Raw genomic sequence first — 576,716 nt, 5'->3', positions numbered from 1 at the left:
CACTAAAGAAGACATTCAGGTAGCTAACAGATACATGCGGAAATGCTCACGATCATTAGCTACGAGAGAAATGCAGATTAAAACTACAATGAGATTTCATCTCACTCCAGCAAGGCTGGCATTAATCCAAAAAACACAAAATAAATGTTGGAGAGGCTGGGGAGAGATCGGAACGCTTATACACTGCTGCTGGGAATGTCAAATGGTACAACCACTTTGGAAATCGCTTTGGCACCTCCTTAAAAAGCTAGAAATAGAACTACCACACGATCCAGCAATCCCACTCCTTGGAATATATCCTAGAGAAATAAGAGCCTTTATATGAACAGATATATGCACTCCCATGTTTATTGCAGCACTGTTTACAATAGCAAAAAGATAGAAGCAACCAAGGTGCCCATCAATGGATGAATGGATAAATAAATTATGGTATATTTACACAATGGAATACTACGCATCAATAAAGAACAGTGATGAATCTGTGAAACATTTCATAACATGGAGGAACCTGGAAGGCATTATGCTGAGTGAAATTAGTTGCAAAAGGACAAATATTGTATAAGACCACTATTACAAGGTCTTGAGAAATAGTTTAAACTGAGAAGAAAACATTCTTTTGTGGTTACGGGGCAGGGGGGGAAGGAGGGAGGGTGGGAGAGGGACATTCACTAATTAGATAGTAGATAAGAACTACTTTAGGTGAAGGGAAAGACAGCATGCAATACGGGGAGGTCAGCACAATTGGACTAAACCAAAAGCAAAGAAGTTTCCTGAATAAACTGAATGATTTGAAGGTCAGTGCAGCAGGGGCAGAGGTCTGGGGACCATGATTTCAGGGGACATCTAAGTCAGTTGGCATAATAAAATCTATTAAGAAAACATTCTGCATCCCACTTTGAAGAGTGGCGTCTGGGGTCTTAAACGCTAGCAAGCAGCCATCTAAATGCATCAATTGGTCTCAACTCACCTGGATCAAAGGAGAGTGAAGAACACCAAGGACACAAGGTGATTAAGAGCCCAAGAGATAGAAAGGGCCACATGAACCAGAGACTACATCATCCTGAAATCAGAAGAGCTAGATGGTGCCCGGCTATAACTGATGACTGCCCTGACAGGGAACACAACAGAGAACCCCTGAGGGAGCAGGAGAGCAGTGGGATGCAGACCCCAAATTCTCATAAGACCAGACTTAATGGTCTCACTGAGACTGGAAGGACCCTGTTGGTCATGGCCCCCAGACCTTCTGTTGGCGCAGGACAGGAACCATTCCTGAAGCCAACTCTTCAGACACGGATTGGACTGGACAATGGGTTGGAGAGGGATGCTGGTGAGGAGTGAGCTTCTTGGATCAGGTGGACACTTGAGACTATATCGTCATCTCTTGCCTGGAGGGGAGATGAGAGGGTCGAGGGGGTTAGAAGCTGACGAAAGGGACATGAAAAGAGTGGAGGGAGAGAGTGGGCTCTCTCATTAGGGGGAGAGTAATTGGGAGTGTATAGCAAGGTGTATATGGGTCTTTGTGTGAGAGACTGACTTGATTCATAAACTTTCACTTAAAGCACAATAAAAATTAATGAAAAAAAAAGAAAATAGTAAAAAAAAAGTTGATACATAAGGTATAAATTTGGTGAGTGAGGTCAGATGGAAGCTTAGATTATTCTTGGTCCACACCTTGGAAATTTACTTACCCGATTCTATAAACCAAGGTCAAGAGCCCTGAATGTTACTGAATCTGTATAATGCTCACTCATCTGTTAGGGTGGAATAAAAAGCTTGAGCTAAACAAAGAGCCTGAGGAAGATGCTCTCATCTCCAGAACTACACAGGCTACTACAAAGAGTAGATGCCACTCCTTGTATTTTTTTCCCGTTCTTTTCAACCTTACAGTCAGAATTCAGAGCACGGTCTATCTCATTTTTTTAAAAAGAAAATCTTTGGTGCTCTCAGGATTTGTTGTTGTTGTTGTTGTTGTGAGGTGCCACTGAGTGAGGTGCCTGGTTCTGATTCGTAGTGACCCTATGTACAACAGAACAAAACACTGCCTAGTCCTGTACCATCCTCACAATCATTGTTTGCTTGAGCCCATTGTTGCAGCTACAATGTCAATCCATCTTACTGAGGGTCTTCCTCTTTTTTTGCTGACCCTCTACTTTACCAATCTTGATGTCCTTCTCGGGGTATTAAACCCAATGGTCTAACACACATTCCATTTGAAAAGAGTATTCTCTTTTTAATAAACTTCAATGTTGGGCTTTTCAGGCCAACATTCTAGCCAAGTTGCCGACAAGCCTAATGCATGATGCTTCTATTAAGGTAACTTGTTTTTGTTTGTTATTGTTAGTTGCTGTGATGTCAGCTCCAACTCATGCAGACCTTATGTATAACAGAAAAACACATTGCCCTATCCTGCACCATCCTCACAATTGTTGGTAGGGCCCATTGTGGCAGCTATTTATCAGTCCATCTCATGGAAGTTTTCCCTCGCTTTTGCTGACCAAGCATAATGCCCTTTTCTAGTGATTAGTTTTTCCTGATGACATGTCCAAAGTAAGCAAGACAAACTCTTTCCATCCTCAATTCCAAGGAGCATTCTGCTGTACTTCATCCAAAACTGATTCGTTCATTCTTCTGGCAGTTCGCTGTACATTCCATATTCTTCGCCAGTACCACAATTCAAATGAGTCAATTCTTCGTGTATCTTCCTTTTTCATTGTCCATCTTTTGAACACACGTGAAATAAATGAAAAGACCATGACTTGGGTCAGATGCCCCTTAGTCATCCAAGTGACATCTTTCCTTTTTAATACGTTAAAGAGGTCTTTTGCAGTAGATTTCCCCAAAACAATATGTTGTTTGATTTCTTGACTGCTGCTTCCATGGACGTTGATTATTGATCCAAGAATGAAATTCTTGACAAGTTGAATTTCTTTCCTATTTATCATGATGCTGCCTATTAAGATAACTAACATGCATATTATAGTCTTAAAGAAAAATTTGCTGAGAATATTACAAGGTTATTTGCAGGGTACATTTTTTAAAAACTTCCCTTAGCCTTTAATTCTGAGGTAACTGGTTAATTGTGGACTATGCTGGATGAAGTTAGCATATATTCCTATCTGATTTTTGTACACAACCTAAGGCATGATGCAATGTCAAGAGTTTAGGAGGAAAGGCATCAATTTCCAGTAGTTATTTAAAAATGATGCCCATTACTCACTGCAATGCCTACCGTTATTTTTTTGTCTTTACCTTTCATTAAGAAAAAATGAAAACATACATGAATAAAACAGGATAGTACAATGTATTCATCAGCCAGCTTCAACAATTATGAACTTTCTACTTCTTTTATCTATATTCTTTAACCTACTCCCCACCTTTACACTAAATTATTATTTTTTTTAGGTTTTTATTCCACCAGTCTTTTTAACTCATAGTTTGATTACATGATACTGCCTCTGGATGGGCTGGATGTACCCCTTCTACTATTAGAGAAAAAATAAGCATTGTTGTTCATACAGAAGACAAGGATTTGCCATGATCTCACGTTGATAGATACCTGGTCTGGCAATTCAACTCCTGCCAGAGAGAAGAACTGCAGATAACTATTCTAAAAACAAAGTCATTGTTTCTGATCATTGACTAGTTTTTAGACTGTCTAGTAGTCCACCCCATTTCTGGTAGCACAATTAGTTTCTTCTTTGTAGATCTGATTTCATGTGGTCCTAGTGGGGGCCACTCTGCCCCAACCACGTGTCCAATCAGAGAATGCCATTTCTATGGTAATTAGAAATCATGTTACAAATCATGAGTACATGCTACGTGGGCCAGGCCAGAGGATCTTATTCTTTCTCTGGAATTGTGAACTATGAGGACTGTGTGAATCTGAAGCTAACAAACATCTTTCCCATCAGGTGGAGAGAGCCTGGCCAAAAAAGCAGCAATGAAGAAGAAAGCAAAACAGGGGTGGAAAAAGAGAGAACAGAATTTTAAATACCTGAATATCCAGTCAGCTGTGTCTGGGTAAATCTTGAACTTTTCCAGTGCATGGACCAATAAATCCCCTTTGGTGGTTAAGCCAGTTTAAATTGGGTTTCTGCCACTTACAACAGAAAGAATCCTGACTGGCAGAGTAAATGTCTCCCAACATTTTACTGGCCATCAGCTAATAACAGTGCACTGAAAATTCATTCGGCTACCTGGGATTCCACAGCAACTAACAACAACGACCCAGCAAAACATTTTGCAACCAGCCTGACAAGGGCTTGGACCCTATGTGGGGCCATCTCCATGAGGAAATGGGACGCCCTTGAATCAGGAGTGTGAGAATAGCATGTCCAAAAATGAACCCCTGCTATTTGCCTGTAGTCATCTTCCTCCTTCATTGGTTCCCATTCCGTAAATGGCACCTTCAAACACCAGCTACACAAACTGGAAACCTAAGGCCTGCTCTTGCCCTTCTCGCTCCTTCACACACCGCATCGGATCCATCCTTAGGTTCTGTCCATTCTGTCTTCAGCACAGCTCAGTTCCATCAACTTCTTGATTCTATCACTGTCTTCCTGAAAGCCCATCAATGGCTTTCCATAGCACCTGGAATAATGTTCAAAGTCATTAAAACAGCCTGCAAGACCCTACATGATTGGGTCCCTGACCAGTCCAGTCCAGCCCCATTCTTTGATGTCCTGTCTTTTACTCATTGTGTCCCAGCCACAGCCATAAAATTGCTTTGTGCTTCCCTCCAGCGCACCCGACCCCCTGCTTTTTATCAGAACCCTAGGCAAACTGTTGTCCTCTTCTTGGAAGGACCTTTCCCAGGTTTTCACTGGAAAAATTATGTTTATCTTGTTCTCAATTTAATATCATTTCCATAGACAGACCTTCCCTAACCCCTTATCTAAAGTGGTATTTTCCATGTGACTCTTGTATTTATTTTTTTTCCTTTTTTTTATTGTGCTTTAGGTGAAAGTTCACAGCTCAAGTTCTTTATTCTTTTTTTCTTTGAAACACTTCTCACAGTTTTTAATTTTGTTTATTTATGTGTTTGCTTACCTAATTTGCTTACCTAATTGGGCTGTAAGCTGCATGAAAGCACTGTGATCCCCTTCTCACCATTGCATCCTAAAGGCCTAGCATAGTTCATGGCACATGTGGGCACTTGATGAATAGTTGTTTAATGAATCTTTAATAAACAGTAACTGAAATAAGTAGGAATCCTGGTGGCACCATGGTTAAGAGCTCAGCTGCTAACCAAAAGGTCGGCAGTTCAAATCTACCAGCTGTTCCTTGAAAACCCTAGGGGGCAGTTCTACTCTCTTCTATAGGGTCACTAGCAGCCGTAGTTGACTTAACAGCAAAGAGTTTCTTTTAACTGTAATAAGTAACTCTCTAGAAAATATATCTACTAAAAAGTTGTTATAAATTAAAAGTATAGTTAAATATTTAGGAGAACATTGTTAAAAACATTCAAGTCTAAACCCAGTAACCCAGCGCCGTCAAGTGAATTCCGACTCAAAGTCTAAAACACATAAACAAACAAACAAAAAAAACAGTGGTATCTAAACACATATTTATTATTAATTCCTGTAATTAATCAAGTATATAAAAGTTAATGTTCTATGTGTCAGGCAGGTGCATCACCTTTGTTTTGATTCTTTTTTTTTTTTTTTTTTGCTAATTATGTGATGAAGCCATGGGAGCAACTCACATCCACACGTGACCCTGAGGGAGAAGCATTCCGTCTTCTACAGAATCAAGACATAGCACACTCAGGATGTCCTAACAGGTTTTAAAATTAGAATTAGGATGATTGTTTTAGACCTTGATAGAACCAAATTAATCTTTAGTTTTAAAACTTTTCTAATCAGATGTATAAATTAACCATGGAAACAAAATTATTTTTGTACTTCATAAACAGTCCTGTTCAATTATCCATGAATCATAGAAAAAAAACTAGGAGGAAATACATCGAAACGTTCACTGTGGTTTCTTTCAGGAGTCGAGACTGGATGTGATATTATTTTTTTGCATTTCTAATTTCCAAGTGTTCTATGATGAGCATAAATTATGTTTAAAGTTAAAAATAAATTTTATTCCGTAAATATACTGTAAAAGTGCAAATACTATCAAACAGTGAAATTACAGTCTTAGAAATCCAACACTTGCCTATTTTGAAGGCCATTTTAAAGAGCAGGAAATATAGTAGCAAGTTTACTGTGACCCTGGTGAACTTCTGTTCACTGCTACACTGGTGGGCTTCTGAGCCACACGTCATCGGGTCTGCTCTGTATCATTAGGGCAGAATTTCACTTGAGTATTTAAAAGTTTTTGTGATTAACAGTTGGATAATAGTTAACATTTACTGAGATTCTATTACACACTGGGCATTAAGTCCTCATCGTATGTTATCTCATTTAATCTTTAATCTTTACTGCAAACCTATGGCTGAGATCAGCAGTCTTCAAAGTGTGGTCGGGGATTCTTGGGGGTCTGAGATCCTCTCAGAGAGTTTGCAAGTTCAAAACTATTTTTAAAATAATACAAAGATATTATTCGTCTTTTTCACTCCCTTCCCCTCTTGAGTGCACAGCAGCGTTTGTCATCTGATGTCAGAACAAATGGAATGCAGAAGCAAGTGTCAGGATCCAGCTTTTTCTAGTAAACCACACATTGAAGAGATTTGCAAAAACGTAAAACAATGTAACTCTTCTCACTAATTTTTTTCTGGAAATTTTAGTTATTTTTCATTAAAAATAGATTATAAATTAATAATACTTTAAGATTGTTCAGGTTTAATCATTGATATGATAAATATTAATAAATGTAAACCTCATAGACCAAAGCTCTTTAGTAACCTCAATAATTTTTTTCTTTTCTTTTCTTTCTTAACATTTATTTTATTGTTGTTGCTGAGAATACATATACACAGCAAAACATACACCAACACAACCATTTCTACAGGTACAATTCAGTGACATTGATTACGTTCTTCAAGCCGTGCAACAATTCTCACCCTCCTTTTCTAAGTTTTTCCTCCCTCATTAACATAAACTTACTGTCCCCTAAATTTCCTGTCTAATCTTTCAAGTTGTTGTTTTCTCTTTCATTCCATATAGATAATTCTTAAAAGTGCATAAAACGCAAGGCAGATTTTTTTTACTTGTTAAGCTAAATTATTGTTTGGTTTTAACAAGACATCGGGGATATTTTTAGGTTAAGGTCTAAAGATTATCTCAGAGCAATAATTTCAGGTGTTTTTTCAGCCTCTATTTTTTTTTTTTTTATGGTCCAGAAGGAAACCCTGGTGGCGTAGTGTTTAAGTGCTATGGCTGCTAACCAAGAGGTTGGCAGTTCAGATCTGCCAGGCGCTCTTTGGAAACCCTATCGGGCAGTTCTACCCTGTCCTATAGGCTCACTATGAGCCAGAATCGACTCGACAGCAGTGGGTTTGGTTTGGTTTTTGGTTTATGGCTCCAGAAAGTCTGGTATCCTCAATAATTTTTATGGGTTTAGAAAAGTTCTGAGACCAAGAAGTTTGAGAACCACTGAGGGAGGTAAATTTATGCCCATTTTACAGATAAGAAGATAGGCTCAGAGAATTGAAGTAGATTGACCAAGATCACACAGTAAGCCGTAAAGCTGGAACGTAAACAATTGTCTGTCTCCCAGAAGCTTGTGCCCTTAACAGCAACATGCCATCACATAGATTTCTTCCACTTCCAGGCTAACGAATTTGCCATGAAGCTTTGTGGAAACCTTAAAAAGTCATCAGTAACTTTGTTGGTTTCATGTGGCTCTGCTTAACAGGGTAACCTTAAAAAGCCAATTTTTTTTTTCTTTAAATAATTTTTGTTGTGCTTTAAAAGAAAGTTTACAAATCAAGTCAGTCTCTCACATAAAAACTTATACACACCTTACTAAACCCAGTGTCGTCAAGTTGATTCCGACTCATAGCAACCCTATAGGACAGAGTGGAACTGCCCCATAGAGTTTTTAAGGAGCGCCTGGTGGATTCAAACTGCCAACCCTTTGGTTAGCAGCCATAGCACTAAACCACTACACCACCAGGGTTTCCACTATACACCTTACTACATACTCGCAATTACTCTTCCCCCAATGAGACAGCCCGCTCCCTCCTTTCAGTCTCTCTTTTCATGACCATTTTGCCAGCTTCTAACCCCCTCCACCCTCTCATCTCCCCTCCAGGCAGGAGATACCAACATAGTCTCAAGTGTCCACTTGATCCAAGAAGCTCACTCCTCACCAGCATCTCTCTCCAACCCATTGTCCAGTCCAATCCATGTCTGAAGAGTTGGCTTCAGGAATGGTTCCTGTCCTGGGCCAACAGAAGGTTTGGGGACCATGACCACCGGGGTCCTTCTAGTCTCAGTCAGACCATTAAGTCTGGTTTTATGAGAATGTGGGGTCTGTGGCCCACTGTTTTCCTGCTCCCTCAGGGGTTGTCTGTTGTGTTCCCTGTCAGGGCAGTCATCGGTTGTAGCTGGGCGCCATCTAGTTCTTCTGGTCTCAGGTTGATGTAGTCTCTGGTCATCTGGCCCTTTCTGTCTCCTGGGCTCATAATCACCTTGTGACCTTGGTGTTCTTCATTCTCCTTTGATCCAGGTGGGTTGAGACCAATTGATGCATCTTAGATGGCTGCTTGCTAACGTTTAAGACCCCAGACGCCACTCTTCAAAGTGGGATGCAGAATATTTTCTTAATAGATTTTATTTTGCCAATTGACTTGGATGTCCCCTGAAACCATGGTCCCCAAACCCCTGCCCCTGCTTCACTGACCTTCGAAGCATTCAGTTTATTCAGGAAACTTCTTTGCTTTTGGTTTAGTCCAGTTGTGCTGACCTCCCCTGTATTGAGTGCTGTCTTTCCCTTCATCTAAAGTAGTTCTTATCTACGATCTCATTAGTAAATATCCTCCCTCCCCCTCTCATAACACAAAGGAATGTGTTCTACTCAATTTAAACTATTTCTCAAGATCTTATAATAGTGGTCTTATACAATATTTGTCCTTTTGCAACTGACTAATTTCACTCAGCATAATGCCTTCCAGGTTCTTCCATGTTATGAAATATTTCACAGATTCATCACTGTTCTTTATCGATGGGTAGTATTCCACTGTGTGAATACACCATAATTTATTTATCCATTCATCCATTGATGGGCACCTTGGTTACTTCCATCTTTTTGCTATTGTAAACAGTGTTGCAGTAAACATGGGTGTGCATATATCTGTTCGTGTAAAGGCTCTTATTTCTCTAGGATATATTCCAAGGAGTGGGATTGCTGGGTCATATGGTAGTTCTATTTCTAGCTTTTTATGGGAATGCCACATCGGTTTCCAAAGTGGTTGTACCATTTTACATTCCCACCAGCAGTGTGTAAGTGTTCCAATCTCTCCCCAGCCTCTCCAACATTTATTATTTTGTGTTTTTTGGATTAATGCCAGCCATGTTGAGATGGAATCTCATTGTAGTTTTGATTTGCATTTCTCTAATGGCTAATGATCGAGAGCATTTCCTCATGTATATGTTAGCCTCCTGAATGTCTTCTTTAGTGAAGTGCCTATTCATATCCTTTGCCCATTTTTTAATTGGGTTGTTTGTCTTTTTGTGGTTGTGTTTTAGCAGAGTCATGTAGATTTCAGAGATCAGGTGCTGGTCAGAGATGTCTAGCTGAAAATTTTTTCCCAGTCTGTAGGTGGTCTTTTTACTCTTTTGGTGAAGCCTTTAGATGAGCATAGGTGTTTGATTTTTAGGAGCTCCCAGTTATCTGGTTTCTCTTTGGCATTGTTAGTAATGTTTTGTATGCTGTTTATGCCATGTATTAGGGCTCCTAACGTTGTCCCTATTTTTTCTTCCATAATCTTTATCGTTTTAGACTTTATGTTTAGGTCTTTGATCCATTTGGAGTTAGTTTTTGTGCATGGTGTGAGGTATGGGTCCTGTTTCATTTTTTTGCAGGTGGATATCCAGTTATGCCAGCACCATTTGTTAAAAAGACTATCTTTTCCCCAATTAACTGACACTGGGTCTTTGTTAAATATCAGCTGCTCACATGTGGATGGATTTATATCTGGACTCTCAATTCTATTCCATTGGTCTATGTGTCTGTTGTTGTACCAGTACCAAGCTGTTTTGACTACTGTGGCTGTATAATAGGTTCTAAAATCAGTTAGAGTGAGGCCTCCCACTTTGTTCTTCCTTTTCCGTAATGCTTTACTTACCTGGGGCTTCTTTCCCTTCCATATGAAGTTGGTGATTTGTTTCTCCATCACATTAAAAAATGTCACTGGAATTTGGATTGGAAGTGCATTGTGTATATAGATGGGTTTTGGTAGAATAGACATTTTTACAATGTTAGGTCTTCCTATCCATGAGTAAAGTATGTTTTTCCACTTATGTAGGTCCCTTTTAGTTTCTTGCACTAGTACTTTGTAGTTTTCTTTGTATAGGTCTTTTAACGTCTTTGGTAAGATTTATTCTAAGTATTTTATCTTCTTGGGGGCTACTGTGAATAGTATTGATTTGGTGATTTCCTCTTTGATGTTCTTTATGTTGATGTAGAGGAATCCAACTGATTTTTGTATGTTTATCTTGTAACCTGATACTCTGCTGAACTTTACTATTTAGTTTCGATAGTTTTCTTAAGGATTCTTTAGGGTTTTCTGTGTATAAGATCATGTCATCTGCAAACAGAGATAATTTTACTTCTTCCTTGGCAATCTGGATGCCCTTTATTTTCTTGCCTCGCCTAATTGCTCTGGCTAGGACCTCCAGCACAATGTTGAATAAGAGTGGTGATAAAGGGCATCCTTGTCTGGTTCCCATTCTCAAGGGGAATGCTTTTAGACTCTCTCCATTTAGGATGATGTTGGCTGTTGGCTTTGTATAAACGCCCTTTATTATGTTGAGGAATTTTCCTTCTATTCCTGTGTTGCTGAGAGTTTTTATCATGAATGGATGTTGGACTTTGTCAAATGCCTTTTCTGCATCAATTAATAAGATCATGTGGTTTTTGTCTTTTGTTTTATTTACATGGTGGATTACATTAATTGTTTTTCTAATATTGAACCAACCTTGCATACCTGGTATAAATCCCACTTGGTCATGGTGGATTACTTTTTTGGGTACGTTGTTGAATTCTATTGGCTAGAATTTTGTTAAGGATTTTTGCATCTATGTTCATGAGGGATGTAGGTCTGTAATTTTCTTTTTTTGTGCTGTCTTTAGCTGGTTTTGGTATCAGAGATATGCTAAAAGCCAAGATTTTATTAGGCGTAAAGAGGCCGAGAGAAACCCATTTCTTCCCCCAGGTCTGTGAATTAGAGGTAAAACGTTTGGCTTCCACTTTCCAAGCTTTGGGCTGAAATTTTATGGCCATTCAAATAAGACGAGAGCAGCTCCTTGGCTTTTCCACAAGGAAAATCTTATCTTACCTCCTAGCCTGCCCACCAATCCCATCCCATCCCATCCTGTGTGACTAAGGTTTTCCCATCAGAGCCATTTTTTGGATTAGAGACTGAAGGACTTCACTATATTGGACTAACAGCCAGACACTTAGGAACCCTGAATGCTGCGCATTAAAGGCCAGTAGCACACTCAATTCAGAACCATAGAGAGGAGGCCACACCTACTAAGCATATATTAATCTGAAAGGTGGCAAATTGATCTATTATCAAAGAGACAGCATACTTATAACTTGTGATGAACGTGTTTATAATTAAAACCAATAATAATGACCTAATTTATCAGATTAACTGATTTCCATCTTGGAAAGCAAGTAGGAAATAAAGCACCTAGGAAGGTAAAATAGGAAAAAAACTGACAAGCAGACCAAGGCTGTTGTAGGTAAACCAGGTGTATGGTCACTTAGGCATTGCTACAAAAGGCAGAGCTCGGTGGAGCTCTGTATTAGGAGAACCTAGGAAAAGTGAAGGCATCCTGAGGACTCTGGCCCCCTGGAGGTTGAAGCTGAACCCTGGAGGTGAGCTCTGGAGAAAGCCAAAGGCCTCACCCATCCTTACCCAGTTAAATAAGGCTACAATTCTTGCATTTAGACTGTACAATCTTATTTGTCTATTGATCCCTATTCTCCCCTACCCCAGTACATTAAAGCATATTTCAGTCATTGCGGTAAACAAGTAAGTGCTATAATAGGAAATGAGCTCAGAGTTAGGGTTCAGAGAAAATAGGATCAGTATATCCAAATTTGTCTCTCTTAGAATATGGTTCCATATTAAGAGTTAAGAAGATATAAGAAAATTCCCTTTTTTTTTTTTACATCATCCATTTTATGGTTGTTAATGCCAGTCAATAAATAATGAGAGCTAATACTATAAACACAAATTATAAACACAATTATATTAATTCCGGAGTCTCTGGGCAATGCAAACAGTTAATGCGCTCAGCTGTAAACTGAAAAGTTGGCAGTTCGAGTCCGCCCAGAGATGCCTCAGAAGGAAGGCCTGGTGATCTTCTTCTGAAAAATCAGCCACTGTCCCTGCTCTTCTCTCAGCCACATTGTATTTGCTTACACTAAGGGGCACCCTCCCTCCTTCATGTTTTCCCAGGTTCTTTCCTTTTCCACACACTCCTTTTCTTCCTTGTACTCCCTTTGTAAAACCTTTACATTCTCCTAAGAGCTTATGTTTTTAGAAAAATAAATCCAGATAGAGTCACAGGCTCCTTCTGTTCACACCTGCCTCACACCTCCTCGGAGGAAATCAAGTGGGCCATCACTTGTGGGGATGGGCAGGAGGAAAAAGGAAACCCATGAGGAGAAAAAGTTAATACCTCAAAATATCCAGCCTAACATCCAATCATCACAAGTCGATGAGGCATATGTTACCATCTCAGTTTTATAAACAGGAAAACTGAAATTCAAAGAAATTAAAAAAAAAAAAAATTTTTTTCCCAGGTTACACAACTATTAAGTAACACACTGGGGATGTAACTCTAGGTCTGACTAACCCCAAAACGCATAATCAAACTTGTGGCATTCTTCATAAATAGGCCACATGATAGAAAGGTAAAATATATTTGTAAGTATTTGTAAATGTCTAATTAGATATTTTTAATTATGAGAGAGAAAATTTCTCAGCCTCGTTTGAAATGGAAATGAAGATGTGCATGTTGTTATTTGTTTTTGCTTTTTTAAAAGAAATTTTCCTCATGTAATTGACTAAGACTGTGTTAACTCCACTGGTATCAACTCAAGAAAAACTCTTTTCAAGGCAGCCTGACAAGTTGTCACAGCGTAGAGGATTTGAACAAGAACAATCGCTCAGTGGGGCGTTGCTTGCCATGACTCTCCTGCCTGCTGGGTTTCTGGCTTTTAGGCATTTTGACAATGATGTAGTCTTTAATTGGCCTCTTTACAAACGTCTGCTCCTCACTTTTGGCATTAATTGCTAATTAATAAAAACATGAAAATGTCAGTGTGTCAGCGTATGAGCCAATACCTTGAAGTTGATGAAGTGCGTAGAAACAGCTTTGAGATTTGAGATCAGTAAAAAGGAAAAATTCAACAGGTTCCAAACTTGCCTTAAGTGGTTGGAGAGTCAGATTTCATGGGACCCTCAGCAACTTCTTTTCCAAAAGAAATTTAGATGAGAAGGTTCTGCATAAGCAAGATGCTATGTACCTATTGCCACACCCTGCACAGCAGCCATCCGCTGCCAGAAGGTTGGGGAGATATGTATGACCTGAAAGGACTTGTTAACCTGGGATGCTCTAGGTACAGATATAAATATGCAGATGTCACACACTTGAATGGTCTCAATACCTTAGTTTCTGGCCCCTGTGGTAAGATTTGTGTTTGGCTTTAGGAAAGGGAAGAACCTTCCCCTTGGGCTATGAGCCAAAACCACCTGCTTCAGAGAGCTCAGAACTACAGCCATGAGCAGGAGGCCCCCTAATAAGCTGGGGATACTCCAAATTCCCACTTGCGATCAAAAATAGTGCAGTACACATAAAATATTTCTAATAAGGTTAAAATAAGTATAAATAGAAGCTCTACTCATTTTTTTCCAAACCTTAATATATCATCTGACATAGTCCTATCTTGGAAACTACAAATTTTGATATTTATATGCAGATCTTTTTTGTTTTTCGTAACTCAAGTCTTGAAATAAGAAAATTGAGGTTGCACCGTGAGACTCGTCTTTAAAATTTTGTTTGTGACTTGCTACTTCATTTTACATGAAGCTCATTAACTTTATAAATTCCATGAATATATCCTATTTCCTTTAGTCCCCAGTAATAATACACTGGTAAAAGGAAGAATACTCTTATATTAATTATATCTATCGTCCTCCATGAAGCCAAGGCCATAGCCCACTAATTAGATTTGGAAAGGCATTCTCCGCTTAAGTTACGAATGAAATGAAAGTACCCTAATTATATCCTTAAAATACTGCCAATGTATGCAAGTAATTACATGCGGTGTTTAGGCCTCTGAAGGAAGTTTCACAATTTTAGACACATGCTAGAAATATTTAATACAAGCTTAAAAGAGATCAGTTCCCCTGTTTTTCTGAAGAAATATTATGTGAACAATGAAAATGCATTGTTTTCCATAAGAAAACACATCTTGTTTATACATGGAGCTTTTGTAGAGGTCAACTTAAAAGCACAAACTTACCTGATGAGGCTTTGATGGGGCATGTAATCTGACCTTAGCTAGTCATTTTATAACTAGCGATTAGGGAGACCCTTGTCTTACCTTGTCCCTAATATCTAGATTGGTGCATTTTTACCTTTATTGTTCATATTAAATTTTGTGATGACTTTGTCTTAGCCTGGTTTGTTTATTTATTTATTTATTTTCTCTATCTGATGGTATGTAGCCCTGATATCACCATGACTTTTTTCTGTAACATCTCATTTTATAAAGGTTATTTAGGAAATGAACTATGTATCGTATTTATCTTTTGACACCTTTAGCATTTCCTGGAAATGTGGGATACTTAACTAATCTTTACTCAGTCTATAACGGAATTTGGCCTAAGCATATTCACAGAGCTTACTTCACTTTCTTTTCAAAATAGTGGCCTTTGTTACCCAATGGGAGGATTTCCCAACATTTAGATTGCATTGCTTTAAAAATGCACAAAAGCAAGAACTTAAATTATGAAATCATACTTAAGGAAATAATAATAAAGCAAAATTTATACTGATGTAAAGCAAATGTTCCGTAACAGGGAAGGGAATTTAATCTGACATTATGAAATAGGGAGAAGAGTAAACAGGGGAAAGAGGCCATGAGAATGTTATTAAAATATTCTCTCCTTTTTAATCACTGTGTTTTTCATCCAGCACAAAGAAGCACACTACATTTATTGCCTCTGGTGGTCCTCCTTCTGGATGAGAGATACTAACGAGGGGGGCAGGCCCAGGCAGGGTGACAGGACTCCATCAAGAGGAAGGAGAAGCTGCTCTTGAAGCGAGAAAGCAGATAGCAGACAAACCAACTTTACCACTTTTTTCCTGATGATTCTGCAAAACCCTTAAAATCATCTCAGTGGTGAATACCGTAGTGGTTAAAAAGCACAGAGGCACTTGACCAAGGCAAGATCATAGAAGCTTCCTGGGCACATCCAAACACCTTGAGGGACCGAATTACTGGGGCAAAGGCCTGGGGACCATGATCTCGGGAACATCTAGGTCAATTGGCATAACATAGTTCATAAAGAAAATGTTCTACAATCTACTTTGGTGAGCGGCATCTGGGGTCTTAAACACTTGTGAGCAACCATCTAAGATGCATCTGTTGGTTTCATTCTGTCTGGAGCAAAGGAGATTAAAGAAAACCATAGACACAAGGAAAATATTAGTCCGAAGGGCTAATGGACCACATGAACCTCAGCCTCCATCAGCCTGAGTCCAGATGCCTGTGCCTGTGCCCAGCTACCACCACTAACAGCTCTCACAGGAATCATGATGAAGAGCCCTGGGCAGAGCAGGAAAAAATGTAGAACAAAATTCAAATTCACAAAAAAGATCAGACTTAACTGGTCTAACAGAGACTAGAGGAGCCTCTAAGATTATGGCCCCTGGACATCCTACTAACTCAGAACTGAAGCCACTCCCAAAGTCCACCTTTCAGCCAAAGATTAGACAGGCCTGTAACACAAACAATAACACACATGAGGAATGTGCTTCTTAGCTCAATCAAGTACACAAGACAAAATGGGCAACACCTGCCCAAAACAAGGATGAGTAAGCAGGAAGGGACAGGAAAACTGGACAAATGGACACGGAAGACCCAAGATGGAAGAGGAAAGGGCGGGAGTGCTGACACATTGTGGGGATTGCAACCAATGTCAAGAAAGAATTCATGAGAAGCTAATTTTCACTGTAAACTTTTACCTAAAGCACAATTTAAAAAAAAAAAAAGAGCATGGAGGCTTTAGCTAGACTGTCTGGATTTGAATGCCAGCCCCATCATTTACAACTCAGTGACTGGCCAAGTTACCAAACCATTCTGTGCTTCAGTTTCCTCCTCTGGAAAATGATGATAATTAAGAGTACTTTTTTTGTAAGGTTGTTATGAGAATTAAGTTTCTTACATGTTTGTAAATGCTTACCAGAGAGCCTGAAATTTAAAATATATATGTGTGTGTTTTGTTAAATTAAAAAGATACAATAATAAAAATATCAATCCTTTCTTAAAATCTTCTAATTTCTTCTCAGAGTAAAAATCAAAGTCCTTTCAGTGGTCTGTCCCACATTATCTTTTTTTCCATTTTTGTCTGACTTCATTTCTTAATCCTCTCTGTTCTAGTGTTCAGCTAGATAGCATTTTCTAAGCCCTTTTGCCTTATATAACTGGCTCCTGGCCATGAAATATGATCCAAGGGAATGCACTTCTAGGCCTGGCCTTTGGTGACCCATTTTCCTGGTTTGCTCAGGACTGTCCCAGTTTTATCATTGGAAGTCCTACATCTCAGGAAACTCCTCACTCCTGGGCAAACACGAACAGTTGGTCACCTTAACCCTGGCCCATAAAAACTTATCAGAATTCATCATACCATTTCTTACTATAGAATGACCTTGAAAATCACTTGTTGAAGATGATAGAGCTGCCATCAGCCTGGCCTGCTGAATGAAGCAGTTACTGCCTTCTTTTCACTGGATTTCATGTGAGGAAAAATAAGTTTCTATCATGATAACCCATTGCCATCAGGTAGATTCCGACTCATAGTGACCCTATTGGACAGAGCAGAACTGTCCCGTAGGGTTTCTAAGGAGCAGCTGGTAGATTTGAACCGCTGACCTTTTGGTTAGCAGCCAAGTTCTTAGCCACTGCACCACCAGGACTCCTCTATTACAAAAAAACCACTAAAATTTCATTGCATTGACTTAACTAATAAATCAATTCCCATGCTGGTCATTCTGGCCTCCTTCCTGTTCCCTGAGCAAACTAAGCATGCCCCGACTGGTCCCTCTGCTTGCAACGCTCTGTTCCAGATTCTGCCTGGTTAACTTCCTCATCTCCTTGTGTTCTTTGCTTAACTCTTATTTTCTCTGGCACTTAGTTGACCAGTCTATGCAAAATAGCAGCCCATTCCCACTCTCTTTTTTTTTTTTTTTGCCGTAGTTAATCACCTTGTAATTTATACTGTATAATTTATTCTCATTTCTTAAGTCGTTGGTTATTGCCTGTTTGCCTCCCTGCCCCAACTAGCGTATAAGCTCCACAAGTGGGGAGAGGGCTTATTTTGATCACTGTATATCTCAAAATCTAGAATATTTCCTGACACATAGTATAAGTAAATATTTGCTAAATGAATGAATTACTCCCATTTATTTCATTTTCAGAGTTTACCAAGTTGAGAAAAATAAAATGAAACCTTAAAATGGCCCTTTTTTTCTTCTGCAAGTGGTAATGCTTTGGATTTAAAAAAAAAAAAAAATGTCCTTGAGTCAATTCTGACTCCTAGAAGCCCAACAGGACAGGATAGGACTACCCCATGGGGTTTCTAAGAAGCAGCTGGTGAATTCAAACTGCCCGCCTTTTGGTTAGCAGCCATACTCCTTAACTACTGGGCTGCCAGGGCCCCACACATTTGATAGAGATTTAAAAATGTTGATTCCTTCCAACCCTTTCCAGAATATTGTTATGGATTTTAGAAATTATGGACAGAGTAATCCTGCTATTTACTATTTCACAATAGCCTTTCCTCCTGGTTTGCATCCAAATTTCTCCAAAAGAGAGAATTTAAATTGAATAATTCTAAAGTCACGCATTTAAATCTATCAGTGTCTTAGCACTTATCGCCTTAATTACTGGTTAGACTCTACTGTACCTTGCATTGTGTTCCCATCAATCAGCTCTTACTTGTGGCAAACCTATGTACAACAGAACTAAGCGTTGCCAGGTGCTGTGCCATGTTCACCATCACTGATATGCTCAGGTCCATTGTTGTGACCACTGAGTATTTTGAGTGTCTTCCAACTTAGGTGGGGTCCCTGGGTGATACAAACATTTAAGTACTCAGTTATTAATGGAAAAGTTTGAATCTACTCAGTGGTGCCTCGAAAAAAAGGCACTGAAAATCTACTTCTGAAAAATTATTGAAAACCCTCTGGAGCGCTGTCCTACTCTGAAACACATGGGATCTTGATGAGTTGGAAATGACTGGACAGGAACTGGCTTGGTTTGGTTCCAACGTAGGTGGCCTCATCTTCCAGGACTATATGCTACAATATTCTGTTGTGATCCACAGGGTTTTCAATGGCTGATCTTCAGAAGTAGATCTCCAAGCTTTTCTTCCCAGTCTGTCTTAGTCTGGAAGCTCTGCTGAAACCTGTCCACCATGGGTGACTCTTCTGGTATTTGAAATACCAGTGGCATAGCTTCCAGCATCATAGCAATTTGTAAGCCACACAGTGCAACAAAGTGACAGATGGGTGGTGGTATCCAATATTTACTCTTATAAATTCTAAACTCTTATGCAAGTCAGGGGCACAGAATCTTTGAGCAGGAGGAAGAATCGATTGGTTCTATTGTCGTTCACTTACCCAAAAAAGAAAGAACATATTTGTCATACGTGGTTTCTTGCTTAGAACAGGTATTATGTACCGGTCTTTTGTGCCAATAATTACAAAGCAGAGATCACAGGTCACAGTTTGTGTCTTCTTTTCATCTCATCGATAAATGGAACACGAGGTATCACTTGTTCTGTGGGCACACTTGTTGATCCAAGGCTCCGTTTAGTCAGGATTTGCATTTGGCAGGAACAGCATTGCTGAGTGATTGCTTTCAGGGTGCAAGGAGTTCTTGTATTCAAGGTAACGTTACCATGGAGAAAGTCCTCAACCTACCGATAAGATTGATATGATTCTGGAAAAGATTAAACGGCCCACCACTGTGTAATTCCATTGTTTATTCATCTACCTCTGAGGACTGTTTCAGGACTGCTGTTATTTCTGAAGGGTACACATTCAGGGGAGCTGCCTAATTAGAGATAAGTTTGAATAACTGGTTACGTATGATCTAATCCAAAATTTTTCAGAGTTTATTTTTCTGTTTATTTTGAATTTATTTGCCTGTGGACTTTTTAAATAAATTTTGTTTTTTAGAGCAGTGGTAATTGAGCAGAAAATACAGACAGTTCCATTTTCTCTTTCCTATTGTTAATATTTTGCCTTAGTATGCCTGGTGGTACAGTGGTTAATGCGATGGACCGTTAACCACAGGTTCAAAACCACCATCGACTCTGCAGGAGAAAGATGTGGCAGTCTGCTTCCATAGAACTTTACAGCTTCAGAAACCCTGTGGGGTGGCTATGAGTCAGAACTCAATGGCAGTGGATTTTTTTTTTTTTAATTAACATTTTGTATTAGTGTAGTACATTTACTATAATTGATGAACTAATGCTGATACATTATTATTAAGTAAAGTCCATAGTTTACATTTCCTTTTCCTCACATTCGTTAGGCTCTGTTAAGCAGTTCCCCTTCAGGGCAGTCATAAAACAGAAAGACAGAAGGCTCTGAGCATATTTCAAAATGGCTACTTTGCCCCTCCCCCTATAGAAGCCTGGTGGGATTTTTCTCTGATTTCTCTATGAGAACCTGGTGAGGCTCATGAAGGTAAAACTTGAGAAAGTATGGGATGCCTCTAAGGCTGGGCCCTACAGGTTTTTAACCCTCAAGCTAGTTCACACTCAGCCTCCAGCAGTTTGTCAATTACATTTTAAGTTTTTCTACCAGCTCCTGGCTTCTCCCCCCAGTAAGCTGTGGTTCTCTGTATTCACCTGTCTCTCTCCAGCTTTCAGGATATCAGCTTGCCCTGTGTCTTCAGTTCTCTGACGGATCTAAGAAAAGTTGTTGATTTTCAGTTTGTTCAGCTTTTTTCTTGTTGTAAGGATGGAAGTGAAGACTTTGAAGTTCCTTACATGCCAGAGCAGTAGAATAAATTTCAAAGGCACTTTTTCCAAATAAGATCATATTCTTATGTTCCATGTGGACTTATCTTTCGGAGCGCTACCATCCAATTTACTGCAGTTTGCTGCTACAGCAAAACCTGTGAGACCCAGAACTCGGCAAGACTGCCTTGTTTTTCTGGGTCTCACACGCTTTCTGCCTTCGATAGAGTGCAGTCTTACCACTTTTCTATCGCTCTCCATTAGTGGGAAATATTTGCATTTACCTTCTCTGACAGGCTTCTGCCTTACACCAGCTTTTGCAGGCTTTATCATATGTTAAGATTTTTGCATCTGTGTTCATGAATGAGGTTTTGTTATAATTTTCTTTTATTCCACTATCCTGCCCAGCTTTGCATATCAAAGTTGCACTATCTTATAGAATGAGTTAAAAAGTATATAGTTTTTTTGTTGTGATAACAAATAACCCCAAAATCTAAGTGATTTAAACAACAAGTATTTACATCTGACGATGGGTCTGCAGGACAGCTGCATCAAAGCTAGGCCAGGCTGTGCTCACCTGGGTTGGCCATGTCATCCCAGGATCCAGGCTGAAAAAAGCAGCCACTTCTTGGGACACCATCTTCACACAGCCAAGCCTCAGGAGTAGGATGTGAATATACCATCCTATTCTAGTGAGAGAGAGAAAATTGGGAACGATATTACAATCTCCCATGGAGCATTTCTTCTTTCCTATTTTCTGGAAGACTTTGTAAACAATTGGGATAATCTGTTTCTTAAATGTATGGTGATAATATTATCCATAAAAGCACATGGACCTAGTGTTTTCTTTGTTAAAAGAGTTTTAACTATTGATTCAATTTCTTTAATGACTGTATGCCTCTCTTCAGAGTTTCTATTTCTTCCTGAATCTATTTAGGTCAGTGGCATTTTTCTAGAAATATATCCGTTTCATTCCGTTTTGCAAAATTATTGGAGTAAAATCTTTTTTATGTTATTTAATTATCTTTTTAATCTCTCCTGGATCCACAGTTGGGTATACTTTGTCACTTCTAATGTTATTTGTGCCTTTTTTATTGCTCAATCTCACCACAGGTTTTTCTACTGTATTAATTTTTTTCAAAGAACTAACTTTTTATTTTGTTGATCCTGTCTATAGTCTTTGTTTTCTCATTACAGTGAACTTTTAACCTCATTTTATAAGAAACACTTGAAGTAGAAGCGAAGTATGCTGAGAAGTTCTTATGTCTCCTCTGTTCCTTCTGTATAAAAAAAAAGGTGCCCAATTATAGACTACTATCAAGTTGTTAGAAGATAGAATGCAAATACTTATATGCAAATTATCTACAGTATAATGATTTCAGTGTAGCCTTTAATAATTTTGACAAATTTAGGTAGGTTCTTAAAGTGATTAAAAAATCTCAAATGGCCTTTTCTGAAGTAAAAATGTACGTGTCACAGAGATTTTTTTAAATCTGTGCTTGCAACTTAATAATACCAAATATGTGTGAAACACATGGAAATATGCATCTTTTGTTGTACTAAATGTCACTTCTCTACGTCAATGTTACACAGCATGACAAAAAGCATGAGGCAAGAATATTTATAGGAAGTAGGTGTTTGGGGCTAATTATTTTAAGATTTCTTAAACACTTCATTGTCTCCGTTAAAAACAGTTGTGCCTGTACCTTAGCCAACATTACAAACCACACAGCAATCGCTAAAAAGGAAATTTATTTTTAAAACCATTCAAATATTTCCTGGTTCTCTGTTCACTATCTATATTTTTAAATGTCCGTATTACTTTAAATCATGGCTCACTAGTTCAATTTCTTTTGCTATATAAAAAACCCATTGCTGTCGAGTCAATTCTGACTCATAGTGACCCTACAAGACAGAGTAGAACTGCCCCACAGAGTTTCCAAGGAGCAGCTGATGGAACTGAACTGCTGACTTTTTGGTTAGAAGCTGAGTTCTTAACCACTACACCACTAAGGCTCCTTTGCTGTATAGAACTTATTCATATCAGCCATGTGCTACACTTCACTAGCTTCTTTTGTATCAAATATTTACACTAAAGGATCTTTCTCTTTTTAGCTCCCCAAAGTGTATAGTAGCTTCAATTAGTATTCTTGAGTTTTATAAAATTTATAGGAGAGGAACCTAAATAACAAGAGTCAACCCAGTTAATTTTCTACCCTATGCATAAGACAGCATGCTTTTCTTTATGTTTTGCCTGGCAAACCAGAACAAATAGGGCATGTTATTGTGAGCTTTTTATATACTATTTCTAAGACACAAATATAAATATATGACAAGTAGAAGTACTCTGTAATTCCTGTTTTAATTTATTTTATTGCTAAAATCTGATTATAATAATCAACTGATTCATTAAGGATTACCCACCATGTAAATAAGTAATGAAAGTTCTTTTAAATTCTCTTTAATACACCTACTCCTCACTTTTTGACTATCTCATTATCCAACAATTTGCATTTAAGAAAATAGTAAAAAAAAAAAATCTATCTGACTATTTTGTGCGTTAATGACATATATCTGGCAGTAAAGACCACCACCTAGGTGCAAGGCAAGAGTTACACTGACTGTGAAGGCTAAGGTTATGTGTCAACTTGGCGGGGCCGTGATTCCCAGTGGTTTGGTACTTATGTAATGATGTAGTTATCCTCCATTTTATGATCCAATGTGGTCATCCTCCACTTTTGCATAATGCCAATTTTCCCATAACAACTTGGTCTTTGGAACCTAACCATGTCTATAAGTGAGGAGTGTATCTATAAATTGTTAAGAAAACTCAGAGGACATTTTTTCATCTCTGTAACACATTGAAAATCACAAAATTTAAATGTACAAAATAGTTTTAGAAGAAAAATTCCCCTATAAAATTATCACTTTAATCAGAAAGGAAAAAAAAATATTTACCTGACAAATGTGGACATATGAATCTAAGGTCCCTGGAGATTTTCTTTCTTTTACTCAAAATGAACTCTTTTTTCCTAATACGAAAAGGAAAATTTACCCTGCCTAAAAATATATGATGTCACAGTTGTATGCATTCAAAAACATTAGGAACAGACTTTCACTTCCAACAAAGATAACCCGTTGCTGTCAAGTGGATTCCAACTCATCGTGACCCTATAGGAAAGAGTAGAACTGCTCCCCATAGAGTTTCCAAGAAGCATCTGGTGGATTTGAACTGCCAGCCACTACACCACCAGGGTTTCCTCCAACAAGGATAGGCTAACAGAAAACAGATTTACCCTCCTACCTGAGATGACTAAAAAATGGGACAAGATATAAGAAACACTACTTTTCAGACATTGGACAGGCAGCATGGTGACTACTGAGATAAGAGGAGCAAAAGGGATCAGATCTATGATTGTCCCAGCTCACTAGCTGGACAGGCTTTTCAGCCTGCAGTGCAGAAGAACACAGGTGGATCTCCTGAGAGGAGGAGATGAAGCTAGAAGTCTAAAGAGATCAACACATTTAGAGTTCACAATGCAAAGTACCAGAGAAGAGAGAGATTTATAGTGAGAGAGCTCCATTGCTTTTTGAATGGTCCCCCAACTTCAGTTGAGCATGATTAGTGCGTGTATGTGAGGAAACTACCTGAGGTCAGACACAGAACTACCAGAAAGGAGAAGAAGAAATAAATAATCCCAAGAGCTCACAGAGGATTGGGAAGAGCTTGTGTTCCCACCAGCCAGCCTGGAAAATTCCCATAGTGCATGATACATTGGTCAGAATACTCTTCAGGGTATTTCCTCAGTAATGGGGGAAAATTAGACTGAGACTGAAGGTTGCTCTGCTCCTGTCTAACAGGGCTGAAAAACAAGCCTTGAGACAATTAAACTGTTTCAAGTAACTTAGCTGTATCTCAGAAGAAAACTTTTAAATATTTATAAAACTACAGAAATTTTCAAAAGAAAACAATACAAAATTCACAAGGTCTCACATTTAATCAAAAATCACCAAGCGTGCTTCCTGAGGAACCGAATTACTGAGATGGCGGTTGTGGGGACCATGATCTTAGGGACCATGTAGCTCAATTGGCATAACATAGTGTATAAAGAAAATATTCTATATTCTACTTTGGTGAGTAGTGTCTGGGGTCTTAAAAGCCTGTGAGTGGCCACCTAGGATACTCCACTGGTCTCACCCCTCAGGAGCAAGGGAAAATGAAGAAAACTAAAGACACAGGGAAAAATTAGTCCCAAGGACTAAGGGACCATGACTACCATGGCCTCCATCAGTCTGAGTCCAGTACAACTAGATGGTACCCAGCTACCACCACTGACTGGTCTGACAGGGATCACAATAGAAGGTCCCAGACAGAGCTGGAGAAAAATATAGAACAAAATTCTAACTCATAAAAAAAGACCAGACATGCTGGCCTGAGAGAGACTGGAGAAACCCCCAGAGTATGGCCACTGGACACCCTTTCAGCTCAGTAATGAAGTCACTCCTGAGGTTCACCCTTCCGCCAAAGATTAGATAGACATATAAAACAAAATGAGACTAAAGGGGCACACCAGCTCAGGGACAAGGACTAGAAGGCAGGAAGGGACAGGAAAGCTGGTAATAGGGAACCCACGGTCGAGAAGGGAGAGTGTTGACATGCTGTGGGGTTGTTAACCAACGCCATAAAACAATTGTGTACTAACCGTTTAATGAGAAACTAGTTTGTTTTGTAAGCCTTCATCTAAAGTACAATTAAAAAAAAATTACCAAGCATGCAAAGATGTGTGAAAAAAATGTAACCATATTAGGGAGAAAAGGCAATCAATTGAGACAGAGAAGTGATACAAGTGATAAAAACTAGAAAACAAGGGCATTAAAATATTTATTACAACTAGATTCAATAACTTAAGAAGTTAGAGGAAAGCTTGAGTGGTTTAGAGGTACACTGTATACAAAACATATACATTAAAGTTCTAGAGACAAAACAACACAATGTTGGAGATGAAATATACAATGGATGGGATAAAAGGTAGATTGAACATTTCAGAAAGAAAGTTCAGGGAACTTTAAAATACTAATAGAAAGTCTCCAAAATCTTAAAAAGACTGAAAAAAGGAAAGAACAGAGGATTTGTGATCTGTGGGACAACTTAAAATGGCCCATTATCACATAATTTGAGGCCTAGAAAGACAGGAAAGAAAATGGAGAACAGAAAAGTATATTTGAAAAACACTAGTCAAAAAAATCCACATTTGATGAGAAGTATAAGCCCAACGATTCAAGAAAATTAATAAGCCCTAAATTCAAGAAGCATGACTAAAACTACACCAAGGTACATCCTATTAAAATTGCTTAAAGCCAGTGGCAAAGATAGAATATTGAAATCAGGAAGAGTGAACAGAGGAACAAAGATAGGTATAAAAGCTTACTTCCTGTTAGAAACAATGGAAGTTAGAAGACAGAGGAACATGTTAAAATACTGAAAGAAAAATGCTGTAAGTCTAAAATTCTATATCTAGGGAAAATATCATTCAAAAGCAAAGGTGAAATAAAGACTCTTTTAGACAAAAAATGCTGAATGAATTCATCACCAAGAGAACTATAAAAAGTGTTAGAGGAAGTTCCCTATGCAGAAGAAAAGTGAGAAGGAATGAAACACAGGAAATTATAAATGTGAGGGTAGATGCAAACTTTTTCTTCTTGTCTTTAAATCCTTTCAATTTCTTGTTGAAATCAAAAATAAGGACAATATGTTGGGACTTCTACATATGTAAATATAAAATGAATGACAACAATAGAAGAAAATGCACGAAGGGGAAATTGCAAGCATAGTGTTGGAAAGCCTGCCTCACGATTCCAACACTACCTCCTGCCCTAGAGTTTCAGCCTGCCAGCCTGCCCTACAGATTTCAAACTTGTCAGCCCCTATAAGCACTTAAGTTAGTTCCTTGAAATCAATCTCTCAACAGATAGATGATAGATAGATAGATAGATAGATAGATAGATAGATAGATAGATAGATAGATAGATAGATAGATAGATAGATAGATAGATAGATAGATAGATAGATAGATAGATAGATAGATAGATAGATAGATAGATAGATAGATAGATAGATAGATAGATAGATAGATAGATAGATAGATAGATAGATAGATAGATAGATAGATAGATAGATAGATAGATAGATAGATAGATAGATAGATAGATAGATAGATAGATAGATAGATAGATAGATAGATAGATAGATAGATAGATAGATAGGTAGATAGGTAGATAGGTAGATAGGTAGATAGGTAGATAGATAGGTAGGTAGGTAGGTAGGTAGGTAGGTAGGTAGGTAGGTAGGTAGGTAGGTAGGTAGGTAGGTAGGTAGGTAGGTAGGTAGATGATAGGTAGGTAGGTAGACGGACGGGCAGGTGGGCGGACAGACAGACAGTTGAACGGACGGAGGGACGGATGGATGGATAGATGGATGGATAGATGATAGATGGATGGATAGATGGATGGAAAGAAGGATGGATGGAAAAAAGGATGGATGGATGGATGGATGGATGGATGGATGGATGGATGGATGGATGGATGGATGGATGGATGGATGGATGGATGGATGGATGGATGGATGATAGAAGGATAGATGGATAGATAGATAGGTAGGTAGACAGACAGACAGACAGACAGATAGATAGATAGGTAGATAGATAGATAGGTAGATAGATAGATAGGTAGGTAGATGATAGATAGATAGATAGATAGATAGATAGATAGATAGATAGATAGATAGATAGATAGATAGATAGATAGATAGATAGATAGATAGATAGATAGATAGATAGATAGATAGATAGATAGATAGATAGATAGATGGGTAGATAGATAGATAGATGGGTAGATAGATAGATAGATGGGTAGATAGATAGATAGATAGGTAGATAGATGGGTAGATAGATAGATGGGTAGGTGGACAGGTGGACAGACGGACGGATGGACAGATGGATCGATGGATGGATGGATATAGAGATAAAAATCTCCTTCTGGTTCTCTCTCTCTAAAGAAACCTGACTCATACAAAGGAAGAGACAGAGACCAATAATGTGAACATGAACAGAGTCAGTGGGTGAAGATTCCTGAGAATGCTGGAGGAAATGGATGAGAGCAAATGCAAAAATGGGTGTGTCCATATAGGCAAGAAGACAAGCAAAAATAAAAGGGAAAATACAGTTTCAGAAAGACTTCGAGTTGGGGGAGTGAAATTAAGGAAGCCCACATATTCTTTTTCTCTCCTCCTATACCTGGCTTACTCAGTGCCACTACAAGTACCATGTGGTCCTATAGATGGATGCCAGTATAGATTTATGGTATTTGATCTCCTTTCTGCCTTTCAACTCTATACCATTGTCCTCCTCTTATCCTCAAAGACTATTCCAAACATGCACCCTCCTGTTGAGGTCACTACCAACCCCTTCTTGTCTGAGGCCTGTTTGCCCTCTGCCCATTTCTTTCCTTTTCCTGCTGTCTGTATTGCAGGGGCCCAACTGGTCAGAGATTGAAGAATGAGGAACTGGAGAAGCCTGGGTATGTTTCCTATTCCTTTCTGCTTTGGACAGCTGCATTTCTTCCACAGCATGTGTCTAGAGGATGAGAGCCTTCAACTCTCTGTGAAAACATTGGCCTCTGTATTAGAAGTGATCTTAGCTTGCTATAGATCTAGCTTGTACCCAATAGCCCTAACCACTGGGATCCTGACACACTGTCATCTCCTCTGTGCTTGCCTATAGGCGATAGTGGTTTCTCACAGACATTACTCTCTGAGGTAAATTGCTATTCCCTGCCTGCCTTCTTAACTATTCCATTGCCTGTATAACCAATTACCTACATTAAAATTTCCCTATATTAAATATTCGATAAGTTTCATTTTCTGAGTTAGACACTAACTGATGTATTTCTCCAGTTCTCATTATATATGAATGTGTATTCATCCTTTCCTCCTTCCTTCAGTTTCAGACAGGGAAAATATATATATATATATACACACACATATATACATAAAATGTATATGTGTGTTACTGCCTCTTGTCCAAGGCTAATCATCCAACTGTGTGAGATCTTAACTCTTGCTTTAGAGTTAATTTGTTCATGCATAGAATCTGTACATCATTTTAGGATTCCATTAACTCTTTCATATTAGCATTTAAATACAGCCAAGTGTCTCCCCTCCTAACAAAATCCCCGCTTTGGGCTACGTGTTTCCCTCTAACTTCTATTCTCTTTCTTTACTGCACAAGCCTCTACAAACAGTGATTCTAATTTATTAACTCAACCTCTTACCGCTCATTCGCTTCTGAACCCACTCAAACCTCATACTCCCTCACTGCTCAACCAGACTGCTGTCACCAAGGTTAGCCCTGGCCTCTTAATTTTAAATTCAGTGAATATTTTTTAGCCCTCATCTCCCTTGACCTCTTTGTGACCTTTGACTTTGTAACTATCGTGTTGTGAAGCCCTCTCCTCCCCTAGGCTCCGTGACAGTGCCCTCTGTGCTTCTTCTCTTAGTAGCCTCTCAGTATTCTTCATAGGCTTCTCATCCTTATATGTGAAAGTCCTCAAGGCTCCTCCTCTTCTTTTCCATTTTCTTCACTCCACCCCTCCTTTCCTTGCTCTATATATTCTCCCTGGACAACCTTACGTATGCTCAAGGTTTTAATTATAATCTTGTTGTTGATGACTTCCAAATTTATAGCTAGCTCAAACGTCTTGCCTCTGTTCCGGCTCCATATGTCCAATGACAGTGCCTTCTAGTCAGCTCCACGTGGAACAGTCTCAAACTCAACATATTTAATAGAGAATTTATCTTCCTCCTGAAGCGTATCTATGGCTTATGTTCATTACCTTACAGAATGGCATCACCATCAACTACTTACTGAAGCAGAAACTTGGGAATTACCCTAAATTTGTTTTTCTCTTCATTCTCTGTACTGAACCAACCATCAAGTTCTATCAGTTCTTCTTATATCACTCCTTCCTCTTATATCACTCCCTTCTCTCCATTTTCCTACAAATAACACAGTATGGGCACTTGTCATAGAGGAATAATAATAACTTCCCAAATATCTCTCTCCCTCAAATTTTACCCACCCTCAATCATTCCTCCAATTGACTTCCAGGGAATTTTTTTCTACTACAGTTTGAACCATGTCATCGCCCTAGTTTTATTTGTTTCAGTGGTTTTTCATCATACCTACAGGATAAAATCGAAATGCTGAAAGTCTCTGCCAACCTGTCTGGCCTCAACTCCCACCACTGGTAATTCTGGAAGTCTCTGTGCTCTCACAAAACCCAGTGCCTGCACTTAAAGGACATTTTCCCTGGACATGCTTCCTCTATACCCTGGACCCCTCAATATTCCTTAAAATTTCTACTCATACTTTAACTCTTCTCTCAAAAACATCCCCATAAAGCTTCCTAAGATTCTGCCTATGAGTTTGAAGTGCTTTGTCTCCTGTAGAACTGCTTGCACTTTGAAGTTTCATAAGCCTAAGCATTGAAAGAATTCAGTGCAAACAAAATCTTGATAAATCCGAGCACACCTTCGCATCAATAATATTATGTAAAGATCTCTGAAATGGCAGTGGGAAGCCAACTTCAGAGGAAAAAAAGGAGCTCAGATACCAGTTGGTCCATTCACCATTTTGACTGAGCTCTAGGAGTGAAGAGAGGACAGTGGTGAGTAATAACACAATGTCCAGGTAGATTTGTAGGGTTTGAGAATGGAGGAGAGCCTGAGAATAAAGTAGACTTTCAGGGAAGCAGTCACACAATAAAAGAGAAATGGCTACCTTGTGTGTTTTAGCAGACAGGGCCCATCAGGATGGGCCAGAAATAAGATGATGGCATCATAGGCCTGAGAGCCAAATGCAGGCCAAGAGCATCTTAAATAGCCCCAGTGTACTTTCAGGGCCCATGGGTCATTGATTCTTGTGTACCAATGAAGGTTACAAAAGTAGCAAGAAGAGTCACCGGAACTAGGGTCTTCACACACTGGAACCAGTAATAATGCACCATTACTCTCATGGACAGATGACTTAGGAGGAGTTAAGATTTACCTGTGGAGTAGCTCATGTGTCCAACTTTATTCCCTATTTCTAACTCCAGAGGTAAATCTGAACTGATCTTACCCAATCATGGTGATCAGGTCAGGCTATGATGAGTCTGCTGAGGCTTTGGGTATGCTTTTTTTTCACTGCCTAGAAGGAGGCCTTAAAAGAGACAGTCCCTTTCTGTCTTTGAGTGTTGCTATTTCTTGCTTGTCTCTGAAACTGCTGCAACCATACTATAGTCATGAAACAAGACAGCCCGAGAGCAAAGCTAACACAAGAGGATGCAGAGAAAAAGATGAAGAACACAAGATCCTTCATGGTGTTGATGAGCTTCTGTAGCAACTCTCAAAATGCCCTACTCTTAGGTAATCTGTTTTTATTATTTAAGCCACTTTGCATCAGGGTTTTCTGTTATTTGAAGAGAAAGACATCGTAATTACACAATTTTCTCGAAGGTGTCTTCCAAAATTTAAAACTCGACCTTTAAAAACCAGCATGCTCATTTGAAGGAGTTTCATCATCAATTGCACACCTTTTTTCAGCCATTACGTGTCAAAATAGTTCACCAGAACATAAAATAAACGGTAGAAAGAGTGACCAAGTTGGAGTATATGCTGCATTTTACATAAAAACACTCTGTTTAGGGTCATTCAGTGCAGCATACATTGCTGAAAGATTCTATAGAGGAGGGAACTGAAACTATGGTTAAGACCATAAAGTTCAGTTTGTAATGCTAATTTTCATTGTCTGAGGGCATACCAGAGCAATCAGGACATGAAACATATACAAGGGTAAGTGAAAAAGTATTGCTACTGCATTGTTAGCAATAGCAAAAAGATGGAAACAACCTAGATGTCCATCAACAGATGAATGGATAAACAAACTGTGGTACATTCACACAATGGAGTATTACGCAATGATAAAGAACAATGATGAATCTGTGAAGCATCTCATATCGTGGATGAACCTGGAGGGTATGATGCTGAGTGAAATAAGTCAATCAGAAAAGGACAAACATTGTATAAGACCACTACTGTAAAAACTCATAAAAATGTTTACACATGAAAAGAAACAACCTTTGATGGTTACAAGGGAGGGGAGGGTGGGGAAGGAAAAACACTAAATAGACAATAAATAAGCGGTAACTTTGGTGAAGGGTAAGAAAGTACACAATACTGGGGAAGCCAGCACAACTTGTACAAGGCAAGGTTTTGGAACCTGCATAGACACATCCAAACTCCCTGAGGGACCAAATTGCTGGGCTGAGGAATGAGGACTGTGGGAACCATGGTCTTGGGGAACATCTAGCCCAACTGGCATAACATAGTTTATAAAGAAAATGTAAAAAACATTCTACTTTGGTGAGTAGCATCTGGGGTCTTAAAAGCCTATGAATGGACATCTAGGATACTCCACTGGTCTCACTCCTTCTGGATCAAGGCAGAATAAAGAAAACTGAACATATAAGGGAAAGATTAGTCCAAAGGACTAATGGACCACATTTACCATCCAGTACAACTAGATGGTACCTGGCTAACACCACTGACTCCTCTGACAGGGATCATAATAAAGGGTCCCGGACAGAGCTGGAGAAAAAAGTAGAACAAAATTCTAACTCAAAAAGAAAGAACAGACTTGCTGGCCTGACAAAGACTGGAGAAACACTGAGAGTATGGCTCCTGGACACTCTTTCAGCTCAGTAATGAGGTCACTGCTGAGGTTCACCCTTCAACCAATGATTGAACAGGCCCATAAAACAAAATGAGACTAAAGGGGCATACCAGCCCTGGGACAAGGACTAGAAGGCAGGAGGGGACAGGAAAGCTGGTAATAGGGAACCCAAAGTTGAGAAGGGAGAGTGTTGACATGTCCTGTGGTTGTTAACCAATGTCATAAAATAATATGTATATTAACTGTTTAATGAGAAACTAGTTTGTTCTGTAAGCCTTCATCTAAAGTACAATTAAAAAAAAAAAAAAGATGAGAAACCTGAAAAAGTATTGCTACAGAATCATAGAAACCCTTATTAAACAAAAATATTAAATGTGAAGTTATTGTTTTTTGACATATCCTCCATGTAGGTCTATACACTTCTGAAGGTAATGTTTCCATCTCTCTTACCCTTCCGTGAAGAATTCTGCTGTCTTCAATTTAAAAACAAAAAACCAAACTCACTGCCATCGAGTCAATTCTGACTCTTAGTGACCAGAGTAGAACTGCCCTATAGGGTTTCCAAGGAGTGGCTGGTGGATTGGAACTGCCAACCATTCAGTTAGAAGCTGAACTGTTAACCAGTGCCCCACAAGGGCTCAGCCCTTTGATTTACATCATGGCAAAACAGTAGTTTTGGCATCCTTGAGGGACTCAAATTGTGTTCCTTTTAAATATTCTTTAAGTTTTGGGAACAAAAAGAAATCTGAAGGGGCAAGATCAGGGCTGTAGGGTAGATGGGGTAAGGTTTCCCAAAGAAATTCTCAAAGGACAGCCTTTGCTACCCTCGAAGAATGAGTAGATGCATTGTTATGATGGAAAAAAATTCCTCGGCTCAACATTCCTGGGCTTTTTCTCACCAATGCAGTTTTCAATTTTCTTAAAACTTTTTCATAATAAGCCCCCATGATCGTCCTGTGTCTTTCGAGAAAATCTATCAATATTACCCCTTTGGAATCCAAAAACACAGTCACCATAACCTTCTGAGCGGTCTTCCCTCTCCTGGCTCATCTTTGAGGTCTTCCTGACCTTTCTTGAAATGCTTGATCCATCTAAAAACTGTTGTTTTATGTGGGGCAGCATTCTATAAACTAGTTGCAAAGCTTCAATGATTTGGGAAGATGTCCACTTGAGTTTTGTTAAAAAGTTGGTATTATCCCTGACCTCAAAATCACTTTTTCCCATCGCACAAAAAGTATCCTTTTTTTTGAAGGTACCCTAACAAGACTAAGATAAGTGAATCACTGAAAGAGCCTGTCTACAACTATTCACTGATTGCAGAGATACATTTAAACACATTTTGTTTAGAATAAACCTGTGCATGTATGAACCGGAACCCTAGTAGCAATACTTTCTGACTTACCCTCATACACACATGCAGAATTTTGAAAATTTTCAAATTGAGATGAAAAATTCCAAAATGAGATGAAAAATTTAAACAAGTATCTCTCTAGTTTTCATGTATATATACACAAACACACATATATACATACACACATACATATATGCATCTAGATATCTGAAAAATATATATATATACAGTCTTCATATTTAGGAAAAATTTTCAGGGAGAGAGAAGGTTGTACATTTAATTGATCAGTAATTTTAAATACCTATAAAATTAATCAGTGCTACATGTTTATGTAGTTAATGAGATACACATATATACCCAAACAATATGGTTTCATGGTCTTTGTATTCCAGAGACTAGAATCCTGAAGAATACCAGAAGAGAAAGCAGGCAGTGGAAGTTACACAGGGTTGCTTGGTAACAAGAAACTAAGGGAGGGATGAAGGGAAGCTTGGAGGCAGCAGGGAAAGAAAGCTAAAATTTGAAGAATCTAGGTTGGAGCGATTGCAGTTTATCTGTCTGACCCTGAAGTTGGGTCAAAGATAGGTGCAAATGAAGGTAGAAAGGGTGACAGGCTAAGGTCATTAGGAAAGTTGAGTAGATTGAATAGGAACAAAGAAGCAGCAGGGTTGGTCAACCAGAAGGTTGTGTTTAGAAAAAGATACTTTAGCATTTTATACCTAAGAGGCAGATGGATTAAAGAAATGAGACTAAGATATCATGAAGAAGGCTGAGTTAGGGTGAAGAACAGAGGTCACGGAAGGAGAGGGGCAGATATAGTGAGAACTATGTGCTAGCATGTCATCAGTATGGATAAGAAGAGGAAGATAATTTCAGAAAATAACATAATCATTCATTATTGGCCAAATACTACACATGAAGAGATAAAAATTGCATTTAATGAAGGTGTTCAGCGTAACACTAATCATCTCTCGTCACTTTGAAAACACGAAGAGATACAGTGCATATTTTATTAAGGTGTTGCCTTAGTCATCTTCAAAACGTAGTCACCATAGATACATAGATTCCAGGAGGAAAACTTTTGGAATTCTTGAGAAGACCATTTGACATAAATGGTAATATATGGTTTTAAATTTTCTTTTCAGTGCCTTGTATTTTACAATGTTCTGCTCTGCTTACCAAGAAACTTTGAAATGAAAATTTTAAATAAATCTCTCTCTATTTTTCATGTTTTCTTCCCTGTGTTGACTAGCTTATTTTCATTGTTGTTTTTGTTTATTTCTTTGGAGTTGTTACCCAGGATCCCAGAGAAGATAGAGCTTCACTCTCATGATGCAGCCTTTCCAGCCTCCTGACCACCATTATATACCTCCACTGAAAACCCCACAATGACAGACCATTGGACCACATGTCCTTTATGCTCTGTAATAACTACTTAGACCCAAGGTCTTTGTTTCAACACTTTGAGAGCTAAGACTAGTTTGTGTAATATGGAATGATGATTGAATCTGGGGTCCAAAGGACCTATGATCAATCCATGTATCTTTTCCTAATTATGCCTTCTTAGGTAAGCTACTTAGCCTCTCTATGCCTCCATTTCCTATGTGCTAAAAACAGAAGGCAATAATGCTTTACTTTCAGCGTTTTTGTGAGGATTAGATGAAATAATGCTTGTGTGATATCTAATGAAAATAAGTGCTCAATAAATAGTAATTGCCTGTTGCAATTTCCTTCAAATAGATACGGATTCAATTTTTTAAGCCATAATAAGACTTTTTAGGGTCTTTTGTTCCATTTTGTTTATGCTTCTATAGCTCCTGAGAAGTAGAAACTCAGTGTACAACAGACCCCCGATACCTGGGCTTTATGTCGATATAGACTCCCATTGTCCAGCTCCCCTCAAATTGCCTTTACTTTTTTCAAGTATGTTGTTAAGAATCTTTTTGTAATGATCTATTAAAATTCTACTAAAAGGACATAAATGAACCACAATGTACTATTTAGTACATATATAACACATAGACTTCTCTAACGTACCATAAATTGGCATTACCTAAAAATAGTATGCCATTCATAAATATGAAACATACAAATTAAAATAATTCTCCTTCATTCTTTAATTTAAATATATAATACAGATGACCCATGTCTCTTTAAAAAGTTTTCCATAAAATGTTGACTTGATGCTTTTTTCTTTAGGATTTATTTCCCTTAACAGCTGAGGCTTTCCAACTCATGCTATCAATCATTACTATTTAGTGGTGATTGCTGTATCCTATAGTGGGAGAAAAAAAAAAAAAAGCACTGAACTGAAAGCTAAGAGATTTGATTTTAGATGTAGTGAGGATTATACCTCAAGGAGATCAGACAACCACTTGATGATGACTTCATTAATAAGGATCCCTGTGTTGCTGAAGAGATCAGCAGATGGTCATGAGTAAAACTGATACATAGACCAGACAGGAGTATCTTGCAACCATAAGGCCTTTGCTTGTGCCACAGCTATGCTAGTATCACAATGCGCCAATTTGCAACCGATTATGGGAATGGAGCAGGACTACGTAGTATTTTGATCCGTTGTGTGAGGGGTCACCATGAGTTAGGGGCCAAGCAAGGCCATACTATGTTCAGGAAAAGAACTACTTATCACTTGAAAAGAAATAGTCCTGGCATGTTCCCAATCCCTAGCGGGAACTAACAGCCTGACTATGGAACATCAATAACTATGCAACAGATCTTCCCATTGTGAGTTATGTATTGTCATATCCTCAAAGTCATAAGGTTGAGTGGCAGTCATGGACTGAATTACGTCCCCCCAAAAAATGTGTGTATCAACTTGGCCAGGCCATGATGGCCAGTGTTCTGTGATTGTCCTCCATTTTATGATTGTAATTTTATGTTAGAAAGGATTAGTGTGGGATTGTAACACACTTACCAGGTCACATCCCTGATCCAATGTAAAGGGAGTTTCCCTGGGGTGTGGCTTATACCACCTTTTATTTCTCAAGAGACAAAAGGAAAGGGAAGCAAGCAGAGAGGGGGACCTCATACCACCAAGAGAGAAGCACGAGGAGCAAAGCTTATCTTTGGGATCCAGGGTTCCTAAGCAGAGACGCTCCTAGTCCAGGGGAAGATTGATGAGAAGGACCTTCCTCCAGAGCCAACAGAGAAAGTCTTCCCCTGGAGCTGCTGCTCTGAATTTGGACTTCTAGCCTACTAGATGTGAGAAAATAAATTTCTCTTTGTTAAAGCCATTTACTTGTGGTATTTCTGTTATAGCAGTACTAGATGACTAAGACCGTGGCGCAAGAGCAATCCCTTGTACAACAGAAACAATACATTGGAAAGAGTTTGGTTCAGAGAACACTAGTAAAATACATGAACATATTGTTCAGACCCTCATTTCAACCAACCATCATTTTACTGAAGTTGCTCACTCACCTCATTCCTATGGCTTCATGGGTATGTCACTATGACCAGCTGATAAGGGAGGAAAATGCTAGCTTGACATAATGGATGAATTGGCTTGATATATTGTTGCAAGCCAAAAATGGACTGCTTCTAAATTACAATCCCACTCAGAGCTGGCCCTAAAAGATTGTGGTAAGGGGAAATCCTCTCAATGGGTAGAGCTGTGAGCATTCCAGGTCATCAAATTTGTATGAAGAAATGGTCTGTGATGAAAATATAAACAGATTTCAATGGTTTCTCTAGTTGGCCAAGGGCCTGAGATAATAGAAGAATGGAGGTAAAGAATTTGGGGGGAATAAACATATGGATGGACCTATTAAATAAGCCCAAGTTGAGAAAATGTTTGAGGCTTATGTCATCGTCCTCCAGAAATGATACGTCACAAAGGATGCATTCATATATCCCATGGACTAGATTCATCCAGTGGATGTTAGCCTGGTGCTGTCCTTGGCAACCCCAGTGCACATGAACAGAGTAGCCCTGGGGGCAGGATTGAAAGCTATTCAGGGACCCAGAACATGAGCTTCCTCTTACCCAGGCTATTGCTGAAGGTTGACATATCATCAACATAAACAAAATCTTAGTCATTGATATGATATGCCTCAAGGAGATCAAATTGCCACTTGATGGTAACATCCTACATTGTTGAAGAGGTCAGCAGATGGCCATGAGCGAACCTGATACCTAGACCAGAGAGGAATGTGCCTTGCAACCACAGTGCCTCTGCCTGCACCACAACGTGGACCCAGTTTACTGAGTGCCCGGTATACTAATGTGGAATTTTTCATTACATAGTTTCAGACCAAGGAACCCATTTGGAGTCCCATGAAAGAGGTACCCCAAATGACACAGGGTCCTGGGATTCACTGTTTCCACCATACACCACAAAGCCCAGGAGCACTTCGTCTGACAGAATACTGGAAAGGCTTGTCAAAGGCTCAGCAAATGCCCCAATTTGGGAGTGACCGTGTGGGGCTGAAGTACAGTTTTTCAGGATGTAGCATATGCACTGAACCAAGAGTGATAATTGAGTAGAAGTAGAATTGGCACCTTTGCCATCTTTCCCACTGTCCCACTTGCAAAATTTGTGCTTCTCGTTCCCACTGGAAGTTGTATAAATTAGAATAGTGTTCAGGAAATATTTATTCCCTGCACTCCCCTCGTGATGGTTAATGTTATGTATCAACTTGGCTAGGCTTTAATTCTCAGTGGTCTGGCAACCAAACCAAACCCATTGCCATCGAGTCGATTACGACTCATAGGCGACCCTATAGGACAGGGTAAAACTGCCCCATAGAGTTTCCAAGGGTCACGTGGTAGATTCGAACTGCCGACCTCTTCGTTAGCAGCCATAGCTCTTAACCACTCCGCCACCACGGTTTCCCAGTAGTCTGGCAGACACTATGTAGTCATCTTCTATTTCGAGATGTGATATGAGCAGCCAATCAGTCTGAAAGGAGTTTCCTTGGGGGCGTGGCCTGTGTCTAGTCTATAAATGGATGTTCTGGCAAAGTTTTCTCTCTCTGTCTTTTTTTCTCTCTCTCAATCCTATATTCATCTCTTTGTTGTCTGACTTTCGGTTCTTAGCACGTGAGAATCTTTCAGCCTGACACCTAACCTGTGGATTTGGAATTCATCAGCCCCTGCAAGCATGTTAATCAAGAGAAGCCTTCAGCCTGCCTCCCAACTCATGGATTTGAGACTTGCCAACATCCACAATTCTGTGAGCCATTTATTTGAAGTAAGTTTCTCTATATATATATTTTGCTCCTCTAGAGAACACAGCCTAAAACACTCCTCTACACACACACTCCCTGGGAATAATATGTACTTCTCTGCCCTATTGATGTTAGACTTGGCAATGTGATATGCTTAGACCTCTTTGAGTATATTTCCCACTCTTTGACCTTTGACTTTGGGCTCAGAGAACTGACTTCCTTTAGCCAATGATAGGGTAGTAGAGATGATGCAAACAAAGGCTTGATATGTGCTATTATCCTTCTATGCTTCTGCTATTACCATAAGAAAAACTGTCCACATAGCCTGCTGGTCCCAGAATGAGAGACACATGGAGCAGAACCAACTCAGCAGACCAATGCCTTTCCTAAAAGATCTGTGAGTATGATAATAAATGTTTTTGTTGTATGTTGCTGAGTTTTGGGGGTGGCATGCTATTCGGTGTTAGCTGACTAATACAGAGGTCCTAGTTCCAAGGGAGGTGGAGGACATTTCCACCAGGGAATACAGGAACATAAAGTTATGATTACTGTCACTCACTTTAGGATCCTCATGCAAGTAGGCCCAAAAACAATTATTCTGGCAGAGCAATCATCCCTATGAATCATGTCGTGCTAAAGTTGTTATTGTACAACGGGGCCAGAAAGGAGTATGCTTGAGACATGGCAAATTCGTCAGAACATCTCTTGATTCTTCCATAGCCATTACAACAGCAATTAGACAGTTGCTATAAGCACAACTGATATGGGCAAGAAAACCAAAGATTCAGAGCCTTCAAGGATGAAGATCTGTGTTCTTCCACCAGACAAGCAAACCAGACCACTTAAAGTACTGGGCAAAGGTGAAGAAGTTATAGAATGAGTGGTGGGAAGGGGAAGATAATGGAATGTCAGTTATGACCTCTTTGGACCAGCTACAAAAGTGAGGACTACAATGTTTTCCACTAACCTTTCAGTCCTAAGTTGTTTCTTTTTTTAAGAGAGATTGTGACCAACCACTACCTTGAAAAGTTAATGACAGATTGGAATTAATGTAGAACATGAAAAGAACTGAGTGGTATAAGGGATGGATTGAGTGGAAGGAAGAATGAAAGGGAGAGAGGGAAGGAGGAAAGAAGAGAGGAAGGAAAAAAATGAAAGGAAGGGAGCCTGGGAAGATTATACAGTGGGTTGAATAGTATCTTCCCAAAAATGTATGTCCAAGCCCTGATCCTGGTACTCATGAATGTGAGCTTATGTGTAGATGTAATTAAGTTAAGGATCTCCAGATGAGATCATCCTGGATTTAATGAGAGCCTGAAGTCCAATTTCTGGTGTCATTATAATTGAAAGGAGAGGAATGTTTGAGACACAGACATACGTGAGAGGCCACATGAAGACAGAGGCAGAGATTGGAGTTACACTGCCACAAGCCAAGGAACGTTAGGAGCTACCACAAGCTAGAAGAGGCAAGGAAACGTTCCCTCCTAGAGGCTTCAGAGGGAGTGTTGCCCTGCCAACACTTTGATTTTGGACTGCTGAACTCCAGAGAATAAATTCCTGGTGTCTTAAACCACCTAGCTGTAATTCTTTGAGGCAGCCCTAGGAAACTAATACAGGGAGAAAGAAGACAAGCAAACAAGAATTGCAAATACTTGAAAATATCTTAACCTTTTATATAATTTATAAATTGAGGGGTTAGTTAACTGATCATGATGATTCGTTCTAGCACAAAACATTCATGAGTCTAAAATGGTTTTGTACTAAATATTTATCTAATGTATTTTGAAGGAACTATAAAAAAAAAATTTTTTTTTTTTTTTTATGGGAAGAGGAGCAAGATGGAACTTTGATACAGTCCCTTAGCTTGGGCCATGCTACATGGAGGCTCTAGGGGCTTCCCTACAGCACAGGTTGTATATACTCACTTGGCAAATCTTTTCTCCAGTAATGAAAAAAAAAGAAAGAAAATTTACTTCGAATTAGTCTGTGAAGTATATGTGGGAGAGTTCCTTGCCAAGAACCTCAGTGAAAACTATTTGTTTCAAAATAGTAAACACAATTTGTAAATATGCACAATAAAGAAAACAGATTTCATCTGGGTCTTACTGCAGCAGAGATAGAAGAAAATAGAAAATACTGATGAGTGTAATTCAGGTATAAAATAGCTATAGAAGTGCACATAATAAGCAAATTGGCCTCCAGCCCTAACATTAGGTTTCAGTTCTGTAGGTAGAATAATTATGTTAAAAACCCTAACATCTAACATCTTTGGTTCTCTGTTTTGGTAATCAAAAAGGAAAGCTGGAGGTAAAGAATTATCTACTGGTTCTTCGAGATACACGATGATCAGGCCTAGAATATAAACAAACAAACAAACCCATTGCCATTGAGTCCATTCCAACTCATAGCTACCCTGCAGGACAGAGCAGAACTACCCCATAGAGTTTCCAAGAAGCACATAGTAGATTTGAACTGCCGACCTTTTGGTTAGCAACCGTAGCACTTAACCACTACACCACCAGGGTTTGGAATATGTGCATCAGAAATTCAAATACAGAGAATAATATCCAGGTTCCTGGCATTTTTTGAGAATATATATTCAAGTGAGAGTGGTATTAATTCACTTGCCTACATGTGATGGATGTTAAGACAACTTGGTAGGGCAGTGGTTAAAGTGCTCGACTGCTAATCGAAAGGTCAGTAGTTCGAACCCTATGGGACAGCTCTACTCTGTCCTTTAAGGTTGCTATGAGCGGGAATCAACTTTACAGCAACAGGTTTATATGTGATTTTATTAATGATACATTTTTTTGCCATCCTCACTTACTCTCTGGTGATCTCATTCAGCTTCGTGACTTTAAACATCATCTAACTGCTGACAACTCCCAAATTTATGTCTCCATCTGAAACCTCTTCCCTAAATCCCAGACTAATGCATCTGACAGCTTCCTTGACATCTCCATGTACATGTTGAGTAAACTGAAACTGGAGAGTTCCAAAATAGAACTCCTGATTTCCTCTCCAAACCTGCTACAACTGCTCAATTCTCCTTTTCGGCCCTGAAATCTTCATCCTTATCTCCATTTTCGCTCTTGCGTCCCATAGCCAATCCTTTAGGAAATTCAGCTGTCTTTTCCTTTAGAATGCATCCAGAGTGTGATCAGTTCTCATCACCTCCACCACTTCCACCTAGTCCAATTCTATCATCGCTTGCCCTATACAGAGACAGAGATATTTGTGTTGTTTTAAGCCACAAGATTTGGGGTAATTTATTATGACAGCAATAGAAAACTAATACACAGTCCCTGTAATTGGAGGTCTGTGCAGTACATTCCCCAGGTCTCCACACCACCCTACTGAAAATCTCAACCCAACTCTTGACTCTCTGTCCCTTATCCTTGCTTTATTATTCTCTATAGCACATATCACTTTCTAATGTTCTATATTATTTATTTAGGTAGTTTATTGCCCGTTTCTCTCTACAAGGGCAAAGATTTTCATCCATGATGTTTACCGCTGGGCCTAAAGCAGTGCCTAAAACATAATAAAATACTTTTTAAAATTGAATGCTTGAATGATCATTAATTCTGTTGCATTTCAATTTGGTTTGAAATGTGGCAGTATAATTAAATGCATGGGATATGGTCAAGAAATCCAAGAATTGAAGAAAATAAAGCCACTTGAAGAAGGAAGAACACAGGAGATAAAAAATGGGCTGCTAATGTCACTGATTTGCTGTCTTTCTACCTGGAACTTTCGTGATTCCTGATCATCTGAATAGCAGCGCATTCTATGAGCATGATCACGATAGACTAGTGCTTAGATATGAGGGACACCTAGACACAAATTTCTCGGCTCATTGATTGTCAAGTATATGTCTAAGCCCTTTCTGCATCATTATTCCTTGAATATCCTAAAGCTGCCCACTTAGTCCATGAGAGCTAGCAAGCCCTCAGTTTGGCATTTTAGAGTTCACAAATCACATTGATACCTATGACCAGGTGATTCTGATGAGGTTATTCACCTGACATCCAGGTGATAAAATCTCCAATTTAGAGATAGTCTGAGGCTCAGAACGCTAGTAATTTGCTCAATATCATGCAACTAATAAGAAGCAGAGCCTGCATTCAAAGCCTTGATTTCCAATTTCAGATTCCATGTTCTTGGCATTATGACATACTGCCTTCTCAGACATGATTAGCCAGGGAAAAATGATGCAGAAGAAAAGAGACTGTGTGGAAACAGGGAAACTGGTTTAACAGATCTAATTGTGGAATGGTAAGAAGGCTTCAAGAAGAGAAAAAAATCAGGGCATAATAAATTGAGGAAGGGTAAGTAACCAAAAAAGCTTTGCAGTGGGATGCAGACCCCAAATTCTCATAAAAAGACCAGACTTAATGGTCTGACTGAGACTAGAGGAATCCCGGCTGTCATGATCCCCAAACCTTCTGTTGGCCCAGGACAGGAACCATTCCCGAAGACAACTCATCAGACATGGAAGGGACTGGACAATGGGTAGGACAGAGATGCTGATGAAGAGTGAGCTACTTGTATCAGATGGACACTTGAAACTGTGTTGGCATCTCCTGTCTGGAGGGGAGATGGGAGGGTAGAGAGGGTTAGAAACTGGCAAAATTGTAACAAAAGGAGAGACTGGAAGGGCTGACTCATTAGGGGGAGAGTAAGTGGGAGTATGGAGTAAGGTGTATATAAGCTTATATGTGACAGACTGACTTGATTTGTAAACATTCACTTAAAGCTCAATAAAAAATATTAAAAAATAAAAAAAAAGCTTTGTTATTCAACATGCCTAGAAATAGCATATATTAAATGTGTACACAGTCATGTGGGATTCACCCATAGATTTCATTAACCTGGATGTGACCCTGGGAAAATTTTAATGGACCCCGTGACCTTAGGTGCTCTTTTCTCATTTTGTTGAGTATGTAATTGGGAGAAAATCTTAAGTATGGCTGGAATCAGAACATCTTAAATTCTCATCTCTCCTTGAGCCCACTGTGGCTTTCACTTCTCGAATGTCAGATATAGAACGGATGACAAGGTTCGCCTCATATTCATGCTGATTGCTGCCTATTTTCTCCTCTCAACTGGAGGCTGTGTGATTGTCCTCAGTAGCGTGGACAGTCTAAAACTTAGGAGGCAGGAGTTATAATGGAAATATATGTTCATTTCAGAAAATTTGAAAAATAGAGAAAAACATAAAAAGCAGGAAAAATATTACCCAAAATTTCAGCTTCTAAAAACATGACTATTAATATTTGGGCATGCCTCTTTCCTATTTATTTTTGTGGCTTTTCTGCATATTACAAATAAAACATCAAAATAAAATGTTAAAAATTCAAGTTCTTTTTAATTCTCCCTTCCCAGATCCATTTATTGCCTCCGCAGAGCTAATCATCTTCAAAAATGTGACACGCATCCTTCAAGCTGATATTTTATATTTTTCTCAAATATATGCGTATTATATTATTTTTGTCTTAAAAGTTCAACACAAATGCTATTATGTTCTAAAGCTGTCATCAACTCAATTTTCTTCATTTGCCTTATTTTTGATGTATTCATATAAATCTATTGTTCATGATTTCAACTGCTATATGGTATGCCATTATTTAACTACACCAAAATTTATTTATTCCCTCTGAATGGCATTTAATTCTTTACAATTTTTTCCCTTATGTCTAAAATACACTGCAATGAATATTAAAATATTCTGACTTCCTAGAGTACATTTGTGAGAATTTCTTTGGACAGTTTTTTAGAAAAGAAATTGCTGGATCACGAGGCATACACAACTTTCACTTCATGTGGTATTGCCAAACTACTCTCCTTGTCATGGGTGCACCAACTGACATTGCCACCAGCAGTGTATGAGAGCTCTTTTCCTCATGTGCCTGCCAACACTTGGTGGATGAGTTTTGTTTTGTGTTTTATAGGTTTCAAATGTCTTCTTCCAATCTGACATTAGTCTTTTAAACTGGATTGTTATAGAAGTTTCTAATTTGATTGAAGACAAACATCGATCTTTTCCTCCATGAGTTGTGTTCTTTTGTATCTTATTAAAAAAAATAGGAAAATTTTTTTTTTGTTTTTTGACACTCAGTCATTGCCTTAGGTATTATTCACTCTTTGCCTCTTCAGACCCACTTTCCAACCTTCTGCATGCTTCTCTGTGCTCTAGGAGACTGATCTCTATATACTGCATCAACTGGGCTTCCGTGGCCTCTGGCTTCCAGTTGGTCTTGACCAACGAGAGGCATCTGCAGTAGATCAAGAGGCAGCAAATGAGAGAAGTCAAAGTCCTGACTTATTCCCTGAGTGGTGAAGATTTGGGAATAATTGCTTTCCTCTGTCTAATGTCACAGCTGCTGTTGAGTGTCCCTTTTCTACAGCTACTGGTCTCCCATTGGGCTAATCTCAAGTGAAAAATGAAGTGATGTGTTCCATTAGACCCAAGAGGTCACAAAACCTAATTATTCCATCGCTTCCTCTAGCATTATCTCCATGTCTGTTGTTTGAAGATGCTAATTCTCTGAGGACATTATTAGTACCTCTCTTCTGCACTGTTTTTCCCACACTGGGAATAGTTATAAATGTCACCGTGTTTCCAAAGCACACCTCCCATTAATCATTCATATGTATAGTCTACCAAGAAATAATGTCACTAAGTGGTAATAGGCATGAGTTTTCTCTAAGAACAGAATACATGTTCATACCTCTGTGCCTTGCTGTATGCTGTTCCCTTGGCCCAGGGTTCTTATTATCACTCCCTTCTATTGAATCTTTGCTTGTATTCAAGGCCCATATCAAATATCAGCTCTGTAAAGCCTTCCCTACACTCCCCAATAAACAGCACTCTTTCCCCCTCTTTTGTTTAAGCAAGCATTTCCACACTTATCAGTGCTTCTCTGTATGCTTCTCTCTCTTCTCTCTCTAGTTCTGTGCCTGGTTCTCATCTATCTATCTTATTATACCTTAAACTCTTAAAATGAATCCTTCTCTTCTTCTTTTCCTGAGCACCCAGAACAATGCTTGGCACACAGTAGGCACTCAGTGAATGTCTACACCATGTGTTGTTCTTTTCTGAAGGAGTCTCTTCCCGTGCCTTTGTGAGTACCTGGCACATGGATACTTCTTTGCAAATGTTTGTAGAGATAAACAGAATATTTTTACATATAAGAAAAAATATTTCATAATTATTTTCATTTCCTTAGCACTCTCCAAATGGCTGTAATTATAGTAGGTCAATGCTTATTGCCATTGCCAAGGGCAGTTCATAATGCACTTAGGGGCAAATAATTCCCTTCAACTTTTTTCAATAGAAACATAGAAATTGAAATCACTGTACATGCATACTGGGATTGAACAACTAAGTAAATGGATGGCAGATTGTGGAGCCAGGTTTCTCACTGTTGGAGTGGGAGGTTACAGACAAGCAAGGGAGGAGGCTAGAACTATCCATGTGGTAATGGATTTGAATTGGAGACATCAGTATGAACTCAGGTTTGGCTAATATAGATATTTAAAAATAGATGGTTACATATGGAAATATTTATATTATGAGTATATACCTGGGTTAGTATAAAAAAATACACACATGTATTTGCTTTCTCTGTCAGCTGAGAGGGTCTGAAGCAATAAAACCGCAGTAGGAACAAGCACACCTAGAGCGCAGCTTTTGTTTTCTAAGACCATCCTCCAGTCAAATGAACCAGAGCTCCTTGGAGAAAAGATTTATGCCAGGACTGGGGCAGGAAATATACAAAAGGAGCCTGGAATATTTTTAGTACTGTCAGAAAGTAAGGAAATTTAGAAAAAAGACCTAAAATGATGGAAATATGTCAAAAATGTCAAAGGGACACAGGAGCCAAATGAGTTCTCAATGACCAAACGTGGGACAATTTTAGCAACAACAACAACAATTAAAAAAAAAAAAAAAACCTAACCCTGTTGCTGTGGAGTTGAGTCCAATAGCCCAAAGTATAAAGCAAACACTCATGAATCCATACTCAGGATAAATGAAGAAGGAAGGAAGGAAGAAGAAACATTCCTCCCATGAAGCAAACGTCCACATTTATGTGGCTTTTCTGTCCTCAAGGAAGTGGACCATAACTCCCCACTCCTTAAGGGTAGGTTGCACAAAGTGACTGCCTTTCAAAGATTACAGTATGGACGAGTAACCTTACAGTGGAGAAACGTGACAAACACTGCCTCAACTAGGCCAGTCATGGTTAGCATCAATATGATAAGTCATACTGATAACATATACCCCTGGTGTGACATGATGAGAATGACATTTTTGCTCTGTGGTCTTCCAATAACCTATAGGCCTAGTCTAATCATGAGAAAAACATCACCCAAATTCCAGTTGAAGGACATTTTACAAAATATCTGCCTAGTATTTTTTGTTTTTTTTTTTAGTATTCAAAACAGTCAAGGTCATCAAAAACAAGGAAAGTCTGAGAAAGTGTCACAGCCAAGGAGTGCCTCAGGGAACATGACAACTAAATGTCTTGTGGTATTCTCAGTGGGGCCCTAGACCTGAAAAAGCATATTATCTAAACACTGAGGAAATCTGAATACATATAGAAATGTATCATTTGTTCAATTAATAAAGTAAAATTATTACATAATTTTGAAGTAAATAAAATGCTTTTAGAAGTTAATTTTAAAAAAAGCCTATAAACACATAGAAGTATAGACAGAGCACAACCAGAATGTAGGCTATGAACTGGAGCATGGTAGGCATTTAATGTGCATTAAATGAATGAATGAAGGAATGAATGACCCTTCCTTACATTCATACTCCTCATCTAAACACATATAGGCACCATAAGCATAAACTAAAGCCTAACCCGTTGCCATGGAGTTGATTCCATCTCATGATAACCCCACGTGGCACCAAGTAGAACTGCTTCCATAGAAACATATAGTTCTATCTATCTATAGCTACAAGAAAGGAGACTTGGTGGCACCGTGGTTAAGTGCTTGGCTGAGAACTGAATGGCGGGTTGTTCGAGCCCACCAGCCGCTCCCCGGGAGAAAGATGTGGCAGTCTGCTTCCATAAAGATTACAACCTTGGAAACCCTGCAGGGCAGTTCTATTCTGTCCTACAGAGTCACTATGAGTCGGTATTGACTCAATGGCAGTGAGTATAGCTGTAAACCAAAACCAAACCCATTGCCATTGTGTTGATTCCAACTCATGGTGATCCCATTGGTTTCAGAGTAGAACTGCTCCATAGGATTTTCTTGGCTGTAATCTTGTGAAAGCAGATCTCCAGGACTTTCTCCTGCAGCACTGCTGGGTGTCTTTGAACCACCAGCATTTCCATTAGTAGTTAAGTGCAAACCATTTGCACCACCCTTCACTGAAACTTACTCTCAGGACCTCTGAGCCCTTATTTTTATTCTCCCTCTCTTTTTTCAACAGAATGTAATAATTTCTATAGGTAAAGAGCATGGTACATAATTACAGGGCTATTGATCTTCAGCATTTCTGTATAACTCAGAGATCAAGAATCTAAAGAAAACATTAAACCACCGTACTTAGTAAACAACCACCTAGTGTATCTACTGATTGTTTCTCTTAAATCTCAGTGACAACTGATCACGTATTCATTCACGCATTGCAGAAAGATACCGGACACATCACTTTTCATAACCCCTGACCATATGCAGCTCAATTCCAGAGTACTGAGGAATAAAAAAGCCAGTTGCCATTGAGCAGATTTTCCCTCCTGGTGACCCCATGTGTGTCAGGGTAAAACTGTGCTCCACAGGGTTTTCAATGGCTAATTTTTCAGAATTGTATCACTAGGCCTTTCTTCCATGAAGTTTCTGAGTGGACTCGAACCTCCAACCTTTTGGTTAGCAGCTGAGGCATTAATCGTTTGCACTATCCTGAGACTTCCATGCTGAGAGATATAGATGTGTATCCCTGCATAGGAGGTCAAAGAAGTCTTAACGAGGGTTTGATTCAGCTAAGATTGAGGATGAATAGGTGTTCATGTCCAGAAGTATGACCATAGTAGCTAGAGCTTGAGAAAAGAGGGACACTTAGAAAAAGGACTTACTCTGTGCTATTGCATAGGGGCGGTAGGAAGGGGAGCTTAGGAATGGAATTATCCTGCTAAGGAAAAACTGAGGCAAGTTGTAAAAGGTGGTGACGCTTGCCTTTGATGCCTTCAGCTCTTAAACGATGTGAGTTTAGGGTCTGAAGTAACATAACGCTGAGTTCATATCCCAGCTTTGTGACTTGGGAAGCTACTTAAGCTCTCCGTGCCTCCGTGCTTTATGGTAAGATGGCATGACAACATTGCCTGCTTTACCTGGTGAGACAGTCAAATGAGCTTATGTGTCAACTCTTTAATGTAACACCTGGAACATGAACAGTCCACGCATATGATTGTTGCTCTTGCTCATATTAATGCTGACTTTGATCATATTGCAGGCCAGTCCTACGGCGGTGGCCTCGTGTCTCTGGCATGCTATGCCTGCATTTTGGGAGCCTGATTTCAGAGAATTAATGGCACTAGACTTTGGCTGCATACAGCCTACCATTTGGGCTTTTTATGTGTATTAATCATCATCTCTTTTTCATTTTTATTAAAATTCTATCATATGAAATTGCTAATGTATAAATTTTGTTTAAATTTTTGAATGAAAATACTATCTAGGACACTGCTTAAATATAAAGACCTATGTATAAATTAAGTGCTTTTTTTTCAGGTTGGAAATAATTGACCTCAGGTTAATGGTGAGGGAAGTAGGGATGCCCAGAGGTGGCCACCCCCTGTCTCCCCATCTCAAAGCAGGAGTAGAAGCCCCCACTCCTTTATGTAATTATGAAGATCATACCATTCCCTGAGATGTTGTCATTCTTTTCTTTCACACACACCTAGCTTCTCCGCAGACCCCGTCAGCGTCAGACTGCCCCCTTGTAGACTCTTCTTACTAGTATTTCAACCTACTCCAAGACTCTCCCTTTAGTTTCTAAGTTCTCACTCCTTCCTTCATTCTGCAATTATCTGGTCGGCCTTTTACCCCTTGAAACTTGGTCTCTTCAATTTGTAACAGTAACTAATCTAGACTGAAGAAGACCCCATCTTCACCTTCATTCCAAACAGGTAAAACATGCTGTTAAACACTTTACCCAGAAATAACAGCCCGATTTTGTGGCTTATCTCAAAGAAATAACTTCATGGCAGACATGGTAGGTAGGAAGGGTAGCTTGTCAGGAATCTGAAAGGGGAGACAGCTACCACCCTCAAATTGTTCCTTGAACAAAATAACTATGGGCCCAAGGCCATTCATATAGAAGCTTCAGGACTTAGAACAACTCATAATATCTCCCTTCGCAACATTATTATACTGGAGATATTTTATTAAATTTAATACCAAGAACAGCCTAGAGGGCAGTGAATTTCTGTTAATAGTGGTGAAATAATTTGGAAATGGATAGGGATGACAGCTGTACAACTTGATGGACATAATCAATGTCATTGAATTGTACATGTAAAAAATATCAAAGTGGTAAATGTTTTGTTATATATATTTTTAACACAATAAAACAATTTAAAAAAAAAAAAGAGAAAAACTATACAAGGCTAAAATGCATTACCTAATAGAGGAAAGGAGCAATCTTTCTAGATTTGGCTGACACAGGCAGAAAGCTGACACCTAATTATACGTATGTACACACTTGGTCTTTGTTTAATACACCAACCAGTGGAAGCCCCTGCTGCTCATGTTCCAGGTGATACTAAGAGTGGATACTCAGGCCAGCCACAGCAGCCACTTTACAGAAAGCTGAGGAAGAAGGTGATCATCTCAATTAGACACAACCTGAGATGGTCTCTGTGTTTAGACAACTGATGTCTTTGTAACTCCCAACCTCTATCAAGTCTCTGGAGGGCCTAATGGCATAGTGAAACTTAAGTAGGAAAGGTGATTGGGAAGAGAATGAGAGATTTGGGAAAGGAAGGGGAATGAGATAAAGAAAGGAAGAATTACAGGGTCTTTGGGTGGCCAACCCCTTAAAGTTATCTTTATCTTTCCATTCACTTGTGACTCTCATCCCCAGAACTTCTACAACATGACTTCATAGTCTATGCTTAAAACAATGTAGCAATATATATTGAAATATCCAAGACTAATTTATTGTAAATTTAGTTTGAGGATAAACTTTTCCTATGTAAATAAAATATATGCAAAAAGATATTTTTTAACCTTTGTATTACAAGTGACTTCTCAGTCTATTCTGCCCCTTGGTTTCCAATCTGGAGTCCTTGGGTGGTAAAAGTGGTTAAGTGCTCAGCTGCTAACTGAAAGGTTGGCAGTTGAGTTCACCCAGAGGCATAAAATCCTACTTCCAAAAAATCAGCTATTGAAAACCCTATGGAACACATTTCCACACTGACACACATGGGATCACCATGAGTTGGGTATGACTCAGTGACAACCGGTTTTGTTTTGTTTGTTGGTTCCAACTCAAACCTTTATTGTTGTTGTTGTCGTTGTGTGCCAATGAGTCAATTCCAATTCATAGCGACCCTGTAGTTCAGGGCTTCCTAGGCTATGTTCTTTACTAAAGCAGATTGCCAGATCTTTTCTCTCTTGGAGTCACTAAAACCAAAAATATCAAACCCTTTGCCCTTGAGTCAGTTCTGACTCACAGCAACCATATTGGACAGAGTCAAACTGCCCCATAGGGTTTCCAAGGAGCGCCTGCTGGATTCAAACAGCCAACCTTTTGTTTAGCAGCCATAGCACTTAACCACACCACCAGGGTTTCCCTTGGAGCTACTGGGTGGGTTCAAACCGTGAAGCTTTCAGTTAGTAGCCAATCCTATCACCAGGGCTCCTTTTTTAATTTTGTGTTAGGTGCCATAGAGTCCATTTCAACTCCATAGCAACCCTATGCATGACAGAACGAAATGCTGCCCGACCCTGTGCCATCCTCACAATTGTTGCTACATTTGAGCCATTGTTACAGCCACTGTGTCATCCTATCTCACTGAGGGTCTTTCTTTCTTCCATTGACACTCTACCGAGCATGATGTCCTTCTCCAGGGTCTGGTCCCTCCTGATAACTTGTCCTAAGTACATGAGGCAAAGTCTAGCCATCCTTGCTTCTGAGGAGCATTCCGGCTGTACTTCTTTCAAAATGAATTTGTTCATTCTTCTGGCAGCCCGTAGTGCCTTCAATATTCTTCACCAACACTGTAATTCAAAGGCATCAATTCTTCTTTGGTCTTCCTTATTCATTGTCCAGCTTTCAAATGTATAAGAGGCGGTTGAAAATACCAAGGCTCGGGTCAGGTGCATCTTAGTTCTTAAGGTGACTACTTTCGTTTTCAACACTTTAAAGAGATTGCATTCAGCAGATTTGCCCAATGCAATGTGTTGACTGATTTCTTGAATGCTGATTCCATGGGTGTTGATTGTGGATTCAAGTAAAATTAAATCCTCTATGACTTCAATATTTTCTCTCTTTATCATGATCTTGCTTATTGGGCGAGTTGAAGATTTTTGTTTTCTTTATGTTAAGGCATAATCCATACTGAAGGCTGTGGTCTTTGATCTTCATCAGTAAATGATTTAAGTCCTCTTCTCTTTCAGCAAGCAAGCGTGTGTCATCTGCATATTACAGGGTGTTAATGAGTCTTCCTCCAATCCTGATGCTCCATTCTTCTTCATATAATCCAGCTTCTCAAATTATTTTTTCAGCATAGAGGTTGAACAAGTACGGTGAAGGGATACAACCCTAATGCACACCTTCCTGATTTTAAACCACACAGTATTCTCTCTTTCTGTTAGAACGATTGCCTCTTGGTCTATATACAGGTTCCACATGAGAATAACTAAGTGTAATGGAATTCCCATTCTTCTCAATGTTATCTATAATTTGTTATGCTCCACACAGTCTAATTTCTTTGCATAGTCAATAAAGGACAGGTAAACAGCTTTCTGGTATTTTCTGCTTTCAGCCATGATCCATCTAACATCAGGAATGATACCCCTTGTTCCACAACCTCTTCTGAACGTGGCTTGAATTTCTGGCAGTTCCCTGTTGATGTACTGCTGCAACCATTTTTTAATTATCTTCAGCAAAATTTTACTTGCATGTAATATTAATGATATTGTTTGATAATTTCTGCATTCTGTCAGATCATCTTTCTTTGGAATGGGCACAAATATGGATCTCTTCCAGTTGGTTGACCAGGTAGCTGTCTTCCAAATTTCTTGGCATAGACAAGTGAGCGCTTTCAGTGTTGCATCTATTTATTGAAACATCTCAATTGGTATTCCATCAATTCCTCAAGCCTTGGTTTTCACCATTGCCTTCAGTGCAGCTTGGATCTCTTCCTTCAAAACCATCAGTTCTTGAAAATGTGCTACCTCCTCAAATGTTTGAACATGCTTATCCTGCTTCTCTTACCTCTATCCCCTTTCTCCTTCCCACAGCCCACAATGACAGGCAGGTGTGGACTTTCAACTTCCTCTCTTTGCAGCTCTCCCCCTTCCTGAGGTGGCTTCTATTGCCCCTTCTCGAAGGCTATATTGACAGAAAGATTATCAGGGAAGATGTTCTACTTGAAGAGAAATGAAAAACACACTCTTTTGATATTTGCAAATAATTACCTTAATCACTTTTTATTTTCATAAACAAATTCCATACTATCACTGCTGAAAGAAATAAAGGATATGTTGGAGACATAAAATTATTTCTAAATATTTAAATAGCCATCATGTGGAAGAGAGCTTAAACTTGATTTAGGTAGTCCCAAAGGGTCAAATGTTCAATATTTATATTCTGTGTACAAATATGGAACATTTCATGTCTTTAGAGCCACCTAAATCAAGTTTATCTCTCTTCCACATGATGGCTCTTTAAATAAATACAAGAAAAAGAAATATACAATAAAAAGAAATATAGGCTATATTGGAGACATAAAACTATTTCTAAATATTTAAAGAGCCATCATGTGGAAGAGAGATTAAACTTGGTTCAGGTGGTTTCAAAGGGTCAAAATGTTCAATATTTTCATTCTCTGGGCAAATAGTGAACATTTCCACATTTCAACCCTTTAGGACCACCTAAATCAAGTTATCAATAGCACTATTTTTTAAATCAAGTTTAATCTCTCTTCCACACGATGGCTCTTCCAGCTCCCCTCATCTTCGAGACTGACCCTGCCTAGTCAGTTGTCATCTAGGGCAGATGCTGAGGCTAGTAACCTCAAGTTCTGTCCCATTGGTCCAGTCGAGGCCCAGGGCCTTCTCCTTGATGACTCAACCTAACTTGGCCCTCTTTGGGGCTGCAGACTTGAGATTTTGCTGCTTGCCTTTGGTCCCAGCTTGGGCAGTTGGTCCTGTAGCGTTGGCTGTGGAATCACTTTTCCCAGTTTTACACTTGAAGGTGTGAAGGCAGGTCCAGGTGGAGTCTCCCCATATGGGACCGGGCTGTGACTCAAAGTATTCCCCAGCTCCCTCTTTGCAGAAAGGTCCCACTACACTGCCACTTCTCTGTGTCAGCCACATTAGGGGCTCTCTTCTGCAGCTTTTGACTTTCCTCTACTAAAAATGCTTTTCCACTTCAAGACTTTGGCCTAGAAAGGAAGGCAGGGTGAGGACATGCTTGTCTCAAAAACCTGCTTCTCCCACCTCTGTCCCCACATATTTCATTCTTATCATTTGCCAAGTCTTGTTCTAAGTACTTCACATGAATGTCATTTACTCCTGAGAGCACCCCTACAAGGTGGCTGATCCTATTATTACCTCTGTGTTGCAGAAACTGAGACTCAGAGAGGTTAAGTGATAGAGGTTTAAACAGCTGACTTGTCTCCAGAGACAACAATCTAGAGTGAAATACTTTATCACTTGTGCTAGATTAGATTATTGTTCAGTAATATTCACTCCTTCTCCTTCTATCTCTATAGGCAGCCCCTCTCTCCCTTGGCTTTGAGCTTGGCCAAGCCACTTGCTTTGGACAATGGGATGCTGGTGTGCATGACATGACCAAAAATTATTAAAGTGTTGTGCATCTGTGCTTACTGTCCTTCAGCTCCCCTCGTCTTCGAGACTGACCCTGCCTAGTCTCTGCCATCAGCTTGAGAAGACTGTGCCTGGACCAGCCCACTGGTCCAAGGAGGATGAAAGACACAGGATCAGAGTTGCCTGGCCAGACTTGTAGCTTGTAGTAAAGCAGTCCCTTGAAGCCCAGTCTCAAACCAACCCCGACCAGCCTATAAACTCAGGAGAGAATCCAGCTGAAATCTGCGGAACCACCCTTGCCACATTGCAAATTCATGAGAATAAATTATTGTTTTAAGTCACTGAGTTTTGGGGTTGTTTTTTATGCAGCATTATTGTGGCAGCAGCTAACCAATAAACCACTTGCCCAGCACAAGTACTCAAATGCATGGATCCAAGCCCCCACCAACACTCAGTTCACTGAGTAATGACTTGGAAATTAGTGGTATGGGAACCTGAAAGACTAAGCACTGACCTGAAACGAACTCAGCTACTGAAAGAGATCATTTAAATTATTGAAGGAGAGTGGGGAGGAGGGGGTCATGAAAAAGATTAGAACAGTCATTAATAAAAAGTTATTTTTTCTTCACATCTGAGTACAGAGTGTTAAATTTATAACTCTGTTATAAACAACCACATTTTAAAGCAAAATCAACCAAGAAATCCTAGCCAGGGGGTAGATCCAGGTTTTATGGAGCTTAAAGTTTATAATATTGGGGGAAGACTCTTTAAGAAGAAGAGTACAAAATTAAAAACACAAAATTTTTTAGGAAATGACTGTTTCTGAATTGTTTAAAAACACAATAAGTTCCAATTTTTTAAAAAGCTCACAAATACCAAAATCATTACACTGTTCAGAAAAAATAACATAAAGTCGTTAAAAATTAATTGTCATACCCAACTCTGTGGTAATTTTCTTACATCATTTGGCTACATAATAACTGATCACTTCTTCATGTGATAAGGAATTTTAAAAGTATTTTCTATAGAGAAAATAGATAATGATTTCTTTTCTCTGGAAGGTAGATTCAAATTGAGATACATTAAGACATGCGATTTTGCACATAGATGCCCTGGCTGTTGTTTGGAGTATTGTTACAGTTTTGTATTGTTAACCCAGGCATCCTCATGAAGACTGCTTTGTCCAAACTTCCTAATTATGTAGGGTATAGTTACAATTGTAGATATAAATTGTAAATTTATAAATGTATATGTACATCTGTGTATTACTAAAAGAAGAGAACTTCCTTTTTGACTAGGTATCAATGAGAACCGAATTTTCTGCTTACAATTTTACATGCTGGAAGATTGGAATAATTTCTAATATACCCATTAAAAATCTCTTGCCTTCGAGTTGATTCCAACTCATAGCAATCTTACAGGATAGAGTAGAACTGCCCCATAGAGTTTCCAAGGAGTGCCTGGTAGATTTGAACTGCTGACCTTTTGGTTAGAATCTGTAGCACTTAACATACTCTGTAGCACTTAACTACTACTCCACCGGGGTTTTCAATTTCTAATATGGTTATTGGCAATTAGGGTTTTCAGTTCTGTAAAATTCCTATTCACATTCTTTGCCTATTCTTGTTTTTTGTCTATTTCCTATTGATTTATAGATATGCTTAATGTATTCTTGATACTTCTTGTTTTGAAAAGCATTCACTAAATTGGGGAGAGAGTAATAGAAGGTGGAAACAGAGATGTGGGAGAAAAGGTTTTAGTTCTATTTGTGATATTTTATTCTTTTTTTCAAAAAAAGAGCTTGAAGCAAATATGCCAGAATATTGACCTTTTTTTAACTTTCTTTTCCCTTTGTTCTTTTTCTTTCTTCCTCCCACCTAGCCCTGTATGCCACCTCCACCGCCTCCCAATGGGCCACACCATACCAGTTGGCTAGAAAGCCATCAGCCCTGGGTTGGCCCTGCCCCTCCACACCAGGTCCCACTGCACCTTTTTTTTTTTTTTTTTTGTCTCTTTTCCCTTTCTTCCATTTATTCTTCCTCTCACCTAGCCCCATATGCCACTTCCACTGCTTCCCACCAGGCCATACCTTTCCACCTCAGTTAGAGAGCCACCAGCCCATGGTTACCCCAGGTCCACTCCACCCCTATCTGCTGGCTCCTGCCATGCCACCACTTTTTTTTTTTTTTTTGCTTTTGTTTCTTTCCCTTCTTTCACTGGTTTCTCCCACCCAGCTCCATGCATCACATTCCCTCCTTTCCAATCAGTCTTCAGGTCTGCCAGCCCCCACTGTGCTACTAAATATTTTATTTTATTTTCTCTTTTTTCCTTTTCCTTCTCCCTCCAACCTAACCCCATACACCACCTACCCTACTACTGGACCCCACCCCGCTACTGAGGCTAGAGAGCAACCAGGCTGTTGCTGCCCCAGGTCTGCCCTGCCCCACTATGCCGCCACTTATTTTTTTCTTTGATCTTTTTCTTTTCTTTCTATACCTCGTCTAACCTTATATACTACCTCCTACCCTTTCCCATTGGCCCCCAGGTCTGCTCCACCCTCACCCATTGGCTATTTTTCTCTCTCTCTCTGTTTTCTTTTCTTTCTCCCCCACCCCCCACCTAGGCCAGTACTCCACCCCCTTAACACCAGCCTCTAAGATACTGCTAGAGCATCCCTGGTGTTCAGACCCACTGCCACAATGGGCCCACAAAGCCCTCGCCCTTGAGCCACTTAACCAGCTGCTGAACAGCGATAAGTGAGCCCATACCACTGTATGTCTGGCACCCCTGCCTTTCTGGCAAGGAGCTATGAATGCTCCCACACCACTAGACCAACATCGGGAGGCAGACAGCACCCACCCAGTCCACCCTCAGCCACCCTGCCAAACAAGTGTACAGTGCAGTGAGACCTCCCTGCCTGATGCTGCTCTGCCCACCCAAACAAACGAGCAAGTAGAAAAGCATGCCTGGCCCATCTGCTGTGACATATCAAAACAAAACAAAAAGGCAAGATGAAGCAAACTTACATTCAATAATAAAGAAAATAACACCTTAATGTATCAGAGACAGCAGGCACTATCAAAACATATTTTTAAAAAAGGACAAGATGGCGCTAGCCAATGACCAAAACAAAGAATCAGATGACCTTCCAGTAGAATAAAAGACAGTGGAACTACCTGATATAGAATTCAAAAGACTAATATTTAGGGCTCTCCAAGAGATTAAGAAAGAGATCAAGAAAAACTTAGACAAAACCAAGGAAAAAAATAGATAAACTTATGGAAAACACAGACAAAACCAACAAAAACAGTGAAAATCAGGGAAAGCAGAGACAAAGCAATACAAAACACAGAGAAGATTACTGAAGATTTGCTTGTAGAAAACTTCCCAAATATCATGAAAGATGAAAAGCTGACCATTCAAGAAGCTCAGCAAACCCCATAAAGACACCAATACATCATAATCACACTTGCCAAAACCAAAGACAAAGAAAGAATCCCAAGAGCAGTTCAAGAAAAATGAAAAGTCAATTACAAAGGGGAAACAATAAGACTAAGCTCTGATTACTCAGTAGAAACTATGCAGGAAAGAATGCAATAGAATGACAAATATAAAACCTTGAAAGAAAAAACTGCTGACCAATAATAATATAAACTGCAAAATCCTCTCTCAAATACAATGGTGAAATTAGGACATTTACAGATAAACAGAAATTAAGGGAACTCATAAAAACCAAACCAAACTTAAAATAAATATTAAAGGGAGTCCTTCGATTAGAGAACAAATAACATCAGTCAACATCAGGAGTCTAGGACACAGGACATCATTAGCCAGATACCAGCCTAGGTGAAGAGCACTCAATAATAAAACAAATGTAAGGGACTTAAAACAGGGAAACAGAGACATCATTCTGTAAATGATGACAATGTTAAAACAATAAAAAGAGGAATAAATGGTGTAGGTATAGAGCTTTCCCATGGAGAGAAAGTCAAGGTGATATCAAGTAATAAAAGACTGGTTCAAACTTAGAAAGAGAAAGGTAAGTTTCAAGATAACAACAAAGTTAACAAACCTACTCATTAGAACAAATAAATACTCAGTAAATACAAAACCTACGACAACAAAAGAAAAGAAAATCCACAAACAATAGGAACTCAGCATAGGAGATTAAGAGGAACAAAGAAAATGTCAGCACCACAAAAACACAACAATATGACAGCAGTAAACTCATCTCTATCGATAATCACACTGAATGTAAATGGTTTAAAAATGGTTTAAAGGCACACATAAAGAAACAGAGAGTGGCTGAATGGATAAAAAAGCATGACCCATCAATATGCTGTCTACAAGAGGCACACATTAGACACAAAGACATAAATATATTAAAAATGAAAGGATGGAAAAAAATAATCAAGCAAATGGTAACCAAAAAAGGGTCAGAAGTGACAATACAAATCCCAGATAAAATAGTCTTTAAGGCAAAACCAGCAAGAAAAGATAAGGAAGAACATATATAATAACTAAAAGAACAATCCACCAAGAATGCATAACTTTAATAAAAATCTATGCATCCAATGACAGGGCCCCAAAATACATAAAACAAACTTGAACAACACCGAAAAGAAAAATAGACAGTTCCACAATAATAATAGGAGACTTAAATATACTGCTATCTGTAAAGGACAGAACATCTAGAAAGAAACTCAACAAATATATACAGATCTGAAGGCCAAAATCAACCAACTGGACCTCATAGACATATATGGAACACTCCAACCAACAGCAGCAAAGTACACATTCTTTCCAATGCACATGGAACATTCTCCAGAATAGACCACATCTTAGGCAACAAAGCAACCCTCAGTAAAATCCAAAACATTGAAATAATACAAAGTGTTTTCTCTGATGACAATGCCATAAAAATAGAAATCAATAACAGTAAGAGCAAGGATAAAAAATCAAATACATGGAAAATGAATAGCACCTTGCTTAAAACAACTGGGCAGTAGAAGAAATCAGAGGGGATAAAAAAATTCCAACAATCAAATCAAAATGAAAACACATCATACCAAAACCTTTGGGACACAGCAACGATAGTGCTCAGAGGTCAATTTATAGCAATAAACACACCCATCATAAAAGAACAAAAGGCCAGTATCAAAACATTAGTCCTACAACTCAAACAAATAGAACAGCAAAAGAAGCCCACAGCCACAGAAGAAAGGAAATAATAAAGATTAGAGCAGAAATAAACAAGAAAACAGAAAAATAATGGAATCACCAAAACCAAAAGTTGTTTCTATGATAAGATCAACAAAATCAAAAAGTCATTGGCTAAAATGACAAAAGAAAAACAGGAGAGGAAGCAAATAACTCAAATAAGAAATGAGATGAGGGACAATACAACAGATCTGACTGAAATAAAAAGGATCATAACAGAACACTAAGAAAAATTATACCCCCACAAATTTGATAACCTAGAGGAAATAGGCAAATTTCTAGAAACACGCTACCTACCAAAACTAACACAAACTGAGACAGAAAACCTGAACAGGCTCATAAATCTCACACTAGTACTACTCAAACTATTTCAGAAATAGAAAAGGAAGGAATACTCCCAAATTCATTCTATGAAGGCAGCATAAATCTGATGCCAAAGCCAGGCAAAGACAGCACACACACACACAAAAAAAATTACAGACAAATACCTCTTATGAATATAGATGCAAAAATTCTTAACAAAATTCTAGCCAATAGAGTTCACAATCATATCAAAAAAAAATAATAATACAACATGACCAAGTGGGATTCATACTAGGTATGCAAGGATGGTCCAACATTAGCAAATCAATCAATGTAATCCACTCCGTAAATAATGCAAAAGAAAATAATCATGCGATCATCTCAATTGACACAGAAAAGGCATTTGATAAGTTCCAGTACCCATACCTGATAAAAACTCTCAGCAAGATAGGAATAGAATGGGAAATTCCTCAACATAATAAAGGGCATTTATACAAAGCCAACAACAAATATCATTCTCAAAAAAGAGAGGCTGAAAACATTTCCCCTGAGAACGGGAACAAGACAAGGTGGCCCTTTATCCCCTCTCCTATACCATTGTGCTGGAACTCTTAGCTAGAGTAATAAGGCAAGAAAAAGAAATAAAGCGTATCCAAATTGGAAAAGAAGAAGTAAAACTATCCCTATTCGCAGATGATGTGATCCTATACCAAAGATTCCACGAGAAAACTACTGGAACCAATACAACTCTTCAGCAGAGTGGCAGGATACAAGATAAATATACAAAAATCATTTGGATTTTCATATACATCAACAAAGAGAATTTCAAAAAGGAATTCAACAAAACAATACCATTTATAATTGCCTCTAAAAAAATAAAATACTTTAGTAATAAATCTAACCCAGAATGTAAAAGACCTACACAAAGAAAACTACAAAACACTACTGCAAGGAAACAAAAAAGACTTATATAAATGGAAAAGCATACCATGCTTCTCGATAGGAAGACATTGTGAAAATGTCAATTCTACCCAAAGCAATCTACAGGTATATGCAATCCCAACCCCAATACCAACAGCAAGCAGTCTTTAACGAGATAGAAAAACTAGTCACTAACTTTATATAGAAAGTGTTGTAGATTGACTTGTGTATCCCCAAAATGTGTGTCAACTTAGCTAGGCAATAATTCCCAGTATTGTGCGGTTGTCCACCATTAAGTGATCTTATGTGATAATCCTATGTTTTGTAAATCCTAACTTCTATGATGTTAATGAGGCAGGATTAGAGACAGTTATGTTGTTGAGGCAGGACTCCATCTACGGGATTAGGTTGTATCTTATATCAATCTCTTTTGAGATATGAAAGACAGAAGCAGCAGAGAGTTACCACCAAGCAAGAAGAGCCAGGAGTGGAGCACATCCTTTGGACTCAGAGTCCCCATGCTGAGAAGCTCCTAGACCAGGGAAATTTTGACGACAAGGACCTTCCCTCAGAGCTGACAGAGAAAGAAAGCCTTCCCCTGCACCTGGTGTCCTGAATTTGGACTTCTAGCCTCCTAAATTATGAGAGAATAAATTTGTTTGTTAAAGCCATCCACTTGTGGTGTTTCTGTTATAACGGTACTGGATAACTAAGACACAATTTAACACCAAGAGTGGGGTGCTGCTCTAGCAGATCCCTATGACATGGAGGCAGTTACAGAATTGAGTAATGGGTAGAGGCTGGAAGACTTTTAAAGTGCCTAATAGTAAAGCCTATACTGGCTTGAAGAGACTGTTGGTGGAATTATGGACATCAAAGACAATTCTGGTGAGGGCTCAGAAGGAAGTGAGAACAGCTGTAACACTAGCGTCAGCACAGATGGTGAGAAGCAGCAGTAGAGAAGTGGCAGCAGCAGAACCAGAAGACCAGCAAGAGGTGGCACAGGCACTGACACAGAACAAGAGAGCTGAGTGCCTTTGGGCAGGAGGCTTCCCGGCAGAGTGGTGTGCCTCCAAGCACTTATTGGTGAAGCTAGACTTGCCAACCCATGGAATAAGAGAGCTGAGAGCCTTCTGGTCGAGGTTTACTGGTGGAGTGGGGGTACCTCCAGGCACTTATTGCTAGAGCTAAAGAGCTTTGTAACACATGTCCAAGCAGGCAGACACCAGGCCAGCCCAAGAAGATCAAGGGGCTGAGGCCCAAGGGTTGGAGAGGCCAAGGAACCAGGAAGCAAAAGCTGAACAGACAAAGAGCACAAGAACCAGAGCTGCCTAGGTCTCAAAGCGTAGGGCCACAACCCCTGGGGTCTCAAGGGGTGGAACCATGGCCTACTGGGTCTCAAAGGGTGGGGTCATGGCCACCTAGGTTTCAAAGAGTCAGATCTTCACCAACTTAGTTCCAGAGTGTGGGGCTGCCAAACACAAGTGCTGTGGGATGGGGCTCGGTCCTCTGCCCAAAACTGAGGGGACGGGGCTGCCATGCCCAAGGGACAGAAGACCAGGGCCAACATATTAGGATTGCCATCCTGACAGACTAGGAGAATGAGGCTGCCCAAATCCAAAGGAGGAGAGTTGCCTTCCCAGTTGGCCTGGAAAGCAGAGCTGAAGCCCAGCGCCAAGGGACCTCTACCTAGAATCTGGAGAGCAGGGCCAACACTCAGAGTCTGGAGAGCAGGGCCATTGCCTAAATGGTCTCAGAGAAAAGGGGACTATTTTCAAGCCTTGAGAGCTAATGTAATGTGTTCTGCTGATTTCCTTGGAGCCTGATACCCCTTCTTTCCCTCCAATTTTTCCCATTATAATGCAAATGTCTACCTTATGCCTCTCTGCTATGGTCTTTTGGAAGCTGATAACTTGTATTCTAGATTTCACAGATGAAGATGAGTTTTGCCCCAGGACGGAATTTGCTCTTGGAGTTGATTTAAGGCTTTTGGGGTGATGTGATGGGGTGAATGTGTTTTACATGTGACAAGGACATGAATTTTGGGGGGCCAAAGGGTGGAATGTTATAGATTGAATTGTGTCCCTCAAAAATGTTTGTCAACTTGGCTCGACCATGATTCCCAGTATTGTGTGGTTGTCCACGATTTTGTGATCTGATATGGTTATTTATGTGTTGTAAATCCTAACCTCTATGATGTTGATGAGGAAGGATTAGAGGCAGTTATGTTAATGACGCAGAACTCAATCTACAAGATTAGGTTATATCTTTAATTTCTTTTGAGATATAAAAGAGAGAAGCGGCAGAGAGAAAGAGGGACCTCATTATCACCAAGCAAGAAAAGCCAGGAATGGAGCATGTACTTTGGACTGGGGGTTCTTGCACTGAGAAGCTCCGAGACCAGAGGAAAATTGATAAAAAGTACTTTCCCTGAGGGCTGACAGAGAAAGCCTCCCCCTGTAGCCTGTTAAAAAAAAAAAAAAACTCATTGTCATCAAGTCAATTCTGACTCACAGTGACCCTATAGGACAGAGTACAACTGCCCTCATAGGCTTTCCAGGGAGTGACTGGTGGATTTGAACTGCTGACTTTTTGGTTAACAGTTGTAGCACTTAACCACTGTGCTACCAGGGCTCCCCTGGAGCAGGTGCTCTGAATTTGGACTCCTGGCCTCCTAAAGCATGAGAAAATAAATTTCTGTTTGTTAAAGCCATCCACTTGTGGTATTTCTGTTATAGCAACACTAGATACCTAAGACAGAAAGAAAAGAGACCTTAGATAAGTAAAGCATTATTGGAAAAGAAGACCAAAGTAGGAGTCTTCACACTATATGACCTCAGAGCCCATTAACAGCCAGGGTAGTCAAAGCAGCCTGGTGCTGGTACAATGACAGACACAGAGACCAATGGAACAGAACTGAGAACCCGGATGTAAATCTATCCACTCACAGTCACCTGACCTTTGACAAGGGCCCAAAGTCCATCAAATGGGGAAAAGACAGCCTTTTAAAGGCAAAATTGTATGTCCATCTATAGAAAAAGAAAAAGGACCCATACCTCACACCATACACAAAAACTAACTCAAAATGAATCAAATACCTGACTATAAAACCTAAAATGATAAAGATTATGCAAGAAAAAATTGGAATAACACCAGCGGTCCTAACAAAAATTCAATACGAACCGTAACTAACAATGCACAAACACCAGAAGATAAACTAGATACTGGGAGCTCCTAAAAATTAAAAACTTATGCTCATCAAAAGACTTCACTGAAAGATAAAAAGAACCTACAGACTGGGAAAAAAAATTTGGCTACGAAGGATCCAACAAGGGCCTGATCTCTAAAATTTATAAGATACTGCAATGCCTCAACAACAAAAAGACAAATAATCCAATTAAAAAATAGGCAAAGGATATGAAGAGACACTTCACCAAAGAAGACATTCAGGCAACTAACAGACACATAAGGAAATGCTTGCAATCGCTAGCTATTAGAGAAATGCAAACCAAAACCACAGTGAGATACTATCTCACCCCAACATTATTGGCTTGAATCAAAAAAACAGAAAATAACAAATGTTGGAGAGGTTGCGGGGAGATTGGAACTTTTATGTTCTGATGGCAGAAATGTAAATGGTATAGCCACTATGGAAAACAATATGGCACTTCCTTAAAAAGCTAGAAATAGAAATACCATATGATCCAGCAATTCCACTTCTAGGAATATATCCTAGAGATCTAGGAATCTTCACGTGAATAGACATATACACATCCATGTTCACTGCAGCATTATTCACAATAGCAAAAAGATGGAAACAGCCTAAGTGCCCATCAACAGATGAATGGATAAACAAATTACGGTGCATACACGCAATGGAATATTTTGTAATGATAAAGAACAATTAGGAATCCATGAAATATCTCACAACATGAATGAATCTGTAGGGCGTTATGCTGAGTAAAATAAGTCAATCATAAAAGGACAAATACTGTCTGAGACCACTATTGTAAAAACTCATGAAAAGATTTACACACAGAAAGAAATAATCTTTGATGTTTAAGAGGGAGGGGAGGGTTGGGGACGGGAAATCACTGATTAGATATAAGATAAGTGTTAATTTTGGTGAAGGGAAAGACAGTACACAATATAAGGGAAGTCAGCAAAACTTGACCAAGGTGAAGTCATAGAAACTTCATAGCCAAAACCAAACCAAACCCAGTGCTATCAAGTCAATTCTGACTCATAGCAACCCTATATAGTCACATCCGAATACGTCGAGGGACTGAGTTACTGGGGCTGAGGGCTGGGGACCATGGTTGCAGAGGTCATCCAGGTCAACTGACATAACATAGTTCATACAGAAAATGTTCCGCATCCTCCTTTGGTGAGTAGCATCTTGAATCTTAAAAGCTTCCCAGCAGCCATCTAAGATACATCTATTGGTCCCATCCTGTCTGGTACAAAGGAGAATGAAGAAAACCAAAGACAAGAGGGTAGTACTAGTCCAAAGGACTAATGAACCACAAATACTACAGCCTACACCAGCCTGAGCCCAGAAAAACTAGATGGTGTCTGGCTACCACCATCAGCAGCTCTGATGGGAATCACAATACAACGACCGGGACAGACTAAGAGAAAAATGGTGAACAAAATTCAAATTCACAAAACAAACCAGACTTACCAGTCTGACAGAGACTGGAAACCCCCAAGACTATGGCCTCAGGACACCCTTTTAACTCAGAACTGAAGCCACTCCCAAAGTTCACCCTTCAGCCAAAGATTAGACAAGTCTATAAAACAAACAATAACACACATGAGGAATGTGCTTCTTAGTTCACTTGAGTGTAAGAAATCAAATGGGCAACACCAGCCCCCAAAAAAGACGAGAAGGCAGGAAGGGACAAGAAAAATGGATGGATGGAAAAGGGGAACTCAGGGTAGGAAGGGGAGAATGTTAACGCATCATGGGGATTGCAACCAATGTGACAAAACACTTTGTGTATGAATTGTTGAGTGAGAAACTAATTTGCTCTGTGAACTTTCACCTAAGGTACAATAAAAAACAAAAGAGTAGAATGTGCTACGTAAAAAAAAAAGAATATATGCATATATCTTTTTTAAATTGAATCATAGTATACATATTATTCTTAACTAGCTTTTTAATTCATATTGTATACAATTTCTTTCAATTCGGTACACATAGATTTACCTTGTTCTTTGTATTATTCTATGGTATACAAAGAATGAGGTAACAAACTATGGATAACGTTGCGAAGAATGGGAATTCCAGAACACTTAATTGTGCTCATGAGGAACCTTTAGATCAAGAGGCAGTTGTTCGGACAGAACAAGGGGATACTGGTTGGTTTAAAGTCAGGAAAGGAGTGTGTCAGGGTTGTATTCTTTTACCATACCTATTTAATCTGTATGCTGAACAAATAATCTGAGAAGTTGGACTATATGAAGAAGAACGGGGCATCAGGATTGGAGGAAGATTCATTAACAACCTGCATTATGCAGATGACACAACCTTGCCTGCTGAAAGTGAAGAGGACTTGAACCACTTACTGATGAAGGTCAAAGACCACAGTCTTCAGTGTGGATTGCACCTGAACATAAAGAAAACAAAAATCCTCACAACTGGGCCAATGAGCAACATCAGGATAAACAGAGAAAAGATTGAAGTTGTCAAGGATTTCTTTTTCCTTGGATCCACAATCAACAGCCATGGAAGAGGCAGTCAAGAAATCAAAAGACACATTGCATTGGGTAAATCTGCTGCAAAGGACCTCTTCAAAGTGTTGAAGAGCAAAGATGTCACCCTGAAGACTAAGGTATTTTCAATCGCATCATATGCATGTGAAAGCTGGACAATGAATAAGGAAGACCGAAGAAGAACTGATGCCTTTGAATTGTGGTGTTGGCAAAGAATATTGAATATACCATGGACTGCCAAAAGAACGAACAAATCTGTCTTGGAAAAAGTGCAGCCAGCACGCTCCTTTTTGGACATGTTGTCAGGATCAGTCCCTGGAGAAGGACATCATGCTTGGCAGAGTACAGGGTCATCGGAAAAGAGGAAGACCCACAACGACGTGGATTGACACAGAGGCTGCAACAATGAGCTCAAGCATAACAACAATTGTAAGGATGGCACAGGACCAGTGTTTCGTTCTGTTGTGCGTAGGGTTGCTATGAGTCGGAACCGACTCAACGGCACCTAACAACAGCAACATGGATGTATCATAGTTTTATTCACTAATTCCCCTTTTGATTAGCATTCAGATTTCCAGGAGTGTTGTTTGTTTGCTGGAAGGCTGCTACTAAAACAATGCTGTAATAAACAACCTTGTATGTTTATGTTTTCTGCTTGCAATTTTATTACTGTTGGATAAATTCTCAGAAGTGAGGTTGCTAGGTCAAAGAGCATGCGCATTTTACATTTTAAAGACTATTACCAGATTACTTGGAATAACAGATGTAATATTTTACAGGCCGACCAATTACAAATGAAAATGCCAGTTACATTCACCCTTGGCAGTGCTGGAAGTTAACAATCATTATCATCTGTGCCCATCTAATGAGTGAAATATTTTATCTCATTATTGTTTTATTTGCATTTCCCTGAAAATTTGTAAATTTGAACACCTTTCCCATTTGTGTTTTCTCCACAGAGAATTGCCTGTTTGTATATTTTGCTTGTGTTGTTGTTAGGTGTCAGTTGGTACTGACTCGTAGAGACCCTATGTTCAACAGAACGAAACACTGCCCAGTCCCCCACCATCCTTATAATCATTGTTATGCTTGAGTCCATTGTTGCAGCCATTGTGTTCGTCCATCTTGTGGAGGGTCTTCCTCTCTTTCACTGACCCTCTACAAAACAAAGTATTATAATGACATGTGCAAAGAACTGGAGATAGAAAACCAAAATGGAAGAACATGCTTGGTATTTCTCAAGCTGAAAGAACCGTGGAAAAAATTCAAGCCTTGAGTGGCAGTGTTCGAAGATTCTACAGGGGAAATTTTGAACTATGCGGGAAGTGTCAAAAGAAGAGGGAAGGAATACACAGAGTCACTATACCAAAAAGACCTGGTTGACATTCAACCTTTTCAGGAGGTAGCATATGATCAGGAACCGATGGCACTGAAGGAAGAAGTCCAAGCTGCACTGAAAGCACTGGCGAAAAACAAGACTCCAGGAACTGACAGATAAAATTGAGATGTTTCAACAAACAGAGGCAGCACTGAAAGTACTCACTCGTCTATGCCAAGAAATGTGGATGATAGCTACCTGGCCAACCACCTGGAAGAGATCCATATTTATGCCTATTTCCAAAAAAGGTGATCCAACAGAATGCAGAAATCATGGAACAATATCATTAATATCACATGCAAGTAAAATTTTGCTGAAGATCATCCAAAAGCAGTTGCAGCAGTATATCAACAGGGAACTGACAAAAATTCAAGCCGGATTCAGAAGAGGACATGGAATCAGGAATATCATTGCTGATGTCACATGCATCCTGGTTGAAATTAGAGAATACCAGAAAGATGTTTACCTGTGTTTTATGGACTGTGAAAAGGTATTCGACTGTGTGGATCATAAAAAATTATGGATAACATTGAGAAGAATGGGAATTCCAGAACACTTAATTGTGCTCGTGAGGAGCCTGCACGCAGATCAAGAGAAGGTCGTTCAAACAGAACGAGAGGATACTGCATGGTTTAAAGTCAGGAAAGATGTGCATCAGGGTTGTATACATTCCCATGCCTATTTAATCTGTATGCTGTGAAAATAATCCTAGAAGCTGGACTACATGAAGGAGAACGGGGCATCAGGATGGGAGGAAGACTCATTAACAACCTGCGTTATGCAGATGACACAACCTTGCTTGCTGAAAGTGGAGAGGACTTGAAGCACTTACAGATGAAGATCAAAGACCACAGCCTTCAGTATGGATTACACCTCAACATAAAGAAAAGAAAAATCTTCACTATTGGACCAATAAGTAACATAATGATAAATGGAGAAAAGATTGAAGTTGTCAAGGATTTCAGTTTACTTGAATTCACAATCAACGCCCATGGAAGCAGCAGTCAGGAAATCAAAAACACATTGCATTGGGCAAAAGACCTCTCTGAAGTCTTAAAAAGCAAAGATGTCACCTTGAAGACTAAGGTGTGCCTGTCCCAAGCAATGATGTTTTCAATCACCTCATATGCATGTGAAAGCTGAGTGATGAATAAGGAAGACTCAAGAAGAGTTGACGCCTTTGAATTATGGTGTTGGTGAAGCATATTGAATATACCATGGACTGCCAAAAGAATGAACAAATCTGTCTTGGAAGAAGCGCAATCAGAATGCTCCTTAGAAGCAAGGATGGCTAGAGTACATCTCATATACTTTGGACAGGAGGGATTAATCGCTGAAGAAGCACATCATTCTTGATAAAGTAGAGGGTCAGCAAAAAAGAGGAAGACCTTCAACAAAATGGATTGACATAGTGGCTGCAACAATGGGCTCAATCATAACAACAATTGTGAGGATGGTGCAGGACCGGGTTGTGTTTTGTTCTGTTGTACATAAGGTCACTATGAGTCAGAACTGACTTGAAGGCACCTAACAACAAAAACATTAATATATTTAACGGGAGGTAGTTGAAAGGCTCTCTAAGAATAATACTAAGACATGGATCTTAATAGGCTAAGAGGTCAGATACTTAAGTTCCAGATCAGTGAAAATTTTCTCTGTTTATACAACTAAGACATAATCTCAGAATTTGTCATCACCTTCACTTTTCAAATAAGCTGTTTGTAAACTGAGCTTTTTAAAGAAAAACTTTTACCGTAATGATTTACATTTTAATTTCAGAGATGCTTTAAAACAAATCTTTAGTAGCCCTACTTTCGTCACTTCAGTTTGATCAAGTAGCTTACTATCTAGGACTAAGGGTGAAATGGAGTTGGCATCCTCACTATGTAAACAGTCCTACCTCGGAATCCTTAGTAAATTGAATAATATTTTGTATTCAAATTATTACCCCAAATTATGGATTTATGAATTCTCTTCTGATCTCATATTTTCTTTTTATTTGGCATTCCATTTTATATTTGATTTTATACTATCACAATAAGACATGCATGTGGCTGGAAAATCAAACAGAAAGGTTTCTAAGAAAAAGCAACACTCTGCTGCTCCCTCTCTCTGACCCGCGAGGTTGCCCTTAGAGGCAGTTCTTTAAATGACTGTTTCTAATCCCTTTGGGATGCCTTCACAATCTCTTAACTTGCTCATTGGTGCTGTTTTTGATTTTACAACCTTTTTGACAATGTCTACTGACTTCTCTCTATGACAGATGAGGATTTTTTTCATCTATACATCTCTATTTTACCTTCCCTTTTTACTGCTCTCTGTGTTGTTTTATCATTCATTTCCAATTCTTTCATTGGACACTTCTGCAACTTTACACAGCTTAGTTAAACTCCACTTGCTAGCCCATCGACCATTGCAGGTATCTACTGACCTTCACCTTAAAATCAGGACACCACATACTTCACCTGGCCTTTCATCTCTTTAACTCCAATGCCATCTCCCAAATTCTATTACATCATCAACTGCATAACCTTCATAGTCTTTTTTGTAATACAGTTAAATCTCTGACTTGCCTATGGGTTAATTTTTCTTTTTAATTGAAACTGCAATGAACCAAGTTTACAGTATTATGAATTTGTAAATTTGGTTTCCTGAAGTGCCAAATTGTGTGCTAGGATTAAATATTCTGTTCTACAGATCTGAAGTCATAATTGCTGTGCCACTCAAAAAAAAGCATTACTAGGGTTCGGCTAAAATGGATTTTCCTTTTCTCTGCTCCAGCAAATACCTTTACCATTCCACAAATTTATCAAGTCTCTTATTCCAACTGCCTTAATTATCTAGTGCTGCATAACAGAAATATCACAAGTTGATGGCTTTAAGAAACAGAAATTTATTCGCTCACAGTTTTGGAGGCTAAAAGTCCAAATTCAGGGTGCCAACTCCAGGAGAAGGCTTTCTCTCTCTGTCAGTTGTGGTGGAAGGTCCTTTTCATCAATCTTCCCCTGGTCTAGGAGATTCTCAAGATAGAGACCCTGAGTACAAAGAACACACTCCACTCCCGGCACTTCTTTCTTGGTGGTATGAGGTTCCTCCTCTCTCTGCTTGAGTCTCTCTTTTATATCAAAGATATTGACTTAAGATACAATATAATCCTGTAGGCTGAGTCTTGCCTCATTAACATAACTACCTCTAATCGTTCCTCACTGATATCATAGAGGTTAGGATTTATAATACATAGGACAATCACATCAGATCACAAAATGGTGGACAACCACACAATACTGGGAATCCTGGCCTAGCCAAGTTGACACACGTTTTTGGAGGATACAATTCAATTCATAACACCAGCTAATCTGCTGGATTCCCTTATACACCTAAGACCCACATTGGAAACCCTCTTGCTTCAATCAAGACTGATTACTGTTTAAGCCTCAGCACAGCTATCATTTGGGGATTATGTATCATTGTTCTCCTGGTTTGGAACTACCAGTTATCCATTACCGTCGAGTCAATTCCAACTCATAGCGACCCTACAGAACAGAATAGAATTGCCCCATAGGGTTTCTGAAGCTGTAAATCTTTACAGAAGCAGACTGCCACATCTTTCTCCTAACGAGCGGCTGGTAGGTTTGAACTGCCCAACCTTTCAGTTAGCAGCCAAGGGCTCCACGATTTGAAACTACTGTCTCCTATAGCTTATCTTGTCTTCTTTCTTGGTTAAGTTGGAACACTTCTTTAAGTAACTTCTTAGGAAATGGTGAGTCAGAAGAAAATATTTTGAGTCCTTGAAAGCCTAAATTTCTCTTTAATTTTCCCCCAGACTTGATTGCAGTAGGCAGGTATGGAATTCTAGGTTGAAGTAGTTTTTACTCAGAATTCTGAAGACCTTGACAATGACAAATCTGATGATAGCCAGGTTCTAGTTTCATTTCTCTTGAAAGCTTTTAGGAATTCACCATGTTTCCTTAAAGTAAAACAAATCTATTGAGGACCTGAAAATTAAAGGTGGCCTTTCCCTTATATTTTCAACTACAAACCAAGCTTCAAATATAACGTATAGATACTTTATCTCTTAAATCCAAAGATGGCTTCTGGTATTTAAAAATAACTCATTCCCATAAACTATAGGGCTCTGTAACTAATTGGCTGTGGATATTAAATTATTAAGACAGCATCTTAATGCCTATTCCAATAAGGAGTTTGAATCTTGATATGGGTATTTGTTTCTTTTTGTGCTATGTTATAACTTAGCAACAATTAAGTCCTTCCTCCTAATTGAGTACGATAGATCCTAATATTAAAAACAGCATGAAACTAATTATTAACCGTAAGACAAAAGCACTGTCTGGACTGATTTTATCAAGGGAAACTGCTCAATGCTTTTTGATCCTAAAATTTTAATTAAAAGTGATACGTGTTTTGATTTTTCATTTCCTTAACTTAAATGGGAAGATTGCCAAGAATGAAGGCTTAAATACAAACCAGAAATAATTAAAGTATATAATAAGAGTAAGCTTTGGAGTAAACTTTTTTATGTCCTTATGCTCCAAGTGCATTTTCAGCAAAGAGAAGAGTAGCAATATTACCTTAATCGAGTTGTCCTCTAAATATGTGTTGTACGTAATAAACCTGACAATCACAACATTCATAGACTTATTTCTTTATACACAATGTGTTTGCGTGACTTATTGTTACCAAAGAAAAAAAAATTTTTTTTTCTTTTCTAAAATCAGAAAGTCAATGATAAATACACCCTAAATGGTATCAAGAAATATAAATGATACAAATGGTAATTACCTGTTCCTACTTAATTCTGTTTACAATTTGTGGGTAATTTCAGATGGCTGATTCCTGCATTTGAATCAAATCATCTTTACTCCTAAAAGCCATACAAGCTATGGGGCCTAATTACCTTGGCATCCAACATCACAGTAGCATAGGCGGCTTGAAGACTGCTGTCAACTATCCTACTTGAATATAGAAGCATGAGGCAACTTTTCCACACAGGGCCTTAATCTCTACTGTGTCCCTGCTGGTCTTCAGGGCTCAAAGCAAAATACATTATTTTGTTTTGCAACACTCTATTCAATTTCCGCCTACTGGATTTAGTTTAACTTGATGTAATGCTATTACTTTTTTTCCAGTAGTAGACGTTGTCTCATACATTTAGTAAACAGACAAATTGCATTATTTTGTTTTATGGAATTTCAGCATTCTATTGAAATCTGGCAGTACTGAGACCAGAAATGGAAGAAAAGAGCAGATATCGGTTGACTAAGCCCATCTTACAGTGATCGCTGCCTTTGGTGCTGTTATTTTCATTATGTCTGCAGCTTTCCTCTGAACTAGGAGTCAATCCTGCCATTACTTTATTGTTAAAGTCCCATTCCACCATAAACATAGATCTGCATCTTAATTTTTTTTTTTATTCTTTTTTTATGGAGTGTTACAAACCATATGATATATATCACCAAAACTAACTCTAGTAGTCTCCTCTTATCCACGGTTTCACTTTCCATGATTTCAGTTGCCTGTGATCAACCGTGGTCTGAAAACATTTAAAGGAAAATTCAGGAAATAAACAACTCATAAGTTTTAAATTGCACGCCTTTCTGAGTAGCATGATAACATCTTTCGCCGTCCTGCTCCATCTTGTCCAGGATGTGAATCATCTCTTTGTCCAGCATATCCACTCTGTATACCCTACTTGCCAGTTAGCTGCTTAGTAGCTGTCTCGGTTATCACATCGAATGTTGCGGTATCACAGTGCTTGTGTTCAAGTAAACTTTATTTTACTTAATAATGGCCCCAAAGCACAAAAGTAGTGATGTTGGCAATTTGGATACGCTGTAGAGAAGCCTTAAAGTGCTTCCTTTAAGTGAAAAGGTGAAAGTTCTCAAATTAAGAAGGAAAGAAAAGAAAAAATGGTATCATCTCACACCATCACAAGAGGAAGAAGGCTGAGTATGGTACAATAAAATATTTTGAGAGAGAGAGACGACATTCACATAACTTTTATTACAGTATATTGCTATACTTGTTCTGTTTTATTATTAGCTATTGTTTTTAATCTCTTACTGTGTCTAATTTATAAACTAAACTTTATCATAGGTATGTATAGGAAAAAACATAGTATATGGAGGGTTCAGTACTATCATGGTTTCAGGCATTCACTGGAGGTCTTGGAACATATCTCCTGCTGATAAGAGGGGACTACTGTAATATTATAACCTATAAAATAAAACACTTATGTCAGTTTTAATATTTTACATTCTTGTGATAAATCACATATTATTAATTATATTTTATGTATTTAATCAGATTTAGGAGTCCCTGGGTGGTGAAATGAGTCAGAATCAACTCGACAGCACTGGGTTTTGGGTGGTGAAAAGGTTAATGCACGTGGCTGCTAACCAACAGGTTAGAGTTTTGAGTCCACCTCAGAAGAAAGGTCTGATGATCTACTTCCAAAAAATTAGCCATTGAAAACCCTACAGGGCACAGTTTTACTCTGACACACATGGCTGCCAGGAGTTGGCGTGACTCAACGACAGCTGATGGGGGTGAAATCTCATTTAATTCTCAAAGAAATTCCACGAGATGGGAATTATTAGTCTTGTTTTATAGACAAGAAAACAGAGGCTCAGAGAGAGAAAGAGCTTTGCCTAGGGTCACGCAGCTATTCATTGTCAGGGCCAAAACATTAGCCCAGTCTTTGGAAACCAAGTCCATGCAATTGTAAATATATAGCACCTGCTCTACTTCCCCTGGAGCCCTGGCGGCACAGTGGTTAAGAGCTCAGTTGCTAACCATAAGGATCAACAGTTCAAATCCACCAGCCGCTCCTTGGAAATCCTATGGGGCAGTTCTACTCTGTCTTATAGGGTCACTATAAGATGGAATCGACCCAACTGTGATAGGTTTCTACTTCCCCTATGGTTGTTTTCCACATAGACATTTACATATTTAAAAGAGATCAGCAGTTTGCCTGACTCTTGGTTCAAGTGTTTCAGCATGCCTTATTTCAGATTAAGCGAGAAAAATAGTCTTTAGCTTGACAATCAGGAGTTTTCAGTCTTGCATCAACTTACATAGTCAACACTATTGCTCTAGTGAGGCTGAGAATTTCTTTTCTAAATGTTCAAAAATCTAAACTGTTACAAAAAAAAATTTAAATCAATTAATTTTGGTTAAGTCCCTGCTGTGGGTAATCTATTGCAGGAAACATAAGGAAAAGAAGAACTAACAGTTATTATTGAGTGCCTTCTATAGCTGACATCTTTACATATATTATTTTAATTACAATATTTTTACACAAATAACACGCACCTTCTACGTTTGTTTGCCAACGAACACTCCCTCCCCCTGGGACGTATTTTCATAAGCCCCGCTATGCCAATTTTTTTTTTACATGTTTCTGTAAAAAAAAGTGTAGCAGGTTTACAAAAATACCTCCCAGGAGCAAAGAGTAGTTGGAAGACAAATTTAGAAGGCACATGTAATTTGGGTAAAAATACAGTAGCCTTCAAAACAATCTTTTAAGATAGATACATCCTTTTTTTTCTTTTTTTTAAACTAATAAGACACTTGAGGCTTAGAGAAGTTGAGTAACTTGTCCATTCTCACAGCGATGATTTGAGCTTCACAGATGGTTGTGATTCAAAGTTAACGGCTTGTAATTTTTCCTTTACCAAATTTCTCTCAAGCAGTCAGTTACCTAATTAGAGAAGCAGATGACCTTAGAAAAGTTCCATGAAAAGTAATTATGAGATACCACATAATATGTATTGTAAATCATTTATATTTACCAATCTCAATCAAATTTACCAACTTCTGCATCTGAAATTGATGAAAAAATGTAACCAAGATGCATTGATAATTACTGGTGATTGGAATGTGAAACCTGGAAACAAAGAAGGATCAGTAGTTGGAAAATATGGCCTTGGTGATAGAAATGACATTGGAGATCCCTAATAGAATTTTGCAAGACCAATGACCTATTCTTTGAAAATACCTTTTTTTAACAACTTAAATAGTGACTATACACAAGGAACCCTGGTGGTGCAGTGGTTAAGAGCTATGGCTGTTAATCAAAAGTTCAGCAGTTCGAATCCACCAACTGCTCCTTGGAAACCCTATGGAGTAGTTCTACTGTGTCCCATAGGGTTGCTATGAGTAGGAATCGACTCAACAGCAACTTTTTTTGTTTTTGTTTTTTTAATACACATAGAACGTGCCGAAAGGAATACACAGGAATGAAATCAACAACATCTGTGGAAAGAGACGATGGAGAAGCTCAATATCATGAGTCAGAACACGGCCAGGAGCCAACTGCAGAACAGACCATCAATTGCTTCTATGAAAGTTCTAGTTGAAGCTGAAGAAAATTAAAACAAGTCCACCAGAGCCAAACTACAAGGCTAAGTATATTTCACCTGAATTTAGAGACCAGCTCAAGAATAGATTTGATGTATTGAACACCAATGATAGAAGACCAGATGAGTTGTGGGATGACATCAAGGACATCATACATGAAGAAAGAAAAGGTTATTTAAAAGACAGGAAAGAAAGAAAAGACCAAAATGGATGCCAGTAGAGACTCTGAAAGTTGCTTTTGAACATAGAGTAGCTAAAGCAAATGGAAAAAATGATGAAATAAAAGAGTTGAACAAGATTTCAAAGGATGGCTTGAAAAGACAAAGTAAAGCATTACAATGAAATGTGCAAAGATCTGGTGATAGAAAACCAAAGGGGAAGAGCATGCTCAGCATTTCTCAAGCTTAAAGAGCTGGAAGAAAAAATTCAAGCATTGAGTTGCAATATTGAAGGACTCTACGGGCAAAACACTGAATGATGCAAGAAGCATCAAAAGAAGATGCAAGGAATACACAGAGTCACTGTACCAAAAAGAATTGGTCAATGTTCAACCATTTCAGGAGGTGGCATATGATCAAGAACCAAAGCCATCAAAGGAAGAAGTCCAAGATGCACTGAAGGCATTGGCGAAAAACAATTCTCCAGGAATTGACGGAACGCCAACTGAGATGTTTCAGCAAAAGGATGCAACCTTGGAAGCACTCACCTGTCAGTGCCAAGAAATTTGGAGACAGCTACCTGGTCAAATGACTGGAAGAGATCCATATTTGTGCCTATTCCAAAAAAAGGTGATCAACAGAATGCAGAAACTATCAAACAATATTATTGATATCACACGCAAGTAAAATTTCGCTGAAAATAATTCAAAAACGGTCGCAGCAATACTTTAACAGGGAACTCCAGAGGCTCAAGCTGGATTCAGAAGAGGACATGGAACAAAGGATATCATTGCTGATGTTGGATGGATCTTGACTGAAAGCGGAGAATACCAGAAAGATGTTTTCCTGTGCTGTATTGACTGTGCAAAGGTATTCAACTGTGTGGGTCATAACAAACTACGGATAACATTGTAAAGAATGGAAATTCCAGGACACTTGATTGTGCTCACGAGGAATCTGTACATAGACCAAGAGGCAGATCAGAACAAGGGGATACTGCGTGGTTTAAACTCAGGAAAGGTGTGCATAAGGGTTGTATCCTTTCACCATATTTATTCTATCTGTATGCTGAGCAAATAATTCAAGAAGCTGGACTGTACGAAGAAGTATGCAGCATCAGGATTGGAGGAATACTCATTAACAGCCTGCAATATGCAAATGACACAATCTTGCTTCTTGAAAGCAAAGAGGACTTGGAACACTTACTGATGAAGATCAAAGGCTGTAGCTTGCAGTATGGAATACACCTCAACATAAAGAAAACAAAAATCCTCACAATTGGACCAGTAAGAACATCATGATAAAAGGAGAAAATATTGAAGTTGTCAAGGATTTCATTTTACTTGGGTCCACAATCAACGCCCATGGAAGCAGCAGTCAAGAAATCAAACAACGTATTGCATTAGGCAAATCTGCTGCAAATGATCTTTTTAAAGTCTTAAAAAGCCAAGATGTCACTTTGAGGACTAAGGTGTGCCTGACCCAAGCCATGATATTTTCAATTACTTCATATGCATGCAAAAGCTGGACAATGAATAAGGAAGACCAAAAAGGAGTTGGCGCCTTTGAATTGTGGTGTTGGTTGAGAATATTGAATATACCATGGACTGCCAGAAGAATGAACAAATCTGTCTTGGAAGAAGTACAGCCAGAATTCTCGCTTAGAAGCAGGGATGGTGGGACTTTGTCTCACTTACTTTCAGCATGTTATCAGGAGGGACCATTCCCAGGAGAAAGACATCGTGGTTGGTAGAGAGTCAGCAAAAGAGAAGACCCTCGATGGATTGATACAGTGGTTGCAACAATGGGCTCAAATATAACCATTTGAAGATGGTGCAGATCTGGGCAGTGTTTTGTTCTGTTGTACATGGGGTTGCTATGAGTTGGGACCGATCTGAGGACACCTAACAACAGCATAATACATGATTTTGTTTGTTAGTTGCCGTCCAGCTGATTCTGACTCACGGCCACCTCTTGTGTGCAGAGTAGAAATGTTACATAGGGTTTTCAAGGCAGTGAGCTTTTTGAGGCAGATTACCTCGCCTGTCTTTCAAGGCTCGTTTTGTTGGGTTCCAAATGCCAACCTTTCAGCTACTAGTGCTTAACCATTTGTGCCACCCAAAGACTTCATAAAAATGATAGAAGAGATTATCTCTGCTCTAAATATCATGATTATTTATGATAAATGAGTATTACATGCTATAGGAGAGAACAAAAGTCTTTCTTCCCATAGTAGTGAAAGAAAGCTTCAGGGAGAAAATGGGACTGAAGTTGTACTTTTCAGAATTTTATTTGATGGAGAAGGAAGGAGAGAGCATTTTAGGACATGAAAGTGTGGGACTGGAGAAGCCCAAGCCTCTTTGAGGAATAGTGACTTCAGGATTATGTGCTGAGAATGAGGGTAGAAACAAGGGGCACAGTTAGATCATGAAAACATTTGAACCTCAGGCTAAGGGTTTGGGGATTTAAACTACGGGCAATATATAATCATTTTTAGATCCAAATGTGATGGGATGAAAATGGTGTTTTGGGAAGGTGAGAACGGAAAGATAGTTTAGATTGGAGAGAACTATGAGTATGAGGCAAAGCATGAGGCTGTGTGTGTGTGTGGGTGGGTGTGACTGGGTTAGGAGACATTAGGAAAGAAAATTCAGCAAGACTTGCAGAGTAACTGAAAGCATGGAGGAGCAGCAAAGAGCCAAAGATGGCTGCCATCGTTTTGGTGCTAGATGATGGAAGGAATAGTGGTGTCATTAGTAGCCAAGGTGATCATGGTGATCAACTATTTTGAGTGGTGAATTAATTTGAGGTGAAGTCCAACTATGCGAGTGGAAAAATCTGATAGACAGTTGGAAATATAACACTGACTGTAATTATGAAAGGTCAGAAAATATGGCTTCGGGATTCATCTACATTCAGATGAACATTCTACAGGCAGTGATGGTTACCAGAGGAGAAAATTCAAAGAGGAAAGGTCAGGAGCATCAGGAAGGAGGACGTGGTCAGCACTGACTCCGGTTTTCCTAATTTTATCATTTCCATGCAACTTTCTAGGGGGTAACCCAGCTTGTGGTAGGAATGATTACATGTTTTGTTAGCTACTAAAACTGCAATTCTGTGATAGATAGAAAATTGTTCATGAAGTGTGATAGTGTAAAGGAAATAGAAAGGAATATTGTGGAGGAATGTCAAGCAGGAAAACTGAAAACTTTGCTAAATCCACAAATTTCTTAGGGAAAAACAATGTAGTACTTTGTATGTATGTTGTGTAATATAGGTATCATTTATTCTGAAATATGCAAGTAATTTTTTTTTAATTTAGACATAAGACTTAGTAGAATTTTAATTCTCTAAATAGTTATATATAATTACAGGGTATACCAATAGGTAGTCTGGATATCTAATAATGTCAGTGTTTATCGTTTAACGTAACAAGTTATCTTTCAACTTAAAATGATGTCCCAAGATCTATAATGTGCTTTATTATTTAAATGATTAAAGAAAGTATTACATTTCTTAGACCTCATTAAATTAGCTAATATCATCCAGAAGAGGGACTCTAATACACATTTTTCTTTCTTGAGAGTGTGAGAAAAGTAACTCTTTACCATGAGCAAGTTACCGTCTTTAAGTGCGTCATTTTTGTTTTGTTTTGTTTTGCTTTAAAGAAGGGGCTTACTATATGTGATACCTTAAAAAGAACGATACTTTATAACAATTTCTTATATCTTATAAAATGGATGTTTTAAAAATAGAATGTGTGGTTATCTTTAATCTTGGTATTTTGCCGTACAGGTATTCATTTTAAGCCACTGAATATAATCCCAATTTTACCTCCAGATTTAGATCCTCATTCTTGAAACACAGTATTTCTATACTTCCGTTTCCTCATCATTCACTCGGGTAGTACCAATTTAATGCTCCTCTTCCTATTTTCCTCTTTAGTCATTTGTGTTACTCTTTTCCTAACTCTATTCTGGCCATATTGTTTTGGTAATAAAGTGCACAGAATTGACTGTGATTTTCCAGGTCAAATCTTAACAGAGTCATTTAAGTGTCAACAGCCACATTTTTCAAATGGGGATGCCAGGAGTGTTTTATAGTTCTGCAAACCAAACAATAATATTGCCTATGGCCACTCGAATCTCATGCTTCAGGGAATAAATGAGAGAGTTTATCAAGAGACAAAAGTGTTTCTTCCTGCCTCAGCATTAGTTATTTAACTAATTCAATTTGTCTACTCTGCTTTTTTTGATAAACTTTTTGGTTGTTGTTCTCGCATTAGTCTCCAGTTCTATAACTATTGGTAATTACTGCAGACGATATAGAAAATTACATAAGCCAATATCCTGGCACTGTATTGAAAGCCTTGTGGCTCGGAACTCTCTTGTGCTTGTAGCTATTAATAGGAAAATTTCATTTTATATATTATATACAAACACATCCTTCTCCAAACAATAATTTTACTATATCCTGTACGGTACTCTGCAAATTTTCAAATGAACTTTGTGCAAACTGTTAAACCTTAAAGATTTTTCATAGGAATACCTGTGTAAGAAATATTTTAAATTAATGCAAATTGTAATAGAGAATATGATGGGGCTTATAGCAGATTTCTTTCATGTCAACTATTATAAAATCCAGTTATCATGACTACTGTATTCAGTAATTTCAAAACAACGTAAGACAATGATATACTCCTCTTTGCCTGTGCTGTAACTAGCTAGCTAATCCCATCTGATAGTAGCAAGGCGCATCCCCAGCTATCACATCAGGATCTAGCTTTGAAAGTGAAAATAAGTAGCGAAAGTGGGGATAAGTGAAATCCTCTAATGCAAGAGAAATTCCATCCTTACTCTAATTAGCATTAGCTACAGCAGGAATGTGTTTTTTATTTTTGTTGCTGTTTTTAGGAGAGGTTAGTTTTCTGTTGTGCTTTCTCCTCGGGTGGAAAGGAATACGTTAGGATGATTCATGGCTAACTTAAATCTCATGGAGATTTGCTTGTGTAATGAAGCTAACTACCATCTCTGTTAACACAATGCCCTGTGGACTGATCCATTGCTATGGCAGTTTGGCTACTGCTTTGCTAGAGGAGCAGAAAGGCAAATTAGACTGCTTTGTGCTAATCAGACCCATTTAGGCTGAATTTCCATGTTTGATTGTCCTGTTCCATTTCTGATTATTTCTATAAACAATGTAATTAGTTAAATCAAATATGAAACATGACAAATTTTCTAAAACCATGGTTGGGACTTGTTTAGCTCTGCATAAGGTAGAACTGGTGGTGGGAGGTAAGATACAGTATTTCCCATGTCTTATTTTAAATTTCTGTATTTTAAATGCCCATCAAAATCACTTGTTCTACTGTTTTAAAATATATCCCTGTGTCTGCTGAAACATGTCTTCAATATTTTTATTGAAAAGAATTAGGTTATTAAACAGAACCAAACATCTGAAATACATTGACAATACTTCAAATATATATATTATATATACTTGTATTTAATATTTTACTTCAAATAATATATCCTCTGATTTTATTACTATATTTTATTTAGAACAAAATGTTAAAACATAACTCTAATTAGTAATAATAAAAAAAGGAGTTTCCAAGGAGCGCCTGGTGGATTAGAACTGCTGACAGCAGCTGTACCACTTAACCACTACACCACCAGGGTTTCCTCTAATTAGTAATTAGTAATGCGAGGTGATAATTGGAAGAGTACAGGTTCTAGGAATGATCAATATTTCTACTCGGGTACTGAAAAGAAGGTTTTGAGGGTGCAAGCATGCCAACTTTTTTTTCCATCATTCTTATCATTAATGACCCCATTGGATGTATGTCTCCATTGGATGTATTGTCAACTCAGGCTTCATTCTCAGAAGGGAACAAAGGCACCGTTGGAGTGTCTGCCATAATTCAAATCCCATTGCTTTGTTGAATCCTGTGTCTGCCCAGAAATCTCTCAGAAAAGGCTTGGGTAACTAATTTAAGTTTGCTTGCCCTGGCTGTGACCTTGGCTGCTAATAGACAAGATCCTTGCCTGGCCAGGAGGGACCCATTATATCTTTACAACCACTTTTTCTCATGATATGAAGTCTATGAGGTTGAGAATAAAGCACTTGCATCACATTTGCTCTACTACTGGTGATATTTCCATTTCCCTCTTGTCCAAAACCCAGGAAGTGCTTTAAATTTTCTTATTCTAAGAGTCCCAGAAGCTTTCTGACCCATCCTGCTGATGGTATGTTGACAATCTGGAGCTATTTAGTACTTCTGGATGGGTCATGGCCCACACAGGTACCATCTATATCTAACTCGGGAAGCCTTAGTCCTAGTCCATGGGAACAGGCCTCATCCCAAATGTGCCCAGCCTTGTCATATCAAATCTGTAGATGAATGTCAAGTAGACAACTAGTGGACCAGCACTGGGGAAACAAAAGACACACTTCCTAACTCCATCCCACTCAGCACCACCAACAAATTCTTTTGTTTTCTTTATGCGGATTGTATGACTCTTTTATTTATCTTAATCAAGCTTCCATCCTAAAATTAAAAAATAATATTTTATACAACATTTTCTCACATGAACTTGGGATAACCCGGTGAGACAGGGAGCAAGATTTCATCACCGCGGGAGGAGGTAGGGGGGATGTAGTCTAAAATGTTAAGGTCACACTGCCTTAGGTCAAATTCCAACTCTGCCACTAAATAGTGTGATTGTGTGCAAGATATTTAAATTCTCTCCAGTTCAGTTACTGCCTTAATTAACTGGAATAATAACAATAGTATCTATGTCTTAGAGTTATTGTTAGGATTAAATTAGCCAATACCTGAAGAGAATTTAACTCAATACCTGACATGTAGTAAGACTTTGGTAAATTTTACCTGGTATTATATAGCATGAAACCCTGGTGGTGTAGTGGTTAAGTGGTACCGCTGCTAACCAGAAGGTTGGCAGTTCAAATCTACCAGGTCCTCCTTGGAAACTCTATGGGGCAGTTCTACTCTGTACTATAGGGTTGCTATGAGTCAGAATCTAGTCAATGGCAATGGGTTTATTATTTTTTTAATTATATTGCACAAAAAAGTAATGAAGAGACTCAAATCTGACTAGGAATCAAACCCTTGTTTTACCATGCGATCATGTCTCAGCATAACGTGGTTAAATTTCAGATCCTAAGTAGCATATTTCTAAGATTGCTAGTTCATTGGACCCAGAAACCTCTCACCCTAAACCTCACGGATTCCTAAGAACAAACTAGGCTATTTAGACAGTAACGGTGTCTGGAAGGAGCTCCAAGGGTAGATCCAAACACAGTACTTAGATTCATGGTACTACATGGCAGAAAAATGAGGTGTTGAAGCATCTGGCATGTTTCAAAAAGTTCATGCTAAGAACAAGAACTGGTGAAAAAAAAAAATACAGTCAGCCTGAAGCTTATCTCTTACTTTAAATCTTCAAAAGACAGCCAAATATGTCTCAACTAAATTTGAAAGAATCAATGAGATAGTACTTATCTCCTCAGTGAAGAACACACAGACAGCTCATTTATTTTTCAGGCCTTCAGTGTAATGCGCAAGGGTAGGGTTTCAGTGGTTCCCAAGATGCTACAGTCGCTCTAAAGTGCTCAAGCTTCCCTACATTTCTATTTAGAAAGTACAAGAAGGCACATTAGGTCTAAGAGTGTAAATTCTAACCACCCTTCAGGGGCTGCTTTCTTGTATGACAATAAACACCATAGGACTATTTGCCCCTATGTAAAAAGTTTTGTCTCGATCTATTTATGTATTTGGTTTACTCTAAAAAATGTGAAACAGTGTCTTCGTTGTGCTGACGATTGAAGATTAATATCCACCTATTGTTGATATGAGTTATTCCAAATTGAAAAAAAAAAAAACCTTCCTCCCACCTTTTACAGAAAATTTCTTCAACTTGTTAATGTGTATCCTTCCAGAGTACACACACCCCCCCATTTACTATGTGTTAGTGTATTTTTACCTTTAAAACTGGGGTTTGTGTCATTCTGAAACACTCTTTTGGAACTTGTTTTTTGTTTGGTTGGTTGGTTTTACTCAATATGTCACATGTGACTTAAAAAAAAATTAAATCAACCTCTTATTCTTAAGTGTCCAAAAATTTGTAAATTCTTACCTTCATGCTTTTAACACTTTAAAACATGTTCAGTCACCGGTCTTCACTACTTCATACTAATCTATATAGGCTTTCTCTGTAAGGCAAAATGCCAATAAAAATTCTAACTCCACATGTTAAAGTGTAGTAAAGTAATGATGTTATTAAGAGTATAGTAATGATTTTTTTCAAATATTTCATGTAGCAAAAAAATACTGAGAATCTATTATGCTTGATATTGTGTGAAATACACATGTATTTTTCCATACACCAGCATTATGATACATAAGGAAGTTCATTCTCCATTTTAATTATATCTTCTCATATACCTAGGGGTGATACTTCGGGTTAAATCTATATCACAGTTCTTTCTTTTATCCAGAATTATGACAGAAGCATTTTGGTATACCAACAGATATTTCCCCCCTTTACTATTAATATCAATTTTTCAGATCTCAAGGTAAATCTGAGAAATTGAAATACAAGTAAAGGAACATTTTCATAAATATCAATAAAAGTTAAAATGATGATGACTTTAAGGAGCAATGGGAAACCATATCTGACTTTTCAGCTAGATCCTTTTTCATTTTTCTTTTGGAGAAAGACTAAAAAAATAATATTGCATACGAAGACAATGAAGCCACATGATGATAATCAACACAAGAGTTGCAGTCATCAGGAATTCAAAGCTGTGCATATGGAGAGCTCAGCTGTTTCAAACAATTCATATAAAATACCATGGGTTATTCTCTATAACTCATGTGGGATATGAGATTTTGGTGAGTGGAATTAGATTTTGTTTTGGAAGACTGTTGTTTTCTTATCACTGTATGTTTACAGACATGACCCAAGCTTGCTAGACAACTTACTCTTAGTACCTTGTCTCCCAGAAATGGAGATAGCACCAGTGTGTTTTACCCAATAGACAATTTGCTCCCTTGACTAACGAACACTTAGATAGTAGATAAACGAATTCAGATTTTTTGAAATTTAATGGAAATTTAAGGTAAAAAAATGTTTAACAAATACTTGTCAAATAATTAAATTTTTACCCAGGTGATCAGTAATTTTGAAATACTGTAAAGGGATTTATTTATATTTATGGAAATAAATTTTATGAAAGCTCACTTAAATTTAGGGAAGCCAAAATGAATACTAAAAAGTCTTTCTAAACTTAAGATATTTTATAAAGTCCATTCATTTAGCAAATATCAAGTGACAAAAACTGCAAAATGAATATTGTTTTTCTTAGGTGCCGTCGAGTCGATTCCGACTCATAGCAACCCTATGTAACAAGAGAACCAAACACTGCCTAATCCCGTGCCATCCTCACAATCGTTGTTATGTTTGAGCCCACTGTCGCAGCCACTGTGTCAATCCATCTCATCAAGGGTCTTTCTCTTTTTCGCTGACTTTACCAAGCATGATGTCCTTCTCCAGGGACTGGTCCCTCCTGATAACGTGTCCAAAGAATGAAGTCTTGCCATTCTGGTTTCCAAGGAACGTTCTGGCTGTACTTCCTCCAAGACAAATTTATTCATTCCTCTGGTAGTCCATATACCTTCAATATTCTTCACCAACATCATAATTCAAAGGCATCAATTCTTCTTTGGTCTTCCTTATTCCTTGTCCAGCTTTTGCATGTATATGAGGCAACCGAAAATACCACGGCTTGGGTCAGTCACAAGTTAGATCTCAAAGTGACTTATTTGTTTTAACTCTTTAAAGAGGTCTTTTGCAGCAAATTTGCCCATTGCACTGTGTTGTTTGATTTCTTGACTGATGCTTCCATGAGCATTGATTGTGGATCCAAGTAAAATGAAATCCTTGACAACTTTAATATTTTCTCAGTTTATCATGATGTTCTTATTGGTCCAGCTGTAAGGATTTTTGTCTTCATTATGTTGATGTGTACTCCACCACTGATCTGTCAGTTTGTCATACTGTGGTGTTTTGCATGTTGCTGTGATGCTGGAAGCTATGCTACCAGTATTTGAAATACCAGCAGGGTCACCCATGGTGGACAGGTTTCAACAGACCTTCCAGACTCAGACAGACTAGGATGAAAGACTGGTGATCTACTTCTGAAAAAATTGGCCAGCAAAACCCTTATGAATAGCAGCAGAATATTTTCTGATACAGGGCTGGAAGGTGGGCCCCTCAGGTTGGAAGGCACTCACAAAATGACTGGGGAAGGGCTGTCTCCTCAAAGTAGAGTCAACCTTAATGGCAAGGATGGAGTTAAGCTTTGAGGGACCTTTATTTGTTGATGTGGCATGACTCAAAATGAGAAGACACAGCTGCAAACATCCAATAATAATCAGAATGTGAAATGTATGAAATATGATCTAGGAAAATTGGAAGTTATCAAAAATGAAATGGAACACATAAAGATCAATATCCTAGGCATTAGTGAGCTGAAATGGACTGGTATTGGCCATTCTGAATCAGATAATCATATGGTCTACTATGCTGGGAATGCCAAATTAAAAAGGAATGGCATCATATTCATCATAAAAAAGAACATTTCAAGATCTATCCTGAAGTCCAAAGCTGTCAGTCATAGGATAATTAATATCCATAGGGCAAAAGCAATACATGTGATAAGTACATGAGAAGAGATACATGTAAGGTAGCTACTACCTGCTTGGCTCTGGGTTCAATGAAAGGAATGCAAACAATAAAGCGATATGAAATCTTCCCTCAAGGAATTTATAATCTAAAATAGTAAGACATGTACATAGGAAGTACACATATGCTGCAGGAAGAAGAAAGTGACACAGGTTTTAAAATACATAGCTCCACATGCTGGAAAAGGTAAAACTATAAAGGCAGTAAAAGGATCAGTGGTTATCAGGGGTTCAAGAGTAGCAGGGAGGTGGGGGACAGAAAGGTAGAGCACAGGGCATTTTTTGGGCAGTGAAACTATTCTGTATGATACTGTAATGGTGGACACATGACATTATGTATTTATCAACACCCATAGGACTGTAAGACACAGACTGAACCCCAATATAAACTGTGGACTTCAGTCAGTAATAATATATCAATATTAACTCATCAATTGTAGCAAAGGTACCTCAGGAATGCAAGATGTCAATAATGGGAAGAGTGTGCAAGGAGGAGAAGGGTTATGAGAAATTCTTTGTCCATTCTGAACAATTTCTTTGTAAACCTAAAACTTAAAAAAAAAAAAAAAACTTAAAGAAAACAAAAACCCTGGTGGCGTAATGGTTAAGTGCTATGACTGCTAGCCATAAAGGTCGGCAGTTCAAATCTACCAGGTGATCCTTGGAAACAACTGTGGGGCAGTTCTACTCTGTCCTATAGCATCTCTATGAGTCAGAATGAACTCCATGGCAACAGGTTTGGTTTTTTTGGTTTTTATGTAAAAAAATTACGTAGCTCAGATAAACATCAAAGGGGAGGAGTCATAGAGGAAGCAGAGTTGAAGGCGGCCTTTAAGGCCTGGAATAATTTGGACAGGACACCTGAAGAACATCATTCAGAAGAAGAGATGGGTATGCCATGGCACAGTGGCCTGCAGACACTATTTGATAAGGAATGGGAAGTCAGGCAATATTTGTGAACAGGAAAATGGTATGGTCAGGGTCCTGCTTGGGAAGAATAATCTGAAAAAGGTAGGTAAAATATATCTGAGAGTGGAAAGACTGGAGGCACAAGTGTGAACTTTCTGCACCTGAATTTAGACTTAGGTGTGGAAATACGGATCTGGAGCTCGGGAACAGATCAGGGTTGACCATAAAGTCTTGAGAGTCTGAGAGTGCTCTTCCTAGTGTTCACACTTAAGCTTCAAGAATCCCAGAGGGCCAGGGCAGGTCCTGGCTGCAGAGTGATGGCGTCCAAAGGGCCAACTTCCATACAGAACGTCTGCCGCCTCTAAAAAAAACCCTAGCACAACAGAAGGCCCGTGGGCAGAAGGTGAGAAGTTAAAGTGAAGATAACCATTGATAAGACATCCTAGTGCACACCAGGACTAAAACAAAAATTAGATTAACCGAGAAATATCTGACAGTGCGTGTATTTGGATCCACTTCAACAGTCACCTTTTTTGGCCTAAAGAAACTTGGAATGGAGTCCCAGGTTTAAATACATTATCATGTGTTTTGTCTTAAAAGGTGTCTCTCGCTACTTTGTTTTCCTAAAAGCCCCATTTAACTGTGCCGGCTCTCTCTATTGCGTGCCTGTTAAAACGCACTCGGGCCAAGGACGTGCAGGACGACTGATGTTACCCAAGTTCATCCCGTCTTTACTGTACCCTGAAGGTGGCGAAGGGTCTGGGTGGCCATCCCCGCAGCCTCACCAAGGAGGAACTTGTCACAGTTCTGCAGATGGCAGGGAGAGCAGGCAAAGGAAAGAAACCAGGGCACGAATAGCGCCCCCGTGGGAAGCAAGAGTTAGAACGGCCACCGACCCGGCTTCACCCTTAAACCAGAAAAGTAGGGTCACTCGGGGCTGGCAACAGCCCCGGAGCGGAGCAGGAGGTGCCCCGAGGAAAGTCAGATCCTATCTACGCTTCTAGTTACCACCGCGGCTCCTTTCCCGGGAAAATACTCTTGCCCCATCACCTAGGGGCGGTCCCCCTCGCCCAGTCCCCGGGGAGTTGAGCAAAGAGCCCCAGGTCAGGGTTGTGTAAGGGGAGGGCTAGGAGGAGCCCAGCGGTTGGAAGCAGAAGGGCCAGGGGAATCCCGTGAAGCCTCGGGGAGCGCGTCTCCGCGGGGCGCCCCAGGGTTTTCCCCGCCGCCGTGTGCGCGGTGGCGGCGGGGCTGCGGACCCTCCCGCCTCGCGCAACCGGTTAGGAGCCGCGGAGCAAAGCAGGTGGGTGTGGGGCCGGGCCCCGGGCTGGAGGGAACCGCGGGCGGTGAGGGAGAAGAGGGAGGCGCCCGGCGAGGTGTGGGCGGTGTCCGCCCGTCCGCGCCCAGGGCACGGGGGCGCTCTACGCGGGCAGAGTGCACAGCTCCGGCGCCGCGAGGCCGATCCCCCGGGTACCCGGCCGGGCGCCCAGCCCCGCCACCCCGCCGCCCACCTCGACAGCTGCAGGCAACCACGAGGCGGAGGAAGAGGCGGCGGCCGCTCCAGCCCGCTGGTGCGCGGAGCGCGGGAGGAGGCGGAGCGGGAAGCTGGGGTGGCCGCGGGCGTGTGTGCGCGCTGGGCCGGCGAGCTGCGGGCGGGGGACCAGTGCCCGGAGCGCCCCGCCTCGCCTCCCGCGCCCAGCCTCTTCCCTGCTCAGGCACAGAGACACACACCCACCAAGCACCCACCACCCTCCACCCCCGCCGCTGCCGCGCTCCCGGACGCCGCCGCCGCCGCGCCTCGGGCAGCCGAGCGAGCGGTAACTCCCGGGCTGGCGCTGCTTGCCTCCCCGGCTTCGTACGCGCGGCGAGCTCAGCCCCGCTGGATTTGCCTTGCCTATTCCAGCCGTCCTTTCTCTGGGCGGCGGCGGCGGCGGCGGCGGCGGCAGGAGGATGGGGACTCCGCAAGGGGAAGGGGCTGAAGATCGTTGAGGATTCTTGTTCTTTTAAAGGATGCCTTAGCTTCCTCCCGCCGCCTCTCCTCTGAGCCTTCCTACTAGGGACCGGGAACCGGAGTCAGAGATGTAAAGAGAGGGGGGCGGGGGACGCCAGGAGCTCCAGCCAGCCGGGGAGACCCTCCTCTCTGTGGAGGGGAGGGGGATTTCCAGCGACAGATCATTGGCGAAGGGGATCGTCGCAGGGAGAGGAGCCCCGGAGGGAGCGGGGAATCCCACAGCCCTTTGTGGTGCCGGAGCCCGTGCTGCCTGCTGAGCGGGTCTGTGGGAGCTAGGTAAGTGGCGGGGGCATTGCTGCTCCCGGAAGGGGTCTTCCTTGAGGATGGATCAATGCGGGCAGCCTAGCCAGACTTGAGTTGCTAAAGGAATTGGAAACTGCCATATGGCGCCGAGTGGACTAACACACAAAGCTGACTTAACCCTGACAGGGTTATTAATGTAAGGCTCCGTCTCCGTGGGGAAGGCTCTCAAGTATTAGCCCCTGAAAAGGTTCCGAGCAGCCTGCCTGGGAAGGGTTGGGGAATGTTATTTCTAGGAGAGGAGCTCTTGTTGCCTTCTGTTCATTTGTTGGTAAATGCCACACTCACATGTACACACTTGTGGGACCGGATTTAGGGAGTGTGATGTCTCTGAGGTATGAACGGCTCTCGGAACACAGAGACATGCATGCGTTTTATTCTTCAAGCGTGCGCGGTCTCCGTTCTGTAGCACGGTTCTTGGGAGGGAGGACAAGCCTCTAAGGAAAGAGCTTCATGGCTGTTTCCAACACACTCTGCTAGGGGACTTGGGAATACAGTTGCCCCCAATGGCACCAGAAGATACCGACCATTTGCCTCATCATTTGCTTCCTTCCCATGCTTAATGACCGTTCTCTAAATAGTACGCTGCAATCCATTTTCTCAAATTATGAGCATTTTTGTGTATTCATTCATAAAAATTGTCAGTGTGCAATATGCACAAATGTGCCATTTTTACAACATTTATGTTGGTGCAAAGGTTTTAACAATAGTAATAAAAAAATATAAGTACACTGGAAAAATTCAGGGTGCATAGATAGGATTTCATATAGGTTCAACATTCTAATAAAGTTATGCAATAATGTCAATATTTTAAATAGCATATATATATGTATATGTATATTTGCATTGACCGGCTTTTGTTGGTAATCTGATTCTTTAAGCCCAGCTCAAAGGAAAAGTAAGCATTTTATTGTTATAGTTTTAAAATTTGTACTATCAGGTGGAACAAAGGTCTTTTTGGTTTACGTACTAATAAACGTCAGTCAGGGTGTTACATTTCATAGGACAAGAGAGATAGATTTCAGCTCAAAATCTGAAGTCTTATCTCTCAGTACTGAATAACTTACAGGAAAGATTTTTGAAAAGGATGGCAATATTATATTAAAAAATATATATTCATATGTAAATGTATGTCTGTATATGTAATGAAGTTTTGCGTTATCTCTTTCACTCTTTAGGTGTGTGTATGTGTGTGTCAATAAATATAAAGCTGCTCAGAGCTTACTTGTAATGTGTGTTAAAAATCTATCTACATCTAGATGAGAAAGTCTTAGTTCTTAACTAAAACTTAAACACTTCAGCAATTTACCACATTTTGCACCTGTGTGTGCATATAATTGCTGTTTCAGATGGTGTTTTTTTAATGTGCTTTTGCATGGCTGCATAGACTTTCTTAGAATGTTGAGAGTCCAGCATAGGAATAACTTTTCTTCCTGACTGAATTAGAAGTATCCTCCTCATCTAAAAGAGTTAATATGCCTTCAAAAAGTAAATATAGTCCCTACCCTTTTGCTGTCAGGTTAAGGCTGATTGTTTATTGATCAGTTGAATTCTGTCTAATGCGTCCTTTTTTCTTTTCTTGCACTACGTAGACTTTTGGAGAGAGGACTGCATCGTCACTTGGCAGTTCTCTTTGCTGTCTTCCTCCTTTTAACCTTCACCTTTCCCTCTCCATGTTAGTGTTCCCAGATCTCCCTCATCTATAGACTCACACTTGGACCCCAGAAAATTACTCCATTACCTGCTACTCTGAGAGCATTTCATCTTCACATCTTCTTCTTTTTTTTAATTATCTCTTTTTCTTTTTCTCCTTTATTTTTCTAAATGAAAGCAATCCAGTCTCACCTGAAATTTCTCCTTCCAATTCCCCATTTATCCAAATCTCATAGTTTAACTTTCTCAGTATACTTCTTTCCTGAATAATCAGATGGGAATAGTGGAAATTACTAATTTATGCAATCCTTTCTGTTTGCCTTTTTAACAATTTCTTATAGACTTGAAACAACTATGAACTTGCCTCTCTCATTTCCAGTTTAGTAATAAAAGTGAGACTGCTTAAAAAAAAAAAAAGACAGAATCTTCTTTTAGTCATATTTCTTGGCGATTTAAAAGCGTATCCGTCCAGGTGTTTTGCGTACCTGCCAACATGTCTAGAAATGTACAAGTCTGTGGAACATCTCCATGAAGCATTTAAAAAATACCTTTTCTTGAACGTATATCTGGCATTTTGAAATGATGTTCTAGATATACCTATATTTGTATGTATATGATGTGAAACCAAAAAAACCAAACCAAACCCGATGCTGCCGAGTTGATTCTGACTCGTGGCGACCCTATAGGACAGAGTAGAACTGCCCCATAGGGTTTCCAAGGAGCAGCTGGTGGATTCAAACAGTCATCCTTTTGGTTAGCAGCTGAGCTCCTAACCATTTCATCACCAGGGCTCCTATATGATGTGAAAGTAGCCCAGATTACTGATAAAATCTAGGAAAACTACAGGATGTATTTCATTCTGACCTAATGCATTATCTTTTGTTCTTGATAAACTATAAGGAAGCAATTGGTTCCTTGAAATTAGCTGTCCATTAGGAAACACTTCCTAAGGAGCTGTCTTAGAGCTCCTAGGGCATTACTTCATGTGCATTTTAAGGTGAATATGTAAGGGTAATATATTCTATTTACTTCAGAATGTAATATTATTAAATAGTGAGCTTTGCTTTTATTTAAATGGACTTTGCAAAGCATTCTGATGTCTGCTATTCCCATAAGGGCTTTCAGGGAGTGGAGAGAACGTGTGCATTTTATGTGATATTTTAAAAGATCAAAGTACTTTTGTAAGGTAAGAGTTTATGGTGTTGTTACTCCCAAAGTGATAAAATAAACTTTATAGAGCAGCAGTCTTAAATTTTTTAGTCGTATACTACAAGTGTCTTCGTTCTGTAGATCTATAGCCCATTCTTCTTCACGGCTTGTTTCTCCCCTGGGCTGCTCAAGTGTAGATTCCCACCAATCTGTTAATGCAGGCAGAGGTTGTCAGGCAGAAGGTTGAGTGTATGAGACCAGGAGCTCCTGGGCCTTGTGTAAGCCAAACCCCACCATATTACTTTTAAGGAAAAGGTGCCTGTTCCTGTGGGTTGAATCATACATATCTCTACTGTCTGATCTAATGTCATAATCCACTCAGTAACTCATTCATTAATTCATTTATTACTTCTTAAGTACGTATAAGGAGAAGAATACTTGACCAGGATGTAAGAGAGAGAGAGAGGAGATAGAAACTAGTTTCTGCCCTCAAGAAGGGTATAATGTAGAGGTTCTAAAACAAACTTAAAAAACTGATTGAAGAATCATGTTTATAATTAAGAATCAGGGTTCTCTTGCTTTATAGAAATGCATTTAATAATTTCATACCTAAGAAATTAATTAAGACATCAATTTATGAAGAGGGCCATTAAAATTTGTCACAGCCTGTACATTTGGGAGTTGTCGTAGAACAGTAGTGATAAGCAAACACTTGGGCCATGCACTGTGCAAAGCATCTTACCAATATTAAATATTTTAATTCTCATAACCACCCTATACAGTAGATATCATGAATACCCTTGTTGTATAGACATGAAAACTAAAGTGCAGAAAGTTTTCTTAATTTGTCTAAAGTCACAGGGGAAGTAAATGGTGCAATCAAGCTTGAACCCAGGCCTTCTGGCTCCAGTTAACCACCGCGGTATTAGGAAGTATTAGGAGGTTTATTCCAGCCAGAATAAGAAAAAAAATGACACTTGCAGTTTCTAGGTTTATTTGGAGTTATATTTTCCCACTAAAGGATGCCATAGTTATTGCTGCAGAGTGATGCTTGAAAAAAGCCAAAAGTTGGAACATTTTTTAAGCGGGAAAAAACCCCAACATTTTCAACATGTGTTTGAAATTAAAAAGTAGTGAGAGACTAATTTTTAAAAGGCAGGGGGAGTTTTATCAGAATGCTAAAACCAGCAATTAATATCCTTAAATGACCATCAGTCTCCACCTGAGACCGATGATCTACGTGGTCAATTCTAATGATATTTGATTTTCATTTTCAGTTTTTTTTTTTAAATCTTAAGAATAACTGCAAATAAACTGTAGTGCTACAGATTTTTTTTTATTTTTAGATTTATATATCTGTGTTGTAAAAGAGAATTACTTATTTAGCAATATAATTTTCTTTTGCCTACATCCCCATTTTTTCTCTATAAAATATACCCCCACTATTATAATGGAAATTGGGAATACATACACTTAACCCACTGCCGTTGCTAACAGCTTTACTATCTAGCATATTTTCTAGAATGTATTTATTTCATTAGGTGACAAATAACTATACTAAAATCATGAAAGCATGAAGCAAATCATAAATTGTTGACATTTTCATCAAGGAAAGTTTATGTAATATTTGCAGTAAAGTTCTTTCTAAATTACCACTTCTTGTATTTACCTGAGAAATACAAAAAAAAAAAAACCAAACCTGTTGCCGTTGAGTCGGTTCAGATTCATAGTGACCCTGTAGGACAGAGTAGAACTGCTCCATAGAGAGTCCGAGGAGCATCTGGTGGATTCGAACTGCCGACCTTTTGGTTAGCAGCCATAGCTCTTAATAACTCCGCCACCAGCATTTCCAGAATATCATCTGGACTAGGAAAATAAAATGATCAAATATTGTCTGAAGCATGACATACCATCAAATATTTGGATACATTTTCATGATGGATTGCCATTTTAGTTTTTCACCCAGTGATTGAGTCTCATAGGCCTAGTCACGTTATATAGACAGTTCTCAACTTACAACTGGATTGTAGTCTAAAAGCTCATTTTAAAGTTTGTTCTTTAGAACTTGTAATGCATTTCCCCCATACAAACAGTCCTATAGATGCTGTTTAGGTGCCCAGACCAATCCACAAGATCTCTTCTAATCAGTAATATACTTGAAGTACAGTACTATTAGTACCAAAAAAATCAACCTCATGTATAGCAATATTCCTTGGTAATAAATCAATTTAGATAACATGCAAGGACTGCTTCCTCTGAGTGAGGCTCTGTTGCGAATAATGAAGTGAATACCTAGGCCCACAAAGAGGAGAGAAAATGAAGACATACGTTTATATACAACTAACTCTGACGTGAGGCAAAATGAAAAAAAGATTTATGATATTGGTATAGGCAAAATGTTGAATAATTGATTTAGTTCTATCCTGAGAGCCTGGGACTGCACATCCCTTCAGGAATCTCATTTGTTATTTCATCCTAAAGGTATCTTCTGAGCTCCTTCTCTGTGCCAAGCTTGAAGCTAGATGTTTGGGACTTAGAATAAATAAGATATGCTTCACTCACGTGTATCGTAAATCATAATACTGTAAATGGTTTCGGGGGGTGGGGAGCGATTCACCGGAGTAGTTGTACGATAGAACCACCCTGGGAGTAATAAATATGGTTGCTTTGAGTTCTTAGGTGTATTTAGACCCATGGTTGTCGACTCTGTCAAACCCAGTGTCCGCTTTTTTATAAGCAGTATTCTGTAATGTCCCTTTTACCTTCCTAAAATGATATTTGTAGCCTATTTACACATATAACCTTTTAAAAATCAGTATACTTCCCTATCTGTAATAGAAAGGAGAAATAAAAGGAAAGAAGCTTGTGATAAGACAATGAGTATTTCAATACTTATGTGCTTAGACATAACTGCAGTAGAACACACAATAAAATGGTCAGACACTTGCTACTTAAAATGAGTAAATTTGGATTTAGGAGAAGATAATATTCAACTGAATATTGGTGACTTTTGAAATAAGAGCTAAATAAATATATTCTTTGAGTGTGACGGCTACAATTGCAAACAGATGCAGGTATGCTGTGTTGGTGAATCAGTTGACATGAGCAGCATTATTGCTGGTGACATGACTTTCAAAAACGGTGAGGAAACGATGATATACTTCAAATTATGGTACTTACATTCCTAGAAAATTCCTACGCAAAACTGTTTCATGGGCAACAGGTTAGGATCTAGTCACAGATAATAGTCAATACCAAAACCCCAAACCAAACCTGTTGCCGTTGAGTTGAATCCGATTTGAAGCAATCCTATAGGACAGAGTAGAACTGCCCCATAGAGTTTCCAGGGATTCGAACTGCCGGCCTTTTGGTTAGCAGCCGTAGCTCTTAACCAGTATGCCACTAGAATCTTTTATTTACATATGTGATTGATGAGATGTGTAAGAGTTATGGAGGGTGCCCACACATTGAAGGGTTACTAGCATTACTAGGCCTTACTCTAGAAATAGGTCACAGTTTTAGAGACCTCATTCAAAAGGGACTGTATCAATCCCGTTCAGCATCACTGATTAAGGCTATATTCTCCCATGAAAGGAAGCCAATCAAATTCTAATGTGTGGTTCGGCTATTGTGAAAAAACAGAAATCTCTAAGTTTTTAGGAGGAGGTAAGGTTAGAGGATGATTAAAGAAAAACAAACAAAATAAACAACAAAAGCAAACCCAGCCAGATTACTACACATTAGAAACACCCTAATAGTTGGCACAGTGTATGAGGATGGGTGGTAGAGATGATCTGATCCTAACCGTCAAGGTTTCATTTTCTCCATGGGAGGGCCAGACAAGACTTCTCTGATGAAGTGACATCTAGGCTAGATTCAAAAAGATGAGTAATCATTCACCAGGCTGAACGGAAGGTGGAAGGAGAACATTCTAGGTAGAGGGAACAGCATTTGTAAAGCAGTGTCATGGAAAGGGCTTGACTGGAAGTTAGGACCCAGCATTAATAGTTTTAGGACAGTGATAGAAGAAGCTGAAGAAGGTTGGAGATTACATGTGAAAGGCATTGTATGCCATGCTGTGTCATTTGGATCTTATTCTGTAATCAGGCCGTGGGACGTCAACTGCAGTTTTAAGTGACATGGTCAGCTTTATTTTGGAGGCTGATCTGTGAGCTAGCATGTGGCAGATGGACTGTAAGAGGAGAAAAGATTGGTGTCGGGAAGACTAGTTAGGAGTCTGTTGAGAAATACAGGTAGGATAAGAATAGAGGCTTATCCTAAACGGGGGCCGTGAAGAAGAGGAGAAGGATTTGAATTCCCCACAGCATACACTTATAAACCAAGTGTCTCTAAGTCGTCCAGCTCCCAGTAGGAGTCATAATAGCAGGTTTTAGCCTCACTCTTTCTTCTTCAGGGGCCGCTGTATTAGTTAACAACTATTCTGTAATAAACCTTCATATTTCAGTGATTTGTTATACAGTTGTTGTTGTTAGCTGCTGTCAGGTTGGCCCCTGACTCATGACAACCCCATGCACAATGGGACAAAATGCTGCCCAGTCCTATGCCATCCCCATGATCAGTTGTGAATCAGACCATTGTGATCCGTAGGGTTTTCATTGGCTGATTTTTGGGAATAGATTGACAGGCCTTTCTTCCTCATTCATTTTAGTCAGGAAGCTCTACAGAAACCCATTTAGCATCACAGCAGCCCACAAGCCTCCACTGACAGATGGCAGGCGATATGCATGAGGTCCATTGGTCAAGAATCAAACCTGGGCATCTGCATGAAGGGCCAGATTTCTGCCACTGAGCAACCAAAACCAAAACCCAAACCTGTTGCTCTCAAGTCAGTTCCAACTCATAGCAACCCTGTAGGACAGAGTAGAACTGCCCAATAGAGTTTCCAAGGAGTGCCTGGTGGATTCAAACTGCCGAACTTTTGGTTAGCAGCCGTAGCACTTAACCACTGCACCACCAGGGTTTCCACCAGGGCACTGAACAACCAGTGCCCCCAATTAGTAGAGTTGTTTTTTTTGTTTTTTTTTTTACATATTTTGACAGTTTAATGTGTGTGCTCTGTGCTGTAATTTGGGGACCCAGACACTTTCTATCTACCCTAGGAACTTGGAGTTTTCTATATCTAGGTGGCAGTTGTGGAAGAGAGTGAACATACAGGAAGCACACCCATGAAGTGACACATGGCTTCCATTCACATTCCCGTGGTGAATAGTCACATTGCTCCATCCATATGCAGGGAAGCCTGGAATGTGTAACCCCTGGCTGGGAAGTCACTCCCCAGGAACATTTCTATACCATGGAAGGGGAAGCACATGTATTGCTGAACAGCTATTTCTACCACAGTCCACCTCTCTGACCAGACAAATATCTTTTCAAACCCTTGTACCCACATGTAGGAAACCCTTAATCTCAGCAGACAGCCTGAGTTCTGTGAAGTCACCACATCCGTCTCCAAGACGTTTGATGGGTGATGCACATTCCTTTCCATCAAGTCTGGCTACGGCTCCTCGTTGTCCAGAAACCTTTGTACTAAACGACAGGTTATCAGTGTCCCAATGTACAAGGGTGGATCAATATAGAATAATTGCATTGCAATTCCCATTTGGAAAAAGGAAGAATGGGATACAGAACAGTCATTGGCCCATAACAAGGAAGTAATCCTGTAGGCATTGTTAACCACCCCTTGCCCTGGTGATAGGGGAAATTCCTTTATTAGAAGGTATTCTGCCATAGGGTCACTATGAGTCAGAATTGACTCGATGGCGACAGGTTTGGGTTTTTTTTTTTTTTTTTTTTGGCTATCTGGGAGGAACACTTTTGTTCATTGTTCCCTGCAGCCCTGGCCCCTCTTTGGGGAAGATCTTCTTCATCTGTTACCCTATATAGCCACATCCAAAATGGGTGTTGGGAAGTACGTTCTTGGAAGCGATATGACTTTCTCAGCCGGCCTCTTGATGGCCCAGGTTTGGATCCGTTGGCATTGTTTTATAGTCACTGTTCTTTTTCTTTTTTCTTAGGCCAAGGTCTTAATTTTTTTTTGGCAATTCAATACCTTCAAAATCATCATAGGTTTCTAATCTATTTGCCTTCTTTCGGTTACATGTCTACTGACTACAGTGCTAGTTCTTTCTTTTTCAGAATTCTTAAACCTGAGTTGTTTGTATGCTGATATGTTCCCATGTCTCAAGTGGTTACTTTGAGGCCACCTAAAACAATAGACTTGGGTGGTAAGGTAAACTTCCTTAATCAGATCTTTGCTGCAAGGCTGGGTCGCTTTGTCTAACCGGATAGTCTTAGTGGACATCTGTTATTCCAAACCTTTTCCAATGTTATTCCTTTCTAATAGAGTCCTGAAGCTGTGGGTTGTTCTAGCCTTGTGAGGTATTACGTTTATAAACTCTGGCTATTCTCCCTCTTCTCTATTCTTAAATTAGCCAATTTTTTCCCTGGAGTCATCAATTATTTTTGTAATATCTTGTTACAGGCGGTAAGGACAGCCAGCACACATTCTGGCTCTTTCCAACTACTTGCCCTAGAGCTATTAAGTTAGCACACTAGCCTCTGAGTTAGTGCAGTTTTGCTAGGTATAATGGGGTTCCACGACTCCAGTCTTCTGTACATTTCCTTGCTGTTGGTCAATGCCACATAGTTAGGTTTTTGTAAAGGCAGCTCCTTCTTCAAGGTACCAAGTTCAGAGTAAGTAAAGATAATGCTAGCTAGTGTAACAAACACCAAAATGTTAATGGGTTAATATAGAGAAGAGTTTATTTCTTATCCACATAACAACTGAATGAAGAGAGAGAGAGCATCAGAAGGCACATCCACTTTTTAAACATTTTAGCTCAGAAGGAAAATAAAACTTTTGCTTATAACCCACGGATGCAAAGTAGTCAAATGGCCCCACTAGAGGCAAGGGGGCTGATCGATGTAATCCTGACCTGGATGGAACTTCTCAGTGACAGCTTTCTCTTAAGAAAGTGAAGCATCAATTTAGATAGACAGTGAGCCATCCCTGTTGCAGTCGTGGTGGTGCAGTGGTTAAGCGTTCATCTGCTAACAAGAAGGTTGGCAGTTGGAATCCACTAGCCGTGCCTTGGAAACTGCAGCAGTTCTACTCTGTCCTATGGTGTGGCTATGAGTTGGAATCAACTCTATGGCAATAGGTTTAACGGGTTGTCATCATCTTCCTTCAGTATAAATTAAGGGTTTGAGGGGAAAGGGTTTGAATTACATTGACTCCCTAGTCATCCATGCTGTGGATGGCATCTCCCTCACCTCAGTCCTGTCTTCTTTTTGGCTCTTCACCCTGACCTCTGGGACTACTATATACCTTCTTCATTTTCTAACATATCACTGGTATAACAGACTCTTGCTGAGTGCTTTGGGGTAAAGGAGAGTAATTATAACATAGACAAGAAACTAATTCTAATTGAATGTTAGGTGTCACTGTTTCTAGAAGTACATTTAACATTTCCCACCACAGGAGTTTTCTCCCCAGGCCAGATCTTTCTGGAGCCCAAATACTAGCCATTTGTTAGGGCCTTCTCTTTCTCTGGGTCTTTCTTCCCTTCTCTTCATTCAGAATTTTCCCACTATCCTTTCATAAGGTGCCAGTGAGTGACTCCAAAAGTGATAGGCAGTGATTATGCAGACAATTTAACTCTTGTTTGTCTTTAACTCCCACTTGGAGCCTTGTCTGTAACAGCCAAACAGTCCATTATGACTTTTTCCAAAGCAAAATAGCAGTTCTTTCTTTTTAGGACTTGTTGCTTCCTCATAGTTAGCAAACTTGGCTTTAAAATTATAGCCAGCTTTTAAAGACATGCACCCAGCAAATATTTACTAAGAACTTATCATGTGTAAGGCAGTGTGCTAAGACATGGGGTTACACAAACTTATTCTTTGCTTCATGGAGCTTACAGTCTATCTGAAGGCAAACATGAAACCTCAGATCCCTGTCTAGTGGCCACTTGGCAGTGAGTCTGTCCTAGGTCCAAGTCACAGATGATCCTTTGGGTTATAGACTCTTTGGAAAGGAAGGACGTTAGATAAAAGCAAAGCTGGTGGACACTAAAGGGTGAGAGTGAGACTTGCAGAGTGAGAAACAGCATGTGGGCTATAGTGTGCTGAATTGGGGGACCTGAGATGTTATGCTGCCATTATTTCCCAGAGATACCTTGCTCTACTTCTGGTCACCTTGCATATTTTTTTTGAAGACTCCAGGATTTGAGTTATTTGGTTCCTTTTCTACTCTCCCTTCTTCTTTTCTAGCAATGGAAGCTCAGTCATGTCAGGATGTATGGATGGATAGATAGGCAGGTAGGTAGACTGATAGATAGCTGGCATTGACTAGACTCTGATTCATGGAGACTTTATGTACAACAGATCGAAACATTGCCTGGTCCTGCATCATCCTCAAGATCTCTGGCATCATGTCAGTGTAAACCAGTCCTAAGAGGAGATTAGCCAGGTAGGCAAACCTGGCATTTGGAGAGAATGAAGACAAATGACAGATGGCAGTCCAATATGCAGGAAGTTAGTGTCAAGGACTATTTTGGGATGCCCTGGCCGACTTTGGCAAAGAAGGAGACTGGGACCAGGCAGTGTTTGGCATTTCAGATACATAGAGGCAGGAAGGATTAGGATGACCCAGCCCTGTAGACTCAGAATGCTGTGGTTAGTGAACACGTTAGAGTTTAGGAAGTGATTGATCTGAAGTAGCTAGCGGAAGTCCAGAACAGTTTAGACAGAGGTCTCATTCTCAGGAAAACCAGGTGACGGTGCAATATCAGTGCAAGGATTCAGGCACAGTGAACAGGGCCATTTCCTCCGCCATCACCAGATACCAACATATCTTTCCTGAACTTCCACCACTTACTAACTGGACTGTTGGTTCTTCCCACTTTCACTTGATTAATTCTTGCTCATCTCTCTTATCTCGGGTAAAAAGTCACTTGCTCAAGGAAGTCTTTCTGGGCTTCCAGAATAGGTCAGGTCTCCCTATTATGATCAGTATCTTAATAACGGGATTCTTAGCCTTCTTTTGTGTCCTCTCCACTCGTTTTTCACTTTGCCTTTTATATAAAAAGCAGCTCTGATCATGACTTCCTACTTTTTTTTTTTTTTTTTTAGGATAAAAGCCTAAATCTTTAACTTGGGGGGTTACCGTACTCCTTCATTTCGGAAAGCAGCACCAGTATGTTGTTGTTAGCTGCCAGTTGAGTTGGCCCCTGACTCATGATGACTACACACACAGAAGCATAAAACTCTACCCAGTCCTGTGCCATACCCGTATTCAACTCATTGTGAAACATAGGGTTTTCACTGGCTTATTTTTTTTTTAATAGATCACCAGGCCTTTCTTCTTAGTCCATCTTAGTCCGGAAGCTCTGCTGGAACCAGTTTAGAATCATAGCAACACGCAAGCCTAGGTAGATGGCTGGTGGCTGTGCATGAGGTGCATTGGCTGGGAATCAAACCCAGGCTTCCCACATGGAAGGGGAGAATTCTACCACTGAGCCACCACTGCTCCCTCTAACACTGTTATGAGGCTGTTTTGTATAACAGGTTCAGCTTGATCTGGTCCCGGCCCAGCAGCTTCATCTCAGGTACACCCACTGCTCACTTTCTGCTACAATTTCTAGGGCCGTCACATGGAGTTTCTTGGGATGCTTTTCAAACTTTCATCTACTTAATCCTTACTAGTCTCTCTTATCGCAGGTAAAGTCACTTGCTTGAAGGAATGTTCTCAGGCTCCCACACTAGGGCAGGTCTCCCCCATTATGCTCTTTCCTAGCACCCTGTATTCTTCTTCATAGCACTTAGTGCAATTCTCATTTTTAAAATTGGGCAGTTACTTGTTTATTGTCAGTTTCCTGTGCTAGAATATAAGCTCAGTAAAGGTGGGAACAGTCCTTCTTTTTCCCTGCTTCGTTCACATCACCTCCCACAATTCTGTACGTATGATAGGCGCTCATGATTTATTTGTTGAATAAATGAGTGAAGGATTGAATGGAGCTGGGGCTTCAGTCAGGTTCTAGGTCACAAAATAGAACCAGCTACCAAGAGCAGGGACTCAGGGCCAGAGCCGGACCAGAGCATCTTTGCCTGATGATGAACTACTGAGTCACAGCTCTACACTCTTTACATTCTTTTTGACAAGGACCAGGATGGTCCTAGAATCTGGGATGGGGCAGAGTTTGTAAGAAGAGGTCAAGGGTCTAATGTTGCTGGTAACGGAGGTGGCTGGTCAACAGAGATACAGATACAAAGCAGAACATGGTACTTCCAGTAACATTTTTCTCATCCTTATTTTAGAATAGAACTCAGCCCCATAACTTCACAGGAAGGTTTTCTAGATGAGTGCTTTCCAAGAGAACATGATGTGATGACACAAACGTTCTGCACCTGTGCTGTCCAATACTGTGGCCACTAGCCACATGAGCTGTTGAACACTTGAAATATGACTAGTAAAACTGAGAAATTGAATTTTTAGTTTTATTTTTAATTTAAATAGCTGCACATGGTTAGTGGCTACCCAACTGGACAATGCAGGTTTAGGCTACTAGGATGAACTACTTTAGGAAACCCTAAGTTTCAAAAGTGATATGGTTTAAATTCTAGAAGTATCTGTTTACAACTACATGTTGGTGTCTGATGTACCATATACGAACACATAGGTAATCTCCGAGTCTTGAGTATCTCCTAGTGAAGAAATTCAAATGCAGTGTCCCTTGTTTATATCCACGGGAATTGTTTTTCATAGAGGGCATTTCTTTCTTTATATGGGATGTGCTGCTGTTGTTAGGTGCTGTCGAGTTTATTCCAGCGCATAGTGGCTTCATGTGACGAAGTAGAACTGCCCCCTAGGGTTTTCTAGGTTGTAAACTTTATGGGAGCAGATTGTCAGGTCTTTCTCCTGAGGAGCTGCTGAGTGGTTTTCAACCTTCAGTCTTTTGGTTAAAAGCCCAGTGTTCAACCTTTGTGTCACCAGGGCTCAGTGTAAAGTATTATACAAATGTAGAAAGAAAAAAAAAAGCTCATTGCTGTATCGATTCCGACTCATAGTGACCCTATAGAACGGAGTAGAAACTGCCCCATAGAGTTTCCAGGTAGCACCTGGTGGATTCAAACTGCTGATCTTTTGGTTAGCAGTGGTAGCTCTTAACCGCTACGCTACCAGGGTTTCCATACAAATGTAAGTATCTATGTAATATGGCTTTGAATGCTTTCTCACACCCAGTTTTCAAAAGCAGGACTTTTTTTGTTGTTTCTATTCATTCTCTTTCTCTCTCTCCTCTTCCTCTTCCTTTTCCTCTCCCTCTCCTTCGCTCTTTCCTTTCCTCTCTCCCTCTCATACTTCCTCTTCCCTTCCTTCTCCTTCTCTCTCCCTCTTTCTCTCCCTCTTCGTCTATTCTTGCTACCTTCCTAACCTCTCCAGTGACATGGACACAACACTGTGTTCTTTAACAGGTTCCTCTGCTTTTGCACATCAGTGTCTCTTATTGCTTATTTACAAAAGCTGTTTTGTCAGTTTAGATTATTATCCAAAAACAAACAACAAACAGAAAGAAACGTAGTTCAGATCATTAGCAACAAAATTCTCTGAAAAGACAACAGCTCTTGGCTTGCCAATTAATACGTTTTGGGGGCTTTATCAGACATAATAATTCCTTACAATGTGAAGGAAGTAAGGGAAAGTATTGCATTGGGCCCCTCCAACCCCCCACCCCAGTTATCACTTAGGTAATATCAGAGTTGGTTTTACTGCTTTGAAAGTTTCCATGTGTTGAATTCGTTGTTCTGTATTCATTGTCCTGTTGTTCACGAATGAAAACCTTTCCAATGAGGTAAATACCAGAATGGGAAAGTGGTGTTTAGAAGGCAAAATTGTGAAATACAATAGTAAAGTAACATTCCAGAAAAGATGGTTGATCTTTACCCCATTTTCCGTAGCCTGTGTAATTTAGAACAAATGTGTCTAGGGGCTTTCATGCTAAATGTCTCCAGTTCATAAAATCACAGTGATTAGTCAGACTTTCATAAAGTATTAATTTACTTTTGTGATGAATGTCATTTTAAATTTGGAATCCTAGTTTTTTATCTAAATCTAGGGGAGCATTTTCATTAGGCTTTATAGAAAAGAGTGCACACAGGAAGCTTAGAAGCTATTAAGAAACTACTTCTTAAACTTGGCTTCTGTTTTGATTTAGGTCCAGTGAAATACTTGGTTTCTTGCATCTTAAATAAAGTTTGTAATCCTATGTGTGAAGCTAAAGTAGAACATTACAGTAAGGGTTTCTGCCTCTTTTTTTTTTTAAGTCAGGGGAACCACTTTCTTGCAAGCATTTATAACATTTGAAATACAGTGCTTGATACATAGTAGGTGCGCAATAAATATTTCTTGAATAAATTGACAGACTAATAAGATCTCAAAGAGCTTTTAAAATCTCAAATGGTGACAAAGGCTATAGCACCAATAAATGAAGATTATATTCCACAAAGTCCCAGGAATTAAGATATCTGCAGCATTTATTTACTGGTATTTTATGCGAGTTTCTCTTTCTTCTCAGCAATATGGTCAAATCAGGTAGAAAGCTTCAGTTAGGTCCTGGTTAAATAAATGTTTAAGTCCATAATATTATCTGGGCCCACGAAACATATATTCGAAGCACAAAGCCAAAAATTCCTGTAATATCCTTTGGATACTGAATATTGAATCCTGTGTTTTCTTTGAGAGCAAAGGCTGCTTTACCTAATTTTGTATTCCCAGCACTCAGAATGTTAAAAAAAAAAAAAGTTTCCATCCAGTCAATTCTGACTCATGGCGACCCCAGGTGTGTCAGAGTAGAACTGTGCTCCGTAGGGTTTTCAGTGGCTGATTTTTTAGAAGTAGATCTCCAGGATTTTCTTCCAATATGCCTCTGGGTGGACTTGAATCTCCAACATTTTGGTTAGCAGCTGAGTGCTTAACTGTTTTAGGGATGCTATTAAAACAAATAAGCAAAACCCCACTGCTGCCGAGTAGATTCTGACTCATAGCTACCCTATAGGACAGAATGGAACTGCCCCATAGGGTTTCTAAGGAGTGGCTGATGGACTCGAACTGCCGACCTTTTGGTTAGCACCTGAGCTCTTAACTGCACCACTAGGGCTCCACTCAGAACTTAGTGATTGCCAGAAAACACTGTTTTTCTTCTTTTTTTGTAGGAAGAGAGGGAACAAGGAAAAGACTAATGGACCTAAATCAGTATTTCTTGTTTATAGTTTATGGGCTTGTTTCTTCTGTTACTGGAATAGTGGAAATTACAGACTTAAATTGTAGCCAGGAATCATTAATAATTAGGTTCCACTTATCAGTATTTATAAAGGCTTAACTGGGTGTGAGACAGTCAGATTGCTCTTGCTTCACATCATTTCTAATTTTCTGTTTACTTTTGGGGTGTTGTGGTAGCAAGGTCTAGTAGAAAGAACTTGTGTTCAGGAGCAGACTTGGCTTCTAGACTTGATGCTGAACGGACCGTGGGAAGATCATTTAAATTCACTGATGTTATTTTCCTAGTTAGAATGGACCCTTTCTAAATATTTGAATTTTATACTTTTAACATTTAAAAAATATTTTTCTAAGCATCTGTTTTGACCATAAATCTCAAATACTAAGACTACTAGGATTACATCTGAAAGTCACATACTAAAACTTATGTTTAGTTTTTTTAATTTATAGCTGCAAAAACAGTTACCAATTCTACCATCTCTAGCCATACGAAATTGCAACATTCAGTAGATTCTATGCATGTCATTTAGACCAAGGGTGGTATAGGAATAATGGTATAGGAATTATTTGGGGTTTGCCCCTTCCTTATAAATCTTGCTAGGCAGATGGCTCAGTATTGGTCCCATGTTTCTATTTAGTTATAATTTGGAGCATCTAGAATTCTACCATTCAAGGAAAATCCCCAGCATCCTACTATGTTAAGCACACAGGCATAGGATTCAAGATAATGCCAGGTTGGAATTCTGGAACTATCACTTATTAGTTATGTCACCTTGAGCAAGGCAGTTAACCTTTTTGAACCTCAGTTTCTTTACCTGTAAATTAGAGATACCCACCCCTAGGGCCATTCTGAGAATTATCTGTGACAAGCACAATGCCCTATATATAAGAGTTGCTCAGTATTTATAGACAGTGACAATGATAATTATCGAGAAAATTCATGAAGCAAATGAAATCATAACTTTGGCTGTCCTTCAGCTACAATTCCAAGAATATTCCTACCTTCTAGGAAATATACTAGAAATATAGAAATAAATTCTAGTTATGCAGATTTTAATCTCTAACTGAAATAAACTCCAAATTGTAAACCTGAGTCCCATAACAATAGCTTATTTTACACTGAGATGTTCTTTTATTACAGCCCCAACTCCATGAGGCTTGGAAAAGGTGAAAAATGGTGCTTTAAATATTACCGTCTCTAAATCCGGAATAATTAGCTTCTTCTTTGAAGAAAAAAATAAATAAAAATAAAAAATAATGTAGGAACGTTAAAGAAGCATTGAAAAAAGGAAAAAAAAAAAATCAATGATTTCATCACCCTTAACCGTTCTGTTCCTTTCACTGAGAATGATAAAACTATTGTTTATTTTTGGCATATTTCCTCCCTTGGTCCAAAGTAACATTCCCTGTTATACTGTTGCAATCATAGTTTTTATGATTTTCTACCCTGTGTTTCTAATTATTTATTTCAAGATTGTCTCATCTGGTACAAGTCACATGAACTCAAGGCTTCAATCCGTCCATCTGTAGTCCCTAATTTTTACATTTTTACTCTGGAAAATGCTGATAGAAATTGATGAGTTCATTTTCCTTATCAAAGGCTTTAATATTTTCTTATCAAATTGAGGTAAGTCATATCATTAGCAGTAAATTCAACATCCTGAGATTCATAGATGTTAGTCGGTCATCTGGTCCATCTGCCTTCTGTGCTTACCATGAATTATTTATTATCATTGTAGCTTCCCAGCATTTTACGCAACAGAGACACATGGTAGATTGAGGGGGGAGAGGGGTGAGGGAAGGAATATTTATAAAGTGCTGTACACAGATGGATGCTTAATAAGTGCTGTTTAATGATCCTCACTGATGACAGGGCTGGATGGAAAACATTATTCATGAGGGATGTGGCGATGGCGGTGTCTATAGTTCAGAGAACCCCCTCCGTTTTCTAGTATATACACAAATAAATTAAGCATATAATTATTTGTGATACAATCTGATTTTATTTAATTAGTTCCATTAATGAAAGATACCACTAATTTGTTAGAAATGGCTTTTTCCCCCCCCTGCTAGATGCTAGAATATGTTATACTGAATCTGAGGAATCAGATAAGGCACTTATGGTGTGGCTGCATGGGGATCCTAGTGAGATTTTTGGCAGCAGTCTGCTTTGAGTCTGAAAACGCGGCCCCCTGTGTCTCCTGTGGAAATATTTCTACCTTTCACCCTAAACTACTTTCTGAACCCAGATGCTGTGCTTATATTTATTGTAGGTTCATCCCTTTGTTGAACTTTGTCCTCCTCTGATAGTCTTCATAGAATAATATATTATTTAGAAAGAAAAATATGATTGTTAAAATATATAAGCTTATCTTTTAAAAAAAAAATTGGATTCGCTAACTTTGACACTTTCTTTATCCTTTATTGGTAGAAAATTCCAGCATATAGACTGTTATGGCCTGAGTATCTTTCCTGGAAGAGAGTGAAGTATAAGCTGAGAAACAGAAAATTCATGATGTAGAATTTCAAACTAAAGAAATTGACAGGCGTGAACTTCTTACTATTCCCCATCTGCCCAGTGGAAGAATGTAGATGAATAGTATTCACACAGAAATCTCAGAGAACCATAAAATCTCAGTGATAGGAGGCCCTGTGGAGACCATGTTGCTTCCCCACAGAGCAGGAGTTTCTCCTGTGCACACCTGACAGGTGGTCACCTGGCTCTGCATGAGCACTGCCAGGCCTAGAGGATGTTTGGAAGCAGCACATTCTGTTGTTGGGCAGCAGTTATTAGTAGAGAGTCTTGTTTACTTATCACTTGTTCCATGACCAGTAGAAGAAAATATAGCTCTCATTTTGACCCAGACCTTGTTAAAACTGGCAAATAAAGGCCAGCAGGACCTCTAAACAAATTTGAAAGTCACCATAATAAACCAGTGTTAAATGGATGTTAATCAAACATCTGACAAAAAAAGAAAAAGGATGATAATACTTTGAAATTGTTGTTTCATCATTCACTCAGCCACTCTTTTTCCATGCCTGGTACTGCTCTAGTGTTTTACTTGTATTTAATCCACATTTAATCCTCTCAGCAACCTCATTAGTTAACAGTTGCTGTCGCGTTGACTCTGACTCATGGTGACCGCATGTGTGTCAGCGTAGAACTGTGCTCCGTCGGGTTTTAATGGCTAATTTTTTAAAGTAGATTGCCGAGCTTTCTTCCAAGATGTTTCTGGGTAGACTTGAACCTCCAATCCTTCAGTTAGCAGCTGAGCACGTTAACCATCTACACCACCCAGACACCTCATTCATTGTTTCAGGTAGTTCACAAACATTTGTAAAGCACTCTATTTTGCACACTAGCTAGGTACCTAAGAGGCGAATATGTACAAGAGATAGTCATCACTTTTGAGGTATTTCCCAGCTATAAGCTCAGATGGCACCTTCTTCTTTTGCATTGTAATGTTTATCAAAATTGTTGGTAGTTGCTTATATGTTTATAGAATGTTAATCTACTGCCACTAGTCTGATTGTCCCTCAGGCATAGTTGTTGTTGTGCATATTAAAACTTAAAACCTATTGCAGTCAAGTCGATGCCTGACTCATAGAGACTCTACAGACAGAGTAGAACTGCCCTATAGGGTTTCTAGGGAGCAGCTGATGGATTTGAACTGCCAACCTTTTGGTTAGCAGCTAATCTCTTAACCACTGCACCATCAGGGCTCTGTTGTGCATACTACGGGCTCGTAAGTATTTGCTGAATGAATGAATAAGAAGGAAAGAATAAGAAAGCACTTACTTATAGTATGATCAAAAAGCTTTATAATGAATAATGTAGACTTCTAAACCTTGTGGCAGGAAGGATTAATTCTTCCTGGAGGAGATATTTGTTCTTGCCCTTGAACAATGAGTGAGTTCATCAGATGGAAAATGTGGAAAATGGTGTTTCATACCTGGAAGTCATGTTGGATTTGGGGAGTAATACAATGTAGCTGGAGTAAGAAGAAAACAATTCTTAAAATAAATGATAACCACAATATAAATCCAATTGTTTATTTTTTCATTCAACTAATGTTTCGTGTATCTACTCTATGCCAGGTGCTTGGCTTAAAAAGATGAGTAAGATCAGACATAATCACTGCCGTCGAGGAACTTACATTCTAGTAGAGAGCATCGATATTAATCAAATGCTTAAAATTACCAACCCAAAAGATATTAAGCTGCTGCTGTGACAAGTGCTGCAGGCGAAAGGTACATGGTTCTGTAAGTTGTTAAAACAGGATGATTTTTGTATAGTTGGGGATATCAAGGAGTGCCATCTAAGATGTGGTCCTTGACTCGATATCTGAAGGTGAAGAAGTTAGAGAAAAGAATGTGCAAATTCCCTGTGACAGAAGGAGAATGTTGCATTACAAGAAGTGAAAGAAGAGGCTAGAACAGAGAGAGGGAGGGGGAGCAAGGTAAATGATAGAACTGCAGATGTAAGTACAGGGCTGGCCTGGCAGGGCCCATCATGAGCCTCTGTCTTGAGAGTGGGGAAGTCCTAGCAGCATCTGTAAGAACTGGGCCTGACCAGATGGTGATTGGGCTGCAGTGTAGAGAACTGGCTGGAGGGGTCCAGCAGGATGGAGGTAGACCCATTAGTCTTCAAAGAATCAGCACTAGGGTAGCAGAGGATGCGCAAAAGATGCTGTGAAGTGCACCTCTCTTCAGACAATCAACTTGCCTGACTGCAGTCATTACCCTTTACTAAAAGGAACAATATGTAGGAGATAACATCTCAACTGAATGTATTTTGAATCAATATTTTGACATGGGGTAGACAACGAAATAAAAGCTTTTTAAAACTTTGACTAGAAGGTGAAAAGCAAAGAAAAAACGGGGTAGGATTTAATAGAAAGAGACTCATCTAGGCATCTACAGAGCTGGGTTCTAGTCCAGGCTCAGCAGCTACTGGTCACGTCAGCCAATTCACGTGACCTTGTTGAATCTCAGTTTCAAAAGTTGTAAACAAGGGAATTGTACCAGATCATATCCAAGCTCTCTTCTGCTGTGTTCTCAAAGCATGGGGGTAAATAAAGCATGGTATAATGTTTAAGTCAGAGAGACTAATCTCAAATCACACTCAGTATTTGAGCTTTTAATAAAAGTCACATTACCTATAATATATTTGATTATGGAGAAGTAAGGCCTGGAAACCTAATTTGAAAATGTGTTTTTACTAACGAAGCACAACTGAGAAACATACCTTATGCAAGAATCTTACTACCGAACATTCCAGACCTATCATTGCATGATCTAAAAGCTAATTTTATTGAAAGAAACTAAGCAAAATGTTCAAGTACTGTCCAAATTTCATGAACATTTCTTTACTCAGTTTCATAGACACTGAATCTACTTTATGCCAGACATCCAGATGGGCTATGAAATTTAAGTCAATTACCCAAATAGAAGTTTGTATCATCTCCGTAGTACACCGGTAGTGACTGAAGTGTGTGAATTTTGATTAGCCTTGTTTCCCATCCCTTTCAGTGGTGCCAATAATTTCTCTGTTGGTTGCCTTCTTTATTTTCTCATAACGTTCTATCTTTATTTATCCCCTTTACTCCATTGTGGTTCTGAGAAGACTTTTGCAAAAGGAGACATTTAAAAGAACAAATTAATGTAAAGAGCACTTTAACCATTATAATAGAAAACCCAGGAGCTGAATGGCTGGAAGATCATAGAAAAGTTTATGCCTTCTTTTCTTTTTTTTTTTTGAAGAAGACTCTGAAAATTTCAAGCCATGACTGTACCTTGTAGTTCATAAAAGGTCCAAGGTGCATTATAACATCAGTATTATATTTTTCAGAGTGGAAGACTCTTTTATCAGCTATGTCTTAAAAAGGACATTTTCCAAAGGCAAATCCCATGTTTTATTTTCCAATTTTAGCAGAAGTACCCAATTACTGTATATAGGGTCTAATATTTTAAGTAATTTTCTATTCTGATGAAGAAAAAATTACATTATATGTCTAAGTAAAGCAGCCTTAGGTATTTATGAATTTGTCTATAACAGCTGTGATAGTGAAAGATGCTTATATTACCTGTTGCCTCCCCTTCATTCTGCAACACAGTGCATCCTTTGGCTGCTGAAAGCAAAGCTTTTAGGATTTTGTTTGAGTGTCTCTAAAAAAACTTCAGTTATGTCAAGGATAAAAAGTCCTGGATTTTTTTTTTTTTTTCAACTAAGGAGTAAATAGTTTTGCTGAAACTGAGGACCATGGTGATAGTAGCAGCCTTTGATTGCAGAAAAGCAATGCCATCTTCCATCTATCTTTCCAAGGACAAGGACAGCATTTCAGTTATTACTAGAACTTGACTTTTTAAAAAATAATAAATAAACGGTGTGAAACCCATTAGTTTTTCCGACCAGGTGGTAAAGGAATCCAGGTTTGTCGAATTTCTTAATACCACAGAGAATTTCCAGGACCTTACTTTAAAATTCTTATATTATTTATTGCTAAAATAAGTTTGATTTATTTTTAACTTATTATGACTTTATTGCCTTTAATTAGTGAATGTTGGAGGTGCTTTTTAAAATTTCAGCAGATACTAAAAAAAAAAAAAAGATTACATTTTCGACTAATAGAATGCCTTTGTCTTCAAACATCTACTTGCAAATAATCTTGTAGCCCCCTGGAACAGAAATAATGGCTACCAAAAAAAAAAAATTTACTACTTAATATCATACGTGGAGATTTAAGAAAATCCATAGGGCTAAACATAGAGTGTTGTACACTTAAAGGTCTCAGAGTTGTTTGTTTGCAAATGCCTGCTCAGAGTGTACTAGCAACATGAAAATGAACTGCTAAATATCACTTAGATCTTTAGAAAAGGTTTGCTTTTTATCTTTGCAAGATGACACATCGTGACTTACCCTGCATTGCCATACTAAGGAAGTGTCAAGTGTATGACATAATGCTAGTATTTTGGAAAGGACAGTAAAAAGTCTCCCCCCTCCCCCAAACCTGGAGTCTCAAGCTGTAATTATGATGCCATGATCAGAGAGTTGTGTTTTGTCAGGTCTGGCCTTGAATGGGTGGCAGCATAATTCCACGCTGTTGGAAGGAGCACGGTGCAGCTGTGCAAAACATGAATGTTTGTTGTTGTTTATTGTTTAAAGAGGTTTAAAGAGTTGCTTTTTTCTCTAACAGACTAATGAAGGGATGGTTAGTACATTCGCACTGGTCGACTGCTTTGTTGCAAGCTTGCCTTTCAGTTGATTGACTGAGGTGAAACAAATCATCAAACTACCAAAAGAAAATATTCACTGAGATTTTGCCCTTGCCATGAAAAGGTGTTTTCAGTTCATAATTGACCTGTGATGGTTAAGGTTGTGTGTCAACTTGGCTAAGCCATGATTCCCAGTATACTGTGGTTGTCCTCCATTTTGTGCTCTGATAACCCTAGATGTTGTAAATCCTAGCTTCTGTAATGTTAACAGGAGCCCTGGTGGCATAGTGATTAAGAGCTTGGCTGCTAACCAGAAGGTCGGCAGTTCAAAACCACCAGTCACTCCTTAGAAATCCTATGAGGCAGTTCTATTCTGTCCCATAGGTTCACTATGAGTTGGAATTGTTTCGATGGTAATAGGTTATGATGTTAATGAAGCAGGATTAGAGGCAGTTATGTTAACGAGGCAAGTCTCATTCTACAGGATTAGATTGTGTTTTGAGTCAATCTCTTTTGAGATATAAAAGAGAGAATCAAAGAGAGAGGAGATGGACCTCATTACCACCAAGGGAGAAGAGCCAGGAGCTAAGCCTGTCCTTTGGACCAGGTTCCTGAGCTGAGAAGTTCCTAGACCACGGGAAGATGAATGACAAGGACCTTTTCCCAGAGTTGACAGAGAGAGAAAGACTTTCCCTGGAGTTGGCACCCTGAACTGGGAGTTCTAGCCTCCTAAACTGTGAGAGAATAAACTTCTGTTTGTTAAAACCATACACTTGTGGTATTTCTGTTATAGCAACACTATATAACTAAGATAGAATTATATGTAAATTATACACAGTTGCACAGCATCTACACAGCTTAAGCACTGAATTATTACATTGTATATTGCACTTATATTCTGAGTTGAATTGCATAATTAATTCTTTAAAAAACCAAACTCATTGCCATCAAGTCAATTCCAACTCATAGTGACCCTACAGGACAGAGTAGAATTGTCCCATAGGGTTTCCAAAACTAATCTTTACAGAAACAGACTACCACATCTTTCTTCCATGGAACAGCTTGTGAGTTTGAACGTCTGGCTTTTTGGTTAGCAGCCAAGTGCTCAACCACTGCCCCACCAGGGCTTCTTTGATTAATTCTTAAAAGGTGAAGTGATTACCGTAGACACAGTTTTACTTATTAAACTGTCTATGAGAAAACATAGCAAAGTATCCATTTTAATTACTAAAATTAAAAACATATTTTTGCAAACTCTAGAGTGGTGAGACATAGCACCTCACAGAGGGACTTGACGGATCATTACTAGAAGTTAGTATGCAAAAGAGAACACAAATTAAAAATGAAAAGTTAAAGTATATAGAATCAACTAAACATGGAATGAATGAAATTTTACAATGCTTTTTTTATATGATGGTAGTCTGCTTCAAGCCATTATAAATAATAAACAGTTCATGAAATTAAATATGAAAACCACTTTTTCTTAAAAAACTAGACATGAAAAGTGTTTTTAATTCCCTGTGATGTGGTATGATAAGTTTGTATCTATCTAACGTAAGCATGACTGATAATGGGAGGTGGTAAAGGCTGCATAGAATCAAATTAGGAGGAAAAAAATTAACCAAGGATCACATTAAATCAATAAATCTTAAGCATAGAAATGCCCTTGTTTAGTGGCAAGGAAGCTGAAACCCAATCTGAAAGATGACGGGGATGTCGAAGGTCGCCCTGACAGGACTCAGGTATCCTGAGCCTCAGGTATCCAGAGCCTTCAGAGTGACCCTTGGTCAAGGATTATGCTTTGCAGTTTGCTTGAATTGTAGGCTTCCCACTGCCATCTCTTGTTTTCTACTCCTACTCTGAAAGCTTGGTTAACTCTGAATAATATTCATGGCTCTTCAACTGCTTGAGAACTTATGCATTTGAGTCTTCACTCTATCAGATAAGAAACAGAACATTCTGCCAAGGAAGAATAAGAACTTTAGCCACAGTAACAATCAGAGCCGATCATCTTTAAGTCTCAAGAAAATCAAACCAACAGACTATTCTCTCACACTCAATTTCTCCACCCCTGCTTTGAAGAAAGGGCACTGCATTTCAGTCTGTCTTTTATTGTGGAATCTGTAATGAACACTGGATTCCTTGTAACAGAAAGTTCTTGAATAGTAAAGAAGATATTTTGAAATTTAAGTCTTATGACCTCTCTTCACTTGAGACACAGCCCTACAAAAAGCAAAAGTCACTATAGGTCGTGAATGTGAAATTATTTTAAAGCAAATAATGACATCTCCATGACTATGGTATAGCATTCACTTTTAGGAATGACTTTTAGAAGATAGCAAGTCACACTATGCCCTTGACCACAAGCATGAGAAGTTTGTATCACACTTGATTTTGCTCTCATTCTTTCCAGAAAACCTCTAATCTGATAGTCTTAGTTATCTAGTGCTGCTATAACAGAAATACCACAAGTGGATAGCTTTAAAAAAGAGAAATTTATTCTCTCCTGGTCTGGGAGGCCAGAAGTCTGAATTCAGTGTGACAGCCCCAGGGGAAGGCCTCTCTGTTAGCTTTGAAGGAAGGTTCTTGTCATCAGTCTTACCCTGATCTAGGAGCTTCTTAGGCACAAGGACCGCAGGTCCAAAGGACATACTCTGCTCCTGGTGCGGCTTCCTTGGCGGTATGAGGTTCCCACGTCTTTCTGCACACTTCTGTCTTTTAATCTTAAAAGAGATTGATTTAAGACACAACCTAATGTTGTAGGTTGAGTCCTGCCTCATTAACATAACTGCTGCTAATCCCACCTCATTAACATCATGGAGGTAGGATTTATAACACATAGGAAAATCACATCAGATGACAGAATGGTGGACAGTCACACAATGCTGGGAATCATGTACTAGCCAAGTTGACACACATTTTTTTGGGGGGGGGGGACACATTTAATCCATAACACTGATATTATAATCAATTCAAATAACATTTATCTTCTTCACATAGTATAGTGTAAGACATATTCAAAAAAGAGTAAATTCGTTCTGTTTATTTGTAGCCAAATTACAAATGGATTAGCCTTGCTGCATATTGTTCATGTGACTGTTCTCGTACTCTATATGGATTGCTGTGACCTCAGTGCATCTATAACCAACTTATTTAATGGTGAATATGCACTCAGAGTTACCACTGGAATCGTCCTGTCTCTGGTATTTTCAGCTGCCTTTAACTGATTAGTGCTGCTTTCTTTAATATATGTAGTCAGTTGCCAAGTGAATATAAAATTTGGACATGGACATCAGTGGCATCAGAGGTATAAGTTATGCGGTACTTGTTATGTGTAGGTGTAGATCTCGGTAGAGAAAAGCTGGTGCTCAAGATTCTTGGTGTTATGGGTTTATAATCTAGTTGAGAAGACAGAATATATGCATAAGAAAAGAAAAATGTTAGAATTTATTTAATAGTTGTTAATCTTAGTTTTCTTTCTAATGATTGGAAACCAAACTTACAGGAGAAATATGAACATTCTTATTCTATTCAGATATACTTCCCTTTAGTGAGGACTCCACATAAACTCTCTCACTTCATTATCATAACGTGACCTGTAAAGTAGATACTGTTCTCCTCATTTTTGTAGATTAAGAAATTGAAACTCATAGAATTTAATTTACTTACCCAATTACTGTATTTCTTCTTTATTTTGCAAAAGGGGCATTTTTTGTCATCTGTGATGAAAATATGTATGTGTATGCTTAAAATCTTTCTATAAATGTCAGTTTGAAAAAACTCCTAATTCATTCATTTATTGACCATATTTGAAATACTTCTTGTATCCATCTACTTTTTTTTTTTTTTTTATAAACTTGACTTATTTTCATTTGGGAGGGTACTTGGCCATCAGGTGGAGAAATAGATTTAACTTATAGGAGTGGAGAAACCAGAAGCATGTGGAAATTTGTGTATATCTTAAAAGAGAAATCTAATTATAAGGATTTCTTAAATCTAAAAGCTTTTCCCTTTGGTCTAAGCCACTGACAGTGTGAAACATGGTGTTTTACATGAAAGGTGGTAGCTTAGATGAAGTGCTTGAAGTTCCCCAGTTCTCTGCAAAAATATTATAGGGGGAGATAACTAAGAAGATGCTTGTTGCTGCAGATCAGAATCATATATCAACAAAAGGGACTACTAGAGCAGTAAAGTTAAAAAGAATTAGTACCCAGGAAACAAGATCTGTGGAGCACAATAATGCAAACACATGCACACACAAATTCTCGTATGTAAGATACACACATAAATATATATGCATATAACATGTAACTGCAGATGCATTTTAGGCAAGTGTTTATGCCCTTTTTTTGTCATATACATTACTTTGGCGAGTAGTCTTGTAGAAAGCAACTAATTACTTAGTATTTATTAAACCCCTTCAATGTATAAGCGCTGTGCTCGGTGATAGGGATATAACAGTAGATAAGATAGTCTTTGTCCTCTCAGAGCTCACAGCGTATCGAGAGAGAGGTATTATTATAGTGGTTCAGTGAAATGGAAGAGACATTTACAGAGAGTTTTGTGATCCCAGAGGACAGATATCGTGCAGAGTTTTCTGGAGGAGGCGATGGCTGAACTGAGTCTTGAAGAGCAAGCAGCAGTTAGACAAAAGGAAATGAGGTGAAATGGAGGTCCTTTCAGGACACAGCATGAAGAAGGCCCAGGAGTTGTTGGAATATAGTGATGAGGGAGAGATGAAAGTTGAGGGCAGAGAGGTAGCCATATCTAGAAAGGTGACCTGGGTCTTATACTACCAGTAATGATGAGCCTTTGTAGGGCCTAAAACATGCGAGTAAAATTAGCATTACATTACACATTAGCAGATCATTTTAGTAGCTGAGTGGAGAATGGATTTTACGTGGACAAGACCAGAGCTTCGGATCTAGTTTCAGAGGTTCTTGTAGAAATGTAAGCAAGAGAGCCCAGGCATTGAACCAGAGTCATATCGGAGGCTGAGGGGCTGTAGAGGGTTTAAGCAACATCAAGAAGATAAAATTGAGGAGACCTGGTACTTATGGGATATAGAGGAATGGATCGGGATTTCTCAGAGTTTTAGCTTGGGTTAAAGTGTGTGTGTGTGCATGTGCGTGTGTGTGTGTGTGTGTAATAGGAACTGGTTGGGCAGGTTAGGAATGTGGTCAGTTTAGTTTAAGGTGACTGGTTTATCTAGGAACAGTTGATCAGCACATGGATATTTTAGTTTGCAGCTTGAGAAAGAGGTGTGTGGTGAGAAATTTGGAAGTTGTCAACCTATACCGTTGCCATCAATTCGATTCCAACTGATGTGTTACAGAGTTAGATTGCTCCATAGGGTTTTATTGCCCGTAATCTTTAGGGAAAGGCCAGGCCTTTCTTCTGCGGAGCTTCTGAATGCATTCCAACCACCAACCTTTAGGAGTGCAAATCGTTGCGCCACCCAGGATCCTTTGTCAGGTAGTATAAAATTAAATACAAAGTCTCTTTGGTATAGTATATTGTGTTGTTTCTTCCCCCATTCTTATATCCTAAGACAAAGATTCATACCTCAGTAAATGTGCCATAATTAGTATTATACCTCCTGGTTGTACATAAATAACAGAGCTATCACATACAATAAGAAATGCTCTTTAAGAAAAATGCAAGTAACCAAGTGGTTGTTGTTGCTTTCTTCCAGCTGTCTGTGAAAATGCCTGTCTCAAAGGACTACTGCTTCCGTTGACCTTTCCACACCTCATTCTTGTAAAGACCCTGGCTCTACAATTTTGTCTGGTTCAAAATGGCAGAAAAGGCCCCCCCTGGCTTAAACAGAAAGACTTCAAGGTCAACACTCTCTCTTCCACCAGAACCTGTGGACATTATTAGAAGCAAATCGTGCTCAAGGAGAGTGAAAATCAATGTGGGGGGCCTCAACCACGAAGTTCTGTGGAGAACGTTGGACAGGCTGCCCAGGACACGCTTAGGGAAGCTCCGGGATTGCAACACCCACGAGAGCCTCCTGGAAGTGTGCGATGACTACAACCTGAACGAAAATGAGTATTTCTTTGACCGGCATCCAGGAGCTTTCACTTCCATTTTAAATTTCTACCGGACAGGGAAACTCCACATGATGGAAGAAATGTGTGCGCTCTCTTTTGGACAAGAGCTTGATTACTGGGGGATTGATGAGATCTATTTAGAGTCCTGCTGCCAAGCCAGATATCATCAGAAGAAAGAGCAAATGAACGAAGAACTGAGGCGAGAGGCCGAGACTATGAGGGAGCGAGAGGGGGAAGAGTTTGACAATACCTGCTGCCCTGAAAAACGGAAGAAACTATGGGACTTGCTGGAGAAACCAAACTCGTCAGTGGCTGCAAAGGTAAGAAAAACATGGCATTGCTTTCCTGTGTACAGTCTGGAAAGATGTTACCTACATTCCAGAGAGTTTAATTTCCTTCATTTAAGGTGTTTCTGTAAAAGAACAAAATGTGGCTACGCAGCCAAAGTCCTTTCCAAAATCTTATTTAGTCAAGTATTGTTGTTTTTCCTGGGTAATGTCATACAATGGCATTACCACTACCCAATGCTGTCGAGTCGAATTACTCCTTCATAAATATCTTCAGCTATAGGAATGAGGCTGGACAGCAGAATATCAAAGAGAGTTCTGGTTTCTTTGGTGGTGTGTGGTGTGGACGACTTGAAGTTGAGGAGAAAGCACACTAATTCAGTCACAAGGGGAATGGAGTCTTGCAGAGGGCTGGGGCATGGGTTCCATCTTGAATAATGGGAAGGCACTGTCACTGGCAGTAGAGGAGGTGCCTTCTGTCCTGATTCTGTGGAGGTTCAGGCAAAGAGAGGCGGCATGGCCCTATGAAGCTCACCATGAGGAAGGGCTGTCTTATTAAGCTGTGAAAGGAATGACTCAATACCTAGAATGCATCTGTTTTCCTCCCCTTGTAAGAACTATTCTGGCAATGATGTATCTGACGGCTGATCTTTTCACAGTTGAGATATTACCATATATCAACGTTCATATATTGTTTTCTTGAAGGTAGACTCGTATGATTCCGTTGTACCTGCATATTTATATAAACCTCAGAGTGAAAATTTGTCAGTAATTTAATTCATTAGACTAATTTAATTAAAATGCATGATTCAGTTTATCTAATTTTATTTAGAGCCTTGAGTGTTAGCGCAGATTTTCATCCTGTATGTTTAGTTCTGTATTGCAGTCTGAATTATAAGTAAAAGTCAAAAGAGTCATCTTTAGCTGTAGGAGCCTAGAATCGATGTTTTGTGCATATTAGATGAAAGTGGAATATGAAATGGAGAAGGGGGTACAGTGTGTCATCACATGGATTCTTTTGATTACTTACACTTTTTTTCAATTATCCTGTTTCTTCTAAACAGTAATGGGTACAGAAATTAATAGGCCATATGTGCCTTTTTATTGGAAATTAAGATTCTACATGACAATCTACAACACATAAATCATTTAAAGAATCCACTAAATGTAGATGGACATAAAACAGCCTCTAGCACTGTTTGGTGGATCTAGTTTTAGGTCTAGTTTGTTTCTGAAGACATTTTACTTCCTTTCTAGAACATAGAACTACATGAAATAAAACGTATTTCTGTTGTACCTAACAAGGAACTGCATATTTTGTGGCAAATGGAAGATTTCAACTAGGGTTTTTTTGCATGTGGTTATGAATAGTTTGTTTACTTTTTGTTGCACCTATAACATAGAAAGTAATGTGCTGTATTTGTGGGTTTTGGTTGAGGAAGGCTACTGCTGTTTCCAATGTCAAGTGTTTATTTATATATTTGAGCTACTACTAAAAATAGGGAGTGGATTTTGAAAGTAAATGGGATAGACTCTGGATTTAAGTGAGTATTTTGAGTCTTAAATTAACTCTTCCAAGCCTTTAGGCAACTGAAGACTAAATCGTTTTACCAAAAGTTCTAGAGGGAGTTAGCCGACTGTGTAAAGTAAGCAGCTTAGTCAAAGAAAATTTGAAAGCTCAAGGTGGTTTATTTATTCATGACAATATTGAAAACACATTTCTGAAGTTAATACTGTTACAGACAAAAAAATTATTATATAGTTATTCTGAAGAATTTCTAGTAAGAATGGAATAGGATCAATACCCTTATTTCCCAATGGGGGGAGATCACTCAATCTCTAAATTCTAGAAGCAGCAGCCATTGCTTGTTCTCTAAGAAGGTAGTGAGTGTAGTGGCCCATTACGATACACCGTTCTGTGCCCCTATGCACACAGATTTTTAAAACTTGCTTCAAATTATATATGTGATAGATATTTGCCTACAAACTATACCTAGCAGCTAAGGTCACTGGTTTGGAGAAGTTTTATGTAATTATAAATAATAAACTTGTTTCCAAATTATTAATCAAACTAAGAGAATCTTTGCTAACCTAAGTTCATTCTTTACTCAGTTTTCATACAGGATTTGTGTTTTTTTTTTTTAATGTTTGTATTTTCCTCTCTGAATGGCAAAATATTATGGAAATTACTTGCATCGGATTATATGGCAGTTCAGTGGAAATATTGTTCATTTGTGTGAGGTGTAGAGCCTTTTAAAAATAGCTCTGTATGATCTTCTATAAACACTGCCTTTTTCTGCAGTCTTCTCAAGGTGTATAACTTGTTGTTTTTCTGGAATGATTCTTGGTGAGAGAGTGCTAATACTGGTGATGTGTGAATAGTATTTTCACAACTTAGCAACAAGTAGTTTTATGAAAATTGCAGTATGATGATACGCTAGCCCTCCCTCACTAAGTATTTTATGAGTACATCAGGATGGGATGATGGGAAGCTCCTGCGAAGGAATGCTTTACTTGTAATCTGTTTTCCTAACTTGTTTAGGAGGTAAGATACCTTTGGAAATGAGTGTTTACCCCACCTTTTCAATTTTTGTTTATTCAGCTTGGTGATTCTGTTGAACCTCTATGGTTGTAAATATGCTATAGACATTATACACTTAGAAAGACAGCCCCTTTTCTCCAGAATTTTAAAAATATTCTACTGCTTCAATAGGGATTTCATGCTTTGGGGTCTGGAGTTCAAGGCTCTAATTTAGACTAATAATCAGCAAGAATATAGGCAAATTGTATCAGAAAAAATCAAAACCAACCACGTTGCTGTTGAGTCGATTCCGACTCATAGCAACCCTCTAGGATAGAGTAGAATTGCCCCCATAAGGCTTCCAAGGAGCAGCTGATGGAATTGAACTACCGACCTTTTGGTTAGGAAGCGAGCTCTTAACCACGCCACCAGGGCTCCAAAAAGCTGTGTATTCAATACTGTTCTTTGAAATAGGGGTTATAATACCAAAAAAAAAAAAAAAGAAGGAAATAATGGAAACAACCTAAATATCTAACAATAGGGAATTGGGTAAAGACATTTTGCAAAGTCCATATAAGTGAATTCTAGGAGATCATTGCAATGAAAATGTAAATTTGACATGCTAAGATATTCTCTTTGTAATATTAACTGAAGGAAGGAGTTAACTAAGCAATGTGTAGAATATGAGTCTATTTTGTGATAAATACATGCGAATATTTATCATTAATGTAGATACACAGAGAAAGTATGTCTGGAAACTTGCACATCAAAATGTTAGTAATGATTGCCTCTAGATGGTGGGATTATATTGCTTCTTTCCCTTTTGATTTTCTCCTATTTTATAATTTATGATATTTCTGTAATAAAGACATTATAAAAGTTATAATGAGATGATTTGCCAAATCCCTAGTATAGAAGGAAAAGCCTGACCCTTTTTATCAGATGTTTCACAATAGATTAAAAGACATACCTCTATTCATCGAAATGGAATAAATACTCACTAATCAATTTTTTTTTTTTTAATCAATTGGATAACTGGTCAGTCTATGTCCTGTACTTCCACTGTGATATACAAAATTATCGCAGGACTCCCTGACCTGTCATACCCTGTCTCTGGGTATGACCCGAACAATGGTAGCTATGTGGCTCTTACAGAAAATGCTCCTTGGTGTCACATAAGGAGCCATTTCCATTTATTGATATTCTTGGTATATTAATAACAGAAAAAATGCCAAAGCAGGGTTAAAATTTGTGATTATATTTGAAATGTTTGTATTTAAAAAGTTAACATTTTTATACATATACAGAAGACCAGGAAATATAATTATACTTTTCACAGAATGATGACAGGATTGATAAAAATTGTAATTTCACAGTTCTCTGGGGTGCGGTGTGATATGGTAATGGGATGTCTCTGTATGATGGACTTTGTCTTCTTTCAATCCCCTCCTTATATCTCGGTGACTGTATATATACACCTCATGTAGAGATAATGTACAAAGTTGAAATTCGAAGCTGTTTGTGAATGTGTGTCCCAGCCAAATAGGCCCAGGGGATGGCTGGGACAAATCTCTGAGCTACCATGACACGGAATTGCTGGCTCTGGTATGCTTTTCATAGGAACCTGCAAGACGGGGAGGCGGGCTTAACTGGCTGCCAGTTTCCTGGGCAGTGAATTGGAATTAGACTTGGTCCTGAACCTCTTCCAGGCCAGGGCACTCTCCTCTGTCTCTGGACTGGAAACATTTGTCTCTCTTTTCTTTGGCCCCTTCCCAAAGGAACTGCAGTAGCTACCCCTTTAAATATTGCATACAGCCACTTCAGTCTAAGAGGTGTTTGAAAGTATTGAAGGGAAATGGGTTCCATATCATGCGGTATTATCAACACTGGGGATGAAACAACAATCAGGAAGTAACAGGCTACCTGAGGGAGGTCTGAAAGAAACTAGAGTCATCAGCCCAGTGCAGCACCCTCACTCTGGCTATCTGAAGGTCAAGATCAGTCTTCAGACAAACCAAGAGAGGAATGGCTGAACCCTCTGAGGCAAGCCGAGACCTGGACACATAAGGAGACACGGTGTACAAGACAGTGCAGGCCAACAAGCTGATCTCAGGTATCAGGTCAGGAAGCTAGATTGTAAGCAGCTGTTGTTTGATAAGAAGAATATAAGGCAAAATCTGCAGAAAGGCATTTCTGTTCACCTGAACCAGTTCAATGAGAGCCTGCAATCAGCTTTGTTGAGGTAGGGTATTGTGGGGAACACTCTTTTATTATCTGCTTCCTGTTCCTCAGTTTTCCCATTTATCTCATTCACCACTTATTTAGAGTCCCTGGATGGTGCAGATGGTTAGGTGCTTGGCTATAACCGAAAGCCGGTTGGTTTGAATCTACCCTGAGGCACCTCGGAAGAAAGGCCTGAAGATCTACTTCTGAAAAATCAGCCACTGAAAACCCTATAGAGCACAGTTCTACTCTGACACACATGGGGTTGTCCTTAGTTGGCGTTGACTTAATGGCAACTGGTTTGGCTTTTTTTGTTGTTGTTGTTTTTGATTACCACTTATTTACCTAAGGGCTCCCCCCCATCGGCTTACATTCCCTCTCTCTCGCATCTTATCTGTTTCTGTCTCTCTCTCGTCTTTGTTTCCTCAGGAAATGGCTTCGTTTCAGCTTACGGAAAGAGGAGATAATTGAATAGAAGTATTTTTCAGCCTTTTTTTTTTTTTTTTTCATTAATGGTTCCCTAAGGAGAAAAATTAAATTCACCCTAATGGGAGAAATTAAATATTAAGGAATATGATTTTTTTGTCAGGGTTGAGCTTAGACGGGCCGCAAACTATTGTAATGTCTAAGTTTTTTTTCACTACCTCCCCACAAGAACCAGTTGTGGGGTGCTATTGCTCCCACTGAAAATGAATGGGCTGGGGGAGGAGCTGGCAGTGTTTCCTGCCTCCAACTCATTACCTTCACACATCCCCTGGCCATCATCATTGGCATGGTGCGACACAGTACCTAAAGCAAGCGTGGGAAGGGTTAGGGAAAACTTAGTAGTCCTTGGATCAAGGTAGGAGCCAGTGGTGGCAAAGGCAGAGTCTGTCCCTGTTACTGCAGTGCCCTGGAGAGTCAGGGGCAAAGTCATGAGTTCCCCAGAGGATGGCACCTGTTTGGTTACCCTGTTGATAACTCCTTGAGAACCATACTCCATCTTCCAACTGATATAGGTGTGGGTCTTTTAAGCCATGGAAATAGTAAAAAGGAAACAATCAAAAGAAAAAAATAAATAAAAAGGGGGAAAGAATGTATATCAGTCTCATCTGTTTATAGACTCTGGATTGGTTTTTCTAATTCTCGAAATTAAAAAAATGTATTGGACCAGAAGCATAAACAATTTCCTTTTAGTTCAAGAGCGGAACTTTCCTGTGTAGTGCTTACATATATAACCCACCCCAGTCCCAGTGCCTTCGAGTCGATTCCGCTTACACGTATCACACACACACGTATAGATACAGGCAAATGAACAGCCCAGACTTTATAAAACTCAGCTTAGCTTTTTGATGACTTTCCTAGTGATAAGCAATAATAATAACCTTTAAAGCCATAAATGGGCTCAAAAGATACACTGTAAGTACATGTGCAGAACTCTCCCTACATCGAGGGGCCAATCTGAGATTGGAAGTGGTCTAATTAGTCTGCTGATCACGGTGTTTCTATGTGGACTGTTTACTGTTTTCCTTTCTTTTCTTCTTATATCCTGACTGTTAATATTAAGTTGTTTGTGCTCTGCCAATAACATAGCACCAGAGTCCAGAGGTGTTAACAGGAAGACAGAGTTTAAAAGAGCTTGGCCAGTCTGGGGAGCTTTGCTTGGATGTATGTTGCTTTTTCTTTCTTAAATATCTTATCTGTGTAGACTACAGGTTGAAAGCCTAGAAGAAATTAGGAATAATAAAATAAAACACATACAATAGAAAACAACATTGTCCTTTAATTAAAGTTTCTCAAATATTCCATTCTTTGATTCTAATGGCTGTATTTCTGGATCCTTGCTTCTGTATTTTCCCTGAAAGGCTACTCCGAAAACAGTCCAGTCTCTGCTCACTTGGTCTTATTTGATCAGGGAGAAAGGGGCCAGAAAAGAGGAGGAAGTTGATGAAAATTTGGCATCTTGAATTCTTTTACCTAGGGTGCCATAGGTCATGGTTTTCCTGAGATAGCCCTGGTTTATGCTTTTGGTCCTGCCTTATTATTAAGGGTATCTCTTTTTATTCTTAAACATGTTTCAGTTCGGACAATACATTCTTTAATAACTTATGTGGGAATATTCTTGAAAAAAAAGTTACCCAAGAATCATGCATGTTTCATTTCCTCTTTGCTTCTTGGTTGCATCTAAAGAGGGCCAGTCTTAATTTTCAAGCAGTTTTCCCATGTTTTTAGAAAAGTCATTGATTTCCATTAATATTAATAGATTTTCAGATTGCCTTCAAACTTGATTTTTAAAACTCTAAGTAATTATTATTTTGAAAGTAAAAAAGTAAGAGATTTCTTTCTACGTTACTTAGGTTATCACAAAACAGAGCACATTGGCAGTGTTTAAATATTCTGGTTTTGAAAATTCATGCACACTTCTTTGGTTATTAACAGATTTGTTTTCTTTATTTCAAGTGAGAAGCATTATGAAGTGAATGATCTACTATTTTAGGTAGGCATAAGGATTATGAAGGAATGGTCACAATATTTAGCATTATCTACTTTGGAAGACTCTAGAAGGGTTTGCATGATATTTTTCATCAAGTATTCTCATCTGAGCTTTATCTCTCATTTTAAAAAAAGAAGAGAAACAAATTCCTTCGGAATGCTGAGAGCTTATAAGGAAAATTCTCAGGATGCATATGCCTCGACCTCAGATAGCTTCCCCATAGTATTTATTTTTAAGCATTTATGTTCTCTAGTGGAAGTTTGCTCTGAAAGTTGGTCTAATAATTGTATGAAAGTACAGTCATTTAATTGCTTTGCCTCCTCATGGAGATGGTTAATCACTGCCTCATCAATATTTATTTATATTATTACTACTTAACTTTTTTTCCCAGCATTACGAGCAGTATCTGGGCTATCCATATTACTATCAATTATCACCCTTATTTCAAATACCAATTAGGTGTAGGTATAAGTAGTTAGTTGCACTGAAGACTGAACATGAGAAGATGGTATATTGAATATGTCACTGATATTTTGTCTTTTCTTAGCTGCTTTTATATTTTACAGAACTTTTTGAAATATATAGGATTAACCTTTTCCTGTAGAGCCTGCTAATATAAGATTGTTTATTATAGAATATCGAATTAGCCCATTTTTCTTGAATATTGCATAGTACTTAAATTGAATATTGTGTTCACTATTAAATATTGAATAAATTGAATCATCTAAAAATAAAAAGTTTTCGACACTCCATTTATTTTTAATATCTCTACACTTCCATCTTATTCCACCAAAGGTTTGAGGCAGCCCACTAGAAACACTAATAATTCAAGTAAAATAACAAAAAAAAATTAAAATAGGATAAAAAAAATAGATTGCAAATGACCACAGTAACAGTAGAAAATGCTTAATTTTCTGCAAAAATGTTCCAAATAATTTTAATTAAAAAATGACAATCTTATAATTTCAAATGGAATTTAAAATTAATAAAGAAGCTTTGTGTGCATGATTAAAAAAATGTATCTGTCTGGCCCTAGTGAACATTGTTAACTGACTCATTATTACCATAGAGACTGTCTGTATACTAATTTGAACTGACCACTGTAATAAAGAAAGATGTTTTCAAGATAATTAACCAAGTTGATTCTCAAAAAAATTACTGAGATAAAAATTCATTTCTGGTCAGAAAATGAAACACAGAAAAAAAAACCTTGCTGTTAAAGTATAATTCATCAAGTGACCATAGATGATAATCGATTTTTCAGAGTGGGGTAGGAGGTTGGGCATTGATTTAGTGTTGCTGGTTTTCTTAATAATTTAATGATTATTTGTAATGTGCTGGGTCATAAATCCAGATCATGTTTAAGCTGAGCTTGGTCTGTGGGAGCTAGAGACTTGGATAGTGAGTTAGCCTAGCTGGCCGCCCGACACTGTCAGCTTAACCCCTTTTGGCTTCTTCTTCTTGTCACATACGCTAGCTCTTCATTAAATGTTATTGTATTTTATAGGGGAAACTGTATGCTATAGTAGAGACTTATAAAGTTCTCAGGACATATTCCTCATTAAAAGTGTCCTGTCTAGATATTCTAAGAGAGGATAGGAACTTTTTCAGATAGCAGCCAACATGCAAATTTTTCTTGCCCACAAAAGGCTTGGAGGTCAATAAAGAAAGTCCTTCCTATCTCTGCAGTGAGTGGGCCGTGAAGACAAGCTGTACTTCGTGTATCTATCAGCAACATTTGTCCCTGGCCCCTGAAGGCTTTTTATTCTTTCCCCAATCTCCTGATCTTGACTTTATGGTTTACAACCAGAGCTTTGAAGGAATTTAGGAGACTGAGATTTTTCTGCAATCGCTAAGTCAGCCTTGACACACAGACATAACCATGGAGCAGCTACACTTGGACCAGCTGGGGACGGAGTTTAGTGACTAGCAGGCACAGGGACAGGAAGTAGAAGAGTAGAAGAGGAAGGCATTTTCTTTCATTTCTCTAAATCTTTTCCAGGAGGCCCTAAAAGAATTATACCAGGCTTTGCATCTATGTATTATTATTTTTGGCTGTGTACATATTTATGGAGCCCTAGTAGCACAGTGGTTGAGCTCAGCTGCTAACCAAAAAAGGCTTTTGGTTCAAATCTGCCAGCCTCTCTTTGGAAACCCTAGGGGGCAGTTCTACTCTGTCCTGTAGGGTTACTATGAGAGCAGAATGGACTCAATGGCAATGATTTTTTTTTTTTTTCAGTATGTATTTATGTTTAAGTTAACTCGTTATTTAATGGATAGTATGAATGGATTTTTGTTTTTTCTTAAATCATCCCCTTTAGTGTTTTCATAAAGCTTTAAGTAGAAGAACTTCTTTGGATATCACTAAGAACAGGCACCTCAAGTAGGTAGGTCCAACTAGTGCTTGAAGTCAAGTTTTTGTGTCTAGGGTGGGCAAACCAGGTAACAGTAGCCCTGATAGAATGGTACCATAACCAGGTCTCCTCTTTTGTGCCTGTGTGTGACGCATATTACACATACACAGTGCCACCTCTCTATTAAACCAAAAGCAAACCGGTTGCCATCTAGCTGATTTTGACTCACGGGGAACCCATGTGGTACAGAGTAGAACTAACTAAGCTCTGTAGCTTTTTCTTGGCTGTAATCTTTATAGAAGTGGATTACCAGGCCTTTCCTATATGGTGCTGCTGGGTAGTTACGAACTGCCAACCTTTCAGTTAGTTGCTGAGAGCAAACCTTTTGTGCTACCCAGGGACCTTACCTCTCTGTTAGAGCCTGTTATGTTATAATGAACCCAACTGCCCCAAAATGCTGTGAACTTCAACCCATATTTGGTAATCAAGGGTAGATGCAACTTTGTCATTCAAATAAAACAGCTCATTCAAAATATAAACTTTTGTTATAGCCTGATCAGGATGAAAATCCATGGAAAGTGCTTTAGTGGTCCAAGAATAGCAGGAAGAAGTATTACCATTAGTCTCCCAGGATTTTGTTTCAGGACGCTAGAGGTCATTGCCACCCTGGATTTAACACTCTAACTTGTCTCTCCTTGAGTCACTCCTGATGCAACCACAAGTGTTACATGCTACTTTAAATAGCTGCCTGGAGCCTATGCCAAAGCTGTGCCAAGGGCAGCCAAGTGATCCCAGTGCAGCTCCACGTGCAGATACTTGGTTGCTCCAGCCTTCCAAGGAACCCCAGGATATTTGCACATGAATAAAAGTACTCTCAGACTCTAAATGGATTTCATTCATTCAATTTTGGATCCTTTGTAGGTAACACAAGGCTTAGTAAATACTCAGTAGATCTTTGCTGAATTCAATTATTTTGGTTATCATTTTATTTTAGCTCTAATTAGTATAAAACCCAGAGTGCAGTTTGGGATATTCAGCGGCAGTTGTCTTATCTGGTGTCATCTAAGTTAAGGCATCAACCAAATGCGTTCCTCAAATAGAGATTTTTTTTTAAACATTCACATTTCAGTTTACATCTTAGAGTTACGTTTGTCTCTGGCAAAGTTTTGAATGGGACTATTTAACTTGTACATTGGTGTCAGAATTTGTAGTTCCAACCAGAATTGGTTTGAATTGAAAAGTCAGTTAGCTGCCACTATGAAGTAAAGCAACATAAGGTATTCATTAATATAATGGAAATTTTTACTTTGGAGAACCAACAGAGGGCCTGCATAATATCCGTAAGGTAAGCAAACTGTTCGATTTTAGTGCAGTTTTTAGTTTAGGGGCAGAAAAACATTGTTGGGCAACCTTGTTTTTAAAAAAGTGATACTTTTCTACACTACAGATGGAATGAACTACGTATGCAGTGGAAGACAATATGAAAGTCTAGGATAACATGAATTTGCTATTCCGTAAAAAAGCTAGCACGTTCACACCTTAATTCTGCAGGTGTGAAAAGTGTTGTATTATATGTCAAGTAATCGCATTATGAGTAATATCAAAATTCAAAGCAAAAATTTTCTTTATGTTCTTGTCTTTACGTTTCTCAGGCTAGCTCATGCAGTATTATAAATTGCATGGGATGTTTACAAAGTGCTAATCACGCACGCTTTTTAAAAGTTTTATGCTCAGATTGTGCATAAGGTAATTTAAGTGATATCAAACTGTTTTGAGACACATATTTTAACAATATACCAGGTACGTGTATGTGCTTAAAGAAATAAATACTATATTAAAATTGAAAAAATTGTTTTGGATTCTGCATTTGCTTGTCTTTGTGAAGTTATTCAGCAAATGCCGAAAGCTTGGATGAACTTTTTCACCTGATGCATTTAGATACAGGCATCTAACTAAGATTGAGCCTGAAAATTAGATGACAAGTCTATTGCCTAACAGACATTCTGTCCTGGGTGCAACGGGCTAGCTTCATGGTGAATTGTTAGTATAAAAAGGGCTCCCCAAAGCAACGTGTCGTGACCAATGAGTACTTTGAAAATATCCATATGCCTTTCTCATTGCAGCTAAGCCAGAGTGAGGAAATGTCTCTATTGCTTCCTTCAGGCTCTTATTTTCTCTCTGCTTGAGGACGCTCACCTCATCCCCTGCCCTTCCTCCCAACACACCTGCTTGTCCGTTCCTTCACCTGGGCCCAGCCTGCCAAAACCCAAAAAACAAATCTGTTACCCTTGAGTCAGTTCTGACTCTTGGCTACCTCGTGTGTTACAGAGCCGAACTGCTCCGTAGGGTTTTCTTCCCTGTAATTTTTACAGAAGCAGTTTGCCATGGGAGGGTTCAAACCATCAACCTCTGGGAATTGCAAACTGCTTGTGCCCCCCAGGCTTCTTCCAGGTCTGCCTGGGGAATGCAAATGAAAGACACATCCAAGGTCCCCTCCACTGGAAGCCTGCTGGGCTCCTCAAGAGCCTTCTCATCAGGGGCTGTTTTGGTTATAAGTTATTGAGCAACTATTGATTTTTCATTTAATTTCTTTGGCTCCAATCTGACTTCACATTTATTTTTAGCCTGGTTCTCTTTGCATAAGATGATATCTACTTAAATTTGAATGAAATTAAATGTAATAGAGTCCAAGTTAGAGAAGCTAGATAATCCCCAAAAATCTAGAGTTCATTTTGTCTTTAAACCTATAAAAGAGGTGTTTGTTTTTCTCTCTCCATCAGAGTTTGAAATAGGCAGACTGTTTTCTTGTTTACTCTTTAAAATCAATATCTAACCACTACTTTTCCTCTCTGTTGGGAGAATCTGATTCTTCACCTACTGTCTGCCCTCCCTTAACTTGGGAACTCTGGCTGGACAGGTGAAGCTGGCTTTTCTTTCCACCCTCTGGTAACAGCTGTCAGTATGACCAAAGCCTTTGGTTTTGAACAAGAATTTAACTTTGGGGGAAGAGACTATGCTTAGTTGATAACTGACACCCTAACAGCTGCTTTTCACAGGTTGTATTAGCTTTCTGTACATATTTCCAAAATCTTCTGCGAGGTATAGCTATAACTTTCTAATGTTGCCAGAATGTCCGAGCAGCACTTACTCTAATTCTGAGATCACTTCTTTTCTTAGAATACTGGAAAAATAAACTTTGCTGCCTAAAGCCCAGGGTCCTGAAGTGAAGGCCACATTCTCTTGCCTCCCCAGTAATCAATATGACCTTCCTGAAAGAGCTGAAGAGAAAGAATTTCTATTGAGAATCTACTGGGTGCCATACGCTGAGCTTGGGGATTTTTCTTACTGACCCTTTACAACAGGGGTCACTAAACTTTTTCTCTGATGGGCCAGGTAGTAAATATTTTTGGCTTTGTGAACTGTATAGTCTCTGTTGAAACTATTCAACTCTGCCTTTGTAGTTTGAAAGCAGCAACAGATAAAACATAAATGAATGTAGTAAATGTCCAGTAAACCTTAAAAGTAGGCTAGATTTGGCCCATGGGCCATAGTTTGCTGACTGCTCGTTTACATTAACCCTACAAGATGACATCATTAATCCCATTATTAAGATTAGAGAGTTGAGACCCAGAAATACCACATCGTGTCTGGTGTCACGTACTGTATAGCGCGTTGGAATTCATACCCAGTCTTTCCAGTGCCTGGCTTTTCTTGCAGTTCTTTTTCCTGCCCAGCTGTGTTTATCATTCCTTTCTCATCATTGTCCAGTATTCCTATCACTCCCTGATATTCTCTGAAGACTTTGGTTTATGATTTGAAATCATCTTTCTTCTGTCCCCCTTGCTGTAACGCAGGACAATCACTCATCATAGATCCAAGCTTAAATGTTCCACATCTTGGGGTCCATTAACACGTGGATGAAGCTACTCTACCTGTGGAATCTTCAGCTCTGATTAAGACCACTGAGCCTTCCATTTCTACCTTTCACTCACTGCCACTAAAGCTGTGGTTTGTTCTGATTGCAAGCCCTTTAGCCTTTAATTATTGCATTCTTTTTCTACACTGTCAGGACCACTGGACACACTTCCCTAGGCCTTGATTATCTCATACATGGACTAGTCCATGAACTGGACTTTCTAACTTCATTTCCCCCAATTCTATTCTCCATGTTGCCAATAGAATTATATTTCTAAAACATGTCTCTGATTGGGTCACCCCTTAATGGTTTTCCATTGGATGCAGTCTAGTTAACTCTCTTCAGCATTGCATTCAAGACCACTCACAACTTTCCTTTCCAGCCATGTGTTATACCATTTCTCATGCACAAGGCTCCAGTTCTGCCAGAATATTGAGAACCGAGCTGTGAGACAGGTTGTTTACTGCACTGAACAATCCCTACCCCCACATGGCTGCATCTATCCAGAGGGGGCACCTTTTTTCTAATTTGCTCAAGGACACCTTGTATACTAGCTGCAGACACACCTATACATACCTGGCACATTCATGCTGCTTCCTTGACCTCGAGTGCCCTCTGCCCCTTCTCCACCCTTCTTTGTATCTCAACTCCTATGTCATTCTTCTGTGATTTCTGTCTAACTTCCCCTTGTCTGTTAGCACCTACTTCATTCTTCATACTTACAATCTAAAGATTCAGTCTGTGCTGCGCTCATCTCTCCAGCTTCATTGTAGCATTTCAGGTCTCAGATCACATCTCTTCATCTTCTCTTCCTAATACCAATCACGGTTCTTGACATCCACCAGACATTCAGTACCTGCCACCGAATGGAACTGAAGGGCAGAAATAACAGCAAGACTAAATGCTTCACGATATGCCTATTTCTCTGTGAAGATAAAGCAAGGTAGATAGAGGCTGAAAATCTCATCCTAGTGATTAGACTTGAGTAATGCTGGGTTTGTTGTAGGCAGCTTGAAAAAGCTGGATATCTTATCAGTTTTTAAATGGCTCTATGTTTCTGAAATAGGCTGAGAGCCATAGATGTGGGTTTTACATCTTTGCGTTGTTTGGATGCTCCATCAGAACAGCAGTGTAGGCTGCCTTGTGTGCCGCAGAGTCTATGCAAAGAAAGGCATCAGGTGCTGCTTGCTGAAAGGCAAGCTTTCAGATGCTTTGCTTTGCTAGGATTGTTCGTTTTGTTAAATGAGCTGCAGGTTTGGGGGACTGTTGTCATAGCAAGCAGCCCTTGTGAGGACGGGGGAAGACGGCATGATCTGGCCCCCGGGGATGGACAGTACTTCCACGACCTTCAGAAGATGGGTACATCCAATGATCATTTCTTTACATGTAACTACCCACGCTTTGGAGGACCTCGGGTGGCTTATCCTACCACTCAGAAAAAAAATCATAAATATGGATAAATCCAGTATTTTCATGAAAATAGATCTCCAACATGGTATCTTTTGGAAGGATATGAAAAATAAATTTTTCATGGCATAATATGAAAAACAGAGATCAGTAATCTCTATTTTAAGTTGAAAAGAATCACGGTGGTACCAGCTTGGGGAATTGACTTTTACTGTTCCCCAAAAAGATATTTTCTGGAAACTTTGGATTGAAATTTTATAGAAATTAGACATCGTTTTTTGTCTCAGAAATACTTGCTGTCAGCATGCCACCTGGTCATCAGGTATGTTCAAGTATTATTCTGATATTTCAGATAGTACTGATGGGATTTTGTAATTTGGCTTTTCAGTTAGAGCCTTCATCAACCTGCTTTAAAATTCCTAGGCACTTAGGAAGTGGTTTTGACTTGTTTCCTTTTGATAATTCATGAAATCATTGTTTTAAGAGGTACTTTGTGTATAAGAAATCTCTAAGCCTTTTATATATATATATCTTCTAAGAATTTTAAAGTAATTTTCATTTGTTAAATCCTTTGACATTATCATATCTCAGCATTTAAAAGTTTTTAGTAGCATTGCATTATAATTTAATCCTTCCAAAATTCTACTTTGTAGGTGACAAAAGGAAATTGTCAAGTCAAAGTATACTTTAGTTATGCTGCTAATGAGTTGTGCGGTGACCAGAGCAAAAGTGATCTTTGAATAGGTCACAAGATTTCATGGGAAACAAAATTGATAGATATCAAGTGGTGAGAAAACGGTCATTATACAACCATAAATTTGAATAAACTTCCATTTAATATATTTAAAATTTCAGAGGCGGAATCTAATAATGTGAACTTTAACGGGGAGGAAAAGCTTTGTGAAGGAAGAGAGCTTCAAGTAGGAGGAATGGAAAAATAATCAGGTAAAAGGGAGAAAGCAAGAATAAAGGCAAAGAGAATGGACTTAAGAAAGATGCCTGCACATTAGGGAACCCAGCGGGAATCATGTGGAGGGGTAAGAGAGGGCATGCATTGTCCTGCCATGAGTACCCACCTGAGAAGTCTTTGCTCGCCCAGAAGGCCCTAGATGGGTGAAATTGGGCTTGGACATGCCAGTTGCTGCTGGGAAGCCTCAAGGGAAGTGAGACCATGTGGTGGTGAGGCGCGTAACTCAGGAGTAGGACAAACCTGGAATCCAGGGCTGGCTGTGCTGCTTAACCAGATTGATGCCTTTGCTAAGCTTTAGATTCTCAGCTGAAAAGTGAAATATATACGTAATACAGTTATTGTGAGAATTAAATGAGCTAGTTAGTTGAATCCCTGGTACACAAGCATGCCTAGAATGTATTAGGTATTAGTGCTGCTATCATTATTCCTCAAAGTAATTTATTCTGAACTACCACAAAGAATTTTTTCCCATAAATATTTAGTATTCTATTGCCATTTGAGTAATCTTATTAGACTGTGAAGAACAATATCTGTGTGAAAGTAATAAACTGTTTTCATCTAATTTAAGAACCAAGCCCACTGAGAGTAGCTAGTTAAATTAACAATTATTGATTTGTTCAGAGCTTCGTGAAAATAATACTTTAGGTAAGTGGAACGTGGAATGCAAATTAAAATTTAGATCGTAATGAGCCTGTGTTTCTGTGAATGGACCTGTTAATGGAAAAATGAAAATAAAAAGAATGAACTGACCATTCCAAAGCCTGAGTATGACAGAGCATTTGTGTTCAGCCCTGTTCTCCTGATAGTTGCCATCATGTTAATCACCAATATTAAAATAACTACACGGAATTGATCAGCTATAAATAGTGTTATTCTTGTTCATGAACAACGCCTTTGCCTTGAAAGAGGGAAGTGATCAGACTGTCACTTTATACTTTCCTCTTGGGCTCATTGGCTCGTATTTCATATCTAAGTTATCTGTTACTGGGGTATGAAATTGAACACAGCTCATTGACCTTCCATATCCCTGTCATTATGATTCATTAACAGTAATATGTCTGATTGCAAGTAATTATTTGGTTCAGGAAGAATTGGATGCAAAATAAATGTAGTCTCAGTCATAAATTTTTCCATGCTGAACCTCAAAGACTCAAGCTTGTTCAAAAATGCTGTAATAACTCGGGAGTGGTGAGAACAACACTGTTATTCATAGGAAATAAACAATTTTTGACTGCTAGTTTTTCATGAAGAGCTACATTTTTCTGAATTTAAGATTGAGACAGGTGTTTGGCACAGCTTTTGTTTTCTGATGTGTAAATTTATTTGAATAAAAAAGTCTCTCAAAGTTAAAGTATCTGATTTTTTATTAAGATTATCATTTAGTAACTCATCTTTTTGATTAAGAACATATATTACCAGGTCTCGTTTCTCCCAAATTATTTAAAGCAGCTACAAGAATATATGAAATGGCAGGATAATAAATGACTGAATGAATGTGTGAAGAGATAGATTAGATAAGAGACAAAAGGAAAATGTGGGTAGGAAAATAGGAAGAAAACTAAGAAGGTTAGCATGTAACAACTCCATGTGCCTACTACAGTTACAGCAGGCAGGGGAGGGCAGTATTTTGACTTTGAAGATTCTTACTGCCAAAGCAAACAGGCAAACACAAATAAAAAGAATAAAATTACATAAAATCTGGATTCTCCAGGCCGGACGTCTGGTCCCTCACTGAGTAGGGTCCTGTGGGAAGTCTGCGATCTGCCCTTCAGATGACCTTTCATTTATTGAACAAATACTTACTGAGCACCAGGCGCTGTTCTAGGTGCTGGGGATACAGCCACAAACCAAAAAAAAAAACCCAAAAAACCAAGCCTGTTGCCATTGAGTCAATTCTGACTCATAGCGACCTTATAGGACAGAGTAGAACTGTCCCATAGAGTTTCCAAGGAGCGCCTGGTGGATTCGAACTGCTGACCTTGTGGTTAGCAGCTGTAGCTCTTAACAACTATGCCACCAGCCACAAACAGGATAGACAAAAATCACCACCACCACCATGGAACTTGCATTCTGTAGGGGGAGATAGATAAGAAGCAAAAGAAACAAGTAAATATATATTAAAAAGTTCAAATGATATGGGGGAAATAAAGTGAGAGACGAGGTTAAGAAGTGTCTGGGTTCCATTTTATGTAGGCTTTTTTTAAAGGGAGACCTCATGGAGAAGGTAGTTTCTGAGCAAGCAGCTGAAGAAGTGAAGGAGCCCTGTAGGTATCTAGGAAGAGGGTCTCAGGCAGAGGTGGAAGCATGACTGGAATCAGTGGTTCTCACTCAGGAGTGATTTTATCCTCCAGGGAACACTTGGCAATATCTGGAGGCACTTTTGGTCTTCAACTTTGGGGAGAAGGGTGCTATTGGTGTCTAGTGGGTAGAGTCCAGGGATGCTGCTAACATCCTACAATGCACAAGACGGCCCCCAGAACAAAGACGTATCTAATCCAAAACGTCAGTAGTGCCGAGGTTGAGAAACCTTGGTCCACTGCAAGGGGGGAATCCCTGAGTGGCACAAACGGTTAAGCGCTTAGCTGCTAACTGGAAGATTGTCAGTTGAAGTCCAGCCAGAGGCACCTCGGAAGAAAGGCCTGGTGATTTACTTCCAAAAAATCAGCCACTGAAAACCCTGTGGAGCACAATTCTGCCCTGACACACAAGGGATCGAAGGGATCGTCATGAGTCTGAATCTGCTCCAGGGCAACTGGTTTTATTTGGTTTACTGTAAGTGGGCTGTAGTGGAGTGAGCCAGGAAGAGCCCTGTAGGGGATAAGATCAGAGACATAATGGGGTCCAGATCCTGTAGGACCCTGTAAGCTATTGTCAGGACTTTGGCCTTTTCCCCATCGGTGAGTTCTGAGCCGCAGAGGGCAATGACCTCACTCACATTGTAACACGCTCACCCCAGCTCCTGTGTTGAAAATAGACTTTAGCAGTGGGGGAATGACGGAGCTAGACACTTTTATAAAAATTCCAGAGAGAGACTGACTCATGTTAAGTGGTAAAAATATATAGGTTGAATGAGTATGTTGTTTATTCAACAAAAAATCATCCAGAATGTTTATGTTTTTTGTCTTTCGTCTTAAAACTCAGGTTTATGGGTATGTTGTCCTAACTACCCATTTTTTTTAATTTTGTAGGGAAAAATTGCTGTTAAGATTTAGGTTTCGACAGCTACAACAATAAATACCTCAAAAAAAAAAAAAAACAAAAAAAAAAAACCCCAAAACCTCCTAAGTATGAACCAGTTTAAGAATGCTAGTGATGGTAGATTTGTTCTTAGCAATCCCTATAACTAATTAACCTTGTTTAGTGCTGTCTAAAGTTAAAAAAAGAGCATTTAGGAAAAAATGTTAAACCAGGCACAGACAAATCCAGAGACTATAAAGCCTTTTTTTAGAGGTATCCAAAGAAAATGTATCTAAAGAAACCCTGGTGGCATAGTGGTTAAGTGCTATGGCTTACCAAAAGGTTGGCAGTTCGAATCCACCAGCCGCTCCTTGGAAAATCAATGGGGCAGTTCTACTCTGTCCTATGGGGTTGCTATGAGTCGGCATTGACTCGAGGGCAATGGGTTTTTTTTTTTTTTTTTGGTTTAAAGAAAATGTCAAAATTGACTCGACAGCAACAGGTTTTGGTAAAGAGGATTGTTTAAAAGCAAACAAACAAACAAACAATCAGTGAAGACAAATCCAGGTACAAAAAAAGGCAAAGCCAGACATGGGTGAACAGGAGGGAGCACTAGGAAAGCAGAGAAATGCAAAGCCCAGAGTGCTGTGTGCACCCTTTCTGGGTCTGTTGGCTGAGACACCAGGCTGACACTTCTACAGCCCTTTTTACACCTTGGCTGCCCAGGGCTAATTGGACTTAGATGGAAGATGCAGCCCTTTTTTTATTGTTTGAATATATAATGGGGACAACCCACTTTTTCCTTACTTTTTCTAACCCCATAATTATAAATGGCAGTAGTGATTTACAGGAAGCAAAATAAACATTTTAAAATACTTAGACCAGACTGAGATATCATACCAAGATCCACCTACTGACAATATTATAAACCACCATCCCCCTTACCCTCCATACAGGAACATAGACTGCCTCTGAGGAATGCTGAAGCTTCTATCTTTGTAATCTTTGTTGACTGTTCAAGTAAATCATTGACATTTCTGCCCTGTGGAAAAAGCATAGTTTTCTACATTTATAATGTTTAGAATCATGGAAAGCAATTTGGTACTTATTTGCTTTGTGGCTACTTGTTATTGATAAAAATTACCATCTGGAGCCCAGATTTGGAGCTGTTGAAGATGAAAAGCTCTTTGCCTCTTTCTCTATTCCCTCCCCTCTCAACTCCCCCAACTATAATGGTCATCAAATCAGTGTCAACTCAGGGTAACCCTATGTGTGTCACAGTAGAACTGTGCCCCATAGGGTTTTCAATGGCTGTGATCTTTTGGAAGTAGATCGCAGGTCTTTCTTTTGAGGCACCTCTGGGTGGACTCAAACTTCCAACCTTTTGGTTAGTGTCCAAGTCCATTAATCATTTGTACCTTCGAGGGGCTCCCTTGGCTCTCCCACACCAGGTTATTTCAAGAGCGAGGTGGTTAAAGGCAGTCTCTGGATCCTCATTTTTACAAATTGTTTTCTGGGACTCAAGGCAGGCTGGGTCCACATGCAGGTTACGTAGTCACCTCTTCAAGCCTGTGCTTCTCATCTGTGGCATGGGGTGGTCACAGTCCCTGTCCTCTAGCATCATGCTGAGGGTTTAATCGGTTATTACCTGTCATGTGGCTCAGCAGAATACCTGGCAAATGGTAGACAGTAAACAAGAAGTTTTCACTGTTATTTTTATTAGTTTCTGTCCCTGGCCAAGTGACAGAGTGTAGGCAAAAGATGAAATCCAGTTTTTTAAACCACTCCCAATTGATGTGGAGAAAAGTTGCAAGTAATACCCGAGGACTTGTTCATAATACATAAATTGATAAAAATTTTCCTTTAAGAAACCATGATGCATGTATCTGTTTCTTCTTAATTCAGTTTTCTGTGAATATGTATCATTTCTCCAGTAAGATTTTAAACTCCTTGAGGGTTGAAATTGCTGTTTTATTTCTCTCTCTAATATTCAAATTAGGCTTAGAGTATGGCATGTCGAAGCGTTAAGCTCGTGCTTGGGAAATGCTTAGTTTTTGAATTTTTTTTTTAAAAAATGAAAATTATACCAATGGTGAAAAAAGAAAAAAAAAAGAATTTTATATGTAAACAACTCTGACAAAATGTGATTTTTTTCTCACAGAGATCTATGGGGTTTTTCTGAGCAGGTTTGGAAAATACCTTGTTTCAACCAAATAATGGCAGCTGACATTTGTTTGAATTTGTCATTTGTTATTTTTTAAATCTATATTTTTAAAAAAGAAAGGAAAACGACAGTTTGAAAAGGCAGTAGTTTGCAACATTTTAAAGGGTATGGCATTTCTATCTAGTCAAATCTCTTCCAAAAATTAATTGCTATTTCTTATGTTCTTTTGTACTCCAAGTAGACTCTGATTAACCCACCAACATTCCTGAAAAGTGACATAGTGATGTTTCTCCATGTGCAGCAGAAAAAATGTCCACCCTGTCAGATGGCTTAGGCTTAGCAGAATGAACTCCTACAGCATTTCCATCCCCCACTTCCTTATTGCAGAACTGAACAACTTTTCCAAAATTAACTGCTTAGAAATACATGGGACTGATGACCGATGTAGAAACCCTTACCATCTCTATGTTCAGTGACTATCTCTGAGAAAGGAAGGGATTCCATCAATAGCCTTTTGGGGGTTTTAGATGGAGTTCTAGTTGGTACTTATATTAAGATTTCTCTATTGATACATAATCTCCAAGATAATTGCAGTAGTTTACCAAAAAGACAGAGTAGAACTGTCCCATAGGGTTTCCTAGGCTGTAAATCTTTATGGAAGCAGTTTGCCACATCTTTCTCCCATGGAGTGGCTGGTAGGTCCAAACCACCAACCTTTTGGTTAGCAGCTGAGCGCTTAACCACTGCGCCACCAGGGTTCCTTGAACAATTAAAATATATTTTGACACACGTATGTTGAATTTTTTGCACTTAGTCACAGGAAAAAAAAAAAACCTCTTCATATGCAAATTGAGGAGCAGGACAACAGCAGGATAATGCAGAAAGACAAGACCTCTGGGAAAGAGACAGGCATTCATTGTCTACCACTTTTTTTTTTTTTTTCACGTTATCTGATTTTAGCCACACAGTAATCCCAGGAGGTGGTTGCTCTCATTCTTACTTCAGAGAATGAGAGACTACAGCTCAGGGAGGTTAAGTAACAAAACTTGGGCATTTCCAAAGTCCAGATCATGATTCCGTGACTCAGGGGCCATGCATGTCCTTCCCATCGTCATGCTGTCAAGACACTATGAATGGTCGTTGATGAAGAAGGTGAGTTGCAGTCAACAGTCTAACCACATATATAAAAAAAAAAAACCACATAGCACTTATTAAAGCCCCCTAGACTGCTAGGACTGAGGTCACACCCACTGGTCATTTATTCACTTTCCTAACCATCAGGAAATGCCATCTTTAAGTTCTACAGGGTAGATAATGGAGATTTTATTCTCAAAGGTTGCTAGGTAGTCTCAGTACTGGTTTCAGCATTCCTGAGTTCCTTATGGCCTTTGGGAAGCAAAGATAAAATCCTACATTTTCTATTTGTCTGAGTACTACAGTACATTGCTGTCAAGAAAGAAATGTTTTTTGTTTCTTCTGGAATTTACTTACTATATACAGACTAGACTGAAGAAATAACAAAGCTTGACTTTGTAATCTTGAAAACAGTTCATCAAATCATGTGTACCTGGTTTTCTTAATTCACTTTGATTATCACACTGAGCACCAATCTGTGTATGCCAACCTGTCTGCCTCAAAACACTGAAAGCTCCTTGAAGACAGGGACTGGATCTTTTTGCTCATTATTCCTGCTCCTAGTACAGTGGTAAGAACAAATGGTGAACAAATGAATAAATGCATTTGTTACACCTGAACACACCTATGTTCCTTTTTAGTGTAAATATTAAAAACGCTAACTCCAGAACAGGTGTAACTTTATTATTAAGTCACATTATTTGTTAAAGTTGTTAAAATAGGATTAACTATTATTTTGGGGGGTATGCATACCTGAGCTAGAGCTGCAGTTAACTTTATTAAAGTGGTGCATTCTAAAACTCAGAAGAGAATGGATGTAAACATCTTCCACAGTCAAGAGAAAGGTTAATGTTAAGCCCTGAGGGCAGCTGTTTTTGTACAACAGGTTTATTGAAAAGCCATGGATTAGATCAAAACTGGCGCTGTGAAACATAGCCACATCTTGAAACCCGAAAATTGTGTCTTCCTCATAAATTTTCATAATGGTACATTTTAAAGTTTGTGATTCTAAATTTGTGTTTTTCCCGCCCAAAGTTTCCGAGACCACCTTGGTTTCTAGATCTAAAGGAGACTCTTAAACATCATTCACACCTGAAAATTGGACCCTGGAGCCAATGACAAGAGCAATACTCAATGAGTGTTTACTGTACGCTAAGTGGTGTTCTAAGCACTTTAGTGGATTAACTCACTTAGTTTTCACAATAAACCTATAAGGTAGTTTTTTTTTTCATCCTGTTTTACAGGTGAGGGAATGCAGGCACGGATGAGCTAACAAACTTGCTCTGAGTCACATCACACAGCTGGTAAATGATGAGCTGAGGCCTGAACCCCATAGTATGATTCTAGAATCTACAGGCTGAATCACTATGAGCTGTACTCAGAGGGAGCAGTGTGGAAAATATGAAGAAAACACACCAGCAAGGAGAGGACACTTGACACAAGAAAGAAGGAGTAGCTAACAGCATGGTCAGCCAGCATCTAGGACCAAAAGTTCATTACTTACAGGCCACAACAATATTAGAGGACCGTGAAACATGTGAGAGTAGCTGGATTCATTTAGAAAACTTATTTGTAATTTCAAACTATGTGAATATCTGCTGTCGGCTTTACATCAATATATGCTTTCCCTTTAGTTCAGTATTTAAGTTGGAATAGTGGTTCTCCATAGAAGTGGTACCCTCCTCAAGGGGGCAACTTCTGTGTAGGGAGAGGTTGTCTCAGTGATTGTGACACTCTTGGAGCCTAGTAGATGAGGTACAGAACCCCTGTACCTCCTGCAGTGCCCGCAGAAGTCCCACATAATGAAAAACGGATATAATGGAAAAACCTGTTTTAATCACCTGCACCTAGAATCTTAACTCTGCTTACACATTTTTAAAACTGATCTTAATAAACACTGAATTTTTCAGGCATGCAACTGAAAGGGAAATCTAAAGATGATTGTACTTTCTTTTGCCCTGAACTTCCCAAAAGATGTTCAACATTTCTAAAAATCGTGTCAGGAATAGCAACGTTGTTCATAGTATTTGACCGGCTGATCCCACACTGTTGCAGCTGCTGCTTTCTGGTGATTATACAAATAAGGGCAGGCATACGCCTATCTCGTCAGGTTTCCTACTGGTCCAGCCTGAGCGTTTATATTTTGGAAATACAGATTATTATAAATTATTTTCCCTTTTAACTCTTTTATCTTACAGTTTTAAAAAAGTATGTGTGTAGGTATGTTGTATTATACATGAATTTCATTCCAGCCTAGTGAGGCCACACAAAATGATGGTTTTCAAAGGAGGTGTTATGAGTGAGACAATTGAGAATCTCTGAGTTAAATTCCAGTTGGAGCCATAAACATACAGTCATTAATTTTCCTCTTCAAAATTATATGGCAATTTTGACTGTAGGTAATTTAATCACCTGAGAATTACCTCCTTTCTGAGTAGCATGTGGTCCAATTAACATATAGACCTGCCGGGTACCTACTTTGTAATTTGTTTGATTTTCATTAAACCCAAAGGCAATTTAAGAATGGCGGTAGCTTCCTGAGATGAATTCTCCTTGTTTCCCGGCCACTTTTTATTATTATTATTATTATTTTTAGCTCTTTTCTGAAAGAACATTGAAATCAGAAGGAGCTAATACCATTGAGCAAAAGGGCAAAGTTACTTCTTTTAAAAGAAAAGCTCATTTTTCACCATGGTAACCAGCATATCATATGACACACATGCCACATGGCCTGTGAAATATGAATCCTTTCAGAAATAAATTTACATCAGAGCAGAATGAGCTTTCATGTTGGTGTAGCAAGGACTAGAATAAGGTGACACTTTAGGTCGATTTGGGTCAACTGATGTCTTGTAGGGTTCTACTGTGGTTTTGCTAGAGATAAAACTAGCGTTTCATTTTTTTTAAATGCTTAATGAAAGTGAACCATATGCCATGAACACAAGATAAAAGCATTCTACAAGTCCCAGAAATGGCATGTTCCCATTTCCTATGGGTGTCAGGACCAAGAGAAAAAAGCTGAGATTCCATCATCATTCTACTTCTCAGACTGTGTATTTGCAGCTGCCTACATACTTGACTTGAAACAAAAATAAAAGTTAAAAGTCATAATTAGGGATTTAAAAAAAATGTTGCTGTTGAGTAGATTCCAACTGATAGCGACCCCATAGAACAGAGTAGAACTGCTCCATAGGGCTTCCAAGGAGCTGCTGGTGGATTCGAACTGCCGACATTTTGTTTAACAACCAAGCTCTTAACCACTGTGCCACCAGGTCCCCATATCTAGGGATAGTGCGCCCTTAACCACTGGTCCTTCTTTTAATTATGATAGCTAAAGCTGTTGGTTCTGATTTAAATTTAAGACATTTGAAAAAGAACTAATAGAAGAAAGGAACAGAAAACCCTTCTGTATGCAACACACCTTGGGACAGGTAAAAATGAAAATGTTTTGCTCAACTTTTAAATATCCTTTTGCCCTTTTCGCTGGGAAACATCTTTTATTCAGTCAGCTCTTTTTAGTTCACTTCTTTGAAAAGCTCTTCCAAGCATGGTACTTCCTAAGTGTGCTTTCCCATTGCTGGAATGCTTCACATTCAGTTGATCTAGTTTCTTAGGTAGCCAGAGGCCCTGATAGTTTCATTTTAGATGACTCATATAAGCACAGATTTCTATAGCCAGACACTGATCCAAATCTTTCAGGGAAACAAATGGGATATTTGTGGTTTGGGAGCTAAAATGGTTCCTTTTGGTGGTGTCGTGGTTAAGTGCTATGGCTGCTAAACAAGAGGTCGGCAGTTCAAATCTGCCAGGTGCTCCTTGGAAACTCTATGGGGCAGTTCTACTCTGTCCTATAGGTCGCTATGAGTCGGAATCGACTCGCCGGCAGTGGGTTTGGTTTTTTGTACATGTATATAAATCAGCCTAAACTGTCTTAATTGGCTGGGGCTGAACTGGAAATTGATAGGTATATAGAACAAGGTGGATTTCTCTCAAGGGTCAATTAGAAAAGTGATAGAAATCAAATATGTTACCAACTATGGAAGCGGAGGAGCCCTGGTGACACAGTGTTGAAGAGCTTGGCTGCTAACCAAGAGGTCGGCAGTATGAATCCACCAGCTCCTCCTGGGAAACCCTATAGGGCAGTTCAACTCTGTCTTATAGGGTCTCCGTGAGTTGGAAGTGGAAATTATTTATTCTGGTAATCCTAGTGGCAAAACTTATAGAATGCCTTCAGGTGTTTAGTTATCAATGAAGAAAAAAGTCAGGAGTTCTATTTCTGTTTCTTTTTAAAACATTTTATTGTGGTCAAATACATAAAATAAAAGATTGTCATTTTTACTATTTTTAAGTGTACAATTCAGTGACATTGATTACATTCACCATGTTTTGCAATCATTACCATTATCTATGTACAAAAGTTTTTCACCACCCCAAATAGAAATTCAGTACCCTTTTTTTTTAGCAATATAACCCCGTCTCCACCCCGCTCCTGGTAACCACTAATAAACTTTTGTTTCTATGCATTTACCTATTCTAGATGTTTCAGATAAGTGGGCTCATGCAATAGTTGTCCTTTTGTGTCTGATTTATTTCACTCATGTATTTCTATTTCTTAAGCCCATTCCTGGTCCTCCCCAAATTTTCCTGTTTGCATAGATCTAAATTCCCAAGATTTTAAGGAGAAGACTCAAGGAAGATTCTTAAACATAATGGAAAAAATCCACTGAAGGATGAATAATCAGCACAGACTCTAAATGGACTGACGATCCTAGCCATCCCTCATTCAACTTTGGATCCCTTGTAGGTAGCATGGAGCTTAGTAGACATTCAGTAGATGTTTGATGAATTACAGTTATTTTGGTGACCACTTTATGTAGAGCTTTTCCTGTTATAATGTTAGCCTTTTCAATTATAAGAATAGTATCACTGAGAATAATCTTATATAAGTTTATGTAACTAAGAACTAGATAATCTCTGGAAATGAATATTTAGCTACATCAAACTATATATCCAAAACTTAAAAGCATAAGAAATTTACATTTTGGCTTTGGAGACTCAGACTCACATTATTATTGAATTATGCTATGTCCATCTGCTCAAGTACTGGATATATTTAGGCTTTATTGGGCAAAAATGAAAGATTCAGTGGATTATTCATCTGCCTCATGCTCTGATATGTAGAAAGCTTCTGATTTGTAAATTTCACCCCAAAATTATCATCTTTCTTTGTTTCATGATAAGGAAATTTTAAAATGCATACATCAGTTAAGGATGACTTTGTGATCCTCTTCACTGTAAATGAGAGAAAATGATGTTAAGTTTATAGAGCAAGCCCTTGCACTGATGCTGAATTTGAAATCTTATATATCTAACAGTGTTGTTGTTAGGTGCCATCGAGTTGGGTCCAAATCATAGGAACCCTACGTACCACAGGACAGAACACTGCCTGGTCCTGCACCACCCTCAGAGTTGTTGCTGTGTTTGAGCCCATTGTTTCAACCATCCATCTCCTTGAGTCAGTATGTATTTGTATGTTGGGTGGGAGGTTGGCTGAAAGCATTTGACTTGAGGTGAAAGCAAAAGAAAAGTGATTTTGGGGGAAAGAATTATAAACTTAAAAAAATAATTGAATGCAAGCATTTCATTTCTGGATACAACTCCCCCCAACCCCTGCAAAAAAGAGAAACAGTTGGCATTCAGTTGATTCCACTCACGATGACCCTATGTGTTTCAGAGAAGAACTGTGTTGCCTAGAGTTTTCAATGGTTGTGATTTTTCAGAAGGAGATCACCAGGCCTTTCTACTGAGGTGCCTCTGGGGAATTCACACTGCCAACCTTTGTTTAGTAACTGAGCACTTTGGATAGAAAATCTATTTAAAATGATGGTAGTTATTAGGGCTCTTCACAAATAGTTCTTTGACGTGAGGCATGACCGTGTGTCTTCCATTGTCCAATGAAATGTGAATATTGTAGTGGGTGTCACTTCTGGGTAGACAATTTATGATTCAGTATACAACTTGCTACATTTGCTTTCTTCTGCCTCAGGGGATGTGGAGATGAGTGTAGAGCTGGGTCTTCCATCAGCCTGGGTCTCTCAGTGACTATGATGAACGTAACACCTGGAAGGCCTACGTTAGACCCATGTGGTAGGATTGAAAAAGAGACTTTTGTATATTAAGCTGCTGAAATTTGGGAGGTTGTTACACCAGCATATTCCGACATACCCTAACATAATCCAACAAAATATAAAGTACCCATTTTTGTCTTGTATCCCTGAAGGTAAAATGCAGGTTTGCCTGATAAGCATTTAGAAGAAAATCTGAGGGACAAAAAATAAATAAGCATTTGAATTTGAGATACTCTGAAATTTATATATTTTTATTTTAAGCTTCTTTTATAAAATTGTCAGAAAAGAGGACAACATGTAAAAGGAAATTTGCCGTGATTACTTGAGTGTTTGACATGCTTGATAGCTAATGGTTGTTATTAGAAAACAACTACTGTATTTAGTATTCATGGTTGTTTGTAGACAACTTCTAAAGTTTGTATAATGTTTACATTTAGAAAGAAATGCTGAGCCCTGAAATCTCTGTGGAGAGAGGTGCTGTAAAATGCAAGTAACTAAAACAAACAAAAAAAATGACTTACAAAATTTCAATAAATTCTTTAATTTTGTCCTCAAAGTAAACTGGTTTTTGTTTTTGGACACATTAAGGTATGTTGGACCCTCTTTTTGGCTATGGGAAAAGCAAATAAACAGACTCTGGGGTTTTTACTAAATGGAAAGTTGTTAAAAATTCATTTCAATGGAAGAAAAGACAGGGATTTAAAGAACGTGTCACTTCTGAGGTATTAGGAAAATTAATGTAACTTCTTTCTTCTCCCACTTCTGTTTTAATGCCTGGGCCACACCAGAGAAATGGCGAAGAAGAGATATGAAAGACTTGGATTGCTCCCTGACTACTTTCTGGTCTGGATCTTTCTGGAGGCTGTGTTAGGTGACCTGTGTCAGATGACTAGGATTTGGAGCCACTTCAGAACCTCGGTGTATTTCCAATAACCCCTCCCTGATCTGAAGCCATAATCTGCTGCCATGGCTGACTTGATTATTTGGTGATCAATTGTTAAGACTACTGTTATGGCATCTGAAATTATTGAATCTGCTGAGCTATGGTTAATTTCATAAATATTGAATGAGCCATAGGCTACCAAATGACTCTGCTATATTTATTGGGCTCATAGGAAGCAAGTGGAAACTTGTGCACTTTCTTTTTTTCAGGTCGAAGGGAAAAGACAACCTCTGTGTAGAATGTTAGTTAATAAAAACCTACCACTAAGTTCCAGTGAGGTTGGCTTTACTTACCTCTACTCAACAGTAATTAACTGAGCATCTCTTATGTATAAGATAGTATACTAGACAGTGTACTGGATAGAAAGATGAGTAAAATGAGCCCCCATTTCAAGGAATTCGGAGTCTGATCAAGGAAATTTCAATTTTCTTGTGGTAATATATATATATATATATAAAAAAGTTGCCATCTTAACTATTTTTAAGTGTATAATTTAGTGACATTAATTACATTCACCAATTTGTACAACCATCACCACTAGCAATAACTCTAAACAGAAACTCAGTATCCCTTAAGCAGTAATTCCCCACTCTTGCCTCTCCCAGCTCCTGGTAACTGCTAATGTGTATTTTATTCTAGAGCATTTGCTCTGTTCTGGATAATAGAGAGTTCGTCTATTCCAGATATTTCATATAAGTGGCATCATAGAATACTTGTCCTTTTGTGTCTGACCTTTCACTTAGCATAATGTTTTCAAGGTTCATCCATATCATAGAAAGTATCAAAACTTTATTTCTCTTTATGGCCAAATAATGCTCCTTTGTATGTACATAATGCATTTTGTTTATTCATTCATCTGTTGGTGGACGCTTGGGTTCTCTCCATCTTTTGGCTATTGTGAATAATGCCGTAATGTACACTGGTGTGCGAGTATCTGTTTGAGCTCCTGCTTTCAAGTCTTTGGGTGCTTTGGGTGTCATATCTAAGAATCCATTGTCAAAAACAGCATCTTGACACTTTACCCCTGTTCTCTTCTAAGAGTTTTGTAGTATTAGTTCTAATATTTAGGACATTGACCCATTTTCAGTTAATTTATATAAGGTATGATATATGGATCCAACTTCATTGTTTTGCATGTGGAGATCAGTTGCCCCAGGACCATTTCTTGAAGAGATTGTTCTATTCCCATCGAATGAACTTAGCACCCTTCTCAAAATCAGTTGTCTATAGATGGGCTTGTTTCTGGATTGTCAGTTCTATTCTATTGGTCTATATGTCTGTGCTTATCTGAGTTCTAGACTGTTTTGATTAGTTTTATAGTATGTTTTGAAATCAGGAAGTTTGAGTCCTCCTACTTTGTTCTTCTTTTTCAAGATTATTTTGGCTATAGATGTTGGGTATATTTTTAAAGGAATTAATTAAAGAAAAATAGAAGGAAATTGGCCAAGGAAAAAAATAAGAAGATTTTTCAGTGTCTGCCATGTTCTAGGCACTGCCCTAGGTGTTTACCTACATGAGCATGCAGTCCTTACAGCAACTATGTGAGGTAAATATTATTATACACAATTCGCAGTTGAGGAAACCAAAGGTAAGGGTGGAGAGATAATTTTCTTAAATGTTACAAAGCAGGTAGAAATGGCTGCCTTGGAGGTTGAACCCAGATTTTCCGTGTATTAAGGTACTGGGTCTAACACAGAGAAACTGTCTAGTACAGTTTGAGGTCAAGGGTAGGCTCTAGTACCAGAGTGCTTGGTTTAAATCCTGGCTTTACCGCTTACTCCTTTTATGACCTTTATAAGATGTCATCGAACTGCTCTGTGCCTAATTTTCCACAACTGTAAAAAAGTCATTTAACCTCTCTTGAGTTTGTCTCCACATAGAATAGGTGGGTGATTTTATGTCATTGTGATGTAAAACTGAAATGAGATTTTATGGATAAGGTACTTTAAAATGCTTGACGAATAGGAAGCATCTAAGACATGTTAATCATTATCATATAAGGCTGCCTCAAAATCATTGCTAATGACAATTTTTAAGAAATTGTATTCTATATATTTAATTTTATTGTGTTTTAGGTGAAAGTTTGTAGCATAAATTAGTTTCTCATTAAAAAATCCATACACAAATTGTATTGTGACATTGGTTGCAATCCCTGCAGTGCGTCAACACTCTCCCTTTTTCCCTTTACACCCTGAGTACCCCTTGTCTGTTTGTCCAGCTTTCCTGTCCCTTCCTGCCTTCTCATCTTTGCTTTTGGGCAGGTGTTGCCCATTTGGTCTTGTATACTTGATTGAACTAAGAAGTGGTTTCCTCATGTGTGTTATTGTTTTATAGGCCTGTCTAATCTTTGGCTGAAAGGTGAACTTCAGGAGTAGCTTCAGTTATGAGTTAGCAGGGTGTCTGGGGACCATAGTCTCGGGGGTTCCTCCAGTCTCTGTCAGACCAGTAAATCTGGTCTTTTTTGTGAGTTTGGATTTTGTTCTACATTTTTCTCTCACTCTGTCCAGGATCCTCTATTGTGATCTCTCTCAGAGCCATCAGTGGTGATAGTGGGCACCATCTAGTTCTTCTGGGCTGTATTTTACCTAATTTAATATTGGCATTTTGCCTGTTGTTCTGTATACTGTACTTATAAAGGCAAGGAAGTGGTTCAAGATATAGTTGTACTAAAAAACAACACTAAGTATTATCTCTTTTGGGCTAAAGAAGTCATCTGCTGTTGCTGATTAACTGTATCTATTCTGTGGAATTTTCCCAATAGCATATACATGATGTCAAAATGCAGTGCTCAAATCAGCCTGTGGTTTACCTCCTAAAGGTTTTCTGCTGATGTTCTTGCCTGTCCATTGGCCTCAACGTTGCAGAAGCCCTGTGATACAGCCCACTTCTTCCCATTTTCGCATTGCATAAAGCTGGCATGTTTTCCTTTTTATAAATGACAGTATCAAGCAGCTGTGTAAAGAAACAAAGGAGGTGTCTAGAATCTAATTAGAATTATTTGTTTTAAGTTAAAGCATCAAAATGTTATCAGGGCACCGTAAGAAAGTTTTGTGAACATTAAAAAAAAAAAAATAGGCTCTTCAATGAAAATATATTTGGCTGTTGTAAAAACGGTGTAGTGGACGTGTCTGACCTGTTCTAACTTTACGAGAGGGAAGGAGAATCAGGATCAACAACCCAAGGCTGATTCCTATGAGGCAGAGGTCAGACATGCCTCCTCTCTCTGCCATCTTACCAGTTCTGACAACTGTCCCTCCCATGGCACTCTCTACTTCGCTGCTGGGTTTGATAATTCATTGCAGTGGCCACACAGAACTCACAGGCAATACTTATGATTATGAGGTTTATTAGGGAAGTAACAGGTACAATTCAGGTTCAGAAACACTCAGGATACAGTTCTTCCATCAGGACAGCCTCTTCCCAGCAGTGCTAGCAGGTATGCCTCTCTCTAGCCCTTGGCCTCAGCCCAGAGGCACTCAGCTTTCTCTCTGCATGCGCTGGGAAGCCCACCACACTGCCTGCTACTGCTGGATCTATGCTCCCAGGTCTCTGCTGCCGGGTCTCTGTCGCTGCTTCTTGCTGCCTTCAGTGTTAGAGCTCATTGTCTCTCTCAGGCTCCAGGTTGCAGGAATTTCTCAGCACAGGAATGCCGGGTCCAAAGAATACACTGGCTCATCTTCCTTGGTGTTGGTAGGATCCTCTCTTTCCGGCCTTTGGGGTGGCTCATTTCCAGCCCTGTGAGAGGGCAAAACTGACCAATCCCTTTAGTGGGCCACAATTACCCTACCTGCACAGTCCTACCCAACCACCTGGGTGAGTTACAAGGCCGTGGTGAGACAGGCCACACAAAAGCGATCCATGGCACCACAGCCATGCAATATAGAAAAATGGCTTTGTAGTCTTGCTTCTCATCTGTCCCAACCTCTTAAAATTAAGCCTAACAGAGTGTTAAGAATATTTTCTTCATCAGATCTTTGTTAGAAAAAGAATTAACTTTATTGGACAAATTGGTAGAGTTCAGCCCTAATATTATGGGTAAAATTGTGTGTTCTGGGCTCATTTGGGTATATTAAGTTTTCATAGCTCCAGGATTCTAGAATTAATTCCCAGCTTTCCCAGCCAGTAGGTCTAATCCATAAACACTAAGACATAAACAAGAATAATATGATCTTGTCACAGCGCATCACTGTTTTGGTCTTACAATCTCATTATTACCTATAAAAAAAAGTATCAGAGAATTCGTTAAGTATCCTTTATATTTTTCAGTTGGTAGATTTAAAGTATTTTATTTAATGTTCTCTTCACTAATCATAGTTTTACGTCTCAGTAGAAGTTTATGTACTTGAATTTCACCCTTTGTGTTGATTACATCAGCCTCAGATTTGCCAGCAAGGGATTATCCTTATTCAGTGCTTTTACACAAAATGATTCCAAAAACAAAACTTTAGCAATTTATTTGTCAATATACTTGCTTTAGGAGAGTATGTAAAATACTGTCAATAGACCTTTATTAATTACTCTTTTGCCTTATGTCGCTTAGAGAGGGGGAGAATTGTGAGCAATCTGAGTTTTGAAAAGGAGATAAAATTGACAGCACAGACCTCTTACCAAATAATAATAGGATGTTCTGGTTATGAACTTTATTGGCTCCTTTTTAATCTGTCAGTTTGTTGTACTGTGGTGGCTTGTGTGTTGCTATGATGCTGGAAGCTATGCCACTGATTTTTTCAAATACCAGCAGGGCCACCCATAGTGGACAGGTTTCAGTGGAGCTTCCAGGCTATGACAGACAAGGAAGAAAGTTGCCTGGTGACTTATTTTTGAAAATTATCAGTGAAAAGCCTATGTATCACAACAGAACATTGCCCAGTATGGTGCTGGAAGATGAGTCCCCTAGGTTGGAAGGCACTTAAAATACAGTGGTTGCAACAACGGACTTGAGCATACCGGCGATCATGAAGATGGTGCAGGAATGAATGGGCAGTTTTTGTTATGTTGTACATAGGGTCTCCATGAGTTGGAGCTGACTTGATGGCAATTAACAACAGCAACAATATACATGACAAATTAAACTCCTGTAGTTTGAAGATCTAACCACTTTTGTGTGGAGTTGATGTGGAGTTGAAGATTAAATCTTGCCTTGACGGCTTGATAGTGGTTTGACTCTCTGTATTGATTGATGAGTTGACTTCCACTATGTGTTTAAGGGGCAAACACTCCGGCAAGATGAGTTGTCACTGTGTTACTGGAAATATGTCTATTATCCTAGAAAGGTAAATCTCAAGTCTTGAAATAGGTGATGATGTGCTTTCTTGTACTGAGAATCCTGACAAGTCAGTTCAGTATAGGATGCTCTAACACAAAAATGATTTGTTGAGAATATCACCAAAGAAGTACTTCAGCGACCTTCAGTGACGTTGGCAGCAATTAATGAGGACAAGAAGTCATGGCCTGCAGCTGCACAGACATGTACACTTTCACAGGTATATTTTAATTTGCTTAAGTCCTCAGAATTGCAACTCAAGTTTGGTCAAGAATCCAGTAGTTGAAGACGTGTGCTTTTCCAGACATACTGTATTTCTCTTCACTTTGTATGTGTGGGCGGAAGCCCTGGGGAAGCTTTATTATCATTCCTAAAATGCGAAGTGTCCTATTTAGCCAAGAAGCTCTATTCTTTGTGCTAATAACTGATATTAGGCAGCACCAGTCATTTTTAAAACTGTTAAGAGAGAATAAACCTTGGCATTTAATTTTTAAAACATCAGATTCAGCTACTGAGTGGTCTGTCAGGATTGTGCAAGGCTAAATTTGGGAAGATGGCCTCAATTTTTTCTCTTCTCTCTCCCCCTTCCTTTGAGTTTTTTTTTTTTTTTAATTACTCTAATTTCTGTCACACTTACCACTGTTCATTTTGCTTTACAGAACTTCTGTGTGAAGTCTTAAGTAACTCATGTTACTACGTCCTTCTGTGGATGGATTCCACTGTAGCAAACTACCCTAGATGTAGACACTTCAGCACAGCCATTTTACCATAACTCACAACTTTGTGGGTTGGGAATTCAGGCAGGGTATGGTGTGGTGATTTTTCAATTCCAAGGTCATCCACTAAGGACAAGTGGTACAATGCAGCCGTCAGCTGGCAGGTATTTGTTCACAAGCCTGGTGCCTTCGTGGAAGCAGCTGGAAGGCAAGGCTCAGATGGGCTCCCCTCCCTTGCCATGTAGTCTCAGAATCTCTCCCCATGGTCTTTCTAGCCAGATAGTCAGACTTTTTATATGGCCACCCAGGGCTCCAGAATGAGCATTCCAAGAGGTCTAGGTGGAAGCTGTAAGGCTTCTAGTAATCTAGCTTCAGAAGTCCCGTAACAGGAGTCCACCAAGAACCTAGGGGAGGAGACAGCAACGTTGCCCTCTCTAAATAGAAGGAGTGTGAAAGAATTCCTAGCCATCTATAACCTGCCACACATAGGTTAGTAAACATAGTTTGTTCAGAGGTTAAGGACTCCAAACAGAGCCAGCATGTTAGTCAGTGATCATGGAGGCATATCTCATACAAACCTATCTGCATATTCCATCCTTTATTTACTTCCTAAAAAAGACCAAAAAACCAAACCCATTGCCATTGAGTTGATTCTGACTCATGGTGACACCATGTGTTCCAGAGCAGAATTGCTTCACAGGGTTTTCTTGACGGTAATCTTCATGGGAGCAGTTTGACAGGCCTTTCTTCTCTATAGCCAATCAAACTACCAACTTGAGTTTTACCTCCTAAATGAAGCCTCTGGTCATCTCATGCGTAACCTCCTAACTAGTACGATTATCTTACTGTGTCCTCTCTATTACTACCAAAATCATGGTGATTGCGTCATTGCTCATGAATGGTTCCCAGTGGTCTACAAAGCAAAGTCCAAATGTATTAGCCTGGTGCAAAAGACCCTCTGTTACTTGGTCCCAATCTCCTTTCTAACCATGGTACCCACCATTTCCTTTCCAGCTCTCTCCCATTCCTGCACCATCCCCATGCTCCAGTGTGCTCTAGCCTTGCCATTTCTCAAATGTAGCATGCTTTTGGCTGACTATATGCCTTACTTAGCAATTCTCTTCTCCTTGAATATTCTCCCTTCTGCCCATATCTGCCTCCTAAAAATGGAAGGCCTATGCATCTTTCAAGGTTCCATTCAGATGTCACCTGCCTGTACTCCTGTCACACTGTGCTTGTACCACCAGTGTGTTAGAGAGGCGCTGGAGCCGAGGGGTTGAGAGCATAGACCCTGGAGCCAAATTGCCTCAGAGCAAATGCTAGTTTCACAATTTATGTACAACCTTGGGCAAGTTGCTTATTCTCTCTGTCTCTCAGTGTTCTCATCTGCAGAATGGTCATAATAACCAACCCTACTTCACAGAGATTCTCTGAGAATTAAATGAGTTAATAGGTGATAAACGCTTAGAACACCACCTGCATACAATAAATGCTCCAATCTCTAGGCTGTTACTTTTGCTTGTGCACATATCTGTAGCTAGGCTAGAGATCAGGTCTCACTTGGCTTTATAGCTTATTTTGAAGAGCAGTGTGGCGTAGAGCCACTGGGTAATTTTGAGCAAATTACTTCACTTGGAGCCTCGGCCTCCTCATCTGTAAAATGAAGCAAAGAATACCAACTTTATAGAGTTGTGGGAATTAGAATTATGTGTTTGACACATGGTAAATATTCAAATAATGAGAGTTATTTGAGTTATTCGGTAGTCTTAATCTAATGTTATAATTTCCAACACGATCATCCAGTAAAGAACCCTGAACCTAGTAATTGCTTAAAAAAACGCTTTTTGAATGAATGTTTAAATTAATCCTAGGTACCTATTTAACATTTTGGGCAATTAATTTTATGTATTCCCTCCCTCTCCCAAAGTTTTTGTGGTTTAACATTTTGTGCCCTTTCACTAAACTCCAAAGGTCGTCCCTGTCTTGGATTAGAATGCTGAATAGAAGCGCATGATTTTTTGAAAATGCACCTTTCATTATTTTATGAACTCTCCATCAATCATAGCTTCTCCTGTGTTTTGTGAAGAAGGAGAAAAGGATTTTAACATTCTTGACAAGCATTCTGTGACTGCATCTTGATGCCAAGTTGGTTCTCTCTTGTTCTCATAAGTTTACCAGCAGTCTGGCTTAGAATTTTTTATTTTGTTCCTTTTGTGCTGTTGCTTTCAAGACAGCCAGTCACCCTAAGTGTGGTTCACCGTGGTTGTGTTGCTCAAATATGCATTGAGAATGTATCTGCAGCACAGGGCTAGGAGACGAAGTTAATTAATAGAAGTAAGCTGTGAAAAGTCACTTGGGGGAAATGTCAGGAAGAATGCAGCGCCACATCGCATTGCGACTGAGCTCATTATCAAGCCTGACACAGTATGGCTGCTGGGCCACCCGCCAATGACAGCACCCATGATGTTGTCCTGCCCGCTCCTCGGTAGCTGGTTAGTGTCTCGGTTACACTGGGGGCTCCACGACACATATCATTAGGGGCGTTGTGGTGTTGGCAGCTTTTGATTTTGTCCTTTGGGTCCAGTCATTACTACAAGTCTGAGAAATGAAGACTTTTTAACTATGGGGAAATCATTGTAGGGCTTTAAAGGATTTTCTTGGAAGAAAAGAGAACAAGATTTCCAGAGAACCATGTGGTCTTATGAAAACAGCTTTCAAAGTCATTACTAAGGAAAGGAAAGTCTTTAACAGCTAGATTTTGTACACATACAAAAAGAGAGATGTATTTCAGTAGGGTATGTTTTAATGCTGTGAAAAGCTGCATTAAGAAGATTGTCGGTAAGCCTTTATGTCATACACACAGAATAATTTAGTTGTAGACCAATTTCATTGGAAAGAAATGTTCCAGATGAATCTTTTTTTTTTCCAATTTTGACTTTGTCAAGATGTGTGACTCAATAAAGATGCTCATGATGGCAGGTGAGCCTAAAATTACAGACAAGCCTATAATTAAATGGAATTTATTTTTATAGGAGTGGGAAAATCATAACTCATAGACTATTTAATAGAAACTAGAAAAATGTTATATCCTTACTATTTTCAACTAGAGAAATACTACCCCCAGAGTTAAAAAAAAGAACAAAAGGCATGAAGATTTACAATTAACAAAAATATTACCAAAGAGGTGTAGATTGAAATAAGAATCTATTTTTCAAGCTGTATTGAGGCAAAGATTGCAAAGTTTTTTTTTTTTTTTAATGACTCAGAGCTCTTGGGTATGCAGTGAGACAAGCACCCTGGAATAAATAAATTGGTACCATTTTCTGGAAAGCAATTTGGCAGCATTTTCATGTCCTTTGACCCAGTAGTTCTATTTCTAGGAATCAGTCTTAAGAAGTAATAACAAATACATTCAGTATTAGGCATAAATATGTCTTTCACAGAATTATTATGATATGAAAAACTGTATACAATTATAGAGGAATGACTAATAGTGACAAACCATGGAATGATATAGAGTTATTGAGCATTACATTTTTGATGAACAGTTAATAATGTATGAAAATTCTTGTGATCTAAGTAAAAGAAAATACCAAATTGTAGATAGAAAATGATATGATTTCATAAAACAGGTAATATTTTAAAAGATAGGAAATGGCACCAAAATGTTGTCTCTGGGTGGCAGGATCATGATAATTTATTATTTCCTTATTAATAATATTTAGCATCAGTAATTACTCCTATTTATTATTTTACACTCAGAAAAAAATGAAGCATTGCTTTTTTTAGGCTGGCAGCATCAGAGAGAGAGGTCTTCAGCTCCTTAGCCCCTGTGGACTTGGCCTTTTATGAGGTGGTGGGTTGATGGGGTTGACCAGCATAAGATTCTTATGGAGGTCTGATGTGCCATGGGAGGAGAGACCAGGAATAGGCCACGAGGGCTGCTCCCCCTGGTGAAAAGTCCCAAGCAAATGGATGTCTGCCACTTACTGGCTGCAACCAGCTAAGCAGTTGCTGCCACCGCTGAGCACCAGATGGTGAGGTAATCCTCTCTGAGGAAGAGCAGAAGTTGAGGTAGAGAAGTGTAGTCTGAAAAAAGAGCTGGATTCTACTGGGAATTGGGTGCCAACCAGCTAGATGCTAGAGGAGAGCTGAGATTCAGTGTCTGGGAGAGCAGGCCTGAGAGGTCGGTGTTGGGGACTGAGATCAGGGTCATATGGCTAAGCATGCAGGTTTGGTGAGAGAAGAGATGAGGGCAGAGGCAGTTATTGTTGTGTGTATTGGGGTTAGGTGGGAAGGTGAAGGGCCTGAGTACCTGCCTCAACCACTGACTGGAGTTTGCTGGTTTTCTTCATGGTTACCTTCCATAGAGTATTTGGGGTAGCACAGGCAGTGGGGATACTAAAGAGGGTGACAGTAAGTGTCAAAGACAACCAGAGGCAAAGCAGGTGTGGGGATATGGATGGAGTTTGGGGAGCTGGAATGGAGGCAAATGGAGAGCCACGTAAGAAACAAAAGGAAGGAAAGTGAGCTCCATAAAGTGGGAAGGCCATCTTTTTCACGAATGTTCGTAAGTTACTCTAGGGCCCACGTTTTTCAAAATGCAGTGCTTTGGGGGAGAAATTTTAGCAATTTATTTATTGGAGGCTGAGCTAGAGAATTTAATTAGTTACTGTTGTAATGCCTTATTGTTCACCACCATGTTTCCAGGCTGGCATGTCCTGGCAAAGGCAAAATATTGAAATCTATGAAGAATAATGAGGATAAAACACTTAAGTGTATGTAACAGCAATACAGTGAACAAGAAAATATGATCATGTGATTTATATTTTGTGATATATTTAGAAAACATGAAAGAATTTTTAGCCCTCAGATATAGCTATAGACAGTTTGCTTTCTCTAGTCTCTGAAGATTTTATCATTTCCACATGGGTAATTGGTCTTAGGAAAAAAAAGTTTATTATAAAATTGAGTTTCATAGATTTGTGTAGGAATGAAACAAGTTTGAATAAGAATAGGAATGAACATTTCATAAATACAATATAAATATATTAATATCTATATAACATAAATATACATAAACAATTATTTATAATGAATAAAGTATTTATAAATACATTTATCTTTCAAAAACATTTGAACATCACATATTTATTTTAAAAATGAAATTTATAATCGTGTGAAAGAAAAGTGGCTTACTTAGACTGGGTCGGTAAATAAAAATGCAGGAATCCATTCATTCATTTATTCACTCACCCATCATTATTGAACAAGCACTTACTGAGCATCTGCCACGTGTCAGGCACTGTTCAAAGAGTCAGTGTTGTCGTGAGAGCCAAGCAGACTAGATCCTACTATTGGAGCTTGTATTCTCAGGGGAGCAGAGAGACAATAACTTAAACATTTTGTAGACAGCAGTGGACCATGCAAAGATTTAAGGTAGAGTGATGTGATGGAGACTTCTGGGTGGCTACTTTAAATTGTGCGGCTAAAGAAAGCCTCTCAGAGAAGAAGCCAGCCATGTGCACATTTGTGGTATGGTAGTGGTTGACATTTTCAGTAGAGAAAAAGCTAGTACAAAGACCTGAGGTAGAAATGAACTTAGGGTGTTCCAGGAAGATAAAGATGGTCACAGTGGTTAGAGGTGTGCAGAGACCAGGTAACATAGAGTAGTCTCAGCCAGGGGAAGGAGTCCGGACTTTGCTTTGATTGCAATGGGCAGACTCTGGAAGGTTTAAGCAGGGGTGTGATGCAATCTGATCTATATTTGTAAAAAAATAGCTCTGGCTGCTATGTGGAAAGTAGCCTCTAAGGTGGTGAACGTAAAATAGAAAGGATGTTGGGAGACTATTGAAATAGGATAAATGAGAGATGCTGGTGGCTTGGACTACGGTAGTGGAAATGGAGATGAAGAAGTAGAAGGATACAAGTTAGAGATGACTGTTGGTGCCAGTCTGGCAGCTGGAGTGTGTAGATGGAGAAGAGAAGGAAGCCAGGAACCAGTCCTGGGAAACTACCAACATTTAGAAGTTGAGTAGCAGGGAGGGAGCCAGCAAAGGTAACTGATAGAGTGACAAAAATTAGAGTGTGGTCTCCCAGAAACTGAGAACAGAAGCGTTTCAGAAACAAAGGGGATGGGACACAAACCCAGGGCCTGGGTATAAGATACCACTGTGCAGATTAACTAGTTTGAAAGCAGGTACCTCCCCTTAGCTTTGGGACCTGGCTCAACTTGCAGTTATCAGATAGATCTCAGTCATCAAAAGATTGCGTCAAAGAATGTTTTAAGGAGGAGCAAGATATGAAAACAAGCTATTTTACCCAGCAATTAAATAATTTGGTGCAATTATATGTAACAAGTAGTTTCTATGCTGGAGGTATAACTGTAAGCATGAGTGATACGGTGAGGAGTAGAATTGTTTCTTAGAGTATAAGAATGAGAAGAAGTCGGAGAGATTATGATCTAACACCCCTTTCATTTTACAGTTAAGGAAACTGGGTCCAGAGTGTTAAAAGGGAATTTGTTCAGAATCACACTGCTAGTTCACGGAAGAGCTAAAGTTATAACCTTGGTCCATATATCTTAGGCTAATTATGTTCTTAATACACACACACACATGCACACGCTCAGTCACAAGTGCATATGCGCATATGATCACATGGCATTAGGTGATAATTATTCGATCTTAAAAGTGATTTAAAAGAGTAATGCTAAAAAATAATTAAGTCTGGGAGGTGGAGCCAAGATGGCAGAGTAGTCAGATGCTTCCAGTGATCCCTCTTATAAGAAAGACCCCAAAAAACAAGTGAAGCGATTATATGTATAACAAGTTAGGAGCCCTGAACATCAAAGGCAAAGTTAGGAAATCGGACTGAGAGGCAGGGGGAGAGAGAGACGTTTCAGAAGCGGCAAGGAGTTGCCAGACCTGACTCGGTGGGAACCGGAGCCCCTCAAGCATGATCCTCTGGTGTGACTGCAGTGGTGCTGGTGGGATTTGGGATGCGGTTTCATCAGGGAGAGACAGTGAGCCACACAGTCTACTCATGCCTCCAGAGTCAGAGAAGAACAGTGCTCTCAAGAAAAGCTGAGTACTTGCATCTAAGTTACCATGCCCCAAATCCTCAAGCTGGCTTCAGTGGCTGTCAATTTCCCTGGGCCTGAGATAGGTCCTGCTGCGTACTCTGAGCCATTTTCCCGGCCTTGGAGAAGGAATAAACTAACAATTGGGGGAAAAGATAATCTGCCGGTTCCCCTAAGCTAGGAAGTCATGGCAGGAGCGGCTCCTGTCCAGGCACAAACGGTCCACGGACTTTGAATGCCTTTTACCCCTGCATGGACCTGTTTGGGCCCATTTCAGGAACTTCGGCCTTTGTTGGCAGACTCCAACAGTGTATGTGCCTGAGATCTGACTTTAGCTATTTCAGCTGTGCACTGAAGAGGTGGGTTTTTGATGTTTGACACTGCTCTGCCTACTATACAGGGTCCACACCTTCAGGGGCCTGAAGACTGGTGGCTCCACCCACACCACATAGCCGCCCACAACAGGGGTCCAAGGATAAGTGGTGGCTCCCAGTCCTTACAACCAAAAGCATTGGATGCCCATGTTCTGGCTGCAGAGCCCACCCACCTGTGAACTGTAGGGAATAGGGATGCACTTTCCTCACAGACACCCGGGAGACAGTTGTCAGCCCCTTGGCCTTGCTCAGAGCGTGACCCCCTGCTGCAACCAGATCCCTGTGCCTACACCAAGCACCCCTGCCCTTCTAAGGGTGTAGGACAGAGCCTGCACCATACACTTGGTGACCGACTACCTGGACACCTGAGGTGAATCCATACAAGAAAAGTGAATGGACTCCTAGGCTCATATACCTGGTAACAGCTGTAGCCATCTGGTGACAGGACGTTAGAGCTTCAAGGGTGCAAATAATCAAGCTAGCTCACTCAAGGAGCCTATTTGGGCATATCAAAACAAAACAAAGCAAGAAGCTAGGGTACAGTAAAAAAAAGTAAGCAAACATAAAATAAATTAATGCAGTAATTTATAGATGGCTCAGAGACAACAGTCAATATCAAATCACATAAAGAAGCAGACCATGATCGCTTCAACAAGCTCTCAAAACAAAGAATCAAGCAATCTTCTGGACGAAGAAGTATCCTGGAATTACCAGAGGCAGAATACAAAAGATTAATTTGCAGAACTCTTCAAGAGATCAGGAAGGAGATCGTGCAAAATGCAGAACAAGCTAAGGAACACATAGATAAAGCAGTTGGGGAAATTAAGGTTATTCAAGAGCATAATGAAAAATTTAGTAGGCTGCAAGAATCCATAGACAGCAATCAGAAATTTAGAAGATTAACAATAAAATTTCAGACTTAGACAACTCAGTAGAAAGTCAGAGGAGCAGAACTGAGGAAATGGAAGTCAGAATTAGTGAGAATGAAGATAAAAAATAACTAAGTCTGCTAGAGTTTTAAAAGTTTATTTGATTCCTTAAACTTCACTTAATACTTCTTTTCCAAAATGTCTCTTTATAAAGCGAGTTACATTTGCCTTCTAAAGGGGGGAAAAAAACTTTATTCCTTCTGAATCAAAAGGGTTAGTATAACAGATGACTGCATTAGAGATTTGTAACTTTATTTTATTGTTTTGTATGGGACAAGAGTTTATTACACAATAGATATTATTAGTACTTTCTACTGCCCTATCACCTGTGCTTGACCATCAGCTAGGCTTGCTGTTAGGTGCTATTGAGTCAATTTAGACTCATAGGGACCCCCATGTGACAAAGTAGAACTGCCTCATAGGGCTTCCTAGGTTTTAATCTTTATGGAAGCAAATCGCCACATCTTTCTCCCGTGGAGCTACTGGGTGGGTTTGAACCACCAACCTTTCAGTTAGCAGTTGCATGCTTACCATTGCACATCAGGGCTGTTTTCCACTAGCGTAGACACAGATAAAATCAGAAGTGGAATGTACTGCAAAATCTGGTATGAGACAAGAAGAGCAAGAAAGAAATATTTAATGTTATTTTATGCTATAATGTCAATTAGACTGAATTTAGTATAATTTTATTTGCAGTTCTTGGAATCTCAGTAAAATGTTTTAGACCATCGAACATTATGCTTAAGTGTGCATTTATCTAGATCATTTTTCACTGTGGCCCTAAATTGATGAAAGCATTATCATCTAGACATCGTCAGTGCTGCCACTTTGCACATCAAACTCTGTGGACCAGGAGCTACTATTCCCTTGGAGTATTTTTATGGGCCTCCCTGGAGATGTGCAATCTGTGGCACTGGGTATCTTCTTTTTTCCCATAAAAGGACCCTTAATACTGAAAATAGCTTTTTTCTTACTCCTACTTACATACCAGGAGCCCTGGTGGTGCAATGTTAAAGCACTCAGCTGCTAACCAAAAGGTCTACGGTTTGAACCCATCAGCGGCTCTGTGGGAGAAAAGACCTGGTGATCTGCTCCCATAAAGATTACAGTCTAGAGGACCCTATAGGGGAGTTCTACCCTGTCCTATAGGATTGCTATGAGTCAGAATTGAGTTGATAGCACACAACAACTAACATACCAGTGGTGCCACAGAAGAAAGGCCTGGCAATCTACTTCCATAAAGATTACAGCCAAGAAAACTCTATGGATCTCTGTTCTGCTTTGTAACACATGGGGTCATGATGTGGAATTGACTCCACAGCAGTGATTTTTTTGTTTGCTTTGTTTTTGTTCTTTTTTTTACTAACAAACCAAAAATGAATAGTACTTGAAAGCAAATTGGTGAATTCTGACCAGTGTCATGATAAAACTACAGAGAAAAACTTCTACATCAATGAACGAAAAGGGATTAGAGCAGGAACTTTGGGAGGCAAGAGAAAAGATAATGACTCTTCAAGCACTTCAAATCACTGTTTCTTGAAAAGTAGATGTCGTACTGGAATGTAATCCCCTTAGCATCAAAGGCTTAACATTCTAATCTTCCTCCTTAAATCAGCGGGATTTCTTCCTCTCACCAGTGTAGAAAAACTGGACTCTGCTAGAAACAAAGTATAAAACAAAATGTACAGTTTAAACAGTTGAATTTATGATGATATGATTTGTTTCATTTTTTTTTTTCTTATTTATGTTCACCAAACATCATTTTTAAAAGCTGAGGCATACATTTATTAGTCTCTTCCTGAAATTTCTTGGGCAAATGATGCCTAACCAAAGGGTAAGGGAAGCAATTTCTTATTAGGTATGTAGTAGTAATAGCACTAATAATAACAAAAGCTAAACATCACGCAGCTCTTAGTATATGCAAAGCACTGTTCTAAGTCTTTAAAAAAAAAAAATTTTTTTTTGTTTTTGTTTTAAGCCTTTACAAGTATAAAAAAACCACTGCTGTCGAGTCGATTCTTGTAAGTATATTAACTCACTAATCCTTACAACCAATCCTATGTGGCCAAGCCTCTCGTTAGCCCCATTTTATGGGTGAGGAATTAAGACATCATTAAATTAAAAATGGAATCATTCCAAAGGAAAATGAAGGCAGCTTAATCAGCCATTAGATTGGGTGAGTTCAGAAGGCAAGTTGTTTACATAACACTCAGGATTTTGGTAATTAAAAACATGCAAGGATAAGACTGGCAGCTTTTCTCATGGTGGGGCAATAGGATGACTCAGGTCAAATCCATTGAGATTTGTAAGAAAAATGGTTTTGTCTTAAATCAGCGATAACTTTGCAGCCTGGCCTTGGGCTGAGGAACCCACTTTGAGAACATCGCCTCCATCACTGATTAAACACAGTTACACTCAGTGGAGGATTCAAAGTGGGAATGTTGAGATTACTCTAAATTCACGTATTTCACCATTTTGTAGGAGTAAGGAGCACTGCCCAGTGGCACAGTGGTTGAGCACTTGGCTGCTAACCGAAAGATCAGCAGTTTGAACCCGCCAGCTGTTTTTCAGAAAAAAGGTGTGACAGTCTGCCTCCATAAAGATTTACAACCTTGGAAACCCTATGGGGGCAGTTCTACTCTGTTCTCCAGGGTCCCTATGAGTCACAATTGACTCGACAGCAGTGGGTTTGTTTTTTTTATTTTTTATTTTGGAAGAAGCACTGAAGAAAGGAAAAAAATGTATGTGCTGTGAATCTTAAAACTGAGACTGTATTTTAATCCTCAGAATATTATATTTTCTTATATGTTCCTGACATATGAATGATGTTAAAAAATCAACTCAAAAGTTCTTTGTTATTCCAGAACAAATACACAACAACAACAGCAACAAAAAAACCTGTTGTAGTTAATTCCAACTCATGGCGACTCCATGTGTTACAGAGTAGAACTGCTCCATATGGTTTTCTTGGCTGTATGAAAAGAGATTGCCAGGCCTTTCTTCTCTGGTGCCACTGACTGCATTCGAATTGCCAATCTTTCCATTAACAGAAAACCTCTTAAACCAGCCCGGGACCTCATTACGGAAACAGACTGTCACATCTTTCTCCTGCAGTGCAGCTGGTGGGTTTGAACCACCAATCTTTTGGTTAGCAGATGAGTGCTTAACCACAGCCCCACCAGGGCTCTTTTCCAAAATAAATAGCTGTGTTCATTTTGCCAATACCTTTTATAAAGGGCTTCTTATAATAAAAATTACCTGAACAAGTTTCTTAAATGTAGATGTAGTCACTCTGTCTCCAGATGTCCCCCAGATGTTGGGCTCACAGCTTGCTTTCAAGCTTCCAACTCCTGGGTTTTTGTGATCCTAACCTATTCAAGTCACGTATCTGAGTCTGTCTGTATTTCCCATGTTATATTTGTCACAGATAATGTTTATATTGTACAATATAATCTTTCAATATTCTGTACTTTGTATGATCAGAAAGACTCCCTTGCCATGTGAACTCCACATTATAGATTTTGCAACAACTGCAATTACTGGTGGTTTCCACAAGCAACATAGATGGAGACGGTGTGCGTAGCTTGCTCTGCTGTGTGGCACACCGTGCCCTTTGCAATGAACTGTGGGAAGAATACATTTTATTGCAATGTATATTCCAAGTTGTAACATGGAAAACATTCTATTGCAAGTACATTCCAAGATGTACTGTATGAAGACCATGGTATGGTTCTTCCAATTGCAACTTTTTGCTTTACATTTGTAATATAAGACCATAGAAAATATCAGGTATTCATTCATTCCAATTTAGCTTAAAATGGTAGATGGCCCACTTGCAACCATGAGCAATTCCTTTTTTTTTTTTTTTTTCAGATTCTTATTTTCCTCGTTTCAAATGAGGACAATGGGATTGTGATTAGGGTTAGATGGATATTAATTAGCTAATATATGGGCTTGAAACATGTTAAAGGCTCACTAAATGTTAACTGCTATTTAAAGTAGGAGAAATAATACCAAACATACTGCTGTCTGATAGATTCCGATTCATAGTGACCCTATAGAAGAGAGTAGGACTGCCCCACAGGATTTCCAAGGCCGTAAATATTTCTTCTGTGGGGTGGGTGGTAGGTTCAAACTGCAGACCTTTTGGTTAGCAGCTGAGTGCTTTTAACCACTGAGCCACCAGTGCTCCTTAAATTATTAGGGTTGCATGAAATCGTGCATATAAACCCTAAAAACACTATACAAACCTCAGGGACCCTTAAGTAGTATATCCTATGCAATGTCGTTGTCAGCCCAGTAATTTCCTTAAATCTCGTAATCAATCAGTTCTGTGACTTTCCTCAATTTGTAACTGCCCCAGCAGTATTAAACATTAACACTGAAAGCCCGAAGGTAGCCCCCATCCCAACTTAATTCATTAAGAACACACATTTCTTTATTGTTCTAAGATTGAAGGATTTGATAAGCTTGGGTTCTCAATGAGGGGTGATACTCAACCTGTCCACAAGTGGCTAAAGTTAGATTATACTAAACTTTTGGTGAGTGTAAACATAAAAAAAAAAACATAAGCAACATAAACTTTGAAAGCTGGAGGAAATAAAACTTAGTTGAAGATTTGCTGGTGATTTTCTGCAATGAGATATCACTTTCTGATCTCCTTTATTATTTCATACTGGTGAAATTTTTTGCCATGCTTTCTTCCTCTCAAGTTTTCCATCTCCTTTAAGCAAAGTGTATCATGGAAGATACTACTGGAGTTAGAAACACCTGGCTCAGAAAATCTGGTCTTGAATTCAAATCTTCTTAGTAAAGCTTGACACATTGAAGCTGACAGTGCAGAACCCAGACATCAGGGTCAAAGTCTAGAACAAGACAAAAAGAAGTGGTTGCTTTAGACTTTGTAGAGGTAGAATGGGTGTCGAAATGCTGCTGGATGAAATAACTGATTTTTCCTGAGGCAAGTATGATTTGAGTCCTTAGAACTCATAGGCTTATTCAAGTTCTGATTTGCTAAGAATTATTTTTTAATATAAAGTGGAGTGTGAGAAAGTAAGCCAAAACGGCTTCCCCCTCCCCCACCCCCTGAGTAGATTTCAGAGATAGATTCTCTGGGTTTTAATTTTTTGGAAAATTAAACACAACTGTATTGTTAGAGGAAACCCTGGTGGCATAGTGGTTAAGTGCTACGGCTGCTAACCAAAGGGTCAGCAGTTCGAATCCACCAGGTGCTCCTTAGAAACCCAATGGGGCAGTTCTACTCTGGCCTGTAGGGTTGCCTTGAGTTGGAATTGACTTGACAGCAACGAGTTTTTTTTCTTTTGGTTGTATCTGTGTAGCGTACCTACCTGGTGATATGTCTGTCATCCCTTAGTCAAGGCTGTGCTACAGGAAGTAAACTGAAACCCACTTTGGCCCACCTTTGCCATTCAGTGACATTGGATAACTGTATTCACAAGCCACACATGATCTCATTGTAAAACCATGATGTAGCTAAAGAGTGGCCTTGTGGGTTACTGTCAGTTAGCACATCGAACATTCAATTAGCAGAGTTTCTTTCCTCTGCTGGTAAGTTTTGAGCAGTCAATCCACATTTGAAATGTATCCCCAGAATGAAGTATTGTGGATGAGTGGATTTCTCCAGCTTTCCCAGAGCTTCCCCGGTTATTCAGATTGGTGGTTCTCATCCGTTCTCAATACACAGAGATTATGGGTTTAAACTCCCACGCTGCTGCTGGGATAATGACACCAACTCAAAGCATAAATGTGGACGAGCTAATTTTAGTTGGGCAGCAGTGAATTCTCCTGTAGAAATGCTGCTTGTCTTCCTGCTAGGAAGAATGGGACACGTAGCAAATCACACCATTGATGCAAACTAGTTTTGCTCTTGTGAAAGTGTATAATGTACAATCTGCGTTAAGCAGCTCTTGTTTCTGATAACATCACAGCCTCTTCTCCCAAGGCTGTTTCTTGGGTAAAAATTTGTTTTATTCGATATTGATTAACTGTCAAATAGTAAGGAAAACACTTTTCTCGTTATATATTGTATATTTTTCTTTAGCTCCTACTGTCAGAGACTTTGGTTTTTCTTGTTCTGACAGGTCAGTGCACGATGGTAAGGGTTGAATCAGAGAGCAGTTGGGCTCAGATCCCAGCTCTGCCGTAGCCACCAAGTGAATGTAGGTAAGGTTCTTAACTTGTGGGAAGCTCAACTTCTTTTGCTGTTAAATGAATGCTTCCCACTTGACTGTATTGTTCTTAAAAGTAACTGAGCTCATGCCATAAAATACAGTATCTGGCAGAGAGTAGAAGCTGCTCTGTGATTGCTGAAGTTATTTGGTATGTTTGCCCTTGCTCTGTATGTTGGAGAATGAGCGTTTATGAGGTTGCATGTTCTTGTATTACTTTTCCCGTGACAGTTGCTTCAGGATGTTTTAAATCTGCCATCTTATGACTAGGTACTCAAGTCTTTGTTTCTGTTCTGTAGACCTCTCCTCTCTAGAAGCGTCTTATTTAATTTCTTGAACAATTTCTGTCTTTAACTCCATCCTGAGAGAAAAGTTCAAAAGTGACATGGTTTCCATGGAGACCCAGAGAGACGCCATAACTTATGACCACACAGTGGTACATATGACTTAGATGATTAGTTGCTGAAATACTTTTAAGGGACCAGAAATATCAAAGAATTCTCGCTGAGAGGCCTCTGAGACTGGGCAGTAGAAGTGGCTAGGGAAGCCTTAGCCATCCGCAGCTGTGAACCAAACCCCTTTCCATATTACCTAATTGCCTGAGTTCTTCCTTGGACCTCCACCTTTGCAGTGGCTGGGGACAAGGTGGCCACATTGAACTCTTCGTTGGTGTTGTTAGTTGTTAGTTGTTGTTAGTTGCCACAGAGTCAGCTCCAACTCATGGCAACCTTATGTATAACAGAACAAAACATTAAGCTCCTCAAAAAACAAACCAAACCCATTGCCACTCAGTCAATTCCAACTCATAGCAACCCTACAGAATGAAGTGGAACTGCCTCATATGGTTTCCAAGGAATGGCTGGTGAATTTGAACTACCAACCTTTGCTTAGCAGTCATGCTCTTAACTACTCCATCTCCATCTCTCCTTCAGATAGAGACCTGAAATCTAGTCCCCACTCTGCCTCTTACCCATTGTATACCCTAAGCACATAATTTTTCTCTCTGAACCTCAGTTTCCTTATCTGTAAAGTGAAAATCATAAGACTCATTCTGCCCTCTTCACAGAATGGTTGGAAATCAAATACGATGGACGTGAAAGCACTTGGTACTCTGTGGTACTGTTTATTGCCTTTACATGACCATGAAATCATATACCAGGCTCAAGATGGAGTATAAAACTCACTTTACCTCTCTGGATTTTTGGGTCTCATTTACACAAGAATAATCTAGGGTACTGGTTTAAAATGCAGATTTTGGGACCTCGGCCCTAGAGCTTCTCATTTATTTGATCCAAGATAGAGCCTGGAATCTTTATTTTAACAAACACACAAGTGAGTGTTTGGATAGAGTTGGCCCTTGGGCCGTGTTCTGAACAATGTTGTTCTGTCCCGTAAGAGGCCAGACCATTGTGGGTGGATATGCTTTTGGGGATTACTGAGGAATAATGAGGTGGAAGATAAATAAATATATATTGCACGCCAGAAACTCTATAACCTGTACCAAGCCAAAACCAAACCCATTGCCATCAAGTCGATTTCAACTCGTAGCGACCCTATAGGACAGAGTACAACTGCCCCATAGGATTTCCAAGGAGTGGCTGGTGGATTCAAACTGCTGACCTTTTGGTTAGAAGCCTTAGCTCTTAACCACTATGCCACCAGGGTTTACATGTAACCTGTATGGTACTCTAAAATTTGCAAAGTTTATGAAACGTAGAATAAGGCAAATAAAAAAAATTGATTCTCTAAACTTATAAGTTAGTTGTTCCTTGCCCAAATGAGACACAAATATCTTTTAAAAATGAAGGAAGTGAATGGATGACGGAAGGCAGTCAGATAAGACGAGCAGGTTCGTGCTTAGTGTTGTTGTTGGTGAGTCGATTCTGACTCATGGCGAACCCACATGTGCAGAGTAGAATTGCTCCGTAGGGTTTTCAAGGCTGTGATCTTCCGAAAGCAGATTGCCTGACCTGTCTTCCCAAGAGCCTCTGGGTTGGTTCTAACTGCCAACCTTTTGGTTAGTAACTGAGCACCTAACTGTGCCACAGCTTCGATATTATAATTTGCTTTGATAAATTTATAAAGTTTGCGGACAAAAGTAATTTAAGTTTAGGTTACACAGAAAATTATTGCTGTTGAAATGTCTGTTGCCATGCACTGGACTATCCCAATTATTAACTTACCTAGCTCATGCAGGAATATTGTCTGATGTAGTGCTGGAAGATGAGCCCCCTAGGTTGGAAGGCACTACACAATAGCTGCGACAATGGACTCAAACATACCAATGGTTGTGAAGACGGTGCAGGACCAGGCAATGTTTCATTTGGTTATATATAAGGTTGCCACCAGCCGAAGCCAACTGGACAGCAGCTAACAACAAAGCTCATAGAACCCAAGGCTCCATGTTGGCAAGGGAAAAAAGATTCTCTGAGCTGTTTGAAGAGACTCAGGTGTTTTAAATTTCCCAATGGAGCATCATTTCATCCTTTCTCTTTTCTTTAAATTTGGTGTTAAAGGCTTTATTTTGAGTTTATACATTTTGTTGAAATTAAGCGGAGGACCTTTTTGAATTGTTGTCTTCTATTTCTGGGCCATTCAAGCTTCCATTTACGATAGCTATAAAAGTAGATCTGGGATGGAAATATAGCTGTGATTTTAAAATCAATATAGATTTCGATTGTGCAAAAGGCATGTTTATGGGGAGAGAAAGCTAACAACAAAATATTGCCTTAAATAATCTTCTGAGTCTTAAGAATAACTTGTATCATGCTTTTTTATGCCACATCTATTGAATTTTTTAAGACTTCAATGTCAGGCAAATTCCAGTATGCCTCACTGTAAAATTCTTGATCTCTTAGGCTTTTTTTTCCCATTCAGGTCTTAGCTTAAATATTAAATATGGTTCAGAATGCATCACAAAGTACCCCATCTAAAGCAGCCCCTCTACTTTAACACATTATTTGGTTTTATTTTCACTGCACATAACACTGAAATTTTCCTACCTGTTTATGTATTCGTTTACTGTCTTCCACTTTCCACTAGAATGTAAGATTTATGAGAACAGGGATTTTTGTCTGTCTGGGTCACCACTCCTCTAGTTCCTGAAGCTTTACCTGGCACACAGAGAGAAGCTTATTAAGTATTTGCTGCGTGTTTGGAGAGTTGTTGATGGAATGGCCATGGGTCTTACAGGGCTCTGCATTCTGCCCTTCCCGTACTCTGAAGTCGCCTGGAGCAGGTGTGGAGGGGCTTAAGTGAATCTCATAGCCCTTATGAATCCTTGTAACTAAATGAACTCCAAAATTCATTCCTTTCCTAAAGTTCTGTGGGTTCATACTGTGGGCCAGGTTTCCGCTTTAATTCAGGCAGATCAGTTCCAAGTAGATGGTGAAATAGTGACTGAGTAAGGGCCTATTGTGAAAAAAAAAAAAAAAAGGAGCCCTGCTGGCACAGAGGCTGAGAGCTATGGCTGCTAACCAACAGGTCAGTAGTTCGAATCTACTAGCCACTCCTTGGAAACCCTATGGGGCAGTCCTGCTCTGTCCTGTAGGGCCACTATGAGTCGGAATTGAGTCGACAACAATGGGTTTGGTTTTTTCTTGTAAAGATGCCCACTAATCAACGAGCTATGGTTCGTTGTCATTTATGCTAGCCTGTATTGATCAAATGAATGGATTTGAGCTGCACTTTGAGTGGGTGAAGATAAATTGGAAGTCTCAGGGCAAGGAAGCTGACCCTGTGGTTGAAAGATGAGAGGAGTCCTTCAGGTCTCCCAATGGTTTTATGGAAGTAGCAGTACAATTGGATTTGGGCCCCAAGGCCCTGTTGTACTAAAACGATGCTCCCCTGTCTGCAGCCCAGCACCATCTGTGCTGACATCTTCCATCTGAAAACTACATCGGTGGACACACATCTTTGGTTTTAGAATCAGAGATAAGGGTGTTTTCTTCTGAAACTACTGTTCAGACACCAAAGGAGAAGCTATCATTGAGGGAAGGTTGGGGGATCTGTGCAACATTACCTTCTTAGATGACCTGTTTGCAGTTTGTCTGGCAATGAATGAAGCTTTAAGACTTGATTAGTCAGGGAGAGGAAAGGACTGGAAAAGTTGGGGAAATGGAGTGATACCTAAAGGATTGGTCCAAAATAGCATATACAGGCTGCAGGCGGGAGGTGACATCAGGACACTGCCTAGCTAAGAAGCCTGGAGGAAAGAGAAAGAAAGGAAAGGGCACAGACCGATTGCCCTGGCCTCATAGATCTGATCTGATCAGAACTGACCCTGTTTGTCTCAGCTGTGCAGTTTCATGCTTCCCCCTGACTTCTAAACTCTTCGTTTAGTGGTTTTCCCAGACTTTAAGTTCCCCCACACCCCTCAAAATAAATAATAAATAAACAACCAATTAAAAATAGAGAGATTTTTGGCAAGTGCTGTCTAGAACCTTTTTTTAGAAAACACACACCATAATATTATCGAAGCTTCTCAGGCTCTTTAGTGAGGGATATAAATATGTGGTAGGAACGACTTCAGGGCTCACAGTAGCGAACATCAGCAATGACATTTGGAGTCTTTCATTATGCAGTTGCTGGCGCTGTGCAGCCTCCCACTCAGCCGGGTACCTACACACACTGCTGTTTCTCATACAGTCCCTTGTGTTGCTGCATCTGGATGACAGCGAAGCTAAAAATACCTGCCAAGATGGCAATGGAGACTGACGTTATCTCATAATCCTTGGGAGCTGCACAATGCATGTAAGAAAAAGATCCCCAAGGTACGGACATGATCTCAAGGTTCTGGAGGGCCTAGAAACAAAACCAAATTATGCCCCCAAATTATTTTTGAGATCTCGAACCCTTAAAATCTGAGAAACTCCTCTTTCTTTTCTGACCAAGTAATTCTCCCTAAATGTTATTTTTAAAATAGGAGTGTTGCTATGCTGTTATGCATCCATGTCGCTGATACAGCTAGAAGATTTTAACGAAATATGATTTTCATAAAAATTTGCAGGTGGAAAAAGAGTAAAAAGACCACCTACAGACTGGGAAAGAATTTTCAGCTATGACATCTCAGACCAGCGCCTGATCTCTAAAATCTACATGATTCTGTCAAAACTCAACCACAAAAAGACAAACAACCTAATCAAGAAGTGGGCAAAGGATATGAACACACACTTCACTAAAGAAGATATTCAGGCAGCTAACAGATACATGAGAAAATGCTCTCGATCATTAGCCATTAGAGAAATGCAAATTAAAACTACGATGAGATTCCATCTCACTCCAACAAGGCTGGCATTAATCCAAAAAATACAAAATAATAAATGTTGGAGAGGCTGCGGAGAGATTGGAACTCTTATACACTGCAGGTGGGAATGTAAAATGGTAGAACCACTTTGGAAATCTATCTGGCGTTATCTTAAACAGTTAGAAATAGAACTACCATACAACCCAGAAATCCCACTCCTCGGAATATACCCTAGAGAAACAAGAGCCTTCACACAAACAGATATATGCACACCCATGTTTATTGCAGCTCTGTTTACAATAGCAAAAAGCTGGAAGCAACCAAGGTGTCCATCAACGGGTGAATGGGTAAATAAATTGTGGTATATTCACACAATGGAATACTACGCATCGATAAAGACCAGTGACGAATCTGTGAAACATTTCATAACGTGGAGGAACCTGGAAGGCATTATGCTGAGCGAAATGAGTCAGAGGCAAAAGGGCAAATATTGTATAAGACCACTATTATAAGATCTTGAGAAATAGTATAAACTGAGAAGAACACATACTTTTGTGGTTACGAGGGGGGGAGAGAGGGAGGGAGGGAGAGGGTTTTTTATTGATTAGTTAGTAGATAAGAACTGCTTTAGGTGAAAGGAAGGACAACACTCAATACATGGAAGGTCAGCTCAATTGGACTGGACCAAAAGCAAAGAAGTTTCTGGGATAAAATGAATGCTTCAAAGGTCAGTGGAGCAAGGGCGGGGGTTTGGAAACCATGGTTTAAGGGGACTTCTAACTCAATTGGCAAAATAATTCTATTATGAAAACATTCTGCATCCCACTTTGAAATGTGGCGTCTGGGGTCTTAAATGCTAACAAGCGGCCATCTAAGATGCATCAATTGGTCTCAACCCACCTGGAGCAAAGGAGAATGAAGAACACCAAGGTCACACGACAACTAACAGCCCAAGAGACAGAAAGGGCCACATGAACCAGAGACCTACATCATCGTGAGACCAGAAGAACTAGTTGATGCCCGGCCACAATCGATGACAGCCCTGACAGGGAGCACAATAGAGAACCCCTGAGGGAGCAGGAGATCAGTGGGATGCAGACCCCAAATTCTCATAAAAAGACCAGACTTAATGGTCTGACTGTGACTAGAGGAATCCCGGCAGTCATGGTCCCCAAACCTTCTGTTGGCACAGGACAGGAACCATCCCCGAAGACAACTCATCAGACATGAAAGGGACTGGACAGTGGGTAGGAGAGAGATGCTGATGAAGAGCGAGCTAATTATATCAGGTGGACACTTGAGACTGTGTTGGCATCTCCTGTCTGGAGGGGGGATGGGAGGATAGAGAGAGTTGGAAGCTGGCAAAATTGTCACAAAAGGCGAGACTGAAAGGGCTGACTCATTAGGGGGAGAGCAAGTGGGAGTATGGAGTAAGATGTATATAAACTTATATGTGACAGACTGAGTTGATTTGTAAACGTTCACTTGAAGCTCAATAAAAGTTAATAAAAAAAATTTACAATAAAAAAAAAATTTGCAGGTGGAGTCTAAATTTTATTGTTTTGCAGCTTTTTTTTTTTTTGACATAGAGGAGAAGTGAAAGGATCTTCTTTACCCCTTTTGCACTTTAAAAAGGTTATCTTGTTGTCTTCAACTTTTATGTCGTCTAAATCTGATCAGATTTTTTTTTTTTTAAATCTGATCAATCAAAAAAATAAATATTTATTTCACATTTTTGTGGTGTATAGAAGTAGATCAGTTCAGGTTACAGTTAAAATAGTCTTCAAAACTGTGACAATAAAAGTCAGATGTAAATGAATCTCAGAATCATTTGGTTGATATGGTATATCGAAGGATTTAATTATCCATTCATTGGATGTGTTGATACTTTACAGCTGTGCCGTCCAATATGGCAGCCACCAGGAACATGTAGCTCATGAGCACTGCAGATGTGGCTAGTCTGAATTGAGATGTTCTACAAGTGTAAAATACACACCAGGATTTTGAAGACTGAAGTGAGAAAAAAAGAAAAAGAATATAAAACATCTCATTTGTAAATTTTTATATTGATTACATGCTGAAATAATAATACTGTGTTGTGTTAAATAAAATATATTAGTAAAATTAATTTCACCTGTTCATATTTACCTTTTAAAATGTGATGTAGAAAATTTTAAGTTGCATGTAAAGCCCTGGCAGTCTGCTTTTGAAAAATCAGCCATTGGAAACCCTATGGAGTACAGTTCTACTCTGACACACATGGGGTTGGCATCAGTCAGAATCGACTGGACAGCAAGAATGTGGGATGATGGCCACAAGAAAACACAAAGCCTTAAAGAACTAAAGCTTTCTGGTTACTTTACTGGGAAACAGCTAAAATACCATGTTGCCAGGCAAGGCAAAATGTAACAAGCAGTTTGGAGGCTCTGCCCTGAGAGCTGACCCGTGCCCCCCCACCCCCCCCCAACCCAGCATGAATGGGAAAAACGCCTCTGTAAAGAAATAGGCAATTTTATTGTTTAAGTGGATTCAATCCTGCGTCCTTATTTTGCAATACCAACAATGCCAGTTAGGGATAGCCAGGGAAGTTAATGTACTCTAAACTACTGGAAAGAAAGAGTCAAAAGAAGTAGCATATGCAGTAGAAGCAGGCATTTCAGTACTCTCTAAAATTTGCCCATGATAAAGCCCAGTATTCCTTTCCAATCAAAGCATTTCTCTTAGGAGTAGTGTTGTCCAAAGTTGGCAGCCCCTCCAGTATTATATTTTAGAAAAATTAATGCAGTGCTGAATGACTCTGTATTAGGCCTCAGAGACACAAGTGAATATGGCATCTGGACTTTTGGCTTTCTGAGGTGAATATCCTAGAACAGGAAATATTAATATACAAGTGGTTCTGTATATGTGGGTCTTCCTTTTTGATATAAGAAATAAGACTGAAAATTTATGTGAATGTGTCTTTCAAAAGACCCTGAGTGAAATATATGCATTGCATCTTTTAACCCTTTCTGACCTGTGGCGATGTATGTGGAGGACATAGCAGCCAAGATCCCCGGTACGGACAGATTACACAGCCCAGATCTCAGCTTCCAGATCATTCTATTCAAAAAACTTGAAAGACTGACTGGACCATAAACTAACATTCTATCATTAGTTTATCTAATGGATCTTTCTGTTGCCTCTCAGAAAGTTTCTTTTTCTCCTCTTTTTTTTTTTTTTTTGTCTTTTTATACCATAGTAACAACATTACTTGATTGAAGCATTTCCCTTCACTCATTTTAATTAGCAGTAAAGTTTTTAAAATGGAAATAATCCAGTATCAGCACTACAGTTTTGGTAAAGTTTAGGCCAGAGTCTTCAATTAATTACAGAAATTAAATAAGGATTTCGTGAATTCAGTAGCATTATTTAACTGTCTTCTTTTGAAAGCTGTCTCCTCATTAAATATCTGAGGCTGGTCTCACACCTGATGAGGGCATGCATGTTAACGCAAACACAGAAATAGGAAACATTTCTCTCTTCAACATTATTTCATCTGCTATATTTGATCTGTAGACAAATTATTTATAGTCAACAGTTTGCCTTTTAAAATGTAGTTTTTATTAATTAGCTATAGTCTATTTTGGAGCCCTGGTGATGCAGTGGTTAAGAGCTTGGCTGCTAATCAAAATGTCGGCAGTTGGAATCCACCAGCCACTCCTTGGAAACCTTATAGGACACTTCTGCTCTGTCCTAGAGGGTCGCATCGCTATGGGTTGGAATCTACTCGATGGCAATGGGTTTTTTTTATGGGTTATAGTCTATTTTGAGAAATCATTTTTATCTATTTTGTGCATTTTTAATGAGTATCTGTTATGTGCCAGTCTCTGTGTGAAGTGTTGGCAATAAATCAACAAATAAGATATCCTTTCAATTCTCATAGAATGCACACAGAAGACAGTGATTTAAATTCTTCTTATAACTTTCTTTTATTCTGGAAAACAGGAATCAAAATGTTTGCCTGGTTTCAACATGTAATTATTTTAAGTGCTTTATAAATGATTTCAGAAGGAGGAAAGCCCTACAACTCTACAGCTGATTTTATGAATAATATCTACGTAGTCACTTACTATTACCCAAGAGTTTTGAGACTAATTGCAGCATCTCTTGACCGTCCAATGACAGGAGACATTCATATGTGCTGTTAACATAAGCTGTCATTATAGATAATGGCTGAAATAATGTGACATTAATTTCATGATCTGATAGAAATGCTGAGAGTAAATTGTGCCGTGATGACAAGTGATTGAATAAACATCTTCCTACATGTACAAAGTGAAATGTGGATGAAAGTCATTTTCTCTGTTTCACGCCTCCAATATTTTTTGTTCAACTTATTTATCTGAATGCTTCAGATAAATAAATAAAAAAAGACATTGGAATCTAATGAAGAGGGACATGAGTAATCTAGATAATTGAACTCTTACTGTGCAGCTTTCATTAAAAGATAGTCTACAGTTTATGCTGTAAGGATGATATAAGAATCTGTTACGAGAACCCTGGTGTTTAATTGTTCTGGTCTGTATAGGAATGCTCACTGACATACAGTTTGTATCCACCAGAATTTGATTTGAAGTAGGTTCATCTTGGACCCCTATCTACAAGAGTGCTTAAGGAATCTTACCTGGAGACCAGCTCATCTGTAAGGTAGTCCCATAGAGTGGCTTCCAGGGCCCCAGGATACCAGCAGTTCTTTACCTGGAGTCCATTCTAACGTGTATTTAAACTCATCATGTGGGCTTGTGTGAGACACTTAATCCTCCTGAGCTTGGATTGCCACATCTGAAAAACAAGCGGGTAGTCTCTGCATTCTGATTTTACAGGAATCTCAATGGTGTAAGCAGAAGGAAACGGGAGATTTGTAAATGTTATTTTTGATGTGTCTTCATTGACTGGGTTGTTGATCTTGGTGCCATTTCATTGCAGCATTTCTGTTGTAAAGACTTCTGTTCCAGTCAGCCAGAGGCAATCAATGTTGAGGTTAACTTTCTCTGGCTGTATTGATTGGGTGAAATATCTATCCCCACAGCTGGTGAAAGGAAATGAATTCCTCCTACCCACTTAGATCATAGAGATGCCTGTCACGATTTAGGAGAATTTCTGGTCATTTGCCCTTCTGAAGTAGGACATGATTCCAAAAGAGCAGATAGCCCACTTTAGCTTTGAGAAGGAGGGCTGGAGATGCGCGGCGGGAGGTATCTTGGTCACTGAGGAAGCAGACAGTGAGGAAGGAGTGGGGAAAGAGAAGGAAACATCATTTGCTGAAACAGAGAGTGTGGAGACAGAACAGGCAGGAAATAGAAGACTGTTATCTGCAGTTGCTGATTTGGCCTTATAGAGGACTTTGGAACCCAAGTCCTTTAGACACATTGCAGAGGACAGTGACAAACCCAGGCAAGTTTTGCAAATGGAAAGAAGGCTGATAGGCTGTCAGGCAAAGGATATGAATCATGACCTTGTGAACTAGTTGAGAGGATGGAAGCTTCCAGGGCACAGGAGACCTGTACCAGAAAATAAAGTTTGCCCATCTGTAACATTTGAGAACATGGAACATCCGTTTCATTGTTGGTTTGGAAAGAAAAGGAAAGTGGCTCTTGATAATGGTTAATATAGGTGGAGACATTGGGAGTTCAGTGGTAGAGTTCCCATCTTCCATGTGGGAGACCTAGGCTTGACTTCTGGCCAGTGAACCTCATGCATAGCCACCACCCATCTATCAGTGGGTGCTGATGCTTGCATGTGGCTGTGATGCTGAACAGGTTTCATTGGAGCTTCCAAACTAAGATGCACTAGGAAGAAGGACCTGGTGATCTACTTCTGAGAATCAACCAGTGAAAACCCTATGGATCATAATAGTCCATCTGCAACCAATGATGGGGATAGTACAGGACTAGACAGTGTTTCGTCTGTTGTGCCTGGGGTCACTGTGATTCGGGGGCTGACTCAATGGCAGCTAACAACAATGGTTAATAGGCCCTCTTCTAAGGCTATCAGAGTGAATTCACAAATTTTTTGTGGTGGTTTTTCATGTTTCTATGAAAAAAGGTACTAGAACCTGTATTATCAGCCAGATAAATTTCAATCTGTTTTTGTAACAAACAATACTAAATCTTGCAGTCAAGATTTATCTTCCAGGATGTATTCTAAATGCTTTATATATATTAGGAACCCTGGTGGTGTAGTGGTTAAGAGCTACAGCTGCTAACCAAAAGATCAACAGTTCAAATCTACCAGGCACTCCTTGGAAACCCTATGGGGCATTCTAGTCTGTCCTATAGGGGCGCTATGAGTGGAAATTGACTCGACGGCAATGGGTTTGGTTTTTTTTTTTTGTTTTTTACATGCATTAGTTAATTCTCACAATGGAAGTAGGTGCGTTTCTCTCCCTGTTTTATAGACAAGGAGAAGAAGGGTTCATAGAGAAGGTGCCCAGAGTCTCTCAGCCATGACAAGTCAGACCCCTCAAGGATGGCCCCAGGGGCAGGCTATCATTTGCACTAAGTGTCTTCTTCAGCCACTGCTCCACCTGTGGTTTCGTGAATCCCAGAGGCTTTGGGGTTTTTCTACCAATAAATTAGCATCTGTTCATTAGATAGAGTGTTCAGATAGAGTAGCTTCTCCATGAGATTGAAAAACAGATTGTTCGTAAAAAGAAGAAAAAAAAAAACCCGTTACCATTGAGTTGATTGCAACTCATGGCGACCCCAGATATCACAGAGTAGAACTGGTCTCTATAGGGTTTTCTTGGCTGTCATCATTATGGAAGCAGATTGCCAGGCCTTTCTTCCGTGATGCTACTGGGTGAGTTTGAACCTCCAGCCTTTTGGTTAGCAGCCAAGCGCAAAGTGTTTGCATCACCCAAGAACTTAACATTAGTAAAAACAGAGCCGGAAGCCATGCCTTCTTATTTTTCAGTTCTCTCCATTCTTCTATTCAAGTCAATGCAGTTCATCTGATGGTCATAGTAGTAAATACTTAACCATGAGCTATTTCACAAATACACGCTACGTTACTAAATATCTTTGTTCTGCCTGCTTGGCTTTCTGTTCTGTTTTTTCCGTCAAAACATGGAATTGGATAGTTCTGAGGAAAAACTTCTCCAACTATCTGTGTGCCCAGAAAATCCAGCAGAACAGCCTGCAAGAGGAAGCTCATGTTACGTGTCTTTTCCCTGACTGCGACTGTATTCTGCCATAGCACTTCACCCCTTTGGTTCTGTGGCATGTTTATGATCTCTCCCAACACAGAGATGTGTTTTGTACCTAAACAAGGAACTGAAAATGTGCTGATGAAAGGAATAATAGACTCAAAATTTAAACTTGCCCCGTTCGATCATACACATGCTGTGACCCTGCATTCATTCATTTGGTCAACAAATGGTATTGAGCCCTGTGGTGGGCAGACTCGGGGTGGCCCCATGATTCCTGCCTCATCCCCTGGTGTCACACTCTTGTGTCATCCTCTCTGCTTGAGTGTGGCTGGACCAGGGACTTGTATCTAATTGATAGCATAAGGCAATGGTGATGAGATGAGCATGATTACATGTACAGGGTTATGTTAAGTAACATGGCAGTACCCATCTTGCTAGAATCTCTCTCTGTCCTTGCTGGCTTTGAAGAAGCCAGCTGCCATGTTGTGGGCTGCCTGTGTTGGGAGGCCCACATGGCAAAGAGCTGAGAGTGGCCTCTGGGAGCTGAGGAGGCCCTCTGGGAGCTGGGCAGGGACCCTCTGGGAACTGGGTGGGGGCCCTCGGGGAGCTGGAGATGACCTCTGGGATCTGGGGGAGGGCCTCTAGGAGCTGGGGGAGGCCTCTGGGAGCTGAGGACTGGGGGTGGCCTCTGGGAGTTAAGGACAGCCTCCAGCTGACAGCCAGGAAGAAACTGAAGCCCTCAGTCTTAAGCCGTAAGGAGGAATTCTGCCAGCAAAAGTAGATCCTTTTCCATTGGAGCCTCACATGAGACCTCTGCTGACACTTTGTAGTATTGTGCGACTCTAGGAGAGGACCCAGCCGAGCCGTGTCTGGACTCCTGATCTGCAGAAACTGTGAGACACTGTTTGTTGTTCTACGTCACCGATTGGGTAGTAATTTGTACACAGAAATAGGAAAGCAATACAAGCACCTACCATGTTCCAGTCACAGTTTTAGGTGTTGGAGATGGAGCAGTGCACAAAACAAAGTCCCTGCCCCAAGGAGCTTGCTTTCTGATAGATCTATGACATACATGTGAAGCTTTAATTCACATAGGTGAAAATCTCAAAGTAAAAATCACAACCATCTTAAGTGGGAAAGAAAAGCCAAAATTGCTTAAAATCTTTGTTTCAAATGTGGTAGATATTTCAAATTTGAGGATTTTATTTTTGGTCCAAAGGAGGAAAAAAAAAAATGCTGGATACATATCTGCAGTGAATTACCAGGTGATGCTATTCAAGGAAGAAACACGAGAACAGCATTGTCAGCTGTAGAAAAAGTTCCTCACAGACTCCAGCTTCATAATCAGAATTTTTTAGCCCCTGATAATGTGACCACACAGTACGTGCAACCATTTCAAGAAACAAGGTACTTAAAAGCTTCCATATACAACTGCCAGAAGTCAACAGAATAGAAAAGCAGTTTCAAAAATCAGCCTAGTAAATCCATTTCTGTAGAAAGACCATTGTCTAAAAGAAAATTTAGAATTCGTTCTGCATTTCCAGAAGATCGAAGGCACATTTATTAACACAGCACACGTATTAGTTCCGGTGGCAGAGCAAGGCCTTGGGCTGAATCTCTAGCCAAGCTACCTGGCTTCACGTGCAGCAACAGAAGGTCCAGGCACACAGGCTGTAGTTCACTCCCAGGCCAGCTGACCAGCAGGTATATGCCGCTAGTCACTTGAGGAACCAGGAGCCTGTGCTTTGGTCAGTAAATAACAAAGCTCAGGCCACATTCTAGGAAATGGATTTAAGCTTTTGAATTCGATACATAACCTACCAAAATCAGAACATAGATGGGCAACTTAGGTGTACGATGTATAAAAAAAAAAAAACTTTACTTTTTTTTTTTTTTTGTATACTTGGGTGCAATTAGGTGACCCTAACATTTGTTTTGTGGTACACAGGGGATATCCACAGAGCTAGCACTTACTGAATTCCTGTTGTTATCATACATAACATGTCTTGAGCACTAGCTCTGTCTAGACATTGTGCTGAGCATGTTTATATGTATTTCATTTTATTTTTTCACAACAGCCGTTATCCCCATTTTGTATATGAGGAAACTGAAGCTTAGCAGGGTTAAGAGACATACCAAGCCCAACTAACCAGGATGTAGGGCCAAGATTTTAATCGAAGCGTTCTGCTTGCAGGGCTGGAATCCTTAACCGCCATGTGTGCTGCCGCCTGCTAATGTCACAAGCCAGGCAGGGGTGTATATTCTTTCATTTGTTCCTCATGACAGTCCTACGAAAGAGATTTGGGGTGGTGTGATGGGGCCTTGAAAGACTCTTCCAAACAACTAGTTTAAGATGGAGCCAAGATATAGGCATGCATCTTCAGATGCCATAGCCACTCATTCCTTACACAGCCAGTATAAATGGCGGCCCCAAGGGCTCTTGGGAGCCCTGGTGGCACGGTGGTTAAGGACTCAGCTGCTAACCAAAAGGTTGGCAGTTCGAATCCTCCAGCCGCTCCTTGGAAACACAATGGGGCTGTTCTACTGTGCCCTATAGGGTCTCTATGAGTCGGAATCAATTCAGCAGCAACGGATTTGGTTTGGGGTTTTTGGTAAGGGCTATTGTTTCTCAGTAGGTGATCATAGAAGACCACTTGGCTCCCAATAGCTTCCCCATCAGTTTGATAATAGCTAACTTTCTAAACTCACCGAAGTCGAGTCTATTCCTACTCATGAACCCTGTAGGACAGAGTAGACTGCTCCATAGGGTTTTCAAGGCTGTAAATCTTTACGGAAGCAGACTGCCACATATTTCTCTCATGGAGTAGCTGGTAGGTTCAAACCACTGACCTTTTGGTTAGCAGCCAAGCACTTAACCACTGTGCCACCAGGCACCATGCTTGGTAAACTAAAGCATCAGTGAAAAAGAGGAAGACCCTTAATGAGATGAATTGACACGGTGACTGCAGCAATGGGCTCAAACATAGCAAGGATTGTGAGGATGGCGAAGGACCAGGTAGTGTTTCATTCTGTTGTACAAGGGGTCGCTAGAATCAAAACTGACTTGACAGCACCTGACAACAGCGGCATTCTAAAAGGACATGTTAATTTCTTTTAACTTGGAGCTTTGATCACCAAATTGTTCACGATATTTTAACCTTATCAGTCATGTATACCTTAGTCAAGGTAAGTTTATTTCACACTTTCATGAAAGCAGATGTTTATGGAGAAGAGGCTGCAAAAATATGAGGACCACAGGTGCTAAATCAAGAGAAGGCGGTCACTAATGAGGGAAGAAAAGGGCAGAAAGGATTTAGCCTAGTGGCCATCATAGAGATATTAGCACTTTCTGGGGCTTTTAAATTTGGATTTTGTTTTTTTTTTTGAAATGCCAAATTATATTTTTCGTTTTCTATCATAGACAACTTTGTTTATAACCTAGAAACAGTAGACAACATATAGTCAAAAACCAAGGTACAATCAGTTCTGCTATAACACTTTGAAAATGCTAATTTGTTCCAGTGCAATTGATACATTAAGGAACAATATTAACACAACATGAATTTCGCATTTGCTTATGCATGCTTTTGTCCTTGAGAAACACTGTGTGAACACATTCGACTGCACCCAGCAGAACGGAGCCCTGTAGGGATCCACAAAATACTCACATGCTCACACCTCAAAACATCCACCAGCTACCTCAGTTCACCTTGTATTATGAGCCACACCTATCCACATCCGTCTATTTTTAGACCACCCTCTTCCCACCACTTCACAAGAACTCACTAGCTATAACCTTTCCAGCACCCATGTCCACAAGCAAACTTCAGGTCTTTTTCAAGATATTTCTTATAGTATTTATGTATCTCCTAACCATGTAACATGTATGAAACCGTGCCACCATTTTATTAGGTTATTACCTTTTCAAAAACTTTTTCACTGCTGAAGTTTTTTGTCCTTTGTTTTTTTGTTTTCCTCCAGTGCATTAGTAAATTTATCATGTTGTTCAGTCATCACCACTATCCATTTCCAAATTTTCCCATCACCCATAACAGAAGCTCAGTGTCCCCTAAGCAGAGTCTCCCATTTCTCCTCATTCCCATCTATCCGGATAAATCATATAGTGGAATCATACAATATTTGTCCCTTTGTGACTGACTTTTTACTGCCAAAATGTTTGAGTGTTGTGTCCCTAACTCCATTTTCTACATAAGTCCTGTGGCTTTTATTGAGTGCTTTTTCATAGCACAGTGATTTTTAGGAGCGTGATGTAATGGGATAGCAAAACTAACTGTATCATCTTTTATTGTGTAGACTGTACAGCTGATAGAGATTTGTTGTGCCTGTGTACTGAAGGGATGTCTGAAGTCTTATTTATTCGAAACACTTCTTTTTACAGTGGTTTAGCAGGTTAGCAGGTTTCTCCCAGGAGAGAAGGGCTAACCAGGCATCGGAATAACACTTCTTAGGAGAGTTTATAGAGGATAGACCTGAAGAACTATTCCCATTTGATCCTTTAGGTTGATATCTCAGGAGAGCAGATGCCCATAAATATGTGTCTCTTCAAATCCTGGGGGAGGCACCTTTCAGATAGTGAGGCTCTCCCCTTTCTTCCTTGGACATAGCCAACATCAGGAGTTGGTGGTTTTCTCTTAGGGTCAGTGTTTGTGAATAGGCCCAACCTGCTCCTTGCACACATTTGCTGTTCAGTCACATCCAAATGACAGCCCCACTGTGAGGTGAAGGCCTTAGCCTATGACTGTACTGGCTCCCATCTCCTTAGCTTTTAGAAAGTGTTGTATTTGCCTTCCCGCTTCTAATTCAAAGCTTTAGAAGTAGATTCATACAGATTCAGGATGATTAAAACTACATAGGTAAAGTACTTTCACTTTGGGCTCTAAACAAATGGCAGTGTAATTGAGGAGAATTGAAACCATTGTCAAGAAGTAGGTGACGGGAAAATAGTAACCCAAGTCAAAAATTAAGGAGATATTTAGAAACATTAGCTTCACATGACAGTTCTTGTGTAGGGTTAATCCAGGTGTGGTTATACAGGTAGGGTTAATCCAGAACTTTTGAAGAATAAATTACAATTCATACTCTAAAAACCTCTAAAGAAAAGACTTAGGTCTTAACAATTGAAAATTCCATTGGCAGGAGGAATAGTCTCATGGCTGCTGGTAACTCCTTATTTAAGGGCACTGATGTCACTGGTAAGGTCCCTGGGTGCCACAGTTTGCTCTCAGCTACTAACCGAAAGGTTGGCAGTTTTGGTTCCCCCAGTGGTGCCAATTATAGCCAAGAAAGCCCTGTGGAATGCTGTTCTGTTCTGAAGTACATGGGGTCACCATGAGTTGGAATTGACTCAATGGCAATGGGTTTTGTTTTGCTTTTGTTTTTTTATGCCACCTGAAGTTAATCCTAGCTCTCTGTTCATCAGTTTTGCTCTAGTTCTTAGGCAACTCTCCCCTTCTGGGAGTTCCATGGCTTCTGGAAACTCCAATCTTGTGTCTCAGCAGCTGCAATGGAAAACAAACATTTCTTTTCCAGAATTTCCAAAAAAATAAAAAGGCAATAATAATGATGATCTAATCAAACACGGAGTCTTCTTGGTTCTGGTTTGGGTCTTCTGCCAGTTCTGGAACCAGCCATCATGGTGGGTGTGGAAATGCCACCGTCATTGGCCAGGTCATATGCATGTGAAAGCTGGACAATCAATAAGGAAGACGGAAGAAGAATTGACATCTTCAAATTGTGGTGTTGGCAAAGAATATTGAATATATCACAGACTGCCAGAAGAACAAACAAATTTGTCTTGGAAGAAGTATAACCAGAATGCTCCTTAGAAGCGAAGATGGTGAGACTACGTCTCACATACTTTGGACATGTTATCAGCAGGGATCAGTCCCTGGAGAAGGACATCATGCTTGGTAAAGTAAATGGTCAGCGAAAAAGAGGAAGAACCTCAACGAGATGAATTGACACAGTGGCTGCAACAATAAGCTTAAGCATAACAATGGTTGAGACGATGGCACAAGGCAGGGGAGTGCTTCATTCTGCTGTACAAAGGGTCACTATGAGTTGAAACCAACTGGATGGTACCTAACAACAACAATAAGGAGCCACGTGGAGTCAGGAAAAGAATTAGTTTCACATGAATCACTTGAATTGAAAGTAGAGGATAAATGATTCCTTAAGGAAAATTGGATACTGTCACCAGAAAGGGAAAGGGTTCTGGACAGGTAAGACCAGATAATCACTCTAAGACCCTCCTAAGTCAGGCTCTCACTAGACACTTAGCCTGAAACAGTGAGCAATGGAGAGCCTCTGCCCTCCTTCAGCTTACTGTGATTTGGGAATCATAGACATTAATCAAATAATCACACAGATGAGGAAACTAAGGCCTGGAGAGATGAAGTGGCTTGTCCAATGTAACACAGCTAGTTAGAGGCAGCACGGTATTTAGAAATTCTGAAATCCCTTCCAGTACCAAGATGCTGTGATTCTATGATGTATGCTCGCTCTATCCCTTACAGCAAGCCGACCTTTTAAAGCATGTTCATCTATCGAGTATTATATAACTGTGTATAGCTATTATCATTATTGCTATAACCAGCTGTGTGCTGGAGCTGGAACTAGCAACATCAGCTGGCAAGAGTCGACTGTGTACATCTCTCTTCTAAGCATTCAGCGATGTCATTCATGTTGGTAGCTTGGAATCGGTTGTGATAGGTATACTGTAACTAGGTGCTGTCAAATCAACTCTGACTGACAGGAACCCCATGTTTTACTGTGCTCTATAGGATTTTCCATGGCTGGTTTTCCAGAAGTAGATTGCCAAACCTTTCTTCTGAGGTGTCTCTGTGTGGATTTGAACCTTCAACCTTTTGGTTTGCAGCTAAATGCATTAACCATTTGCACCACCCAGGGGCTTCATTTACACCATAGAAATTGGCAAACACTACAAACCAGGGGCTCCTCCATAAAGCTGATTGTTAAACATTTGACAGCGTGGCACTGGTAATAATGGCTATAGGAATTTAATCTTTAAGTAAATTATTTTATTGTCCAGAGTATTTAATATAGTTCACCTAATACAGATGGAGAGCTATACCAGGGCAGAAAGTTAATAAACCATAGAATTTTTGTTTCTTTTCTCTTCAATTCTAACCCAAATCCAGAGGTCTTCACTTTTGTACACTTGGTGTAATTTCAATTTCATTTTTATATTTAGTGCACGTTGAACAAGCTGCCACCTTCTATTAGCAAAGTACCTGCAGGCAGCATGTATGAATCTCCAGCTACAGATTGGACCTCACTGATACTGATTTTTTTTGAACGTAACAAATAAAAAGACCAGACTTTAGGTATGTTCTTAACTGCCCAAATGGGTAGCCAATCTCCTGTACTCAGAGTTTCAACTGTGAGATTTGTTACCATTGCCCTTTCTATCAACACACAGCTGTTTTGGGAAAAGGGGGCAAAGAAGTTAGAGACATGGCTTTATAACATAACTCTAAAAGAAATAGCGCCATTGCAGTTAAATTGTTAAATTGTAATAATAAGCAAATGCTCTTTGTCAAGCTACAGTTGTAATAAGGACATGTTTCATTCCTTTGAAAAACAGATACTCTTACTGAGTTGAATTCCCTATTATTCAGAATGCCCTGAAGCAGATGGTGATCATCCTTGGTCTTCAGCCTGTGCCTGTACCTCCTTTGTACAGGTGCACCTTGGACTATTTAGGACGAGAGCCAGCTGACTCCCACGTACTGCCAGTTTTGGTATGGTCCTAGAGCCTAGAATGTGTTTTTCTAGGGTTAGAAAAAAAGGATCGGAAAAAAAAAAATCAAAAGAAGAAGATTTCATGATACATGAAAATTTTATGAAATTCAAGTTTTGGTGTCTATGAGTAAAATGTTACAGAGCTGTTTTAGTCATCTGGTGCTGCCATAACAGAATTACCATGAGTGCATGGCTTTAGCAAAGAGAAATTTATTTCCTCACAGTAAAGTAGGCCAAAAGTCCAAATTCAGGGCGTTGGCTCCAGGGGAAGTCTTTCTCTCTCTGTCGGCTCTGGAGGAAGGTCCTTGTCCTCAGTCTTCCCCTGGTCGAGGAGCTTCTCAGGTGCAGGGACCCCGGGCCCAAAGGATGCACTCTGCTCCTGGTACTGCTTTCTTGGTGGTATGAGGTCCCCACTCTCTTCTAGCTTCCCTTCCCTTTTATCCCTTGAGAGATAAAAGATGGTGCAGGCCACACCCCAGGGAAACTCCCTTTACATTGGATCTGAGTAAAGGTGGTGGTATAATCCCACCGTAATCCTCTGAACATAAATTTGTAATCACAAAATGGAAGATAACCACAAAATACTGGGAATCATGGCCTAACCAAGTTAATAGACGTATTTTTTTGGCGGGGGGGATCACAATTTAATCCATTACAGGAGCACAGCCACACTCCTTCATTTGCATATTGTCTATGGCCACTTGTGTGCTACAAGTGCAGGGTCGAAGAGTTGCAGAAGAGAACAAAGCTGAAAATATTTACTAATTGGCCGTTGACCCCCCCCAAAAAATTGCTGACCCCTCCTTTTTGATACTAATTCTATGAAATATAACTCACTCAAAACTAATTGCTGCTACTGAATGACCCAGCCCAGCCACCGAAGCAGAGATGGGGTGTCCCCAAGCTTCGTGCTGCTGTGATGGGGTGTTTTCATTCATCAAGACTAACATCATCATGATTTGGCCTAATCTGTTACTAGGAGAAAAATCATGCAGTTAATTAGCCCACATTTAATTAGAAAACTGCATCAACACAGTTAATGGGCCTGTTTGATATCTCATTGACAAAGTTAACTGCTAGAGATCAGTCTCCCCCAGTATGGAAGTATTTTGTGACTATTTGTTAAATATAACCTCCGTGGATAAGTTTCGTCTGAAAGTCATTTGATTCAATTCAATTCAGTGGTTTTTATTTAATACCTTCTATATTAGTTTTGTATCGATGTTGTAACAAATTAGCTCAATCCTAGTAGCTGAAATGTGTTACCCCACAAAAGTATTATCTCACAGTTCTGAAAGTCAGAAGTCTGGTGGACTTCTCTGCTCCAGGTCTCATAAGACTGAAATCAAGGTGTCACGCCACGCTCGTTTCTAGAGGCTCTGAGGAAGTATCTGCTTCTAAGCTCCCTCAGGTTGTTGGCAGTATTCCGTTCCTCGTGGTTGCAGGACCCAAGACCCATTGCTTTGCTGGCTGTCAATGGGGACTTCTCTACAGTTGTTAAGGTTTTGTGCAACCCTGGTCATGTTTGCCCTCTTCACCATCAAACCAGCAACAGCGTACTGAGTCTTTCTCATGCTTCAGATCTTTCTGTCTTCTCCTTCTGCTTCATCTCTCCTCTCTCCGTCTGGAGGAAGTTCTCTGCTTGTAAGTGCTCCTATGATTAAATTGGTCCCTTTCAGATAATCGACCTGTTGCTGATGAGTCGATGCCAACTAATAGTGACCCTACAGGACACAGCAGAACTGCCCAATAAATTTACCATGGCTGTAATCTTTACGGAAGCAGAGACTGCCACATCTTTCTCCCATGGAGCAACTGGTGGGTTTGAACTGCCAACCTTTCGTTTAGCAGCTGAGCACTTAATCAGTATCCCGCCAGGGCTCCTAATCTAGGATAATCTCCCTATTTTAGTGGTTAAGAGCTCAGGGTGCTAACCAAAATGTCGGCAGTTCAAAATCCACCAGCCGCCCCTTGGAAGCCTCATGGGGCAGTTCTACCCTGTCCTATAGGGTCGCTATGAGTTCGAATCGATTCAACAACAGGTTTGGTTTTGGTTTTCGTTTAACCTTAACTACATATGCAAAGTTCCTTTTACCGTGTAACATAACATACTCACAGGTTCTAGGGATTAGAGTGTGGATATCTTTTGGTAGCCATTCTGCCTAGCGTGTTGTTGTTGTTAGGTGCCATTGAGTTGGTTCCAACTCATAGCAACCCTATGTACAACAGAACAAAACATTGCCCGGTCTTGAACCATCCTCATAATCGTTGCTATAGTTGAGCCCGTTGGTGTAGCCACTGTGTCAACCCATCTTACTGAGAGTCTTCTTTTTGCTGACCCTCTACTTTACCAAGCATGATGTCCTTCTCCGGGGACTGGTCCCTCCTGATAACATCTCCAAAGTACGTGAGACAAAGTCTCACCATGTTTGCTTCTGTGGGGCCCTCTGGCTGTACTTCTTCAAAGACAGATTTGTTTGTTCTGGCAGTCCGTGGTGTATTCAATATTCTTCGCCAGCAACATAATTCAAATGCATCAATTCTCCTTTGGTCTTCCTTATTCATTGTCCAGTTTTTGCATGCATATGAAGTGACTAAAAATACTATGCCTGGGGTCAGGCACACCTTAGTCCTCAAAGCGTCATCTTTGCTTTTTAACACTTTAAAGAGATCTTTTGCAGCAGATTTGCCCAATGCAATATGACATTTGATTTCTTAACTGTTTCTATGGGTGTTGATTGTGGATCCAAATAAAATGAAATCCTTGACAACTTTAATATTTTCTCCATTTATCATGATGTTGCTTAGTGGTCAAGTTGTGAGAATTTTTGTTCTCTTTATGTTGAGGTGTAATCCATATTGAAGGCTGTGGTCTTCAGTCTTCATCAGTAAGTGCTTCAGGTCCTCTTCACTCTGCAAGCAAGGTTGTATCAACTGCATATCACAGGTTTTTAATGAGTCATCCTCCAATCCTGATGCTGCATTCTTCTTCATATAGTCCACATTTTTGGATTATTTGCTCAGCAGACAGGCTGAATAAGTGTGGTGAAAGGATACAACCCTTACTCACACCTAGGTCTACCTAGCATACCTTCTATGAACTTGGTCTTTCTAACCTGAGCATTATGCATCTCTATATTCCCCTTGGAGACTTGGCACTTGGCACTTGGCACTGGTGACTGCGTTCGTTTTTCTGCTTCCGGATCTCATCTTTCTATTGCAGAGTCGGAATTTAAAATTAACCTGTACATCACTATAGTATTCTCATGCAACACAATTAAACAGTAAACTACAATAGCTCACAGCCTTTATACTCAGTCATTTCATAGAGCTGTGTTACGGAACAGCCACATACTTAAACTATGTGTGAATATGGCCCCTATGGTTGTACAGTGCACAACCTGCTCAGCCTGATGCTGCAGCCAGAACAAAAGGTCTGTTTACATTCTGGTTCCCCACCCTCGCTCTCCTAAAATCACAATCCAGATTGGAGTCAGACTGAAAAACACTGGCACTCTCTGAAGTTTGGAATACATCCATTTATGCATGACTGCTCAAATTATAGGTAAATTATCATCCTGCTGTGCGTGCTAATGTTTCTGGTTACCCATCTAAATCTGGTTGATGTCCAACTTTGGAAGATTTCTTGGATTTGATCCAAGTGTGAGAAAACTTGAAGCATTCTTGAATTCAGGCCCAATTTTATAACTGCATTTAGGAAATGCTAGATAACTAACTGAAAGAGATCATTACCAGGAACATGGAAGGGGAAATAGCAATGAGTAACTCGTATTTTTTTTCATGGCCTATAATCACAGCACAGAGACACTGTTAAGGACTGAATTGTGTCCCCCGAAATATATGTTTAAATTCTAACCCCTGTACCTGTAAATATGACCCCATTTGGAAATAGGGAGTTTTCTTTTATTATTTAATGAGGTTATTCCAGTGTAGGGTGGGTCCTAAGTCTAATCACTTTTGAGGTATAAAAGAGCAGAATAGACAGAGACACACTCAGGGTGAAGAGAAAGACTATGGAGACAGATGCCTGCACAAGCCCAGGAATGCCAGGGGTTGCTGGCAGCTCCTAGAAACTGAAATAAACAAGGAAAGAACTCCCCTAGAGCCATGCCCTGAATTCAGATGTTTAGCTTCCTGAGCTGTAAGAAAATAAATTTCTCTTCTTTAAAGCCACCCTCTATGGTTGTTTCTATGGTATTTTTTTGTTACAGCAGTGCTAGGTAACTGAGACAGGCACTCAGAGAGTATAGACCAGAGCTTCTCAAACATTAATGTGCTCACACATCTCCTGAAGATCTTGCTAAAATGCAGGTTCTGATTCTCTGGGTCTGGAGTGGAACCTGAGATTCTGCATTTCCAGCCACCTCCCTGCTGACACGGATTCTGCTAGTCTGTGAGCCACACCTTGAGTGGCAAGACTTTAGATTACTAATAAAATGAATGAGTTTCTTTCCAAGGTATTATTTCCTTTCCCATACTGACTAATTGTGATTTCTAGGTTAAATATTTTTGTGTTACTAGGAAAGCCCCCAGGCACTCCTTGAAAACTCTGTGGAGCAGTTCTACTCTGTCCTGTAGGGTCGCTATGAATTGGAATCAACTCGACAGCAATGGGTTTGGTTTTGGTTCTGAGAAAGCCAACGAGCCTTGGGGGCACAATGGTTGGCAGTTCAAATCTACCAGCCACTCCTCGGAAACCCTGTGGGGCAGTTTAGTCATAATGATGAGTCAGAGTCGACTTGATGGCAACAGGCTTGGTTTTTTGTTTTTCGGGAAAGCCAAATAACTGAGTTTTGCTTTTCTTTCTTGGCCTTGGAATTCAAATATAATTTTGATGGTGCTGCATTCCCCCACCAGGAGAACAGCCACGAAGAATGACATTAGCTGTAATCAACTCAAATCTAATTAAAGGGAATAATAAGTTTACAAGACGATGCCTCAAGTTGAAATTTTGATCCAAACAGGGTTTTGATGCCAGTTTAGCATAGAAAGATAATTCCTTTAAAATTTTTTACGTATAATTGGAGAATTAGACAAAGTGGTCTAATGATTTGTGTTGATGGGGAGACATCTAGGGCCTGGACTAAAATATTCCCTTCCTCTTCTCCCTCCTCTACATCTCTTTTAAGCCACCTGGAATTCTTTAGGCAGCTCCAGAAACATGCTGACCTTGATTGGACTGGGCGCTGGTCCAGCCAGTGTGAATCTGAGATGTTCGCGTCTGTGTAACTGCTCCCAGCTGTGTTCTGGACGTGTAGCAAAGGGTCCCTTTCAGACCTTCTGGAGAAACCTAATTCTTCCTAATGCTTTATGTTGCCCGAAGCTTGGTGTAAGGGTTGGGCTTTCCTGGGAAGGTGATTGCCTGTCAGTAGTCTTAATTCTCTGTTTGTTAGGAAGTCTGAAACCAAGTAAGCTTCCTTGTCTCTCGTTAGCAGTAAGATGTAAATCCTAAATGAAGATAAATGGGCACACCCACGAGGTGGTCGTCACGCCTTTCACCTTCAGAGATCAAAGGGTTTGAGAGTGCTTCTAAAGCAATAGGGTTCAATTTTTGTGAGGTTCGGAGTCCCCAAGATTACGTTGGTTACTATCAAAAGGAAGGAATTGTCATCCCGGTGACTTTTCATTCTGTCACTCAGCTGACAGAAAAGGCCTTAAAGGAACTCCGTATAATCCTTCTGGGGAAGATGGATCCCAGCACTGAAGGAAGAGAGACTGTCTCTGTTACCAAGTTCTCACCATGTGTTCTTGGAAATGTTTCTAACCTTTACTTCTGATTTCCTTACCTCACAAGTGGCACAAATAGTTAAGTGCCTGGCTATTAACCGAAAGGTTGGTGGTTCGAATCCACCCAAAGGCACCTCAGAAGAAAGGCCTGGTGATCTACTTCTGAAAAATCACAGCCATTGAAAACCTGGTGGAGCACAGGTCTCCTCTGACACACGTGAGGTAACTATGAGTTGGAGTTGACGGGACAACAACTGCTTTTTTTTTTCTGGTATTATCAGGATTTCCCATTTGGGATCAGGATTTCCCATTTGCTATTTTTTTTTTTATTTTAATAGGTTGGAAGAAGACTGGAAATGTTGGTAAATATACTTTAATGTTTAACTATGAGAAAGATGCTAAAACTTCATTTGGAATATGAAATAAAAACAAGAAAAGTAAACGTTTGTGTCAACAAAGCATTGAAAGCATAATAATTCTCAGCTGCCTTCAGTCTGACAAAGTGCATCCGTGTCTTCTCTAAAGCATTGTGGTTCACACAGTGCAGGCTTCAGAGAAAAACTGGCTTTTGAACCCAGCCCCACTACCTACTGGTTATGTCACTTTGGGCAAGTTTGTTCATTTCCTTGAGATTCAGTTTTCTCATCTGTATAATACGAATAGTAATACTTCATAGGATTTTTATGAGGATGAAATAAGTTAAGAGTATCTGAGTGTTTAGAACCTTGTCTGGCATATAAAAAAAAATATATATAGTTATGCTAAATGGATGTTCTTCTCATTGTAAACCCCCTGATATTTGTGACACTGGTGAAATCAGAAGACCTGGGTTCAAATCCTGACTATTTGCAGGAATTTTGGCCCATCACATAGTTTCTCTGAACCTTCTCCATAAAACAGGAAGTATAGTAATTATCTCATATGATTATAGTAAAGCTAAATAGGATCATCCACATGAAAGAGTCTGGTATTAAGTTGTCACTTAGGGAGAGATGGTTGAAGTCCAAACTCATTATAGCAAATATGTACTCCTAAAAGGTATTCAATTAACTGGTAGCAGGTAAACTAGCTTGAGTGCTTTTTATCTAAATTAGAAATCTATTTGCAGACGAGTATTCATTATGAATTATGGAAGTGATACAATTTTTCTCTAGTTAGCTTTGATCTTGTCATTTTGATTAGGTTAGGTTAAAATCATGACAGGAACTTTACTGAGTGTTCCACGTACCTTATCTCATCAATCCTCACCACGGTCCCTGAGGTAGGCAACATGGTGATCCCCGTTAGAAACACATTAGAAATCAGAGAGGTTAAGTAACCTGCCCAAGGTCACAGAGCTACTGAGACACAGAGGCAAGCTCTAATCTAGTTCTCTTTGACTCCAAAGACAGTGCTGTTTACAGTTACAATGTTCTTCTCCCCAGAAGTCAAATCAAATTTCTTGGTCTCTCAGAGCCGTTTTTGTTATGATAGTTCAAGTGATAGAAGATCACATCGTAATTTTAGTACAAAGCAAGAAGCAAAGTAGTGAAATGAGAAGAACAAGGAGCCATAAAAATCAAGTATTGACTCATTTCTGTCACTGACAGATAAACTCTTGACATGCCAGAAGAAGGAATCACTGTCTTCTTGTCTTGAAATATATGCTCCCCAATTCAGAGAAAGCCCCCCAATTCCTTTACAGGAGGGGCTTACCAGCAGTATTGGGTTGGAAGGGGCAGTTGTAGTTGGTGATCTTACCTTGAAGCTGCATTTGCCAAGGAAGCACATGGTTTGTATTAAGATACTATGCTTGCTGGGATGTCTGGAACTGGCTGTTAGAGATTAAAGAGGCTAAAGCCCTCCTGCCACCATTAATACCCAGTCCCTGCTAACAGTAACCAAAGATACGTAGGGATGAAATGGTTTACTGCACTGTGTGGCCTGGTTTAATCCAGTATCTAGTTGTTGGTGTTAATTGCCACCTAGTTGGCTACGACTTGTAGCAACCTTATATATAACAGAATGAAATGTTGTCCAGTCCTGTGCCATCTTCATAATGGTTGTTACGGTTGTGTTACTGGATTAAACCAGGCACAAAGTACAATCCTAATCTAAATAAACCTTGTATTTCTCAATGGCCCATGTAGAGAGAGTTAATCTGTTTTTTTCTTGGCAAGTTTTACTATGAGATTTCACGGTTTAGCTCATTGCATTTTTGAAGGGTGTTTTTCCTCTTCTTTCTGAGATCTCTTCCGTGTATAGGCTTCTGAGATCTTTTCTGTAAGGAAAGTCCATCCAAAGTGATACAGTCATGTCAATCTTTTCCATCAGATGACTTCTATTAGCTAATCAAAAAGCATGCGTGTGGGCTGGGAGACGGGAGGAAGCAGCGAAGGGTACAGATTGAGGAAATGTGTGCATTATTGCTGGTAAGAGATAATGCAGCAGAGATATGCCCCAGTGGTCACTGCCACTATTAGTTCCCCCTCTCTCTCTCTTGCCTTTTTTTTTTAATAGCTAATTCTTTGCAGCCTTGGTGGAACTCTGAGTCCCTCTTCTCATCTTCTTTCCATATAAATTCCATTTAACAGATAAGTTGCACTGCTATACACTTGAATAAAAGACTGTTAATCCTACAAGCCACCATAGAATTGCACAGTCTCCCATGTGAACGTGTGAAGAGCAAAAATCACAGTTGATGCTGATTGAAGAGGAAATAGAAGGGGTACAAACGAAAGGACCGTGCACAGGTTCCTCCTCTTAGCAACTGTGAGACTTTGGCCAGCTCAGCCTTTATATTCTTATCTGCAAAATGGGATGATGATAATATCAATCACATACAGATGTGAAGAAAGAGTGAGAAACTGAATGGAAAGCAATTAGCACATATTAACGCTTAAATGTATTAACTACTGTTAGAATTATCCCTGCTTTTTCTCATAGTAGTGATTAGAGATTCCTGGATCAGTCATTGAAAACTCTATAAGGGAGCTTTTGAGATCCTTATGAGCTTAGAAATGGGTCAGAACCTGATCTTCTGTTTTCTTTATTTCCTCTTATCATTCACATTGCACTGAAACCTGGGCGAACACTCTGAAGTTCTCCCCTCTGAAGTGGAAGCTTTCAAAACATTACTAAACTAGCATAGCGTTAAGGCTTTTTGTTCTTTTTTTAAAATGTGCTTATGATTTTACAGAGCATCTTCTCACACGCACATGCGTGCGCACACACACACACACACAATATCTTATTGGATCCTCACAGCAACTCTGTGAGGTAGGTGTTAAGATGTCTGTTTTACAGGGGAGGGAACGGAAGCAGTGAGACAGATAGGATACCACTTAGAATACTGCTGGAACTTCAGTGGTATTAAAAAGTGAAGGAAAACAGACTTGCGAAAATGTGGTCTGCTAGTCAGTGGAGGAGGAGCCCTGGTGGCACAGTGGTTAAAGGGTTTGGCTGCCAACCGAGGGGTCAACAGTTCGAACCCACCAGCGACCCCACAGGAGAGAAGACCTGGTGATCTGCTCCGGTAAAGGTTACGGAAAACCTAGGAAACCTTATGGAGCAGTTCTACTTTGTCACACTCTGAGCTGGAACTGACTGGATGGCACACAACAACAATCAGTAGAAAGACACTCAAAAATAACATGGCATTATATACACTTTTCCTAATCCTTTTATCTCTTTTCTTTCTTTTTCTTTTTTCTTGTTTTCATTCCTTTCTTTGCCTATGTAAAACATCTCCAGTTCTACTGAAGTATTTCTTTCTCTTAAAGATCTACTACACTTATACTGCCTACATAAAGCATAAAATAGAAAGAGCTTTTCCGAGAAAAAAATTTTACAGCATATTTTTTCCTAATCCAAATGTTTTTGCTTGGGCTGGCCAGGTAATTTAAGGGAAGAAGATTTGTTTGGGGTTGAAATTTGTTGAATAAATGGCTCAAGCCTTACTTCACCTCATTTAAAACTTGAAATAATAATCAGTAATTTGAAGAATAAGAAGGCAGGAAAGTAAACTAAACAAATTAAAATCAATGAACTTTTTTAATTTTGTAAGGAATTCACACGTGTAGGGACCTGAACACTTGTAGGGACCCGAACGCTTGTGGAGACCTGAACGCTTGTAGAGACCAGCCCTTCCCCCTATAGTTCTGCTCATGCTGTGGCGTAATTTCCTCTTTACTTGTCTGTGTTTCCCATGGGTGATTAGCTCTGTAAGGCCAGACATGACATCTATCTTATTAGACTGGGTGAATGAATTAATCTTATCCTATGCCATCCCTGTCTCTGGTTAAGAATAATGCTTTTAAAACATAAAATTAAAACCCAAACCCTTTGAAATCAAGTCGATTCCAGCTCATGGCAACCCCCTATGTTGTAGAGTAGAACTATTCCATAGGATTTTCTTGGCTGTAATCTTTATGGAAGCAGATTGCCAGGCCTTTCTTCTGTGGTGCTGCTGGATGGGTCGAAACCTCCAACATTTAGGTTAGTAGTTGAGCTCAAACCATTTGCGCCACCTGTTTCCAAATGTAAGGAAATCACATGATATTTCTTTCTGGAGCCCAGTGAATTGTTAGGTAAGTGGATGACAGAGGGCTCCTGGCCTGCCCTCTGAGGACTGGTTAGAGCAGTCTGCCAGTCAGTACAAGGGAGGCGTCTAGGGAGGGGTGCTGAGCGATGGTAGTATAGTGGAGCACTGGAGTCGGGAGAGGTATGAGGCTGGTAGCAGAGGCCCCAGCAGCACGAAGGACCGGGAGAGGAAGCCATGTGGAAGCCAGGAAAGACAGGAGAACCAAGGTTGAAATGAGGTCACTTGGAGGAGCCACAAGGGATCTTAGAAGTTCAGTTTTGTTGATGACTTGTCCAGAGGTGAAGGGCTTTTTTTTGAGTTGGTAGCAGAGGGTGTGCTACCCAACCCACCTGATCCTAAAAGAGCCTTGCCCTAATGTAATAGGGAGTTGAACCGTCTTAGTGTGTGCCCATTCCTCCTTTTCTTCCCCTTTCTAGCCTCTTTGTCCAGGATTGCCTGGCTTTGTGTTAAGTAGTCCTTCATACAGATTATCTCAAATTATGTCCCATTTTCCTGCATCAGGCAAAATCATGGTGTCACTTTTTTGTTCTTTAATCATTAGAAGCTATTTTTGTCAAGGGCGTTGGCTACCAAGCTTCATAAATGTTGCTGATCCATTTACGTCACTCCAAAATAACCATGTGATGGTCTCTTTTTTACAGCTCTAGAAATTTCCTCCTGCAGAAGCTGGGTTCTTTTAATGAACATTTCTAATTGTGCAGTTGCCTTGTCCAAGGCCAATGCATATATTTTCAAGGCAGCCTTAAGATTATAACTACTGTCTAATTTCTGCTGCTTAAACAAAAGACATACAAACCCACAGTGCCCCCAAACTACAGCTAAATCCGATTTCAATCCATTCATAGCTTTTTATAGCTGGAAGAAACTCAGAAGCCATCTGATGCCATTTTCTCCATTGTGTGGCTGAGGGAACTGTATTGGAGAGGTTAGGTGACCAGCTAGGGGGACATGTAGTTCTGACAAAGCCTGGAGCTTTTCCCACTACTTTGCGTTGTTTCCTATCTCAAAACGGAGAAAGCTCCTCATTAAAAACACCTGCTGGCTTTTAAAGACTGAAGGAAGTGCTCCCAAAGTCAATTTAAGACAATATTAAATTCATTACCCAAATTATGTAGATTATTGTGTCTTGTTTGAATCCTCATTATTGGCTTCCAGGCATGCCCAGGGTTCCCAAATTATCATCTAGGAGGCTTTCTTTTTACCTTCAGTGACGGCACAGGCTGAAAATGTGAATCGATTTTTAAAAACTTTAGATATTTTTATGGTTAACAAATCCATTGTGATACTGAAGAAGCTAGAATTACTGGGAGTATGTCTGTGATCTCTGAGGCTGATGAGCACGTCCTTTTGCACCTTAATCTTTGTTGTCTCAGAGAAGAGCCCTGGGTCGCATAACTCACCTTCTGACCCAGGATGACTGTTCTCAAGCCTGCCCTACCGCCCCCAGTGGAAGCGCAGTAGTATAACTGGCTAGCCTAAAATCTATCGATTAAATGTCCGTGAGATATGTTACTGATTACCTGCTTCTTAAACTGCAGGCAGAGAAACAGGTTTCCAGTTTTGATGCAGTCATTTGTTTTAAAACTTCTTAATATTTCACATTTTTCTCTCTCCAGCCTTAGACTTCACCACCTCTGGCTGTGAGGGCTGCCTGTGTTGTTATTTGACCAACAAAGTCTCCTTAATTTGGCCTCTTTTCTGCCTCTCACCCAGACGCACTGCTGAGTAATTCTTCTTGAGGGGTCCTCTTTGCTAAGTAGCATTGTGCAGCGATACCAAGCAAGTCTGCGACTTCATACAAGCTTGGCTGCTTGGGCTTTGTGGTCACTGATTGGAGGAGTCGTTGGTAACCTGGGCTCTCCCTAGCATCACCAAGAGAGCTTTGGAAAATGCAGGTGCAGGAGGGGTGAAAGGGAGGAATGACTAGATGGAGCAGAAGAAACTACTCTACTCTTATGATGCTGTGATGGTGTATACACGGCATTACGCTTTTGTCAAAACCCATAGAATTGTACAACGCAAAGAGTGAACCTTGCCCAAGGACTTTAGTTAATAATAATATATCAGTATTGGTTCATTAATTAAAACAAATGTACCACGCCAATGCACGATGTTAATAATAGGGGAAACTGTGTGTGGGGAAAGGTTTGCGCTCAACTACTAACCTAAGGATTGGCAGTTCAGACCTACCCAGCAGCACCACAGAAGAGAGGCCTGGCAATCTGCTTCTGTAAAGATTACAGCCAAGAAAATGCTGCGAAGCAGAAGCAGTTCTACTCTAACACATGCAGTCATCATGAGTTGGAATCAACTCTACAGCAATGGGTTTTTTTTTTTTTTTTTTTTTTTTTTTGGTGTGTTGGGAGGAGGGGTATATGAGAACTCTGTACTTTCTGCTCAATTTCTCTGTAAATCTAAAACTGCTGTAAAATTAGTCTTAGTTTTTTTAAAAAAAAATTGGAGGTCCCAGTGCCTCACTATAAACCAATTGAACACAGTTTCTGGGGAAAGATCCTGGCATTGATTTTTTTAAGCCCCCCAAGTTAATCTAATGTGCAGCCAGGGTTGAGAACTACTCAATTGAGTTTTCCTATAACAGAGAATAAAATAAAAAATAGAAATAAGGAATGGAATCCCAGAAAGGTTAAACTGTCAAACCATGGTTAAACAATGTCAGGTAAAGGGGAGCAGATGGCAGGGAAGGAAGGACTCAGACTGCTTAAACTATATTATCGGGTTTTTTCTTTTTCCTTTTTTTTTTTTTACATCTTTTCAAAAGTAGTTGATCAAATGTATCACTGTGTATGTCCGGTGTTATAGCCCCAACGTGGCCTGGAGGTAGCCCTGACCCAGGATAAAGGAGCTCCTTGGCCCTATTAGGCAAGGAGTGAAGGGAAAGAATACCCTGGGCTTTGTTCAGTTAACGATGACCATAAATGCTGATTCCATTTCTTTGCCTGCTGGTGTGATCTTCACTTTTATTTATATGTCCATCTTCTTGTAAGACAGTGATGTTGCAAGTATGACAACATGTCTTTCTCCAGTGCCAGGCACACCAAAAAAAAAACCCAAACCCGCTGTATGATTCCAACTCATACAGCAGGAGCTAAACATGCTTGTAGAACAAATCAGGAGGAATGAGTAAATGAACAGCAAAATCACACCTACGGGCCAATCCTATATTTTATGATTTTGTATTATGGTCATCAGTGATGTGATGTCACGGTAGGTCATGGAAATGAAGTATGTAACCAAAATCCTGCCTTAGCAAAGTGAAGCGCTTTAGAATGTTATCCCTGACCTTTAAGAAAGTGTCATTTGCAATGGATATCTGTAGTAGCACTCAGTCAAGTACTGCTGGAAAAACTAATGCTGAGGAATATTGATTCTTAAAAAATGGTTAAAAAAGCCCACCTGGAGCAAAGGAGAATGAAGAACACCAAGGTCACATGACAACTAAGAGCCCAAGAGACAGAAAGGGCCACATGAACCAGAGACCTACATCATCCTGAGACCAGAAGAACTAGTTGGTGCCCGGCCACAATCGACGACTGCCCTGTCAGGGAGCACAAGAGAGAACCCCTGAGGGAGCAGGAGATCAGTGGGATGCAGATCCCAAATTCTCATAAAAAGACCATACTTAATGGTCTGACTGAGACTAGAGGAATCCCGGTGGCCATGGTCCCCAGACCTTCTGTTGGCCCAGGACAGGAACCATCCCCGAAGACAACTCATCAGACATGAAGGGGACTGGACAGTGGGTGGGAGAGAGATGCTGATGAAGAGTGAGCTAATTATATCAGGTGGACACTTGAGATTGTGTTGGCATCTCCTGTCTGGAGGGGGGATGGGAGGATAGAGAGAGTGGGAAGCTGGCAAAATTGTCACGAAAGGAGAGACTGGAAGGGCTGACTCATTAGGGGGAGAGCAAGTGGGAGTACGGAGTAAGATGTATGTAAACTTATATGTGACAGACTGACTGGATTTGTAAAAGTTCACTTGAAGCTCGATAAAAGTTAATAAAAAAAATGGTTAAAAAAGTCATTTTCAATTGCTATAAAATCAGATCCCACATGGGAAAGTATGAGGAAAAAATCCCATGAACTAACTTATGATAAAACTATATTAGGAAAAAAGAAGTTTGGCTATAGTTTATAAACTGTTAATATTACCTTATGCTTGACTTCAGTATGGGCCAGTTGAGTATTCACGATTTTGGTGAAGAAACTTCTGTCTTCTCCACCTAAGATCTTTTAAATGATGCTATTATCAGCTAATGGATTAATTCAATTTTGTATTACAAATGGTGGAGGATCAGTCCTAAGAAAAGGCATAAAAGTAACCTTCAGTGTCCCCACCCCAGCTATAATCCTGTAAATTTATGTAGCAAGTGTTCATTCTATACATGATGACATTTACTAAGCTATACTTTCAAACTCAGGGTCAAGGCAAATGCCTGTATGGGATAAGAGGCGTGTGTGTGAGGAGTACAGTGGAGAGAGCATGAGAGGTTGGTAAAGGGACAATGAGAATTAAAAATAATGAAAGTACAAACATAAAGAGAAATCAAGTCCTGATACACGCTGTGACATGGATGAACCTTGAAAACATTATGCTGAGCGAAGTAAGCCAATCACGAAGGACAAATATTGTATGATCTCATTTATATGAACTATTAGACTAGGCAAATGTATAGAGACCAAAGTCTATTATCGGTTACCAGGCAGGTGGGAGGGGGACGGGGGAGTCATTGTTGAGGAAACAGTGAGTTTCTGTTTATGGCAATGGAAAATTTGGCAATGGACATTAGTGATGGTTGTACAACATGATTAATGTAATTGGTGTCACTAACTTGTATTTGTGAAAAACTTTGAATTGACAAGTGTGTTTTATGTGTATATATATATACATATAAAAAAATACATATATATATATATATATATAAATCAACGCCATAGAATCAATTCTCCACTTCCCAAGTAAGGAGATGTACTGTGTGTTTCTATGTCAGGCAGAAGAAATGGGCATTCTAGATGTGCTGGCCTAGACCTTCTTTCCTTGCTTAGCTAATCTCTCATTACTAATGCTTCGGGTTTAACCTTCGTTTTTATATCCCGTCAAATTAGGCACCAGTGATATCGGCTACCTCCTTGAGTTATCTGGATATGGTGAGTGCGTGATGCCTAAGCACCAGACCTCTGTGACTGCCTAGATTTGAATCTTGACACTGCTACTTCCTAGCAGCATGACCTTGAGCAGGCCTCTTAACTTCCCTCTGTAAAATGGCTGTAGTTATAGCACCTACTACCACTCGCAGGGTAGTCCTGAGAATTAATTAACATATGTAAAGTAGTTAACACAGTGCCTAGGACAAATAAAGAGCTTGGTAGGTGTTAAGTCCTAACTGTAACTCCAGGTGGAGTCCCTGGGTGATGCAAAGGTTAACGCAGACTGCTAACTGAAAGGTTGTAGGTTCAAGTCCACCTAGACGTGCCTTGAAGGAAAGGCCTGTTGATCTACTTCTGAAATATCAGCCACTAAAAACCTATGGAGTACAGTCCTACTCTGACACACGTGGGCATGGGGTCACCGTGAGCTGGAGCAATTCAAAGCAAGTGGTAACTCCAGGTGTTTCATACGAATCTATGACTGTTGTGCACATGTGCCTCTATAAACCAAAAACACTTACTCACTGAATTTTAACTATTTATTAAACCTGTGCTCTGAGCACACACCTGTGTTAAGTCCATGATTTGAATTGAACCTTGAAGTTTAAGTAAGTTGGATTTAGTGAAGTCAGCGGAGAAATAGAAGGATTTACACTGTGCAGTATGATAGCCCCCAGCTTCATGTGGCTGTGAGCACTGGGAATGCGACCGGTGTACGCGGAGATGAGCTGTAAGCTCAAAGCACACACTGGATTTTGAAAACTTAGTGCAAAAAAGGGAAAATGTTAAATACCTTATCAATCATGTTTATATTGATTACATGTCAAACTGATTATATATTATCAAACTAATTTTGCCTGTTTCTTTTTAACTTTTAAAATGTGACTAATAGAAAATATGAAATTACATATATTTTTATATATGTAATTTCACACCGTATTTCTATTGGACAGCACTGTTCTAAATGGTACAGCCCCTCGTTAAAAAAAAGAAAAGAGACAAAGAAGAAAAACAGAAACAAAAAATCCTACCACCTCACACACACATACACACAGACATACATATTTCTTTAGGCATTAAATAATATATATTTTCTTTACACATGATCACACATAACTTTTGAAATAATGAAAAAAATTAAATAAATAAGAAAGCAGAGAGAGGTGTCTAGTAAGGGGAGGCAATACTCATCCACATAAAAAAGAGCCCACAGTACCTTGTATGACTGAGTTTATACTTCCTGGTGGCTTTGATGTCATCTGTACCTTTTATAGGAGTTCCTGGGTGGCACAAATGGTTTACACTCGGCTACTAACCAAAACGTTTGTGGTTTGAATCCACTCAAGGACACCTCAGAAGAAAAGCCTGGTGATCTACTTCCAAAAAATCATAGCCATTGAAAACCCCGTGGAGCACAGTTCGACGCTGATATTCATGGGGTCGCTGTAAGTCAGAATCAATTCAACAGCAATGAGTTTTTAGGTTTCGTACCTTTTAGACTCAGAGAGAAGGAGAAAGTTGCGACAATGGCCGTCATCCTCTGAAAACCCCCTCAGCAGCAGAGGAATTTCCCAAACCAGTTTGAGACATTAACAGCACTCTGTTTGCCTTCTGCAAAACCAGGTATCAAAGGAGCAAAATGAAAGTTTAATAGCTCACTGCTGATTCTGAAGTCTTCAGAGTTCTCTTTGTTCAGAGAAAAAAAGTTTTACATTGGTTTGTGTAATATTTTGCCCAGTAGAGTTGAGACATATCTTGTGATACTTTGTTGAAATATTATAAGATGTGAAATAAGCCTGAATATAGAGAACTTGAAACCAGGATTTAAAAACGGCACATTTTAAAGCTTTAAAGCTTTTAGCCTTGTCAAGAAGCAGTTATTTTGACTTTCAGATAGATGACTTTTGAGCCTGCCAAGCAAAGGAAACGAAATTTCAGCTAGCCTGCCACAATGTGATTTTCTTTTTCATGCTTGCCAATTCTGAAGTGGCTGTTCTGTCTTCTCATTCAAGAGCATGCTTTTCTTGTGTTTCCAGTACCACACAATGGGTGCATTCCAGGTGCCCTTTCCATACAAAGCCAGTAGGCACAAAACATTTTGCACCTTAATTTTTTTTAAAATAAAGAAAGAGAGGAAAGAAAGAAGGGCTAGACCCTTTTGAACTTCTTCTGTGCACCCAGCACTGTGCTAGGCACCATTATGTTTAATTGAAGACGAGTATGATGGGCTAGATATCCCTTATAAGTAATTTAAAGTGTGAAACTAGCAACTTCCTGCCCTTCCTAGGACATCAATGACAGTATGGTACACTTCAGACCCTACCTCAATCCCTAATCTAGACAGAGACCATTTACTGTTTACCCTAAGGTTTTTTTTTTCTGTCCATTTTGCATATCTGATGCATGGAGTGAAATCCCCGGTACCAGACAGGGAAGAAGCGCACTCCGCAGTGTGAGCTTGGCCCATTCGCTCCTATGGCGCAGTTGTGCTCTGTCACATGAGCTCGTTAAACCAGTTGCCGTCGAGTCGATTCTGAGTCACAGTGACCCTACAGGACAGAGTAGAACTGCCCAATAGAGTTTCCAAGGAGTGCCTGGTGGATTCGAACTGCTGACCTTCTGGTTAGCAGCCGTAGCCCTTAACCACTACGCCACCAGCGTTTCCATGGGTTCGTTAGGAGTTGAAAATCAACTCAGTGCCATACAACAGCAACCTTTTGCTGAGAAGGCAATGCACATTTTTGAGGCCTACTCACCTTTTCCTTCCAAACTTGTACCACTTTTTTTGAGACTCCTAGGTTTTCTGTTTTGCAAGATGCTCTTTAATGCCACACATTCCTAAGAGAAAATACGGAAACCCTTGAATGCTTGTCATACAGATCTGATTTTGAAGACTAGTGGACTATTGGATGAGTGAGCAGACTCTATCTGATGAACTGATTATCCTCTTTGCTCTGAGCAGAGACCAATAGAGAAGCTTGTTAGGAGATCACCAACCATACTCAAGGAAAATCATAACCCTGCAAAAAGATGCAGAGATGGAATTGAAATAAACTTATTTTTCTAATGTTCCCAGCAATTGAAATTGCCTTAAGTGGGGCAAATCAAAGGACATAACCTCTGTTTGTCAATAGGTTATAGTGCTTTGCAACATCTGGGAAAAAATGGCTCTTCCTTCTTTGAAATGTGTGTGCAGTGAACAAGTAATGACAACCTAAATTTGTACATAAAATGCCATGTTCATTGAAAGTGGATTTGTGCTGTACATGAACCAATTGTTTTCATACTCTGAAAATAATTCATACCAGAAACCTAATTACCCATGTACACTGTAACTATGCCAACCACATTAATCTCTTCTTACTTTTTAAATACCAATAAACCTTGATTTTCAAAAAAAAAAAAAAACCCAAACTCCCCTTCTCTTCAGATGAATGCTACCTAGAAATGAGGTTTTGTTTTGTTTTGCCTGAATTATGCTAATTGATGCTATTAACTGGTTACTTGCCAGATGTTATGGATTGAATTGTGCCCCCCCCCCAAAAAAAGATAAGCTGAAATCCTAGCTCTCGGTACCTGTGAACATGATCTTTTTTGGAAATAGAGTTTCTGAAGATGGGTTTATTTAGGTTAGCATGAGGTCACACTTGAGGAGGACAGATACTAATTTTATATGACTGATGTCCTCATAAAAGAAGAGAAGATGCACAAAGTTGGAGAAACAGAGGAAGGGTTCCTTATGATGCTGCAGCTGCAAGCCAAGGAATGCACGAAGCTATCAGAAGCTGGGAGAGAGGCATGGAACAATTTCTCTTAGAACCCTCAGAAGGAATCATCACGGCTGACACCCTGGCCCAGGACTCCTAGCCTCCAGAACTGTAAGACAATAATCATATATTCTTATGAACCACCGGATTTGTGGTGGTTTGTTACAGCAGTGCTAGAAACTAATACTCCAGATTTCTATTCTATGATATTTAGTCATAGTTTGGCCAGTCCTGATGGTGCAGATTGGATCTTTACAACTACCGGAAAAGAACCAAGGGTTGAAAATGCATTCGACTTGCATGTAATATATGGGCACCCCATACTGGAGCCTGAAAACAATAATACCGTTGCTCCTGTAACATTAGGACAAGGTTTGGCGAATTGGAACTGCTTTATTAGGAACCCTACATGTTTGTCTACAGAACATAAACATAACCTCAGGCTGGCATCTTACTGGGAGAACTCTGGTTATAAAGTAGATAGCCATCACTTCAAACGCCATTTTAAACATTTGTCAAGTGTTTGCTTGGCTTTTTAATTATACCACCTCACAATTCAATTGTGATTAGTCGAGTACTTTCCCCACACCAGGTACTCACTGAGCTGTTGCTATAGCTTACCTCATTTAGTAGTTGCAGAGGCCCTGTGAACTAGGTGTTATTTCCCTTGTTTTACAGATAAGGAAACTGAAGCCTGGAGAACTTAAATGGTTTGACCAAATTAAATGAAAGTCAAGACTCAAATCCAGGTCAGCTGACCCTAGGTCCAGCTGGCTCTGCAGTAAGCCGGGGGCCCATGCTGAAGGGGTAGAGACAGGAATACCCCAGAATGCTTTAGAGAAAAGAAAACAGTGTCAGGGTTTCCTATACACTCATCTTTTCCAAAATTAGAAAAATTAAATTTTTGGAATATCTATATGGAATATGGAGCCCTGGTGGCACAGTGGTTTAAGCCTTTGCCTGCTAAACAAAAGGCCAGCAATTCAAATCCACCAGCTGCTCCTTGGAAATCCTATGGGGCAGTTCTACTCTGTCTTATAGGGTTGCTATGAGTTGGAATCACCTTGACGGCAACAGGTTTTTGTATATGGAATATAATTGAATCATGGTTCTATGATGAGATCTCTTGTTGATTCTATTGCCTATGAGAACTTGGAAAAATCCTAACCTGTAGGACAGTGCATCTAATATGCAATACCCATCTCCTACTCAAGAATGGTGTCCCATGTAGGTAGGAATTCATCCCTGGTGCTTGGCGTTTCAGGTACTGTAGGTGGACACACCACATCCCTATCTCTTGGTGTTTTTCAGGCTCCTTGTCATAGACTCTAAATCCCGCGGTTGGAATGCTTTGGCATCAGGCTGCTCCTGGACTCTTCCCATGAGTAGCTACAAGATAGAGGCAATGCATTTTATGCTCTCCAGTGCATAATTTTTTTATGTCATAGCATCAATTGTGTCTTAGCTAAGCCTAGTAGCAAAACTGCTATCTTCCTGCACTGCTGAAGGCAGCCCCAAACAAAGAACTGTATATAGCTCAATTTGATTCACTTGACTCAGCTCTTAGTCATGTCAGAGCTTCTGGCTCTATTTCAGAGTAACTTATGGGTTCTGTGTTCTGCCGGAGCTTCAGAGGGGCACGGGATTACTCTAAATCCTGGCAGCTGAACTGTCTGCTGCTCTCAAAACTGAACCAAATTATGTCCTGATGCTTCCAAGTGTTGGCTTTCAGCACTCATCAGTTGAACCATACGTAATTTAAGAGGGAATTTCAAAAGGAAACATCACCAATTCTCCTGACTTTATTAAGTTTAGGTAATCCTCAACTTACGACATATTTGAGTTACAGTGAACTGCACTTAGCGCTGTCTTCTTTTTTTTTGTACTTCTTACTATTAGTAATATCTACTGCATATGATGTTGAGCATGTAATTTGCTGTTATCATTCTCAGATGTTTACACACAGATGTTCAAAGATCAGATTTATAAAGAAAATGGTAATAAAAGGCAATAAGGAAATCTTAAAAAAAAACAGATTCGACTTACGTTAGAACCGACTTATGACAGAGTCCTTGGAACACAAGTCCATCATAAGTCGGGGACTGCCTGTATTGATCCATCAACAATTTTACCTTCTGATTAGTAAATGAAAGAGAGTGTTGGCATTGGCATTCAATACATACCATGTTTCACAGATTACAAGTTGGCACAGTAGGCCACCTGTCACTGAAATGTCAACTGACGTTATCTTTTTCTCTTCTTCAGCTTTTTCATTAATGTTGGCAGCAGAATTTTTCACTTTCATTTTAAAACAAAGATGAAAGATTCACCAGATTGAGTTAGGGAGTATTATTGAGGTGTGAATCTATTGCATTTTTACTATTTTTAAAAGTACTTTTAAGTTTAATAAATATCTAGGTAGATATATATAACCTAGGTAGCTATTTCAGAAATATTATATAAATTCAAATAGCAAAATATATTTAAATATACATTAAGATTGCTATTTAAATTACATGTTTTTTGTTGTTGCATTTTTATTTACTGATGTTTAGTGCATAACATTTTATAACTGGAATATTATAAGAAATGTAAGTAAGAGATATATTTCTCTAATGTCCTGATATCTTATGAATGAATATAATGATAGTGCCTTAGAAATGAACTCTTTCAAGGAATTGAAGAATCAGTTCATAAATCTACTAGAGTCAGGCTGGATGCATGATGAAAGTCAGAATGATGATATTCAGACAGGAGCTACATCCCCAAAAGATTAGACCAAAAAGTAATTCTGGTAAAATTTCCCTATAACTAGGGATTGTAGTTCCCCAAGTCCTGGGGGAATTGCAGATTAGGGGAGCAACCGTAATGAGGAGATCAAGCACACAGTTAATACTCGTTTGGGGGGTATACCTTTTTTATCGAATATGCCATGGAGAGCCAGAAGAACAAACAAGTGTTCAGAAGAAGTGCAGCTGGAATGCTCCTTGGATATGAGGATGGCAAGACTTTGTATCATGTACTTTGGACATGTTATCAGGAGGGGCCCAGACATTGTGCTTGGCAGAGGGTCAGTGAAAAAGGGAAGACCCTTCATGGGGTGGATTGTTGACGCAGTGGCTACAACAACAGGCTCGAGCCTAACAACAATTGTGAGGATGGCGAAGGACCGGACAGTGTTTTGTTCTGTTGTACGTAGGGGTCTCTGTCTGTCCGAAGTGAATCAATGGCACCTAACAACACCTTTTCTTACTTTCAATATGTTGGTACAAGTGTTGTGAAAAATGGCACTTCTGTTTTCCACAGCTTCTCAACAGTTCCTGACAGAGGTTCTGTAATTCTGAGAGAGACCATAGAGATGTAAAATAATAATACATATGTATAAAAAAGTGCTTTTTTACTGAAATCCTCTAAGGAAAATTATTATGACTGTATTTTCTTGGCCAAAGCTCTAAAATTAAAAAAGGTTAAGTAACCTCAAGATCACTCAGTAAATAAAAGGAAGAGCTAAAAATGGAGCTGAGGACTCCCTGACTGTCCTCTGCCTCTCCATAAACACCCTCACATCCTTCTCTGCAGTGGTGAGGCTGGCAGGAGACATGAGGGGCTGGCAGCCTGAAGAGATTCTTCCATGTCTTAAAATAGTTTCTGGGTTCTAAAAACCTATCGTGGCAAAGAAAACTGTCACAAATGCTGACTCCTCATCACAGAGCCATAGCTATCTGCAAAGGGAGAGGAACTTGAGGAAATAGCTTTCCTTTTGATAGCCAGGTTGTCACTTCTCGACAAACTCCTGCTATTTGGAAACTTAATTGCTGGAGTAATTTTTAACATTATTTTTCCCTCTTTTTAAAAAATACCATCTATCTCCTTTTTTAGAGTTTTTTTTTTTTTGATGCCAAAGAAGTTATAGAAATTTAAAAATCAGTTCTGTTTCAGTAAACATTACTCTTCAATTTATTTTAAAAAGCACAGAGATTAATTGGAATTTGGTTACGTACCCAAAGATGTAAGTATTATAGTTATATTGTGAAAGAACAAGGGCTCAATGCTATGACTGGTACGTGTCCATAGAAAAGAATATTAGCATCCGATTCAGAAATACCAACAAAAAGCTTGATTTTGAGCTATGCCTGAGTTCTTCTGTGTCAAAGTTATTGTGAGAATTATGAAGTGAGGTCTGACCTGTCTGTGTTTAGGAAAAAATATCAGTGGTTTACTTTAGCATGAGAGGAATGAAATTTGGCTTTTAAACTGTACAATAGTTTTTTTTCACATCAAATGTGTTAGAAATTCCAATAAATTCCTGCTATATTGTGTAAAAACTATATTGTGTAGATAATGGAAATTCGTAGCTTGAGCAAAATTCATAGCTTGAGCAAAATATTAATAAATTACCTGTACCTGTTTACTAGTGTATTCAGTTCCCACCCATTTTCAGTTCACAAGCCAGAATTTTCCTGGTCAAGTAGAATATAAGATTTATCTGTCTATCTAGGGAACTCTGTGTGGAATAATAGATATCAGAAAAGGAAAAATAAATTACTGTTTCAGATATGACACCCTGTCTGAATAGCTTTTATAAACAGATAGGAGACTATATTATTCACCAGACCAAGTAGTAATACCTAAAAATCAAAAGAAAATATTTTTTAAATAGTTATTTTATAAAAAATACGTTTGCTAGTGAATTAATTTGAGATTATGTCTCTACTCTGAAGTTTTACATTGTGCACTGTTTTTCTAGTATTTGATTTTTTTTCTTGCATTGTATACCTTTCTTGTCTTTCCAGATATATACGCAATACAAAACCAGGTCTGCTATTTTTCTATTACATTATTCTTATATATTTTTAAAAGAAGTTTTCATCATATCTGATAAACTAAGAAAGTGTTTGTTTTCTATTGTTCCTTTGTATTGTACAGAATGCAGGAAGTGTGTCTCTGTCAACGTCTTTTCTCTCTTAGTTTCCAGAACTGTTCCACTTTGGATTTATGGACATGGGTTTCCATTTTTAAGTTACACCTCATTGAGACTCTGTTGTTCATCTTGGAACACCACCTCTGGTTCACTTAAAGGATTTGATATCATTCAGTATCCATGGGAGAGACTGGAAGATGAGCCATGGGCCCTTTAAAAGCTGTATTTCCTGCTGATCATCAATGAGAACAGACGTTTCAGTCATAAAGGTGTGAGGTAAAAAATGTGGAGCAGCGTGCTATGAAAAAACTTCGCAGGCCTCTGTCGTTGATTAGTTCCCTTAGGATCTCAGTGAACCTCTAAGCCCAGTGATCTTTTCCTGTCTGTGGGGATTCTGAACCATTCTAAATGTGACATGATCAAATAAAGTGGTTAATAGAAACACACGTAATAAATCCAACAGGGCATCTCATTAAATTGCACCTGAATGAATGATGTCAGCATCTCACTAAACAAACAGATGGCTGCCCTGGCAGAAGCAGGTCTGTTCTTGACTAGTTGACAAAGAGAACCTGGTAGCCCAGCAGAGAAGGGACCATTAAGAGTGGTCTAATGCCTTTCACGCTATTATGGATCATAAATGAGTAAAGAATCCATTAGAAGGAAAAAAAAATTATATATACATTGTTATTGTGGTGAGGTGCCATCGAGTCAGTTCTGACCTATAGCCACCCTACGTACAACAGAACAAAATGTTGCCAGGTCCTGCGGCATCCTCACAATCATTGTTACCCTTTAGCCCATTGTTGTAGCCACTGTGTCAGTCCGTCTCATTGAGGGTCTTCCTCTTTTTTGCTAACCCTCTTTACCAAACATGATGTCCTTCTCCAGGAACTGGTCCCTCCTAAAAACCTGTCCAAAGTACTTGAGACGAAGTTTCGCCATTTTTGCTTCTAACGAGCATTCTGGCTGTACTTCTTCCAAGACAGATCTGTTCACTCTTCTGGGGGGCCATAGCATATTCAAGATTCTTTGCCGACACCATAATTCAAAGGTGTCAGTTCTTCTTCAGTCTTCTTTATTCATTGCTCAGCTTTTGCATGCATATGAGGCGATTGAAAATATCATGGCTTGGGTTAGGCGCACCTTAGTCCTCAAAGTGACATCTTTGTTTTTTTAAAACTTTGAAGAGGTTTTTGCAGCAGATTTGGCTAACTGAATGCATCATTTGATTTCCTGACCACTGCTTCCATGGGTGTTGATTTTGGATCCAAGTAATGTGAAATCCTTGACGTCAATCTTTTCTCCGTTTATTATGATGTTGCTCTTTGGTCCAGTTGTGAGGATTTTTGTTTTACGTTGAGGTGCAATCCATACTGAAGGGTGCCGTCTTTGATCTTCATCAGTAAGTGCTTCAAGTCTTCTTCACTCTAAGCAAACAAGGTTGTATCATCTGCATATTGAATGTTATTAATGAGTCTTCCTCCAATCTCGATGCCACGTTCTTCTTCATGCAGTCCAGCTTCTTGGATTATTTGCTCAGTTTACAGATTGAATAAGTGTGGTGAAAGAATACAACCCTGACACACACCTTTCCTGACTTTAAACCATGCAGTATCCCCTTGTTCTGTTCTAACAACTGCCTCCTAGTCTATATACAGGTTTCTTATGAGCACAATGAGGTGTTCTGGAGTTCTCATTCTTTGCAGTGTTACCCATAATTTGTCACGATCCACACAGTTCAATGTCTGTGTATAGTCAGTGTAACACAGGTAAACATCTTTCTGGTATTCTCTGCTTTCAGTCAAGATCCATCTGACATCAGTAGTGATATCCCTGGTTCCACATCAGAGAAAACTTTAAATTGAAGTAATCACACACATATTTAATTCCTTTGATAACATAAATATTTGTGGAAAAGAAAACAGCTAAGTAACACCTGCAGCTGCTGGATACCAGTTGCCACTGAGTCGATTTCAACTCATGGTGACCTCATGTGTCAGAGTAGAACTGTGCTTCATAGGGTTTTCAATGGCTGAGTTTTCAGAAGTAGATCTCCAGGTCTTTTTTCCAAGGTGCCTCTGGATGGACTCGAACCTACAACCTATTGATTAGCAGCCAAGCTTGTTAACAGTTTGTGCCACCCAGGAACCCCAGCAGCTGTGTAGACCCTACCTATAACCCATTTGGTCTTTCTTTTATAGTCACAAGTATTTCAACCCACTATTCTAGGTTTCTTAGCACCTTATGCACTTTTGTAAAATCTCAAACCTGAGATTTTCAGTCTGCTGGATGCCTCTGTCATCTTTTGTCTCCCTCTTTGTCACCACCTTTGTGAAATAGCTCTGTTCCTTCTCAGTTGCTCTTGCCCACAACAACAACAAAAAGATGGGAAATGATATTGCAAGAGCTCTGGCTTTGCCTTAGGTACTTTCAGTCCATTTTTCCATTTAATTGTCTTAAGAATGCCATTTTATTGATGAGGAAACTAAGGTTCAGAGAGGTTAAGTAACTTGCTCAGGATCACATCGCTAGCATTTGTCAGAGTCAGCACGAGGTCCTCTGCTGTCAGTACCTGTGCTCATCTCTGCATCCTGTGTCCCATGTTCTCATCACCTCGAGAGTCACGCACTGATAACTGAGGGCATCAGAACAGTCTCCTTGACCAAGAGCAGTCTTGGGATTTACAGGGTGTTCTTTTGTTGCTTATTTTTAAAAAGGAAAATAAAAATTATTATGCTTTCTATAGAATATACCTTAAGTGTCTCTAAGCTCTGAAATGTAGATGTCATCAGTGATAGAAATAGAGTAGAAATGACTCTAATCTTCCCATATAGACTTTTTTATTTACTATATGGCAGCCAAGACATATTAGTAGACTGATAATTTTGGGAACTTCAAGATAGCTTTGGGTATCAAAATTGTCATTCACTTTCCAAACCCTAGAATTACCATGTCATGGGACTATGAGAAGAAAATACCTTTTCCTGTGCTCTGCAGCACTCAGTGAGAATACTTGGGTGAGGAGAGGATAGGGAATGAGAAAAACGCAGAGCAGAGCGTAAGCTTAGTATTACTTTTCTTTCAGTATAAACATGTTTAAATTTTACTCTTGAGACAGAGTTATATGTCGTATTTCATTTCTTACAAGCCTTATGAAAATAATTGCATTAAAAAGATTTCCATTTCTATTAATATTCAGCTTGACTAACAGTTGATTAAAATTGTTATTTCTATAAGTAAATAATTTTTCATTCATGGGCAAGGGACGCTATTTGGGAAAAGGAATGATAAACAATTTTCTCTTGAGGATTCTTTTAAAAGTTGCATTTCAGTTAAGATGGTATTGGATGACAAAGGCAGTGTGAAGTGGAATTATGGATTTGAAGTACTTACATCCAACACTAAAACAACTCATTAAACCCCTACTGTTAAAGATTACTTAACATTAATATCCTCAGAGCCTTTCTACCCCCAAAGTCAATGAAGGTAGCTCTGAGCCACAAGAACCAGTGATAAAAGGCTCAGCAGTGACTTGGCAGAAGGCCCAGATGTGGTTCATTCTCTATAAATTTTACTAGATAATCGTAGTCAATTCCAAGCATCTTTTGAGAAATGCATTTATTTTTTGTCTTCAGACGCCATATCTATGTCCAGTCTATCCAATCAAACTTAGATCATTAGGAGAAAAATCATGTAGCATTAACTTATTACATCGTTTAAGAGGTAATAATGCTGGAAAAGAGCTTAGCAGAAAGTAACTCCTACCTTAATGTATGCAGCTGACTACTTCACCTGTCTACTTGGATGGTTAACAGGCATCTCAGAGGTAATAGGAAGAAGTAGAACTCTTGAGCCCTTCCTCACCCCCACTCCCACCAAATGAACGTTTCCCCTGTTTTCACCATCTTGGTTAATGACATCACCCAGTGGCTCAAGTAATGTGTCATCCTTGACTCCTCTTTCTATCCCACTACCCATGACAGCAAGTCCACTGATTCTACCTCCATAATATACCTTGAATTTGATCTCTTCTCACCATTCTTGCCCAAGGCTCATGCATCATTAGTCCCTACAGTGCCTTTGTGCAATTTTAAAAAGGCATCTCTTCCTCATCCAGAACGCTCCTTAGAAGCAAGGATGGCAAGACTTCATCTCACGTACTTTGGACATGCTATCAGGAGGGACCAGTCCCTGGAGAGGGTCAGTGGAAAAGAGGAAAACCCTCAACAAGATGGATTGACACAGTGGCTGCAGCAATGCGCTCAATCATAGTAGTGATTGTGAGGATGGTGCAGGACAAGGCAATGTTTCATTCTATTGTACCTAGGGTTCCTATGAGTCAGAGCTGACTCAACAGCACCTAACAACAACAACATCCCTTTCTTAAGATACTTTTCTTCTATCTGTTGGAATACTGTTTAATATACTGATTTCCTCTGAAGAACTTACTGCCTATCTACTGGGAAGTTACTAAATACACAAGTCCCTGGTGATATTCATCAGGTGAATGGCACCTCTAGGATTGTGTTGTGCAGGCCTGCAGAATCATGTAGGGCAGCTCTGAGTCCAGTCACCATCACCTGGTATCTAGAAAACTGGAAGAGCTAACTGTCCTACTTCTTCTCTTGCCCTTGGGATAAACTTTTTTTTTCATAGAGCATCCAAAATGTTTTTTTGTTGTTTTTTTTAATCTCACACCAAGTAGGGTTCATTTTCTGCTCAAAACCTTCCAATGGCTTCTCATTTACACTCACAATAAAATGGCCTGCAAATCCCAAAAAGATCTGGACCCTGCATACCTCTCCAATCTTTTCTTCAACCTCACAGGCCAATGTTTAATCAGCATACACTAGCAGGGCTTAATGACTGGTGTCTGTTATGATTGGTGGGTGCCCCTGCCATGTTGGCTAACATATATTTTGAATATTTACCCTGACTAACTCTTTTGGCTCTGCTTGCTGGGCTCTAGTCACATGGGTTTAGCAGTTCCTGGAACATACCAAGCTTATTTGTATCTGTATTTCTAGAGCTGCCTAAACAAAATGCCATAAACTGGGTGGCTTAAAACAACAGGAATTTATTCTCTTTGGAGTTGTGGAGGCTAGAAGCCAAAATCAAGGTGTTTGTTTCTTCTGGAGGCTCTGAGGGAAAATCAGTTCTTTCTTGTTTTTTATTTATTCAACTACTACTCATTGTTTTTGAGTACTCAGTGCTAGATGCTGGTGATATACCACTGCATAAGGCGTTGTCCTGGCCTCAGAGAGTGCATAGTCAAATGGGGAGAAAAAAACAACTTCAATAGGCGCGGTCCATGGGACTTCAACGAAAGATTCTCAATGGAAGAAACTTTTAAGGTGGAGATAAGGGAAGAAGTGATATTATGGGCTAAAGAGCTGGCATGTGCCAAACCACAGAGTCTTCATGTAATTCTCTTAGTCATGATCTTTTTCTACTTCTCCACCCCTCTGCTCTCAATTTTTTAAGTCTTGGAGTCTCAAGACCAAATATTTTTTTTTGAAAATTGACATCTTCATTCATTTTTTTTCAATGACCTTTTCCAAATGAAATGTACAAATAAAAGCAAAAATTTAAAAAGGATAAAGAAAGAAAAGGACAAGTGTCTTAAAGGCAAAGCAACTTGCACCTTTGAGAGCCATCTCCAGAGTTCAGAGTTGTCATATAAAATATTTTGCATATCTAATTCATTCAGAAAACCCCAAGGTGGAAACCATGCTTACTTCTATGGCTTATGCAATGCTGAGTCGGCTGTCAGCGTTCAAGTCATAAATAATAATAATGGTACAGAAAAGCCAGGAAATGCAAAAGTTAAGGCTTTCATTGTAATGTTAGCTCATCCAAATTGTGCATTTATAATATCCCTCAATATCCAGATAAACTTTCCAATGTTGTTTTATTATATGAAAAATGTGCAGTATAGTCAAGTTACCATTATAAATGCAAGTCTTAGATTTTCACAATTTGAGCCTTTTGTAAGCATTATGGCTTAAAGCCTTCACATTGTATTAGCAGGCCATTTTATATGAAGGAAGAAAAGCAGACTGCCCTTTGTATTTGTAGATAATGGAAGCAGGAGAACATGGACTAAGGAAGCTGTTTCTTAGTAGAGGTCATGGATTTCCTCGATGACCTTTATACCTTCTTGTGAGATCCACCTTAGGGCCAGCAAACCACTTTCTCATCCTGGGAATATCCAAGAAGAGGAGTTGTGTGTTGCCTGGGACAGAAAAGCTAGTCATTTTCTGATGATATCTTTTTTAAGCACTCATGTGAGATTGAACCCCCAGCCTCTAACTGATGACTAGCCAAAAACTCTATTTTATTATGAGAGGAAACCACTTGGTATATTTTCAAATTCACTTAGAGTGCTTTTAATTCAATTTAATAAATATTTATTGATCACCGCTGATGTTCCTGTGATCACAATATGCACTAGGCATGGAGCAAAATACAAAGATTAAAACATAGTACTTACCCACGCTCAGAAAATTCAAATCTATAGGAATATTGATGGACTAGAGAAGAATTTAGCAAGATAGAGTACAATTAAAGAGGTACAACATACTTTGAGAGTTTATAGAAGGGAGAAATTACAGGAAGGGATCTGAAGCAAATTCCTGGAAACGATATCACTATAGATAAAAATTTAAGGGTAGATGAGACTTTTTGAACCAAAACTTTAGTTAATTAATCGTGAGTAAATTAAGCCCCACGTATACAAAAATAAACTTTGGGTTTCAAATATCTCTAGTTGTGAGATTTCTCACGTAAAGTGCTTCATACAGTTCATGTTATGGAGGAATTTTTGAATAGCAGCAATTGAAATACTATCTTTATGCTATCTAGTAATAGATGAAAAGCAAACATTTACTTGTGGAATTCACTTTTAAATAAACTACGTTAATGAAACACTATTCTAAGAATTATAACTTTAGCTTCTATTTGAGCAATTGTATAATCACTGAGAGGAACGCTGGTGACACAGAGGTTATAGTGCTCAGCTGCTAACTGAAAGGCTAGCAGTTCGAACCCACCAACTACTCTTTGGGAGAAAGATATGGAAGTCTGCTTACAGCCTTGGAAACTCTATGGGGCGGTTCTACTCTGTCCTATAAGGTAGCTATGAGTCTGAACCAACTCCATGGCAATGGGTTTTATAATCACTGAGCCCTACTGCAATTAAACTAAAAGAGAGGAAATTCAAAATTATCTTAGAAGAGAGATATAAAATTTCTGTTTCTACATCAATCCAAAAAACCAAACCTGCTGCCGTCGAGTTGATTCCGACTCATAGCAACCCAATAGGACGGAGTAGAACTGCCCCATAGAGTTTCCAAGGAGCGCTTGGTAGATTCGAACTCCTGACCTTTTGGTTAGCAGCCACAGCACTTAACCACTATGCCACCAGGGTTGCCATAGGAGAGACTTATTAAATAGTTATAACAGAAATATTTTACTTACACTGTATAGAAATCAAAAAAGATGGAAACCATTTACTAATAAGATTCACATTTGTATAATGGATATTTCTAAAACATTTCTCCTTATTAGAATCCTATCAAGCATCCATCTGAGCTATTGTATAATCATTAAATAGTAGCAAGAAAACCAAAAAAGAACAAACTCAAAAATATTTTAGAAGAAGGAGAGAAAAGTCTTGGTGTGTTTCTAGATGATTTTAGCAAACTTGTTAACAACAGCAAAAATACTGTATTCACAGTACCTACAAAAAAACTAAATGGAAGCAATTAACTTACAAGCTTCACATTTCAATATTCTACAGTTATAACATTATTCTAAGAATTATAATTGTATCAAGCTTCTATTTGAACCATTGCACAACCACATAATAGCAATAAAACTAGAGGAGAAAATATCAAAATTACTTTAGTCTCAAGAAAAAAGCATCTTGTTGTGTTGTAGACCTTCAGATTTGTTGTTGTTGGTTGCCGTTAAGTTGCCTCCTATGCATGACATGACAGCCCTATGTACAACAGAAAGAAATGCTGACCAGTCCTGCACCATCTTCACCATCGTTAGTATGCTGGAGTCCATTGTTGCAGCGAGTTAGTATTTTGAGTACCTTCTAACCTAGGGGGCTCATCTTTCAGCACTGTATTGGATGGTTTTCTATTGTGATCCACAAGGTTTTCAGTGGTTGATTTTTGGAAGTAGCTCACCAGTCCTTTCTTCCTAGATTGCCTTAGTCTGGGAGCTCTGCTGAAACTTGTCCACCATTGGTGACCTTGCAGGTATTTGAAATACTGGTGGCATAGCTTCCAGCATCATAGCAACATGCGAGTGCCCACAGTATGACAGACTTCAGAAAATGGCTTATTAAGGTAAGATCAACTTGGAAGGTGACTCAGATTTGCTTTCAGGCTGTGTAGATAGAAGACCAAATCCAGAGCTTGGTATAAACACTTGTTGCCAGTGTAGGATATCCTGGTTCAGGAAGTCCTTTGATGGAGAGAATTCCTTGGGAGATTAATCTTTGTGTCCCAGAATAGGGAGAAGAACAAGGGTTTCTTTTCTTTGAAATTGCCCCATGTGGCCCCTTGGTAACATTTGACCTCTGATAGGATAATAGGGTGGAGAACTAGTGCTTGGGCCAGTGACTCCATACAGGTGGAAAGTTGAATCAAAAGAAGGTACCAAGTGTCTGCCAGCTCAAAGAGCACAGGAGAAGCTCTGCCGTCCCATGTAGAGGATCTGCTGCAACAGGATGGAGATGGCCTGATGGGGGATCCTGCTTCTATGGTCCTGCCCCCAGGGAGTGCCATCTGGTAGATGGGGGATGGCAGGCCTGGATCCCTGCACCATCATACCTGATGCTCCTTCCTCCTTGGGGATCTTGTCATCCAGAGGATTCCTTGTTGGTCTTCTGGATCCTCTGCCAAATGCCCCATTCCTAACATCAGGGACTTAAGGATAAAAAAAAAGGATACTCTTCCTTAAAAAAGTTTGTCTGATTTACACATTTTCTTATCTTAAGCTATTGAGGTTTCTCGAAGCCAGCAGAGCTCTCAAACTACTATCATGAGAAATAAGCTGGCTTTAATAATGGTCAGTGATTCTTAATAATTTTTCTAAAATTTGGCTCTATTTTATAGGTGTCTGGCTTTTTAGATATATGGCTGATCTTTTCACCAGCTTTGGATTCTCCTCTATTTTTATGGGATAAATTAGTTTTGCCAGATTGGTTATTTGGTGAAAATTCATTTCAGTTTTTTGGTGCAGTTCAGAAAGGACCTAAAATTTCTACTGGAGTTTTTGTGTCTCTCTTTCTAACTGTGTTTTCAATAACTGTAGTGACCCTTTCTCCATGTGGAGACTTAAATATTTTCTTTCTTTTTTCTTTTCTAAGTATATATTTAACTCAGCCATATCAAATGATTTCTTCAAAATTCCTTTTGATTCGTCTTCTAAGAGGTCTTCATTTTGTGATGCATTCATTATGTGCAACTCCAAGTTCCCACCATCCGTGGTGTCTTCTTTAAGAACAGCAACCCAGTATTTCTTCTTTAGCACGTGGCTACCAGAGGATGAAGCCTCTGACTTTCTTTGTCATTTAAAACATGGTATATAGACACTTCAGGTTTTCCAACGTTTTATTCCATTTAAATAAGTTTGCTCACTCTCCCTTTCCATTCCTGAGCCTCTGGGGAAAGCAGGTTTATGCTTCACCGAAGAGTGAAATTTTCATCTGTAGCTTTTTTAGTGCTCTCTGAAGATGTTCTTCATTCTTCTGATGTGTTTTGAAGGCTGTTTTGGTTGCAGCTACTTGAAATTGGACATGTTTTGATACATCTCCTAAAGAGTGAGCCTTTCTTGTAATGTCAGGCATCAGCTCAACTTGTTATAAACATTTAGATTTCTTTTCTCAAACACCTTATCTAAAAGTCTATTTTAAACCCAAGTAAAGAACTGGAGTTTTCCAGAACTTTATTAGTGGCCTCCAATTTTTGTGTTTTTGATAATCTGTGCTTGAGCCTGACTTTAATTAAAGTCAGTTCAAAGCCTCCAAGTTATTTTTTTCAGTGAGGCCTAGCTTCTCAAAAATGTGATGTCTTTCTTCCTGTGGCCAGTTCTCTGTCCCTGCTTGCATAAAGTAGGCTTTTGATAATTAAAAATCCTACCATGACTGTCAATGCTACCACTCCCACAGCAATCCTTGGGACTCAGGGCCTGATCTAAGTGCCCTGACAGCACTGCTATTGCCTGGCATAGCATCTCCAGGACCAGCGTGTTGCAGAATGTCACAGCCATCCATGGATCCTCCATAGCTACCGAGGCCACTTGGCTTTCCAGGTCCCTGATGACCACAACAGGCTGCAAAGAATACAGGTGAACGTTGGGCCAAGAACATAGTGCCTGTCAACCAGCACTCAGAGCAGGTTAGGAGGAAAGACGGGACTGCTCAAACTTCCTCACATTGTGGAACACTTAGACAATGAAAATATCACATGACATGTGAAATACAGACTGAGACTGCTGGAAAATATGGATGATGGCCTGGGGCTTCTACTGTCCCAGGCCCTGTCTGACTGGCCCAAGAACCAATGTTTTGTTGCACCCAGAACCCGTTCAGTGTCACCAGTTAGATGTCGCAGCAGTGGAGGATTTGCAAACCCCCAGCCCTGATGGCTCAACTGTTCGGCTCTTGGCTCCTAACCTAAACGTTGGCAGTTTGAGCCCACCCAGTGGTTCTGTGGGAGAAAGAACTGGTGATCTCCTCCTGTAATGATTATAGCCTACAAAACCCTATGGAGGCAGTTCTACTGTCATATGGGGCCGTTATAAGTCAGAATTGGCTCCCTGGCAATGGGTTTATGAAGCAGGAATTGAGTTGAAGGCACCCAATGATAACGACAATTCTTGGCCAGTGTTCCTCATTTTCTTGAGTAAATGTTTTACTCTGTGGCCCTGCAGACCTCACCCAGCCCACAGAGGTCACAGGAAATTGTAGTTGCAGATTCACCGTAGTCTGTGTCTGGCCAACTTTGACTGTTCTAAGGAGGGTGGTAGTAGGACTTATCGAGGGCTATAAAGCGGTTTTGGCTTTCTTCACTAAAACCTAAGGAGGAAGAAGTAAGTGGAATTTTCGTAGTGCTCACATTTCAAGAATGGGCGGTCCAACTATGAGCAAAAAGGAGAGTACAATTTTCAGACTGTTTCTGAGTATGGTGAAAGGTTTGGGGAAGCGATGTCTTCAGGGCATGGTGTTCAGAATGATCGTCTTAGTGTGCTGGGCACCCAAGAGCCTCCCCTGCCTGGAGGCTGGCCTCTGGGGATGAGATTTTGACAAATAAGGAAATAACCAGTGTTTATGGAGCACACCAGCATTCCATGTGGGATTCCAATTTTTTCACGTAGATTAGTTGTTGACAACACTAAGGGTGGGTAATACTGGTTTCAGCTCTTGTAGGTAGATAAACAAAGGCTTTTAGAGATTCTATAGTCTGCCTAAGGTTTGCCCAACTAGTGGCATGTGATTCTACTTTAATTTTTTATGATATAAGACATGGAAGAATGAAACTGTGAAAGTACTGCAAGTAACAATGAGTAGCATGCTTTGGTTGAGTATGGGATATGTGTTGGATATAGCAGCAGAAAACACTGAGAAGGTAATTTGAGGTCATCGTTTGTGGAAGACCTTGGGTCACAGAACAGAAAAAAAAACAAAACAAAAACAAATTATTCAGGCCATTGTTTTACAAACTGCTCCACAGAACCCTAATGTTTCCTAGTATAGGTATGTGCCTTTGAGGTTTTGCGTGGAGGTGGCAAGTTTAGACCAGTTAATTGGTTTCCAGGCTCTGCACTCCCATGTTACTTAATGCAGACTATTTTCACTTTTATCTGTATTCTATTTTAGTATAACACTTATTTTTAAGGAAGGGTTCTATTGCTTAAATATAAAAATGTAACCACTGTTTTAAATAATGAAAAGTCACTGGTGATGTTTGAGAAGGGAGGAAGCTGATCAGAGATGAGTTGCAGTAAGGTTATTCATATAAGATAGACTGGTGTGGATTGAGATCAAAAGTGGGACAGTCAGAAAGGATGCTTTTTACACTAGTAAAATAATACCTTTCCTATTTCTGCATTCTTATTATTAAAATTAATTTTTAAGTTACCTTAAAAATTAAAAAGTATTACTTCCAAAGAGCAACTGCAATTTATCAGTGCAATGTCATTGCCTCCTTGTGCTTTTCTTTCCATAAATAAATGGGCCTCCTCCTTGGAGCTTCAAATGGTGCCCTGCCTTAAATGAAATTCCCTTTGAAGGTGAGAGTCGGGTCATTTTAGCTTTTCAATATGCTCCAGTTTTCTTATTTAGATTAAAGTAAAAAGGGGAATTCATTTTCGCTGCAGGGTTTATGTGACTCACCTGGGCTTTCAAAGCTGCAGGTTCCCAGGAGACAGACATAAGAATGAGAGCTGCTGGCCTGTCTTTCCAGTGGCTGACTGTTCAGCCCTGTGTCAGCTTTGCCTCCTGTTTCTGTTACTCTGCAGCTTCCTCCCAGGTGAAGTCTGCACAGGGTCCTCTGCCAAGGGTCAGTGTACTCAATCCAAGCCAGGCTGAGACCTGGCCCAGGGATTAAATAGAAGCAAAGTGACAGCATCAGAGAAAGGAAGAGCTCTCTTGCATTTTGTACAAGGGGTGAATTTGGGTCAAACAAGCCTTCATTTGTTTCTGTGCTTGAGCATGAAGCACCATAAACGCATCCAGACATAGCATCTACAAGCACCTGTCACTTCTACCACCCATAGCTCTAACAGTTTCTGTCACCTCTGATTTGATTAATGGCCTTTGCTGAAGGTCATCGTAAAATGCCTCCTTCGTCATACAAATACTTTTTATATCACAGGGAACTTTTTTTTTTTTTTTACAGAATCTGTTATTTCAAAGCACAGACAACCTTTTCTGAACTGGAATATAGAAAGCGTCTCTTTCTTTATAGTATTTATTTGTTCAGTCAATAAATATTTTACATACTGCTGTGTTCCAGGCACTGTTCTAGGTAATGGGGATACAGCAATAAGCAAAAGAGATTAAAATCCATACCCTCCTGGTGTTTACTTTCCAATAAGGAGAAATAGACAAAATGAATAAGTAAAAAACATAATATGTTAGAAATGATAGCTGCTATGGAGAAAAAAATTGCTGAAAATAATACAAAAATGATTGTAGCAGCACCTTCACAGGGAACTGCCAGAAATTTAAGCTGGATTCAGGAGAGGATGTGGAACAAGAGATATCATTGCTGATGTCAGGTAGATCTTGGCTGAAAGCAGAGAATTCCAGAAAGATGTTTATCTGTGTTTTATTGACTACGCAAAGACATTCCACTGTGCGGATCATAACAAATTATGAATAACATTGCAAAGAATGGGAATTCCAGAACACTTAATTTGTTTGTGAGGAAGGTTATGTAAACAAACCAGGCAGAAGAAACAGCAAAGACAAAAGCAGGAGAATGCCTTTAGTGTTCAGTAACCAGCAAGGGGGGCAGGGAGGCTGAAGTGCAGAGAGCTGAAGGAAAGGTGCAGAAGAGGAGGCCGTGGGGTAGAATATGGGAGAAAAATCTTGAAGAAACTCATAGGCCCCTGTAAGGACTGGCATTCACTCGTGTGAGCTGGGAAGCCACTCAAGGGTATTGACAAAGGGGGTATGTTTGCCGTGATTGGAATCAGAATCACTTGAGTTGTTGTGCTGAGACTAGACAGAGGCGGCGAGGAACGAACAGGGAGATGAGGTATAAGTCAATAGTGATAATCCAAACAAGAGGACCAGATTAGTTTCAGGAGAAATGGTGAGAAGGGAATGGATTCTGGATCAAATGGGAGAGCTGAAAGAATTTGCTGATGGACTGGGTGTGGGGTGTGAGTGAGCCAACACCAGGATGCCTCCAAGGCTTTTAGCTGGAACTGAAACTGCTGTTAACTGTGAAGGAAAAACTTCAGGGGAGCAGGCTTGGGAGAAAATAACAGAGAAAGCCTGTAAAATAACGGAGAAAGCCTGTAAAATACCTGCTGCTTATTCTTTGTGTCGCCACCTAAAAAGTTAAAGAAAACATTATAAAACACATTTATGAAAAAAATATATAAAAAATATAATTACCAAGTAGAGAAGCTTTATCAACATTGTAAATCATATTATAGAAGCAGATCGTCAGATTATTTGGGGAGAAAATCTGCTATTCATCTTTATATCCTCAGAAACTAAGATGAGACTGGCACAGAACAAGGACTCAATGGGTAGTCATAGAATTCAATCAAATTTACCATTGTGGAAACTAAATATAAATTTGTTCTTAAATCATTCCTGTTTTTATTGGCATTTACAAATTTTAAGATGTAGTTTGTCCCAGCCAAAAACTTAGTTTCGTCTAGATGATTATGTTTTATTCAACTAAAAAAAGCAACTGTAGACCCAGCCGAAACAGACTGGTTGCCTCCCATCAAGCTAATCATTAAACACAGTAAATCTTTCCCCTCCTAATGGCTGACATACTGTGAAAATAAACTGGTTACCACAGCAAATAAGGAGGATGGAGTTGTAGACACTTGGAGCGAAGGGGAAACGTGCTCTCTGTGTTCATGTGGAGAGGGTTTCACGTCCCATGTCCTTCTCTGATTTGCCACTGCTTCATAACTATGTGGAAACCTGGGTGGCATAGTGGTTAAGTGCTATGGCTGCTAACCAAGAGGTCGACAGTTCAAATCCACCAGGCGCTCCTTGGAAACTCTATCAGGCAGTTCCACTCTGTCCTGTAGGGTTGCTATGAGTTGGAATAGGCTTGAGGGCAGTGGGTTTTCATTACTATGACTGTGCCACTATTTTTTCTTTTTAAAATAAAATGAGAAATAGGTGTTTCTTTCGAGATTACTTTAAAAAAAAAACTGCCTTTGGACATGCTTGGTGAATAAACAAACAGACTAAACAATAATAATTTGCAAAGAAAACATATGTAGGTGCTGCCAGCAGACCTAATTTATCTCCAAAAGCACACACCTGATACTGTCTCCCTACTGTAGAAAATTACATTTCAGATCCCTTCTTCTTAAAAAAAAAAAAAAAATTTTTTTCTTCTTACTTGTATCTACTCCTTAAAAAATGTCCTCCCACTGTATTCAACAGACCATCCACATACAGAAAATATTATTTTGCCAATTTCTTGAAAACGTTAAGAGAATAATAAGCACCAGCATTATAAAGCACTTTTGAATATATTATCAAATATAATTATTAGACCACTACCCTGATTTTATTGATTTGGAACATCAAAAGCTGGGATTGAATTCTTAAGGAAAGGCTAGGGAACAATATTTTATGGTGTTATTTTTTATTCAGTATGTTGTCCCGTAATGTGGACAATTTTCTCTTTTCTTTTGTGACTCTCAAATAAAAAGTGGAAAGACTTTTTTCTCCAGTGATAATTATTTTATTTTTGTGTTTTTCCTGATCCTAGCAATTATGACTACTAGAAGTTCTTTAGCCCTTACCTTTTTTTGTTTTTTATTTTATTTTTGTTTGTTTTCTTTTCTATTACGATAGTGCAGTAGCACAAAAAAGAATTATCGGCTTTTGTCATGGATTGAATTGTATCCCCCCAAAATATGTGTTAACTTGGTTAGGCCATGATTCCCAGTATTGTGTGGTTGTCCTTCCCTTGGAGGTAACAGGAACAACACAGAGTAGAACTACCCCATAGGGTTTCCAAAGAGTGACCCAATGCCCCCACCATAAATCACATTGTTAGCATAATTTATCTGGTTCGACCCAGGGCTCCAAGTAAACAAAGATACTTTTATATGACAAGATATTCCAAGGGCTTAGAGGTTGTCTTCTGAGACCTGTTCAAGGGACAGACTTTTCTTTGGAATATGCAGGGTTTGGACAATTCAGGCCTGCTGAGTTAATCCTTTGCTGCACACTGACCATCTGGAAGTTCATAGAATAGGCCAAGTGCTTTCCTTCCACAGGCCTTCACACGTGGTACCTCCTCCTCATTCTTCAGGTCTTAGTTTAATGTCACGTTTTCAGATAGGCCTTTCCTGATCAGCTGACGAAAAGAGTCCATTCCTTTATTATTGTCCATCGTAGAACCCTGGCCACATACTTTGTAATTTGTGATAATATTTGTGTGAATTAATTTACTTGCTTATTATCTGTCCCCTCCACTAGATTCGAACATACTCGAATACAAGGATCCTGTTTTTCTTGTGCTGCGATCAGCATCTGAGATGTTGCTGGTACTTAAGAGACATTTGATGAATGTTGGGAGCTGTTATTTTTATGTTGTGCTATTTGTCTCCTTGTTTTTTATTGTATTTGTAATTTTAATGAATGTTTTATAAATCATTCTAATTTGTCAGTCAGGTGTGAGGACATTCTAGCTCTATATCTATAACCTCTTGGGTTGAGTGTGCTGGCCTGGCTGGTCAGGTAATTTCTACTTTTATGCTGGCCCTCCAGGTGTGTCCTTGTGGAGCTGCCCACTCCATGAAGGAGGGAGAGAGTCAGGCCCAAAGAGAAGACCACTTGCTCTTCATAGCTCCTTACTGGCACCATTGATAGAGTTCAAGATCCATTGTAGTCATTTGACCATTTGCTTTGTGAATTGCGTATGTATGACGTTTAAGTTTAACCGAGCTAGTGTTATTCAGTGAGTTTGATAGAATTCATGTGTCACGGCTCACTCAGATTTTATATGTGTGTATAATATTTGTTTTGAATTTAACTGAAATGTTTCACTAATAATGGTTATAGATGTAACTGAATAAAAAGAATATCTTTCTCAATTCGAAGAAACCTGACAGAGAAATGAGATAAATACATCTGAAAGATTCTGATTCACTGTGATGTGTATAATTTTGGAAATGTCACTATAATAAACAGAAACTTCTCTCAGCTCTGAAGTTTTGAAAAAAAAAATCTAATTGCCCACGGTTTATTCTTTCATAGTAATGAAATCACGTGACATGTATTTCATTCAAATTTTTTACAAGAATTTCAGAGAATATAGTACTTTAAAATAAAGCACAGTCATAAAAACCTTCTGTGATTTCACATTTTCTGTGTAAGTATAAATTCATTGGCTTGTCATTCAAGGTCTAAGCGAATTAGAAGCCAGCCTATATTTACACCCTCATCTCCTATTGTAAAAATGTCATGAGTCAGACCCCACCTAATTTTAAGGGGAAGGAGAATTAAGATCAAGATCAGCCCAAGGCTGATTCCCGTGAGATGGAGGTCAGGCATACCTCCACCCTCCAACGTTTTTGCCAATTTTGATACCAGCCATCCCTCCCACAGCACTCTGTACTTCTCTGCTGGGTTTGATCATTTGTTACAGTGGCCACACAGAACTCATAGACCACGCTTAGAATAACGGAGTTTATTAGGGAAGTAACAGGTTACAATTCAGGGTCAGGATCAACTTGGAGGTAACAGGAACAACACAGGATACAGTTCTTTGATCAGACAGCTTCTTCTCAGACATGCCCACAGGCAGGTCTCTCTCTCAGTCCCTCAGCCCCTTGACTCCTCAGCCCCTCAGCCCCTACCCTGCTAGGAGAAATGTTACAAAGCTCTTTAGCTAGCCAACAAATGCCCGGAGACATCCCACTTCACCAGGAAGCCTCCTGCCTGGAGGTGCTCAGCTCCCTCACTATGTGGGTCAGCACGCTCACTGTAGCTGCCTCGCTTCGTGGGCGGGAAACCCACATGTGCTGTCTTGCACTTGTCTCCTGGTTCTCCTGCTGCCATTTCTCTGCTGCTGGGCTCTGCCATGCTTGCTGCCACTTCTGCAGTCTCACACTGTTACAACTCCCTCTGTCTCCTGGGTCTAGGAGGTTCTCACCACAGGAACCCTTGGTCCAAAAGACTTGCTCCTCTCTTGGCTCTTCTTGACGGTAGTGAGGTCCACCTCCAATCTCTGAGATTGTCTCCGGTTAAACCTAGGGGGATGGAAAAACTTACCGTGCACTTTATCTGCTTTAGAAAAACTGTTAATCCCCTTGGTGGGCTATGAGCTTAGTCCCACCCAATCATTTTGTGGGAGTTACAAGACCATGCCTAGAAGGGCCATATGAAAGCAATTCACTGCCCTGCACCCACTCTTCTAAAATCAATGCTATTGAGTCAAATCCAATTCCTGGTGACTCCATGTGTGTTACAGTATAACTGTGATCCATAGGGTTTTCAGTGGCTGATTTTTCAGAGGTATGTCTCTAGATCTTTCTTCTGAGGTGCCTCTGGGTGGACTCGAACCTCCAACCTTTTCATTAACAGCCAAGCACATTAACCATTTGTACCACCCAGGTATTCTCCTGCTCTTCTAGACCTACTCTATACAGCCTTACTGTACTACCTGTAGTTCCTTGTCCTCAAATATTTTATAGTCTAACTGAAGATTCCATAGTTGAGAATGTTGACTTAAACATATGATCAGGCTGCGAATGTGCCTGAATGTTGACTAGTGTCATGGAAAGAGTACCAGACAACCATGAGAAGAGCTGGTTCTGGTCTCCAACTTGCCACTGAATTAGATGACTTGACTACAGCTCCCTGCGCTCTGGTTTCCTCATTGGTAAAATAAGGATGATGAACAAGATGATCTCTAAATTGCCTACAGCTCTACAAGCCCAGAATTGTCTTCCTTGTGTTGATAGTCTAAAGGACTTCATTAGTTATCAGAGATTAGATTGTGCTCAGCCACCCAAGTGCGCAGTTCAGCTTATTAAAAGGTGGGTGACCACTGAACTTCTTCTAATGATTTTAGTGATAAAACAAATTGAGCTTCTTATTATTTTGGTAATTCTTTCCAGGTTAGTTAAAGATTACTGTGACAGGAATTTCTGTCTTCGGTCAAACCTGAATCTGAAACAAATTCATTCTAACAGAAAGTTTTGGGGAAATTTTGAGAACTGTAGAATATATAAAATTTGACTGCATGTAATTTTACTGGCTTCCTGTAAAAAAGACTTAATGGGCAAGATGCTGGGCTATTCCTCTCTTACCCGCCCCCTGCTCTTTTTCATAGCCTCTCCACTCTCACTGCCATATTCCTAATTGAGATCCTCATTATCTCTCACCTAGACTATTTCAATAACCTATGGACTTAATCTGCCTACCTCCTCTCCATATGAAAGGCAGTTCCATATAGTGCTGCTGTCAGATGAATCTTTTTAAAGCAGAGTTATCTGCTAAAACAAGCCCAGACTCTTTGGCCAAGACCATAAAGAATACAGTTCTAAAGATGCCTTTCCGGGTATAGCTCCCACCAGTCATCCATGTTTTACGTTTTGCTCCAGCAAAACTCAGTCACTTCCTGGCCCTAAACATGCCCAGACTCTCCCCCTACCTCTGTGCCTTTACTACCCCCGTTGGTTTTAAAGTCCTGCCAGTCCTTAAATGTTGTTGTCGTTGTTGAAGGGTACCACGAAGTCAGCTATGACTCACAGCAAACTTATGTATAACAGAATGAAATGTTGCCTGTTCTTTTGCCATCTTCACGATTATTGGTATGTTTGAGTGCATTGTTTTGGCTATTGTGTCAATCCATCTCACTGAGGGTTTCCCTTATTTTCATTAACCTTCTACTTACCAGCCATAATGTCCTTTTCTAGTAGTTGGTTTTTCCTGGTGGCATTTCCAAGGTAAGTGAACTGAAATCTTGCCATTCTCATTTCTAAGGAACATTCCGGTTATATTTCTTCTAAGACTGATTTGTTCGTTCTTCTGGCAGTCTATGCTATCGTCAGTATTCTTTGCCAACATCACCGTTTGAAAGCATTCATTCTCCTGTCTTCCTTTTTACTGTCCAACTTTTGCATGCATTTGAAGTGATTAAAAAGACCACGACTTGGGTCAGGCAAACCTTAGTCCTCAAAGTGACATCTTTGCTTCTTAATTACCTCCCCCAAAACACCCAAGATGTGTTCTCTCTCCCATGAAGACTTTATTTTCAAACTCCAAAAGGATATGACCTCTTTTTCCTTTAAATTCATCTATTATTCTGGGTGCCTTTCAATAGTACTTATAATCTGTCTTCTATTACTTTGTATTTTAAATAATAAAATTGTGGAATTACAGTGCTAAATGAAACCTTACAGATCACTCTTATTTATGTGTTTTATGAATCCAACAGAATTCTAAACAGGAATAGAGATTGATTTTTCAACTTGCCCATTGATTTTTCACTAGAAGCAATATCGCTCACATTCTTAAGTTCTTACCATACCGCTTTGCACAAAGAAGATGCACATTTCATATTTGTTGGATAATTAGATGCAGTCACCTCATCACAGGAAAATATAGATGTAGAAAATCACAAAATATGCACTCTTCTTATGTTAATGCTGATACAAGTTGCTGCCACAATACACAACAATTCAACCTGCAAAACTTTAATTCATTCTTTCATTAATTCATTCATCCAGTGTTTATTGAGCAGCTAGCTACTTTGGTTAGAGAGATTCTGGGAACACAATGTTAAGTACAGCTAGTGCCCTGATGTATTTACAGATTAGTAGGATGCTAATTTGGTTGGACCAAAGAGAAAAAGAACCCTGCTCCGGAAACTGTAGTGAGTAAATTTCCATCACAGCCCAAGAATATGAAGACGAGTATGATAGACTATTTGCATTAATGGCTGCATTCTTCATCTCTTCCTATATCCAATTCTTTGCCATATGACACTGTAGCCCCTCCCTTCAAAAAGTGAAATACATTTTCCTGCGTCTTGATTCCATGTTTGCTTGTGACTTGTTTTGGCCATTGTAATATTAGCAGCTGTGACACAGGCAGAGGTTTGAAAACACACTTGCCTATTGCTGCTTCCTGTCTTACTTCATTGCCATGACAATGCTGGAGGATGAGATGTGTGAAACAGTGCGAAGTCCCCCCTACCTTTTGAGTTGTGACTATCCAGGATCCACCCGTAGACAGCTGACTAGTCAGCGGAGCTGCCTAGACATCCCATAGCTGACTGCAGACACATGAGCAAGCCCAGACCAGAGCAGCTGAGCACTGCAGATCCATGAGCTAAATAAATGGCTATTGTATCCCACAGAGGCTTAATGATTATTTGTTCTGTAGCAATATTGTGGCAATAGATAACTGATACCATGAGTGGGAGGACAGTCCTCAGTCCTATACATCTCATAGCAAGGAAGTGACAAGTAATTGAAGTGGAGTGATTCCCTGTTTAAGTATCTAAGGGAGTGTTGTTGTTGTATTCCGTCCAGTCGATACCCATTCTTAGCAATCCTGTATGGATTCAGTATCCATTGAATAATCAAAGATCCTCTGGAAAATTCATTTTTTCTACATAAATTATTCTTTTTTTATTGAGTTAATGGGTTAGAAAGATACCAAGGACAGTTCCAGATCCTGTGGAATTTCACTATTTTGAATTGTAAAGGGGTAATACTCATCTGCCTCATTTCCCTCATTAGCATAGACATTTTCTGCACAGTTGCAGCAAATTAATATGGGCTATTTCCTCACACCAGCAATTATCAACATGCTAACACATCCTGAATTATGGATGGCTTAATAAAATTTGACAATGGCACATTGCCCTTTGAAAGACAATTCTATGCGCACCATAAGGCTTTGGACAATTGTCGTAAATTAAGATAGTTGCTTTTTTTGTCATAATTGCTTCTACTACTATTCACTGATGCTATCTCTAGTGAAAGATCAGCTTATGTTGTCTCTTGAATTTAACAACAGGACTCTCCTTTATTGAATGGCAAGTGTTTTCAAGGTTTCTAAAGTCTTCTGTTTATGAGACAAGAGAAATGAGTTTTGGCTCACATGCATTGGCATTTTAGGAGTTTAAACCCCAATCTCAAGTACAACTGTCCTGACTCCTAGTCACAATGGGAATCCCAAGTGACCCTTAAAAAAATACTTTACATTCTTATAACTCTTATGTATACAAGCTGTGATTGATGCATTACAATTTTAAAAATAATTAGTAGCTTAAGTGGCATCAGATATATCCCATACTCACTCTCTGGGCATTTTTCCCGAGCCTCTGGACTATCTCCATCTTCTACTGGAAGAGCTAGCGTATGACGTGGCGGCATAGTGATAAGAAACCAAAAAACCAAACCCAGTTCCGTCAAGTTGATTACGACTCATAGCAACCCTATAGGACAGAGTAGAACTGCCCCATAGAGTTTCCAAGGAGCACCTGGCAGATTAGAACTGCCAACCCTCTGGTTAGCAGCCGTAGCACTTAACCACTATGCCATTAGGGTTTACTTAGTGATAAGGGCATAGGCCATAAAGTCAGACATGAGAGTCTGAACCCCAAGCTCATCTCTTATGGCTATGAAGCAAGCTTATTAACCTTTTTTTTACCCTTAATTTTCTCTTCTGTAAATGATGGTGGTAAATATCTATTTAGAAGGGTTGTTTTAAGGAATTAGACATCTTAGAGTTCAAAAATATCAGTTCTTTTTCACTAAGGCTTCTGATTTTCCCTCATTTGGTTTGCTAATCACCACTTATGTTGGCAACATTTTAAGTTGTAGGTTTCTTCCAAGATCAAGAACATATCAAGGTCCACTTAGGTTTTGGAAGAGTATAATGGCATCTTGAATGTAGGTATTTTTGATTTGCAGCTTTAGGCTCACGAGGACATAGTTTACAATGATTAGACATTTACTGACATAATACTTTTTATTCATCAACATCTATAGCTTACCAAAGAAAAATCCAGTATAAATAAAAAGGTGCTTTGCAAATATTATCATCATAAAGATTATAATTCTGTTTTATTAATAAGAACAATGTATAGTTGTTTGCTTAAATCACTGGTGTTAGGAGCTATACCATTTTTTTTTTTTTTGTAACCTTAGCATTTAACACATAATATAAAGTGTTAAATAGGAGCCCTCGTGGTAGAAGGGTTAAGTGCTCAGCTGCTACTTAAAGATCTGTGGTTCGAATCCACCAGTGGCTCTATGGAAGAAAAAACCTATTGATCTGCTCCCATAATGATTACAGCCTTAGGAAACCATATGGGGCAGTTCAGCTCTGTCATATAGGGTCACTAAGAATAGAAATCGACTTGACAGCATACAACAACAAGTATTAAATACATGTTTTGGATGGAGAGAAAAAATGCTAACTTCTGACTCTTCGTGAAGGACATTTGCAGGTTGAAAATGACAGGGGTGTAGCTATAAAATTGTGCTTGTAGCATGAAAGCGTAAGAGATTGAATATTTGAAAGAATTGTTTACAAACGTTCCTTTGTTGCTGCCGAACATTTCATGAAATTATATCAAATAAAAAATATTTTTTTCCTATGTAAAAGTAAAAAATGGTATTATGTGCCTATGAGAAAGAAAACATGCTCGTAAAACATAACCCAAAAGTAACTGCAATGGTTTCGCCTTGCTGGAGGGGTTGACTTCTATTTGCTCTTTTAGTCATTCCCGCTGCTTTCATACAACTAAATGCAGAGATGACTAATGGGGGTTAGTATACCTGTCAACGCATATTGGAACAGCACAATCTGAAGGAAAAAAAGGAATTGTTTTTTATCACAAGGCAAGGTGTTACATCTAGATACACTGGGAAAAACTTAATAAAAAGTGTATAAGTATCTTTGCCAAGAATTTGTTTTTAATCAAAGCTTTTACATTTATGAGTTTCCTAATGGAAACAATGAGTAGCAGTCTTTGCTCAATTTGTTTCAAAGCAGTATTGAGGAAAATTTTTACAAAGTATGCAGTAAGAAAAAATTTTGTGCCAGCCTCCAGGGTATGGACTAGCTGACAATATAATAGATATTTTCCATTTCCTTGTGTTTAGAGTCTTGATAGTTGCAGGCCATATATTACCTTGGGTCTACCCCCACCATTTCCGCTGACATAAATGGAAGCTCATTGCAGAAATAAGGCAATCTGAAACCTTACTTTTATTTATGGAATGAGATCATTCTGTCTGGTGTGAGAGCTCCATTGCCCCCGTTGCGCGCTCAAGAAACACAGAAATGATGATCGCAATTATGTGAGTGCATTGGAGAAGACTTAAGACATGAAAGTGTTGGAAACATTCATGTTAACACAGGGATGTTTTCAGTAAAACAATAAGAAGTATTCCAAACTGGTTGCATTGTTCTTGTTCAAATCATCTATCTCTTCTGCCTCCCAACCTAGTCTTCACATATACTTGAAACTTCTTTACATGCAGAGGTGCAAACTGTGAGGAAATGACATTTCTATTGCCAAAGTCTCTATTGCAAAATCAAGTGCAATAATTGCTAAACATGAAGAGTTTGAAAACAGTTGATTTAAATCATAAGGCAATTGAGTCCAGTAAGCAATGGGCATTCACATCAAGTCCCATGGATAATAAAATTGTTGTACTTCTCTTCTGAAGTTATTGAAATCCACATGTAATACTTCTCTCCCATAGCATTGTGGGAAGACTCTACCATATTTCTCCTGGCTTGGGGAAGGTTTCCATTTCTCATCTGCTTTCTCTGGTTCCTGTATTCTTCCTCTCATTTTATCCTTATCTTATAATCTAATGTTTATGCATCCATTAACCTGCCATTCTAGGTGGTATTAAGAATGTTTACATATCCCCACTGGATCATAATTCCTTGAGGAACTTTAGATTTGTATTCCTAGTCTCTATCATAGTGCATGGCAATAAGAAGTACTACTTAAATGTTGAATGAATAAATGGGAAAGAGCCATTTATATAATTTGTGTGGGAGTGACCCCCTCTATGTTGTTCTCAAACACAGAAAATCAAAACTTGACCCTGTATTAAGCTTTTCCAAAGGTCCTTGGTGGCACAAACATTTTGCACTCGACTGCTAACCTAAAGGTTGGCAGCTAGAACCCACCAGAGTTTTACCTCAGAGGAAAAGGCCTGGTGGTCTGCTTCCATTAGAATTACAGCTAAGAAAAGCCTGTGGAGCACAGTTGTACTCTGTGACACATGGGGTCACCAAGAGTCGGAACTCACTCAGCAGGAACTAACAACAACATACACTGATTTCAATCATTTGCTAGTAATTGAGTTAGAGCTTTACTGAGTTAAGCACAATTTTTGTCCATTGACTTCCAATTTAAATGTAGTGAAACTCAGTTCTAGTTTGGTTTACCAGTGTTTAACTGAGGTTACAGACTGTTGGATAAACAGGGGTTAGCCTGATGACTTTGATGTTGCTGATGAGGTTGGCTTTTATTTTAATGATAAACTAGAAGCCATCAGAAGAGAACTTCTACAAACTCCACCACCAGTACTCACCCTCTATCTGCATCTGAATCTATAGACTTTCTCTGTCTTCTCTCCTCTTATAAACACTAGCCTGTCAACCTTGCATTGGGTCCCAACCCCTTTCATCTAGCAATTGTCCTTATTCTCCAGCATCATGAAATTTCTCTTCCAAACAAACTGTCCCCATCAGCATGTTTTGCTGAAAGACTCTTTCAGCTATGGCTCTATTTCTTTACTCCTTTTTATAACAAAATCATTGAAGAAATTGTCTACACTCCCTGTCTCCACTTACTCTCCTCCATTCTCTCTAGAAGTAACACTAGTCAGGCTTTCATCAGAACTGGTCTTTACCTCCACACTGCCGACTACAGTGCATCTCAAGACCTAACTCTGCTCCATCTTTCTTCAGCATTCATTACAGTTGATCCCTCTGTGATTCTTGAAATACTTTCTTCACTTGGCCTCTGGGACATCATTCTCTCTTTGTTCTCCTCCTAACTCAATAGTCATGCCTTCTCAACTGTTGCCTTTGCTCTTTCATTCTATTTTATTGCCTTTAAGCCTTGGCATTTGAATTATATCTCAAACTGTTATAAAAACAAACCAACACTAGCAGCCTCCAAGACTCAGTCCCCAGAGCTATTTAGACTCTTCTGCATCTACATTCAGTCTTAAAGGTGGCTTTAAATATAATATTACTTTTCAAAGGTTTCTAATTTTGTCTCTAGCATGGACCTTTCCCCTAAACTCAAAACTTATCTATCCAACCACTGCTAAACATCCCTGCATCTTTAAAATGTCAACTCCATCCTTCCCAGTGTGTGGACCAAATATCATGGAAACATCCTCTTTTTATCTTACACCCCACATCTATTCTATCAGAAAACCTGTTGGTGCTACTCTCCTAGCATCCAGAATCCAACGACTTTTCACCACCTCACTGTCTATTCAAGCCACGATCATCTCTTGCCTGGATTATTGCAAGAGCCTCCCAACGGAAGTCCCAACTGAAGTCTTACTGGGTAAAATTGCCCTGTAGTCTACTCTCCATATGGCTTCTCGGGTGATCTTTCCAAACATAATGTAGATCATGTCACCACATCTAGTGGTTTAATTTCACCCAGGGTAAAGTCCAAAGTCCTTATTATGCTCTCCAGGTTCTTTGTGACTTGCCCTTACAACCTCACCATCTCTCGACTACCACTGCTTTGCTCATGGTGTTCCACTGGCCTCCTTGCTTTTTATTTTTTTCCCCTCAAGCATGCCAAGCATGATCCTGCCTCAGGGCCTTTTCACTTGCAGTTCTTTCTGCCTGCGATGCTCTTCTACTAGGTAGTCACACAGCTCTCTCTTCCTCACTCACTTCAAGTCTCTGCTCAAATGTCATCTTACCAGAGAGACTTTCCCAAAGAAAACCCTTGTCCTGTCATGCTCTATCCCTCTTTTTTTTTTTTTTTTTTTTAAGCACAGCTTCATCAAATCTGAGACTTTGTTTTTTATTATAGACCGTTAGAGAAGTTTCTGGCACATACATATATATGTTGAATGAATTACAGAATGACCCAGGGTTACGCTGATAAGGTTAGGCTGCCAAGTGTAGCCTGGTATTTCTGCACGTTATTCTGTGCTGTGTTATGCCTCCCCTGCCCAATTGTGTACATCAGTGTAAGCCTGTGCCGCTTTTTATCCCACCTAAGACATGTTGTGTGTGCCTGGATGGATTCTTATGGTGGTGCCCTTTGAGGGATTTTTCTTTTTTTCCTCTTTGACTCCTCAGTGTGTGCATGAGTGCCTGTCATATGGTAACTGGTTTTCAATGGCTAAACGTATAGTTTGCTTTTAGGCCTTAAAGTTTCTTAATCTTGAGCTATAATCTTGATCCAAATTGATTTGATTCTTCTATAAGCTTGTTCCATGGCAGGTTTGCCTTAAAGGGACTTAGATTGCATGTCTATCAAAAATAGGATACCTGAGTCACATTTTGGAAGTTCCAGTGTATGTTGTGAAACAGCAGTTAAATATGCTATAGCAGTATGGGAAATGTGTATTTAGTATTCATTTTGTTATTTATACGTAGGGTTACAGAAGGAGAGTATAAGCTTTTTCCTTTTCATATTTTTAATAGGACATGCTCTTCATGTCTGGCAAGAACCTTTCAACACGTGATAGCTAGATTCCACTGGGTCTTGGTCCAAACACTTAGCACATTACATCAGCATTTCTCAAGCTTTTCCACTGAAATACTTCTAATATCAGAGGACAGCAACATGCACTCCCAAGGGTCAGCCTGTGTAAACCAAAGAGGTCAGCAGCAAATTCAACAGTGACTCATGTTTTGTTATAAAAAATTGTGGAATTTTCCATTCTACTCCATAATAAGTCCTTGGAGTTTTTATGTTTTAACATAATGATTTTATAACATTTGTTCAGTTAAATTATTTCTATTTTGTCCAAAATTTGCAAAAGTAAATTGAAGATGAACCATATTCAGCCTGTGGCTTTGAGTAGCTCCGGGGACCAGACATCTGGCTAGGTCCCTAATGGAGCTTACAACATGATCTCTGGACAGTAGCAGAATTTACCATCCTTGTTAGATGGCTCTGGCAACTATTGAACCAACCTAACTGCCTAGGAAGGCTTCTCTGATTGTATGGCTGGTTTTGGCAGCCGAAAACTTCCTGTCTGAGCCAATCCCCGTCTCTAATGGAATGATGCATCACTGTGTAATGGGTCCTGTTTTATTCATCCTGTTCTATTAAGCCAAGATCAATAATGCAGCTAACATCCTGAAAGCTGATATTATACGCAAGTTTCATGACAGTGTCACCTACCATAGCACAAAACTTAGTTTAATAATGTTACAATGCCTAATAAGATTTTAATTACTGAAATTTCTAGAGCACTCGAACACCGATTAAACTCTAAATCATTTACTGGTTTAGGCCCATGTTCTAGGGAATGAACCTTAGAGGAACTGCAGAGGAAGAGTCTACAGGTGAGGGGACATGACACGGGGGAATGAACACGGTGGGTTTGGGGAATGGAGAACCTTGGTGTGAGGGTGCAGTTGGGGTAAGGTGAGACAGGTCAAACAATGGAGGAATGCCACATCTTACCTTCTCGCTCAGCCTTGAATGCCACAAGGACAGATTTGGAAGACATTATGTAAAAATAGTAATGCATCTATGAGGATTCTGTTGGAAGCTTTTGCTCCAGAAAGTGACATGATTAAAGCAGCATCTTATTAAAATTAATTTAGTATAATCTGGGGTACTGTAGAGTGGGGCAGTGGAAAATAGCCCAAGACTTCCTGTAGTCCCGACCTGAGCAATGAGGCATTGTGGGTGTACAGAGTATGGATTTTGGAGTCGCTTCCTGGCCATGGGACCGTATCTACAAAGTGAGGATAACGACCTAGCACACAAGGTCGTGCTGATGACTAATGAGTTAAAATATAACAATGTTTAACAGAATGTCGCACTGGGTCCTTGAAATTGCTATTGGCAGAACAGTGTCGTGGGGTCCTTGGAGCTCCCTGCCTAGGTTGAAATTCTGGTTTGACCAGAATACACAATCCTTAACTTCTCCGAGGAGTCCCTGTTCTGGGCATGACACCTTGCTGCCATTCGTACCTGGCTTCCTACTTGTTCACTTTATTGCATTTGAGTAGGTACCACGATTTAACACCACCACTAAAAAAGCTTTCTCTGCTCTCTAGACTAGTTATATAGATAAAGCCTGCCTGGTCAATTGCTGTTGAGTTGATTCTGACTCATGACAGCCCCATGTGTGTCAGAGTCGAGCTCAGTGCCATAGGGCTTTCCAGGCTGTGACCTTTCAGAAGCAGACTGCCAGGCCTTTCCCCGGAGGCTCCTCTGGGTGGATTTGAACCTCCAACCTTTTGGTTAGTAGCTGAGCACTTAACTATTCATATCACCTGGGACTTCTAGTTATATAGATATAGATCAATAATTCCAGGGTAGCCTACATCTCAGATCTGCTGCTCTGTGGCAATAGGTGTTGGGAGAAGGGCCCAACACTGGGCTTCTAGAAATGGAGTTTGAGATCCTACTTTTCACAATCAAGAATGCCTTCTATGATTCTGGAGGAGATTTAAGTATCTTTTCAGCGGGAGTTAACCTAGCAACAGAGAAATACTGATGGCACAGTGGTTAAGTGCACAGTTGCTAAGCAAAAGATTAGAGGTTTGAACCCACCAGCCGCTTCACAAGAGAAAAATGTGGCAGCCTGCTTCCATAAAGATCACAACCCTGGAAAACCTATGGGGCAGTTCTACTCTGTCGTATAAGGTTGCTATGAGTCAGAATTGACTCAGTGGCAACAGGTTTGATCTTGGTTTTTAATCTAGCAACAAGCGGAACCTCCAAGTCAGGAAAACATGGCCCTCGAGTAATGTTTGTGCAGGCAGTCTGCGCACTGTGAACGAGACCCATTCCTAAGTCTGTCTTTAAGTCGAATTTGTAGGTTAAGTCAGAATAGGTACAAAGGGTTCTTATTTAGAATCAGTGAGATGTTTGTCTTAGCATATATAGTATATTTTTACCTTTCTATGCATGTAAAACACTTAAGAAACACTTCCAAACCACGCAGTGTTTTCATGAGCGTCACAAAGTAGCGCCTGTGTTTGTTATCATGAATCGTTGCATTTAACACAAATTTTTAATAGTAGGCTTTATGGCAGTCAGTTCTTAAGTACAAGCTGTCCCTAAGTCCAGTGTTCATCCAGGGACTGTGTGTGGTTCCATATGGAGTGTCGCATCACTCAGGAAGGAACGGGTGGCCGGATGCAGAAAGGCTGTATCTCAGAACACTAATGCCGAGACGTCGGCTACCCTGGAATTATTGACCTATATCTATATAACTAGGAGTCCTAGGGCTCAAATAATTAAGTGCTCAGCTACTAACCAAAAGGTTGGAGGTTCAAACCCACCCAGAGATGCCTCCAGGGAAAGGCCTGGCGATCTGCTTTTAAAAGGTCACAGCATTGAAAGCCTTATTGCTATTCCATATTCTAATCCGAAGTGAAATGCAATTTTATTTAATTTTAGAGAAACGACCCCTGGGGCTCATGAATTCCCCAAACCCTGGCTAAAATATCCGTTGGTAAGGATGAGTAAGGTTGAGTTTTCTGGGAGCCACTTTGCCCTTCTGACCACAGGATGGCCAGGCAGCTTATGCTCTCTGCTGGCACAGTCTTGACGAAAACAGCCAAAAGCAATGGTCCCCTTTGCACAGTGGGTAGAGATGTGGAACTTCGGTCTCTTGTTGCCTCTCCCGTGGATGCAGCCCTCTGTCGCCTGATGTTGGGTAAGTCTCTGTGCTTGTCGCTGCTTTCCAGAAGTCTCCAGTGATTCTGCACTGTCCGTGCCGCTTTTCTGGCCGGCCTTCAGAAGCTGTCTTCCAGCCTGTGTAGCTGAAGTCCCCCTTCAGCTCCCTCTGCTCTAGTCTCAGTTATCCAGCTGCCATTCATTTATTCTCAGCCCCTCCCACAGGACACACACGCCCTTAGGTTGAAAAGTCAGGTCAGCCGCTCACCGATAGTGAAGACTTGTGCAGATTGCAGGTATCTGTCTTCAGAAGTTGATTGATTTGGGTAGCATCTTTTCCCCACTGCCCAAAGGTCAGTGCCATGAAAAACAGTATCCCTGATCCACGATGATGGTTAACCTTGTGTGTGTGTGTGGTGGTGGCGGCGGGGGGGGGGGGGGACCATATAGGTAAGAGAACATTTGCCATTTCTACAATCTCCGCATGTATAGTTCAGTGTCGTTAATCACGTTCATCATGTTGTTCAGTGATCACCGTTAACCATTCCCAGATTTTCCTATCACCCTAACCTCTTAACTGAAGAGATAGCTAAGATGAGTGTACAGTGACCTGAGGTCACTTGATCCTCATGTCAGTGGTGCTTTTAAGACTCTCTGAATGTATGTTGTATGATCCCACTTACATGAGGAAACCCTGGTGGCGTAGTGGTTAAGTGCTCTGCTGCTAACCAAAAGGCCAGCAGTTTGAATCCACCAGGTGCTCCTTGGAAACTCTATGGGGCAGTTCTACTCTGTCCTATAGGGCCACTATGACAGCTGCTAACCAAAAGGCCAGCAGTTTGAATCCACCAGGCGCTCCTTGGAAACTCTATGGGGCAGTTCTACTCTGTCCTATAGTGTCACTACGAGTCGGAGTCGACTTTACAGCAGCAGGTCAACAGGAACTTACATGAAATGTCTAAAATAGGTAAAAGTATAGAGACCAGAATTCACTAGTAGTCACCAGGGGTGGGAGGGAAGGAAAGAGGGGAGTCATTGTTTAGGAGGCACTAAGCTTTTGTTAAGGGTGACAGAAAAATTTGGAAACAGGCTGCACAAGATCATGAACGTAATTAATGATACTGAATTGTACATGTAAAAAGTGTTGAAATGACAAATGTTTTGTTATATACATATTTACCACAATAAAAATATATATTTTTAGGTTTTGGTTGTGATCAATTAACACAGACATTTTATTTCACAGGCTATAACAAGAAGGGTTTCAATTTTCTTTCTGTCTAAATGTTTATGTTTAGTTTTCCTGAGATAATGCATTAATATTAACCCTGGTGGCATAGTGGTTAAGTGCTACGGCTGCTAACCAAAGGGTCAGCAGTTTGAATCTGCCAGGTGCTCTTGGAAACTCTATGGAGCAGTTCAACTCTGTCCTATGGGGTTACTATGGGTCGGAATCGACTCGACGGCACTGGGTTTGGTTTTTGGTTTTGGTTGATTTTTTTATATGAAACATAATTGTTTTTAGAGAATAGCTAAGGGTAGGCTTTTAAAATGTATTACATTGGGTTCAGGCCACAATACATATCTTCTGGAATATGCTGACCCCGCTTATCATACCTGGAACAGTCTACTGAAAAAGCTTCCGCGCCACCTACTAGGTAGTTACAGACCAAAGCAAAGGAGTATTTTATGCTTTCCTAAATTATATAGATTAATGATTATACTGTGCCCTGGGAATTTAGGAATACTGCTGACTGGCACTATAAAGGAGTTTCTAATTATAATGTTAATATCATTGTGTTCACACAGGAATAACTTTAAGCTCTAAAGTCAATTCTAGTAAACCCCAAAACTGTATTTAATTTTGGCTTTTTCTCACTGCGTTTCCTGACTCAGCCTCAGAATCTTGCTCAACATCATCGTCCAAGTAGTCAGGGTTGGCACTAAAGTTTAATTCTAATTTTCATCCAGGCACATTTGATAAAATACATTTATTGGGATAAGATTGCTTCAAATATTAGGGGGAAAAAAACTGTTATAGTAGCTTCACATTTATTGAGTAATAATAACATGCTAAATGGAGAGAGAATCAGAAATGGCATGGTCTATTACTGTTGGACTAATAAGGTGGATCCTTGTGAATAGCATTTCGCCTGATACAGTGAAAGAGCTCTCTCGTTCTTTCCTTTGTAATGTCAGGAAATATGAAGTAAGCATTAGGGGTGTAAAGAGACACAAATAGCTATCACCATTGAACAATGCTGGCACTGCCCCAAAGCCTTTCCTTTGCTTCTGACACTTTTCTTCCTGTTCTACCTTCAGAGTTTTGATTATTCATGCATGCAAGCGTTTGTTCATTCATTTATTCATTCAATAAATGTTTATGGATTTCTAGGCACTGTGCCAGACCAGCATACAAACAAGAATAAAATCATAACGTTCATTTTTTTTCCAGTTAGATTTTGTTTGTTTGTTTTTGGTTGGTTGGTTTCGTTTTTTTTTTTTTTTTTCCCAAGATGCAAGCAACCGAAGGGAAAAAATTAAAGGATCAAGGAAATAAGTTTTGGGAATGCCAGGAATGAGTATAAGTCCTAAGACTAGATTGCAGGAACTAAAAGACAGTCCCACCAAGGCACTGTTGCTGAAGTGAATCAGCTTCACCTCTTGTCCATTTGTGATCATTCCACTCAATTAAAATCCTGGGCAGAGCTTCTGATTGGCCTGGCTCGGATCAGGAGCTCACACCTTGGCCATGGAAGGATGGTGCTTTGATTGACAGGACCACCAATAGGATCTGATTAACTCCAACATTTTGCTACCAAAAGAAGAGAGAACAGATATTGCACAGGCAAAAAGACCAGATACCTGCTACAGAGGAGGCAAAGTGGGGATGCCATTCATCATTCACCGAGACACACTTTATTGGCAGTATGGACAGGGTGCTGGGGAAACACAGAGGTGAAGCACATAGAGACATGAGGAAATTCTCATATTAGGATGTAGAGGACGATGGGGTTGGAAAGGCTGGCAGGGGCTAAATCTTTACGTGCTGTATTTGTGAGTTTGGGCTTGATCCTGTGGGTGATGGCTGCAAATTGAAGGGTGTTAGTGTTAAAAACTTATTTTAGAAAAATTACTCTGCTGATGAGGTAGTGGGTAGATTAGAAGGTAAGACTAGGTGCAAAAACACCAATCAGAAGAAATGACAAGGATTGACCTAAAAGCAGCAGCAGTGGAGTTGGAAGGGGACAGGTTCTAGAGAAACTGGGAGTCTAAAGGATATGGTGACTGCTTGACTATAAGACATGAAGGAGAATTAGGACTCCGAGTGACTTGCAGGTTTTTGGCTTGAGCAACTGTGTAGTCACTAAGGTAGGAAATACAAAATAAGGTGTTCCACTTTTGACAGTGACTTTGATGTTCCCCTGGGACAGCCAGGTGACTAGCCCAGGAGGCAATTATGCATAAGAATTTAAAGATCAGCAGAGAGATCAGAGCTGGAGATTTGTCCGTCATCAGTGGATATAGGTCATAGTTAAAGCCCTTAGTGTAGGCAGCATTACCCAGGGAGAGGGTGGAGCAGGGGTAACGGGCAAAGTTAGAGTCTTTGGGAATGAAGAAAAGGACGGAAAAAAGAAGAGAGGATGTGAAACAAAGAGGGAATGTCATCTGCCAGTGTCTGGCCTCTACCTACCCTTAAACTATAAGTAGATTTAGTAAATCTGTAGAGATTCAAATAAACCTTTTTTGCTAAAAAGGATTAGTTTAAAAAAAAACATGTCCCTAGGACAGTACATTCTGGTACCATGGGAAACTCTTCAACATGTGAGATTGAAAGAGCATTTGATTGGCCATCAAAAGCTGAAATAGAGTATCACTAGAAGGCTTAGAATTTGTTAAGAACTGGACTGGCAGAATTTTGTTCAGAGCGTGAGAATTAGAAATTCTTTGAGTGCATTTATGAGGTGTGTACCTCTCTGCTGGGATATTCACACAAATATATTCAAATTTGTTTTTTGAGGTCCACCTAACATAGTTTAAATGTCACCTTTATTATGCCTTTACTCTATGAATAAACACAGTTGTCTTTACTCATTGGTACTATTAATCCTTCGTCCCTAAATAGTTTATGTCAAAACAAATTTAGGAGATTTCCAAGCAGTGAAGAAAAAATTATAATTTCGCTTAGGTCAAGAAAAGCAAAGAAATGTTTCTCTGAGGTTCGACAGGACTCCTTTGCTTACTCTGAAGCACAAACGATAGACTTAATACATAATGTGCCTTCTTTTCAAATCAGAAACAAACTTCTGGTCTAAAGCCAAATGTGCCTGGCCATATTGATGTTTAGTATGTCAGAAAAAATGACTTGGTGCTGGGGAGACCTCACTTTTACAGTCAGCACCTGATTTTTTTTTTATAGTGTTTTTTCCCTTCCAAATTTTAATAAAAACTACAAAATGTATGCTCATTAAGACTGAAACAATTTTTAATTAACTTATTAACAAATATTTGTTGAGTGCCTGCCGTATGCCACAGCTTGTCCTAGGAACTGGAGGTGCCATGCTGAATAGGACCAACATGGCTCCTGCCCTCTTGGCTTGCACCTCTATGTAGGGAAAGCTGAACACGCAGTAGTGAAAATGAGAAATGATATGTGCCCTGACGTTGGAGGTCCAGGGAGCCATGGGAGCATGTAGCAAGAGGACCAAACAAAATGTATGGGTCAAAGAAGGCAACTGAGGGGAAAGGATGTTTAAGCCGAGACCTGAAGATGAAGGCTCAGGGGGTGAGGCAGGATCTGAAAGAAAAGGTGGATGGAATAACAACGTGAGAAAGTCCAGATGCCAGAGAAAGTATAGACCCTGGTGCAATTATTGAAGCAAGAAGCTCAAGATGCCTTAAGTACAGCATCTAAGGCGAGCTCTCTTGATGTCAATCCATTTTTTTTTTTTTTTGCAGGTTTGTTTATAGGATTATGTCTTCCCCTTTGAAACACAAAATTTTTCAACTGATAGCTTTGTCAAGGTCTTCACCTTTCACACAGTAAAGTGCTCCCTCCCTTAGCTAGAGCATGTAGGGTGAGCCTGTGGTAGTGTGTCCTCTTCCACAAATGTCCTGGTATTAGTTCTATAAACACTATTTGGGCTTCTCCAAGGCAGCACAACATGACCATTCTCTTTCAGAGATTTCTTGTCTAAGAAACTTGAAAGAAACCGAGAAGCAAAGCTATAGGGCAGTAAGTTGGTATTGGAAAAAGCAGTCAATAAATTATCTTGCCAGCATGGTAGATGACCTAAAAACGAATTTAACCTCAAACATAGTACGTTACTGAGTGTTATGTAGTGACCTCTAAGAAATGGTTTCTTGTCATCAGGTGATCAAATGATTTTCTAAAGCTATTGTGTAATTGTTCACCCCATGGTAAAATTACACTTCCTGAGTATTTCGTTTAGAAATAGAGCCCCTGAGGCAAAGAGCTCAGAGATTAAACCCATATCATCTTTACTGAGATCAATACTTAGAATTAAATGTGTCCTACATAGCCATCTTAAAATTATTTAACTGTCCAGGAGAATGGATTCTCCCAAATTTAATGGCATAAAAGAATGAGGATGAGAGGTCTATGAGATGCCTATATAATTCCCTTGAGAAATTAGAACCACATGAGTGCTCACCTCAGAAGGTCAAGTACCTACTAGGAAGCTGTGTGTGAACTCACTTGGGAATGCTGTTGAGAATAATAAAAAGCATTCTTTCTCATTGACAGAAAGTTGATGATGTCTTCATAAATCTCTGAAATAAATATGATTCAACTCATTCCTCTCCTTTATGTTGGTCCCTGATAGCAACATGTAGGAATACCTGTTCCTGAAAACAGTGAAAGTTGTAAAAACTGTTTAATCAATGCAGTTGTTTTTATGTATTTTCTCATGGCCTCGTGAGCATCTTTTTTAGAAGAGTATTGGTGGAGTGATTGTTTTTCCTCTCAGCTTCTCCGTCATTAACCAGTGGAAATTTTAGACAGCCAATGTGACAATAAGGGAAAATTCTCTTCAAGAGACCATAATTTTATGTTGCATGTATGTTCAGCCTGTTTTCAAGCTTGACCTGCCATCTTTCTTCCCCAGTGAGTGATGAGACAGCTGTCTAGGGAGATTTGTTCTTTGTCATTTGCAGTAAGTGTGCTGCCTTGGGGTAGGCATGTGATTTTCTCCTGTAAGGAGGGGTGCAACAAGGGAGCTCATAAACAATAAAACCGCAGCCATAAAAATGTAAAAAATAAACCATTGTCTAAGTATTGTGCCATTAACCCTAAGGCCACAAACCATATTGTTCCATATTGTTAAAGAGCTAATTGTTTCTTTCAAACTAAAATTTTATTTCAGTAATTTCATCTTGACCTTCAACATGATGATTCCGCTATATTATATACTAGAAAAAATTAATCAGCCTTGGAAATGGAGACATGGGTGCACTTTTGTTTACTTGAATGCTTTTTAAAATGAGTTGCCTGACTCCTCTGTGTTCCTTGCCACAGAGGCCCAGAGCTGGCCTGCTCTGAGCGTCTGACAAGCAGCAGTGGTTGGGAGCTGGGTTTGACTAAGCTAAGGGCAGGGCTGGAGTTCCTGTGTGCAGGGGAGCCAGAGAAGACTTGACCGCCAGGCAGGCCAGAGTCTGTGAGAGAAAGTGCGGAAAGGTCGAAGGCCAAATGAAGTCCTGGTTACCGTATGGGATCAAAGTCTGGAAACCTGTGAGGCAGGACCCTAAGTGATATACTGTTTAAGGTATATACCCTGTCTTTCTCCACACTGATATACAAAAGATCTTTCCAAAATACCAATCTGGTTGCCATTCTAATTAGTTGCTGTTGAATCAACCTGACTCATGATGACCCCAGGTGTGTCAGAGTAGAACTGTGCTCCATAGGGTTTTCAATGGCTGATTGTCATTTTCCACTGGAATCCTTCATGGGTCCTACAACTTTTAGGTTAAAAATCCAAGACACTTTTTGAGATCCTTAGCTTAGCATGTGGGTACTTTGTGAGTGGATTTCTTTCTACCTCATTTTCTGTTGATCCCTTGGGTGCACTTGCCACTCTACCAGCCAGAACCTATTCACCAAGTACAGCATGCTGTACTGTTTGTCTGTTTCCCCCACTACACTGTAGGCTTCTTGAGGGCAGAGATTGGGGCTTAATTTACTTTACATTTCAGTAGCTAGTAAAGTGCCTAATTAACATTTGAATAAATATTGAATAAATGAATGAATTAACTACTTAAGAGTGTAATTACCATAGAAGGAGAAAAATTTAATTTTTTCATTCTTTAACTTTCGGTACGCTGTTTTAAAATAGGAAGATAGGTAGATAGATGGATATGTATATAAAGAGACTACTTTAAAGGTTGTTTCATTCATGTCAATTGTTCATCAGTAAATATGTATTGAACAACTGCTATGTGGCAATTCTGTGCTCGGCACTAGAGGGAGAAAGTGATTTAGACACAGACCTATCCCCCAAAACTCATTGTTCTAGTGGAAACGAATAGATGCTCAAGCAATAACCATAATAGTCAGGCATGAACTAATTCTCGAACGTCAGTGTTTTTTGACTGGTTTATTGAGGTATAATTTTACATACCATAAAATTTACGCATTTAAAGTGTACACGTCAATGATTTTTAGTATGTTTTCAGAATTGTGCAACTATCACCATATACTAATTTTAGAACATTTTCATCACCCCAGAAAGAAACCTTGTGCCCACTTGCAGTCACTCTTTCTTTCCACCCCTAGCCCTAGACAACTACTAATTTCTGTCTCTATAGATTTGCCTTTTCTGGATATTTCACGTAAATAAAATGGTACATTATGTGATCTTTTGTGTCTGGGTTCTTTCACTTAGCATATGTTTTTGAGGTTGATCTATGTTGTGCCGTGTATAAGTACTTCAATCCTTTTTATGCCAAATAGCATTCCGTTGCATGAGCATGTCACATTTTGTTATCCATTCATCAGTTGATGGACATTTGGATTATTGCCACTTTTTCTCTATTGTGAACTTTAAAATTCTTAAGGAAATCTTCTGATTGGGAGTTTGGCTTGTATTTTGCATTACTGTCTATAAAATCTGGCTTTATTTTCTATTTGTTAACAAGATAGGTACACAATTTTTTATTGGTGATGTTAAAGCAAAGCTTATTTCTTACCTGAAATTTCTAATTCCATTAACAAGTCTGAATTAAAGATAGTTCCAGCCATGGGACTACTTGTGATTGAATGCTATATGGCCATTGGAGGGTGCTGTATCAAGAGATTTTTCAGAAGTCATTCTGTCATATTTTCTGCATTTTCTTAGCTCTGAAAGATGAGAAGAATTTCCTTTCAAGTCATTTGCTCACATGAATTATTTGCTATGTAGAAATGGACGAGTGGAAGGAACATCTTTATTCCTACACAAGTGAATTTGTCAAAATGCTAGCCAATAAGAGCCACCGTATGATTTGATAATTATTGTTTCCTTCTTTCCTGAGAAGCAAATTGCTGTCATTACCAACTGTCGTCAGTTAAATCAACTATCATCTCAGTGTCTGTAGACCAGTTGAGGATCCCTTCTTTAGGGGAATAAAGCCAAAAATAAGTGTCCTCTTTTCCCAGAAAGTCTTTCTGCCTTTTTTGTTTGCCCCCCCCGCAACACACACACACACGCCTGTCTCTCATAGCAGTTGGTACTTCCTGTAATCTGTGGTTTGCGTCACCCCCTAGACCGTAACCTTCTTGAAGACAGCAACCAAATCCTATTTGGCTAAGGCTGTCATCTCTGGGGCCATCATCGTTGGGGGTGCCCAACTTCAGATTTTGATAGTACCTTCAGCAGTTAACTTCAGAAATTATATGTAACCATTTTATTTCATCGTGTGGTCAAATGCATACTTACATTTCTTTAAATTAAAATGATTAAAGGGTAACTACTTCTTTAATCAATTTAGATGTCCATGAAGCATGTAAAATCTGTCTTTTAAGTGTCTTTTGATGCAGTAGGTAAAAGAAGAATCTCACAGATTGCCTTGCAATTTCACATTTGCAAAAGCCTCTAGTTCCATCATCTTGAAAATAACGAGGAGTCTTGAGGGTAGCCAAAATGCCTGTCAAGTCTGAAAGATCCAGGGCAGACCCTGAACTCCTGCTGCAGTGATGGAGTTGAGTGTCAGATCCACCTGGTGCCCATTTTGATATGGTGGCTGGTTTGGCTCCCCCAAGCTAAGAAGTATTTAATTAATTTGTTCCTCTTTTGAATTAAGAGTTGATGCAACTTGACACTTAAAAGAATAGGCTTTGTCTTCCCCCGTGCGTGTCATTCTCTATAATACTCTAATTCAAACTCTAGCAGCGGGCATCACTGCACCTCCCTGAGCACCTAACTTGATCACAGAATAAAAATTAAGGCTTAAAACTGTGCAAACACATTTTATCACTTTGGACCAATGGCCAGTTGACTTAAATCTTCTCCTAACAGCCAATGTTGAAGTTGCAGTGAAAAGAAAAGTTTCACATACTTGAACTAATGCCATTTTACTGCACAGTGGCCAACTCCTTCCAGGTGATCATCAGCTCTAGGTCTTGAAATTGCAGAAGTGGTAAGCCTTATAATTATTGTAGTGAACGTAACTAGTAGATTTTATTCATGCAGAAGGAAGTAATCTGTTTCCTGCAGTAATATCCAATCCCTGTAGGTGCCACAGGTTAATTACACATTGCAGCTACAAGTGCAGCAGCTCAGTGATCATTTTATGTCCTCGAAATCCTCAAAGCCAATGATTCTCACAAAGAACCTGGAGTATCTTAACTCCCTGAAGCTGAGCATCAGAGAACTTTAATGGCAGGTTATATTGTCATGATGTCATCATCATCCCATAAATATTTGCATGCTCTGTTCTGTTTCATCACTACCATTTTCCTTCTATATTTCCAATATTTCCCCATGAAATGACTGAAGATCCCTCTCTTCCTATTCCAGTGCTACTTAAAGTGAGTAGTTTCCATGAGGAGATAAATGCAGAAATGGAAAGTAAGCATTTACATAAGCAGTTTGACTATGTCTGCTGAATTTAATTATGCAAGTTGGGGGCTTGGAATGAAGTACAACATGGATGAACCTCCAAAACATTATGCTAATTGAAAGAAGCCAGACTCAAAAGGTCACATATTGTATGATTTCATTTATATGAAATACCTAGAGTAAGTAAATCCATAGAGACGTAAAGCAAATTAATAGTTGCCTAGGGCAACACTTTTGACGCAGTAGCCAAGAATTCAGCTGCCAACCAAGAGGTTGGCAGTTTGAACCCACCAGTTGCTCTTTGGAAAATCTATGGGGCAGTTCTACTCTGTCCTATAGGGTCGCTATGAGTCAGAATCGACTCGACGGCAACGGGCTTGGGTTTTTTTGTGTTTTAGGATTGGGACTGGAAGAAGGAGGGGATGGGAAGAAACTGCATTTTGGGCAAGGGGTTTTCCTTTGGAATGATAGAAGCATTTCGGAATTAGAGGAGGCTGCACAACGTTGTGAAGGTACCAAATGCCACTCAGTTGTTCACTTTAAAAGGGTTAATTTTGTGTTATATGCATTTCACCTCAAAAATTATTTTTTTAATTAGCAAAAAAAGTTGGGGGCTTATATTTTGTACAGCTTTGATTTTTAATTTATTTTTCTCTTAGTTAATTTTTACTGTATTTTCTAAAAGTATCAACCTGGGAAGAATTAGTGGGAAAAAAAGCAGATCGTATACTGCAGATAGTTTAAGATTCTTGGCTGGTGGGAAGAATGGACATGTTCACATGTTTCCCACCAAGAATATAGTTGGTTATTTTTTGTGAAAGTTAGTGTTTTGAGTACTACATTCTTTTTCACCTCCAGTGGCCTGTAATGTCTTTTGTCTAATGTTAATCCAAGGATTATGTTGTGGAAGAAAGACATACTTGGGTTTTGAATTCTAGGCTGTATCCACCAAAGCCCTCCTCATGTGTAAATGGCATCCCATCTCATGTACAGGATATACACATTATCTGAAATAATTTTCCGTTTTATTTCTGCGATTGTATTTCATATTACTGGCTTTTTTTTTCTTCTTAATTTTGAGGTTGTTGGTTCTAAATACTGAATTATTCACTGAATTCTAAAGTGTGTTGATATTTTAGAATTTGGAATTTTTAAAATTTGAGGTTAATTTTGAGATTTTTTTCCCCAAAAGTCTGAACTAAGAACAAAACCTTGAAAAATCCTAAATTAATAATAGTACTGCTAGTGATGTGAGTCTCATGAGTTGTGTGTGTGTGTGTGTGTGTCTGTGTCTGTGTTTAATGGCTTTTTGCTAATAGTGGATTTACAAAACTTACCTCTGATAATAAAATTAAAAAAAAAAAAGAACACTGTGATTATAAAATGCTTCTGACAACCGTCTTTGGGTCACCATCATTAGCTACTTTGTCTCATCTGAACAAATGAAGAACAATTGCGTACTCTCTGCTTTAGTTCCTTCCATTTGCCCTGGCTGATCTGCAGTTCAGCAGACATTGTGGATGTTGTACCTATGCATGTGTATCCGTGTTTACATGGGAAGGTGAGTGAACTGAAGGGAATGTACTTCCCACAGCACTTTTTCAACCTCTGATGTTCGTGTGTTCTCTGCATAAAGTAAAGACCACTGTTTTGGTGCCTCTGCATTCTTTCGCAAAAGCCTGCTGTGACACCGTTGCTCTGGGAACACGCCTGGTTATGTGAAACTTTGTCCTTCCTGTGCCTTTGCCCAAGGTTCTCTGACACTTGTTGAGAGACCACATCACACAAGAAGCATAAATCATTCTGTCTGTCAACCTGCAGGTCCACCCCACAGCCAGAGAGAGGGTAAGCTCCATGTGCTAAAAAAAAGCAAACAACTCACTGTACAAAATGTCACTTATTCTGCTTCCAATTGGTCCCAGGCACAGAAATATATATTTGGTTTACAATATTCTAGAAGTAGTCCTGGTGTGACTTAAAATTTAGCTAGTTTAACCTTATCTGTGAAAGCCTGCTCCTCCTAACAGTAAGGGTGTTTCACTTTGGACTGGATGCCCCCAGGGAGGAAGAGAAAGAAAGAGAAGACCAGAGGAGGGAAAATGTAAGAATTTCCTTGTCTCTATTATTCCCTGCAGACAAGAAATATTAACTCAACAATCATCTTAGATGTGTGTTTCCTCCTAACATACTACTGCCATTTATACTTCAGCATTCTGTTTTTCGCTTTCTTGAGCAAGAGGAAAATTTGAAATAAAAATTGACTGTTCTTCCATATGTAATGTAAAATGTTTGTCCTGGCATCAAAAAATTATGTACATTGGGAAAGAAAATTAAACATTAATATTAAATTTGTGCATTTTCATATCTATTTTCCTCATGACAGGAAGAGAAATAATTATATCATTACTAAATTATGAACTATTAAAGGATATGGAAGTACTTTAGGCCTAATTTAATTTTTTGTTTATTCAGCAAAGGTCATTTCTTAAAATATCCTCTTCCAGGCATGCAAAACCCTGTGTTTTACATAAGGTGTTAGGAAGAAGACTGGCTTTTAGAGTCAAATCAGAGTTTGCATACGTGAAATGTCCACATCTGCTCACTCACAGATATATCCGCTTCCTTTTGTCTTTCCAAAGTAAGCCCTTCTCAGTATTCAGAAGTACCAGGATTTAAATACTGTGTGGATTTGTTCCTGCATCTTAAAAGGAAACCTGCCTTCAGCGATCATTCTAAAGACCAAAAATAAATTCATCATGTAGCAGTAGTTTTTAAATAACAACAATAAAAAAAAATGTGTATGGGAAAACTTGATCAAAATGTTCCAGAAAATGGTGACTTCTACATAGCCTTAAAAAAAAAAAATAGACATTAAAAAAAAAAAGAGGAGTGTTTTCAAGTCTCGTCAGATATAACAAAATATAGGATATTATATACTAATTCATCAGTATGCACCATTGGTAAACATATTTTTTTTTTCAATATTGAGTGCAGTATGTTACCTATGTTATCAATCTGGATCAAGCAATAAGTAATAGTAGTTGCTGTTTTTAACGAAAAATCAATAATGTGCGTGACTATCTTTCATTAACAAAAAAACCGAACTGGTTGCCTCCGTTGAGTCAATTCTGACTCACAGCAATCCTATAGTTCAGGGTGGAACTGCTCCATATGGTTTCCAAGGAGTGCCTGGTGGACTTGAACTGCCAACTTTTTGGTTAGCAGCCGTAGTACTTAACCACTACACCATCAGGGTTTCCCCATCTTTCATTAGGAGAGAAAAATACAAATTTTTTGAAATACAGAATGAATAAATATTTTATTTGTTCAACTTGTTGAACTCTATGTTTCAGGCTCTTAAATTGATTTATATTTTCCCCTTGAAAACAGGACACCTAAATTTTTGTCCCAGTTAAGTCATTAACTTAATTGTATAAAGCTGAATAATTAACGTTTTGAGCCTCTATTTTCTTATCTGTAAAATGGGTTAATGAAATACCCAATTTAGAGACAAATTTTGAGGAATAAATGGTATAATCAATGTTAAGTAAATAGAACCCTACTAGTCATAAAGTTAATGCCCAGCATATATAAGTTGGTATTGTTAGTTAGCTGTTGATTAGTTAACTCATTAGTTATAGCTACCTCTCTTGTACTGCCTTCCCTATTTCTGTCTTCCAATTTTGTAAAGGAAATAAAAATTTTACATTTTAATGAAAGCAGAAGATTGTTTAATTATGTTTCTTCTACCTAGAAACTTCACCCTGTCAGCATCGGAAATAGCTTACCCCAATACTTTCCTCCTCCTATTTTGGCAATAAAATACTTGAAAAAGTAAAGACCAGGTGCTCAAATAAGTACAGTATTTACTTAGAGAATGATGCATTCTTCCATGTTCACATGATTATGAGACTATCGTAAATGTTATCAAATATGATGGATCTTTAAAAATTAATCAAGATAACAAACTTGCATTGGACACCTTAAATTCATTCATGCAATGATCGCGTGTCCACAGGAAGAGGTTCCTTTCATTGGCAAAGGCTGCGCCATCAGCAAATTAAATAGGAGCGTGACCAAATACCTAGTGTCTTTTCTTTTTCTGATGTAATTTTTCTCTTCTTGACTAATTCAACTCATCCATCGTATTTCCTAGAACTGATTTTTATCGCATCAGTGTATTCATAACCCCAGAATGAAATCCCAGACAGAACTTTAGCCATTGTTTAACCCAGCCAAATATTTCGAGCAATTTTTTCATCCTAATTACTCAGTATTTTCTGTGTCTGTTTTGTATTTTTCAAGTCTTCTTGCAAACTAGGTATTAACTGTATAAGGTATACTGACAGGTAGACCATAGATTGAGTCGGATCCCACTCCTAGAATGCAGCCAATGAACCACAATGAGCAAGTGATTTTTCTAATGTGATGTAGTATCTGGCACTTGCAGACTCATCCGTTTGAGGCGGTTTGGTGTAACCTTGTCAAGAGACACGGGGATAAAGCTAATGGTTTCTGAAGTTTTCCTCCCTGCCTTCTTTCCTTTACTCTTTCCTTCCTTCAATGAATATTTATTAAGGTCTTCCTCTGTGCTAAGTGCTTTGGCAAGAGCCCAGGGGTGAATTAAACCTGATCCTGCCCTGAAGGGGTTTATAATCTAGCAGGGAGATAAAACAGGAATAACTAGGATGCTTATGCTAAGTGGCATGAGAGTTGTGTAAAATGATAGGATAATTCATAAGGCAGAGTTTATTTTCAGTTTTTGGAATTAAATAAAACATGAATCTCTCAGAGGAGCTGATAAAAGCTATAGATCTTTCTTGAGAAAAATATGTCTCCTGTTACGCATATAATTCCAAGCAACGTGTAGAACCACTAGAGGGGTGTGTGTGTGTGAATATGTATGTGCATATGTGTGTGGATTGTGTGAGTGTGTGTGTGTGCACCCGTGCCCATGCATGTGTGGCTAGAGCCTAGGTTAAAAATCCCTGATTTAGAGAATGAGGTATTTGACTTGAGCCTTCAAGTTGGGGTAGGATTTGGATGGGAAGGAGAGAACAGCTCAAGGAAATTGGAACCAGAAACCGGAAGGCACAGGGAGCATAAAGGAACAGCCCTATTCTAGTCTTAAATTCTGCCGTATTATGTAAGAACCAGTTTTCTGTATAACTCACCCTGCTAAACTTTAGGAACCTTTATTCAGCTGTAGACATGCTAAAAGTGTTCTGCTGGGTGCCCTCCCCCTCTTTTTTATCATTAATTATCTTTTCCACCTAATGAGAAGTGTCCTGTTTTCTTTATATATTTGTCTATGGAGAAAGCAATTTAAAAAATCGTGGCTTTGTGTAATTAATCCATTGTTTATCTTTCCTACATACATCGAAAATGGGGTTACCCTCTCAAGAAATTTTGAATGTAACGTAATATCTCAGTCATTCATATGCAAGACTAAAAAGCACCAGTTTTAGCAAATTGCTGTTTAATCAATGTAAATGCCAATGCTGCCTAATTGCTAAAGCTTGTTATGCTGTCTTTTGCCGTGATTGGGGTGTTTAGAGGTCTGTATTCAGAATAAACAGAACAGTACAACAGATAACTAAAGAAACTATTCGCTTGCCATCACATGTGAAACATGCCTCAGCTTTCTCATCCGAAAAATGGTCCTTGGGTGGCGCAAATGGTTTTCCTTTGACAACTAACCTAAATGGTTGTATGTTCAGACCCACCCAGTAGTGCTGCAGAAGAAAGTCCTGGCAATCTGCTTCCATAAAGGTTACAGCCCAAAAAATCTAATGGAGTATTTCTGCACATGGGGTTGCCATGAGTTGAAATCGACCCCAAACGATTTTTGCCACCCAGGGACCTTGGATTAGAAATAAGGTTCACTTAAATTCAACTCCAAAACCAAACCAAACCTGCTGCCGTCGAGTCAATTCCGGTTCATAGTGACCCTATAGGACAGAGTAGATCTGCCCCATGGAGTTTCCGAGGAGTGCCTGGTGGATTTGAACTGCTGACTTTTTGATTAGAAGGTGTAGCTCTTAACCACTATGCTACCGGTGTTTCCCAAAGTCAGCTCAGTTTCAGAAAATTCAAACTTGCAAAACAGATCATTTGGGGAGCAATTATTCACATAGAAAAGGCGATGCTTTAAATACAAGATATCATTTGAATAAAAACAATGCTACAGTTCCTTTAACTGTGCTCTTCTAAAACAGTAGTTTTCCAAGTGTGGTGCCTGGACCAACAGCATCAGTAGCATCTGACAACTGTTAGAAATGCCTGGGCCCCACCCCAGATATCCCGAATCAGGAACTCTGGGCGTGGAAGTCCAGTAATTGGTGTTTTACCAAGTCCTCTAGGTGATTCAAATGCATGTGAACATTTGAGAATCTTTGGACTAACACCAGGAGCCCCAATGGTGCAGTGGTTAAGCGCTCGGCTGCTAACCAAAAGGTCGGCGGTTCAAACCCACCAGCTGCTCTACAGGAGAAAGATGTGGCAGTTTGCTTCCATAAAGATTTACAGCCTTGGGAACACTATGGGGCAGTTCTGCTCTGTCCTGCGGGGTTGCTATGAGTCAGAATCAACTTGACAGCAGCGAGTTTGGGTTTTTTTTTTTTTTTTGGATTAACACATTTCAGATCAAAACTAAACGTCTTCAAGAAATGGCAGTGTTAATTGCTGCCTGAAATATTATTATAACCATTTTCTTTAGAAGCAGTATTTAAGAGATAATCAGTTGCACAAAAGCAAGGATATCCCGTAACGGTGGAAGTCATTTAGTGACCAAGTTATTAATTAGTAATATCAGCCTCATTGCCCTGTGTCCAGCAGCAAGTGAACACTGAACAGATTCAGTATGAGCTGTGATATTTTTACAACATTACATCTGTCCCTTTATGCAGGTTGTTTTTTTCCTAACTTCTTCCCTACTTCAATTTTTCCATACTTTTAAGACAGTAAGAGGATAGAATAAAACAGGCAGAATTAACATTAAAGAGACCTTCTTTAATACTGTTTCTAAGAATTTATCCTCAGGGAATAACCATGCATGTGTAATATGTGTACAGACATTTAGCTACAGGGATGTTAATTGAGGATGGCTGTAGGGTCATTATGAGTTGGAATTTACTTAACAGCAATGCGTTACCATAGCCAAAAAAAAAAAAAAAAAGACAAATTCATAAATGTCTAATAGTTGGGGAAATGGCTCAGAATCAATAGAATACACACAAAAGGAAATCCTATGCAACCACTTAAAATGGTATGGAAAATCATGATATATTAAGTGAAAAAAACGTACAAAGCAGTCCTTTCTTATGTAGAATGGAAAAAACAGTTGCCATCCAGTTCCTTCTGAGTCACGGAGACCCGTGTATGTCCGAGGAGAACCGTGCCAGTAGAGTTTTCAGTGGCTGACTTTCTGGAAGTATATCACCACACCTTTCTTCTGCGGCACCTCTGGGTGGACAAATGAAACCTCCAGATTTTTGGTTAGCAGTCGAGTGTGTTAACCATTTGCATCCCCCAGGGACTCCTAGACTACATATATAATATTGTACACACAAACATTTTACATGATACCCAAAATATTAATAATGATTATTTCTGGAAAGTGAGATTACAGGTAATTTTAATTTTTTCTCTTCGATTATGTATATTTTCTAAGTTTTCCACAATGATTATCCTAATGATGTATAAATATCTAGCAAAACAAAGCATCAGACATGCTTTCATCTACACCTTTGGAATTGATGATGAGGCAAGAAACCTGAAACTATCAAAACGTGATCTTGTCAAACAGACTCGTACACCAATGTTCATTGCATTTTGAGCATTTACAGTGCTCAGAAAAGTAGAAACAATCTTAATACCCATCAACAGGTGTATGAATAGATAAAATGTGTTACATACCTACAATGGAATACTACTTAGCCAGTAGGAGAAATGAGTCTTGATACATGCTACAATATGGATGGACATTATGCCAAGTGAAATAAGTCAATCACACAAGGACAAATGTTGTATGACCTCACTTACATAAAAAAATACGAAAAGGCAAGTGTATAGAGAACAAAGTTTATTAGTGGTTACCAGAGGTGGGGGGGAGGGGGGCTAACAGTGATGGAAATGTCGAGTTGGTTAAGCGTAGGGCTGCACAGCCAATTATTGCAATTTCTGTCAACAGGTTGTACACCTGTAAAAAGCTGAATTGGCAAAAGTTGTGTGATAGATATATTCACAACAATGACAAAAAATAAAAGAGAGAGAGTAGCTGCTGAGGCTGCTTATGTACATCTAAAAACCTCATGGAATTTGGTTTCTTGAATTCGAGGTTTTAGGGTCATGGTGTTATGGGACATCCAGTCAATTGGCCTAGTAACATGTTTAGTGCTTCTGTTCTACCTCCTAGTTCCATGCGTAGTGCCTGGGGGTCTTAAAAGTTTGCAAGTGGCCATCCAGGGGACAATTGGTCTCTATTCACCTGGAATAACAGAGGCAGAAGGAGAGTCAGGAAAAGGAGGAGGATATGGAATGTGCGGCTGATTGCCTCCATGAACAATTGCCTCCTTTACCATGACACCATGGTGCCTGGCTACCATTGCTGGACATTTTGATCAAAGATTCCATAGACGAATCCTGATCAAAAGGGAAAAATGCAGAACAGAATTTCAAATTCTCATGGACTCCAGACATCCTGGAGCCATGAAGGTTGGATGAACCTTGAAACTATTGCCCTGAGATAATCTTTAAATCTTAAACCAGAAACATACCCTGAAGTCTTCTTAAAACAATAGTTTAGCTTAACTAGTAAAAAAAATCTCTGCCTTGAGCATTATGCTCTTTTAAGAATTATCTGTTGTTGCTGTCGTTAGGTGCCGTCTAGTTGGTTCTGACTCATAGCGACCCTGTAGGACAGAGTAGAACTGCCCCATAGGGTTTCCAAGGAGCAAGTGGTGGATCTGAACTGTTGACCTTTTTTGGTTGGCAACTGAGCTCTTAAGCACTATGCTACCAGGGCTCCAAGAATTATCTATATGGGATCAAACTGACAGTAGCAACCAGAAAGATTAGATAAGAACCTCAGGTGGCAGTGAATTTATGTTAATGAGGGAGGAACAACTTGGAAACGGAGGGTGAGGATGGTTTCACAACTCAGAATGTAATCAATGTCACGAAATGGTACATGGAGAAACTGTTGAATTGGAATATGTTTTGCTGTGAATATTCTCAAAAACAACAAAATAAAATTATTAAAACAAAAACAAAATCATGATCTTATTAGTGGGTGCACGTAGGCAAAACATAAATTCCCAGGGTTCAGATTTTTTTAAGGGTGGAGGAACTCACTCAGTACTGGTATCATTTCCAGCTAACTCAGTTTCTTCCCCACCCTCAGGTTAGTCATCTTGCAGGGAGCTCCCAATAGAGACCAACATGGCTATGAGTTTATGAACTCAGGCAGAAATGCACGTCTTCAAATAGCACCAAACAAATTGTGCCAGCAGTTTAAAGTCTGTACCGGTTCCTATTGTCAGTCTCCTAAATGTGGCATGGTCTGCATGTGGCCTGGCTGCAGTCTTTTCTCCGTGAGAAGTCTGGTTTCATTTCCATTTTGTGTTTTCTCCCCCAGAGACTTGAAAATAGGACATGAAGTCAATTACTTTGCTAGTGGCCGTTCTGAAGCCTGGACTCTTGGCACCTCAGAGAGGAGGGCAGGGCTGACCTTATCAGGCCCTTACTGGCTGATGCCCTAGCTCTTGGAGGCAAAGAAATGATCTGGAGAAACGAAACCTTGATGTACCATTCGTTTAATTTAAAAGCCACCTTCTGCCAGGAATTGGCTAGAAAAATGGCTGGAGCCGATAATTGTTGTATTCGATTTATGTATGAGTCCTGCAAGCCTGGTGGACACAGACTTAGATGGAAGTTGCCAGGAAGAATTGTGTTACCCTGTAGAGAGGTCTCAGGGAGGTGGCTGTGAAAGACCCAGGTCACCAGATTCTGGTGGGTAATGTTTAGAGTTTTATAGGTTTCCAGAGGTCCATTCCCCACAACCATGCTGCCCCTTTGGCTTTCTGTGCCCAGAGTTTGGACTGTCCTTCCTCGCAGCGACCTGGCCCCATCTCCAGGACAGCAAGGAACATTAATAAGGAACCACTTCCCTGGCTCAGTTCTACGAAGGAAGCTTTTTGGTTTGCTTCTCATCTTGCTGGAGCAGCAATGGGAAGCCCTTATGTAAATATCAATAAACGCTTAATCATAAGGTCAGTGAGGGGAGGGTATAGAAATTAAAGCCTTTTTCTTTTCCTAGCTTTACCATTTTCTGCACATTTCTAAGTTCAGCTGTGGTTCTGTTAGGAGGACGGAGCTTAGTATCTGCTTACACAAGAATGTTAGAAACACTCCCTACCGTTAGGAGTGGAGGATAGTGAAGGTCCAGCTCCTGAGGAAGCAAGCCGTGAGATGGAGACTGTTGTTGGTAGGTGCCCTTGAGTCAGTTTCAACTCAAAACCCAAATAATAAGGTAGAACTGCTCCATAGGGTTTCCTGGTTTTTAATCTTTACGGGAGCAGATCACCAGGTCTTTCACAGAACTGCTGGGTAGGTTTGAACCACCAACCTTTTGGTTAGCAGGTGCTTAACCAGTGAGACACCATGGCTCCTAGCAGGCAGTAAACAGATTAAGGAGTGTCCTCAGGCTCAGCACCTTTGGAGAGTGGGGAGTGCAGGACTGGGCAGAGGAGGAAGTTGGGTTGCAATATAGCACCACCAAGGCCTCAGTTAACGATTTCTCTGGAGAAGGATAGCCCTACAGAGTTGCCTCCAGTTGAGATGAAAGGGCTGCATCTTTATGACTCAGCACTGACCAGTCCTTGGATGCAGGCTACCCCTAAGACAAAGGTGTCACCGTGGGCAAAGTGGCTCCCTTTTAGCCTCAGACAATGCACAGAGAGGATATCAATTGAGAGCTATGGGCTGCCAATAATTCCAGCTTCTAAAAGGGTGGGGTGAATGTTTCTACCTTGAGGTTAAAGGGTAGGGGAAAATTTGAGCCCTACCCCATTATCCTGCTACAAAGAATAGCCAAAAAAAAAAAAAAACTGACTGAAATCAGTAGTTAAAATGAGTTATGGGGGTAGTTGTGAAGAAAAAAGGTATGATATCATTGAACCTCCTGAAAACTACCCATGCAAATCAGAAAGGAAGTACTCAGTTAAAGGCTATGTCATTCCTGGAGAGTAGATAATACTTTCAAATACCATTCTATTATTCTCACTTTTAGTATTATATTGCCTCTGATTATATGTGTGCAAATTTAAACCTAGTAAAAAGTTTCTAGAACTAGGTCAAAGACTGTTGTCTGCATTTGAATTCTCATTGTACAGTTTAAAAATCCATCCTTGGATAATGTCAGTTACTGTGAAAAAACAGACCTTTGCTACCAGAGTTAATTGAAAGAGTTCAGATCCAAATTGCTTTATCAGTTATTCAGTCAACGACATTTATTGTACAAAGAACCTTTTATATAAAGGTTTTGGGCACCACCAAAGTGAATGGAAACAATGACTACTAACCTTTGGCTCATTCTTCATTGTCTATACAATATTTTAACATAATTTGTTCCCTTTTAATGAGTTCTGTTTGTGTCCCTATTTCATAGATGGAGAAAGTGAAGTTCAGAAAAGCAAGTAAATTTCCCAAAGTCAAACAACTAATAAGTGACATTATCACCCAAAACAAAGCCAAATGTGGTTTAAATCTTAGCTCAGATGGACCCTTTCTTTCTGCATGAGTGAATCCCTTTGCTATCTTTTCTCAGTTTCTTACTATGTTCTTTACCTAATCATCTGTAGAGACTGAAGCTCAAGCTGTTTACCAGTGAAGTGATTTAGCTGATGATTTATTAACCCTGGAGGCCGTCCCCTTAGATAGTCACCTGCTGGTCCATAGAGCCTTTACAAGTTGGTCTAAGATCCAACTGGCTATCCTGTCATTGGATTTTATAGGTAGGAACCATTCCCTATCCACTAACTCTATCAAAGATGCCCACGTAGAGTCCAATACAGTTTATCTGGTAGAATGTAAAGACAGAGTAAAATAGGATGTTAGAAGACATGTAAAATTGTCCTCACCGGTGGAAAGGAGTAGGGAGAAGATTAAGAACTGCTGACACACTATACTTTTGAAAAAATAAATCTTAGTGGTAAGCTATTCTAGTTTCTCTAAAGATGGGCACTTCTATCTGCAATGACATTGAGCATAGTGTAGGTTGGTTCAGTAGACAGTAAACCCAAAACAAACCCATTGCCATCGAGTCGATTCTGACTCATAGCGACCCTATAGGACAGAGTAGAACTGCCTCATAGGGTTTCCAAGGAGTGGCTGGTGGATTAACAGCCAGGCTCTTAACCACTGCACCACCAGGGCTCCAGTAGACAGTAAGAACCCACTAAAATGGGGTTTGATTTGAGGGTAGAGGAAGGCAATCAGGCCAAGTAGACCAGGCATCTGGAGAACAGAGGACATCAGTAGACAACACAGGAAGTATCAGGGCTGATTTGTCTGGCATATGGAGCTTGGGATGTTTACCACCAGGAAGTCTGGTATCAGATAATGGCATCCTAACAACCCTCTGGAAGAAAAGGAAGGACAAAGAAGAGGCTCACTCATTAAAGACTCTAGGTGCTAGGGAGGTTACCAGATAGATTCAGACTCAGATGGACAAGACAGGGACTCAGGCCCTAACCAGGATATATACTTGGGGGCTTGGGCAGGGGATAGGACACAGGCCCGTTCCTAGAGCTGGGAGCCCCCAATCAGAAGGAGCCAGCAGCAGGCCTGGCTAGCAAGGGAAAGATATTGTACACAGACTTCCAAAGTCGACCCTCCAAGTCCAGGGCAAAATAGAAAGATTGCCGAGCTCATCTGATGGAAGCTGAGGGGGAGCTGGGCTGGGTCAGGTTGGGGGATTGAGAGAACATGGAAGTGGCAGCAGGCAGTGGCAACATTAGGGTTGGTGTCAGGCAATGCGGCAACTCATGGTACCACCCCCCCACCTATGCTAATTCATGCTAATTACCACAATATTGTAGCAAAAACACCAGAAAATTTGACAAAATCAGCAACTCTTAAAATGCCAGCAGCAACAAAAACAACAGCTCGTGCTTGTAGTGCGTGCAGACAAAGCCACATGATCCAAAGCATCATTGTAATTGGGTAATAATGACAGCTCTGACCAGAGAGCATTAGAAGGTTCAAAAAGTAAATCAGCATAGAGTTTTAGCCTTGAAGGTATAGTGTTATATGTAAGCTGGGCCTATGAAAAACGCTTTTGTTGTTCTAACTAGCTACAGGGATATTTTTATAAAAAATAAATTTCTGCTGAAACATGGCAGAAAAATTTTATAGACAGTCATTTTGGTGTTGGCCCCTCTGACAGTGTCACCTGGTGCGGTCCGCACTCCCCCACACCCCCGTAGTGATGCCACTGGCAGCAGGGCACTGGGCCTTCTGGAAATGGAAAGGAAAAGGGTCAGACTGAGAAATTCTGATTGGGGAAAAGGTGTAGCAATGGGGCCTGTGTTTCCGTAGCATCCATAAGAGACTGCGGATGCTTTCCATAAGCATCCTACACTGAGCAGTGGGGCTTGTATCTGGTCGGCTACAAGGGATAGGGAAGCCAAAGTCTTCTGAAGGCTGATCCTTCCCTCCTCCGCTAGCTAACGTCCTGACTTTCCACAATTAAAAATAGTGTGTTGCACTGATCGGATAGCTAAATATTGATACTTGGTTATGGATCTGTAGATCGAAGTACATCGTGGGTTTTGGCTCTAAGTGTTGGTTTCAAACCACCAACCACAATTAAAAAAAAAAGTAAATAAGTAAGTGCAGTCCACAAGTGACCCATATTGAATAAAATGCCTTTCCTTTGAGGTGACCGTGAATTCTTCAGGCATCAGGATCGCTGTCTCCTTTCCTTGGAGACGTAAATTACCGATTAGTGTCATGGCACCAGGTCTCTCCTCTTGCGTATAGACAGTGATTTCTAGCTTTACTTACCATCTCCTCAATCATATTGTTCCCATCTGTGCACAGTCTTGTGCTGAACTCTCCATGAGTAAGGAAAATGAACATTGACCTCTCTTTTCATTGTCTCAAGCATAATAAAAAATATGCTAATCATTTTTGTAGGTTATGAAGCCTCCTTTGAAGCAGAGTGATAGGCAAAGTTGTCAGAAGTTTGTTAAAATAATGATTGGGTCTCATTACTTTATAATCACATACTTCTCAAAAACCATTTTTAAGACATTAAACTGCTTTGCTGTTGTGTTGCCATAGTTCCAATCTCTATTCAAGAATCTGTGTATGTTTAGGGTGTGTGCTGCTCATTGTACATATGGTCCTTTGCTGAATCCATTCCCGGCAGGCTTCTTTGTTTAAGACCAACTAGTGCCCCATTCCACACATTACCTTGTAAATGGTGGTGCTTTCTGATTGGTGCTTTATTGACTAAGAAAGAACCTTGAGAGGTTATTTAATGTCAGACCTTGCCTTCAGAGAGAGCCAGAGCTAAACCATCCCAAAGAGGTAATGACCTAAGTTTCAAAAACACCCAGAGAAAGTAATTTCACAGCTTTCCTTACTAACCTACTTAAGTGTTTTAAAAGATAATGACCTTAACACACAGAAAGTAGCTCTTTTTTACATTTCTGGTAGGTTTCTTGTGCTATAGTTTAAATTAAGAGCCCAGGAGGGACAAGGAATGGTTTGTGGATGCTCTATATATTCTGAAAGAACCTCCTAATTGCCCCATATTTCTCTTCTCCTTTAACTACCTGGCCATTTCCTCATTGATCTTCAGGCACAGCTTTTTTGTTTGGTTGGGTTGGCTGGATTTTTGTTTTTTAATCTCCATTTCTCAGAATACAAATGGAACACAGAGGAATTGTACCCACTGATATGAGCTAGAGGGTATCAGAAAACCTGACCTGCCACTGGTCCAAGCTCAGAGTCCAGTCACCATTCCAAGCCCCATAAAGAGTTTTTCCAAAATGTAAAAAACTAAACATACAAGGGAAATATTAGTCCAAAGGACTAATGGACCACACCTACCATGACTGAGTCCAGTACAGCTAGATGGTACCCGGCTACCACCACTGACTGCTCTGCCAGGGGTCACAGTAGAGGGTCCTGGACAGAGCTGGAGAAAAATGTAGAACAAAATTCTAACTCACAAAAAAAAAGACCAGACTTACCAGCCTGACAAAGACTGGAGAAACCCCCAGAGGATGGCTCCCAGACACCCTTTTAGCTCTGTAATGAAGTCACTCCTGAGGTTCATCTTTCAGCCAAAGATTAGACAGGCCCATAAAACAAAATGAGACTAAAGGGGCACACCAGCCCAGGGGCAAGGACTAAAAGGCAGGAGGGGACAGGAAAGCTGGTAATAGGGAATCCAAGGTTGAAAAGGGAGAGTGTTGACTTGTCATGTGGTTGTTAACCAATGTCATAAAACACTATGTGTACTGTTTAATGAAAAACTAGTTTGTTCTCTAAACCTTCATCTAAAGTACAATAAAAAAAGTAAATAAATTAAAAGCAAACAAAAAAAGAAGCTCTTCTTCCAGAATTGTAGCAGCCAAAAAGAAAAAGAGTTCTTCCAGATCTGAAGAACTGAAAGTGGTGCTTCTTCTAACTAAGAAAAAGAGAGCATGAATAAAATTTGTTTTCCTGTTCCGGCTTGTTTTTTTCCTATTTTCCGAATCACCAAGATGTGGCCTGGAAAATAAACTTTTTCACTTTCAAATGAACTGTCAGTCATGGTCTCAGGCCCAGGAAACAGACCACACAGCAGACCCAAATTAAGGTAATTTGAGGAACATGTAACAAAGGGACTCTTTACAAAGGTGGAACAAGGTGAGCAGAACCACAAGAGATAGTAATAGTAGGGTCTTTTCCCATGCCCAGGACAGAAGAATTGAGGAAACCAGAACCCAGACAGAGCGGGCTATGTAGAGAGAGCTCCCTAACAGGAGTTGAGACCTTGGCTGAGAAGCTGCAACTGCACAGCCCACTCCTGCCCCATTGGCCCCATTGGCCAATCCCAACAGGAAGCTGAAGGGCAAGGGAACCTATTGACTTAGTCCATTTCAGTCAGCTTCCCAGAGCCCAGAACAAAGAGTGGGGCCTGGGGGTGGGGGTGGGGGTGGGGGTGGGGGTGGGGGTGGGGGTGGGGGTGGGGGTGGGGGTGGGGGTGGGGGTAGGGGTGGGGGTGGGGGAGTGGGAATGAAAGATTTCCAGCACAGATGGTGAAAAGATATTTGGCTTCTTATGAAAAGTGAAATTTGGGTTATCTGTTCAGCTTAGTTTCTTCTTTGTTTAGAAAGTACATTATTTCAATGGTGTGATTACAGAAGAAACAGCTAAGTGTTTGTGGAGGTGAATCTACAATTTTGTTCTAATTTGCTGAGGTCATGTAAAATGACTTATCCTGGTACAATGAAGAATCAATAGTTGAGTACGGACTGGAAGTTTCCATTGATTTCGGGGAATGCCATCCTCTGGTGCATTATCTTAGAGTTAATGCTTCTCCCATCAAAGGCTGGAACAAGCCTCAAATCTCCTTGCAAGGTTTTTTTTTTTTTTTTGCACCAGTGTTAATTATTCAGATGTTTTACCCTTTAATAGTAGAAAGGTGATTACTTCTCGGTCTTGGATTTCAATATCTTCATGAATCTGCCTTTCCTCTCGCACCTCATCTGTGAAACAAACACAAAATTGTTTCATATCAGAGACATATGGTCAAATGTTTTTCCTGTTTCCTACCTTTGGACCACATAATAATGTCTTTCTGCCTCCATTTTTCGTAATAATGGGAGCAACGTGTTTCTAAATGTCTGACATCATTTAAAGAGTAAGAATCTGGCATAAGGTTATTCTTATCCCTATCCTATTTTTATCCACAGAGTTAGTGATATAGAGACTTTAGAAATCAAACTCTTTCCCAAGATCACCTGTCTACCTAGAGGACGTCAGTAGCTTAACTCGTAACTTGAATATGTACCTTGCCAGGTTGTTAAGGAATAGCTAATTAAAAATGGCAGGCATTGAATAAAGTGATGCATTGGTTATCTTGAGATAATTGTGCCCTATCTATACACAAACATTATTTATTGCCCCTTTATATATTTACATGAAGCATCCAGTGGTTTGAGCTTAACCTCTCTGGTTAAATATATCTAGAAGAGCAGAAATAGAAATTTATTATTTTTTCCACGGAAAGAATAATCTCCCTAGTCTGTCTCTATCATTTTTCATTGTGAAACATAAAAACCTTTTCTAATTTTGCCTGGCCTGGGGTAAGGACAGAAGAAGAGTCTCAAAACACTTTCTTTTAATTATTTGAAATTTGGTTGAATTTCTTAAAAAACCCATTTCTTTCAGTCTCTCAGCTCTTCATCAAGTAGGGCTCTGTTTGATGATAATGGAACTACTCAGTAAGTTCCAAAGATGCCTGACTATTGCCTGATGGTTGCTCAGCCATGGGAAATAGCTACACTGACCCTAAAAAAGGCTAAAAGAGTTATAGCTGACTTTGTCACCTCCTGCCCTCTCAGTAACCCACCCCTAAGTCTTCATGCCCTTACCTGTCCTGGGAATATATTGCAGCAGCCCTCCATCCCTGAGTGTGTTCCAGCACTCTCAGGACTGTATGAGCTGACAGGTTATTTTGGGGCAATAATGAATTAACTTCATTTCAATCCAATGACATACTTAAATTTCATAAAGGCCTCTCAGAGACACTAACACAAAGAAATGTTGGCAATTTGAAGGCCGTTATGCCTTCTGGTTCCCTTCAAATCACACGCCACAGGATGTGGCTAATGCTTGGATGTTCTACTTTGTTTCTCATATATTATCTCTTTCAGGTCTCACAGTGACCTGCTAAATGAGAAACCAATACTTGGAAATGATAAATGTTTTACCCAAAGACACGGATAATTGGATCCAATAATAAAATGATATGGGAACTACTGCCTTAATCATTATGAAGGCTTTGCTTATTTTGAAGTATAGGGAGAGAGGAGTGTGTGTGTGTGTGTGTGTGTGTGTGTGTGTGTAAAGAACGGAAACTAAGGGAAGAGTGGATGGGAAGAGCAGTGGAAGCCCACCTACCTCAGCAATGGCGACAGGCACCGCCTCACTGAGCTTGAGGTTACCGGTGACCTGGCCACAAGAGTGAAAGAGGACCCTTCAGTACTGCCAAGGACACTCCAACCTGTCACCTCCCTTTTTAGATACAAAGGATTTCCTAACCAAGACCTAATTAAACATATAAACGTACCCCTCGGCATCTTTAGAAATTTTAAGAAAAAACTAAATTTCACATATGACCTTCTCTGAAAGAGAGGCAATGGATTAGAACCTTTCTCAAGGCTGTTCAAGCAGATAGAGAGGTTAGAGAATTATTTATTTATTCAAAAATATTAATGGACTTCATGTATCAAGATGGTCTAAATTATGTTAATAGCAAAGAACACCAGAGCCTCAGTGGTCTGCAATGACAAGGATTTGTTTCTGGCTTATGCTGCATGTGCATTACAGGTCAGCTAGGGGCTCTGCCGGCATCATCCTCACTCCAGGGTCCAGACTGATGGAGCAGCCACTATCTGGAAAGTTGCTGGTCCCAACAATAGAGGGAAGGCACTGCAATTAAATGCCCTGGCCCAGATGTGATACACTTCACTCCATTCCCAACTAACTGACTAGAGAACGTTGCACGCCCTACACAACCAAACGAGAGCCAGGAAGTGTAATCCTACCATGAACTGAGGAGGCAGAGAGCCAGAGGTATTTGTGAATAGCACTAATGACAACCGCACAGCCTACGTGGACCAGGCTTTCCATGAGGTCAAGGCTCACACTCTCTCCTTTTGTGGACCATAGGTTCACACTGAAGACACAGATATGTAAACCGGCAACTTCAGTAATATTGAATACAGTTGGTAATAAAGGATGCATGAAACGTATAGGAGGGGAATCCTAACTCAGTTTTGAGTCTAAGGTGGCCTTTTGAAGGAAATAGTATTCATGATGAGACCTGAAGGATGAATAGGTGTTAGCTGGGCAAAGTCGAGGAGGGCATGCAGTGTCCCTGGCAGAGGGAACAGCATGCACAGAAGTCAAACACTGGGGTCTTGAGGGGCTATTGAGAGAATTTAATTAGCCTGCCTTATGTCCTAATAGATTTTTTGTTTAATGTGTTACTTATATTATTAGTGCTCAAATATATTTTAATTTGCATTTATTTAATAACAACTACTATCTGTCAGAAGCCTGGTGGTGCAGTGGTTAAGATCTTGGCTGCTAACCAAATGGGTGGCAGTTTGAATCCGCCAGCCGCTCTTTGGAAACGCTGTGGGGCAGTTCTACTTTGTCCTATTGAGTCGCTGTGAGTCGGAATTGACTTGATGGCAATGGGTTAGGTTTTTTTTTGGTTACCATCTATAAGGAGTCTCCGGGTTGTGTAAACAGTTAACATGCTTGGTTGCTACCGAAAAAGTTGATGATTTTAGTTCACCCAGGGCTTCTCAGAAGAAAGACTTAGTGATCTACTACCAAAACATCAGCCATCGCAAACCCTATGGGACACAGTTCTACTCTGACACGCAAGGGGTTGCTATGTGTCAGAACAGACTCAATGGCAACTGGTTTTTCTACTGTGTATAAAAGAGAAAGTAGGTAATGCATAACATGTGTTTCAATCTGTGAACTCGTCATAAGCAGGTTCAATTTAATGTGATAACTCACAATAAAAAGAGTGAGAGAGGAAGAAGAGGAAAAGGAGAAGAAGGGCAGGCAAACTCTTTTGTATGATACTGTCATGGTGGACATGTGACATGCATTTGTCAAAACCCAACACAAACAGTGAGCCCTACTGTATACTGTGGACTTCAGTTAATAATAATGTACCAGTATTGGCTCCTTGATTGTAACAAATGTAAGGTAGTTAGTAGCAGAAACTATGTGCAAGGGAATAGCAAGTATATGGGAATTCCCTGTAATTTCTGTAAAACTAAAACTGCTCTGAAAAACTAAGTGTATTCAAAGGAGAAAGAAAAAAAGCACGTTTGTACAGACATGCCAAGCGCTACATCTGGCTGTATCACCCACCCCCAGTCTTGCTGGTGGAATGGGTGTCATTGCTTTACTCACTGGCTCCTGCTATTTCAGTGGCAGGCTTTCTTACCCTTTTTTATCCTGGGATATGCGTTTTGTTTTAAAAAACACTTGACCTAATGGCTTAACTCAGAAGGCCAAACTCCTCCATGGACTTCTCCAGTTACCTGGGCTGAGATTTAATTGGATAATGTGGTTCTCTTCTGTAATAATAAGTAGCTATCACTTTTTTTTATCACTTATTTATTTATTTTTTTTTATCACTTATTGGGAGCCCTGGAGGTGCAGCGGTTAAGAGTTCAGGCTGCTAACCTAAAGGTCGGAAATTCAAATCCACCAGCCACTCCTTGGAAACCCTGTGGAGCAGTTCTACTCTGTCCTGTAGGGTTGCTATGAGTCAGACTTGACTTGACGGCAAGGGATTTAGTTTTTTGAGTTTATTACATATTGGATGCTTATTACATGTCAGAGATGGTGGCGAAAACTGAGCATGCATCGTACTTAATTTTGCTTTAATAGTCTATAATGTTTAATAATCACTGGGTCAGGAAATTGTTCATTATGATTTTCTTTATCCTCACAACAAGTCTATAAGGTATTATTGTTTGTTTTTTTTTGTTTTTGTTTGTTTTCTTTTTTACAAATAAGAAAACTGAGGCTCAGAGATGAACATACATTGACAAGGAGATGAACTAGGGTAAATTTGGTTTTTTCCTGCCATTCACAAGATTTGAATACTTAAGTGTTCAGGTAAAGATAATAGAAATAGTCATCATATGAAACATGAAATGTGTGGCAAGCATCAGTGTTCATTTTCTTTGCTGCTATACCTGCCACCTGGAATAATGCCTGTATTGGGGAATAAATGCAATACTCTCTCTAATCACAGTTGTGCACTCTGTTTTGATTTTACCCCCAAGCTCAGCTTAACTCATAGTATCAGGCACTCCCATAAGGAAGAGCTCAGCTCCCCAAAATTCCAGAATCCCTTGTAGAAACAATGCGAAGATGGGCCCCTGCTCTCCTATTCCCTGAAACTAAATTTTCTTGGGGACATTGACCATAAAATCATATAATTTGCTAATCTTTAAAATGCAGAGGATCATGACATTCCTCTCACCTCAAATATTTTCTGCTAAACTATGCTGTTGTACTTATTGCTAAAATATATTCATTTAATAATGGAAGGCTTACTGGTTTGGTTTTTACAGAGTAGCTGGGGTTTTCCCATCATAATAAATTTTCTTTAAAAAAACTGAAATTGCCTCTGAATTTTCTATCTGCCTAAAGTCATTCTAAATGTCCTCCTACAGATTTCATTTTATTTGAAAAGTAAAAAGAAGCTTTTGGGCCTGAGGGTTAAACACTTCCCTCGTGCTCAGTTGTATTATACCAGGGAGAAGCCTTGAGTGGGTGGTGGCAGCTGGCATTTGTTGTACTTTAGTGACTTAAAAAAAAAAAAAAGAAAAGTCAATTCTAATTACAAAACAATGAGGCAAAAAGACAATAGGAAAATTAATTTTATTAGAAAATATAATAGGGGGAAAAAGTAGTTAAAAGAAATAGTTGAAAAGACTGCCAGTATTTTTTCTGTATTCTGGAGAAAACATTCTGAAGCTCTAAGGCACTCAGGATGGTGGTCCTTTATGTCTAAGAATAATGGTGGCCAGACCAATTGGTGGCCAAGGCTGGGCTACTCATCCGTTTCTTCTTCCGAACATTCTGCAGCCTGACCTTGAGAAACTGTACTCTCAGGCACACCTTCTGTTTTTAAGTATATTTCATGCCATCTTCTTCAGAAATGAGCTTTTAATTATTGAATCTCAAAATGTCAGTAAGTTATGATCCTTTAAGGTACACCCATCTTGGTGTTTCAGAGGTGATTCGTTATCTTCCTGATTTACTGAAACTCAGTGGGGAGGTACGTCAGAGCGGGAGATACTTATCACTTATGGATGGCATGTATCCTTCTCTTCATTTTCGGATCTGCTATGGAGGAAACCTCTCTGGATTTTGTTGTTGTTAGTTGCCATTGAGTTAGCTGCACCACATGGCAACCCCATGTACAACAGAATGAAATGTTGCCTGGTCCTGCACCATCTTCACCATTGATGGAACGTTTGAGTCTGTTGTGGCAATAACTGTATTTTGAGTGCTTTCCCACCTAGGGGGCTCATCTTCCTGCACTGTATTGGACAGTGTTCTGTTGTGATCTACAGGGTTTTCACTGGCTAATTTTCATAAGTAGATCACCGAGTCTTTCTTCCTAGTCTGTCTTAGTCTGGAAACTCTGTTGAAACCTGTCTACCATGGATGACCCTGCTGGTATTTGAAATACTGTTGGCATAGCTTCCAGCATCATAGCAACAGGCAAATCACCAGAGTACAACAAAATGACAGATGGCTGGTGACTCTGGATTTTAACCCTTACACTTTTGCTATTAATTCTTCATCTGACGATCCTTTCTTTTAATTTCCACCAAGGTATGTCTTCCCCAACTTCTTTAAACTCATCTTCAGAAGAAGTCTTCCTTTCAAAAAGCCTTTTGTGGTGAAGCTCCTCTCCTTCTGAAACTTCTTAACAATCATGGTTAATCATTTCTCCCCAGTGTGTTCCCATTACACCTTATTTTTATTTTTTTTGTAGTAGCCTTCATCACATTGTAATACACTCAATTGTTTACTGTGTCTCTCTCCCCTACTCAGTCGTGGGTCCTATTCAGCTTGAGTACCAGCCACAGTGACTTGGACATAGTAAGCATTGAAAAATGTTAAATGTGTGAGTGTCAAAAAAAGACCAGACTTACTAGCCTGACAGAGGCTGGAGAAACCCTGAGAGTATGGCTCTCAGACACCCTTTTAGCTCAGCAGTGAAGTTACTCCTGAGGTTCACCCTTCAGCCAAGGATTAGGCAAAGCCATAAAACGAAACAAGGCTAAAAGGCCACACCAGCCCAGGAGCAAGGACTAGAAGGCAGGAGGGGACAGGAAAGCTGTTAATAGGGAATCCAAGGTCGAGAAGGGAGAGTGTTGACATGTCGTGGGGTTGTTAACCAATGTCACAAAACAATATGTGTACTAATTGTTTAATGAGAAGCTAGTTCTGAAAACCTTTATCTAAAGAACGACGATAAATTTTTAAAAAGAAAATAAAACACTTTCACAAAAAAAAAATGAGTGAACATACGTTGGGGTCAGTCATTCAACAAACATTTACTGGGTACCTACTCTGTGCCAGAGTACTCAATCTCAGTAGTATATGGTCCACCCTAATAATCCCATTGCTGTCGAGTCGATTCTGACTCATAGCAACCCTACAGGACAGAGTAGAACTGCCCTATAGGGTTTCCAATGAGTGGCTGGTAGATTCGAACTGTGGACCTTTTGGTTAGCAGCTGAACACTAACCATTGTGCCATCAGGGCTCCATTTTAAGTGTAGAGGATGGCAAAATTGACCAATATCTTCTTCAGGGTTCCATATACCTTATTTGCATAGTCCAACTCAATTATTTGAGAAAATATTCAAGTTGTCAAAGATTTTATTTCACCTGGATCCACAAACAATGCCCATGGAAGCAGCAGTCAAGACATTAAATGATGCATTGCATTGGACAAATCTGCTGCGAAAGACCTATTTAAAGTGTTCAAAAGTAAATACTTTAAGAACTGAGGCGCATCTGACCTAAGCAATGGTGTTTTCAATCATCTCATATGCATGCAAAAGCTGGATAATGAATAAAGAAGACCAAAGAAGAACTGATGCCTTTGAATTGTGGTGTTGGTGAAGAAAATTGCATATACCATGCACTGCCAAAAGAACTAACAAATATATCTTGGAAGAAGTACAGCCAGAATGCTTCTTGGAAGCAAGGATGGCAAGATTTCATCTCACGTATTTAGGACGTGTTATCAGGAGAGACCTGTCCCCAGAGAAAGACATCATGCTTGGTAGAGTATAGAGTCAGTGAAAAAGAAGACCCTCAGTGAGATAGATTGACACAAGGACTACAACAGTGGGCTCAAACCTAGCAACAATTGTGAAGATGTTTCAGGACTGGGCAGCGTTTTGTTTTGTTGTACATAGGGTCACTATGAGTCAGAATCAACTCCATGGCAACTAACACCTCCTGGAAACATCCCTCACCTAGTCTATGTACTCAATCATCTCATCTTTTGATTTACCTCCTCAGTGCTCCTCAAACCTGACTGTACCTCTCATTCTCTACTCCCATCACCCACCTAAGTTACCTCGTGGCAGCCACCACCACAGCACTGACCTCCTCATGGCTGGCCGGCATCCACTTGGGGCCCTTTTCAGTCTGTTGTCCACACTACAGAGAGAATGATCTTCAAAGCTATAAATCTGATCTGGCCCAATCCTCTTATTAAAATGTTTTGATAGTTTCTCATTGCTCGTACAATTAAGACAAATCCCTGCGAGTACTCAAGACCTGCTATCTCTCTCCCCTTCCAGCTGTCCTCTCTGCACTTGCTGGGGGCCTTCCTTCCATCCCTGGGATGTCGGTGCTCCTTCTCATTCCAGATTCTCTGCCCATGCTGGCGCCTCTGCTCGGAATGCTCTTACCACCCTCTTTGCCTGGCCGACACCTACTCGCCCCTCAGCGTGCCTGTCCTTCGTTATACTTGTCACAGTTGCAGCCTATGGACTCATTGAATTGGCCTCTATCCACCGTTTAGAGTCTAAGAACTGTAAGTCCAGACCTGTGTCTTTTTTGTCCACCCCAGCACAGTTCCTGAGACACAGTGGATGCTGGAATGGCCCCGGACATACATACACTTTAAAGCAGACCTTGTTCTCGACACTTATATTCCAAAGGCTATCTCTGTTATTTAAGAACAGTTAGGAAGTCAAATTAAAATAAGCCTGCCTGAGTATTTGTTGGCAACTTTGACTAAATTTAATACAAAATTATTAATTAACAGATTCAACGAACTTATTTAGTACCTACAGTGGAGAAGATCAGATCTTATACATATGTTATTAATGTTATGTTCACACCCTCCCAGTCCAGGTGTCTGGAAAACCTCATTCATTAGTGAGAACTCTGTCTTTCTCACCAGTCACTCCAAAATTAATCTGCTTTTAGAAGAGCCAGCTTAATTTCCTCCTTTGACATCAGTGATATTAGAAAGCACAGCTCTTCACATGGAGAATTAACATTTGCCTGAGAGGGCTGAGAAGTGTTGGATTTGAATACTGCCTAATAATTGGGATTTTTGCTTTTTACAGTGCTTGATTATGGAATGATTAGTTAATTAAATTGGACAGAGAGATGCACAGAGGTGAAATCCCTCTTCAGTTATTTACCCGCCATGCCTTGCTGTAAGTAGAGCATGTGAACGATTGCGCTAATGCAGGCTGAGAGCGTGCTTTGCATGAGGTGTTTATTTGAACTAAAACGTATCTGTAATGGGGCAGCATTAGAACTAAAGAAACTGAAAGCCCTAATATTCATTCAGAAACCAAGCCCCCAAGGCTTAGGGACGTGGACCTTCTGTTAAGGGTGGTGGAAAAATTTGAAAACGTCTAAGGGCAACGGTTGAACAATACAGTGAACATAATTAATGTCACTGAATTGTATATGAAGAGTGTTGAAATGGCAGATGGTTTGCCACATATATATTTACCATAATTAAAAAAACAACCCACTGTCTGATATGAATCGATTTTCCTGATTATCTTGATTTCTTCAGTGTCCATTATAAAACCATCCCTTTATAAATCTCAGTTGGCACACCCTCCCCACATCCCTACGGAAATGTTCTGATCATCAGGAAGTGATTGTAACTGTGGTCTCCTTGGAGCTGGAGCCCTGCGGTGCCCTGTGGTCCAGGGCCTGGGAAACCCCATGGGCTCTACCTCCCTTTGGGCAGCTGATTTGGCATCTGGGGTGTCAGTCCCTCCTCGGTCCAGTAGTTAGAGTGCCTATGACACACTGAGCCGCACATGCTGGGTGGGATTGCTTCCCCCTTTGTCACAATCCAGGGGCCCTACACACAAAAGCCCTGGTGTCATTGTCATATTTTCCAGTCCAAATCTATTGAACAAGTACTCTTGTGGAGAACCAAAAACAATAGAATTTCTCAAGCCCATCCTAGGACATTCGGTCATGGAACATCCTCAACCAAATTTCTCTCGCTGACAAGTATCAGAAGAGGCTAGAAGGTTTCGCCATGACTTGTTAACTAGAGTCATGTATGTGCGTGTGTTTGTATCATCACTCTCTGCATTGATTCACTGGGCAGATGAGGAGTAGCTCCTCACCCTCCCTCTGATCACAGTGTTTGCATCCTTTCCTTCTTTCCTTTATTCAGGGCCTAAGCACCTTTCTCTTACGAGTTAAAGCTTCTCATTTCTGCTCCCAGTTAGCCTCTTGCCCTTTTGCTTACTCTGCCTTCTTGTCCTCATGTTATGCCTGCATTTCATAATCTTACTTGGGGATGCCGCGCGTCACTGTCTGCTTTGTATTTTTATTGTGTACCCGCAGTTCTGAATTAAATTAAATATGAGCGAGTGGTTATGGCCAGGAAAATCGATCTTTAAACAAATTAATATTTAAATGCCAGTTGTAGAGCTATTTCTCCATTTAATGTGTGTCTTGGCTTAGAAATGGAAAACAGTGAATGTATCGTTTTGGAAAAACTTAAATCTAATGAAGACAATGAAAGCAAGCCAATTATTCCATAAGATTTTGAAGCTGAATATTGAAAAAGAGCTAATGCCTTAATCTGTGGGGTCCAGAGCTATTAAGACAAATAGCAGCACCTTTATTTGATTTCTTTTCTAACCACTTCATTGCCAGACTACAAAATGTAGACCGCCATGCCTATCTGAGGTTACTAGATAAAATATAGGATACACTGTTAGATTTTAATTTCAGATAACCGATGGTTTTTTAGCATAAGTATATCTCATGCAATTATTTGGGATATACTTATACTAAAACTTTTTTTTGTTTATCTGATTCAAACTGCATGGGCCTGTAATTATATTTGTTAAATCTGGCAACTCTGCCACAAGTAAAGACAATATCCTGAGATAGTGTAAATGGAAAGATCTAGAACAATACCCAACACATGAAAAGCAGGTTACTTTTCCTTCCCTTTACTAGAAATTCATCTGTTATCATCTGACAGAATTTTTTTTCTAGCTAAAGAAATGCTTTAAGTTTGAGAGCTTTAACACCAAGGCATGTTTTTTTGTTTTGTTTTGTTGTTTTTGTTTTTTGCAACCCTGGAATGACACAATTACTTACACAAAATGCTTGTTCAGATTTAGGTCTGGTAACATCTCTAAAAAACCCATCACTCCTCTTCTGCCTTAAAACAAAACATATTTTAAGGAAAATAATCTATAATTCTACTCTTCAAAGACAACTATTTATTAACATTTTGGTGTATGACCTTCTAGTCTCTTTTTGTTTTAAAAGTATGTGTTGTGTATGTGTGTTAAAAAAAAAACAAAACAAAACAAAACCCAGTGCCCTTGAGTCGATTCCGACTCATAGCAACCCTATAGGACAGAGTAGAATGTACCTTTAAAAAACCAAACCAGTTGCATCGAGTCAGTTTGGACTCATGGCGTCCCCATGTGCACCATAGGGCCTCCATTGCTGACTTTTTTTTTTTTTTTTTTTACCAGATTACTCCAAAATTAAAATGTAGGCAAGAAATATTAAATATTTTGAAAATTTCACTTCTTCACTGTACCTAGAACTGGAATCTGTGGAGAATGCACATATTTTATCTTCTGTCTCTGTCTAATGAAAGATAATTCTATCATCATTTGGAAGACTTCTAGGCACTGAGCCAGCAAATTGATTACCAACAATTTAAAAGAGAAAGGCAGGCATTCCAGTGATGGGACCAACTGAAAGTCAAATTCAGTCCAATAAATTTTCTAAAATGAACTGACATTTAGGGAAGTGGCCATTCTCTTCTACTAAAAAACCCATTGCCGTCGAGTCATAGCGACCCTATAGGACAGAGTAAAACTGCCCCATAGAGTTTCCAAGGAGCACCTGGTGGATGTGAACTGCTGACTTTTTGGTTAGCAGATGTAATTCTTAACCACTACGCCACCAGGATTTCCTCTCTTCTACTGGTGGGAGCTTTATAATCTTTCTAGAAGGGAACTTCACAATGTATATCAAAAGTCACAAAGTTATGCATCCTGCTGAAATGAACCAGCCCAGTAGAGGACAGAGTACAAAGAAGAATGCTTCGACTCTCCTTGTTTGCTTACTTGACCCCTGCCCCAGCTCTTACCCTTCTGCCCAGATTGTGAATTCTTTGAGTATAAGAATTGTCTTTTTTTTTGTATTCACAGCAACTTGCGTATAGTAACCACCTAGTTATTATTTGGGAATTACATTAGTTTTGAGTGAACTGGCAATACAAGTTGGTTATACTAAACTAAATTGGTAAAAAAAAAAAACCTAAAAGCACATACCCTTTTATCCAACAACTCTTTTATTATACCAAGAAAAAAAGGTTTTTACATTCAAAAAAATATATGCCCAAGATCTTTATTCCAACATTATTATAAAAAAAAATAGTAAAGAAAATTAAAAACAACTTAAATGGCCAACAATAGGATATTGATTAAATAAATAATGTTAAATCCATATGTAGATTTATGTGCAGTCATTAAAAATCGTGATTTAGAAGCTAGTATGGGAAAATGTTCCTTATATTTGAAATGAAGAGGCAGACTACAAAACAATATTAAATATGATACTTCTTAATAAAAACTAATACACCTACGGAGTGTCTGGGCAGCGCAAATGGTTGACACGCTGGGCTGCTACCTGGAAGGCTGGAGGTTTGAATCTGCTCACAGGCTCTTCGGAAGAAAGACCTGATGATCTGCTTCCAAGTAATCAGCCACTGAAGACCCTGTGGAGCAGAGTTCTGTTCTGACACTCAGGGGGTCACCATGAGTCAGAAGTGACTCAGAGCAACTGGTTTGCTTTTTTAAATGTGTGTACATACATACACAACATATACATTTAAAACAAAAAAAGACTGGAAAGTCTTATATGAAAACGTTAATAACTAGTTGTCTCTGAATGGTATAATTACAGATTACTTTCCTTAAATTTTCCTTGTACTTTATCATATTTGACAAGTTTAGGGACTGAATATCTTTTACTTTTTGTAAAAAAAAAAAGTCGATAAAAAGGATTTTTTTTCCTTAGGGAACTGACGCCCACCCTGGGGAGTGACATTGAGAGGCAAGTAGCAGTCGGTTCGGGGAGGTAGTTGCCCTGACCCAGCAGTCTTCCCCAGGTTGGCTGACAGCTCCCAGGTGCCTCCTGATGGTACCAAGAGACAGAGTTCAAGGCTGCAGTAGCAAAATGAACCCCACCTAATAATGGCAGTGCTCTGTGTCTTCCTTCTACCTTTTATCTCATCGCTATTCACTTGCCAATTTTCCTGATATTTTTGCTCATTGGATGAAAAAGCTAGTAAGCTAGAAAGGAACAAGAAAATCTTTAAAAAGTAAAATCAGACAGATTTTTTAATGAGCTGAAGAGACCTTTAGAAATTGAAATGAAATGAAATGTTTCAAACAAAAAAATGAGTTGTTTCAAAGGTATGGCTTGGCTTCTCTATACCTCCCGCAAGACCTATTTCAAGTCCTCGGTGCACTCACCCATGTACTGAAACTGCACAATTTGAAAATATGTCTAGCTATCAAATATTTTAGCAATAACACTGCAAGCTCATGAATAGCAGTATGTGCCCTGTCTTTTTTGGCTACTGCAGTGAGCTCATTAACCAAGACTTCTGCCCCTCTTCTATTTCTGCTTTTTGTCCTGCTGCTAATTATAATAGTACCTCTGTGTAGTTGTGCTGCACCATTATAAAACGGAAGCATTTTCATACATTCAAAAGCCAGGTAGAGCTGCCAGTCTATTCATTTGCTAGGTGACCTCCAACCCTTAGCATAGATGAGGCCCGTATATCCTGGCATCTTGTTTGAAATATTGGCAAAATCTGAGCCTAGTTAGCAAGATTGTGGTTGAAAATTTTCATGGATCCATTACCTTTGGTGTCTTGCATTGACACAAACTATACAGAGTGACCATAAGCAAGGTAAAAATGGCCGAATGGCATGGACTTCTCGTGAAATGGCTAATGGTGCACAAATTCATACTAGACTAAGTCAAAAGGACGACTAGGCAAGAAACATAAACCGCAGCTACAAAATAGACAACAAAGCATTGAAGGTGGGTTGGAACCATCATATACAAAGGAAATAAATGTGCTGTTATTTCTAGGAAGTGATTAATAGATTCTTAACTTGCTATTTGGAAGCAGAGTTTTATGGAGTGTACATAACTAATAATCTCAGAAGTTTATTTTTCCATTTCTAGACTTTATTTAAATACCGAGATTATTTACCAAAAAAAAGGCAAGCAAAACTAAAGTTGGAAAGCATGAAAACCGGTTCAAAACTGCAGAAAACAAAAGATAACCTCTTTCTTGGGGCAACTGTAATTGGCCTTTTACCTGAATCATATTGCAGTTGAGAAACCATTTGAAAGAACAGAGGCTAACTCATTTCTTCCAATTTTAGGGCATCCAGAAATTTCCCAGCTATACTCTATTCTCTCAGCAGTTCTGCTGGCTTTTTAAAGTAAACATTAATCCCATGTGTCTTTGACTAAATATTTGCGTCAAAAACCTTGGCTCAAAATCAAAAAAAATTTTTTTAATAATTTTATTTTATTGTTGTTGGTGAGAGTACGCACAGCAAAAACATATACCAATTCAAGTTTGTACATGTACATTTCAGTGAGGTTGATTTACAGTTTTCAATTTGCGGAACCATTCTCACCCTCCTTTTCTGGGTTGTTCCTCCCCCAATAAGAAGCATTCACTTCGGGCTAAAATTCCTATCTAATCTTTTGAGTTGCTGTTGTCCATTTGATCCTGTATAGATAACGCATCTTAAAAGAACACAATGCTTAAGCTGACATTCTTTACTAATTAAGAAGACTTCAGGGGATATTTTTGGTTTAAAGCTTAAAGATTGTCTTAGGATAATTGTTTCATCCAGCCTCCAGGCTCCAGAAAATCTGGATTCCATGATAGTTTGGAATTCTTTTCTGCATTTCCCCCTTTTTATCAAGATTCTTCTGTAGAATCTTTGATCAAAATATTCAGTAGTGGTAGCTGGGCACCATCCAGCTCTTCTGGTCTCATGGCAAAGGAGGAAGTTGTTCATGGAGGCAATCAGCCACAAACTCCATATCCCCTTCCTATTCCTGACTCTCCTTCTTCCTCTGTTGCTCCAGGCAAATAGAGACCAATTTGTATGCCTTGGATGGTCTTTTGCGAGCTTTTAAGACTCTGGGTACTACACAACAAAGGAGCAGGTAAGACAGAAGCATTAAACATGTTATTAGGCCAATTAACTGGGATGTCCCATGAAACCATGGTCCTAAACCTACCAACCAAGGAAATCAAACCCATGAGACGTTTGTGGTTGTACATAAGCAGCATCAGCAGCTACTCTTTTGCGTATGTGTATGTGTGTCGTTGTCATAAATGTATCACACAACTTTTTCCGATTCAACTTTTTACAGGTGTACAACTTATTGACAGCAATTACTTTAATCAGCTGTGCAACCCTACCTTTAATCAATGCAATTTTTCTATCACTGTAAACCAAAATTCAGTACTCCCTAAGGAATACTCCCCTTTTCCCCTTCTTGCCACCCCTGGTAACCACTAATAAACTTTGATCTTTATACATTTGCCTGTTCTGTCTTTTTATGTAAGTGAGGTCATGCAGTATTTGTCCTTTTGTGATTCTTTTAGCTTGCTGGGTGTGGTTCGCAATTAGTTTTCACAGAGAATCTGTTACTCCTGCTTTCTGGTCTTCATTCCATTGTCTAATCTTAAACTATATTAATAATATACTAAGTTTCAAAAGAGGAGCCCTGGTGGCTCAGTGGTTAAAGTGCTGTGCTTCTAACCAAAAGGTGGGCATGTGGAACCCACCAGCCGCTCTGCGGGAAAAGCTGTGGCAGCCTGCTGCTGTAAAGATTTACAGCCTTGGAAACCCCATGGAGCAGTTCTACTCTGTCTGATAGGGTCCCTATGAGTCAGAATCAACTGACAGCAATGGCTTTGGTCTTTTGGTTTGGTATATTTTAAAGGCTAGGTGAATGTACTGCCATTTGGGACTAATTTAAAGAAAAACAAACACTTGACTGAAAAAGCCCTCAATGAACCCCTACCTGTATCATGTTTCAAGCACTGTACCCCTCTAGAATACAAAGATGACACAACGTTAGTCTGCGAGACCAACAGTTGTAGACAAATATCGTGTGATACATGCCATGAGAAAACTAATGATACCTTATTTAATAATTTTTACCTTAATTAATGATTGTTTACTTGTGAGGTAGAAACCCTGGTGGCGTAGTGGTTAAGTGCTATGGCTGCTAACCAAAGGGCCGGCAGTTCGAATCCGCCAGGTTTTTTTGGCGGGGGGGGAGGGAGTTACTTGGGTGTGAGGTTAAGGGGGAAAGTTGAGAAGTGATATAAGAGAAGCTATGGAGAATAATATTTAAGCTGGGTCTGGAAACATGGTGAGGAGTTTGTCAGGAAGAGAAGGCAACCAAGGGCACTGCAGAAACAGCGAGCTGTCTGTTTATACCAGACATTATTCTTCAAAGAATTAGAGGTGAATTCAAGTTCAACAGTTTATCCTGCAATAAAATTAAAAAAGAAAAGCCAGGACCAGAAAACTAGAAACTAGAATGTCAAAGGATGGGATTGAGATATGCAGGAAGATAGTGATAGCCTTCACAGATACAAAAACTGAGACACAAATCCCTGTCCTGGCAACCAAGGTGAAAAAGAGAAATACTTTGTAAACAGTGGGCTCATTATTTAGCGGTTCTTCTGCTCTGGGTGTTAGTTTTTTCATTTGCATAATGAGGAGTACAATACCTGTGATGAGAAGGGGTGCAAAGCATGTGGCACATAGTAGGTGCTCAGTAAATCACAGCTGACCCTTAGGCTTAAATGTCAATTTGGTTTGCATGTTGTTGTGCCAGTACTGCTCACCAATGTCATTCCATTTGCTCTATTTTTAATTTGCAGATGTTACTTTGGGCTTCAGCTCCAGGATTCTAGACATAAAGGAAAACAAAGGTTTAAAAAAAGAAACAAACAAAAAAAACTCTTGAATGCAATCTAACAGGGAGACCATTATTCTGACCAGCCCATGGGCACTCTCTGTTTCTTTCCACTGAGAAGGATACATTTTCAGGAAATTGTGATCTTATGTAGTTTCACTTGATATCAGGGTATTCTGGAAATCCTTGCCCCCAGTTTCCTCTCAGGAAGAAAAATCTGATAGACTCATTGTCTTTAAGTATAAAAATAACTTAAAATGCTCAAGGTCTGGCATCTCCTTAGAATATTTGGATCTTTGACATTTAATTTTGTAACTTCAGTGTTTACTACCAAGGGAAGAAAAATTTTACTGCTGCTGCTGTTGTTTTTGATATTGTTTCATCCAGGGTCCCTCCCTGATGTCCCTAAATATCATATCACATAGGAGATGTCCCCAGTTCTGCCTACTCCTGAGGGAGACCCTCTGCTACTTTTTCTGAATTGTCTAGACAGTGGCAGAGGAGTTGAGCTTATTGTGACATGAATGGTTAAGTGCTTGACTACTAACTGAAAGGTTGGCATTAAACTTGAAATTAAAACAAAGTAACCTAGATTTCATCAAATGGTATTTTAGATTTCCAATTTATTTAAATAAGTTTCGAAGGTGGCTGACTGCTCAGAAACAAGGACATTCTGAAGAAGAGATGTGTCAAAAGCAAGCCCATGTGTGTATTTTGGGGTCTGTTGTTGGAAGGTAGGCCTGACGATCTGCTTCGAAAAGGTCGCAGCCTTGAAAACCCTGTGGAACAGTTCTACTTTGAGCACATGGATCGCCATGAGTCAGAATTGACTCACGGCTGCTATCACAACAAAACCAAAAGATGAAACTCATTGCTGTCGAGTCGATTCCGGCTCACAGCGACCCTATAGGACAGAGTAGAACTGCCCCGTAGGGTTTCCAAGGAGCAGCTGGTGGATTCAAAGTGCCAACCTTTGGTTAGCAGCCGAGATCTTAACCAGTATACCAACAACAGACCCCAAAATACACACATGGGCTTGCTTTTGACACATCCCTTCTTCAGATTGTCCTTGTTTTTGAGCAGTCAGCCACCTTCGAAACTTATTTAGATAAATTGGAAATCTAAAATACCATTTGATGAAATCTAGGTTACTTTGTTTTAATTTCAAGTTTAATGTCAATTGAATACTAAAACCGTATTAAGAAAGAACAGAGTGTGTATGTATAATGCCTATCTTAATGATTGATTAATTTTTGCCTATTGTGGTTGGCGTTTTTTATTAATCCAGTAGAGTCTCACCGAGTCAATAATAAGGCAGTAACTCATGAACTAATTCATTTGGCCTGGTGTCATCACAATCAATGTCACTTTTTCAATTTTTCCTTATCAATGAACAGTGAAATTTGAAGAAAAAAAGCAATTAACTCTGTGAGATATTTTTACTTTTGACACTGAAGTGCCAATGAAAAAATGCCAGAGTTAAATCATCTATGTAAAATACAATATGTGGAGAGAGAAAGAATATAGCATATGGACATTTTTTTAAACATCAGAATCATAAGGCATAATCAAGCTTGAGGTTGAACTTTTAAAAACCAGCCAAGTTAGACAATTTCTTAGAATCTTATAATTGAGAAGTTATTCTGATAACACTCACAAAGCAAACCACTTTGGACTGTAAATTAAGCATGGGACTTTCACTTAAAACACAATAAATTAAAAAAAAAAAATTAAGCATGGGAAATTTTACACCAAAAGAGGATGCTCTCTTTTACCAAAGCAGGCATGACAAATGTAGCTTTCCTGACCAGCAAGCCATTCCAGTTCCCGCCCTTCTTTCTGTGCCATCCCACTTAACTGCTGGAAGATGACCACCAGATGTGAACTGTGACTCCTCAGTGATTCTGGTTAGAAGTTCATACTTTGAAGGACACTGCCATGTGGATCCATTGGATGGAAGGGTGAATGTGTGCGAAAGGAAAGAGTAAGAGGAAAACATCTTGCATTGTACGTATATTACCCTACATTTTCCGAGGATGAAATGTTCAGACAGCTTGAATATTTCACTTGCAAGGAAGTTACTATATATCAATGATAAAATGTTTGCTTTAGAATTAGCACATAATAAAATACACTGAACACCAAAACCATATTTGGCATAATTTAATTTCAGTTAAATGATTCAGAAGGCATTTCAGAATCCTGCAGTCTTCATTTTGAACATCAATCATCATTGTTAAACATGTTAAACATGGAACTATCTGCCAAGAGAGTTTGCCCATTAATCAAGTGTTACTATGCTTTTAAAAATACTTCACAAACAAGAAGACAGAAAGCTTCACGTAAAAGGTACCAGTTTAAGGAGCTGCTTTGAAAATGCAACGCCACTTGCTCAAGGATAAATACTGTGATGCACGGTGACCCACAAGTGAGAGGCAGTGCTTAATTTGAGTGTGAACACATTGCTTAACCTTTCTCAGCCTCTCTCACCCCTCAGGCGACATGGGATGATAAGGTCAGTCCCTCTCAGGACATCTATGAGAAATGAGCTAAGAGGAGAGAAAAACGCATCACAAGTCAATATACATCACAGAACTTTTATTAGAAGTGTTCTGTGTTGGAACAGATAATTGATTTCAGAAACTCTGATTCTTTGAAGTCATGCTGGGTAAACTGGATCTTTGCCATGGTGATCTTGTCAGTCTGGGGCCACTTTGGCTTGCGAGGAACCAGCTGCCTAGAGACTGGCTCTGTTCAAGTCACAGTGACATCTTGTAGAACCTATAAGCTTAGCTAATTTGTCTTCACAGAATGGAAGAAGTTTGCACACAGTTACATTTGAATTCGCTGCTGAGTCTTCTTCCCCTTCAAGATGCCAAGGGAATGCCTCAGCTGGAAGTCACGGCTGTCACGCTCATCTAGTTGATTCTGTCTAGTACACGGTGTCTTGTTTGTTTCCACAGATGTTTTCTTTTATTCTGTTGCTCTTGGGAGTTGAGATGCCTGTCATAATAGTTTCTTTACTTGCTCCTTCTACAGGTGTCTCCTCAGAGGTGCCTTACGATGTGTTAAGCTGTAGGTCTTTAGTTGGAAGGTTCTACTCCTTAGCTAGAACCTGTGGACTCTACAGTTTCCCAGGCTGTCAACGAGGACTCCAGACTTCACCAGGAAATCTAAGGCAGAGCCTGCCTTGCTTTACAAACTGTGGTCAGATGGCTGTTCTTCACTCGGACCTTGGTGGGAAACACCACTGCCGGGAATCAGCTCACAGGCTTCTAGGAAACATTGGGCAAATTTGCTCAGGTCATTTTCTATCCTTTGGACGTTTGGCCATTACAAGAAAGTGTGATTAATAGAATTGAGATGCCTGTAGCTAAAGTGTACTTAGAACTTTTTATCAGGCCCACATTTACAATGACTGAAATGTTGAAGCCAGTGCTGATGATTCAGTGGACTTGGGGAAAAGAGTATGTTACGTAAGAGTGGCTTCCACCTACTAACTGTTTTTCTACCATGTTTGTGGCTAATATTACATGTAAATCATAATATTAAAAATGAGCCATGTGAGAACGTTTTGTATCTCTCTAAAGCTCTACTGACTGCCCATCATAGATGCTATGATGGTAAAAAAAAAAAAAAAAAAGTGTCATATCCCTGTCATAGAATGTGTCACCCTATATTATTACCTACCAGTGACTAATCTGTCTCCCCAACTAAAATGCAAACATTTTGAGAGCAGCGATTTTATTTTTGTATCTTTAGCACCTAGCACTGCCTGGTGGGTTGACAGTGCTTAGGAAATAATAGAAGAGATGAATGAATGAATAAATGAATTAATGTAAAAGCAAGAGAGAGTAGGAAGGGAAAAGAAGAGAGAAAGGGATGCAGAGAGGAAGAAAAGAAGGAGGAAAGACTCTGTACAGGTTCAGGTTATTGTTGTTCAGTCATGGGCAGATTTTATACTATGACCCTAAAACTTCATTCATCACCTTGAAGCCATGTGTCCCCACACCATGTTTAGATTTTAAGGAAATGAAGTGTTTAGCAAAACTCTGTCCCTTTATTTCTTTACTTGTCACTTATATTATCTTTTTTTTTTTGTTGTTTTAATGCAAGTCAGCTAGAAATAAGAATTTTGTTTTGAGGTGCGGTGGAGGTTGCAGAAAATGGGCATACTGACCCAAAGAGGGCACTAAATAGGATGATCAGTCTTTGTTCTTGGTCAAACAGGCGGCAGCCTAGCATAAAAGCTGAAAACATTAGTCCTGTGATCAGAAATAAATTCAGATCTGTTTGTACCACCAATTAAATGTGTGCTCTTGAATAAGTTATTTAATTTATCTGAGCCATTATTTCCTCCTCAGTAAAATAGGATGATCTTGACTGTGACATAGAGCTTCTGGAGGACTCAGTGAGGTGATATATATGTCCAGCATTCTGTACAGCTCCTGGCACCTTGTAGGCACGTTCTCAGTGTTAGCACTAAGCACCGTCCTTCCCCAGGGATGTTAGGACAGCGAGGAGGAGTGTTCTGAGCTGGCCACCTCATGCTGCAGCTCTGCTGTAGCCCTGAGTTTGGGGCTGGTGACTCTAAGGCACCTGCTATGAGCTCTAAATTCACCACAGCAATTGTTTAAGGACTTGGAGCCGGAGCCGGGAGGGAGGCAGGGTGGTTGGAGGGAAAGCCTGACACTGAAGTGAACTAAATCTGTGCGAGTGGCTATTTTCGTCAGCCCAACCACAGTGGGTGTGATGGGGCGTCTACTTTTGATCCAGCTCTTTTTATAGAGGCTGGTTTTTCTTAAAGGCGACTCTCTTCCATCCTTTCCCAGGCTGCTGAACGGATTTGGAAGATTGCTTATGGAGTAGTTATCATCTGCAATCTGGAATAGACAACACTTAGATCAGTAATTAAATACTCCTTTAAGATGTAAAAACAGTCTCATTATCAACTGTGGCATAGATTCCGCATAACAGTATTTTCTGCATAGAGACTGCAAACACGGCATTAACATTTCAAAAGTACTTCAGATCGTCAGCATAGGCTCAACCTGTGCAGGCAGCTTTGGTGAAAATAAGAACCAGCATCCGTACATCCCAGCAGCCCATCCTCTTTATTCTTATACTGAAGCCCTGACTTCAACCATTTCAAAACATTTGCCCATTATTATCAGTCAGACTGGTTCAATTAGAGTTCCCTTGCTCTTTCCAAAGAGCATTTTTATGAAGTCACAAAGCTGTCTGATATAAAAGTAGGACGTCTGTGGCATCAGAGCTTTTAAAATATTTTTTAAAGAATTGTCTGAACATTTCCTTCCTGTATTGCCACAGTGAGAAAGTTAATTTTGAGAGCCTTTTTTTTGTTGTTGCTAGTATTACCATCTCCACACCTGAACCATAGGATCCACAGTGCAATGCCAATACATGTATGCATGTGTGCACTCCAGTTTCTGGTAAGCATTGGTAGATATTCACTGGAAGGAGAAAGTTAAATGAGACTCATTGCCTTCTCCCCTGGAAGACTTCAGTCCCAAGCATCCAGGATGAATCAAGCCCAAGGCCGTTGCCGTTGAGCCAATTCCAGCTCATGGCGACTTCATGTGTTACAGAGTAGAACTGCTCATAGGGCTTTTTGGCTGTAATCTTTATGGAAGCAGATGGTCAGCCCTTTCTTCTGTGGTGTCACTGGGTGGATTCGAACTGCCAGCCTTTAGGTTAGCAGCCAAATTGCTTTTGCCACTCAGGGACCAGATACCAGGTTGAATACTACCTCTTTAAATGAGAAATCTGTCAGTCATCTGTGGTGTGCTTTAGGGGTTACCTGGATCATGATGCATGAAGCATCTCAGCCACAAGGAAGATTTTCAACAGTTTCTGATAAAGGTCAGACATCTTAGAAAACTACTTTTTACTCCCTGTTCTTCCTGACCAGAGCCAGGCAGATGGTCCGAACAGGTGTGCACTAATGAGCTAGGCAGCTTCTATTGTGGAGGGTGCATTTTCATTGCCATGAACAAAGCCAGTTGCTGGGGGAAATTTGATAGGTGGCTTCCACTCAGAGGACAAGATGCATTTATCTGAAGGCAATTCAGTGGTTTATAATGGACGGGGAGCGGGGGGGGGCCTTTGTCTCCTTGTCACAGTCTTCCTGTGGGCATCACCATGATTCATAGTCAAATTATAGTCACTATCTACCAGGTCAGCTATTTAAATCACAGATGCCCCAATGCACTATCGTCAGAATTTTACATAGCATTCAGGAGTGCAGTTCCATTTTTTAACACAATATTTTGAATTTGTACAAATGAGAATCGGTCACCAGGAAGTGACTTGTTGATTATTTCTTGTGCTTTGCTACAGATAAGGATTGAGGCTTCCACAAGTACCTTGATTAGAAGCAGTTGGAATCACTTCATTTCCCAGCAAGACTTATTATTTTACTCATGAAAATCTTTGTGTATCTCACCAAAAAATGGCAGTAATCTCCCAAGAGAAATATGTACGTCAGTCTTGATACTCAGCCTGGGTAAAGGTCTCCCACACGTATGAATGATGAGGTTATGCCCTAGCAAGGTGTTATCTAGATCAGTGATTATTAAACCTCACTGTGCATCTCTTGAGTACTTGGTAAAATTTCAGAGACCGAGGCTCGTGTCTACCTCCGTGAGTGTCTGTATTTTTATGGGCTCGCTGAGTACATCTGGAGATAATTGTCTAGACGCCCATCTAGATCATTTTATTTGTTTAGTTTAATAAGGAGAGGAACAACTCCAGCATGTCTTGTGGGAGCAGTAATGGTGCTGTTGTTGTTGTCAGGTGCCACTGAGTTAGCTCCAACTCATGGAGACCCTATCTACAACAGAATGAAACACTGCTCGGTGCTGTGCCATCCTCAAATCGTTGAGATGTTTGAGCCCATTGTCGCAGCTACCGTGTCAGTCCATCCCGTTGAAGAGTTTTCCTCTTTTCACTGACCCTCTACTTTACCAAGCATGATGTTCTTTGCCAGGGACTGATCCCACCTGATAATGTGTCCAAAGTACATGAGACGAACTCTTGCCATCCTTACTTCTAAGGGGCATTCTGGCTGTACTTCTTCTAAGACAGATTTGTTTGTTCTTATGGCAGTTCGTGGTATATTCAGTATTCTTCACCAACACCATAATTCGAAGGCACCAATTCTTCTTCAGTCTTCCTTATTCATTGTCCAGCTTTCCCATGCACATGAGGGGATTAAAAATACCATGGCGTGGGTCAGACGCACCTTCCTCCTCAAGGTGACATCTTTGCTTTTCAACACTTTAAAGAGGTCTTTTGCAGCAGATTTGCCCAATATAGTATGTCTTTCGATTTCTTGACTGCTGCTTCCACGGGCATTGACTGTGGATCCAAGTAAAATGAAATCCTTAACAACTTCAATATTTTCTCCGTTTATCACGATATTGCTTATTGGTCCATTTGTGAGGATTTTTGTTTTCTTTATGTTGAGGCGCAATCCATACTGAAGGCAGTAGTCTTTGATCTTCATCGGTAAGTGCTTCAAGTCTTCTTCACTTTCAGCAATCAACGTTGTGTCATGTGCATATCACAGGTTGTTAATGAGTCTTCCTCCAATCCTGATGCTACATTCTTCTTCATATAGTCCAGCTTCTCGGATTATTTGCTCAGCAGACAGATTGAATAAGTATGGTAAAGGATACGACCCTGATGCACACCTTTCCTGATTTTAAACCATGCAGAATTGTGCTATTTATGTACTAATATGTAGAGCATATATTCCGTATGCATGGTAGTCATTTGGTAAACAGATTACCAATCCCTTAATTTCCTGGTTTGTTCAGATGCCAACGAAATTGTTGCTAATGTATGCCATTAAGATATATTACAGAACATGTGCAGGGCTGATTAAAATTCAAGTTTCACAGAAATTACAGCTTCCCAGTAAATTAAAATGCAAGTTAATACACAAGTTGTTTGGTGATTGCTCCTGCTAGAGGGTATTTTAGGGAAACAATGGCCATACATCCATACAGGTCCACAGTCTTTTATCTGCAGTTTCCAAATCCCAAGAACACTGAAAACAGAAAGATTTCCCAAGCTTTGCATGGAAACTCATTTGACAGCAAAACTTGGCCTGAATTGATGTGAGGCTATTAATAACCAAAAAACTAAAAAACTAAACCCAGTGCCGTCGAGTCGATTCCAATTCATAGCAACCCTATAGGATAGAGTAGAACTGCCCCATAGAGTTTCCAAGGAGAGCCTGGTGGATTCGAACTGCTGACCCTTTGGTTAGCAGCCGTAGCACTTAACGACTACACCACCAGGGTTAGCCTTTACTTATTGTAAGATTATACAATTTAATGTGAATTTAGAAACGTTTCCCTGCAGAAATATTAACACTCCCTCCTTGCAGGGTTATGCCATACGCAGTGTCTGTACCCTATTGCCTTTCTATTAAAACAAACAAAAAAATGAATTCCACAATGTATCTGGTCCCAAGGTGTTTGGATATGAGCTTGTGGACCAGGATTATATTATTTCATATTGATGATGGAGAACTGGGAACTTGTCTGCTATACTGGCTCAGTCCCAAGAGTTGCTATCGCTAACATTCAACATGATAACCAATTTCCAAGATTCCCTTATTGAAATCTAAAATAATTAACTCCCCTTATTAAAGAACCATGACAGATGTTGATGCTCTTTCACTAATGAACCCTGGGTTCTTCTTCATGGGTTTTTTTTTTTTTTTTCATGGTACCAGACTGCTCCTTTATTCAATTAACATTTTTTAAGGTTTTTATTGTGCTTCAAGTGAAAGTTTACAAATCAAGTCAGACTCTCATACAAAAATTTATATACACCTGCTATATACTCCTAGATGCTCTCCCCCTAATGAGACAGCACAGTCCTTCAATGCACTCTCTCTTTTTGTGTCCATTCGGCCAGCTTCTGACCCCGTTTGCCCTCTCATCTCCCCACCAGGCAGGAGATGCCTGCATAGTCTCATGTGTCTACTTGATCCAAGAAGCTCACTCTTCACCAGTATCATTTTCTATCCCATAGTCCAGTCTAATCCCTGTCTGAAGAGTTGGCTTTGAGAATGGTTTCTGTCTTGGGCCAACAGAAGGTCTGGGGACCATGACCTCCAGGGTCCTTCTAGTCTCAGTCAGACCATTCAGTCTGGTCTTTTTATAAGAATTTGGGGTCTGCATCCCACTGCTTTCCTGCTCCCTCAGGGGTTCTCTGTTGTGTTCCCTGTCAGGGTCTCCTTCATGTTTTTGACAAGATACTTTGTTCGAAAAAATCCAAAAAAGTTTGTTTTGCTTTTAGATTCCTTTTCTACTGTCCAGCCAACCCTTTCATCCTCCACTTCTTCATTCTCTCTCTGACAAAATGTAGGTGGTAAATGAAGTTCAACTTTATGATTGAAATTCAAAATGGAGGTAAATATAACAGTCAAAAATGAGCTAACTGAACAGATACTATCTGTTGTTAGTTATTTCTGATTAATATCAGAGAATTCTTTGGGAGAAATTTATGTCAGCTACTGGGAATTCCAGTATCATTCCTGCTTCTGTAGAGGTACTGGTGTCATAGATTGAATTTTGTCTCCCCAAAAATGTGTGTATCAACTTGGTTAGGCCATACATGGTTGTCTTCCATTTTTTATTGTAATTTTATGTTGAGAGGATTAGGGTGGGATTGTAACACTACCCTTACTCAGGTCACCTACCTGATCCAAGGTAAAAGGAGTTTCCCTGGGGTGTGGCCTGCACCACCTTTTTTTCATCTTTCAAGAGATAAAAGGAAAGGGAAGCTAGCAGAGAGTTGGGGACCTCATACCATCAAGAAAGCAGCACCAAGAGCAGAGCACATCCTTTGGACATGGGGTCCCTGCACCAGAGAAGCTCCTCGACCAGAGGAAGATTGAGGACTAGCGCCTTCCAACAGAGCAGACAGAGAAAGCCTTCCCCTCAAACTGACACCCTGAATTTGGACTTGTAACCTACTAGACTGTGAGAAAATAAATTTCTCTTTGTTAAAGCCATCCATTTGTGGTATTTCTGTTATGGCAGCACTAGATGACTAAGACAACTAGTGTTTGCTTGGAAGACATGCTATAGAAAAAGCCTTATAGCGTGCACACACATGCACACACACACACACAAGATTTATTTCGGGATATAAAAAGAGCCCCAAACCAAAACCATACTCATTGTCGTTGAGTCGATTCTGACTCATAGTGACCCTATAGGGCAGAGTTGAACTGCCCCATATGGTTTCCAAGGAGTACCTGGTGGATCCGAACTGCTGACTTTTTGGTTAACAGCCATAGCTCTTAACTAGTACGCCACCAGGGCTTCCAAAAGAGCTCCGGCTTCCCCCAAATACAATTGGTGCCAAAATGCCAGTGAGAAATAAGCCTCATCTTTTTTTAATTAGAGGAAAAACTTTAAACACAAATACTATACCTGTAGAAGGAAATGAAGCAGCCTTGGTGGCGTAGCGGTTAAGCACTTGGCTGCTAACCGAAAGGTCGGCAGTTTGAACCCACTAGCTGCTCTGCATGAGAAAGATGTGACAGTCTATTTCTGTAAATATTACATCCTTGGAAACCCTATGGGGCAGTTCTACTCTGTCCTATTGGGTTACTATGAGTCAGAATCTATATGATGGCAATGGGTTGGGTTTGGTTTAGAAGGAAAAGTAATAGACTGAAATTCACACTACAGTATTAGTGACTAATATTCTATTCCTTCCCAGCAGCTGTTAGTTCTGTGGGGGGAGACTCAGGGGTCTTCTAGCACCTGAAGGATCAGCAGAGGAATCTAATCATTTCTTCAACAAGTACTCACTAAGCACTGGGAAAGGCCCTGGACCAGGCAAGTATGGTAGAGGGGAAAATTGTGTAAGTGGTCAAATTTGTGCTTGACAGTTGGCCTTCTCTGTGGTCAAAATCCATGCAACCAATGTGCAAATAAGGCCTAGTTGCCATGTTTCAGTAAAGAGATGCCAAAGTGGTATCTATTTATCTAGATGCCTTCTGAAGAAGAGGAAGGAGGTTATGTCATTTTCAAGTTGGTGATACTTTCTTCCTCTCCTCTCTCCTTCCAAATTGCCATGTTTATCAACTAAAGTAATAACAGCTGGAAAGAAAGAACCAAATAATAAGCGTGACATCACGATGACCTTAAGGCTTCTTTTATTCAAATTGAGTTTTGGTTTCTTGGCTCTTTTTAAATTACCAACAATTCATTTAGAATTATAAGAACTTATTGCTGGGATCCCAAAGTGTGTTGAACAACTGATCTAAACCAATCCTGTCTTTTACAGTTGAGGGAGTTGGAGTGAGTCCCAGAGGTGAAGTGACTTGGGGAACATCTGCTCACATAAAAGTGAATGCTCTTTTCAGTCACTCTCTCTGTACATTGCATTTGACATTGATTGTTCAATGAGAGTGTGTGTGTGTGTATGTGTGTATCCTTATATTCACAGAATTTACATGTTAATTTAAGCAGCTTGCAATTGTGCAATAATTGAAGTGTAGTTGTTCTTTTTATTTTTTTGTTCTTGTTTACTTTTCTTTGTATGATTAAGCCTACAAGAAACCAAGGTTATTTAGAATCTACTTTAAAATCATAAAAGAAAAATCCTTCTCAGGATATTTAAGCATAATCTATGCTTTATGAAAGAATCTCATGATGCTTCCAACTGATTCCTAACAGAAGTTTGGGTTATAGTTGAGTTTGCAAATAATTCCTGACTAAATATACAACAATGTGTTTCCTTTCCAAAGAAGGACTATTAGTTGTGATTGATAATATCTGGAATTTTCTAACTACATTAAATAGTGAATGCTCCTTATGGGCAAAATCAATTGCTTGTTCTGCTTAAAATCTTGGCTCCAATTCAGTTACTATGGGGCAAGGTTACACCTTCACAGCTTGTAAACATGCCTATTTAGTCAGCGTTCATTAATGCAAATTAGTTGAAGACAAATGTTCTCAGTAGCAGTATTTAAAGAGAATGTGGATCATTTCTGTGATATTTTCCAGTAGCTAACGACATTCAGTGTTGAATTTCAACTATAACAATTGCCAACTTTATGACCGTGTGGAAGGTATGGTGACCTTAGTGTTGAATTGCAGTATTGAGTCCTCTGCAATAGCATGGGAAGATTACTAAATTAATTAGTACTAACTAGTAGTTTTTTTTTTTTAACTAGTAGCTGGGCATGGGAATAGGGGAGTGTGACAGCTGAGGAGGTTCAATAACAGACAATAGTCTGAACTTCCTCTCCTTGGAAGAATACACAAATCTCAGTGCATTTTTGTTACAAAGCTGTTAACTCATAGCATTGGTTTTTCCAATTCCCTAATTTTGGTGACATTTCTACTGCAATTTAGAAGCAGATCTATCAGCTGCCCCTAAAAAATTTGAGTGAGGTATGGGATTTTTCTGACTTTCACAAAATGGCAGCTCTATAACCACTGTAAACTCATATCACACATATATAATTAAGAATTTTCAGGCTTTTAATAGAAAAAAGTTGCCAAACTCTAAAACATACAACCTTTAGAGATTCTTTAGAAGAAGTTCTCCTCTGAAGGGCTCTCTGAGGAGTAGGGTGGGGACAATGTATCCAATGATCTATGTATGTGGGTATTATACACTTTTCCTGGAAGAGAGGCCATGATGTCCATCTGATTCTCAGAGGCCTCATGACCACCCTCAGTAAAGGTTGAGAGCCCTCATTTTAGAGGAAATAACCACCTGCAAACATTTGTGTTTCTATTTTTATTAGAAGTTTGTACTTACCTTTACAAAACACCCTGAACTCTGATTTTGGGCGAGAAGTCCCTCTGGGAGTTGATCTTCAAATCCTGGCTTGATTGCTCATTCTATCAAAAATGACTTCTAAGATTCTTTACTGATGCTCAAAGGACAGTTGTCTAAGTTGTCTTCTAAGATACCAACTGCCAGCCTCAAGTCAGCTTCTTCCTTTCCAGTTCTGCCTAGTACTTACTTCTCCATTTCAGAGGCAGCCCCTGGCCATTGGATACAGGGATGCATAATGATGGGAGTCATGTAAAACACTTGTATGCCCTCCACATATCCCTGCAAGGAAAGCAAATCCCTTGCACCAACCCCTTGCTGTCTTGCTGTAATTGTACACAGCCTGCATATGGTGGTAAGATGAATTGACTTTTGTGTCCTCTGACCTAGCATCATTTTGCCACTCAGAGCCAGGACCCAGAGAGTAAAAATTAAGCTAAAGATAGTTCCATTGCATTTCATTAGATCTATGTTCTAGACAAAGAGTGTTTCTTCAGTAGGGGCATCTGGGAACATTATGGCATAGGATTTGGTTTTCTTCTTGTTGTCAAGTTTAGAAAATAAAGGATATAACCTTAAGTTACTCTAATAGTTTTTTGAAGCTATTTATATATTCCAACTGTATCACTAATTGGAGCTCTGGTGGTGCCGTGGTTAAGAACTTGGCTGCTAACCAAAGGATCAGCAGTTCGAATCCACCAGCTGCTCCTTGGAAACCCTATGGGGCAGTTCTCCTCTGTATAGGATTGCTATGAGTCACAATGAACCTGATGGCAACAGGTTTGGTTTTTTTGGATTTTATACCACTTACTAGGATTAAAAGATTATTAATTAGGATTATTTTCTTCTTTTCTTTAAATTTGCTTTTTAAGTATCATATGATAGATCGTGGCTTTTGACATATTTTGGTTGGAATTCAATGGATAAGTTTATTATTCATCTCACTTACCTTCTGTATGGTTTCATGGTTTCGAAGATATTACACCATAGTCACTCCATCCTACTGTACTCTTACTCATCATTTCTTCTCTTATAGTCACACCTTTCATCTCTGGGGTGGGGGGAGGAGAGAGGGGAGCTGCCTGCCATCTGTCCCTGCCATTTGGAGTCATTCAATAAATATTTATTGAGCACCTATTGTGTGTTCAGTTTACATTAGGTACTGGGAACTCAAATGTAGATCCTTACCCACATTTAAAAAACTAGAGTAATAGGGGAATTAGACAAATATATAGGTGAATTCAATATAACGTGAAATTGCTATAGGACTAAAGAGGGAGATACAATGGAAACAAATAGCAGGGGCCCAAAAGTTTTTAGGATCAAGGGAACACTTCCCAGAGGGGGATGAATAGGAATTAATAAGCAAAAGAGAATGAAAAGTGTATTTCAAGCAGAAGGGCCTGGGGGCGCGGGGGGGTGGTGGTGGTTGGGAGATAAATCTGGAAAACTGCATATGGTTTGGTAGGGCTGGGGCTTTTAGTTCATTGATGAAAGTGCCAGGAGATAAGGCTAGAAAAATAAGTGAGAGCCAGATAAGAATAGCTTCCTTAAGACTGCTTGGCTGCTAACCTACCAGCCGCTCCATGGGACAGAGATGTGGCATGCTGCTTCAGTAAAGATAACAGCCTTAGAAACCCCGTGGGGCTGTTCTACTCTGTTCTACAGGATCGCTATGAGCCGGAATCAACTGGACAGTAATGGGTTTGGTTTAAGACATGAGAGGATTCCCTGTGTGGTGCAAAGGGTTAATGCACTCTGCTGCTAACCAAAAGGTTGGATGTTGAAGTCCATCCAGAAGTGCCTCTGAAGAAAGGTCTGAAGATCTACTTCTGAAAAATCAGTCATTGAAAACCCTCTGGAACACAGTTCTCCTGTGACACACATGGCGTCGCCATGAGTGGGAATCGACTCGACAGCAACTTTTTGTTTTCTTAACATGGTAAGGAATTTAGACTTTGTCCTCAAGATCAAAGGGGGTCAAAGAAGAAATAGGAAGGGTAATCAATCATCAGTTCTATCAGTACCGTATAGTTCACCCTTTAATTTTTTTTCTGATTGTTTCATATGCATTTTGTCCCTCCAACTAAACTGAGGAGAGGAACCACATCAAATTGCATCACACACAATACTGTACACAAAGTAGACACTTAAAAATAAATACAAGGGAGGGAGGGAGGGAGGGAGGGATGGATGGATGGATACAGTACAGCTACTTCTAGATAGCTATACTTTGGACTTAGCTTAGTGACTTGGTGAGTATTCTTTTGTAAATACTAGTCTTCTGAGAGTTTCAGACTCTGCCTGTTAAAAAAATACTTCCTTATCAATTTGTGTGTTTTATTATCTCTGCCTGGATTTGTTTAATGACATTGATACTCTCTGAGGCTGGAGAATATTGAAATAGTGGTTAAATTAGGATCAAGGTGAAGTCAACATATTTGTATGGTACTTGAAATTGTATCATACCAAACAGGTACTATTTTTATTAACACTAATCCAGACGGCCACATAAGATAATACCATTTTCTGAAACATAGATTCAGAGCCAGAATTAAGGCTAGGAGCAATAAGCAGGGATCTGTGTTTTGGATACTAGGGCTCTTGAGAATGCCCCAGATCAAGGTTCACCTCACAATGTAACTGACTAGTGCCTCAAGTTCTTCCATAAGAATTTCAGACCACTGCCTGCTATTACCAAGTGAATATGGCAGGAATAAGGAATAAGGCTAATAAGCATTAGCAGTCATACATACCTAATATGAGCATGTTTAGAAAACCCTTCCCCCCACAAAATCCTCCCTAAAAAACAAGTCCTCATAGGGAAAATATACAAGGACTATGAACAATTTTTTTTTTTTTTATGAACAAATAACGGAGCCCTGGTGGTGTAGTGGTTAAGAGCTCAATTGCTAACCAGAATGTTGGCAGTTCAAATCCACCAGTCGCTACTTGGAAACCCTGTGGGGCAGCTCTTCTCTGTCCTATAGGGTCACTATGAGTCGGAGTCGACTCGATGGCAACAGGTTTGGTTTTTTGGTTTATGAACAAATGACTGCCGAAAGGAGGGGACAGAGCAGGAAAGGGCTCAGATGGAGAAGCACAAACTTGACCTTCAGTGTACTTCACCAGCCCTACATTTTCCTTTGAACGCTTCAATCAGAATTATAGCTAAAGAAAATCATTTAGCCTATCTTTAAATTCTAAATATCTTCCTTAATTCTCACAAGATCTTGCATTTGTCAGCTCCTCAAACTAAATCAAGCATTTTGGAATTCGTGTGACTAAGTATTTTTGAGTCTAGACAGGCAGTATTTGTAGCAACAGGGAAGTGAATTCTAAATTGTTCAGTGGGCTACTGCATCCTACATACTATAACTTTATTCTAGATATTTTAATTGATGTCTTAGATCCCTCACTGTTTTTGATCTATATATATTTTTTTTCTTCTCAAGTCATGTACACTTTTCAGGTCCCTTTACTGTGAACTGAAATACTGTTGATTACTCAAACAGAAAGCATTGCCTCCATTTGAATGAGAGCTTTCCTTCCTACTGAATAGTCTCAGGAATACTAAATCCCCAAGAGCAGAAGTCTTTTAAAAAGGAAAAATAACTATATGATATAATCTAGGCAAAAAAGCACAAAAATGATGAAGTTTGGTATTACTGTTTTAAACATTACATTTTTATTTCATGTGTTTTCTATTTCTCCCTAAGAGCTTTAATCATAATCTAACATTTTGTACAAGCTGACTCTTTGACATTGATCTGAGAGAAAGAGGGCCAGATTTAGTGCCCAGCCTTCTCGTCTACCACTCCCCAGTGAACACCAGGCTTGTGAACTACTCTATGGTTTCTAGAACATGCCATGTACCTTCCTATTTTGGTGCTCTGCCTTTGACAATCTCCTTCTTCCCCTTGTTGCTTGCAAAATTCCCGCTCGTCCTATGATAATCAGTTTAAAAGGCTCCTCTCTTTACTCCCCAAAGCAGAATTAGTGACTCTATCATCTGTGGCTATGTAGCAAGTTGTACAGAGTTTTGCTACACTGCTTTTAGATTGTATTGTTAGTATGGTTTCAATCAAACAAAGCTCCTGTCATGGATTGAATTATGTCCCCCCAAAAATGTGCGTATTAACTTGGTTAGGCCATGATTCCCAGTATTCAGTGGTTGTCCTCCATTTTGTGATTATAATTTTAACTTAAAGAGGATTAGGGTGGAATTGTAACACCCTTACCAAGTCACATCCCTGATCCAATGTAAAGGGAGTTTCCCTGGGGTGTGGCCTGCACTACCTTTTCTCTCTCAAGAGATAAAAGGAAAGGGAAGCTAGCAGAAAGTAGGGACTTCATACCACCAAGAAGGCAGCACCAGGAGCAGAGTATGTCCTTTGGACCTGGGGTCCCTGCGCCTGAGAAGCTCCTCGACAAAGGGAAGACTGATGACAAGGACCTTCCTCCAGAGCCAACAGAGAGGGAATGCCTTCCCCTGGAGCTGGTGCCCTGAATTCGGACTTCTAGCCTACTGGACTGTGAGAGAATAAACTTCTCTTTGTTAAAGCCATCCACTTGTGGTATTTCTGTTATAGCAGCACTAGATAACTAAGACAGTCCCTTTAGATTTAGACACAGTTTAAAAATGTATTTGTTCACCATTGATTCCTGAGTTACTCCTCCTTCCTTCTGAGTTCAGGTTTCTTTTTTTGCAAGTACATGCTGTAGTAAACATTTGAGTGCAGGTCTGTAATGACAATTCTTGCAGTTGTTTTTTTTTTTTTTTCTGAGAAATGTTTTTATTTTGCCCTCAGACTTGAAAAATAGTTTAGCTGGGTAGAGATTATCTTGGTTTAGCATTCCTAATACGATGAGGGTGGTATAAGTTAAGACTTTACATCCGTGGCTGGTGTAGCCTTGGGATTTTTATTGATCACAGGAATCACCTAACACATTTCAGAACCATAGGAGCCCTGGTGGCACAATGGTTAAAGTGCTTGGCTGCTAACCAAAAGGTCAGCAGTTTGAACCCACCAGCCACCCCTCTGGAGAAAGATGTGGCAGTCTGCTTCCGTAAAGATTAAAGCCTTGAAAACCCTATGGGGGCAATTCTGCCCTGTTCTATAGGGTCACTATGAGTTGGGATAGACTCAATGGCAATAGGTTTAGGCAGAAATAAAATTGCCCATTGCCTCACTAACTAGCTAATCTGCCTAGTCCCCATCCCAGTGATGAATAACCAGGTTGCCTTTACTTCCTGTCACCCCCAATAATTGATCAATTAGTATCCTTATACATGGCCTCTTAAATTCTTGTGTGGGAAAGGTCTCAGCGTTCTTCAGAGAAGCAGAACCAGATGTAGATAGAGATGGAGATAGATTTACTTCAAGAAATTGGTTCACATGATTGTGGGGGCTGGCAAGTCCAACATCCATAGGTCAGACAAGCTGAAGACTCCTGTAGGCTTGCATCACAAACTCCACAGGGCAGTCAACAGGAAGACTGAAGTAAAAGCTCTGCCAAAATATCTATTTATAGTAGGGAGGCAAAACACACTCTAGGGAAAGTCCCTTTTTGCTCCCAAGGCCCTCAACTAATTTATTTATTTTATTGCATTAGATTACATTATGGAAGGTCATTACATTACATTACATTTTTTTTTTAAAGTTGCCATCTAGTTCATTTCAACGCATGGCAACCTATTTGTTGCAGAATAGAACTGTGCTCCATAAGGTTTTCATGAGTGTGATGTTTCAGAAGCAGATTGCCAGGACTTTCTTCCAAGTCACCAACCTTTCCATTAGAAGCCAGAAGCATAACCTTTTGCTCCACCTGGGGACTCCTACATTACATTAAACCAAACCAAACCTGTTGCCATCATAGTGACCCTATAGGACAGAGTAGAACTGCCCTATGGAGTTTCCAGGGAGTACCTAGTGGATTCAAACTGCCAGCCTTTTGGTTAGCAGCCACAGCTCTTAACCTCTAGGCCACATTACATTAGATGTAAGGAAATTATATTACATTACAGTTGATTACATTATGGAAGGTAATCTGCTGTACCCAAGACCAACTAATTTAATTGCATGTAACTGCTCCGAGACAGCACATGTAACTACTGTGTAACAACAGCCAGTCTAGTATCTGGCCAAACAGCCAGGAACCATAGCTAAGCTCAGTTGAACCCACAACTGACCATCATAGGAAGAATAGTTTTTGCCCTCCCTTGCATGAAAGGGCCATTTTACCCAGGGTTCTGACTTTAAGCAGGCCTCTCCATTCTAGCTCCATCTGATACTTCCTAACCTTGTGGGGCAGGTACAGGCCCAGTATTCAGTGGGTCCTGTAGTCAGTTTGGGCTTCCACCAATCTGATGTTAACCTCTTCTTTCAAATTTAACTCAGTATTTTTTTAAAAAGGTTCTTACGTTTTAACAGCATTGTAAATGTTTGCCATTGGAGTTTGGAGTGCAGTCTGCACTGACTCCGTCCATATGTTCTAGAGATTGGGAACATGGTATTACCTGCACCTCTTATTTCCAGCCAGCACGCCTCAAGCCCAGCCACCACTCCTCTGTCAGTGGGGGCTTGTGTGTTGCTATGATACTGAACAGGTTTCACTAGAGCTTCCAGACAAAGACAGGAAGAAAGGCCTGGCGATCTACTTCCGAAAATCAACCGACAACAGTCCCCAGACCATTGTGCATGGGGTCACCATGAGTCAGGACCGACTCAGTGGCAGCTAACAACAAAAACAACAAGCTCATAGTTATCTGTGAAGTGAATGGATGAGTGAGGGCATGGACTCAATATAAGACATGGGGTCTATCACTGACTAGTATTAGAATTATAACTAAACATTCTGAAAGGTCTTTTCTAGCTCTAGCATATTCTGATTCTAAGATACTCCCTTATGAAGTATCAGGCTTTAAGTTGCCTGTCCATAGAATGAGTGATAAATGTAACAATATTCTAGGTGACCCATGTAGGCAGTTATGTCCAGAGTGAACACACCTGGCTGCTCTTTTGTGCGTCCTCCCGAGCTATGACCTGTGCCTTCTCTAATATTTGTTGAACTTATTTTAAAAATGGCACCTGTTTATCGAGAGAATAAATATTCCAGGGAGGTTTCATTCCATCCCCCAGATGGAATATCAATTTCCCCTTAAAAGCACACCCTCTATTTCAGAAGGTTGTATTGGATGGCACTTAAAAGGAGTCATAGCTGGTTAAATTTAGAGTGTTGAATAAATTCCAAGCCAAGAATATTCCTTGGCTCCAGGCCCATGGCATTTTTATTTGATTCTAAATTGGATAAATTTTAATTCACTTTAAACTCTCTGCTTTCTGAATTTTTTTTTTCTTTTGAGACAAAACCAACCGTTGGTACTTATTCTGTCTTAAACACTACAGCTAAATTATGACATATTGTATGCAAACTATCAAATGCCCTGTATTACATATTATTATACAGATTTAACTGTATGTTAAAATATATCAATCACATCTACTAAAATCCTGATACAACTGTACCCTAAGAATACTTTAAGAAAGTAATTGCACCATATTTCTTTTTTCCATAGTTTAGACAGCCTTATATTTCATGATATAATTTTAGTAAATTTTGGAGCCCTGCATCTTATTTCCCTTTGTATTTTTTCCAATTTCATCATCAGATTGTGTAGTTTTCTTCCTTTTGGCCTCTACTTTACCCTTCCTGGGAAACGATGTTAATTAAAAAATAAAAATGAGGCCCATTACATTTTGAGGTCACTGGGTGACACAAGCAGTTTGCCATCAGCTTCTAACCTAAAGGTTGGTGGTTCAAACCTACTCACTGGCACTATGGAAGACCAGCCTGGTTATCTGCTTCCATAAAAATTACAGCCAAGGAAAACCTATGGAGCAGTTCTAGTCTGTAATACATGGGTCACCATGAGTCAGAATCAACTCAACAGCAGTGGGATTATTACATTTTGTAAAACTGTAGGGAGCAGTTTAGGAACCAGCTGTGTAGGGATACTATGTGATGCCTGGGAAGGAACAGATTTATACAGCAAGACAAAGAGAAGGCCACGGGCAGGACCTTGAACGACATCTGCTAGAGAGCAGAAGGAGCCACAGAAATGGCCCAAGTTCTCTCTCTTTCTTAGGCGTTTCCCTCAGGTCTCACATCACCTCCCACAGTGATGAGCACTTGGTGAATGGTTCTCATTCTCATTCACTGGCAATAACTGCCAGTTATTATTCTTTGTGCCAAAGATACAGTGAGAAGGTGATAGGCCAAATCCCGGTCTTCACCGTGCTTATGTTAAGGTAAGTAGTGAGTTCAAGGGAATTCAGAGCTGATCAAGAAAAGAGATAGGACCAAAAGATAGCAGTGTTGCACAACAAGCTATTTATTGGTGCCAACACATTGACAGCCACATGCAAGGGTGGTCCCCCATAGCAGGAGGTCTTCCAGAGGCAGGTGGCTCAGGAAGACACCTGAAGGGGAGGAGGGCACGATAAAACCCCAGGGCAGAAAGGGGCGTGGTATTATGTGCACCTTCCAAGAGGTCCTCCTGCAGCAGGGTGGGGGTCTCTGGGTCAGAGAGCCCTGAAGACAGCAGTACCTTGTTGTTAGGTGCCATCGAGTCGATTCTGAGTAGAACTGCCCCAGCCCCCATAGAATTTCCTAGGCTGTAATCTTTATGGGAGTGATCACCAAGTCTTTTTTCTCAAGGAGCCTCTGGGTGGGTTCCAGCTGCCAACTTTTCAGTTAGCAGCCAAGCACTTACTATTGCATCACCAGGGCTCCTTGAGATCTTTACATCTACAGGGGTTCTTAGCTAGGGCTAGCAGATGTTGGGTGCAGTCTCTGGGTGTGTAAAGCAGGCAGGCTCTACGTGGCTAAAAATCTGCTTATTTAGGCAGTTTTTAAAACAATTTGATGTGTACAAATTTGAATTTTGCACTGGTGGTTTTTTGGGTTAATGGGCCTCAGCTTGCTATGGAGAAGTAAACAACCTGGGGCAGGTACACAGAGGCTATTTTTGACTCATTTATATTACAGGATATAGATGGGGGAGAGGCAGAGAGTCAATAAGCATGCAGTCAAATAAATAATGAACAGAATATCTGTAGTGATAATTGCTGGAAAGGTAATAAACCAAGCAATAGGCTAGGAAGTAGCTCCAGGGTGGGCCTAGGTGCGGGGGATGCTTTACCAAGTGTGGCTGGGGAATACTTCTGGAAACAAGTGACACTGAAGTTGAATCATGCACGCTGAGAAGGGGCTGAAGGAAGAACATTCCAGAGCGAGAAAGCAAATGCCAAGGACCTGAAGCAAGAGCAGACTCCATGGGGTTGAGTGGTACTGCTCTTTGAAACGTGGAATGTGGCAGGTGCCTAAGGCACAATGATAGGAAAAAAGTCAGAGGTCAGCCACATCATGAGGGCCCCTTTGGCTATGAAAGTTGTTTCCAGTTTATTCTTGTTGTGTTGGGGTTGTCAGGCTGACCCACTTGGCCCAGCTAGTCTTAACCTTCCACTGTTGCAGCTACGGCCAGCGTCATCCAGCTACTTGGTCCCGTTTGCCAGAGTCCAAAGAGACCTGGAGAAAACAGGAGAAAAGAGCCCAGTACTCAGTGTCTCCCCAGCTTTCTCTTGCTCCTGCTGAGTTTAACATTCATGTTAGAATTCCTTCTCCCCCTACCCTGCCAAGAGAGATCTGGTGCCAGCTAACCCCCATCTTGGAAAAGAAATTAAGCGAATCCTTGGCAAAATTGGAGTGAATGAGCCTGAAAAATGCATTAACTAATAAAACAAATGTACAATAAGGACTTTCCTATTCTAAAAATATTTGCAGTGTTAATAAGGAGGGAAGGCATGAGGGAGAGAATTAATATGAATATTTTAGGGCATCTGGATTCATAAAAAAACCGGTTGATGTTGAGTCGATTCTAACTCATGGGGACCTCATGTATGTTAGAAAACAAGCGTGCTCCATAGAGTTTTTAATGACTGAGTTTTTGGAAGTAGAACGCCAGGCCTTTCTTCCGAGGCACCTCTGGGTGGACTCAAATCTCTAACCTTTCAGTTAGCAACATGTTGACCATTAACACAACTCATCATTGTTCAGTGCCATCCATCTTTGACCTATAGAGACACAATGTGACAGAATAGAACTACCCCGTAGGGTTTCCGAGGCTGTAATCTTTTTGTGTGTGTGTTTTTAGGTGAAAGTTTACAGTGCAAATTAGTTTTTTATTTAAAAAATTATACACAAATTGTTCTGTGACATTGGTTGCAATCCCCATAATGCATCAGCACTCTCCCCCTTTCCCTTTACACCCTGGGTTCCCCATGTCTATGCTTCCGGGTTTCCTGTCCCTTCCTGCCTTCTCGTCTTTGCTTTGGGGCAAGCTTTTCCCATTAAGTCTCTTGTACTTAATTGAGCTAAGAAGCACGTTCCTCACATGTGTTATTGTTTGATTTATAGGCCTGTCTAATTTTTGGCTGAAAGGTGGACTTCAGGAGTGGCTTCAGTTCTGAGTTAGGAGGGTGTTCAGGGGCCATAGTCTCGGGGAACCCTCCAGTCTCTGTTAGACTAGTAAGTCTGGTCTTTTTTTGTGAATTTTATTCTACATTTCTCTCCTGCTCTGTCCAGAGCCCTCTACTGTGACCCCTATTAGAGCAGTCCATGGTGGTAGCTGAGCACCATCTATTTCTCTGGGGCTCAGGCTGGTGGAGGCTGTGGTTTGTGCAGCCCATTAGTCCTTGGGACTGATATTTTCCCTGCATCATTGATTTTCTTCATTATCCTTTGCTCTGAATGTGATGGGACCAATAGGTGTATTTTAAATGGCTGCTTGCAAGCGTCTAAGACCTCAGATACTGCTCACCAAACTCAAACCCAGTGCCGTCGAGTCGATTCGGATATCCCCTGAGACCATGGTCCCCAGCCCTTGCCCCAGTAACTTGGTCCCTCAAGGCATTTGGGTGTGTCCAGGAGGGTTCTATGGCTTTGCCTTGGTCAAGTTGTGCTGACTTTATTGTATGTTGTCTTTCTTTTCACCGAAGTTAACATTTTTCAACTATCTAGTCATTGCCCCTCACCAACCCTTCTCTCCCTTATAACGATCAAAGATTCTTTCTTTCTGTGTGTAAACATTTTCTTGAGTTTTTATAATAATGGTCTCATGCAATATTTGTTCTTTTGTGATTGACTTATTTCACGCAGTGTAATGCCGTATGGATTCCTCCATGTTGTGAGATGTTTTGCAGATTCACCAGTGTTCTTTATCTATGCATAGTATTGTGGATATGTACCATAATTTGTTTATCGCATTCATCTGTTGATGGACACTTTGGTTGTTTCCATCTTTTCTCTGTTGTGAATAATGCTGCAATGAACGTGAGCATGCATATGTCTGTTTGTGTGAAGGCTCTTATTTCTCTAGGATATATTCCTGGGAGTGGGATTGTGGGATCATATGATATTTCTATTTCTAGCTTTTTTTAAAAAAAAGCTTTTTAAGGAGGTGCCATATCGTTTTGCAGAGTGGTTGTACCATTTTATATTCCCACCAGCAGTTCATAAGAGTTCCAATCTCCCCACAACCTCTCCAACATTTGTTACTGTTTTTTTTTTTTTTTTATTATTATTCATGCCAGTAATGTCAGGGTGAGATGGTATTTCACTGTAGTTTTGATTTGCATTTCCCTAATGACTAATGATCGCTACCATTTCCTCATGTGTCTGTTAGCCCCCTGAATGCCTTCTTTGGTGAAGTGTCTGTTCGTATTCTTTGCCCATTTTTTAAATGGATTTTTTGTCTTTTTGTATTGAGGTGTTGAAGTATTCTATAGATTTTAGAGATTAGACCCTTGTGGGATATGTCATAGCCAAATTTTTTTCCCCAGTCTGTAGGTTCTCATTTCACTGTTTTGGTGAAGTCTTTTGATGAATGTGCATAATTTTCAGGAGCTCCCAGTTATCTAGTTTATCTTCCAGGGTTTGTGCATTGTTAGTTATGGTTCCTATTGAATTTATGCCATGTATCAGGAACCCTAGCATTGTCCCTAATTTTTATTCCATGATCTTTATTGTTTTAAGTTTTGTATTTAGGTCTTCGGTCCATTTTGATATGATGTTGTGAGGTGTGGGTCTTATTTCATTTTTTTACAGATGGACGTCTAGTTGTACTAGCACCGTTTGTTAAAAAGACTATCTTTTCCCCATTTAATGGACTTTACTCCTTTGTTGAAGATCGCTGACCACAGGCAGATGAATTTACATCTGGGTTCTTGATTCTGTTCCATTGGTCTATGTGTCTGTTCTGTACCACCAGTACCAGGCTGTTTTGACTACTGTGGCTGTACAGTAGGTTCTGAAATCTGGCAGTGTGAGGACTACTACTTTGTTCTTTTTCTTCAATAATGCTTTGCTTATCCAGGGCCTCCTTCCTTTCCATATGGAGTTGGTGATTAGTTTTTCTGTCTCATTAAAGAATGCTCTTGGTGTTTGGATCAGGATTGCATTGTATCTGTTGATCACTGTGGGTTGGAGTGACAGTTTCACAATGTTGAAATCTTCCTATCCATGAGCATGGTATGTTTTTTCATTTATGTAGGTCTCTTTTGGTTTCTTGTAATAGTGTTTTGTAGCTTTCTTTGTATCGGTCTTTTACATCCCTGGTTAGATTTATTCCTAAGTACTTTATATTTTTAGGGGCTATTATAAATGGTATTGTTTTCTTGATCTCCTTTTTGAAGTTCTCTTTGTTGGCATATAGGAATCCAGCTGATTTTTTTATGTTGATCTTATATCCGGGTACTCTGCTGAATCTTTCTATTAGTTTCATTGATTTTGTTTTGGAGTCTTTGGGGTTCTCTGTGTGTAGGATCCATATCATCTATGACTAGGGATAGTTTTACTTCTTCCTTTAAAATTTGGTTGTCCTTAATTTCTTTTTCTTGCCTTATTGCTCTAACTAGGACTTCCAGCACAAAATTAAATAGGAGTTGTGATAAAGGGCATCCTTGTCTTATTCCCTTTCTCAGGGGAATGCTTTCAGTCTCGCTTTTTTGAGAATGGTGCTGGCTGTTGGTTTTGTATAGATGCCCTTTTTTTATGTTGTGGAATTTCCCTTCTATTCCTATTTTATTGAGAGTTTTTATCAGGAATGGGTGTTGGACTTTATCAAATGCCTTCTCTTCATCAATTGAGACAATCATGTGGTTCTTTTCTTTTGTTCTGTTTAACATATCTGGAATATGTTGATTGGTTTTCTAATGTTGAATCACCTTGCATACCTGGTATGAATCCCACTTGGTTGTATTATATTGTTTTTTTCATACGATAGTGAAATCTATTGGCTAGAATTTTGTTAAGACTTTTTGTATCTATATTTGTGAGAGATATTGGTCTGTAATTTTCTTTTTTGTAATGTCTTTGCCTGGCTTTGGTATCAAGGTTATGCTGGCTTCATAGAATGAATTCAGGAGTATTCTTTCCTTTTCTATGCTCTGATAGTTTGAGATAGTACTGGTGTGAGCTCTTCTCTGAATGGTTGGTAGAATTTTCCAGTGAAGCCTTCTGGGCCAGGGCTTTTCTTGTTGGGAGTTTTTTTTAAATTACCTCTTCAATCTCTTCTCTTATTATGGGTCTGTTCAGATTTTCTATCTCAATTGATATTAGTTTAGGTAGGTAGTCTGTTTCTAGAAACTTGTCCGTTTCCTCTAGGTTTTCAAATTTGTTAGAGTGTAATTTCTGGTAGTATTCTGTTATGATCCTTTCTATTTCAGTTGGGTCTATTGTAATGTCCCCCGTCTCATTTCTTCTTTGAGTTATTTGCTTCCTTTCCTGTTTTTCTTTTGTCAGTTTGGCCAGTGGTTTGTTGATTTTGTTGATCTTTTCAAAGTATTAACTTTTGGGCTTGTTGATTGTTTCTGTTGTTTTTCAGGTCTCTGTTTCATGTATTTCTGCTCTAATCTTTATTATTTCTTTTCTTCTGGTGGCTGTGGGCTTCTTTGCTGTTCTCTTTCTATTTGTGTGAGTTGTAGGGCTAACATTTTGATTTTGACCCATTCTTTTTCGATGTGTGCATTTATTGCTATAAACTTACCTCTGAGCACTGCCTTTGCTTTGTCCCAAAGTTCTCAGTATGATGTGTTTTCATTCTCATTTGATTCTGAGAATTATTTTCCTTCCCTCTTTGATTTCTTCTATTACCCAGTTGTTTTTAAGCAAGGTGATGTTCATTTTCCATGTATTTGACTTTTTGTTTTCCCTTGCTCTTCACGTTACTGATTTCTACTTATATGGCATTGTGATCAGAGAAGATGCTTTGTATTATCTCAGTGATTCAGATTTTATTGAGTGTTGCTTTGTGGCCTAACGTGGTCTATTCTGTAGAATGTTCCATGTGCATTGGAAAAGAATTTATACTTTCCTGCTGTTGGGTGGGATGTTCTATATATATCTATAAGGTCAAATTGGTTGATTTTGGCCTTTAGATCTTCTGTATCTTTGTTGAGTTTTTTTTTCTAGATGTTCACTCCTTTCTGAGAACTGTGTGTTGATGTCTTCTACTATTATTATGTGACTATTTCTCTTTTTTCAGTGCTGTTAGAGTTTATGTATTTTGTAGCCTTGTCATTGGGTGCGTATTTATTTATTTAAGTTAGGCCTCCTTGGTGGATTTTTCCTTTAATCATTATATAATATCCTTTTCTTGTCTTTTGTGGTATATTTTGCCTTAAAATCTGTTTTATCTGAGACTAGTATTTCCACTTCTGCCCTTTTTTGGTTACTGTTTGCTTGATATATTTTTCCCATCCTTTGATTTTTAATATATTTATGTCTTTGTGTCTAAGATGTGTCTCTTGTAGACAGCATATTGATAGGTCTTTTTAATCCATTCTGCCACTGTCTGTTTCTTTACGGGTGCATTTAAGCCATTTATATTCTGTGTGATTATGGATAGGTATGAGTTTATTGCTGTCGTATTGTTTTGCTTTTTTTTTTGTGGTACTGACATTTTCTTTGTTCTTACTCTCTTATGCTGAGTTCCTTTTGTTTGTGGATTTTCTTTTCTTCCTTTTTGTAGATTCTGTGTTTACTGAGACTATGTTTTTCTTCTCTTTTATTCTGATGAGTAGGTTTGTTAGCTCTCTTTGTGGTTACCTTAAAATTTACCCTTATCTTTCTAAGTTTGAACCAGCCTTTCATTATTTGATCTTACCTTGTCTTCCTCTCCATTTGAAAATTCTATACCTACAATACAATGTTTATTCCCCCTTTTATTGTTTTGACATTGTCGTCATTTACAGTCAATGACGACACTCTATTTCCCTGTTTTAAGTCTGTAAGCTTTTGTTTTATTACTGATATCTCCTCTCTGATTTTGTTCAGTTTCTTCTTCCATTCAGTGTTTCATCCACCCCTTCATTTGATGCTTAGGGCTCCAGGATTCATGTTTGTATCTGTTTTACTTAATTTTTTGGGTCTTTGGTGCAGAGAGACAGCATGATGCATGTGTCTAGGGCACCATGTTGGCTCCACTTCCTAGGCCGTAATCTTTATGGAAGCAGATTGCCAGGTCTTTGCTCCCACAGAGCTGCTGGGTGGGTTAAATCCGCTGACCTTTCAGTTAGCAGCTGAGTATTTAACCATGGCACCACCAGGAACTCCTCAAATCAAGATTTATAATCAGTTGCTTGTTCTGTGTAGTCCTGAGTACAATCCAGTAATGAGAAGCAGGATTTGAAGTTGCTTGAATTTCTTGACAAACTAGAGCTGTGAGACTTGAAGCATCATTATAAAGGTGCTACAGGCTCATGCTGTCTGCCCCTACACATCATGCTGTCCTTTTCTAAGCAGCATTTCTGTGTGCTTCCTTCCCAGCTAATCAGTGTCATGATTCTGCCTCACTTCTCTAGCGAGTGCAAGTTGAATATCTGCCTCTGCCTGGCAAATGTTACCTTGGGCAAATGACATCAATATTATGAAACACATTGAGAGAAAAGCAATCCTAGCTCCTCCTTATGTCCAGTTGAGAGTGATCATAAATAGAACCTCGGTGTCCTTAACATTTAGAATCAAAGGCTGCTGTCAACTCTTCAAAATGTTCTTTGTCTACTAACAAAAAAAAAAGTGACCCCCAAATTAAACAAACTGGATGACTCAATGGGAAGATGATACAGAGAACTGCACGTCTTACTGCGTGAAGGGCCAGGAAATGTACGACCTTGTGTTCTGGTATTCCAGCCAACCTTGAGCAGTACATAGAAAGTCTGCTTTAGCTGCTTGAAGACCCGTGTGTGAGGTGTAGCCTTAAAGTGACTGCACCACTCTTTGAAGGGGCTGCAATATATCTTCCCAAGGTCACTGGGTTTGCACTGATCTGAAGAACATTGTGGAACAGCATGGCCACATGACAGCTAACTTCTGTGTGGAAAGTCACAAAATTGAATTACTCAAATGTCTCCGAGCATTGTGTAGATCAAACATCCAGAAAATGGAATTTTCTTCTAACTAAATTTTGTTGTCACAGTGTAAACTTCACACCATTCCAGCCCATTCCAAGGGAAGGTATATTTGATCACAGTTCCAGGGGAAATCAGATATCTTATTGCATTAGTTGTGTGTGAAGGGGATCTTGTAGTCATAGGTCCTTATGACCCTCATTGTCAATATTTTTTTTTAAATTTTATTTTAACATTAACATAATTTATGTAACTGTGTAAAGCCCTAGAATTAACCTGAGTATTTAAATTTATTAAGGGAAGAAAGCAGATCTTATCCTCTAAAATAATGATTCTTAAACTTTTCAGTACATTAGAATCACCTGGAGGGCTTGGGCGAGTTCCTATGCCCAGGCTGATCCTCAGACCAATTAAATCAGAATCTCTGTGGTTGTTACTAGTTGCCGTCGAGTAGATTCTGACTCATGGCAACCCGTGTTTCCGTAATAGAACGGCTCCATAAGATTGTCAAGACTGTGACCTTATGGAAGCAGATCACCAGACCTGTCTTCCAGGGTGCCTCTGGGTTGGCCAGTAGTTGAGCACTTAACATTTGCGCCACCCAGAGACTCCACTTGCTGTGGTTCCAAACCAAAAACCAAACCCACTGCCATAGAGTCGATTCCAACTCATAGTGACCCTATAGGGCAGAGGAGAACTGCCCTATAGGGGTTCCAAGGCTATAAATCTTTATGCAAGCAGACTACCACATCTTTCTCCCTTGGAGTGGCTCAAACCACTGACTTTTTGGTTAGCAGCCAAACACCTAACCTATTGTGCACCAGGGTGCCTTCTCTGTGGTTAGGCATCAGTGTTTTAAGAGCCCAGGTGGTTGCAATGGGCAACTAAGTTTGAGAATGAGTGCTCTATGGTAGTAGTAATGGTTCTCAGCATGTGGTTCCTGGACCAGCAGCAACAGCAGCATGTAGGAACTTGTTCAGAAATTGTTTTCAAGACCCACTAAGACTTAGTGAATCAGAAGTTCTGGAGATGAGACCCAGCAATCTGTATTTTAACTATACCTCCAGATGACTGAGCTACATTTTGAGAATCACTGCTCTACAGCCCTGCTTCTCAAACTTTAATGTTCATACAAATCACCTGTTGAGTTGCCAGATAAAATGCAGGACTCCCAGTTAGATTTGAATTTCACGTAATCAATGAATAAATTTTTAGAGTAAGTATGGCCTCTGCAATATTTGGGACATGCTCGTTCTAAAAAATATTTGTCATATATCTGAAATTATAATGTAACTCAGCACCCTATCTTTTTATTTAGTACATCTGGCAACCCAAATCACCTGGGGAATTTGTTAAACTACAGATTCGGTGTAGGTCTGGGTTGAGTCCTAAGATTCTGCATCTCTAACAAGTTCACAAGCTTTGCTGTTTTTGCTGTTCCTTGAACACACTTTGAGTGGCAAAACTTTGTTGGATTCCTTGTGACTGCCCTCGATGTCACATAATAGAAGGCCATCCACAAATGCTACTGATGAAAGAAATGGAGTTTAGTCACCTTAAATTCTACAGCATAGGGAGATGATTCTGTAAAGGACACTACTCAACTATTATTATTAATGTATCTACCTCCCTGTTTTGCCAAAGAACCTAATTTATTTTCTGGATTGGATTTTACTTAGGTTCTGATTCCTTTCGAATTTGCAATTCAAAGACTTTGATACCACAATATGAAATTAAAGAATATTCCCAGAAGACTATAGAGCATATTTCTAAAAATAAAGGAAGTAATCAAGATGATTGCCAGCCTGCTGTGATGTTCTCTTGCTAAGCATAAAGCTCAACCCAAGATGATACACTTCGTATTTTAGAAAACAATTGAAATTATATATTGAGACATTCTTTTCTACCCAGTCAAATAAAGCAATTGCACTTTTTCCTTTTTTTTTTTTTTAATCTGTTTAGGAACAATCTGGTGCTTCCATCTTCAAAGCTGTTATTTACATATCAACAGCTTTGTTCAGCACCCTGGTTCTTTGGTCAAATGTGAAATTACAACAAAAAGCAGAGAACAGGGTGGCATCCTAAGATAGTAAGATCAAAAAAAGGCAAGGAAGGAGTAAACAAGAATATTAGAAGAAATAAACAACACTGATTAAAAGTGCACATGGATTATCTTAATTTGAAATGAATCTAATTTTTATTCTCATAGCTCTTTAAATATCCTAGATGTTTATTTCCTCATCTGTTTGTCTCGTGAACTTATAAAAGGTGTTTTTTTTTTTTTTCCACTGAAGGAAGTTACTGAAATAAATGTAGCCTGTAAGATGATTTTATGTAATCCAACGTTTTCTACCAGATAAGTCTCAACAGATGCTCACAGCCTTTCCATGTGCTAGGCCAAAACAAACCAAACCTGTTGCCATCGAGTTGATTCTAACTCATAGCGACCCTATAGGACAGAGTAGAACTGCCCCATAGGGTTTCCAAGGAGCAGCTGGTGGCTTCCAACTGCCATCCTTTTGGTTAGCAGCCAAATGCTTACCGTGCTGGGCAATTGCCCACAAAAATCCATTAGGAAGAGCAAATGGTCACTGACGAAGTTTATAATGTTTGATTATTTAATTATGCCATGATAAATTTAATGCCATTTTTATTTCAAAAATCTGGGGGAGAGGGACTAAAAAAAAAAAACCCAACAATGGTACGACCATTTTTGCAAAACGATGTGACGTTTCCTGAGAAAGCTAGAAATAGAAATACCATAGGATCCAACAATCCCACTCCTAGGAATATATCTTAGAGAAATAAGAGCTGTTACACGAATAAACGTGCACACCCATGTTCATTGCAGTATTGTTCACAATAGCAAAAAGATGGAAACAATCTAAATCTCCATCAATGGATAAACAAACTGGTACATATACACAATGGAGTACTATGCAACAATGAAGAACAATGACGAATCTTTGAAGCATCTCACAACATGGAGGAATCTGGAGGGCATTATGCTGAGTGAAATAAGTTAATCACAGAAGGACAAATATGATATGAGACCACTACTATAAAAACTCATGAAAAGGTTTACACACGAAAAGAAACAATCTTTGATGGTTACGAGGGAAGGAAGGGGTGGGGATGGAAAAGCACTAAATAGACAATAGATAAATGGTAACACTGGTGAAGGGTAAGACAGTACACAATACTGGGAAAGCCAGCACAGCTTGACCAAGGCAAGATCATGGAAGCTCCCCTGAGGGACCAAATTACTGGGCTGAGGGTTGTGGGGACCATGGTTTCTGGAACATCCAGCTCAATTAGCATAGCATAGTTTATAAAGAAAATGTTATATATTCTACTTTGATAAACAGCATCTGGGGTCTTCAAAGCCTGTGAGCAGCCATCTAAGATACTGGTCTCATCCCTTCAGGAGCAAGGGAGAATGAAGTGACCTTCAGGAGGTCATATAACTTCTCTGAACCTTTGCTTTTTTCTTTCCAAGAGCCACCGGTTTTTCTTGCTCTTCCATACTCCCCAGAAGAATTTCTTCTCTGCATCTATTTGACTTTCAGATGTGTAAGCTCATCTAGAAAGTTGTGGGGGCTCCGATAAGCCTCGTGTATCATCATAAGAAATATATTGCTTCATGATTTATTAAAACTTTTTATTGATATCACTGTTCAAAATGCTTTTTCCAAACTAAATATCAAAACCCTCTATAATGTTGATAGTGTTAAATGCTGAGATCTTCTGTGCCCTAAAATAGCATAAAAGTTACTTCTTTAAAAAAAATAAAAACCAAACCACAACTTACCTGTTCTCCTATCAGTGGACGTTTGTATTGTTTCAAGTTGTTTGCTATTCTCTTCTGGTACACATGTATGAAGAGCCTCTCTTCCATTCCCAGGAGTGAAATTCCTGGGACTAGAGGATGGTTTTGTTCAGTTTCACCAGAGAATTTCAAATTGTTTTCCAAAGTGGTTATACCTCTTCCACTAGCAATGTATCCATTGTCCTTTGTATGTCAAACTTAGTGGCTTAAAGAGTAATCAATGTTTGTCACTGAACTGATTTGAAATACTTGTTTCTGTGAATGAATTATTTATTTTTCAGGATTTCAGGAGGGAACTGGGGTCTTGTAGGGTTGATATATTACATGAACTTTGTCTTCTGGGTTTCTCTTCTTAATATTGATGTCGTTTGGTCACAGATGCCCCTTCTAACCAACGCGCCATACCCTAGTCTGTACTTCCGTAATTACTCCCATCAACAGTATCTGTTCCTTATTTTCTGAATAAATTCATGGTAATGGTACATGTATTGCTTTACTCATGCAGTACTAATAACCATCTTATCATAAGTAAAATAATATTAGCTCATATTTACTAAAGTTGTATTATTTCAAGTGGGAATCAAAGTATAATATCAGATTTCTACTTGTAGAATTGGACGGAAGAACATGGCCAAGCCTGGCCCCCTCCTTATTTGACTTTCACTCAGTCACTGATGGAGAAGCTCAAGGAGGGCTGCCCTCCCCGTATCATCACCTGGGGGTTAGGAAGCTAAGGAGGAAAGGATATTCAGCTCAAGGTGCATGCAGGTAGAAGGTGGCAGGTGGGGGGGGGGTGGGTGCAGAAAGACAGAGGGAAGACAGAGACTTAGGTTGCCTACATTACAGAGCAGTAACCCCACCTCTAGAAAACATGGCTCACTGCAGGACAGCCTCATCTCAATCACTTAACTCATTCCCATTTGCTTCTCCTTAAAATAGACATTGTATAATCAATCAGCCCTGCGTTTGGGATTCCAGATTCGACATTAAAACCTAGCTGAGTAAGTGTTTTCACTTAGGCATTTTAGTACTTAATTAAACAAATATTTCTGCGAGGCTTTCTTTGTGCCTGGCCTCCTTTGGGTACCATGTGGTCCTCCCCTGCCCCCCACCATGCACACACAAAATGAGAGAGATAAATTTCTTACTCCAGTGGTGCCTAGGAGGGAAGAAGGAGGGAATACTTCATTGAACAATGGTAAGTGGATATTATATTTCAGAGAGAGATGGGCCTGTGGCAAAGTTAGTAGAAATATAAAGGAGAGGCAAAAAACAAAAAACTGAGGAAGTAGACTCAACAGGATTGGGTAACCAAGCAGATATGGAGTATGACAGAATATTGTGTGGCCCTGGTGAACGCCTCGGTTTCTGACTTGGAGGACCAGGTGGTGCCATTTGCCAGGAGGGGGATACATGGGGAGGAACAGGTTTCGAGGAAACATGATGAGTGCAAATAGCCAAGTGTGGAAATTACCGCAAAATAAGGTCACTGTGAAAGACGATCAGAGGGCTGTGTGGTCATCACCATAGACACTAATGGGTTATCACCAGATGAATTATCATTGCCCTAATTACTAATCATTCCAAGATGCCACACATGGTCTCCTGAAGTACTTCCAAGGCAGTGTGTGCTGGGCTCAGACAGGAGAGCCGGCGCCCTCATGTTCCCGCTCGCTTCCCTTCTAGAATATCATAAAATCAGCACTGACATCCAAATGACATGTTTCCACTTTACTCATACTCTGAGATCTTAGACTATGAATCAAAATGTGACGAGCTGAAGGAGAAATTCTGTCCTGAATGTGTCAAGCTCACAGCTGAGGAAGGAGGCAGTCTTCTGAAGGTTGCTGTCATTTCCCCTTTCAGGAGTAACTTGACAGCAGTTCTGAGTCTCTGGATAGAGTAATGATTTGGGTTGGTTGGAATCATGTTAGGAACTTCTTCCCCAGAAAAATTAATTTTCATTAATTCACATAATTATTTTCTTTTGCGTAAAATTTTCTTTGGTTCTGCTTAATAAACATGAGTTTATATTGATGACCACGATCTACCGCCAGATATAAACCAGAAACCAAAACCAGTCTCACTGCCATCAAGTTGATTCTGACTCATGGCTACCCCATGTATTACAGAGTAGAACTACTCCATAGGGTTTTCTTGGTTGTAATCTTTATAAAAGCAAATCTTCAGTCCTTTCTTTCATGGTGCTGCTGGGTGAGTTTGAACCACCAACCTTTAGGTTAATGGTCAAGTACAAATCGTTTGTGTCAACCAGGGACCTACCACTAGGTATAAGGGCCATAATAATGGTATAATGGTCATCTTAGTGACATCACTTGTGTAAGGGTACAATTGAACAAATCTTTATTTAGCAATTACTATGTCCTGGAAATACAGTAGTGAACACAGTGCCTGCCTTCCTGGAGCTTATATTCTGGTCAAGAAGGCAGTCACTTAACAAGTAGTTACCATTGGGATGAGGATTGTGAACAGGGCAGTACAGAATGTCATGAGAACCTACCAGAAGAGGATGTAACCAACAGAGACGCTAACCAGTTGCAGAGAGCTTTTACTTGATCCTCATATAAATCCTGTCAGATTAGTTGTATTATTTTCTCATTTTAAGCTTGAGAAAACAGGCTCAACACATTTCATTCCCCAATGGCAAAGTGTGCACAGTCACTGGCTGGAAGAAGTTACCATGCCCAGTGAAACTGCCAAGGCCTTTGAGGTCAGATTGATGTGGGCTGGACTTCAAGGCCCACTTAGCAGCTATCTTGCCTTGGCAAAGTAATTAATGCTTCTGAGCCTCGATTTCCTATCCTTAAAAGAGGGGATAATATTACCAGTGGGATAGGGTTGATGTGAAGATTAAAGGTGATAATATAATTGAGGGCCAGTGCATATTAGCCACACAGTAATGGTGTGGTTGTTAGCTGCTGTCGAGTTGACTCTGACTCATTACCCATGAGTGGTTGTTAGTTGCTGTTGAATTGGCTCTGACTTATGACAACCCGTGTACAGTAGATTGAAAGGTTGCCCAGTCCTGTGCTGTCTTCACCATCGTTCGTATGCCCGAGCCCATTTGAATGCCGCCTAACCTAGGGGGCTCATCTTCCAGCACTGTATTGGACAGTATTCTGTTACGATCCGTAGGGTTTTCACTGGTTAATTTTTGGAAGTAGATCACCAGGCCTTTCTTCCTAGTCTACCTTAGTCTGGAAGCTCTGCTGAAACCTGTTCACCATGAAAGACCCTGCTGATATTTGAAATGCCGATGGCGTAGCTTCCAGCATCATAGCAGCATGTCAGCCACCATGGTACAACAAACTAACAGATAGGTGGTAGACAGTAGCGGGGATTATTTATAAGGCAGTAGCCCTATCAGCAGAGAGAGGTTGGTAAACCTCTGGAACTTGCGCAGACTTCTGCAAAAGAATTGGCAGAGACCACAGGTGGGGTGGGAGGGCTACTGATGTCTGTAGAGAACAGCCGTGGAGGAAAGGGGTCAGTAGACGAACATGGAGAGGTACAGATCAGCAAACAACATGCCCGGCTCCAGAAGGTTCCTGGGCTAGAACAGATCTCAGAGAGCCTGTGCCTCTGACTTGGGGTAGTGTTAGCTGGTTATTATTACAGTTTTTTAGCTGTCATTTTGTATCCAATGTGCTTACAAATAGGAGATTGCTGATTTTTTTTTTTTTTAGATAAATAAAATGTTCTGTTTGCTTTGAGCCAACGGAAGTGCTATTTTTGAGAGCTCAGAGAGAAGGAAACTGTTCCTCCACCATGCCCAGCTCTTTGCTTACCACAGCATCTCCATGTCTGAAGTATAACGGGAGCGGATAGGTGGGAATGGGCAGCAGCTTTGTCCTGCAGAGGCGAGGAAGCTGTATCCCAGGGACCTGCCCAGCTGGGGAGAGCTGACTCCTGTAGCCCTCAGCAGCTGTATGTGTAATGCCACCTTCTGGCCAGGACTACCAGAAAATTCTGGCGCTTGTCAAAATGAGCTCAGCTTAGAGTGGGAAGTATGATGCTCATGTGCCAGGAAAAGGCCCAGCTCACTGTGGGTTAGAGGTGCTGCCTGGGCTTTGCAGTCAGGGCCAGGCCTGAAGTACCTGGAAAGCAAGTAGCAGGGTTCCAGAAAGCAAGCATTCTGCAACACTCACAAAACGAGCATCCTGCAACACTTCACGGGCCAGTGAGTTGCTGAGGTCTGTGCCTCTCTTTGACTTCGTGCTGCTTCTGCTTTCTCCCCTCCTGGTAGCCCTGTTCCATCCCCCACCCTATCCCCAGTTATCCCCCACCTGAGTCATACCTCTGTGATAGCTTACACCAGTACCCTACATGCATATAAGCTGGAGTTTTACAGCACAAACAGTCATATGGACAAAAGGTTAGAGCCATGGTTCTTGACCTTGGCTGCACATTTGAATCACCTGGGTGGCTTTGAAATTCCAATGCCTAAATCTCACCCACACTAACTATGTTTGGGGATGGGATCCAAGCACTGGTATTTTTTAAAGCTTGTTACATGATTCCAGTGTTTATCCAAGGCCAAAAATCACTGGAAAACAAAGGAAAGGACCTGAGTCACTTACCTGTCTATAGCATCTGACCCTCCCTATAGCTAAGTTGGAGAGTTATTAACAGTAGATCAGGAAAGACAGGATAGGAGCAGTAAGGATGGAGAGGTGGGGCAGCTTCAAGAGATCAGTGAAAGGTGCAATCAACAGAGCTTGGGGAGGTTTCGTGGGGAGTAAAAGAGAGGAGGAGCCTGGATGATGCTCCAATTTCAGGTTCCATTAAATCAGTGTAAGGAAGGCAAGAAAAGGGAAGAAAACAATTTTGGTCTTGGATGTGTTGAATGTCGTGTGTTTATGGAGCTATCCAGTTGGCAATGTCAGATGCTCAGGAGAGATGTAGGCCAGAGATGTAGTTGGAAAATCATTGGCTTATAGTGGTACCTAAAACCTTGGGAGTCAATGGAATTATCTTGGGAGAGCAGGCAGAATGGGAAGGGCAGAGTCCTGAAGAACACCAGTATGCCTGAAAGAAAAGCAATGGAAAAGGAACCAGCAAAGTCAAACTGAGGAGCTAGAAGGCTAGAAAGGGGAGACCAAAAGAGGTGCCCTGAAAGACAAGGGAGCAAACAGTTCCAGGAAGAGAACTAATCAGCAGGTCAGATGCTGCCACTAGATCATCGTGTTGAGTATACTGGATTTGGCAAGATGAAAGGTGACTTAGACCAGAACCGTTTTCGAAGAGTAGTGGTGGCAAAACCCAAACCACATGGAATTGAAGAGGGATAGAGTGGGGAATGGAGACAGCAAGTATAGATTACCCTTTTGAAAAACTGGCTGTGAGTGGAAAGAGATACTTAGTGGCTGGAGGAGAATGCAGAATGCTGGGAAGGATTATTATTTTGGGGGGGAGGGGAGCGGGGGCATATTTGTAAGTTATAGAACCTGGGTGAATACCAAGGAAAAGCTTGAAATTTCAAGACAGAGATGGATAACTGACACACTTGGCCCCTCAAATGGCAGACAGGGAGGGAATGGTATCTAGCGATGGGGGATCTTTGAGCAGAAGGGACACCTCTGTTCTGTTTATTTTTTTCTGAACGGTATAAAATATTTCATTTGAACCTTTCCTTGTGGGAGGCCAGGGCTGGCCCATTGGGCACTGATGCTGAAGTGTGAGCACTGGCAGCAGAGGAAAAATAAGGCTTCCAGGAATAGAAAGAGCCAAGGAGTAAGTCTGAGCCAGCAGCCCTAAGAAGTGTGAAGTTTCAAAATTGAGGAAATCAAAAATGGTCATCAAATTCAAAGGTTACTAGTAGGGCCAAGACTACTACTCTTCTGATCCAAGGGCAGGTGCCCTGTGGTGTGTGCATGGTAAATAGAGGGAAAAGAAAGACATGGAAGGAGAGTCCTGGGAACTCAGGCTTTGTTAGCCATCACCTGGGTTGATCCTACCAACTTAAAGGAAAGCATGGGAGCAGAAAGCTGAGAGATTGCCTACTGCACAGACCCTCTTTTTTCTACTCTGAACAAAACAGGACTCACAGTGACCTGTTGAGCAAATGGGAGGAAGAATTTGATAGGGAAGTTGGAGGAGAGTGGTAAAGTTCTGGGATGGCCAGTGAGGAGAATAGAAAAGAAAGCTGATCAAGGGCAAGTGAAAAGGTGTTCCTATTGAAGTTAGAGACTATAAATTTGTAGTGGCATCTATCCTCATGGTCGACTTATTGTCTCCATTTGTACTTTGCAGCTCAGGTATAGTAGCAAATAAACAGGATGGTGAGATCGATCCTGCTTGGCAGGTGTGGCAGAAATCCAGAAGCCAAGCATCTGAGGGGGCTGGCAAAAGAGGGAGTCACAAAGTGCAAAGAAGTGTTTATAAACGTTGATAAAAAATGTTGTTGTTTTTAGTTGCTGTCAAGATGGCTCCACTCATGGCCACCTTATGTATAACAGAACAAAATGTTGCCAGTCTTGCGGCATCTTTATGGGGCAGCTTTGTTGGTATGTTTGAGCCCACGCTTGTGGCTACTTTGTCAGTCCATCTCATTGAGAGTTCCTCTCGTTTTCACCAATGCTCTGCTTTACCAAACACGATGTCCTTTCCTATCAAATGGCCTTTCCTGGTGACATGTCCAAAGTAAGTGAGTCAAAGTTTCACCACCCTCGCTTCTAAAGAACATTCTGGTTGTATTTCTTCTAAGACTGACTTATAATTATATAGCTAATGAATGACTTACCATTATGAAAATAGTTAACTAAAGCCTGTTTTAGATAGATTTTCCACTTTCGAGCAGCCCTGGTGGCCTGGTGGTTAAATCTATTGACTGCTGACCAAAAGGTCAGTGATTCGGAACCACCAGCTGCTCTTTGGGAGAAAGATATGGCAGTCTGCTTCCGTATAGATTTATAGCCTTGAAAACCCTAAGGGGCCCCTATGAGTCAGAATCAACTCGATGGCAGTGAGTTTTGTTTTGGTTTTTTCTCTTCCTAAGAGTAAAATCTTCTGGTTCTTTCACTCAAGAAGAACACTGTGCTCCGTTTTTATGACACATACCCACTTGGTTTCCATTTGTCTCTCAAAAGGAGGATGTTTTACTCTCTCTTCGCGTTGTCGCACAATTATCAGGTAGACAGAGGAGGCATCTGAAGTTCTAGAGGTACTTTTGCAGTGAGAACATAATATTGATATACTGATTGAATTGGCAGTTGCTGAAAATGCAGGGCCCACAGTTCTGTATTTTTTGAAGAAAGAACATTGGCTATTTCCCATGGGCATTCCATTCATGGAGAAAAAGCAGAACTCCACAAACTAACCTGGTTTGATAGTTGCTTAAAATACTCCAAGTGCTATTTATCTGGATTACCTTATTACATGCCCAAGCTCTGAATGACAAAGGGCAGCTGGAGAATGAGGATAAAATCATGGCAATATTGTACAAGAAGAGCTTTTTGGGCTCCTCCATCCATCGTTTAATGTACTTAATCTGCTCTAAACTGGTTCTGGGGGACAGAGTAAGAGCAGAGGGGAAGGTTTCACTCCCTCTTGTTTTACAGAGAACCTTGTTTATCTAGCAAGTAAAGGAGTTGATGGAACAGGGAAAGGATATGAATCTTTTAGTTTTAATAGAAAATTTTTGGTTCTTGGCTCATTTGTTCTATTTTATGGCATTATATTGCATTATAAAATATGGAAAATAAACCCCGAGGAATAAAGAACGGTGCCACCCTATATTTATTGGGCATTAAGACGTAAAATACCTCAGTGAGAATTTATGGGGAAAAAAAACACTGGATATTCTGGGAAGAATCGTGCAAAGGATCATGCCTCCTGTAGACACTCAAGAAATATTAATGGATGGTCATCAGAATTTAAATTTATTCTGCATTCCACCTCTACTGCCTTCTCTTTCCTACCACAGTTACCTAGAATTATACATCCCCTAGGTGCAGGGCCTTGAACAGAACATATATTTCTGTATTTGTGTGGAATGAATTAACCAAACTCTAACTTGGCTGATCAGCAGTGCTGTGATCCACAGCCGTCATTCAAAGGGGTAAACTTACCATTCCTGCTTTTTGGAAAAAAAGACTACTAGAGCTCGTGAGGTAGGTGTAGGGAGGCTGTGATGGGGCTCAGGTTTTGCCCCAGTTCTGAGCAGCATCATCACGGGCAGGCAATCCTCATACATGGGACGATTCACCAGGAGCCTTTTCCAGATGAGCCAGGGCTGATGACTAGGTACCTGAGTAAGACAAGATCAGAGTCAAGGTCCAGAGGCAAAGCCATCAGAATTCAGATAAGGTAACCAATGTCAAAGGCAGAAACAAGGAAATTCAGCATGGTGGCTGGCCTGCAATTTGGACAGCCTCTGCCTAAAACAAATGAATCAGTGATACACATAGTTGGCGCACATGCATGCCTTTTCTTAGCATTGCTTTTCCCTTCTACAGGACTTAAAAAAATAAAAAATTCTTTTTATAAGGTGCAGCCAAGCTGGTACAGGGAGAGGCCCAGATGTCATGGAAAGTCCACAGGCTTGGGATTCAGACCAACCCAGGTTTGAAACTCAACCTGAGCATTTCCTAACTTCATGGATTTAGACGAGTTTACTGACCTACCTGCCAGTTTGCTGTGAGGATTAAAGGAGATCTCTTTCCTTTCATGAGTAAACATTCAGAAAACCTGGTGACAAGACCTATACTGAAGTCCCCATTTTTCAAATGGGGCAAGTAAAGCATCCTCTTGTCCAAGGTCTTAGGACAGAAGTTCTCAAATTGTGGTCCCTGGACCAGTAACAACAGCATCACCTGGGAACTTGGGCCCCACTCCACACTAAAAAAAAAAAAAAAAAAATACTGCTGAACCCAAAACTCATGGATTAAGGCCCAGAAATATGCATTTTACCAGGTCTTCTAGCTGATACATGCTGAAGTTTGGAAACTAACCTATTCAGATAAACCAGGTTAGTAGCTCAGCACACAAAAGGTGTAGCTCACACAGGCCTCAGGTAAACCATTTATCCTGAGTACAATCTCATACACTCATATTACCTACCCAGGGTCACCTGATGTTGGCAATTCTTACTTTACTTTAGCTGTACAAGTTTGGCCTCAGGTGGGGTCCACATTGTGACAATGCCTAAATCCTGAACTTGGGAGAAAATAGTAATTTTCATAATTCTTCCCACTGTCAGACTGTGTGATCAATTACATAGCCTAATCAGGTTTGGGAAACAAACACAGAACCCATCAACTTCCTGTTGCATGAAGCCAATCCTTTGTGGGCCCCATCACCTCCTCTTCCTTTGTTCCCAACTTCTACTTGATGACTGAGTGTCAGTCTGGCCACTGGGTCATTTGGCATGCTTTCAACTATTATAAAACCTCAGAGCATCAAAAATGGTAGCGGTGATCAGCAGCAACAGCCCAGAGAATCGGCTTCAAGTGTCTTCAGCAATTCAGCTTGCGCATTGCAGGGATCCTGGGCCACTCCACAATTTCATAGTGGAGATGGGCCAGGAGGAGACGCTGCCCGTCTCTGTCCTGCTCCCAAACACGCAGACCCTATGTTGGGGCTGCCTCACTGTGGGCTTTAAAGTGGCTCCTCACCAGGTATCTGCCACGCCTTGGATGAATTGCATACCTGCCACCTTTCTCTTGCTGCCTCCCTCCGTAGAAGAGAAAAACAAAATATAACACATGCATTCCCAAATGAGCCTCTTTCAACAATGCCCAAGGAGATTTGGAAAACAAAACCAGCTCTTTTTCTCTTGTACATACAGTGGCCACCAAAGGATAAGTGTTGTCCTGTCAAGATCTAACACTTGCTAGAGTGATGGCTGGAACCTTCAGGAAAGAGAGGTTATGTGTGTAATGAGAGAAAAATGGATTAATCAGAAGTCTAGCCTTCAGCTGTCAGCACTAGAATACAATATGTCAATTGCAGTATGAGGTGGCTCTGACAAGAATACCATCTTGCTTCCTTTAGTCAATTCTATTTGGAGCAACCTGATTTAAGCAATGATTTTCTTTGCAGCAGATGAATAGATACCAACAGAATCCATTAGGTAAGAAAGTTGTGGCATTGATCTTAGAATAAAATGCTGTTGCAAAAGAAGAAAATCATACTCTCACATCTCCACTGCTGACAGCCTCTACAAGCCTCAGGAGAGATCTACCTCAAAAAGTGTACCCCCTTCAGAATGCGCAAATAACCTACCTAACATAATGAGCGACCATATAGGACAGAGTAGAACTCCCCCATAGAGTTTCCACGGAGCGCCTGGCGGATTCGAACTGCCGACCCTTTGGTTAGCAGCTGTAGCACTTAACCACTACGCCACCAGGGTTTCCAACATAATGAGCATGCCGCAGTGGTGGTGCAGTGGTAGCGTTCTCGCCTTCCATGCCGGAAGACCTGGCTACGATTCCTAGTGGATACACTGCATTCCAACCACCACCCCTCTGTCAGTGGAGGTTTGCATTTTTTTTATGATGCTGAACGGGTTTCAGTGGAGCTTCCAAACTAAGACAGACTAGGAATAGAGGCCTGGTGATATACTGCCAAAAATCAGCCAGTGAAAACCCTGTGGATCACAATGGTCTGATTGGCAACTGATCATGGAGATGGCGCAGGATCGGGCAGCATTTTGTTCCCCTGTTCATGGAATTGCCATGAATTGGGGCTGACTAGACACCAGTTAACAACAACTTGATCAGCAGCCTACTGTAGTCTATAGGATCATCAACAGTTAGATTTAAATTAAAGATCTTAAAAAATATTCTTTTAACTGGCATTACTTGAGAGGTATATAGATATTCATATTTCTGTAGGCTGTTATGGAATATATTGTGCTACTAACAAATCATTCTGACTAACGCCATCCCCCCGCCCTAAACAAACATGCTATCATGTCACCAGTTACATTTGGAACCCATTTCAAGTTACTGGCTGCTTCACAGCAGATGTGACTTTCTGACAATGTCCTGTTGTGGTCAGGGGAGCGGCCCTGTGGGTTTAATGCCATAAAAGCTTCATCCGTAGCACCCAAATTTTCCGGCATGAATGATGTGACATCAGTACCTATTCCAGTATATCCCATCAACAGCCTAAAAGTGATTTCCTGACATGTTCGGACAATTTGTCTTAATATTACTCAAAGCCAAAACTGAGAAGGAAGGGGTTTTTAATGATATTTTACTCAGAATCCATTCCTTCAGAGTCTCCTTTTTCATTTAGCACCTCCATTCTCCCCCAGGTACCCTGTGTCTTTAAACCACTCTGGGTCTTATACTACGTAATAAGGACTTTTACCATCAGGTTCCTCGTATGTAAAATGAAGATAATAATATGTATTCATGAGGTTTTAAGAGATTAAATGAAATAACTATATACAAGGTACATCGCATGTAGAAAGCACTCAATAAATGTTAGCTATCATTATTCTGGTTGTGCTCTGTTGTTGTTGTTAGGTGCTGTCGAGTTGGTTCTGGCTCAGCACCCTGTGCACAACAGAAGGAACCACTGCCCAGTCCCGGGCCATCCTCACAATTATTGCTATGTTTGAGCCCATTGTTGCAGCCACTATGTCAGTCCATCTTGTTGAGGGTCTTCCTCTTTTTCGCTGACCCTCTACTTTACCAAGCATGATGTCCTTCTCCAGGGACTCCTGATGACGTGTCCAAAGTATGTGAAACAAAGTCTCACTTCCAGGCAGCACTCTGCCTGTACTTCTCAGAAAAAAAAAAAAAAAAAGACTTATTTATGCTTACCTACTCCAAAAGAAAAAAAAATAAAATCAAACCTGTTGCCGTCAAGTCAACTCTGACTCATAGAGACCCTATAAGACAGAGTAGAGCCGCCCCATAGAGTTTCCAAGGAGCAGCTGGTGGATTCGAACTGCCAACCTTTTGATTAGCAGCTGAACACTTAACCACTGCACCACCAGGGCTTCTTACCCATTCCAGGTGGCCTAAAGTGAACAAGCCAGTCCATCGCCATTGAGTCAGTTCTGATTCATGGGGCCCCGTGTGTTACAGAGTGCGACTGCTCCATAGGGTTTTCCTGCTGTAATTTTTATGGAAGCAGTTCACCAGGTCTTTCTTCCCGTGGAGCCACTCAGTGGGTTCAAACCACCAACCTTTAGGTTAGCAGCTGATTGCAAACTGCTTGTGTTACCTAGGTTCCCCCAGGAGGCCTAAGACTAAATAATTTGATATTTATGTTCTTCCATTTGAGCACTGAAAAGTTGACTTTGTTTCTTGATAGCTAAGGAAAATACAAAACAAAAAGCAAATAATAATAACAATAATAAATATAAATTATATATACACCTATATGCATACCATGGGTGAATTACTTTTTCATTTTATGGCAATAGTTGTATTATGTTCAGTATGATCTTATGTAGGAACCCTGGTCATATGGTGGTTAGTCACTCAGCTGCTCACTGAAAAGTCTGTGGTTCAAACCCACCAGCTGCTCCACAGAAGAAAGATGTAGCAGTCTGCTTCCATAAAGATTTGCAGCCTTGGAAACCCTATGGGGCAGTTCTGCTCTGTCCTATAGAGTTGCTATGAGTTGGAATCAACTGGACGGCAATGACTATTTTTCGTTTTTATGAACTTACGTGGGGGGGTCCCCGTATAAAGACTGTTTGGTAACAATGAGTGATATCTTCAACCAGGGCTTTGTAAAGTCCAAAAAAAAAAAAAAAAAAGGCATTTTAAATACACTGGTCTTGAATTAATCCTGCCTCTGAGCCAAGGATTTGTGCTCAAGTAGTAACTCAAAAAATATTTTCTCTAGAGACTTTTTTCACTGCTGATGACTGTTAACACAGGAGTGGGACCTGGAGAGTCTAGAGCAGTGCGACTCAGAATACGGCCCATCAGCACCACTAGGGCTACGTTATTAACATGCAGATTCCTAGGCCCAACTGAAACCTAACAAATCAGAACTTTCAGAGCTTAAATAGGCAATTCTGATGTACACTAAAGTATCAGGAAAAAAAAACCCTAAAGTATCAGAACCACTGGTTTATTGACATTTTTGCCAGCATGCTGGCAAATGTGTCTTAGATGGGCATTTGGAACATGCTGGATACTCACAGTTCGTGATGGAATTCATCACAACGGCCTGCCGAGTGGGAAATCTGAGTGGTAAATGAAATGAAGAGCAATATGCTTATATGTGAAACCCAAGGGAAGAGACACCATTTGGTTCTGATTATTTAAGAACTAGATTTCTATGTCTCAAAAGTGTTTAGCGTGGACATGGAAAATTGGGTATCCGCAAGTAAAGCCAATGTTTTCCAATGACAAAAACAGAATCCTTTAAACACTTACCCAAGTGCATGATTGAGTCACTGAAGTTCAACATTGCCTAGCATAATTTAGATGTTTCACAAGTATATGCTGAATAAGTAAAATACCAAGAATACATTATAAACTTAAAGCAATGCTGTTATAAAGGTCTATACAAGGCACTGCTGGAAAATAGAAATGGAGGCATCCCAGAGGAGGTGAGATTTGAGGTGACTCCTGAAGAATGAGCAGGGCTTTGCTAGGAAGTCAGAGGAGGAGTAGCATCCCAGGAAGGGGAAACAGTGTGTACAGCTGTATGAGAGGTGCAGCTATATGAGAGACCTCGTATTGTTTAGGAATTCCAAGTAGTTCTACCTGACAGGTTACTACAGTCCCACAGAAACCAAGGCCAATGACCAAGAACTATTGAGACCCTGCAAGATGATTCCAGGGGTTGTGGTGGAAAGGAGAAGTGTGAGCTAGGTGCCAGAGTCCTCCATTAAAGAGGTACAGTGCCCTGAGAATTGGTCAAGCACAGCAGTGGAGACAGGAGGCAGGGATGTGTAGAATGAACTTCACTGCTGGGTGGTAGGGAAGTCAGCATCTGATCTGAGGTGATATGGGAGAATGTACCACCATTACTCAAGATTTGTCAAGGGAACAAGTGACTTCAGGGAGAAAAATCAGTTTTTCACTTAAGGTGAGGAGATGGAGACAGTACTCTGTGAGCAGTTTCAAGATGTAGGTGAGTATCATTACAATGGAACTGTATTCTGAAGGACAGGGTAGAAACAGCCAAAAGGGAGGATCATAGGTATAGAAGAGCTGGGAAGAGGAAGAAGAATTATTCAGGGATTGTATTTTAACCAGCAGTGTGGTAGTCAGGGAGGACAAGAATGGGAGCAGAGTGATTCTGTCTATTTGGCCTCCAGTTCTAAGTAGAAACTCTGGCCTGGGCTCTGAATTGTCCATTGGGATGAGTGAGGCAACTTGTTTTGGACACTGTATATAGTCCTAAATTTCATTTACCTATGTTCTCTTTTGGAAACCCTGGTGACATAGTGGTTAAGTGCTACAGCTGCTAACCAAAGGGTCGGCAGTTCGAATCTGCCAGGCGTTCCTTGGAAACTCTATGGGGCAGTTCTACTCTATCCTATAGGGTCACTATGAGTTCGAATTGACTCGATGGCACTGGGTGGGTTATGTTCTCTTTTAGTTGAGAAAATATGCAATAGTAATCATCACAGAATAATCCTACCCAATTCCTATTTACTTCCTATGCACCATACTTAAGGGATGTTGTAAAAATTTGGGTTTTTTTTATTGTGCTTTAGGTGAAAGTTTATAGCTCAAGTCAACGTTTTCTTAATACACTTTGGGCATAACAAAGTGTATTAAGAAAATGTTCTGCATCCCACTTTGGTGAGTGGCAACTGGGGTCTTAAAAGCTAGTAAGCAGCCATCTAAGATCCATCAGTTGGTCTCAACCCACCTGGAGCAAAGGAGAATGAAGAACACCAAAGACACAAGATAAATCTGAGCCCCAGAGAAAGAAAGGGGCACATAAACCAGAGATTCCCTCAGCCTGAGAACAGAACTAGATGGTGCCCGGTTACCACCAGTGACTACCCAGACAGGGAACACAACAGAGAATCCCTGATGGAGCAGGAGAAAAGTGAGATGCAGATCTCAAATTCTAACAAAAAGACCAGACTTAATGGTCTGACTGAGACTGGAGGGACCCCAGAGGTCATGGCCCCCAGACTCTCGTTAGCCCACAACTCAAACCATTCTCAAAGCCAACTCTTCGAAGATTAGACTGGACTATAAGACATAATATGATACTCGTGAGGAGTGTGCTTCTTAGCTGAAGTAGATACATGAGACTAAGTGGGCAGCTCCTGTCTGGAGGCAAGATGAGAAGCAGAGGGGGACAGGAGCTGGTTGAGTGGACACAGGAAATACAGGGTGGAGAAAAGGAGTGTACTGTCACATTGTAGGGGGAGCAACTAGGGTCACATAACAATGTGTGTATAAGTTTTTATATGAGAAACTGATTTGAATTGTAAACTTCCACTTAAAGCACAATAAAAAAAAATATTTTTTAAAGGAAAAAAACCAAAAAACTTTGTTATGCCAGTTGACCTAGATGTCCCCCAAAACCATGGTCCCCAGACCCTTGTCCCTGCTACACTGTACCTCAAAGTGTTTGGTTGTATTCAGGAAACTTCTTAGCTTTTGGTTTAGTCCAGGGGTGCCAACTTCCCCTGTATTGTGTATTGTCCTTCCCTTCACCTAATTCTTGTCTACTATCTAATTAGTGAATTCCCCTCTCTCTCCCTCCCCACCCTCATAACCATCAAAGAATTGTTTTCTTCTGAGTTTAAACCTTCTCTTGAGTTCTTATAATAGTGATCTCATGTAATATTTGTCCTTTTGCAACTGACTAGTTTCACTCAGCATAATGCCTGCCAGATTCATCCTTGTTATGAAATGTTTCTTGGATTCATTGTTATTCTTTATCGTTGCATAGTATTCTATTGTGTGAATATACCATAATTTGTTTATCCATCTGCCCATTGATGGACACCTAGGTTCTTTCCAGCTTTTTGCTATTATGAATAGTGCTGCAATGAACATGGGTGTGCATATATCTACTTGTGTGACAGCTCTTATTTCTCCAGGATATATTTCAGGGAGTGGGATTGCTGGATAGTATGGTACTTCTATTTCTAGCTTTTTAAGGAAGCACCAAATCAATTTCCAAAGTGGTGGTACCATTTTAAGAATGTTATAAAATTTATCCATGAGAAGATGAGCACCAAGATTATTTTATTAAGGAAAAAAATGAACACTAACAATTAGATTTGTTTTCAGTGCTTTCCCACTGAAAGAAAAAATAGATCAGAGTTAGTGTCTATTCAGAAGCAAATATACCTATAAAATTCACCAGGATAAATCCCTTAACAAGGAATGACAGGGGTTCCCTCCTCAGGATAGAGTCTGAACTTTGAAAACTGTCCTAAGTAACCAAAAAACCCAAATCCATTGCCGTTGAGTCTACTCCGACTCATAGAGACCCTACAGGACAGAGTAGAACTGCCCCATAGGGCTTCCAAAGAGCGGCTGGTGGGTTCAACCTGCTGACCTTTTGGTTAGCAGCTGAGCTCTTAGCCACTGCACCACCAGGGCTCCAGTAGGGAGAGCATTTTACCCTTTATAAGGATTCAACAGATAGTTCTAAGTTTGTAGAGTTAATGGTTCCCAGTTGGGAAGTAGCCTGAGAATCTATAAACTAGGAGGAGACTTAAATAACTCTGTATAATTGAGGGGAATTGTGTGCCCAGTCATCAGCTACCTTTGTGTTTCTGAGTCCCTATTACCTAAGCCACACTGCAGGAAGTGATATCTTAATGCTTCACTCATTATTGTCTCTGACAGCAGAGCCCAGCTCCTGCCATCAGGACGGGCTCTCACCCAGGATTGTGTTGACAATTTTGTTACACTGAGAAAATAATTGCTAGGGAAAGTACATGAACTTGTGAAACCTTGAAATGGAATTATCTGATTCCCATTTGTGTGTTGTTTAGACAACTTTGCCATTAGTTTCGCTTCCATTGTCTTTTTTGCCACCTTATTAAAGCAAAATATAATGGCAAATTTTCTGCTTATTTCAACTGATCTGCTTTGTGCTCCTATGCAGTTAAAGAAGATATTTTCCAAAATCAGTGTGAGTGGAGTTGTACGCAAATCTTTGTCCCTAGGACAAGACAGCTTTAGCCTTCTTCCCCCTTAAAAGTACCACAGTTCCAGTTGTGCATGTTATTAGCAAAATTGAGGGTCTGAATAAGTTTAATGGGAAATAGTCACTTTCAAGATGGCCTAGAACCTCTCTTTAGAGTTGAGATAAGCACAGATAAACCGATAATCAATAGCACTAAGTATTTAAAATGCTAGTGTAATCAATGCTACACTTTTTTTTATCCTAGTGGTTCTAATCTTTAGTGTGCATCAGAATCACCTGCAGGGCTTCTTAAAGCGCAAATGGCTAGGCCTCACCCCTTAAAAACCAAAACCAAACCCGCTGCCATAGAGTTGATTGCTACTCATAGCAACTCCATAGGGTTTCCAAGGCTGTAAATCTCTACAGAAGCAGACTGCCACATCTTTCTCCCGCAGAGCCGTGGTGATTTCAAACCACCGACCTTTCGGTTAGCAGTCAATCGCTTTAACCACTACACCACCAGGGGTCCTAGGACCCACCCCTAAAGTTTTTAATTCAGTAGATTTGGAGTGGGGTCTCTGGATGGTACAGGTGGTTAAGCACTTGGCTACAAACCAAAAGGTTGGTGGTTTAAAGTCACTCAGAGGCACCTCAGAAAAAAGGCCTGCCAATCTACTTCCAAAAGATAAGCCATTGAAAACTCTATGGTGCCCAGTCCTACTCTGACACACATGGGGTCGCCATGAGTCAGGATTGAAACAACAGCAACTGGTTTTGTTTTGTTTTGGAGTAAAGTCCAGGAATTTAAAATTTGAACAAGTTCCAAGGTGATGCTGGTTGCGACTGGTCTGGGAACCATGGTTTGAAGATCACTCCTTTATCCCAAGGACTACTATCTTGAAGTTTCAGCTTAGCAGATGTGTTCTGCTTTCATTCTTAAAGCTTCTTTTTGAAGTTTGATTTAGGGACCATCAACATCAGAATCACTTAGGACAGTTTGGGAAAATGTGTGTGACTTATCCTAGACCTCCAAATTAGAGTCCCTCTATGTTCAACAGGCTTCTGAGGTGATACCTACGAACTTCCCTAAACAGTGATTCTCAACCAGGGCTTGGAATCAGTTTGCCCGGTTCAATCACCTGCTGAAAATTTGCATTTCCACCCCAGATATACTGGATCAGAATCTACGTTTTAACAAGATCCCCAGTAATTCTTATGTATACATCATCTGGGGATCCATAAGAATCACCTGGGGATCTTGTTAAATCTTTGATGTGGTGAAATTGGTAACTATGGATTAGTGAGTACAAGCAAACCTGTGTTTACTGGGTAATCTGCCTCTGCTTGGAGAACTTTAAAAACACACTACTTCCTGACTTCCAGCTGTAGAGACTGTGACTTAATTGATTTGCAGTGCAGCCTGGACATTGAAAATTTTTAAAGCTCCATAGAGATTCAAATGTGTAGCCAAAGTTAAGAAGCACTGCCCTAGGATAGCCAATGGATAAGCACTTCCCAATTCATCATTTCTTAAGTTGTGTCCCTCAAGAGAACTTGTGATCCAGCAGATGTTTGTAAATATTATTTTTTTTTTAACCTAACATGACCAAGACATACTGGGGTAAACAAAGTTACTAGGTTGTTTTACACTAAGAAGTCTCATGATCATTATTATGCTATATCGTGACTCTTCCACATGGCATTTCCCAAACTATTTGACCAAAAACACTTTTTTCAAGAACAGTTTCTTAAATGGGTTTCCGAGTATCAGGGCATCCCCTGATATTGTGTGTGTGTTTGTGTTGGACTGTATTAACACGCACGTCACTTGCTTGTTTTCTGGAAAGAGGCCTATAAACCAATTCTGAACATGATCCATAGAAGGTTTAGAAATACTCAGAATGTCAGGTCTATTTTAGGATAAGACTTCCAAGGAATAAAGAAAGAAAACAACGAATTTTTCCCTCATGATCTGGGATAGGCTATCTCCTTTGCACTAATACTTCGTAGTTCTCATTCTTTTTGTACTAATATCTTTACTGAAATATAATTATATACCATTAAATTCACCCATTTCAAATGTACAATTCAATGATGTGCAATTGACTTTACTCAAAGAATTTGGTGTTTGTCCTTGATTCTTGAGATAGCCTCTAAAGCTCCAGTGACTGAAGTATTTTGGTGAGACCTTCAGACCACACCTGAGTATTTATGCTAATAAGGTGACTTGGTAAGAGTTGGTCAGGCCAGAAAGACCTCTTACGTGATATCAGCCCAACCTCGGGAAGGGGTGGCAGTGGCTGATTCAATCTATCATGCCTAGGTAGTGAAAAAACCAAAAACCAAACCCAGTGCTGTTGAGTTGGTTCCAACTCATAGCTACCCTATAGAACAGAGTAGAACTGCCCCACAGAGTTTCCAAGGAGCACCTGGCGAATTCAAACTGCCGATCCTTTGGTTAGCAGCCATAGCGCTTAACCACTACACCACCAGGGTTTCCCCTACGTAGTGAGGTCCAGTAAAGGCTCCGGACATGGAAGCTCCAGGGGCTTCCTGGTTGGTGAAAGACATTCATTCACATGGAAGGTTAGTGCACCCTTTTCGGGACATGGAAGCTCTCCATCAGGAACCCTCTACACCTCACTGTATGCATTTCTTCATTTGTATCCTTTTTGCTATAGTAAAACTGTAAGTATAATGCTTTTCCTGAGTTCTGTGAGTCTTTCTAGTGAATTATCACACTGAAATGAATAGTGGGAACCAGCAGGTCAGAAGTGAGGGAAGCCCTGGGAACACTTGAGCTTACAGGTGACTTCCTAAAGGGGCAGTGGGAAAACCCTGAATTTGCAACCATCAGGTCAGAAGTGATAGTATCATAGGGATGCCAGGCTATGGCTGATGTCTGAGGTCTTAGGCAGACTTGGCAGTCTGCAGGACCATACCCTTTAATATGTGAAGTCTGACCTAGTCACAGGTGGTTAGGGCCAGAGGAAGAAGTGCTTCATTAGCAGCTGGTGTTAGAACAGAAGTGGAACAGAGGGGAACAGAACTGATAATAGATTGAGTTGATTGATTTCATGCAGTTGGTATGGTAAGTGGGATTAAATTTTCCACACAATGGTTTTTAATATATTCACAGTTTTGCAACCATCACCACTGTCTATTGACAACATTTTCATCGCACCCCCTAAAAGATTTCCAAACCAATTAGCAGTTACTCTTTATCTCCTTGCCCTTCTCCAGCCCTACGCAATCACTTATCCACTTTCTGTCTCTGTTCTGAACATTTCATATCAATGGAATCATGAAATATGTGGTCTTCTTATGCCTGCTTCTTTCATATTGCATGTTTTCAAGGTTTATTCAGGTTGTAGCATGTAACAGTACCTCATGCCTTTTTCTTGCCAAATAATGTTTCATTGTTGGGTATACCACATTTATTTATCCATTCATTCATTGATGATATTTGGTTTGTTTCTACTTTTTGGCTAATATGAATAGTGCTATCGTGAACATTCATGTACAAGTTTTTGTGTGGACATATGTTTTCAATTCTCTAAGAATAAAGTTGCTGGGTCATGTCGTAATTCTATGTTTAACATTTTTAGGAACAATCACGCTATTTTTCAAAACAGCTGCACCACTTTACACTCCTACCAGCAATGTATGAAGATTTGAATTTCTTCAAATTCTTACCAGCACATTTTATCTCTTTTATTTTATTATTTACTGTTTATTATTTTGTGGTTCTACGTATTTGTTATTATTTGTCTTTTAGCCATTTTAAAATGGATGTGAAGTGGTATCTCATTGTGGTTTTGATTTGCATTTCCCTTTTTTTTTTTTTTTAATGGTTAACGACGGCACTGGGGTTTTTTAATGGTTAACAATGTTGAGCATCTGTTCATGTGCTTATCAGCCGTTTGTATATCTCCTATTCAAGTCTTTTGCCTATTTTTTAATTGAGTTATTTAACTTTTTATTATTGAGTTCTAGGGTTCTTTATATATGTGTGTGTATATATATATACACACACATATACATACATAAAAAAATAAAAAAAAATTTTTTTAGAAGTCCCTTATTAGATACATGATTTGCAAATATTTTCTTTCATTCTGTGAATAACCTTTTCACTTTCTGATGTTATCATCTGCAACACAAAAAGTTTTTCATTTTAATTTTGGTGAATTTTAACTTTTAATTATGTAACCTTATTTATTTGGTTTTGATGCTTGTGCTTTTTACCGTCGTCTGAGAAATCATTGCTTAATCCAGGCTCATGAAGGTTTGCACCTATGTTTTCTTCTATGAATTTTATAGTTTTAGCTCTTACATTTAGGTCTGCGATCCATTTTGAGTTACTTTTTGTGTATGGTGTAAGAAAGGGGTCCAACTTCATTCTTCCGCATATAAATATCCAGTTATTCCAGCACTGTTTGTTGAAAAGACTGTTCTTTCTCCTACTGAGTTGTCTTGGCACCCTCCCCATTCTTCTGAAAGTCAAGTAGTATGAAAAGATAAAATAGTAAGATTTTCATAGATTAAAAAGATGCACGGAGAACAGGTAATGCAGATGTGTTTGCTGGATACTGCTAATGTCCTGGAATGATTTAACAGCCTAATCTAACACCTATTCAACACTGATTAAGTTCTTTCTGTCAGCAGGCATTGTGTTGGGGTTCTGGGATAGAAAGGTGAATTGACTGTAATTTCTCTCCTATTTCTCAGTCCACCTGGGAAGACAGACAGGTAAACAAACAAATACAGCAATATGATAACTGTTCTAATAGAGATATGTACAAGACAAAATGGAAGCCTAACCGCCCAAGTGCTTAACTCTGCCTGGGTTCATTGGAGCTCATTTTTGAAGGTGGCAAGGGCGTTCCCATGAAAAGGGAAAGGGCCATGGAGTGGAAGCAATATACAGGGAGTTCAGTGAGACTGGAGTCTTGGAATGTATGTGTGGGGTGTGGAGAGTCCTAGGAAATGAGGAATTTTCAGACTGTGAAAAGCTTTGACTGCCCTCCTGTGGGGTTTAGGCCGCATTCTATGGGCAACAGGGAACTGCTGAAGGACTTCAACCAAATGTGGTTTAATGGTTTCTGGTAAGCTGGCTGAGAATCATATACCTTTCAATCTCTCCAAACCATGCCTCAGTTGCCTACATTGCTTCTTGAGTAGGAATTCTTCCACTATAAGGATCTGAATCATAATTTCAAAATCATAAAATAAAAACTTCTTTAGAGATTAACAGTATCACATCAGAGGGCAACCATCTTCAACTTGGGGATCAATCCCCTTAATAGTTAGCTTTTGAAGGAAGGGAACAGCCCTAGAAACTATAAGAGCATTAGAAACCCTAGATTACGACTATAATAGTTAAAAAATATTCCTTCTTTGTAAGTCCTGGAATAGCCCAGGAAACATTAGAAAGCATTTTATTCCTACTGATGGAGTCAAGACGGGCACCTACCTATAAATTTCTCTCTTCCTCATATGCCATCTATGTCCAAAAGACCTTAATATTATTTGATGATTATTTTTTTTATTATTAAGACATAGGAGCCCTGGTGGTACAGTGGTTAAGCACTCAGGTGCTAACTGAAAGGTCAGTAGTTTGAACCTACCAGCCACTCCATAGAAGAAAGATGTGACGGTCTGCTTCCATAAAGATTACAACTTTGGAAACCTATGGGGCAGTTCTACTCTGTCCTGTAGGGTCGCTGTGAGTCAGAATCAACTCAATGGCAACAGGCTTGGTTTCTGATTTTACTGTTAAGACATAGCAGTCCCTGTTATAAATGGTTAATGCACTTGGCTGCTAACCAAAAAGGTTGGCAGTTCAAGTCCACCCAGTGGCACCTTAGAAGAAAGGTCTGGTGATCTACTTCCCAAAAATCTGCCATGGAAAACCCACACAGTTCTACCCTGCACACATGGGGTTGCCTTGGGTCGGAATTGACTCAATGGCAACTGGTGGTATTAAGACATAGGTTGTCTATGTGCGTGTATTAGTTGAAAAGACCTCTTAGGGGAACAGTCTATACTGCCCAACCTGAGCTTTAAGGAGGAAAGTCTGAACTCTGTTATTTATGAAACAAAGCAGGAAAATGTTCCTAAACACTAACCCACCGTGACAGATAAAATCTTAACAGTTAGTGGAAGGAGGGTAGCATAGTGGTTAAGTATTGGGGCATTGAGTCATACCACCTAAACCCTGCTTCTGTCACTTGCCAGCTATTTGATTATAGTGCGATTAATTACTTTTGTGTGTGGTCTTTCTAGCTGTGGTCTTGTAACTCTCACCCAGGTGATTGTGTGTGATAGGGTAATTGTGGCATACCAAGGGGATTGGACAGTTTTACCTTAAAAGAGAGCCAATTCCAGAGCAGAGCAAAGGAGCCCACCACCACCAAGGAAAGAGAGACCCAGGAGCAAGAGATGGTGCAGTGGGGTTCCTGGCCCATGGAGAGAGAAAGCTAAGTGCCTTTGGGCAGAGACTAAGGGCCAGGGAGAGGCATGCCTGTGAGCACAGCTTGGGAGAGGGTCTCCTGATGGAAGAACTGTATCCTGAGTATTCTTCAGCCTGAATTGTAACAGTTACTTCCCTAATAAACTCTGTAATTGTGAGTATGGTCTCAGTTCTGTGTGGCCATTGCAATGGATTATCAAACCCAGTAGAGAGTGCTGTGGGTGGGACAGTTGGTGTCAGAATTGTTAGAGATGGCGGAGAGAGGAGGCGTGTCTGACCTCCACCTCCTAGAAATCAGCCTTAGGGTGTTGATCTTGGTTTTCCTGCCCCCTCATGAAGTTGGAGGAGGTCAGACACTGCCCCCACGCTGTTTTACAATGACCTTGGACAGGTTACTTCTTGAAGCTTCAGTTCCCTGATCAGTAAAATAAGAATAATAGTAACACTTATCCCATAGAGGATAAGTGCTGTGAGGATTAAATGGGATAACCCATTAAAAAGTTTTGTTGCCTGGCACAAATTAAGTGCTCAATAAATGATCGCTGTTATTATTACTTGGGCCAGAGAGGTTTCTTGTTATCCCTTCAGAAAATCAATATAGATGCAGTACACTGAAAATAACAAAGTGTATTCATTGTGCGTAAAAGCTTCTGAACTGAGTCCTTGTCCAAACCACATACCTACGTACGTTCACTCTAAGCAACATATATTAACTTTTGAGGAAATTATACTGTCCTTGTATCTATCCAAATTATATTTTTAAAACACTCCATTATGCTGGGAACTCAGCTACATTTGTTTATGATGATTTGGGTCTTGAAGAAAAAAACTCCCAGCTATTGGCTGGGAAATTTGACCAGGACTCGATTTAGCTGAAGTCCATGCTTTCTCCAGAAAAGTCCATCTGAGTTTGCCATTATTGCACAAGAGATGGGCTTAAGCTCTATAATTAAGGAAAGAACACATTACCAAAAAGTTATGATGATAAAAAAGGGGATTGTGATGTGTAATTAACTTTTCTAACAGGTAATATCTATGGGTACCTAAGCTGCTTTCCACAGAATGGCTCATTTGAAAAGCATCCAGTTTTGCTGTGGCATTTTCTTAAATACTTAATTTGCCTGCCTGCAGATAAGGTGATTTCCTCCCTTTATTTTTTTCTTTGAGTTACAGAGTTCTGCATTTACCATATCAATGTTCAAAACTGTATTTTATTAAATGAGTTTATTTTTAAGGAAACTGACTTTTCTCTGAGTTTTCTAAATGTAAACTAATTTCTGATAAATATTTGCAAGGTGTGGAATCACCTTGCAATTTGGCCTTTGTTCTGGGTTCATGAAAGCCAGACCATACCTGAGGCTAATGAGTGGGAGCCAGCCAGACCAAGAGGGACTACCTGGATGTATAATGTTGATAAAGTCTCAGAAGACGTAATGTAATCTATCATGACTGTGGGAAGGCTGATAAGAGAGCTGAACCCTAAGGCTCAGGTAGAGCTTCCTGGTTGGTGATGATGCATAGGAGAGGGTAACATGTCCCTGTTTTTAGGACAAGGAAACTCTCTGCTGTGACATCTGTCAGATCTTGCCCTATGCAAGATCTCTTTGTACCCTTTTTGGTGATAATAAAGTTGTAGACGTAAGTATTATATACTCTTTGTGAGATTCTGTGAGTTGTTCCAGTGTATTAACAAACCCACAGGGGCAGTGAGAACAATCTATGCTGCTTATTTGGCAGTCTATAAGAAGGTGTTCTTCTAACTTGTGAGGTCTGCCCTAGCTCCAGGTAGCTAGAGTTTGAGAAATGCTGCATGGGCAGCTGGTCTGAAGGATGATGTCCATCTAACTTGTGATCTTTGACCCAGCCCTGGGTGGCTAGAATCAGAAAGAGAGTGCCGTGTGAATGGTTGACAATGAGGTTGGAGAAGTGGGAAGGTGAGTGCTGGATCCATCTCCACATTTGGGGGATTTGATTCATGCTGATCCTAGTGACAAAGGTAGGATTTGCCCACTTTGCCCCTTGCTTAAAAAAAAATTGCTTGCTTAGTGCAGTATTAGTTGTGGAAAATCAGCCTAATGTTTTCACATTTTGCAAGAATAAGCTCAAGATGTGGGAGACTTTAGGTTATATAATAGCCATGCCTCAGTAGGTGATAGGACAGACCAGGGGCAGAGAAAGCAGGAATAGGGACCAGTCAGGCCTGCACAACTGGGCAAGTACAAGCAGAGGGTGGTTGGAAGAGGTTCAAGCAAACAAGCAGATTATCTGATACCTGGAAATCTAGCAATGGTCAAAGCCAGGAGTCAGGAAGAGCAGACCATCCTATGTAATATTATAAAAGAAATCCTAGGCCCTGAAGTCTGAGAAGCAACCATGTTTTTTCAATCATTACATTATTCTGTAGGAAGGTCCAGAACAGAAAACAAAAGTCCACAGGATTGATTAGTTGGCAACAGGTAGATCCCACAGCAGGACAGAGTCCCAGCTCAGAGGGCTCATGTTCAGGATTCCTGATTTCTCAATTTCCTGATGAACCAGGCAGGATACCAGTCAGGTAATTGGAGAAAGGACTCAAGGACATGGGGTGGGGAGTGAAGGCAAGAGCCAGGCACTGGAGTTCTAGGGCAAAGCAGGCTAAGTTGTAAGACAGATGCTCTTGAGCCCCTAAGGTACTGTCTAGAGGACCCTGACCAGACCAGCATTAGCCCAAAGCTAGGACAGGTTGTACGCACAGGTAAGAGTTAAGTCAGGGTTTCTCAACCTTGGCACTATTGACATTTTGGGCAGAATGATTTTTTGTTGTAGGGGGCTGTCCTGTGCACTGTAGGTGGTTTAGCAGCATCCCTGGCCTCTAGACATTTATACTTCTCCCATCCCCTAGTCATGATCATCAACAACTTCTCTAGACATACCAAATATCCCTGGGGGCAGGGGGTAACCACTGGGTCAAGTGGCACAACTACTGAAACTGAGGAATTCCAGAATGCAAAGCCAACTAGACAATTATGAGTTCCGAGCTTCTGTGTTCTTGTTTAGTAAATTTGTCTTCCCCACCCTCCCAATCTGGACTTCCCAGAAGAACTTCCTTCTTGTTCTTAAGCACCCAGTCCTTTCTGTTCTTGTTTGTCATTATTCTGGCCTCTTCTCTACTGTGCTGGTGGGAAATATCTACAGTGTTCAGTGTTTGTCCTGAAAATAGTTTCATACCTACATGTTATTTACAAGGTTAGAGTCACAAATACATTGATCTGTCCATGTAACACACATTCCTTGAAGAAAGATGTTCTGTTCAGAAGAAGCCTTACGGACACTGTCCAAATACAAGTACAGTCTGTAGAGAACTTAACGCTTGGTTAGGTGGGTCTGTTATACTGGTTTTGAGTCAGCATCTGTCTCTGCAATGTCAGCTAAGAGATTCTGAAGAGCCCCCAGGCTTGAAAATATCCCTCTCTCTCACTAGCTAGTGATCCATTTTTTTTTTTAATTGATAGGTATGAGTTTCTTGTTGTGCTTTTTTTTTGTGTGTGTGTGGTGCTGATGTCTTTGTTCCTCTTACTTTTCTGTGCTGACTTCCTTTTGTCTGTGAATTTTTCTTTTGTTATTATACATTTTTGTGTTTACTGAGATTTTATGTTTTTCTTTTTTATTCTGGTGAGTAGCTTCATTTAACTTTCTTTTTGGTTACCTTGAAATTTACCCTTATCTTCCTAAGTTTGAACCAGTCTTGTATTACTTGGTATCGCCTTGACTTCCTCTCCCTTTGAAAGTTCTATACCTACACCATTTACTTCCCCTTTTATTGTTTTAATGTTGTCATCATTTGCATGCTAGTCATTCATTCTTGAATGGCCAAGGGCCAGGTGACAGTGGTGACAAACTACCTCATCCTGCCCATTAGTAAGACTTTGCATAACCCATCTCTCCAGTCAGTTATCTCAGTAGTCCATAATCAATGAATTGAAAGGTGCAGTTGTAAAAAAAAAAAAAAAATTATCTGGGAGGGTCACACATTAAGATATCAACAGTTATTAGTATCTTTCCTGGTCTGTGCATGATTTAGGTAGCATTCCTACAATATCTGCCAAGTGAATTCTTGATACAGGACAGCCCGTCCATTACTCAGCTGCTGTCCTGTTGAGTAGCTGAGAATCAAGAAAATTCACCCAACTTACTTTGTATTGTCCAGGCCTGCCAACTACCCCTGTATCTTCCCCTATATGTTGAAAATAGGCTGTATTTTCATTGTTGTTAGTTACCGTCAAGTCGATTCCGACTCACAGAAACCCTATGTGCAGAGTAGAACTGCTCCATAGGGTTTTCAACACTGTGACCTTTTGGAAGCAGATCGCCAGGCCTGTCTTCCGAGGCACCTCAGGATGCTTTCGAACTTCCAACCTTTCAGCTAGTAATCAAGTGCTTAACCATTGACACCACCCAGGGATTCCTCAAGTTTTCATTAGAATGGCAGAAAGTACAATAATCTAACCCAGTCATGTCAATATTAACAAGATGTCAGAAATCTTCATGATGTCCCAGAGAAAGCCCTGCTGAAACCATTTGGGCCTCCTGAGAACATGATGTAAATTTTACCAATTTGATTATTCCTTCCTTTTCTTATTAGCATATATTACATTAGGGTGGCCCCAGAATGTCTCCGCAAGAGAGGTATAGATGTTTTACTTAGATTGATTATTTTGGGAGTGGGGTGGCTTTGAGGGTGCCGATGAAGGTTGGGGGAAGGGACCTAAAAGCCTCCCCAAATCATTCTTGGCAGTATCAAATCTTATTAGAGTAATATTATTTGAGTTGTTAGGTAAAGTCTTTCAAATTATTGGTATTTTGAGCTGATCATCTGTCACTTTTATTTTCCCTGAGTTTATTCATCTTCACAATTCATTTTGTGCCTAAGAACTTTAAGACCTAACCTATGGAACAATATGCTAAAATATTTATATAAAGTATACCCCACGTTGCTCATTCATTCCGAGGTTTGAGCTGTGGTTGATATAATAATTAGTGAGAAATTCAAGGATTTACAGTGGTAGTCTTGTAAAGCTTCTGGAATTCTTAAAAAGAGTTTCATTAGTTATACCAAATAGTAACAGTAATGATAATAATAGAAAAGATTATCAAGTGCTTATTATATGCTGCTATTCAAAGGGCTTTTACACACATTTCTCATTAAATCCTTAAAGCCCTATGAAGTTGTTACTAGTGTCATTCCTTGTTTTATAGATGGAGGAGACCTGATAGTATAGTGGTTACCTAAGCTCTTGGCTGCTAACTGAAAAGTCAGAGGTTCAAACCTACCAGCCTCTCGGTGGGAGAAAGATGTGGCAATCTACTCCTGTAAAGATTATTTTTAAAAAAATTTTAAAAACCCACTGTCACCGAGTGGATTCTGACTCATAGCAACCCCATAGGGTTTCCAAGGCTGTAAATCTTTACAGAAGCAGACTGCCACATCTTTCTCCCACCAAGCTGCTGGCAGTTTCGAACCACGAACATTTTAGTTAGCAGTCAGCACTTTAACCACTGCGCCACCAGGGCTCCTTCCTGTGAAGATTACAGCCTTGGAAACCCTATGAGGCAGTTCTACTCTGTCCTATAGGGTTGTTATGAGTCAGAATCAACTCAATGGCAATGGGTTGTTTATAGATGAGGAAACTGAGGCACAGAAAGATTAAGTAACTTGCTTAAAGCCAAACACAGGAATCATGGGTGGCGAGCCAGCATTTTAGCCCAGGCAGTCTCCCTACAGAGTCTGTACTCATCATGGTTATCTTATTCTTTCCATTTTTCTTATACATAAGCCAAAAGAGAGGATTTCTATGGTTTTACCATTCACCCTTTTTTTTACATTTCTGTCAACTTCTGTCATTGTACTTATATAAATCATATTGATCACAACATATAAGTGAGACAGAATTCTCATACCCTACTCTAAATTTGTGTTTCCCTGAGTCATATTTGGCTGTGTGTTTAGGTAAACAGCAAACTGCAAACAAAATTATGTGAGGATTTTGTGTTAATTCTAGTGTGCCTCTTACTTAGAGAACTATAAAAGTTCTTCATCAGTGTGGCTCAGGGAATTGACTCTATCAGGAGCCCTAGAGGCATATGGTAGCCAAAACCATTTTGCATTGGAAAGAGAAAAGGGAGCAGCCCATTAAAAATTGGCCAGAGCAGAAGCGATGTAGAGAGGTGTCAAGGGACCAGAGTGGGGACAGTTCATCCCTAGTGCCGACACACCTTCACTTCCTGCCCCAGCTCAAGCTCATCACTTCCCTGAGGGCAGTAGAGAGCAGGGCAGAGCTCATCAGCTGCCTCCTTCCTTTCCTTCCACCTCCCTGGGGCTGAGAAACCAGAAAAAAAAAAAACCCAAACCCATTGACTTTGATGGGTCCTGACTCATGGTACCCCTACAGGTTATACAGTAGAGCTGAGCTCCGTAGGGTTTTCTTGGTCATAATCTTTACAAAATCATATTTCCAGGCCCTTCTTCTGTGATGTCTCTGGGTGGGCTCAAAACCAACCTTTCTGTTTAGTTGTGGAGCACAAACCAGTTGTGCCAACAGGGACTTGAGGCTGAGAAGGGAGAGGGAGGGTCAGCTACCTTCTCTGTAAAGACCGCATGTGGAAACTCTGTCCTGCAGGGAGGGGCTGGCCCCAGCCAAGAGCTTGAGCTGCTGGTGGACCGTAAGGAGAGGTGGAGACTGTAGATACTGTTAAAAGATGCTCAAATTCCAATTTTTAAGAATACTGTGCCTGTGGAACCAGACACTCTGCAGCCAGATTGTGGCCACAGGCCCCCAGTTTTTGACCCCTGTTAGAACATCCCATAATGAGAAGGCTTGGGGAATTTATTCAGAATAGCAAACAGTTTGACCTAAGAGGAACTGTGTCTCTCCCCTTCGATAACAAGATATATGCATATATTTTTAAAAGCCTGTTCTTTATTCTCCCTTTAAGCAAATATATATTTAAAAAACACAGATGCGTGACTTTACTCTGTGACTCACAGTAAACAATCCAATGGCAACACCCCTCAGCCTTGAGCAAAAGCAAAAGAGCGCTTTGCCTACCTCCCCATACCCTCCCTCCAGCCTTTTGTTAATAACTAGGAGGGAAAAAATTAAGCGGCTGTATGAATGAGCTTTTTTAAAAATGACCTAAAGGCAGGAATAGCCAGGTAGGTCACATTTTAGGTTACAAAACCCCAGGCTGGGCCCCTCTTTAAAAACCATTTGATTATTTCCTGTGTTTTCAAAAACAGTGCTTTTTATTCAGCCTTGTGTCCTTATTTACATATGTTTGGTTTGTGTGGGCATTGGGATCTCGGGAGGATGTTATCAACTCCACTGGTGAATAATTTTAGCTTTTTCAATGTGGGACTCGCTGTTCACAGCATCTTATTTGTGTTTCTGCAATTGCTGCTAGCAAGTATCCTTTACAAACATCTGTGGGCTGGGGGAGAGAAATCTAACACGGCCACGGGAGGATGCTAGGCTGACAGCCATGGACGCCCATTGCAGAGATCAAGCTCATTAGTCCAGGGTTCTGTGAATCAGTTATAGGCCATGGCACCTCATTAAAGACCTGCAGAGCAGTGCGAAAGCCCCCTAGGGAGCAAGGAAACCCTGCTGCCAGCCATGCCAGTGAAATGGCCTTGCACCTGGGCTCTCCATCCTCACCTGGGAAGTGAGAAGGGGTTGGATGACTCTAGCATTCATTATTCTTTGATTTAATGCTATATATGATTGGAATGGAATCGGCCCCAGAAAATTCACAGGAAATATAGAAATCATCTTAAAGCAAAGAAGATGAATTTCTTTATTTGCTTAAATCTCAATTGCACCAGGACATTCAAGAATGCTCAAGTTAGTTAATTTGAGTAGCATCTTCTCTTTTCCTCTTTTTGTAATACACTGTTACACCAGTGAATCAAGTGCCCAGAGGCAAAATAGTGAGTGCTGTATAAACAGAAAGCTCAGCAGACCGGTGAATGATACTGTGTTTGTTGTCACTTTAGCATTGCATATTTGTAAAGTGTTACTAAATCATGTTTTGAGCCGGTGTAATGTGGGACCGGGCAGTGTTTAGTTCTGTTGTACCAGGGATCGGTGCTGTGAGTCAAAACCAACTCAGTGGCACAGCCACACAATAATGTGCTACTGGGCAAATGAGGCCTGGGGGGCATGGGGGTGATGAAGTTTCATGAACCTCTTTGGATTTGGAAATAGTGGAGATTGTGAGAGTTTTGAGCTGTGGTATCTCAGCAGTCGAGCCCTCCAGGGTGGCCCTTCGGGCAGGAATACAAAGGCTCTGGCATCCTACGTGTCTTCCGAAAAAAGTCACCCACATTGGGGTCTCTACTTCTCCATTTATAAAATTGATGTCATAAAAAGTATCATCCCTGTGAATTGTTGCCACCATGTTTGTTCAAGAATTTCCAGAATCCCAGATTAAAAAGTGATGAATGTATATGCCATATGGTCATACTATTAGAAACAAACAAATATTTTCTGTGTGTGTGTATGTGTGTGTGCACACTTGCTTGAAATACCTGATTTCCTTCTTATACTCAGGTTCAGTTGTCAGAGTGGAAAAAAGAAGAAGTGGTGATATGTGATGATATTCTGACTAAGACAAAAAATACATACAACCAACTCTTAGAAAAAGTAGCTGGTACAGCCAGCCCTTTTTGAATTTATAAATCCATTGATTTGTGGTAGAACATGCAGTTTGCTACTTCATTCTAAGAAAAACCTGAAACTGAGCTTTCATCTGAAGTCTAAATATCCCATTTTTCCAGACATTTGAAATAAAGTTGGTGTTTCCCCCCCCCCCACTATCTTTTCTTTAGCACAGGATATCAAAAGTGCTGCTGTTCCCATGCTTTGCCTTATAAACTAGTGTTAGACTAAAAATTGAATTGTTTAAAATAGCATCTGTGAGAGTTAATAGCTCCTGTGGGTGGGCCATATGATAAATCTACCATCACTCACTATGTGGTATTTATAATTAATACTCTCTCCTTTGTAGCCAACACTTATGCAGCTTAGTTTTCTAATTATGGAAACAAAGAGTGAGTTTTTACACAGAGGTATTATTGTTTTTTGTCTGCCCTGGAAAATTAAGATTTACAAAGAAACGTGATTTCAACTGGCTTCTGTATTCCTACCAAGCCTTTAGGTTTAGCTGTGTTACCTCACCTCATTTGAAGAAGGATAAGAAATGTACCCATCTTTGTTATGAAATATTAAATCATGGCTAGGTTCGACATCTCCTTTCTCTAGAAATCGTTCAGATTCGACAAAGTCCAGGATAACAAAGTAATATTTTCTAATTCCAACTCAAATCTATAGCCTAATTTCCCCTGGGACACTTGGAAAGCCAGATGTGCGGTTTGGCTGACACGTTTCCTTTAAAACACAGCTGCAAATGCTACCTGCAGAGGAAGTGATGGTAAGAAGCCAAGTAGTTCTCAGTCAGCCAATTGTAAGTAGTTCCATTGCTGAACTCTGTGGCAATTCCCTCCGCCCAGTCAGCAAGTACACACTCCTGCAGAGCATCTGACACCTGCCTGCCTTGTGGCTCAGTCGTGACTTAGCTTGTTGCTTCCTGAGCAGATGCTGGTCAAGAATTTGGCATAGGAGGCTTAAGAAGAGAAAGATCTGCTGTTTCCTTGGCCTGCCAAGCCAAAGAATAATGTATGATCTTCATCAGTTCTCTTTTCTGTAGAATAATTCTTGCACCCAGAAAATGAAGGCAATGGTCTCTATTTGAGAGAATCAACCCTTTTACCTTCCCCCCGACCCCAGCACTCTGTGACTGGCCATCGTAACAAAGAATAAAATTTCAGCCCCACAGAGATGTGCTCGCTGGACAGCTTCAATATGGAGTGTTCCTGTTACCTCAGACTGAATTAAAGCCAGCTGCCTTCCTGCCAGGAGTCTCCACTGCTTGGTGTCTGAGCTCACCAATGACGACATGAGAAAGTTTTAAGATTTGTTTGATATGGTTATCCAATTCTGATCCTATTAATTTTTATTTGCCCCTTTCCAGAATTCAGTTCGTAGATTTGATTTGAAAGTCCTCAATTAGTGAATTTTATGGCCCTTTGAGAATCTTACAGCATGGCTGTAGAGTTCTTCTTTTTTTAAAGCAACTTTACAATTTGAGAATAAAAAATTACAGACAAATGGAGAAAAGTGTCAGGTTAGTACCTGTAAGACTGCGACGACTTAACTGAATGTTATTGAGGGTAAGTCCAGCTGAATATTACGGTCTTCTCCTCAGCTCAGCACAAAATGGAATATATGAAAGCTCTATAAAAATGGACCGCTCCTTCCTAGTGACCCCAGTATTCAATATCCTTTACTGCTTTTCAGGATTATTCGTTTAGTTTGAGAATGTTGTTATGGAGATTTATCTAGCACTCTTCTTCCAATCACTGTGTACACTATTTGGGTGTTAGGATGGGCCAACCCATTTTTCCTGGACAGTTGATAAAGCTGTGCTGTAAAGCTGCGTTTTTGCTAAAAATCAAAAGCCTCCATTTCTGAAATCTTATTTAGTAATGTTCAAAGCTGTAAGTGGGATCTAGTGGTTGAAACTGAGAGCTAGGAGCCGAGAGCATTGCATTCCCTACTCAGCCCGGACACTTTTACTTTCTTGTGTGACTTTCCACTGTCAGTATGCTCAGAAAGAATTGAAAATCTGCAGCCAATTTGACAAATAAAGACCAAAATATCTGAAAGCCATTTTATTTTAAATTTATTTTATTTTAAATTATATAGCTTCCACTTCACTTTGTTATGTTTCCTTTTTCTCCTATGAAATGACTGCAAAAATCAGCTGTTGAAAAATGTTAATATTCTCCAGTAGACCAGTAGAAAGAGATCTGGAAATTGAAATTGTTCAACACTGGAGAGCTTCCCAAACTCAGAACTAGATTTTAAAACTGTTTCAGTGTTTGAATTAATTACGCACATCTCAAATGAGTAAAACATTCTAATTTTGTTCCTTCGGTCCCTAGGTCTTTAATGATTAACATTGTGCATACATCGCGCTGGAAAGTCCCACCCTTTCCAAGCAGCATGTTATAAGATGTCAAGAAGTTTTTGATTGACTTTATGCCCCACATGCTTACTCTTCATGTAGTGTTACTAAGAATTCCAGGGCAATTTATTTAATCATTTAAAATTGCTGAGAGGTGAGACATTGTGCAAGAAATGCTCTGTTGTTTCATTTTGGTCATCTCAATCTCTGAGAGAACCCCTGGCCTGGAGTGCCTTTATGACCCAGTCCTTTGCCAGACAGTCACCCTTCCGCCCCTCCACCAGGCACCTAAGTACTCCCTTTCTATCCAGATAACTTCTGAGTAAGGACTCATTTCCCTCAAGTAATTTTTCTAATATTTGACTTGCTGGTGGTGAGTGAAGTTCAAGATGAAGTTCAATTCCATTTTGAGAAATTTCTGTTGACTTTGGCAGAGAGTTTGAAGAAAGTGTTTAGCTGTTAATTTAAGTTTTTGTCCCTATGGGTCTTTTTTATTTTTCTGCTATGCACTTAGTTTTACTCTGAGCTTTAGTTTAAGAATCCCTTAGGCAATTATCGTTATATTTAAGAGAGAGAATGCTTTTACTATTCATCAGAATGGTCACAGATTCACAGCTAATTAGGATTGTAAGCAGCTTTAAAGTTTACCTTCCATGACACCATCTGATGCTTGAATCTAGTTTACAATATAGATATTTCCAATATCGTGTCTTACATAACTTTTTTCCTGCTATATTTCCAAGAACTTTATAGACATCTTAGGGGGATCCACTTGTATGCAAAATATTCAAGTCACTATCCTTTCTAGCCTCTTACCAGGGATCCCAGGTTCTACTCTCCACTCACTCCCTATAATTTATTCCCTACCCAACAGCCATTGTGATATTTTTTGAACATAAATCAAATCACATCACTTCTGTCCTTACAGTGACTTCCTATAAAATCCACCATACCCTGGCCTGCCCACTGATCTTGACTCCCCCTCTAACCTCCTGTCCTACCAGCCTCGCCCCTTCTTACCTCTTCTCACTGTTCTCCGGACAAGTCATCCATCTCTCAGGTCCTTGAACATCCAGGTTTATTCCTACCTCCAGGCCTCTGCAGTTGCTGGCCCCTTGGCTTGGAAAACTCTTTCCCTGAGTCTCCTCATGGCTTAGGACACAGTTCCATGTTACCTCCTCAGAGAGGCTCCTGTTAAAGATCCTGCCTCTCCCACAGCCCCCAACTTGCAGTCCCATTAGCCTTTTTAATCTTCTTCATACAATATGTAAATAACTATCAGAAGCTGTTTGCTTGCTTGCTTGCTGTCCACCACTAGATGTGAACTCCAAAGAGCAGAGACCACCCTCTTGACACTGCTGTATGCCCCACACAAGTGAGATATTATGATCCAAGATTTTTATAAAATTGGCTTGTAGTCACTACAAGTTGGAACAACAATGCTTTCTATGACTATGCCACCATACTTCTGATTCCATGACCTTGCTCATATTCTAGCTTTTACCTGGAAGGCTTTCTTTCCCTCTTCTTAGTCTAGAGAACATCTGGATAACCACCATCCTTTAAAACCAGCCCAGGGGCCTCCTCATTGAGGAAGCCTTGCCTGACCTTAGAACTGGGTTAGGGAAGCCAGTTCTAAGCACTCTAATAAGATCATAATGTCCTCTGAAGTCTCTACCGTTGTACTGACCACATTGTTATGTAATTACCAATTGGGTTGCCAAGCTCTTAGAGAAGTCTGATATCTGCTGGAGGGAGAAGCTGTTGAAGTCATCTTTATTTTCCTAGCCCAGAGCTTGGTACCCAGCGCGTGCACAATAAAGCTTTGCTGAATGAATGAAGGGACCAGAGCCTTAAAATTCTGAATTTGATTGACTGTGTTGCCAATACATTGTGTGTTCTACCGACAGAAACCAGTAGGATCTTAGTTCACATTTCATTACTAATAATTATTTAGCTAGACCTTCAGAGTTTAAAAAAACAAAAAAACTTTTTATAAACCAATGTCTCTCAATTTAAGCTTTTTTGAACATAAGGGGACTGTGGTTTGTTGCTATTATTTTTAAAATAATCTAAGCGGTTACTATGGATAACTTAAATTCACAGTCCTTTTAGACATTAATTGTGCCAAACATTTGATCAAAGCTGCTAACCAATAAGGAACTATATCGATGTGAGTTTAAGTTCCTTGCATTTCTCTTCCTCACAACAACAACAACAAAAATTATAAACAGCCCACATGCTGGATATGAAGCTCCTGAATAATTCAGACCTTCCTAATTTTGTGTGGGTCATTTCTTGCATTTCCTTAGGACTACCAAATCCATTCTGTGGGGGCAAGGAAAAGCACTGAGGAAATAATAAAATGTGCTTTGCTACTTTCCCTCCACTCTTTGGAAAGGAAATAAAGCTAATCCAGTGAACAAGACTGATAAAACCAGGAAGAAAGTGGCCAGGATTCAGCGGTGTTCCTGAATTAAAACAAGGTTTTTGCCCTAAGGGAAGATCACACCATTTAATTGGGTATTTTTCTGACATTTTATTTTCTGTGATGAGAGATACCTGCCATGAATAATAAGTCTTTTTTTGTTGGTGGTGGTGTTATTTCCAAAATTTCTGGTTTGTTGTCTTCTCGGGCAAAGTAACTTGGTCTCCATAAATCTCTCTTCCTTTAGCAATGATTTTAACGGCTTCCCGAAATTCATGTCCAAGATGTGATTCATTCATTCAGCAACTGCTGTGTGCCCACTCTGTCGGCCACTGTTTGAGGGGCTGAATGTGACACATCGTGGGGTTTATATGTAATGAGACCTTTCCTCGTCATCAGCATACTGAAAAGGGCAATTCCATTTTTAAATTCCTAAGTATTTCCATATTGAAATGTGGCTTGCAGACACAAAAAGGTCACTAGTTTTCTGCAAAAATAAAGTTGTTCATAATTAAATGTGAAGGGGAGAAGGAAAAACACCTGAAAATGAAAAAAGCAAAAAAGCTTTACTCGGATCTTCATATAGTTGGCTCACTGTTTATTTATAAAATTATAAATAATGCTAGATTTCATGTCCATCGTTACAAGCAAAAACAGTTAATATTAGAGTATAATTTGGCATAGCCGTATTATTTAAAATGTATGTACTCATCCCTGGTGATACATAGATCCTGATATTTTTGCTTATGAATCCCTTTTAATTCTTAAGGCACTTTACGACAGATCTATTATTAACCATAATTTTAGAATGAGCAATATAAAATAAATGTCTTATCAAAGGTTGTTCAGTGAGTTTAAGATGCTCTGAAGAAGAGTACCCACGTTCAAGAATCTAGCCAACACCTTACCCCTCATACACATTAAGAAGGCACATTTTTCCTCTTGCCTGTATAGTGGTTGTCCAGCCCACCACCCTAAGGCACTGTGTAAGGAAGAACTGGCTACTCTGTCAGATTTTTCTGGGACCTCATTTTTCCATGAATCGTATCTCCTCTTACCATACAACTAGGTAAACTCAGCTATAGTTCAGCTCTGAGGCTGTGTATTATCACCCAAACCAAAAAGAAAACAAAACCTGTTGGTTTCAAGTTGATTCCAACTCATAACGACCCTATAGGACAGAGTAGAACTGCCCCAGGGGGTTTCTAAGGAGTGGCTGGTAGATTTGAACTGCCGACCTTTTGGTTAGCAGCTGTAGCTCTTAACCACTGCACCACCAGGGCTCCATTATCACCAAAGTGTTGACATTTCTACACATTTATTTCATTCATTGGACAGATTGTTTTACATGATTACACAATTCAGTTAAGTGTCCTTAGGGCCAGGATAACGTGAGGATATCTTTTGAGAGTCTCGATTTGCTTAATTGTGAATAACATAAACTGATTATTTCTATCCTAAAATAAAAATAGACTTTAAGACGCTGTAATAAAACTGGGAGAGGATAATAATCGTTTGAAAAATACACCCTTAAAAAAGAGAACAGGCATCTCATTTCCCATTTTACTTTCACTATGTTTTTTTTTTTTTTTTTTTTATGTCTACAAAGTACACCTTCCAGGACTCAGGGAACCATTTCAATGCACAGCTGTAGTGTTTTATATAAATTCACAGGTAAAAGTGGTAGTAAATGTGATGCCTAAGGCTCATATTTCATTTCTCCCTGCTAGTACTTTCTACGCTAATCATTTGCTAGCTCTAAACTATCCCATTCCATTTATGAAGTCCTCATCATTTTTGCCTCTAATCAGGGGAAGAAAACAAATTACCTTTCCATTGACACACGGAGTTAACCATGAAATGGTAAGTGCTGTGCCCAAGAACAGGAAGTCACTCCAAGAAAGAGCTAAGACTAAAACCTAGACTGTGATTTTTGTACTTTCCCAAATTATCTGGGGACATAGCACAACAGCATTAGCTCTCTTAATCTACTCTATTTAGCCAAGTGGCCAGATTAATATAAGCTCTCTATTCCCTCTCTAAAACACACTGATTGGTCCCAGGGCATACTGACCACTCATGGCTAAGAGGAGGCACACTCAGTTCTGGTAGAATTGTTTGATGACCAAGAGCCTGTTGTATTTGTCCCCAACCTGTTTATGACAGTTGAAGTTGTTGTAATTATGCAACTTAATTAAATATTATATAAACCTGTAAAATACAGGTGAATGAAAATGGATGGTTGCTTCTATAAAAACTGAAGTGAGAAATTCAATAAGGGTGAATGGCTAAAAATTTTTTTTTTGAATTAGGTGTGGGTCTAGCAACTTTGAGAGATTAGGGAGAGGATTATGAAAATCTAGACAGATTCTGCATACAGATTGCTTAACAAGGGTCTTTAAGAACTCATTCCACTTTGAAGGAATGAAAACTAGAGATTATAAATGATGCATTTCTGAGTATGGTTTATGGAAGAAAGATAATGCAGATTTCTAAATGCCCGTATCAAAGAAATGGCTTGGCCCACTTCCTCCGGTAAAATACTGGTAAATGAATATGCATGTATGCATTTTACATTAAAATGACTTTTTTGAATTATATTTAACTGATTTTCTCACTTTTTCTTTTAATTACTACAATTCTTTTTTTTAATTTGTTAGAAGTGATTTTTTTTGATAATTTTTTTATTGCACTTTAGGTGAAAGTTTACAGAGCAAATTAGTTTCTCATTAAACAGTTAATACATAGATTGTTTTGTGACATTGGTTGCCAGCTCCACAATGTGTCAACACTCTCCTCTTTTCACTCCAGTTTCCCTGTTTGCATTCATCCAATTTTCCTGTCCCTTCCCACCTTCTCATATTTGCTTTTGGGCTGGTGTGCCCATTAGTCTCAAATCCATCATTGAACTACGAAGCATTTTCCTTATATGTGTTATTGTTGACCCTATAGAGCTATCTGATCTTTGAGTGAACCTCAGAAGTGACTTCAGTACTGAGTTAAAAGGGTGCCTGGGGACCATACTCTTGGCGTTTCTCTAGTTACTATCAGACCAGCAAGGCTGGCCTTTTTTTTGTTGTTGTTGTTCTATATTTTTCTCCCACTCTGTCCAGGACCCTCTATTGTGATCCCTGCCAGAGCAGTTGGTGGCAGTAACCGGGCACCATCTAGTTGTTCTTGGCTCTGTCTGGGGAGGTTGTGGTAGCTGTGGTCCATTAGTCCTTTGGACTAATCTTTCCCTTGTGTCTTTGGTTTTCTTCATTCTCCTTTGCTCTAGCTAGGATGGGACCAGTAGACATATCTTAGATGGCGGCTTCCAGGCTTTTAAGACCCCAGTTGCTACTCACCACAGTTGAATGTAGAACATTTTCTTTATAGAGTATATTATGCTAGTTGAGCTAGATGTTCCCTGAGACCATGGTCCCAGCCATTGGCCCACTAGCTTGATTCCTCAGGGCGTTTTGGTGTGTCTGTGAAACTTATCTATGACTTTGCCCTGGTCAAGTCATGCTGACTTTCCCAGTATTCTGTACTGTCTTACCCTTCACCAAAGTTACCACTTATCTGCTATCTAGACACTAACTACTCTTCTTGCTTATGTCAAATAATAAGGTTTTACTGCATAGCATGGTGGTTGAGTCTGAAGACAGACATTCAGAATTCCAGATCTGAAATTTGTGACTTTGGGCAAGTTGCTTAACTACTCTGATCATCTGCTTCCTAATTTGTAAAGTGACGATACCAGTATCTACTTCTTAAAGTTGTTGGGAGTATTAAAGGAGACGATGCATGTCAAGGACGTGGCAAAGTATCTGGCAATGCAGTAAGCTCCTCATAAGCAGCATCAGTTTATGTATTTTTATTATTACAGCAAAAATTGTAGCCCAAGTGTATTTATACTCTACTTACAAAGAGCAGAGCCTAGAAGTAGTTTGGGAATATAGAAATGACGTGTTATGTAGGATAAACTCTAAAGGAGCATGTTTTACTCCACATTGATAAAGATTTAAGAGAGTTAGAGAACCTTAGTTCTATGCCCAAATCTAGTGATGCACTGTATGAAATTACAGTTATTATTTAATTTCCTTTGTTCCCTAAATCTACATATGAAATTTTATTCTAAATTAGGTCCATGATCTCCTTGTTTCATAAGATTGTAATAAGGACTGCCATGATATTGTTCAGTAACTAGTTGGAAAATTCTGAAAAAGTTAACATAATCAACAAGGATCAAAAACAGGCTTGTTCCCTTGATATTGCATTCATTCATTCCTCCATTTGTTCATCCAGAATTCACTGATTACCCACTATGTGCCAAACACTAAAGACACAGAGGAAATAATCCTTAGAACATGAGTTTAAGGCACTCCCAGACCTTTGGGAAAGGCAGAGATGTAATTAAATAATTATAATGGACCGGAAACATACTACGTGGCTGTATGTTGAAAGATTAAATGACATGAAGATTTAATAATCCATGTCATTTTATGATATTCCTATGATGATGATACTCTCTGATATTCCAGTTATCATGGATGCTCTCCATGATGTTCCAGCTATATTCATTATCTCATTTAATACTTACAAAAAAAATTAATCAAATGCTGGTATTATTAACATTTTACAGATTTGGAGAGATTAGGTGTCTTGTCCAATGGCACATAGTTGTTAAGTGATAGAGCCAAAATGAGAACTCAGTTGTGTCTGATTTCAGAGGGTATTTTTTTAATGTAATTTTTATTGTGCTTTAAGTGAAAGTTTACAAATTAAGTCAGTCTCTCACATGTAAACTTATATACACCTTACTACATACTCCCACTTACTCTCCCCCTAATGAGTCGGCCCGCTCCCTCCTTCCAGTCTCTCCTTTCATGACCATTTTGCCAGTTTCTAACTCCCTCTTCCCTCCCAAATCCCCTCCAGAGAGGAGATGCCAACATAGTCTCAAGTGTCCACCTGATGCAAGTAGCTCATTCCTCATCAGCATTTCTCTCCAACCCATTGTCCAGTCCAATCCATGTCTGATGAGTTGGCTTCGGGAATGGTTCCTGTCCTGGGCCAACAGAAGGTTTGGGGACCATGACCACTGGGATTCTTCTAGTCTTAGTCAGACCATTAAGTCTGGTCTTTTTATGAGAATTTGAGATCTGCATCCCACTGTTCTCCTGCTCCCTCAGGGGTTCTCTGTTGTGTTCCCTGTCAGGGCAGTCATCGGTTGTGGCCAGGCACCATCTAGTTCTTCTGGTCTCAGGATGATGTAGCCTCTAGCTCATGTAGCCCTTTCTGTCTCTTGGGCTCATAATTACCTTGTGACCTTGATGTTCTGCATTCTCCTTTGATCCAGGTGGGTTGAGACCAATTGATGCATCTTAGATGGCCACTTGCTAGTGTTTAAGACCCCAGACGCCACACTTCAAAGTGGGATGCAGAATGTTTTCATAATAGAATTTATTTTGCCAATAGACTTAGATGTCCCCTGAAGCCATAGTCCCCAAACCCCCACCCCTGCTCCACTGACCTTCAAAGCATTCAGTTTATTCAGGAAACTTCTTAGCTTTTGGTCCAGTCCAGTGATGCTGACCAACCCTGTATTGAGTGTTGTCCTTCTCAGAGGGTATTTTTATAATTCCAATCTGTACTTCCTCTTTGCTCTGGAAGCACAAAGAAGTCTTTAAGACTCTCTGAGAGAGCCAAGCAAGACTTAATATGAACAGTTGCTTTTGAGCTGAATCTTCAAAAATGAGTAGTTCTCCAGGTGGAGAAGAAGGAGGAAGCAGGCATGTAGTGCTGCTGAGAGACACAGAAGAACAGAGTTTACTCAGGACCGGAGAATAGGACAAATGTCAGCAAATCACCTATTGAGACCACTTTGAGAACAGAGGCTCAAAATGCTGCTTAGAAGTTTGGACTTCATTCTGAAGATGACAAGGAGGCCTGGAGTTTTTTTGAGCAGAAAAGTAACGTAAAATGAGAGTAGCTTTCTGTTTGGTTAAGTCACTGTTTTGTTAAGCAAATCTGTGTATGTTGGGATGGGAGGGTAGTATATCGGAGAGTTACAACATTAGAGAAAAGAAAACCCATTCACTACTGCAATAGCCCAAGCAAGAGGTGATATGGATTTTGAACTAGGAAGTGAGAGCAAAGCTGAGCAGGAGGATGTTGAGTAAGATACATTTAAGAGGTAGAATTGCCGGGAGTTTACAGATAATTAGATATGAGAAATGGGGCTGAATGAAAAGGCAGACTGTCCTAGACTGCTAGCTTACAGAATTGGGTGAAATACAGGGCTCTGAGGCAATAGAGAGAAAAAAGGAGGATGATCCAATCCGGAGAGGGTGACAAAGTCCCACTTAGGACGCCTCCCTTTGAGTTACTTGTGGGATATGTAGGCGAATGTCAACTGTAGACAACTGGAAATGCAGTTCTAGACCCTCAGGGAAAGGAATGCAGGCTGGAAGTTGCAGTTGAAATCTCTCATCCTATCCATAGTCAATAGTTCAGGACAAGGTAGTAAATGAGAGAATCAGAAGATAACCTCAGGGAAAGAGAATTCCACCAATGTCAGGCCCCAGAGGAACCCAGGGTAGAGAGAGGAAGAGATTCTAGGGAAGTGAAAAAGGCAGGAGAACCAGGAGAGAGGAGCGTTCCGGAAGCCAAGAGGACTCAAGAGAGTAATTCAGTGCCACTGAATTACAAGTTGAGTAATGAGGGTTTCCTAAATGTCCATTGAATCTGATAATTAGTAAGAGGTCACTGATGACGTTACTGGAACAGCTCAGTGTGGCATAAAGACGACCGCCAAATGGTAGTGGGTAATGGAAGGTGAGGAAATGAAGGCCTTAAAACAATATGTGTACTAATTGTTTAATGAAAAGCTAGTTTGTTCTGTAAACCTTCATCTAAAGTACAAAAAAAAAAATTTTTTTTTAAAAAAAACAAAAAGAAGAAATGAAGGCCTCGAGTAAACAATATGTTTTCACAGATTTTGGTGCCTGGGGAAGATTGTTCTGTGACACTAGCCAGCAGAGAGGCAGGATCAGGGAAGTGTTTTTTTCCCCGTTACAAGTAATGTTTCTAATTTCTATCATCAAACAATATCCTAACTTGTAAGGCCTTTGGAAAAAAACCTCATGAACATGCTTTTTAAGTTTTACTTCATTTGCAAGTGATAGACTTTGTTAGCACTTGTAATTTGTATATGAGATTTTCCTATGCTTTACTCTATGTCCAGCTGATATAAAAAACCTAATAAAAATATCTTTTCAAAAAGAATATCAAATGTAGAGTGTTTTTATAGTTCCTTTTTCTATCATTGTCCATTAAAACATCTTATGAATCTGTTAGTGTTATTTGATTTGTGTTACCACATCATCAGAATAAACAGAACCTTCTATGTGAGCATTTCCATGAGTACACAAGGGCTGGATAGGGGAAGAAAGAGTAACCAAATGACTTCTTCCAAAGATTTGCATGTTTGGGGCATTGAGAAAGAGAAACTTCAAAATTTGACTGAAATATTCGGAGTGGTTAAGGTGAGGCCAAGGAGCCCTGGTGGTGCAATGGTTAAGCACATGGCTGCTAACCAAAGGGTCAGAGGTTCAAACCCACCAGCAGCTCCATAGGAGAAAAGACCTGACAACCTGCTCCTGTAAAGATTACAGCCTACAAATCCCTTTGGGGCAGTTTTACCCTGTCATATAGGGTCACTATGAGTCAGAATCAACTAGACGGCACGCGATAGCAACACTATAAGGCAAGATGCTAGAGACTCTCAGGTCAGCTTTCTACGTGTCAGAAAGGACGAGTCTAGAGCTCTAACAGAAAAGTCAGGGATGAACCCTTTCCATGTAGCATGTTCTCCTGTCCTTGGGATGCTAAAAAAAAACAAAATTTACGAAAACAGTTGTCATCCACTTGATTCCTACTCGTGACAACCCCATGTGTTTCAGAGTAGAACTGTGTGCCCCATAGGGTTTTCATGGCTGTGACCTTTTAGTCACCAGGCTTTCTTCCTTCCGAGGTACCTCTGAGTGGGTCAAAACCACCAAACGTTTCCATGAGTAGCTCAGAGTTCTTCCATTTGCACCACCCAGGGACTATCCATGAGATGCTATTCCGTGCTGAAGGGGCTTTTTTTCTTCCCCTCCAGAGGGAACCTAGCTTACTTATGACTTAAAAAAAAAAAAAAATTGTGTGTGTATGTATATATACATGTTTACTAAAATGTCCTCAATGGTTACATGGTGTTGTTGTTAGATGCCATTGAGCCAATTCCGACTTCTAGTGACCCTATGTACCACAATGAAACACTGCCCAGTCCTGCACCATCCTTACAATCATTGTTATGCTTGAGCCCATTATTGCAGCCACTGTGTCAATCCATCTCGTTGAGGATCTTCCTCTTTTCCGCTGACCCTGTACTTTACCAAGCATGATGTCCTTCTCCAGGGACTGGTCCCTCCTGACAACATGTCGGAAGTATTTAAGGTACAGTCCCACCATCCTTACTTCTAAGGAGCATTCTGGTTGTACTTCTTCCGAGACAGATTTGTTCATTCTTTTTGCAGTCAATGGTATATTCAATATTCTTTCCCAATACAATTCAAATGCATCGATTCTTTTTTGGTCTTCCTTACATTGCATATATTTATATTTAATCATATATGTATGATTACATATATACATACATTATGCATACATATAAAATCATGGAGGATATTTAAAAAAAATAAAAACTAAGAGAAAATAAAAATCATCCATAAACCTATCAGGCAGAGATAGCCATGAACAACATTTTGGTATCTTTGTACATATACTTACATACCCACTGTTGTACACTTATGAATTTGTTACCAACATGCATTTTTTTTTTTTAATATTCTGTTTTGTTTTTGGTGAAAGTGTACACAGGAAATTAGGTTCTCATTTAACAATTTCTATACATAATATAACACTGTTTACATTCTTAACAATGTGTCAGCAATCAGCATTCTCATTATTTCCATTTTGTTTGTTCTGTTTCCATTAATCTAGCTTCCTTGTCCTCTCTTGCCTTCTCATCTTTGGACTAGGGTAAATGTTTACCATTTGGTTTCATCTAGATGGTTATTTTGAGGAGCACAGTACTCACGAGTTCTATTATTTGTTTTATAGGCCAATCTGTCATTTTGCTGAAAGGTGGTAAAGGGCCTGGTGATTACTGGCTTCCCTTGCTCTTTAGATAAAACACAGTGGACTGGATTAGAAAGTCATTGTCAGCAGAATGACAGATTCCCCTTTAATAAAGCAACTTCAGCAGGTAAACTGAAAGGCTACCCTCATCTCCATGGATTGCTGACTGATAATCATTTGAGCATGATGAGTATATTCGTGAATCCTTCCATCTTCTATTTTTCTTGCTTGATTATATGTTCTGGAGTCCACAAAAGTGATCCTTGGCCCACTGCGAAATGAAGAAATGGAAAGATTTAGAGTAAGATGTTGAGGTGGCACCTTTTAGGGCTTGAAATAAAATTATTTGTCCTCACCAAAAATCTGTTAATGGTAATAGACATTTTAAACACTTGCCTAGCACTTAACTATGTGCCAGGCAGGTGTCCCTGAATGGGGCAAACAGTTAACGTGCTCGGCTGCCAACTGAAAGGCTGGCAATCTCCTTTCAAAAAAAATCAGCCATTGAAAAGCCTGTGGAGCGCAGTTCTACTTAGACACACATGGGGTCGCCTTGAGTTGGAAATGACTCAACAGCCACTAGTTTGGTTTTTTGGGCTTATATGCCAGGCACAGACTAACCAGTTACTATACCTGTAATTTAGAGAGAGAAAAGAAAGAGAAAGGAAAAATCACTGGGAGTGCCAACTATGTACCTGCCACTTTACATGCGTTAACCCGTATTTACTGCAACAATCCAACGAGGAAGGTGTTATCATCTGGTTTTACAGAAGCAGTAAATGAGGCTAAGAAAGCTCAGTCGCTTGTCCAGAGTCACAGAGCCAGAGAATAAAAGAACCAAAAAAAAAAAAAAGAAAAGAAAACCCTTTGCCATTGAGTCAATTCCAGCTCATAGCAACCCCATAGGACAGAGTGGAACTGCCCCATAGAGTTTCCGAAGCAACATCTGGTAGACTCAAACTGTCAACCTTTTGGTTAGCAGCCGAAGTCTTAACCACTACACCACCAGGGTTTCAGGGATTATCAAAAGCAGGGCTCTGGGCTGAGGTCCTGATCTTCACATGGCCCTAGGCTGCCTTCTTGTGGCCCAACTACTACATCCAGATAGATGAGTTAACAAAACACCCTGTCTCTCTCTCAATAATTATACATTCTGCATTTCGCTGACTTAGCACTTAATTTTTTTTTTTTTTTTTGTCCAAAAAGAATCTACTTGTGGACTTTTTTAAGACCACTAATAGCATTTGTGACTTTGTAAGCTAAGATGATGAGGTAAAAATCAATGTGTCTCAAGGTAAAAACTAAACATCTCTATTGTCAGCGAAGAAATTCTATTGCTGGAGATATTTCCTACCCGTATTCATGTATTTAATAGGTTTTTCTGCTCTCCTCAGGCCAAATTGTATTGTCTGTCAATGATGATTAAACCTGGCTGCACAGAAGAATCACTTGGGCTGCTTAGGGAGAAAAAAAAAAAAAACTTAAAATTCTAATGCCAGGATCCCACACTCAGAAATTCGACTTTAATTATCCTGTGGTGGAATCAATTATATATATATATATATATTAAATACATTATATGGGTATATGTACTAATTGTATGTGTATTGATACATATCCCTGGGTGGTGTAAACCATTGATGTGCTCAGCTGCTGACCAAAAAATTGGAGGTTTGAGTCTACCCAGAGGTTCCTTGGAAGAAAGACCTGACAATCTACTTCCAAAAAATCAGCCATTGAAAATCCTATGGAGCACAATTCTATTCTGACAGACATGGGATCACCATGAGTTGGAATTGGCTCAATGGCAACTGTAACTAGAAATATATATATTCTCCCAGAAGATTCTAATGTGCAGCCAGGATTGGAAACCACTGAGCTACACAATATGATAGCCCTGTTGATAGCCTCAGAGCTAAATTATGTGTTTCCAGGAGAATACAAGACATCCAAGCATCCTCAGTTCAGTATCCTGCCTTGATCTTTTGTATAACATTGCCAGAAGTTGGAAGGTAGCATAGTGAAGGATCAATAACATTTATCAATAAAGCCATAGGTCGTGGGATGTTTTTGATTCCTACCGATTAAATGTCTTAAAACTTAAGCTGTTTCAGAAAAAGCGACAATAACGTGCCTTCTCTCTCCTCTCCTCAAACCAAAGAATGATGCTTCAAAACATGAGACTGCCTACACGGTTTTAAAAGTTGTTGGCTGTTAAGCAACTAAAATGCCTTGGGTTTTCCAAGACAGTACCAATTTCAAATATGCTTTCATTTTTCACATGATTTTCCTCATGATTACAGCACTTGGCACATTCATTTATTCATTCATCAGCTATTAATTGAGGACCAAACATATAATGAGTACTGGGGTTGGTTCCTGTTTTCATCAAATATACATTCTAGGCAGATGAGCAGAAATGAGCAAATAAACTAGAAACCAACCATCAGTGCTAGGAAAAACAAATAAGGGTGTATGATTGAAACCGATGGGTAGGTACTTGAGTTTAGGTGATTAGGGAGAACTTCTCTGAGAAGATGACAAGTGAGCTGAGAGCCAAATAACATGGAGGAGCCAGCCTTGTGAAAATCTGGGGAGGAAGCACTGAGAGCAGACAGCCAGTGCAGAGTTCCCATGGCAGGAATAGGCTTGGTGGGTCTGAGGTCTGTAGCGTAGAGCATCAGAAAGGAAAGGCAGAGTCACAAGAGACGTGGACATAAAGGTAGACAACCAATCATGTCAGCAGTGGTTTTCAACCCTTACTGCACGTTCTGGGGCACATTAAAAAAAAAAAAAACTAAGCCCTTTGCACCACCAAAGGACCTTAAGCCCTATCCCCAATCAATTGATTCAGAATCTCTTTCAACATCTGTTTTCTCCAGATGTTTCCAGTGTTCAGAAAGGATTGAGATCCACTAAGGTAAGACTTTGAAGGCCAGGGTAAGGAAGTAAGAAAGTAGAGTTTTACTCTACATATAACGAAAAGTACCTAACTGGATGGCTTTAAGCAGAGAGGTGATAACCTGATTTATGTTTTGAAAATATCCAAATGGCTGCTCTGTGGAGAATGGATTGGTGCGTAGACTCAGCAAGATCCCACTAAACCAAAAAAAAAAAAAAAACCCACTGCCATCGACGGAAGCTACGAAATTAGTTGAGGCAGTTACAATATAACAGGAAAGATGGTGGTGGTTTGTTCTAGTCTGGAAAAAGTGGAGAAATGTGGCCAGGCTTGGCATATGTTAAAGGCATGTGGCGTCAAGTTAACCATACTTACTGGATTGGAGGTGAGGTGACTTCTGAATTTGAGATTGAAGAATGGTGTAGATGGCAGTATTCTTTACTGAGATAGAGAAGGCTGAGAGAAGAGCAGATTAAGGGTGAGGTGACTGAAAGAAGAACATATAGGCCCTACTAAGTGATGATGCCAAGTAGACAGTTGAATATTTGATTCTAAAGCTCAGTGCAAAGTTGAAGCAAGAAATACAGATTTAGAAGCCTCCATTATATAGAAAATATTTAAAGTCATGATGACAGTTTGAGAGTGTTACAGCAAGTAAGCAAGTCTCTTCCAGAGAAAACAGCCAAAGTAGAAAGTGCTTCAAGAAGGAAGGAATGATGGTCTGTTGGTTCAAATGCTACTGAAGGTCTAATAAAGGGAAACCCACTGGGCAAGTCTTTGTCTCCAACTTGGAGAAGTTTGGGAAATATGGTCACTAAAAATAACACTGTTAATGACAGTAAGGTTCTTGCCATAAAATGACGGGTCATCCCTGCCAACAGCCTAATAACCCAAAAGAGTGATATTTAAGAACCAAAAAATGTAAAGTCATAACAGCTATGATCCAGCTCGTTCCAGGTTGCAGCCTCCCCTAGTATTTCTCACTAAGAGTGACTTGCACCCCAGTTGTTCACTAGATACAAACCACTTTCATGAAACCTTTGGAGCGTTTGGCAAAATAGACCTAAGATGGAAAATATACAGATGAAGATGTGAAAAATGGAAAGCTGTGTGCGTGTGTGTGTGTGTGTGTGTGTGTGTGTGCAGAATCTGTGTAAGGTCATTAGGAGACCAGTGAGATGGAGAGTTTTAAAACCACCACAGAAAAAAGTATGTGGATCACATTTCCTTCTAAAGTAGAGTGAGTGGATGCATTTCAAAGTAGGCAAATAGTGACTCAATAAATTTTACCTATTTTCGACTTCTCTTTTCCTTTAGCAATTCAGTAGGACCTAGGAGAGTTGATGTGTAGGGAATAGCAGTAAAGTGACCTAGGCTGGGACATGACGTGTGAGCCACTCCACTGAAAAAATCCCAAAAGTAAATGATCTGAATGTTTTCTACTAGTGGTTTGAGAAATTCAGTTCATTTAAAGAAGAGTGCAATGCACATTCCATACAAAGAAACAGCTGGTTCCAGGACTACCGGAAATTAGACACAGATTACAGTTACCTTGAGTTTGGTAGTTTATTCATGAAAGCACTTATCTCCCCTCCACTAAAAAAAAAACTAACTAGAATTTTATCCTCAAATGTCCTAAAATGTTCCATGTTAAGGTGAGCTGGTGAAAAAATTAGGATAATGCAGAATTCCTGAAAATGACTCTAAATGCCTACCGAACAAAGCCAAAACTACTCGTCCAGTCATTATTCACATTAATGATAAAGAACAACCTGTCTGTATTATTCTTTATACAGCAAATAAGCAAGTCTCTCCCAGAGATGCATATAATGGTGCATCGAAAACTAGGTTAGGGTCTATAATTTTAATGAGTATGAAAGAAGGTAAGTCTTTTGTTTCAAAGACTGAAATATGAATACGTAGCCCTGAAAAGCTGTTATTCAACTTGCAATATAGTGTGTAACACCCAGGAAAAAGTGTACCCAATAAAATAAAGCTCCCTCTTGCAGAAATAAATAGATCATAATAGTCACCCTTTTAAGGCGCCATCTGGCATGCCTTATATTAAGCAGTCACATTTATGATCCATGATCTTTTATATCACCAGGAAATGTTTACTGAAGGAAATATTTGCTCAGGTTTGTTTGTCATGGGGTGACCACCTGTTTGGAACTGTGGGGACAATCAGGGTTTGAATTATCACCGATTCAGGTTTGCTCTTTACAGCCAAAATCTGGAATTTCTCATATGTTCCTGGGTTTTCATCACAAATACAGAAGATCTAAATGAAAGGGATGATCTTATGGATAAAAGGAACTAGAGATAAGCATGGCTGCTTATCTGTTATTGAGGCAAACAGCTGACTAATGTTAATTGTACATCCAGCAATTTGGTAACTTTCCAAAGATACAGAAAATCAAGTTAGTTATTTCTTCACGACTCCTGTGACTTTAAGACAGTTTCAGAAAATTGATTCATGACAAACTTAAAAGTAATTATAGTTTTCAGATTCTCACTGGTGCTATGGGAAAATTTATAAATATGTAGGTCATTTATTGAGATAATGAGGTTGGGATTAATGTACCTATTCAACCTAATCAGATTTATTCTTACGATCACAAATCACAAAATCAAAATACTGTGATAAACTCCCCTGGAAATGAATACCAGGGAAATATTTTTTGACCTGTTGTACAGAATAAAGTAGGGAAACACAGAAGTATTTTAGATCTTATTGTGGCTAAAGTAATTATATGAGAACTTTAGTTTGCCGCTAAACTGACATCAACTACATGGAGATTTCAGTTGTACTTTACTGTGTCCATAAAGTTATTTCTGATAATTCCTGAACAGCAAGCTTGCTGTATATTCTTGGAAATGTTTTTAGGTGAATTTGATGGTCAAATGGAATCAAATATGTGAAAGTGCTTTTTCTTTTTTCAAAGAGGTCCTTTGCAGCAGATTTGCCCAACAGAATGCATCATTTGTTTTTTTTTTAATTGTACTTTAGACGAAGGTTTACAGAGCAAACTAGTTTCTCATTAAATAATTAATACACATATTGTTTTGTGACATTGGTTGCCAACCCCATGACATGTCAACACTATCACCTTCTCGACCTTGGGTTCCCTTTTACCAGCTTTCCCATCCCCTCTTGCTTTCTTGTCCTTGCCCCTGGACTGGTGTGCCCCTTTAGTCTCATTTGATTTTATGGGCCTGTCTAATCTTTGGCTGAAAGTGGAACCTAGGAAATGGCTTCATCACTGAGCTATAAGGGTGTCTGGGGCCATACTTTCAGGGTTTCTCCAGTCTCTCTCAGACCAGTAACTCTGGTCTTTTTTGTTTGTGTGAGTTAGCATTTTGTTCTACATTTTTCTCCAACTCTGTCTGGGACTAAAAGTGCTTTTTAAATGACAAATGAAGTTATATTTATTGTGAGCATTGTGACTTCTCCAGGTTAATAATAATGATATGATAATAATGAGAACTTGAGACCCTTCCCTGCTCCTCATTTCATGATTCAGGTGGACACTGGAGGTGATATTTACAGTCTCTAAAGGAGAATCCTTGACAGTAGAAGAACTAAGGCATTCGAATTGTGGTGTTGGCAAAGAATATTAAATATACCATGAACTGCAGAAGAACAAACAAATCAGTCTTAGAGGAAATGAAATTAGAATGCTTCTTAGAAGCGAAGATGGTGAAACTTCGTCCCGCTTACTTTGGACAGGTCAACAGGAAGGACCAATCTCTAGAAAAGGACATCAAGTTTGGTAAAGGAGAGGGTCAGTGAAAATGAGGGAAACTCTCAGTAAAATGGACTGACACAACAGCCACAACATTGGGCTCAAACGTAGCTAAGATCATGAAAATAGTGCAGGACCGTGCAACGCTTTGTTCCGTTACACATAGGTCACCATAAGCTGGAGAGGACCCCTTGGTGGCTAACAGCTACAACAGCATTGTTAAAAGTATCTTAAATGATTTTCAGAGATTTCATCCACACAGTCCCCATTTTTTCTGAAAAAGTAACTAAACTGTGGAATGACCCTTACCATTTTATCATTTCGGAAACCTGAAGTTGTAGCTTCCATGGCTTGTTAATTAACAGAGTGCTGTCAATAAATTACTCCAAAGCTGATGGTGTGGAAAAAAAGAAGAAAAAGCAACTTTTTTTGAAATGGCAGCATCAGCAGCAGAACTCCCCAAATGCCATATGCTCAGAGATGGCCCTTCAGGCCGCCAGGGCACTCAGAATGGGGCTGCCCTCCCTGCCATAGAGTCAACTAGAGTTCAGCTTTTAACAGAACTCAATTTGACCAGCTCATGCTTCCACTTACATTTTAAACTTTATCACCAAGAAAATGTGCTATAAATGCAAGTAGCTTAATAAAGCGAAATCAGTTTCATGGGATTCAACATTCAGCACCTGCCAGGTTGAAAGCATTTTCTTATCCATCTGGGATAACCCATGCTGACAAAGCTTAGCTCTGTGAAACCAATTATCCACATGGTTTACAGTAACATGGCTTCAACTAGATTATGATTATTCCAACTGCTGCGAATACATGACAACTCCCAAGGGTTGTTTGCAATGCCAGCGTTCCATATCCCACAGATGTCTTTTTTGAAAGATGGGAGCAAAGGGGTAGGTGAACAACTAAAAGGCAAAAAAGTTGTCTTCCAGTTTTTTTGGAATTGTTTCTATGGTGCAGCATTTCAATATTTTATATCTGTGTTTAACGGCTTCTTAGATTCCTTTTCCTACCTCATTTGTCACCTGCAATATTGTTTCTTTGTCTTTGTCTTTCCCCATCTTTGCCATTCCTAATATGCATGCATTAAACCCTTTCCTTCCAAGTACTTTCATCAGGATGTTTTAGATGGGTCAGAGTTGTAAAATTCACAGCAATTCTGCTTTTGCCTTTGATCCTGAGAGGCAGCCTGTATCTTTTGCATGTTTTACATAAGGTTGAAGAAAATAGCCCCAGGCATGAAACACTGCATGCTCTATGCTCTACCTAGATGCATGATACCCATGAGAATTTTCTTAGCCGGAGTCTTAAGAATAACCTACCAAAAAAAAAAAAAAATTTCCCCCAAATACCCGTATCTCAATGATTTGGTAATCCAAAACAGACAAGAAGTTCTCCTGTGATCCAAGCATGACAACCCTGACATTCCCACTGGGAGAGCCTTGAGCTCTTCTCAAAGGCAGGTTCTCTGAGTTATTATTTTTTATATTGGATCGACCACAGCACCAAGCAGAATGCCTTGCTCATAGGATTGCTCAGTCAGTGCTTATGAGGGATGACTTTTCCATTGTTTTTTTTCTGACCTCCTACTTGTAGGAAACCTCAAAATAGCTTATACTAAAACCTAGCCCCCCAACTCAAGAATCCTGGTGATAAGAGACATTAATAAAATTTTTGGTGGGAAAAAGGTGGCAAGATCTTCCTCTTTCCCAGTTCACTCCCACCTCCCTATAAGACAGCACACACACACGTACATATGCACATGCACGCACAGTACCCACTAGTACAATATGACTACGCATCATAGTAGGGACCATCAGCCCTGTGGTGCAGGTTGGTAGGTCTCCGGTTGGTTAATACAGAGGGGCTAGATTGCTTTTAGGACTGGCCTTTTAGAGGAAGAGGCACAGGATCACACAAGATGAGAAGGTCCCCAGATGAGGTCAAGGAAGTAACAAATATTTGAAGACAAAGTCTTACTGTCTGTATTCCTCTTGCAGTCCCTTGACTGTGGTTCTTCACCAGAACCCTCTTTGCCAACAAGTACCACATCTGCAGTGTCTCAGTGGGAGTCTCAGCACAGCTTTCTTAATGACTGGCCTTAGTCAAGATGCAGACAGTCAAGCTACACCTCTGTGTGAAGAAAGACTGCATGAGAATGTTCTGGCACCATCTTTTCCGCTCTGTCAGTGATCCTTTAGTTGTGCCAGACAATTGTTGCATGATTCAGATGGCCAGATGAAAAGTACTCAAGAATCGTTTCCTAAATTCCAGTCTAGCACCAGATATGACCTTCAAATCAACTTCACCTTCCTTAACTGCAAAATGGAATAATAATACTTTCTTCCTGCCTCACCCCCAGTCTAAAAAAATAAAAGACTCAACTCTTTTCAACCTAAAGGCACTGCCCAAGTACACAGTATTATTATCATACCCCAGTATAGGTTTGGTTTTCAGAACTTCACAAAACATGGTGATGTGCATATTTTCCAACATAAATAATTTATTTTTCAAAACACTGATGAAACAGATTCCCTTAGCACCTTCCTAAATTTCTGGAAAATGGAAAAGCACATTGTGAATTTTAAGAAAGGGTAGGAAGTCAGCCAAGAGAATAACCTGCCTGACCATGGAGTCATAGAATGTTGGTGCTGCTAACTATCTAAAAAGAGTGAAACTTATTCCCTGATTTTACAGTAGGGAGAACCCAGGACAAGTGACATGAAAGTAGCAAATGGACCAGGCACTGTGCTAGGTGCTGAAGGGGAATATCTCAGGATGTGGACATAAATAAATAATATTGAGGGAGAAATTAGATATGTGGGAGCACCGAGATTAATTCTAGTTAGAAAGGCCTCTTGGAGCAGGCTGCATTCTGTATGAACCTTGAAGAATAATAGAAGTTCAATAAGTAGAACTGTAATTCCTGTGCACGTAAGGCAGGAAAGTTTGTGTCTTCAGGTGCTTTCTGGGAACGCTGCAGCCCATTTGTCTGATGCATTGAGTGCAAAAGGGAGAATAGAGGGACGTTGGGCTAGCTGGTTGAGATCAGGTCACAATGGGTGTTGAAAACCAAGTTACTAAACTTGGATTTGTATCTGTAGGCCTTAGCTTTTGCAAGTTTTTGAGCATGAGACTGGAATGGTCAGAGCTATGTGTATTTAGGTGTGTGCGTTGTTGTTATTTGCCACCAAATCAACTCTGACCCATGTGACCATATGTGTAACAGAACAAAATGTTACCTAGCCCTGTGCTACCTTCATAATTATTGGTATTCTGAGTAACTTCCAACCTGGGGGACTGATCTTCCAGCGCTGCATCAGACAGTATTCTATTGTGATCCATAAAGTTTTCATTGGCTAATTTTTGGAAGCAGATCAAAAAAAAGATCACCAGGCATTTCTTCTGAGTCTGCCTTAGTCTGGAATCACTGCTGAAACCAGTCCGTGATACGTGACCCTGCTGGTGTTTGGAATACGGGTGGCATAGCTTCTAGCATTCTAGCATAACACAAGCCACCATATTACCACAAACTGACAGACAGGTGGTGGTATAGAAAAAAAAATTTTTTTTTTTTCCTAAGCAGGCATTTATTAAAGTGCCCATGGAATACCTTAGGTGTATGTGCATGTGTGTGTGTGTGTATGTGAGTGTATTTTGCTTTACTTTTTGGTATATCTTCATAGATTGAAGAGGACAGTAAGAAAAGACCTTTAGAAATCTATCTAGGCAGAAACATGGCATCACTGGAGTTTAACCATCCTCCTGCAACCAAGCAGTCCAGTGTATTCATTGGAAAATACAACATGTGTCATCTATATGTTTTATCCAACTATAATTCATGAATGTTTACAGAGTTCAGCCTGAACAAATGCCTGTGTATATTTTTAAAGAATCCCCAATGGGACCAAGAGCTCCCTAGGGGTCCATATTTGAGAGGATATGGTTATTACCCTAGAGTTCCGTCAAAGGTCCAATACCTAGTTTGCCTGTTAGGAGTCCATATATGCATTTTGCCAATGACACAGCCTCTAATACCTTTTCATAGACCTTTTTTGCCCCACCCCCTTCAGAGCAAGGAGGCAGTTGCCTGCTGTTGTGTTTGTTATTATAATGAATAGCATTTCAGATTGTCTTTCTGTAAGTGGGATTTGTACAGTGTTGTTGCTTTTACAGGTATGATAATAAAAAATGACTGCTGAGGCACTCCTGTTTGGCTTCCAGTAAGAATGCCATCTGACTTAAAACTTCTTTGCAGATTCAATATTCCTGAAGGAATGAAACTCTTATTCCAGCTTAGGTTGGTGCCAAAGCTCTTTGTAAAAAGTTTCTCTCCACATTATGTTCATCCTATGTTCCGTGTGAGATGGTTCACCACTGACTCAAAACATGAAGAGAAAATACCATGACTTGAATCCTTGAGTTCACGTTTTCCCCTAAAGCCCTTACCAACCAACCTGTTGCGTTGAGTCAATTCCAACTCACAGCGACCCTATAGGGAAAGCAATATAAGCTAAATTGTTCCCTTGAGAGGGTGGGAACAATACTAAGTCCTGCTAGATTTCTTTGACTTCAAAAAGTGGTGTTAAACCCCTTGCCGTCGAGTTGACTCCAACTCCTAGCAACCCTATAGGACAAAGTAGAATTGCCCCTTGGATTTCCAAGGAGCAGCTGGTGGATTTGAACTGCCGACCTTTTTGGTTATCAACCATAGCTCCTAAGCACTGCACCACCACGGCTCATCATTGTCGATGTGTGCCACCAAGTTGATCCCTACTCATAGCAACCCTATAGGACAGAGTAGAACTGCCCAATAGGGTGTCCAAAGAGTGGCTGATGGATTTGAACCACCGACCTTTTTGTTAGCAACCAGAGCTCTTAACCACTGTGCCACCAGGGCTCCACAAGGGCTCGTTAGAGGTATCTAAAAAGAGGTGGCTTGTATTTCAGCTTGAAGCAAGAGTAGAAGTTTTCCAAATGGACTAAGTGAGAGCTGTGGGACAGAGCAGAAGAGCAGCAATATGTCCTTGTTTTGCACTCTGCACATTTGCTAAAACAAACACAGAACCATTCAAGCCACTTTCTCCAGCCTCTAAGGAAGGAAAAACTTAACATTTAAAAGAAAAATTAAGTAACTGATTTCCTTATTGAATCTCTGTAAAAGATGAGTTTATTATTAGTCCTGTTGGCCTGCCCAGATCTCAATTTGGGTAATTACATTCCTCCTACTTAATTTATCCCTGTAGTTTTAATTGAGTTCAGAATTCAACTTCACTTCTCTCCAATTGTTGTAAAGTGTTGTTATTTGGTATGAAACAGCTGTTACGTTCTACCTCCAAGCTGAATATTTTTCAGTAACTGATTTTTTTTTTTTTTATGCAGTGATTTCAGTTTTCTAAGGCAATAAAGCAATTTGCAAGGGCTATGAGATGACAATCCCTAAATGTATAGTTGTGTGGCATTAATTCTTGATAGCAGTGGTTGCCAGCCATACAGTCACTGCTCATAGAAATACGCAGAGCATTATCTTTGGTCTACAAAGTCATATATGTGGAGAAAAATCCCTGTTTCTTTTGATATCATCTCTGTGTTGACGTACGCTCAAAAGTGTTGGTGTTCTTTCTTCTGCTTTGCAGAGATCGTATTGGTCTTAATCCAGTATATACTGCAGTGTACTAAGAACAGATGTTTGTTTGTTTCTTAATCAACTTAGAGGAAGTTTGTTAGGTCATTTATGTGTTTCGTACTGTGCTGTATAGCCGTTCTCGCCTCCATCCCTTGTGCGTTTATATCTAACTAGGAATGGCAAAGATGGAAGGGCTGAAACTAGAAGCTACTCTGAACTCTGACTGATGAACTCAGTCCTACTCTCAGGGAGCCATGTTCTTGCTGCTGCTGCTGTTAAGTGCCATATCTGACACTCCTAATGGAGAAGAGCAGTCTCTGCCATCCATTATGGTTTTCACTTCTGGTTAGACTTCAGGTCCAGGGTAAGTAATTATGACCTAATTAGTAGAAATGTAAACAGCCTCCTCCTCCATCATTTTTACATCACAAAAGGTTTTGTTCGTTGATCTTTTGATAAATGTTGTAGAACAGCTGAAATACCTTCCTAGGAGAATTCTTGTCCAGTAAAACATTCATTTCTATCCAAATGTCCTTAGAATTCATCACTCAAACCTCTGAAAAGCCATATGACCTAGAAAAATGTGGCCATCATCATGAGGCACATGCTTACTGCTGACAGATGGAGTTTTGTGTCAGTGGTCTCAACCTGTGGAAATAAATGGGGCAGAACCTCCTTCATTCACTTTGGGGGACATATGACAAACAAGAGCAGCACAGAATAATAAGCATCTATCTACCTCAGGGAGGCCAGAGCAGGCAGTAACTGACCTAGGCTGGGTCTACTAAAAACCAACCAGCTCTGTGTTCTGTATTTGTCATAGACACACAGTTCACCCTCCATGGTATTGTTGTTGTTAGTTGCCATTGAGTCAGCTCTGACCCATGGAGACCCCATGTACAACAGAACAAAACATTGCCCAGTCGCACACCATCCCTGTGATCACCAGCATGCTTGAGTCCATTGTTGCCTTCCAACCTAGAGAGCTCATTTCTAGCACTATATCAGACCATATCATATCCATAGGACTTTCATTGGCTAATTTTAAGAAGTCTATCACCAGGCCTTTCTTCCTAGTCGTAGCCTGGATGTGCCATTGAAACCTATCCACGATGGGTGACCCTGCTTTTATCTGAAATACTGGTAGCATAGCTTGCAACATCATAGCTACATGCAAACCACCACAGTATGACAAACTGACAGATGGCTGATAGCCACCCTTCCATCACATCCTCAAATTGCCTGCTGACCTCACACCAAATCAGCAATAGATGCCTGTGTTATGATTTGTGCCAGTAGCATCTCACCAACATTTTTCCAAACTTCCCTAATAGCCCAGGGCTCTCAAGAGCCATGACAGCCACTATGGATAATTAGGAACTACTATCTTGAGGTAAGACCCAATCTGGGCCACCAACACCGTAGCTCTATAAAACAAGCATAATTATACCTTCACAATACCTATGAAAACTAAAAAGCTTATCAAGCTCGCAGAAAAGTCTGGCATATAGTAGGTGAGCCAGTAAATATCAGTTCCCTCCCTTAACTTCTGTCTGTAATCCTGTGAGGTTATAGGTCAGGAAAAGAGGGCACAAACGTTGACGTGCCTGCAGAAGGTGACAGCAGAATTGAGTGTCCCAAAGATAGTTTTGGTGTAAGGACAGGTAAACACAATGCTGAGAGAAATGTGAGCCAGGGTACTAGGGTTTGAGGGTAATATCCAGCAGAGACAGAGAGAAGTAGTAAGCATGAATGAGGGGTTATAAACCATGCTTCTTCTGGGCTGCAGTGATAAGGGAGTTGTAGGGGAGAGAGCGCAGGGAGAAGGAGCTGAGTAGCCTAACTTTGAGCAATAGTTTTACCTTTCAATCCTGGTGACCATGTCTTGAAATATGAGTCAGAACATTCTAAATGCAGAAGACTGTACAGGCAGGAAGCCATTTTAGACAAAGATAACTCTGTGCAAAGGTTCATAAGAGCATGGCATGTTCCAGAAAAAGAAAAAAACATTGGTTCAGTGTGGCCAGAGCGAGGGCAGATGGGTGAGTGGTCATAGCAGACAGGAGTCTAGAAAGGAAGTTGAGTCTAGTTGTGAGGACTTAGGAGCTGTGTATGAATCACCTTTCTCCCTAAGGCCATGGGGAGCCTTTGGAGGATTTTAAATAGAAGAGTGATATGACTAAATTTCTGTTAGCAGAAGTGTAGCATACATATTGAAGTGAGGAGAGATCATAGGGAAACAAACAAATAAACAAAAAAATTTGGATGCCTCTTCAGTAGTCTAGGACAAGTGCTTACAAGAGCAAGCGTACCTGACTTCTTCCCTTCCTTCCATTTTTTTTTTTTTTAGTCAGCATATTAATGCCTGTCATTCTCTTTACTCACTACTGGGACAGAACACAGAACCTGGAAAAAAAAACCTAGATGGCCTCTTGGAAGTAGGATTGCAATGGGGAAGATTTCATGTCTAGATCCAGCAAAGACATAACTTGGATCTTCTGCTTGGTTGGGGGTTAGTTTTAGTATCTGATTGTACCTCAATCAAAGATTTTCCAAATCAAAGGTTTTCATCAATATTGTCCTCCTTTTATACCTCCTTGCTCTCCAGACTGCCCCATCCTTGGAGTTTAGTCCAAATTAACTGAGGATTAAACCATACTATTTGAAAATGGCTTGTGAGATTTTGCTGTGTTATTAATAAAATGAAAGGATGGCAATCAAATCTGAAAATGTACTCACTCATTTAACAAACACTGTTTGAACACCTGTCATCTGTATTCATCAGCTATTATGGTAACTACTGGAAATATCAAAATGAATAGCTCTGTCCCTGTTTCTAGGTGCTGGGCAGAGGCAAGGAAAGAGAAATAAGAATCTGGGCTCTATAGGCTTCACAGGGGGTAGATCTTTTCCTCATTAAAATAAATGTTGCAATGAGAATATCAACTTCAAATCATTAGGTTAAAGATGAGATAGTGTAGTGGTTATGCTGCTAGGCAATGGTGCTAGCCTGTCTGGGTTCATATCCCAGCACCACCACTTACTAGCTCAGTTTCCTCATTGGTAAAAGGGGTACTCACTTCATAAGGCTAATTGTGAGGATCACATGGGTTAATATGTACAGAGGTCTCAGGGCAGTGCTTTGGAAATTGTAGCTACTCGATAATTGTTATTCATTATTGTTATTATGATTGTGGTTATAACGGGTATTATTATTATGAAGATCAATAGCCAAACACCTTACAATAGCAAAATGGAAAATGAAAATGAACTCCAACAAGAACAAGTATAAGGGGAAAATGTCTTCCCCAGATATCTCTCCTCTGTCTGCAGAGATAAATTTTCTCCATTTGGCTATGATTCTAATCAGACAGTTATTATCTCTGAAATCAGAAAACCACAAGAAAGGTTTTTGTTGTTCTTGTTTTCCCAGCATCCCAGAATTCTACCTTAGGTTGGGTTCTGTAGTGAAGCAAAACCAGTGAAGTGTATATATGTAAGTTAAAAAAAAAAATTGTCGTTGAGTCAATTCTGACTCATAGTGACCCTATAGGACAGAGTAGAACTGCCCCATTAGGTTTCCAAGGAGCACCTGGTAGATTCAAACTGCTGACCTTTTGGTTAGCAGCTGTAGCATTTAACCGCTATGCCACCAGGGTTTCCATATAAATATAGAGAGAGAAATTTATCTCAAGGAAGTGACTCACGTGGTTGTGGATGCTGGCAAGTCCCAAATCCATGAGTCAGGTGTCAGGCTGGAGGCTTTTCCTGGCTCACATGGTGGCAGGGGCTGACAAACCAACAATCAGCAGGTGAGATGGTAGGCTATTGGCTCACAGGACTATAGAAACTGGCGAATCCCAAAATCAGCAGGTCAGATAGCAGGCAGCTGGCTCACTGGGCTGCAGAAGCTGGCAAATCCCAAAATCAGCAGATCAGACCACAGGCTCAAGTCCCAAGAACCAGAGATCAAATGATGATGAGCTAGATGCAGGACCCAGAGCAGGAGCAGACTTTGCCAGAGCATCCATGTATATTGGATGTGCATCACACCCTCAGGAAACTCCTCTTACATCAGATACTTGAGTAAGGCAGTGACTTGAGTCATGCCCTTTAGTAAGTTTGTGACTCAAGATACACCCTACACTAATCCTGCCTCATTAACATTCAGAGGCTTAGAATTTACAACCCATAAAATGGAGGATAATTACAGAATACCACAAAATAGAGGAAAATTACATTAGATCACAAAATGGAGGACAATTACACAATACTGGGAATCATGGCCTAGCCAAGTTGACACAAAACATTAACCATCACACCTGTCTTCTTCTGAGGAATGTGTGACATGGTGGGATGTGGGACCCCTAAGGGAATTATATGATAGAGCTTAAGAATCTCACCTTAGTCTATAAGTCTGCCTTTCTGTTTACAGCTATGCTTTTAAGAGTTATTCGTGCTGCAAACAGATCTTGGGAAACAGAGATATATGGAATTAGCCCAGTTTACTGACCTGACAGTGTTTTAAATTAGCCTTTTTTACCCCTAGTTGACCAAACTGATCCATGCTCCTTTCAATCTCAAACCCATTTTCAGTCTGGTTCTTTGATACAATCAACCAAAATGCCTGTATTTGCTTTCAAGGCATGTGACCCTATCAATGTCATTATGTCATTTTGAGCTTACAAACCACTTAATAGAATGCGTTCTCTTCCATATGCATTTACAAAACCTCCAAGGTAACCTTTGTACAAAACCGGACTGACCATTGCAACCTTTTATAAATATTGTCCTTATCTATTAGCAATCAAGGTGTGATAGGAAGGGCATTCAACTGGACGAGAAAAGAAACCTGGCTCTGGTTCTGGCTCTGACCTCAGTCCTGGTGGTGACCTTGGGAGAACCACAACTTCTGAGAATTCAGTTTCTTCATTTGCAAAATGGCAGAGGTAAACTATGTGAACTCTGGTTTTACTTGTGTTAGGTTCCTAACTAATGATAAGCGGTATCTTAATCAAAGATGTAATAGAGTCAAATCTTTAATAGAGAAATGTATTTTATTCATTCATTCTTCAACAAATATTTATCAAATGCCTGATATGTACCAAGGACAGTGCTAGGAGCTGGTGGACAAAGATAGGTCCTACCCTCATGGAGCATATGTTCCGCTGGGAGTGACCTATAGTAAACAATTAGCAACATAACTCGAAATTGTTAGAAGTGCTATTAAGGAAATAACTGAGTAATGAAAGAGAATATCAGAAGGGGCTCAGGATTCTAAAGAGGGTGGTCATGGATTTCTGAGACTGGTACATTTTAATGATGATGGGTCTGCCACAAAGGAAGAGGAGGAGAGGTTTCCAGTAGAGGGTACAGCCCACTGCTAAAACCCCAGGGAGGGAAATTTCTTGGGATTATTAACACAGGTACCAGGCCTAAATATGCACACACTAACAGTCAGTGGGAGCATATATAGCTGGTTCTGGAAACTGCAGAAAGATGGTTTCACAGCACGCAGACCATGTAGTTTATATCCTATATCTCAAAACATGTCTGCTCTCGAAGAAGCTCTTCAGATGAGGTATATGAACCAAAGATTGTGTGCAAGCCAAGAAGAGCAAGCGGTTTTCTTGGACCTAACATTTTTGTGAGAATCATATGATACACGCTTAAGTGAAAGCCCTTGTACACTTGAACCACTTTACAGGAGTGAGCTATTATTATGTTCCTGCTCATATAGATTTCACTGATGGCTTCTGCAGGCACCTTCACTTCTAGACGCCCAGCTTTGAGTCTGTGGGCATCTCAATTCTTTTCTGTTTCTACCTCCCTTTGCACATAACTGACTAACTTTGCTTGGAATCCTACTCAGAGTGTCACAGAGGCGAGGTCTGACCTTGAATTGTTCACTACAGCCAGATTCGTGTTTGCCTTGCTCACTGTGTTCAGGAAACTGCTCAGCAGCACAAATGAGAAAACACCATCTAGTTGTCAACTGGGAGGGGAAAGGCAGCCACTTCTGTGTCACACAGATGTGAGACAAGAATAAATCTATGTCTCCGTTTGGGTTGCACACTCCTCCAGGAAATAATAAATGAAAAAAGGGAAGAAAGAAACCTAGGTAACAGTGAGCAAAAAAAAAAGTGTTTTTCTAAATCCTCTGTGGAGAAGGGACTGTGGGAGAAATAAGAAGCCAAAGCAAAATCCAGTTAGTAAAGTTGAGGACTATTAAAAAAAAAGGACTAAAAAATTGCTAAAATAGCCTATCATGAGAATTTTCCTAGTGCTAATCTTCCCAACAATTTCAAAGCAAGTTATGTAGGAGCCAAGAATCTTCATGGGGCGGTATTTCTGTTTAGCCAAATACAGCCTTCCATTTGATCTCACTAAATCTTAGGCAACCAGGGACCAGTTCTGCCCGAAAACATAGCCTTCTAACGGTGACTCCAATACCATGTAACAGGATTAATTGTACCAGCAATTTCCTGTGCATAGGTCATTATATTTCAGCATATGTGCTTTGATCAGAAGCACGTCTGAATCTATGTAACAATAAACTCATGATACTTTTTTGAAACTTCCTAATATTCCTAGGTAAGATCTTGAGAGGACAACGAATGACTGAATGACTAAATGGTCAGTTGCATGCCATAGTTTAATAAAACACTTAGTAGGGTGCCAGGCACATAGTGGACAACTCAATAAATGTTACTTGAATGAAAACTCTTAATATAGTCCTTAACTCTTATCCCTCTAGAAGAATTATTATAATCTAGTTCTTACACTAACTTTGAGCGTGATCTAGAATGTTTCATTTATGAAGTGGGAGAAGTTTTAGAGAATGTTTGCAAGTAAAAAATATTAGTCAATCAGGGACGGATTAACCAGTAAGCAAGGTATGCATGGGCTTAATTGTGTTTATTTACTAATCTGTAGTAAACAATTTCACATCTTTGATATGGTGGAAAACAGGTGAAATTGTATACTACCGATTAGTAAGTAAGCATAAGTAAGCCCATGCTTACCTTGTTTATTGGGTAATCCATCCCTAGGCACAACACGTTTAAGGTCTTTGAGGAAAATTTTCTAGTACAATTGAGGATAGAATAATTTAATGGAAAAATAGACATGGATCCCATGTATTTGACGTATTCTTTAACCCCATGCCCAAGCCAGCCCCTCACTAGGCAATATCCACTTATCCTCCAGGCCCAGCATCATGTCCTCATGGAAACTTCTTGACCTTAAATTTAAATCAGATCTCCTTTTATACAATCATTAAAAAAATAATAATAAAAGTTGCCATTGAGTCCATTCCAACTCATGTGTTAGAGTAGAACTGTGCTCCATAGGGTGTTCTACGGCTGATTTTTGGAAGTAGATCACCTGGCCTTTCTTCTACAGCATCTCTTAATGGACTCTGACCATCAGCCTTTTGGTTAGCAACTGAGCGCATTAACCATCTGCACCACCGAAGGACTTCTTGTAGACTCGTTACACCGTAGTGTGCATTGCCCTTATAACCTTGATTAGTATCCTACTTAGAGCATCACAAAGGTTAGGTCTGACCATTCATTGTCCATACAATTATAATTTTATATCTCTTTGGTTGATTGCTTGATTAATGTTGATTTTTCACACTAGACCATAAGCTTCTTGAGGGCAGGATCATGACCAATTTTACTTACCATTCTAGCGTGGTGTCTGGCTAAAACTGAATGCTTAATGAATATTTGTTAAATGTTGAATGAAGTGGTTTTTGTGTCTAGGACCTGTCTAATCCATTAAGTCATCTAAAACAATCAGAAATGCAACTTTTAAATCTAGTAAGTGACAATCCAGTATGTATTTTAAATGCCTAGCTCTTTGTAATAATGTAGAGAAGGTAATCTGTTCCATGTGGAGATAAAGTCCAAATGTCGTATATTCTTTCTCTTTCCCCAAACATTTTAGCCAATCTCCCTAACCAATTTCTCCTCTAATATATGAAAATTAGTTGTCCTCTTTCCCATAAATTTCATTTTTACTCAAGATTATATGTGTCCCTCACAAATTAAATTAAAATGAACAAAAAGAGAAGAAGGTTTAACTTGGAGTAGATACAGCTCCTCTCTCTGGGAACTCCATGCAGCAAGCTACCATTACCCTGGAGAATCAAAATGAACCAAGGCTGATTAGCTCAGGGACATTGGTCTCTGAGTTAAAGTAAGAGTTCTCCTTTCAACTTGATTAGAGAAATACTTTTTAAAATGAATTCACAGTGCTAATTTTGCCCCCAAATATGTCCTTTCTATTTCTCTGGGAAGGATAAACAATATGCAAGAATGCCTCTTCTTAAAGAACCCCCAAAGATCTACAATTATCTAGATCCTCCAATGTATTCAGTGCTTACCATGGCTCGAATAAGACCTTCCACCTGAAAATTTAGAAACAAATGTCAATATCAAATTATAACCTGTCCTCTATTTAAAGAAACAGTGGCCTAATGTCTTTCCTTTCCATTTAATGACCTTTCCAAGGGAATTAGTTTATTATTTTTCTTTCTATTGTTTAGTTTTCAGTCTTATTTTAGTACCCTTTAAATCTAATTACCTTGGTCTTATAGATACTGTCAATGGGACTGGGACACCAAAATTCCATCGACCGAAACTCCTCACCTTGACTCCTATTCGAATAGTTTTTAACCTGTGCGATCAAGCTGCCACCCCCCACCCCAAAAAAGGAGGGAGCCTAGAGTCTGGAACAGGTGTGGGGTGGATGAATTTCTTGCACTCAAGATGTCATGGGGGAAGAAGACTTCCTTGGGAAGATGCCAAACAAAAATCAGAACAGATCATCCAAACAGGCTGAAGGGATTTAGCCCAGAGGATTCAGTGCCAAGGAGACAGCAACAAGAAAACAGGTGAGACAGAGAAAACTGAAGGTTTATGGGCATGAAATGCCCTTATAATTTATCATCAATTTTATTTTGAGAATGAAAGGAGGCATTATAAATAATTACACTGGAACAAGAGGTGTAAACATGGACTGTCCCTGACAAACCTGGACACGTGGTCACCCTGATCATAGTCAGAAACAATCCTCACAGCACAGTTAAGGTAGAAAGTGCATCTAAGTATCCAAGCTGACCAGCTCCCCTCTGTTGGGCATGTAAATTTCTTCTCTTGTTTAGATAAGGAAGTACTTTCAATCAGGTTATGATCAAGTCTTATCTCTGCATCACCCAGTATCTTCAAGTAACTCACCTGGGTATCCCAGATCAGATCACCTATGTGTGAATTATAATGATTATAATATAATATTAATTATAATAGAGCTAGTGGAGAATGACAGAATTATGTCCTTTATTTCCAAGTCTTTGAAGAGGCTCTTTCCAATACAATTAACTGTCAAATGCTTTCTGCATTTATTAGAAGAACTGCCCATAAGAAAGAGATATTTTTTAAAGTTTCGATGCTTGACATCAAACAATTTTGGTGCTTAAAAGAGGGACAGCATGGGATGCTCCCTTAATATCCCAACCTAAAGCCCGTGTGTCTCTGGGTGAACATTTTTTAAGCATCTAAAATGTGATGCCAAACCAAACCTGTTGTTCTCAAGTCCATTCCAACTCACAGCGACACTATGGCATCAGCTATGTAAACTGTGATCTGTATATCATGATTCCATCTGTTCTATAACTGTCACAATGGTCAAGCTAGAACATAAAAGCATCATCATCTCATTAAAAGAGATCTGTCATAACCATTTTTCCCTCCCTATTATTCGACCTGCTCAACCATTTCTTTTTTCCAGTGGACATCTTACTTAAATAAGTTTTAAGTATCTGAAACAAGTAACACACAATGCTAAATAAGGAACAGGCTTTCATCATTTTTTCCTAATTTTCTTTCAGAGCTTAAAATGGACTTCTCCATTTCAAGGTTATAGAGATATTTTGTCCCTTTGTTCCAGATCTTTTATGTTTTTATGTATTTTAACATTTAATCCGTGGTCCATTTAGAATTTATCCTGAGCTTTAAAAAAAAAAAGTTCATCTTGGTCCCAAAGATGCCACCTTTGTCATATAAAAAGACCTGTAATTGTTGGGGTCTCTCTTTTTTTTTTTTTTTTTTTTCTTTTATTGGTCTGTCTGTTCATATACTTGTACCCCATTGATTTAATTATTATAGTACGTTTGAACATCTGTGAGGACTGTTGTTGTTGCTGTTAGCTGTTGCTGAGTCTGCTCGGACTCAGGGCAGCCCCATGTGTGCAGAGTAGAACTGCTCCATAGGGTTTTCAAGGCTGTAACCTTTTGGAAACATATTGCCAGGCCTGACTTCTTAGGTGCCCCTGGGTGGGTTTGAACCGACAACCTTTCAGCTAGTAGTTGAGTGCTTAACTATTTGCACCACTCATGGACTCCCTGTTAGGGCTGGTCACCTTTAATTTGTTTTCTTTCTCAGAATTTTTGTGGCTATTCTTGCTTGTTTTCTTGTACGAGCTTTAGAAGCAGCTAGTTCAATTTCTTAAAAATTTTGATATTTTTGTTAGGATTACATTAACTTCATAAATTTACTTAAGGAGAATTGACAACTTTCTGTTGTCATGTATTCTGATACAAGAACATGGATGTCTCTGCATTTGTTTAAGCCTTGTTTTGTGTCCTTCAAGAATGTTTTAAGGTTTTCATATGTTTTCCATATTCTTGTTAAGTTTATCTTTGGGAGTATTATTACAAATAGGGTCTTCCATTTATATTCTAACTTGTATTTACATATGAAGCCTATTGATTTCTATTAGTTGATGCTATTCTTACTGAATTTTCTCATTGTATACTTTTCCTGTTGATTCTCTTGGATTTTCCAGGTTAAAAAGCTTATCTAAAAATAGTAGTAGATTTATCTCCTCTTTTCCAATTTTTATACTTCTTGTATATAACATTAATAGGAATGCTGTGTTGCCCCATTAATTTTTTTTTTTAATTTTATTGTGTTTTAGGTGAAAGCCCATTTATTTTAATGCCAGTTTTTGGCTGACATGATGGATGGATGGATGGATGGATGGATGGATGGATGGATGGATGGATGGATGGATGGATGGATGGATGGATGGATGGATGGATGGATGGTTGGATGGATACAGAAAGATGTATTATGTTAAGGAAATATCCATCAATTTTTTACTTTAATTAGGGTTTTTTTTTTAATCAAAAATAGTTTCTGAAGTTAGACAATGACCTTTTCTCGGTCTATGGGGATGACCATGTACTCTTCCTTAAGTCTGTAAATATGATAAATTATATTCATAGATTTTCTAATACCATTTGATCCTTGAATTTCTGTAAACTTCTCTACCTAGTCATGAAGTTTTATTATTTTAACATGTTGCTAGATTCTGGTTGCTACTATTTTATATAGGATTTTTACATTGCGTAAGTTCTTTTGGGCTGTGCTGTTCTTGTTAGTGCAGCACTTTTCAGGTTTAGGTATCAATGTTGCACAGACTTCATAAAAAAATTGAAATATTTCCTTATTTTTCTATGTCTTAGAAAAGTATAAATTGCATGAGAACTTGTTGCTCTTCAAAAATTTGGTAAGATTTCCAGCATGCTTGATGGATTGCCTGGTGTCTATGTTAAACACTGTGCTTTGTCACTGAGGATAAAGAGGTGAGTGAGAGATGGTGCCTGCCTTCAAAAGAACTCACAGTCTAGTGGAGGGAATGAGCATGTCAATGCCTTATTACAGAATGGGGTTATGCATTTCAATAATAAAAACATGTAGGAGGTGCTATAAGAATATAAAGAAATGTTTTCTTAAACAGTAAACTATCCTCATCCAGTGTGGTATACTCATGAGAAAGGCAAACAGATACCTCCGCAGAGTGATTCAGGAGCCCTGTCCCGCCAAACCTGGCTCCAGCCTCTGAGGCACCTTGAATAGGAGACTGAAGACTTTTTCTTTCACATTAGAAACATCGTAAGGCTTAAAATCCAGCTGCCCCTGGGAGAGGTAAAATGCTCTCTTAAGTTTACACTGAAAGGAAATGACTGAAGGACATCTGCTCCTGAAAGTAATTTTGGTACAGAAACGGAAAGAGTAACGATTGTAAGGCACCCGGTGCATGGACATGGCACTAATGTGGAGGTCCCAAAAGAGAAAGAAAGGACTGTCAAAGGCAAACCTGGTCAAACTTCCTTATTTGTTGTGGTCCACCCAGAGTGTAACCCGTGAGTAGATTCCCTGTCTCTTTCACTAGTCTGTCTTTCTCTCACTCTCACTCTCCTCTCATTCTCTCTCTTGTAAACTTTTAATTGAAAAAATTCAAACACACAACAAGTACACAAATAAAAAGTGTATAGTGTGATTAGTTTTCCTGAATTGAACACACTTTTTTAACCAGCAGCTAGCTGTGTGTGTGTGTCTGTGTATTACCAGCATCAGTCCCTCAGCTGCCCTCCACAAGCCCCGGGGACACTATTCTGGTTTCTATCACCATATATATCATTATGTTGGTGAAATTTAGTCATGTTGATACATGTTAATTCAGTTTTCGTTTCTGTGTGTGGTGTATGAATACAGCACAGCTTATATACCCATTCTAATACTGATGAGCACCTAGATAATTTCTGGTGGGGCTTAAAAATTTTCTGTACTGTGGTAAGCATTCTTGTCCACGATTCTTGGTTGAATATATATTTATCCCTTGCTGTTGGGTATATGCTTAGAGGTAGAATTCCTAGGCCTAGAATACGCATATGTTCAAGTTTTGTACATACTGCCAAACGATTTTCCAAGATGGTTGTACTAATTCACATTCTCGACAGCTGTGTATGAGGGTTCTATTTGCTGTATACTGTTGCCAATACTTGCTAATCCCCATCTTTATCACTTTAGCTATGCTGTGCCATCCACACATGAAAGTTAGTTTCAGTGCTTAGAGAGGCTTTGGCTGATTTTTGATTAAAGGACTCATTTTTAAACTAATAACAATAAAAAAAAAAAAAGAATTTTTAAGTAGCTAGAAATGACATTTCATTCAGAGGAGAAAAATCCCACTACTAAGGCTCATTGTCATTTAGATCAGTACTGGGCAAAGTCCTAACATTAACATGATGTACTCTTTTGGATTTTCACATTTTTTCCAGTTCTAACTTTGCTCCTTTATACTGCACGTTGTACTTCTTATAAATGGCATTTCCAAGTGTGTGGGATAATAATTGTTCCACATAAATAATGCAAGATAATGAGCCAAAGAATAGTGTGTGAATTACAGAGCAAACAGTGGGTTGAGCTCTAGTAGTTACCGGAAAAATTAAAGAAGTCGATCAGAAGGTCAATAATAAGTAAAGAGAAATTAAACAGAGCAAAGAAAGGAAACACTTCTTTTTATTGAGGTTGGAGAACTTGTAATCTAACGAGTTGAAGACCAGGAGGAAGAAGTTGCAAAAATGGGCATTTTAAATATAGCCTGTCTTCTCCAGCATGGTTCAGGAGCTCTTTAACAAAAGCTACCCAGTGCAAAGTGACAGAGTGACAGTTAACTGTACACATGAAAGCAACACTGTAGCACATCCTCCTTTTCTACTGAGGAAGAAAGAAATGGAAATGGAAGGAACAGGGAAAGAGGAGTTGCAACTTTCTGAAATTGTTTCTGATGGAAATTTTCAGTTTTTAGTGCAGACTATCGTCAGAATGTATTCACAAAAAGAGAGGGAAAATCTGTTTTATCCCTCCCAATTAATTCTTAAAGTGTTAAATATAATATATGGACATGTAATTTCTCCTTTGGTAGCAGTTATCAGTGTTATAACTGCCTATTAATTCATCTTTAATTCCCCCACAGACTGAGCGCTCAATGCAGTGACCTTTAACCATTGTTCTCCATTGTATCTCCATTTCTTATCATGATGCCTGAACCACTCAATAAACATTTGTTGAATGAATGAATAGGGAAGAGTCTAGGTTAACACTTTCCTTTGCCTTTCACTGATGACTCTCCAAACCTTATATTTTATATCAAAGAGCAAGGGATTGAAATCTAGTCCCATTATACTAAATTTCTTGTCAAAGTTAGCATCAAGGATTCCTCAGAACAGGAGAGAGAATGAGAAGAAGGCCAAGTTTATTCACCTGTTATGAGCAAATCAACAGAGCAAAGGAGTCTTGAGGAAGGTCAAAAGAGGGGCGTGAGGAATTCCCTAAAACTGAGTTGTATGCTGTTGAATTGGTTCCAACTCATAGCGACCCTATATGACAAAGTATAACTGCCCCCAGAGGGTTTCCAAGGCTGTGAATCTTTACAGGAGCAGATTGCCAGGTCTTTTCTCCAGCAGAGCTGCTGGTGGGTTCAAACTGCAGACCTTTCTGTTAGCAGCCGAGCCCTTAACCATTGCGACACCAGGGCTCCTTAAAACCCTGAGAACCAACCCAGAATTGAAACTTTCAATTGAAAAGTTCATGAGAACTAAATGAGGTTACAGAATAACAGTGGCATAATGTAAGAGAAAAAAAATAAATAGTTGAATACAGCTATTTTGAATTAACCGCAAAAGACAATAATGAGATGAGAAAAAACAAGGAAGACAAAGTTGTCGTAATTAAGGGACTCAAAATTATACCACTGAAAGTAGGATACATTTTAGAATATTTTATAAAGAGGGGGAAAAAAACTTGAAATCAGCAATGCCCAAGATCAAGATGGGAAGCTGGGGTAAGATGGATCCTTCTAAAATGAAAATAGATTTCCTTCAAGTGGGACATTTGGACAGATTTCTGTGAACTGTGATGAGTAGTAATGCTTTTTGCCCCAAGAAGTAAGGAAGATAAGCCTCTCGGATTGAAGCTAGATCCCTGAACCCAGGTTCTTTGCAAATTGCACAGCTGCCAATGCATCAGGCGGGTTTTATTTTAACAACATTTACAATTTCCCTTTCAGTTGAAGCAAGGCTGAGGGACCATCTGAACAGATAATGAAATAACTGTGAAAGTTCAGAGCATGCTGAACAAAACAAAATATGTTTTGCCTGATTTATGCAAACTAAACATATTGTCAAGGTTTTGAAGCAGTTAGTCCAAAATATGCAGAAAGTACAGCAATTTCTCAAGTAGCCTGGCAGCGGATGAATTAAATGAAAATGTGCCTCTGAAACAGTTTAATCAGACTGTAGAGATGGGCTGAACATTTTGATATTTAGCAGTCTGAATTCATGAATGCTGTCTTTTCCTCAAGGGATACCCTACCAAGTTTACCCTAAAAATCATAACCCTTGCTCCTTGCTTATAGACTTTTTCCATTAGGAATTCTAAGAGTATCTTTATTTTTGAAACTGCTGCTAAAGAAGAAATGAAGTTAAATATATTGTTTGCACCTTTCCACATTGGAAGCAAACCAGATTGAGGGTGGACCTCCAACAATGTTGCTTACACATTGTGACTCATCCCCTGAGATCTCCAGCTGTTGTGCCTCCGAAGACAAGTGGAAGAAACAATCCTTCGTCTTAGTCATCTAGTGCTGCTGTAACAGAAATACCACAAGTGGATGGCTTTAACAAAGAGAAGTTTATTCTCTCTCACTCCAGTAGGCTAGAAGTCCAAATTCAGGGCGTCAGCACCAGGGGAAAGCTTTTCTCTCTGTCAGCTCTGGAGGAAGGTCCTGACATCAGTCTTCCCTTGGTCTGGGAGTATCCCAGTGCAGGAACCTCAGGTCAAAGGACATGGTCTGTTCCCAGCACTGCTTTCTTGGTGATATGAGGTCCCCATGTCTCTCTGCTCTCCTCTCTTTTATATCTCAAGAGAGATTGGGTTAAGACACTATCTAATCTTGTAGATCTCATCAATATAACTACCACTAATCCATCTCATTACATCATTGTGATAGGATTTACAACACATAGGGAAATCACGTCAGATGATAAAATGGCAGACACTCATACAATACTGGGACTCATGACCTAGCCAAGTTGACAGATATTTTGGGGGACACAGTTCAATCCATGACGTTCCACTCTTTGGCCCCACGAAATTCATGTTTTTGCCACATGTAAAACATACTCACCCCATCATATCATAGCAAAAGTTTTAAATCAATTCCAAGTCCAAAATCTATCTGCTTCCAAAGGTATAGTGGCAGAACAGGCACAAGCTAGGCATTTCCATTATAAATGGGAGAAAGTGGAGGGAAAGAAGGGATAACAGGCACCAAACAAGTTAGCAGAACACATTACATTAGACCTCAAGGCTTTGAAAATAATCCTCTGTTCTCTGAGACAATTTACATAAGGGCCCTGCCCTCCAGACTATAGGTATTGGCCACACTCTCTGGATTCTGAGTGGAGGCCCCTCGGCCCTGGGCTTCAGCTCCACCCGCCAGGCCCACTGGGATGGCAACTCTACTCCCTCGGCTTTAGGTGCACAATTCTTCTAGCCTATCTGAGTGGCGTCTCCACCGTTAGAAACACCAGAGGCCGTGGCTCCACGCTCTGAAACCCCAGAGGTCCTGGCCATACCTTTTGAGACTGAGGCAGCTCAGCTTTCTGTGTTCCTTGTCTCTTCAGCTTCTGCTTCCTGGTCCCTCGGGCCTCATGACCACATCTGCCCTGCTGGGGCAAGTGTTCCAAAGCTCTATAGCTCCACCGATAAGTGCCTGAAGGCCACCCACTCCTCCAGGAAGCCTCCTGCAAATAGGCACTCAGCTCTTTCACTCTGTGGGTTGGCTCCAGTGCCATCTATCACTGGTCTCCTGGTTCTGCTGCTGCTAGTCGTCTGCCACCACTGCTTCTCTGTTCACTACTGATCCTCTTCTGCTGCTGGTCCTCCATCTATTCACAGTTTCAAAACTGCCTCCACATTTTAGGTATCTGTTAAAGCAGCACCTCACTCCCAGTACCAAATTCTGTCTTGGTCACCTAGTGCTGCTTTAACACAAATACCACAAGTGGATGGCTTTAACAAAGAGTTTATTCTCTCATATTCCACTACAGCAGAAGTCTCAATTCAGGGTGCCGGCTCCAGGCTTTTTCTCTCTGTCAGCTCTAGAGGGAAGTCCTTGTCATCAGTCTTCCCTTGGTCTGGGAGTATCTCAGTGCAGGAACCTCAGGTTCAAAGGATGCACTCTGCTCCCAGCACTGCTTTCTTGGTGGTATGAGGTCCCCATGTCTCTCTGCTCTCTTCTCTCTTTTATATCTCAAGAGAGATTGACTTAAGACACTATCTAATCTTGTAGATCTCATCAATATAACTGCCACTAATCCATCTTATTACATCATAGTGATAGAATTTACAATGAATAGGGAAATCACATCAGATGATAAAATGGTAGACAATCATACAATACTGGGAATCATGACCTAGCCAAGATGACAGGTATTTTGGGGGGACACAGTTCAATCCATGACACTTTTGATGGCCCAGAGAAGGTCCAGGGCTTTGGATGTCTTCTGTGGAGGGCTTTTCTAGCCCCAACCATGACTGCAGTGACAAGGTCATTGTTGTCAGCTCTGACTCATGGTGACCTTATGTGTAACAATGAAACATTGCCTGGTCCTGCACCATTTTCATGATATTGGTATGTTTGAGTCCATTGTTGTGGGCATTGCGTCAATCCATCTCATTGAGGATTTCCCTCATTTTCACTGATTCTCTACTTTACCAAACATGATGTCCTTCTCTAGCAATTGGTCTTTCTTGATGACGTGTCCGAAGTAAGTGAATTGATGTCTCACCATTCTCACTTCTAAGGAGCATTCTGGTTGCATTTTATTCCTATGAAAAAGTCAAAGGATTCTGCAAATATCTAAAATTATAGAATTCTGAAACCAAGTTTCATACACACTGATGTGTTCGATCCTGAAGAAGAACACATCTGTAGAAAGACAATCTTCCAAGGGGGAAGAAAAATATTTTCCCTGGAGAATACTTTTTAAAGCTTTGAATAAAAGAGTTTCCTCCTATGACAACTTCTCAATGATTTTGTATTTCTGTAGGAGGAAATTGTGATTCAAAGGGCAAAACTTGATTAGGACCATGGCAAGTTATACCTTTATAAAAAAACTCACCCTCTGCTTCTGTCCCTACACTCCTCCTCATCAAGCAGGTTCATTCAAGGCCAACCCTTTAGAAATGGAAAAACAGGCAATGCCTACAGTAACTGCCATCCTGAAAAGATGCGAGAGAATATCTCAAATAGTCATTGGTTTTCTGTGATATCTTTGGAGCAAGCCAAGTAATCTTAAGCTTTTGACCCAATATGATCTTAGATTTGGTGTGAAGAACTTCTGCTGTTTCGAAAAGCATATTGTCTTCCATTCTCAACTTCTTTTATGGTTACTTGCTGATCGGATTTCCAAATCCTTTGCTTTTCAACTCTTCATCAGATGGTCAGTTTAGATCTAGAACATTTAGCATTTCTTTCACAAACTTTTTCAAGAAAAACCCAAGGATATATTTCTCTTAGACCTAAAGAATGACTTACCAAACCTACTACACCCTTGTTAGCCATCCTGCTGGCTTTGCTGTTAGCAAAAACAACAGTCAGTTTTATTGGCACGCCTCAGTGACTGACATAAATGAAGGCAATTAGAATGCCTGGCAATTTTCTCATAGAAGTTCTTCAATTTTCTCAAAGTAGTACTTGTGAGTTAGATTGAAATAAGAGATATAAGCATGTGCAAACATGTTTTTATGTATATCCTCCATCATTTTTAATCCAAATTAATAGAAAACATTAAGTAGATTATCTTACTAAGCTGTGTACCAGTAAAATGTTTCATGAATGTCCTCATGGAAGTCTCCTCTGTCATCAAACAGGGGAATTTGAGTTGGGAAACAGGGCTGCTAACAATATCATTATTTTATAAATGAAGAAATCTATGGAAGGAAGGTTTTAATGGGTATATACAGGTTTATCCAGTAGAGTTAATGGCCCATAATTTAATTTCAGGTTCATAGGCTTTGGATTTTATTCCTAAAATGTACTACCCATTAAAACGAAGTGGGAAAACTTCTTGCAACTGTTCTACTTATAGGCAATGGAAATTTATTATCCTCTATTTTAAAAAATCTTTTAAAAAACTTTTATAGCCGGCATAACATAGTTTATAAAGAAAATGTTCTATGTTCTACTTTGGTGAGTAGTATCTGGGACCTTAAAAGCTTTTGAGTGGCCATCTAAGATACTCCACTGGTCTCACCTCATCTGGAGCAAGGGTGAATGAAGAAAACCAAAGACACAAGGGAAAGATTTGTCCAAATGACTAATGGACAACAACTACCACAGCCGCCACCAGACTGAGTCCAGCACAACTAGGTGGTGCCTGGCTACCACCGCCGACTGCTCTGACAGGGATCACAATACAGAGTCCTGGACAGACCTGGAGAAAAATGTAGAACAAAATGCTAACTCACAAAGAAGAAAAAAAAAAAAAAAGGGCTGTACTTACTGGCCTGACATAGACTGGAGAAACCCCAAGGGTATGGCCCCCTGACACTCTTTTAGCTCAGTAAATAAGTTACCCCTGAGGTTCACCCTCCAGCCAATGATTAGACAGGCCCAAAAAACCAAGCGAGACTAAAGGAGCACACCAGCCCAGGGGCAAGGACGAGAGGGCAGGAAGGGACAGGAAAGTTGGTGATTGGGAACCCCAGGTCAAGAAAGGGAGAGTGTTGACATGTCATGAGGATGGCAACCAATGTCACAAAACAATATTTGTACTAATTGTTTAATGAGAAGCTAGTTTGTTCTGTAAACCTTCATGTAAAGTACAATAAATATATATATACACACACACACACACAAACAAAAACCAAACCCACTACCGTTGAGTCGATTCCAACTCATAGTGAACCTATAGGACAGAGTAGAACTGCCCAACAGAGCTTCCGAGGAGTGCCTGGTGGATTCAAACTGCTGACCTCTTGGTTAGCAGCTGTAGCACTTAACCACTACACCACCAGGGTTTCCATATATATATACATACATATATATATATATATATGTATATAAAAAACAGCCTGTGATCTTGATGTGTAACAAAAATATCATATAACACACCCTAGTAATGTCAAAAAATTTTTTTCTGACATTCAAACAACTTTTTAATTTTAAATCTATTACCTCTACTAAGATGCATCAAGTCTCTTACCAAGTCCAATATTCTTTGCAGCTCAGGGAAGAATTTGGTTTGAAATAATTACTTATACAATAAACAGCAAGTAAACCCCAGTGCCATCTTAGTTCCATTAATGACTTGCTTTGTGACCTTGAGGATGTCACTTTACTTTGTAGGGTTCACCTGGAAAATGCATAGTCATACCTCCTTCATACAACACTATTTCAAGCATGAAGTAACATGAACTAAGACAGTGCCACGTATGGTGGGTGGGAATTCTCTTAAGTAAAAACAATGTAACTTTTAAAATACTTGATATTGAATAAATACATTTTATGACGATATTTTAGAAGCTGTCTACCTTCACTTTATCATATGCTAATCTTCAGCTTCTACATTTCCCTTCAGCAGCCTAAAATAAAGTCCTTCCCCTTCTACCCCTCTCGGTAGCCTTCTTGATACACCTAGAGTGTACACCTAGAGTCTACCAAGATGTACTGTATTCAGTGACTTCTCTTTCTCATTCCTCATATTGAAATCAATTACCAAGTCCTTTCAGTCCTTTCATTCACAGCTCGTTTCCTTTCCATCCTGGCTTCTAGTATAGACCCTCCTAACCTCACAGCTGGGTGGTATAAACTGTTAACATGTTCAGCTGCTATCTGAAAGGCTTGAGTTTTGAGTCCACCAGATGTGCCTCAGAAGAAAGGCCTGGCAATCCAATTCCGAAAAATTGGCCATTGAAAACTCTATGTAGCACAGTTCTACTATGACACACATAAGGTCACCATGAGTCAGAATCTACTCAACAACAATTAGTGGTTTAACCTCACACCTAGGCAATTGCAGGTTCAAATCCTGGTTCTACTAGTTAGTTATTTCACCATTTTTCTGTGTCTCAGATTCACCATTTGTAAAATGAGAGAGAGTAAACCTCAGCCCAGGATGAAGAAAGTAAAACTAATCACGCTAATAAACAGACTGTGATAATAAATCAGGATAAAACCAACACAAAACGATGATTCGTCCAAGGTCATGCCACAGTCACAAAAATATCTTAACCCTTTTGTTTTGAAGATTACTGCTCTCTTATCAATGACAAGCTCAGCCCCATCTTGTTCCTCCCACTTCTGAAAATGGATTATCAAGATACCCAATTGCCAGGCCGCCCTCATTTCATGGCAACAACCAAACCAAAGCTGATCTCCATTTCCTCTAGTCCCACCTCTGAAACTGCCCCCAAACCAGAGGGACCCTCGCTCACGTTAGCCCCCCTCGGAATCATTCATCCAAGCCCAAAGCCCACAAAAGTCCCTGCCTGCCCCCTCTAACCAAGAAGTCCTCTTTTTCTCATGGCGTGTGCTCTCCCTCGTCGTAGAAGTGGATTAGTCCCAACTCGTGGGACAGCAGGTGTGTTCCTGTTTGGGTTGTCTCTCTTGGATGGGATTTATCAATGGGCAGCATCGTAATATCGTTCTCTTAAGGATTCTGAGGGAATTAAGTGAAACAATGCATACAAAGCACTTAAAGTATGTGGCACCACTGAATCCTGTGATAATTTCATCTCTCATCGTGTCCCCTGAATTGAATTAATATTTTTTTCTACCTCTTGAAGATTTTGAAACTGCTCAGCTTATCCTCCCTAAATCTATTGCCGCACTTTTGACCCCCTCTATTTTATCAGATCAGTTTATAATAATCTTTCATTTCACACATTTGTTTTACTCAGATAGTGAGCCCTGGTGGTGCTGTGGTTAAGTGCTCGGCTGCTAACCGAAAGGTCGGCAGCCGTTGGAACCCACCAGCTGCTCTTTGGGAGAAAGATGTTGTAGTCTGTTCTGTAAAGATTTACAGTCTTGGAAATTTTATGAAGCAGTTCTACTCTGTCCTATAGAGCCTCTGTGAGTCAGAATCAACCCAAAGGCAACGGGTCTGTTTGTTTGTTTGTTTGTTTTGGGGGGGTTGTTTTTCTTCAGACAGAATCATCCTATTTTCCTTAAGTTCATTAGTTTTGCTAGTTTTTTCTCCACATTATTTCTTTCTTTTGAGACTCTCCTGCTACAAAGTCTAGGGCAGAATTCATTCAATCACCCTTTTCATACAAGCCAAATACGTATTTTTTTCCAACTGCCTTGAAAAGAACTATAATATAGAGAAGTTTTATTATGCTTTTCCTTAGCATATTTTAGCATTCTTTTCTCGTAGATTTAAATGCTCCTGCCCACTGAATTAGGCCCCTGGGTGGCGTAAATGGTTTGCACTTGATTACTAAACTTGGCACCCTGCTGTGCAGTGGTTAAGAGCTCAGGCTGCTAACCAAAAGGTCAACAGTTCGAATCCACCAGCTGCTCCTTGGAAATCCTATGGGGCAGTTCTACTCTGTCCTATAGGGTCACTATGAGTCAAAATCAACTCCAAGGCACACAACAACAACAACAACTAACATAGAGATTGGCAATTCAAACCAACCCAGTAGCATCACTGAAGAAGAGCCTGGCAATCTGTTTCTGTAAAGATTACAGCCAAGAAAACCCTGTAGAGCAGTTCTACTCTGTAACACGTGGGGTCACCATGAATCAGAATCGACTCAACTGCAACAGGTTTGGTCTTTTGGTTTACCTACTGAATTAGATTATATTTTCTTCCTCAGTTTTTACTTCCCAAAAGAAACGTTATCAAATACCAAAGCCCCCAAACAAACTTGTTGCCTTCGAGTCGATTCTACCTCATAGCAACCCCATAGGACAGAGTAGAACTGCCCCATAAGGTTTCCAAGAAGTGGCTAGTAAATTCGAACTGCTGGCCTTTTGGTTGGCACCTGAGCTCTTAACCACTGTGCAAGCAGGGCTTTAAAACAAACCAGGGATAATAATAACTAAGTAATAGAGTTGTTACAAATTTTACATAAATTTTAAATATTATTAAAATGTAATAATTGAAACTAATGATCTATGTTTACTGGTATTCTCATTCCAAGTAAATTTCTACATCCCACTAACCTGGTGACTTAGTTAAAACATACACACACACACACACACACACACATGCATCAAAACCCCATAGAGTGCAGAATTGGAAATCATAGACAGTGATTAATGAAAAGTGTTCTTGTTCAGTTTGCCTTCTTGTAAGCAGTCATTGATGAAGAATGGAAGGAATTGTTTTGTTTCCTTTGTTTTTTTGCAATACAAGTGAAAGAAAGGAAGGGAGGGAGGAGGGAAGGGAGAAAGGAAGGAATGAAGGAAAGAAGGGGAAGGAAGACAAGACAAGAAAGAAAGGGAAGGAGAGAGGAGAGAGGGGGAAGGAAGGAAGGAAGGAGGGAGGGAGGGAAAGAAGGAAGGAAGGAGGGAGTGAGGAGAAAACTTGCAAGTCACCCTTCTGTTTCTTCTTTACCTACCCCCAGGTTCAATTGATTAGTAAATCCAGTGGTTTCCACCTCCTAAACTGACCTCACATTCATCCACTTTTCTCTGTCTCCTCACTGTTGCCACTATCATCTCATCCTGTGCTACTGCACCAGCCTGCTAATTGGTCTCTTGATACTGTTTTTGCCTCACTCCAGCCGTTTGGCAGCTCTGATCATGTCACCATCCTGCTTGAAGCCCTCTGGCGACTTCACAATTCAGTTTAAGGGTGTCTTAGTCATCTAGCGCCGCTATAACAGAAATACCACAAGTGGACGGCTTCAACAAAGAGAAGTTTATTCTCTCACAGTCCAGTAGGCTAGAAGTCCAAATTCAGGGCGCCGGCTCCAGGGGAAGGCTTTCTCTCTCTGTCAGCTCAAAAGGAAGGTCCTTGTGATGCATCAGCCTTCCCATGATCTGGAAGCATCTCTGTGCAGGAGCCTCAGGTCCAAAGGTTGCACTCTGCTCCTGGCGCTGCTTTCTTGGTAGTATGAGGTCCCCAACTCTCTTCTTGCTTCCCTTTCCTTTTATCTCTTGAGAAAGAAAAGGTGGTGTAGGCCATACCCCAGGGAAACTCCCTTTACGTTACCTCTGGGAGGTGACCTGAGCAAGAGTGTTATATCCCACCCTAATCCTTTTAACCCCAGGCAGAGATTATAACACATAGGTAAATCACAAAATGGAGGAAAACCACACATGGCTTAACCAAGTTGACACACATATTTGGGGGACACAATTCAGTCCATTACAAAGTGCCTTTCCTCAGATTAGGTGAGGCCTCACTGCCATTTGCGCTAGCTGCTGCTCTCTCTCATTTAACATGACTAATACCTTTCCCTTTGTGGCACCTGCCATATTCTGTTTGGCTTGATGGTTAATTGTGTATTTGCCTTGTGTTTCCTCCCTTCTGGTAAGTTCTTTGGCGGGGGGCAGGGGGTGGAGAACCGATACCACAGACATGGCAAGTGCTTGATATCTATGTATTAAATGACATTACAACTTAGTTACAAAGACAAGACACAAACATGAAAGACATGGAGAACAAGTTTGAGGCAATATCTAGTGATTGTGTGCGATAGGCTGTATACTGAAGTGTTGAGTAGGGTGTTCTTATTTTGCTTAGAAAGAAGAAAACACAGTCACTTTGTTCTCTCACTTCTCTCCACCTCTACCACCCTAGTCTAAGCCACCATGATTTATCATTTGACAATTCAGTCTTTCTGCTTCCCTCTCACCCAACTCCCCACCTCCTACCCTGTTCGTTCTCCAACAGAAGCCACAATGATTTGTGTTAAGTGACTATAAGCAGATTACATCACTCCCCTGTTTAAAACTTCTAATGATTTCCTGTCGAACAGAGAATTAAATTCAAACTTAGTATAGATAGATGGAGCCCCGGTGGTGAAGTGGTTAAGAGCTCAGGCTGCCACCCAAAAGGCCAGTGGTTTGAATCCACCAGCTGCTCCTTGGAAACCCTATGGAGCAGTCCTACACTGTCCCATAGGGTCACTATGAGTCGGAATTGACTCGATGGCATACAACAACACAGATAGATCACTGCCATGAAATCATCCCCAACTCATGGTGATCTTATATACAACAGAACAAAATGTTGCCCAGTCCTGCGTCATCCTGTCGAGCGTCTCCCTCGCCCTCACGGGCCCTCCATTTCACCTAACGTGATGACCTTGTCCAGTGATGGAGCCCTGCTGATGATGTGTCCAAAGCCAGTGAGCCATACGGTGTTCCATTGTGATCCATTAGGTGTTCACTGGCTGGTTTGGGGAAGCAAATTGCCAGGACTTCCTTCCTAGTCTGAGAGCTCTACTGAAACCCGTCCGCCATAGCTGCCCCTGCTGGTATTTGAGATACTGGTGGCATAGCTTCCAGCATTATAGGACCCCACAAGCCACTGCAGTACAAAAAATTAAGAGACGGGCAGTGGCGAACTTAGTATAAATAACAGAAAAAACAAAAAAATTGCCCTCAAGTCAACTCAGACTCCTGGCAGCCCAGTTTGTGCCAAGAGTAGAACTGTGCTTCATGGGGTTTTCAATGGTCGAGTTTTTGGAAGTCACCAGGCCTTTCTTCCAAGGCTCCTCTGCGTGGACTTGAACTGCCAATCTCAGTTTTTTAAATCAGTATAGGGCCCCACAAGGAGCCCTGGTGGACAATGGTTAAGCATTTGGCTGCTAACTGAAAGGTTGGCAGTTCCAACCCACCCAACAGCTCCGTGGGAGAATGTACCTGGCAGTCTGCTCCCATAAAGATTACAGCCTGGAAAACCACATGGGGCAGTTCTGCTCTATCCCATGGGGTAACTGTGAGTCACAGTTGACTCAGTGGCCCGTAATAACAACGGGTCTAAACTAAACCGGTTGCTTTCGATTCTGACTCTGTAACAATAGCAAATAGGGCCCTACGAACCAGACATCTTCCTTGTTCTCTGACCTCTAGCTCTTCTGTGGAGCTGAAATGTTCTTTGCTGGGATCTTCCCAAAGCCTAGACACTTCCAGTCATTCACATCTCAAGCTTAAATGTCACTACCTCACTTTCTTGAGCACCCAAAGACTCTCCTTCATGACAGTTATCAGTATGGGGTAGTTTCTGGTTCATTTTTTTATGCGTGTTTGGTCTGTCTCCCATCCTGGCCTTCTACCCCCACCCCTTACCACATAAGCTTGCCAAGAGTAAGGTACCTCGTCCATCTGATTCACCACTGTTTCCCAGTGCCTAGGTCAGTACCTGGCACATAAGAAGCAGATAGGGAATATTAATTGAATTAATGAGCACCCTCATGTCCTGAGCAAGTCATTGTACAAATCCTTCATCTCTGCTCTCACAAACATGCTCTGTACCTCATAAGAGCTCTCAGAGTTGTAACACAGGAACCTCTTTAATACTGTGTGTTTGCTCAGCATTTATGACCCAGCAGACAACCAGAAAGAAAGCCACCATGAGTCATGCTGTGCAATTTCAAGTACCTTGAGAGCAGGTGATATTTTTCACAGTGTCAGCTGCAGTTCTTTGCAAGTGCTTCCCTGTTGCCATGGTGAAGGCTTTATGAAGCACAGCCAGCCAAAGGGAAGCCGTTTATTCACTGCTCCTGGAGTCTCCGCACAGACAGACACCATCCCCCAAACAGGCCCAGAAAAGTGCCTTGCTCAATGCAGGCCCTCAGTTACAGTTGATCTGAGTTCAACTGTGTTAGAATTTTAATACCTGTAATACTCTACTTACGAGCCCCTTATCAAATACAAGTTTCCAGGATTTCAGTACGAGCCCCTTATCAAATACAAGTTTCCAGGATTTCAGATAGAACATTCATGGTGTTCTTTGTTGAGAACTAAATTCTCAAAAGGCAAACACCTGTAATTTTTTGTACCCATAATAATAATTATAGCTCACATTTATTAAGCACTTACTTTCATTGTCTCATTTAATTCTAAGAACCATCTAGGTGGTAGATACTATAATTAGCGCCATTTTACAAATGAAGAACTAAGGCTCGAAGAGTTTGAGTAAATTGTCACAGTCAGTGATGGGTGAGGCTGAGGCAAAGCCCAGGTATCACCCTGGTGGCCACCCACTCCACTTGCATCTCTCTAGGGGTTTTCCCTAAAAGCCTACACCAGTTCTTCAAAGACCCAGGTGAGCCCCCATCTTGTAGCTGGAATGCTCAGCACACATGGCAGGCAGATGGTGATCAAAATGTAGCTTTTTTTTTTTTTTTTTGGTGGGGAGGTTTCCCACCAAGAAGAAAAAACCCAAACCTTTTGCCACCAAGTCAATTCTGACTCATAGTGACCCTATAGTTCCTTTAAGCTCTATACAGTGTGAGTTATCTTCACCTATCTCTGGATGAAATTTCCTCTCCTCCCCAGACCCCATAAATTTTCTACTCACTCAGAAGTAGCCACTTCATGTGGCAAACACAGTCCAGTTGAGACATTAAAATGAGTCCAAGGTATTAATCAAAACTCAGAACTTGACTAAATGTCACATCTTCTCTACTTTCTTGGCTTGGCTTGCTTTGGACCTCCTTATCCGCACCCCTTTCCTGTTTTGGTCCCATAGGGCTTGGGGGGGAGGTAGTTAAGGGAATAAGACAATTCTTACTTGAACTAGTATTCCTATACACTGGCTTCATGCTCCCTGGCCTGCAGATGTTTAAAACTGACTCTCTTGTGCCATGTGTCCAAGGGCTCTTTGGAGGTTTCCTACTGGGTTCCTCCCTCTTGCAGTTCCTTTGCCTTCCTGCAGTGACCAGATGGTCATGCCCTACAATTCCCTCTTCCCTCAGGCCATCTGCGATATGCCTCTATGCCATTTCTGCTGAGGCCTTCTTGCCCCTAAGACAAGCCTCTTGGGTGGGATCTAAGAAAATTCGACAACTCTCCATTCGAACCACAGGCTCATTCACGTCCCTTGCCCCCCAAACTCTGGAAGTGCAGACCCATTCCAATGCAGCAGTTGTTTGGTCTCGGGACCAAAGTGGGTCTGCCCTCCTCTAGATTTACTGGCTCATCATGGTGACTGCATGGCTGGGGCACTCATGTCAAAGCTCTCTGGGTATCCCATAGCTGCCCCCTCCCGCTAGGCCTGTAGTGAAGAAGGGATCCACTGACAGGCTTCCTCCAGGGAGCCTCCTCAACATCTCTCCTCCACTCTGACTCCCTTTTTATTTTTAGTTTTTAAGGTTCTTTAATTGTACTTAAGATGAAGGTTTACAGAACAAACTAGCTTCTCATCAAACAGTTAGTACACACATTGTTCTATGACATTGGTTAACAACCCCCTAACATGTCAACACTCTCCCTTCTCAACCCTGGGTTCCCTATTACCAGCTTTCCTGTTTACTCCTGCCTTCCAGTCCCTGCCCCAAGGCTGGTGCTGTCCTTTAGTCTTGTTTTATTCTATGGGCCTGTCCAATCTCTGGCTGAAGGGTGAACCTCAGGAGTGACCTCATTACTGAACTGAAAGGGTCTCTAGGGGCCATATTCTCAGGGTTTCTCCAGCCCGTGTCAGGCCAGCAAGCCTGGTCTTTCTTTTTGAGTTAGAATTTTGTTCTACATTTTTCTCCAGCTCTGTCCAGCACCCTCTATTGTGATCCCTGTCAGTCCACTCTGACTCCGTTTTTAAAGGCTTGCTGTGCTCTGGGTCCTACCTCATGGATTTTCTCTGGAAATTTCATGTGCAGATTTGTCTTACTTTCATGTCCAATATTTAGCACATCAGTACCTCAGTCACACTCCAGCATCTGTACAGTAAGAACACAAGATGTAGGAACTGAAAAATAGCAATTGGATCCTCAACTGGATCCACCTCGCACAAGCCCTAGTGGAGTAAGAGGTCCACAGTTTGGGGTTTCCCATCCTAACAAAGGTGAATTAGGAGTAGAATTGTTGTTATCTATGAACAATAAGGAAAGGGAAGAGGGATATTCAACTTGAGGAAGAGAGGGCTCAGGGGTGATAAGAATAGTTTGCAAGCATATGACGAGGGTTGTGGACAGCTGTTCCCTCACTTCACTGAGGAAAGAATAAAAGGAAATAGGTTTAAATTGCAGCATGAGGGATTAATTTAGACATTTCCTGAGACTGTGTATCTAGGTTACCGAGGATGGCTGGTTAATCTCTTTTTTAAAAGATTTTCTTTGAAAAAAAAAAAGCTAGGTTCTCAATTTCTGTACCATTTATGATAGCTAAATGTAAGCAGCAATAAAAGCCAAGTAGCATCTTTGAGTTACTTTTGCTTTTTAGTTCTCTGCCGTATTAGCTTTATATTTGGAGGCTGCAGGGAAAGGATCCAAACAGCATTAAGCATTTCTGTGCTATTATGGTCACCTTTTGGCTGGTCACTGTACTATGAGGGAATGTGGCTAGAATATCTGTAACATCAGATAATTCAAGAGCCACTTCTGTTTGGTTTTAGAGTGTGTCACCTAATTTAGCAGGGAGAGACTGACCTGGTTATGACAGTTGAGGGTGGGGGGAGATAGCCATTAGTATAATTAGTTTGCATCCTCTGAGCACATACCAACTGGTGAAGGAGAACAGAGGGGACAAGTGATTGATGCATCCTGGAGAGTCAATTTGACATTGGGATTTTTCCTCAGGTAATCCATTAAGTAGATAATTGGTGTGTGAGCTGACCTAATAAAATGAGGAATTCTAAGACTCTTGTCTTCTAGAGAGGAGCCCTGGTGGCTCAGAGGTTAAAATGCTTAGCTGCTAACCAAAAGGTCAGAGCAGTGGGAGAAAGATGTGTAAGCCTGCTTCCATAAAGATTTACAGCCTTGGAAACCCTATAGGACAGTTCTACTCTGTCCTGTAGGGTCACTATGAATCGGAATTGACTTGACGGCAGTGGGTTTGATTTGGTTTTGTCTGCTGGAGAATTCAAGTTACTTTCACCCAGATTGTCCTTGGGATGTTTACCTTCACGTTCCTTGGACAACTATACCACTGTGGTTTTTTTTTTTGTTTTTTTTTTTTATATTAACGTGGTAAGTGAACTCCCAAGATGTTGCAGAGTTCAGTGGACTTTTCCCCCATAGCTCACCCTTATTCTAACCTCTGCTTATCTGTCCAGCTTCATCTTCTACCATGTCCTCCCTTCTATCTCAGCCCCAGCCCTCTTTCCCAGACATAAATTCTCTCCTCCAGCCACACTGCACTTACATGTATCCTTTTTGGACATGCCATGTTGGGTGGGATGTTTCTTGCATGGCAGTTCCTTTGGCCTTAACACTTGGCAATTCTATGCTTCGGGCATCTGAAAAGCCTTGCTGCTACTCATTCTAGCCCCCAACAGAGTAAGCTACCTCTTTCTTTCCTTCACAGAACCCAGGGTGGCCACTGTCACGGAACTCAGCTCCTTATAAGTGTCCATAGCTGTACCAGTCCCTATAGTCTCTCCACGCTCTCTGAGCTTCTTGACAAAAGGGATGTGAAATGTTCATCCTTAAGACCCGTGCATCTAACATATAAATGTTGGCAGCGATTAAACAAACTATCATCCTAATAGAATCCTTCAGTATTGCAGCTCAAGGCTTGAATTTTTTTCTTCAGTTCTTTCAGCTTGAGAAATGCCAAGCATGTTCTTCCCATTTGCTTTTCTAACACCACGTCTTTGCACATTTCATTATAGTACTTTACTTTGTGTTCTCGAGCTGCCCTTTGAAATCTTCTGTTCGGCCCTTTTACTTCATCATTTCTCCCATCCGCTTTAGCTGCTCTATGTTCAAGAGCAAGTTTCAGAGTCCCTTCTCACGTTCACTTTGGTCTTTTCTTTCTTTCCCATCTTTTTAATGAACTTTTGCTTTCTTCACATATGATGCCCTTGATGTCATTCCACAACTCATCTGGTGTTCAGCCATTAGTGTTCAGTGAGTCAAATCAATTCTTGAGATGGTCTCTAAATTCAGGTGGGATATACTCAAGATCATACTTTGGCTTTTGTGAACACGTTTTACTTTTCTTCAACTTCAACTTGCATATAAGCGATTGATGGTCTGTTCCACAGTAGGCACCTGGCCTTGAAGGATTCTATGGGCAAAATATTGAACGAGGAGGAAAGCAACAAAAGAAGATGGAAGGAATACACAACGTCACTGTACCAAGAAGAATTGGTCGACATTCAACCATTTCAGGAGGTAGTATATGATCAAGAGCTGATGGTACTGAAGGAAGAAGTTCAAGCTGCACTGAAGACAATGGTGAAAAACACAGCTCTAGGAATTGACAAAATACCAGTTGAAATGTTTCAACAAATGGATGCAGCACTGGAGGTGCTCACTCATCTATGCCAAGAAATTTGGAAGACAGCTACCTGGCCAACCAACTGGAAGACATCCATATTTGTGCACATTCCAAAGAAAAGTGATCCAACAGAATGCAGAAATTATCAAACAATATCATTAATATAACACACAAGAAAAATTTTGCTGAAGATAATTCAAAAACAATTGCAGCAATACATGAACAGGGAACCGTCAGAAATTAAAGCCAGATTTCATGGAAAAAGGGATATCATTGTTAATGTTAGATGGATCTTGGCCAATATCAGAGAATACCAGAAAGATGATTACCTGTGTTTTATTGACAATGCAAAAGCATTCGACTGTGTGGATCATAATTATGGAAGAATGGGAATTCCAGAACACTTAATGTGCTCATATGGAAGCTGTACATAGACCAAGAGGCAGTCGTTCAAAAAGAATAAGGGGATACTGTGTGATTTAAAGTCAGGAAAGGTGTGCGTCAGGGTTGTATCCTTTCACCATACTTATTTAGTCTATATGCTGAGCAAATAATTGGAGAAGCTGAACTATATGAAGAAGAACATGGCATCAGGATTGGAAGAAGATTAATTAGCAACATGTGTTATGCAGATGACACAATCTTGCTTGCTGAAAGTGAAGAGGACTTGAAGCCCTTACTAATGAAGATCAAAGGCTACAGCCTTCAGTATGGATTGCTCTTCAACATAAAGAAAACAAAAATCCTCACAACGGGACCAATAATTAACATCATGATAAATGGAGAAAAGATGGAATTTGTAACGTGTTTCATTTTACTTGGATCCACAATCAACACCCGTGGAAGCAACAGTCAAGAAATCAAACAATGTATTGCATTGGACATATCTGCTGCAAAAGACCTCTTTAAAGTGTTCAAAAGTAAAAATGTCACTTTGAGGACTAAGGTGTGCCTGACCCAAGCCATGGTATTTTCAATGGCCTCTATGCACATGAAAGCTGGACAGCGAATAAGGAAGACCGAAGAATTGATGCCTTTGAATTATGGTGTTGAGGAAGAATACTGAATATACCATGAACTGCTGGAAGAATGAAGAAATCTGTCTTGAAAGAAATACAGCCAGAATGCTCCTTGAAAGCAAGAATGGTGAGACTTTGTCTCACGTACTTTGGACATGTTATCAGGAGGAACCAGTGCCTGGAGAAGGACATCATGCTTAGTAAGGTAGGGGGTCAGTGAAAAGAGGAAGACCCTCAACAAGATGGGCTGATACAGTGGCTGCAGCAATGGGCTCAAACATAGCAACTGTTTTGAGGATGGCATAGGACCAGGTAGTGTTTCATTCTGTTGTACATAGATAGGGTCACTATGAGTTGAAACCAACTGGACATCACCTAACAACAAACAACAACATCGTCCTAATATTAGTCAGTATTTCATGGTTGTTGGATTTTTTTTTTTAAATAAATTAACCCCTTAAGATATATTATAACCAACCAGTTTTCATCAAGTCGATTCCAATCATGGCTACTCTGTATGTATCAGAGTAGAGCTGTTCTTCATAGGGTTGTCAATGCTTGATTTTTCAGAAATAGATCACCAGACCTTTGTCCTGAGGCGCCCCTGGGTAGACTCAAACCTGTAACCTTTCGGTTGGCAGCCAAGCACGTTAACCATTTGCACCAACCAGGGATGTTTTAAACCTATATACTCTGCCATGATGAAAAATTCCCATCAAAACATTTCTTTAGATGTAAATGAATCAAAGACAACCAGAAACATGCCTTTAATAGCTACACCACACTCAAACGTTGTGAAGATTCATTTATTCATTCAGAAAACATTTATTGAATGCCTACTTATAAATAAATAGTTGATAGTGCCAAATGCTGAGGATATCAGCCTGAGAAGGGCCTAATTCCTTCCTTAGGCAAGCTCAGTCTCTGTTCTGAGCATTCAAATTCCAAGTAATATTGCTTTTCTTCAACAAAGTGTCTTTTATTACAACCTGTCTTAGTTATCTAGTGCTGCTATTACAGAAATATCACAAGTGGATGGCTTTAACAAAGAGAAATTTATTCTCTCACAGCCTAGGAGGCCAGAAGTCTGAATTCAGGGTTCCAGCCCAAGGGGAAGGCTCTCTCTCTCTCTGTGTCAGCTCTGGGGGAAGATCCTCGTCATCAGTCTTTCCCAGTCGAGGAGCTTCTCAGTGTAGGAATCCAGAGTCCAAAGGATACGCTATTCTCCTGGCTCTTGTTTCTTGGTGGTATGAGGTCCCCATGTCTCTCTGCTCACTTCTCTTTTATGTCTCAAAGAGATTGGTTTAAGACACAATCTAATCTTGCAGATGGAGTCCTGCCTCATTAACATGACTGCCTCTAATCTTGCCTCATTAACATCATAGAGGTAGGATTTGCAACACATAGGAAAACCACATCAGATGACAAAATGGTGGACAATCACACAATACTGAGAACCATGACCTAGCCAAGTTGATATTTTGGGTGGACACAGTTCAATCCATAATACAGCCATAGAGGAATAAAGGAATAATATGAAATATGTGAGGAGAGAAGAAGACTAAAAAATACAAGTATGTTTCTAACCAGTTTGCCCCTGAGGACTCAGTTTATGTATTAGTTATTGAAAAAACATAACCAAATTATACTCATGGCCTTAGATTATTATAGTCTTGTTAAATAATATGATGAGAGTATATGGGTAAATAACCTAGTTTTTATGGTATTTCAGTGCTGATTTTCTGTTTGGCCTAATATCCTAAGTGCTTGGGTTGTTGTAGTCATAAGCATCCTAGAAGTACTTACACATATTTTCATCAGTAAGAAACGGGCCAATGTCCATGCTCTAAGGCCATTTATCATACGGCTCTAGCAGAGTAGTTGGCAGTGGTTCCTGGATTTTTTTAATGTGCATATTTGATTAGAGCAGCTCTCCTAATCTCGTAGGATTTTGTTCGAGAAAGGACAGATTTGCGACTGCAGGGTTTCAGTGTTTATCCAATTTTAAAACCCTGGACATGTTACAAAACAGCACATGGGCTCCCATCTGTTTGTTCTTTCTATGGATCTATTTTTTGAAAGGATTGAAAAGATTTATTATGCTAAAAATATATTCTATTCTATAGTTTCTCAAGCCAAGCTAAGATCATTCATTTTCCAAACCCTCTAAGAATGAGGATGCTATATTTACCCATTCTTTAATACTTTAAGCTTGGAAAGTCTCTAGTACTACTTAACCAAAAATCCCAAAGTAAAACATAAACCAGGAATAATGCTGCCTCCTTTCTCCTAATAGTTTGAAAATAAAAACCAGTTGCCATCAAGTTGACTATGACTCACAATGACCTGATGTGTGTCAGAGTAGAACTAGAGTCTATGGGATTTTCAATGGCTGATATTTTTAAAGCAAATTGCCAGGACTTTCTTCCAAAGAGTCTCTGAGTGAACTCAAAACCTCCAACCTACGGTTAGTAGCCAATCATGTTAACCACTTGTACCACCCAGCGATTCCTTATATTTCTTGTGCTGCCTTATTCAGACTATTGAAATAAAATATTATTAAACATAAATGCATAGATGCAGTGTCTGCACACATTAATTATCTCCAGGTTGTTTTTAGCATTTCTCTCTGTTTGGCTCTAATTTGGAGTCCCCATCTTGCAAACTCCCTCTTATGATTCACTGTAATTTCATTTGATTTTAAAGCAATCACCAGGGGCTCCTTGGGAGAAAGACGTGGCAGTCTGCTTCCATAGAGATTTACAGCCTTGAAAACCCATTGAGGTCGCTATGAGTCAGAATCAACTTGACGGTAGTGGGTATGCATAGAGAAGCTTCTGAGTATCTGCTCAAACACAAGATTGTGCCTGTTGAAAAATGAAATGAAGAATTGAGTCAGTAATTTATTTTAGATACTACTGGCCATTATTTTAGATAGTACTGCCCAAAATTATTACCCATAATTTAAAGACCCAAAAAATGAATAAAAACTAAGGACATGGGAGCCCCAGCTTACCTAGATCGACGATCTTACACTAAATGTGTATACATTCTAGATGCCCACTCTGTTTTACATGTATTAAGTCATTAATATCCAACTCTACACAGAATATTGAATATATTGTGGACTGCTAAAAGAAGAAACAAATCAGTGTTAGAAGAAACACAGCCTAGACTAAAGAAACTATTTTATTAGCAAGTGGTGGTTAGACTGGACCCAGCTGGAATCTTCAGAATGAATATAAATCTGCTCATAGTGTCAGAAAGCTGTTCTTTGATACAGTGCTAGAACAGCCTTGTGTAAATAGTATGTGGGATAACAGTGAGGGGAAAATGAATATTTGCACAGCTCTTCATAGTTTCCAAAGAAAAAATTTTTTTAATATTTTCTCATAAATTCTCTCCACAACTCTATAGGGAAGATCTTGTTTTTACTACTTCGTAGGTAGGGAAAGTGAGAATTGCAGAGATGAAGTAACTTGCTTCGGGTCACATTTTGTTGTTTTTGTTGTTGTTAGGTGCCACTGTATCAATTCCCACTCATAATCACCACATGTGACAGAGTAGAACGGCCCCCTGGAGTTTTCTTGGCTATAATCTTTATAGAAGCAGACTGCCAGGTCTTTCACCCACAAAGCTGTTGGATGGGTTTGAACTGCCAACTTTTAGGTTAGTAGTCAAGTGCATAACTATTGTATCACCAGGGCTTTTTCAGGTCCCATTACTACCAAATAATCAACTCAGAACTGCAACCCAGTTTGGTGCTTCTAAATTGCAGATTCTTTCTACTATAAAACCCACTGCAGTTGAGACAATTCCAACCCATAGCGACCCTATAGGACAGAGTAGAACTTGCCCCATAGGGTTTCCTGGGAGTGACTGGTGGATTGAAACTACTAACCTTTAGGTTAGCAGCTGAGCTCTTAACCACTGTGCCAACAGGGCTCCATAGTATATTCCAAATATTGGCTTTTAATATATTGTTCTGTTTGGCCTTGTAAACCCTTTGTCAGTACTTGATGATTTAAAACAAGCAAAACAAAAATAACATATCTGTTTTAAATTAAAATGTCCAAATGATTCTCTCTATGTGTCTGGCTTTTATAATATAGGTGCCCACCCTTATATGAATAAATACTGAGAGAAAGTGAGAAATTGTGCCATTTGTGAGGGTAAAAGAGTAGTAGGAAAGGAAAGAGAGGTGGAAAAACACTGCTGTCTCAAACAAACTAGTTATTCCATAATTGGTTGTTAAAAATTGCTAGTATTTGCCAATTGAGAATATTGAGTATTCTTCAAAATCGTATTTCTTCTGCTTTTCACTATTTCATCTGCTTTTAGTGTAACACAACCCACTTCATCATAGTCTCCCTGCCTTCAAATGACATACTCCCACACATGTTGCTGTAACAGGAAAAATTCTTAGAGCTGAAAAATATCTTCATAGATATTTGCCAAGAAAGAAGGAAGGAAGGAAAAACAAGAGGGAGGGAAGGAAGGCGGGTGCAAAGAGACAGGAAGGAACTAAAGAAGGGAGGGAGGAATGAAGAAAGGAAAGAAGGGAGGGAAACTTCAACTTCCTGTTCAGATGGTAACCACAACCATAGGTTATCTCCATGTGTAGAAATATGCCCCTCACCCGTAGGTCCTGCTCTTCAAGATGCACGTACCCAAAGAGAACTATACTAACCAAATTCAAACCCTTTGTCTTCAAGTCAGTTCCAACTCATGATGACTCCATGTGTTACAGAGTAGAACTGAGCTCCATAGGGCTTTCTTGGCTATAATCTTTATGGAAGCAAACCAAGCCTTTCTTCCATGGTGTTGCTGGGTGAATTCGAACCACCAATCTTTTTTTTATTCCAAATCCATTCTAATGCTAATTGACAGTGATAAAAGAGCTCCTGGGAAACTAAAGATACAAGGGAAAGATTAGTCCAAAGGACTAATGGGCCACATCTACCATAGCCTCCACCAAACTGAGTCCAGTACAACTAGATGGTGCCCGGCTACCACCACTGACAGCTCTGACAGGGATCACAATAGAGAGTCCCGGACAGAGCTGGAGAAAAATGTAGAACAAAATTCTGACTCAAAAAGAAAGACCAGACTTGCTGGCCTGACAAAGACTGGAGAAACCCAGAGACTATGGCCCCTGGACACCTTTTCAGCTCAGTAATGAAGTGAATCCTGGGGTTCACCCTTCAGCCAAAGATTGAAACCATAAAACAAAATGAGACTAAAGGGGCACACCACCCTAGGGCAGGGACTAGAAGGCAGGAGGGGACAGGAAAGCTGGTAATAGCTGAGCGAAGGTTGAGAAGGGAAAGTGTTGACATGTCTTGGGGTTGTTAACCAATGTCATAAAACAATGTGTAGTAACTGTTTAATGAGAAACTAGTTTGTTCTGTAAACCTTCATCTAGAGTACAATAAAAAAAAAAAAATCTTGAAAAAAAAAAGGGCTCCTGAGACATTACATGCTAAATAGAATGAGCCAATCAGCTCCCTACCTGTGTAAGAACTATTTGTCATGTTCTTGTTTCTACTGATTTTCTCCCATTGCAGAAGTAACTTTTTTTTCTGTTTCATTTATTCTCCTAAACCCAGATGCTTGGTAACTTTACATTTTAATGTCTACTGATGCTCTTTCATAGTTTGTGGAATGCTTTTCATTTTTCTGTGTACTTGGGAGGACAGACATGCCTCCCTCTCTTTCTCGTCACATGGGCCACCCCATGACAAAAAATCTTTCCGTATAAATTAGCTATGTCTAATTCTCTATTTATGCATACATCTAGATGAGGCATCATTTAACCTGCACAGAAACCAAGTGTTTTAAATTTATAAACTGTGATCTCTTAGTGTTCCTTGAACTCTGCCCTCTAACAGGCCTCTAAGTGGCAAAAATACCACACAATATTGAAATACAACAGGAAGAGACCATCAGTCCAATACTATGAGATGACTCTAGAATTTTGATGTATTTGGAGAGCCAGCAAAACAGGAAGAAAAAACCAGTTCATAAGAGAAAACAACATGTGAAGTTGGCAGGGCATGAATTTAGATCAGGCCTGGAGAGATGTGAGGACCAGCCGTGGCCAGAGCCTCACTGGAGACGTTGTTCTGAAGGACTCCGTACTGAGCCCAACTGATGGGAACTCATTAAATAATTTGAAACCTTTTATGTGGAGTGAAACCAAATCAAATTCCTTGTTGGAAGTTCTAAGACACAAACTCCAATCCAGGCCTAGAGTAGTCTTCCAGGGAGTCTGTGACTTTCCTGAGGCAACTTAAGTCCACGACTGGCCCAGGAATAGTGGAGTGATCTCAGTGTCGAAAATGCTGGTGAATCTAAAGGATACACCCAACCTGCTCATGTCTGCCTATAAAAGAAATGAGGTAATAGTCTGCTTGCCCTCAGTGACACTTCAGGGAAACAATTACTATGACCACTGCAGAAAAAAATTAATCACCGTCTTTGAATATAATTTACGGAGTCATGCCAAAAATATATATAGCATTGCCTTCTTGGGTCTGTCACTCTGCATCGAGTCTAGCAGATAGGACAATCTATTCTTCCAAATCATGCCAACACACTAGTGAATGGAAAACTGGCAGAAGGAAGGGAAGCCAGGAGAGCCTTCATGCTAGTCCTCTAGTGAGCATTCCTCTAGTGAAGCTCATTCCTTATGTCCCAATAGCAGTTTTTTCTTTGGCTTAGGGGACACTGAGCTTCTGTTAAGGTGTTGGGAAAATTTGGAAACAGGTAATGGAGATGGTTACACAACATGATGAACACAATTAATGTCACTGAATTTTCATGTAAAAAAATGTTGCAATGGCAACTGTTTTGTAACATATATACACCCATCTTAGTCATCTAGTGCGGCTATAACAGAAATACCACAAGTGGATGGCTTTAACAAAGAGAAATTTATTTCTTCACAGTACAGTAGGCTAAAAGTCCAAATTCAGGGCATCAGCTCCAGGCGAAGCCTTTCTCTCTCTGTCAGCTCTGGAGGAAGGTCCTTGTCCTCAATCTACCCCTAGTCGAGGAGCTTCTCAGGCACAGGGACCTCATGTCCAAAGGACACTCTCTACTCCTGGTGCTGCTTTCTTAGTGGTATGAGGTCCCCAACACTCTGCTTGCTTCCCTTTCCTTTTATCTCTTGAGAGATAAAAGGCGTTGCAGGCCACACCCCAGGGAAACTCCCTTTACCTTGGATTGGGAAGTGACCTGAGTAAGGGCAGTGCTACAATTCCACCCTAATCCTCTTTAGCATAAAATTACGATCACAAAATGGAGGACAACCACCAATACTGGGAATCATAGCCTAACAAAGTCGACACATATTTTTTGGGGGGGACACAATTCAATCTATGACAACACCACAATAAAACAAGAAAACAGCAAGAGGGGAAGTCAGATCTCATAACATGGGCCCACCAAGGGCCACGGCAGATGGGGTCTCCTCCAAAGGAAGGGCTGATGTTCTCTGCGCTCCATTGCCCTCCAGGGAAACAAAAAGAAAAAGAAAAAAAAGAGTAGCAATGCAGCTCACACATTACCAGGGAAAAAATTAAGCAAGTGAAACATGCGGCGGGACAGAAGCCAACAGGACAAGAGCTGTCCAAAACCACTTTGTTCACAGTATTTCAAAGTGTAAGTATGCTGCTGAGGCCCCACATTAGTGCAGAGTATAATGATGTTTTCAAATGTTTTAATTTAATTCACAAAAATTATGTATTTTATCATAGAAAGAAACACCTCATCACCCTCGAAATTGAACTAAATTAAAACCTAAAGCCAAATTAAACTACAACCAGGTATGGTTCTACAGGTCATGATCATTTTGCCTTGGCAGGAAGGAGGAAGCAATAGAAATCAAAAAGGTAACAAGCCAAGCATAAGTTCCAAGATGCTGAAAGAAAGATGGATAGGGCTTGAGGCAGAGCGTTCTGGGAATTATGTTTTCTTTATTACAGCTCTGGCTGGATAACTTACAAACTGTCTTTTAAGGTTGGCACTGAAAGTTATGTAAACTGAACTTGACAGTACTTACAGTACTTCAAAACAACAACCTGCACTTGTTCTGAAATTTTTGGTGCAAAGAGCTCCCAGATGTATGATTTCCAAGGGCCCCGGAGGTGTAAGCAAACTTGTTGTTGTTAGGTGCCGTCAAGTTGATTCCAACTCATAGCCACTCTATGTACAGCAGAACAAAACACTGCACAGTCCTGCACCATCCTCACAGTCATTGTCATGGTTGAGCCCATTGTTGCAACCACTGTGTCAGTCCATCTCATTGAGGATCTTCCTCTTTTTCACTTTATCAAGCATGATGTCCTTTTCCAGGAACTGGTCCCTCCTGATGACATGTCCAAAGTATGTGAGACAAAGTCTCACCATCCTTGCTTCTAATGAGCATTCTGGCTGTACTTCTTCCAAGACAGATTTCTTCATTCTTCTGGCAGTCCATGGTATATTCAGTATTCTTCACCAAGACCATAATTCAAAGGCATCAGTTCTGTCTTCCTTATTCACTGTCCAGCTTTCACGTGCATATGCGGCAACTGAAAATACCATGGCTTGGGTCAGGCACACCTTAGCCCTTAAAGTGACATCTTCCCTTTTAAACAGGTCCTTTATGGCAGATTTGCCCAATGCAATGCATTGTTTGATTTCTTGACTTGTTGATTGTGGATCCAAGTAAAATGAAACCCTTCACGACTTCAATCTTTTCTCTGTTTACCATGATGTTGCTTATTTGTCCAGTTGTGAGGATTTTTGTTTATATTGAGGTGTAGTCCATATTGAAGGCTGTGGTCTTGATCTTCATCAGTAAGGGCTTCAAATCCTCCTCACTTTCAGCAAGCAAGGTTGTGTCATGTAATCTGCATGTCGCAGGTCATTAATAAGTCTTACTCCAATCCTGATGCCGCGTTCTTCTTAGTATAGTCCAGCAAACTAGAAAGAAACAGATTACACATGGCACAAGTTGAGATTTCACAATTATCTGACTAATGGGACCAGTGTAGATAGCCACACTAGATAAATCAAATCAAATATCTGTGTCAAGAATCAGCTTGCAGTGGTTACCAGAGGTGGGCTAGAGGGAGGAGGAAAAATGGACCCATTGCTTACAGGACACTGAGATTCTGCTGAGGATGATGAACAAATTTGGAAACAGATAATGGTGATAGTTGAACAATGTGGATAATGGTGATAGCTGAACAATGCAATGAACATAATATTGATGAATGTAAATGGTAAATGTTTTGTTATGTATATATTTACCACAAACAAATTTAAAAAAAAAAAGTATTCACTTGCCATCTACCTCCTATTCTAACAATTGCAAATTCACTTCTAGAAAATATTCACTCATTCACACATTCATTCACTCCTTCAGCAGTTCTGCTGATGCTCACTGTACTCAAAGGGTGATGTGCTAACTGTAAGCATTAACTAACCTCAGAGTATTCAAATAACAACATTTGGCTCAGTGGTGTCACTAATTTGGTGTCACCCAGTGCAGTAACTCATAGTGTCACTCCCCCATGGACCTCCTCCCATACAGACCATACAGAATCCTTAGTAATATTTTTTGTACTAATGATAGTCTTAAATCGTAATTCCCGTCTATCACTCCTACTTTTCTTTTATTACTTCATTCTTTAAAAAAGTTATGGATATAGGTTTACAAATACTAATTACCACAATATTATAGCAGAAACACCAGAAAATTTGACAAAATCAGTGACTATAAAAAACACCCACCCAGTGCCGTCGAGTCGAGTGCAGCCCCCTAGTGATGCCACTGACTTGGCTTTCCCTGTGCATGTCAGCCTTGGCCTGGCTGCTTTTCTGTATGTCTCTTTATAACAATTCATATTTAAGATCCCACCCTTTACTAATTTTAGAGTATTTACCCACTGCCGTCGAGTCGATTCCGACTCATAGCGACCCTATAGGACAGAGTAGAACTGCCCCATAGAGTTTCCAAGCAGCACCTGGTGGATTCGAACTGCCGACCTTTTGGTTAGCTACTGTAGCTCTTAACCACTACACCACCAGGGTTTCCATTTTGGAATATAACAACTCCAAATTGGGATGCTTTTATTAGAATTCTCTAGATTTTAAATTAAAATGTCAACACCAGATCTATTCTACATCTTCTATTCTCCTGCCATTGTTTCTCTTCTTTTGGCTTTCCCAAGTACCTACACAAGGGGTAACAGAACCCAGTGCTCAAAAAAAAAAGATTCACCATGGGAAATATTACTCAAAATTTTTATACTGGAGCTCCAATTTTGCTTTTTTTTTTTTTTTTAATGGCTGAAACTTGCAAAGTAAGTTTATTTTAAAACAAGCCTATTTCCTCATCCACTTAACGTAAATGAAACAACGTTGACGATAAAACCCAGATGTGTTTCTTTGGAAAAACCCTCCAATCGACTGAATAGTAGAAGTGTTTTTGTGAGAGCCATGTTCCTGGGGCACTCAGCAGTCAGGTACTTATTGCAAGTTGTGGTGCCAGCCTAGATTGACTCCATCCTCTTGGAATTTTCCATGTTTTCTAGAAATTTTACAAGCTTAGGATACCCTTTTCCCAAATGGCTAACCCATGCCAAGGAATATACAAGTTACTCTTCTGTATTGCCTGTATATCACTTTACTGTACTCTCACCAAAACATAACCAACTACTTTTTCCTATTGTCCCCAAAACAAGCAAACCCGTTGCCATCAAGTCGATTCCGACTCATAGCGAACCTATAGGCAGAGTAGAACTGCCCCATAGAGTTTCCAAGGAATACCTGGTGGATTTGAACTGCCGACCTTTTGGTTAGCAGCCATAGCCCTTACTCACTACACCACCAGGGTTTCCCTCCTATTGTCCAGGTACTTCTAATTCAAGGTAGGCTTCAATAACACACTTCTCCACAGTGGGCACTACAACTTAATCGCTGAAAATTTCTCCAGATGGTACCTTCTAATTCTATGAAAATGATTTAGGGCCTGTCTTAGTTAGCTGGTGCTGCTGTAACAGGAATATGACAAGTGGTCGGCTTTAAAGAAGAGAAATTTATTTTCTCGAAATTAAAAGTCCAAATCAGGGTCTTGATTCCTTCCTTGTAGGTAGTCCCAGGATTCCTCCATTCCTTGGCTTGTAAAAGATCCTCAAGTCGTGTCTGTCTCCCCCATCTCCCCCCGTGTGTGTGGGTTTCTCTTGGCTAATCTACTCTTTTTATAACTCAGAAGTGGTTAGATCTAGAACCCACCCTACTCAGGTATGGTCTAATTAGCATAATAAAGAAAACTGTATTTCCAACCAGGATTACATCTGCAGGTATGTTGTTCTTGTTACTTGCTGTGGAGTTGGTTCAGATTCATGGTGACCTTATATATAACAGAAAGAGCTTTGCCTGGTCCCAGACCATCTTCATGATCGTTGGTATGTTTTCAGTCCATTGTTGCGGCTCCTGTGTCAATCCATCTCATTGAGGCTTTCCTCATTTTCAATGATCCTCTACCAAACATGATGCCCTTTTCTAGTGATTGGTCTTTCCTGATGACATGTCCAAAGTAAGCTAGCCGAAGTCTCACCATCCTTGGTTCTAGGGCACATTTTGGTTGTATTTCTTCTAAGACTGAATTGTTCATTCTTTTAGCAGTCCATGATATATTCTATATTCTTCACCAACACCATAGTTTGAACACATCATTTCTTTATTTTTCATTGCCCAGCTTTCGCATGCATATGAGATGATTGAAAAGACCATGGCTTGGGTCAGGTGTACCTTAGTCATCAAGGTGCCATCTTTGCTTTTTAGAACTTTAAAGAGATGTTTTGCAGCAGATTTGCCCAGTGCAGTATGTTGTTTGATTTCTTGACTGCTGCTTCCATTGGTGTTTGTGGATCCAAGTAGAATGAAATCCTTGACAACTTCAGTTTCTTTGCTATTTATCATGATGCTGTTTATCAATCCAGTTGTCCACATTTTCATTTTCTTCATGATTAGGCACAATCCATACTGAAGACTATAGCCTCTTGACTTTTATCAGTAAGTGCTTCAAGTCACCTTCATTTTCAGCAAGCAAATTTGTGTTAGCCACATAACATAGGTTGTTAATGAGTCTTCTTCCAATCCTGATGCCATGTTTTTCTTCATATTGTCCAGCTTCGTGGATTATTGTCAGCATACAGATTGAACAAGTAAGGTGAAAAGATACAACCTTGTTTCACACCTTTTTTAAATTTAAATGACACAGTATCTCCTTGTTCTGTTCAAATGACTACCTACTGATCCATGTACAATTAACTGTTCTGGAATTCCCATTCTTTGTAATTTTATCATAACAGGTATAGAGGTTTAGGACTCCAACACATATTTTGAGGGGGACACAAATCCATAACAGAACCCTACTTCAATAATATGATAAATTTAGAATTGTACATACCCAGTGTTCTTCGAAGCAGAGGAATCTTTACTGATAACCACTCTCAGTGGTGCAGCTCTCAAGAAGAACCCTTTGGTCATAATCAAAAAGTTGATGGGTCCTTCTCAGAGCAGCACCATTGTTTACATTACCTGGAACTGTGTGGCAACCAGCCCTCCAGAGATGCTGCTACATATGGGAGATCTTGGGCCTCTGCTCATTAACTGAAAAATCATTATCCTTATGAGGACTGCTGGGGCAGTTTTGACCCTCTTGGTTTCCAAAGGACCTTCCTAGATGCGTGGGTTTTAGCAATTACCAAAGGTCTGTCATACTAGCACCTCCTGGCCCCTGCACACACTCTTAAATCAGATAGATGGGCACCATCCTTAGAAGTTGTTCCTTGACCCCTTCATTGGTCAGATTGTTTCTCAACCTTCCCTGGGCCTAGGTTGTTTTCGGGGAGGCTATTAATTACGTAGAGTAAAATCCGTTTAATTAAAATCTCACCAGTTAGGAATCCATGAATTTTAGAAAATAAAGGACTTAAGAGTTTAGTATCACACTCCCTAGTCAATAAAAAGCTGTTGAATCAATTAGCATAGCAAGATCTCATGGGCAATGTTATAGACTTTAAAAAATAAGTTTCTTTTCAGGCACTTTAAAATACTTGCTATGCTAATTTCAAAGCTTCTTTAAAATTTTTATTTACAAAAGGAATGATTCACCAATGAACAATGAAGATGATAAAATATTTTGTTTGCATAGTTTGGGTGTGGATTGGTATTGAAACAAACTATATATCTTTTTATATATATATATCTTTAAAAGGAGCCCTGGTGTCCCAGACAGAGCTGGAGAAAAATGTAGAACAAAATTCTAACTCAAAAAGAAAGACCAGACTTGCTGGGCTGCAGAGACTGGAGAAACCCAGAGAGTATGGCCCCCGGACACCCTTTCAGCTCAGTAATGAGGCTACTCCTGAGGTTCACCCTTCAGCCACAAACTGAACAGTCCCATGAAACAAAACAAGATTAAAGGGATGCACCAGCCTGGGGCAGGGACTGAAACGTAGGAGGGAACAGGACAGCTGGTAATAGGGAACCCAGGGCTGAGAAGAGAGAGTGTTAACATGTCGTGGGGTTGCTAACCAGTGTCATACAACAATGTGTGTACTGTTTGATGAGAAACTAGTTCTGTAAACTTCTTCTAAAGTTCAATAAAAATTTTTTTTTTAAAAAGGAGCCCTGGTGGCGCAGTTAAGCAAGTGCTTGGCTGTTAACCTAAACGTTGGCGATTCAGACATACTCAGTGACTCCTTGGGAGAAGGACCTGGAGATCTGCTTCTGGTAAAGATTACAGCCAAGAAAACCCTATGGGGGCAGCTCTACTCCGTTGCATGGGGCCGCTGTGAGTCTAAATTGATTCAACAGCACCTAACAACAAGAATATGTCTTTAAAATTATTTATTGGGCTTCATTTAGTCATTTATACTGATCTTCCTTTAAATTATATTAATTAGATTTTATGGTATTGATATCATTATCTTTAGGAAATATATTCATCCTTCATACTTTCTAAAAATATTAATTCGCTAAATACTTAAGAGTAAATTCTGTAGATATTATAGCTATTTTTGGTATGGTCACCTAGGAGCCCCAGTGGCACAATGGTTAAATGCTCTGTTGCTAACCAAAAGGTTGGTAGTTTGAACCCACCCAGCAGTTCCAAGGGAGAAAAGGGCTAGCAATCTGCTCCCATAAAGATTACAGCCTTCAAAATCCTATAGAGCAGTTCTACTCTGTCACACTGGGTCACTACAAGTTGAAAATCAACTCAACAGCACCTAACAACAGCAGCTTCGCATTAAAATTCCAGGATCTAAATTGTAGTTGCCAAATATACTATGAGTCTACATATACTGTGAAATGGATAATAATATGTAAAAGGAAGAAAATTCCATACATGTAGTTTTTTTGAAATTTTGGTTAAAGAAAAAAACCCTTGATTTCCATGAAATTTCCATGTTTTTGATGCCAAACTGAGTTTGAAATAGTGAATGAGCAAGATAGTGATGTCAATTCTCCCCACTACTCCCACCTCTTTTTTGCTTATTGGCATCGACTCTAAAAGATTGTGAATTTTTCTAAAAATAACATTAAACCAAACCCGTTGCCGATGAGTCGATTCCAACTCATAGCGACCCTATAGGACACAGTAGAACTGCCCCATAGGGTTTCCAAGGAGTACCTGGTGGATTTGAACTGCTGACATTTTGTTTAACAGCTGTAGCTCTTAACCACTATGCCACCAGGGTTTCCAAAATAGCATTAGCCACACATAATTTTCAAAGTAATTGAACTTATTTTCATCATGGTCCGAGAAACCTTTTCTTTATTTTTACTAAAAAGGTAATTTAACATTAAAAACTATTTTGAACAATAATAATAATAAAATCACCTCTTAACAATAAGATGCTCAGCACCCAAATACAATTATTTCCCATTTTATGCAGTGCCTTCTATTTTTCTCATTATGGAATATATATATTTCCTAGTGAAATCATGATTTAAAAAGTATTTCGTTTTCTATTTTCTCTGAATTCTATAATAAATATATTCAACATTTCAGCATTTATTTTTAATCATATTAAATGATCAAGTATCATTTAAATGACAAAAGAAATGTTCTGTTGCTCAAAAAACAATTTTACAAGAGTTGTCCCTCCTGCTTCTTAGAAAATCTCAGCTTCTACCTCCATTCAGCAGACATCTTTTGAACACCAATTATATGTCTTGCCAGGTAATGTGTTAGTCATTACAACAGAAAGATAAAAAAAACACTATTTCTGACCTTGAGGAAATGATAATCTAATAAGGAAAAAAAGCAAAAACAATTAACTTTAATAATTCCTACTGGTGCTATATTAAAAAATATGTTGGGAGGGGAGGGGACTAGGACAGGTATAAGAGAATGATCCCTGAGCTGAGTCTTGAAATATACCTACACTAAAAGTTGAAATAATTCTATGAGTTGGATTAGGATTCCATTTAAGAAACAGAATAAAAATTAGCTTTCTCAGGAAGAGACCGGGGTTAGATTGAAAAACCAAACCAAACCCATTCCCATCAAGTCGATTCCAACTCATAGTGACCCTATAGAACAGAGTAGAACTGCCGCATAGGGTTTCCAAGGCTGTAAGTCTTTATGGAAGCAGACTGCCACGCCTTTCTCCTGAGGAGCAGCTTGAAGGTTGGAACCACTGGCCTTTTGGTTAGCAGCCAAGTGCTTTAACTACTGTACCACCCAAAAAAAAAAAAAAAAATTTGTGGGCGAGTCGATTTTGACTCATAGCAACCCTGTAGGACAAAGTAGAACTGCCCCATAGGGTTTCCAAGGAGCAGCTGGTGGATTCAAACTGCCCTTCTTTTGGTTAGCAGCCAGGCTCTTTGCCAGGCAACTTTAAATACTCTCTCGGTGGCCAAGAACTTTACAATATCGCCCCCAAGTGGTCTTCTAGCTTGTGCTTGTGGCATGAGACCTCCCTGGGTCCAAACTTCGGGCATCTTTCCATCTTAAATCTCTAAAATTGCAGACAGCGCTTCCTCTTTTGAGATCAAACCCGTTGAATTACAGCTTCCAATCATTTGTTGTTACTTTAGGTATTTGGTTTCCTAGATATTTGTTAACACTTTCAAACGTTCAGTTATTCTTGCGTCAAGGTTATGTATTTTCGGATGTATCTGTACAACCAAACAGTGGTGGGAGATCGTTTTGAATATGTAAGGGATTTTCATTTCATTTGATAGGATCACCTGCTTGCTACCTACAAAAGAGTCCCTCATTTCCTCAGAAGTCACTAGGATTTCTCTATGCTCAACGTGAAAAAAAATGCAAAATAAAAGTGATCGTCCAAATACCACAAGGCACAAAACACCAGGACATGTTTGCCACAATGTCCTGGGTATTCCAGGCAAATGGTTGCATGAATCAGTAGCTGAATTTTTTCCCAACATAACCCAGCTAGTCATCTCAGTTCTCATCTCATTTTAAATAGACTGACCCTCCCCAAGTGCTACTTGCTTCAGCAGGAAGCTAGGGTAGAAGGTCTCTGCAGGAAGTATATTAAATTCTCTCTCCCTGAGTACTCATTCTCCTTATCATGAATCACAAGCCAGGATGGTGCCCATTGCATAAAGCTTCCCCTCTCCGTTTATTTCATGCATGTGAGTCTTCCTGTATTGTGTTGTTTCTGGCATGAATCCTAAACATTACCGCTGCTGGGGAGGCTGTTATTTACACCAGCGAGGCTCAATTTGCATTTGGAATATAGAAAAGTCACTTGATGCTTTCTAGCTATTTTCATTTTGTGAATAAGAATAGTTCATAAAATTGAGCCCTTAACTAGAAGATTCATCTGTTTTCCAAATGTGAAAAGGGCTCAGAGCTCTGGGATTCAATGATCACAGACAGCCCTGAGTGGCTGCTTGACTTATTGACCTTATTTTCCTCATCAGTGAAGTAGGGATTAGAGATTATAGTACATACTTAAAACTAGTCGACCAGTTGCCATCGAGTTGATTCCGTCTCCTGGCAGCTCCATGTGCCTCAAGGTAGAGCTGTGCTCCATAGGGTTTTTGATGGCTGATTTCTCAGAAGTAGATTACCAGGCCTTTTTCCAAGGCAGCTCTGGGTGGACTTAAACTTCCAGACTTTTGGTTAGCAGCTGAGCACATTACCTGTTTGTACCACCCAGGGATGCCAGTACATACTTTAGGCAGGAAAAAAAAAAAAAAAACCCACTGCTGTCGAGTCGATTCCGACTCATAGCGACCCTATAGGACAGAGTAGAACTGCCCCATAGAGTTTCCAAGGAGTGCCTGGCAGATTCGAACTGCCGACCTTTTGGTTAGCAGCCATAGCACTTAAGCACTACGCCACCATGGTTCCCTTTAGAGCAGTGCTTTTCCAAATGCTCCGTGATGAAGGGCCAGTTGCTGCCTTTTTTATTGTTTGTTTCCAATCTGTTATGGACCAATACTTTCGTAAACAACAATAAAAAATTAAATGGGTATAAAACCATCCTGTTCTTGGCTGTTATAAAACCAAAAAACCAAACCCAGTGCTGTCCAGTCGATTCTGACTCATAGCGACGCTATAGGACAGAGTAGAACTGCCCCACAGAGCTTCCAAGGAGCGCCTGGCAGATTCGAACTGCCGACCCTTTGGTTAGCAGCTGTAGCACTTAACCACTACGCCACCAGGGTTTCCTTGGCTGTTATAGGAATGTTAAATTGCTATGAAAGAAATTCTAAATGCTTACTCTCAATTCCTGTACTTACCTCCTCACAGATCAATGACAATTTGCAGATGTCCATTGGTCCATGGACCACGCTTTGGGTAGTGCTGCTCTTAGAGGACTGAGCCATGACTTAACCTAAAACAAGGCTAGGCATAACACATAATGGGTCCAAATAATGTTAGCTTCATTTCCTTTATCCCAAAGTTTATTATTCACATCAGTTATTAATTCATTTATCCACTTACTCATTCAACAAATATTTATTGAGGACATTAAGGGTCAGGCAATAGATGCTGGGGATACAGTCATGAAAGAACCCAGTTTCTGCCCTCAAGGAGCTTACACACTCCTGAAAATGTTTTCCCTAGAATATCCAGAAAGTTTGCAATTAAAAATCAAGCATGGTACTATCATTACTGTTTGTATACTTTATTCCACTGTTTTTTTTTTTTTTAGTATTTTGATCATCTTTGCATTGTTCAATACATATACATATTACATGTATAATTTCTCCTGAGGCCCAGTATTTATTATTCTCATTTTCTTAGCCACTTAAAAGAGATTTTGCCTCACCAGCTTTGTAATTCTTTATTTTACAATATATAAATCATTCATTCCTTTTGGTTTCATCTTCCTTGCTTGTGGCTGACACACTGAGATCACCAGTCCTCTTTCCAATGCTAAGCGCACAAATTGTATGACTATAAAATCCACTTTTCCTGAATACGCACTCTCTTACTCAGCCTTTCAATCATCATTTAAAATAGATGATGTAAACCAGCATTCTGCTTACTTTTGTAAAGTGAAAAAGTTAAGTGTCTTTATTGCTTTAGAGAAGAGCTAGCCAAAAATGTGCTTTAAAAGCAGGAGCGCTGCCGACATTCATTGCTCAATAGTTCTTCAATAGTGCAAGGCATCTCTTAGCACTGCCATGAAACTTGAGGCTCAACACCTCAAAAAAAACCTCAAATTCGACCCGATGCCTAAGATGCTGTGCGTGGGTAATCAATGCCCCGCCATCAGAAGTACAGTTGAGGTCTTGTGATCTACAACACCCATCACTGGGCATATAGGGTCACCAGCATCTTGAGAGCAGAGACCATACTTAGTCTCTCTTTGTATTCCCAACATCTAGCACCATTGTGACACCTAGGAGACACCTAACAGATGTTTGCTGAGGGAATGTTAAATGCAATAGCAGCAGAAATGATTTTGTATAGATCCAATTTTGCATAATCTGAATCCTGTAAGTATTTAGGATTGTTCTTTCTATTTAGATTTAATAAATTCCAGAAAGTTTCCCTTACCAAGGGTGCCAGTTGAGTAATTACAGTGCAAAACTCAGAATCTGTTTTATGGAAAGAAATTATTTCATGGAGACTCTTATGTGTACAATAATCCCCACACAATACTATAAATCTAAAACTTCAGTTAATGTGGGAGTGCCAGAGGACAAAATTTAACTGTCTGGTTTTATAACCCTAGCTGAATGACATACAGAAAGTTAACACATGGCATAAATTGGGAGAGACTAATTATTGACTTCCCTTTCCATCCTTTTCAATAACCTTATATATATTTAGTTATAATACAAGACAGGACTTTGATGTTATTGCCAATCTAAAAATCCCTTCTTTTACACTCATTTCATCTCAATACGGTCATTGTTAGAGTTAGTTTGTGTGACTGTGTCTAATCCTATATCCAGCACCTCGTGCTCCTCACATCATCCTCCAAAACATGTCTACAGTAAATCACTGTCCACTGTGATTGGCAAGAGCTGAAACAAGGCACCCAGACACAGGCACTGAAGTACATTCTATAAAAAGAGTTGATGATCACCAAATTTGATTATTCACCTAGAAGCTGAAGCTCATGCAACAAAGCCTATCAAGGATATGAACATACGGGCTCTTTCTATGGAATGAGGTAGAACATCTGCAAAAATGAACTACAGAAAATTCCCCTTTCCTTTACTTCTACCACATCGAAGCAGAAGACGTTCTCTGCAACACTCCTTTACACCGTCAAGCCCTTACCTTCCTCCTGTGTCCTTACCCTGCTCCTCATGTGTGCTTAACCCTGAGATGCGGGTGTGGTGCGGGTTACAACAAAGTCTAGTTAGGGAAACAAGATGTGCCGTCTGAAGCACTTAGTGACAGGACAATAAATGATCAAGTATTTGCACTATACTGTTTAGCACTTAATTATATTTTTACATTCACTTTGCAATTATTCTTACAATTTGAGGTTTAAGATAAATTTTGATGTGGAGAATTTGAAACAACCTTAAATCTCTCTGAAGAATGAGACGTGGAGGCCAAAGCTAGGGCTTTCCTTCAAAAGCTAGACCTAGTGTCTCTCTCCGATGAACGTCCATCACTTTCCTGTAAGTAGCGTGGACCCTTCCAGACCAGGCAAGTTCACTCTCCCAAACCTCCCTCCCCCCGCCCTTCTACCGAGCACCTATATGCTGAGGTTCCACAACTCTAAACTGTCAGGCAGCTCCACACGAGAAAAGAGAAGATTCCAGTACTTCCATTGGCATGATTTGTTCATCAGGCAGTTGTGCTGCCAGACAGCTCCATTGGGAAAGAGAACTAATGTTGACTTGAAGAGAGGAAAGGGTTCTTCTGCTTTTTTTTTAAATGTACGAGCTGGTAGAAAGCCACATGGTTTTGCTTAGCTCCAGAGTTTTCCCCACCATCTTTACAGGTCCTTGATCAGATATGAGAAAATCTGTGTGTATGTGTAAAGGGTAAAAGGCACATAGGGAGTAAGGAACTCATTTTCTTTCTGTTTAATGAATTAAAAGAGTACGTAACTAGCACCTTCGTTTGTGAAAAGGGGAGAAGAGAACTCTTTTAGGTGATTTCTAGCATGTTGTGCCTCTGTTCCCTTTCGGCCTGTACTGGCCAGAACAGTAACCACAAGCTACATGGCTAGTGAGTGCTTAAAGTGGGGCTAGTCCACATCGAGGTGAGATGTACCTCAAGTGTAAAATACACACCAGATTCTGAAGACTTAGTTTTAAAAAAAAAAAAAAAGGAATGTAAAATATCTCTTTAATAAATTTTATATTGATTACATGTTGAAATGACAGTACTTTAGATATAGTAGGTTAAAATAAAATATATGATTGAAATTAATTTCACCTGTTTCTTTTTACTTTCTTAATGTGGCTCCGAAAAATTTGAAAATGACACCTGTGGCTCACGTTATATTTTGGTCAAATAGTGCTGTTTTAGATAATATAAGTCAATAGAAAAATTTGTTCCAGAAAGGTTTCACCTTCACAAATCTCTTTATTGTTAGAAGCTTGTCAGAAAAGCCAGGGGAAAAGATATTAATTCTGTCAACAATGCTTAATGGTTATCATCCACCTTAAATTCTTATTCTCAATGTAGCTTCCTATTTGTTCATTAAAAACTGCATGGAGGAACCATATCTTATGTTTCTCCTGAAGTTCCCTAAAATGGCACTCAAAATGTTATTAATTGATTTATACTAATTAAAAAGGGTAATTAAGCTAATAGGCTGTTCTTACAGATTTAACTTAAACAAATATGGTTCTAAAAATATTTTTGAATGAATTTTTCTTCCCAGATATGACTTTCAGAAAGCTTATTATCTTCTTTTCACTATTGCTTAATGCTTTTCATGACCACTTCTACTATTCTTCCAGTAATCAGAAAAAAGAGATTTATATTATCTATCTGTAATCTTGTGTGTTTTATTATATTTACTGCTTTGTTTACATTTATACTGCTGTGATACAAACCACAAGTGAAGTATTGCAGTCCATGTGGCTATAATACATTAATCTGAGTTTTATAGCAGAGTATTAAATATTTATGTGGAGATGTGAAAGTAATCAATAGCCATATTCTACAGTGGATAACCTACAACTGAATAGGTTCATATGTAGTCATCCTCTGCATGGATGGTGGAGATACCCTAATAGAATTCGATGGCTAATTTCTTGGTGTTATTTCTCTATACAAAAGTATCCTTTAAATGAGTTTACCACAATAGTGAGCAAGCATTAACCACGTATTTAGTCACCCATCACTTTAGAAGTTTGATCATTTATAATTCATAAAGGTGAGCCTTTTGTTATATCAGGTAGCTTTTTAGGTAATATGGACTATTCTCCTGTATTTTGCATACAACCCAGGAAATAAATCTACGCTCATAAATCTTTCTTACTAGCATAATGTAATCAATATTTGGAGAGTGTTTGTACTAGCATGTAGTTAATAACTACATAGCAACCTCCACACATAGCAACAGGCTCGTTTTATTTATTTATTTAATAATTTTTATTGTGCTTTAAGTGAAAGTTTACAAATCAAGTCAGTCTCTCACACAAAAGCCCATATACACCTTGCTACACACTCCCAATCACTCTCCCCCTAATGGCAACAGGCTCATTTTAAACAAAACTAAAATAATTAGTTTCTATTCAACTGTATGTAAAAGAGCACTAGATTTGGAATCAGGAGGACATTGTGGGTTCAATGGTAGAATTCTCTCCTCCCATGCAGGAGACCCGGGTTCAATTCCTTGACAATGCACCTCATGCCCCCAGGTGTCTGTCAGTTTGTTGTACTGTGGGGGATTGCACGTTGCTGTGATACTGGAAGCTGTGCCACTGGTATTCAGATACCAGCAGGGTCACCCATGGAGGACAGGTTTCAGCTGAGCTTCCAGACTCAGACAGACTAGGAAGAAGGACCCAGCAGTCTACTTCTGAAAAGCATTAGCCAGTGAAAACCTTATGAATAGCAGCGGAACATTGTCTGATATAGTGCTGGAAGATGAGCCCCCCAGGTTGGAAGGCACTCAAAGGATGACTGAGGAAGAGCTGCCTCCTTGAAGTAGAGTCGACCTTAATGATGTGGATGGAGCAAAGCTTTTGAGACCGTCATTTGCTGTTGTGATGTGACTCAAAATGAGAAGAAACAGCTGCAATCATCCATTAATAATCGGAATGAGGAATGTACAAAGTATGAATCTAGGAAAATTGGAAATCATCAAAACCCATAAACATCAATATGCTAGGCATTAGTGAGCTGAAATGGACTGGTATTGGCCATTTTGAATCAGAAAATCATATGGTCCTCTATGCCGGGAATGACAACTTGAAGAGGAATGGGATTGCATTCATCATCAAAAAGAACATTTCAGGATCTATCCGAAAGTACAACGCTGTCAGTGATAGGATAATATCATACTCCTACAAGGAAGACCAGTCAATATGACTGTTCTTCAGATTTACACACTAACCACTAAAGCCAAAGATGAAGAAATTGAAGATTTTTACCAGCTTCTGTGGTCTGAAATTAATGGAACATGCAATCAGGATGTGTTGATAATTCCTGATCATTGGAATGCAAAAGCTGGAAGTAAAGAAGGATCAGCAGTTGGAAAATATGGCCTTGGTGATAGAAAAGATGCCAGAGATCACATGATAAAATTTTGCAAGACCAACGACTTCTTCATTGCAAATACCTTTTCTCACCAACATAACCTGCAAATATGCACATGGACCTCACCAGAGGAATTCACAGGAATCAAATCGACTACATCTGTGGAAAGAGACGATGCAAAAGCTCAGTATCATCAGTCAGAACAAGGCCTGGAGCTGACTGCTGAACAGACCATCAATTGCTCATATCCATGTTCAAGTTGAAACGGAAGAAGTTGAAACTTTAAGTTCAAACTGTAGCTTCCTAGGTAATGGGTCTGACACGCCTACTGTTTAAACCCTCCAGGAGTATATGCTTCCTTGCAGGATAAAATTTGGTTTTACTTACAGAGCCCTTCAAGACTGGCTTATCTTCCACCCCATCTCACTGCATTCCAGAAACCCCTGCTTTTGGTTCCCTCCACACACCATAGTGCTTCAGGTTCTGGTCTGCTCTCTATTTCCAGACTCAGCTCAGGAAGCCCCTCCTTCAGGAAGCCTTTCCTAACCTCTCACTGCCCCCTCCAAAGCTAGTTATCTGCCCCTTTTCTGGGTTCCAATATCGTCTTTCCATAATTCTTTGTTGAATTTTCTACACACTATTAAAATGACTAAGTTATATGTCAGTAACTCCCCACCACCACCACTAGACTATGAGCTCCACAAAGGCAAAGACATGATTGGTTTCATCTCTGTATCTCTAGGGACCAGTATTGCTTCTAGAAAAGGAAAAAGATCATTGGACATAACTGAGCAGGCACTGGGTCAGTTTGCTTTCCAGACCTATTAAATCATCGTTCCAGGAAATTAGACCTGCACTGTCCAATGGAAATATAATAATACAAGCACACACAAAATGTAAATTTATATTTTCTAGTAGCCATATTAAAACAATAAACATAAACAGATGAAGTTAATGTCAACAATGTATTTTATTTAACTCATATATTTTACTTAACCTATCCATAAAATCATTATTATTATTATAACATGTCACCATTATAAACATTATTAATACTTTCTTTTCTTCATACATACTAAGTCCAGATGGATCCTGGTGGTATAGTGGTTAAGAGCTAGGCTGCTAAGCACAGGTTGGCAGTTTGAATCCACCAGCCACTCCTTGGAAACCCTATAGGGCAGTTCTACTCTGTCCTATAGGGTCGCTATGAGTTCGAATCAACTCAACAGCAATGGATTTGGTTTGTTTTTGTTTTCAAGTCCAGATAGTATGTAATATATATTTTACTCTTCAGACTAATGACATTTCGAATGTTCAGTGGCTACATGTGGCTAGTGACCAACGTAGTGAACAGTGGAGATCTAGATAGTTAGCATACAGATAAGGCCAGCAGCAATGAAACCCCAGAGAACATGCTCAGCAGAATCAGTATGGGCCTCATCAAGAATATCTTAAAGGAGTCAGTTGTCTGAGGATTTATACGCCTGAATTATCTGATTTAGTTTTCTAAACTAATGGAATAAATTTTTCCACCAGCTTCCTGCATAGCGTCTGGAAATAGTCCAAGTATTATTATCATTTGAGAATAAAAAAAGTCAACATCTTCTCACTTCTTAATGGCTCACTTGCCTAGATTCTAAACCCAGTGGCATCACTAAGGGAGTACAGGGGGTGCGGACCACACTGGGTGACACTGCCAGAGGGAATGACACCAAATGACTGTCTATAAAATTTTTGTGCAGTGTTTCAGCACAAATTTATTATTATTTATAAAAATATTCCTGTAGTTAGTTGTAGCAACAAAAATATTTTTCGTAAGCCCAGCTCAAATGTATCAACATATCTATAAGGCTAAAACTCTATGCTAATTTACTTTTTGAACCTTCCAAACTGCTTCAGTCCGAGCTGTCATTATTACCCAGTTATAATGACACTTCGAATCACGTGGCTCCACCTGCACGCACTACAAGCACACACTGTTGTTTTCATTGCCGCCAGTGTTTTTGTAGTCCCAGATTCTGTTAAATTTTCTGGTATTTTAGCTACAGTATTGTGTCATTTAGTGTTTGTGAACCTGCAAAAATAACTTTTTTTTATGGTCTGGTACAGGAGGAGGTCCATGGGAAGGGGGGAGGGGCATTGACATCAGAGTTACTGCACTGAGTGACACCAGCCCCAATGATGCCGCTGTCTAAACCTGTGGATGCATATGAGGTAGGTGAATTGCAGTGGGTTAAAGAATAACGAAGATGATTTTTTTTAATTCTTGAAAAATATTTCTTCTTTTTCAAGGGGAATAGCTAACAACTGGACTGTTGTTGCCTAGCAGCAGTGCTATCCTCTTACCTCCAGGATCAGCATTATAGCCTTTCTGACTTGGTCAGTTCATTAATGTCACTGAGTGAGTGAGATTCAACAAAGTATCCCACCCCGCCTCCCCTGCCACAGTAGCATACAGAAACACAGAAGTAAACTCCATGGGTGGAAGACTGTGATTCTCTTTAATATACCTACTCATCCTTTGCACCTAGTTCAAGAATGGACATGTATTTATGGAGGAACATAATCTTAATGCGTTCATTCATTTTCTTATGCGTCCAATAAATATTTCTTGAGCACTTATTATCCAGACCTTGTGCTTTTTTTTGTGCTTGGTCCTGGGGCTGCACAATCACTGACTTCAAGGAGCATGCAGGCTGTTGGGAACATCAGATGTTTAAAGAGTCTTTAATTCCCATGGTGAAAGATGAGAGAGCTTTTAGCAAAGGGATGGAACCTAGCCCAGGGGTCAGAGAAGGCCTTCCCAAAGGAAGGCCATTAAAATGAGAACTGAAGGAGGTATAGGAATGGGCCCGTAGACTGTAAAGGGCAAGGATATTCTAGGCAGAGGAAACACCATGCGAGAGACCCAAATTTAGGAGAGTGTGGTAGTCTTGGCTTCCAGAAACTAGACTTCCCAGTATCTTGGAGAATTCATTATGGGTGGAGGATGGAACTTAAGGACTGGAATGGTAGTTAGTGAAACTGGAGAACTAGGACAGGGGTCAACTCATCTAGAACAAAAAATAATAAAATTGCAGGTGCCAGTGAGATGGTTGGAGTCCCTGGGTGATACAAATAGTTAACACACTCGGCTGTTAAACCAAAAGGTTGGAGGTTTGAGTCCACCCAGAGGCGCCTAGGAAGAAAGACCTGGCAATCTACTTCTGAAAAATCAGGCATCGAAAACCCTGTAAAGCATAGTTCTTTCTAACACCTGTGGGAACGCCATGAGTTTGAGTTGATTCCATGGCAACTGATATGAGATGGTTGGTCGCTGTGGGTTAGAGAGAGTGGAACCAGGGAAGGAGTTGTTGAGTGCCTGCCTGGGGATTGAGGTGGGTAGATAAAATGGAAACAACAGGGCAAGATGGCAGGCAGGATGTAGACAAAAGATAAAGAAGAATGAAGAGTCAGAAAAAAAATCAAAGAATGTCATTAATCACAATGAAAGATCAAGACTGGATTTGAACCAATTGTTAAGCTGCAGTAACTTTGGAAGTCACATCCATGCTTCGAACAACCTAGTATGTTTTAGACCCTGTGCATATACTATCTTATTTAATTCTCTTAACAATGTGTTTTACAATGAAGAAACTAAAGCTCAAAGTGGCTTTGTAACTTGCCGAAGGTCATGTTAGTAAGCAGAGCGTGAGAGATATGATATAAACTCGGATCTGTGAAGCCACGGGGCCACACTCTTTCACTAGGCCAGCTGACAAAGAGAAGGTTATCTGATGTTTAAAAAGAAACCTTTAGAGTGAAAATGGAGGTCAGCCTCTGATATTATTACGTTGTTAGTTGTTGTTTGGTGTCGTTGAGCCAGTCCCAACTCGTACCAACCTTGTGTACAACAGAATGAGACACTGCCTGGTCCTGTGCCATCCTCCCAATCGTTGCCGTGCTTGAGCCCATTGTTGCAGCCATTGTATCAATGCATTACATTGAGGGTCTTCCTCTTTTTCGCTGACCCTCTACTTTACCAAGCAGGATGTCCCTCTCCAGGGACTGGTCCTTCATGATAACATGTTCAAAGTATGTGAGACAAAGTCTTGCCATCCTTGCTTCCAAGGAGCATTCTGGCGGTACTTCTTCCAAGACAGATTTCTTCTGGAAGTCCATGGTATATTCAATATCCTTTGGCAACACCATACAACAAGATGTGGTATACATTTAAAAATATGTATTGTATTGTATTGTGTGTGTGTGTGTGTGTATATATACTCATTGTTGTTGTTAGGTGCCTTCAAGTCGGTTTCGACTCACAGCGACCGTATGTACAACAGAACAAAACGCTGCCCAGTCCTGCCCATGCCCACAATCGTTGTTATGCTTGAGCCCATTGTTGCAGCCACTGGGTCAATCTATCTCGTTGAGAGTCTTTCTCTTTTTCGTTGACCTTGTACTTTCCCAAGCATGATGAGGGATTCCTGACAACATGTCCAAAGTATATAAGTATATGTCTCTCCATCCTTGCTTCTAAGGAGCATTCTGGTTGTACTTCCTCCAAGACAACATGTATATACATATACACACAATACAACAGTACATATTTTTACATGTACTGGAAAATTTATTAAACTTATTTGGCTTTAGTGTAAAAACTGAGAATTTTGCTATTTCCATTGTGTTTTTACATGCATAAATAGTCATAAGGTAATATATGTTCAGTGCTTTGAACTAGCATAAAGGATAATGACATGTATAAATCCACATGTTTATTACTACATTTTTGGTTTATATAGTTCTCATTTTATAAAATTATAACACGTTTTAAAATACATTAAAAACATTAATCAAATTAAATATCTTTGACCCAATTATATTTTAAAAGATTTATATTATAATTTTAAGATATGCCTTTTCTTTAAAAAAAAAAAAATCAAGTCCATTAAAAACAGCACTTTTAAAAAAAAAAGACATTTTTATTTTTCAAGAAAAAAATATGCTTAGTTTGGAGGAGTAACTTTAACTCTTTGCTATAATGTGCTATATAGCCATTTCCTACTGAATTTTGTTAAGTTGTTTTTCATAACTACATTTTTAAGGTGTCAAGACAGAAAATTTCCTACTCTGCAGAACTAAACTGGCAGCACAAATTTGCTTTTCTCCACAACTTAACACTGTGGTCCTGGCTCGCTAGCAAGATGAAGCATTACAAGAAAAGATTTTGAAAACCAGATAGGGAATATGTGAGATTTGAAGATAGTTTTCACCATAAATCTGTAAGGCTTCCCCACTAGAACTTGGTACAGTGGTAAGTGGTCTTTTAAAGTGTCTACACAATGGTACCACCTGCAAATTCTGGCTTTTATTGTTGCTTTTTCCCTCCTGAGTATATGCTGCTTTGTATAGTTACGAGTCACTCCTCTCCCTGATAACTTACCCTGAGTAAATGCAGTTCTCCAAGGGTAATAATGTTCTGTCTTTTCTGCACCCATTAGCTCATGTAAATGAGTCTTGGCTTCAAGAAAGGAGCTTTTAATCTTGTTTTCCTCCATCCAGAGATAGGATTACACAAATGCTAAAATGATTGCTCCTGCAAAATGTGCTGATAGGTTGGCTCTGTAAACCTTTAGCTTTCTCAATAATGTCTCCAAGTTTTAAAGCATGACTCTCTGAATGAATGAAGGAAGGAAGGAAGGAACTCAGAGTGAATCTGGGATGCAAGCATTTAGTCTCACCAGGTCCCTCTGAGGAAGAGATTGGATAGCATGGTCTTAACCATGGCTGCTGCTGTCTTACAGAAGGGGAAGTATCAAAAGGGGGTGGCCTGAGTTTCCACAGGGGGTGACAAGCCTAGAATTCTAGTTTGAGATGTTATCCCATAGTGTTTCTTTATAAGTTTTCAGTATGTTTTGATGCCTTTTTAAAACAGCTTTTTTTGGGATATAATTCACATTCTATACAATTCACCCATTTGAAGTACACCAGTTTTAGGATACTAATTTTAGTATATTCACAAATTTGTGCATCCATCGCCACAATCAGTTTTAGAATATTTTCATCACCCCAAAAAGAAACGCTGCACCCCTTATCTGTCACCCCTCGGCCTCCTCATCCCTCCGTCCCCGCCCCAGCCTTACTCGTTGCAATCGAGTTGATTCCCAACTCATAGCCTTAGGCAACCACTAATCTACTTTCTGTCTGTATAGATTTGCCTATTCTGGACATTTCATGTAAATGGAGTCATACAGTATGTGGTCATTTGTGATTGGCTTCTTTCACTTAGAGTATTTTCAAGATTCATTCATGTTGTAGTGTGTATTAGTACTTCATTTCTTTGAATAATATTCTGTTGTATGAATAATACTACATTTTATTTATCCATTTGTCAGATAATAGACATTTTGGTTGTTTCTATTATTCGGCTATTGTGAATAATGCTACTATGAACAGCAGCATTGTGTGGCCATGTGTTTTTATTTCTCTCGGGTATATACCTAGCAGCAGAATTGCTAGCTCATATGCTTAACCTTTTGGCTGTTTTCCATTGCGACAGCAATATCTCACGTTCCCACAAGCAGTGTGTGAGGATTCTGATTTCTCCACACCCTCACCAACATTTGTCTTTATCTGTCTTTTTTTTTATTCTAATGGGTATGAGGGGTCCCATGGTGGTGCAAACAGTTAGTGCACTCAGCTGCTAACTGAAAGTTTGGCAGTTCAGGTCTACTCAGAAGAAAGACCTGACAATCTACTTCAGAAAAATCAGCCACTGAAAACCTTATAGAGCAAAGTTCTACTCTGACTCACATGGGGTCTCCATGAGTCAGAATCTACCACAATTGGTTTGGATTTTTAGTGAGTTTGAAGTAATATCTCATTGTGGTTCTGGTTTTTATTTCCGTGATGATTAATGATATTGAGCATCTTTCCATGTGCTTCTTAGCCATTTTTATTGATGTCTTTTTTAAAATCTATTTCTGTACTGGGTTTTAAAAGTAATACCAGTTAAATGACAGGTAATGGTCAAAACCAAAACCAAAACCCATTGCCGTTGAGTTGATTCTGACTCATAGCGACCCTATAGGACAGAGTAGAACTGCCCCGTAGAGTTTCCAAGAAGCGCCTGGTGGATTCGAACTGCTGACCTTTTCATTAGTAGCTGTAGCAATTAACCACTACACTGAAAGGATTGGCTCTTTGTGCTGTACTGTTTCTCCTCACATCTATGAAGCTGTAACTTTGTTCACCTGGACAAAAAGCGTCCCATAGCAAACAGGCCCTTCACTGGTGGCTAAGGAAATATAAAAATAACATAAAAAGAAGACACAGTTTCTATCCCCAGGGTATTAAGGAAATTAAAAGGTAAAATGCATTGACTTGTTCATTTCTTCTTCCATAGTTAAATGGTCACAAGAGCAGATCAGGATCTCCTCAGATATTTCTAAGATACATGATTTATCATTTTGAAGAATGAACCAGTAAGATTCTTGAAGAAAACTTCCCCATCTACTTGGCAAATGGTCAGACTCACACCAGCAAGACAATTAATTCACTTTTGCCCAAATAATTCAAATAATTGATGTGAAAATATTTGAAGTTAGGGTTTGAAAAACAAGGATAGTTTTCTTATATAGTTTATTAAATCTGAATTTTGGTGTCCATAAAAATAAAAACAATAGTTTGTGAAATTACAAGGTTAAACATGATTTTTACAGGTTAGAAAGCTGGGGAGGACCTAAGTGTCATCAGGCCTAATCCCACATTTCACAGCCTCAATCAAGATCCTGAGGGACTCAACCAAGATCCATAACAAAATAAAGGAAGAAATGGAACCAGGGCCATTTTAGGGCCCTCACTGAATATATTTTCCACGCTGGTAGACTCTGTCTCTGAGGTTCTTTCTGGTTCTATCACTGCCTATGAATGACTTTATATTGATATTAGGGAAATATGTTGGAGGCCTGGCTTCACGGAGATGAACTATGAATTGAGTGTACTAGAAGAACAAAGCCATGTCCGGGATACTCAGGCCAAGGAAGTGGAATTGATGGAATGCATTAACTTACACAGAGCTGACTCTAAGCCAGTAGTTTGCAAACTGCAGCTCTTGACCCAAATGTGAGTCATCATGTCTGTGTGCACGCACGTGTGTGTATGTGCCCACATGTGTATACATATGCGTGCATGTGTGTTCACATACGTGGGCATGTGTGTGTGTGTGGGTGTGTGTGTGTGTTAGGTCATATAGTCCAAAAAGTTTGAAAGGCACTGCCTTAAGCCCAGATAGGGAAGTCAGTAGCCACCCAGCTGAAATCTTCTTTAGGGTACCACAAAGCCCATGGACCACAAAGATCTCTCTGTAATTTGAATTATGCTGTTATTGTAAAAAATAGCAAACACTTATGGAGCGTTTGCTGTGTGCTTAGTGCTTTGCGCATATTAAGCCATTCATCCTGCAGTCAGCCTACATAGTACAAAGGTATTTAGTAACTTGCTTGAGGATCAGACCACACGTAAGTGGCAGTGGCAGGATTTGCAGGCTGGCTGATTCCAAAGCTGGCGTGCTTAACTACAGGACCAAACTGCCTCCACGCAGCTTATGGAATATTTACTATGTGACCACTGGCATGAATTAACTGATCCAGTTTCTTATTTCAGGAATTCTAGTGGGGCATCTATTTTTTTATGATATTTTATTGGGTGGGAGTGGGAGAAGTGCTTGGGCAGTGCAGCTCCAGGGTTTCGATAAAGTAGAGGTTTTGGAGTAGAAACTTGACTGACAGTCAATACCCTAGAGAATTCTTCTTGAAGCTACATTTTCATGACAAGGAGGGGCAGGTTACCCAATAAGCAAGGTAAGCACGGCCTTACCTGTGTGTACCTACTAATCTGTAGTGAACAGTTTCACATGGAATTTACCACATGAAAGATGCGGTTAAAACCATGTAAAACTGTTCACTACAGATTAGTAAGTGTGCCCTAGTAAGGCTGTGTTTACCTTGCTTACTGGGTCATCCGCCTCTATCAGGGATTGTAAATTCGAAAAGAGGTTTTAAATCTGTAGGAAGGTGCTATAGGGTTGGGAGAGAGAGAGATGACAGCCATACATAGAAACAGAATCTTTGGTGAGGTGAAGAAATGTGGAATTGTTCACTACAGATTAGTAAGTAAGCACACGTAAGCCCATGCTTGCCTTGCTTATTGGGTAATCCACCCTGATGGCAAGAACACTGTTTTAAACGTAGTTTTATGTTTATTTGTCGTAGCTTTGGAGGGAGGCTATGGGGATAGGGGTTACTCTATTGTGGGTGTCCAGGGTCTATAATATGGGGTGCTTCAGTGTAGCAGATTGGAGAATGACGGACAGGAAATGGAGGGCCCAACAGTGAGGAATACTTGGCAGCCCAGGGTAACCAGCAAGTGCTGAGAGACTCAAGAGGAGGAACGATGACCAGAAACAAATGGAGCCTTCTTCAGAACCAAATCTAGAGGCAAATACAACTGAGAATGCAAAAAAAAACCATTGCTGTTGATTCGATTCCAAGTCATGGCAACCCCATGTGTGTCAGAATAGAATTGTGCCCCATAGAGTTTCCAGTGGCTAATTTTTTAGCAGTGGATCCCTAGGCCTTTCTTCCAAGGTACCTTTGGGTGGACTCAAAACTGCAGCCTTGCCGTTAGCAGCCAAGTGTGTTAACTGTTTACACTACTCAAAGATTTCACTGAGGATGTAGAGTCAGCCAGTGGTAGCCTGCCCTGGCCTTCTTGTGTGGAAATGTCTGAATAGTGAAAAAAATAATTAATTACATGGAAAGATGGTTTTGTTTTGTTTTTTTACATGGAAAGATGGTCATAAAGGCTGGATTCATATTTGACAAAAAAAACTTGTACAGTGCTAAAATTTAGGGGGTGAAAAAAACCAAAAAACCTGCTTAGGCAAAGTACCTGAGACTGTATTGTGCCCATGGAGCGAATGGAAGCTCCGCTTTCTTGCACTAACATAATCCTAGCACCACAGGGAGAAATTTCCCCAGACCCATGTGGCCAACAGCACACAGACTGGAAATGTACAAGCAGAGTTCAGAGAAAACCTGCAAATAGAATTCCTTGTTGGCTCTAATGTTATTCTGATATCCATGCCAATATTCACTTTCTGGAAAGACAGAGGGGGTGAGGTTGCTTAGTATAGCTCTTCTAAAACAAAGAAGTGATAACAGCTCTTTATCCTTGTACTACTCTATGAAACAAATGTGCCAAAATGCTTGTGGGGAAGGGGGTGGACTCAACTTCTTGTTTTCATGACTTAATTTAGGCTAGTATCTACAAGTCTTTGCTCATGCCATTCTTCTTTCCCTGCTTGTATCTAGCAGTTTGTGTCTCTTATTTCCTTTGGTTTAAAATTCCCACCTCTGAGAAGTCTTCTCTGATTGAGCTCAGCACCATTATTGTGTTCTCTGTCCACTCACCACTTTGTTGTTAGGTTGTTGTTAGCAATGCTATGTACAACAGAATGAAACACTTCCTGGCCCTTCACCATCCTCACAATCATTGTGCTTGAGCCCATTGTTGCAGCCACTGTGCCAGTCCATCTCATTGAGGGTCTTCCTCTTTTTCGATGACCCCCTACTTTACCAAGCATGATGTCCTTCTGCAGGGACTGATTCCTCCTGATAACATGTCCAAATTATGTGAGATATAGTCTCGCCATCCTTACTTCTAAGGAACATTCTGGATGTGCTTCTTCCGAGACAGAGTTGTTCATTCTTTTAGCAGTTCGTGGTGTATTCAATATTCTCCAACACCACAATTCAAAGGCATCAATTCTTTTTTGATTCTCCTTATTCATTGTCCAGCTTTTATATGCATATGAAATGACTGAAAATACTGTGACTTGGATCAGGTGCAGATGCACCTTAGTCCTCAAAGTGACATCTTTCCTTTTTAACACTTTTAAAGAGATCTTTTGCAGCAGATTTGCCCAGTGCAATATGTCCTTTGATTTCTTGACTGCTGCTTCCATGGGTGTTGATTGTGAATCCAAGTAAAATGGAACTTTTAACAACTTAAGTCTTTTCTCTGTTTATCATGATGTTGCTTATTGGTCAAGTTGTAAGGATTTTTGTTTTCTTTATGTTGAGGTATAATTCATACTGAAGGCTGGAGTCTTTGATCTTCATCAGTAAGGGCTTCAAGTCCTCTTCACTTTCACCAAGCAAGGTTGTGTCATCTGTATATTGCAGGTTGTAATGAGTCTTCCTCCAATCTGATGCCTTGTTCTTCTTCATATAGTCCAGCTTCTCAGATTATATGCTCAGCATACAGATTGAATGAATATGGTAAAAGAATACAACCTTGTTGTACACCTTCCCTGATTTTAAACCTCACACTATCCCCTTGTTCTGTTTGAATGACTGCCTCTTAGTCTATGTACAGGTTCCCCATGAGCACAATTAAGTGTTTTGGAATTCCCATTCCTTGCAACGTTATCCATAATTTGTTATGATCCACACAGTCGAATGGCTGTGCGTAGTCAATATAACACAAGCAAATATCTTTCTGGTATACTCTGCTTTCAGCCAGGATCCATCTGACATCAGCAATGATATCCCTCGTTCCATGTTCTCTTCTGAATCCAGCTTAAATTTCTGGCAATTCCCTGTGCAACCACTTTTGAATTATCTTCAGGAAAATTTTTCTTGTGTGTGATATTAATGATACTGTTCAATAATTTCCACATTCCATTGGATCACCTTTCCTTGGAATGTGCACAAATATGAATCTCTTCTAGCTGGTTGGCCAGGTAGCTGTGTTGCAGATTTCTTGGCATAGATGAGTGAGTGCTTCCAGTCCTACATCCATTTGTTGAAACATCTCAATTGGCATTCTATCAGTTCCTGGAGGCTCGTTTTTCTCCAGCGCCTTCAGTAAAGCTTGAACTTCATCCTTCAATCAATACCATTGGTTCTTGATCTTATGCTACCTCCTGAAATGGTTGAACGTCAACCAGTTATTTTTGGTAGAGAGACTGTGTATTCCTACATCATTCAATATTTTGCCCATAGAATCCTTCAATATTGCAACTTCAGGCTTGAATTTTTTCTTCGGGTCTTTCAGCTTGAGTAATGCTGAGTGTGTTCTTCCCTTTTGGTTTTCTCACTCAATGTCTTTACACATTTCATTATAATACTTTACCTTGTCTTCTCAGGCTGCCTTTTGAAATCTGTTCAGCTCTTTTGCTTCATCATTTTTTTCCATTTTCTTTAGCTACTCTACATTCAAGAGCAAGTTTCAGAGTCTCTTCTGACATCCATTTTGGTCTTTTCTTTCTTTCCTGTCTTTTTAATGACTTTTTGCTTTCTTCATGTATGAAGTCCTTGATGTCATCCACAACTCATCTGGTCTTCGGTCATTAGTGTTCAATGCATCCCATCTATTCTTGAGATGTTCTTTAAGTTCAGGAGGGATATACTCAAGGTCTTACTTTGGCTCATGTGACATGTTTTAATTTTCTTCAGCTTCAATTTGAGCTTGCATATGAGCAATTGATGGTCTATTCCGTGGTTGGCCTCTAGCCTTGTTCTGCCTGATAATATGGAGCTTCTCCATTGTCTTTTCCACAGATGTAGTCAATTTGATTCCTGCGTATTCCACCTGGCAAGGTCCACAGGTATAGTCGCAGTTTACGTTGTTGAAAAAAGCTATTTGCAATGAATAAGTCGTTGGTCTTGCCAAATTCTATCATGCAGTCTCCAGTGTTGTTTCTGTCACCAAGGCCATATTTTCCAACTACTGATCCTTTTTGTTTCCAACTTTTGCATTCCAATCACCAATGATTATTAATACATCTCGATTGCATGTTTGATCAATTTCAGACTTCAGAAGCTAGTAAAAATCTTCAATTTCTTCATCTTCAGCCTCAGTGGTTGGTGGGTAAATTTGAGTAATAGTCATATTAAGTGGTCTTCCTTGTAGGCGTATGGATATTACCCTATCACTGACGGCATTATACTTCCAGATAGATCACCAGGGCTTTCTTCCAAGGTGCCTCTGGGTAGATTCAAACCTCCAAACGTTCAGCTAGCAGCAAGCAAGCATGTTAACCAATTGCACCATCCATGGATTCCAACTTTACATATAGTAGGTCCGAAATACAAATTGTTGAATGTATTAATTATTTGATTATCTTTCAAAATATGCAATTATTGTTAATTCTTTGTCATTGGTTGTGGGTTTATTTCTTAATTTTGAGTTCTTGGGTTTTTTTAGATTAGGTAACCAATGGGCCAATATAAGAATACAGTATAAATGAAAACCAAAAACCAATTACTGTCGAGTTGATTCCAACTCATAGTGACCCTATAGGATAGAGTAGAACTGCCCCATAGGGTTTCCAAGGAACAGCTGATAGATTCGAATTACCAACACTTTGGTTAGCAGCTGAGCTCTTAACCACTGTGCCACTAAGGCTCCCCGTATATAATATAAACACCCATAGCAAAAGGAACCTGGACAATTTATAGACAATATAGATAAGCTCACTATAATGGAGCAATGACTACATGTTGGGGTCCATTAAAAATTTCCTTTTACCCCATTGGGTACTTTAAATTATTTCAGATTATTAACCAGTGGGTCAATATAAGAATTTTTTTATGGACTTTAACATATAATTGGAGCCCTGGTGCCACAGTGGTTAGAATTTATGGCTGCTAACCAAAAGGTTGGTAATTCAAATCTACCAGCTGCTCCTTGGAAACCCTATGGGGCAGTTCTACTCTGTCTTATAGGGTCACTGTGAGTTGACAACGGGTTGGTTGGCTGGTTGGTTTTTAACATACAGTTAAGGTCTCTAGGTGTCACAAATGGTTTGCGTTTGATTACTAAGCTAAAGGTTGACAAATCAAACCCACCCAGCAGTACTGCGGAAAAAGAGGCCTAGCAGTCTGCTTCCATTAAGGTTACAGCCAAGAAAACTCTATGGAGCAGTTCTACTCTGTAACACATGAGGTCACCATAAATCGGAATCGACTTGACAGCAACTCACAAAAACAACATAGTTATTGCTCTATGATGTTGAACTTATCTAGATAGTCTGTAATTTTTCTCTGGTTGTTTCTGCTACATGTGTGTTTATTTATACTGTATTATAAACTACTGCAGATCAAGGAGTGAGTCTTTTTTTTTTTAATAACACTAAAGTACGTTACAAAATGTTGAGTATACAGTACTCACAAAAAATTATGTTAGTAAATGGATTGTCTAGTTTAAAAGAATCCACATATTAAACCCATCTTTAAAAGCTAGGAGGACACAGGAGGTTCTTCTCTATATACAATCACTTTTTCGTCTGCAAAATAATAAGATACATAATGAGAGTGGCTTTTCTTGCTTTTCAGTTTAAATGCCTGTCTTATCTGAATGGTCGATTTATAAATCTTGAGCTACTACACATTGGTTAACATCCCCCAGTAGAAACAAATCAAAATTACCAGATTTAAAGATTGTGATTTTTCTGTATATTTCTAACCTCAAAGCCATTATAATGTCATTGGTGGTAATACGATTTTGGTAACGACAAGAATTTGATCCTATCCATGCCATTTAAAGCCAAAAAAGGCTAACTAGCTTCTCTTACTCACAAACCTTCCAGAGGTAGTTACAGCTCCACCAAAGAAGCCTGATAGCTCAGGGATGGGTGCAGCACCGGTGTGAAGTGCTGCCAAGAGCAAACGCATTGAGGCTTGGCTGTTAAGCAGGTAAGAGCCAAGGATGTGTTAGTGTAGCAGAATGTGGGAGGGACTCAATCTGGTTTTGATGTCGACCCTTCCTAATGGGCCTCAGTGGGCATCTCACCCAACCTGCACCAGAACAGGACTGTAGGTTCCCTGCGAAAAAGAAAACCTCCCTTCGCCTATTCTAAAATATAAAATCAAAGATCAATTCACACACACAAAAAAAAAACATTAATCTTATTAAAATAAATGCCACGCCTCAGGCTTACATACTGTTCATAAAGTGACCTCTAATGCCGCTTGAGTGCTCTGCAAAATAGGGATAGTTTATGTCTCCGGGGCCAAAGACTGCCCTCATCAGAGTAGCCACCAAGTTTAGTTGGATCTTGATTTCACTGAGAAACACTAGAAATTTGAAACTCAAAGAATCTTGGAAAATGGCCTCCATTTTTAATTCTTGCAAGTCTAGGGACAAGCCCAAAATTAATAATAATTAGTTAAATCAATAATCAGTCTTCAGGTATAAACTGAGAAATACAAGTCATGAACTTGCCAGTATTTTTGCTAACTGTGGCCATTAGTTGAAAGTGGCCAGTAACTGTATAGTAAATGCCTTTCTTAATATTTTATGTGAAACTTAAGACCTATAAAAATTGTAATTGTTGTTAAGTATTTAAAACATATAAACATTTCTAAGAACATTTTTTATTATTTTTAAGACAGTGTTTTCATTGAGAATATTTTCCTTTTCTAAATCTAAGTTGTTGAATTTAACACTAATGTTTAAAAGGACAAGAGTCTCCATGGTTTCCTCATCTATAAAATGGGGATTCAGTAATAGCTGGTACTCAATAAATAAAAGCTGTTATTCTTTATTATTACTATAATTAATACAATCACCATTCTCACTTATTTTCTCTCCAGTTTGTTAGCCAGAATCTACTTGACGGCAGTGGGATTTTTCATATTGTATTTCTTTAGATGTTACATTTTTACCTCTCAAACCAAAAGGCTGTTTAGATAGAAACACTTTGTTGTGTGCTGTCAAGTCAATTCTGGCTCATAGTGACCGTACAGGACAGAGTAGAACTGCCCCGTAGTTTCCTAGGCTGTAATCTTTACAGGAGTAGATCCCCAAGTCTTTTCTCCCTTGGAGCCTCTGGTGGGCTGGAACCACTGACCTTTCAGTTAGCAGCCAAGCACTTAACCACTGTACCACCAGGGCTCCTTGACAGAAACACTAATGAACCGTTACTGTGTGGTAGGCATCATTCTCGTAGCTGTATATATAATTGCAGTGCAATGAGTTACTTAGTACGACCCTTCTAGCCATAGTCTTTTTGACTCACACACAATGATTGAGTTGTTGTTGTTGTTGTTAGGTGCTGTTGAGTCTGTTCTGACTCATAGCGACCCAGCGTATGACAGAACGAAACATTGCCCAGTCCTGCACCATAGTCACAATTGTTGTTACGCTTGGGCCCATTGTTGCAGCCACTGTGTCCTTCCATCTTATTAAAGGCATTCCTCGTTTTCACTGACCCTCTATTTTACCAAGCATGATGTCCTTCTCCAGGAACTGATCCCTCCTGATAACATGTCCAAAGTATGTGAGATGAAGTCTTGCCATCCTTGCTTCTAAGGAGCATTCTGACTGTACTTCTTCCGAGACAGATTATTAGTTCTTCAGGCAGTCCATGGTATTTTCAGTATTCTTCACCAACACCATAATTCAAATACATCATTCTTCTTCGGCCCTCCTTATTCATTATCCAGTTTTCACATGCATATGAAATGATTGAAAACACCATAGCTTGGGTCAGGTGCTCCTTAGTCCTTAAAGTGACATCATTGCTTTTGAACACTTTTAAGAGGTCTTTTCCAGCAGATTTGTCCAATGTAGTACGTCGTTTGACTTCTTGACTACTGCTTCCACAGGGTTAATTGTGGAACTAAGTAAAATGAAATCCTTGACAACATCAATGTTTTCTCAAGTGATCAAGTGGGACTGTGCAAATAAGGTATATGGAGCCCTAAGAAAGGAATTGGTCAGTTTTGCCATCCTCTGGGCTTAAACTGGAGCCTGGTGACACAATGGCTAAGCTCTTGGCTGCTAACCAAAAGGTCGGCAGTTTGAATCCACCAGTTGCTCCTTGAGAGCTCTATGGGACAGTTCTACTCTGTCCTGTATGGTCACTATGAGCTCAAATCAACTCGAGGGCAATGAATTTTAAGGCTTAAAATGAGCCATCTAAGAAGTGGGACGGCACGATCTCGCCACCACCAAGAAAGAAGAGCCAGGAGTGGAGCACATCCTATGGTCCTAGGATCCTTGCTCTGAGAAGATCCTGGAACCAGGAGACTGAGAGAGAGCTGTGGCACCTAAGATGGTGAGAGGTGACAGAGAAACTTTGGGGGCAGAGGCAGGAGACAGCAAGGTGGGCTTTCCGGTCCACAAAAGAGAAAGCTGAGTGCTTTTGAGCAGGAGGCTTGCCAGAGTAGGGTGCGTCCAGACAGTCGTTGGAGCTAGGTTTGCCAACCTACGAAGCTAGAGCTGAGTACCTTTGCGCTGGGGCTTACTGGTAGAGTGGGGTGCCTCGGAGCACTTATCAGCAGCGTTAAAAGAGCTTTATGACACTTGTCCAGGTAGGGCAGAGGCCGAGGTCCCGGAGAGAGGCCTGAGGGCACAGCTGAGAAAAGGCCATCCTGATGGAAGAACTGCATCCTGGGCATTCCTGAGCCTGAATTGTAGCCTATTACTTTCCTGATAAACCCCATAATCATGAGTATTGTCTGTGACTTCTGTGTGGCCATTGCAATGAATTATCAAACTCAGCAGACAAGTAGAAAGTGCTGTGGAAGGGATGGTTCGTGTCAGAATTGGTAAAGATGGCGGAGCAAGAAGACATGTCTGACCTCTACGTCATAGGAATCAGGCTTAGGCTGTTGATCTTGATTCTCCTTTCCCCTTGTGAAGTTAGAGGAGGTCAGACACTTCTGCCACACGATTTTTACAATAATTGTGGTATCACAATAACACAAAAAGTTCAGTGTATAATCTTCACTTTCCCTGTGAGAAAGTAAAGTTCAGAGAGATTAAGCCACCTGTCCAGCATCACAGAGATGGAAACTGGAAAAGCTGTGATTCAAATTCAGATTTTTCTGACTCCAAAGCCCATGCTTTTTGCACTATTCGAAGTAGTTGGGTTTGTTTTTTTGTTGCTGTTGTTTTTAATTACAACAGAATGTTAAGAAGTGAAGTTTTATTCATCTCAAAAAAAAAAAAAAAAGCATACGATAGATTAAATTCAGCCAACCTAGTATTGCCTAGTAGGGAAAATGGAATTTAATTAATAAATTTCAATGGTTAATAAGCAGCATGTCATTTGTTTCTATGTAAATATCACTCCTACGGGGCTTGTCAGTGCTGAAAACAATTTGTCCTTTAAGTATTTTAAACATTCCCTTTGCAATCTGGTTTGCACTATTAATTTTACACTATTAAGGAAGCGTTTACCAAGCAAAAATAAGCCACCCCAGCTTGGGCCTGTCAAAATTATAATAAATTTTCAATTAGTGGAATATTTATTAGGTTTTTATGTCTCTAAATGGATTTCAGAATTCACACCAGATTATTTCCCAAAAATCCAAGGCAATTAGTGCATTAAAAAAAGCTAACGTTTTGCCTCAGTTGCCCTGTCATCCCATATCTGCGCTCACCATTATGCCATTGTTAGTGGCCAAGGCTCTGACAGTTGCCATCTGTACACTGAAAATGCTTCCTTTCATGGGAAAAGCCACGGTTCCCTGTGTGGCCCCCAGCCTCTGAGACAGTGACAGAACCCTCGTGACAGCCTGTGAATTTGTGATAGTGTGAGTAAGTGGACAGATTTTTGCACACTTATCCAGGTGGCAAAGAAGGGAAAATTACTGTTTCCTGTAACACAACTCCAACCTATCCCACAATTGCCTCAATTGATAGCTGATCATACTTCACACAGATTTTCATTCATAGGTGGAATAGCTGTGGACTGGGTAAAATTATGGGATCAGAGCTGAAATGATACAGAATTCATTATGTGAGTAATGACCATCAGGTTGAAGAGTTCAGTTGTCCACTGTCCGCCAAAAGAGCCAATGTTGGCCTTTTACCCTGCGTACCGAGAACCCATGCACTTGAGGATATGTGAAACTAGTTCAGAAGTCCATCTTTTATATCTTTAAAGTGGGTCATTTATTCTAAAGATAATGTCTTAACTTTTTATCTCCTGGTTTTCAACTTCTTTAAAGTGTTGAAAATCAAAGATGTCATCTTGAAGACTAAGGTGCATCTGACCCAAGCCATGGTGTTTTCAGTCACCTAACATGCATGGGAAAGCTGGACAATGAATAAGGAAGACCAAAGAATTGATGCCTTTGAATTATGGTGTTGGTGAAGAATACTGAATATACTATGGACTGCCAAAAGAACAAACAAACCTGTCTTGGAAAAAGTACAACCAGAATGCTCCTTAGAAGCAAGGATGGCAAGACTTCAACTCACATACTTTGGACATGTTATCAGGAGGGACCAGTCCCTGGAGAAGGACATCATGCTTGGTAAAGTAGAGGGTCAGTGAAAAAGAGGAAGACCCACAACAAATGGAAGGACACAGTGGCTACAACAATGGACTCAAGCATAACAACAATTGTAGGTATGGCGCAGGACCAGGCAATGTTTCGTTCCGTTGTTCACTGGGTCGCAACGAGTCGGAGTCGACTCGACAGCACCTAACAACAACAACATATCTCCTGGCTATTAAAAACAGAAAACAAAAAACTATCCGTAAGTTTCTTTAGTAGACACCCTTCTCCCTGCTGCAGAGAAGTTATAAATAATTCATTGAGTTTCCATTAGGGTCATCCAGAGCATATATTACCCACAGTGCACCTGTGTCAGAGAAGTGTGAGCTTTGAGCTAATGATCAAGGATCAAATAGGGGAAGTTTCTGTTGCTTTCTGTGAATGTGGATGTGTCCTGACATGAATTTACCAATACAGATATGGAAAATAACAAAAAGACAGGAGATAACCATAATAGGATTCTATACATAGCATGAGGTGTGGAGCCATTCCCAGCGCTTACTCTTCTTTCATTGCATGGCTTCACTAACCATCTGACGTTTCTTCAAGAGCATTTATAATGGAAAAGGAATTGCCGACAGTCCAGGCTTTCTTACAGCACTGCGTAATTAAATCTTGCAAAAGGGATTCTGTTTGGTGTAATAAAATGGGTGTGAGAAGACATCAGAACTGGCATTAAATACTTATGAAATATATTCTTCTCTTGACACCTAAAATTCAAAATCTCTAACACTGAACTATCATCTTCCCTCTGAACCTCCTGCTCCCTGGCCAAGTTCGCCTCCAGTGTCTCTCACCTGTGTCTCCTCCTCTGCTCCACCCACTGCCACTCTTCTGGCAAAGGCTTTCCTAGTCTTTTCCCAGAATTATTGTAACAGACCCTGGCTGACCTCTGAGGACCACTCTGGCCCTGTCTTTCCCTTTAATTCATCCTACTGTTAGCTGAGTTATAGCCCTGAAACTATTTGAGTGTACCTGGCCCCGGCTCAGAAATGTCTGAGGACCCCTCACCACTCCCTGCTTTCATTCCTACCTTTACAGCCAACAGTTACTCATTGCCTGGACCCTGAAGGCTCAGATTCTATTCCCTGAGCCAAGTACAAAATACCCCTCTGCTAACCACAGGAAGACTCTGCCTGAAGGGATCCAGTTCCCAGGCCCATACGTCGGCACTCTCTGCCTCACTGTTGTTCCCAGTTCTCTTTCAGAGAGACTGGAGTTCTCCCTTGAACTTCAGAAACGTAGTTACTTGTACAGATTTCATGAGAAAAACAGTGTAATGCTTAGCTCTCACTACAAAATGAATACATAACGATGATTATTAATTACTACTGATAATTATTGTATCACTTGGAATAGTCCCTGGCACATAATAACTGATTAATAAATGTTAGTCCCCTCCCCTTTTTAGGTGCTTAAATGTAAGAGGCATTCCCAGAATCTCACAGTTATAAAAACTTTTGACTCTCGAAATTAACAACACACTGAACTTTTGTGCCTTCTGTGTGTTTGATTCCATTTGTATGGACTACTTGTCTTTCTACTCTTCAACTAGCTGCCTCTTCCTTATCCCTCTGCTCTCCTCTTAATGTCACCTCCTAAAGGAAGCATTCCCTGACCACCTTAAGTCATCTCCTTCCCCCTGTTTATCCTCTCTAACCTCACCTTGTCCCTTTTCTTCATTGTCCTCAGCGTTACTAATAATAATTTGTTGGTCTGCGTGTTAGCATCCCCGCCTCATGCTAGACTGCCAGGTCCATGAAGGCAAGACCACCATGTTTTGTTCACCACCACATCCCCAGATCCTGGCACAAGACCTGCCACCATGTGGTCACTCAATAAATATTTGTCGAATTAATTATCCACTTCAACCCTGGGCACGTTTACACTCAGGTGGTGGAAATGAGAACTGTAAAGAGGTAAGAGAAATGCAGAAATCAACACATAAGTCTGGGTGTGCTGAGCATTATGACTTAAGAAAAACAAACAACAAGTTTTCATGGGTGAAACTTGGAGTATTTTAATCCGGAACACGCTCCCATCATTGTTCCCATGTACAGCTTGACAAGCTGTCATTCTCAGTTCAAGTTAATACCGAGAGTATTCTACTGGAAAACAGAAGTATTACCCAATCCAAACACTGAAGGGCTCCACGTTCAGTAGAATGCCCTGTAAGAAAAGTCAATGGAGCAAAACTTAGAAGATGGGGAGCCATCCTTTAAGTACATTTGTAATGCCACGGGTATATTTCTATCTCAGGTACAATGACCCAATTTAAATTTCTACTAAGACCTTTGCGTAACAAACAAAACATAAGCATCCACAAGACCCCCAAAATATATCACTTTTTTCTATCCCAGAAGTACTTGAATTGAGAGTTAAAAAGCTTAACTGGAAGGCTTGCAGAATATTCTTGTCGTTACATTTAGTCTCTTGAACACATTCCACATAGAACAGTTCTTTCTGGGATATACTTTTGTCAAGATAACATTTTTGGAACTCTCAGGATTCACTTGCAGGGATATTCAGAGAAGTGGGTGTGCTTCCTGCAAGCAACATTACATGCTTCTACTGGCACCTCCTACTTTATGAATTATTTTTTGAAAGCAAAGTAAATTTCTCATCTCTCCTCATCTATTTTAATTCTTTAAAACAGAGATGAAAGTATTATTTAAAAGGGGCATTCCAGTTAAATTAATCAAAGACTCTGAAATTGATTAGGGTCCAGTGTCACCTTCTCTAGGAAGGCAGCCCAGATCCCCAGTCTGTACTTGGTGCCCTTGTTCTGTGCTCTCCTGTATTGCACACTACCACAAAGGATGTGCTCTTTGAGGACAGATACGGTGTCTTTCAGCTCTGAGTTCCAAGGAATTTCTATATCTTTATTTAACTATGCCTAGTACTCTGCCTGGCATGGGTTGTTGTTGGGTGCCATCAAGTCGGTTCCAACTCATAGCAGTCCTGTGTACAACAGAATGAAACACTGCCCGGTCCTGCACCATTCTCACAATCATTTTTATGCTTGAGCCCGTTGTTGCAGCCACTGTGTCAATCCACCTTGTTGCGGGTCTACCAAGCATGATGCCCTTCTCTAGGGGCTGATCCCTCCTGATAACATGTCCAATGTGTACGAGAGAGAGTCTTGCCATCCTTGCTTCTAAGGAGCATTCTGGCTGAACTGTTTCCGAGACAGATATGTTCATTCTTTTGGCAGTCCATAGTACGTTCAATATTCTTCACCAATGCCATAATTCAAAGGCCTCAGTTCTTCTAGTCTTCCTTATTCATTGTCCAGCTTTCATGTTCTTGGCATTTAGTAGAAGCTTAATAAATAATGATGAATGCATGAATGAGTAGTGGATGGCTTCAAGATATGTTAGTCAATTGCTTATCCATTTATAACCCTCCGAATTTTCTTCTGTGCTAGACATCATTTTTAACTACACAAGTAACACCTAATTATTATATCACTAAATACCATATTGTAAAGCAAATGTAAAGGTTTATTCAGTTCATGGGAAAACATTCTTACCTATATTGTAGAACATATGGGGCTACCTGACTTCTCATCTCAAGCCATATGCTTTACGTTCTTACCTTTGTTCTGTGCAGTACTGTATTGAGCATGTCTTAAAACTGTGCGTCAGAGATTTTCTTGTTTTTAATAATAAGGGCTCTTGTTTACAGTTAAATTAGTTGTATGAGTCTGTGATCTAAAAAGAAATCTTTGTAAAAAGTAGTTCATAGTGGCACAGGTCACTGACTACATTTTTCATGAATCTAACTAGTAAGTCAGGACTGAATTTTGCTTCAGCTTGTTGAGGTTTCGATGAATCAAGCCCTATAAATCCTCCCAATCTAAGGCGAGCTATTATCTTACAGTAGACATGGTGTGCCCTGAACCATCCATTCAGTGACAACATCCCCATTCCAAAGACTTTTGTGTCAAGTGAAGACATCACCATTGTTGTTTTCTAGATCAAAGCAAGAGAGCAATGGCCTCTTGTTCTAGATATACTCCACCATTGCTTGGCTGTTACCTTCTTTCCACCCTCTACCTCAAAATCATGACGTGAGAATTCATGGGAGAATTTCCCTCCAGTTCTTTGAAATAAATAATATAAACATGGCCAATATCCACAAGGCAGTGGGGTTTTGGTTTCAGTTTAAGTTTTGTTTTTCAAAATTTAATTATTGCACATTGATGTTTTCCAACTCTACTAAGGACCTCATTATTAAAAATGACTCTTTGAAACTTAACTATTTTAAATGCATATTTTAAAAATCATACCTTAGTTGCCTGAGTTATAGCCTGGATGTGAAGACATACTACGCATTGTCCTGAATTGATTTGGTCAAAAAAGTGGAAGCACTCAAGGTAGAGGAAGCTGGTGGAGTATGAGGAGAAGAGCAGTGTTTTGGCCAAAGGGTCACATATGTGTCCATCCAGCTCTTGAAGATTGAAACATGGCTCCTCCCTAGGTCCCAGTATCACCACCACCCATCATTAACCAAACAACCCTTCAATGGGACAGTGTCCCTTTCTTCCTCCAAAATCTGCACTCATCAAAATCAGAACCAGGCAGGTGGCCAGAATGGGGCAGTAGAGGTTAGAGGTAATTGGTGCCAGCCCTCAGGAAGGTGACCCTCCAGCCCAGCCAGCACCGGTTCTCTTCCTGCCACACAGAAGGAAATCTCCAGCTCAGAAGGCAGCCCAGAGGTCAGAATGGAGTAGTTTGTGACCTCCCCCTGTGGGTGATGACAGCATCTGGCTGAAGTGGCCTTGAGAGGTAGGGAGAACAGGTGTGTGCCCCCAGCCCAGCTAGAGAGGTTTTGGAGGGAGAAACAGACACAAGAAAAACTCTTCACTGGTTTATAGACATTAAGAAAGGGGCAAGGGAGGAGGGCCACATTTTGACTTTCATGGGCCCTGGGTTTTCTTTTGTCATAGGCCTCTTCCTCAATTAAAAAACAATATTAAAAGTTTTATTTTATGATTGCATTGGTGTAAAGACAAATATAAACCAGGCTGGATTCATTATTCTATAGATATATTTGTTTATTGTTTTCTTCTGATTTTAAAAGAATTTAAAATTAAAACATTTCCCTGGGCCCCTAAAAATATCGTGGGCCCTGGGCACAATGGACATGGTGCCTAATGAACAAGTCAGCCCTGCCAGGGAGAACTTGAACGTGTTTCACCCTACATTGTCATCTAAAAGGAAACATGGTGCCCTGTAATGGGAAGCAGTGTAGGGCAGCGGTTCATCTCAGGTCTTCCACCTGAGCTGAGTGGCCTTGAGCAAATTAACTTTCCTGAGTCTTGGTTTCCTCAAAAGTAGTCATTGTTAGTATTTACATGAGACAATTTAAACAAAATAATTTGCCTACTACCTGTTTCAAAGCACTAAGTCAATGGTAGCTTTTAAAAGCAACAGCCATTTTGCGATATATAGAAAAATGCTTGAAAAGGAGTCAAAAGAGGTGGCTTCCAATTCTGGTTTTGTTGTTTTTGTTTTTAACATACTAACTGTATGACCTTGAGCTAAGCACTTCACCTTTCTGAGTCTTAGTTTCATCATCTGTAATAATATCTGCCCTGCCAACCTCAGAGGATTGCTGAAAGAAATGAAAGAGATAATGGATGTATTATCACTAAAAATAGGATACAACAGGAATTATTATTACCAAAGAAGTTGAAAAATCATGTAGAGGGCAGTGTACAGTGTCTGGTGTACAAAAGGTGTTCAATAGACGTTTGCTGAATGAATGGACTCATATACCTTCTAACATAAGAAATACTGAAATCCCCACTGGTGTACTTAACAGTAAAAAGCATTGCAAAAGCATTCTAGGACAAAAATAATAAATATGAAATGAATGAATGAAACTAATAATTCATAACTTCACTAACATGTGAGTGTCTTAGGTTACAGGTTCCTAGAGGGTATACATTACTTGTATAGTATCCCCAACATTTCCCCTTCGAGCGTTGAGACATCATAGACACTTAGCAAATGGTTAGAGGTTGAATTTAACTTAATTTATCCAATGGGACTCTCTCTTATAGGCAATCTTAATGTTTCTTCATACTGAAATATTCCTATTTCCATTATTTTCCCCAAACTCTTCATTTGCTGTTTGTGTCTAAGGCTGACACAAATTTCTAATATATACTATTTGAAAACTAATATTATTTTTCTATTTTCAAAAACTTCTCATATATATGATTTGAATTAATAAATTGATATTAAATTTGTGTTGCTAACTATACAAGTAGCAGGTGCTTGAGAAAATACACTTTTGTATGATAGGAGATACAGAGTCGTTTAAGCTCATGTGGTATCTAAATCCAGTCAGACCAGAATGCCATTGATGAGTGGTTTCCATCCTGCTGGCCCGTTGGTGGTTGGCTCCCTTGCATCTTGACCAACTCTAGGAGGTTCTCATTGATGGGCCAGCCCATCACATTCCTTTCTCAGCTTTGAAGATTGGCAGCCCCTCAGTCTCCAAGAACAAAGTGCTCAAATGTAAGGAAATCTCACGCCGGCGTGTCAGCCTCACACAGCCCTCCGAATCACTGGAGCTGTGACCACGTGCCTGTTACAGTAGGTAGCGTCTTTGGAGAATTCATTTCCAGTGCAATTTTGAAAATGGTTCTTTTCAGCAGCATCTGAGTATCGACTGGCCTGTCAGCAGTGCAGCTGCGATTATAATTGACTGAAGTTCTCAGTAGAAAGGCCGCTGAGCATTCTTCTCAGGCAAATACCTCTGTCAGAAAAGCCCCATCTCCCAGTCAGCCTTTCAAGGCTGTGTGTGCAGTGGGAGAGGCACTGAGGAGCTGTTTGGATGTTAGTCAGCTTTGGTTCTGGGGAAAAAGTTGGAAGGAATGCTTTCGAGTTAACTTATATATAGCTGTGAACCATATCTCTACTGGAAATAGCTGTCACTACTAAATCGTTGTGAGTGGTACATAATAGTTAATGATAGCAAAGATCAGATGCATGGAAGAGTGAACAGCTTTTCAAAACAGGGTCATTTATGTTGCATGAAGGAAAAGCATAAAAGCTAGATATGTGGTCTTCATCCTTGGCCTGACCTTACCTTACTAGCATAAGGCAGTACAACTCTTAAGAAGAAAAATAAGCCCTAGCACTAAATCTAAAATATCCTGGAGGCTTAGTTTATCTGCCTAGCACAACTTTTACATTTCTCTGTGTGGGCCAGCTTTGTTCTGAATCTGTTTGCAAGATCATGTCCCCTCCCAGTAAAGACTGTGTCTGCGTATTTCCTGTTGAATCCCCAGTGCCCAGTAGTGTCTGGCACACAATAGGATTTCAATAGATGGTTATTGACTGAGTGAGTCACAGAGGCTCAGCTATGCACACTGAAGCCAGAATACCTACTCTTGACCCAGAATAGACTCAAGCTCTACTCTCTTCTCAGACTCCCCAGCCCCGCCACTGTACCCCATGTCATAGTAGGGGGTCTCAGTGGTGGCTTTTGTCTTCAAAACCCTCACTCATTAAAATCTAAACTCAAAAGTAAATAAAATGGCCCGCCCACACTTCAGGCTGAGGGCTGGGAGCCGTGGTCTCAGGGGACATGTAGCTCAATTGGCATAACATAGTTTATAAAGAAAACGTTCATATCTTATTTTCGTGAGTAGTGTCTGGAGTCTTAAAAGCTTGTGAGCAGCTATCTAAGATACTACACTGGTCCCACCCCATCTGGAGCAAGGGAGAATGAAGAAAACCAAAGACACAAGGGAAAGATTAGTCCAAAGGACTAGTGGTCCACAACTACCACAGCCTCTACCAGGCTAAGTCCACCATAACTAGATGGTGCCTGGCCACCACCACTGACTGCTCTGGCAGAGATCACAGTAGAGGGTCCCAGACAGAGCTGGAGAAAAATGTAGAACAAAATTCCAACTCAAAAAAAAAAAAAAAAAAAAAGACCAGACTTACTGGTCTGACAGAGATTGGAGAAACCCTGTGAGTATGGCCCCCAGACAACCTTTTAACTCAGTACTGAGGTCACTCCTGAGGTTCACCCTTCAGCCAAAAATTAGGCCTATAAAGCAAACAAGAATAAATGTAGCTCAACCATGTATATGAGACTAAATGGACACACCAACCCAGGGGGAAAGGTGACAAGGCAGGAGGGGACAGGAAAGCTGGATGAATGGAAATGGGGAACCCAAGGTCAAGAAGGGGAGAGTGTTGATACATTGCGGGGTTGGCAACAAATGTCACAAAACAAAATGTATATTAATTATTTAATGAGAAACTAGTTTGCTCTGTAAACCTTCATCTAAAGCACAATTAGAAGAAAAAAAAATGGCCTGCCCTTCAGTGTAGTTGTTTCCTTCTTATTTCCATAGAGGAGGAGACCATCTATCATGCAGGCGAAGGGTGCTTCATACATTTGTGAACCATGAGGCAGCACACAAATACAAAGAACTGCATTCATTTAGCAGAGGCTGATAGAAAGGAGGAAACCCTGGTGGCATAGTGGTTAAGTGCTACAGCTACTAACCAAAGGGTCGGCAGTTTGAATCCACCAGGCGCTCCTTGGAAACTCAATGGGGCAGTTCTACTCTGTCCTATAGGGTCACTATGAGTTGGAATTGACTCGACAGCACTGGGTTTGGGTTGGGTAGAAAGGGCCTGAGTCTTAGAGTCAACATGATTTTGAACCCTGATTCTAACATATGCCATGTGACTTTTGATTTAAAAAAATAACAAAACAACGTCTCATATGAGTTTTTGTTTTCTCATAATTCAAATAATGAAAACAGCGTGCCTCTCCCCAGTGGAGTGGGAATTAGGTGAGATGATATACGTGAAAGTGTGGGGGACAAAGTAACTTATCAAGGAATGCTGGTTTTTGTCCCTAACGACCTCTGGGAGGGCCAAGCTGACCAGCAGATGAATGTTGTTGTTGTTGTTAGGTGCCGTCGAGTCAGCTCCGACTCATAGCAACCCTATGCACAACAGAACGAAACACTGTCCGGTCCTGTACCATCCTCACAATCATTGTCACGCTTGAGCCCATTGTTGCAGCCACTGTGTCAGTCCACCTCGTTGAGGGACTTCCTCTTTTCCGCTGACCCTGTACTTTGCCAAGCATGATGTCCTTCTCCAGAGACTGATCCCTCCTGACAACATGTCCAAAGTATGTAAGACGCAGTCTCGCCATCCTTCTTCCAAGGAGCATTCTGGTTGTACTTCTTCCAAGAAAGATTTATTCGTTCTTCTAGCAGCCCATGGTATATTCAATATTCTTCGCCAACACTGGAAACCCTGGTGGCTTAGTGGTTAAGTGCTACAGCTGCCAACCAAAGGGTCGGCAGTTCGAATCCGCCAGGAGCTCCTTGGAAACTCTATGGGGCAGTTCTACTCTGTCCTATAGGGTCACTATGAGTCGTGGCACTAGGTTTGGTTTTGTTTTTTTGTTTGTTTGTTTCACCAACACCACAATTCAAAGGCATTAATTCTTCTTTGGTCTTCCTTATTCATTGTCTAGCTTTCACATGCATATGATGCGATTGAAAATACAATGGCTTGGGTCAGGCACACCTTACTCTTCAGGGTGACATCTTTGCTCTTCAACACTTTAAAGAGGTCCTTTACAGCAGATTTACCCAATGCAATGCGTCTTTTGATTCCTTGAGTGCTGCTTCCATGGCTGTTGATTGTGGATCCAAGTAAAATGAAATCCTTGACAACTTCAGTCTTTTCTCCATTTATCATGGTATTGCTCATTGGTCCATTCGTGAGGATTTTTGTTTTCTTTATGTTGAGGTGCAATCCATACTGAAGGCTGTGGTCTTTGATCTTCATTAGTAAGTGCTTCAAGTCCTCTTCACTTTCAGCAAGCAAGGTTGTATCATCTGTATAAAGCAGGTTGTTAATGAATCTTCCTTCAATCCTGATGCCCCGTTCTTCTTCATATAGTCCAGCTTCTCGGATTATTTGGTCAGCATACATATTGAATAGGTACGGTGAAAGAATACAACCCTGGTGCACACTTTTCCTGACTTTAAACCAATCAGTATCCCCTTGTTCTGTCACAACAACTGCCTCTTGATCTATGTAAAGGTTCCTCATGAGCACAATTAAGTGTTCTGGAATTCCCCATTCTTCGCAACGTTATCCATAATTTGTTATGATCCACACAGTCGAATGCCTTTGCATAGTCAATAAAACACAGGTAAACATCCTTCTGGTATTCTCTGCTTTTAGCCAGGATCCATCCGACATCAGCAATGATATCCCTGGTTCCACATCCTCTTCTGAAACCAGCCTGAATTTCTGGCAGTTCCCTGTGGATATACTGCTGCAGCCATTTTTGAATGATCTTCAGCAAAATTTTGCTCGTGTGTGATATCGGCAGTTCGAATCCACCAGGCACTCCTTGGAAACTCTATGGGGAAGTTCTACTCTGTCCTATAGGGTCGCTATGAGTCCGGATTGACTCGACGGCACTGGGTTTTGGTTTTTTTTGTGTGTGTGTGATATTAATGATATTGTTCTGTAATTTCCACATTCGGTTGGATCACCTTTCTTGGGAATAGGCATAAATATGGATCTTTTCCAGTCAGTTGGCCAGGAAGCTGTCTTCCATATTTCTTGTCATAGACGAGTGAGCACCTCCAGCGCTGCATCCGTTTGTTGAAACACCTGAATTGATATTCCATCAATTCCTGGAGCCTTGTTTTTCGCCAATGCCTTCAGAGCAGCTTGGACTTCTTCCTTCAGTACTATCGGTTCCTGATCATATGCTACTTCTTGAAATGGTTGAACATCGATTAATTCTTTTTGGTATAATGACTATGTATTCCTTCCATCTTCTTTTGATGCTTCCTACCTCATTTAATATTTTCCCCATAGAATCCTTCACTATTGCAATTCGAGGCTTGAATTTTTTCTTCAGTTCTTTCAGCTTGAGAAACACCAAGCGTGTTCTTCCCTTTTGGTTTTCCATTTCCAGGTCTTTGCACATGTCATTATAATACTTTACTTTGTCTTCTTGAGCCGCCCTTTGAAATCTTCTGTTCAGTGCTTTTACTTCATCATTTCTTTCTTTTGCATTAGCTGCTCGACGTTCAAGAGCAAGTTTCAGAGTCTCCTCTGACATCCATCTTGGTCTTTTCTTTCTTTCCTGTCTTTTCAATGACCTCTTGCTTTCTTCATATATGATGTCCTTGATGTCATTCCACAACTCGTCCGGTCTTCGGTCACCAGTGTTCAATGCGTCAAATCTATTCTTGAGATAGTCTCTAAATTCAGGTGGGATATACTCAAGGTCATATTTTGGCTCTCGTGGACTTGCTCTGATTTTCTTCAGTTTCAGCTTGAACTTGCATATGAGCAATTGATAGTCTGTTCCACAGTCAGCCACTGGCATTGTTCTGACTGATATCGAGCTTTTCCATCGTCTCTTTCCACAGATGTAGTCAATTTGATTTCTGTGTGTTACATCTGGCGAGGTCCCTGTGTATAGTCGCCGTTTATGTTGGTGAAAGAAGGTATTTGCAATGAAGAAGTCGTTGGTTTCGCAAAATTCTATCATTCAATCTCCAGCATTGTTTCTATCACCAAGGCCATATTTTCCAACTACTGATCCTTCTTTGTTTCCAACTTTCACATTAAAATCACCAGTAGTTATCAATGCATCCTGATTGCATGTCCAATCAATTTCAGACTGCAGCAGCTGATAAAAATCTTCTGTTTCTTCATCTTTGGCCCAAGTGGTTGGTGCATGTATTTGAATAATAGTCGTATTAACTGGTCTTCCTTGTGGACGTATGGATATTATCCTATCACCGACAGCATTGTAGTTCAGGATAGATCTTGAAATGTTCTTTTTGATGATGAATGCAACACCATTCCTCTTCAAGTTGTCATTCCCAGCATAGTAGACTATATGATTGTCTGATTCCAAATGGCCAATAGCAGTCCATTTCAGTTCACTGATGCCTAGAATATCAATGTCTACGCGTTCCATTTCATTTTCAATGATTTCTTATTTTCCTAGATTCATACTTCGTACATTCCAGGTTCCGATTATTAACAGATGTTTGCAGCTGTTTCTTCTCATTTTGAGTCCCACCACATCAGCAAATGAAGGTCCCGAAAGCTTTACTCCATCCACGTCATTAAGTTCGACTCTACTTTGAGGAGGCAGCTCTTCCCCAGTCATCTTTTGAGTGCCTTCCAACCTGGGGGGCTCATCTTCCAGCACTATATCAGACTATGTTGTGCTGCTATTCATAAGGTTTTCACTGGCTAATGCTTTTCAGAAGTAGACTGCCAGGTCCTTCTTCCTAGTCTGTCTTAGTCTGGAAGCCCAGCTGAAACCTGTCCTCCATGGGTGACCCTGCTGGTATCTGAATACCGGTGGCATAGCTTCCAGCATCACAGCAACACACAGGCCCACACAGTACAACAAACTGACAGACAGGGTGGGGGAGTAGATGAATAAGAACCTGCAATTGTAGATGGTACGTTTGTCTTCCCCATACTTTCATTCTGCAGAGATTTCTTGGTGCAAAAAAAGAATAAGGCAGACTTGGGTCTTCTGGAGCCCCTGGGTGGTGTAAATGGTTAAGACACTTGGCTGCTAACCAAAAGGTTGGAGGTTCAAGTCTCCTCAGAGGTGCCTCAGAAGAAAGGCCTGGCAACCTAATTCTAAAAACTCAGCCATGGATACAGTTCTACTCTGACACACATGAGGTCACTAGCAAATGATGATGCAGACCCACAGCCAGCACAAGAAGTGGTCCATTTGGAACAAAGGGAAGTCCACGTCTTTGCTATAAGTCATTGTGGCTTACTGGGGACTGGGAGGTTTGCAGCCATTAGCAAATATCCACCCAGGTGACACCTACTACCTGGTCTACCTTTAGGTGAGTTAGAGCTTTTTCTCTTACAGACTTAAACTTCTCCCCTGTGCCTAGAAATAGCACTTTCTGAAACTCTTGTTTTTTGATAGAAGATCAAGTGTTGCTTACAGCTTTGAAAAATGTGGTATTCCATGAAATTTATGTACCTTAATATTTTCCTTATTTCCAGAAGAAGCAGCAATATGCAAGTCCGGACTCGTCTATTCCTGCACATTTGTATCTTTAATTTAAAGTGAATAGAGTTTTTTGCTCTTCAGTCAGTTGGAGAGTGTTTTCTTTTCATTTTTTTTCCTCTTAATTTGCATAGAACATGATTTTAAGTTAAAAAACTACCTCTACCACTGCCCAACATTAGTTAGGAAGAATCTTTAGTAATGCAGCTCTGCCTTAGCTCTTCCTCAGATTTAGATGGAGACATTCCCAGATTATGGAAGGTGTTTTAAAATGAGGACTGAACCCTCTGTTTTATCCCAGCCACCGAAGAACATGAACATGCGAACGCCTTCTCCTGGCACGTCTGAGAGTGGTTCCAGAATGGAATTCGCAGACCTGAGCATCCCAACCAGATGTTGGGGAGTCTGGTTCCCACCTAGTCTGTGTCCAGGACCTTCTCCAGCTGTGCATAAAAAATAAAAAGCAGGCACCGCAAGCTTTGGGGGCTCACCACAGCCCCTGTCTTCCAATAAACCCGTCGATGTTGAGTTGATTCCAGTTCACAATGACCCTATAACAACCTAAAACATGGAAAGATGGCTGCAAAGACCTATAGCAAGACACCTCTTCAAAGGCAGAGCAGCAAGAGAGCCAGCTGAGCAGATGAAATGTTTACATTGTGGAAGAGGCTCTTCCTCCGCTGCCGGAACCAAACAACATCTGTTGCCATCCTGCGGGCCCCGAGGCCCTCATCTCCTCTGTGTCAGAAGCAGGAGGGGGGTGGTCCCGACTGTGACACCATCTGCGTGCCAGGGACTCGGGCCAAAAGGCCTGGCACTCGAGGGCTTAATTTCACTCCATCTAGCACCGAGGAGAAATCTTGGAATAGACTAATAGCATTTGCATCCTCTCAGGCTTGCCTAACCTGCCAGGATCGCAAAGCAAACACACAACTGATCATTTGCTGCTTTGATGAGTCCAGGGGCCTTTTTTCTACCAGCACCCTCTGATTTCAGTTTCACCTCTTCCAACCTTCAGGGGGTGCTGCTTTAGAAGCCCAGGAAACCGAAGACCCAGAGCTGCCATCTGAAAACAATGACTGCTGGCACTGTCACCTACTCTCACAAAAGAGTATACTCGTCCTCCTCTTGGGCCCTCTCTGCAGCACCAGCCATAGCAGAGTTGGTGCTTTCCCCCAGGCAAGACCTGGATTATCACCACTATGGGTGTCTTAGTCATCTTGTGCTGCTATAACAGAAACACTGCAAATGGGTGGCTTTAACAAAGGGAAATTTATTCTTTCACAGTCTAGTAGGCTACAAGTCCAAATTCAGGGCGTCAGCTCCAGGGGAAGGCTTTCTCTCTCTCTGTCAGCTCTGGAGGAAGGTCCTTGTCATCAATTTTCCCTGGTCCTGGAGTTTCTTTGTGCAGGAACCCTGGGTCCAAAGGGTATGCTCTGCTCCTGGCACTGCTTTCTTGGTGGTATAAGGTCCCCATATCTCTCTGCTCGCTTCTCTCTTTTATATCTGAAAAGAGATTGGCTTAAGACACAATCTAATCTTGTAGATCTCATCAATATAACTGCCGCTAATCCATCTCATTAACGTCATAGTGATAGGATTTACAACACATAGGGCATCAGATGACAAAGCGGTAGACAATCATACAATACCAGGAATGATGACCTAGCCAGGTTAACAGACATGTTGGGGGGACACAATTCAGTCTATGACAATGGGCAAGAAGAGAGCAGTTACATCCTTAGAGTGGAGAGGGACACCAGGTCTTCTCCTTCCCACCTCCTCCCCTTCTCTTATCCTTTTATCCTTCCTAGCTCCTCAAAGTACAGTCCTCGGACTAGCAACGTCACCATCTCCTGAAAGCCAGGCAGCTGTGCAGAATCGCAGCCCACCCTGATCCACAGAATCAGAAGCTGCATTTTAACAAGACCCCCAGGTGATTCCTGTGCACGTACAAGTTTGAGGAGCCCTGCTCTAAGCTTCATGCTAGATGATCATTGATGATCCTTTTATATTAACTCCACATGGAAGGGAATCTCTGCTCATTCCAAAACCTAAAAGAGAAAGTCACGGAGGCACCCAGACATCTGTAAACTGAAAAGCACTACCCAGAGGTTAGTATTAGCGGTGTTATCCAAACGCTACCTTTGCCCTGGCCCCAACTCTCAGAGGGAGAAGAGAAAAAGCCTGCTCTGGCTACTTGATAACTGAGCAGCCCCTAGACAGTGGGGCGGGGGGAGGGTTTCATCTGACTGCCAGGGCAGGAGCCTCCCTGCCTGTCCCTCTGAGCTGGGAGGCCCTGGCCTGCATCTCTGCCACAGCCAGAGAAGAGCCAGTGAGAACCACTCGGAACTTCCCTGTCACTCAAAGGCCATTAAATTTTTACAAGATGAAAAGTACTTTTCCAAAAATAAAACCCACAGTTATCATTTCAGTAGGCTGGGGGGAATGTACAGTTCCTTTTTATAACTGTGAAAAAGAGCAGTTCTATAACAATTCTAAATTTCTTCTTCTGATTCTACAATTTTCTCTCCTTAGCAGGAAAAAAAACTGTAGTAAAGCGATCGGGTGTTACTTATACCCTTAATGCACACCTGTGCCTGACAAAGCCGTCATCAGATTCCCAGGGCACCCACCTCCTCCTCAAAAAGGACAATATCTCAGATGTCACATTGCATTGTCATGACTCACTGAGTCACCTCCACCTCTCTGGTCCTCAGTTTCCCCTTTTGCAACAAGCTCTTAAATAGTGACCAGAAAAAACTCAGACACCTTCAGGGGCCACACATGATGAAAGCGATGTGGGGGAGGGGACTATATGGAAATGGGAGAGCATAAATTAGGTCGCATTTCATTGCCAGCCTATTTCTGTGGCTCCTTCCAGCTCCTTCAGTGGTCCTATTTGGTGTTCGGAGTCCCTGAGTGGTGCAACCAGTTAGCTTGGCTGCTAAAGAAAAGATTGACAGTTCAAATCCACCCAGAGTTTCCTCAGAAGAAAGGCCTGGAGGTCTATGTCTAAAAAATCCTATGGAGCACAGTTCTACTCTGACACACGTGGGGTCACCATGAGTCAGAGTTGACATGATGGCAACTGGTTTGGTTTTGGTTCTTTGGCTTGTTGGTGTTTGGATTTCCCAAAGCTGATAGCTCATGTCTTTGTTTTATTTTTGACCATGCCACTCTTGAGAGTCAATTTTTTTTTCGTTTTTTTTTTTTTGGTCATTACCGCCTTGCACTTGAAGTTTCTCTGCAACTGGGGACAGTAGTGTGACCCATTGTGGGATCCCAACATCAAGTTCTTTCTCTGTTCATTCCGAACAAGATGGTGGCCTGCTGGCAGAGGTCCAGGGCTGGATTACCCATAAGCAAGGTATGCGTGGCTAACTTGTGCTACTTACTAACCTACAGTGAACAATTTCACCTGTTTTTCACCACAAACGTGATAAAATCTATATGAAACTGTTCACTACAGATTAGTAAGTAAATACGAGTAAGCTTACTGGTTTACCTGCCCCTGCAGAAGTCCCAAAGAGCAGTTTGCTTATGTGGTGGTGGTGGCGTTTTTTCCTACACAATATTTTAAGAAACATTTGAAATACTTGAAACATTTAAAAATAAGGCAATTACACATCTTATAAAAATCTAGTTTTCTGGCTTCTTTTGAATTGGAAAATCTGATGACATTGGGCCCTCATTTCTACGGGCAATGGTCAGCTGAAGTTGTAACCACTTCCCTCGTTAGATGCCGTCCTGTTCTCCTCTGTCCCTTCCTCTCTCCAAAGTCTTACTCCTGCCCATACTTCTCTCCTGATTATTACCTACCTGCCCCTGGAAGGCGTTTACATTTCCAGCCCCTTTGTAAAATCCTGTGCAAAACTGTGTTCCCAGACAGGGCTAGTCCCTATAATACCAGATAATTGAGAGCACGGTTGGCAGGAAGGTCCCCTTCACTCCGTTTACAAAGCACTAAAATGTTTCTTTTTCTCAGAACATCAGATTAAAAAAAAATTTAAAGGAATGAGCTGAGAAAAAATAAAATAACTGGAGGTTAAACTTCTAAAAGTTGGAAAGCTTTACTTTTCACATTTAAATCATTAATTCCTCTGGAATTTGTGTGTGTTGGGGGAGGGATCGATTACTTTTCCAACATCATTGAAAATTTTTACTGTCCACACTGCTCTGCAATATTGCTTCTGTCATATATGTATTTCCATATGTGTTTGGGGCTGTTTCTGGGCTCTCTATTCTGTTTCATTGGTCCTTTTCAATCTATGCCCATACTGATATCACATGTCTTAATTACCAAGACTTCAAAGTAATGGCAAGTCCCACTATCTTTTATATTTCAAACTTATCTTAGCTCTTCTTAACCTTTTGCTCTTCTGTATGAATTTGAAGCTCAGCTTGTCATGTACCTTGAGAAACTGTTGGGCTTTTGATCGGAATAGCAGTGTTACAGATTAATTTGGAATTTTGTTTTAAAGAGATAAACTTTATCAGGTTAAATAACTTTCTATTTGTAGTATGTTAAGATTTCTTAATCCTAAATGAGGGTTGAATTTTATCAAATATTTTTTCTGCATCTATTGATATGAATATTTAATATCCCTATCATAATATTCACTTCAAATACAATATTCATATCATAGTATTTTTCAGTTATGATCTCCTTTAATCTGTTTAAAATGGCATCCTTCACTAATAGATCTTTACATATTAAACCATGTCTACATCCTTTGAACCTTCCTTGGTCAAACACACTGCTGAACTCAATTTGCTAATACTTTATATAGGAATTTTTCATTTATATTCGTTAGTGAGATTAGTTAGTAATTTCCTCGTACTTCCTTTAGTCACTTTTGGTTATTAGCCAAATGAGTTGGGTGGCTTTCTCTTTGCCTATTCTCTAAAATAGATATCATAATAAAGGGACTACTTGTTTCTCGAAGATTTGTTAAGCATCACCTGTAAGACTATTCAGGCCTTATTTAAAAAAAAGATTAAAAAATAAATAAAACTATCCAGGCCTTGTGTCTTTGGGGCAAGGTTAGGTTTTGCTTATGGATTCAGTTTCTTCAATGGTTGTTGGTATATTCAGACTTTCAAATTCTCCTAGAATCATTTTGTTAATTCATTTTTTTCTAGGAAATTATCCATTTCATCTTAAAAAATCCATTGCCATCAAGATGATTCTGACGTACAGTGACCCTATAGGATAGAATAGAACGGCCCCATAGAGTTTCCAAGGCTGTAATCTCTGGGAAGCAGACTGCCACATCTTTCTCCTGCAGAGCTCCTCTTGAGTCTGAACCACCAGCTGGCAGCCAAGCACTTAACCATCGCACCAGCAGGGCTACTTCATTTCATTTTAGTATTCAAAATTATTGGCATACAGATGTCCACCATAAAATCTTACAATTTTAAAAATTTCTGCAGTATCTGTATTAATACCCACTTTTAAATTTCTATTGTGGTTTCTACTTCTCTGTCTCCTCCATCCTTTCTCTCTCTTGCCTTTTTCGTTTTTTCACTTAAACCACATATCACAAAGCTCAACTCTGAATAGTAATTTCTTCCTTTACAATCTGAAATTATAATTCATTTCTGGGATGGTAAGAGGTCTATTCCTAAATTCCCAGGAATTTAATCTCCTATTTCCCATGGTATTTTTACAATTCTGAGTAAACTATCAATGTTGCAATTTTGAGTACAAAGGCCTTCCCTGACCCTAGAACTTTGAAGCTAGCTATTCTGAAAGAAAAAAAAAAAAAAAAAACTTTACTCTTCCCTGATTTTGTATCCCACAGATTACCCTTTTCCCAATATCAGGAATAATTTCAATTGTTCAGTTTTTAAAAAGTATATTTAAAGGTGATGTTTAATCAAAGTCATTTTAAAAAAAAACCAAACTCATTGCTGTCAATTCGATCATGACCCATAGTAACCCTACAGGACAGAGTAGAACTGCCCCATAGGGTTTTCAAGGAGCAGCTGGTGGATTCAAACTGCCAACCTTTTGGCAGCCACTTAACCATTTAACCACCATGCCATCAGGGCTCCCAAACTTATTAAAAGAAAAATATATATTCCTTTTTAGATGTTCCTTTTCCTTCATGCATTTACTCCTGTGCTCAGCTTCAAAGAAAGTATATGAGCGCCTTCCCTCACCTAACCTGGGTACCCTGCACACCCACCCCACACCCCTTTTCCATCAGCCGAGCATAATTATAGAATCTGTGGACTTGTGGTGCCTCACAGTGCCTGACGTGTTTCTCTTATTACAAAGAACACTAAACCAAACAGAAAGAAGGGGGAAAGCACAGCACTCCCGTGTCAGTCTTCTGGCTCCAGGCTGTAAGTTCTACTTCAAAACATCTCTTTCTTTCCTAGTCTGCCTGTCTCCCCGAGGAGTTAGACAGCTTTCTCTCTGGGAAATATAAATCTTCACAATCTGTTTTTCTCTGGTCAGAAAGAAGATTTTTGTTTGTTTGTTTTCAGTCAGGTTCCTTCAGGAGGAGAGCAGAACTGTTTGTGGAGCTCATCTGGCTTCTCCCCACATGCCTAGAACTGGCCTCAACCCTGACTGGTAATTTCCCTGGACACTACCCCTGGCAGTGACATCTCCAATCTGCCTTAAAAGGTTTCAAGTAGCCCAAACTCTTTCAGCCAAACAAAATAAACAACAATTTAAACAGATAATCAGCGACTTTCATCCAGTGGCAGCTGGCACATTGTGAACGTTCAGTAAATATTAATCAGTGGCTATCCAATGGCACTGAAGAGAGACAAAAGGATAATCCGATGGCTTAACCAAGGTCACACTAAACAGACGCTGGTCCTAATTTTCAAGGAATGGCACATGTTCCACCAGCTATAGCTACTCAGGCCAAGAGAATTTGCCAGATGCCAAAAGCAATTCGTTTCCTCATGTCAGCTCCCCAGGACACAAAGGACATGCTCTGTTTATGGTTGATCTGTATTAGTGAAAGGAGATTATTAAGAATACCCTAAACAGCCTTAGCATCCCTGGGCGGTACAAACAATTAACATGTGTGGCTGCTAACAGAAAGGTTGGAGGTTCTAGTCTACCCAGAGGTTCCTCAGAAAAAAGTCTGGCAATCTACTCCTGAAAACTTAGCCATTGAAAACACTATGGAGCGCGGTTCTATTCTGACACACATGGGGTTGCCATGAATCTGAGTCGACTCAATGGCTGGATTTTTTTGTTTGTTTGTATTGGGTTTTTTTGGTTTTAAGCCAGCCTCATGAGAATTTTCTGACCTTTTTCGAGTGATCAAGTGAGGAAGCTGAATTAGAACCTGATTGTGGACCTTGAGGAGACCTTAGTGGCATAGTGGTTAAGAGCTACAGCTGCTAACCAGAAAGTCGGCAGTTTAAATCTACCAGGTGCTCCTTAGAAACCCTACAGGGCAGTTCTACTCTGTCCTATGCGGTCACTGTGAGTTGGAATCGACTCGATGGCAGTGGGCTTGGTTTTTGGTTTTGGTGAGCCTTAAAATGAAACCACAGCATTAGCAAATGCCTCATTCCATTCTGTTGCTTTTAGATGCCGTTGTCACTTCCAACTCACAGTGACCCCATGTGACAGAGTAGAACTGCCCCGTGAGGTTTTCTTGGCTGTAATCTTTATGGAAGCAAATAGCCAGGTCTTTCTTCTTCAGAGAAAGTGTTCGAACTCCCAACCTTTCAGTTAGCAGCTTAGCACTTAACTACTGTGCCACCAAGGCTCCTTTCATTCTACTCTAGAATAACCTTTTTGTCTAATATAAATGCAATCCAGTATCACATCCCTTATAGTTTTCTGTATCTAATAGGTTGGCCATGCTGACAACAGATGTTGTATACCTAGTGAACAACCTTTCAAGAATTAAAACAAGATGGAAATTATTATTTCAAAGTATAGAGAGAGGGAACTTTGCCAAATATATGCTAGACTTAATTCTCCTAGATGCATAGGTGAGGACTTACACGGTTCCCAGTTTTCCTGGTGGCCCAGTTTCAAACAGTCTGCCCATGGTTAGCGCATATCAGAAGATGGGACCAATCCTCAGCCAAGAACTAGGAGAGGGCTCTGATCAAGAGCCACTGTCAGAGTTGGCTCAGTGGACTTAGCCTGGCAGAGCTGTAGGTTCCTGGTAAAAGGCTTCCTTCTCTGGCAACTGTTGCCTCCCAAGGATATTTCAAGGCTCTACTTTCTGAAATGCTTTACTCAATTGGTGATTCATAATCTGGGATTTTTATTTCCCTCTGCCCCATGCCCACAGGCAGGACCCAACCCCATCTTGCCCCAACTCCCCTCACTCAAGTCCAGCTCTGAAACCTCAGACCTAGGCCAGGGCCCCAGACCTCCTCTGTGCCTAGAAGGGAAGCTTGGATATGAACTGGCCCAAGGTAGAGAGCACACCATCACAATCCTTCTGCAACCTGCTACCAGGCTCCCCAAAGTACACTATTTGGAAGATCGTTGTTGCTAGCTGGTGTTGAGTCAGCCCCCAACTCATGGTGACCCTATGCACAACAGAAGTTTCATCACCACGATCAGTTGTAGATTAGATCATTGTATTCCACAGGGTTTCGCGGCTGATTTTCTGAAGTAGATTGACAGGCCTTCCTTCCTAGAGTGTCTTAGTCTGGAAGCTCCACTGAAACCTGTTCAGCATCACAGCAACACGCAAGCCTCCACTGACAGACAGATGGTGGCTGCCCATGAGGTACATTGGCCAAGAATCAAAGCCAGGTCTCCTGCATGGAAGGTGAGAATTCTACCACTGAACCACCACTGCCCCCATTTAGAAGATAAACCCAGTAAACACAGGCTGCCTTCTATTCCTTGTACACCTTGTCTCCCTGAGATTTTAAGCTCCTTCAGGGAAGAGCCCTGACACATTTTAATCAAGTCTTTTGCACATAGTAGACTCCTGGTAAAGATTTCTTGACTGATTTCCAGTCAGTTAATTTTCTAATCTACCTATAATCATAGTCATAATGTTATAAAAGGTAAAAGGCTTTAAAAAAAGAGAAAAAAAAAAAAACCCAACTCTTTAACCTTTGCTTTTGATAACATGAAAAACATGGAGAACCAAGGCTGATATAAATTTCTTCAGCCTTTTGACTCAAGCTGACTCTCGTTTTTGATACAGCTGTACGTTTTGAAACAAGGATCTATTCCATAAAGGTAAATTATGCCTAGCACCTCGCCATCACTAAAGCCTCAGATTTGAAAAACAACAAAATTAAGCTCCTCGTTCCTCAGCAGTAGAGACTTTATTGTGTATTATGATTGCCCCATAAGACTATGGAACATAGACTGCTGCTGCTTCTCAGCAGAGGTGAACATAAGCCAGTCTCTCCCCTTTATAATTATTTTATTTAGAAGACATCCAAGAGTCATATAGAAAAATAACAGTGAGAAGAGTACAGGGAGAACTCGTTTCTTGGAGCGGATTTTAAATGAATTAGAAATGCATTTTCGCCATCTGCTGCTGCTACTGCTCTTATGAAATTTGGGATTCACAAATTGCAGTTTGCATAACACTCACTCGGGAACTCAGGAAATCTACTGCAGGATCTGTAACCTGAGGGAAATGTTCCGGATTACTTCTGAAAGCTCCTCAGCATAATACAGAACATTCCCTCTGCAGGGCTTCCCTAACGTCTGACAGGCAGTGCCAGACGCTTCTCAGAGGAGAGGGAGGATGGTTGCTGTCTCGTACCGGCCATTGTACCACATTTCATATTTGGAAAATCCTTCACAACACTTCACTGTTACTACTCCCAGCATCACTGAGTATAGATACCTTCATTTTGTAGCTAAAAAGACATGCTTACTGAGGCCAAATGACAGGATCACGGCATGCCCAGGGATAAAAAAAGAAAATTCATTGCCATCGAGTCAATTCCAACTCATAGCGACCCTATAGGGTTTCCAAGGAGTGGCTGGTGGATTCGAAGTTTTGCTTAGCCACGCCCAGGGATAAGGTAGGTATTTTAAACTAAAGATATATTTTCATACAGCCTCACTCAATGATGGAAAACAACCATCTCTCCAAATTAAAAGAAAAGTATTAAGGAAATGAACAATAAAAAAAAATGGAGTAATATATACAAGGAGCTCTGGTGGCATAATGGTTAAGAGCTCGGCTGCTAACCAAAAGATCAGCAGTTCAAATCCACCAGCTTCCTTGGAAACCCTATGGGGCAGTTCTACTCTGTCCTGTAGGGTCACTTTGAGTTGGAACCAACTCAACAACACCTAACAACAACAATAATAATAATGTATACAAAAGAGCCCTGTTGGCACAATGGTTATGTCCTCAACTGCTAATCGAAAGGATGGCAGTTTGAACCTACTCAGGGTCGCTGAGATTGGAAATCTACTCAACGGCACCTAACAAAAGCAACATTTGCAAAACTGTTAGCACCCAAATAAATGCTACTTTTTTTTTTAACCTTTATTTCTAGGCTTGGAAAGGGATGTGGGGGGAGGAATAGAGAATAAGTTTTCTAATCATCTGCCAAAGGGTCAGATTGAGGTTCTAAAGTTCTAGAACATTCTCTGTAGTAAAGAGGCTGCAGATGGCCAATCTGCCTAAATACCAAATACCTAAAAGTCATTCCATTCATGCTTCTAATAGTAAAAGGCTCTGGAACTACAAAGATGAAAATACAGATCCCTGTTCCTGGGCAGTGGGGTGCAAACTTAATGCACTCAGCTGGTAACCAAAAGTTTAGAGGTTCAAGGCCCCCAGAGGTGCCTCAGAAGAAAGGCCTAGTGACCTACTTCTGAAAAATCAGTCACTGAAAACTCTACAGAGCACAGTTCTACTCTGACATCTATGGGATTACCATGAGCCAGAGTCGGTTGTTATAGCAACTGATTCGGTTTTGGGGTTTGAAGGAGGCTTGGGTCTAGTGGGGAGACAAACACACCGGCAACCACAATAGATCATGACTGTGCTCCAACAGAGGAAGGTATAGAGTGTAGCAGCAGTCCAGTGCTCTTCATGTACCTGTGCAGCTCGGGTCCCCACGCAGTCCCATCCTGCCTCCCTGAAAACCACTTGCCGCAACAGTTGCCACCAGTTCCCCCATGAAACAGCAGCCCCAAACTTGTAGAGAAAAAAGTGAATGTGCACAAGCTTTAAGCATCTGTTTGATACGGGAGGCATTATTTTATTTCATTCAACCACGATCTCGTTTCCAAGCTGATAAAATTGAGGCTTGAGAAGTTCAGTAGCATCAATATCAGACACTAATAAGTGAAGGAGCCACTTTGAGCACAAAGTTCATGTTCCTTCCATTACGTTTCACTGTTCTCCCTGCTTTTGCCCATAAATAACTACCGTTAGCAGTAATGGTGGAGGTAGTCCCTTCTCTGTATATTCAAGTTTAGACTTTTTGTGTAGATTGCCATCTGTGACAGAAAATTAATTTTAAACCATGGTGGCTCATTAGGATTGTATTGGAGAATCCTTAGGAATCCCAAGTGTGGTCCTCCCACCATGAGAACCTCTGTATAAATCTCATTGTCTTCAGGGGCAATGCAGTTATGTAGGGAGAGACTGAACCCATGTGACACATAGTTCAATATGAGTAATGGCCAGGATCGTAGCCTTCTCTTTAATTCTAATCATGTGAGGCTAACAGGTCATATATTAATGTGATTGAAATGAAATACCACATTCTTACATTGATATAAAAATCTTACTGGTTATATAACCACATCCTGCTTACACATTTTTAATGTAAAATAAATTTGTTTTCTTGGCACTGTAAAGATTGTGGCCATATGTCATCACAAGGTAAGAGTGGCAGAAGTGGATTTAAGGAATACCAATGTAGAGGTGGAAGGGATATTGTTTACCATTTAATTTGCAAAGTACAAAAAAAAAAAAAACCTAGCTGTCAAGTCACAGAGCGACCCTATAGGACAGAGTAGAACTGCCCCACAGGGTTTCCAAGGAGTGGCTGGTGGATTCAAGCTGCTGACCTTTTGGTTAGCAGCCAATTGTGCCACAAGGGCTCCAATTTGCAGGATAAACCAAAAACCAAACCTGTTGCTATTGAGTCGATTTTGACTCATAGTGACCCTGTAGGACACAGTAGAACTGCCCGTAGGTTTTCCAAGGAGTAGCTGGTGGATTTGAACTGCCAACCTTTTGGTTAGCAGCCAACCTCTTAACCACTGCACCACCAGGGCTCCATTTGCAGGATAGCTGTAGGCAATTCAGAGCCCCGGTGGCACAGTGGTTCAGAGCTTAGCTTCTAATCAATATGTGGGCAGTTCGGTGGCTCCTTAGAAACCCAAAGGGGCAGTTCTACTCTGTCCTAAAGGGTAATGAGTCGGCATCAACTTGACGGCAGTGAGTTTTTGTTGTTGTTGTTTTGAAGGTAATTTAGAATGGGTGCTAGGGCGTGGTCCACGTCCTACATAAAGTTCCATAACTGCCTTCAAAATTATTACACATACTCATGTCACCAGAATTAGAAAGGGCAACAGGTAAGAGTGGTGTTGAACAATATGATAGCATATGTTAATGTCATATGCTTAGAATACAGATGTCCCACCTCCTTTTCAATGGGTATATCAAGAAAGCCAAGACTAAAAATTGAGAAAACCTGGGATCTCGTCATCTATTTCATCACTTACCTACACCTAAAATGCAGACAGCACTTTGAAGAATAAATGATTGATTGAATGAATGAATTTAGCTATTCATGGTTCATAAATCTTTGTATTGTGGAACATTTTATGAGACTTAACAAAGGCTGGCCCTGGTCCAGACAAAAGAGATTACTTCAGCCTAATCTAAAAGGATACTCTGGCCAAAACTACCCAGGAATTCTTTCCTTTGCAAGAACAACGAGGCCTTCAGAATTCACACATCACATTTGCTATCAGCCATTTCTTTCTTAGTGTGAATACTTTAATAATCAGCTGTCTTCCTGGTGAGAGATGTCTGAGTGATGGGACTTTTGAGAGGATTCGAGTAGGAGGAGAGAATTTGGGAGTCTGGCAGATAGGTCTGAAGGTACAGCCAGAGGTCTGAGAAGCCAGAGCCTCTTGGAAACATGAGAAGGGTTAGAAGTTGGGGAAATCCAAAGACATCATTTCAGTGTCCTCTGTTTTGCTGCAGTCCATGGTCAGTGCTAATTGAAACCAGCAGTAGGAGAGGGAAGCTGCAGTTGCTCCTTGAGCTCCAATACGATGTCCATTTTAAACTCTTCTCCCACCAGGGATTATTCAAAATCCATATTTTCCCACGACTGGACTTTCACTCCTTGATTCCACAGAGGGAAAAAAAACACAAGCCTGGGTTTCAGGGTACTCACTGTTATTCCCCAGGAAGACGGGAGAGAGAACAATGGCTGTGTGTGGAAGGGAGTTCCGGAAGTGGGGCCCACAAGCAAGCCCTCCGCAGTGACAGGGAATGCAAGAAGCTTCTGGGTGGGCCACCACCCATGGAAGGTCAAAAGTTACCTCCTCAGCAGGAACTCCCAAGACTATGACTATGGGACCCCCTGCTAACTCAAAACTGAAGCCACTCCCGAAGTCCACCTTTCAGCCAAAGATTAGACAGGCCTATAACACAAACAATAACACACATGAGGAACGTGCTTCTTAGTTCAATCAAGTGTACAAGACCAAACGGGCAACACCTGCCCAAAAGCAAAGAGGAGAAGGCAAGAAAGACAGGAAAACTGAACGAGTGGACATGGGCAACCCGGGGTGGAAAGAGGGAGCGAGCTGACACATTGCGGGGATTGAAACCAATGTCGCAAAACAATTTGTGTATAAACTTTTGAATGAGAAACTAAATTTGTGCTATAAATTTTCACCTAAAGCACAATTAAAAAAAAAAATTACCTCCTCAGCAAATGAGGAGCCCAGGTGGCGCAGTGGTTAAAAGCTCAGCTGCTAACCAAAAGGCTGTCAGTTGAATCTGCCAGCCACTCCTTGGAAACCCTATGCGGCAGTTCTACTCGATATGAGTCAGAATGGACTTGTTGGCAACAGGTTCAGCAAATGCAAAGGGCTTCTATGAACATCTCAGCCTACCTCCTCCTTTTCTTTCCATTTTTTGCATGAGAAAACTGGCTCTTCTCGGTCACTCGGGCTGTTTCCTGAGCACCTAGCCCATGTCAGGTGTTCCACACACATCACCTCACTGAATTCCCAATGGCCTAAAAGACTGGTAGAAACTAAGACTCGGAGAGATTTCACTACTTCCACCATATTACCTAAAACCCAGTGCCGTCGAGTCGATTCCAACTCATAGCGACCCTATAGGACAGAGTAGAACTGCCCCATAGAGTTTCCAAGGAGCACCTGGTGGATTTGAACTGCCGACCCTTTGGTTAGCAGCCGTAGCACTTAACCACTACGCCACCAGGGTTTCCTCCACCAGATTACATAGATTGAAATTGGCAGAGTCAGGATTTGAACATGTCTACAAGACTCCCAAGCCTAGGCCCTTTCCACCTTCCTATACTGCCTCTTGTCATAATTTTCTATCTCACTCAGATCTTACTTATATTTTTCTCAATCTCCTATGAAAATTGTGGTATGTGGTCATTTTTCTACCATCTTCTAACTCCAGAAATAGAGCCATTACATTGTAAATTAAATTACTGTTCAAACAAGTATGCAAAATCTTTAAAAAGCAGCAAATGTACTTAAGGAAACGGCTGTGATAACATTTCACTTCTGGAACTTTCAGCTTTGCAGTGCCAGCTGATCAAGCCGGGGGAATATTTAATGATTTTGTCCTGGACTACTGCACAGCCAGAAAATTTGATTTGACCTCAGGATGATGAATGTGTGTGATTTAGATCAGAGGATTGATAAAAGGAAAGAGGTTTATGCAAGTTGACAAAAAACAAGATGGCCATGGCTCAGTGTGATTTGCTATTTAGGAAGAGATTTTGTTTGCTTTGGTGATAGATTTATCTGCCCTGACATTTATTCTGCTTATTAAAAAAAGTTCACACTCATCAGTTCACTCTCTGGGCATGATAAATACATTTCATGTCCCAAATCCTATTACATTGAATTTATTTTCTATTCTACCATGAGGCAGAAAATATATCTTTGATTTGTTCTTTCCAACTCTGCTGATGCTTTGTCACCTAGATTTTATGTATTCCATACGTTCAGCATCAAAAGAAGATGGAAGGAATACACAGAGTCATTATGCCAAAAAGAATTAGTCGATATTCAACAATTTCAAGAAGTAGCATATGATCAGGAACCAATAGTACTGAAGGAAGAAGTCCAAGCTGCTCTGAAGGCATTGGCAAAAAACAAGGCTCCAGGAATTGATGGAATACCTATTGAGATGTTTCAACAAACAGATGCAACGCTGGAGGTCCTCACTCGTCTATGCCAAGAAATATGGAAGACAGCTTTCTGGCCAACTGACTGGAAGAGATCCATATTTATCCCTATTTCCAAGAAAGGTGACCCAGCCGAATGTGGAAATTATAGAACAATATCATTAATATCACACACAAGCAAAATTTTGCTGAAGATCATTCAAAAACGGCTGCAGCAGTATATCCACAGGGAACTGCCAGAAATTCAGGCTGGTTTCAGAAGAGGACGTGGAACCAGGGATATCATTGCTGATGTCAGATGGATCCTGGCTGAAAGCAGAGAATACCAGAAGGATGTTTACCTGTGTTTTATTGACTATGCAAAGGCATTCGACTGTGTGGATCATAACAAATTATGAATAACGTTGCAAAGAATGGGAATTCCAGAACACCTAATTGTGCTCATGAGGAACCTTTACATAGATCAAGAGGCAGTTGTTTGGAAAGAACAAGGGGATACTGATTGGTTTAAAGTCAGGAAAGGTGTGCACCAGGGTTGTATTCTTTCACCGTACCTATTCAATATGTATGCTGAGCAAATAATCCAAGAAGCTGGACTATATGAAGAAGAACAGGGCATCAGGACTGAAGGAAGATTCATTAACAACCTGCTTTATACAGATGATACAACCTTGCTTGCTGAAAGTGAAGAGGACTTGAAGCACTTACTAATGAAGATCAAAGACCACAGCCTTCGGTATGGATTGCACCTCAACATAAAGAAAACAAAAATCCTCACAACTAGACCAATGAGCAACATCATGATAAACGGAGAAAAGACTGAAGTTTTCAAGGATTTCATTTTACTTGGATCCACAATCAACAGCCATGGAAGCAGCAGTCAAGAAATCAAAAGACGCATTGCATTGGGCGAATCTGCTGCAAAGGACCTCTTCAAAGCGTTGAAGAGCAAAGATGTCACCCTGAAGACTAAGGTGCGCCTGAATCAGGCCATGGTATTTTTGATCGCATCATATGCATGTGAAAGCTGGACAGTGAATAAAGAAGCCTGAAGAAGAGTTGATGCCTTTGAATTTTGGTGTTGGCAAAGAATATTGAACATACCATGGACCGCCAAAAGAACGAACAAATCTGTCTTGGAAGAAGTGTGGCCAGAATGCTCCTTAGAGGCAAGGATGGCGAGACTGCGTCTTACATACTTTGAACATGTTGTCAGGAGGGATGAGTCCCTGGAGAAGGACATCATGCTTGGCAGAGTACAGGGTCAGCGGAAATGAGGAAGACCCTCAACACGGTGGATTGACACAGTGGCTGCAACGATGGGCTCAAGCATAGCAACGATTGTAAGGATGGCGCGGGACCGGGCAGTGTTTCGTTCTGTTGTGCATAGGGTCGCTATGAGTCAGAACCGACTTGACGGCACCTAACAACAACAATAACAACATACATTCAGATGTTTTACTTGCATTTCTGGGACTTCTACCTGTTACAATTTCACTTTAAAAAAGGTTTGCACTGCATATTTTAGATTATCTGGAAACTCAGTAAGGACAAGTGATGGGTGGGAGTAGACTCTAGAGTTAAGAGGGGGACTCTTGAGAGGAGTCTCAGTTTGTAAGTATTCAGGTGAGCATTTTCATGTTTTTTTTTCCCTTAGATGCTTAACTGCAGGGACTCAGATAATAAATACTTATAATCCACTGACCCCCATTCCTAAGACCTTTAAAAGTGGTTGGAAAAATGGGACCATCACTCACGAAAAAATTAGTGAAGACAACAGAATGAGACTTATCAGCCTTCTATAATGACAGATGTCGTGGGTAGAGTAAGAGCCTACCCACATTATAATCCCTGGAACCTGTGAACATGTTATGTTACAAGGCAAAGGGGAATCAAGGTTGCAAACAGAATTAAGGTTACTCATTTTTTTTTGGCTAACCTTAAAACAGTGAGATTATCCTGGGTTATGTAGGTGGACCCAGTATAATCACAGGGGTCCTTAAAAGTGGAAGAAGAAGGCAGAAGAGAGACAGAGGAAGATGGGACTGTGGAGGAAAGGCACAGATAAATAGAACATTGCTGGATCTGAAGATGGAGGGAGGAGGCCATGAGCCAAGGAATGTGGGTGGCCTCTAGAAAATGGAAAAAGCAAGGAAACAGATTCTCCCCTACAGCCAACAACTTGATTTTATTTAGCCCATGAGACCACCGTCAGACTTCTGAACTTCAGAAGTGTAAGGTAATAAATTTGTGTTGTTTAAGCCAGTGTTGGTGGCAGTGGTTGCCGTTGAGTCAGCTCCATGTGTATAACAGAACAAAACATTGCCTGATCCTTCTTCTTCCAGGACTATATCAGGCAATAATCTGTGATCCATGGGGTTGAAACCACTAAGTTAGTGGTAATTTGTTACAGCAGGAATAGAGAACTAATACAAGAAGGATGAAGTTTCACATATGAATAAGTTAGGAAGTACAAGAGGTAAAGATAGGGGAGATGCACATATGTTAGGTCATAGGCTAAGAGTTTCACAGAGGAGAAGAGTGTTGGTCTGGAAAAATCTGCAATAGAAAACCTTCTACAAAGGTAAAAACAAAACAAAGTTTTAACATCTTCGAGGCCAACATTCATTACCAGCAGCCTGCCTAAGTTAATACAGGTCACAGGAATGCTTTTGACTGATTTCTGTATAAATTAAAAAATATTTGGAACAATCAATATTCTGATTTGGGATAGATTTTGTTCCTAATTTTAAAAGTTCCCATTTCATAACCATTTAAGTTGTCATTTACAGCTCATAAAATTAGGGCATAATATCCTTGAGCTTTTTTTTTTTTTTTTTCTTTTTTTAGGTTTCCAAAATAAGTCTCTGAAAACTTCCTTGGATCTTTGAGAGGAGTTATGACGTAGCATAATCTATACCCTGGCAGAGTTTTGTTTTGCTCAATGGCTAGACTAACAGAAAGTTAGCTCAGGAAATCCTCCTAAGAGGAATTGTATGGATTTAGCATTTGTCTCTCTCTCTAAATTGTCTGCCTCCTTAGGATGGATGTAACATGTCTTTCACCTCTGCGTTCACCCTAGCAACAAGCACAGTATCTTCCCAAAGTCAGTAAACCAAAACCACTGCCCTTGAGTTGTTTTCAACTCATAGCAACCCTACAGGACAGAGTAGAGCTGCCCCATAGGATTTCCAAGGAACGACTGGTGGATTCGAACTGCCAGCCCTTTGGTTAGCAGCTGAGCTTATACTCACTGGGCTACCAGGGCTCCCTCAAAGTCAATACTAAGTGATATATCGCGAATGAATAAACAAAGCATTCTAATTATAACCAAAATATTGAACAGCGTGGCCTTTTCAGATTCATAATTAGGTGTGAATCTTCCTACTTTGTATGAAACTTCAGCGTTGATATATTTGTGTAGATATATGTATAAGCAAATATACAAAGGTCATCCTGATGTATCTAATTTTGTCAACAACCAATAGCAGACTGTTGAGAACTAAATTATTAGATCAAATACACTGGTTCCAATGATCCAAGACATTTGTCAAAAGAAAGCATTGTATTTTAAAAAGTCAGAAATTCCTTCTCACATTGTACAATACATGTTTTAAAATGATGGATTTTGATGTATTAACTTAATTGAGAGTTCTTCTAGATCTAGGTTCTGTCACTAGAAAGAAAAATTTAGGCTATGAGTCACTCAAAGAAACTCATGTTGTAGTCTGATACAGATATTAAGATCAGAAAGTCCTTTTTCCTTTTTGTGTCAATATTTATTTACCTAAATGAGCATTTTAAAATGTTTTTTGTTGTCATTCTGGACAGTTAGGAAATTGAAACACACTTATGAAAAATACAGACTATGGTTGCACCTATGGATGCATGAATATATGTAAGATAAATTCTTTATAAATGCATTATCTAGATTCCAGACAATTCCAGACGAAACTGTCCTCATTATATCATTACTATATAGGAAGATAATTCAAAAACAGTCACAGCAGTACATCGACAGGGAACTGCCAGAAATTCAAGCCTGATTCAGAAGAGGACGTTAAACAAGGGATATATTGCTGAAGTCAAATGGATCTTGTCTAAAAGCAGAGAATACCAGAAAGATGTTTACCTGTGTTTTACTGACTACACAAAACCATTCGACTGTGTGAATTTTTACAAATTATGGATAACATTGCAAAGAATGGGAATTCCAGAACACTTAATTATGCTCCTGAGGAACCTGCATACGGACAAAGAGGCAGTCATTCAAACAGAACAAGGGGATACTGCGTGGCTTAAAATCTGAAAAGGTGTGTGTCAGGGCTGTATCCTTTACTTATTCAATCTGTATACTGAGCAAATAATCCAAGAAGCTGGACTATGTGAAGAAGAGTGTAGCATCAGGATTGGAGGAAGACTCATTAACAGTCTGCCATATGCAGATGACATACGTTGCTTGCTGTAAGTGAAGAGGACTTGAAGCACTTACTGATGACGATCAAAGATCGCAGCTTTCAGTATAGATTACACCTCAACGTAAAACAAAAATCTTTTCAACAGCACCAAAAAGCAGCATCATGATAAAAGGAGAAAAGATTGAAGCTGTCCAAGATTTCATTTTACTTGGATGTGCAATCAGTGCCCATGGAAACAGCAGTCAAGAAATCAAACAGCGTATTGTATTGGGCAAATCTGCTGCAAAAGACCTCTTTTAAGTGTTAAAAAGCAAAGATGTCACTTTGAGGACTAAGGTGCGCCTCGCCCAAGCCATAGTATTTTCAGTCACCTCATATGCATGCAAAAGCTGGACAATGAGTAAGGAAGACTGAAGAAGAATTGACAGCTTTGAATTATGATGTTGATGAAGAATATTGAATATTCCATGGACTGCCAAAAGAAAGAACAAATCTGTCTTGGAAGAAGTAGAGCCGGAATGCATCTTGGAAGCAAGGATGGTGAAACTTCATCTCACATACATTGGACATGTTATTAGGAGGAACTAGCCCCTAGAGAGGGGTATCGTGCTTGGCGTCTTAGTTATCTAGTGCTGCTATAATTGAAATACCACACGTGGATGGTTTTAACAAAGAGATACTTGTTCTCTCACAGTCTAGGAGGCTAAAAGCCCAAATTCAGGGTGCTAGCTCCAGGGGAAAGCTTTCTCTCTCTGTTGGCTCTGGGGAAAAGTCCTTGCCATCAATCTTCACCTGGTCTAGGAGCTTCTCATTGCAGGGACCTCGGGTCCAAAGGATGTGCTCCCCTCCTGGTTCTTCATTCCTGGTTGTAGAAGGTCCCTTCCCTTCTCTGTTAGATTCTTTTTTTCATATCTCAAAAGAGATTGACTCAAGATACAACCTAATCCTGTAGATTGAGTCCTGCCTCATTAACATAACTGCCTCTAATCCCACCTCGTTAACATCATAACCAAAAAAAAAAAAAAAAGAAAAACCCTGTTGCCATCAAGTCGATTCCAACTCATAATGACCCTATAGGACAGAGTAGAACTGCCCCATAGGCTTTTCATGGAGTGGCTGGTAGATTCCAACTACCGACCTTTTGGTTTGCAGCCATAGCTCTTAACCACTGTGCCACCAGGGCTCCATTAACATCATAGAGGTAGGATTTACAACACATAGGAAAATTACATCAGATCGAAGAATGATGGGCAACAATACTGAGAATCATTGCCTAGCCAAGTGGATACACATTTTGGGGGGACACAATTTAATCCATAATACCTCATAAAGGGTTGGTGAAAGAGAGGAAGACCCTCAATGAGATGAACTGACACAATGACTGCAACAACGGGCTCAAACATAGCAAGATTGTGAGAATGGTGCAGGAATGGGCAGTGTTTCGTTCTGTTGTACGTAGGGTCACTATGAGTCGGAACTGACTCAATGGCACCTAACAAGAACAACATCAAGATATTTAAAACATGAGTCAACTGCAGCTTGAATTTCCACAGAATATTCCAATCCCTTCTCCTTCTTTTGAATATGTAATCATAGATCAAGATTAAGTGGTTTATTTAGGAACCTATTTAATAGACAGTAGCAGCTAATCATTTAAATTAAAATTAGCTCCACAACCAGAACAGCACAGCCGTGCAAAACCAAAGCTTGGGGCCTGATCCTAATTATTCAGATTCATTGTCTGCTTGTCCCAAAATCATTAATTCATAGTTCATGCTTATAGCACACCCCTTCATTTGGGCTGCCTTGATCTCACCCTTGAAAGCAGTATTGCTCGGTAAGGAAGAATGGCTGTTTTAAATGGATCCTAATGTGGGGGATTGTTATAAAATCCCATCAGTATAAGCAATTCTCATTCTAATACTACTTTATTCTTCATTTGCTAATTTTCCTTCGTGGATGCATCCTTTTCTCAGGTATGAAGGGGACTTGGTGTGTCTTGAAGGAGATTGTCACAGACGCTGGTTGGGGGATCCTGTTGGAGGAATGAGACACCTCTTGCTGCCCTGCCACCGTCACCGGTTGCTGATGAGTTGATTCAGACTCATCACAACCCCATGTGTGTCAAGTGTGCAGCTGTGATCCGTAGGGTTTTCCAAAGGCTGATTTTGTGTGTGTGTGTGCTTTAGGTAAGAGTTTATAGCTCATTAATTTGTCATTCAAAAATTTATACACGTTGTTTTGTGACATTGGTTGCAGTCCCCACAATTTGACAGCATGCTCCCCTTTTTCACTTCGAGGTTCCTTGTGTCCATTCGTTCAGTTCCTGTCACTTCCTGCCTTCTCGTCTAGCTTTTGAACGGGAGTTGCCTATTTGGTCTTGTATATATGACTGAACTAAGAAGCGCGTTCCTCACATGTGTTAATTTTTGTTTTATAGGCCGTCTAATCTTTGTCTGAAAAGTGTGCTTCAGGAGTGGTTTCAGTTCTGAGTTATCAGAGTGTCCGGGGACCACAGTTTTGGGGTTCCTCCAGTCTCTGTCAGACCAGTAAGTCTGGTCTGTTTTTGTGAATTTGCTATCCTGGGCAGTTATAAAGAGTGTGAGTTTCAGAGGGCAGCCCTTTCTAATATCTTAACTTCTTTTAAGGATTGCCTTGGGTTTTCGAAAGCAGCCCTTGAATCCTGGGAACTGGCTTTTCTGTCTTTCTTTTCAAACTTCTATTTATTAAACAGAAAGATTTGCATGCCTAACAAGAACTAACTCTTATTTGGAAGAAATTGAGTAGGAGTCTTTTGTGGCTTAGTTTTCTAGTGCAGCTATAACAGAAATACCACAAGTGGGTGGCTTTAACAAACAGAAATTTGCTTTCTCACAGTTTAGGAGGCTAGAAGTTGAAATTCAGGGTGCCAGCTCTAGGGGAAGGCTTTCTCTCTCTGTTGGCTGTGGAGGAACGTCCTTGTCTCTTCTGGGCTTCTGCTCCTGGGCGCTCTTCATGTGGCTTGCCATCAGTCTTCCTCCATCTCTGCTTCCTAGCTTTCTTGTTTAATCTCTTTTATATCTCAAAAGAGTGTGACTCAAGACACACCCCACACTAATTCTGCCTCATTCACATAACAAGGACAACCCATTCCTAAATGGGATTATAACCACAGGCATAGAGGCTAGAAATTACAACACATATTTTGGGGGAACACAATTCAATCCATAACATTCTACACTTTGGCCCCCCAAAATTCATACCCATCCCACATGAAAAACACAGTCACCCCATCACATCAACTTGAAAGTCTTAAATCAACTCCAAGTCCAAAATCTCATCTTCTGAATCATGTAAATCAAATATGGGTGACATTTTAGGTATATTCTATCCTGGGGCAAAATTCCTGTTCATCTGCGGAGCTGTGAAACCTCGAATGCAAGTTATCTGCTTCCAAGGTGCAAAGGTAGAACAGGCACAAGTTTGATAGTTCCACTACAGATGGGAGATATTGGAGGGAAAGCAGGAGTAACAGGCACCAAGCAAGTCCAAAGCTCAGCAGAACAAATTACATTAGCTCTCAAGGCTTCAAAATAATCCTCTGTTCCCTGAAACTATCTGGGCAATGGCCCCACCCTCTGAATTCTGGGTGGAGGCCTCTGAGCTTTAGGCTTCAGCCCCACCTTCCCAGCCCACTGGGACGGTAACTCTGCTCCCTCAGCTTTGGGTGGCCCCATTCTCCTAGTTCATCTGAGTGGCAGCCCCTTAGCCCCAGCAGGCCCCATTCTTCTACCCCTTGGGCATGGCATCTCTGTCCCAGTGGCCCCATCCCCATGGCACACCTTAATGGCAGCCCCGCACTCTGAAACCGAGTTCACAAAGATCCAACTCTGAAACCTAGGGGGTTGTGGTCCCACCCTTTGAGATCCAAGAGACTATGGCCCCACCCTTTGAAACCAAGAAGGCCCTACCTCCTATGTTCCTTTCAACAGTCCTGCTGATCTCTGAGTTGCTGCAGGGGTGGTCCTTTTCTTTTCCTGGAGGAAAACAGATGTAGCTCCTTTGGCCTGTTTCCTGCCTGTAGAATTTTAGGAGGCAGACAGCATTCTTTCCTTTTGTTCTTTCTCTGTCTTCTTCAGTCTCACCGGATGTGTTTTCTGCTGTGGTAGTTGGTTAGATCCATCAGTTACAGGCTTAATCTCTTTAGCAAAAGATTGTGTAGCCACATCCTTGGTGAAAATTCTAGGACGTATGTCCTTAGTTTGTACAAGAGAATTTTTCAAATCTTTAAGTTTTGTTTTCATTTTGAACAGTTCATTTTTAAGTCCAATCTGTTTCCTCTTGGATTTTACTACAAGCAGTAAAGGAGAAACCAGGCAGCCCCTTTAAGGTCTTGTTTATAAATCTCCTCAGCTAGATATCCAAGGTCATCACGTATAAGTTCTACCTTCCACCAAACATTTGAACATAATTCAGACAAGTTCTTTGCCACTGCATAAAAAGTATTGCCGTTCTTCTATTGCCAAACATATGCTTGTCATTTTCTTTTAAAGCCTAACCCAGGAGCACATTTATGTTCACATTTCTAGGAACACTGTGTTGCTGGTGTCATATGTATTCTCTAAGGTGAAAGAGACTTTCTCTGTAGCTCTCCTCACTTCCTTCTGAGCCCTCATCAGAATTGCCCTTGATAGCCATAATTCTACCAATGGCCTCTTCAAGGCAATCTAGGCTTTTACTGTTAGGCACCTTAAAACTCTTCCAGACTCTACCCATTACCCAATTCCAAAACTACATCCACATTTTAGGTATCTGTTAGAGCAGCACCCCACTCTTGGTACCAAATTCTTAGTTATCTAGTACTGCTATAACAGAACTACCACAAGTGGGTGGCTTTAACAAACAGAAATTTATTTTCTCATCGTTTAGGAGGCTAGAAGTCCAAATTCAAGGTGCCAGCTCTAGGGCAAAGCTTTCTCTCTCTGTCAGCTCTAGAGGAAGGTTTTTATTTCCCCTGAACTCCTGCTCCTGGGCAATCTTCATGTGGCTTGGCATCAATCTTCCTCCATCTCTGCTTCCTACCCACCCAAACCCAGTGCTGTCGAGTCAATTCCAACTCATAGATGAGTCTGCTTCCTAGCTTGCTCGTAATCTCTTTTATATCTCAAATGAGTGTGACTCAAGACACACCCTACACTAATTCTGCCTCATTCACATAACAAAGACAGCCCACTCCCAAATGGGATTATAACCACAGGCATAGAGGCTAGAAATTACAACACATATTTTGGGGTGTACAATTCAATCCTTAATATTTTGTAACCATCGAGCTATCTGATAGGTTACAACTATTGGCAGAAAACACCATTGACACTGAAAAGCTGACCACTTATTTTCTCTGGAACAATTACTCCCTATACTGCATTACTGAGGCCAGAGCAACATTACCTTTAACTATACTTACCAAATGTTTTGAAATTAAGCCAGGGCTCTTATCTAGCCAAGCCAGAAGTTTTCCTCGCTTTTTCACATTCCTTTCCAATTTTGCTGAGCTTCCTGGAAATTTAAAAGGTTGTTTCCTTATGGGCTAATGAACATTTTACTTTTTCAACAACTTTACAAAAATTGTTTAAATTCAACAATTATTCATTAACTGCTTTCTGACAGACCAATGGAATTCTAAGGGTTTTTTGTTTTTGTTTTTGTTCTTTTCTCATGTGTAGCAATAAGCTTGGGTTTTGATAAATTTGTTCTAGACTTTCTTCAATTTACAGACTTCTCCAGATGAAAGCCTGTCAGCTTACTTTATCTTATTTTTATTGTTGTTTTGGGAAACTGCTTAGCCTGATTGACGGGCCATTGACTTAGCTGAGAACTTTTATACTTAAGTATAGGAAACAACAAAATATAGGTACATTTTTAAATAGTAATCTTAGTAGTCTTGAATGCCTATATGTTGCTTTTGAACCATCATTTATTTCATAGCTTTGGTCCTCTTCATTCCTCTATTTTGTAAGTAGTAGATCAAAGAGGAGTCCTTTGGTGGAACCAAATGGTTAATGTGCTCAGCTTCTAACTGAAAGGTTGGAGCTTTGAGTCCACCCAGAGATGCCTTGGAAGAAAGGCCTGGCAATCTACCTCTGAAAAATCAGCCATTGAAAACCCTATGGAGCACACTTCTACTCTCACACACATGGTATCACCATGAGTTGGAATCAACTCAGTGGCAACTGATAGGTCAGAGAGGGATGTGAGAATAGAGAACAGGCAGAGAAGGGTAACCCCAATTGCCATCAAGTCGATTTCAACTTACGGTGACCCAGGTGTTACAGAGTAGAACTGCTCCATAGAGTTTTCTTGGCTGTAATCTTTCGGAAGCAGATCACCAGACCTCTCTTTCATGGACCACTGGGTAGGTTTGAACTGCCAACCTTTAGGTTAGTAATCAAATGCAAACCGTTTGTGCCACCTAGTACGGAGCTGGACTCTGGCGTGAGAGGTACAGACTCCTGTTCAGAGAATGACTTTAGCAGTGCAGTCAGGAGGCAGAATATCCAATGGGAATGACAAGCTCAATCACATTTTAGCAAATGACTGGCAAGAAACAGCAACATGGTTTTAAAAAGAGGCAGAGCCCTGCCATGGGACATTCAGGCAGTAGCCAATAGGTAAAAGTCAGAGAGCCACACGTTGTTTCTTTTTTGGATATATAAGCAAATTCATATTCTCACCTTTTTTACACCAAAAGTAGTACAACTTTTCTCTGCACTGTGGTTTTTTTCACTTAATGAATACTAAAGATTACTCTGTTACATGGAGATCTTTCTCATTTTCTTTTTTTTTTTTTGATAGACTATTTTTTAGAGCAGTTTAAGTTGACAGAAAAACTGTGCAGAAAGTGCAGCAAGTTCTCATATACAGCCTCCCCCTGCACATCATTTCTCCTATTAACATCGTGCATTCATGGGATAAATTTGTTACAATTGATGAACCGATATTGATACTTTATTATTAACCAAAAAGTTCATAGTTTACATTAGGATTCACTTTTTGTGTCTTAAACAGTCCTATGGGTTTTGACAAATGCTTAAATTAATGTCATGCACCCAGAATAGTTTCACTGCTCTAAAAATCCCCTGTACTCCACCTATTCATCCCCTCCCCCAAATTTCCTGGGAACTGCCGATCCCTTTTCACTGTCTCTATAGTTGTGCTTTTTCCAGAATGTCATATAGTTGGAATTATACAGTGTGTAGCCTTTTCAGACTGGCTTCTTCACTTAGCAGTATGCATCTGAGGTTCCTCCAGGTCTTTTTATGGCTTAATAGTTCATTTCTTTTTATCACTGAGCAATATTCCATTTTATGGGTATACCATAGTTTATCTATTCACCTATTGAAAGACATCTTGGTGGCTTCTAATTTTTAGCAATTATGAATAAAGCTGTCATAAACATTCATGTGCAGGTTTTTGTGTGGGCATACATTTCAAGTACTTTGGGTAAATACCGAGGAGTGTGTTTGTTGGATCAAATGGTAAGCCTAAATTTAGCTTTGTAAGAAACTGCCAGACTGTCTTCCATAATGGCTGTACCATTTTGTATTGCTACCAGCAATGAATGAGCATTCCTGGTGCTCTACACGATCACCAGCATTTGGTGTTGTCAGTGTTTTGGATTTCAGCCATTCCAATAGGCATGTAGTGGTATCTCATTCTTTTGATTCCCTAATGATATATGAAGGATCCCTGGTGGCACAATGGTTAAGTGCTCAGCTGCTAACCAAAAGGTGGGCAGTTCAAACCCACCAGCTGCTCCAAGGAAGAAAGATACGGCAGTCTGCTTCCGTAAAGATTTACAGCCTACAAAACCCTATGGGACAGTTCTCTGTCCTATAGGGTGACTCTGAGTCAGAATCAGCTAGACAGCACACAACAACAAATAACATAAGATGTTGAGCATTTCTTCGTGTGCTCATTTTCCATCTGTATATCTTCTCTGGTGAGGTTTCTGTTCAGATATTTTGCCCATTTTTTAACTGGGTTTGTTTTCTTATTTGTTAGTTTAATAGTTCTTTGAATATCTTGATATGAGTCTCATTTCTTTTTTACAGTGGCACAGTGATCCATTGTGGCTATAACATAGCTTATGGTACTGAAGGACATTTGAATTGTTTCCAATCTTTTCTTCTTAGAAACAGTGCTGGAATTAATAGCCCTGTACATAGGTCACTTTGTGTTTTTGCCATTTTGTCTTTGGGATAGATTCCTAGAAGTGGGTTTGCTGACTCAAGGTATATGTAATTTTGCTAGGTGCTGCCAAATTTCTTTCCTTCGAGTTTGTGCCATTTTGCATTCCCACCAGCCGTAAAAATCAGGTGCAATGATTTTATGGTGGAAGTAGAATTTGAGATACATTAAGCCTGGTGCTTCTATTTTCTGTTGAGATAGAAAACGAGGTCATCAGTGAATAGCGTAGCGGGCAGTGTGGAGTTGGGGCCTTGCGGAGAGCAGAGAGGTTTTAGAATAACTGGAGAAGGAGCTAAACAACAAGGAAGGGTAGTTTCATTCAGCAGCATTGAAAGCCCAGCTAAGGCACTAGTGTCTATGAGTTTTTCCTAACGTCAGTCAGCAGAGTAGAGTAAATTTCTTCAGCAGTGGCCCTAAGACCAAGTGTATGGCTTCAAAAAGACAAATGGTTGGATTAATCCATGGCTGGGTAGAAGGGAGAGCCACAGATGGAAAAGGGGGCAACAGAGTTGAAAGCATTGGCACGAGAATGGAGTCTAGGCTAGACAGAAAAGGAAATGAAGCTAAGCAAGGCCTAAATGAGAAGGAGTTAAGGAAGAAGATCATTATGAAATCAGAGATAGGTATTGTAGGAAGAGAGTAATAGAAGAGATGGAGAAATATGAGATTGTCATCAGAGAGTGGAATTTTAAAGTCTGAGATTTCATAAATGTAGCAGTGCCAAGTGATAGCAAGGTCCTGGTGGGACCCTGGAAGTGAAAAGATAAATGGAAGGGAATTCAAGTAAAGAAGGTTGAGGAGCTGAGGCCTAGAAGGCTATGCTACATGGACGTTGAAGTTCCCTGAAATTAGGGCTGAAGTTGACCAAATTATTTAATTAATACAGGAAATGTGTACTGTTATTTCATTCCAAGAGGGCATATTGCCTAACATATGCCAAAGTTCATAGTATATTTGTTCAATTAATGAAGGAACAAATGAACCAACAGCTGTAGAAAAGACTTATTCCATAAATTCAGGAGATAATATGGTTTAGTGATATTAGTGATATGTACCTTTCATGTATGGGATAGTGTTACTGACTTGTTCTATGATTTTGTCTCTGATGACTGACAAGTAAGGAAAATAAGCATATTCTTTTCCCTGTATCTTGTTTTTCTCTATCTGTGAACAAATATATAGTAGAAAGAAGTCTAAACTATGAGTCAGGCAATCAGTTTTGTTCTCAGTATTGCTGCTCCTTACCTGTGACTTTGGGCAAGGCTTCTATTTCTTCATCTTCAGACATAGGACTTGGTTCTGGATAACTTCTTCATTTGTTTCTTGCTCTAAAATTCAGGTTCCTGTGACTATGAAATCTGAAGGAGCCCAGAAAATTAAAAATTCTAGTTATACTCATGCATATAGTCTGAAATTCTTTTGGTTTAAAAGTGTTTTAAAGACAAATGTTGACACTCTTGAGTGGACCTTTGAAAACAACTTAAGGGAAATCATGCTAGTTCCTTGCCACAGAATGAGGTTCAAGATGATAGAAACATCTCACAAATATTCTGTGACCCCAAATCACAGGTTATCTCTGAAAAGATGATCTTGTCCATGAAAACTAGACATCTGAGAAGCCAGGTAGTTCTATCTTGATCAGGTAAATAACATGTAAGTTTCTCTTTCCCCTTATTCCAGGTTTAAGGTCAGCAGAAACTTAATGTTGTGTGGTACTTGAATGGCTAAAGACACAGCTTTTTGCACTTGAGGATCATACATGGTAATATGGGACATAAAGACATGTGTAAATATAAACGAATTACCACAGTCCAAAGAAGGCTAAATCCTATGTGAGTAGTATAAGTAAAAATAGACTTCTCTGTTATTTTTAGAAGGCATTGAGAAGGAGAGAGCAATTGAAATATTTGCATCTCTCATTTTTTTATTCTTTATACCATCTCTTTTTTTCCATTTTCAGCTCTTTCTATTTTTATCTGAATGGTTTGCATTTGTATACTGAAGTTGGCTATGTTGCCAAGTATTTTTTACTAGCATTGATGTGCTTACAGATAAGTGTAGCATTACCGAGATGCATACGTACATTGCTATTTTTAAGTGTGTAGAGATAGTTTTGGATTCTTTGCAATTCAGCTATCCAAACTGGATTGTCCACCTTCTGTATAATATTAATTAACTTTTCCTCATTGTTGTTCTGCACCTTCAAAGTCTGGGCATTCCAAAGTTCTTCGACTGTTGAACAAGGGAAAGAAATAAAGATAAAAATTGAACTAGCTTAGTTCATTGTCTCTAAGTAGCTTTGGCAGAAAAAAAAAATTAGCTTCTTTATTGGTATTCCCATAACATTTTATATGAATTTATTCTTAAACATTTATCACACTGTATTATAATCCTTTGTTCGAATGACTCCTCCATCTTTCTCTCTTGTTATCTTCCTTCCTCCTTCCCTCCATCTTTCCCTTTCTATCTCTTTCCTTCTCACTAGAATACAGCACCTAGGAGACAGGAACCTTGTCTTACTGACTTTTATACTCCTGACACCTCGTATAGAGATAACACTGGGTGAATGGGTGACTGGATGGATGGATGGATGGATGGATGGATGGATGGATGGATGGATGGATGGATGGATGGATGGATGGATGGATGGATGGATGGATGGATGGATGGATGGATGGATGGATGGATGGATGGATGGATGGATGGATGGATGGATGGATGGATGGATGGATGGATGGATGGATGGATGGATGGATGGATGGATGGATGGATGGATGGATGGATGGATGGATGGATGGATGGGTGGGTGGGTGGGTGGGTGGGTGGGTGGGTGGGTGGGTGGGTGGATGGATGGATGACTGGATGGATGACTGGATGGATGACTGGAGGACTGGATGGATAACTGGATGACTGGATGGATGACTGGATGGATGATGGGATGGATGGACGGACAGAAAATTGGATGGGTAGGTGGATGGAAAATGGATGGGTGGATGGATGGATGGATGGATGGTTGGATGGACGGATGGACGGGTGGACAGGTGGGTGGGTGGGTGGATGGATGGGAGGCAGGTATAACTAAACTCTTGCACAAGATCTGAAGAACCACTTCTCACTGTAAAACACCCACCAAAATATTGACCTCACTTTCAATGGATTTCTGACTCCATTTTCTATTAAATAGTTCATTTAAATGGCCTAAGGACCAAAGTCTTTAAAAGTTTCCTAAAAACTCCTACAAGCTAAGCTTGATCTCTGAAAATGAAGATAATTGAATGTTTTTAAAGCTCCTTACAGATAGATGACATGCACTCTTAGGCTGGATTAACAGAGATTCTCTCCTCTCCTTTTCTCCCTGCACACTGGCCACCTAAAATGCCCCCAATTCATGGCATCATGCTGTTCTCTACTTCACTTTGTCCATTCTGACTGAGCTAAAGGAAAGGCACTTGCAAGTGTTATTGCAGAAAATAAAACCCAGAACCTTGGGGAAATATTTGTGTGCTAAAATGATAAGCAGGTTAGAAAGTTAAGTGAATTTTAATGATGTGAGGCATTTTTAGAAAGAAAAAGGCTTTCAGCAAAAAAAAAGGGTAATGGCACCATCCAGAATGGAGGACCTACTCAGTGCAATGTCTGCAGTATTTTCTTTCTGCTTACCAGAGCACACAGGTATTGCAATGTCATTGGCATTGACATCAGGAAATAGAACATTTAAACTGCTACGTGTGTGAGGCATGCTTGTTTCTAGCAAGAGGGCCTTCAATCAAATGCCTAAGTCTGTTCCAGTAGCCCCACTTTAACCCTGAACCTACCAAGAATCTCAGCAAGACTGATTATTCAGCTGGTCCAGAACTCATGCTCACCAAAAGCTACCAAACCATCAGGAGTTAGTACAGGATCTTTGGGATGCAGATCAAGGGTGACCTTGAGGAGTATAATGTCTTGCAGGGTCACTGCCCACAGGAGGGACAACCCCAGGCCAAATCCAAGACCTTTCTCCTCTATAATCTGACAAAAACAAGCTGCCGTCTAGCCAATTCCAATTTGTGGCAACTTCACAAGTGTCAGAGTAGAATTGTGCTTTACAGGGTTGTCAGTGGCTGATTTTTCAGAAGTAGATCACCAGTCCTTTCTTCCAAGGTGTCTCTGGGTTGACTCGAGCATCAGTTTTTCTGCTGGCCGCCAAGCGCATTAACTGTTTGTACCACTCAGAGACTCCCTATCATCTGAAGGAAGCCCCTATTCCTTTTTTTCTCTTCTTCTGTGACTGTTTTGTTGTCAAGCAGCACCAGAGATGTCATTGTTTCTTTGGTTTTTTTTGAATGTGTATACCTTAGGCTTCTGCATGTAAGTAAAACTATTCACAGTATTTAAGGAAGCTTTCCAAAACCAAACCAAACCCACTGTCGTTGAGTCAATTCCAACTCACAGCAACCCTGAAGGACAGAGTAGAACTGCCCCACAGGGTTTCCAATGTTGTAAATGTTTCCAGAAGCAGACTGCCACATCTTTCTCCCTGGCAGCAGCTGGTGTTTTCGAACTGCCAACATTTCGGTTAGCAGCTGAGTGCTTAATCACTGTGCCACCAGGGCCCTTAAGGAAGCATTAGGGGAGGAAAAAAATACAAAGCAAAGTGAAAACTTGGCATTGTGCCTTTTGCTCTTTTCCAATAAAAGGCATTCATTTCTAATGCCTTAATTTCTTAAGTCTTTTGTAAAGTTTTTACTCTAGGCTTCCTATTATATGAATTTTTTGCTTTGTATTCCCTTATAGATTTTATGACTCACTATTTTTTAGTACCTAAAGCAAGTCCAGGAAAATGTTTGGATCATTTTCCTTAGCCCTAGGATTAGGTCAAATTAAACAAGATAATGTATAATTTAGAAATACATTTGTTACAGTTTCAGTTACAACCAAAAGAGTCAAGAATTTTAAAAATACTCTGTAGAATTCAAACTACATAGTGAAAGAAAGCTGCTTTGGTGATTTTATGTAAAAATCATTTCAGAGTTGATTTGCAAATTAACGAGGTGGAGCCAAAATAGAGAATTGCATTGTAAGAGAATGACTCACGATGTTTTGACTTTTTAAAATATATCTTTCCCGACAGCAAAGACTGCCTTGTCATTTGATTGCTTTCTAATTAATGTTAAGTTTTCCATTATAAATATCACACTTTTGCCAGCAGACCTACCAGTTGTGACCTTATATTACCTATCCTTGAAGGACGCCTCGGGCAATTATGACCACGAGCGTCTGTGATTACAAAGATGTATCTCTTCTTGTCCTAACCCCAGATGTGGTACAATCAGTACCGCCATAAGGATGCTTCCATTATTAGCAGAGAAACAAATCAATGTTTGTTTGCTTGGAAGTAAAAATAGGTACTTCCTGATAAGCACATGTTCCCTGCTACTTTTATTTACAAAGACTTAACCAACCATGAAGTATCCTTGATAAATAAAACCAACCTGCAAATCTTCATAAATTATTTTTTTAATTTTTTTTTTTTTAATAAAGCTGTACTTCATACTCAGTAAGCAGAAGAGCGGTTGACCAGATAAAGTCGATTCAAGGCACATGATATACGCAGCAGAATAGACCCTGCTTGAAGCCACTGCCTAGAGGCTTCATGCAAACCTAAAAGAAGAATTTGACCTAGAGAAATAGACACATTTGATTCTTTGAACCCAAAATGTTTGCAAATAGAAAAATCAAAGCAGTGTTCAAAAGGTTCCAGACACAGACTAAGCCAACCTGAGACCTGAAAGCGTCTGCCTACATGGTTCTATACTTAGTCTTTTAGATCCATAGTCACCTGGGTGGCCTCCCTACTGTCTGCCAACTCCACAGGGAAATTGGAAAGTTTAGCCTTGGTGTCTCTCAAGTGGAGTGCCTGGGTGGTGTGAACAGTTAAGCAGTCAGTTACTAACTGAAAGGTTGGTGGTTTGAATTCACCCAGAGTTATCTTAGAAGAAAGGCCTGATGACCTACTTCTGAAAAATCAGGCATTGAAAACCCTCTGGAGCACAGTTCTACTCTGACACACGTGGGGTCGCCATTAGTTGGAGTTGACTCAATGGCAACTGATTTGAGATTTTCTGGGTGTCCCTGGAATGTTATATGATAAGGCTTACCACCTGGATTAGTCAGTTCTTACATTTAACTCTGAATTCTTTTTTTTTTTTTTAATTGAGTTGAAGAAGAGAAGCAATGTTTTTTCCAGCAAGGCACTGGTGGAGCCCTGGTGGTGTAATAGTTAAGAGCTCAGCTGTTAGCCAAAAGGTCAGCAGTTCAAATCCACTAGCTGCTCCTTGGAAACTGTATGGGGCAGTCTTACTCTGTCCTATAGGGTCGCTATGAGTTAGAACTGACTGGGTGGCACTTAAAAACAACAAGGCACTGGTACTTCTACATCTGTCTACAGGTACTGTCATCCTCCACTTGAATAAGGCTGTGTTCATCTCTTCTCTGACACACCCTGGAAACACCAAGCCTTTGAATCTTGCTGCCTATGTGGCTTGGTTAATGGTCTTCCTCTAAGATGGAGTCTGAACTGACTTTTTCTAGGGTATTTTTCTCCAGCATTCCTGATTCATTCTGCAGATCTTTATTGAGCATCTCTATGTGCCAAGCTCTGAGAGAGATTTGAACAATGAGGGGACAGAAGCTTTTCTCCCCGTTCTGCACCTGCTTAGTTCCTCCTCTTGCTTCACCTCAAGTATCACTTCCTCAGAGAAGCATCTCTGATCCCCAGTCTAACTCAGTTATCTTTGTGGAGTGTTTCCCTAGAACCTCAGCCTTTCCTTCCGAGAACTTACTTCAGTTTGGAAATAAACTCATCTGTTGGTTCTTTTCCTAATGCCTCTTTCCCTGACTTGAGAACAGGAACCTTGTGTGATTTTGGTCACCCAATTATTCCAGTGCCTGGTTTGGTGCTTGGCACAGGATAGCTCAGTTAATTGGTAGATAATAAATGGATGGACTGATGGATGAATCAGTGTCTTCCCTTCCAGAGCTCATAGCATATTATAGGAAAATAAGCATTGCTGGCCACAGAAAGCAATGAAACTAGAAAAATAAGTTTGGGGTAAAATTATAAACAGTCACTGAGGATCTAAACACTGTCTTCTAGGCAATGAGAAGCCAACAAAGATGTCGAAGCAACAATGATCAGGGTAGTATTTTAGAAAGCTCACCATAGCAGCAGCATGGAGGGCAGCCTGGGACAGGGAGAGCTGGTAGGCAGGAAGAGCAGTAGGGAGGGGTTGCAGTGGCCCAGGTCTCAGATGATGAGGTTTATACAAAGGCAACAGCTGCAGAACAGCAAGAGTAGAGGAGGGGCTGAGTCACAGTATCTCAGAAATCCCTCTGCTTTCTTAGAAGGTTAATAAGGTTTGCAAGGAATATTCTCCTGCCATAGAGAGAGTGGGACCTGGCTTGCAAAAGCGCCCTGACCCAGGGGACTACAGAGCAAAAATATCCTTGAGCCAAAGACTCATCCAATCTTGGACTCGACACATGTGACAATATCAGCAGAGTGACAGTTTACTATTTTTCTTCCTGGACATCTTTCACACTGCTTCAGGAAGATTAAAACTCCAGGCTTAGCCAGATAGATGGTTAGTCCACCATATTTCTGAAGTACCAGTCAGGTAGGGGACACTGGGGATAGAAGGATTAGAAAAATAGATGTAGGCGTGACCACTGTCCCTGCAAAGCTCAGGTAGTAATGAGTGAAACAGAGCAGCAAATAAGCAAGTGCAGCTCAGCGTGGTAAGTGTTCTGATCAGAAAGGCAAAAAGAGCTGTGGGCACACGGGAGCGGCACCCAACCTGGTCCCAGGGCACACGTGGTCCCAGAAGACATGTGGCCAAAGCTGCAAAGCAGTTGAGGAGAGGAGTTAACTGGGGTACAAAGGGAAGAAGAACATACCAGGCAAAGGGAAGAGCATGTATAGACTCAGACAAAGGAGAACATGACATGTGAGAGGCCATGAAAGGACTTCTAGAAGCGTAGGGTGGGAGAGAGGAGGCAAAGGGTGTAAGAGCTGTAGAGTTAGGCAGGGACAAGATCGTGCAATGCCTTGTAACTTGCATTAGGAATATGGGCTTTATGGTGAGGGCAATGGGAGGACTGGCTTTGTATTTTAGAAAACCGATTGGTTACGGTGTGGAGGATCCATTCGAAGAGGACAGGATAAAAAGGAAAGACGGTTCTGAGGCCGAGGCATTAATCTTGGCAAGAAAGGCCTGGACTTGTGTAGTGGCAAAAAGGATGAAGAATAATGACTAGATATGACAGATATGTAAGAGGTAGATTTAGCAGGCTTCAGAGATTTATTGGATGAGAATGGAAGAAGAGAAGAAAGAGAGGAAGTATCAAAGATACTTGTATGCCTGCCAGAAGGTAGCGTCTTTCACTGAGCTGTGGCAGAAAGAAGAAGAATCTATTTTGGTGGCAGAGGAGAGACGGTGGCTGCAGTTTGGGGGGTGTTTGGGTTAAATGTACCATAGGACATCCAGTGGAAATATTCAGTTGGCAGTTGGATAGACAGGAGTAAGGAAAGAAGCTTACACCTCTTTGCTACTTCTCTTGATCATCCTTTCAATGTCGGCGTACGGCATAGTAGATCTACGCCTACAGCATACGCTTTAGGGATATCTAGTTTCAAGACATGGGGGCAGTTGTGGTTCAGTGGTAGAATTCTCACCTTCCATGCAAAAGACCCAGGTGTGATTCCCAACAATTGCATCTCATTTAAAGCCACCACCCGTCTGTCAATAGAGGCTTGCTTGTTGCTATGATGCTGAACAGGTTTCAGTGGAGCTTCCAGACTAAGACAGACTAAAAAGATAGGCCTGGTGATTCTACTTTTGAGAAATCAGCCAGTGAAAACCCTATAGATCACACCTGTCTGATCTCATGATGTTGCCATGAGTCAGGGGCCGATTCGACAGCAGCTGGCAACAAGAAGAAGCTCAAGTCACTGATCGGTTGTATGAGCTTGGACAAGTTACATTACTAAACTTTCCTGAGTTTTAACTTCTTCATTGTAAGATGGGGTAATATTACCTGCTTCATAGGCTATTGGGAGAAATCAATGAAATAATGTTTGTAAAACACTTAGCCTCAGTAAACCATTATTGTTATCAGTGGTGGTGGTGGTGGTAGAGGTGAGAGTAGTAGTACCGTCTAGTCTGGAAATGTGGCTTTGGGAACCATCAGCATGTAGATGGTATCTGGAACCATTGGAAGAGATGACGAAAGGAGAAGAGCGCGTGACAGAACACCAACGTTGAAGGGATAAAGGACATAAACAAAGCACACTGAGAAGAAATAGCCGAGAAGGTAAGAAGATAATCAAATAGCATCATGTTTCAAGAAAATGTTTCAAGAAAAAGAAGTAGTCAGTGGAGTAAAATTCTATCAAGGGGTCAAGAAAGGTAAGTACCATACAGTAATATTGAATTCAGGACAAGTAGGATCAGTAGCCCTTGAGACAACCGTTTCAGTAAAAGGACAGGGACAGACAAAAGCAAGATTACAGGAGATTGAGAAAAGTTGCCAGGTATGGATCACTGTTTAATGTGCAAACAATTTTATTAAAAATCGTGCAGGGTAAGAGCATAAGAAGAAAGTTAAAGTGTTTTCTGTCTGTAGAAATTTGATTTTACTTCATACTCTGCTTCAGGGTGTAACAAGAAGACCTTCAGGGCCTGAATTTGGATGCCCCGTTCTAGCTCTTTATCATGCATTGTCAGGTGCTGGCAAAGAAAAGGGAAATCATAATTCCAAAGTCATTTCCTACAGAGGATAGACTTCTAGAATACATCATCCAAGCATAATGTATTTATTCTGTTCTCAAGGCTTTTTTTGGAAAGGAATTAAACTCTATATAGCATCAGTAGCAATTTTCTACATTGCGTGCATATTCACTTGGAGAATTCACTTTCCCATTTAGTGAACTATAAGGTCTCTATTGAGCAGAAATTGGCAACAGCCTACATCCCTAGGCCCCATTTCACGGACTTCTCAATGACTTTTATGGATTCAAACCCAGTCTTGCCTTCCCAGTAACACTAACAGAGAGACACACAGATCTTAGGATTGGCACTCAGTGTTTACTTATCCTTATGTGGACATCTTGTGTGATATGTGTAAGGGCCTTTCCCTTCAAATCAAGCAAGATTTCTCCCCTCCAAACACACACACACACAGAGGCAGGCACCATTCAAAGCTTTTCACCTGGAAATAGCATTTAACAGCTGAGGAAACTGAGGCACCAAATGATTAGTCTTTAGACAAGAGTATACTGAGGCATCACTGATCAAACTAGAGCCAGATTTCAAGCTGAATGCTCTTTCCCTTCATCAACACTACCTTTTTAGCCAGGACTTGCCAAGTAGTCACAGTAGTCTTTTGTTTTCAGTGTCATCTCAATGTATAGTGACATCCTAGGATGACTTGTAGCAGGTGATTCTTATTGTACAAACTCACATTTGAGAACTGCACTAATTCTTTGTTTGATGGGACCGTCTCTAGAGCCAGGCTGGCTGAGTTCAAATCCTGGTTATGCCACTCATCTGCTATGGGCAAGTTACTTAATCATGGTGTGCCTCAGTTTCCTACTTTTTATAATGAGGACATCAATAGTGTCAGCTCAGAGGGTAGTGGTGAAGATACCATAAATTAATGTATGTCTAGTATTTAGCACCTTAACCATTCTGTCTTTCTGCTTCCCATTCTGTAAACTGAAGATAATAGTACCTACCTTCAGAAGTGTTTGAAAGGATGACGTGAGCTGAAGCATGTGAACGCTTGGTTGTCATTATTAAACCTCTCCCTCTATTTAATTTACATCCTAATCCTAGCTTGTTTGGAAGCCCTGGTGGCGTAGGGGTTAAGAGCTACAGCTGCTAACTGAAAGGTCAGCAGTTCAAAAAGACCAGCTGCTCTTTGGAAACCCTATGGGGCAGTTCTACTCTGTCCTACAGGGTCCCTATGAGTCGGAATCTACTCAACGGCGGCGGCGGGTTTGGGCTTGTTTGTTTTTGGCGGGGTGGGGGCTTAGCTTATTTGGAAAATCATGAGATTTGCTAGGTTATTTCATCAAAATGTGTGTGCATCTTCATGGTGGATCATTTTCCCGTTGATTTACCGCCTATTTATTTCACTTACCTCATTTTTCCAGTTGTTTATGTAATAACTGAAAGCTTGAAACCCAACTCCATATGGAAAGGAGCTTCCTGGGCTATGGTGGGTGGGAAAGGAGCTTCCTGGGCTATGGTGGGTGTTCAGAATATGGCTGGTGGCTCTCCCCTTATGAAAATACAGGAAGTGGTCAAAACAACTGACCTTAGGAAAAGAATACAATATTCACAGTCACATCACTCCAACATCCATAGCCATTAAGAAACAAGTCACAAAGAAATGCCCACATACCCTATTATAACCTCATTACCTCAATTCACAGTGGTAATGAGCTTCTATTTTTCATATATATATTAATATGTTGGATGTGATCTAGGTATATCCACATACGTATATGTATGCATATACATAATAATATATATATCCTGTATATATACATATATATACACACATATATAGTAGATAGGTAGGTAGGTGGATGAGTGAGTGGGTAGGTAGGCAGGTATGTAGGTAGATAGATAGATGTGTCGGTCCCTGGGTGGCACAAACAGTTTGCTCTTGGCTACTAATCAAAAGATTGGTGGTTTGAACCTACCCAGAGGCACTGCAGAAGAAAGGCCTGCCAGTCAGCTTCCACAAAGGTTAGTAAAGATTACAGTAAAGGAAGCCCTATGGAGCTCATTTCTGCTCCAATACATGGGGTCACCATGAGTCAGAATCAACTCAGTGGCAACAGGTAAGGTCCTTAGGTGGTACAAATGGTTTGCACTTGACTACCAACCTAATGGTGGTTCAAACCCACCGAGCAGTGTCAGGGAAGAAAGTCCTGGCAACCTGCTTCCGTAAAGATTACTGCCAAAAAAAAGCTATGGAGCAATTCTACTCTGTAGTACAAGGGATCGCTATGAGCAGGCATCAATTCAATGGCAATAGGTTAGGTTTTATATATCGTGCATAGATAAAATATGGACATAACTTATCTCATGCCATGCACAGTTCTAAGCACTTTTGATATATGACAGTTAATCTTTATAACAGCTTTATAACAGCTTTGTCATGTAGTACTAGTATTATCATTATGCCCCTTTTATATATAGGGAAACTGAAGCACAAAATGATTAAGTAATTCAAAGAGATCAATTGGGTAATAAGAGGCAGAGCCAGGATTTGGACCCAGATAGAGCCAGAGGCTACATACTTAAAACTGCCATGCTTTGCCTTCTCTCAATAATTAACACCTGAAATAATCCCCAGGGATGCTTATTCCAGGGCTCTATTTTATGGGCAAGGGAGTAAATGTTTAGGAGAAAGAGTCTGATCTTTTAAACAGCCTCACGTTCCCAGAAACTTAGTTATTGCTGTTTTGCTCAGAAATGCACCACTGATCTGGGTAAAGCCTAGCAACGAAGCTAAATTAAGTACAAAAGAGTGGAAAAGGGGTTTATTTTGAAAACACCGTCCAGCATTATCAACGACCAGTGCCGCAAAGCAAGGCCAAATGCAGAATTAAAGTGAATATAAACATAACAAGAAGTCATTTTATACCTTCTCTTTAAAGTATACGATTTCTAAAGAAAAGATGCCTTTTATGTAACATCTATATTTCCAGGAGAAACCTAGGCGACTTTGGGGCAGAGCATGATGGAACAGAGACACCTACTGGTGAGCACAAGCCTCACTTCAATGATTTCTGTCATCACTTATTTTAAGAAAGATCATGGTGCTCATTATTATTTAATATATATTGGATACGGACAATATGATGGTTCCTGAAACAGATACACACTCGTCCCTTGAGGAGATTACATTGTAAAACAACAAAATCAGACATATCCACTATTTATATAACAACAGTATCTCCACTCACATAAGAATGTCAGGCAACTTTTCAGAATCTTGCATCAACTAGCTCTGCTTAGGTAAGGCTAACACCAGGCTGGGTGCAAGGCGCCTGGAGCCCTTCTTTCCCCCATTTGGAATCAACAGACATTGATTGAACACTTCCCACAAGTCACTCCCATCTGAAAAGCCAGGAGCCAAAATGCTCATCATTCTAGCAGCTCAAGGTGGCCCTGGATAGATGCTTCCCGTCCAGTCTGGAGAGCTCCCAGGAATCAAACCAGATCAGGTCAGATGTTCTCATCTCTTCTGGGGCGCTCAGATGTTACTTTCATTCCCTAGAGGTGATACTTTTCCACATGAATTGTAATTGGAGTATGTCATTGTTTGAATGCTCTTCCATACCAGGTCAGTTGGTTGAGGTTGGGATTGTACTTTAAAATAGAGTAGTACGGTATAGGAGGGGTGATACAGAAATGAAAAATGGGAAAGTGATGAAAAGAAAACTTTAGAAGAGAAAATTTTGTAGGGAGAGGGCAGTATCAATCACCCTTTTGCTTTGGTTTCATTAGTTAAAACACTTTGGATTGTCTGTTTAAACTTCTTAGCCACGAAGACGCATAACTGAAAAGTCTAGATGGCTTTAGGAGAAATGGTTCTCAGTTGGGTTGTTGGGATGCAATAGTTTATTTTGTTTGCTTTAGTTTCTTTGAGGAAATTGGAGCTTAAAGTAAGAGAGTTTGCCTACCCGAAAGTGCAATTGGATTATAAAAAAATAATTAAGGCAACCAGTCATTCAGTCAGGATAGTTTGACCTATGGGGGTGATGAGAGAATTTAAAACAAATTAGTGACAGATATGCACATTTACATTAAGAATTTAGCTGATTATTGAGCTGTACCACCGAATACTGAGTAAATTCATGAATATTGGTGATTAAATTGTATTTATTAAGCACCTAAGTGTCAAGTATTTCTATAAAGAAAACAAATCTCTATCAGACATGTCCTGACCATTGATAAGTTTGTAATCCAGCAAGAAAGATGAGACAAATAACTTATACCTAAGACAATAGAAGGAAACCTTTGCTGAAGTGAAACTCATCAAGGGCAATGGAAAGCATCCTCTAAGACTTGAATTTCCTTATCCTCCATATGCATTCCATATCCAGAAAGAAAATGGGCAAGACTGGAGGCACAGGAACCAGTTAGAAGGATAATGCAGTTGTTTAGCAATGAGACATTAAGAGTCTGAATTAACACAGACAGGGGAGGGGGAAAGAAGGGATGGATTAGAAAAAAGATCTTAAAGAATGAATGACTAGGACTTGGGGACTTGGATGTAGAGTTTAAGGGAAAAGAGTTAGACACAGGAATAGATGTAGAATATTAGAACTAGAAAAAAAAATCAATTCCCAAGCTGGAAAACTGAAATAAAGGCAGTACCTTTAACATTTTGAGTTTCTTCTTTCAGCTATGTGTAAGGCTAGAGGAACCAATGGAATAAGTAGGTGGACACATCACAGAGAAGGTTAAAGATATGGACTTGGTCTCAGGAAAGTGTTTCTAAATCAGGAGATCCGTGGAGAGAGTTCTGGAGGTCTATGAACCTCCTGAAATCTTGTGCAAAAAAAATAGGAATGTAGATGCATTTTTTCCAGGGAAGATCTTTGGCTTTTTGTCTCTCAAGGAGGTTGTTTGGGTTTCCTAGGGCTTCCGTAACAGGCACCACAAACCTAGTGGCTTTTAAGAACAGAAACGTATTGGTTCACCATTTTGGAGGCTAGCAGTCTGAATTCAGGGTGTCAGCAGAGTCATGCTGTCTCTCAAAACTCTAGGGGAAGATCCTTTCTTGCCTCTCCCATCTCCTGTTAGCCTCAGGCATTCCTTGGCTTGCAGCTGAAGCATGAGGCCATCTCTTCTTCTGTATTCACATGGCTGTCTTCCCTCTGTATCTGTCTCTTCTCTTTTATAAGGATGCCACTCGTATCGCATTAGGGCCCACACTACTCCAGTACAGATAGTCCCTGACTTACGGCAGGGTTCCATTCTGACGACTCCCTCACAATTCAATTCTGACATAAGTTGAATACCTTTTTTTTTTTTCATTATCATTGCCTTTTACTACCAGTATCTTTTTAAATCCAATCTTTGTCTTTGGAAATTGGAAAACATTGCATATAAACTTACAGATATGATGACGTCAGCAAATTACAATGTGCAACATTATATGTAGTACATATTACTATTAGATTCCCATTGTCATCAAGTTGATTCCAACTCATAGCGACCCTATAGGATAGAGTAGAACTGCCCCATAGGGTTTCCAAGGAGCAGCTGGTAGATTCAAACTGCCGACCTTTTGGTTAGCAGCCATAGCTCTTAACCACTGCAGCACCAAGGCTCTGCTAATAGATAAGACATACAAAAAAAAAAAAAGGATGGTCTTAAGTGCGGTTTGTCATAACTCAAATGCATCTTAAGTCAGGGACTACCTGTATGACCTCATGTTAACTGATAACATTTTCAAAGATCCTGTTTCCAAACAAGGTCACATTCATAGGTACAAGAGGTTGGCTTTTCAACATATCTTCTTGGGTGAACACAACAGAGACCTTAACTGGAATCTATGACAAGGAAAGTCTATAAACTGTGATGGTTTCTAGGCTTTAAGCAGTAACTATTAAAAGTTGTGGACAGAGATATATTCCCAGTATCATGAATTTTTTATTTAACGTACTAACAGCCTATATACATCTTTCAGCAGCTTTGATCTCTGTTACCCTTTCCCTGCTTTTGAAACACCTTCTCTCTCAGCTTTTTTGGACACCACACTCTTCCCATGTCTCTCATACCACACAGGCCACTCTTTCTCAGTCTTTCTTGCTGGTTCTTCCTCCTCTAGTTGACTTAGAAATGTTGGAGCTCACCAGCACTCAGCCCTGGGTCATCTTCTTAACTCTATCGACACTCTCTTCCTGTCCTAGTTTCCTGTAACAGAAATACAAGCAGGTGGCTTTAAAGAACTGAAATGTATTTTCTCACAGTTTAGGAGGCTGCAAGTCCAAATTCAGGGCACTGGATCTAAGAGAAGGCTCTCTCTCTTAGCTCTAAAGGATGATCATTGTCTCCTTCAGCTTCTGTAGCCCCAGGACTCCTGGATTCTTGGGAGATCTCCAGGTGATATCTATCTTCCTCCATTTGTGCTTGCTCCTGTGTCTGATCTGCTCTTTTTTAGCTCAGAAATGATCAGGTTTAGGGCATATCCTACACTGATATGGCCTCCTTAACGTAACAAAGAAAAACCTATTCCCAACGAGATTACATCAGTAGGGGTTAGGATTTCAGTATTTTGGGAAGACAGAATTCAATCCATAACACTCCCTAAGAATAATCATATCTGATCTTATGACTTTAGATACCCTCTGTTTTATTAGGATTCACAAATTTATATCTCCAGCCCTGATCTCTCTTTTGAACGCCAGACTCAGATATCTAACTGCCTTCTTGACGTAAAAACATAGCTACTTGGAAATCTAATGGCCCTCACAGTCTTTTTTTTTTTTCAATATTTTATGTGGTTTAGGTGAAAGTTTACATAACAAATTAGGTTCTCATTTGATAGTTTTTCTACAAATTGTTCCATGATGTTGGTTACCATTTTTATAATATGTTAGCGTTCTCACTGTTTCTGTTCTGTTTCCATTAATCTAGGCTCCTATCTTATCTTTGCTTTTGGATAAATGTTGACCATTTGGTTTCATATAGCTGATTGTTTAAGGGAGCACATTACTCACAGGTGATATTGTTTATTTTATAAGCCAATCTATTATTTGACTGAAAGGTAACTGCCAGGAGTAGCTTCAGTTCCAAGTTCAAAGGTTATCTTAGAGCGATAGCATTGGGAGTTCCCCTAGTCTCTATCAGTCCAGTTAGCCTGGCCTTTTTTAGGAATTTGAATTTTGTTCTACGTTTTTCTTCCATTCCATCCAGGACCTTCTATTGTGTCCCTGGCCAGAATGATCAGTAATGGTAGCCAGGCACCATCTAGTTCTTCTTGTCTCAGGCTAGAAGAGGCCGTGGTTCCTGTGGGCTATTAGTCCTGTGGACTAGTTTCTTCTTTGAGCCTTTGGTTTCCTTCATTCTATTTTGCTCCAGATTGTCCTCTCAATCTTAACTAGCCTAAAATGGAGCCCTTCTCCCTGCCCCCCCAAACTCCATTTCCCTTCCAAAACCTGGTTCCCACTGTCCCCAGTTTATCCATCAATGAGCTCTACTTATCACTGCCACCATACTGACCCTAGCCTCCAGCATCTCTCACCTAAACTCTGGACTCCATGCCTCTACTCCATTTCCCACACAGAGTTATCTTTTGGAATTATAAATTAGAACTCTGTAATGACTTCCTACTGTAAAAAAAAAAAAAAATAGTTAGGATAAAACCCAAATGCCATGCTATGGTCTGATGCCTACATGATCCATCCTCTGCCCACCTTTCCAATCACACGCTACTATTCTCTCACCCTTTCACTATGCTAAGCCCTCCTGACTTTCTCTCTGAAACATGCTAACCTTATTCCCATCTCAGCACCTTTTCTTATTCTCTTCCTTCTACCTGCCAAAAACAAACCAAACCCACTGTTGTCAAGTCAATTCCAACTCATCACAATCCTATAGGACAGAGTATTACTGCCCCATAGAGTTTCCAAGGAACGCCTTGCAGATTCAAACTGCTGACCTTTTCGTTAGCAGCTGTAGCACTTAACCACTACGCCACCAGGGTTTCCTAAAATCTTAATCTGTTTCTGACATGGTAAGTCTCACCTCAAGTGTCATTTCCTCTATCACACTATACTAATTTTTATAGTAGTTACACTGACATTATCTCTTTTTAGTTTTCTTATTTCATATTATTTTGTTTATTATTCGTCTCCCTCTCTACCCTCCAACCCCACCACTAGAATTAAGCTCCATGAGGTTAATGAAGGAACCTTGCTCAGCTTGTTCATTGATTTATCACCTGTGCTTCAAAAGGACCTGACAATAAACCACTGTTGGTCAAATAAGTGAATAAATGAATGCATGAATGAATTGGGGTTAGATATATGGTTGTGAAGCTTTAAAAACTGATGGGGTTACAATTCTGAATTTGAAAAATCAATAATAATAAGACTGCCCAAGGAGAGTGTTGAGTTAAAAGTAAAGGAGGCTGAGGGCATCAGGTTTGGAATTTATCAAATAATTCTATTAATTTTGTTTCAAGCTCCATCTACATAATGATAGCCTCTTCAATACAGGATATTTCACACCCACTTATTTTTTTTTTTTTTAAATAACATGCTGCTAAAAAGATTTGTTTTCATAGTGTGTGTTATTTAGAGGTTGTCCTAGAATTTATAATTTAATCAAATATGTAAAAGGAAAAATCTTTTTAAATTAAGAAAAAACAGATTCAAAGCAAACCAGTGTTTCTTGAGCAGAGAAATTATAAATCAGAATCCATCAGTGGGAATGGATTCAAGTGAAGGCTGAACTATAGCACCCCTCTTTCCAACACTCCCCAAGTTATCCTTAAAAAAAAGACAATTTAAGTAGTAGGTTGAATCAATATGAAACTGCTTTTTTGTGTGTGTGCTAAAGGCAGTTAAATGTTGGTGTTTTGATATGGTTCAATCTAATATAAACAGAGTGTTTGCTATGCAAATACAACTTCAAGGCCTATCCTTTAGTGTGTATTTCTAACAAGATTTCTACCCTATCTTAGGTTGACTTTCTCAGAGGCAAAGACTAAAATGAGGATTCTTGATCAGGTATGTTTTGAGGGCGTGAACTAGGAGGAGCCTATGAGAAAATGAGGAAGCAGGACAGGGAAGGGAAAAGACCCTGGTAAGGATACAGTTTCAGCAGGAACCTACCTTCAGTCTGATCCCGTGATCTCTGGAGCATGAATTGACCATAAGTCAGTCCCACCTTGATGCCAGGGTGGAGGAAGTACCTTCCATAATTATTCTTCAGTCAGACACCAGAGTTGGGAGCGAGGGTGAGAGGATATAGCTGTGAGCAATCAACCCCAAAGCATCTGGGGTACGGGTACACCAGCCCAGTAAAAGGAGTGGGGTGGGGCACCAACAGTATCTACAACATGTGACATACCTCTCCACGGAAATTCCAGAGCCTCTACAAGCCCCATTTTGCTAAAAATTATGACCAACCTTCAGTCCCATGCTCATGATACAACTTTGCTTGCCAAAATGAAAATGACCTGAAGCACTTACTTGATAAAGTCAAAGACTACAGACCTCAGTATGGGTTACACCTGAACATGAAGAAAATGAAAATCTTCACAACTGGACTGATAAGAGGAGCCCTGGTGGTGTAGTGGTTAAGAGCTTGCCTGCTAACCAGAAAGCCAGCAGTTCAAATCCAGCAGTTGCTCACTGGAAACCCTGTGGGCAGTTCTACTCTGTAAGCCCTGGTGGTGCAGTGGTTAAAGCGATCAACTGCTAACCAAAAGGTCGCCAGTCCTGAACCACCAGTGGCTCCTCAGAAGAAAGATGTGGCAGTCTGCTTCCAGAAAGATTACAGCCTTGGAAACCCTCTGGGGTCACTGTGAGTCAGAATCGACTTGATGGCAGTGGGTGTTTTTTTGGACCGATAAACACCATCACGGTAAATAGAGAAGAAATCAAAGTTCATGATTTCATTCTACTTGGATCAACAATCAACATTCATGGAAGCAGCAGTCAAGAAATCAAATAATGTATTGCATTGGGCAAATCTGCTGCAAAAGACCTCTTTAAAGTTTTAAAAAGCAAAGATGTCACTTTGATGACTGAGATGCAGCTGACCCAAGCCATGGCATTTTCAACCACCTCATATGCATGTGAAAGTTGGATAACAAAAAAGGAAATCAGAAGAATTCGTGTATTTGAACTGTGGTGCTGGTGAAGAATGTTAAATATACTGTAGACTGCCAAAAGAACAAACAAATCAGTCTTAGAAGAAATATACTAACCAGAATGCTCCTTAGAAGCAAGGACTTTGATTTATTTACTTTGGACACCAATCACTAGAAAATGAGATCATGTTTGGTAAAGAAGAGGGCCAAGAAAACTAGGGATACCCTCAATGAGATGGACTGGCACAATAGGTGCAGCCATGGAATCATACCAATGATCATGAAGACAGGGCAGGGCCAGCAAACATTTGGTTCTGTTATACATAAGGTCACCGTGAGTCAGAGCCGACTCAATGGCAACTAACAACAACAATTAAAGTTGAGAAATGATTTAACTGTTCAGAGAGTAAATACATCAAAAGGAAATAAACCCATCGATGGCTAAGAGAAACCAAGAATCAAAAGGTTGCATTTAGCACCCAGTATCCTTTCAGTGGAATGAGAGAGAGTAAACACTATAATCAGTTGACTAAGAGCAGTCATTAATATGTGAGATATCACCCTTATTATAATGTTCAGATGAAAAGGAAAGCCAAAAACAAAGAAAGCCAAATATAAATGAGAGGGAATTTTCTACGCCATCCTGAAAAGATCGTACAGTCATTCTACTGAAATAAGAATAAATTCCAGAGTTCAGAGCCTGTGACCTAGTCAATAAATCAATTCTATTTAAAATGTCCTTAATTGACAATGGCATGCTGCATGAATAAAATAAAGCCAAGTATTTAGATTTCAGTTCAAGCAGTATTTTTATTCTGTCAATGGAATTGAGATTGGAAAAGAACAAAAGGATTGCATACCACTCATTGAAGTAGTAAATCTCTAAAAGAATGATGGTCCCTTGTACCAAAACGTATTTCTCCAACAATTAAGCATAATGTGTGGGTGTTTTATGAAATAATTTAAAAGTCCCACTAATCAAATATATTTCCATTGCCTGAAATTCTACTAATGAGGATATACTAATTTGGGTCAAGACATAATCCTGCTGTCATAGTTGCATCAGGGTGGTAGAACAGGAGCCAGGGCAAAGGTTGCTGGACAAATATTTCAATGCGAAAGGAAAGAGCCAACAGAATGTGCTGGATTGGAGAGCACCGAGCAGCCCTGAAGAGGCCTGAGAGCCTCGCCCCACAAGGGATAGGAGGGAAAGATAGGAACCTGAGAGGTATAGAGGGGAGAATGGGACACAGAATGAAGACCACTCAAGATAAGTAAAACCTGCTCACAGTGTCTCCCGGGCTGGCCTGAAATGCCAGTTTGCAATTGGGAAATTATGTTCTTATTCCCAACCTACCTAGTCATGGTTTTGCGAAGAGCAAATTAGTTCTTTTCAACCTATTTCTATTGTGAATTTTGGCGTTTTTTATCTGCCAAATGTCTGATACCTAACGATCTCTCAACCATATCATTAGGATGAGAACATTAAAGCCAAAAGATCAAGCAGCATAAAAGTTTTGTCTCTCGCAGCAGTGCTAAGTCACAGTCTGCCTGGGCTTTGTTCTCTTGTCTGCTGACACTCTCAGAAGCAAACACCTACTATTTATGCAATGGGACTGTAGGTATGATGCCATCATTTTGGTTTTGTTTTCTTTTTTCTAATGTTAACTCTTTTATGTATATTGTTGTTAGTTGTGACCCACGTACAAGAGAACAAAATGTTGCCCAGTCCTACACCATCTTCATGATCATTGGTATGCTCGAGTTCACAGTTGCCACCACTGTGTATTCTGAGTGCCTTCCAACTTAGAAGGCTCATCTTCCAGCACTATATAGGACAACTTTCTGTTGTGATCTATGGGGTTTTCACTGGCTAATTTTTAGAAGTAGACCACTGTCCTGTCTTCCTAGTCTGTCTTAGTCTGGAAGCTCCACTGAAACCTGTCCACTATTGGGTGTATTCGAAATACTGATGGCATAGCTTCCAGCATCATAGCAGCACACAAGCCACCATAGTATGACAAACTGACAGATGGGTGATGGTCAGGGATGGATTATCCAGTAAGCAAGGTAAGCATGTGCTTGGGGCATCAACAAAACAGGGGCAGCAATTGTCCAAAGCAAAGAACCATAGATGCCAAGAAGACAGGACACAAGGAAAAGCGAGTGCAGCACTGGGAGGGAACTAGCAGTGCACTGAGTGAAACTGATACCATTTTATGAATTTTGTATATGATAACAATTATATTTTCCTTTTCATTTCGGACCAATTGGATATAAACTCACATTTAGTTCTCTCTTGTCAACCACATAAGAACATGCCAGCGGCACTAAATCACATGGCTTGTGGTGTATCTGGTCCTGCCCAAAGCGAACCAGAACGCACCTTCAAATTGAGCATTCCCTTGTATTTGTATCATGCTCTTTGCAATCAATCGCTCTCGCCCCCATTGGGTATCAGCAATAGTCCAGTGAACTGTGAAGATGCAACATCAAAGGACAGAAAGGGAGTGTGCAACTTTTTAAATATTATTTCAAGACTAAAAACACTCATGGAGATCTGCAAAGGGCTCACCAACAAACATCGTACAGCAAATGAAAGAAATTATTTCCGACTGTCTTGTGAGTACTATTGCTTTTGACCATCCCAGACCTGAAGAGTGAAATTACCTGTTCCAAACCAATTTTTTTACTTAGTAATTTTAAAATATAAATTTTTGTGTTAACGTCCAAATTTGAACGTAAATTTCATTTTATAAATTTTATTTATTTTTAATTATTAAAATTTATTTGCTATAGTAGAACCAAATTTAAAATGTGCCATAATTTTATATCCTGGTAAAATGAAATGGCAAAAACTAAGTAGAGCACAAAAAATGAAAGCTTGCAGAAGATAAAAAGAAAAGGACTTGTGAATCCCTGAAGACATTTCCAAAATTAACTTTTTAAAATGTGGAAACCCTGGTGGCATAGTGGTTAAGTGCTACAGCTGCTAACCAAAAGGTCAACAGTTTGAATCCGCCAGGCGCTCCTTGGAAACTCTATGGGGCAGTTCTACTCTATCCTATAGGGCCGCTATGAGTCGGAATCGACTCGACAGCACTAGGTTAGGTTTTTTAAAATGTAATGAGTCAGAGGAAACTTACTTCTTCCATTGACGCTTGAGTTTAATGGGTGCAAATCATTGTACTAGTACTGCTAGTGCGGAAATTACTAATAGCAATACAAATACAACAGAATTTGTTCCAAATTCTGCATCCACTCCTTGCTGTAGTAAAAAACAGAATTAATAATGGTGCAGAAAGTGAAACTATTTTAGAATCCAAAATTGTCACATCTGCAGACGCCATAAATAACAAATACAGATCCTGTTTTGTGAAATAAATTTTTTTTTCAAATGATGTAAATTTAATGATGTAAATTATTGGATCTAAAAAGGACCAAAGGACCAAGTGATTGTCAACATCACAGTGGACCATTTGAAAATTTGTGTCAGAAATGTTTGGATGGCGAACAAACAAGGTTCCATAGCCAAAGCATATTTCTAAGGTGCAAAGCCAATTGTGAAAATTGTAACAGGGAGTGGCTACTGTATTCTTGAACAGTAGGCTCTGTATATTGTTTTGTTTGCAAACTGTTCGGTCCTAAAACATTTAATTCTTCATTTGCTATAGATGGATTTAGCAATTGACGCAACTCCAATATGATTGACAGATATGAAAACAGTTCACAGAGATTGTATGTTGTCATATTTAAACTTATGACATAGTTTGGGCTTAACTCACAAACTGGAAACAATAATTAATGAAAAACATCAGTGTTGGAAAGCTGTTTTGCAATGTGTTGTTGCTGTCATTATAACAATCGCTAAACATGGACTGTCTTTTCAGGGAAGAAATGAAGTGTTTGGGTCCCCACAAAGTGGAAATTTTGGAGGTTTACTTGAACTTGTTGCTCCAATTGATCCATTTTTAGCAGGTCACATCTCAATATGGTAACACAGGAAAGGGCATAGTGTATGTCTAAAACAATGTGTGAAGAATTAATAAACTGACTAAGTGATAAAGTTTGATCAACTATTTTCAGTGAAATAAGTAGAGCTTGATATTTCAGTTTGTCTGTAGATTCCACTCCTGACCTTTTTCGTACAGATCAGCTAAGTATTGTTTTAAGATATGTATCTCCAACAGTTGGAAAACCTTTCAAGCGATTTATCACATTTAATAGCTTAAAAAGTCATACCAGTGGAGAAATTGCAGACCAAGTACTTCACTAGTTATGTGACATTTGCAAAAATGATTTTTCTAAGTGCAGAGGCCAGTCGTATGACAATGCTGCCGATATGACAGGGCATTATAAAGGCATGCAACAGAAAACCTTAGAACGTAATGAACATGCCATTTTCATACCATGTGCTGTGCAGTCACTTAATCTCGTAGGACATAGTGCAGTAGCTTGTTGTCCAGAATTAGTTTTTTTTTTCCTACTGTTCAGTTACTCTACACATTTTTTGCCACATCTACTCACCATTAAGAAGTTCTTAAAATATATTTAGCAATGATAGAGTATTAAAATCTCTTTCTAATACACATTGGGAAGTACATATCGTAGCAACGAGTGCAAACCTGGAATCATACATACACTCAGATTCTAGACATCTTAGAAAATATTACCAAAGACCAGACACAAAAAGGAGATACCAAAAGAGAAGCTGGAAACATTGCCAACAAAATGCAAACTCTGGATTATGTATTTGTGTTGGTTATGTGAAATAATATATTGCAGCATTTTCTTTGGATGAGTCAAGCTCTCCAAGATTCAGAAGTAAATTTAAAGACAGGCACATACCTCTACCAGTCATTAACAGGATATTTACATAATTTAAGATTTTGAAAACACAACAAAACAAATACTGCCAAATACTGATTATCAAGCAGCTCACTGTCACAGAAGCATTAGAAAGAAACAATGACGGAAGTGCTCCAGAAGTATCACTGAGTGCCAAAGATCAATTTCATGTAACCACATTCTACACCATCATTAACACACTTGAATCTTGCGTGAAACGAAGGGAGAAAGTATATGAGAACTAAGGTTACAGATTCAGAAAAGACAAATTTCACTCATGTAGATATATATGATTCCATAATAGAAGATAAAAATACAATATATATTTCCCAATGCTGAAATTCCTAACTTTAATGATCACAAACTGCATGACAGAATGCTTATTTTCATCCCTAAAAAGACTCAGACACCCTCAGTGTACAACAATAATTCAAGAAAGACTTGATTCGTTATCCTTATTATGTATGGAAGTAGATATTGTTTGGTGGTTTAACTGTGATGAAACTGTGTGAAGAATTTGTAAGAGCAAAGAATAGAATAGAATGTTTTTAATTATAACACATTTGAGATGAAAGATCTATCTAAAAATATAATAATATGATTTGTTGTAATGTTTTCTGATCATTAAATTTTCTTTTCATTTGTTCATTTATAATTACAGCATTTATTAGGAAACAAGCACCAGAATTGAAGAATCATTTAAAGCAGAATAGGTGAAGTCAATTTTTCATTGTGGGAGATCGACAGAATTTTACAGTGACTGTTGAAACAACTATGTTCACTGACACGCTTTCTTTGTTGTAGAATGTGTGGAATATTCTTTTTGTAGAAAATGTGTGTATAGTAAAAACCTTAGTACCCCACATGCACTAAAAATTTTATAATCCAGTTCCCCTCATTCTGCTGAAATGACGTACACCACTTTTGCATTCAATCACTAGTATTATACTCACATTTAAAAAGGAGTTATATCCTAGATAGCTAAGACACACACACACACACACACATATATATAAGTATATATATAACTCACATATCTCATGTGAATATGTGAGTAAGCAGAGGAGAAGCCGCCACAGACTATCAGTGCTTAGGGCCCTCACATGCCTTAATCCAGCCATTATTTAGTGGTAGTTTATATTTTAAACAAACAAACAAAAACTGCCATCGAGTTGATGCTGATTCATAGCGATGCTATAGGACAGAGTAGAACTGCCCCATATGGTTTCCAAGGAGCATCTGGTGAATTCGAACTGCCAACCTTTTGGCTAGCAGCCATAGCTTTAACCACTGTGCCACTAGGATCTCTGGTGGTTTATACAGAGGCTTAAAATTTGTTTTCCTAAATAATGTATGAGGAAATAAAATTAAGAATCTCTGATGCCACATATGGAAACCCTGGTGGCATAGTGGTTAAGAGCTATAACTGGTAACCAAAAGGCTTGGAGTTCGAATCTACCAGGTGCTCCTTGGAAACCCTATGGGGCAGTTCTACTCTGTCCTATAGGGTCGCTATGAGTTGGAATCGACTCGATAGCAACGGGTTTGGGTTTTTGTTTTGTTTTGTTTTTTAATGCCACTTATGGTATTTCTTGGATTTGTGCCTACATAAATAAAAACTTGGTGAGAAGAGCACACACATTCAATAGGCATTCCCTGGGTTAAGTAGTCAGACCTGGACAAAGTCCTAGAAAAGCCTTTTTAAAGAATTCTAAACTAGTTTGTAGATGATGTGGGAAAATAAACTGTTTACTATGTTTAAATAATCCAGAACCATAAAGCATTACTCCAATACTGTGAGAAAACCAATGTTCAATCTCTCTCGTGTCCAACCCTCTTAACCCCCTCGAGACCATTTATGGTGGTGCAGCTGGCTGGCGGCAGGCAGGACTCCTTGGGCAGCTTAATGCACTGTCTTAATATAATGTGTTTAGTCATGCCCTCTGCCTGCTTTGCAAGGTCAAATTTTAGCTCTTGGCATATACAAAACTGTCCTGTCACTTAGAAGGCCTGGAAATCTAAAAGACAAAGCTGTGTTCAATAACCAACTCTGCAAATAACAGCTGTGGCCACAAATAAAATCACCATCTATTTGTAAGTAAACATTTTGGAAAGGGCGTTTGGTCACACATACATCTTTCCACCCTGTCCTTTTGAGCTAGCAATCTTATGAGCTAGCATCATTATGTCCAAGAGAGAGAAAAACTTTTTATGTATGTGAGTGCATGTGTGTGTATGCGCATGCATGTTTTACCCCATAGAATTAAAGTGCTTCTAAGAAAAAATTTCCATCTCTCCAGTTTAAGTGTGTTACTATACATTCACATGTGTCTTCAGCACTGCATGAAAGAACAGCTCCACCTTGTAGTAGAGGTGGGGTTCCCCTAGCCCTGTCTACTAAGTTTTCTCCTTCTCTCGGCAGTAGCCACCTAAAGCACCTCTAAGGAAACCCAAGGCTCCAGGAAACCCATTTTGAAAACTTCTGGATACAGAGAAGAAAGTGAGTCACACTACAGAGATAAAGATTTTTTTGGAAGAGGTAGCTTTTAAACTAGGCCTGGCACAATATAGTTGTGAACAACAGGAAACAAAGACTTCTGAAGAGGCATTCCTTACCGCGCTAGAAGAAAAGAGATGTGTGGTAGCCTTCAAAAAATGACCCTCAACCTCCCTTTTGCATCTGATGACTGTTTTACAAGCTACTGGAGAGAGGCATGGCCAGAGGCTGTGACAGATGACCGTGAGCAGGCTAACAACTGACAAACTGATTGTGTTGCCCAAAGGAGGATTCCTAACTTGAAATATCAGAAAAAAAAAAAATTTGAACTTCCACTTAAAATAAGAAATTCAAATGTTAGGATGTTTAAACCATACGTAAAAACTCTCTGGGAGGAATCTGGAAGGCATTATCCTGAGTGAAATTAGTCAGCTGCAAAAGGACAAATATTGTATAAGACCACTATTATAAAACTCGAGAAATGGTTTAAACAGAGAAGAAAATATTCTTTAATGGTTGTGGAGGGGGAGGGAGAGGAGAGGGAAAGGGGTATTCCCTAATTAGATAGCAGATAAGAACTACTACCTTAGATGAAGGGAAAGACAACGCACAATACAGGAGAGGTCAGCACAACTGGACTAAACCAAAAGCAAAGACGTTTCCTGAGTAAACTGAATGCTTGGAAGTCCAGCCTAGCAGGAGCGGGGGTTTGGGGACCATGGTTTCAGGAGACATCTAAGTCAATTGGCATAATAAAATCTATTAAGAAAATATTCTGCATCCCACTTTGGAGAGTGGTGTCTGAGGTCTTAAACACTAGCAAGCAGCCATCTAAGATGCATCAACTGGTTTCAACCCACCTGGAGCAAAGGAGAATGAAGAACACCAAGGACACAAGGTAATTATGAGCCCAAGAGACAGAAAGGGCCACATATACCAGAGACTACATCAGCCTGAGACCAGAAGAACTAGATGATACCTGGCTACAACTGATGACTGCCCTGACAGGGAACACAACAGAGAACCCTGAGGGAGCAGGAGAGCAGTGGGATGCAGACCCCAAATTCTCACAAAAAGACCAGACTTGATGGTCTAACTGAGACTAGAATGACCCCGGTAGTCATGGCCCCTAGACCTTCTATTAGCCCAAGACAGGAACCATTCCCAAAGCCAACTCTTCAGACAGGGATTGGACTGGACAATGGGATAGAAAAAGATATTGGTGAGGAATGAGCTTCTTGGATCAAGTAGACACTCAAGACTATGTTGGCATCTCCTATCTGGAGGGGAGATGAGAAGGCAGAGGGGGTCAGAAGCTGGCAGAATGGACACGAAAAGAGAAAGCGGAAGGAAGGAATGGCCTGTCTCATTAGGGGGAGAGCAATTAGGAGTATATCCAAACCAAAACCAAACCCACTGCCATCAAGTCGATTCCAACTCATAGCAACTCTATAGGACAGAGTAGAACTGCCCCATAGAGTTTCCAAGGAGTGCCTGGCGGATTTGAACTGTGGACCCTTTGGTTAGCAGCTGTAGCACTTAACCACTACGCCACCAGGGTTTCCTAGGAGTATATAGCAAGGTGTATATAAATTTTTGTATGAGACTGGTATGATTTGTAAACTTTCACTTAAAGCACAATAAAATTAAAAACAAAACTATCTGAACATTGTCTCCTTGCTAACCAGGAATCGTTGTAGACCTAAATATTCACACGTGAAAACTATGTGTTAAATATATGTGATAATAATAGCTAATATTTAATAACCACCTACTAGTTGCTGTTTGGGGTTCCTGTGTGGTACAGTGAAGTGCTCAACTACTAACCAAAAGGTTGGCAGTTCAAACCCACTCAGAGGCACCTTGGGAGGCAGACCTAGTGATCTGCTTCTAAAAAGTCAAACCCTTGAAATACTGTGGAGCAGTTCTACTCTGACGTACATGGGGTTACCATGAGTCAGAACGGTGACTGATTAGGTTTTGGGTTTTTAGTTGCTATATATATTTAACCTCTACTCTTGGTCTTATCATCCCTGTTACCAAAAGAGCAGATGCCTTATAGCTGGGTGAGTGACAAAACTAATTTGAACCCAAAACATGACCTATAAAGTTGTAGTTTAAAAATATGGAACCAGTTATCTTAATATAAAATAGTTAAGTCATAATATGATTCATATATGTTATAACATATTAGAAAACAACAAATATTTACCTTATTTTAAAAAATGGGCCTGCCGTATTATTTTGAGACAAATCGTATAATTGAAAAGTCCACATATTTAGAAAACCAGTATCAATGGTCTGTTATGTTAACTTTTCTTAAACCTTGAATGATTTAATTCAGAAGTTAGTAAAAAAATGTCTTAATAAATTACACTTGGCAGTAATGACCAAGTGTAATTTAATATATGGCATTTCCTTATAAGTATTAAATAGCTTTGTTAGTGATTAGTGAAAATTTATCACCCCAACTTACAGCGTAGCAAAAATCATGAAGAAAACTACGTATGTACATTCAAAACCCAAATAGCAACGAAAGTGCAAAAAGTGGTAAATAAAAAGTCAGAAATCTAAATGTAAAAACTAAGAAAGGGCTGATATGAATATATCACAGAAGCAAGCTCTGTGTTGTTCTTATTCTGTGCCCTGGAGTCGATTTCGACTCATAGTGACCCTACAGGACAGAGTAGAACTGCCCCACAGGGTTCCAAGGCTGTAAATCTTTACAGAAGCAGACTGCCACATCTTTCTCCCATGGAGAGGCCAGGGGCTTCAAACTGCAAACCTTTTGGTTAGCAGCCAAGCACTAAACCACTATACCAGCAGGTCTCCTAGAAACTATATACGGTTACATAAGCTGTCAAAGTCCTGAGACAAAATAATGGCGAAAGAGTAACAGTGCTGTCCTTTTTTTAGGACTATGTGGACGCTAGCCTAGCTTCTTCCCTATTGACAGAAATTATCCAAAAGGAAGTTTGGGAAACATTAGGATCATGCTATTTTTTTATAAGTATCGTCAAACTGAAAGTATAACAACAACAATTATTATTACCATTATTGTGGGTAACAATGGAAATTGAAGGAGATACAATCAAATAAAGGAATTCAGTCGATACTTCTAGTGCAGTTTTTAATCTCTTTTTAATCACAAAATACCTTTTACATCCTGTCCTAATACATACACATAAGCATATATAAATCAACAAATGTTTTACAAAACACCACTTACCCTTCCTGATATTTTCTGACCTACTTTCATCTATTTTGTGTCTTTCTTTTTAAAAAAAAACTACTCAGTGTGACTCTAACAATTGATTTATGACCCACCAATGGGGCCCTGGAGACCCTAATGCAAAAGGTTAACACATTCAGCTACTAACCAGAAGGTTGCGGGTTCAAGTCCACACAGAGACACCTTGAGAGAAAGGCCTGGCCACCAGAAAAATCAGCCATCAAAAACTCTACGGAGCACAGTTCTACTCTGACACACGTGAGGTTGCCCTGAGTCAGAGTTGACTCAACGGCAAGTGTTTTTTTGTTGTTGCTGTTTTTTAATGGGTCGCTACTCACTCACAGTTTGAAAAATGCTGCTCTAAGGAGCTATGCTTAGGTAGCTACTACTACCATATTTTGGTAGGACCTGCTTGCTAGGGTCCTGAATACCTAAGAGTCAGGGATTATACACCTTCTCCTCACTTACTGACTTTTTCCTTATCCAACATTTCACATTTATGGCAATAGAAAAAACTACCATCTGACTATTTTGCACATTAATAACATATGTCTGATAGTAATGAATGCCAGGGTGCAAGGCAAGAGTAACACTGGCTTTTAATGGTTACAGTTACGTGTCAACTTGGCTGGGCAATGATTCTCAGTGGTTTGGCAGTTATATAATAATGTAATTTGGCAGTTACATAATGATGTAGTCATCTTCCATTTTGTGATCTGATATGGTCATCCTCCATTTTCACATAATGCCTGTTTTTACATAACGACCTGGTCTTTGGAACCTAACCATGTTGATAAGTGAGGCATGGGTGTACTTCACTTACTGGTGCTTCTTATGTAAAAAAAATTGCTCTATCTGGACATAAGGATTCCTCAGCACTTTTAACTTATAAACCACAATTAGAGGAAGTGTTTTCAAATGGGTGGTTCTAATCTCCTAACACCAGAGAAATTTCTTGTTGCTAACTTACCTGTTTTAATCTGTTATTTGTAGTATTTTCTTATTTTTCTCCCACATCCTGCTGGTATAAGTGACTTTGACAGCATCTGGACCTGCAGGTTCTAACTTGTACTCAACTGCTGTTTAGAACGCAGGTGTTAATTACTTAACAAATCGTAGCTTTTTGCTTCCAACAGTAAATACAACTTTTCTCCCAATTAAACTGTCTTTTCTTGCTGACTGAGGTTCCAAACCTTTATAACTTTCCTCTTCTTTTCAAATAACATTACATTTACTTTGGAAGGGAATGTAATTTCTTTGAGTGTTCTTAGCTCTAACTCTCCTGAAAGACTGGACCTCTCTCACGGAATGAAACAACCTGACTTTCAAAGGGACCAGACCTTTATCTCTACCAACCTTTCTGAGATCAGTCAGCAACATCCACAGAAATGGGTTAAATGACAGTTGCATAGGAAAGAATGTGCTAGCTTCAAACAGGAAGTCATAAGAATAAAATTCTTCTACCTCTAATATTACATAATAGTCAAAAATTTGCCCAAAACATCATTGTCCATATGAAAAAAAAGTACTTGATTATCATACAAATATTGGCATTTATATAGAATTTTATAATTTCTAAAACACTTTTGCATGCATTATATAATTTCATCATTACAAACTACCAGTATTGCCATAATTAGCTCCAGTCTATAGATGAAGAGAAGTCCCTGGGTGGTACAGATGCTTAAGCACTCAGCTACTAACCCAAAGCCCGGTGGTTGGAATCAACCCAGAGACACTTCAGAAGAAAGGCTGATGATCTACTATCAAAAAGTCACAGTCACTGAAAACCCTTGGGAGCACAGTTCTACTCTGACACACATGCGGTCGCCACAAGTCAAAATCAACTTACCGGAAACTGGTTTGGTTTTTTGGTTTATAGATGAAGAAACTGAGGCTCTGTGTCTTAACTAAGGACATGCCACTAATCCAGTAATGCAGAACCAGGACTCGAGTCAGGTCACCTAACTCCTAGTCCGACCAAGTTAAGTTTTTTAATGAAAGCATTGAAGGCAACAGCTGTCAACTGCAGGATTGGAGGGGAGGTCAGGATGGTATCAGAGATCATTTCAGCTTGTCTGTGAGGCTTTCTTCTAGCTAACTACACCCATCGGCCTCAGAAACTCTGAACAGTGTTGCAATGCCGATCCATCCCGCCTGACCCACCCCACCCCCAGAATTGAGATCTACTGGTTTAAGAAGTGTAGAAGAGCCTCCATCTGATTTTTTTTTTATAAGTGGTATGTATCTGTATCCTAGGTCAGTGCTTCTCAAACTGAAATGTGCACTTGGTTAAAATGCAGATTCTGATTCAGTGGGCTTGGGTGGGCTCTATGATTCTCCTAAGCTCCAAATGATGGAGCTAGTGCGAGGACCATATTTTGATTGGCAAGGCGTTAAGTTGCTCTTATAAAAGAACCCAGGAGCGACTCTATGCAGATAACAGAATGTGTTTTTGTGATTGTAGAAAATGCCCACATCAGACAGCTGTGAAAAGCAGGACCTCTCTGGTTGATAAACACCTCCCAGATCCCTAGTAAGTGCAGAAGTGCTTGAGCCCATTCAGTTCGTGGTTGCTACCAAAAGAAGCCAAGTAGGACTCATTAAAGGCCCTTGTTCGTGATGGTCAGCAACATGCAGTGATGACAACCTGCCTTCATTGCCACAGTAGCATCAGCAAGAGATGCTGCAGCCTGCAGGCCCTGGGACAGCACAGCCGCCATCACCTAATCGCAGATGTAAAATGAGCCAGGCAAGTTGTCTGCGGTCACGGCTGGGTTTGGCTCCAGTCTCTCTTTTCCCTTTGCAGAGCTGCTGCATTTCACGGTGAACCTAGCGTGTCTTCTGTCTTCTGACATTTTACAATGTGGTCTTAATGATGTTGACCCCAAAAGTGCTTTTCAGAAGAGGTTTGCTGCAGAGATTGATTAAAAGGAAAAATAATGATTGCATTACAGCTTTTGTTTTTTCTTTCTTTGAAGCTGCTTGGATGAGGTCTTTAGACAGGCAGATAATGGCGGAAATAAATCCTTGCAATGCTCTGTTAATGGTGATTGATGAACCGATGAGGCTGACAGGTGTCCAAGGAACAAAGCCAGTTTTTAATGGCACTTTAGCTCTGGACATTTAGAAGACTTCTTTGCAGAAATTGGAAGTTGGAATGAGTGAGAAATAATTCAACAAATGAGCATGCTTTCAGGAATAGCTAGTATAAATGAGTTCTTAAATGAGTCCTTGCCCGTTGTGATTTCAGAATGTACACTTAAGGTAAAATTTTACAAAAGAAAATGGTTCTGGTAAATAATATAGTGTGTCTCATAATATCTTCATGTACCAATAAACTATTGTTTAATTCTAAGAGAAAATTTTTTCTATTTCAAAACCTAAAGTTCTTATTAGAATTTTTTTAATATGAGGGAATATTAGTTTCAAAGATGAGTGATGACTTAAGTAAGGATCACTGTGAGTTTTCTACCCACGTAAGATAATAATGGAGATTTGTCAGGGCAACTCAATCTTCTTGGTAAACTGAACTATAAACCTGGGAGAAGCCTCGACTCTTCTTTCTCTGTGACCAGGACGATTGAGATTCTACCTCATAAATATTTTTATAATCCACATCCTTCTTCCCCTTTTCTGCTGCCATTGCCCCAATTCCAGATTGTCATTGATTTTGTATTCTTAAATCCCTTCAGAATGACTCTTTTCCTCTTCAGTCACACCCTCACCCCAGTCAGTCCCCAAGCTGCAGTCTGTGATCTTTCTGAAATGCAGATGTGAGCATGCCGTCATCTTGTTTAAAATCCTTCAATGGCCTTTCCTCCTTACAGCGGTGGTTCTCAAACTTCAGCAGGTATCAGAATCCCCCAGAAGGCTTGTTATAATACAGATGGCTGGACCCTCTTCCCAGAGTTTCTTATCCAATAAGCATGCACTGGAGCCTGAGAATTTGCATGTTTAACAAGTTACCACATAATGCTGCTGCTCCTGCTCCAGGGACCCCACTTTGAAGAAAACTGGTCTACAGAAGGAAGCCCACCAAACTCCTCATCATAGCATCCAGTGCCCCTTAGAATCTGTTGATTGGCTCACTTCCCAGAAGCATTCCACCTTCACTCCTCTCCATGCCTTCACCTCCATCCCATCACACCTCTCTACTCAATTCCCTAAAATCAAAACCTTTGCAATTGGTTGTACAGGCTGTGCATTGCACAAATCATGGAAGTACCGTTGACATTATAATCTTTTGTTTGGTTCTCTCCAGTTGACCAGTATACAAGCTAAATCTCTATCTGCAGCAGCCCTACCTGAAATCATCATCAACCCCTTCATACTATACCCCCTTATGGATGCCCCCACCCATTCAAAATTACTTGGAATATTCTAAGCAAACCATAATGTTCTGGGCTTCAAAATTTTGCCTACTGTGCCCTCTCGGCCCATAATATCCTATATCCACTTTTCTGCATGGAAAACTTCTACCTATACTGTAAGGCCTCCCTCTCTGAAAGAATGTTTATGACTAGAATTGTCCTTAGAGCAAAGAAAACTTTTTTATAATTGAGAAAGGAGAAATGTTATAGAATCTGGATAGAGCTATCTATACCCTAAGTGTTCAAAATCTGTTTTTATTCCCTCAGGTATTCATGAATTTTCTTTCCAAAAAAACTAGATAACTAATAAGAAGATGAAAAGGAATGGAGGCTTCTTTTCATTTTCTTACCTTGTTCTACACATATCTAAGATATATTATTTGTATGTATGTGGTATTTTAACCAATTAACCTTGTAAATAAACTTAAGTGGAACATGCAAACAACATGCAGCATTCTTAATTTACATTTCTATGAAAGTGTTTATATTTTAACTACTGGATTTGCAATTTTTTATTACTTTATTCTGGAGCTTTACTTTTAATTATACAGAACAGCGATGGCTCTGGCAAAGTAGTGGTCAAGAGCTCAGGTGCTAACCAAAAAGTCAGCAGTTGGAACCTCCAGCTGCTCCTTGGAAACCCTGTGGAGCAGTTCTACTCTGTCCTATACCGTCACTATGAGTCAGAATCAACTTGATGGCAACAGGTTTGGTTTGGGTTTTGGTTTTGGTTTTATGTTCTTAGGTGCCATCGAGTCAGTTCTGACTCATAATGACACTATGTACAAGCTAAATACAAGTATTTAAGTATATACAAGTATACACCAGAACAAAACACTGCCCTTGCCTGGATCATCCTCACAGTTGTCACTATGTTTGAGCCCATTGTTGCAGCCACTGTGTCAATTCATCTCATAAAGAGTCTTCCTCTTTTTCACTGACCCTCTACCAAGCGTGAGGTCCTACTTCAGGTACTGATACTTCCTGATAACACGTCCAAAGTACATAAGAAAATGTATCACCATCCTTACTTCTAAGGAGCACTCTGGCTGTATTTCTTCAAAGACAGACTTGTTTATTCTTCTGGCCACCCAGTACCTAGTGGCAGTCCATGGTATATTCAATATCCTTTGCAAACACCATAATTCAAAGGCATCAATTCTTCTTCGGTCATCCTTATTCACTGTCCAGCTTTTGCGTGCATATGAGGTGATTGAAAATACCATGGCTTGGGTCAGGCGCACCTTAGTCCTCAAAGTGACATCTTTGCTTTTTAACACTTGAAAGAGGTCTTTTGCAGCAGATCTGCTCAATGCAATATGTCGTTTGATTTCTTGACTGCTGCTTCCATAGGCACTAATTATGAATCCAAGCAAAATGAAATCCTTTACAACTTCATTCTTTTCTCCATTTATCAAGACGTTTCTTATTGGTCCAGTTGTGAGGATTTTTGTTTTCTTTATGTTAAGGTATAGTATAATCCATATTGAAGGCTGTAATCTTTGATCTTCATCAGTAAGTGCTGCAAGTCTTCTTCACTTTCGGCAAGCAAGCTTGTGTCATCTGCATATTGAAGGTTGTTAATGAGTTTTCCACCAATGCTGATGTCACATTCTTCTTCATATAGTCCAGCTTCTTCATTTACTCAGCATACAGATTGAATAAATATGGTGAAAAAAACCCTGGTGCACACCTTTCCTGATTTTAAATCGCACAGTATCCCCTTGCTTTATATAAATACACATATATATTTATATATATACATATAACCCATTGCTGTTGAGTTGATTCCAACCCATAGCGACCTTAAAGGACAGAGTAGAACTGCCACATAGGGTTTCCAAGGAGCACCTGGTGGATTCAAACTGCCGACCTTTTGGTTAACAGCTGTAGTTCTTAACCACTATGCCACCAGGGTTTCCATATATACATATACAAATACATATTTATATTTCTATATATGCTTATATATAGAAATACAGATGTATATTTATATTTTATATTTTTTTTATATATATATAGTTAATGGGTAGCCTACATTATTAATTTTTCTCTTCTCAGTGGCTTAACATTTTATTGCATAAGCCTGAATCTACCCATATCTATTCATGGAACTATTACTTCACTAACTGGTTAGATTAACTACAAAGTCCAGATTATGCTCAGCAAAGAAATGCAATACAGAATGAATGTAGCACTTTTCTTTAAGAAAATGTATCTTTCTATGAACGTGAAACCCAAAGCCAATATCAATATATACTCAAAAACAGGCTTCTCAAAGAATAAGGTTTTTTTAAAAAAGGGGGGAGGGGTGCAATCCTCTCAACATAATGAAAAAAGGAAAGGATTAAAAAATTAGAGCTTAAAACTAAGAAGAGATTATATGGCTGAACTTGTAAAGCTGATATGTTACCTCAAAATGGGCTATTTGTAATATTAATTTCTATTGTTAAAATTCTATGACTGGTTAAAGCTTTTAGGTTGATTTTGGGACTACGCGGAAGCATCCGAAAATAGGAAAGGACTGTCCCACTTGAGTGATGTGATGGTTAAGGTTTTCTGTCAATTTGTCTGGGCCATGAATCTCAGTGGTTTGGCAGGTATGATGTAATTTGGCAGTTGTATAATGATGTAATCACTTCTATGATGAGATCTGATATAATGTGATCACCTCCATGATGACATCTGCTGGGAGTAGCCAATCAGTTGAAAAGGAGTTTCCTTGAGGGTGTGGCCTGCATCCAATATATATAGACTTTTTGGCAAAGCTCGCTAGCTTTTCCTCTGCTCTGGATCCTGTATCCAGCTTGTCAACTTCTGATTTCTAGTTCTTGAGGCTTGGGCCAGAAACCTTCCATCTTACCTGCTGATCTTGGATTCATCAGCCTTCACAGCCATGAGCCAGCAACCTGCCATTTGACCTGTGGATCTTGGGTTCATCAGCCCCTGCAGCAATGTGAGTCAGGAGAAGCCTCCAGCCTGATGCCTGACCCACGGACTTGAGACTTGCCAGCCTCTACAAATGCATGAGCCATTTCATTGAGATAAATATATATACGCGTCACTGCTTTTGCTTCTGTAGAGAACCCAGCCTAAGACATTTGGTACCGAGAGTGGTTCTAGAGAAACAAAATTGTAACGATGAGTTTTCTAAATTGGTTCTCAAGTCTGGTTAGTCTTAAAGATGTTGATGACTCTGCTTCCAGTAGTGAAGAAGGCACTGCCAATACATGGCATGAGGTGGCAACAGAAATACAAAAATTATCACTACCAGTAGATCACGTATTGGTGAGAGGCGAAGCTCTGTGTGATTGCATGTTTGATACCTTTCTACAATTTTGTCATAATTAGAAGTATAAGGAAGCAATTGGTTGGTCCTACTTTCGATAGATGAAGTGGTGAAAGAAAGAGATGGACTCAGGGCTTCCGAGAGAAAGCTCAAGCACCACATAAATGACCTCAAAGTTTCCACTTACACCTTGAATGAAAGCCTTATTTCTTGTAGTAACAGAACTGATATTGCCAAAAACAAAACCCAGAGTCTTATCATAATAGTGGCTGAATTAAAACACCAACTGAATTCCCAGCCTCAAGTGGTGTTTGAAGTTAAAGTGAGGGCATTGTTTATGAATAAATGGAATCTCGAAACTTGGGATGGGGCACATGGGCAGATAATCAGGAAGGTGAGGACACTGAGCCACTAAATTCCTGCCAACAGAACCAGCCCTCTCACTCCCATCTGAAGAGATTACTCCATCTTTGTCTGCTAAGCCACCCTCACCAGCAAAAACCATTAGCCCTTACCCCTCCCCATCTGATGAGAGTAAACCTTCTGTGTCTGAAGAGTCTTTGTCTGAATCATTGGGGCATTGCCTGAAGCAGATGCCTTACAAGACAATGCTGAATGTTCTCAAAACACATCCCCACCACCCATTTTGGCTTCTAGACCTATAACTAGACTTAAGTCCCAAGGAGCCCCAAAAGGTAAAGTACAAAGTGTGACCCTAGAGGGGGTATGCTACACCCCAAAAGAACTGCTTGACTTTTCTAATATATACAAACAGAAACCTGGGGAATATGTGTGGGAATGGCTATTAAGGGTGTGGGATAATGGTGCAAGGAACATAAAGATGGATCAGTCTGAGTTTATTGATTATGGGCCCACTAAGCACAAATTTTTCATTCAATATTTCAACTTGAGAGGTTAGGAAAGAATCAAATAGTTTATTTGGTTGAGTTGCTGAAGCATGGATTACACGGTGGCTCACACTAAATTGAGCTGAAGTACCAGATCTGCCTTGGTATACTGTAGAAAGCATCCAAAGGCTTAGGAAAATTGGCATGTTAGAGTGGATTTATCAGGTTAGACCCACAGACCCACACATGGAATGGCAAGAGGACGCACCTTTTACCACAAAGGTGAGGAACAAATTTGTGAAAGGAAGCCCCAGCATCTTTGAAAAACGCTATGACTACTATTTTGCATAAGTCAGATTTGACAGTGGGAACTTCCCTAAGTGAATTAAGACACCTAACAGCAGTGGGGCTGACTGGACCCTATGGTGGTAGGAGCCAAGTGGTGACAATCAACAAAGACAAGGTGTGCATGGTTACCATAATGGACAGTGGAGTCAAGGCAGTAATCAGAACAGTCTGACTTGTATGGACTTAAGTTATTGGCTACTTAGTCATAGTGTGCCTAGGAATGAAATAGATAGAAAATCTCCTAAATATTTGCTTGATCTGTACAAGCAGAAGAAGTCTAGGTCAAGCGAACAACAGCCTAACTCGAATCTCCAGCACAGAGAGTTATGGCCCCTCAATCAATTCCCAGACTTGAGTGAGTTTACAGACCCACAATCCCTTGAATGAAGAGAAGGCTGGGTCCCCTTGAGAAAGGATCCGACTACACTGCCAAAAATTTATGCTGTTAATCTTTCTCCCAGCCTTCCCCAAAGGGATCTACAGCCTTTTACAAAAGTGACTGTTACACTGGGGAAAAGGAAATCATCAGACTTTTGGGGATTTACTAGATACTGGCTCTGAACAAACACTAATTCCAGGAGTCCCAAAATGTCACTCTGGCCCACCAGTCAGAGTGGGGGCATATGGAAGTCAGGTTATTAATGGAGTCTAAGCTCATGTCCATCTCACAGTAAGTCCGATGGGTCCCTGAACCCATCATGTAGTGATTTCCCCAGCTCCAGAATACATAATTGGAATAGATATATTCAGCAGTTGGCAGAACCCCCATATTGGATGCCTGACAAGTGGAGTAAGGGCTATCATGGTAGGAAAAGTCAAGTGGAAGCCATTAAAACTACCTCTACCTAGGAAATAGTAATCCAAAAGCAATACTGCATTGCCGGAGGGATTGCAGAGATTATTGCCACCATCAAAAACTTGAAGGATGCAGGGGTGTGATTCCCACCATATCCCCATTCAACTTGCCTATTTGATCTGTGCAAAAAACAGATGGATCTTCCAGAATGACAGTGGATTATCAAAAGCTTAACCAGGAGGTGACTTCAATTACAGCTGCAGTTCCAGATGTGGTTTAATTGCTTGAGCAAATTAATACATCTCCTGGTACCTGGTATGCAGCTGTTGGTCTGGCTAATGCCTTTTTCTCCATGCCTGTTTTGAAGGACCACCAGAAGCAGTTTGCCTTTAGCTGCAAGTGTCCTACCTCAGGGGTATATCAACTCTCCAGCCCTATGTCATAATTTAGTCCATAGGGACCTTTCTCTTCCATAAGATGTCACACTGGTCCATTACATTGATGACATTATGCTGATTAGACTTAAAAAAAAAAAAGTTGCCCTCAAGTCAGCTCTGACTCATGACAACATAGCAACCCTGAAGACAGAGTAGAATTGCCCCATAGGGTTTCCAAGGAGCAGCTGGTGGATTCGAACTGCTGGCCTTTTGGTTAGCAGCCAAGCTCTTAACCACTGTGTCACCAGGGCTCCTGATTGGACCTAATAAGGAAGAAATGTCAATGACTCGACTTTTTGGTAAAACAGGGTGGGAAATTAATCCAAAAAACTTCAGACACCTTCCATCTTAGTGAAGTTTCTAAGGGGTCCAGTGGTGTGTGGCATGTCGAGATAGTCCTTCTAAAGGTGATTAGAAAACATTTGGTTTCTCCAAGGTTCACTCTCATCTTCTGTAGTTCTGTGAACCTCTCCCTTCTTCATTATTTATTTATTCAAAATGATACTAAGTGCTTACTAGGAATTACATGTAAAATAGGTAGTCTTTGCCTTCCATGATTTAAAAATCTAAATTCAGAAACAAAACTGTCTCATATGAAATTTTCAGAGGATTATTTAAGAAGGTTATAAGGCTTTTTGGTTGTAACGCAAACCTGATTAGAACTCTGGTCAGATCTCACTAAAAGGCACAGTCCTCCTGACTGACAAAACTTCTCAAGATTGCAGATGCCAGCCATATACTTGAGAATCCCTATGACATCCACTTCTGACCTGCTAGCTACAAATTTGGGGGTTCCTTCTACCCCCTCAGGATGCCAGCTGTAAGCTCAGAGTCCACAGGACCCCACCTCACTTTTGACCTGCTGTGTCCCACTACTCCTTCAGATTCAATAACCTAGAACAACTCACAGAACCCAGGAAAGCTCTATGCTTATGATTACAGTTCTATTATAAAGGATACAAATCAGGACCAGCATAAAAAAGAGACACATAAGACAAGGTCAGGGAGCATAGCCCATGTGAAGCTTCTGTGTCCTGAAAAGGACATATTACCTTCCCGAGACCTGATCTCTTTCACTAACCGGGAAGCTAATGGAGACTCAGTGTCCAGAGCTACTGAGGCTTTCATTACACACGCAATGATTGAATTATGACTCATAGGTTGAATCCACCCCCCAGCTAGCCTCCTCCTGTGAGGTCAGCTAATATTACTCGGCAGACATCATGCAGTTAGCAGCATGTGGTGGTTCTTACAAAAATGGTCAGCCCCCACTCAACACAAGTTATAAACCCTCAGGTATGGTCTATGGTCCTTATCAAACTTCAATCGCTGGGAGAAATTCCAAAGTTTTAGAGGTTACCTCTTAGGAACCAAAGACAAAGACCATATTCTTTGAGGAAAGTTAAATTCTTTATCCCACAGAGGACCAAGCTAGAAAACTTTCTTCAGATTTTAAGAATGAGGCAGGTCAAGTTCACCTAAATCAACATCAGTCCAACTCTTTAATAAATATTGGCAAACTCAGTGGTTGAATACTAAGGAAAATAAGATACAGTTGCCTGGGTTTGTCGTAGAGATCACTGCTCAGGTCAAAGAATGTGTTTGAACGTGTTAAAAATATGAACACTAAATAGGTCTAGAATTGTATTGAAGTGAGGGATAAGCCATTTAAGTGTTTTTTAATCCCTCTCAATGTTGGCCAAAGGCATATTCCAGACACAGCTCCAACTTTTCTTACTCATATCAAACTTTACACTTTCCAGCTTGCTTTCATGCATATGCTCTAGTTTGATCCTTTACAGCCCTCTGAGGCAGGTGAGACAAATAAGAGACACTTCATTTTACAGACAAACTGGGACTCAGAGTGAACTGGCTTGTTCACATGGCCAACAAGGGTGGAGCCATGTGTCTTAAGTCCTTGTTCTGTGTTTTTCCACCACAAAACACCTATTACCTTCAACGGATATAAAATCAGCAGTTGCTACAAGTGAGGCGGGCTTCTGACTACCTTATTTCCCCTCACAAACAGAAATCAATTCAACCAACTTTTATTGAGCACCTACTAACACAAAGGCCCAGAGCCCTATTCTTCACCCACGTGACTCTGTGAATGTCTGTGTCTAAGTGAAGAATTAAAGTAACTATCTTGGCGATCCAGGAGGGGGACTTCCTATTCCCAGTAATGAAATGCTTGAAGCATACTCAATGCCATATTTTTCAAAGCCTTCCCATTTGAACTTTTTATTTCTTAAGGAACAAAATTTTATTTGGCCATTCAACCAAAATGACAAGATCAATTGTGACTTGCCTTTGTTTTGTTTTACAGACATGATGGGAATTAGCAAACTATTTTAGACAGAGAATCACCAAATGCTAGAGGTGAAAGGGACCTTGAAGACAACCTAACCCAAATCCCCAAGGCAGTTTGACCAACGTCACACAGATAATTGCTCAGAATATCCACTTCACTTGACATGAACAATCATAAGTATGTTTATTAAAGCTGAGGAAAAAAAAGTTCAACTCCTGCCCACTCTGGAGGCCAATTTTTGGAGGTGGCAGGAATTGAAAACATGAGTCAGTCAGGTCTCCTCACTTTTGCATGGTTAAGATAAAGGAAGCAATATCTAAATGCCATAAAAAATGTTCTATACTTAAGTAAATATCTGTGTTTAGAAGTGTCTCCTATAGTTTAGGGCAACATTTTACATTTATTGTATTGTGCTCTAAAAAAAAAAAAAAAAAAAAACCTCTACACGAAGACAATAAACTTGTATTTGTCTCATTGCATCACACATCGTCTTTGGTATATATTGAAAAATTTGTCTGAAATGTTGTCTTCCTGGGAGAACTCCAAGCTCTACAAGATATTTAAGCCATGTCTTAAGCTGAAAGCAAATGAGTGGTGACTGAGATTGAATTTGAGCATGAGACAGAAAATAATCTGCTTTGATACTTGATAGTTTCTTTAATATGAATGCAGGGCTGTGAAGGGTTTGAGTGTTTGTTTTTTTCTCTAGTGAGTCTTCAAAAGTGTACTCCAAATCATTTTGTGCATACCTTAAATTTCCAAATATTAAAGGTGGCCATATTGTTTAAGTTGCAAGCAACTGGACTAAACTACGGCATTAGTATTATATGGTGTCCCATTATCTCCCTCCCAAAATTAGCTACAGAATGTAAAATGATCTATAATCTAGGTCTGATTGTGAAGTTAAGAAAAACCAAAACCTATAGATTGTCCACCTTGGACATTTTGCTTTGTCCTTCATCTAAAAGTTGGAAGGTAATAGAACAGATGCATTTGCATTTCTACTTTGCTCTTTGCTCTTTGAAATGATAACCATCAGTACGATGTATCAAAAATGGGCTGGTGAACAAACTAGATGGGGGAAATCTAGAACAGATCATCAGTACAAGAACGGTGGCAACAGCCCCAATACTTAAAATGCCCTAAGACACATAAGCAACAGTGTGACCTATAAAATACACACACAGACACAAAAACTCAAGCCCATTGCCACTGAGTTGATTCCAACTCATGGTGACCCCATGTGTTACACAGTAGAACTAAGCTCTGTAGGATTTTCTTGGCTGTCATCTTTACAGAAGACTTTTCTTTCGTGGAACCACTGGATGGGTTTGAACTGCCAATCTTTCATTGAGTAACTGAGTGCAAACCGTTTGAACCATCCTGGGTCCTATAAAATACAGAGCAGCCTGTTTCATGAGAGCATAAGAACTGAGGAAATCAAACCAACACTTCCTAAGGAATATTTTAATGACATAATATTATAGATGTCACCCTGCCATTGTCCTCTGAAGGTAGAGATTCAAAGTGAGTCTTCCTGACTTGCCTTTAATAAGCCACCTGTATCTATTATCCATGAATTTATCTAAATCCTTCTTAAGAAGACTGAATTTATCTAAATCCTTCTTAAGAAGAGTTATAACTTTAGCCTTCACAATTTCTTAGGGTAGATAAGGAGAATCTTTTTTATTATTATTATTGTGATTCATTAATCCAGGTTTTTTTTTTTTTTTAAGAAAAGTCTAAAGTGCACTCAAGTAAAAGTATGTAACTTAATTTTAAGGAAAAAAATATAAAACACTAATAATAAAATACTATTTTTTGTTTAAGGGCCAGTCAACCTATTTTTAACATCTGAAACACTTTCTGAAATGCATTATACTAAGGTTTTACATTATAGCAATCTAATGGAGGAAAGGGAAGGAAAAAAAAATGAAAGGTATAAAGAAGGCTTAAAAGGAGAAAGGAGAATAAGCTGGAATAGAGGAATTTAAAGGGATAAGAGAAGAAAATGGAGGGAAAAAGAAGAACAAGTGGAATACAGTTCAGTTTTTCCTGATGTGAGTTAGAAGTAAACTAATCGCCTCAGTCTGATCTTTACTGGGCTGCGTGGCCTGAAGATGTTTTATCATTGTCTTTGGAAATGTTTACTACATGCTGAATCCCTTAAGTGAAACATTCACTGTCAGGAATTTTTTCTCAGGGCTACATGCAGTAACTAAGACCCATGCCATGTCACTGCCCAAAGTTTTTGGCAAAGGTCAGATGTAACTAAACCATACCTAACCTACTCCACCGAGAGTCTTGTATTTCAGATCCACAATATTTGCTAAGCAAAGAAATGCTTTCTTCCATTGACCTCAACCCTTAATCTTCATGGTTTGCCTCATGGGTTATGGTAAGGAAATCTCTACTTGGGCTGTAAACATCTTTGATGGTTTTACATATTTCCCACATATCCATTCTTGGCCTTAGTCTTTCCAGACTGAAAACCAAAAACAGTTGCCATGAAGTCAACTCTGACTCAAGGCAAGCCCACATGTGCCAAAGTAAAACTCTGCTCCATAGGGTTTTCAATGTCTGATTTTTTGGAAGTAGGTTACCAGGCCTTTCTTGCGAGGTGCCATTGAGTGGTCTCAGTTAGTAGACCAGCATATTAATCATTTGCACCACCCAGGGACTCCATTTCATACTGAAGTCCTGCTCATTTCAGCCTCTAATAATACTAGCAGCTCCCATTTACTTAGCAATGCCTGTGTGTGCCTTGTAATCTTCACAACAACCTGTAAAGTAGCTATGATTATTGCCCTTATTCAAAAGATTTGTAAACGGAGGCACAGACAGGATAAATAATTTGGCCCTGTCACACAGTAAGCAGTAAAGCTAGACTCAGGGCTCAGGCTGTCTGACTCTAAAACCCAGGCACTCTGTCCTTTTTACTTCTCCACATATCTTACTGAGCTTTTCGTCTTCTCTTCCACATCTGTCAGTGTGCTACTACCTCCTCTACCTAGTCTGCCCTGCCCCAAGATCATCACAGACGTTTTTCAAGCTCTTCTTTAGGTCCTAACCTTCCTTTCCCACATGATGCTGGCCAGAAGGCCACACATCCCTGTGTGAAGTCTATCTTGACTTGGTTCTGATGTGAATCCAAAACTAAACCAAACCAGTTGCCGTCCAGTTGATTCTGACTCATAGCAACCCCATGTGTGCAGAATAGAGCTGCACTCCATAGGGTCTGATATCAATGCTTACCACATGTACTAGTATTTGTTGCTACAAGAAGCATTGTTGTACTGAGTGCCATTTTATATTTATATATATATATATATAAAATCTCTCTGCGTGTAGGTGTGCATTCATATTTTCAGTTGTAGAGTGAAACCTAGAGAGTATGAATCCTGTGTACCTTATGTAGCATGGAAAGCAATTCAGTTAAGGAAACACAAACCAGATGGTTAAGGAAGAAAAATTATAGGTAAATAAGAGTGAAGAGATGATTACTCCCCCAAAGTTACTACACACAGTTGTGTGAATACCCACACAAATACACCTAAGAATAATGGGCTAGGAGGGGGGAGAATGGATTTTTTTCAAATCAGTTAGGTCATGGAATTTAAATGTATACTACATTTCTAAGTGAAATGAACTCATAAAGGATGAGTGCATTTTTGATTAGGGAATTTTAGTAAGTAAAATTCACCTTTTAAAACTTTCTTGGAATAACTTTGAGCATTCCTTCTCGTTTAAAGAATCACCAATCTATATCTCTCCTAGCTGCCTAAGTGACTGTGAAGATTGGCTAACCCGGACTTTATTCTCTTTTCCAGATCTTGGCCATTGTGTCTATCCTGTTCATCGTCCTCTCCACCATTGCTTTGTCTCTCAACACACTCCCAGAGCTGCAGGAAACGGATGAATTTGGACAACCCAGTGACAACCCCCAATTAGCCCATGTCGAGGCTGTGTGTATTGCTTGGTTTACCATGGAGTACCTTTTACGCTTCCTATCTTCACCAAATAAATGGAAGTTCTTTAAAGGCCCATTAAATGTCATTGATCTACTGGCCATCTTGCCATACTACGTCACCATTTTCCTCGAGGAGTCCAACAAGAATGTGCTGCAGTTCCAAAACGTTAGGCGCGTGGTTCAGATCTTCCGAATCATGCGCATTCTCAGGATACTCAAACTCGCCAGACATTCAACAGGCTTGCAGTCTCTGGGGTTCACCCTCAGGCGGAGTTACAACGAACTGGGCTTGTTGATATTGTTTTTGGCTATGGGGATAATGATCTTTTCCAGCTTAGTATTTTTTGCTGAAAAGGATGAAGATGCTACGAAGTTCACCAGTATCCCTGCATCCTTTTGGTGGGCCACCATCACCATGACCACTGTGGGCTATGGTGACATTTACCCTAAAACCTTATTAGGGAAAATCGTGGGTGGCCTCTGCTGCATTGCCGGGGTTCTGGTTATTGCCCTCCCCATTCCAATCATTGTGAACAACTTTTCTGAGTTTTATAAAGAGCAGAAACGCCAAGAGAAGGCAATTAAAAGGAGAGAGGCTCTTGAGCGGGCTAAAAGGAATGGAAGCATCGTTTCTATGAACTTAAAAGATGCCTTTGCTCGAAGTATGGAGCTGATAGATGTTGCCGTGGAGAAGGCAGGAGAGTTAGCCAATACAAAGGACTCGACTGATGATAATCACGTATCCCCGAGCCGGTGGAAGTGGGCCAGGAAAGCTCTGTCAGAAACGAGCTCCAACAAGTCTTATGAAAATAAATACCAGGAGGTTAGCCAAAAAGACTCCCACGAGCAGCTGAACAATACTTCTTCATCCAGCCCACAGCACCTGAGCGCCCAGAAACTGGAGATGCTGTACAATGAAATCACAAAGACACAACCTCATTCTCACCTGAACCCGGACTGTCAAGAGCAGCCCGAGAGGCCATCTGCATCTGAAGAAGAGATCGAGATGGAAGAAGTGGTCTGCCCACAGGAGCAGCTGGCCGTGACGCAGACTGAGGTCATCATGGACATGAAGAGCACCTCCAGCATTGACAGCTTCACCAGCTGTGCCACCGACTTCACGGAGACGGAGCGGTCACCCCTGCCGCCGCCCTCTGCTTCTCACCTGCAGATGAAGTTCCCAACCAACCTCCCAGGGACAGAAGAGCACCAAAGAGCCAGGGGGCCCCCATTTCTGACACTAACCAGAGAGAAAGGGCCTACTGTCAGGGATGCCACACTGGAATATGCTCCAATTGACATAACTGTGAACCTCGATGCCAGTGGCTCCCCATGTGGGCTGCACAGTCCTTTGCAATCTGACAATGCCACCGGCAGCCCTAAGAGCTCGCTAAAAGGCAGCAACCCACTAAAGTCCAGGTCCCTCAAAGTGAACTTTAAGGAAAACAGAGGCAGTGCCCCCCAAACCCCGCCCAGCACAGCCAGGCCACTGCCAGTAACAACGGCAGACTTTTCACTCACCGCCCCACAGCACATCAGCACCATCCTCTTAGAAGAAAACTCCCCCCAGGGGGACAGACCTTTGCTGGGCGCCGAGGCTTCAGCACATCGTCAGGGACCTGCCCAAGGGTTGTCCCCTCGGTTTCCCAAGCAAAAACTGTTTCCTTTCTCTTCAAGAGAGAGGAGGAGCTTTACGGAAATAGACACGGGCGAAGATGATGACTTCTTGGAGCTCCAAGGGGCAAGGCAGGACAAGCAGGCAGATCCCAGCCCAAACTGCTTTGCAGAGAAACCCAGTGATGGGAGAGACCCTTTAAGAGAAGAGGCCTCTCTTGGCTCTTCCTGTCCCCAGAACACAGATCACAACTGTAGGCAAGACAGTTACCATGCTGTGGGTGAAGTAAAAAAGGACAATAGTCAAGAAGGGTGCAAGATGGAAAACCACTTGTTTGCCCCAGAAATTCGTTCCAACCCAGGAGACGCAGGTTATTGTTCCACACGTGAAACCAGCATGTAACTAGTTACGAAAGCAATAAAAAAAAAAAACCTTGTTTCCTAAAAACACAGTTAATAACACCTATGAACTAAAAGTAAAACATAGGAAGCTCCTCCCCCCCAAAAAAAGTGCATAAAATGTTATTTTTGCATGGCATGAACAGTTTAGTTTAAGTACTGTTTAAAAGAGTCAAGACTGCATTTTGTAACAAACAAAAAAGGCTGAAGAACCGTGAACAAATAAAGAGAGCTCTGTAAGGAACCAGTATTCTGCAATGTCTGACATTTTTGATCCTTTCATTTGAAATTGTAGACAGATTTTCAGCTTTTAACTTTATGTTCCGATTAATTGTAGAATTTGCACATGAAAGGATGAAATGTCATTGCATGCATTCATAATTAGGAGGAGCAAGGTGCTTTGAGCTTGCAAAATGCGTAACTTTGTAAATAATGGGGCCGGGGATGTAAAAGTGTCAAGAACACGTGGAAACAAGTTTCTGAAACACAGGTACTTCCTTCACAGTACTGCCTGGAGGAGCTGTACAGACTTGCGGTTGCAAAATTGCAACCTCTTCTTAAACCATCTCCCATATCTTGCTTTCAGTTATAAAGCTCATAAGTACATGTGTTTAAAGGAATACAGTATTTTTATTTACTCGTGATGTAATTCATAGGGTGCATTTTCCTTTTTTGCTTCTGCTTAGTTGTGGCATTTGTGATTTTACTTATAAATCTTGAAAATAAGCAAGATTTAATGACCAGATATCAAAATATTTGGAATTTAATTGTGAAATTTTGCCAATAGGTTATAATATTATGCCACAGCCTATTACAAAAAAACACATTTTTTAAAAAACTGAAAATAGTTAAAAAGTTATACTGTACAACTAAGCTTTAAAAAAAAAAAAAAAAGGCACTCCACATATGAAAATCAGTTCTTTAAAAAAAAAAAAAAAATTACCTTTTGGCCATCTAAAGATGATTATACTTTCCACTTGTATCCAACATGACCTTTTGTATCTGAAGATCTAAAAACAGAATGCAGACATGCCAAAATGAGAGTTCTAGAATGTGACTTTTGACAAGCTAAAAGCAGAGTCATTTAAGTGAGACCCCACCCCACCCCTCCATCAACAGAGATGGGTGTGGAAATGAGGTACCATAAAGAGCCCTCACCTAGCAATGTGTCACCTAGGGTTTCCCCACTGGCAGATTGGGGGATATGGCCATTTGGAGAGGGATAGTTTTTCCTTTTGCAGAATGAGCATTGCAGAACCCAGAGCCCCAGATGCCCGTGGCATCTTCCAGTAATTGCAACAACTAGAAACATCCCCATGCATTTCCAATCAGCAGCACCCGCACTATGGAGTAGTCAGGACGGCCCGTGTTGAGAGCCACTTCCGGCATTTTTCACTGGGAACAGTGAAATCCAGAGGAGTTAAGCCACTGTGCTGGAGGGTTGCCCATTTGGTGAAATCTGTGCTAGAGCCCAGGTCATTGAACTCCAAGGTCATTCACTACCTCAGCTCACAAGAAATCAACTCTCGCTCCAGATAAGCAACCACCCAGATGTGTGATCTTGGATGAGCCTCTGAAACCTCTCTAAGTCTTAGTTTTTCCACCATCAAAAACCAAGGTAAAATGATTTCCAAAGTCTCTTAGGACTTTAATATGATTCTTTGGTCTCTCAGGAATGCCCAGGTTTTGCCTCAGAGCAATGCGTCTTGTATGTGTGTGTACATAGTTCAGGGAAGTACTCGGGAGAATGCTGGGCCAAATTTCAAGCACAAGTTATGGTTTAAAGATAAAAAATTCTAAATTTTGTCCTATTTTTTAAAGAAAAAAAAATAGTCCATATATTTAAAATCTAACTTAAGGCTTTAAGGAATAACATTTCTTTATTAACAGAATCTGGTCATTATATCTCAGACAAGAAAATGAATTTTGATCTTAGTTGAGTTCCAAGCAATCCTAACTGTTGAAAATAAGTTTAAGCATTTCTTTTTCCACTGTGTTTAGAGTTTCTTAATGGCTTTTATGTTTGTTTCAAAACATAACCTTTAAGAGCTTGTGGTCATCAATTGTTGATATTTACATTACTTGTATTTATCTCAGTGTCTAAAACTAAAGGTTAACCAGTTTTTGTAAATCTAGAGCGTTTGAATTTTCTATATATATATATAGTTTTTCAAAGTCAAACAGGAATACCTGCTGTTAGACAAATAGCAGATAAGTTATGGAAACCATCTTCTTTACATAGCCTCATGAAGCAGTTATTTTCTGATGCCTCTGTATTGATGAATCTCAATTTTTTTAGTTTATCTGTCTGCATGAGTGGACTTGTCTTACTGCCCTGACAGTTCACTAATGCGCATCTTTCACATCTCTGTTATTCTACTACTGAGAACCCTGCTCTAGAATGCTTAATATCTGAAACCATGCCCTCCCCTCCTCTACCTAAAACATTTTCCCCTTCAAGCTAAAGCTTTTTTTTTTTTAATTCTTAAAAAAATGTTCAAGAATATTCCATGGAAAGCTTATCCTTCAATTCTTCTTAGGCCATCTTCAGCTAAAAATCTTCAGCTAGGAAAAAAGGAAATGTTCCTCTAAAAAATTCTTTGACTTTGGTGTTTCACAGTGAAGCAGTGTGGGGACTGAGGGCTCCCAGGATGCACTTGTACAGAGCTTCCTAAACCTTTTTAATGAACTGCACATAACACATGAATGAACCTGTATGCCTGGGATGGTCTGGGAACATACCAACCACAGAGTTCCTTGGAAGTCTTGTGTTTTACATTACAAATTCATGTAAATTATACATTTTACACCATAATATATGTTTCAATATTTAAAAATGACGTTTCATATTACTTATTAACCAGCAAAATTGATAGTCATATAACTTCAAATACTTCCTTTGTACCCCATGGAAAAGACATCCCAGTGTGCAAAGCACTGCATGAGTGGCAGGAACATAGATTTATTCCCTGAAGGGTACTTGGAGGCATCTGCTTCTGGGAGATTTCACTCATTGTTACCTAGATCAATACCCACGGACAAATGTCAATGAGTAAGGACTGTTCGAATGAACTCAACATAGTCCCAGGAATTGTTAATTTGATTCTTCTGGCCATCTTAACAACCAGTGCAAATTGCCACAAGAGTGTTTTAGCCCAAAGATTGAGGTCAATCATAAGAGGACAAAAATGGGTAGATTGTTACATATATTGGCCTGGACCACATATACAAGGGTGACTGACAAAATGGGTCCCTTGAGTTGATTTAATATGTCACTAAATGTTGTCATTAGAAATTTCTCCACTCTGGCACAACCAACTGCTTTGAAGCAAGTGTTTTGATCAAGTATTATCCTGGTATGACTAGATTTGTTCACAAAGAGAATAAGCTCTAAGTATCTGTTCCTATTTATTTCTTGTTACAGCATAGTCACTTTCAAGTAGATACAAGCCAAGAAAAGTCAACAATACAGAAATTTCCCTTGAAATTTGCATAGCAAAAAAAAAAAAAAAACTGCCTTATGTGTATAGAGTACTTCATATTTTCTTACCTTATTTAGTCCCAGCAACAGCCTCTGAGTTAGGTATTGTTTACCAGTAAGGGACCAGAGAGGTTATATATTTTGGTCAAGTTTACACAGGTAACTGGTGAATAGTAGAACCTGACCTCATCCACATCTCTGGCTTCAAGCTCAGCATTCCAGTATACCACAGGAAAGTCAGTCTAATTAGAGATTTTTTCCCTATTAGCATTCAAAATTATGTAAATAAAGCTAGAGGTGCATTTATAGTCATGCAGTGTGTTTAAAGCAGCAGTGGATCATGCCACATAGTAATAACATAATTGACATTGAACCTCCTTAGCACGGATATTTGTCAAGTTGGAATTCTGGTAAAAAGATACACATCCCTAGGCTAAAGAAATTAAGTTATCGCTCAGGATGTAACATGGCCTATGTCATTAGGGAGAGGGCTACAGGAAGCTACTTGATTATCTAACACAAAAACAAGTAGACCTTTAAAAATACTTACAGTCCAAGTTCAAAAATATTATTTAATTAAATTTGATTGTCACTTTACTGTCTGTTCATTCATTCATCAAATATTAGCTGAGTACCCCTGTATTCTACATAAGACACTGTGTGTGACTCTGGGGTACACTCCAGGCCTCACGGAGCTTACTACCTACCCCATTTAAAACCAGGCTGAGAGTGATATGGGTCACTGAAAAATGTTATCTTCTGAGTCCATTAAAAAAAATTGCTCAATGATACTCAAACAGGGAAACTTGGGACAGGAACAAGTGAAATTGTTTTCCAAAGAGCTGTGTTCCCAGTAGATCGATGGTATAAGTGGAAATCTGATGCATAATTGGAGCCCTGGTGGTGCATGGTTAAGAGCTTGCCTGCTAACCAAAAGGTTGGCAGTTCAAATGCACCAGCCGCTCCTTAGAAACCGTATGTGGCAGCTCTACTCTGTCCTATAGGGCTGCTACAGGTCAGAATGGACTCAGCCACAACGGGTTTGGTCTTTTATTTTTGTTTTTGATGGATAATTACTTTTGAATCACAGTTTACTTGAAATAACAAACTGTTAATCTGATTGAGTGAGGTTATGCTTTGTCTTTCCTTATTATCTGATAAATTGAAAAATAATTTTAAATTAGATATGTTGCTTGTCAAATTAGCAAGTAATAGTTTATCACAAACAACTAGAGCAAAACTTAATACCAGTGAAAAAGCCTATACCCGTAGCAAACCCATTGCCGTCGAGTCAATTCTGACTCATAGCGGCCCTATGGGACAGAATAGAACTGCCTCCTAGGGTTTCCAAGGAGCAGTTGGTGGATTCAAACTGTTGACCTTTTGGTAGCAGCTGAGCTCTTAACTACCGCACCACGAGGGCTCCAAAAAAGTTTATAACAATGTTATATTTTAATAGTGTGTTTGATGGATATGTGTTTAAAAGCAAGACATTTTAGCAATGTATCACTGTTCTCTGTTTAGTCCTCTGAATTTCTAAATGGAAGATACTTAAAATTGAATACTCAAAAATTATATTTCTTGACTCAAGGAATTTATTCTCTAGGTCTGTGTGGATTTGAAAATTTATTGGCTATTTTGCCACTGCCACTGTCCTCCCCTAATCAAAATTTTTAAAAGAAATAAAGGTAGATAGGTAGGAAGGAAGGCAAGAAGGATGGATGGCAAATCTACAAAATAAAAATGGAAACCTTTAAAGAGTCACCCTTAATAAGAAAGAGGAAGGGACCCAACTCCAAAACTTTAGTGAACTTCCGATATTATTTAATACTTATTTTAATATAACGCTACTCATTGGCGCCCTAGTGGCACCCTAGCGGCCCAGTGGTTAATAGCTATGGCTACTAACCAAAAGTTCAGCAGTTCAAATCCACCAGCCTCTCCTTGGAAACCGTATGGGGCAGTTTTACTCTGTCCTACAGGGTCATCATGAATCAGAATCAACTCGACGGCAACGAGCTTGGTTTTTTTGTTTTATATAGTGTTTTCGTATAACACGGTGGTATTCTTTGTTCCTTTTTAAAACAGCCTGACTTAATTGCATAAGTCCTAATTAACCATTGCCATTAATGCATAATTTCTTATTGAATGTGAAAGACTTCCAACCTACAAATACACATATAAATAGAAGTGAGGGGTGAGACTTTTATAATAAGGCAACTCAAGGCCACTCCTTAACATAAAGAAAACAAAAATTCTCACAACTGGACCAATGAGCAACATCGTGATAAACAGAGAAAATACTGAAGTTGTCAACAATTTCATTTTACTTGGATGCACAATCAATGCCCATGGAAGCAGCAGTCAAGAAATCAAACAGTATATTGAATTGGGCAAATCTGCTGCAAAAGACCTCTTTACAGTGTTTAAAAGCAAAGATGTCACTCTGAGGACTAAGGTGCACGTGACCTGAGCCATGGTGTTTCCAGTCACCTCACGTACATGCAAAAGCTGGTCAAGGAATAAGGAAGACTGAAGAAGAATTGATGTCTTTGAATAGGTGTTGGTGAAGAATATTGAATATATATCATGGATTTCCAGAAGAATGAACAAATCTGTCTTGGAAGAAGCAAAACCAGAATGCTCCTTAGAAGCCAGGATGGTGAAATTTTGAATATGTTATCAGGAGGGAACAGTCCCTGGAGAAGGACAACATGCTTGATAAAGTAGATGGTCAGCGAAAAAGAGGAAGATCCTCGATGAGATGGATTGACACAGTGGCTGCAACAATGGGCTCAAACATAGCAATGGTTGTGAGGATGGCGCAGGACCAGGCAGTGTTTCATTGTTTTGTACGTGGGGTCGTTATGAGTTGGAACTGACTCGACAGCACCTAGCAACAACACATGTTTGTATAAAATTTAAACTAAATACATATTATTACCATGAAATTTAAAATTGAGGCCATAATTCCAACTTTAATTTCTCTACTAAAGAAATTTCTTATCATCTAACAGATCCTTCCAGATTGCTGTTAATATGTTTCATTGAACAAATATTGAGTGCCTACTGTGTACTAAAAATTAACAGTCTATTCCCTCAAGTTTACAGTCTAGTAGAAGTTGTATATTTAAAGAGCTTCTATTCCCAAATGATATCCAATTCCACTGGGTGAGCTAGTAGAATGGTGATTATATTTGAGTTTGTTGTCTGAGAATGTCTACAATCCCCTTTTATTTTTATTCGGACTCAAGTTATTTATGCTCATTCCTTACTCTTGAATCGAAATGATCACCACATAAACTTTCTAAACATCCATGCTTGAAATTACAGCAGCCGTCCGAAATCTAGTGACAGTGACTCGATTTTGTCCTGTTTATTTAAATAAGACGTTGCCCACTTCAGCAAAAAGAAATGATTCTAGCAAAAACGATGTTGAAAATTATCATTTTTATACTCCCATAACTGGTTTGAAGAAAAAAAAAAAAGCGTAGGTTGTATACCATGATAGAAGCCGTGACAATCTGCTGATTGGATGAAAGCTTAATGCCAATCTGAGTAATGCAGTTTATTATCTCCCCTTCACTGCGGGCAGTGCTGGCAAATGCTACCTGAATACTTTTTCCTCTTAGTTACTTTTGCTCCGTTCTCATCTAAAATGGATTTTAGATGCCACACCAAACAATACACTTTCAAAATCAGACTAAGGTAGAATAGTGACAAGAGACCAGAAGCGAACGCAAGGCTCAGAAATGTTATCACGCTGCTTAAATGTGACTCTACGAGCTGAGTGCCCTCTTGTGGTCAGTTTGGGAGAAAGTGGAATTCTGATTGCCAAGAAAGGGTACGGTAACAGGGACTTGAAAGAAAGTTCTCTATCATTTTCCACCTTCCATTATGCATGCAAATGGCTCAAATCACAACTACATCTCAGGCATTTTTTTTCAGTGATCATATTTTCCCTCTCATATGTAAATTTTTTTCCTCTTTTTCCAAAATAACTGATAAAACTGTTACTACCCTCAGCCCAGAACCTTCGGAGTATTCATACCTCTTGCCTTCAAATCAAGACAAAGTCACATGTCCAGCTAAATATTTAGCAGTGCCCTAGTCTGCACTCTGGGTACACAATAAATGCCACTTTGACCTTTCTGCCATTAAAAACCAAAACCAAACCCGTTGCTGTAGAGTTGACTCCAGTTCAGGGCAACCCTGAGTGTTAGAGAATAGGAATGTGCTCCATAGAGTTTTCTTGGCTGTAATCTTTACAGAAGCAGTTTGCCAGGCCTTTCTTCTGTGGCACCTCTGAGAGTGCATTCAAACTGCCAGCCTTTCTGTTAGTAGTTCAGTGCAAACCACTCGCACTACCCAGGGAGATTTTTCTGCCATTAGTGGGATGCTAAAAGAAGACTCAAAATGGTGGGGGAGGGGGTGAGGAGGTGGGTAATAATTACAGACGTGTAAAGACAGATCTATTGGGCTGATTCACTCCAAAACTCTCAGTTTCTATTCTACGTGAAGATTACAAGTAGAGCCTGAAATACCCCAGAATTGACTACAAAAAACCAAGTGGTTTTTAAACTCCCAATAAACATTTGTGGGTGCTGGCCAGAGATTATATTAGAGCCAGCTTTCCAGCCTGTTTTCAACCAAGAAGCTTCTAACGTTGTTATTTGCAGCATGTTAGGGTTAGGCTATGTTTTTAACCTGCAAATTATACTTTCATCATAACGGTTAATTGAAATTAAGAGGATTTTTGTAATGAAAACAAATACACGAAAAAGCATCATGTACTAATGTTACCCAAATTACTAATCCAACAAAATGCTATCACCAGAATTCGTTAACAAAAATGTATGTACTATAAATCTCACTTAAGAATTGGCAAGAATTCCTATTTAGTTCAAAGCCAGAAAAAAAAGGAAAACCAGCAATTTACAAAACACTAGGTTTGTCATACAATAGCCAAGTTTCAAACTTACGTAATTTTAAAGAAGTATGATATTAAATCATCAAAAATTCAAAAGTGAATATATTAAAAAAGGGTTTATTAAGCAACTATTAGATACCATTAGCTCGTTGACATCTTTTCAGTAGCCTTTAAATTTACCTACATAACAACTATGCCTGTTCTTAGTACCTTGTTTTCAATCTGAAAGCCTTTCTGTTTTATGTTGTTGTTAGTGTTTGCTTGCTTCCTTTTTTTTTTGTTTGAAGAAGTGAGGGTAAGTGGGAGGTGTATAAAGGAGAAAATTATTGGACAACGTATTCAACATTAGCGACTGAGCCCCGGGGGACAGTGGGCATCATTTGTGGACGTGGCTTAACCTCTCACTTCCTTCCACGTTGTTGTGAAGTTTCACCATTCTAGTTTAGAAACAGATTTTTTTTTAATTCAGATCTCAAATCTTATTCGGATTTTCATTCTGCCCCAGTCTGTGATATCCCACCATCACTCCTAGGGTCTGCCTGGTTAGAGTACCAGTTGCCATCAAGTCAACTCCGACTCAGGTTGACCCTGTGTGTGTCAGAGTGGAACTGTGCTCCATGGCTGATTTTTCTCCAGTAAATCACAAGGCCTTTTTTACCAGGCACTTCTGGGTGAACTTGAACCTCCAACCTTCAAGTTAGCAGCCTAGCATGTTAACCATTTGCATCATCCAGGGACTCCGATTACGGTACGTAATAGTACAAACATGGGACCGAATGGGCCATTACCAACAGCAACATGAAGCCCAAAGCCCTGAGTGACAAGAGGCTTCCCACTTGGTCAGAAAACTCAGACAGACTTAAGGACAAAGAAACCATCTCTGTACAATATAATAATATGGTTTGATCAACAAAGCAATGATGTGATGTTTTCCCCTGCTATTAACAGAAGAACACTAATTTTTTATAGACTATTTAGTTCTTGGAAACCCTGGTGGTGTAGTGGTTAAGTGCTACAGCTGCTAACCAAAGGGTTGGCAGTTCGAATCCACTAGGCGCTCCTTGGAAACTATGGGGCAGTTCTACTCTGTCCTATAGAGTCGCTATGAGTCGGAATCGACTCGACAGCAAGGGGTTTGGTTTTGGTTATTTAGTTCTTGATCTTCAAAGTACAGAGCTGGGCTGATGAGAAGGGTGGTGTCTAGTTCCCGTATATGTCAGACAGCATCACCCTAAATGCAAACTTTCTACTAAACTTGTGTGCGTAACTGATTAGTGTGTCCGTTGTCAGGGCAGTACATGAAAAGAAATACCAATATTATCCTCTTTCATCTTTTACAATTATAATACACATTTCAATCAGGGAAATTTTATATTATTCTAGTAGCTTTTATTTGAAGATAAAACTGTAAAAAAAAAACTGTAGTAGTTATTTAATCAAAACTTCGGTGAACGATATTAAGGGTAGAGAGAAAGCCACATTAAAAAACAAAATTGTTCTTTGCTGTACACCCGATTGCAAATCATTTGTATTTGGAATATAGTTTTTTTTAATTCTTTTGTGTAAAAGTATCTTTAGATGATCATTTGAAATTAACATTATTAGTTTTATTATAAATAAGAGTGTAAAAAGACTATCATAAATTGAATGAGATGCCATGTTTCAAAACAACTAGCACAATGCCTGACATTTAATAGGAGGTATGTATTTTCTTTTTAAAAAGTATTTTCGAAGAAATCATTCAACTCACACTTGTGTGCTAATTACTTTTCTAAATTCTTCTGTGGCTTCCTGAACAATCAAACTGTTAGATATGTGTGTGTGATTATAAATATAGGTTTTCACTCACTGTTACCTTAAAAGAGAGGGCATTTTATTTGCTAAATTATATCTATCCATCCCATATGGCTTTCAAAAGAGATTGACATTATTTGGACAAATAACAAAGCTATGAAAAGTAGGCGATGCAAATTTTTTAAATCTAATTGCCTTATATTTTTAATAGACAAATACCAATTTCTTCTAGAGAAAAATCAGTTTCCTAAAATTACTAAGACTTTAGATATATATTTGAGTCTTTTTTGCCCTCCTATTACCATTAAATAAAATATACTTAGTCTTTATCTGAATATTCAGCATACTGAGCCATCATTATGCTTTAAATATTTGTAAACCTAAGGGCAAATTTTGTAAAGTAATTCATAACAAATTTGATTCCAGATTTACTATTTACCAGAGTAGGCTATAAATATCAGAATAAGGGCTTTCAGGGCTAAAAGGAATTTTTTCATTAAATTTTGTGTTTAAGGACTAAAGTTTAGATTTTCATCAGGTTTTTTTTTTCTTTTCATCAAAGGCATGTTGTTTACCTTTTTTTCATTTTAAAATCTTATTAACCAAGGAAAGTAATAGAGAGGGCTCATTTTCTCTTTCATTTTATTTAAAACATTAAGTCATAAAAAAATTTAGATGGACCTCTTATTTTCTACATGTCTTAGTTACCTAGTGCTGCTGTAACAAAAAAATATCACAAGTGGATGGCTTTACAGAACAGAAATTTATTGCATCACAATAAATTTCAGTTCAGGAGGCTAGAAATACAAATTCAGGGCATGGCCCTAGGGAAAGTTCCTTTCTCGTTCGTGGTCCCAGGAGTCCCTTGGTGTTCTTTGGCATTCCTATGGAAGCTTTGGAGCTAGGTGTTGACCAAGGACGACAGATGATGTAGTACAGCCTTGTCTAATGTAACCCTCTCACCTATTACAGCTACCCAAAGCAAACCACAACAGTCACTGTGGAACCACAGGATGCAGCTAAGTCTAATATTAGAGACAGGCTTACTGTTAGCAATTCTTTCAATGAGTCTGCAATGAATTCTCCAGGTTACACTAAACTTTTACCTTCACAGCATCTAGTAGCCTTCATTAGTAAATTGAAAATAATATTTTGATTTTAATGATTTTGAGGGGAGGGCTTAGTAACTTTTTGAAAACTTGAGTCTAGCATATTACTTAGTTTGGAGTTCCAATTATCTTAAAACACTTGAAAAAACAATCCATTTTCTAAATCATAGCTGCATGATTTTGACTGCTTAGATCTTATTCCTATTTAGTGATAGCCCAACAAGTACTGTATTCCTGTCTTTATTTTCTCAAAAAAATGAAGTTCCTAGCTTACTTAGTGTTCAAATAAAGCATGATACCACCCAGCCAGCTCACTAAATGTACTTATTACCTGTCTCTACATACAGCTTATGTAAAAATTCCATGTCCATGACTACGGCACTTAAAAGCTGCAAGTGTGATTGTCTCATCTGATTATGCCAACACTTCATGTTATTGTCATGTACATGGGCCGTGGTACAAAGTGACTGCCAACTACTCACTCAACATCGAATCCAAATGGGTCCGAGACAGTGCTCTAAGGCCTTTTAGTCAAAACGGCTCACTGTTAACCATTTGAATCATTTCAATCTGTGAATTTTTTTACCATAAATACTGAAGAAGTATTCTTGAACCGTTTTTTTCAGGTTCGTAATACAAATCTCTATGTCATACCAACATAGTGGAAACATATCAACTAATCCAGTTTAAAAAGTGTTGCCTATTTACAAACTAAAGAGAAATATTTACTGATTTTCCCAGACAATTGCTTAAATAATTTTCCATTAGAACTGCCTTAAATGGTTTCTTTCAGCACGTGTGAAATAAAGGGAGCATATGTCTGATGTTAGCTCTTTTCTCTAGTCAAAGGACGCACATTCTTCAGAAGGGAACTATCTAGTGATGTCCAGTATTCAAGAGTATAATTACTTTTAAAAAAAAAAAATTTTTTTTTTTTAAATTTTTGGAGACTAATAATTACTTTCAGTCTCCAAAAATTAAAGTTGGAAATCTACAAAATTAACATATGTAGACTTTCAAAGGCCAAAATTTGCTGAAAGAAGAAAAAAGGAGATGAGTGGGGGGAGGGGGTAAGAAAAGTGAACAGAGGAGGGTAAATCACCAAATGGAGGAAAACTGAATTTTATAGAATATATTTTTTGAAAAGTTGATTGGGCCTTTGGGAAGGTTATATGTGTTTGTGTGTATGTGTGCACATAAGCATACGTGTGTTTAGAATCAGGAGGGGAAGCCTGAATTATCCACTGCCTTTTTGTTGTTGTTGTTAACAAGAGTCATGTATTATTAATAGCAATTGTCCAACTCCTAAAACTCATGATTCAATATTAAATGCTAGAGTTATAGGCTTATTGATGGTGGTGGTGTTGTTGTTAGGTGCCGTCGAGTCGGTTCCAACTCATAGCCACACTAGGCACAACAGAACGAAACATTACCTGGTCCTGCGCCATCCTTACAATCGTTGTTATGCTTGAGCTCATTGTTGCAGCCGCTGTGTCAATCCACCTCGTTGAGGGTCTTACTCTTTTCCACTGACCCTGTACTCTGCCAAGCATGATGTCCTTCTCCAGGGACTGATCCCTCCTGACAAGTATGTAAGACGCAGTTTTGCCATCCTTCCCTCTAAGGAGCATTCTGGCCGCACTTCTTCCAAGACAGTTTTGTTCATTCTTTTGGCAGTCCATGGTATATTCAATATTCTTCGCCAACACCACAATTCAAAATTGTCAACTCTTCTTTGGTCTTCTTTATTCATTGTCCAGCTTTCACATGCATATGATGTGATTGAAAATACCATGGCTCGGGTCAGGCGCACCTTAATCTTCAGGGTGACATCTTCGCTCTTCAGCACTTTGAAGAGATCCTTTGCAGCACATTTGCCCAATGCAATGCATCTTTTGATTTCTTGACTGCTGCTTCCATGGCTGCTGATTGTGGATCCAAGGAAAAAGAAATCCTTGACCACTTCAATCTTTCTCTGTTTATCATGATGTTGTTCATCGGTCCAGTTGTGAGGATTTTTGTTTTCTTTATGTTCAGGTGCAATCCATACTGAAGGCTATGATCTTTGATCTTCATTAGTAAGTGCTTCAGGTCCTCTTCACTTTCAGCAAGCAAGGTTGTGTCATCTGCATAACGCAGGTTGTTAATGAGTCTTCCTCCAATCCTGATGCCCCATTCTTCTTCATATAGTCCAGCTTCTCGGATTATTTGCTCAGCATACAGATTAAATAGGTATGGTGAAAGAATACAACCCTGGTGCACACCTTTCCTGACTTTAAACCAATCAGTATCCCCTTGTTGTGTCGGAACAACTGCCTCTTGATCTATGTAAAGGTTCCTCATGAGCACAATTAAGTGTTCTGGAATTCCTATTCTTGGCAATGTTATCCATAATTTGTTATGGTCCACACAGTCGAATGCCTTTGCATAGTCAATAAAACACAGGTAAACATCCTTCTGGTATTCTCTGCTTTCAGCCAGGATCCATCTGACATGAGCAATGATATCCCTGGTTCCACGTCCTCTTCTGAAACCAGCCTGAATTTCTGGCAGTTCCCTGTGGATAAACTGCTGCTGCAGCCTTTGAATGATCTTCAGCAAAATTTTGCTTGCATGTGGTATTAATGATATTGTTCTATAATTTCCACATTCAGTTGGATCACCTTTCTTGGGAATAAGCATAAATATGGATCTCTTCCAGTTAGTTAGCCAGGAAGCTGTCTTCCATATTTCTTGGCATAGACGAGTGAGCACCTCCAGTGCTGCATCTGTTTGTTGAAACATCTCGGTTGATATTCCCTCAATTCCTGGAGCCTTGTTTTTCGCCAATGCCTTCAGAGCAGCTTGGATTTCTTCCTTCAGTACCATCAGTTCCTGATCATGTGCCGCCTCTTGAAATGGTTGAATATCAACTAATTCTTTTTGGTATAATGACTCTGTGTATTCCTTCCATCTTCTTTTGATGCTTCCTGCGTCATTTAATATTTTCCCCATGGAATCCTACACTATTGCAACTCAAGGCTTAAACGTTTTCTTCAGTTCTTTCAGCTTGAGAAACGCCGAGCATGTTCTTCCCTTTTGGTTTTCCATCTCCAGCTCTCTGCACACGTCATTACAATACTTTGTCTTCTCTAGAGGCCCTTTGAAATCTTCTGTTCAGTTCTTCTACTTCATCAATTGATGAATTGATGAAGTAAGCTTATTGGTAGACTCAGCATAATTCTGACGATTCAAAAAATACTTTTACGAAAACTTATGGTGAGATTTTTCAGTTGTACCAGTAATCAATGCACACACACAAAAAAATGTTTGGTGAATAACCATGGGTGATTTCCCTGTCAAACAGATCAATATACAACCTATGCTTTTTTTCCTCAGGTTGTAGAGATTTTAATAGATTCTATTAAGTCTCAAACATTCCCCAGATTAAAAGCACCCAAAACTATTTTTTAAACCTAAGGAATAGAGTATCAGAAATTAAAAGTTAAATTAATAGTTCTTAAAATTGCTGTGCCTATTAAGTAAAACAGTTTCCTATTTCTAAGTTACATGCGGTGTTAGATTTCTAGGCAAAGTCACATGAAGCACCATCTACTTTTATTAACTTCAGTATTCTGGAGGGTTCTCATACTAGCTCATGAATGCTCTGAATGCTGCAGGGAAAAAGAAGCACAATCAATGTTTTATTTTTTCAGATTTCTGGGTTGGGTGATGCTGTGCTGTGCACATACATGCTAGCGTTAGTATTTTGCCGTATACTCCATTGAAATACTTTTAATACGAACTCTCAATAGCAGGCAAAGCATATGCATAGTGGTAAGTCCTGTCTGGTCTCATTCATCTGCCTCAACATGCTTTATTTCACTGTATTTGCAAACAAAATGTTTTGACTTCATTTTTGTAAAGAGAATACGATTTTGCGTGCTCGTGTTTGTTCAGCTGTCCATCCTGCACCATTAATATAATGCCTTTCTCGCCCATTTAATGGTGTTTGTATCCATGTTCCCATAGCTGCTGCATTTTGACTCCATAAAAAGAAAATGTGATTTTGTATTAATAGTTTTGCTGATCAACTCAATATTTCTGCACCAATCAGCATATTTATATGCATGTAGTAGTCTGTACAGTTGTTCAACATCAAAGTACTTGTTGAATTTTATGTCAAATGTCTGTAAAATTGCTGGCACTGTTCTCCATTCCAGTCTGGTAGACTAAGCAAGATAGAAAATAAATGTCTAAATGAATCATCTGTGTCATTTCAGTTCTCTGCATGAAGCCACCCCACATGAAGCATGACATACATGCCCACCACCTAAAATTCATGGTTCCCTGACACCTCATTCCTGACTCTCTAGGCAGGTAGCTTTTGGATGAGTTGTAGGATAAGGCTACCAAGCCTAGAAAAAATAAAGTTGAATTCACTGCCATTCAAAAATAAGAAAGACCGTACTCTCTTTGCAAACAAATCCACAGATGCATGACTCTTTCTTTGCATTTTTTAGAAATTTAATGCAAACCACCTTTCTGAAAAAATTCTGGGGTGAGTTAATCAAAGTAACTGTTTTGAGAAAGTCCCTCAGAGCCATTCCTGAAGCCAACTCAGGACAGTCCTTGTTGGTTAAAATAAGACTTAACTCCTGCGCACAGCACCAGCCTCAGAGGCGTGTGACCTGTGTAGTCACAGAGGTCCCCATGCTTAGAAGAGCCCTCACTTGATTTAATGTGCTGCTGTCCCCATCTTGAAATTCTGAATAATTTTGGAACAGGAGTCCCGAATGTTCATTAACCAGGTGCTGTCGAGTAGATTCTGACTCCTGTCTAGCCCATTCGTGTCAAAGTAGACCAGTGATCCATAGGGTTTTCAATGGCTGATTTTTCAAAAGTAGATTGCCAGACCTTTCTTCTGAGGCACCACTGGGTGGACTTAAGCTTTCAACCTTTCGGTTAGCAGCTAAGTGTGTTTACTGTTTGTACCATGTGCCAAGTCCTATACATATATTTTCTCATTTGTGTTACACACACACACAGACAATCCTCATATTAGTAGTAGTGTTATTATCCCCATTTTACAAAAGAGAAAACCAAGACATGGAGAAGTTACATAACTTGCCCAAGGTCACACAGCTAGTAAAGGTGGGAACCCAGACATTCTGGCCTCAGAGTTTGGGCACTTGTCCATTTAAGCCATGCTAGCTCTTGCTTTGCTCTGCTGCCTTTCCGTCAAAGGGAGTTCATCACTTCGGTTTATTGCTAGTCAGCTGGGTATGTGTGTTGAAGACCTGTGCAAAATAGTCTAAAAGTTTCGGGGGTGATATTTTCTCAGAAACTGCAACTCTCCACAGCTACAATTCCCAGATCTTAATGCCAAAGACTCTTGCCTGAGTTAAATACAAGTTCTTAATACAATTCTAGCCTTAAAATGAGTGCAATTATTAAATGAAACATTGCATATGCATTACTGCCCTGACACAGATGTGAGTACAAAGTGCCTGGTCTCTACATCCAACTCATCATGCACAGTTGACAGAAGGGAAGGAAGGGACAAGGAAGAGGGATGACCGGGGCCTAACGCCACTTAGAAGTTTTCCTCCGTTCTCCTTTCTAGCTCAGCTACCATCTCGCATCTACCGTGAAACAAGAGTGACCAGGATGCACAAACAGCTGCGACTCTCCTTTGTTTAAAAGAAGAAAAAGCATGTTTATGGACCAAAGAGGTTAGGGCTAGTTTTGTAGAGTAATTCAGCGCTGGATTCTGACAAGTAGATAAGAAGCAGCCTGCTCATTGCTCATTCTGTCTGGAAAAGCCCTTCTGCTCTGGGCTAGCGCTCAAGGTTCAAAGCCATAGATAAGGAGAAAAGGATCCCAAAGAGCCTATTCCACCCACAGCCCCTAGGCTTGTCTGCGCCACTCTGGGACAGCCGTTTGTCAAAAGATCAATAGGACTCTTTAGTCATCCTAGAGGGTCAACAGCCCCCAGGCAAGGCCAATCACTCTGCATAAAACCCATTGCCATCAAATCTATTCAGACTCCTAGCAACCCTATAAGACAGAGTAGAATTGACCCACAGGGTTTTCAAGGATGTAGGTCTTTACCGAAGCAGACTGTCAACACTTTCTCCCTCAGAGCGGTTGGTGGGTTTGAACCGCCAACCTTTCAGTTAGCAGCTGAGCGCTTAACCACTGCACCACCAGGGTTTCTTCCTGTTCTCATAAAGAAGTGTAAATCTTCTCCCATATAATCTCCGTTCTATCCACTCTCCCCTCCAAATCCTCTCTTTCTGAAAGTTCAGGAAAAACAGAGAGAGTAAGCAGGAGAACTTGGGGGAGGGGCCACCCACTCTTAGAATTCCAATTAACCTAAAAGAAACAGAATAAAATCAGTCCTGTCTCCTTCCCCCATTGACCTGGTTGCAAAATTCTCATCTATTGGTATCGTCCCTTCTTTCTGCTCCAGTCCACCCTGTTCACCCTCTTCCCTCGGACCTAGAAAAATAAACCCTACTGGGGACAATCTGAGGCACAAAAAATATAGAGGTGCAAGGGGAAATAATAGCATCTAACCTACTCAAATACAACTAAAAACAGATTTCTTCCACTGTTCTCCGCCTTCTCCCATATTCGACCTCAGGTAAACAGATGGGCCTAATAGTGTGGACAGATGGCTGCAGAATAGCAGAGAGACTGCTAGAACCAAAACTGAGCTATCCCATACTTCAGCCCCAGAGTTTTCATCTCCCAACCATAATGACTCCTTTGACAGTCTTTAAACTCCCCTAGCAAGAAGACTTCAAAGTGGGCAGCAAGCTTAATCGGGGCTCAGTTTTGCACGGAGGTCTCTGATTTCCTGAAACATTATGACACCTCAGATGACTTTGAATGGTGTCTTTCATCATATGAGAAGTGAGCATGGTGGCAGGAACCCTAAGTACAGAGCATGAAATATCAGAGCTCACCACAATGCTCAAGGTTGAAGTAAGACACAGAGTTTAATTCTGGCTTTTATAACTCACAAATAGCCTGAGTGAACTGAAAGCACCTTTGGAGGGCAGTCGCAGAGACCTTTCAATCTCAATTTTAAAAAATGGGAAAGGTGAAATAGAGGGAGCTGACGTGAGATATAATGAAATATTCAAGGATAAAATTTTAAAAATTATAACATCATCCTGTAAGACAGGGGTAGCACTCATATGGTGAATTTTAAATAGTTTGTTGAATGATTTTTAAAAAGTCACTATTCACTCATTCAATATCTAGTGTGTCTTTCTGTGCTAGGCACTATGTTGAGTACTAGGAACTCGAGGCTCTTAAGATATGGCCCTTTCCATCCAAGAGCTTCAGGCATCATTACAAGGATGGCAACAGTTGGGACAAGTGTGGCCATGCCTTCCATGCCCCTGCCCTTGTCCATGCCACCCACTGACCACTCATTTCTTTCAGCTAAACAAGAATGCAGCCTAAAGACACAACACCCAAACCAGCCACCACCAGGCAGCACTACTAATCTCAAAATTACTTGATGTTCCTTTATCACTGTGTAAACAAAGAACACGATTTCTCCTTCTATAATAATGATGACGATAATTATTATTATGGCAGCTAACGCACTTTGCAAAGTCTATTATGTACATATCTTGAGAGTCTGTTCTAAGAACTTCATACGCATTATCTCATTCAATCCCCTTTATCTAAAGTGGCTGGTTAACAGAAATTCTATGTGGTCATCATGGAAGACTCATTTAGAGGAAATGGGAATAAACTCCAGTAAGAGGAAATTAGATGTCCTTCAGGCGAAGTTTCCACAAGTGATGGATGCTTCACATTAGCAGTAACGAGAGAGCTGGTGAAACCTTTTTTCTCCGGATGTCTTCAGAATTAGGATAGATTCTCCTCCACCTGTAGTAAGAGGAGCAAACCTGCCTAAATGAGGAAGGATGAACCAGATGACCTTTCTGTATCCTTTTCATTTCCGAGATTCTGTAATTTGTGCTGCTCCAGAATCAAATTTATTTTTTCTAAAGTCTGTGGTAGATTGTATTCATTAAATTCTCTCCACATCCACTTAGCACAGATGATAAATTAGCAAAGGGCGGGGGGGAGGCAAGCAATTTGCAAAAAACATATTTTTTTAGCTTCCATTAATCGTGTATCTACATTTCATGCTAACGCACAAATCCTGCTTGGAAAATTAGTCTCAAAACTAGTTCAAGGCCAACACTGAACATGAGGGAAAGGTTAAGTCCTAGAAACTCAAGCTCTTGAGCCCCTGTAATTTGTATGAATAGATTGTGCTGCAATGGCTTGTTTTAGGATGGGTGTGATTTCATTAACATTTATTACTTGTCAAAACAGATTCTGAAATCCCAAAGAATTAAGGAAGAAATAAAAACAATAAATAACATTAGATGACATTTTTCTGTTTGAAGAATTCAAATGTTTTTTTTCCTAAGCAAAGTTCAGAAAGACCTAATTTATGTTGCACCCAATTTTAGCCAAAAAATTGCCTAATAATGCTTATCATAAAGTCATTGCTCAAAGAAGCTAGAGCTTTAAGTAAGAAAACCCCATTACATTCTTCAACTTTAGTATTTATATGCAGTTACATAGGCCATCCAGCTTTATCTATTCTTAAACCCATTGTCTACAGGTCAAAGTCCAGCCTATTTGGCTCTTACCTCTATCCCCACCGCCACCCAGAGTAAGGTTGACATAAATCTTCCCAAAAAAATTAGAACTCCCATTTCCATTACTAAAACTTTGGGGAAGAGCAAAGCACATGCCAAACTGAATGCAAAAGAAATGAGACACAGGAAAAAGGAGAAGCTGGAAAAGCAATTAGCAAGTTATCAAGATAATTATCAAATTGGAAGTGCAGCAGGCAAAAAGACTTCTGTGTTTTCAGTAATAGAATTTTATTTTTTTATTTCTTCCTTTTTTTTTTTTTTGCATAGCATTTTGGAAAAACCACAAGGGAAGAGAAAGTCTAGCATATCATGAGTCCTGAACATTCCATTCCTTTAGAAACACCACCCAGCTCCCAGTCCTATGCCAAATAGTTCAAACGGATGCTTCCAATTCCAGTGGACAAGTCTTTGTGTAGCCCCACGTGTGTGGCAGATCCCTCACTGGATGCAGTGCCAGTAAAGGGATGCAAGGCCTGGGGCAGTCAAGGAAGAATATCACGTAAGGCAGCTCCAGTGTAGCTCAGTAGAGTAGCCAAGTCACTGCTGAGGATATGAGCCGTAGTCATCACTCAACTCCTGGCCGTCCTAACCCAAATTCTTCTCCATCACAGCATCCTAATTTATTTTCTTTATAACTTAAAGTTTTCTCATTTATTTATTTGTTTACTTACTTATTGTTTATTTCCTACTCCCTCCAACCCCATCCCAACCAGAATAGAAGCTTCATGGTCTTAATTGTCTAATGCCCCAGATTAAACAACCATAGACATGAAGATCATAGTACAACAAAATTTCAACTAATTAGAGTTCTCAAATGAATGGAATGTTTCTCCCCAATACTTTAAGGAAAAAGAAGCAAATCAGAATGTATTAAACTCAGAAATAAGCATCTCCCACCTCTGTTCTAAATTTGGGACTTATTCACTCCTATCTTTCTCAGTCTAGGCCAGGGTTTCTCAGCCTTGGTACCATTGACATTTTGGACCAGACAATACTTTGTTGTGAGGGACTGTCTGATGTTTAACTGCATCCCTGGGATCTACCCACCAGATGCCAGTAGCACCCCTCCTGTTGTAACAATCAAAAATGTCTTCAGACATTGCCAAACATCCTGGGGACGGGGGTAAATGGAATCCCCCCTGGTTGAGAACCTCTTATGTAGACTATGGTACAATAATAAGTAATATTCAGTATGACAATGAGCCTATACTATACCTTGAGTTTGTTTCTTTGGTAAAGATTAAATAGTGTTCCTTCTTATACACAAAGAGGTTTAACTTATTTCAGAAAGATTTTCAACTGACAAGATTACAACTAAATGCTATATTCTTGACATTCAGTCAACCCTCTGTTAAAGGGTTTAACTTATTTCAGAAAGATTTTCAACTGACAAGATTACAACTAAATCCTATATTCTTGACATTCAGTCAACCCTCTGTTAAATTCATTACAGTACCCCCAAAATATATATATTTCTTGTTAATTGAGAAATCACTATATCATTATTCTTGGATAGGAATCCAAAGTTCTAACTATTTCTTCACTTTACTAAGCAACTTTTGCATGTAATCTTCCTCTTGTCTGAAATCTTTACAGGAACTAGGTGGGGTTTAAATAAATCAATAAACTAAATAACTAATACCCATCAGAACTCCATGTGAGTTTTTTGATTTTTTTAACATAGCAAAATTGAGACTAACAAATTCTGTTTTCTGGGGTTGGCAGTTTGAATGCGCCAGGCGCTCCTTGGAAACTCTATGGGGCAATTCTACTCTGTCCTATAGGTTCGTTATGAGTCGGAATCGACTCGACAGCACTGGGTTTGGTTTTTTTATTTTCTGTACATATTAGATGACACATTTAAATAAACCATTAAATAGATATCTAACATCTCTATACTTCTACTTAAATTTCTACGACCAGATCACGCTGCTGAAGGTGATTTCCACCAAAGAGAAAAATTCAGAAGGGACTGTGTTTTCATGAAGGAAAACACATTTGAACTGAGTCTTTAAGCAAAGGAAAAGAATGCCAGACTTTAGTGATGGGAAAAGGGCCCATACAGCCCTATGGAACAACAGCATGAGCTGTGCCCGTGGGGTTCCATTCACATAGAATGCAATGCGAATAGTGCCCCCTTGAGTTGTGCAATTCAGACAATGGGAACAACAGGAGCAAAGAGACAGACAGAGGTGAGACTAGGAAGGCCACACAGGAAATAATGAGTAGCTCTTTTTCTTTTCTACCTGACTGAAGCAAAAAGTGTTAAGTTAGAGAATATATCTGGGACAATAGGCTAGACAAAAGTCATTCCTTAATCAAGAGGAGACCCAGGCAGGGGCACAAACTGATCAGAGCTGAGATCTAGGGTGGTTTCTCTGTTGGTGTGGCAATGACGGACTGGCTTAGGAAAATGGGAGTGATAGAAGCCCGTAACTAACCCAGGAAAGCAGTATTAAGGCTGTTGGAATTGAAGGTTGGCTGGAAGATTGATAGCATGTGTGTAAAGAGAGGAAGTCAAAGATTGTTTCAAGGATTCAAACCTGAATGCCTCAGCAGACAGCAATGCTACTATGCAAACCAGATCACACAGAAGGAAAATTTAAAAGAAAAATCATGAGATTGTTCCAGGTAGATAGAATTTGAGATGCAATCAAGGCCTCTACGAGGGCCTCCAGCAAGAAATTTGGGAAATAAACCAGATGCATAATAAATGTCTCGTTGACATTATAATGTAAACCATAATGAGTTCAATGACATGACATGATGTGTTCTGTGTGGCTCTCCTCATTAACCAACCAGAGCTCAATGCGCTGTGCACAGTTGCCATGACAGCGCTGCATTAATGCTGCATTTGCATGACTTCCTGGACACACATCCACGGCGTGTTATTTCAGATGACTCGTGTCTCTGATTTTCACTTAATAAGCCTGTGCCTCTTGCATACCCCAGAAGAAGTAATCAAGGGGATTCCAGTCTGGCAAGCGTGCAGTCCACTCCATAGAGTTACATCATCGTGTAATAGGGTGATGCATCACCCTGTTGGAAAACTCTGGGCGACCTTCTCCTAACCAGAATTAATAGCTCGTGTAATATGATCAAATATATCAAACATAGGACTTTCTGGCTATCAGTAAATAAGGCAGATTTAAAAAAATAAAAAAACACTTGCCATTGAGTCCACTTTGACTCATGGCAACATGTGTACCAGACAAGAACTATGCCCCGTAGGGTTTTCAGTAGCTGATGTTTCAGAAGCAGAACCCCAGGCCTGTATTTCAAGACCCCTCTGGATGGACTTGAACTACCAACCTTTCTGTTAGCAGCTAAGCTAACCACTTGCACCGAGGACTCCAGAAGATTAGGTTTTGAGAAACAGATTTGGGCATCAGGAGCATGATAAAGATAACTGGAGTTAGGGGAGTAGCTGGCACGTCATTCAGATAACCGTGTACAGAAAGCAGAGAAAAGGAGAGAAGATAGAACACTGGAGAATATTTATATCTCAACCTTTTTTTCTCCAACGCACCTGAGGGGTGTGATCGTTTCCCTCGGTAGCAATACTCTACAGCAAAAATTCTCACCCAGGGGCTAGGGGACCTAGAGGTAGGGGGAGCCAGGGGTAACTGCCAGGTAGTTTGAAACATCCCTAGGTGATGGTGATAAGGACACACTAAACTTCGCTCCTGAAAGGGATGCTTCAAGTTGAGAATGTCAGACTCAGTAAAAAAGACTATGCAGAAAAGAAAAGAACTTAGACGTAGTAAAAGCATGGGGAAGAGAAGCAGGAAAGAGGAAGGAAGGACTTGCAAGGAGAGAAGGGTGAACTCTGCCAAATGGTATGGATTTGTTGCTCACAAAGGCTGCTGGACACAAAATCAAGAATCTATAAAAAGAAAAGATGGATAAATCTGACAACATAAAATTTAAAATAGCAAAGATACCATGCGCAAATTCAAAAAACAAAGTAAGAACTGGGAGAATATATTTGCAACACGTATGATTATCAAAGGGCTAATTTACTTCATGTATTATTTTTTTTATTAAGAGTGCTTCCAAATCAGTAAGAAAAAGAACAGCCCCAATGTTTGGCCATTGTGTAGGAAACTGGCATTCTGCAGGCACTGTGGGAGTGTAAATTGATATAATTTCTTTGGAGAAAAAATTAACAATATGTAGTAAAATATTGGAAACCCTGGTGGCATAGTGGTTAAGTGCTACAGCTGCTAACCAAAGGGTCGGCAGTTCAAATCCACCAGGCGCTCCTTGGAAACTCTGTGGGGCGGTTCTACTCTGTCCTATCGGGTCACTATGAGTCGGAATCGACTCGATGGCACTGGGGTTTTTTTTTTTTTTTTTTGTTTAGTAAAATATTTGGAGTCCCTGGTGGCGCAGTGGTTAAGAGTTCGGCTGCTAACCAAAAGGTTGGCAGTTCAAATCCACCAGCTGCTCATTGGAAACCCTATGGGGCAGTTCTACTCTGTCCTATAGGGTCACTAAGAGTTGGAATTGACTTGGCAACAACAGGTTTTTTGGTTTTGGGTGGTGCAAATGATTAAGTACTCGACTACCACTACTAGCCAAAAGGTTGGTGGTTCAGACCTACCCAGAGGCTACTTGGAAGACAGTCCTGGTGATCTGCATCTGAAAGGTCCCAGCCTTGAAATCCTATAGAGTAGTTCAGAATTTACTGGATGGCAACTAACAACAGTAAAATATTTAAATTTGATTTGTGTTAGCAATTCACCTTTTTGAAACTTATCCAAGAGAAATGATATCAGAAGAATGAGGGAATTATCCAACAATATCATTAATATCACATGCAAGTAAAATTATGCTGAAGATAATTTAAAAATGGTTACAGCAGTACATCAACAGGGAACTGCCAGAAATTCAAGCTGGATTCAGAAGAGAAAGTGGAATGAGGGACATCATTACTAATGTCAGATGAATCCTGACTGAAAGCAGAGAATACTGGAAAAATGTTTACCTGTGTTTTATTGACTATGCAAAGGCATTCAACTGTGTGGATCATAACAAATTATGGATAACATTGAGAAGAATGGGAATTCCAGAATACTTAATTCTGCTCATGGAGAACCTGTGCATAGACCAGGAGGCAGCTGATTGAACAGAACAAGGAGACACCGCGTGCTTTAAAATCAGGAAAGGTGTGTGTCACTGTGCAAATAATCCAAGAAGCTGGACTATATAAAAAAGAATGCTGTATCAAGATTGGAGGAAGACTCATTACCAACCTGTGATATGCAGATGAGACAACTACACTTGCGGAAAGTGAAGAGGACTTGAAGCACTTGCTGATGAAGATCAAACTCTACAGCCTTCAGTACGGATTATGCCTCAATATAAAGAAAACAAAAATCGTCACAACTGCACCAATAAGCAACATCATCATCATAAATGGAGAAAAGATTGAAGTTGTCAAGGATTCCATTTTACTTGGATCCACAATTAACACCCATGGAAGCAACAGTCAAGAAATCAAATGACACATTGCATTGGGTAAAACTGCTGCAAAAGACCACTTTCACATGATAAAAAGCAAAGATGTCACTTTGACGACTAGGGTGTGCCTGACCCAAGCCATGGTGTTTTCAGTAGCCTCATACACATGCAAAAGCTGGACAATAAAGAAGGAAGACCAAAGAATTGATGCTTTTGAATTATTGTGTTGACAAAGAATGTTGACTATACCATGGACTATCAGAAGGTAAAACAGATCTGTCTTGAAACAAGTACAACTAGAATGTTCCTTAGAAGCAAGGATTTAGTTGGTGCATTAAAGCACTTAATAAGAGGATAACCCCTCAAGATGCCAATGAAAACCACACCTGTTGTCACTGAGTAGATTCAGACTCACAGCGACCCTATAGGACAGAGTAGAACTGACCCATAGGGCTTCCAGGGAACAGCTGATAGATTCAAGCAGGCCAACATTTTGGTTAGCAGCCAAGGCACCACCAAGGCTCCAACCCCCAAGATATCTAAAACTAATGTTTAACCCACTAAAAAAAACCACACACACACACAAAAAAATGTTTAGTTATCTGGAATTTTCCATTAATTAGGACTTTCCCAATTTCCCTTCTGCCGGAAGGAATTACAGCCTCCTCTGAAGTCTCATAGTTTTATTTTCTAAACAAGCCAAGTCTATCCCAAGCTGCATTAGAAACTCCTGGGAATGCAGAATCTGCATTTTATGTGGTAATTACAATATGGGAGAATGATCTCTAAACTTGAAATTGAAGGATCTAAGTTTGAACTTGGTTCCACCATTTGTAAACTGAGTAAACTTAGGTAGGTTACTCCATATCCCATAGCCCCAGTCTCCTCATCTGTAAATCCAGGATCATAACAGCCATAAAGTCAACTGGAACTTCCAGTTTCAGCCACAATATGTAAAGAGCTTGGAAGTTGTCATTCTCATCTTTGTAGCAAGAAAAAGAGCCAAACAAACTAAAACTGAATGACTTTTCTTAAAGCCATCAGAGAACAAGGTGACAAGGCAAACTGCCACCACAAAATCTAGAGACAGGTATATACAGAGAGTCACAGCTGAGATCTGATTTAAAAAAAAATCTACTGCCACGGAGTCAACTCTGACTCATGTGTTTTCAGAGTAGAACTGTACTCCACAGGATTCTAAATAGCTGATCTTTTGAAAGTAGATCACCATGCCTCTCTTTCAAGGCACCTCTGGATAGACTCGAACCTCCAACCTTTCAGTTAGTAGTTGAGCACAGTAACCATTTGCACCACCCAGAGATTCCCTACATAACACAAAAAGTTCCTTAATCTAGGGACTGCTGGGTCTTTACAGCTGCCCATCCAGAGAGGGAGGCTTAGGAAGGGGCAGCTCCAATCCTCTCTCTGGTTGCTTTATAAGCAAACCTACTGATGAGCACTAAACTCATTAGCTCTTAGCAAACTTTAATAATCTTTCAACACACTGTTTTAAATGTTAAGCATAATTAAACCAATAACGCCATTACTTTTCATTTTGTGTGTTAATGGACACATACCAGAACTACGAATAATGACTCATTAGAGGAAGAACAAAATTAGCATTTACGGGTTCTAATTAAATTTTGGCTTCCAAATACGATGTTTTTTTGCTTTTCACTATACATAGTGAACTTTTAAACTAAAGCAGGAAATAATAAAATGGGCGAATAATTAAAAGGAAACTGATGCAAGAAGGGCGCCATTTTATGTTTTCACAGGTTGCGAATCCTTCTGGCCCATTCAGGGTTCTATGAGCCACATGAAACCCAAACTGACCGGTGAGATAAAATAAAAGAGAAATAATAAGTGTAAACGTGCTTTCAGCCAGGAAGAGAAATGAAGTCCTGATGCACGCCACAATATGGATGAATCCTGAAAACATTATGCTGAGGAAAATTAGTCAATCACCTAAGGACAAATACCATATGAGCTCACTTGTGTGAAATAAGCAAACACATAGGAACCAAAAATTGTTAGTGGTTATCAGGGGTAGGAAAGAGAGAGAAAGGGGGAGTTTTTGCTTAGAGGGCAGTGAGTTTATGTTAATGGTGGTAGAATAATTTGGAAAAGGAGAGCAAGAATGGTTGCACAACCTGAACAATGTAATCAATGTTACTAAATGACACGTGTAGAAACAGTTGAATTGGTGTATGTTTTGTTGTGTGTATTTTTGCCACAATTTAAAAAAAAATATGAACATGCTTTGAAAAAGGTAAACATTTTATTTAAATATCAGTTGTGTATTATTATTGGAGCTGTAATTGTCATAATAATACCAGCCCTTTGAGTCTTTATGGATTGCAGAATATTAAATTCATAAAATTGAAAACTTTTATCACCTTCAGACCTGCCAGGGTCATAAGTATCAGAAGTTGATCAAAGCCTTAAAACATAAAAATACTTCCATGTGGAATGTGTCATTTAAAAAAAGTGGGGGAGCACCTGGAGCAGTAAAGCTTCACCTGGACATTGTATAGCTCACCTTATAAAGCACACACACAAAAAAAAGGCTTTATTTTCCTCTAAAACATTCTGCAAAATGCCTACCACTGCTTAGTTACTACCGAGGGAAGATGCCTCCTTCTATTTTGGTGGCCCCGCAGCTTTCTCTAATTAGAGCCTCCATATTGTCTGGCCATCTGCTTCTGGGTTCTGCCCAAGTTGTGGTGATGGAGGGGGTATTTTATGATCTCATCCTTTTAGTGGGTGGGTAAATTCCACATTAGTCTGATTAGGACAAAGTGCCTTTGGAGAAGATACATGGACCCCCATGGTGCTTCCTTGGTTACAGCTAAACATTCCCCCTTGGCTGTAGAAGTTCTGTATTTTCCAGTTCGGCCACCTCTCAGTCAGGTAGCATGAAGACTCCAAATACGTAACATATTCTCCACTGTCCGTACTTTGTCTCCTTCTACAAGATTAGCTACTTGATGGCTGTGAGCAGCCATGTAAGATACTCCACTGGTCTCACCCCTCTTGGAGCAAGGAAGAATGAAGAAAACTAAACATACAAGGCGATGATTAGTCCAAAGGGCTAATGGACCACCTCTGCCACAGCTTCCACCAGACTGCGTCCAGTACACCTAAGATGGTGCCCAGCTACCACCACTGACTGCTCTGACGGGGATCACAATAGAGGGCCCTAGACAGAGCTGGAGAAAAATGTAGAACAAAATTCTAACTCACAAAGAAAGACCAGACTTACTGGCCCGACAGAGACTGGAGAAACCAGTGAGGATGGCCCCTGGACACCCTTTCAGCTCAGTAATAAAGTCACTCCTTAGGTTCACCCTTCAACCAAAGGTTAGACAGGTCCATAAAACAAAACAAGACTAAAGGGGTGCACCAGCCCAGAGGCAAGGACAGAAAGCAGGAGGGGACAGGAAAGCTGGTAATAGGAAACCCTAGATCGAGAAGGGAGAGTGTTGACATGTAATGGGGTTGTTAGCCAATGTCATAAGACAATATGTGTACTGTTTAATGAGAAACTAATTTGTTCTGTAAACCTTCATCTAAAGTAAAATAAATAAATAAAAAGATTTGCTGCTTGATGGAAACCTTTGTTATTTTCCTCATGTATATCTGCCTTCTCTTTTAGGTTGAATCATTTTGGGTGTCAAGTGCAACCAGGTTTGAGTGGTCACCAGCCTAGACTAACACTTTAACCCCAGCTTCTCCCTTTTCTACACTGAACCAAACACTATGGCACATTCTCTGCAAAGAGGGCCTCCAACAGGGCTCCCGTCCCTGTGTATGCACATTCCTCCTCACATCAAGAGGCAAAGCTTCTCCACCATTGAATCTGGAATGGCCTATGACTTTCTTTGACATAAAGAACACAGAGGAAGTGACACTGTGCTGTTCTGAGGCTGGGCCTTAAGAGACTTGAGAGTTTCTGTTTTTTCTGTCAAAAAAATCCAGACTTTGATAGGACAAAGCTTTATTCAGAAAGAAAGGGGTAGGGAAGGGAAAGGGACAATTGTAATAGTGGGGAATGGGGCTGCTATAGTAGGGAGAGGATTCTAACCATAGTAACCGCAAGCCTCTCAAAGAATTAGGAGAAATGTATTTTTTTTATAGAGACTGAGAATAAACAAGGATAGAAATAGTGTAGGTAAGTGGGCTGAAAGATGGTATCACGGAATAGCATATCAGAATGTTTTACACTGAGGTCAGCCTCTTCTGGAGGGTGGAGGTTGGAGGAGAGGACAGTTGCCAAGAAGTTCCTGGGTGGTACAAACAATTAACATGCTCAGCTGCTAACCAAAAGGTTAGAGGTTTGAGTTTACCCAGTGGTGCCTCAGAAGAAAGGCCTGGCAATCTACTTCCAAAAAATCAGCCCTTGGAAATCCTATGGTGCATGGTTCTACTCTGACACACATGGGGTTGCCATCAATCTGGAAAGGGCCCTAAAGAGGGGTAATATGTTGGCTCAGGCTGAGGGTAGGTCAAAGTTCAGGAACTTGGGGGAAGGGGAGAAGCTTAATCAAAATTTGATTAACAGTCACTTTGTTTCTGATTGACCAGTGGGGACAAGCAACTCAGCTACTTATTTATAAGGCAAGAAATGGCCTTGTAATAGGTAAACAAGGGAGTATCCATGAATCTTATCAAAGCGACATGGGTTGTTGCTGTTGCTAGGTCCCATTGAGTTGGTTCCGACTCATAGCCACCCTGAGTACAACAGAACAAAACACTGCCCAGTCCTGTGCCATCTTCACAACCATTGCTATGTTTGAGCCCATTGTTGTAGCCATCGTATCAATCAATTCATCTCATGGAAAGGTGGTCATTTGCGATTAGCTGTCTTCCTCAGGAAACCCTGGTGGCATACTGGTTAAGCTCTATAGCTGCTAACCAAAAGGTCGACAGTTTCAATCCACCAGGCACTCCTTGGAAACTCTATGGGGCAGTTCTACTCTGTCTTATAGGGTCACTATGAGTCGGAATAAACTTGATGAGCACAGGTTTTGGTTTGGTTTTGTCTTCCCAAACACAAAGAGTGGGAGAATTTCTTTAATCATCGCTGCTTTCCAGTCTCACAGGATTCAGTTAAAATTCACCATTAACAGCTCTACTGGGGCCCAGCTACCATGGAAAGAAGTCCAATCTCTCCTACTGAAGACAGAGAGGCTCTGGAAAGTGATACCATGAAACAACATGTAGAAAGAGAGGCCACATGAAGAAAACCAAGGACCTAGATGTATGCATAAGCCCAGCCAACACCAGGAGAAGAGGGAGATTTTGCCATCTGAGCCAGCCTCCAGCCTTTCCAGCCATCCCTCCTAAGGCACCAGAAGTGTGAGTGAGCCATATTGGATCCTCCAGCCCCAACTGGCTGCCCCAGCCAGCACCACGTTGAACAGAGGAAAGCCATCCCCAGCAAAACATGCCTGAGTCCCCAACCTATAGATTTGTGAGCAATAAAATGGCTATTGTTTTTAGCTCCTATGTTTTAGGGTGATTTTTATATGGCAGTCATAACCGATACAGAAATGCTGTGATAGATTATTTTAATAATGGCTCCAAAGAATCAGGCTATGCAGTGTCTCTGCCCCTTTGCAATGCTATATCGCTACTGCTCCCATCAAGAGGTGGAGGCCTGTGACTTGCTTTGACCAAAAGAATGTGGCAGAAGAAATTTTGTGCAAGTTCGAGAGCCTAGGCTACAAGAGGGCTTGCAGCTTCCACTCTCACACTTTTGGAATCTGGAGACCACCATGTTGAGAAGAAAGAACTGGTAAAAAACCCATCGCCGTCGAGTCAATTCCAACTCATAGCTACCGGATAGGGTACAATAGAACTGCTCCATAGGGCTTCCAAGGAGCAGCTGGTGGATTTGAATGGCCGACCTGTTGGTTAGCAGCTGAACTCTTATGCTGAGGAGAAGCCCAGTCTAAACTAGTGAATAATGAGAGGCCGTGTGGAGACAACCCAGCCCACTGCCAACCCCACTTGCCAGACATGTGAGTGAGGCCATCTTAGACCTTCTGTTAAGGCATCAGATGACTGTAGTCTAATGAGTAATCAATCCTAGGCAA

General features: G+C 39.9%; 1 protein-coding gene across 2 annotated transcripts; it reads left to right on the top strand.

The window, feature by feature from the left end:
* The first annotated feature begins 89,570 nt into the window (after positions 1-89,570).
* KCNB2 (potassium voltage-gated channel subfamily B member 2) lies at positions 89,571-545,263 on the top strand. Of its 2 annotated transcripts, none has more exons than XM_049853797.1 (3): positions 89,571-89,765; positions 119,777-120,457; positions 543,002-545,263. In XM_049853797.1, the coding sequence occupies exons 2-3, from the start codon at positions 119,879-119,881 to the stop codon at positions 545,156-545,158; spliced, it is 2,736 nt and encodes a 911-aa protein (XP_049709754.1). In that variant the 5' UTR covers positions 89,571-89,765; positions 119,777-119,878; the 3' UTR covers positions 545,159-545,263. The 2 variants fall into 2 exon arrangements, with proteins under 2 accessions (XP_049709754.1, XP_049709753.1); XM_049853796.1 differs by lacking the exon at positions 89,571-89,765 and adding an exon at positions 90,399-90,749.
* The last annotated feature ends 31,453 nt before the right edge of the window (positions 545,264-576,716 follow it).

Source organism: Elephas maximus, chromosome 15 (genome assembly GCF_024166365.1).
Source record: "Elephas maximus indicus isolate mEleMax1 chromosome 15, mEleMax1 primary haplotype, whole genome shotgun sequence".
In the NCBI taxonomy this organism is placed as follows: domain Eukaryota; kingdom Metazoa; phylum Chordata; class Mammalia; order Proboscidea; family Elephantidae; genus Elephas; species Elephas maximus.
The sequence above is the reverse complement of the archived record's forward strand: the minus strand, read 5'-3'. Positions and strand labels throughout refer to the sequence as shown.

What these genes read in the sequence shown, in the direction of transcription:
- KCNB2 (XM_049853797.1), top strand. Translation starts at nt 119,879, where the DNA reads ATGGCAGAAAAGGCCCCCCCTGGCTTAAACAGAAAGACTTCAAGGTCA. An exon ending in ACTCGTCAGTGGCTGCAAAG is followed by an intron (nt 120,458 to 543,001) that starts GTAAGAAAAACA and finishes TCTCTTTTCCAG; the next exon opens with ATCTTGGCCATTGTGTCTAT.